At 36.6% G+C, this 515366-nt stretch overlaps 30 protein-coding genes across 60 annotated transcripts; 17 read left to right on the plus strand and 13 right to left on the minus strand.

Moving 5' to 3' along the window:
• Positions 1–365: 365 nt before the first annotated feature.
• On the minus strand, positions 366–8948 carry slc25a24 (solute carrier family 25 member 24). The gene is made up of 10 exons (XM_039693297.2): positions 8351–8948; positions 7080–7206; positions 6716–6803; positions 5944–6055; positions 3855–4013; positions 3091–3243; positions 2398–2505; positions 2058–2225; positions 1413–1563; positions 366–1325 (listed from the first exon to the last, which is right to left on the minus strand). The coding sequence occupies exons 1-10, from the start codon at positions 8531–8533 to the stop codon at positions 1144–1146; spliced, it is 1431 nt and encodes a 476-aa protein (XP_039549231.2). The 5' UTR covers positions 8534–8948; the 3' UTR covers positions 366–1143.
• Positions 8949–10245: 1297 nt separating this feature from the next.
• Positions 10246–25470, plus strand: elp3 (elongator acetyltransferase complex subunit 3). The gene is made up of 14 exons (XM_039693286.2): positions 10246–10411; positions 10989–11088; positions 11582–11720; positions 11837–11907; positions 12684–12747; positions 12851–12919; positions 13113–13267; positions 15600–15761; positions 16290–16416; positions 21821–22014; positions 22285–22375; positions 22461–22754; positions 23458–23539; positions 24809–25470. The coding sequence occupies exons 1-14, from the start codon at positions 10390–10392 to the stop codon at positions 24883–24885; spliced, it is 1647 nt and encodes a 548-aa protein (XP_039549220.1). The 5' UTR covers positions 10246–10389; the 3' UTR covers positions 24886–25470.
• A 2192-nt stretch (positions 25471–27662) lies between these two features.
• On the minus strand, positions 27663–32819 carry LOC120494145 (serine/threonine-protein kinase pdik1l-B). Its single transcript, XM_039693295.2, has 4 exons — positions 32663–32819; positions 30044–30738; positions 28756–28981; positions 27663–27975 (listed from the first exon to the last, which is right to left on the minus strand). Exons 2-4 carry the CDS (start codon positions 30656–30658, stop codon positions 27743–27745), a joined length of 1074 nt encoding a protein of 357 aa, XP_039549229.1. The 5' UTR covers positions 30659–30738; positions 32663–32819; the 3' UTR covers positions 27663–27742.
• A 135-nt stretch (positions 32820–32954) lies between these two features.
• On the plus strand, positions 32955–47299 carry pnocb (prepronociceptin b). 2 transcript variants are annotated; one of them, XM_089118767.1, is made up of 4 exons: positions 32955–33296; positions 36471–36680; positions 42936–43113; positions 44871–47299. In XM_089118767.1, exons 3-4 carry the CDS (start codon positions 42991–42993, stop codon positions 45447–45449), a joined length of 702 nt encoding a protein of 233 aa, XP_088974893.1. In that variant the 5' UTR covers positions 32955–33296; positions 36471–36680; positions 42936–42990; the 3' UTR covers positions 45450–47299. The 2 variants fall into 2 exon arrangements, with proteins under 2 accessions (XP_088974893.1, XP_039549230.2); XM_039693296.2 differs by lacking the exon at positions 32955–33296 and adding an exon at positions 36003–36184.
• Positions 46958–53850, minus strand: znf395b (zinc finger protein 395b). Of its 8 annotated transcripts, none has more exons than XM_039693292.2 (10): positions 53763–53850; positions 52392–52471; positions 52146–52291; positions 51862–51968; positions 51387–51586; positions 51172–51272; positions 49777–50017; positions 49549–49632; positions 49335–49453; positions 46958–48312 (listed from the first exon to the last, which is right to left on the minus strand). In XM_039693292.2, the coding sequence occupies exons 2-10, from the start codon at positions 52461–52463 to the stop codon at positions 48201–48203; spliced, it is 1182 nt and encodes a 393-aa protein (XP_039549226.2). In that variant the 5' UTR covers positions 52464–52471; positions 53763–53850; the 3' UTR covers positions 46958–48200. The 8 variants fall into 8 exon arrangements, with proteins under 8 accessions (XP_039549226.2, XP_039549221.2, XP_088974892.1 ...); XM_039693287.2 differs by having other exon boundaries at positions 52146–52294; XM_089118766.1 differs by having other exon boundaries at positions 53728–53812.
• A 713-nt stretch (positions 53851–54563) lies between these two features.
• On the minus strand, positions 54564–57933 carry LOC120494098 (uncharacterized). The gene is made up of 4 exons (XM_039693211.2): positions 57816–57933; positions 57225–57373; positions 56756–56831; positions 54564–55591 (listed from the first exon to the last, which is right to left on the minus strand). The coding sequence occupies exons 2-4, from the start codon at positions 57353–57355 to the stop codon at positions 55199–55201; spliced, it is 600 nt and encodes a 199-aa protein (XP_039549145.2). The 5' UTR covers positions 57356–57373; positions 57816–57933; the 3' UTR covers positions 54564–55198.
• A 394-nt stretch (positions 57934–58327) lies between these two features.
• Positions 58328–59978, minus strand: paqr8 (progestin and adipoQ receptor family member VIII). The gene has a single exon (XM_039693210.2). It carries the CDS (start codon positions 59948–59950, stop codon positions 58886–58888), a length of 1065 nt encoding a protein of 354 aa, XP_039549144.1. The 5' UTR covers positions 59951–59978; the 3' UTR covers positions 58328–58885.
• A 1318-nt stretch (positions 59979–61296) lies between these two features.
• mcm3 (minichromosome maintenance complex component 3) lies at positions 61297–67973 on the plus strand. Its single transcript, XM_039693209.2, has 17 exons — positions 61297–61588; positions 61772–61884; positions 62096–62304; positions 62394–62524; positions 62791–63029; positions 63134–63242; positions 63396–63549; positions 64149–64280; positions 64400–64608; positions 64828–65002; positions 65226–65349; positions 65841–65991; positions 66113–66253; positions 66460–66569; positions 66939–67024; positions 67293–67377; positions 67533–67973. The coding sequence occupies exons 1-17, from the start codon at positions 61514–61516 to the stop codon at positions 67729–67731; spliced, it is 2442 nt and encodes an 813-aa protein (XP_039549143.1). The 5' UTR covers positions 61297–61513; the 3' UTR covers positions 67732–67973.
• Positions 67974–68909: 936 nt separating this feature from the next.
• il17a/f3 (interleukin 17a/f3) lies at positions 68910–74614 on the plus strand. Its single transcript, XM_089118772.1, has 5 exons — positions 68910–69123; positions 69260–69373; positions 71877–71963; positions 72818–73026; positions 73202–74614. Exons 3-5 carry the CDS (start codon positions 71949–71951, stop codon positions 73443–73445), a joined length of 468 nt encoding a protein of 155 aa, XP_088974898.1. The 5' UTR covers positions 68910–69123; positions 69260–69373; positions 71877–71948; the 3' UTR covers positions 73446–74614.
• stmn4 (stathmin-like 4) lies at positions 73639–78376 on the minus strand. The gene is made up of 6 exons (XM_039693324.2): positions 78287–78376; positions 76978–77026; positions 76084–76179; positions 75767–75972; positions 75498–75689; positions 73639–74839 (listed from the first exon to the last, which is right to left on the minus strand). The coding sequence occupies exons 2-6, from the start codon at positions 76988–76990 to the stop codon at positions 74780–74782; spliced, it is 567 nt and encodes a 188-aa protein (XP_039549258.1). The 5' UTR covers positions 76991–77026; positions 78287–78376; the 3' UTR covers positions 73639–74779.
• emilin1a (elastin microfibril interfacer 1a) lies at positions 78299–116957 on the plus strand. Of its 2 annotated transcripts, none has more exons than XM_089118768.1 (8): positions 78299–78465; positions 111677–111796; positions 112807–112958; positions 113188–115245; positions 115763–115879; positions 115985–116002; positions 116113–116247; positions 116321–116957. In XM_089118768.1, the coding sequence occupies exons 1-8, from the start codon at positions 78299–78301 to the stop codon at positions 116632–116634; spliced, it is 3081 nt and encodes a 1026-aa protein (XP_088974894.1). In that variant the 3' UTR covers positions 116635–116957. The 2 variants fall into 2 exon arrangements, with proteins under 2 accessions (XP_088974894.1, XP_039549056.2); XM_039693122.2 differs by lacking the exon at positions 78299–78465 and adding an exon at positions 106063–106584.
• Positions 116958–118442: 1485 nt separating this feature from the next.
• ankef1a (ankyrin repeat and EF-hand domain containing 1a) lies at positions 118443–133600 on the plus strand. Of its 5 annotated transcripts, none has more exons than XM_089118771.1 (12): positions 118443–119035; positions 119793–120151; positions 120414–120613; positions 120839–120988; positions 121112–121235; positions 121383–122211; positions 122649–122875; positions 123112–123281; positions 124086–124226; positions 125506–125661; positions 132110–133267; positions 133514–133600. In XM_089118771.1, exons 2-10 carry the CDS (start codon positions 119800–119802, stop codon positions 125656–125658), a joined length of 2346 nt encoding a protein of 781 aa, XP_088974897.1. In that variant the 5' UTR covers positions 118443–119035; positions 119793–119799; the 3' UTR covers positions 125659–125661; positions 132110–133267; positions 133514–133600. The 5 variants fall into 5 exon arrangements, with proteins under 5 accessions (XP_088974897.1, XP_039549057.2, XP_039549059.2 ...); XM_039693123.2 differs by having other exon boundaries at positions 118443–118975; XM_039693125.2 differs by having other exon boundaries at positions 118443–120151.
• A 14641-nt stretch (positions 133601–148241) lies between these two features.
• Positions 148242–161824, plus strand: snap25a (synaptosome associated protein 25a). 2 transcript variants are annotated; one of them, XM_039693127.2, is made up of 7 exons: positions 148242–148380; positions 150368–150409; positions 152713–152761; positions 154820–154937; positions 158827–158946; positions 159146–159290; positions 160326–161824. In XM_039693127.2, the coding sequence occupies exons 1-7, from the start codon at positions 148309–148311 to the stop codon at positions 160392–160394; spliced, it is 615 nt and encodes a 204-aa protein (XP_039549061.1). In that variant the 5' UTR covers positions 148242–148308; the 3' UTR covers positions 160395–161824. The 2 variants fall into 2 exon arrangements, with proteins under 2 accessions (XP_039549061.1, XP_039549060.1); XM_039693126.2 differs by lacking the exon at positions 154820–154937 and adding an exon at positions 155144–155261.
• Positions 161825–166594: 4770 nt separating this feature from the next.
• sccpdhb (saccharopine dehydrogenase b) lies at positions 166595–175201 on the minus strand. 2 transcript variants are annotated; one of them, XM_039692256.2, is made up of 12 exons: positions 174810–175201; positions 173937–174046; positions 173644–173724; positions 173245–173374; positions 172768–172817; positions 172046–172176; positions 171756–171873; positions 169193–169312; positions 168991–169047; positions 168819–168888; positions 168611–168692; positions 166595–168372 (listed from the first exon to the last, which is right to left on the minus strand). In XM_039692256.2, exons 1-12 carry the CDS (start codon positions 175006–175008, stop codon positions 168267–168269), a joined length of 1254 nt encoding a protein of 417 aa, XP_039548190.2. In that variant the 5' UTR covers positions 175009–175201; the 3' UTR covers positions 166595–168266. The 2 variants fall into 2 exon arrangements, with proteins under 2 accessions (XP_039548190.2, XP_039548189.2); XM_039692255.2 differs by having other exon boundaries at positions 168777–168888; positions 174810–175200.
• An 890-nt stretch (positions 175202–176091) lies between these two features.
• On the minus strand, positions 176092–186426 carry cnstb (consortin, connexin sorting protein b). 3 transcript variants are annotated; one of them, XM_039692257.2, is made up of 10 exons: positions 186233–186426; positions 184020–184253; positions 182563–182672; positions 181100–181130; positions 180499–180585; positions 179843–179960; positions 179012–179033; positions 178646–178924; positions 177385–177520; positions 176092–177276 (listed from the first exon to the last, which is right to left on the minus strand). In XM_039692257.2, the coding sequence occupies exons 2-10, from the start codon at positions 184249–184251 to the stop codon at positions 177065–177067; spliced, it is 1227 nt and encodes a 408-aa protein (XP_039548191.2). In that variant the 5' UTR covers positions 184252–184253; positions 186233–186426; the 3' UTR covers positions 176092–177064. The 3 variants fall into 3 exon arrangements, with proteins under 3 accessions (XP_039548191.2, XP_039548192.2, XP_039548193.2); XM_039692258.2 differs by having other exon boundaries at positions 184020–184256; XM_039692259.2 differs by lacking the exon at positions 186233–186426 and adding an exon at positions 186086–186104.
• A 773-nt stretch (positions 186427–187199) lies between these two features.
• kif26bb (kinesin family member 26Bb) lies at positions 187200–205830 on the minus strand. The gene is made up of 15 exons (XM_039692254.2): positions 205105–205830; positions 204574–204930; positions 202992–203366; positions 199421–199578; positions 199149–199320; positions 196463–196660; positions 196100–196193; positions 194742–195004; positions 193547–193727; positions 193054–193198; positions 192759–192918; positions 189931–192655; positions 189691–189860; positions 188271–188421; positions 187200–188129 (listed from the first exon to the last, which is right to left on the minus strand). Exons 1-15 carry the CDS (start codon positions 205153–205155, stop codon positions 187930–187932), a joined length of 5400 nt encoding a protein of 1799 aa, XP_039548188.2. The 5' UTR covers positions 205156–205830; the 3' UTR covers positions 187200–187929.
• A 1159-nt stretch (positions 205831–206989) lies between these two features.
• On the plus strand, positions 206990–216039 carry hnrnpub (heterogeneous nuclear ribonucleoprotein Ub). 2 transcript variants are annotated; one of them, XM_039692261.2, is made up of 13 exons: positions 206990–207649; positions 208719–208833; positions 210521–210594; positions 210899–211038; positions 211130–211229; positions 211331–211443; positions 211530–211793; positions 212271–212390; positions 212468–212765; positions 212856–213125; positions 213246–213538; positions 213988–214086; positions 214267–216039. In XM_039692261.2, the coding sequence occupies exons 1-13, from the start codon at positions 207217–207219 to the stop codon at positions 214315–214317; spliced, it is 2370 nt and encodes a 789-aa protein (XP_039548195.2). In that variant the 5' UTR covers positions 206990–207216; the 3' UTR covers positions 214318–216039. The 2 variants fall into 2 exon arrangements, with proteins under 2 accessions (XP_039548195.2, XP_039548194.2); XM_039692260.2 differs by having other exon boundaries at positions 206991–207676.
• A 482-nt stretch (positions 216040–216521) lies between these two features.
• Positions 216522–221656, minus strand: lft1 (lefty1). The gene is made up of 5 exons (XM_089118774.1): positions 219470–221656; positions 218369–218774; positions 217891–218134; positions 217539–217778; positions 216522–217091 (listed from the first exon to the last, which is right to left on the minus strand). Exons 2-5 carry the CDS (start codon positions 218634–218636, stop codon positions 216767–216769), a joined length of 1077 nt encoding a protein of 358 aa, XP_088974900.1. The 5' UTR covers positions 218637–218774; positions 219470–221656; the 3' UTR covers positions 216522–216766.
• Positions 221657–222714: 1058 nt separating this feature from the next.
• cdc42bpab (CDC42 binding protein kinase alpha (DMPK-like) b) lies at positions 222715–278797 on the plus strand. Of its 5 annotated transcripts, none has more exons than XM_039692242.2 (40): positions 222715–223581; positions 239974–240065; positions 242428–242511; positions 242916–243011; positions 243425–243573; positions 250237–250330; positions 250433–250633; positions 251809–252057; positions 252217–252296; positions 252892–253052; positions 253130–253252; positions 253342–253475; positions 254606–254848; positions 255021–255131; positions 255942–256192; positions 256516–256621; positions 257882–258006; positions 258581–258686; positions 258777–258925; positions 259196–259287; positions 260377–260453; positions 261299–261337; positions 262775–262891; positions 263193–263273; positions 264362–264467; positions 264789–264925; positions 265060–265199; positions 265297–265378; positions 266064–266283; positions 266386–266448; positions 268591–268883; positions 269015–269309; positions 269408–269505; positions 270477–270561; positions 270721–270844; positions 271232–271349; positions 272202–272319; positions 272408–272565; positions 273639–273713; positions 276673–278797. In XM_039692242.2, the coding sequence occupies exons 1-40, from the start codon at positions 223404–223406 to the stop codon at positions 276802–276804; spliced, it is 5382 nt and encodes a 1793-aa protein (XP_039548176.2). In that variant the 5' UTR covers positions 222715–223403; the 3' UTR covers positions 276805–278797. The 5 variants fall into 5 exon arrangements, with proteins under 5 accessions (XP_039548176.2, XP_039548177.2, XP_039548178.2 ...); XM_039692243.2 differs by having other exon boundaries at positions 272217–272319; XM_039692244.2 differs by lacking the exon at positions 261299–261337.
• fzd3a (frizzled class receptor 3a) lies at positions 278574–295098 on the minus strand. 2 transcript variants are annotated; one of them, XM_039692247.2, is made up of 7 exons: positions 294786–295098; positions 293313–293724; positions 287137–287333; positions 285145–286162; positions 281809–281957; positions 280306–280530; positions 278574–280066 (listed from the first exon to the last, which is right to left on the minus strand). In XM_039692247.2, the coding sequence occupies exons 2-7, from the start codon at positions 293505–293507 to the stop codon at positions 279814–279816; spliced, it is 2037 nt and encodes a 678-aa protein (XP_039548181.1). In that variant the 5' UTR covers positions 293508–293724; positions 294786–295098; the 3' UTR covers positions 278574–279813. The 2 variants fall into 2 exon arrangements, with proteins under 2 accessions (XP_039548181.1, XP_039548180.1); XM_039692246.2 differs by having other exon boundaries at positions 280306–280533.
• A 917-nt stretch (positions 295099–296015) lies between these two features.
• fbxo16 (F-box protein 16) lies at positions 296016–299839 on the plus strand. 2 transcript variants are annotated; one of them, XM_039692075.2, is made up of 9 exons: positions 296016–296141; positions 296290–296418; positions 296554–296589; positions 296696–296902; positions 297497–297661; positions 297750–298006; positions 298694–298796; positions 299060–299288; positions 299457–299839. In XM_039692075.2, the coding sequence occupies exons 2-9, from the start codon at positions 296338–296340 to the stop codon at positions 299483–299485; spliced, it is 1107 nt and encodes a 368-aa protein (XP_039548009.1). In that variant the 5' UTR covers positions 296016–296141; positions 296290–296337; the 3' UTR covers positions 299486–299839. The 2 variants fall into 2 exon arrangements, with proteins under 2 accessions (XP_039548009.1, XP_039548010.1); XM_039692076.2 differs by having other exon boundaries at positions 299475–299581.
• Positions 299840–300413: 574 nt separating this feature from the next.
• cyria (CYFIP related Rac1 interactor A) lies at positions 300414–324921 on the plus strand. 4 transcript variants are annotated; one of them, XM_039692698.2, is made up of 12 exons: positions 300414–300553; positions 315479–315533; positions 318415–318495; positions 321651–321772; positions 321890–321995; positions 322100–322236; positions 322346–322423; positions 322521–322637; positions 323446–323525; positions 323863–323989; positions 324098–324168; positions 324254–324921. In XM_039692698.2, exons 3-12 carry the CDS (start codon positions 318426–318428, stop codon positions 324315–324317), a joined length of 972 nt encoding a protein of 323 aa, XP_039548632.1. In that variant the 5' UTR covers positions 300414–300553; positions 315479–315533; positions 318415–318425; the 3' UTR covers positions 324318–324921. The 4 variants fall into 4 exon arrangements, with proteins under 4 accessions (XP_039548632.1, XP_039548630.1, XP_039548631.1 ...); XM_039692696.2 differs by lacking the exon at positions 318415–318495 and adding an exon at positions 319004–319082; XM_039692697.2 differs by lacking the exons at positions 300414–300553; positions 318415–318495 and adding exons at positions 314581–314656; positions 319004–319082.
• Positions 324922–362310: 37389 nt separating this feature from the next.
• On the plus strand, positions 362311–387043 carry vsnl1a (visinin-like 1a). Its single transcript, XM_039693161.2, has 4 exons — positions 362311–362656; positions 367544–367710; positions 383591–383806; positions 385363–387043. Exons 2-4 carry the CDS (start codon positions 367549–367551, stop codon positions 385558–385560), a joined length of 576 nt encoding a protein of 191 aa, XP_039549095.1. The 5' UTR covers positions 362311–362656; positions 367544–367548; the 3' UTR covers positions 385561–387043.
• Positions 387044–387836: 793 nt separating this feature from the next.
• sf3b6 (splicing factor 3b, subunit 6) lies at positions 387837–390181 on the plus strand. Its single transcript, XM_039691830.2, has 4 exons — positions 387837–388009; positions 388430–388548; positions 388706–388844; positions 389834–390181. The coding sequence occupies exons 1-4, from the start codon at positions 387980–387982 to the stop codon at positions 389921–389923; spliced, it is 378 nt and encodes a 125-aa protein (XP_039547764.1). The 5' UTR covers positions 387837–387979; the 3' UTR covers positions 389924–390181.
• Positions 390182–390807: 626 nt separating this feature from the next.
• Positions 390808–405301, plus strand: tdrd6a (tudor domain containing 6a). 2 transcript variants are annotated; one of them, XM_039692413.2, is made up of 16 exons: positions 390808–390949; positions 393620–399367; positions 399490–399614; positions 399752–399832; positions 399913–399943; positions 400100–400152; positions 400727–400778; positions 400929–400984; positions 401076–401130; positions 401950–401993; positions 403881–403935; positions 404019–404089; positions 404179–404236; positions 404361–404434; positions 404554–404608; positions 404724–405301. In XM_039692413.2, exons 2-16 carry the CDS (start codon positions 393664–393666, stop codon positions 404903–404905), a joined length of 6696 nt encoding a protein of 2231 aa, XP_039548347.2. In that variant the 5' UTR covers positions 390808–390949; positions 393620–393663; the 3' UTR covers positions 404906–405301. The 2 variants fall into 2 exon arrangements, with proteins under 2 accessions (XP_039548347.2, XP_039548348.2); XM_039692414.2 differs by having other exon boundaries at positions 400100–400146.
• A 55-nt stretch (positions 405302–405356) lies between these two features.
• On the minus strand, positions 405357–410115 carry pla2g7 (phospholipase A2, group VII (platelet-activating factor acetylhydrolase, plasma)). Of its 2 annotated transcripts, none has more exons than XM_039692418.2 (11): positions 409953–410115; positions 409270–409409; positions 409030–409180; positions 408764–408857; positions 408604–408672; positions 407847–408018; positions 407436–407549; positions 407212–407303; positions 406682–406852; positions 406441–406589; positions 405357–406149 (listed from the first exon to the last, which is right to left on the minus strand). In XM_039692418.2, the coding sequence occupies exons 2-11, from the start codon at positions 409396–409398 to the stop codon at positions 406049–406051; spliced, it is 1242 nt and encodes a 413-aa protein (XP_039548352.1). In that variant the 5' UTR covers positions 409399–409409; positions 409953–410115; the 3' UTR covers positions 405357–406048. The 2 variants fall into 2 exon arrangements, with proteins under 2 accessions (XP_039548352.1, XP_039548350.1); XM_039692416.2 differs by having other exon boundaries at positions 409857–409989.
• A 1239-nt stretch (positions 410116–411354) lies between these two features.
• Positions 411355–416409, plus strand: mep1a.1 (meprin A, alpha (PABA peptide hydrolase), tandem duplicate 1). Its single transcript, XM_039692415.2, has 14 exons — positions 411355–411445; positions 411597–411621; positions 411705–411746; positions 411906–411946; positions 412070–412145; positions 412255–412372; positions 412632–412807; positions 412915–413136; positions 413226–413372; positions 413448–413663; positions 414818–415282; positions 415364–415537; positions 415623–415685; positions 416260–416409. Exons 1-13 carry the CDS (start codon positions 411362–411364, stop codon positions 415670–415672), a joined length of 1836 nt encoding a protein of 611 aa, XP_039548349.2. The 5' UTR covers positions 411355–411361; the 3' UTR covers positions 415673–415685; positions 416260–416409.
• A 736-nt stretch (positions 416410–417145) lies between these two features.
• On the plus strand, positions 417146–424630 carry mep1a.2 (meprin A, alpha (PABA peptide hydrolase), tandem duplicate 2). 2 transcript variants are annotated; one of them, XM_039693107.2, is made up of 14 exons: positions 417146–417824; positions 417949–417973; positions 418069–418122; positions 418258–418298; positions 418409–418484; positions 418561–418678; positions 418777–418952; positions 419096–419317; positions 419442–419588; positions 420497–420712; positions 421317–421763; positions 421991–422158; positions 422262–422448; positions 422536–424630. In XM_039693107.2, the coding sequence occupies exons 1-14, from the start codon at positions 417774–417776 to the stop codon at positions 422684–422686; spliced, it is 2079 nt and encodes a 692-aa protein (XP_039549041.2). In that variant the 5' UTR covers positions 417146–417773; the 3' UTR covers positions 422687–424630. The 2 variants fall into 2 exon arrangements, with proteins under 2 accessions (XP_039549041.2, XP_039549042.2); XM_039693108.2 differs by lacking the exons at positions 417146–417824; positions 417949–417973; positions 418069–418122; positions 418409–418484.
• On the minus strand, positions 422628–434784 carry adgrf3b (adhesion G protein-coupled receptor F3b). Its single transcript, XM_039693106.2, has 18 exons — positions 434680–434784; positions 434139–434199; positions 433876–433888; positions 433609–433749; positions 433297–433452; positions 433151–433200; positions 431002–431060; positions 430688–430824; positions 430371–430589; positions 430053–430286; positions 429198–429344; positions 428885–429084; positions 428600–428779; positions 424534–425850; positions 424392–424433; positions 424281–424313; positions 424044–424116; positions 422628–423425 (listed from the first exon to the last, which is right to left on the minus strand). The coding sequence occupies exons 1-17, from the start codon at positions 434691–434693 to the stop codon at positions 424072–424074; spliced, it is 3048 nt and encodes a 1015-aa protein (XP_039549040.2). The 5' UTR covers positions 434694–434784; the 3' UTR covers positions 422628–423425; positions 424044–424071.
• A 13433-nt stretch (positions 434785–448217) lies between these two features.
• Positions 448218–511123, plus strand: adgrf6 (adhesion G protein-coupled receptor F6). Its single transcript, XM_089118775.1, has 128 exons — positions 448218–448367; positions 448907–449009; positions 449357–449460; positions 450027–450075; positions 450291–450434; positions 450549–450713; positions 451043–451192; positions 451295–451468; positions 451566–451595; positions 451711–451854; positions 451940–452104; positions 452672–452818; positions 452920–453078; positions 453198–453344; positions 453639–453785; positions 454028–454174; positions 454470–454622; positions 454733–454888; positions 455217–455363; positions 455465–455623; positions 455743–455889; positions 456202–456348; positions 456628–456774; positions 457066–457218; positions 457329–457484; positions 457814–457960; positions 458062–458220; positions 458340–458486; positions 458781–458927; positions 459170–459316; positions 459612–459764; positions 459875–460030; positions 460360–460506; positions 460608–460766; positions 460886–461032; positions 461344–461490; positions 461770–461916; positions 462207–462359; positions 462470–462625; positions 462934–463080; positions 463182–463340; positions 463460–463606; positions 463944–464090; positions 464370–464516; positions 464814–464966; positions 465077–465232; positions 465541–465687; positions 465789–465947; positions 466067–466213; positions 466543–466689; positions 466973–467119; positions 467415–467567; positions 467678–467833; positions 468162–468308; positions 468410–468568; positions 468688–468834; positions 469618–469764; positions 470044–470190; positions 470482–470634; positions 470745–470900; positions 471226–471372; positions 471474–471632; positions 471752–471898; positions 472853–472999; positions 473263–473409; positions 473705–473857; positions 473968–474123; positions 474448–474594; positions 474696–474854; positions 474974–475120; positions 475437–475583; positions 475863–476009; positions 476300–476452; positions 476563–476718; positions 477047–477193; positions 477295–477453; positions 477573–477719; positions 478503–478649; positions 478892–479038; positions 479372–479518; positions 479684–479830; positions 480283–480429; positions 480726–480872; positions 483738–483884; positions 484823–484969; positions 486655–486801; positions 487523–487669; positions 487967–488113; positions 488600–488746; positions 488908–489054; positions 489846–489992; positions 490492–490638; positions 490803–490949; positions 491400–491546; positions 491845–491991; positions 492503–492649; positions 492814–492960; positions 493454–493600; positions 493766–493912; positions 494405–494551; positions 494713–494859; positions 495340–495486; positions 496059–496205; positions 496398–496544; positions 496713–496859; positions 497294–497440; positions 497705–497851; positions 498049–498195; positions 498486–498632; positions 499132–499278; positions 499447–499593; positions 500206–500352; positions 500792–500938; positions 502736–502756; positions 502990–503133; positions 503777–503886; positions 504420–504481; positions 504586–504725; positions 504855–505052; positions 506474–506665; positions 506812–506952; positions 507058–507233; positions 507326–507496; positions 508493–509842; positions 510089–510130; positions 510257–510319; positions 510416–510482; positions 510628–511123. Exons 2-128 carry the CDS (start codon positions 448988–448990, stop codon positions 510711–510713), a joined length of 19359 nt encoding a protein of 6452 aa, XP_088974901.1. The 5' UTR covers positions 448218–448367; positions 448907–448987; the 3' UTR covers positions 510714–511123.
• The last annotated feature ends 4243 nt before the right edge of the window (positions 511124–515366 follow it).

Consider the following 515366-nt stretch of genomic DNA (forward strand, 5'->3'; position numbering starts at 1 on the left):
TATATGAATTATGTATTTCTTCTGCTGAAGACAAAAGAAGATATTTTGAAGAATGTCAGTAACCAAACAGATGGGCCTCATTACAGTCCCCCACCCCATCCCATGGAAGTCAATGGGGCTTGTGCCTTTTTGGTTGCTCATATTCTTCAAAATATCTTCTTTTGTGTTCAGCTGAAGAAAAAAATGGACAGAATTTTCAGTTTTGGGTGAACCATCCCTTTAACATTTTAACATAAATTTCTTTACTGTCACTTTTGATCAAATTAATGGTTTCTTGCTAAAAAAAAAAAAAAGTATTATTAATATTAACATTTATAACATTTTTTAAAAAATGTATCTGGTAATGTGCAATAAAACACAACAAATTGTATTAAAATACAACCTTTAATGTAAACAATTGTTACTAAAATAACCTAACGTTGGGGATAAAAGGCAACACAAGTTAAAGTCATATTTCCAATGTAGAGTTGAGATGCAAAGGAACCCACGCAGAGATCGAACAATGATATAAGGCACATTTAGCTCTTTTATGTGGGCTTCCATTTTGGATTGTTTCTCTGGTCCTTGTTTTACTGTGGATGTTTCGCATTTTTCACAGAACATATATGAAAATTAGTGACTGAAGTGTATAAAGACTTGAATATGGCCCAACCTAATTCACTTAAAAAATTGTACTCTGTATAATAAAGTATAATTACTCTCTATCTATCTATATATCTCTCTCTCTATCTTTTCACCTTTCCATCTATCTATCGATCATAAAACAGACTGAACCTGTATAGCATTATAGTGCACTGGCTCACAATGGCTTCAGTGCTCTGGTCAGGTATTACATAACCACAACATGGTCACATAATAAAAGCATATAAATAGATCAAATTATTATCAGAATATTTCAGATATTTATTAATCACACATAGGTACATTTATATTTCAGTGTAAACATTCATTAGGTTGGGCCCCAACTTCAAGGCAAGACACCATCATGGCTTTTTCCAGAGTTGATATTTTAAACACTTTGGTTGCTGAACAAAATGCAACCAAACTGAACAAAATTTTTCCCATCATGGAGGGTGTTTTTAAAGAGAGGTGGTTAAAAGTTGTGCGTGTAAAACATGCAAGACTCTGTCATATGAAAATTCATCATTTTGAGATGCCTAATCCAGACCTCATATACTCATACACCACATAGCTGATGCTGACAGCTGGGATCACTTTCATGAAGTTGGGCAAGATCCCACGGTACAGCCCGAAAAAGCCCTCGTTCTCCATGATCCTCTTCACTAACTTGGACATGGACACCTGCTCTGATCCCTCCATTGATGCTGGGAAGAATAAAAGGAAATGTTAGGCAAATCACAATCACAGTGCAAAAGCATAGATGAGGTGTATATTCTGGCCTGAGTGTTTACCTTGGGCCTGCATGCGTGTGCGGATCAGAGCGAGAGGGTAACTGGCCAACTGGCCGCATGTGCTGGAAATGGTCCCACAACCGAGAAGAACCAGCACTCCTGGGTTAGCAGTTTCTTTAGCATAGCGAGACAACCAGGCATTCTTCAGGGTCTGTAGAAATAGAATGAATAAAATTATAAATTTATATATAATGGGTTATAGCCAGATGTGACAGTGCTACTGCAACACTGCAATCGAGTAGCTGAAAATCTCTTCAGCAAGCCGACGTTTGAAACTGAACGTTTGGTGTCGCAGACGCTCATCACACAATCATAATGATTAAAAGTAATGAGAGTAAATGATCTGACCAGTGCCAATGCTGCTCTCTCCTACTGCAGTCTTTGATCTTGAAATTAAATAGTTTACTTAAACTCCGTTAAATTTGCATTAGCATGGTAATTGAAGACCGTATTAATATTAGTTTTGTGGAGGCACATTTATGTGGCCAAGTGTAAATGGAACAGTTTTAATAAATCAGATAGCTATCCAATCAGCAAAAACACATGAAGTGACCAGGTGTAAATAGGCCCTGGGGGTATTCCAGGACCAGGATTGGGAACCACTGATCTTCAGGTATTTCACAGTGTTTCAGAGTTTGTACTCACCTCATACACTGCTAAATCTATTCCAGCATACGGAATAATTCCAATGATGTTGGGCACATAGCCTTTATAAAAGGCCTTCACACCCTCCTTCTTCATAATCTTCTTAGCACAGTCAAACATTCCAGAATACTGACCGGTCTTCCCCAGAGTAAGTCTGGTCTTCATTACCTACAATTTAAAAGTTAAAACATTCATAATCATTTACCTGAAGATGGGCACCATGTGTCAAATTTTTGCCAATATTAATGTCAATATTGGAGCCACGATATCTTTATAAGTCTTCACTTTCTTCCAAGATCATCATATAGAAAAATCCATTTCCACGGGTCTCATTTCTCACCTCCATTGGGTAGATGGCCGTTTGAGCGGTCGCGCCAGCCATAGATCCAGCAATGAACCTCTCATGTGACTGGACTTTCCCACCTTCTTTGGTCAGTATCCTCTTGTACTGTCAAAGCACAACACAAAACACATTATGCAAGACTGATTTAACTGATGTCAAAGCTCATCCAAGCAAAACTGAGATGGGTTTAAAACAATCGGTTCTCTTTTCATTAGTAAAAAGGAAATGCGATCTTCTCCATTGCAATTATCCTCTGTCCTCTGACCGGATTACCAGTCCAGGGTTTTGTGAATGACACTGACACGCTGCTTGTGTAAGACGGTTAAGCAATGTCACACAAGAGCATTTGACCATCGTAATCACAGGCGTGTTGGTATTCAGTAAAACGGTTCCATAATCTACAAGTTAATTTTGAGTTACTGACATTTTCGCACACCATATTGCCTAGTTTTAGCTTATTCGTGTTTCACCAAGAAAAATAACAGCACAAAGACAAACACAGAAAGATTGTGGCAAAGAAAAATTCAAAAGTGGAAGTGGTTTTCAGTGTTTGTGGGTTTCTTGGCAATGTGGGTTTCTCAGTGTCACATTGGGCAATCACACCATCTCTAAACCAACAGATATATTCACTGAGCATTCGTCTGATCTGTAGTTCAGTATTATTTGTTCATTTAGAGGGTGTTTTCTCACCTGCTCATACGCCATGAACTTGATTGAAGTTTCTGGAGCGATTTTTATGACGTTGACTCCATTACCTCTCCACAGAGAGGTCACACCCCCTTCTTTAATCATCTTCTTGAATCCACCCACCAGACTGATTTTGTTGGTTTTTGAGGAATGAACCTATGAAAAGTATAGATTTATTGACTTGTTACACCATTCAATTAAATAATAAGTTAATTACATGAAATGTATTAATTCAGCAGTAGACCAGTGTTATACCATTTACCATTATTTACTAAAACAACTATAATATATATTTTTAAGTTTTAGTAATTTTGTTATGAGCTTTAGTCATTTTTTAATTATTGTAATTTATTTTTTTCCAGTGTTAATTTTAGAAAACTTTAATTTTACAAAATATAAATATTCCTTTCAAGTAAATATTGTTGATTACATTAAATATCTTGTAATATTCATCAGCCAATTCAAATATCAGTTGACCATAAATATTATTATCTCACACAATTGTATTTCTCAAGTAAATTTCTCACTGATATGCTGCTTGTGTAAGATACCCGTCACATAACCATTTGGTCATCACAATCATGTCGTGTTGATATTCAGTAAAACAGTTCCCTAATCTGCAAGTTAATATTGAGTAATTGACATTTCACATACAATAATGGCCAGTTTATTGAACATCATCTTTTATAGATGTTTACATATTTTTAATAGAAATACTGCTGATATGTTGAAGTGCAAATTTGGGTTTTAGAAAATCTGAACTGCACCTGCATGAAGACTTTCATTCTGTCCAGGGGGGCGGTTCCTGTTCGAGAGATCGCCCCTGCCACGGCCCCGGCAGCAAGCTGCCTCCACCAGATGCCAGTGGTCTTTTCCTCCTCAGTGAACTCATCTGGAATACTTAGACTGTCACCTATATCCAACACCTAGCAGACAATAGAGGTGAAGTTAGTTCCTATTGAATCCTACATTGACTTGATCTCTGAGGAAAAAAGCTTCTTTGTCTTAGTGTTGGATTGAAATATGAAAAATATATCCTGATACTGTTTTATGACTGGTCATATACAGTAATATGCAAAGAATATGAAAATAGTCAAACATCCGGAATGCAATATAACAGTTTATGTGTGAAAGCTGCAGTGTTAAGCAGAATGTACATGGGTATCATTGCTGGATAAACTCTGACCTTTAACACCGTACAGCTACTGACTCCCTAAAGATGTATCATTTGTTAGAGGCAATAGTCAAAATAAAGCTCAAAAGGGTTATGTCTTGAGTTACACGGAAGGGGGTTCAATTGCATAATATTACATTTATACTAATCACATCTACAGTAATGAGCACCTAATTCATAATATATCCCATCCAACCTGTACTTAATTAGAACCTAGCTCTTAATCCAAGTTAGTGTACTAAATGTCATCATTACCGTCATCTTATGTAATATATCAGCACTGCATCACAGACTTGAACAGGCAACATTAAAGGGTTAGTTCACCCAAAAATACAAGTTATGTCATAATTTACTCACCCTCATGTCATTCCAAACTTGTAAGACTTTCTTTTTTTATATAGAGCACAGTAAGATATTTTGAAGAAAACAGTTTTGGTTCCCATTGACTTCCTTTTTATTTTTTGTCCATTTAATGAAGTCAATGGGAACTGAAACTGTTTGGTTTCCGACATCTTTCAAAATATCATCTTTTACATTGCACAGAAGAAAGAAAATCATAAAGGTTTGGGATGGCACGGAGGTAAATTAATGACATATTTTTCAATAAATGGCTTATACAACCTTCATATATATTTTGTTATATATGCCATTTTGAATCAGAAATTAAGATATTTAGAAACAAAATGTACCTCAATAGCATATTTTCACGTATCTTTATATCATAATATGAAGGATACAACTCAGCAGGCCAAAACTACTTTGACCTCTATGAAATAAAGTGGATCAGAGGACCTACCATATCTACATCCATCACATGTATAGCTTCTTCATCCTCAAAATCAAAGATGAGCCATTCCCCCTTATGCTCATGCAGCAAAGCCATGCTGACCCTCTGCTGCCAGCTCGTCTGACACCAGCCGTAGATGCTAACAACTACAACGAAGATCTATTGGTACACCTGCTCTCCTCAAAATGTTACAGTACCGGTACACTCCCTTATCTCTCTCTGCCCAACATCACTGCACTTCCATCAGTCCAACAGTCAGATGACGAGCACATCCAGGGATAATCCCAGTACAGGACAGTCTTAAATTAGCTTTGCAGCAATTGGCTGTAACGACTCTCACTAAACCTGCACTGCTCAAAAATCTGTGTGATTTTTGCTCTGCGCTAAAAACTTAAGTCAACCCGAAAAGATTTTAGACAGAAATAACCGGAAACATTGAAAGATTAAAAAGTTAGTAGTAATTATAATTAGCTTTATTTAAAAACAATACAAGTCTGTGGTATGTCCTCATTTATATAGTAAACGTGTGTGCGCATGAGTTGTCAAAACATTGAACATTAGTATTAGTGTGACTTTTGTTAACATTTGACACTTAATCAGTTAAGAGACTCCTTATCCTTCCTGCTCTCAACACTTTTCCTATGATTTCCCAATCCTGCCGACTCACAGAGGGATATAAATGGCTGGCCAAGCTGATTAAAGGGCTACCTAGCTAGCTGTGTACCTGACTAGACAACTGAAAGGCTGTCTGACCAGTCAATGACATGTGACTGTTTGACTAAACAAAGCCAGGCCGTCACCATTGCATTTAGTGTTCATCCTAATAACTGATACCAAATCAGATGGTAATGGATGAATGTATTATGCAATATCTGAGTGCTTTTGTGGAACTTACAGTGGAGTGTTTCCAGAAGCGTATGATTTCCTGAAGGTTATCTGCTGGGTTGAAGAGAAAATGCTCCCTCCATTCATTCCAATCCAGAGACATAGTTCCATCCACATCAATACTGGAGAACAAAGGACAAATGAGAGAAGACAAGTAGGTCTGAAGAACAATGTTCTATGTGGTAAAGTTACCATGTACTGTAGCTTAATGGGAGAATCAATTAAAATTGTCAATGAAATAAGAAAGGTCTTATTTTAGCATATACATACATACATATTACATACATACATGAATACGTATATGTACTTTTTTGCACAAAGAAAACAAAGCCTATGTTTTGTGAGATTGTAAATCATTTTTCATTAGTCTCATGCTTTTTGTCCCCTTTCAAACCCCTTTCAAAAGATTACTAATCTTTTTTTTCCGGCAAAATAACCAGATTTCCTCAAGAAACTCTGCCTTTCTCGGCAGGACTATTATCAGCGAACTAACTAGATTGAGCATGAGCATTTCACAAGCAAAGACTTACATACATTTTACATAAAGGCCTGTTCGCAACTTAAATTGTTCACATTATCACTACTTTGAAGCAAGTTAAATTTGTATGAGGTGTATAATATTTAGCATTAAAGTGAGAGGAATGTTTATAGTCTATATTGTTAAAAAAAAAAAATAAGTCTTGCATTAATTTTGATCATGTGTGACTGTGAACAGACATTTCATGTACATTTTTGTTTCACTTTTTCATTGAGTTTTTGGTGAGAATAGGCCTCATGAGTACCTGTGGAGGATCTTCTCTGCATCTTGATCTGTCAAGTTTATGCCAATGTCTTTAAGTGACTGCTGAATCTCTTTGGCATCAATGCGACCTGCATACGCAAATAATGTTGTTAATTAATGTTTATTTTGTGATCAACAAAAGCACAATGTACAATGAAAAGTTTTCAATTTGACTCTAAATTAGATCTTCAGTTTCAAAGCAGCTTTACACAAAGTCATACTGTTAAGTATATAATGCCTCAATGCTTTAACATAGAGTGCTTTTAAGGCTAGGCGATATGGCAATACTAATGGTAATCTAATGGGCTTCAAAATTAGTCCTCAAAGGAGAGCAAAAAACACAGTTTAGCCTACTTTAATCTTACCATCATCATTTTTATCCAGACTCTTGAAGGTCAATCTGAGTTTTTTCTCATGTTCTTTCAGATACCTTGAAAACTCCCCAAAGTCCAGCCCCTCATCCTTATCAGAGTCTCCAGAAGCAACAATTTTCTGTAAGAGAAAAACATAACATGCGGTTCCTGAAAATGTCCATCACTGAGTACAAGAAACTCTGTACTATATTTGTAACAAAATATACAATACAAACATTGTTTGCACATTGTATAGATTCTGTTAAAGATATAAACCCAAAAGGAAACAATGATTTCTCAACTTTACAGAAAATAAAACATTGCTCAATTATACCTCATTTTCATATTCAAAATGACAAACACGGCTCTTTTTTCTGACATCAATGTGAGCTTTAAAAACACTGCCATCCAGTGTTGTCATTTAGGTGCAATTAAAAACTTCTACACACTTCAGAAATGTAACACAAATCATAAGAGCAACAAATGATCACTCAAAACGGGATATTTATTTTAAACCCCATGTATGTGTGGTGGCAAACAATTTAACATGACTGAATAAGAGACAAACGTGTACCAACTGTCTTTAAAGTTTATTTATTTTCTTGCAAGACATCCAAAGTGCCTGCAGAGTGTAACAAAGAAGGCGTGACCACCTGATGAGATTGCTGTCTTGTTACTTTGATACAGTGAGTCTCATTTGCAGGTAAGGTGTGGTTATATCAGCTGTCTCAGATGTTAGGAATGTCAAGTGTTTTAATATACATGAGCAGTATAATAGAAGTGTCTTTACCCACCCTTTTGCTTTAAGTGCACTTCATTGCAAATTACAGGAAGTGGCATAACCTATATTTGACTGGAAACCCCTATTTGAAAGGCATTCCTCTTTGGGGGAATGCTGAGGCAAAAAGTTATCTTCTACTCCCTGTAGTTAAAGTTTGGTAACGTAAAAAGCATAAGTATATTATTTACTCCGATCTCTGAATAGTATCTAATGGAGTAGGATGTGGGCTGGCACTAAAGGCATCATTTCCCATCCCTTATTTGAACTACTAATAGCATTTACCATTAGCAATGTTTCAAGTTAAATATATTATCTGCATCTTACATCAAACAAAATGGTGGATTTTTCTTAGTAGCAAATTTCCCTTGCACGCGACGCGAACAATATGCTAAACCGCCTGTCACCGTGGTTTATGTGGCTTATTATGAACCCAGAACGCAGAGCTATTACAACAACAGTGAGTCAACAACAGAAATGCAGTGAGCCAGTGAACTGGAATTACCTGCGCTTCCCCTTTGCCCATTGAGAAGCCCATAGCAGCCAGGCCCGTCTTGAGCTCAGAAACATCCACTTTCCCATCTTTATTAACATCCAACTTCTCAAATAACTCCGCGAAACTTTTCGAGTTGTCTTCCTCCAAACAATGCGATTCGGTGAACACGAATTTCTTTATAAGCTGATACATGATGAACTGCGATATGTCGGTGTATATTGTATTTATATTTTTTTCCGCACGGGATCCAAAGATTGCAGGGAACTGCGGAAGAACAAGATGTTGCCTGGCTGGCACTGAAGAAAACAGACCCTACCTAAATGTCTTTGCCCACTGCAGTGTCCACATATATGTCAGACTATCTTAGTCATTCTTTTATTGCCACTACTATCTCATGAAACTCAACGCTGTATACTATGTAGGCGTTTCAAACTGAGCTGGGCTAAGAAGGAGGGACTAGAATTACTAGGGTTATTTCCCTAAGGTGCCTTCTCAGTTTAGACGGACACACCCAAATGTACACAAGCTTTTTTTTCCTATTTGACTCACTGAGTTCCCATTTTTCATAGCACCGTTGGCTAGGCTGTAATGCATCCTATAGCCTATTCAAATAAGATGATAGAACAAATAAGATGATAGATAGATGCAGATACAAACATGTCAGATAAAAAAAAAAATGTTGGATCCTGGGGTAGGGGGGGGGGGGGGGATACACCAGTAATTTTATAGTGATTACAGTACCAGTTTTGGCCACACTCTTACATACGGCTCCTTTTAACGTACTCTCAGTCATACACACAGTAACTTGGACACATAAGCACACGTCAGCCTGCAATACCAAACAAGACCACAGGGTGATGCCAAAGGACTGAATATATGGACCAATTCTGAATTATTAAACAAAATGAAAATGTTCACATTCACAAACTTCTCTAAAACACGCTTCTTCGGCGAGCATCCGTTATAAAACATTAACAGTTAACATTTATTTTTGACAACTACGCGAATATAGTAAAGTGAGCGTCTGTAACTAACGTTAACGCCCGTTACAACGGATATCGCGCGTGCTGTAATCGTCTTTACCTTCATTACATTCGACATCAATGAAAGCTTTTTCAGTAACACGGGTTTTCTTTATCCAGCTGAGAGATGTAACGTTAGTAGTTTGCGTATCCTATGTTCATGAAGAGGTTGGGTGTTTTGGTTTAGCAGCCGTCGCTCAGTCTGTAATTTGTTTATTTTTCTCACACAGGGCGATGAGAAGCAGCTTGGCAACGAACTTGGGATGCTTTGTTTTAATTAATTTATTTATTTTTTAATTAATTTAATTTATATTTTTTTATGTGGATAATACAAATTAATAAATTATATTATATTTAAATTAATTTGAAGTAATCTCAGGTTGAAACCCACTGCTGAGATAGATAGATAGATAGATAGATAGATAGATAGATAGATAGATAGATAGATAGATAGATAGATAGATAGATAGATAGATAGATAGAATGTGCAATGCATAATTTTGCACAGCTGCAGAAACAAATCACTAGCTAGATCATCCTAAATATAGCAAGTTACTACTGTGGTCAGATATGAATGAGGTAAATATAGCTTCAAAAGTCCGCATAGGGAATTATTATAATTGCAGTACAAGTTTCAGATTTCATATTAGTTTTTGATGGCCAGAGGCATACTGCAGCCTACTGGGATTACTCGCTAACTGTATTTTTCTGACAAGATCATTTCAACAAAAAAATATTATGTAACATTATATTACAGTATTTACATCATATCATCTGAACTGAAGTGAACACTAGAGGTCCTCCGGTAGAAGCTGTGTACTTCACTGACTGTAGCAAAGTGCCCTGGCTACTTTACGACAACTGTACTTGCATGTGTTGCTTTACGACACACGCATTCGCTTTACGGAAGAGTTTCGCATGTTCACTCATGTTGACATTTTTATCAGTGGGTTGATTTTCTAACTAACTGCTAGGTTAAGTTTTTATCGTATACGGGTTCTGTATTGTTTGTAGATTGTTTCCGAGATGGGAAAGCCGAAAAAGAAGAGTAAGTATTTACTGCTAGTTTTAAGCAGGACCAATTTCTGTTAACTTAGCTGCTAAGAGCATGTTGTTGAAATGTCCAATCTTGCATCATCTAACGTTACTAACGTTTTGACTTGGGTATTGTATGTTTATGAGAATTATATATTTCAGGTTTAATTTACATAAGCAGTTTAGTAATTGTTCGTCACTGTTAAAATGAAAATGTGACAAAAAGTTGTCAAAGTTACGTGAATACGTGAATCAATGCACATTTTGAGATTCGAAATCTATTTGACTTTTTGGATATGTTTTGTTAAGCATGCGTCAATGTGTCAAATTACTCCAAAATAAAAAAGACACGTGTGTCAGTATATGTGGAAACATCTATGGTTAGGTGTAAGGTTTATAATAAAAAAAAAATGTTGTAAATATCAATGCTGTCAGTCCATCACAAGTAACTAGTTCTATCCTTTAACTAGTCCTTAACCGTAGTGTCAGGTGTCTGGATTCATTCTACTGAGACTATAGTACCGATAGAGATTTGTGTTTCTCTAACATGACATGTCTGTTTAACTCCGTGCTTTCTGTGTTCACATCAGGTGACTTGAGCCGTGCAGAACTGATGATGATGACAATTGCAGATGTCATTAAGCAGCTGGTTGAGGCCCACGAACAGGGAAAAGATATTAACCTTAACAAGTCAGTGCATTTTAAAGATTCATTTATTTTAATTATAATATTAAAGTCATCATGAAACAATATTGACCATTGTCATTTTTATGGAATATTACAGTATTTATAATGAATGATTGATCTGTGGACATCATTCTTTTTTTTAATTAATTTGCCCTCATACTCTTTTTGAGTCAAAATAACTACCTCCCTTTTGCAACTACTATTCTTCTCTGATGATATGTTTACTGTTCCGAGGGCAGGACAACATGTCACTCACATGACATCACAGCAATAGCGAACCACAACGATCCAATCTATTCAAGATTGGATCAACTCCTGTCCTACATTTTTTCTAGTTCGAGAAACTGCTTCATCCAGATATTCGTCACATTCACAATAGGGAAGAAAGGACTAGCGGACTCATGGCAATACGTTTCAAAAACAAAAGTCCAAATGTTTTCTCACTGGATAACTATAAAACCAAGTTAGATTGATCACTAAAATTGTGTCCTTATAGAGTCAAGACGAAGACATCAGCCAAATACGGTCTCTCTGCACAGCCACGGCTTGTGGACATTATTGCTGCAGTGCCGCCTCATTATCGAAGAGCCTTGGTGCCCAAACTGAAAGCCAAACCCATCCGCACTGCCAGTGGGGTAAGGATGGTTTGTTCGCCATTTGTTATTGTGTATTGGTGATGGTGTAAAGATATCATAATATAGACATGAGAGTTGAAACCAGTGCTCAGACTTTGATTTAATATTCTTTGTAGATTGCAGTTGTTGCTGTGATGTGCAAGCCTCATCGCTGTCCACACATCAGCTTCACTGGCAACATCTGTGTGTGAGTATGTCCAAAATAAAGTGTGTGTCTTTTACACTACCGTTCAAAAGTTTGGGGTCAGTAAGATTTTTTTTTGAATTAATCCTTTAATTCAGAAAGGATGTTTTAAGATCAAAATACATTTACAATTTTATGAAAATGAAATATTTTATTTTAAGTAAATTAATATGTTCTATAGAACTTTCTATTCATTAAAGAATCCTGAAAAAATGTATCACGCTTTCTACAAAAATATTTTTTGTGCTGTTTTCAACATTGATAATAATGAGAAATGTTTCTTAAGCAAATGTTTCTGAATCAGCATATCAGAATGATTTCTGAGCGATCATGTGACACTGAAGGCTGAAGGCTGGAGGAATGACTGCTGAAAGTTCAGCTTTGACACCACATAACAGGAATAATGTACATTTTAAAATATATTAAAATAGAAAACAGTTATTTTAAATTCTAATAATACTTCACAATATTACTGTTTTTACTGTGTTTTTGAGAGACTTCTTTCAAAAACATTTTTAAAAATCTTACCGACCTCCAACAGTAGTGTACATTTATTCATTCAGCTCATGCCTTTATACAAATGAGCAATTCTACACAAGCTATTCATTCAGGTGCCTTGAACCTTTTACAGTGCAGATTCCATGTGGACTTGCATCTGGTTCAAGCTATTAGCATTGTGTGTCAGTTGGTGGGGAAACTTTAATTAGCAGGATATAATGATAACTGGTCTCAGTTTTGAATTTGATGTAGTGTGTTTTTGTTTTCATTTGCTCAAACAGCTACTGCCCAGGGGGTCCGGACTCCGATTTTGAATATTCCACACAGTCTTACACAGGATACGAGGTAATTATCCATCTGTCTCCCAAAGCAATGCTATCACGCATATTTTTATGAGTTTCGCACTAGTGTCATGCAGTATGCTTCATTTTGACTGTCTCATACCTAGCCCACGTCAATGAGAGCCATCCGTGCACGATATGATCCCTACCTCCAGACTAGGCATCGAGTAGAACAGGTGAGTCATCTTCATAGCTCATATTTATCAGCTGTTTTCTGAGCATTGTGCAGTTAAAATCATAAGTGATCATTACATACTACTTAATGGTTTTGATTTTACGGTTTAGATCTGGAGGGTTGATGATCCTCTCAGCTTTTCTACTCATTTAGAGGGTGTTAATGACATTATGCTGCTGTGTTTGCACATCTAGCTCAAGCAGCTGGGTCACAGCGTGGATAAAGTGGAGTTCATTGTGATGGGAGGCACATTCATGGCTCTGCCGGAGGAGTACAGGGACTATTTCATCCGTAACCTCCACGATGCGCTGTCAGGACACACGTCCAACAACGTCACTGAAGCTGTCAGGTACATGCGCCCCATGATAAACTTGTCTGAATGATAGAATCAGGCCACTCTTAATTATGATAGACCAGACATAAATTTACAGGGCCAGGAGAGGGCAAGAAACAGTCCATCATCAGTCGGTGTTATGCCTTAGGAAAGACAACAATCTTTGTGCCCTAATGTACTTGTACTTGTAAGAATTACAACGCATATATATATATATATATATATATTACGGAATAACATAATAAATATTATATTATGAATGTATGATGTATCATGAATGCCTACTCACATTTTCTTCAGAAATAATTATGCATAAATGTACTTGTCTTTAACCCATTAGTCAAATGCTCCAAGATCAGTTGATAAGTGCAGAAGTTAGATAAAAGTTGAGGGATTGGAGCAGCTGTTGTCTTATTATGTGTGTCTGTGGAACATCACTAGTTAAAAAGCTCTGCCCTGGGATCAGTGCTTTTTGCTGTTGGATAATTTAAGTCCATTATAGCAAAATGAACAAATGCAGCTCTTGGATCAGTTAAAGCACAGCGCCAAAACCCCCTGGGGAGCAAATTTGGTAGGGTGGCAGTGTTGGGAGGAAGAGATGGTGTTTTTGGACTGGTCTTCCACGGTCAGAGCAGCTGCATTGGCTCTGCTTTCTGAATAGTCACAGAACAATAAGACAGAATGTGGAATTGTGGCTTTGTTTAAATGATGAAGACAAGATAAAGTATGTTATTAGGCACATCTCCTGATATGTTATTTAACAGTTTAGTCGTCATTAACTTGGCTAACCAAGCAAATAAAAGCCTTCTTTTCACTTTGACCATTAGTCTAAGACCATTTAAATAGGTGATGAATGTGATTTCTGTGCCACCACTAACAACTCCAAACGAAACTGAAAAAACATTTTATACTTTTTTTTAATGTATATATGTCAAGATTTTTCAAAACACTTATTTGCATCAGGCGACTCAGACGCAGACTACCCTGTGACATCAACTCCAAAAGGAAGGAAATGGGAATGATTGCAAGATGTGGATCAACTGCCACTGCAAGGCGCTGTTAGTTTAATACTACGTTTTTGTTATTTATTTTCTTGATAGGGGAGAGTGTGTATGTGTGTGTGTGCACGTAGGCAGAGGTCCACAGAATTGTCGGCACACCACAGCTTATCAGCGGGTTTGTTAAGATGACACGATTGCCATAATTGTTCCGGCGGCTAATCAGCCAGAGATGGGGGAGACAACAGTTCGATTTCAGGCACATTGCTTATCTTAGGTGTGTGCGTGTGTGTGTGTGTGTGTGAGAGAGAGAGAGTGTGTGAGTGTGTAAGGGAGAGAGAAATAAAAAGTACAAATAAGAAACACTCTGCTCAACTACATTGTCTAAAATCTGGAGCAAGAAACAGGAGCTAAATGGAAAGAGTTTTTGGGCTATTAAATGTCCATTAAAACTTTAGAACTATGTCAGGCATGACAGGAAGCCAAAAACCACATATTTCTGAATTATTATTAAATTGATGCAAGCCAATTGAAGCCAATTCAGTCGTTAAATAGTTTTTATTTCACCATCAGAAACTATTATAGGAAGATTATTTCTTCAATTTTATCCTGCGTTCAGTTCGACTTTCACAGACAGTAAAAAAAGGCATTTTAAAAAGAAAAAGAGGTTTTCGTTTGTTGAAGGTTTCCATCATACATTACACATAGTCATTTATATATATATATATGTGTGTGTGTGTGTGTGTGTGTGTGTGTGTGTGTGTAAGCACACATTCACGCGCACACACACTGCTACAAAACAGTATATATAAATATAGCAAGGATACTAGAATATATAAAAATAATTATAATAAATTATTAATATTATACACACATCATTCAGAAGTTTGTGAGCAGTAATTTTTTAAATATTTTTTATGTTGTATTTGATCAAAATACAGTAAAAACACAAAGTTCTTATAGTTTAAAACTCTGTTTTCCATCTGAATATATTTTAAAATGTAATTTATTCATGTGATGCAAAGCTGAATTTTCAGCATCATCACTGCAGTCTTCAGTGTCACATGATCCTTCAGAAATAATTTTATTATTTTGATTTGGTGCTCAAGAAACATTTCTTATTATTATCAGTTGTGCTGGATAAAATGTTTTTCTTAGGATTTAGGATTTGTTTTCAAATATAATATTTTGTAACTTTTTTTAATCCCTTTACTATGACTTTTGATCAATTTAAATTGGAATCATTAATCTTTCCTATTTATTTCTTTTAAAAAAAAACATATTATAAATACATATACACATATATAATATAGTATCCAGATTTTTGAGTAGATTTTATGTTTTCTCAGGTACTCTGAACGCAGTAACACCAAATGTGTCGGCATCACGATTGAGACCAGACCGGACTACTGCCTGAAGAGACACTTGAGTGACATGCTGGCCTACGGTTGTACCAGACTAGAGATCGGCGTGCAGAGTGTTTATGAGGATGTGGCTCGTGATACCAACAGGTCAGAGTTGGTAGCTTTATTATGAAGGACTTTAAAGGAAGTTAGCCGTAGAGTACAACATGAGTGTTTGGTATTTGTATGAACTTGATTCTGGGATGTTAATTAGCATAACATCGGTGTTAAGACTTCAAGTGAATAATTTTGTTCCAACAGTTTCTGGCTCATGTTGGTAATTGCAGTTTACTCGTTTGATTACATGTCATTTAGGAATCACTTCAAGGCATTAGGAGACTATACTAATTACACTATACTTACACCCTTTGGTGTAGTTGCAAGCACTTTGTTAAAGGATACAGTGGGAGTTTACCAGTTACCTTTTTAGCAGGACAGATCTTAAACCATAAGCCTCAAATGAGATCTTTCTAGATCTATATTTAAATTGTTCAAATGAAAATTACAATTAATTTGAAAATTAAATCGTTTTACCAATTTGTATGACCATAGAAAATTCAGTCCTACAAAGCTTAGGATGATATTCCATTTGTAACTGCTTTTATCTTTTTATATTGACTCTGTTTTTTTTTCTAGGGGACATACAGTTCGGGCTGTGTGTGAATCTTTTCAACTTGCTAAGGATGCTGGTTTTAAAGTTGTAGCCCACATGATGCCAGACTTACCCAATGTTGGAATGGAAAGAGACGTGGAGCAGTTTATAGTGAGTACTTCATAGATCATTTTAATTCTGCAGCATTCATCTCTAAACTCTGGCACCACACATAATATGGTAATAAGAACATAATAAGAACAGCCAAATGATTAAAAAGTAAGCTAAAGTATGGAATCATTGTATGAAATTTTGAGTATATTACTTTTTTACTGGTCAAAATGTTTGGTGTGAAAATACTCTGTAGAAGACAAATCCTACAGAGATAGTTCACCCACATCATTTACTCACCCTCATGTTCCAAGCCTGTATGACTTAATAATATTAAATGTTTCAAATCAGCATATTAGAATCATTTCTGAAGAATCATTTGAAACTGAAGACTGGAGTAATGGAGTAATCAGAGAAATAATTAACATTTAAAAATATAAAAGAAAACTGTTGATTTATATTGGAATAATATCTTACAATATAATAGTGTTTACTGTGTTTTTGTTCAAATAATTGCTGCTCTGGTAAGCTGAGCATAAGACTTCTTTCAAAAATATTAGGGCTGTGCAAAAATTAATTGCGATTAATCGCATCCAAAATAAAAGTCTGTGTTTACATAATATATTTGTGTGCGCTGTATGTAATTATTTTGTATATATAAATACACATACATGCATGTATATAAGAAAATGTGTTATTCATATATAAAATATTTATATTTATATAATATAGATTATGTATTTATATATATATACAGAATTTAAGCGCAAATAATTCTTAAATATATACATGCATGCATTGGTATTTATATATACAAAATAATTATATACAGCACACACAAATATATTATGTAAACACAGACTTTTATTTTGGATGCGATTAATCACAATTAATTTTTGCACAGCCCTAAAAAATATGTATAAAAAAAAATTTCCAATGCCAAACTTTTGAACTGTAGTGTATATTTATAAATGCGCAACAAGCTTGTCACGACAGGTTTGATGATGTCAAATGTCACTTTGAATATGCACATTTAAATCAACGGGTGAGATTGTCATTGAATAACTACTTAAATTTTACTCGGTTCCTCACAAATGTATTGCATGCTTTCTTAAGACTTGTAACATAGTTCACAAGTAGTATGGACTACATTTGATACATTTATGGTGTTTTTTGTGACTTTTTGACATTCAGCTAAATGTTTCCTTTGTGTAACAGGAATAATTGTTATCCCCTTGAATAAAGTCAAGCAGGTTTGTTACAACTCGAGGGTGAGCAAATTTTTAGATGTTTTCAAAATTCTTACTTTAATAATCATATTTGAAAGGATTTCTTCAAATAAGGCTCAAACATGCACTTCAAATGGATTATGGGAAGGTTTGTAATTGAAGGTCCTCATACTTATAACTGTTTATTCTGTAAGCTCTTTTAATGTAAATGAACTGAGGAGCCGAGAGACAGACAACTGATTCCTCACGCACAGGTTTATCTCTGCATACCTCACAGGTTGCGCAGATGGTTTACAAAATGTCATTTTCATCAACCAAAAGAGTCCATTTAATCAACGTTTCTGTGAAATAGCTGTTTGGGTATCCACAATTTCCATATCACTTTCAGGTGCTGTATTAATTTTGACACTCAAAGTAGAAGGAACTACTGAGTCATAGTCATCATCAAGCATATTGCCCAGAGGTATTAGGAGAAATGCTGCTCCTTTAGAAAAGTTATAAATAAGTGATAATAAATAGTGAAATTAAATTTTTTTTCATATCACACACAGCCCTAGGTTACAATGCGAAGAGGCAAACAGAGGTAATACACGAGACGTACAGTACAGGAACACCATAACACGACTATCCCAAAGAAAATGCCACTATTATTGGGTCCAGTAGCTAATTGTCGCATAGCGGGAATGATGGGTGAATGTAAATGAAGTGGGGAGTGATGTGCTATGGCAGGCTGCTCTTTTATGGCCTCTGTCAGTGTCCAGCTGTGACGCATTGGTTCACATTATCAGGGGCTTCATTATATGAAGTGAATAGAGCATTCATTATGGTGGGTTTCATTACCGAGGCATGGAGATCCAATCAGTGACTGCGCTCTGGAACCCATTCAAAGTGCGTCTCTCTAAAATACTGTATTAAACACCAACTGGGAGCAATCCAGGTGCCAACAGGTTTCTTTGATGTCTTAAGCGAACACTGTCAGTGCACGATCTCTGGAGTTTAGCGATTTTAAAGCTGGTGATTATTTCCCATTAGGAGAACATAAGAGCCTAGAATGAAGCGAGTGACATTAATGTTGCATAAGAAACATCATGATTAACTGAGTGCAATTATATAAATAATATTTTGCATTAACAGTCACATAAATGCCACTTAACTGTTGAAGAGAACCATTAACTTTTTATTGCAAATAATCCAGTCTCTAGAGTCTATGAAGGCATGCGTGCGTCTCTTAAGCTAAAAGTCTTTTACATTGTTGCACCAAGCCAAGCCCGCATTACACCTACCTCATTTCCCCTTGGGAGGCTCTTACTCGCCTCCACACTGCTGCAATCAAATGACAGCTCCAAAATATTTGGACAGCAACACATTTTGTACTCTATTTGTACAATTTGTTATTGTAGTATTGCAATTAGAGCCTAAAAGTGAAAAACAATCTACTTTATTTTAAAATATCCGATTTTTATTGGGATTTTTAATGTTAGTCAAAGTTTCATGTACCAAAAAACAGAGAACCATGTCATAAAAGAGGTTATACACTGATTAAATAAAATGTTACTGGTGTGTGAGTAGTTCACTTTTTAAAAAACTTTTGCTGATAATTTACTCACCCCCATGTCATCCAAAATGTCCACGTCTTTCTTCCTTCAGTCGAAAAGAAATTAAGGTTTTTAATGAAAACATTCCAGGATTTTCTCCATAAAATGGACTTCAATGGGAACCAAACGGTTCAAGGTCCAAATGAGAGTTTCAGTGCAGCTTCAAAGGGCTTTAAATGACACCAGACGATGAATAAGGGTCTTATCTAGGACCCTTCGAGTCATGACTCGGAAAAAAGATTTGTTCGTTTTGATGAATGAGTTTGAACAGATGAGTGACGAACGCTCATCACAGAAGAAAGACGAGCATTTGTGCTTATAAAACTTAAACTTTTTTTATTTATTTTTGAAATGACCTATCGCTTCGCTAGATAAGACCCTTATTCGTCGTCTGGTGTCATTTAGAGCTCTTTGTCTTAATGTGTCTTAATAAGTGTGTGCTTCTTTTTGTCACAGCTCACAAGCTCAGGAAAGTCACCAATAAAGGGTTTAGGATTTTACTGAACAATCGTTTTTGCACATTCTTTGTCGTTCCATGACATTTATTTACCTGTGGCTCCAGAGTTGGGATGCACTAATATTAAAGTTACCAATAAGATGATTAAGTGTTATCATGCTATCATAAAAAAATTAATTACTGATATTAAAATTCTAGTTGATACAGATAAGATGATAAATTATTTTCATGTTATGGCCATTAACCGATAAATTGACAATATTAAAGCTTATTACCATTTTAGATAAATAAATTGAAGATACAATTCTTAAAACTAAAGTTATTTAAAATGCTAAATCGTTTAAAAGTGAATTTAAGCATCACAACAGTATGAAAACTGTGTAAAATGTATATTTATTATGAAATTGGCAAAAGATTGTATTTAGCAGTGTTTATTAAATTATATATATATATATATATATATATATATACACACATATAAAATTTGTATTTTTGTACCCTCTGCAGTTAAGCACTTCTTTCTTCTCGGTAGATTTGGGTCGGCTTGACCATATCCCTGCAAACCGTTCAGTGTGTTTGTTGGCAATAAGTCCCTGTCATTTGGTTTTATGTTACATGACTTCCGACCATGTTCTGACGATATTTCTGACCAAGTTGTTGCTTTGTAATAAGTAAAAGGAAACGCACCCATATTAAGTGCAACACTTTGTGCAAATTTTTGACGATAATTGGCACATTGCTGGCTGATCTGCCTCCTAATTCTTTCACCGTTTTATTGGGATCCGTTTCATGCATAAATTTGAGCTCATAGAGAGAGAGAGATTAATGGCTCTGGATGGTGGTCTCTGACCCCAGCGCTATCAGCTCCCCTCCTTCGCCACCGTGTGCCCACACAACCTCACCTGTGTCACCCACCGGCACCACTCGGCTGGTTTATCTCGCCTAACCTGCTTTCTCTGATGCTTGTGCTCTCCTCTTCCCCTCCCACTTCCGTATTTTCTTTCTCGCTCGCTCGCTCGCTCACTCTCCGTCACGCCTCTCCCCACCTTTCGATACAGGGACCTGTCGCCGCTATCTCACGATGAGTGTGCGGTGGAAAGGAGCGTGGCTTGACGATAATGGAATCCCATTACTGGCTCGTCCAACTCTCACTTCTCACTTATCTGACTGTGTGCAGGCTCCCCTCCCTACATAAAAAAAAAAATAACACTCAGCGTAAATATATCACACAAAGACTCGTTTCATTTGACTCTTAGAGTAAGGAGAAGCGCAAACCGTAAGGATAGTCGTGACTCGAGTAATCCGTCATTTCAATTTGCCTTTGAAAGGCAACTATTTTTGATTGTTTGCACTATTTAGAGTTGCTGTTTAGTTCAGACCCATGCAGTCTTTGTTTAAATGCGCCAGAGTCAAGTCCGATGATTCGCTAGTATGTCAGGAAGTCAGACAGTTCCAATTAAATGACCATTGGCATTGTCTCTTTGATTGTAATGGTTTCGTTTTTGAGTGTGCTGTGTGAACCCTGAGGTTTTCAAAGTGACTCGAAATCCCATAACTATTACGTGTTAAGTAGCAGATGTAAGCAGGATCAGAGACGGAAGTCATGAGTCTTTATTTAGCCCTTTACCAATTCTTGAACTGTTGAATGATGTTATTTTCCACTTACGTTTATGAACTTTAGATGAAATGAATCGGTAGACTTTGCATCACATGTACCAAGAGCACAAGCTGAAATCTTATATTCTACTTGAAATTGTGTCATAAATCTCATGTCTTTCAAAATTCTACGAAGAGATCTTCAGTGCCAACCGTATGGAAAAAGATTAAATGTGTGATAACTAGTAAAAGATATCTTTATTATTGTGTGTGCTATAATGAGTTGTGAAGTTTGTGGAGTTTATCATGAGTGGGTTAGAGCCGGCAGATGCCACTAATTATAGTGCAAGGTGACTGATATTATGCCTATATCATAAATAATTTAGTTTTATGATGGTAAATACGCTATAAAACTTGCAAGTTACAGTATTTTGTACAACACTGCTTTAATTAAAAACATATTTTACACAATACTTACTTAGAATTCAAAATGTTTTTATGCATGGCATTTATTTCTCTTTAGTGCACTCAATTACTGGTCCTAGTCTCATGTTAGCACAAAAACACCTCTTGTCTCTGTCCCACAGGAGTTTTTTGAGAATCCTGCGTTTAGACCAGATGGGCTTAAACTTTACCCTACGCTGGTGATTCGAGGCACTGGACTGTATGAGCTGTGGAAAACAGGCCGCTATAAGAGCTACTCTCCCAGTGCGTTGGTGGATCTGGTAGCACGAATACTAGCATTGGTCCCACCATGGACTCGTGTGTATCGTGTACAGAGGTAACAGGGACTTAACGTTAGTTTTCTAGATACTACCTTTCAAAGTTAGAATTGACCTTTGTTAAAGGGCGGTCACTCCAGATCCAGAGTAAATGCACAAATGTGAATTTTTCCATCTGATTATTAGCCAATATTAAATGTGTCGTGCATCCCTAATTTATTATTTATTCAAAACAAAAGCATTTCCTGCTGCCCTAATTCAATGTAGTGTTACCATTAGTTAGTTTTTAAACAACTTTGAAGAAGCTAATAATCTGTGCTCTTTTTCAGGGATATCCCCATGCCGTTGGTGAGCTCTGGGGTGGAACATGGAAATCTGAGGGAGCTGGCATTGGCCAGAATGAAAGACATGGGCACTGAGGTAACCTAAAATCTTTAATCATTTATTTTGTTTGCCATATGAATTCAAGGCCATTAATTGCAAAGCATGCCGTTGACTCCTGCAGTGTAGAGACGTCCGAACCAGAGAAGTGGGCATTCAAGAGATTCATCACAAAGTTCGACCATATCAGGTCGAGCTGATCCGCAGAGACTATGTGGCTAATGGGGGCTGGGAGACCTTCCTGTCTTATGAGGACCCCGAGCAGGACATTTTAATTGGTCTCCTGCGTCTTCGTCGCTGTTCACCACAGTCCTTCCGGCCCGAGTTGAAGGGTGGCGTGTCCATTGTTCGGGAGCTGCATGTCTACGGAAGCGTGGTCCCTGTCAGCAGCCGAGACCCAAGCAAGTTCCAGCACCAGGTAAAGACACCTTTTTTATGCCAATAACACACGGCAGAAACTGCTTTAACATGATTTGACATTAATGATATCTGATGCCTGTTATCTCATGAAGGTCTCATTATCCAAAGCTTGAATTTAAATAAGATTTGCAAGTATAGTAGTATCTGTTATTCAATAGTATATTTCTGGAGTTTAATTTATTTTATTTATATGGTTGAGGGTATGTTCACACTTGGCAGGCTTGGTTCGATTACCGCGAACTCTGTTGCAATTGTTCTGTTTATTATAGTTAACTTGAATTGAAGTGTGAATGCTGCCATTCGAACCCAGGTGTGCATAAGACAAGTGGACCAGTCCTCTTCCAAACAAACTCTAGTGCTGTGACTGACTGAAAAGTGAATGCAACACTGACCAAACACATCAAAACAAACCAAAAAGAGGACGTGATGTCACAATATTTGACCCTAAAAGAGACATAATGCTCAAGCTTACCATTTTTTTTCTCATCAAATGAGCTACGTTGCCTGTAACAGTTCGGTAGAGGCATTAAAAACACGTGTCCTTGCAGCAGATCTCATCATTTTTGTCTGTAACAGAGGAATTCCTGGCATTGTTTTCACTCCTTTACACAATTTATAAGCTATAAATATAAGCTCATATATGTATATAGTCTCACTGACTTGCATTCTAATATGTTCTCTTTCGCCTCGTGCACTTGTAGGGATTTGGGATGATGTTGATGGAGGAGGCCGAGAGGATAGCCAGGGATGAGCACGGCTCGGGCAAATTGGCTGTTATCTCAGGTATCAAAAATATTCTCAGCATTAACGGAAATGGCGCTTTCATTTTGTTGGGTCTTCTCTTGCCCTCGCTTGAAAAGAATGAATAAGACATTTTTGACATGCACCTCCCCAAATAAGCTGCAGGATGGAGATAACAGCAATTGGAAAATAAATGAAAATCTGCATTCATATTATTCTGGCACTGATAATTTAATGCATGTCTGACAAAGCAAAGCAAAACATCAACAGTGGAGTATATTGGAAATACAGTGGGGTTCAAAAGGCTGAGACCACATTCAGAGTTTATTTTTATTGTAATTTTACTGTTTCTTGCTTTAAATATTTTGAATCTAAATGGCATCATTGAAACACAAATTATGTCTCTCTCTAGACCTGTTTGCTTCAATCACAGCAAATTCATTAGTTTCAAAATCAACATTGATATTACTTTTCTGTTTAAATATATTTTACAATTTTCAGCTTCATTACTCTTTTCTTCAGTGTCACACGATCTTTCCGAAATCATCTTAATATGCTGATTTGGTGTTCAAGAAACATGTATTATTATTATTATGAACAATGTTGAAAACTGTTGTGCTGCTTTATTTTTTATTTTTTGTAGAACCGTGATATATATATATATATATATATTTTTTAATTCTTAGATTAATAGAAAATTTACAAATAAAGACATTTATTTGAAATAAAAGTCTTTGTAACTCTTGTGGTGTTCCACAGGGGTCCGTTTTAGGCACATTTTTTTCACTATACTTAAATGATGTGTAAATTATCAAATGATCTAAAGTTTACTATTTTTGCAGATGATACAAATATTTTTGGATTTGACTTGAAGCAGATGTTGGAAATGGTCACTAATGAAATGAATAAATTAAAATTCTGGTTTGATTCAAATAAGTTATAAGTAAGCTATTTGCTTCTGTCTGCTCCTTCTCGAACTAATCCTTTTATTTATTTTTTGTTTAATTTTGATGTTTTGTTGTATTTTGTGGTTTAAAAATTTTGATTTGCTGATTGTTCAAGATAAATAAATAAATAGATAAAATAACATTATGTATTGTTACTTTTGATCACTTTAATTCACCCTTGAAAACTAAAAGCATTAATATATATGTATAATATTGTATGTTAATACAATGTAATTTTTTTCTGCTTTTTCAAATTTTCATGTTTTATTCCAAATAACATTCTCCATGATGCCTCCATTAGAGGATGTAACATTGAAATATAAAGGTTCTTTTCTACTATAATTCTACATTTTTGATGTTTCAGGTGTCGGAACGAGGAATTACTACAGAAAAATGGGTTATGAACTGGAGGGGCCGTATATGGTGAAAAACCTTTACTGAAGCAGAGAGCAGAAGCAGATTCAAACCAAGATGCATCATATCCCCTGGAGAATTTCGTCTGACATGCAGGACACTCACTTTAAGGGCATCTTTACTGGGCACGAGGACTAGAGAAGGGAGTATGTGGTCGGCACAAAGCAAACTACGCTATTCTGCTACATGCCAGCCAAGGAGTTTTCCGTATGTTTTGTCATGAAGACCATGATGCAAGTAAAGGTACACCATTCTCCCTAGGCCTCAGCTTACAGACCTCTCTCTCCAGTATACTTGCCAGTGCATTTATTTCTCTGGGTTAACACTCATTATTTTTTCTTCACATTATTTTCGGTTTCTACTGACAACATGGGACATAAAAGAAGTGTGGAGGCTCTCAGCTATCCCGCTATGAAAGCCCACATTTTTCTTGTGGATTTGGGAGGGAGAAATAATGGATGCTTGCAGCTTAGCACATTTGATTAATCCGCCATTTTTCCTGTTCTGTTAATTTTGAAGATGGATTAATTGCATTTTCATGTTTTCTTGGCTTTGCATGAAAAGTGTTCATCTGGCCATTTTTTATTGTTAATAAAAGATATTTATCCGGGATTTGAGTTAGCCTATCACATGATTGTACATTGTCATAAATCACATGTTGGCATGAAGGCAGGCGATTTGGACGAAGTTGAATAGACATAATACAGCCATCACGGAACATTCAAACGAATTAATGAGTAAGAAATCATCTGCGGTGTTCTCCTGTCTGGCTCAGATATGAAAAACTGTCTCCAAAATGATTGAAATTCAATTGCCTCTATTTTTGACAGAATGAAAAGTTCATTGGAACTATACTGCTGCGTTTTAGTGTCTGTCAGTGTCTCCACACTACCAATTTCTGAGAAATGCCGTCTGGCGTGGCGAGACTCTCCTCGGCAGGAGACCTCATGACTGTCTGCTGATGGGTTTTTACTGCTTCATTTGACATCGCAATACCCGATTATATCGCTATCTCTGCCTGTGAGTCAAGGTGTCAGGCGAATGATGACCGACTGCGCTTTAAAGCTAAGTTCAGTCAGATCACACTTGTAAGAGGTTTGTCATCAGAGAAATGGCTTCCAATAAAGGGCATGATGTTGTTTGGCCACCACCCCACAATAAAGCGATGATTTAACAATCGTCGATCTCGTAATTTCCCAGCACAGACCCTTTATTATGACTTTAATGGCTTGATAATAACCTCACGGTTAAAACAGTGAACAGTGACACTGTGTCAGTGTCATCATACACACCAATCAGCAGCTTTCACTAAATCTCAGGAAGTTTTAACTGGACAATACCATACTGGATTTAGCTAATTAAGCTGGATCATTGCGGTCATTATTCCTCACGAGTGAAGTCTTACCAATGCAGAATTAATACTGATGTAGCCAAGATGATGACCTCAGAGAAGGCTGAGTGCAGCGTTAAGATAATGTGCATATTTCGCCACGAGGTCAGGATGAGCCATCGCGGTGTTTCATTTGCAAAGCAGCGATGCGTGAGGAAAAGGGCAAAGTGTCTCTAGAGATGGAAATGTCACAGATGAGATCCACTTAGAAGGATTCTCAGATGCATTATATTATTGCCGGTGCGAGGCTGTAAGGTTTTGAAACCCTCTGTGACCCTTTAGCACCCTTTAAAGTCATTAATATTCATGTTTGGCATTATTATTGGCTTTCATCAACTCAACACTGAAGTTAACTGCTTTTTGTCTTTATCACAGAGATTTGTCAACAAAATGTACTCTCTCACAGAAGGTTTTTCATTTTCTAGACCTGAAAACTAGAGAACACAACTTTAAACCCAGCAGCCACACATCATTTATATCCATCACAAAGGGAGAGTTTAATTTCCTGTAAAAGATGGAGCACTTTCCCAAACCAAAAAGCCATTTGATGCATCCTGCCAAGTGCAAACAAAACCAACTACAAGACTGGCCACTAAACCGGCAGAAACAAAGACGGCCCTGTCGGTGGAAAACAGGCGATCTGAATGATTGATACGTGTGCCATCTTTCACAGATACACATTATTTCCCCTCCTGTCTACAGTTGATGTTGTACATGCGCCACCAACTGAGAAACTTCAAAGGATTCAGTCATTTTGACTTTCTATAATTACACTGTCGCTTCAAGGTGGCGATTTGTGGTGTGACCGTTCTGATTGTGCCGTTTCTCGTGTCTTGCTGCATCTGACAACACGACTGAAACTGATTATGACTGACTATCCTGTTATGTATTCCACAGATAAAGCAAGTTTGGATTTGGAAAAGATGTTCAGACAATACTGTATTGTTGCACTTGTTTTGTATTCTTTAGTGAAATACTTTAAATAAATACATAAAATGACACTTTAATCAATGACAACACCACAAAAGAGAGCAAAAACAGTTATATTAATAGAAAAAAGTGTGGAAGATTAAATTAAAACTGAAAATGATATAGCAACATGTTTTAGGTTCTATCTGAGAAAAGAAAGCATCACTGAATGTGAACAGTGTTTACTGTGGCATTGCATAAAAAATACTTTCAGCAATGTAAACAATTAAAAAAGCACCAACTTTTTTGCCAAGTATCTAGTTATATCAACTTTCTGAAGTATTAAAATCATTAATTTGTTATATCAAGCATTGCGATTTGTTCAGTTGGGAAGTTTCAATATATTGTGCAGCCCTATATACTATACAAATAATTCATAAAGCATCAAGTAACAGATACACAGCATTCAAATCTATTATTTAAGCCTTTCCAATTGGATGAACAGTGCTGTTCGATAACTTTTATTGGCTTTATATTCAAGTTTTTCAGTGTACAAAGTAGGCATGCTGCTCTGAGATCAGTAGGTCAGTGCAGCTCTATGGCTCGCCGGACCCTCTTCTCCAGCTGGTCAGCAGTGGGCCGGGTGTCAGGGTCAGAATCTAGCATGTCCAGCAGTAGCTCGCACATGGCGTGGTTTAGAGGTGGCGGCAGTGGTGGAGCACGTCTTGACCTCATAGGGATGGTCAACTGCAGATCTGGATTCTGACTCAGCGCTTCACCTAACGGGGTGAGCCAGCGGCCTCGCATTACATATGCACCTAGAGCGACAATGAACAGGAAATGTTGTTATGCTTAATCAGGAAATGTTATGCTTAATCAATTTTCAAGCATTTTGTGAAACAAATCCTTCATTCAATACTGTGCTGTGAGCAGTTTCCTTTGATCTCCCAAACGCTGCATTTGAATTTGCCCTGTTCATTATAACAAACAGATGCATTTTTTCTCTAGTACAAATTCATTATTATTCACAAAACTTCAAGGCATACCCACCACACAGAGTGGAAAGACGTTAATTGCCCTTATATAAATAAGCTACAACATTTGACCTTTTTGTTTGCCTGCTAGCGGCACAGAAAGTCGCTGGGTCCGAGTAATTACGGAGGACTGCCTGAATAGCTTATGGACTTCATCCACAACCTGCGTCCTCAGACCACTTTATATTATCTCAGCTATTACACATTAAGTTAATGGGCTACAATATCAACCACTCAACAACTAAGCTTTATATTGTCACCAATATAAAGTGGTCTGGATAAGGGAGGATGAATAGCCACCTGCCTGCCAATGCTAGAGAAATAAGGCTCTGAAAACTGTGAGAATTTATATTCCTGTTCCTATTTTTATACCGTTTCCTGTGAAGTAGCTCTGACAATCACAAGATGGTGGGTTTTATTTTAATCAGCCAACAAGTTCTTATTTCATTTTAATCATAAAAATACATGCATCGTGGATCCAGATTGATTAAGCAAACGAGGACCTTAAAAACATTAAATGGGTAATGCTAAATGAGCCAAAGTATTTTCCCTCACTCGACTCACCCAGTTGTTCTTGATTGGTGCCATCCTCTAGGAAAATGATTCTATCCAGCACAGCCCAGAAAAGAACACCCACAGAGAAGATGTCAGCCTGGGCTGTATAACTACGGCCTGCCCAAACTTCTGGAGCCATATAGAAGTCTGAGCCACATGTAGAGGAAAGCGCTGGTCTATTCTGGACGCCATCTGTAGGATTGTCCACCATCTTACTGAGGCCAAAATCTGCCACCTGTAATACATGAGGAGAGAGGTAAAGTTATTGTATTATTTTCATTAATATTAATTTACACATTTATATAAATTTAATAAAAATTAAAATTGTTGTTTAAAAACAATTGTATAATAAAAGTATTTAAATAATATAATATTAAAAAATATATTATATCTAATAAACCATTTATATCTATTCAAATCATTTCTTCACTGCTGCATAGGACAGTTCCACTGAATAAGGAAAAGGGTAAAAATATTACAGTTAGAAAATTAAACTACAGTAAATATCATATACTTGCAAAGGAAAATATTGTAAACTACAAAAGCACTTGTTCAAATGCGTAAAAAACAGAAGCGTTTTTTAACAACTATAGACAACTCAAGCTCTAGAAAAGCCCACATTGTGCGATGCCTAATATTTGACTGGGTCTAGGGCAAAATGGATCAGTCGCTCCAAAGCACACCTCATTGATTGTCTCTACATGCAATGAAACGTAAAAAACTCATTATTTGAAACTTTAGAAGAATGGATTTTAAGATGATCCATTTCTAACTTTATCTGTAAGCTGATTGTTTTGCTAGACCTTTTTGCATTGAAGCTGACATACCCCGTCTTTGATATTGATTAACAGAAAAGGCTTAAAAATAGTCCGGTACAATTTGTGACCATACATAAAAGTCATTTGTGGGGAGAAAAACGACAATTTTCCAAATGATTTACATCATAAACTGTTGTTTTCTTATCTTATGAAATGTTCTCCAGGCACTATTGGGAATAGTCCAAAAGTACGTTTGTATTGCTTTGTTATTTCTTACTGTCCAGCTATAAGTGGAACAATTTTCATGCTTACAGACTAATCAAAAAAAAGGGGGGGGGGGGGGAAGACAATGTGGCTGGCTCCATTAGCAGTGTAGGCTATATCAAAAGCAAGATGAAAGCATGGAAAAAATGAAAATCGGGCCCATGACAAATGCACTTAGTTTGACTCCAAATACTTCATAAGCTATGAGCATTGAGCATTTTAACCAGTATCATTGTTAGAAGTCGATGTATGTTTAGACTGCATCCTTTTTGTACCTTCATGACCGGTCCTGCTTTAGTAAGACGGACAAGAACATTATCTGGCTTTATATCACGGTGCACTATTCCACAGCCGTGCAGGAATGTAATGGCACTGCTGAGCTGCTCAAGCACTGCATGGTTGTACTCAGCAGACGGTGGCCTGGACAGAATGTAGTGGTTTAAATCTCCTCCATCGCAGTACTCCATCACCAACCAGAAGGCAAAGCAGCGCCTGGGAACCTCCTCTGTGGACATCAGTCTCCTCTTTGACCTGGAAGGATTCCTCATTTGGGTTTTTGAGTCTTCGTCCACCACTCTCCCTTTGAGAACACTCTCCACCAAATCCAAAGGCAGCCTCCCTGATCTCAGGGGCTGCAGGGTTCTAGGTCCAGTCTCTAGAAGGCAGTTGTATAGAGAGATGACATTGGGGTGGTTCTGTGCAGTGATTCTCATAGCCCAGAGCTCCTGCAAATACAGCTCTATACTCTCTGGGCTACAGCATGGTAGACGTTTAATGGCCACTGTGTCACCCCTATCGCCCCACCAGCCAGTCTCTGTCACGTGTCCCTTGAAGACCACTCCATAGCTGCCTCGTCCCACTTCTTGTTGCAAAGTGTAGATATCATCCATCCCAGCAGCCTTTGTTGTTCACTGAATCAAATGCAAGATTCACTGGTGTCCTCAGGTGTTGAGTGTTTTATTCCATTGTTCTAATATTACAAGGGGGAAGGGGGGAGGGGGGGGGACAATAAAATTAGTTACATTTAAAAATATGCAAATTATATATCAACATTTATAAATTATATATATATATATATATATATATATAGTGGACATTATATTTTAGTGAATTTCTCTGACAGACACAATATTAGATATTACACAATTAGATATTATTATGAAAATGTTGCCAATTATTACTCCCGATATTATATTTCTTTTTTCATTACATGTTGCCCCAAAAACACATTCATATGCAAATTAGGTACAATGTATAGGTATAAAAGTATTTTTATATAAGTGCAAGTAATAGTGTTGTTAGTTTATATGTTTGATAAAGGTATAGAGAGAATTGAACTAACATGTAGTCATTTTTATAGTTTTATCTTTTGATTATAAAGCTTATTTATATTACCTTTATATATTTATATTAATTTAAACTAAGTGCTTAATAATATCTGCTAAAATAAAATTGTACACGTGTAATGGATTAAGGGTATAATTACATAAATAATATCTAGATCATACAAAATTATTACTTTAAATAAGCAATGCTAAAAGCCAGACAAATTTGTCTTTAAAAATCTTTTACTATGTAGTGACCTTTAATTTGGAGTAGAAACAGGGGGAGTGACTTTATCCCATCAGACATGTGTCACTTTGCCCACAGCTGATTGGTCCAATTTCGGGTCTCTTAAGCCTAGTTCACACTACATGATTTTAAAATGTCGGGCTGAACTGTGCAGTTTACACTACATGACTTGCTCTCAGTGAAATCATGAGTGTTCAAGTTGTTTAGCTGTTCACACCACACAACACAACGTGATTGATCCACAACAGGAGGTAACTCACTACACGAGTTAACAACGCACTAGACAGAGATACAACCACGATCGGATGATAAGAGCATATCATTTGTGACTCAATGAGAGCTGTTTCAGTACTATAATACGGTCTAAATCCTGAAAATAATCAAACAAATAACGAGTTGACAACAACACGATTCTATCTGGTCTAGAAACCATGTTTTGTAACGAAAAACCACGCAATAAAACGAACCAGAAATGACGCGAAACTGCAGAGAAGAACACAACACGCGAATATGGACGTCAGACAGAAACTAGTGCTGCACACTGTTTGCTTGACGATCTGCTCTGAGAAAAAAAAATGCAAAAAAGAAAAAGTAAGATTTACCTGGTGTCCTCAACCCATGCGTTGCTATGATTGGCTGTACTCATGACATCACTGAGATTGAGTCGCGCGACTGCGCGAGATATCTAGCATGCTAGATATTTTTCTGAGCTCGGTGACCTGTCTGCGAGCTGTCTGCGAGCTGTCTTTGATGCGTTGTTGGCTCTTTCACACTAACTGATTGGCGAGCGTTAATCGTCCGCTAATCGCCCGCGATTTGCACGCGATAACACCCTGACTTGTCGGCGACTCAACGATTTGCAAATCGGGCTTAAATCGGGCTTAAAATCACGTAGTGTGAACTAGGCAAACATCGTAAAGTACTATGGCGATGGATGAACACTGCTAAAAGCCAAACCACTTTGATGGTGCCTAAAAACCCAGGATTGGCGCAAACTATCCTTTTAAACCGGCTTCATGGTGTAATTTTAGGCCACTACAGAGGACATATCATAACATATGAATTAAATATCTTTTCAAAAATGTTTTTTCCCCCAATCTGTTTCATATAACGTTATATCTATATATAAAGAAAGTCCTTTAGACAACCAATTGTGTTTACAGTTCCTATTAAGACTATTAGTCAAATTACCGGTCTTTACAATATAAACATTTATCTTGCTTTAAAATAACAGAGAAATGGACGCCATCAAATTATAGCACTACTTTAGCATTTCCACTCCTGTTGCTTTTTTGTCAATAATGTGAATACACTTGACTTACCGATTAAATCGCGTCGAATGTAAAGTGTAACGTTAGTTATTTATAAGTTTTTTTGTTTGTTTTTATATAACTTATAATTCATCAAAAAAACGTATTGTCAGTGTCCGACCTGAAAGTACTCATAATACAAATCAAATGTAAACAGCACCTCATTTCCGTAATAAAACTTCCGTATTTTTTAGATCTTCGCGCGTCTGGTGGTGTTCTGCGTTTCTATTGGTCAATGCCGTTTCAGATGACAGCGTTCACCAATAAGATACTAGAACGTCAACACCCATTTCAAAGTGACCATAAACTCTTCACAAGGCTCGCCTTGATACATACAAGTCTTTTAAATGCCTTTATTAGTGTTTGAAAGTCAAGAAACGTAATTGTATACGTTTCTAGTTTGTTTCTAAACGTGTATAGTTTTGTCAGGTTTTGCGTGTAATTTTGTTTGGTTTGATAATCATAACAACGCAAGCCCAGTACAGTAGACCTAACGTTACTACACACTAATTTGTTTAAAACGCAGTTAAATTATATATAATTTTCTAAACTTAAAATTCAATATAATCATATTTTTGTTATTGCTTGTAAGTGAGCACAACAAAACCACGCATACATTGAGACAAGACGCAGCTACATAATGAAGGTAGGTTGAAATGCATAATAAATAATATCGGTGACAAGTTTCACATGTGTTTAATGTTATACATTTATACAATTTGTTGGTCAAAACACTTATTCGACATGACAGTACATTTCATTTTACACTGTGGCTGTTAAGATTTTCTGTTAAGATGTTGCTGTTAAGAAAGTAAGATACTTATATCAGAATCAAGGATTATCCAACTTTAAAAGTGGGATTAAACAGTAATTGTATAGCTATTTTTTGTTAAAATCACCAAAATCCCCCATAAGAATCTAAGTCCTTCCGACTTAGAAATTTGATAAAAATCCCTGACACAAGGTGGCCCTTTAATGCTTGCCTAAAGTTACCAAAATGTCAGACACAGATAAGGAAACCTCTATGATAACACAAGAGCATCCCCTGCCCTGACTGTCTGAACACGCTGTCACTCCCATTCTCACATTACAGAAAATACCCATCCAATTATTTTCTTCTAATTTTACTTCTCTGTAATAGCAGCACCTACATCATGTCTAACCAATGACCAAAGAATTTCTCGTTCCTCATCCAGTCAGTATCCTGAGATATATTCCGACTCGGTGCCATATGTTATCTAGTCCTTTCAGATTTTTTTAGAGTTGATTTTCCACAGCCTTGAGAAAATCCTATTGCCTCAATCTCTCTCACCCACTGGCTTTATATTTCCCATATTTTATAATTATTGAATATCTTTGGGTCATTCTGTTTAAATCAATTAAGTGTCTAGAATTAAAAGTCATCATTGAAAATTATTGCCACGAGCTTCCCATAAAACATAGTAGTATCTCACAGGGACTGACAAGCCTCAGTGCTCTTCATCGCCTCATACAACAATAAAACTTTGCCCTGGAATGATGAAGGGAATAAAACAACATCGAGGCCCCCCGATCATTCTGCGTCACAGAGGTGAATAAGCCTACTCGTATAATTGCATATCTTGCGTAAACTGACTTCAATCTTACTCTGAGGTAGTATCTCTCCACAATGCGTTCAGGTGCTGGTTCTGTGATTCAGCCACTGCTGTAATATGATATGGCACAGAATCTGATGAGTTTCTCTGTAGCGGCAAGGCGCATTTCTGTTTGTCTGTGTATAATATCTCATTCCAGACTTACTGCATAGAACAGTATGCAAATGCATGGGACAGGGACTCAGGTGATGGGTTATTTTGGTTGTCTATTATTTAGGAACGAGTTATCAAAGACTGTGTACTGGACGCATGAAATTAATAATTGTGATGTTTATTGGTTCATTTCATCAGTGGCACAAATGCATGGCACATGCTTTTTAAAATCACTACGTGCATTTAGAGATTAATTACAAATCAGGATTTGTGTTTATTTTTGCATCTAATCCATGTTATTTAACAGCCTCTGAAATGACATGATTAGGAAGATCAAAGCAAGCTATTGTACTTAAAGTGTGCTCTTATCCAGACCTACATTAGCTGGTCTTACCCAAATTAGTTTATTTTTCAACAGGCTTTTTCTAATGCTGAACCACTTACAAATATAATGTGCTCATTCAAGTAATTATCAGCTAGAACACAATGTTACAGTATTTCAATTTTCCCCAATGCTTTTTGGGTTTCGTGTGTTTTTTGTTGGCTTTGCATGCTTGTATGCTATGCTCATCATGTAAGATCACAGCATCCTTGCTGGAAAGACCAGATCCAAGCTGATTTTTGCTGGTCTACCTGGTTTTGAATGTGAATTGATAGTAGCAAACTCCAATTTGAATTTTAATGCAAGTTAGTACAGTGACATTCTTATTAAATTTTTATTTTTGTGGATTTTTAGTTTAAATCGCATTATTTCTTGTGTTTCCTTCTGTTGTATCTATATAGCCTATATCTACACACACATATATATATATATATATATATGAAGAGTTCAGATGCAAAAGCCTCTAAGTGCCATTTGAAATTTTCTTCTAAAATGATCATTTTTATCAAGCTTGTATATTTAAGTTCAGTAATTTCATTTAAATGGCAATGAAGATTACCTATTAATTGTCATTTAAGTGAAATTACTGAACTTAAATATACAAGCTTGATAAAAATGGTCATTTTAGAAGAAAATTTCAAATGGCATTTAGAGGCTTTTGCATCTGAACTCTTCATATATATATATATATATATATATATTTGCACTGGCTTTTTTGAGTTTTACTTCTAAAGTTAAGAGAACTTTTATTAAGAGAACTCATCAATTGGATAAACACACTAAATTAAGTTTAGTTTAGTATTTTTCACGTAGGTGGTAAGTAAGAAGGCGAGGTGAGGCACAGATGATCTAATTTGCAACACTATTAACTTTAATATACTAAACAAAGCAAAAAAAAACAATGAAAACAAACTTACAGTATTTCAGTTGAGCTTGTTCACAGTGTAGGAATTAGATATTTAGTAAAAGGAAGATTTGTCAAGAAAGACTGAATATTGACTTTATATGGCTTAAAGATGGACATTTTAAATTATATCATATTTAATAAAGTAGCTTTTGTGGACCAAAGTGTGAAAAAATTGTTCCATTTCTCTGAATTGCAGTTCAGTACATTCCTCTTCCTCTCATTTGAAATTTCAAGTCAACTTCCTGTTTGTTGTGGCCAATTCACATCAATTGTATTTCAAATTGCAACTTGCAAGGAACCAATGAAGTATATATTAAAAACAAATACATTTTATTGAAATGCTTTATAAAATCAAGTTAGTTTTATAGTTGTATTATTCATCACTCTTTTAAACATTGCTTTCCTTTTTGTCTTCTTATTCTTACGTTCACAGTCCCGTTTTTCCTTTTGGAGTGGATGTGAAGTGTCAGCGTCCACCGAGACTTCCCTTTGCCTCTGGGAGATTTTGTTTTTCTCCTGTATGCACTGCTCAACTGTAAATTGCGTCTCAGGCTTAATTTGCAATTCTCACTCCCAAGTTAGCGCTTATCTTGTTAGAGGAACGTTATCTAAGTTTCTTACCATCAGTTAATTGATGGAAACTATGTTTGGACATATACAGTCAATAGATAAAAAAAACCAATGATGTGTTGGTCCATGACAAGAATGGATATACAATTTGAATGATGCATAATTTCATCTTTTGGGATGGTGGTGACGTTGATCTGTACGTCAGTCTTGACTAAGGGTTGTGTGTCTGTACAGGTTGTGCGTAATACCCTCCATGGTGTAGCCCCATCCACCGACAATGGGGGGGCTGAACCAGTGGAAGGGGTGTGTCGTTATAAGAGGGGAGAGAAAGGGAGCCGGCAAGCAGTTGAACAAACCAAGAAGCTGAAGATTGGACATAACCACTTCACCTCAAGACTGAAAGTGAGAGAGAGACTGACCACAGCCCCTTATCACAGACGGCAGGTAAAACAAGGTGTCATGGTGATGCCTGTATTTTTGTATTGATTCTAATTCCACACTGAAAGAATGCAGATTATACATGTTTATTGGGTTATTTGCTTGTTTTTTTGTCTGATGTGACTAGTATTTTGTGATTACTCACATTTTTTTTTTTGATTGCTTGTCTATTAATGTTAATATTTGTAATAATGAGTGCAATTGCATTCACAGTCAGTGGGTTTTTTATGGGGTGCGAATGAGCTAATAAGTGCTGCTCTTTAAATAATAATTTTTTCCATTACTCATGGCTTTTCCTCGTTAATCATCTTCATGGTTACCAATTAACCAACATTAACCTTTGTGGCTGGAATTTCTTGATGTTGCTTGTAAACTTTTTGTTAAGTTTTTTTTATTTGCAGACATCTCTCTTTCGCTTTATTTTTGGTTAATAAGCCACTTTTACAAAGGATGGATTTATTGTAAAAATTAGAACATAAAAATAGGCTCTCTCATTAGGCTCTCTCACAAATTTTATGTCCATTTAATATTGATTGAACTTGCATATAACACTACAACATTACTAAACAAATGCATTCGCAAAGCTTTGATCACAGACACTTGAGTGTCTGCGCTGGGTTTGCCAGTGCAATTCTGATACAGCTGTTTTTACAGCCGTAATTAAAATAAACCTAAAATGATGTGTCCACTGAGAGTCGCTTTAATCAACTAGAGTATTTTGTGCTTATTTTTCATACCAATTTTTTTAATGAAATTTCAGCCTTGAGCAGAATATCAACAAGTGTGCTATTCATTTAATATTTTCAGCTTCTAAGACAACATTTCATTTATACTAGTAAATAACATTATCAATAATAAATAAATAAATCATTGATAAATGTAAATATGTTTGTGTGGGTTAAATATATTTAATTTAATATATATATATATATATATATATATATGAAGAGTTCAGATGCAAAAGCCTCTAAATGCCATTTGAAATTTTCTTCTTTAATGATGATTTTTATCAAACTTGTATATTTAAGTAAAGTAATTTCACTTAAATGGCAATGATAATTACCTATTAATTGTTATTTAAGTGAAATTACTGAACTAAAATATACAAGTTTGATAAAAATCATCATTAAAGAAGGAAATTTCAAATGGCATTTAGAGGCTTTTGCATCTGAACTCTTCATATATATATATATATATATGTATGCATGATGCAAAGTATTCTTTGTAAAGGCAAGGCACAAAAATGAACTGTTATCTATCTGTGGTGATTTAATTTAACTCAATTTAGTTTTTAATTATGGTTAATTTGATTATATTTTGTGTTTTATAAACAAGATATATTTAACAATACAAAAGATAATGATAGTTTAATCATTATTTGCAATGATGTAAATTAAGATGGATTACTGGTAAGTAAATGTTATTTTTACCCAAATTAAGGAATATAACAATATGTATTTATTATAATCATATATAAACATACTTTTATTTAACTTTTTAAACTTTATTTGTCCTTTATTATTATATTAATTATTTGCAAATTCTCTGTTAGAAGCGCTCTCTCAGTTGGAAGCACTCAAATGTCTCTTTTAAGGCGTGCGAAATATCTTCATGCATTCATTAAAAAGTGGACATCTTAAACCAATATCTTTCAAACCAATGCATCTGAGGACTAAGGCAAATTCAAGATGAACAAATCTTCCGAATTGCACAGATTATGCATCCCATAATAAATGCATGCTCCAATCCTCTGAATTGAAACATGAAAGCTGCTTGTCTAATTTTATGTAATTATTTAAAAACTTTGCACTGCATGCATTAGGGATACTAGTTTGCCTCAGATTAATTACCTGAGCCATGTTAAATTGATTTTTGACCCTAAAATCCATTAGAGCAGAAGCATTTCATGCATAATTACGTACATCTATCAATTAAAGTTGTACTCTCTTATATTGGCAAGATAAAATCTATTTAATCAATTAATGCCCTCACTGGATTTCCAGAAACCATCAACTTTTACGCTTGTTATGCATAATTGTGAGAATTAACTGAATGTATTTTATCCCATTCTAAGCTGCTCCTTAACTTGGACTCTAAGACAGCTGACTTAATGACTAAATGTTTTTTTTATAGAATTTAGAATTTTATACACCATTATTATTATTATAACTGCTTCTGATGCCTATATCATTTTAATTTTACATTAAAATCGCAAACCCTGTAAAGGAATTGTGACTTTCCATGAGTCAAACCATCTTAAGCATTTACTTTCACCTTTGATTTGAAAGGTGGTGACAGTGGCATTTATTGCATTTTCTCCTCGCAATTGAAATATCATGCAAATAGTTCTTCAAAAATAAAGAAAGAAAGAAACTTTTCACTCCCTCCCCCTTCTCTTTATGCTCATTGTCATGGCCACGGGGAGGATAATGCAATGATTGCTGCTGTTCTGCCAGTGAAGAGGCAGTGTGTGTGGAGGGGAACCATGATCATCTGCAACGGGACTGCAGACTCTGAGCCCTCGGGCTATCGTTGTGCTCTCAATTAAAGTAACCATGCGAATCCCCCCATTCCTCAACGGAAATGGTAATGACAAAGAGGAGAACCTAGATTATTTTGATACGATGCTATTGCGAAGGAGGAAAAAAAAATTGCTAGATGTAGCAAACAGGTGAGCTATCATTTACTGTGTAATAAATCCGAGATGAAGTGCATTCAGCGGATGATATTAATGTGGATGAGAAATGAGAAAGAGGTCTGCTGTGGAACAAACAAACAAAAGTAATTGTTAGCCAAACAAAAGTTGAATTAATTTCATGTTGCATGAAATGTCATGACACAGTTGACCTACAAAAATAGAAACGGGAAAAAATAAAAAGCAGAAGAAGAGCAGCAGACTTGATTTTCAGAATCTGGTGGTGACTCAGTTGAAGCCAAGGCGCGGGGACAGAATAAGAATGGGGTTTGGTGTTTACCGTGGAGGTGATACGATCAGGTGGCTGTAGGAGAGAGCGAGCAGGCTGATCAAATCAGATTAGTCGCATTCCCTTAGATTAGTCAAAGACTGGACAGAGCACCTTCCCTATGAGGAAATGTGCAGCTTTCATAGACACACTTGACCCAAAAATAACATTTCTGTCATCATTTACTCGCATATCGTTCCAAAACTTTTTTTGTCAGTACAATGAAAATCAATGGGGTCCAAAACAACACCAACACTAAGATATAGTATCTTATTTTGTCATACAGCTTTGATGATATTTTGTAAAGACTTCTATCTCTTCTATGAAACTGGGGTCATCAAACAGGACTTCTATTTCTCAGCAAAATAACTATAGTGAAAAAATACCTATACCAAAATAAAATACATTTCTTTCATAATACTACAAATTCCATTAACATATTGATTGCTTGAGACTTACTGATATAAATATTATAATTATTAAACTTTATTTGGAATGTATTCCTTTACTGTACAATGCACATTTCTTAATGGTAAGCCTAAAATGCATTTTAATATCACTATTAGTAAGGATAGTATGCAAGATATTTAACGTGTACCTAAAGTATATTTTCAATAGTTCCATTTTTTGTTGGACCTAATTTCCGGGTAACTAAAGTGCATTCAGTACAAACATTTTCCAATTTAGCAAATTTGTAGTATATCAATTTAGTATACCTAAAGTACAATTGCAGGGTATTTATAATACGTATAAATATGTAAATGTATTTGTAGTTTACTTTTGGTATATTTATTTTTCACTGGGAGTACAGGCACCGAATTAGTATTGCAGATGACAAGTTGCTAAGGTTGATGCCTTTGCGCTCTCCCTCCAGCTGTTCTCATATTTCCATTATCTCCGCCAAACACTTTTAATAAGAGATTATACCAGGGGATGATCATAAAAAGTTCCATCAAATCACTCTCTAAATTGAACTGTATTAATGATGCAAGAGATTTAATTGGTTGGAAAAGTTTTTTTTGTGTAGTGTTTTTTGATGGTCCTTCCCTCAGAGTGCATTGGATACCCATGTCCACATGAGGGGCTGTAATTATACTTACTCACTGAGCAGAGACATCTCAAGATGCTTTTATTGTCAACTTTTCATCACAGCTCCACCGAAAGATTTTTTGGCTTTCATCAAAGAAAGCTTTTAGAGGTGAGCGCATGTGTGCGTTTCTATCCTAATGCGGTCGTGACTAATGTGTGCTGGCGCAGTGTGTGACTCAGAGCTTGATGGGAACTGCATTCCCGCTCTTTCTCTCCCGCACTCATTTCCTTCTCATTATGCCACACTCGCTAATTCAGACATTAATTAGGGCCTATGATGAGTTTCCTTAATGAACTTCAGTAGCCTATGTGTGGGGGGGGGAAACAGATGGTGCGTATTTTGACATGTGTCAGTGGTGGTGGACTGGTGGTGGTGATCCACATCATTACGTTATACTTTCATGTGTGAATTTTGCAAATAGGTTTGATTCACTTTGAGACTTTGCTCTTCATTGTGATTGTCGTGACTTGATCTTATCTCCTGAGGGATATGAGTTTGACTTCTGAAAGTCTTTAATGTGCCAGATCTTTAAAGTGCCAGATTATCAGTTCTAATATCTTGGATTAGCAGGATTCGTTTAGTTGATTGACAAGCGTGAAAAAAAGGTGTTTCCAGAGCTGATTAGCTTATAGGTCAAATTGGCTTTGGATGTGCACGGGGACGTCCTTGTAAAATGTACTAGACCTCTAAAACTGATTGGAAGCCTAACACTTCATTGCTTTCATTAAGAATATTACGCATTTAGATCAAAAATATTTAGCAAATGATTATTCATATAGTCAGAAAATTTGTGATAATGCAAGAAAGTTCAGAGCCGAAAAAGAAAGAAGTATGCTTGCATACTCACCAAGGCTATACATTTATTTAATCAAAAATACAGCATTTTGAGAAATATTTTCTATTTCAATACATTTTTAATGTAATTTATTCCTGTGATTTACCTGAATTTTCAGCACCCATTACTCACATATCACATGATCCTTCAGAAATCATTCTATTTCTAATATCAAGAAAAAAAATCTGATTATTATAAATGCTGAATTGTGCAGTTGAGATTTTTCAGAATTCAAAATTTTCAACGGTAGTTAGAAATAAGAATATATATACACACACTCATATATATATATATATATATATATATATATATATATATATATAAAATTGTAACAGTCATCTCTACACTGTAAAAAATTAATTTCAAGAATTGTTATCACAACATTTTTTCTTTTGTCAAATCAACTTAAATAATTTATTTAGTTCAGATAACTTATTATTTTGAGTTTCTGATGATTAAATCAATCTACTTCATTGTATTAACTCACTTTTTCCATTTCAATCAACTTAAAATTCTAAGGCAACCAGATTACTTCATTTTTTAAGTTTTTTAAGTTAAACCAACAATATTTTTTTTACAGTGTAAGAAACCCCTGGAAATCCCTGGTAAAAAAAAAGTTCTGGCAGGCCATGTTAGTCAAGCTTGCATCAGCTGATGTCTACCTATAGGAATACGACGCCTATCATTGTATACATATTAGCTCTTTCAATATTATCAGCAGCTCTCGCGTTTCTCAGGAGCTAATTACCCTCCTCCATCCCCAGCTCCTCCTCTCGCCCATGCAGTCAGGATTTTACATTTCCCCTGATTTCTGATTCCCCCTTGAATCAGAATAAATTCTTGAATGATGTTGTATGAATGAATGATATCTGCAATACATTCATGTTGGTTCTGTTCTGTTTACCCTAAATGGGGTTATTGCTGCTCTCCTTGCTCTCATCCATGTTAGGCTGCATGAATACGCAGGGAGTTCTAGCCCAGAACAGAACCACCCCGCCAATCCAAACTGTATGCTAATTGTCAATAGTATTCGACAATAGTGGTCCTGACAGAACTGGAGACATAAAATAAATGTGCAAGATGAAGCCAAGGGACAAATTTGACTAAATTACAGTCCCTGGGCCAAATTGCTTTGCATAGTAATTTTTTAAAGAGTTTTTCTTGGAACCACTTCAAATTTGCTCTGTTACTTCATGAACCTATGCTTTCTTAGTCACTATGAGGTGCTTAGAGTATCAGTAGAAGACTTTACAGACTTTAAAGTCTTCTATACAGATTTACACTTTACAACCAAAAGTTGTAAACTGCAGTTGTTTAATGCTTAAAATGGTTGCCAGTCAAACATCTCACCCCTCTTCTCTTTCCTTCATCAGAGCTCCCAGTGGCTATTACTTTTGTTTAATCCGGTGTGTGTTCCGTGAAGAAGTCATGAAGTCCCCTTTATGGACCCTGCTGCTCTTATGCTTGTGCTCCATGGGTCACAGCGACTGCCAAGGGGACTGTTTAACCTGTCGACTCATCCTACCTGAACATCAAGCTTTTAATACATTGGTAAGTGCATTGCTACTAATAGAAAAGTACAAACTCCCTATTAATGTTCATGGTTTTGAAATGAAATGCTCAGCGAGCACATATGTGTGTGGTGTTTGTAATAAAACAAGTAATAAATCAAATATGTCTATAAAGCTGGAATGCATGAGAGAACTGTAATAGAAATCAACTTTGTCAAAAGTTGCTAATGACTGTGCAGACCAAACAGCTGTGACTGGGGTGATTGGGGTAATGCCTGCCCATAATTGGCTGCTGTGGTGCTGTCAGCTGCTGATGTTGTGGTAGTGATTGACACTTGGTAGGGGCTCTCTTTCTGTGACCAGATGGGTCCCTTTGGGCATGGTTTTCCTCTGTGACACCGCAATAGTGTCAGACTTTAACATTTCATCAGCAGATGAAGACCGTATATTCACACTCGCATACAGTGCATGCTAAATCTGTTTTTCTTATGCCCATATATATATATTGTCTTATGTTCTATCTGATTGTTTTTCAGATGGCATCGACATTTAATTCACAATGGCCAATTACTTTCCATGCATGCAACTTCTAGTTTCACTCCACCGCTACAGTATAAGCCGGTACACCATTTATGATCTATTTTCCCCTATAAATGGGAGATAATAAAAAAAGGCTCACGGTACATGATTGTCTTTAGAGAGGACATCACATGAACATTTTGAGGAAAGAACATTTGTCTAGAGCTGAGCATTGCTGTGCTGATCACATACATAATTTTTATCCCATTCTAGTCACTCAATTATCATATAATTTCTTGCACCAATGCTACATATCATTTCACATCTCATTGCACTGGTAAGACCGTTTGCATGCAGCATTGTGCCACTAGGAATGTTTTATGATTTTTTTATTAGAAAGGGCAAATTCATATGACATAAATCTCCAAAGGATAAAACATATTTCAATTTTAAATGGAAAATGTTTTATATTCTTATATCCATTATTTTAACAGAACAAAATATAAACATACACACAAAAAATCTAGTTTTTATAATATTAATTAATAATAATACTAAAGGTTTCTTGAGCACCAAATCTGCATATTAGAATGATTTCTGAAGGATCATGTGGCACTGAAGACTGGAGTAATAATGCTGAAAACTCAGCTGTGCCATAACATAAATAATATAATAAATAATAAGGGCTGTCAAACGATTAATCGCATCTAAAATAAAAGTTTGTGTTTACATAATACACAAACTTTGGGTGCACTGTGTATAATTATTTTGTATATAAATACACACACACATGCATGTATATTTAAGAAAAAAATATGATTTATATATAAAATATTTATATTTACATATAATATAAATTATATATAAATCTATATACAGTATATACATTAAAATATTTCTTAAATATATACAAGCATGTGTGTGTATTTATATATATAAAATAATTATACACAGTGCACCCACATATATTTTGTAAACACAAACTTTTAATTTGGATGCGATTAATCGCGATTAATTGCTTGACAGCCCTATAAATAATACATTTTAAGAATACGTTTTAATATTCAACTAGAAAACAGTTTTTTTAAATTGTAATATTATTTCACAAAGTTCCTGTTTTTACTGTATTATTGAAAGGGAAATCATTTCAGCATTTAAATTGTGTTCAGTTCAGTCCATTTTGATGAGTATTTGTCCATTTTAAATAAAAAAAAATCTCTATTATGAAATTATTTTTCATGTCATGTAAAAAAAAAAAAAATCTCTGCTATTTTGCAGGTATGTATCCTGGAATGTGAGGCACGGGCTTCTCCTGCATTGACCTGGGATTTGTGTTACCAAGCAGCGGGTCTGAAGCAGCTTCCGCTACCGTTACAGCAGGAGGAGACATCAAAGCGCTCTGATGATGAAGTGGAGCCTCTGGCCACAGTGAGCATAGAGAATGACAATGGTGTCGAGTATACTGAGGCTTTGGAGCGGTTTCGACACGCCGCGCAAGCACTCCGCAGCCAAAAGCCTTCAGAGGAGGAGAAACTCGGAATTTCATATGACCCTGACCTCGACTCGGGGACAGAGGAGGACCAGGACGGTTTAGGAGAAGAGAAGAGTGGTGAGGCAGCCGTGAGCGTATCCAAGCGTTTTGGAGGTTTTATGAAAGGTCGTCACGGTTTCCGGAAATTGGTGAGCTCCGGAAGGCCTTTGCAGAAACGCTACGGTGGCTTCATAGGGATAAGGAAATCTGCCCGCAAGTGGAACAACCAGAAGCGCGTGAGTCAGCTACTGAGGCAGTACCTGAGCTTGACGGGCCGCTCGGGGCGTAACCTCTCCACCGCAATCCGAAGACAGAACGAAGTTTAGATGGCCTTATTGTAGCCTAGCCTACAGGCCCTGGTCTTTTCACTTACCTCAACTCAACTGCTCATCAGCCATCAGTAACTGTGAACATCTGTCACGCACCACAGCCAGGCCAGAACTAGATAAATCTGTGTTTAATCAAACAAGAGGAATATTTTGTTTAGTGTTGGTTTTTATCATTGACATTTCCATGGTGCCGTTCCAGACATCAAATACATCTCAATCAAGTCGTTAGGACAAATGTTGCTGATGAGAACTGATTGTTTATTTCAGAATCAGAACTCCTAGATTTAACCTTGAAGCATTGTGAAAAAATCAAATAAAAGGCAAAGCAGTGAAACTTGAGCACGTGAATCAGTTACAAATGAAAGCTGTGGGTTGTAGTGAAGGATCGGGTTTTCTTGTTCTGTTTTGAGGATTACTGAGAGAAAAGCACTTTATATTTTTACCTTGCACACTGTATTGTGCTAAGATTGATTGTTTGCACACATCTGTGTTGTATTGAACAATCTCAGAAGCAAATTTGAGGAAGCAAGATCAGAAGTAATCTGGGATCAATCAGGCTGGTTTTCAAAATCAAAAACAACAGGTGATCATTTTTATCCCCAATATATATTCTTTAGGGTTTGATGGTTTTGTGAGCCAATGCTGCCCCCTAGAGGTTGCACTCGAAATTGTTGTCCATATTTTGTGGAATACCACACATAAAAAATCACCGAAAATAGCTGCATTCACGCCATGTCATAATTAGCCTACCTTAAATAAAGTTTTGAATGCTTTCGAATCGCTCTTGACATACTTGAATGTTACACCGATCGGTATGCGCAGCGCCGATTCAAGTTGAACACTCACACACTTTAAAGGGTTAGTTCACCCAAAATTAAAAGGATAATTCTGTCATTAATTACTCACCCTCATGTCGTTCCAAACCCGTAAGACATTCAGTCATCTTCGGAAAACAAACAAAAGTATTTTAATGAAATCCGAGCGCTTTCTTTTCCTTGATTGACAGATTAGGCTACACTACAACTACTTTGAAATCACAGAAAGGTAAATAAATCATTAAAGTTATACATATGACTCTAGGAGTTTAAACATTTAAGTACTGAGTAATATTAATTAACTACAGGTACTACTTGCTTTAGGGATTACGTTTGATTTTGGGTTAGTTGCAAGTAATCATTCATTACTATAGAAACTACATGTTACTCGTGTAACAAGGACACTAAAACAAAGTGTTACCAGCTTTTTACAGTTCAGAATCGTTACGGTATTTACGACATGGCATGAACGCATCTAATATGACCGATAGGCTCAAAGCAGAATCTGACCATGGCCCGTACATGTTAGCCAACCAGAAAATGTGGGGCAGCTCTCTGTCCTAACAATAGCAGCTGGGGAGTGTTCAGAAAACTTGTTGGAGAACAATTCATAGTCATTATTTTTGCAATTCGTAGAAATAGCACATTTAATTGTTTGCTTCCAACTGATGAGAATTAATGTAGCATGTGTTCCAGCTTTCTGCATTTATTTGTGCATGAACATATACAAATGAGATCATCTTAGTACTTGACAGATTCTCCCTCACATTAATACTTATCGGATGTCACGGAATAGGTTTTGAAAACTGACACCCCGACATGTAAAAAAAATAACAGGTAGTCTTTCAGCATACTTTACAGTATTCTGCTAATAATTGTATGGTTTTGTCTGTGTAGACATTTTGGCTTTGTGAATTTGAATTTTCATTTCAAACACATTCTGCAAGCATTTTTGGAAGTTTTTTCTTTTAATCCTTTCCACTTGTACATGAAATGCACACAAAAGGCCAATAAAATAATTTTACAATTGTTCTTGATGTTTGTCATGCACTAATGACAAGCTTATGACATTTGCATATTTTATGTTGTGTCTAGTTAATTATACATAATATCTTTTTTAAATGTGATGTTATGCTTTCGAATCTTTTTAAATGTTTCCAAGGGGATGATCCGGCATTGTACAAGACCTTAACACTTTTTGGAAGGATTTAAAAAAACTTACAAAAGGAAACGAGCCCGATCTATTGTCCGGGCAGTATTCAGTCAAGCTCCCTTTAACTCTTTGCAATAGCACTTTGGTATTCAATCAAAAGATTATAGCTGCACTTTTATCTCCAGACAATACTGTGACCACAATTGTGGTCAATATCATTCACTCAACATCACTCTAGCTTTTTATCTGGCAGTTTAGATTGATTAGGAAGAGCTGTGGCAAACGATAGTCAAACCTTGCGAAACTCAAAAGTTGTGACTAAATTCTGAGTAAATACATAGAAAAAAAAGACAATACATGACATTACACTGTTACACCTTTCAGGCTAACAAAACGGCAATAGAAAAAACATCATGACAATGCTGAGAGCAATACATTGTCCACAGTATACAAAAATCAACAATCACTTAAATATCTCAGGTATGGATGAAGTGCAGGACTGGGGTAGAAAAACACCTTGTTCAAATACAGGGTTACACCTTAGTCTCGTGAGAGGGCAGAGTTCACCCTTAAGAGCTCGGGGGTCCTACTACTCCACATTCTCGACAGCTAGTACCAGCTTTCACTTTGTAGGAAATCATAGCCAAAACACTTTTAACTCTAATAGGAAAACAAAAAAAAGGTAGAAAAGTGAAAAGAGGGATCCTCTACAGTGCAGGAAATAGTTGGAGAAAAGAAAGAAAATGGTGATTCTTCCTTCCTCTCCTAAAGTCTTTGAGTTTAGTCTGGGAACCGCTGACAGGCTTTCTTCCAGCGGCAAGCGGTGCACCATTGGTCCCTGCGCTCCACGCCGTACACTTTCCGGCACTTTTTGGCCTCACCGCGGCCCTTCCTAAGGAAAAGATATTATTAAAAAAATTAATTATAATAAACACTTATTTTCTTGATTTAAATTTTAAAATGACTTTTTTTGTTGTGTAATGTTAAATTAAATTACATTTTTAAGTCATTAAACATTTTACAATGTATCAGAAAGGCTGCAAAGGCATATATATTAATATATACAGTAGGGGAAACATATATAAGGTTTGGAAACATTGCTATTTTAATGTTTTTGAAAGAAGTTATATGCTAATCATGCCGGCAATTATTTGATCAAAAATACAGAAGAAAGTAATATTGTGAAATATTAGTAATGGTTTTATATTTGAATATACTTTAAAATATAACTTATTTCTGAGATCCAAAGCTGAATTTTCAGGATTTTTCAACTTTTTTTAGGATTCACTAATAAATAAAAAGTTTTTTTTTAAAAACAGCATTTATTCAAAATAGTAAAGATGTATTGTTAGAAAAATACATCTTTACTATCCCTTTCTATCAATTTAACACATAATTGCTGAATAAAAGTATTAATTTCTTTCAAAAAAAGAAAGAAATTACAAACCCCAAACTTTTGAACGGTAGTGTATATTGTTAAAAAAAAAAAATTCTATTTCAAATTTTTATTTCAAATTTATTCATCAAAAAAATATCAACTGTTTCCAACAATGATAATACATCAGCATATTAGAAGGATCATTTGACACCAAAGACTTAATAATAGTCTTATTATATTTATTTATTATACAATTATATATTTTCAAATTATATTAAAATAGAAAACCATTATTTAAAATTTTTATAATATTTCACAATATTACTGTTTTTTTAGTATTGTTGATCAACTAAATGCAGGCTTGAGGAGCATAAGACAATTCCAAAATTTTGATCGGTACTACTGTATAACTATATTTTGTTCACCCATATATATATATATATACACACATACATTATTTGTGCTACTAGAGTTTTAGTTTTGATTAGAGACCTTTTTCTTGACTACAGAGGGCAGTATTAAACTAAGCCGTTCACCTGAATGAACAGTGCCCTCTGGAGGGAGATGCACTCATGGTCTGTGATCTGGTGGGGGTGCTGTTCCGCTGTAGCCACTGCTCTCCAACACTCACTGACCGGCTGCGAGATGTTGGAATCTACAGAGCAACATAGTAATAAAAGGCCAGATGGCATAAACTGTATTAAAATGCATCACTTATGATGTTAAGTGCTTTTGAAGAGGCAGACCAACCTGAGGTTTCTGCTGGACATCACCAGGCAGGGTCCAGGTGCAAAAGGTGGGAGAGCCTGGAGAGACCTGAATGGGCGCGCAGGCCTGCAGTAAAACAACACAGTGATGGAAAAAACACACTGAATTAACTGACAAAATCAAACGCAACAAAACACAATAACATCACAAAGATTTTAGACAAGATTTCTATACATAATTTCCAAACAGCATCAAGCCAGTCATCTGTACCTGATAGAGATGTTCGGTGTGGATCTGCCACACGCTGCTTGGAGCTGATTGGCTGAGTGGGGTTGACTGGACTGAAATATCTTGGTGTCCCGGGGTGGATTGGCTTTGAGCCGAGCTGCAGGACGTCCAGGCCCCGCTTGAGAAGGAAGGAGCAGGAGCTGGAGGTCCAGTTTCCTCATCTTCAGAGGAGACCTCTGTGTAATAGAAGTCTTCCTCCCTATGCGACTGCTCTGAACCCCCACTGTTTGAGAGAAAATCAAATAATGGGAAGAATAAGAAACCTTATTTGTTGCATATTTGCAGACCAAGTAAATAATGTAAACCATTATGGATTTTCAAACCAATAAAACACATTGCTTAACATTATTAACCCTGACATATGAATAGTCAGAAAAAATAGTCAGTTACACTTAAGATTAGGGTGTAATTCTACCTATTAACTCTTTCCAAGTCAGTGTTTTCGAAAATCATTTTCACAATTTTTTAATCATTTTCACAAAAGTTTCATGGCCGCCAGAATATTTTGTTGTACGAATATTCGAACATGCAATATGTAAAAAAAAAAAAAAAACAGACCCTCTGCTTTTAAACAACAACAAAACCACAACTTTTATTCTATTCATTCATTTATTAACACTTGAATATGGGTAAGTTTCATTAAAAAAAAGCAACATTTTGAGCAAAAAACATGAGAAAATCACATTTTTGTCAAAGACTATGATGGAGTAGATCGAGTCCATCAACACCCACAAAGCTCAGTAGCACTTCAATCTAGTACATGAAATACTGTTCATTTTCTCACACAAACCGCTCGTTTCGTGCCTTAGGCCATCAATGTGTACTTACATTTACGAGTCATTAAATAATGCTTAATTTGGACTTCTCTGTGCCTGCTCTTCTTTGAGTTGGTGACCATAGACCAGCATTATATGACTGACAGACAAGAACGGTTTGACCTAAAAATATCAAAATTGAAAATACTGTGGAAACAAAGACACCTACATCTTGGATGCCCTTGAGGTAAGCTAAAACATACCAAAAATTAATTTCAAAGTGAACTATACCTTTAAGGGAGGTAGAATATGGTGATGTAGAATAAGGGACAAATATGCACTTTATAAGAACTAATAAACAGCCAGTTTCCAAGTAATATGCATTGCCGTAAAATCTTTTTTTTTAATGTTATAGTTTATTGAGCCTTTAAACAAAAAGTTTGTATATGTGTTTTATTTGTTGAGTACCATATTTGATAAACCAGGCTTTGATAGCTCATATTGAATGATAGTTGCATATAGAAGATATAATACAGCAGGCTTTTTAGGGTTAAAGATGCATCATAACGGTTCTGTGCCATCTCAATTGTTCCCAGAGTTCGCTATGCATGGACATACTCACCCCAGGTGAAGAATGCGAATGTGCCGTTTCATTCCGACCCGTGACGTCAGCACTTTCCCGCAGCCAGGCCACAGACACCTGTATGCTCCCCTGCTCAAGCTCTGAGAGTGAGACAGAAAAACAAAGAGTGACTCACATGTATTTTTACAACATCAGCTTAAAACGCTCTCCATTCGCCCTCAGGTTCAGCAATCTGACAGTCTTCTCATTCTCACCTTGCACCTCCTGGCCTCCGGCTCCTCACATGCGGCTTGGTCCAGCTCCATGTGCAGTCCTTCGTCTGTCAGTTGGCCCGAGCTCCTGTCCATCTCAGTGACCGATGGAGAAGGGGCTGGGCTTACACTGCCATGGTCCCAGCTCCAGTAACCGCTGCTGCCGCTGTCAGACAGCTCACCTCCGCAACACTCCATGTCCCCTATGGTAAAAAAGAGAGGAAAAGTGTAAATAACACAGGAATAACCCTAGAATTGTAACATTCATTTTTGGGTTGTGTATTATGCTGTACAATAATAAGCGCATATTAAAAAGGTTAAATTTCAAAGAGTAAAAATAAAAACAAAAAGTCTACTAAATTCAATCTGATGAGATTTTGTTTAAAATAAAAATTCTGCGTTGGTTTGTCAAGCAAGCATACACTGAAAAAGTGTTCCTTGTTTGGTAAGATATGGTTTCCAAAAGAAGCCAGTTCACCTGGTAGGAGGTCCCTCTGCGGGGGGCTTTGGACAACTGGACTGCAGGACAGACTGGTGAGCACCATTGCAGCCATGATCTCATCCATCTCCACCGACTCAGGACTTCTGATATGGCAGAGAGTAAGAAAACTGTTCACGCTACATTATAGACCTATGATGAACATGACCCACACAATAACATTACACTTTACACATAGATAAATTCTTCTCTAAGAGAGCTAGGATAATTAAGAGTGATACGATTTTGTGTGCAAGACAACAATTAAAGATCTGTAGGTTAACCTGTAAGGTAAGTCCACACCGGAAGAGCGTGAGAATGATAGGTTTGTTTGCTGTGCGCTGACATCAGCAGTCCACTCGATCCCGGGTCCTGAATTCATCTTCTTCTGCATGCTCACCCCTTCCTGCCCACAACACTGGATGTAGCTCTGCTGGATTGGAAACAAAACATTATATACAGACTATCCACACTTTTATCCTTCTATTCGTATGTTGAAGGGGCTATACATCAATTATTGTGATACACACCAATCCGTCTTGCCCTTCTGTGCCCATCGGTATTGGTGTGTCCAGTCCTGCTCTGGATCTCACCGCTGCCATGCTCTCAGCTTTGGAAAGCAGGGAAAAGCATGTTATAACAACGCCATTCATTTAATATTGCATGTTTTAATCTGAGGGCCAAGCTGGCTAATAATAACACCCGCCAAGAGACCATGAAAACGTGCAAAAATAATTAATAAATACTTTTAGTAATATCAATCTCTTAAAAAAAAAAAAAACCAAACAAATGCTCTCATACCCGAAATTCAGAGGGAACCTAAATAATCAGATATGCGATTTGTATGAAAAATGCAACATTTTAATGTAAAAATACCTTTATCGAATAGACGCGGTAGATATTTGCATATGGACAAGCAACGCAGTGGGATATTGCTCGGTGGGTGCCTTTACTTTTTTTTTAAGGGCAACACACCCCCTGACTGTGAGCCTCTCAGATACTGTAACTCCGGATTTAGGGAGTGAAATCATGGAGAGATGCAAATCCCGCATCGGATTTCGGATTCATCTCAGTGACTGGAATGTTTTGAATCCATTCGCTCACAAGATTCTAGTACAGTTCCTTTCTGTAAGTTACAGTATTTGTAAACTAATATATCGCTTTTTAATCTATTTATTTTTTAATCAGATTTTCTTTCTTACATCTATTTGAACTGCGGTTGTTTTTAACGTATTTATGTCCGCCTTTACACTTGTGTTGATTCTTGTCTCGATCACTATGACAGAAAATAAGATGCTTGCTGACAGTGTTTAATTTACACAAAGCCGACAACATGCTTTAAATGTAACGATATTCCTTTGCAGTCATTTCTTTTTTAGTTTGAATATTTTAAACAGTTCAATTAAACCGTGCCATTTGAGTAATCCAGATCCATACTTTAGCTGGGACGCTCGCAATGGGCGTTTACGTGTAGCAAAAAACAACCTTCCCACTGGGGGCGGAAGCTGTGCTCTGATTGGCTGACACGGTTCCCCGAAGGACACACCTTCGACCAACAACGTGTGCGTACACGAGTTTCTGTTCAACCCCCGTTAATGTACACAGTCTAATAGGCAAAACAACAGACAGTTGAAATACGATAAATCACATTTGTGCAAATTACTCTCGAAAATGCAGGCTTAAAATCTTTCAAAAGACATGCATTAAATAGCCACGCTAAAACAGCTCATTTTAAACACCGTACTCACGAAACGACCGCAGTACGATTGAAATCAAAACAGTTCACATAAACACTGGCTACATGATTATAGTGGAAAAAGTATGTAAACATGCAGTAACGTAAAATAACCTGAGTATCTGCCATACCGTCAATGAAAAGCCGGCGTGTTTAATGATGTTACCTTGAATGTTATCGTGGGGAGAGATGCAGCCGCTGCCTGCTGCTGCTGACGTCACGCGCGCTCCTCTCTGCCTGCGTGAGTGAGTCAGTGAGAGAGGGAGCGAGGGAGGGAGTGACGCTCGCAACATTGTTTATATAGCTTAACACGGTGCTACACAAATGTCTTATTCTATATAATAGGCAATCACTATTCGTGGTATTATTACACAATTGTTAACTGTGTGAGGTTTATCTCTCGTTGGCTATTTTAAGAACATAGCCTAATAATAGCTTATAATAAAGTGCTCCACACTTTATTCATTTCTTTATTTTATACATATACACTCTACTGTACCTAAAGGATTATCAGCAACAACTGTAGAATTTCTCATTAATGCAATTATCACGAATCACATGGTAGTTGCTTCAATGCATTTAGGGGTGCATGTGGTCCTGGTCAAGACAATCTCCTGATCTCCAAACTGAATGTCAGAATGGGACAGAAATGTCATTTATGCCATGAGAACATGGATCCATTATGCCTTGTTACCACTGTGCAGGCTGCTGGTGGTGGTGTAATGGTGTGGGGGATGTTTTCTTGGCACACTTTAGGCCCCTTATCCATAAAACCTGAAAACACAACATGCCTGTGTGTGAGTCACAGTGTTAATGTCTAAATAGCTAAAAACGGATCCTATTGGTCTGTTCCATCATGTGTTTCTTAAACAAGAACAAAAAACATTGTGTTTTTCTACCACATTACAATAATCATTTTTTATTATATATCTTTTATTTTCAATATTAATTATATACATGATCAAAGTATTCCACACTATTATACACACACACACACACAGTCCCATGAAAACAACATGTAACAAATATCAACATTTATCTTATATATTTTCATATTTAAATGTATCCCCAGGATAAGTCATTTTAAATTAAATGTACAGTATAGACAGAAGTCTGCCTGCAGATTCAAAATGTGTCACCTTTCACCTATATCATTTGGTCTATTTCCTAAATATTCAGCATTGTTTATTTGCAAACAGACATTTGGAAGAAAATGTTCATCATGTAAATGATGTCTGGGGATTATAAGCTTTCTTCTGTCTGCCGCCGTAGCCGACGGACTTCATCCTCCAAAGGGGATTTTAGGTCTGGACAGCACAAGCATGTTGGGTTTCAGTCTCTGAATCCAGTCTGGGTATTGGCTCGAGGCATTATATCATGTGACTCATGCTGACCTACAATAACCCAGACGTGTTTGGCTTCCTTTATACAGTTTTATGTGAAGTTGCAGTGATGCTAAAACAAATATACTTATTTATTAATCTAAATCTGTTTTGGTTTTTAAGACGTATCAATTATAAAGATATAAAGACCTATAAAGACTTAAAAAGCATAAATATAAATGCTGCATTGTAAATGAAAATTTTGCTTTATAGAGTCATACTAGAAATGTTTGTCTGGAATGGGAGGGAGAGCCTCCCTTGCAATATCACTCATTTCAACCACAGTATCTGTAGAAAACGGAGGTTTTGTGCTTTTGTTTTTCCAGTTCACTGCAGCATAAACAACTGAGCTGGTCAAATGTAGATCATGGGTGTGAGGTTCAGAGAGACGCTGCTCCACTGCCTGTTTGTTGAGGGCTGAAACAGTGTGATTATCATCAGGCTTTGTCATTGCTGTGGAAGGGCTCTCGTTCTCCCCTTCAGCTTTGTCAGATGGAGGCTCTCTAATGCACTCGTAAGGGTTCTCCTCATTCAGTTCAGCCTCTGAGTATATATGATCAGATAGATCCTTGGCAGCTGGCATACATTCAGCACCCTGGGACTCTGGGAGTTTCTGCAATGAGAACATACGTTTCTGAGAATAAATGTTTATTATTATTTACTTTTTTCTCCATTCCACGTCACATGCTACAGTATATTGTGCCAGTCCTTCATGATTAATCATGATTAAAGATTTTTTTATCTGCTCTCCATTACAGTGTCATTTCCCTTACATGATTAATCTAATAACTCTAATTCGCTGCAATTTACCACTAAGTGATTTTAATAGACCATCAAAAGATGAATATGGTTCAACAGTCAATTGCAATTGGTCTCAAAGCAGGAAAAAGTTTCTTCCTCCAAACTCAAGTAGTCAGCAGTGGTCCGCACTACTCAACAAAAGCTTTGTTTATACTGTATATGCTAACAGTCATATATAGTACACTGGGAAAGTAGATATACATGTGGAATGTTCCACATTTCCTATATTCAAAACCAGACTCAAAGTGTGGCTTATAGCAAACCAGTCTTGTGACCACTGAGTGTTTTCTGTGTTTTTTGTTGTTGATTCTGCTTGTAATTTTTATTTAGTTTTTTCTTGTTTATTTTGTTTTTGTTGTTATTTTGTTTGTTGTAATCTTTGTATTTTTTGTAATTTATAGGGACTACGGATGTAAATTAGCCCTCTGGCTATAATCCGGCATGTTTACGTCTGTTTTGTTGTCTCAATTCAGAAGTTCATTAATGTGCATTGTCCCTATCAAATAAATAAAAAAAATATATATATAATTTTAAGCAACCCAATCATTTTTACTGGGAACTTCAGTTTTGAACAATATTGCATTGTGAACTCTAAAAAACGGGTTGGATCCAAAATGGACAAACCAAACCATTGCTTTATATTTTTAAATAACATTTTAAACCCAATAGTTTGGGTTTGTTCATTTGATTTGACCCAAACATAAGTTGAAACAACCCAGAATTTTTTAGAGTGTAGCAACAGCCAACAGTAATATTTGGCTGGGGTGGTGATGGCGCAGTGGATAAGACACATGCCTTTGGTGTGAGAGACCCGGGTTCGAGAGACAAATGTGTTCTTGAGCAAGACACTTAACCCCTAGTTGCACCAGAGGCGTGCGACCTCTGACACATATATTTGGATAAAAGCGACAGATAAATGTAAATGTAATATGTACTGTTTTCTGAATATGTGTGGTGGCTTATATCGGTCTCTTACATTTTGTGGAGATGCCAATGGAATATTTCTTTTCTCTTGTCTCTGTAAATTGCTGGATGATGCACTGTCAAACTTACTGGAGACATAAAAAGAAAAGTCACTATTTCAAATGTTATATATAGCATCCATAGTGCACGGTTTTTGCATGCAAACATAATAGGCTATTATCAGTATTCCATCTTCATGGTTTACATATGTGGTTGACAAACAGGTCTCTACTTTTATTACAATAACACAAACACAAACGATATTCATGCTGTGCATGTGAACTGGGCTCTTGGTGACTTGTGCGTCTGAACCTGTCATTGCACATTCCACTGAGATCACCCATTTACTCACAGCAATTCAGCTTCTGTTACAATCACTCCCTTCTCTTGGGTGTGTTTTGAATCAGCACATGTGATAATGAATGATGAATTCCCAAATATGCATTTAAATATACAGTAAAGGCGAAATTTAAGAGACTTACCTGAAACAGCTTGTACAAAGGCTGTAGAGTGTGACATAAATGATGATGAAGAAGGCTGACACAATACTAATCTGAAGAGATGAAGAACAACCTGATAACCAGGGAATCAGACCCTCCTCAACAGGAGCCATGACTCTTCATCCAGTTGACTGAAAGGTAAGAATAGAAGGGAACTGCCACAGTTGATATTCTCGATCAAAACAAGCTATGAGATTGTTGATGGGCCAATGAGCAAAAGTAATGAAAGCGAATATAATGTAAGCTGTTATTGCTGTTCTCACAAATATGATTAGCTACACAGGTGAGTACATGTACAAGTCACGCCTCTCTTACCATGTAACACAAACAGACTGCAATTGTTAGGGAAATGTTTATTAGGCTACTATTTTAAAAATGAGTGAAAAGTAATACCAAAAAAAGCAGTAAAAAGTGACACTAATTTAAAATGTACATTAAAATACAAATCTTTACACTGAATATAAATGAAAATTATTTTATTTCTTGGATCTGTGAGATCTGTTTTAGAAACTTCCTACAAACAGCCTTTCTCTATCAGTCTGCATTCAAGAATAAAAGAGAATCTCCCTTTACCTTTGACCTCAGTTACACGATCCTAGATCAGCTGTCATCATCCTGTCTTTACCGGCAGCAACACACAACACTACACTTCCTCATTCTGGATTCCAGCAGCCACTCCAGTTCCTAATCCATATCTCCCTATATATGCCTCAAATGAATTCACTTCACTTTTACCTGTTCGTGTAATTACCTAAATAGTTGATTTATATATAAAACAATATCCTTCTTTTTCAGATTTTTATTGATATATGGTTAGTTCTGTTTTGAATTAGATTTAAATAATTAGGCTAAAACATAAAAAAACTTTATTTTTTCCCCCCCTTTTTAAATATGGAACGCTGCTGCCTCCCAATGGACAAATGAGGTATCATAAAATAAAATAAACTAAATTAAATAGCATGGTAAAGTTTTTAATTATAAATAAAAAAAAGTTAACTGAAATCAAAACTCACCAAAGGTTTATTAGAATGCTTGGATTTTAATGTAAACACTTTTTAAAATACAAAGCACAATCAAAAGTCCAAAGCAGTTTCTAAGGCACCGGGTTTAAACTGAATTTCCCACTGAGTGCAAAATAACTTGAATGTTTTTGAGTTTTCAAGTAAATAGGCCAGGCCATAGAGTTCTGGATTTGAGAGGAATGTCGGCTAAGTGGTAGATTATACTCAGTCAGCAGTGAATTCATTTGTGGGGAAATCCCCGCTTAGTATTTCTGTTTGATTTGATTTGTAAAAGTATAGTTAGAAAAGTAAAATGCTTCCCTGAGACTGATATCTGCCATTTCAGATAAATGGTACAAAAGCTGTCACTGGGGTGCTACCCTTTAAAAAGTTACACCTTTGTACTTTATTTACCCAATAAAGGATACACCCCTTTAATATTCATGCCTACAGTGTACATATCGCCTGTGTGACAGCTTTACCATTTCTTGTGAAAGTGTGTGATTTCAAAATGTGATTGTGGGACTTTTAAAGTAAAAAAAGAAAGAGAAAGAAAGAGACATCACAATTCTCATAATAAATCCACTAAAATATATTAATAAATGCATTGTGGTACTGTATAACTAACAAAATCAAATCTTCTCAAAATGTTTTGCAGTCTTTTTTCTTCAGCTGTCTTTGCACAGCTCCTGTCATTAGAACCGCAGTCAGAACACAGCACAGCACCAATAAGAAGAAGGATCCTCCAGCTAGTAAAATGAAGTGTTCTCCATGCACACCTTCTCCAGACTGCTGATGCACCAGATAATCTCTAAATATTGCTTCCAGCTGGCACATAGTACACATGGCCAGGAAGATGTGGAAGATCTGATGTCCGTGGCCCACAATGTCACATCTCCCTGGAAAGAAGCGCTCAGGAACTGGGCAAGAGAAAAACAGAGCCGATAACACAAAAAACACCACTTGCAGGGCGTGAAACACCAACACTGGCTCGTCCCAAGATCTGGTGACCAGGCGGTGAGCAACGGGGCTTATGTCGAGCAAGTAAGCCAGGCTGGTGGGAATGATCTGGCAGATCTTGCGGTGGAGGGGGTATGGACGGCGGTAACGGAATTTGGCGTAGCAGCAACTGGCGCAGGACAACCAGGCCAGCACCGCGGCACCGGGTAGAAACAAAGCTCCCACTGGGCTGTGTCTCCATTCTGGCTCAGAACAGTAAAAATAGTGGCCTAGTGCACAGCCATATTGGTAAACAGCTACGCCGACGTAGTCTACGAAAAAGAGTGAGTAATGGGCCAGCTCAGAGTGTGACTGAAGCAGGTGGGCGGCCACGCTGAAACTGAGGTAGGTAAGTGACGACAACATGTACAAAAACAGAGGCAAAGACGCCACATTGAGCGTTAGCCCCGATGCCCCGAAAGAAAAGTGAAGTAGGAGCGCAGGGATCGCCAGAAGGTGTGTCCATACATTGAGCGACTCGTTGTGACATTGAAAGAGGCTACAGAAGTAGCTCAGCCATTCCTGACGCACAGGACGATAGCCAGACAAGATGTAGGGCTCACGAAACAGGCTTGGCACATCAGAGGCGAGTACGGTGGCTTGAGGCAAAGGTAGACGGGGCAGCCAGTTCGACAAGTGTGGTAACTGACCCAGCTGCTGTATACTCAATGTCAATGCACTAAGACGGCCCAAGACTCCACTTGGCATGGTGAGACTCTGGATCAATAACAAAAATGAGCTGCAACGAGAAGCAGAAAACAGCACGAGGATAAATTATCAGTATGCCATGATTCATACCTCTGCCAGACAAAGAGCCAGTTCTTGCTGAATTAAACCTCTTACACTTGGTAAGTTAATATCTGGCCTGGTTGAATTGATCATTGTGCTTGTACTCACATTGTGCCCTGCTATATATTTCTCCAAATCAACGTTTTTCAATTTTAAAACACTAACTTAGCCTTGAAACCTATATGTTGCCTACTAATGCACTGCTGGGGGTTATAGATTTGAGTAATGGTTGCATATGTATGATGCCTAAAATGCTGTCTAGGGAGTTTAGGTTATCAATGATTTGTACATTCTGTGATTAGTATTCTGTATTTTTAAAAAAAACTCAATACTATCTAGACTACTGAAACCACACTTTACAGCACATTTCAAAGAAGGCAAGTTTGCCAAATTTGGTTATATTAAATTGTATTAGTAATTTATCATTATAAATAATTAAGAATAAAAAATAGGCTACTTTCAAATGTGCCCTATTAAGTAAAGAAAGAGCAAGAATAGGCTATGTGACATTTATACAATCTTCTGCAAAAAAAAGTATTGACTATGCGTTAAATAAAAAAGAGTTTATTTCTCCTCACCTGTGCGAGACTGGTTAAAGTCGCTCTTCACTTTACCCAGACTTCACTATTCACTCTTTTAAGGGTTTAACGGGGTTCATATTAACCTAAAGATTAAATCCGGTTCTCAGACTTTTGCATTATTATTACCTTGGCAACTGTGCTGTCCATGTCCAAGCCTCAATCTCAAATGAACTGAGAGACTTGTTGTGTCGGCTTCTTGTGAATTTGGGCGGGGCTACAAATTATTCATGTTTGAAGGGACTCTTGACTCAGAAAATGACTCAGTTCACTGTTGGAAAAACCTCAAATATGAAGAAAAAAAAATTATATAAATATAATTAAAATAAAAATTATTGTAATCTCCATTCTTATGTCTGAAGACTAATTTTCTCAAAATAAAATGAATAAGAAAAAAATCTGTCAAATCGGGTTCACTATGATTCATTACAGTGAAAGTGAATGGTGACTGAACTTTGTACTGTTTATAACTGTGTACAAAATGCTTTGATATGATGATTAAAAAAATATTACATTTGATTTACAGTGACTTCAAATGGGCACAAAATAAAATGAGCAAACAGCATGGACACATGTTTGTTGTTGTCTTCAACTACCATTATTTGCCAGTTGCCACAACAGCTCCTCCGCATCTCAAGATGTGAACGCATGCGCAGAACCGGTTCTCTTTTCGCGCGAAACACTGAAGAAGGCCGGGCGAATCTTCACTCTATGGATTTGATTGGACGCCGCAACCCAAAAGACTGAATATGTTAATAAGTCACTGGTGTGTTGACCAATCAACTGTCGGATTCCACAGCGAGAGAAGTCTGTTGGCGCGAAAAAACACACAACAGTACAGCGATCGACACGAGGTGGTTCTCCACAGAGTATTTCTTAACACTTTTGAAAGCTAAATATAAAAATGGCTACTGAAGTTTTGGACGACCAGGAACTGAGAGAGGCGCAAAGGGATTACCTGGATTTTCTTGACGATGATGTAAGCATAACACATTTATTATATAGTTATTAAATGTTAAACAATTGAAGTTATCGTGTCTTACAAGAAACAAAGGCCCACTCTCATAAACCATAATGTAACTTACTTTAAACTTGTTTTCGTGGGCATTTTTGCTCATGTTTTGTTTGTTGACAACTTTTTTTTGGCTTTTACGCTTTTCAGCAAGACCAGGGCATCTATCAGAGCAAAGTACGACAGATGATCAGCGAAAACAAATCCAGGCTCATTGTGAACCTCAACGACCTGCGACGCCGCAACGAAAAGCGAGCAGCAAAGTGTGTTTAACTTTATTTTTAAACCATTTTCCCCTCCCTTACTTACCTTTTAAAGTGTATACATGCAGTAGTGAATTGGGTCTAACAGTTACATTAAATTACATAAATAGAGTTCCATGCATATTAACTATATGTAATGAAAATACAGTTTAACATAATAATGTAAAGTGTGACAATGTTTTAATTGACATGAATTATCTCTGGGCCTCAGGTTGCTGAATAATGCTTTTGAAGAGCTTGTGGCATTCCAGCGTGCCCTGAAAGATCTGGTGGCTTCAATAGATGCCACTTACGCCAAGCAACACGAAGAGTTCTTCGTTGGTCTGGAGGGCAGCTTCGGCAGCAAACATGTCTCTCCTCGAACCTTGACATCTCGTCTGCTGGGTAGCATGGTGTGTTTGGAGGGCATTGTCACTAAATGTAAGTCCAAGCCTTTTTATGTGCATTTTAAGGATTTGATATTTTGCATGTCATGGACAGTGAATTGATCAGACTGTCTGTATTCACAGGCTCTTTGGTGCGTCCCAAAGTAGTACGCAGTGTGCACTACTGCCCAGCCACAAAGAAGACCATGGAGCGCAAATACACTGATATGACCTCTCTGGAAGCCTTCCCTTCAAGTGCCATTTACCCCACCAAGGTACTATGATTTGCCCCAACTCACAACTTAGATTAGTGGAATCATGCAAAGATATTGAGGCCAGAATATGATGATCAGGATCACCTTGCGAAGGGACCCCCTTTCCTGAAATAGGCAGCTGTTTATTACTATAAGATCTGTTAATATTCTGCGAGAGAAACAATATGATATTTTAAAGACAATAATGTCAAATTATTTTAGTAATAATGAAATTATTATTATTAACATTATTATTAATACTCTGTGTCTATATTTGATCCATTCAGGACGAGGAGAACAATCCACTGGAGACTGAGTTCGGTTTGTCTGTCTATAAGGACCATCAGACCATCACAGTGCAGGAGATGCCAGAGAAAGCCCCTGCTGGTCAGCTGCCCCGCTCTGTGGACATCATCCTGGACAATGACCTGGTGGACTGTGTAAAGCCAGGGGACCGGGCGCAGGTGATCGGGACCTACCGCTGCCTGCCCGGCAAGAAGGGTGGCTTCACCTCGGGCACCTTCAGGTACAGCTTCACCAGCTTTGCTTAAATGGTTTTGAAATGGTTTTGATCATACTATTTATGACAAAGCCTAAATATATCTTGTTATCCCATTTGTGTTTGTTCAGGACCATCATGATCGCCTGTCACGTTAAACAGATGAGCAAAGAAATCGCTCACTACTTCTCTGCAGATGATGTAGCCAAGATCAAGAGCTTCTGCAGATCTCGCTCAAAGGTAAGAGAATGGAAGTGTTTCTGAATGGAAGTTTCAGCTCCTAGTCGGATTGCATTCAAGATTTGGACACATTTTTGGGAAGTGAACTTTATGAAATTATTATGTGTATGTTCTCCTAATATGTTTGCCTTATGCGTCTTTCTTCTCCTTTAGAACTTGTTTGATCAGTTGGCTCGGTCACTGGCCCCCAGTATTCATGGTCATGAGTACATAAAGAAGGCCATCCTGTGTATGCTTCTAGGAGGGGTGGAGAAGGTTTTGGAGAACGGCTCGCGCATTAGAGGAGACATCAACTTACTTCTCATAGGTATTTGCCTGCTTAGAGTTGCACAAATAATGAGCCACATTTTTTTTATACAAATCTCTCTCTGTGCTGGACATCAGATTAACTTTTTTGTAGCTATGTAAGTCGCAAGTATACTCTAGCTTTTTTTCTGCGTTTTTTTTTTTCTCTAGAGATCTATATATATATATATATATATATATACATTTATCATAAAAACTTTATAAGAAACAATACATATATTATAAGTGATTATTTAAGTTGCTAACACGTAGAGGATCTAGACCAAGCACATGTTTTTCAAACATTTTGCCCCAACCTTGTGAGTTCCCCCTTCCTTTAAGACCCATTCATATTCTGTGAGAGAATTAGTAAGCATGATATAATAAAGACAACAATGTCAAATAATTTATTTAGTTTTGTTTTGACCTGTTTTCTGTTAATGTCGGTTACAACCACCAGATGACGCCGTTGATCAGTTTACTGGTTAAAAAAATTACTTAAACAAACAAAACATACTTTTCTTAGCACCCTAAACAATTAATATACTTAGTATATGTAAAATACCTAATAAATGAACCCATAAGATGTGTTTAAAGTCCGCATAAATCTCTACTTCTTAGGTGACCCGTCCGTGGCCAAGTCTCAGCTGCTCCGGTACGTTCTGCACACCGCACCTCGTGCCATTGCCACCACAGGCCGAGGCTCATCAGGTGTAGGTCTGACTGCAGCTGTCACCACTGACCAAGAGACAGGTACTGCGTTTCACACACACACACCATCGAGCCAAGAAACCATAGGTTCATTAATTACAAGTTTGCCTATTTCAGAGTTTTGTTTGTTCTTTTAACATTAAGTTGTATCTGTCCCTCAGGTGAGCGTCGTCTCGAGGCTGGTGCCATGGTTTTGGGGGATCGCGGGGTGGTCTGCATTGATGAATTTGACAAAATGTCAGATATGGATCGGACTGCTATCCATGAGGTCATGGAACAGGGCCGCGTCACCATCGCCAAGGCCGGCATCCATGCTCGACTCAATGCCCGCTGCAGTGTCCTGGCAGCTGCCAATCCTGTCTACGGCCGCGTAAGTGCCTCATTTGGTGTTCGTAAAATCTGAATCTGTGAGTAATCCGTATCTCTGCATCATTTCATAATGTTATTCTTGATAAATATCCAGTGTAGTTCAAGAATTCACCCAGACCGCACCACAGTGTCGGTACAGATCCATCTGGCCCAGACATTATGTTGCTGTCTGGGCAGATTTAATAGAACAATGTTTATGATTTTGTCTCTTCATCTGCAGTATAATCAGTATAAGACCCCCATGGAGAACATCGGCCTGCAGGACTCGCTGCTGTCTCGTTTTGATTTGCTCTTCATCATGCTGGATCAGATGGACCCAGAGCAGGACCGGGAGGTATCCGACCATGTCTTGCGCATTCACCGCTACAGGGATCCCCATGAGCAGGACGGACAAGGTACAAGCTGATAGATAGCATATTATACTATATATTTAATGTTAAGTGTGTCACTTCTGTGCAGTTAATGCCACCAAAAAGAGTTAGATAAATATGGAATGGGAGGAATTTTAACATTAAAAACTTAATTTGATAACTTGAATTGTCTGTGAATAAAACGTGATATATTCTGTATTAGGAAAGAATTTTGTGTTAGTGTTTATTTAACTCGTGTGTGTTTCAGCTTTAGCTCTTGGTGGTGCGATCGATGCATTGGCCACTGAAGACCCTAATGTAGTTCAGGAGGAAGAAGAGGAGCTACAAGTGTATGAGAAACACAATCCACTTCTCCATGGAAGCAAAAAAAAGTATGAAGTGCCCACTTTTTTTCTTATCTTTACCTTCTGTTTGTTTTCTCTAATGCAAATCACCAATGCTAATTCAGCTCAGATTATGTCTGCTTTATAATATTACCATGTGCCTTCAATGATGATTTGATATGTGAATTGGGTTGCCATATATAGCTTTTAAAAGATAATTTTGCGCTAGCATTGAAAAGTTTAGGGTTGGCAAGATTTGTTTTAATGTTTTTGAAAGAAGTCTCTTATGCTCACCTAGGTGGCATTTATTTGATCATAAATACAGCAAAAATAGTAATGTTGTGGAATATTATTACAATTTAAATACATTTTTATTTTAATAGATTTTACATTTTATATATTAAATTTGTGTGTAAACCATGAGACATTTTTTCATACTTTTTGGATGAATAGACAGCTCACAAGAATCTTTTCTTACACATTCTGTCAAATATGAACACCCCATTATTATAGAGCTAAATGTTTATTGTATTTTTTAGGGACAGAGTGGTGAGTAAAGCGTTCATGAGGAAGTACATCCACGTTGCCAAGGCTCTTTCTCCTGTTCTGACTCAAGATGCAGCCAATCACATCGCAGAGGAGTACTCGAGACTGCGCAATCAGGAGCAGCTCGGCTCTGACATTGCACGGGTAGATGCAGACCCATTTTCAAACTACTCTGATTGGTTTTGCTGGTCAGGTATTAGTAAATAAAGTTCTTATGCTGTGAGATAACTAATTTGAAGAATCTGTGCTGTGTTTTGTACCTCAGACGTCACCGGTCACTGCTAGAACCCTGGAGACATTGATCCGTCTTTCTACAGCTCACGCCAAAGCTCGCATGAGCAAAGTTGTGGAACTGTTGGATGCAGAAATTGCTGTGGAGCTCGTGCAGTTTGCCTATTTCAAGAAGGTTTGTTTGTTAATATAGCTTATAGCTCATTAGACACATTTGTTTACTCTATAATGGACAGATATAGAATACATTTAGCCTTTACATTGGTGTTTGGAGAAGTTTTATTTTTTATTATAGTACTTCCATCAGTGGCTGATTTAAATCCATTAAACATTTTCTATCAATTAAATGAATATCTTTTACCCTCATTTCCCATTTCTCAGGTTTTGGAGAAGGAACGTAAGCGCTCTAGAAATGGGCAGGACGCAGACTCAGAGGATGAGGAGGAAGATGAGAATGAAGCACAAGAAACACCTCGACCACAGAGAAAAAGGTCTAGTGTTTTTCACAATAGCATGACAAAGTCTATTTTTATGAATTTTCCAAGCTATAAATAGTCAGTCTTATAATTTACATTATAAATGTCTTTACTGCAACTTGATTTCTTAAAAAAAAAAAAAAAAAACTTGCTGACTCCAAACAGTGGTGTATTCATTATTAAAATCATCAGGTGTAATGATTCCTTTATGAAATTGTTAGTTTACAGGGTTTTTTTAACCCTAACTGTTTAATGTGTTTAAGTTATGATTATGATACTTATAGAAATTGGTAATAAATGAGAGGTCAATGTCCCCTGGTGGTGGCTACCTGAGTGAACAGAGTTGACCAGGGAAAATATTTTCTTTCTTTTTTTGTCCTGTAGGACGCGCCATTCTGAGCGCAGACCGTCTCAGGGCAGTGAGTCATATGACCCTTATGACTTTGATACTGAGACTGACATACCACAAAGTAAGAAAAACCAACAAAAGGCTTTTTATACATATTATAATAAATAAGTTAAATTAATCCTAAAATAGATATCATAAATCATTAAAAAATATATTTGAAATATTTTAAACAAAAAAATGTTTTAAAATATAAGTTAAAGTGGGATAAAATAATTACACATCTATTATAACATTTAATTTTTCTTTAAAATGTAATAATTTTAAGTTAAATATAAAATATTTAGATTTTTGCATATAAAATGCACTAATAATTTTTTTTCCTTCCTCAGTTCAGTCCCCAGCTCCTGCAAGGCAGGGTGAGGAGCCAATGGACACACCTGATCAAAATGGTCACACGGAGTTGTCTGATGACAGGTTTGTCTGCTGAAATCACACTCAGCGTTTTCAAAGTGCAGCCACTTTCTTTTTGAAGTATTGTTTCCGATTGAGTTATAAACAGAAACTGTATCGCTGGCAGGTCTGCTGATTGTTACAGATGCTGTTTGTCTGATGCACTGTGTTTGCTGTAGGTTGAAGGAGTTCAAAACCGCATTGCTGGAGGTGTTCCGCTCTGCTCATGCTCAGTCAGTGGGCATGATCGCTCTAATGGAGAGCATCAACAAGAGCTGCCCATCTCCGTTTAATGAAACCGAGGTCCGTGCCGCTCTCGCCCGCATGCAGGACGACAACCAGGTTATGGTGGCTGATGACATCATCTTCCTTATATAAATGTGTTTTCCGGTGAATCTTTTTCAGAAGATTTTCAGTATGTCTGCAATGTTGATGTTCTAATTTTTGTACATGCATATGCATGTATTGAAAAAAAAATTCTCTCAAACATATCATACTGTACATTTTTCCCATTTTTGTACATGCGAACATATGCAAAAAACAACCAAATTTATTCTCTCAAACACATTGTCTGAAGGTTTTTCATATTGTAAATGTTCCCTTGCTTGTACATGCGTACATATGCATTTAAAAAACAATTCACTTTCAATGTTTTTTAAACATGCACGCATTTTAAACATGCATTTGTTTCATGTTTATCACTGTTTTTAGACTTGGTTAATGTTTTACAGAAATTTAGTTTTCTCTGTTGGTTTAACTTCGACCAGTTTTTTTTTTTTTGTGACAACTTGTAAATAATGATTTATTGTTAAAAAAGAGAAATTTGACAACACTGAAGAAAAAGAAGAAGAAGAAAAAAAAACAAACTGGTGTCAGAATAATGACAATACACAAGCTGGAGATGCAGTTTCCAATCCAGTCTTTACCATATCTCAAACCCATTCCCCCCTTCCCATCCCAATATCTGTCTTCTGTCCATTGCCTCTGTCAATAAAAAGCTAAAACAAAAAGGAATATCTCACTTTTGTTTTGTCGTTGACCGTATTTTTCTACAATAAACTTAATGTACGAATAGACTATAGGTCCAGATCTAGCTTTTAAAAGGTATAGTTCACTTTGAAATTAATTGTTAATATGTTTTAGATTATCTCAAGGGCATCCAAGATGTAGGTGTTTTTGTTTCCACAGCATTTTCAATTTTGACATTTTTTTGTCAAACCGTTGTTGTCTGTCAGTCCTATAATGCAGTTTTAGGAGGGTCCACCTCAAAGAGCATGCACAGAGAAGTCAAAATTAAACATGATTTAATGACTGGTGAATGTAAGTAACGTTACACACTTATGGCTTAAGACCATAGACTGTAAAAGCTTAAACACGAAACGAGCTGTTTGTGTGAGAAAACGAACAGTTTATTTATATAGTTTTACCTCTTGTTAACAGCCGTCGAACTAAACTGAATCAGATGTCCAACTGAACCGAACTGAAAATATAACTGAACCGTCTCCAGACGTTACGCCGGAAGTGATCTCTCACGCGTCTACGTAAGACAGTGTTTACACGGAGATTTCGGGAAGTTTTACCTTTCACTAAACATCGTCTTCCATTGCGATTTCCCGTATATCTAAATATGTTTAGTGAAAGGTAAAACTTCCGAAATCTCCGTGTAAACAATGCATGACGTAGACGCGCCACGCGCGAGAGATCACTTCCGGCGTAAGGTCTGGAGACGATTCAGTTGGACATCAGTTCGACGGCTGTTAACACGATGAGGTAAAAACTATATAAACACTGTTCGTTTTCTTACACAAACTGCTCTTTTCGTGTCTTAGGCCATCAGTGTGTACTTACATTTACGAGTCATTAAATCATGTTTGATTTTTTGACTTCTCTGTGCATACTCTTTAAGGTGGACCTACTAAAACTGGGATAGGACTGACAGACAACAACGGTTTGACCAAAACATTTCAAAATTGAAAATGCTTTGGAAACAAAGACACCTACATCTTGGATGCCCTTGAAGGTAAGCTAAAACATATCAAAAATTAATTTGAAAGTGAACTAGTTATCCCTTTAATGAATCTCTGCTCTTTTGCGTAACACCAGAAAACCACATAACCTCAAACTAGTCATGCTTCAGACATTCCAAGTCATTATAGCTTCCGTTTGCCACATTGCCCTTTCAGTGTCTGTGTCTGTACCATTATGACTGTGTTGTCTCATAGATGTAGAGCAAATGATGATTTAAATGCAAAGTGCAGCTCTTTTACAAAACCTTTCTACTTGAGCATGCAGAGATGCGCCTTATGCTGTCCAGCTTCGCGGTTCCTCAGAACTGGTGATCTTAACTTTTTTTTGCATGGGAGCTGGAGAAACCCTAGCAATGGTTGCAATAAAATATATGTAATGTTCATTCTCATTGCATTGTAAATGGAATTATGGTTTCCTGATGTACTATAAAGCCATAGACCACTCAAAAATGAAAATTCGGTCATCATTTACTCCCTTGGGTCGTTCCAAACCTGCATATATGGACAAAAAGATGAAATGAAGGTTTGAAATGAGGGTAAGAAAATGACTTTGCCGCTTGTTCTTGTCATACAATTTGAAACATTCCATTGTTGTTTTTCTCATCTGCTTCTAATTTAATGTCTTAGAATGACTCAGGAGATGTTATCATATGCTTGTGGTCATGCTAGTGTTGTCTGCTGGAACGTACTGTTATAAGAACCAAGTCAGCACTTCTTTGACCTAAATTGAAATAGAGAGTGCAAGAGCATGGTGTAGTGCTGCAAGTATCAGTTGGTGTACATGGGGCAAATTTAACACTGATTTTCCAACAAGAGCCCTTACATCAAGTGCTTTTATAGATAACATGAAGTAACCATACTTTCACAGCATTAATTAATACTGGTCAGTGTTTATTTCTGTGCATACGTGACTGATCACAAGTTCGAAGTTGGCATTTATTTATGTTTTAGAAATAAGTCTTATGCTCACCCATGCTGTGCTTAGTTTGTGAAATATTGTAAATTAAAATAATTTGAATTTAACTATTTGAATATATTTTAAAATGAAATTTATTCCTGTGATGGCAAAGCTGAATTTTCAGCATCATTACTCCAGTTTTCAGTGTCACATGATCCTTCAGAAATCATTTTAATAAGATGATTTGGTGCTCAAGAAACATTTCTTATCAATTTTGAAAACAGTTGTGCTGCTTAATATTTTTGTGGAAACATAAAAAAACTTTTTTCAGGATTCTTTGGTGAACAGAGAGTTAAAAAGAACAGCATTTATTTGAAATATAATAATTTTGAAACATTTTAAATGTCTTCTCTGTCATGTTTGATCAATTTAATGTCCTTACTAAAAAAATAATAAATGTGCAAGTGCATAAATTATAATTAACCCAGATTAATACATTAAGAAATGCTGTACATTTTTAATTCATGTAATTAATAGATAATGAAATGAAAATTCATTTACTCACCCTTGAGTTGCTTTAAACCTGTATGAATTTTTTGACATAAAAGAAGATAAAATATGGGTACCATTTTTAGGTGAACTACACCTTTAACTAAAGTTAACAAATTGAACATTATTGTAGGTATAAATCTATTAAAGGTGGATGAAGTCCATGTGTTTTGCCAAGAAAGATTCCTGTCTTGAAAATGTAGTCCTAAACTGAACCCTACCCATAACCTATCCCTAAAACCTGAGGGACATGATGGGTGAACAGTTACTGGTGTAGAAGCACCTAACCCATGTTGGAAGCCGAAACTTGACAAACTGTAAACTTGTCCCTCAATTCTGATTGGTTATGTGCAACGTTGTTCTAGGATCAACAAAGATGTCGATCAGGAACATGTTGTACCTGGTGAAACCCTATCAAATCAATATCTCAGGCTCAGCCTAAAGCACAGTACAGTTCTTGTAAGGTTTTAGATGCAAGATGTTAATCTGTTGACATCAATTAAATGATAAAATTTGAAGTTTTCCCAGGCCTCAATAGCTGTCAAGACACACTTAGCTTAGGTTTAGCTATAAAAGTTTGCCCACAATCAGCATGTATTTGCAGATCACATATGGGCCACTTTATCTTACTTAATCACGATCAGCAAAAGCCATTCTTTTAGAACATTATTGACATATCCTGTCGAAGCTGTTGACCCATATAAAGTGCATCTCAATGCACTGCTGGTATAAAAATGTGCTATTCACAAGTCTACTGATGTGTATGTAGGTGAGACATGAGAGCGTGGGAGAGCACAGAGATGTGTCCGTGTCTGTCAATCTGATTACAAATTACATGATGAAAATTGTAGATAGTTACTCAATTTAAATGACACATTTTTCATGTATTCAGACTAATTTTTGATTACCTTTGATCAAACTTATTTATCACTTAGAAAGAAAGAACTGATGCCACAAAAAGAAATGCATTGCAGGTTGGTCTATGTCAGGGAGTTCAGTGATCTGAAGATGACTGTCTACTTTGCATTTGTCTGTTTGCCTACGTCAAGATCGGGAAGTGTCTTTCTCTTTCTCACCAGCCCATATAAACAAGCAGATTCAGTGCAGTTTGTATTCTGAAGATGCAGCTCTCATTGGTGAGTTTACACCCTAATTCAGTTCACTCTAATCTTTCTTTCTTTCTTTACCAGTGACTAGAACGATTTTAGGAAAGTTATTTTCATTTTGGAGTATAATCTAGATATTATATCTACTTGAAATTTGATCTGCAGGACAAAATTTTGTTGTGAGAAAATGTTAATTTAGTTTGTTTTATTGAGTTCTTAGGATATGCACCACTTCATTTATGTAAATAAAGATGCTTAACTGACATTCAACTCAATAACTATATTCAATCTTTAAGCCTTTCTTTACAATTTACAAATTGCAATGGTAGTAAAATTCCATCAAGTTGAATTTAATAATCCTTATATATTATTCATATTATGGATTAAGAATTTTAAAGAAGTATAAATCTTAATGGAATAAGGGAAAGGACCATTTAGTTTAGGTGATTCATATTAATAAATGTTAATATAGAAAATATTTCTTTTATTTTTTTATTTAAGTCAAATTTACATAAACTGAATTGGTCCATTCCCTTGGTCCCTTAGATTTATTCAAAATGTTTAAATTATAATATATATATATATATATGTGTGTGTGTGTGTGTGTGTGTGTGTGTGTGTGTGTGTGTGTGTGTGTGTGTGTGTGTTTTTCAATTTTTATTTAAAAAAATGTCAATTAAGCTTTATTTTTTATTCGATAAATGTTTTTGAGTGTATTTAGGTCTCATAACATAAGATATCTAAAGGTAAGTCTAAAAAATGGATCTTAAAGATTCACATTTAAGGATTGAATGTTTTTTTTTTTTTGGTAAAATTAACAATATCAAAACGGAAAGTCCCAGAAACACCCGGCAGTACTTGACTCTTTGTCTCCATCCCCTCAGGTTTTCAGAGCTGTGCTGCTGCTTTTCCTGCTTGCCCTTATACTAGGTGTAGAATGTGATTCTTCTGAGAAAAAGTCTAAAAGAAAAGGAAAATCGAAACGTGAACGTAAAAAGAAAGGACTGTGGGTCTTCCAGGACTCATCTCCGTACAACAGCTCAATGAGTGCCTCCCTGTCTCCAAACAGATCTTTGTCACCCTGGACATATGAGTGAGTCTTTAATCTGATCAATCATTACTGGTGTCTATTTTAATCTCAGTTATGTGAATCGTACCAATAATTTGAAGCAGTTTTGAGGAATTTCACTTGAAGGTAGATTGTGATTCACTGATTACACAAAAGGCGGTTCTGTGAATTTTTATAAATGTTTCTTCTTCCAATTCAGAACTTCCTTTGACGATTCACGAATCCCACAGAAAATCTCTGAGGCAAAATGTGAAAAAAGAGGCTGTATAACTGAAGATGGTGAGGAAGACTTGGGACTGGAGTCTAAACCCATCTACTACCAGATCAATGTCCTGAGGAGAGTGAAGGGCAACAACAAGATGCACTACGCCCTTAAACTGGAGACTATAAGTGTTAGTCTAGGCTGTACATGCGTTTTACCCATTGTTGTGCCTCAGAATTAGTTCTTTATTGTACTTTTAACTGTGTACTGCTATATTGCTGTATTAATCTGCCAATACAGAAAACGTCTGCTGTAATCTTTTCATCAGCTTTGTATTTATTGTAATCTCGATTAATAAAATATTATTGTAATATTTATTGATTTGTGATTGTTTCAGTGCTTAGACATGTTGGAATGCATTAAACAAACCTTCGTTTTAGTTAAGAGAAGCATTTATTTGACTGTTTAGAGAATCTGGAAATTACAAACACAGTGAGGATTTACGTTCCATTTTCTGACAAAAAATCAGGTCGATTAACATTAATTCTCATCATTGCACATACGACGGCTCTTTTTTGATGCTGCGCACCAACATCAAATTGCTTTATCTTCATATAGAACAAATAAAAGAAACAAGACTATACGGTAAAGCTCAGTGGCATGCCAAAGCAAAGTGCACCGTTCATATCTAATACTTTCAAACTATTTCCCGAATACAAAGCAGATCTTTATCTCACACCTGAGTGCTTCCATTCTTCATTTTCTGAGATGCCACTATGTGTTTATCTACTGATAAAAGCTTTAAAATATAATAAATGTAAAAGCTAAATGTGCTTCTGAGTTGTGCTTAAAGTGTCACTGTGCTCACTGTGAGAGAGGAATATGAGCTTTCATATCTATAGGCATCCAGAATGTTCTAATAATCTAATATTAATTATATAAAATGTTCACCTTGCATCAACACAGCAGGAAATGTGATAGATATTGTACCTCTAAGCCATTTGATTACCGATGCTTTATAATACATATTGTATAAGCATGCCTGAGGTTCTGTGAAACCCTATTGATTATTGAATATTAATATCAAACGATAATTAAAAAAGCTCGAGCCAAAGCCTCAGTAAATGGCACATGTTTTGGAAAAAGATGCTTTTGTGACAATAAAGAGGATGACTTTAAGATGTAGCTTAAGTTAAAACATTCATGTTTACTGGATATGGAGGTTATAAAAAGCATCTCTTCATCGATTTAATTTCTAGTCCTTCTTTCCAAGTCAGTTCAACGGATCAGTTTGGTATATTCATTCTTCTGCTCTGAAGCAACCTCCTGTTCTCCACCAAGCAACATTCCCTTAGTGCACCTTGCATTGCCATCAAGACAATATTTTTTCTGTTTTTTGCTAACATTAAGTAGCTTTCCAAAAAAGCATGGTGTGTTGCAAATTGTCATTATCAATGTCCAATATGTCCCCTTTTTGAGGTGTATTGGCTACCTTTTGTTTTATTTTTCAGTTATCAGTTTCATCTCCATAACTTTTCCCCTTGACCACATCAGTCCTGCGCAGCAGGCGCTGCTCTACCGGCAGGCCTCCTCTTTTAGCTCTTTGTTCTTCCTCACCTCCTCTGCGTGTTTGTCCTAAATAGACACAAAACAGAAAACTTACTTGATGCATGTATTAGTGTGCCTGAGTGAAGCAAAACATAATCCACACCATTCTAATACAATATTCATATTGATTCTTTGTTAGACTGGGAAGGGACTCCCATGTCCCTGAATGTGTGAATGTGTAATCACACACACATACACACACAAATAAAAAATATATATAATTTCTGAATTATTCTAATAATGGAGTAATGGCTGCATAAAATTAAGCTTTGCCATCACAGGAATAAATTATGTTTTAAAATGTATTCAAACTTTTTTTAGACATATATAATATTATATTATTATACTGTTTTTTAAAGAAAAGCAGCTTGATGAGAAAAAGAAACTTAAAATAAAAAAATTATCCCAAACCCTGACATTTTTTTTTCACATAAAACGAAAAAGTTCTCATTTGATTGTGATGACGTGTTTAAAAGTAAAAAATGTCTTAGTTTTAGCTTTTTAGCTTTCCATTCAGAACAAATATTTCAAGTAACGCCCTAAAGTCCATTTATTCTTGTTGAATATCCTGTTTCAGTATGAAATATGTCTCATTATGAAAGCAAAATGGGTTGTAATTGTAAACAGCCGTTCACACATAATGAAGTTACTCAAGTACTTCGCATCCTTGTCAGTCAGTTTGTACCTTTTCCTGTAGTCTCTCCAGCATGGCAGCAAGCAATGCCTCACGGTTCTCTTTGATGGCCTCCATCTTCTGCTCCAGCTTTTCTTTAGCATTCTTAATGAAGTTGTTGTTCTCCTCAAATGCTTTCTGGATGACCTCTCTCTCATGCTCCCTCTTCTCAGCAAGATGTTTTAACATCTCTGCCTCCTGGAACTGGAGAGAATACAGTTTCAGCATCAAAATCAGACCGAATAGAGTGATGGTTTGGGCATGCGAGTGTAAATACCAACCTTCCGCCTCTCCTCAGCGGCTTCCAGTTTCTTCTGGATCTCCTCCAGGGAGGGGTCCTTACGCTGGGGCATGGAAGTGTTAAGCTCAGGCACACCGTCAAAAGAGGGAGGTTTCAGGATCACCTCAAATGCCTGACCCGAGGCCCGCTTGTTCAGCTCAATGACCTCCATGTCTTTGATCACACACCAGTTGAGATCCACTGCATCTTGAAGAATGATCACATAGAGTACTTTCTGTGAGCTAAATGTATCATGGCCTCATTATATTTATGCTCATTGCATTTTAGTGGTAAAGATGTGCCTGTTTTGTAATTTACCCTCAGCCTTGTATGTGGGATTCTCTGCATTGTTTGAGTTGATGCAGGAGCACAGAAGTGACACTAGAGGGAGCTCCTTCACCTTGTCTCGATATGCTGTGAGGAGAAACGAAAAATTCCTCGTGATTCGTGAATATAAACAAAAGCATGCTTTCTCTTAAAAATCTTATTCGTACTTGATTGATTCAGAAAAGTACACATTTCAAAACAAAACAATCTCATTAAAAACAGCTATAAGCAATTCCACATAAAATGTCTAGCAGGCTACCTGAAAGATTTCACTGAATTAACCGCGAAGCGCATCGTTCCCAGGGATTACTTGAACTGCTAAAATGTATGCATTCAACTTGAACACAATGTAAGTCGCTATGGATGAAAGCGTTTGTAAAATGTATAATTGTAATAAAATCTTTATTTTTAATTACAACTCGCGGATTGGAAAACCTGAAGAAGGTTCTCTGATCAACCAACCAATCGCATGATTTTTGGGGCGGAACTAGCTCTTTGCTCGACCAATGGGAGTCCGAGGGAGCGTTTGGCAAACCTGTTTGGGGACAGGTTTATTTTAAATGAATTGTAATTAAACATTTTACATAATTTTAAAATAGATATTTGTAACCCTGGATAAACGTTTTTCAGTGAATTTTAATTATCAACGAATTGAAAATGTTTGTATTGGATTTTCTTAAATGTCTGATACTCTGATTTCGTTGAACATAATTATTGTAATTTATTAAAATCAGTTTCTTCTAGTTTCTCTATAGGTTTTAAAAAGATTTACACCAAGCATCTGTGATAACATTTCAAACATTTCATACCCTGTGCCTTCAAATGTTGATTTCGACAATAGGGGCTTTGGAGTTTGAGAATCAGGGCTGACTTTTTGTTGCTTACCTGCCAAGGTCATGTTTATGCAGTATCGCTTACAACCTTTCACTCTGTCCTGTTTAGAGAGAGAAAAAGAGAAGAATTGGAAAGAGTGTGTGTTTTTAGTTTACTTGCCACAAGGATAAATCCCTCTGGCCTCAAGTAAATGTTCTGAAACATCAGAATTATAAAATCACTCAAATTAATCCCATTTGATTAATACACTAATGTCTTGTACTTTCAATCCATTGTGAATGAGATGTGTCTAAAAGGCGCTTTGTTGTGATGTGGCGGGACACTGGTGAGAAGGGAGCATGAATTTAGATGAGGGGCAGCAGGGAGTGTCACGCACAATCTCTGTATTGTTACTCCACCTGAAAGCTGCCACTTATCAGACAATTTTAGCAAGCATCACAAACATTAAACATTACATTAATCTTAAAAATAAAATACCAGATATGATATTAAACACCCAAACGCCAGCCCAGATGACATTTCATAGCTTAGTGAAAGGACACAGTGATGCTTTGTTCAGCTTGGGGAGCACTAAAACCTAAAGAGATAGTTGGCGGTCACCGGGTGGTGGTGTGTATGTCTGTCTCAATCTATAACCATGAGCAAAACTGGAGGGACCCCTATGGAGAGACACCAATGAGAGAGAAGCATTGCCCTGCCCTGTTCATACAACTACTTTTGTCTATGTAGACACTTATTAGCATTTGGATTAATAGCCCCTTACTTCATGTATAGCTGTGTATTTACAGCTTGTTACAGAAGCAGATACTCGTTTATACTTTCAATATTATACGGTCTTTGCCATTATATTCTCACATCACCGTAACAAAACAAATTCCCATGACTCCTTTACATAATTTCTATCTGTTGCCCCAAATGGCACATTTGCATATTTCCAGACCAAACACTTGAAAAATCAATACAAAACATTAGCATTAAGTATCAAAATTACTCCAAATCCAACCATAAAACTGCAGTCAGTGTGTGAAAGGTTGTCAGACTCTTGCCTTTGAATGACATATTCTAGTGCACTCTTGAATTATGTCATCTTTTAACACATTAATGCATCTCTATACACACAGATACAGATTTGTCAATACAATAATTTTTTTTATGCATGTAAAAGTAGCTTGGCATACATTATTGATGGCAGACACAGCATGCTGTAAGAACACTGAGTTCCCTCTAAATGTCTGATGCGGCACTTTCAATCTTTTGAGTCAAAGGTAACCTTTTTCTTTTTAGTAATCAATGTTCAAATCGCAAAAACACATCATGGCACATGCAGCCTCTCAGTTGATTTTGTGATGCCCACACTTACCTTTTCTTCTTGATGAGGTGTTGTCCCTGTCTCCCCCCTCTCTCTCTTCTGTCTCTTTCTCTGGTATCCTCTTTTTCACCTCCCTCTCTTCTGCTCCTCAGATACAAGAGCTCAGCAGCATCAGCAGCGGCACCCCTCCTATCGCATGACATCATCTCCCAGTGCTGCTATTGGCCGAGGTGAGTGGCAGAGCACGGTGGGCCAGCATTTCTCCATCACAGAGAAGCACAGGCGGTGTTAACTCTTTGTGCCTTACTGCAGGTGTCCATGCAAAATAAAAGACAAGTGTTCTCTAACACGTATGTAGATGACAATAGGAACTATTATTATTAATTATACAACTAAAGCAATAACAGAAAAAATGTTTAATTTCCCCCATATTATATTATATTATATTATATTATATTACCTACCTGTGGATAAGTGGTTTGGAGAAAATATGAATTATTTATATATATATATATATATACACACACACACATATATGATTTTATATATATTATGAACTCTATTGTACTATATCCTGTATTTTCATGATGCATAAACTGCATTTGTCACATTTGTGAACCACCGCCCAGTGTTGCCAGGTTTGCTAACAAAACTAGCGCAAATGTCAATCAAAAAAGCCCAAAAATAGCCTAATCACACTATACCAAAAATAAAATCTGCCACTACCAAATACATATTTTACAGTTGCTGTTTTGCGTTATACCCAATATCAACTTAAAAATCACTATAAGATAGTAATTATAAACACGTTCTGTTTTCATAAAGGAGCTATGTGCCCTACCAGTTCCCTCCATCACAAAACCCATCATTGTTTTATCATGTAGAATGTAAAATGGGTAAAATATTTAAATACAAGCATTTCAGTCAAATAAAATGTATGCAATATGTCAAACATTTAACCCGCTGTAATTAAATCAGTTTATAAGAAGCCCAAATCAGCCGGGAAAATCACAGACTTGGCAACCCTGCCACTGCCCCTTCTTCTATTGCTACTGAACTCCATACCCATAACCTCCTAAATGATGTCACCCAGATGTCGGTCCACAAGGGATGCATGAGCACAACAAGTAAAAGGGAGTGTCTCTGCTGTACTGCAATGCAATAGACAGAATTGTTCTGATACTAGAAAAGATTTTCATTCATGATGATGACTTAACACTGTTATCATCATATACATTTTCCAGTCTAATCATAACCACTGACTGGAAAGAGAAAGAGAGACAGCATCACAATAAGAGATGTGATGATATGATTTAGGCTTTATAACCACATTTAGTGTCTATCCGGGATGTGCACCATGGCCTCAAGTTTTTTGGTATAGTGTAGCCCAAAATGATTACATTTAAAATGTATTTCTGATTACTGTATTCATAATTAAATATTTCAAAAATAGAAGCACTTTCCCTTGTGATCTTAAACATAAATGTATCTTCTCAACGTGCCAAAGTCCAGACTCTTCATCATAAGCACCACGTGTGATTCTGCAGACGTACCCCAGGTGCTGTCTGTGTATCGATCTAAGGGGAAGGGAATAGTGGAAGCATAATGATTAAGAACCCTTATTAAATCCCACTGAGGTGTGACAGATATTACACAGTTACTGGAAGCACAGTCTTGCTCTTTCAGAACTGCACACATCCTTACACACCTTGTTTGGGATGTAAAACACCTCATCTTTTGTATTCAAATGCTCAATATTCTATAGCTACCTGCATGATTTGCCTTTTCAGCTTCATGTAAGCACACACCTCTTATGGTTTACTCCAGCACAAAGCATGACTCACTAAGGTAGAGCTGTGAACATGTCTGACATCATCCTGTGCTTTCTGATGACTTCACCTACACAGATATTGATTCACTTGTCCGATAAGATTACATCTTTAAATCCAATATCAGTGCCTTTCAGTAAATAATTACATTGTTTTATTGTCTGCAGTTTTTCTAGTCAGCCAGGCCACTTTCTCTGACCCACTTGAAAGTTTTTGTCAGTTTGGTTATTTCTTCTGGTTAGAGTGGTTATTTTTTGGTTATCTTTCTCTTTCTTTGCAGAGTTTAGGTTGAGATTACTAATCAGAGGAGTAACACCAGTGATGTAATGGGGCTGGACAGTGGTGGACATTGAGAGAGAGAGAGAGAGAGAGAGAGAGGGAGAAAGACCGATAGGACAAGATTAAAGGGCAGGAAATGGATTTTTATCCCCTTGGAGATTTTTAATTAAAACGGGCGATCTGAGTGGTAAGATCGTTACTCGGGCGTATATGTAAAATAGAGAGTAAGAAAGGGCAAAAAATCTGAATTACTCCAACTATATTCTGGGACTCTAAATTATGTTTGTACGACTTGCTAGCAGCCGTCCCCTCCATATGCCCCCTTTTTCCCACTCGGACCTGTTGACATGCCAGATGCTCTTGCAGGCTTGTTGCCATGGAGACAGTCTTGCACCATCCACAACTGTCTGAAATTATTGGCAGCTTTGGTACAGAGTTTTAAATGTCTGAAATCATGAAACTGAACGGAAACTTTTCTAAGGTAATTTTAGGCCCAACACAAACATCAGGGTATTTGTCTCAGTTGCGGTAAAACCAAATGTTGTAATACAAAAACAAATCTGATTTTAAAGGTCACATATAGGCCTGGACTTTATTAAATCTGATCCATTTACTTTATGAGTGGTTAACCTCAGAGAAAGAGAAATTCTTTGCTTTTTCTACTATCCCCGATTCTGTGGATGTGAAGATCATTTCTGTTGTGACAGAGCAGAATTTGGTTCCTCTGGTTCCTCTGACTGCACAGTCTAAATGTCAGCTTTTGAGACATTTTAGACTTGTTTTTCAGACAGAAAAAGAAATGAAATGCCTCGTGTAAGAATTGATCAAATAGTCTTGCAACACTTTTTCCAGATGTTCATTATGACTTCCTCCTGTCAGTGACCTTAGCAGGTAAAAACACAAAGGTCGTCTGGAAATGCACCACTGCTCACATAAAATGGCTTACAGGGGAATTACGTTTTGATGGGTCACTGCCTAGGGTCATAGTTTATGGTTGAATTAAACTGCATTCAAGAATGAAGTGTTTATGGACAGGATCTCCTCAAGTTCCTTCGGATCTCTTGATCTTTTGATTTTGAGCAGCAATGGTCTGACACCTAAATCAAATTTCACACTTCCAATTCTTTAGTGTTCAAAGGCTTGTTTAGTTTAGTATGTAAAGAACTGAAACTAATTTGCTAGAATGGTAGAGGATGGTGGGTAATTCAACAGCTTGTGTTTCATGTCCCTGTCATGTCAGATACCAGACAGGCAGGAGATTTGCAGATTGCAGGAATTATCATGTTCAGAACATTAATATTGCCACTCTGCCAGCTTGGATCTCACACACTCCCTTCTCCCCCTCTATCCCTCACTGTGGACGGAGAAGTCTGGGAAAAACATGTATGCACTTTGTGCACATTATCATGTCATACTATTTTATATCACATACAAAATATATACACTATTTTAAATAAATCCTATATCTTCTGCAATCAAGAATAGAAGCAATCTACAGGCGTGGATTTACATTTTCTTCAGTCTGAGGCTTATTCATTTCACTATGGTGTGAAAGCTGTGCCTTTACATTTGACAAAAATAGAACTTTTGTTTAAAAAATAACAACAACAAACTCATCAAAGCAAAAACAACACCAACGCAAAAGTAATGTATCTAATGTATCTATAATGTACTTAGTTACGTTCATATATACAAAGTAACTGTGCAATTAGTTAGTACTTGTAACGCATTACTTTGAAAATTACTTTCTCCAACACTGAAAATGACAGTAAAGGCATTTATAAGGTTACAAAGGATTTGTAATTCAAATAAATGCTTTTCTTTTAAACATTAGAACCCTGAAAGTATAGAGTATAATATAAAGTATAGTTCCACAAAGATATTATTTTCAGCATTGATAATAATAAGAAATGTTTCTTGAGCAGCAAATCCGTATATTAGAATAATCTACTTCTTTAAAAACATTTTTAATACTAAACAATTTTAATGACAGACCCCAAACTTTCATAAATAAATTAAAAGTAAATCTATACTATATATTCAATTTAAAATTTAAGCATTTTCACTTGTGGGCAGCAATATATATGCATATATATGCATATTTTTATTTATTTTATTTAAACTTCTAAATAAAGAAGCATAACCATACATTTCATAAATGTATTTAAATGCCTGAGCTTCATCTTCTTCTGAGAGCTTCAGTCATGCCTCTACAAATCTGTCTCCCCCTTGTGGAGAAAATAAAAATTACATCTTTGACTACAATATAAGAGCTAGTTTGTAAGGTTGAGTGTGACACATTTATTAAATACCCCTTCCAGGTCAACATTCAGTGATATGAAAAATACCAGCTTTTCAATGACAGAACAAAAGTAAAGCACTCTAACAAAGAGCAGTGGAGTTCCAGAGAAAGGGGAGGGTTGTGTGAATACAACAAAAGTGACTCTACCAGCAGACTTCCATAGAGTCTGAGCTGAAGTTGTAGGGGCCACCGCAGTGGGTGACTGTGGACAATGTACCACCCTGTGACTCTGTGTCTTTGACTGAAGGTTGTCAAGAGACTCTAATCAACAGGGTTGCAAATCTTGGTCTTGCCACTAGACTTCTACTGCACCACAACACCGCAATATAGAGTGCAGAACCTATATTCTCCTCTTCCTATTTTTTATAAAGTATTTTATCACTATTATCGTCAATGTAATACAGACAATAATATCATATATTTGATCCTATTATTTGATGAAACACTGGATGTGATTTAGAAGCTGATTATGCTTAGTCTTTTACGCTCATCAAGGATGCATTTGTCTGATGATCAAAACATATAGTATTGTGAAATATTATTACAATACAATTTAACTTTTTAATTTTAATAAGTTAACATAGTTTATTTCACTGATAGCAATATTTCATCAGCCATACTTGATTATTTAATGAATTGAAATTTCAAAAGGACAGCACTTATTTGAGATTGTAATCTTCTGTAACACTATGCCTATACTGTCACTTTTGGTTCAATTTGCTTGCTGAATAAAAATGTTAATTTCTGTCAGAAGTGTGTTTGTGTGTGTGTGTGTGTGTGTGTGTCTGTGTGTGTGTGTGTGTGTGTGTGTGTGTGTGTGTGTGTGTGTGTGTTTCCCATAAGTTTAGTTGACACAAAGGATCTCTTTTGGGGTTCAGGTAGCTCAGTTCACCCTCAAGACTTGTGACTGCCCTCTTGATCAGGGTTAATAGAAACCAGATCGCTTCATTCCACAACCTCTGTGTGGAATCTGATCATTTCAGCCTGAGGTCTAAAGTGTGTGTGTGTGTGTGTGTGTGTGTGTGTGTTTTGTGTAACAAGACTCCCATCCACTAAATCAAATAAGATGTAACCCTCTTTCATTGTTCAGTTTGCGGCCCAGTGATGACAGGAATGAACAGGAAGGGAAAACCAAAGACACCAGAAGAAGAGTTGAAAAAACAAACTCTGTCTTTTCTGTCCAAAAAGACATTTCTTTAACTGTTTGTGTAAACCGGTCAACCTCACTTAAAAAAAAAAATCTGTACAAGAAGTCATATAGGAAGAGATCAGTCTTAACAAAAAACAAACAAACAAAAAAAAAAACAGAAAACTGTATCTAAATGAGAAAATTTTATTTTATTCATTACTTGGAAACCTTCATCTAACTATACTTTACTGATATAAGTTATTGTTATATTGTATGTTTCTTATTTCTTTCCTTGTCATGATTTGTTTTATGTAATAATGCTATAATGTAAATGTAAACAATCATGCCAGTATAGTACTTTTAAGTAAAATACTTTACTTTTACAGTAAATTAAAATTATATTGAAATATATAAAAATTACCTAACAACACACAAACTAAAATTGTAGTTTACATATGATCAGCAGCTCAGTCTACTCAAACCACTGGTTGGCAGGATGTTGGACACTGTATTCCCCCAGTGGTTTGCTGAAATAAATGCAGAAAGTAAATGGTGAGCAATAGCCAGTGAGATTACTGCTTGCCTATTAGCCCCACCCATTACTGAAACAAGCAGCTGGCAAAGGCTAGAATTATTGTCCTTGCACAACTAAGCTATTAACGCTCTTAAGTGTAATTATTGGTACTCTAAAAGTGATTGGGATATGAGCCAAAATATCAATAGCTACAATATTCCTCAAATGTCACATGTGTTTTTCTCTGGCCTGATATGGTAGCTAAATTACAAAAATATAGGCCATACCATAATAGTAACATTTATGAGGTGGTAAATGTAACAGTGATTGAAAAATGCATGTACAATCTTGAGATCAGGGGAGTGAGGTTTACAGCTCTTACTGGCCTACGACAGTTACTCTTGCCTTAAAAGTACTCTCTTGTGATTTTTTTAGAGCCTTTACTAAAAAGTGTCTAAATGGTATTACAGAGGGTGTCGTGGGTGGGACATTAAACATCATTAGCCAAACAGGTAAACTCATCTAGTCCGCTATCACAGCCTCATTGTGAACTTGAATTTCAGAGAAAATGTTCAAAGTTGTAAAGTTCAGCTCCAACTTAAACACTACCGTGAGAGATCTTCAGGAAAACTTGATAACCGTGTAGGATCAGTGTTGGATCTGATCAAGTCAAAGACCAGCTTTTCAAAAAGCTAATGGAAAAATCGAGGGAACCAGGGGAGTGCTAACTTCCTGGTTGGCCAAGCTTGACATCCTTGCACCACTCTATTGCATATGCACATTCAACGGCTTTTTCATTAACTGTTTAATCACATCATTTTACAATTATACAGCATATAGGTGAATGTAACAGAAAGTTATATTTATTTATTTTTATCTTATTTTATTAATTACTTAGAATCTTAGTCTATGTTAACACGGAAATGATTTAGACAACTGTTTTGGGTGGGAAATCCATGTGCATATGGGGACGCAAAAGTGTGAGAAATTCAATGTAGTATGCACTCCAGGCGGCTAGGTGGCAATGTGGAGCACTGCCACACAACAACACCAAGTTCGCGCACCTGCGTACAACCTTCACTGTCAAGCAGACTTTTGCATTTTTACCGGTTTTTACCCTTTACATGGGAATGCGGCCATGGAGCGTTTTTAAGTTTTCCACTCTAGAGGGTGGTTTCACTTTTTTGCGTATTTAAGCCCCCAAAACGCCGTCGCCATGTAAACGAAAGGCATATCCGATAAAATATTTTTACGTTTTCACCTGCGAGCTTTCTTGTGTAAACAGGGCCTTAATCTAACTACTTTAGTGATATACATGCACTCACTTAATGTTACGAAGCTGGAGACGAGATGAGATCCATGTGCAGCTTTATTTAGAATCATCAAACAGGCAGGGGTCAGGAAACAGCAAAACAGGGATATCAGAGAGTGAGCGTAGAGAGTCGTCAGGTAACAGGCAGAAGATCAGGGCAGGCAGCAAACAGGCAGAAGTCAGGAAACAAACCAGGATCAAAACCAGAGAAATCAGAAACAGGATATACGCTCAGAAATTACAAGCCGTGGCAATGCAATACTTCGCACTGGGTGAGTGTAAGAGTGTGGCTTAAATAGAGAGTCTGATGAGGTGCAGGTGTGTGTGTAATCAGTCACCGGGATGAGGCATTATGGGAAATGGAGTTCTGGAGAAGTGATCAGTTCTGATGTGGAGTGCCCTCTGGTGATTCTCTGGGGCACTCCAACTGGTAATCGTGACATAGCCCCACCCCAAAGAGCGGCTTCCAGACGCTCAAAACAAACAAAATTGTCCAGGTGGGCGGTGGAGCGAAGGCGGATCTGGGGGTGGGATGGAGGGCCAGGTCCGTGGAGCAGAAGAGGAGCAGGTGACCAGAGCGTATCAGGCTGAGCAGGTGACCAGAGCGGAGCAGGCTGTGCAGGTGACCAGAGCGGAGCAGGCTGTGCAGGCGAAGGCCAGGGCGGAGCTGTCGGACCCTCGGGCGTCCAAGGCGAAGCAAACTGTGGGCATGGCCAGAGCAGAGCAGGCTGTGGACGTGGCCAGGGCGGAACTGTGGGACCCTCGGGTGTCCACGGCGGTGAAGACCCCTCGGGCGTCCACGGCGGTGAGGACCCCTCGGGCGGCCACGGCGGTGAGGACCCCTCGGGCGGCCACGGCGGTGATGCCCTCTCAGGACCAGACACCGGCTCGGGACCAGACACCAGCTCAGGAACAGACACCGGCTCAGGAACAGACACTAGAACAGAAATGGTCACAAACACAGAAACAAACACAGAAACAAACACTGGCTCAGGAACAGACACTGGGTCGGCCATCTTGTCCGGAGACACTGGGTCGGCCATCTTGGCCGGAGACACTGGGTCGGCCATCTTGGCCGGAGACACTGGGTCGGCCATCTTGGCCGGAGACACTGGCTTGGAGGCGACCATCTTGTCCGAAGACACTGGCTTGGAGGCGGCCATCTTGTCCGGAGACACTGGCTTGGAGGCGGCCATCTTGTCCGGAGACACTGGCATGGAGGCGGCCATCTTGTCCATAGACACTGGCTTGGAGGTGGCCAACTTGTCCGTAGACACTGGCTCGGAGGCGGCCATCTTGTGCGTAGACACTGGCTCGGAGGCGGCCATCTTGTCCGTAGACACTGGCTCGGAGACGTGAAGCGTCTCTGGCTCGGCAGAAGTGACGTGAACAGGCTCAGACTCGGCAGGGCTGACATGGAACTCAGGCTGGGCTGTCTCGGCGGGACGTGACTCTGGCTGGGCTGTCTCGGCGGGACGAGACTCTGGCTGGGCTGTCTCGGCGGGACGGGACTCTGGCTGGGCTGTCTCGGCGGGACGAGACTCTGGCTGGGCGGAAGTGACGTGAAGCGTCTCTGGCTCGGCAGAAGTGACGTGAAGCGTCTCTGGCTCGGCAGAAGTGACTTGAAGTGTCTCTGGCTCGGCAGAAGTGACTTGAAGCGTCTCTGGCTCGGCAGAAGTGACTTGAAGCGTCTCTGGCTCGGCAGAAGTGACGTGAAGCGTCTCTGGCTCGGCAGAAGTGACTTGAAGCGTCTCTGGCTCGGCAGAAGTGACTTGAAGCGTCTCTGGCTCGGCAGAAGTGACTTGAAGCGTCTCTGGCTCGGCAGAAGTGAAGTGACGCGTCTCTGGCTCGGCAGAAGTGAAGTGAAACGTCTCTGGCTCGGCAGAAGTGAAGTGAAGCGTCTCTGGCTCGGCAGAAGTGACGTGAAGCGTCTCTGGCTCGGCAGAAGTGAAGTGACGCGTCTCTGGCTCGGCAGAAGTGAAGTGACGCGTCTCTGGCTCGGCAGAAGTGAAGTGAAGCGTCTCTGGCTCGGCAGAAGTGAAGTGAAGCGTCTCTGGCTGGATGGTCTCAGGCTGGACGGTCTCTGGGAACGCCCCCTCGGCCTTATCCTCAAAGCCCACAGTAAATGATGAGCCGCTAATTCTCAGGGCGAATCCAATATACTGACATAAAGTCCATTGAGGGGTATTATCAGGCATGAGATAATTTATTATGTCCTTAAGTCCATATCGGAAAGCATCTTTTAAGACTGAATCATCCAAGTCCACCCCATGGCATAACTCACAAAATTCCTCAACATATTCCTCTATAGAACGATTACCTTGGCTGAGGCGGAAGAGACTAATAAGTGGGTCCATGGTGGATCTCGGTTCTCTCTCGGCTGCTGGATCTGAAGAGGCGAAGTATTCTGTTACGAAGCTGGAGACGAGATGAGATCCATGTGCAGCTGTATTTAGAATCATCAAACAGGCAGGGGTCAGGAAACAGCAAAACAGGGATATCAGAGAGTGAGCGTAGAGAGTCGTCAGGTAACAGGCAGAAGATCAGGGCAGGCAGCAAACAGGCAGAAGTCAGGAAACAAACCAGGATCAAAACCAGAGAAATCAGAAACAGGATATACGCTCAGAAATTACAAGCCGTAGCAATGCAATACTTCGCACTGGGTGAGTGTAAGAGTGTGGCTTAAATAGAGAGTCTGATGAGGTGCAGGTGTGTGTGTAATCAGTCACCGGGATGAGGCATTATGGGAAATGGAGTTCTGGAGAAGTGATCAGTTCTGATGTGGAGTGCCCTCTGGTGATTCTCTGGGGCACTCCAACTGGTAATCGTGACACTTAAAGGATTATTAAAAACACCTATTCAATTTCTCATTCATGCAATTATCTAATCAAGCAATCACGTGGCAGTTGCATCAATGTATTTAGGGGTGTGGTCCTGGTCAAGACAATCTCCTGAACTCCAAACTGAATGTCAGAATGGGAAAGAAATGTGAATTAAGCAATTTTGAGTAGTAGCCTATTTGCAGTACTTCAAGTTTAATTCTGACCTGCTATAAATTGAACTGACATGGATTACGGCTGCTAATGCTGTATGTCCGGAATATAATTGAAATAAATAAGCAAAATGCTAAAAGCATTACAATTATCCCTTCACTCTCCCACTTGCATCCTCAAATAGCAGCAAAACATTCCTCTACTTGCAAGTAACTTTGATCATTGAAGCTATGTATGAATAATACATTAAGCAAGGCAACTGCTGAGTTCATTGTAAACTAAGCTACATAAAAATGCTGAGTTCACTGTAAACTAAGAAGAGTGGCAGGCGGCCTTATCTCAGAGAGCCTCATCGCAGTAGACATATCCAGCTATAATTTTCTCAGATTAATATCCTTTTCCCTGCAGGCCTATTATAAATCCCATACAATCTATAAACCCTCCTGTGCTCTCGCTGTTGTCTTCAGGGAAAAGAAAGCCCTCCATTTTCAGATCTACACCAGTGCTATAAGGGATTTTAGAGGGGTGATAAGACAGGAACTCTCTAATTGAGATGAAACTAATTTGTCCACTCATCATGACATCTGTTTTCTGTGCAGGCCGTTGGGGAAAGTTCTCAATGACTAGATCTGAGAGCAAATCAAACTGTTTATGGGAGGGGCAGGAAACTCATGGAGTACAGGAACATGCATGCAGCCAGTATCTCTCTACAACTATTTGACCTATGACCTGTGAAAATGTTGCATGCCATAGGTTGCCAACACCTCTAAATGGATAAACCACATATGATGAATTTAAAAACATGTCCCGTTTACACCTGCATCACAGCCCTGACCATTTTATTTAAATTCTATATAAACTATGAAGATAAAGGGTGATTTTACCTGAGCAGCAAATCTGCATATTTGAATGATTTTTGAAGGATCGTTTTACACTGAAGAATGGAGTAATAGTGCCAAAAATTTAGCTTTGCCATCAATAAATTACTTTTAAAGATACATTACGATAGAAACAATTCTTTAAAATTGTAATAATATTTCACAATATTGCTGTTTTTACTGTATGTTTTTATCAAATGAATGCACCAATGCTTGGATTTAGAAACAGGGTCTAATAAAACCTTAGTGGACCATTGGTATTAGACCAGGAAGTGTATTATTTTGAAAATTGAATATATTGCACATTCCTAATTCACATTCTCAGAAAGGGTTAAAAAATGAGCACAACTGTAACCTCTACACAAGTTTATAGGTTTTATATTTCCTATCCTTCTTGCTCATCCTGGGAATCTGAAGCTGAAAAGAATATGGATCATAATTCAGATACTATAGTTTCTTGAAGGCCTTTAAACAGACTGATGTGCCTGTATGGAATGTATGGTGCAGGATTAAGGGGAGCCTGAAAGGGAAAGACAGATGGAAGGAGACAGGGAGAGACAGAAGATGATGGGTGATGGAGAGAAAAAACGGTAGTGTCATACATGAAAAGAATGTACAGGGTATCATAACATTGAACAAAGACTCTACTGTTCTGCAACCTTTCATCATTTCTATCTTTCCGCTCTCCCACAAATGCATTCAAAACCAAACTCATTAATTACAGATTGCCTGCAAACCAAGAAAACAGAATTGAATAATAATATGGTTTTGACTGTATGGCTTCATTATCACAGCACAGATCCAGACAAAACACTGGAGAGCATTGGCTTCTAAAATGAAACATTTATTAACCAAATTGTTTTTTTAGTAGATACATTACAGACTCACTCAATAAAAATGGTTGTTAAGGAGCAATTCAGTTCTTAATACTTCTCCTTTAAACAACAGTTGACTGTGTGCTTTGATGATGGGACATTTTTGAATTTTGACTATAGCAATTTCAGGATTTTTTGTAGAAATTTGTTTTAAAATTTGATTCTGTCATTTTAGTGATCCTGATTGTACATTCATCATATATTACTCTGAATGTCTTGCATATTTTATTGTTAGAATACCATTATTGATCGACAGCAAACTCTCTGTTGTCAATATGTAAATCATGTTGTCATATTAATAACCAGTCCGTCATAAGATGCAGTCTTATGACTCACAAACCTTTAATATAATCATAATAATGATTTACGCTTAATTTTGTAATATATATATATATATATATATATATATATATTGAATTTGAGTCTGTTTTTAACTCCGTAACAGCTCTGAACAGTTCACTGACTCATTTAGTGTGATTTAAACCACTACCTCATGACCGAAGTTGAGGCTGTGTCATAAATATTTTTGACTATCCTATTAAAATGAACCAGTTCATAAGAGTAATTTGTTTGTGAATCAGACATTATGGCTGGTTGCAGCTAACAAATCCGAATTTTTTCCAAACTAGACGACTAGTTCCAGAGATTTGGATCTCAAAGTTAAACTGCTTATATCGGCCCCTGCCTAAATGCCGTTACATGAGCTTGGGTTTAAAGGAATGCTGGATTAAGCATGCGCTTTGTCGGCCTTAGAAAAGAGCCCACAAAGAGAGCTCTTTATTTGAAAGACTCTCAGCGCTTGATGCACAACTCCACCCAAGAAATTTTATATTTCTTTCCATCTAGACATTCTCCCCTTTAGCCACCAGGCAGTTTATGGCGTGCAAGTAACGTTCCTGGGCGCTGGAATAGATGTGGTGGTGAAAAATTTATGTTTCCTACCCTTTTTGCTTCCAAATGAATGTGAATGGGGATTTCAACTACACTTTGGAAAGGTTCAGTGTCTAACACACAATCAGCTATTGAATGAAACCCTACAGATAAAAGGGATGTAAGGGTCCGGGATCGGCTCCAACCTAGTGCCCACGTACTGGGAATCATAAAGAGAATGATTGTTAAATGACTTTTCCTTTCACATTGACCTTAAATTTGTGGTTGTCACAGTGGTGGGTGAGATCAGAATCAGTATCCGTAGTAAAATTATTTAGCCCTCTTAGAGCCGACAGCTTGCTCATGTACAGCTTCACGGTGCTGTATAATTAACAGCTCAAATTGGGAGAGTTTGACAGGAGTAGGCCTGTTCTCCATCAATGTGAAGCATTCAAAGCTTACAACAAGGCAGCATCACTGCACCGCCTGCAGCTGATAAACATGTCCTTGTAAAGAATAACACTAAGAGGACAAGCAACATATATCTAAATGTGTTCCCCAATCTGAGTGGCAGTTCATTATTGGAGTATTCAGACACTGCCTTAAAAGTACAGTCCTAAGTCCATTAAAGTCCACACAGTCTACAGTCCGCTTTATTGGCTGGGAGAAACAGAATTCATCCAATGTTTTGTGTAACTTTTCAGGACTCGAAATACAGAAGAATGAATAGGTTCAACATGCTCCGGCTTTGAACTTTGTGAGGGGAAAAGATCTCTGTCGACTAACAAACCATAAAGCTCTTCAGTAGACTAAAGTTCTCATTGTCACGTTTGTAAAGAGCATGTTCAGTGTTCTCCTGGATTGACCTGCATTTTTCTGACTTTCACAGGTGTTCACATGTTAAGACTTTGAGTATGATTTAAAGCAGTAAGAAACTATAAATCAAAATAGATGATTTCATAAATTGGTGTTACTTCAACTATAAGGGCACTTCTGGCCTGGTGGACTTTATCAAAATTATTTAATCTAAATTTGTACTTTATGTAAACTCTTTTAAGAAAACATGCTTTTTACACTCAGTAGTTCATTTAACCCCTAAACGCATCCTCGGGTCTTTAGTGACCTGAGACGTTTCACTACCTCATGAACCGTCTTAGTATTACTCAATCAATTAATTTGTAAACAATATAGCAAGAAAAATATACAAAAATTATTTTTAAAATGCTTATTTTCCCATTAATTTTTTGTAAAACTTTTATAGGTAAAATATTGTATAACGACCCGAGGTAACGGTCTAAGTATATATTTTTTCTTAACAACAATAATTGAATCTTTGATGACTGAATAAGTGCAATTCACCTTTTTTCACAAGGTGGTGATGATACAGATTGATGAAGTGACGTTTCACTCATAGTGACCGCAGGCAGAAAAAAAAAATAGGAAGTATCATCAGCAAAACTTAAAATGGCTCAGCGATTTACAGCAAAGCAAAACATCTACTCAAACTGAACCCTTCCAAGCTCCAATTCTTCGTAATTGTTCTCTCTTTATAGTATCGGGACATTAGAGAGATCCATCCATGTTAGCTATAGAGCCGGGTCGCTAAAGACCCGAAAATGTAATCATGATTGTCAAAACATTCATGCATTTAAGGGTTAACTTGTCCAGTAATTTAACATGGAAAAATCGTTGTGTGTGAAAAGTCGATCTCAAGGGTTTTGGAAAAATATTGTAAAGGTTGAAAAAGTTACATAGTGCTGCTTTAAAAAAAAAAAAATAAACCCCTAGGACGCCCTGCTGATTGGGATATGACATTTTATGCTTCTGTTGTGGATCCTCTGATTGGATCTGTCTTTTCTCACAAAAGCTGTGTTCACTAGCTCCCCCAAGTTTAATGGAACAAAAATAATGAAGCTGTGAGAATGTCCATCTGCCTGTGCATTGGCAAAAGGAGAGCATTTCTTATGCGAGGGTCTTGCCCTGCCTCTGTAAAGAAATTGGTTATTTAGTCAAGATAAATTATATGAATCTCTGTTTTCCAAAGAATGTCTGTGTTATCTTATTTTGTTGTGGGATGAACCAACAGATTTCTGAGAAACAGGGATGCATGTTCTCTCTAATTTTGAGGGGATTTTGACAGGCATATTTTGTAAATGCTTTTTAATGACCAGAATGGATGGTGTATTGAAGGTTTAGTTCACCCAAAAATGAAACTGCTATTGCCAACCTGCATGTTGCTCTTTAAGAGTCTGTTTATGTCCGCAATGTTTATATGTGAATAATAGCCTAAATCCAGTCTGTTCATAAAGTAATTGTGTCTGTTAAAAAAATTTTTTTGACTAAACTGCTCAGTTCATAAGGATTAGATTTATGATCTCTTTAAAAACTTTTTGAAGCATCAAAAAGGTAGTTATGTAGCTGTCAGAACTGACCGAAAATATCTTCATTTGTGTTCCGAACTAAAGTTTTTCAGGTTTGGAATGACACAAGGTTAAGTAATTAATGACCAAATTTTCATTTTTGGGTGAACTATCCCTTTAAGGCTGTTTTTAATTAAAATATAATTATAATGTCTGACATACTGATTCACTAGGGATTTAGATTGGTAAATTAAACAAAAACTGGCCCTCATGTACCAACAGTGCACACAGTCATGAATTCAATCTTGGACAATAGGGGAGTGCAAAGAGAGGTAACACATGTTTCCTGTCGTGCTACTTTATAAATTGTGGCAAGTGGAAGTGGGAAGGTCAAGGGCTATATTCTCATTTCACGAGGGAGCAACAAAGAGATTGAAGCTTAGAAACTTAAAGCAGGAACTCTTAAGTCACGTGTTGACTTGACTGAACAAAACGTCCATGGAATCACATTAAAAAATACACTTAACATAAAAAAATTTCTAAAACATTTCCTCATGTCTCTAACGTAACATTTTGTTAGATTTAAACTCACATCACCCAAATTAGCATCCCGTTGCTTGATATGTACTGGAGAACATGATAACCAAGCAGGGCCAGTGGGCCACAGCAGAAGCTTTTGCTATTACAATGATGTGTCATTTAACACAGTTGTTGTATACACTATTCCATTCAAAAGATTAGATTCATTAAACATTTATGAAAGAAGTCTTCAATATGAGATCAAAAATAAAATGGTTATACTGTAAAACATTATCAGTTTGTTTTCTATTTGAATATATTACAAATATGTTCTATTTTTTATGCATTTTAAAATTAAATTTATTCCAAATTGAAGCTGAATTTTCCACATCATTATTCATGATCCTTCAGAAATCATTGTAATATGCTGATTTGCTGCTCAAGAAACATTTCTTATTGTCAATGTAAAAAACAGTTGTGCTGTTTAATTTTTTTTTTCTAGAAAAAATGATTAATATCTTTCAAGATTTTTTGACGAATAGAAAGCTCAAAATAAATACTTTTTATGTATATTTTTGTAACAACGTCTGTCCGTCACTTTTGATCAATTTAATGCCCCCTGCAACTGGAAAAAAAAAACTTTTGTGTGAAAATCTTGGCGGGAGATATAGGCCTACAATGTTTTTATAATGGTCAAACATACTGTATGTCTGAGTATTTGGATCTGTATGATGAATATAATATTTTAAATATTTATCAACTAAGACACAAGCATGTAAAAGTTAGCAGTTTTGTTGGACATAAACCGTCAATTTTGTAAAAACAGAAGGACATTCTTTATTTCAATTGTGAAAGAAACTTAGTGGCTATAAAACTCTTTTCCAACAATAATATTTTCCTCCAAATAAAGTCTGTGCTCCTTTACATTATTAATGTAGGGTGTCTGACAGCAAAGTTGTTTGTGCAGATTTAGAAAAAAATTGCAGAGCTGTTAGACAGAAGTTAATCAGCAATAAAATACAGAGGTTTTAAGCAAAACATATGCATACTGCCAAGATCATCCATCAAGAAACGAGAAATGTTTACATGAAGCAGAGGAATAGGCTTGACAGGACATTGCAGAGAACATGGCATGAGGCTTTGATCATATTTTAACCTCTGTCCTCCACTCGCCCCCATATTGTACAATACAAAAGCAGATGGTAACAAGGTAAACTGATTATACTCAATTGGTTCTGGTCATTATTTTACGAAGAGGCCTAACCTCTAACAGTATTGATTTAGTTCCTGTCAGATTTGGCCACCCCAACTTCTATAAAACAACTCTAGCCAATTCAAAGTCTTTGATATTTTCAGTTTATGATAAATTGCAGCCAATTCATCACCCAGTAATGTTTTAAGCCTAGTTTAGCGCTGTTTTATGATAAAAGTAGAGGAAGGACAACCAGTGGTTCACTACAGCATTCCATGCACAAGTCATCAATTTAAATCAGCCCACAGGGACTTATGAGCTACACAGAACCTATAAACCATCTGAAGCATGACACTTGCAGAAGATTGGGGAAATGCAGTTTACCTCTTTAGACTCTAAAGGGAAAGTCCTGAGGTTTGGGGGAGAACAGAGTGAATTTAGAAGCGTGCCTTATAGAATTAACCCCACTGCCTCGACACTACCCAAAGGGACACATGTCAGGGTGATCTAATGGGGTTAACCTAAACTACAAAAGCAGCCGGAGTACGCTTATAAAGGAAAAGTATCAGAAGATGAGAGGCTTCGTCAACCGATAAAATTTGAGTGGGTGCTCTCAGACAGAAGCCAAAGCAATAAGATCGTAAGTAAGCACAGCAAGTGCCAAAACCGACAAAGGTGAGCCGCCTGGCTTAAAATGCACCGTGCAATTAAAACTTCTGGTTCTGCAAAACTAAGGTGCTCCTAAACAAAATCGAAACCCATTTTGTTGCACATATTTGCATAAAAACTGCTGTGACAGACAATAAGGTTAAAGTCACATACTATATGAAAACCAGTATTGTAGAATAAGTGCAGCATTTTCGCGGTTTGTTTTACAACCACAACACTTATAACCCAAATCTGTCATTTTTGCAGTCATATTAAACATATTGTGGTTTGAAATATTCTCTGCTAGCTGAAAATTCAGATTTATATGGTTTGCTGAGCACCATTTGTGCGTCAAATGATGGAGGATGTTATAAGATTGAGTCTTTGTTCTTAATCTGACATTCGTCATGGTGATTTGTGTGATGGGAGTGAGAACATATGAGTCTCTCATTAAATGAGAAAAGCACAGATAAAGAAGAATTCTGGAGTTCAGCAAAGTATTCGTCCATCTTGAGTGAGAAATCAGGCACTTAAGACCATTTAAGCAGATCTGCGGCCAATTTCAATTTTTTTTTCTTTCAAATAACATTTTTGGCATTGCTCTGTGTTCCCCTGGAATAGGAAAGGCAACTGAAATCATTATTTTCTCTGTGTGTGTACAGCCTATGTCTGGGATGATCTGTGCAGCATTATTCTTGATTTCAACTTCATATAAGTTAAGTTTGACCGTAACAAAAGTTACGAATAAAAAAGTGAACAGTCTGACAGTATCTGCATCACAAACAATAGGCATAAAAAGTTGATCAGTTTAAAGGAGAACTCCGGCACAAAATGAACCTTTTGTTCTAATAAAACATCGGTACCTAGTCGACCATTCTCTGAGATTTGTTTTCATGATAATCGAGTAAAGAGTTTTGTAAATGTAAAGAGTTTTATCTCTAAAAAAAATTTAGCGTATGCTAGTACTGGGGGCATTTACTAAGTAAAAAGAAATCGCTAGTTTATACCAATAACAAGGCTCGAAATAGCCCCACACTAACACAGTAACATAATGAGGGTCCCTACAAAACGAAGCATTGAGAACTTTGTAAGTGTACAGACCGTTTAATAAGAAGATACTTTATAAAGACAGTCCACTTCATGTATACAGGCAGGAGCCATCTTAGAAAATAGTCTCGATAAGTCGATCCCCGAACGGCATTCAAACAGTTCAGTAGTTCGCTTAACTTCATATAGTTTAGCTCACTCAGCACGACGTTCGTGGTTTGACTTGTCTTGACTGTTTTCTAAGATGGCTCCTGCCTGTATACACGAAGTGGACTGTCTTTATAAAGTATCTTCTTATTAAACGTCTGTACACTTACAAAGTTCTCAATGCTTCGTTTTGTAGGGACCCTCATTATGTTACTGTCTTAGTTTGGGGCTATTTCGAGCCTTGTTAGTGGTATAAACTAGCGATTTTTTTACTTATTAAATGCCCCTATTACTAGTGTTATACGCTAAACAGTTTTTAGAGATAAAACTCTTTACATTCGATTATCATGAAAACAAATCTCAGAGAACGATTCACTATGTACCAATGTTTTATTAGACCAAAGGTTCATTTTGCGCCAGAGTTCTCCTTTAAGTAAAGATATTTAAAGCAACAAATACAATCAATATATCTTTTGACAGTGGAATTCATTATTAATGAAATAGCTGTATTACAGACAATTATCTAGCAAACCATGCTCAGAAACTTAGAAAGTAAAGGTGGGTATAACAAAGTTTTCAACTTACATACAGGAAAGGCCCGCGGTAAATATCTCAGACTAGATGCACAGACAGATCATGCAGGGCTCTGGTCTGGATATCTGCTGATAAGCATTAATACACAAGTCTGCACGTCCACATTCTGACATGTTTCCACTGTCACTGCTCTCCTCACCCTGACTTTGACATAGTACAGGATAAGTGTGACCTGCTGTGACCTGCTGTAAACTGTTTGTTTGGTCACTTGAGCTATACAAAAAGGAAACATTGCCTATACTTTGAAACAAGCAATTCCATTAATATATAATAAGTAAGTACACTCTTAGAAGAAATGGTTCTATTTAGAACCAGAAATGGTTCCATCCCCCGCTTCATTTTTGGAACTCCAAAATGGTTCTATATAGAACCTTTTTTTGGGGGGTAAAAGGTTCTATTGGCCAAGTATGGAACCCCAGGGTTCTATATAGAACCCAGAGGAACCCTTTTTTAAGAGTGTATAGAACCTTTTAGGGGTTCCAAATATGTAGCGCTGATAGAACCTTTTAAGGTTCTATATAGAACCTTTTCTTCTAAGAGTGTATGACCGTATTTTATGTTTATAATGTTATTTCTGAATATTAATTGTGGTGGAATTGTTAAATAATGTGATATTATCTGATATCTGTGTTCAAGTTTGCAACCAGGCCAGTAGCTTCAGTGATTCTCTTTCTACCGCTGTTTTATTGATTCGTTGCTGGAATGCTGTCAGGAACATATCAAAAATGAAGGTGCACAACTCCCCCAGTCTGCCAGGCTGGATGTTCCATTCCTTGGCAGAATTCCCAACTAGGCCGATAAGACCAGATATATCTGGACTAGAAAGCTTTACACTCCTTTCTCTTTGGCAATGTTGATAAATATTTGGGACAGACTACTAATTCAGTAGAATTTTGAGTGAAACTTGGGATGAATATAATTATAGATCCATGAAATATAAATGAATATTTCACCTGAAATGAATTATTTACTCGTGTCGTTCCAAACCTTTCTTTCTTAATATGAAGAGATATTGCACATGGCACGCTGATTTGAGGAGGGGTGAGTAAAAGATGGCTTCTTTTTTTATTGTTGGCTGAAATGAAACACAAAGGCTACAGTTACTTGTAATAAAACGGAGACCACTTCTCGCTTTCACACCCAGTATTATACATTTTTGTCAGGATGTTGACACTCCTTGACAGTCTGCGTGTGTGAGCTTATGAATGCTGGCCTTTATACCAGCCATGCAGTGGAGTACAGCCAACTGCAACCTTTTAATTTAAGGTGGAGGAAAAAAGAAAACAAAGTATCACATGGTCTTTGTGACAGCTGTGTTGAAGTCTGTCTTTCTTATGGCTCTTGGTTTTGGGTTCCTCAAAAAGAAAATATTGTAATGCATCCTATAATCAGATGTTACTCCTAAATTTGACTGGTGTGACTTTACTCAAAACATCTTAAGGGACTCATTTCACTTTTACATTCGCATTTGAGATTCAGATGTAAGCTATACTTGTCTTTTATTTTATTGTATTGGATCCGACTTTAAAATGAACCCAGAAAGGAAACATGTTTGGCTTTTGTGCATGGGGTTTCAGTGCTCATTCCTTCATTGATCTTGTGTTTGGTTACGCTAGTCCAAAACGATAGTAAAGCAAGAGCTAGTGTTGGGGCGGGGGTGGAAGTCGAAGGTTGTGGATGGTCTCTCCCCTCATCTACTTGCACAAAGAAGGGCTTTCTTTCCTCATCCCTTTGCTTTCTTAACTCTTATTGCCATTAACCCCCCAGCACTGCACGGTTCATTGAGAACACAGTGGAGCACTGCTGCTCTGGTTGGTTTAAAGACACAGCAGGATCACACCAAAACCCCTTTCCAAGGCCTTGATCCCTCTGGGCAGGGTAAGAGTGTCTCACCTCTGTGCCATGTCAAAGTAAAAGGGTCTGAATCATTCATAATATTTATATAATTAACCACCATGTTCTATTAAAACCCTATGATGTATGAGCAACATATTCATGGCAATTTTGAAACTAACTTGTTTTTCCCCCTTAAATTATTCTAATGTGTTCCTCTGAACTAATTAAAAGTAGGCGTAACTTTATCCTAATATTTTACCACTATTTTATTTTATTTGCCATTCTAGTAATGTTGTTTCTGTTTGGAGTGAATTTGACCCTGCAAAGCATTGTGGAAAAATACAATACAAGACCACAAACAGAACATGAAAGTTAATCAGCCATCAAGATCTTCACTGTAGACTATGTGGGCTGGTGCGTTTCATTTTTATTTAGTTCCTGAATCAACATTGTTGTAATGTGTTTCATTCTCTCAGGATCATTAGAAGGTCATAAGTGTAAGCCACAAAATGTTGTGGAAATGTTTCGCTTTGCATTTCCAAAATGAATAGAAAAGCATATGCTTGTTTAAAAGCAAAACATAGTAAAAATGTATTTTTTCCCACATGAGAACAATGCCAAAAACCAACATTTGTGACCACTAACTGCGTGACTGCTCCAGCATGCAGATGGTAAACATTAAAAGGAATACAGCATTCTCATAAATGAAAAGAGTAGTTTTTCTCACAGCGGTTTTCTATTAAGTCTTCATATGTAAACCATGCAGTGTATGTAATTGGCCATTAAAACAGAGGTTAACAGGAATCCTGGTGCATGCGTGTGGTTGGATACAGGACACATATGATACAGGTGGCTGTTCTTTTGTTTCTTTTGCTTTAGTATTATCATGCTTCTCTGGAAAACAGTTTAATTGAATCCTATTTTAAGTAAATTATCCCTCATTTTAAATGGCTACTCATAAAATGGACATGGGAAATTGATTTGATTTGACTTATACCCCCTGTATTTTAAGGAAGAACATTAATTATTTACGATACATTATTCATTCGCAAAGAAAATTGGTGTCCTTAAAGTTTGGATTTTTGGGATTTGTATTTTTTTAATAAGGCATTAAGATCAATTTCCAAAAGAAATTAATAGTCAACTTTAGCATGGGTGTATTCACTTGCACTGTACACTGTAAGTTTATAGAATCATCCGCATTTTAATATGCCTCTGGACACAGCTTTTTAGATGGATGCCAAGGCTTTTTAGGTCAGGTAAATCTGCAATCTTTGACCTAGCTGGCAATCTGGGGTGTCGAAATACTATTGGGTGAATAAATTTGGCAATGGACAGAATCACAAAGACCAAAACAAAAACAGACATTCTGACACGGAAGTAGAATAATTGTCGGTAACATTGTTTTTCAAAGAAACAAATATGTGAACTTAGATGGTTTCCAAAATATCTGAAAACTTTGTATGGTAATTTTTTGCTTTAGTACAGTCAAAAATTTACACACAACACCTTTGATGAATTTAACCACTTGTACGCATTATACAAAAAGGAGAATTGTGTTTAATTGCTTCTAATTGACCTAATTTTCCTTCCTAATAACTCACAAAACACAAGCTATTCACTCGGTCCGGATCATTGAATCAGTTACTCACTGCTGTTGGATAAGTTGAATTCACAAATCATACGATGCGACATAATACGATTCAATAGGTTCAATAAAAATAGTCGTTTTAAATCGATTTGTTCATAAACTGGACATCGTTATCAAATCATAGAGCAGGTCTCTATTTTTTTACTTTAACGTCTGCATGAAACAGAAGTTGTGAAAGCCTTTTCTTCCCTATCTAAGTGAAACAGCTTCTCGAAGAAAAAAAAAATATCACTTGATTGTGACCATTCAAGGTGAATAAATATTGCAAAATTCCATAAATATAGAAAAGAAAGAATTGTTCATTTTGATTTCATGGTGACGTTTCCTGTTTTAGAACCACTTAAGGCCACCTAAATCACGAGTTAAGGATTATCCCACGTCTGAGGAGGCAAGCAGCAATGTCATGACACAGTGAAAATAATCCCTTCTAGTTAAAGACAGAAACGGTGACTGTGCTCTTAGAAGCAACGAGTCAAATCCCAGAGATTGGTTTTAACGGGACTGTGTTGCAGGGAGTGCAGCTGTCATTGAGGTTGATTGAATGTATTTATGTTAACTTTTGGAATGTGTGCAGAGAGCACGCTGGAGGCAAACCATAGGGCAGTGCACTGCACTGGGGTTTAACGGCTCTCGATGACTCCTGTTAAACTAACCGACCATAAAATCAAGTAGTATTTTATTTATTTATTTTTCATAGTGCAACTACTGTGATCTTGTAAACTATAAATTGGTGGTGGGTGGCAATCACTGGCATTCTTAGGGTGGCATTCTAAGTGTAAAAAACAACATACAGAGAACACACACAATGCCACGACCCACTGGTGTTAGGATGGCAGGTCAAGACAGAAAGAATGTAAACATACATCCACTTCAGAAAAAAACTGATTGAGGGAAAAGGAGGCTGATGTGTATAATAATGAGGCCCTGGAAAAACGGGAAAAACGAAGACCTAAAACGGAGAAGTTTAGAAACGCTGCAGCTGCATTTTGCGTTTTGAATCTCCGGAGGGTGTTTTAGTGTGGACGAGACAAAACGGAGAACTTCAGAAACGCTGACGCAGAGGCTGACGCTTGGCTCTATGATTGGGTGTTATCAGTCATGACGTTTCCTTCCCTGATTCGTCATTCACTGTTTACACCTTCACGCGCATGCCCAGTATTGGTGAATGGTCACGTGATCCGCGTTTTCAGTCGTTTTAATGTGGACGGAGATCGTTTCTAATACGCAGATAAAACGCTGGTGTGGACGGAGATTGTATTCGTTTTAATTCTCAGTTTTTAAACGAAAACGCAGTAGTGTGGACGGGGCCTGAGGCTCTGTAAAAGGCATACACCGTATAAAGTGATAGTGATTTTAACGGTAAAAGACTGTAAAAATGCTACAGTGAATAACTGTTAATTGGTTAACAGAACCGTTCCTTACTATATCATGGTAAATTTAATGTAATTTTACTGTAAAATACCATTAAATTTACAGTTTTTAAAGTAAAAATGAACAACACACTGTATAATTTACAGTGAAAAAACATAAATTGACATTCCCACAATTCCTTGCGTGACACTTCGCATTTGATGTATTTTTGTTGAAATAACTTAGTTTGCTTAGTCTTTTTCTAATCAGTTATATACATTAGGGTTTTCTGTGACATTTAATGTGGTTAAATTAATGTTTATTGCCTTTTTAAAATTTCATGTGTGTTACCATTATGGTGTTTAATGTCAACGCATTCTCAGCCCAAGGCGTCACCTTTGACCATGCTTCAATATTTGACGTTTTAGGCACCCTTTAGCGTCATTTACATGACGCGATCCTACGGCGTCATCTAACTGACGCTAAAGGAAAGTGTCAGTTAGAGGACACGTTTAGGTGTGGGGTGGGGGTAGGGTACACACGATCCTAGGGCAGGGCGCCTAAAGTGTCAGATATTGAAGCATGGTCAAATGCTTCCAAAGGCGTCAGTTAGGTGATGCCTTGGGGGTGAGGATGGGCTGTTAATGTTTGAGTGAATCACACTGTGCAGCTTTCTATAAATTATTATTAAGATTCTTGTGAGAGAGTGTCATGTGATGAGCTTCCGTATATCATGTGACTCTCATCACTGCTGTGATTGTTAGTTGTCAGTGTGTTACAATGGTACAAAACAGATATTAATACTTCAATTGGCCGATAGTTTAACATTATATCACATAATAAATACGGTTTATTTCTGTAAATTTTAAGTCCTGTAAAACCTTGTTACTGTAAAATCTTGCTACCGTATTTTATACGGTAAATTTCTGGGAATCACAGCTGCCGGTATTTTACCGTAAATTTTACCACAAATTGTTTTTACAGTGTAGTTTAGTTAAAATTTAATTATTTACTTTCATGTTGTTCCATTCTTTGCACATTCATGGCAGGTTATGAGGAAAGTCAGTCATGAATCGGGTTTATCGGACTCATGAGTTCACCACTACTGACTCAATCAAATCACATGAGGGAAAAATCTGTTTTGTCACATCCAAAAAACTACAGTAGGTTATTAGAAGACTTGGAATACAATGCACAAGATATATAGATAACTTCCATGATCCGTTGGTTCTCAAGAACTCAAGCTTTTGGTGAGAAAATGATGACAGATTTTTATTTTTGGTTAAACTTATTTCTTTATAACTTCTGTGAATATAAAAAAAATAATATGTTGTCAAAGCAACAGCCTGTGCTTCAGGCGACTCTAGTTTAAGCTTGAACTTTCCAGCTTCCCTTCCCATTGCTTCCTGTCTCATATCATAAAAAGCCAAAAAAAATAAAGCTTAATAAAACTCAGAAAAGATGGGGTGAATAAGACATAATCTTCATCATTTCTCAGAAATCTCTCTGTGAATCCCTGAGAAGAATGTGACTACCACAACACCCCCAGTTTGTTTCGTGTTGTGTACCACAGTTTTTGTTCACTGATTGCAAATAAACTGTCCCCTCAGGAATTTTAATCTGTTGTACAAAGTCCAGGGAATTAACAGTGCTTTCAGTTTCAAAATGAAAGTCGGGAAGATCCAGTGTTGGCTAAATTCTACACAGCCAAAATTGAAGGAAAATCAGGGTATACAATGCAGACTAAACTCAAACTCAAATAGAAACTAGAAAATGCTGTCTTGTGGTTGAATGACATTAAAATGCAATGAATATTAAAACGATTCATCAAAAGTGTCTTTCGCTCTCTGTGGTAGACAGACATGGATTAAGAGAGATTTGAATCTGTCTGATGCAAACAGAGTTTGGAGAAAAAAAAGAAAATATTACTAATAAGATGTGTGCTTACACACAGATTTTGGATGAAGGGAATTCCAAACACACCACACTTGCATTCACACACTTTTTCCTTACATCTGGCCAAGAAGACCTCACTCAAACTAACCTTGAATGTTTCAGTTGCTGTCTGCCTGGGTTCTCTTACATTACCACTGCCATAACTGAGGCACTACAAGTTGTCATAGTCCTCAATGCTGATGTCTAGCCACTCCCAAGACAAAACTTGACTTAGACAAGAGATTCTGCTAGAGATGAAAATTTGCTGAGGCAAACGTTATTCTGGTCCAGTAGACCGGAACAATCTTTGATGGTTAGGGTAGGTTAGGTCATGTCTCTTAGCAGCTTGGATCCTCCCTTTCGGCTTTGCTTTAGGATCACAGCAATTAAATGTGATGCTATCTCAGCAACCTTGAGATCAGAGGAAACTGTCCAGTGAATTCCTGACCAGAACTGGTACAGCTTGGGTCTCTTCTTTCCCTTTTGTGTATTTCACGTTTTTTTTTTTTTTTAAACCAGGGTTTAGAAAATTTGAGAGAACAGAAACTTTTTAAAAATCTTTTTCTTTTTAATTTTAGGGCTGTCATGTTATAATAACTTTAAAGGTGCATGACATTTTTTTTTTGACTGTAATAAAGCATCAAAATACCATAATATGTTTGCGATTTAGGAAACATGCTAAGATGACATACTTGTTTCTCCAAAAAACAATGCCACAGCCAATACTTTACAGTTGGCGGGAAATACAGCGTATTGCAGCCATGGAAGCCAGCAAACAAACTAAGTCGGAGTTAGCACCTAACCCAAAAAGCTCGATATTCAGAAACTGAAAAATCAACTCATCAACTTCCGTCGCCTTCCATTTTTTTGATTGTGCTTGTTCCTGTTGTGTGTCCCAATATGGCAATCTGCATGAGCGTCACATGACTCGAGGCGGGAGAATTTTGGACTGCAGTACCCATTTCGACCTCTAGCTTTCAGTCAATATTACATACTGCACTTTTAAATAATTATTATATTATTATAACTATTTTTAGCAGTATTTTTTAAACACAGGGCTTTACAAATATGAGTCTGAATTTAATTGAAAATGTTTATCTTCAGGTTTATACATCTAATAGCAGGTTGAAGAAAATGCAATGTCATCTAGCAAATATTTAAATACAGCAATAAAAGCCACTGAAGCCTCACACAGTATAAATGATTATCTACATGAAAGTATATAGCTACCTTCAAATATCATCATATTAGGAGATCTTATTAGACATCAAAAAGTATGAAAACCGCTGGTATATTAGGAATTTGCAAACAAATGTGAGCAGTCAAAACTGATTTTTTTTTTAAGTGGGTCAAATTCCTTTGCTTTAAATAACACAGATGAAACAAAAATGAAAGGACAATGGGTTAAGTAGATAGCAGTTATATGTCTGTAATAATTAGAGTTTATAGTCTACTTGAGTCACGTTTGAAAAGAAAAAAAGAAATCCAGGAGGGTCCCAAAACTCAGAGCGTGGTTCCTTCCTGAGAGAGAGAGAGAGAGAGAGAGAGAGAGAGAGAGAGAGAGAGAGAGAGAGAGAGAGAGAGAGAGAGAGAGAATTTTGGATCCGCATCTATTCAGGGCAGTTTTCACATTATGACTGGGCAGATGAGAAAGAAAAAAAACGGACATTTCTCATTAGGGTGTGAGTGTGGACCGTTGTGGATCTTTTGCGAATAATGTGCACTGCGCACAATGATGACAGCGGGGCAGAAACTTAGCTACACAGAACTTTATGAAACATATCAGTGCTGAACATCGACTCATGGAGAGTTAGTGGGGCTGTTGAATTGCGCTCGGTGTGTAGGTACAAGTCGGAGTTTCTACGTTGAAGTTTTTGGATGTACTTTTTTTTAACGAGCGCATTTTTAAATTCTGTTTTGACTTCTCCGTCATGGCACTATATTTTGTATTATTCGCTCTGTTGGCTCTGATTTTGCCCGGAGATATTTGGGGAGCGGGAACTTACGCGTCACGATACAATCAACATGTGGATGAGAGTCAGTCTGTATCTGCTGCACAGAGTGGAACTAAGGTGACCAGTAGACACAGGTAAGATACAAACGAGTTTTCATTTTAGCAATAACCTGCAAAAATCTGAGTTGATAATTTGATCATTTAATCAAATTAATAATTATAAGTAATACATTTGTACTCTGAAAGATGTTTTGTCATGTAAAATGTCCTTCTGGTGGGCCTAACAACTAAATTAAGATCACGTGGTGTGTCACACGTACCTTTTTTACACGGAGCTGATATGCTATTTCAAATATAAGTTCATAGTTTTATGATTTTACTAGTTTCTAGTCACTAAGACCAGTATGAAATCACCTCTTGCCCTGTGAGAGCGTGAGCTACTGTTGGACAGGTCTTCCCTTTTTTGGCATTACTAAGCAGACGTCAATGCATGTGCATTGGGACAGAGGCCAAAGGATGAAGACCTTAAGTGCACTTATCCTGGCATTAGCACAACCCAGTGGTGTACAGAAGTTCTGCGGGAAAGAATATGTTGGCCCCTGGCACCACTGCTTAAGGCTGTTTGAACTCTGTTTTGTTTTTACAGATGTGTGAAATATTACATGACTTGTGGTAGCTGAAATCCCCCTTCACAGTGTGTCATGTTTCCTGTCTGTCTAATATGTTGGATGATATAATTTGCCCCTCTACTTTTGATCATGTTGCAGGCTACTGAGTCAGTCCACATTATGCGTCATAAATAGCTGGTATCCTTTATGAAATATAAGTATACTTCAAGTTCATTTTATAAAGTATACTTAAGTAATGTACAAGTATATTATTTTTAAAGGGATAATTCACTTTGAAATGAATTTTTGGTATGTTTTAGCTTACCTCAAGGGCATCCAAGATGTAGGTGTCTTTGTTTCCACAGTAGTTTCAATTTTGAAATTTTTAGGTCAAACCGTTCTTGTCTTTCAATCATATAATGCAGGTCTATGGTCACCCCCTCAAAGAGCATGCACAGAGAAGTCCAAATTAAACATGATTTAATGACTCGTAAATGTAAGTACACATTTATGGCCTAAGACACGAAACGAGCGGTTTGTGTGATCTCTCGCGTGTGTACGTCACTTATAGTTTACACAGAGATTTCACAAATCTTACCATTCACTGTGAAGATCTAGACATATTTAGATATACAGGAAATTGCAATGGAAGACGATTTCGATATATCAACAGTCAACGTTGATTTTTTTCGCAACCGCGCGAGAGATCACTTCCGGCGCTTTCTGGCGCTCGCGCAGACCGAAGCACCCAAGCCTTCAGATCACTTGGACGTGGCTGTAGTTACAAGAGGTAAAAACTACTGTTCGTTTTCTCACACAAACCGCTCATTTCGTGTCTTAGGCCATCGATGTGTACTTTCATTTACGAGTCATTAAATCGTGTTTTCGTTGCATGCTCTTTGATGTGGTGACCATAGACCTGCATTATATGACTGAGAGACAAGAACGGTTAACTGACCCGACTACTGCAAGCACTACTGCAGCTCTAGTAAAATAGGGCTGACAGGGTTCATTCATAAATTTCATAAAACGTGGTATATATGCACAATCGACAAAGAAGAAGTTGATCCAGGAACATGTGGTACTTGGTGAAATCACGTTCACCTGTCGAGGCAGCGCGTAGATTACTGGTCTGCAATAAGATTTTGTGACTTGATCTGCGTGCACAGTGTTTGCTTGTTGGGAGATTGTTTAAGCATCTCTCAAGACAGTTTGCTAAGCTCAACTTTATGTAAATCATTCAGATTTCAAATGGGAAATACAGACTTTCTTACCCATGATTGCAAACATTTGTAAAACTGGATATAACAAGTAAATATGATATGGGAGCAATGTAGGGACACTGACCAAGACAAATGCTAATCTTTGTACGGAAATATTTTGGACAATGTAAAAAGGTATTTGATATGAATTTCTGTGGTTCTGCACATTAATGATGTATCAGTATCATTCAATGCAGAAAAAGTCTGAAAATAAGCCGGGGGAAAACCATGAAAACAGATTTTTAAATGATGGCCTTTAGATTGCATGCAGAAAACTAATCTGCCTTTAGACAGCATGCTTAAATATATTTGAGCTTTGTTTGTATGGATAACTCAATTACCCTGCAAGCCTATCACGGTTTCTCTTTTGAGCTTTTAATACATTGCCCTATGTTGCTGTGTATTCTCACTATTATTTCTGTCCAAGTTCTGTTTCTGCTTGGGATGTTGAAGGAATACTTCATTCCTTGCCAAATTGGGTCCTGTGGATTTTTATCCTGTTGAGGAGAAGTGTTTATTTTTAGCCGCCTTAAGATGGATGTTCTTGAGTCTGAGTGACACAGGCCTGACACTTGCGTCTGGGTCTTCTTGTTTATATGACTAAGCAGTGAATTTTATTCTTGTATAAAAATGTATGCTGGCAGGTGCAGTGTCTTAAACATAATGAGGTGACTGGAAGTGTTTATAGACAGAGTTCTTTCCAAAACCAAAAAAAGTATCCTGCTTCCAATCCTGAGTAATATCCATTGTGGTAATTAAACCGGGAGCAAGAATACAAGAATGCTGCACATTGGACCTCATTCTTAAGACTGATCTTGAACACAATCAAAATGGATTTGTGTACATATGAGACAAAGAAGCCATTGTGGCCCCAAAGTTTTTGTTTACTTTTCCTCTCTCAAATTTGATAAAGCTGAGAACCACTATTTCCTTTTTTCTCATTGGTATACATGGACTCAGGCCTTTGTCTTTCTTTTTTCTTTAACCACCCCCACAGACTACAACAGAAACAATAGCTCAGTGTTCTACTGCCATCACTCTTTAGTTGTATACCCCAAATACCACAATTTGTATGCATGTCCTAATTAATGCATGTGCACACGACGTCAATGAATCCATCCATAAATTTGTTATTAATGTTGGCTTATATTCAGAATGTCTTTTCATCACACCCCCAATCCAAACTCACAAACACAGTAGGATATGCATATTAATATTTCACTCTATTTTACAAACAAACACAACATTTTGTATTTATAATGCATGATGAAAAAGCTTTAGTCAATATTTAGGTCCACAGAAACACAAATAAATTGCTTGGTTGTCTGTGGTGAAGATGTCCGTGTTGAACTTGTGTACTCGGAGTGTCTGGGCCCCATTTATTTGTATGTGTGAGAGCAGAGCACTTGCAGTTGATGCATCGAGACATTCCAGTCTCAGCACTGCTCATGATAACGAATGACTAACCAGGCTCAATGAGTTATTTTAATGAACCAGTAACATTGGATTCAGGCCTGGTTTCAATCCCATCTAAACAAGCTCCCTGAGAAAACAGCATAATTTATCTCTTTAATCAGAAAATTTGTTTTTAAATCATGCAGCTCTCTAAGGTGTTGGGGAAACTACATGAAATTCTCATCGAATATGAAAACAATTCCACATGAACATAAATGAGCATCTTTTGTTTACCATATTTAATTTTTTTTAAATATAGTATTATTATTGTTTTTTTTAAATATTTTTTTAACATATGAATATGTGCCCAGAGCAGATTGGGGCAGAATGGTGATATCTCCCCTCTTATATTTTTGATAAGCTGGATAGGAATCATAAAGAATTAAGTTTCCAATTCTTATTCCTCTTAACGATTTCAGTTCCTTATCGGTTCAATTAACAATTTTTATTTTTAGTTCTTTTAAGGAATAGCCTACATATTTGTAACAAATAAATAAATAAATAAATAAATGCAAAGCCAAATGATGAGATAATTTAAATAAATAAATGTAAAACATTTATTGCCAAAGGTGTGTTTACAGAGACTTTTTATACACTTTTCCACAGCTTATTTAGAGGTAACATTACTAAACAAACAAAAATGGGCCAACATTCAGTTCATTAATCAGGCTAAAGACAAAGCAGGATAACTTATATTTTTACCCATTCAATAAATATACAAGAACAACAACAACAATTATAATAATTAAAATATTATTATTATTACTATTGTTATAAAAATATAATATAATAATATATAATAATAATATAATGTAATTTAAATGATTAAAAATACACAAATTAATAAAGAAATGTATTATTGTACTGGTTATTGTACTAAGTTAAAAATAAATATTTAAAAATAATAGTTTTACAAGATTTACAAATTATTGTGGTCTTAATTTCATTCCTTTCAAACTTAAACCTTAGAGCTCTTATTTTGGTGGAAAAACCCAGGAAGACCTTAAAGCTCTTTTTTTGTGACCGATTTATAAATGATTCACTTTAAAAATTTGGAAAGATGGCTGTCATAATAAGTGACCTAACAGCCATTGCAAAGATATACTCAGTAAATGCTCTGCAGTAGCATTTACTGTGAACCAAGCCTCTCCAATAAACTGAAAACACCACATTATGAAACATGGTGTAGCACGTCCATCTCTTTCTATAATTACAATGCAGCCTTGCACATAGTAATAATAAAAGCCATAGTTGTGTATGTTTGATTCATCATTAGAGTCACTCATTTGGGAATCGGACAACACTGGTCAGCTGTAAGTATTGATTCACCTAAAAGAAGTGGTTTATAATTAGAGACATTCGTTCAGTAGTTTGAATGTACTTGCGCTGAATGTTTTGTCTCACTAAAAAGAACTACCATGCTTGTCTGTTTCACCCATTAGATTTAGTAGCGGCACATGAACTGATCATCTCTTCCTACTAGTTATAGCACAAAATAAACATGGATGACCATCAGAAGTAGGTTAGAAAAAAAACAAAACATCATTTTTCAAGTTCAAGCCCTACGACGGTAATCTACTAACTCTCCTGTCTGGTTTGATTGTCGGTGGTATGATTGGTCAGATCACTTGTGAACCAAACTCTCAGTGAAGGGGCAATTTAAATAAGGACCAGCTTTTGCTGCCAACCCTAATGGTGCCATAACTTTGCTAACTGGTTGCACTGATGTGATGCTTTGTTGGTGTCATTGGAGGATAGTGTTTGTTTTGAAGGGCAATTATTTGTAATTTAATTAAAGATAACTTTTTAATTTAGTTATGTCTACAATGAAGAAGCAAGTCCTCCACCATTTGAATTGAAGCCTTAAGAAGAATAATTTGCCCATGCTTTGTACACAAACAGAAACTGGTGTGCCTACGTAGTGACACGGACTGTAAGCTGTGTAATGGAGGATGGAGTGGAGACCTATGTGAAACCTGAATACCAGCGCTGTGCTTGGGGCCAATGTCCCCATGTGGTTTTGTAAGTATTCATGTGCAAAAACACTGCCAAATTGCATTTAATCTTGGTTACCACTCGCTATTATGACAGTGTCAACCCGGAAAGGTTTGGCCCATGTCCCTCTCTCAACGGGATATATGTCCACCAAATTATTTGTGGAATGAGATTGGAGAGAAGTTGAAACAGAAATCTGTCTCTGATGAAAGTTACTTGTAATGTTGTTATTTTAATCATTTTTTTTAGAGAACAAATTTCAGCCATAAGTCCAAGATGAAGTTGACCTTATTCTTAGGTCTTAGTAAACCTCAGTTTTATCTAAGATCTTCAAAGACAGCCATAATACCAGTCCCCTATACAGAAGCCACATCACAAGTATGAATGGAGTATAAACAATGTTCTAATAATAGCAACAACTGCACTTGAAAGTTAAGTTAGACACACAAGAGGGTTGCCAGAGCAAAGCAAACACTTTCAAAGATTTTAATGATCTACTGAAAGGTTTGAATGAATAAAATAACAAAAACATGGCCAGAAACAACAGCTCTAAGAAAATGAAGAACAGGCCTTTATTGTTTCCTAGCAGAGTTTTGGCCTTCTGAAAAGCAATAGCCTAGGATATGAACGTAACAGAAATATTTTATATCTGCCTACTTGAGCAGTGCCATTATAGATGCTCCGGTTAAAGTCGTGAAAGATGATTAAGTTAAACTCCGGCGCAAAATAAACCTTTGGTCTAATAACAAATTGGTACCTAGTCTACTGTTCGGTTTTTAGAGATAAAACTCTTTACATTCGATTATCATGAAAACAAATCTCAGAGAACGGTTGACTAGGTACAAATGTTTTATTAGACCAAAAGTTCATTTTGCGCTGGAAGTCTCCATTTTTATAAATTTCAGAAAAGTACAAACATATTAAATCTTCCATTTTACAACAAAAAAAGTCAAGTTGGACTAGTATACATATAATTCATATTCATAGTTTGAGCTCTTGTTAGAACCGAATTTGACAAAATTTCTCACACCACACAGGTATCGGACTGTTAGAAGACCACGGTACAAGGTTGCCTATAAAATGGTCACAGAGATGGAATGGAAGTGCTGTCATGGTTACTCGGGTGATGATTGTAGTGAAGGCTCCTCTGCCAGACAGGACAGCAGTGGCAGACATACTGGTGAAGAAGGTATGGCCTTACACTTAACCCTAGAATGCATAAAGGGAGTCTAATTGATCTGCTAGGTTGTGATTTTGAGAATATTTTAATTGCTGCAGCATTTCATTTTCATTTTATGTCTTAATGAAGAAACATTATTGGTATGGGTCATGCATTCTAGGGTTAAAACAGAAAGAAAATATGCTTACTGAATTAGTAAATGTTAAATAACTTCAATGTTAATCAATGTTATTAATAGGGAGAATTGACAACAACACGATCAGACAACTTGAGGAACAAATTCAAAGCTTGAATAAAGACCTTCACAACCTCCACTCAATCGTACACAGCATGAATAAGAAAATGCACGAGGAATCTCGAAGGGAAGGCATCAGTGGCAGCAACAATCTAGCTGACGCTGCCCAGTCAGGGATGAAGGAGACCATTCACAGCATCCAGACCAAACTGGACATGCTGGACAACATGACACAGGTCCATGACAAGACCCTCACCAGCATCAACAACCACCTTGTGGGCAGCAATGGAATTGGGAACGAATTGGACAGTCGGTATGGCACATTTAAAGAGGAAATTCTCAGGGAGCTGGAGCGGCGAGTGACACTGTCTTGCTCGTCTTGCCAAACTGGAGTGGAGAGCATGCAAAGGCAACAGCAGGAGGACAGAGAGAGGATCCGAGCGCTGGAGAAGCACATCAGTGTGATGGAGCAGCACCACCGTCAAACTGTAGAGATGCTTGAGAGGGAACTATCACGCTCTCAGAGCTGCTGTGATTCCCTGAGCGATCTTGACAGGAGACTTAGCGCCATTGAGAGGAAGGTCAGTTCGACTGCAGAGACGTATGATATCCTTAGAGGACATCTTGAAAAAGAGTTGAGAGGATCAGGCAATGGAAATGGTGGTCGGGGGAAAGCACTTGATGAAAAACTGAACAGTCGTCTTAGAGACCTGGAGAGAAGACTGAACGGGACTGTGAGAAAAACCGAGCAAAAATGCTTCCATACTGAAACAAGTATGAAGGAGTTTGTCCAGAGAGAGATCGGCCAGATTAAAAACTCTGTCCTCAATCGAAATGATGATCATGGTTATAGAATATCAACCATGGAAAAAGGCATCCAAGACTTGAACCGTTTCTTTAACGATCACAAAAATAATCTGGAACGGTTAGGGAACAAAACAAATGATCTCGACAGCGGACTTAAATCAGCGATTCATTTGTGCACAGAGACGTGCGGTCCAAAAATGAGTGAGACAGCAGATACTGTGAAAAGCCTGGAATGGAAGGTTCTTGGCAATGAGGAGGACATTAAGACGTTTGACACCAAGCTAAAGGAATTAAGTGTGTCTGGTGACTCCTTATTTGACCGTATTGAAGATCTAAGCCATGACGTTCAAAAAATTAAGGACCTGACAGGACACAACGGAGAACACTTTAACCAAATCATCACCGATGTGGAGAATATGGGACGTGATTGTGACATATGTAGTACGATAGACAGAGAGCTCAAAAAACTAAGAAACATAACCAGCTATTCTTTTAATAAGTTCCAGGGAGAACTTACAGATTTACGCGGAAAGGTAGATTCAGATGAGTATGTTTGCTCGCAGGTATGCTCAAACCTCCAGGAGGAAGTGGGCAAATTGAAAGAAGAGGTAGAGAAATGCACAGGCCAATGCATGAACAGTATGAATGACCATAAAAGGAACATAGACAATCAAAACACCTTAACTCGCAAGCTTGGCAAAGACCTGAAGTCCATTCAAGGTGACCTCACAGGAGTAATCCAAACGTTCAGCTCCATCAATGACACTCTGAAAGGCTTCAGGAACACCATACAGAGGCATGACAACTCCATTTCTGATCTGAACAGGTCTAAGGACGAATTTAACTCGGATTTAGATCGGATTGAGGATGATTTTAACAAGCACAAAGAAGACAGTAAAGGACGTTTTGATGGGATCAGTAGCTTTAACAGCAATTTGATGATCGAAATGGGAGAATGCAAACTTTCTCGAGAAGGGCTGGATAAGAGACTCTCGAAGTTGGAGGGTGTCTGCAGTAGACTGGATTCCTTGTCAGTGAATCTTCAGACTATCAAAGATGGCCTGAGCAAACATGTATCTGGGCTTTGGATGTGTATTAATGACCTAAACGCCACAGTTATCTCACACGGTGAGGCCATCAACAGCATTCATGATGTTCACTTAGAGAACATTAGTGGCAGGATGAACAACCTCAACTCTTCCATACTTCATGTTCTCAAGGAGTTCCAGATCTTCTCTGAACACGACTTTACTGGTAGGTTCTTATCTAGTTAGGAATAAAGATTTTTTTTTAAATAAAGAAGAAGTCTCTTATTAACAGTTTTCTATTTGAATGTATTTTAAAATGCTATTTATTCTTGTAATGGCAAAGTTGAACTTTCAACATCATTACTCCAGTCTTCAGTGTCACCTGATCCTTCAGAAATTATTCTAATATGCTGATTCGGTGCTCAAGAAACATTTCTTATTATTATCACTGTGGAAAACAGTTGTGCCGCTTAAAATATTTGTGAAAAACGTGATACACTACCATTCAAATGTTTGGGGGAAATTGTCGTTGTGATACTCCTAAGTGTTCCTCGTTTGGATTTATTAAAGGCTGTTTTTGTTTATTATCTCTGCCGTGCACTTATTACTGTAACCAGACATAAAATGACATTTGGGTGGGAAAGTACATTAGCGTAGTTAAAATAAAACACTTTCCTGTTGTGTGTCATGCTATACTACATCTAAAATATTAGCCAGCATTTGACTTTTGGGGCAATCCTCAGGACCTCCTGGAGTCGCTGGTCCTCAAGGAGAGAAAGGATCCAAAGGACCTCCTGGGCCACTTGGACCTCCAGGCAGAGAAGGACCACAAGGGAAAGTGGGGCCAATAGGACCTCCAGGTAAATGAATGAATAAATTAATGTTTTTCCCCCTCACAATTTTAACAGAACTGGCAAAATTAATAATATTTTCCTATACATTGTTCTTGTTTGTCTCCTATTTAGGCCTCAGAGGTGAACAAGGTCAGTATTCTTACTTTTACTACTGCCATGACTTTTTCTTCTGCTATTAAAATGATTTTGCTTTATAGATATAATAAAAAAGTGTTTTTGTCTGTTCTTGTCCTTGCTAGGACCTCCCGGAAAGGATGTCGATGTTCCAAGACTGTCATTCTCAGCAGCACTCACAAGACCACAAGACTATGCAGGCACTATTGTCTTCAACAAGGTCTTTGTCAATGAAAAAAAGGCCTACAATGCAAAAACAGGTATGCATATTAAAAGAATGTGAATTAAGGACTGTCATAACCATAAATGATCTTACCAAATGTATTTTGACAGGTATGTTCACTGCTCCTGTGAATGGGCGATACTTCTTCAGTGCAGTCCTGACAGGTCACAAGAATGTCAAGATTGAGGCAGTCTTGTCGAAATCCAACTATGGTATTGCCCGTGGAGATTCGGCAGGCTATCAGCCTGAGGGTCTTGAGAAACCAATGGCCGAGACACGGCACACTCCTGGCTCCCTGGTCGTCTTCAACATCATACTTCCTCTGCAGGAGGGAGAGACTGTCTGCATTGACCTGGTCACAGGTAAACTTGCCCACTCAGTGGAGCCCCTGACGATCTTCAGTGGTATGTTGCTCTACGATTAAACAGGGAACAGATTGTAAGACTCATCTGAGACTCAGTGAGGACAATGTCAGATGTAAAAATTTGTATCTGGACAAATCGTGATTTGAAGAACATTTTTACATATTCAATGTTGAATAAGGTTTATGATACAAAATGTAGGCAGGTTTCATTTTTAAAAAGCCATGAGGACTCACAAGATGATTATATTTATCTATTATCAGAACAATGAACTGAAATTTGCATATGGTTGTTTTTACATTTTATTCTTGAATGGCAAATCATATGTTCATATACTGTGAGTGACCATGTTTGCTTTTATTAAAATGCAGCCGGGTGCAGCAAAGTTCCTTCTAAAAAACTAGCCCATCCACATAATTTGTTGCCCTGAAAGAGATGCGAATGAGTGACTCTCAAACTGGGAATGAAAATGTATATTACCATATACCACGCTGAGAATGATTTTTTCTTGATAATATTTCAGCAATACTGTCATTTCTATCGGCTATTTAGAATCTGAACTAGTCATGCCAAATTAATAAATTAAGCCCTCTTCTGATTTAATAGTTTTGCAAAAAATTCTAAATTTGTTCACGATTCAGTTTGATTCATTTGGATGGTTTGCTCACGCACTTAATTTTTTGCAGTGGTTTCTCAAACTGAAAAAACAAAACAAAAAGAGTGCTGGATGAGGTGGATATATACCTACAATAAATTGTAACAAACTTCACAAATGTCTTTTATCAGCGGTTACACAGCGCATGCATCTTGTGAACTCCGTAAAGACAATTTACAATATAAAAATGTTAAATAAAAAAATTAATATAAAAATTACACTTCAAAAAGAAGGAACTCATTTTAAAACGAGAAAAGATCTTTTCTCAAGATGAATGCAATAAATATTACACATGACATGATATTTTCTATTATTCCCCATTTCCCCACTGTGTTAGCCTATTCTTTCATATTTGTGGCACATTTCTTCACTTAATCTCCAAATTTGGAAAAGTAACTATAAAAGGATGAATTCAAATAAAGCTGGCTGCGCAGAGAGGGACATTTTTAGCTCTGCCAGAGGCTATAGATCAAGAAACTTCTAACCCATCCTCTGGTAACTCTTCCAAAGAAAACTTTCAATGTTTATGCTAGATGCAGAAAAGATTTCATCCTGGCTATCTTTTTGTCAATGGATTTTTATTTTGTCTCTTTGGACTGCAGATGTTCTCTAAAATAGACCGACTTTAACAGCTCAGAATCTGCATCTTTGCCAGACATGTATTTGTGTGACCTTAGCTGTCTTGGTGGTCTGCCTTATGTTTTCTTTAATACAAAGGGATTTAAAGGACTTTGCACTAAAGTCCAGGAGTGAGATCAAACCTTGACCATTTAGTCCATTTTAACCTCCAGATGAGAGGAATTACTTAAAAGGCCTTTATAATATTGCTTCAAAATGATTCATTTTGCAGTAAGAGTTGATGTGCTTAAATTGCAATTGGGACCAGGTTATATCAACTGTCTAGGCATAATCTGAACCATATGTTCACATCTGACAGTTTCACCTTGCTTCTCACTACAGGTATTACATTGCAGTATTATAAATCAGTAATGTATCAGACTGTTGTGCAGTCCAAATAGTCCTCTGATTATTTTCTTCTTCCAAACTGAATGTTTAGTATTGGGTATACAACACTATACTTGCAATGCTGGTTTTTAATAATAAAAATATATTTTTTAACAAAAATCTTTTTTTTTTTTAAGATTTTTTTTTTTTAATTTTCGTAGGAAAAGTAGCCTACTATGTTCTGATTCCCTTCAACCATCCACACTCGCTCTGCCAAAGCCCCGCCCTCCAAAGTCACTGGCTAAAAAAAAGCGCGGGCCACTCCACTAATTTATATAAACTTAGCGCCCTCTAGTGGACAATGTTAAATCTTTCCCAAGTTTTCTCTTGACTTGAACGGACCCTACCTTCTTCCTGATAAGGATTGACTGCTGGTTGAAGTGATAATATTAAATTATGGATGACTTTTCATGGAAAGAGAATCATATCCCATATGAGCATGGCGCGAGGAAGCCTCTCTTTGTGATGGATGTCAGTTACTGTCACTCATTCAAACAACGCTTGAACAAATTACCATGAAATCTGATAGGCGTTCCTCGTCAGGCTACTGAACCCCGGTCAAGTGATCACGTAAAAGTTCGGTAATTCTACCTGCTGAGGCCGTTTCTACATAAAAAAAGAGGCGGGGACAATGAGGCGGAATTTAGGCTACTTCTTGAAGAAGCTCTCCGAGAGTTCACGAGCCATGGCGTGCTGTTGCCATAGAGACACAGCGACCACAGATCGACGCGCCTGGAAACAATGTAACATTTATTAGCCTATAACTTTAACATTATACTGTTGATTTTAAACATCGACTAAAGGTAAGGGAATCTAGCTGTTGTTTGACGTTGAATATAGTCTTGACACTTGGGGTCGCATTTGTTGGGTTTTGGTCTGTGATATGGCAAGTTATCACCTTAAAATTGAGTTTTTGTCATCACTTTTGTCATTTCACAAAGCCTTGACTGAGTATACCCAAACAAGTATACTTCATAAGTTCATTTTATAAAGTAAAGTGTATTTTAAGTATATTTATGTAGTAAGTATACTATTATCAATGTACTAGAATTATACTTGTAAGTGTACTATTTCAATTGTGCTTGGCACTAAATTGGCCCACTTTTTAGTGTATGGAAGTACACTTTGAAGTAAACTCAGTAAACTAGCCTACTAGTTAAGTAGTTTTATACTGCAAGTATACTTGTAGGTTATCTTTAAGTAAACTTAATCTTATAGTTTACTATTTATTTATAAAATGTTGCACTTATACTACGATGTATTATTTAGATAATTTTTACCTTTACCTGTACTTTAAATAGATTATAAGTAAATTCCTATTTACACTACCAGTGGACTACACAACAATTCACATACTCAGAATTAGAAACACATCTGTTTTTTTTATAAATCAATATTGTCTAACAAATCTATTGTATTGGATGCCAAAACGTGTAAGTTTATTTAAAATTATGTGGGGAAAAGTATGTAATAGACTACTCGATCAAATTCTTACATGTTTTATTGCACTTTTATCAAGATATATGCATTAATTTATGTAAAAAAAATATGCAAATTCAGGTTCAAAATGTCATGCACGCCGGCCAAGGGAAGGCTTGAAGTTTTGCAGATCTACCGGCTGCTTCAGTGCGTCCAGGATGGAGAAAAGCCGTACATAGAGAAATTAATCAGCATGGGTGTTGATGACCTCATCAATCTCACCGAGCCTCACGAGGGTTACGGCGTCCTGCACCTGGTATCAGTGGCCAACAATCCCGACATGCTGGAGTTCCTCATAGCTCTGGGTGCCCGTCCAGATGTGCAGGACAGGAGGGGGCGGACACCGCTGATGCTGGCCGCAGAGCTCGGATATGATGGTATTGTGTCTCTACTGGCCAAGAAGAATGCAGACATGAAACTTGTTGACAAAGAAGGGAAAGGTAACTTTTAATTATTTTATTTTATAATATAACTGCTACTTTTTATCCATTACAAAAAACAGGCACACAACTTTTAAAATAAATAACTCTTCATAAGACAATTTGACAGCAGCCACGTAGTCGACAGTTGATCATCAATGGCTGGCATCATCATGCCAGTTATGTAGATTTACTGTATTCAGTCTATCTAATTACAGATCAGGGCACGACCAGTTAGTGTGTAAACTGATCTGAGTAATCCGTACTCTGGCTTCTCTCCCAGGCTTGCTCTTCTACTGCATCCACCCAACCAAAAGGCACATGCGCTGCCTTCAGGTGGCCCTAAAAGGCAATGTAGATGTCAACAATGTTTCAGAAACTGGGATGCCAGTGTTCCTGCTGGCCTGCGAGCAAGCTCAGGACTGTGAGGAAATCTCTCTCAGTATCCTAGAGAGAGGAGCAGACCCCAATGCCACAAATCAAGTAGGCCTATGCAAATGTTGTGTAATTGATAATGATATTTGAATCCTCTTTGGCTGAGCTGGATTCAAACAAACCAACCTTCTAATATCGCAAGCATGTAATTTAAATGCCAAACCATTTGTTCATACACAATGGTATTACATTTACTACACAGAATAACATGTAGGCCTCCTAGCTCTGTTGACTGGTGTTGGTGAGATCGATTTTGTGTGTATGATATCCCAGAAAACCGGTTTGACAGCTCTGATGGAGGCCACCAAAGCGGGAGCAATAGGTCTAGTGAGATCCATCCTCAAGAAAGGAGGAAACGCCAATGCTCTGGATAAGAAGCGATTCCACTCAGCTCACTTTGCGGCTGAAAAAGGCTTCTTTGAAGTGAGTGTCACTTCTGTTGTTGTGTTCTTCTATTATATAGAAAGTGATAAAATGGATATAAGCCTATGTATTTCTCCCAGTGATTATGATCACTGCTTTTAATTCTACTTATGCTGTTTCCAGATCATTAAGGTGCTGTCTGCATATGGAGCAGATTTTGGAGCGGTAACAACAGAGGGGGATACACCGCTACACTTTGCTGCCTCTGGTGGCTACACAGATTGCTGCAGGTTTCTAGCTCAAAGAGGTAAATCAATTCATTCTTAGTCAAAACTATTAGACAAAATCACAATTTTTTCCCCCAAATCATGCAGCCCCTACTATAAAAGCAATATTGCTTCTTGATGTGGAACGTGCAGAACTTTATTATATTAAATGCAATTTCCTACTTCAGGATGCAATCCTAAACTGAAGAACCAAGAAGGTCTGCTTGCTCGTCAGATTGCTAAGGAATTTGGCCACAAAGCCACTGTAAAAGAGCTTAAGAAGGCAGAACGACTACACGGAAAGTTCTCAAAAGGTATGGGCGGCACAAATGAACCATGGGCTCTGACACTTCACGACTGGTCTCTTGAAAACGAGAATGCGCTAAGAAGTGCTTTCGAGTCTGCATCAGACGGCATCATGGGAATAGAGGTGGTGTCCAGGAGGACGTTTGTGTCTATTCTTCAGGAACTGCACGCTCCTCTAGATGATAACCAAATGCATACTCTTCTGTTTGCTCTCGATAAGAGAAGAGAGGGCTTTATAAATATGAACGACTTTCTAAGAGGACTCAAATATCTTCCAAAGTTATATGTTATGGCATCTTATGGGCCTAAGAAGAAGAAAGCAACCAAGTCAGGAAAGACCAAAAAGAATAAGTTCAATCTACCCATGCCCATCTGCACTGTCCCACCGGATCTCTTGCAACGCCGTGATGATGGCGGGCCACCGCATTATATGATTGAAAGCTACCAGCATTTTACAGACACCCATAGATATGACCGGGACCATCGACCAGCACATCCTATCGAAGATGATACAACGTGGTACATCGATGAACCCGAAAAGATATACATAAACATGAACTACTGTGCTAAAACAGGAGATATTGAGTCTCTTAGGTTAGCACTCATTCAAAAGGTTCCAGTAGATGTGAAAGATCGGTTCTACAAGACACCACTCATGGCTGCATGTGCAAGTGGGAACTTTGAAGTGGCAAAGTTCCTTCTTGATAATGGGTAAGATTTATGAACTTTTAAGTGTTGACTTAACTTAAGAATAGTCCAGCCAAAATTGAAAATTCTGTCATAATTCGCCCTCATGTCATTCTAAACCTGTTTGCATTTCTTTTTCTGCTGATCATAAAAAAATACTTTGAAGCATGTTGGTAAACAAACAGTTTTGTTTCCCAATAGTTTTCCATTGTATGGACAAAAAAAACAATGGAAGTCAATGGGACAGAAACTGTTGGTTACCAATATTCTTCAAAATATCTTCTTTCGTGTTCAAAAGAATAAAGAAAGTCATACAGGTTTGGAATAAATTAGGGTGAATAAATGACAGACTTTTTTGGGGTGGACTATCCCTTTAAGGAATAAATTAAAGTATTAAAATTAAGGTTAAAGTAAAAGAATTATACTATAATATTATTACCCAAATGATAATCTCATTACAGGGCTGACATGAATGCATGCGATCAGTTCAACTGGACTCCTCTGCATCATGCCTGTCACGCAGGACAGCTGGACATTATACAGTTGCTGCTGGAGGCGGGAGCTTATGTGGACCCGCCCACTCTCAATGGAGCCACTCCCCTAATGAGAGCCATCGAGAGCTGTAGGCCGTCCTGTGTGGAGTACCTCATCAAAGCTGGGGCAAAGATCAATGCAGTAAATAAGACAGGTACAGTCCACTTTCTAGGAAGGACAGTTATTTTACAACTACATCTGATGGAACATTAATCTATTGAAGCAAATTCATAACCTTTCGCAAACCAGTGCAGACTGTTTTTACGTCATTCCCACAATGCCATGTCTCATCTTTGCTGGAGCGCTCTTATGAACACCCAGTGCATTAAATCTCTGAGATTTATCAACTGCTGCCATTTGAGTCAGGAACTTTCAATCTTTTAATTGCAGAGCAAAATTGCTTGGACATTGCCCACGCTTATGCAGACTTCAGAGTGGTGGATTTGATCCAGGCTAAGATTAATACGCTACCGAGAGCTAAGGACAACAAGAAGCCACAGCCAGTCAAAGTCCATCGCAAACCAACGCCGGCCTCAACCCCTAGCTCTACAAAAGAAAAGGTAGAGTAAGCATACTGCATGTGATTAAGCATATCTACTGTGCACGCTTACCTTCAATAAAGTCACCATGAAATCAAAATAGACAATTCTTCAATTATTGAAACATATACTATGAGACTAGGGATTCAATTTTTTTCCTTTTTAATATACTTAAAAGATGATATTTTAGTTATTTTTGTGTTTGTTTCTACAATGGTCCTGGACTTTATACTGACACCAATGATATCAAATATTCAATATTAATACACTTAATATTCAACCATATTATTGATTTGACTGCACTGACATATTGGATGACAACTCAACTGAGCTGGATGAAAACATCACTGTTATTCTTCAGAACTGTTTTATACATGAAATTAACTAATTTAATAATTGATGATTGAAGGCCCGTTCACACCGATAACGATAACTATAAAGATATTATTTATAAAATCTAAATTTAAAAGAATAGGAGAGGTTACACCACAACTATAACCATAACGGCATTGAGAAACAATATCGAAGGAATCACTTTCAGAACGATTTTTTCCAGCGATAAACGATTAAAACTTTGGTAGCCAATCAGAATCGATCCTGCTTTAAAGAGCATGAGCAATGAAAATGAAATGAAAACCCAAGCAAAGAGTAAGTAAATGAGTCCAGACGTGTCATATTACCCCCCAACGAGGCACTGGCGGCTTTGTGACTCTGTTAGTGTGCTTAGGGAAACCCTGCTGAACCTTTGTTGAAAGTCACACCATTGTCAATGTGTCATCACGTCCACTGTGTCTTGATTACGGTGTTAGCGCTTTATTTTCTCAGCAGGGCACCATTCCCACTCCCACAGCCTCCTCAAACTCAGCAGTCAAGAAAGCAATGAAGGAAGACAGTGTTATCGTGCACAGCACTCAGATCACCAGCGGCAAGCTCAACAAATTGGACATCAGTTTTGTGCCAAGAACGGTAAGCTGGACACCACACGCAGGTATGCACAGAGAGAAATGTGAGCTAGGCCTGTGTGAGCACCACAGTAGGCCTCATATACTAATAACAAGTGTTTCCACGCAAAAACAGGTGTGTGTGCACATACATTTGCTCTTACTCTTACTCTCATTCTACTTCACATTCTACGTTCATTAATCTGGATTATTCTTCATAGATATGTCTCCAAATAAGGGCTGTACTCACAGTAAGGATGCATTCTTCTTTGCAAATGTTTCCTCACGCTCACATTTTGCATGAAAGCACATGCAGCAAGATCTTTAAAGTCCCCCTGTGGTCAGTTGTATCTCTTAAACCCAAAATTACATATTTAAATGTTTTTTCCTTGAAGAAAATTCTTCATGCCTTAAAATAGTTTGAATGTAACTCTTCGCCTCATTTAGTATATGCGGTTCTATGAATATGCAAAGTAGCCCCGCCTCAACTCACTCACACCAGCTCAGAGATCGTCACTCGTTGACGTGATCGGTTACAAGGTAGTTTGTGACAAAAGAAACACCAGCGATTTCAAACCGCATTTTTGAGACTGTCTTTGGTTCACTGCAGTTTTAAGGAAAACATACTCAGCAATGGTGTTGTCTTAAAGCATTTTAAAGGGGTCATGAACTGGCTTTTGACATTTTTTTTTTATGTTGTTGTCTGAGGTCAACTTATGACGTTCGCTTGGTTTTTGCATCAAAAACATCAAAATGAATAAGCAATAGGCTATTTTCTACCCTAGTTTTGAGCCTAGCTTCAAAAATGCTCGGTTTTGATGGGTGTCTCGCACTGAAGACTTGGAAGTTTCAACTCACTCGCTTGCAGCGACTGTCTTCCTCCACAACCAGGCACTGCACAATATTTAGCAACGGCACGTTTATTGCTCGTTAGCTGAATCCGGTTTGTCATCATGAGGTAGGCCTATGTTATTTAGCTATGCGTGTAATGCGTGAATCAGTAGGCGGGGCTAACGGCTGTGTAGGCGTTGATCTTCTTCTGCAGGGGTGGTGTTTTATTCTCTTTGATGTCATAGTTCCCCACTTATAGAGCCTGGTGTCAATAAAAGCTTTTACTGGACTAACATGGTTGTTTTCAGTTCTGAAACTTACAGGATATTCTTATAATATGATGACCTCTTAGATGCCAAAAGCTCGAGAAAAATTTGATTTCTCAGTTCATCACCCCTTTAAAATCACTACATAGTAGCCTAGTGTTGCCACTAGTGGATTATGATATTTGTTTTTCCTGCTATATGTTGTAGACGTGGAAAAATCAGCTAACCACAAGCGAGCTGATGGAGAGGAAGGCAAGGAGGAGGCAGCGTTTCAGTTTTGAGGTGGACTTTGATGACTTCAAGATGCCATTCAATAAAAACATTCAGAAGAAGTCCGTGGAGTTTGAACTTACTGACTGAAAGGTGAAAACCTGTCTTAACAGCACTGATGCACAAATATCATTGCTTGCTTAGGCAAATTTGCACAGACCCCACAGAACAGGGATAATAATCTTTGGCATGTCCTTTTCATTTTAAGTGATTAGACAAACCATTTCTACCTGGCAGACAATAAAATGGACAAAATAACTAATTGTATATAAAATGTATTGTAGATAATCCGTAGATTGTAGATAATCCCTGTCCCATCTGGCTAGACTCATGACAACATGACAATCTTCTTGAAGAAGGCGGCAAGAAATTTCTTAAGATAAAGATATGTTAAGAATTCTTAAGGAATTTTCAAAAAAAAAAAATCTTAAGAACATCTTATTTTTTTCTTAAGAAGAGGACATGACAGGCATCGTGTGGTGTTATCCGTTGTTATCTAATTGTATGGTGGTTCTTGCCAAAGACTTGCAACTAATATTTTTATACTGTCTGCAAACTGCCATAATAAATGATGATTAATACACACTATGCTCAGCACTTACCGCTGCATTTTTTTGAATGTGCCATGTTACGTATTATATATTTTGTGCTGAATGCTGCCGAAAATTATGTTGTATTTCTAAAATTAAAAAAGAAATCCCTGTTTCAGTTGTTACTTCACACATAATAATGTGTTTCACTTCAGTGTACTCATGCACATCCCTAGTAATAGTAGTATGTATTACAAGCAGCTAGTGTAAATGCTATAATGCTCAATAATAATTTAAACAAGCCAATAAATGAAACCTTAAACATCTGACCTTAAGTTGGATGTTAACTTATCCTGAGAACATTTTTTTCAGGAATTCACTTTTGTCTTTAGAGCAATTTTAATTGTTTTGTAAATCTGGCTCCAGAACATCATATAGACTTGGGGGTCAGCTGTCTTAGCAACCTGATAGCAATGTCCTCCTGACAACCTTCCAAAATGCCTTGGCATCATAGCGTCAAACTTTGCATGGGCATCAGCACTCTAGTTTTGGTACCATTCTAACATACAGTGCGTTTTAAGCTGTAGTTGAGGGATTAATACTGCATATCTCACGGCTGTTTCTCTGTCGCCTCCGAGAGGGAGTAGGTACGTTAAGTAAGATTGATTATGCGTTTAGGAGAGGCAGGAGATGAGCTGCTGCCTACGTGCTGGCATGCAGTTTGTCTCCTCCATGTCTCAGCGTCTGTCGGGCGTGCTGAGTTCAGGCCTTTCACCACAGGCAGCGCTGCGCAAAACCCTTCATTTTGTTCATCTCAGAAAAAAACCCAAGCTATTCTATCCACATGCTTTAACAAGAATACATTATCTGCTGATTAACCATGTCTGATATATTCATAGTGGAAATGTGTGATTGAAACTAAGATTTCCAGTACAAGCTGTTCTTATTTTCTGTACTTTACAGGTTACTGAGACAGCAGTGGTTTCAGAGTAGATTCTAGATTCTTTCTGTTATAAGGAAATGCGCCATTCGGCTGTCCTTTTTATTGCACGGTTCCTCTGTTTGGCCAACAGATGGAGTAATAGTGTTTACATACGAATAGTGTCTGTTTTGGATGGCTGTTGTGAGATCCTCAAGAGCTCTTGTGTTACAGCTCAGCACAGTACTGCAAAATAATATTCAAAACTATTGTGATTATTTATTGTGAGTTGTAATTTGATAAACCAATAGAAATGTGGTGGATTCTTACAGCATTAAATAAATAAATAGCCACATCAAATCAACGTCGCAATGTTTTACTGTAACCACAGAGTGAGATTTGTTTAAAACGTCAATAGTGGCATCTGAAAAACAAAGATAAGGCGTTTTTTGTTTGTACGACATGGATCTGATTAAATGCACACGTCTACTGATGCCAGCGTGAACCACCAAATTCGATCATTAGGATTGCTATGCCTTCAAGATCTTTTGGGTATGGTTACATAACAAAATAAATGGCTAAAACCAACAGCAATAAATCAAGGGTATACTGAAGATATGAGGTTTTTACATACCCATTTGATATCCAATAAGATTATAGAGAATTTATGTAAATTATCAGATACTGTAACTAACATTGGAGAGACATATATGGATTTTTTATGCATTTTTAAATAGTCTTTTTTTCTAGGTTTGTTTCAGAAGCTGTGAAAGAGATGATAGACAACAAAAGAGCAAACATGAGAGTGGCAGAGAGAGATATGGGGCAGCTCGGAGAGTTAGTGCATCAGAGAGAGAGAAGGACAGGGCGAATGAAAGCAATAGTGTGAGTGTGAACTCGTCGGTGTTATTCATCCCTGTAGACGTGAGTAACGACAGAGTTGTGGGTGAGTCAGGGATGGAGGGATGGAATTAGAGAACTGAATGTTTTATAAAATCAATGCTCTTGGCTTCAGTGTAAACTAGATCTTTCAAGAGTGATGAGCACACGCACATGCAAATTTTGTTTTTATGCGTGCATGTCGAGTAATCTATCTTGATGTTTTTCTTATCTTAATACTTTTTTTCATTGTTGTATTTAATCGGATTCGTCAATTACATTTGTAATGGTTTTTTTGTGTCTTATGCTGCATTCTTATGCTGTTTTTTTGGTCTTATGCTGCATTTGTGTCTTAAGCTGCATTCATTTGATCAAAAATACAGTGATATTACAATTTAAAAGAACTGTTGTCTATATTTTCTGTGCTAAAGCTAAATTTTCAGCATCATTAATCCAACCTTCAGTGTAAATTGATCCTTCAGAAATCATTCTGATATGCTGATTTACTGCTCAAGTAACATTTCTTATTATAATCCATGTTGTAATCCTTCATATTTTTGTGGAAACCATGATAAATTAAGTACTTACCCATGATAAACTAAGGTAAGTACTCTTTTCTATTCATCAAAGAATCCTAAAAAAATATATATTTAGATTTCCACAAAAATATTAAGCGGCAAAAAGAGTTTGCAACATTGATAATAATAAGAACTCTAATTAATAATTGAGCAGCAAATCCGCATATTAACGATATTTTTAACGATCATGTAACATTGAAGACTACAGTAATGATGCTGAAACTTCAGTTTGGCCATCACAGGAATAAATCATATTTTTAATCAAATAGAAAACAGGTCTTTTAAACTAATAATATTGTGAATTATTTTTACTGCATTGGTAAAAACTAATTATTTCAAACTTTTTTATCTGTGTTTTACTTTTGTTAATCTGGTCATGTAGTACTATGCTAAGACTTTGTTTTGCTCCATCTGAAATGATTTTCGGGGGTTGAAAGTCTCTGCTTGCAGCACTGCAGTGTTTCTACTCATACACACCCCCACACGGAGCTTACTCAGCAATCTCGTTCCTACTGGGACCAAGGGGAGACGGAGTACTCTGCTGGCCAGGCTCTGCCTGAGCTGTGTTTGTTTGTGTTTTATTCAGTGCCTGTCACAGCTCTGCCCCACTACCAGGGGCCGCTGATCTGAGCACAGCCAACTGTCTCTGTCCTGACGGAGAGTTAAGACCCTCCTGCAGACCCATCATTCTCAGTTCAGAGACTGGGCATCCGCATACACTCGAGTAGACACAGAATAGCCATGTAAACACAAGCATTAGTGTTGTACAATATCATATGACCTGTGAATGTGTGTTTTACGAGGTCTGCAGAATACGATGTGACCATTTTGTCGTAATAAATCCCCTGATGCTCATATACAGCAACTTTCTAACACATACTGGTGAGGGGTACAGTCTGTCAGTCACAATAAAACAGGTCATCACGGGTTTATTTGGGTAATTCTTGTAAAGTGGAGATGTTTACAGCCTCCTATGTGAAGCACTTAAAATAGTGCTAATATATATGGACAGAAAATCACAAAGTGGCGAATAAAAAAATGATTGTGCTGCTTACATTTTTTTGTAAAGCATGATACATGTATTTATCATTCATTGATGAATAGAAAGTTCAAAAGAACAATGATTATTTGAAATAGAAATCTTTGGTAACATCATAAATGCCTTTACTATCATCCATCCTTGCTGAATAAAAGCGCTTATAAGCGAGCTTATAGAGCTTATAAAGTTACTAATCTTACAAAACCCCAAAACTTTGAACAATATTGCATATATATGCCTCAACCAGATAAAATGTTAGACACAGTGGTATCTCTAAAATGAATATTTTCTTTCAAGTCAGTACCTTCTTTGATGTTCAGTGAGATTTTCCTACCAGCAGTCTTAAATAAAGTTGCTGTTGTAGAGTGAAGATGATTTTGGTTTGCGTTCCTCCAGTTCTTTTGTGGTTGGTGCACAATTTCAGTCGATAGAAGCTGATGGCAGAAGTTCAAGTATCTTGCTGTTGAGCATTTTTATGCAATTACCATTTGCATTTGGCATTTATTCTTTGTAGCATCCCCTTTGCCTTCCCAGACATCTTTTACTTGCTGTCCTTAGTTATTTTTGGTACCCAGTCAGGGGAACATGACAACAAACAATACAGATGCATACACAATTTTCTCAGCCAGGTTACTTTCATCGGTTTTAAAATGGACAAGAAATAGTCCTGAAACCAATGCCAGTGAAAACCCAGTAATACGATGAGTAATGTAATCACCACGGTGGTCATTTAGCATTTGAATCAGGCATATGCAAGAGCGCTCTTGAGAATGCCCAGGCAGACATTAATCTTTAATCTCACTACCAGATGCTGTGAGGAAAGAAATTATATTGTCTTGTTGCCATTCCAGCAGTCTGAAAAAAGCAATTTTTATGAACCCTCCAGTGATAATATCTCTAATGTATGATTGTGTTGTAGTCAGGTCTAACGCACTGGGGTTGAGCGGCATGCAGCGTTGGGGTAAGTGCCCATATATCAGTGACAGTGTGCCGAGGAAGAGAACGTGAGGCTTGGTAATGCGGAGCCAGCAGGGTGAAGCTGGCAGAGATCTGCTCTGCACTCCATCGATCCGGTTTTTCTGGAGTGGGTCACGGTTTCAGTGTTGGGCAGTTTCATTTTCACTGCAGTGGAGGCGTCTGCTGTTCCACCTCTGGGCATAAACAAAGCCACATAAAAACACACGCACACACTTGCATAGCTGGAAGCTACGGTTCATTAAGCGGCAGGAGGCACTGAGGTACTAGTTTCCCTTTGAGCTGCCCTTAAGGGTAAGATCTGCCATTAACAGCATGGCAAAAAATGCTGCATCAGGTCTGCAAGAGATACTCTGTGTGTTGCAGGCACTAGACATGACAGTCTGGGTCAAGGTCCTGGTGCTCTACTCTTTCACCGTGTTTAAGCTGCTCGAGATTGGCATGATGCGAAAAAAAAAGACAATAGAACTCATTATAATCAGTGATGCTGATTGTCTTGTTGCCATTCCAGCAGTCTGAAATCACTGACAGTGATGATATTACTAATGTACGATTGTGTTGTAGTCAGGTCTAACGCACTAGGGTTGAGCGGCGTCTACATTGGATGCGACATGACTTGACCTTCACAATAAGAAAAGAAAAAAATATTTTAAAGGGTTATTTCACCCAAATATGAAAATGTTGTCATTAATTGCTCGCCCTCATGACTTTCGTTCATCTTCGGAACACAAATTAAGATCTTTTTGATGAAATCTGAGAGCTTTCTGTCCCTCCATTGATAGCTTTGCAACTACCGCTTTGATGCTTCAAAAAGTTCATAAAGAGATTGTGAAAGTAATTCATTTAAATTGAGCGATTTAGTTTAGTTTCTGATAAGACACGATCACTTTATATGACGAACAGATTGAATTTAGGCTTTTATTCACATATAAATCAAAAGATTTCACAACAGACTCCTTCAGTGAAACAATGAGTATTTTTACATGTCAGATTCAAAATAAATTGGGAACCTTTTACTGGAATACACATTTAAGGACCTTGGGAATAAACTTAAGTATGAGCTATAACCAACTCAATATTTCACTTTGTTTAAAAAAAACATGACAAACTTGAATGTATTGCAGATATCATTAATTCAAGATTTTAAAATACAACATAATTCGAGAATTTATTCTGATTCAAGGGGAAATCAGACTGGGCGAGAGGAGGAGGGTAATTAGCTCCTGAGAAATGCGAGAGCTGCTGATAATGCTGAAGGAGCTTATATAGGCCTATGTATACAGTGATAGGTGTTGTATTCGTATAGGTAGACATGGATCAGCTGAGAGTCAGCTGATGCGAGCTTGACTAACCTGACCTGCCAGAACTGACACTATATGCTTGATATTTAAATGGCAAAATAGAATCATTACAATGCCATAATCAAATAGGTACTAAACCTCTTTTTAAAAAGTCATGACCCAGAAATGTCTTATAGAATTTAATTTAAAAATTAATTAAACAGTTTTTACTTTTAGCTCGTATTGTATTTCTTTAAAAACTGAATTTGTTAAGTCCGGCATTCTATAAAAATAAATGATATTACTCCGTCTTAATTTTTTTCTTCACTTTTTTTTTACAGATTTACAAAGCAACATCACAATCTTTCCAAGTACTCCCTTGGACCTGCTTCAGTACTCTTGGTTGGGAATCACTGCTCTACGGCAACATAATCAAGCAGGAAGGGAAGTGTTCATCAAATTCATGCACATTATGACACAACGTGGCTTGAGGACATCCGCTTTCACCTCTTCACACGCTTTCTACATCAACGTGAGGATCTCTGCAGGAAAAAAAATGAAGCTGCAGGTGACGCATGGGGAGAGAAAACCCCCATGTTTCCATGGCAACATGCAGGTGAAGTCATCAAGGACTGATCTGGTGTTCAATCTATGAAGCTTAAGCATTGTTACACTAGTCTTCCATTAAATCCATCACACACGCTCGTTCACCATTATCTGGATTCTGCTGAAGTCTCCGACTAAGCCTGAAATGATATTGATTGGCAGGTTTGCCTCACCAATCAGAACACTGCACTACTCACAGCGGAGAAAGGAGAAGGAGAAAAAGGCCGAAAGATGGTTAGCTGTTGTAAAACTCTTCCCCATTTCCAATCTATTTACCAAACAATAACATACATATGCTAAAAAGAAAGTGCATTCAGCTGAAAACTTTCATGCTGTAGCAAGATGCAAGTCTGCATGGTCTAACGCTGTGTATCTGTCCTGATGTCCTTGTTTTGAGAGTGTGGTCATTACGTCTGCTCACTAGACACATCAGATGTAGTCATGCAGTAAGAGCATCTCAGCTGTTCCACTGTTCTTCCCATGATACAAATGAGCAAGTGCATCACTGCAAAAATCAGTGACTTAATTAGTATTTTTGTCTTGATTTCCTGTAAAAATCACGTTCTGTAAACGTCCTTTAAACAAGATTAATTTACTTGAGAAGAAGTGTATTGAGGATGTCTTTAAAATGTAAATGTAAAATGAAGGTGTCCTGTGTTATCTGGCTTCAAGTTGTTAGCAGCAGATCCTTCAAGTCCTGTAGGTGGAGCTGCTGTGGATCACACTTGTCGGTCAAGCACATCCCAAAGATGCTCAGTTGGATTAAGATCCAACAACTTGATCTCTCAAACCATTCCTTAATGTATGCAGTGTGGCAAGGCGGATTATCCTGCTGAAAGAGGCCACTTCCACCAGGGAACACCAATGTCATGAAGATACCTGATCTGTTTTAGGTAGGTCTGTTTTTGTTACTGTACTTCATTTTATTTTTGATTCTAAATTGTTTTAATTATTTACTGTATTTTATTTTTATCATTATTTTTATTTTCCATTATTTCATATTTTTTTTTCTAAATTGTTTTAATTTTTTTAATTATTTCTTTTGATTATTTCAATTTCTTCTATGTAAAGCACGTTGAATTGCCATTGTGTATGAAACGTGCTATATAAATAAACTTGCCTTGCCTTGCCTTGTCTAGGTGGCACGTGTCAAATTTACATCCACAGAATGGCCAGAGCCAGGGTTTCCCAGCATAAGATTGCCCAGAGCTTCACACTTTCTCCACCGGCTTGTCAAATGGTGAGTACACGGCCATCCACGTGATGTAAAAGAAAACGGGACTCATCGGACTGCTTAAAGGTTCAGTTCCAAGTCGCTTTCAACAGTGGACAGGGGTCATCACAGGCTACACGACCCCATACGCAGCAGAGTGTGATGCACTTTGTGTTGTTACACATTCCTCCCATAACATCTTTAAAGTTTTGTGTGACTTGTGCCACTAGACCTTTTGTTAACAATCTTAACCATTCTATTTCATCAGAAACGATCTGAAAAGAGGGCTTTAATTGTAAAATAACGAACTTGTCCTTTAAGAGTAATTTATTATGATAGCTAGTTAAAAAATAAAACAAAGTAAAGATAAATTTACTGGGAAACCATACAGACAAAAACACTGATTAAGAAAATCATTATGTACTGTGCACACAAGCATTCGTTACACAACCATGAGTGAGCAAATGGACATCACCACTTTACATGTGGAGACTGGAAAGAGGAAGTGCACACTTTCAATTGGCAAAAGTATAAGACGTCCTGTTAATTGGCTAGAAGGGATATCACATTCCAGCCTAATGCACACATGGCGTGTTCAAATCTATTCTCTAGTCTACACATTATCACCATGGCAAGAATGAAACATTTTAAGTCTACTCAAGATCCACTGTGGTTACACCCTCGTACATATACATAAATACATATTGATGTTACATGACTTTGGATCAATCAATTTAGGTAGTAATTAACCTTTAACCTCAGTGCTAAAGCATGCTGCTTCAGTGCCTAAGGGATCAATGCCACTCTTTCCTGCCCCCACAACACTCAGAAAGAGAACGACAGCAGGCATAAATTTAGGTGCTTTGATACTAGTCTTATGCATTTTGGTGATTATCCAAGCTCATTAATGCATATTTTTGATAACAATCTTGTATTTTTTATGTTTATTTTAATTAGCCATTCTTGTTTGGATTGAATGAAAGGGTGAGATGAAACTACAGTCCCTTATAAAGCTCAGATCAATACGGATCAATATTTCTTCTGATATACATCTGCATCAGTGCATTTGAGACCCTCGGTCACACACTTATCAACATCGCCACCCATCTCAAATCTAGCCGCTCATCAATTATCAGACTGTATGTCACTTTCCCGAATTATCAAGCTTGCAGTCTGGCATCTTCACTCTTCGGGGCTCAGAGGAGCGACTAGAGAGAAATCTGAATGAACCTCTGTGGAAAATAGGTCATGCACGTCTAGGGCAAAAGAGACCGGATGTAATGAGCAGCTAGAACTATATTGTCAGCTGGAGTGACAAGGCAGCCAGAGCAAACTTTTGAATAAATTCTAAATGAAAACAAGTCACCAGATTAGAAAATACATGAAAAAAGTATAATTTGTTAGAAATGACTTCATAGTTGAGATGAGACTTAAAGGGATACTACATCCAAATATGAAAATTCTGTCATGATTTACTCACCCTCAAGTTGTTGCAAACCTGTATGAGTTTCTTTCTTCAGCTGAACATAAATGAAGATTTTGAAGACTGATGGGAACCAAACAGTTGTTTGGCACCATTGACTTCCATAGTAAAATAAAAAAAAAAATACTATGGAAGTCAAAGTTCCAATCGTTCTTCAAAATATCTTCTTTTGTGTTCAGCTGAAGAAAGAAACTCATGCAGGGTTGCAACAACTTGAGGGTAAGTAAATTATGACAGAATTTTCATTTTTGGGTGGAGTGTCCCTTTAAGCAATGTCATGAAAATGCTAGGCAAAACTGATATGGTAAACAAACAAGCTACTATATCATTGATTTTTGCAGGGATAGAATGCTGTATTGACAAATCAGAAGCCAGGACTGGAACTATCTATTTTACATAATACACAGCTCTCTAGAATACTTGATTCTGATTAGTCGATATCCACATCCTGCAGTCCAAAATTGTTGTAAAATTACCTCTAAAACTTTATATCACACATATTGGCAAAATAGATGTGCTATATTCACTTCTCTAACATTTCTATCCTTCTTATTTATTTATTTTTTTAAAGTATCTCTACTTTTATATTTTATTCATTTCAGGAAGTAGCTGTGCATTGTAATGCACTGATTCTATATAAAAAATAAATAAATAAAATTTAAAAAATGAATAAAAAATAAATTCACTCTATTGCCTTATGGCTAAAGCTGGCTGACCAAACACCACATGCAAATAAGAGATTAAAAAAACAATACAGTCAAATCCTCAAGTCAAATTTGATGTCTCGATGCTGAGATTTTCACATTCCTCTGAGTCATATTTTTAAGGATTCCTTTGTAGCAGCAGAGAATAAACATGTTTTTAGACTGCTGAGTCACTGGTTGAATCCATTGCCAAAGCGTGCTCCCCCTCCCTTCAATAGCTCTCCTCCTCATTCGCTCACTTTCATCCTCTCCCTGGCCTGTTCTCTCCCTCCATCCCCCTCTCGTGTTCTGATCTACACCCACCCACCCGCTCCAACCCCAACTTTTTCTCTTTATCTCTGTCAGCACCCCCTTGCCCAGCTCCCTGTGCTCTCACTCTCCCCTCTCTCTCTGGTTTAATTAAGGGGGAAATGAGTCTGTGAGTGACGTGTAAGAGAGCAAGGTCTAGTCACAAAGAGAGTTGATAATGCAACTACTAATTCTTTTCTTTCTGCCTCTCTTCCAATGGTGCAAAAAACGCAGCAAAGTCAAATGCTACAGACTAAAAAATAAAAACTTCAAAGGCTTCAAAGATTCAGCGAGACTTTTTTAAAGATTCGCTTTAATCTTAGCAACAAAAAAAAGAGCAAGATCTGCTTTGTTTCAAGTTAGGTTATATTCCACAACAAGCAACTGCCTTTAAATTGTCTTATTTTTGAAGGAACTCAATATTTTTTTGGGACCTGCTGGTGTATAATAACATGTTTGATAAATTTAGGAATATTTTTATTAATAATTTTTATTTTACAAAAAAATGACCATTAAATCTTCACAAAACATTTATTGTACTGATATATTCTCATTCAATTACCCAGTATAAGATGATGAGAAAACTAAGGCTATTAAGGGGGTACATATCACATAAAACTTTCATATAGTCGCGTTTAAACTGTGCATTAAAAATACATAACATCTCTGTAATTCTTGTGGAATCAGGAAAAATGCACAGTAGCATAAACTAACATCAAATCTAAAAATATTACATCAGTCCAACTTATCTCAAGAGCACCTACTTCATCTTTTGCCAGCCATTCTGTCAGTTTTTAGGTGTTTTTGCTGTAGCAGTTTGTCCTGCTGGTATCCCTGTGTTTTCCAGAGGGGTTTCCCTAATGAGCACGATAAGCTGTTGTCACATGAGACCTCCTGACATAACAAGTCAGTTTAACCTCATACAGGGAATATAAGAAACTAAGTAAAATATCTATTTTATTATACCTCATTGCATGTTACTTTGTGAAAATCCCTTTCCTGATTGGCTTTCAAGATCTGCCATTTGACCAATGGCTGCGACAGAGTATCCTCTGTCTCTGGAGCATGCAATAGTGACATGCATAGCATTTTAATCTTAAACATTTAAATGGTCAACTATTTAAATGACTTCTAATTGATTGATTGAATGTAAAATAAACTACTGGTAAGCTAAATTCAACAAAAAGAACAAATTCACTTCACTCTGTGAGAAAATGCCACACATTCAGAGGTATAACATCTCAAACGTAAAAAAAAACAAGTGTGACATTTTCATTTTTTAGTTTCTCAACAGAGTGATACTCAGACCAAATTAGATTGGACGAGACTTGTTGTTCTTGTCAACTCAACATTCACATGCTGCTGCCAAACAATGTTCCACGGCAGGTGATACATTTTATTTGGGCCTCCCCTCCCCGACAGATTTCTTTTAAACGTCGGTGACGTCAAAGCGGACGCCATCTTTGTCGAGGGCAGAGTTGCTATCCATTGAAGACGAACACACACGCATAGCCGTTGCAGCAACTCAGTCCCTACAGAAGGGATTTTGATGGTAGTTCGCTGTTGAAATTCGCATACAGAGACTTCCTTACTGACGGTCTAACAAAGACTACGGGATCAGGTAAGCTTTATTTAAAAGAGGAGATAATACAAAAGATTCGATACAATATGTCTTTTCTTCTTTCTTTTATTTTTTATTTTTTGTGGCCATAAAGTGGTTGAGGCAAGAGCAACAGTGGATGTTTTTTTGTCAAAATGAAATATGAAAACTGATGGCTAATTAAAAGACATTATTACCCTTTCGTTATCGTATCCGTTTAACTGTTTGAATGTAAGCTTGATGCAGTGTTTGGAGAACGTCAGATTTTAGGGATGACCATGTGTGTTTTATACGCATTCGAATCGTGTGTTGGATGCGGCACGATGTGGGCGGTTTCTGCGTTTCAGCACACTGGACAGCGACTGCGTTTCTGTCCTGAATTCACATCCAGGCTCTGCAGCTAAATTGCCATTATATGTCTGGCAAAGTTTTGCGCATAGGCGCCATCTAAGTAACGGCTGCTTTTACCAGATGTTTGCCCGTTTCAAAACCAGGCCATTAATCACTGTGAAAACTAACGCCAATGTTTCATTTTGCAGCATAATTTTATGAGCAGGTCGGCTCATTGCTTTTCTTGCCAGAAGTATTTTTTATCTCAGAATATAAATATGTAAGGTTTGAAAGCATAGGGTGGAGATTTAACGAAAGTGATCAGCGATTGATAGTGGGGGGGAAGTCAATATGGAAAAATGCGACAAAGTAATGTGCCGCATGTGCGTGTTGCAAAGAAAGCAGAGTGGGGAAAGTCAGGTGGGATGATGCAGTGATCTCTGACTTATTACATTTAACCGACATATTAATTGTCTGAACCAAATAATCTCAACCTTGCCGTATGTATGCGATGGGGCAGCGGTAATGATCAGTTCGTGTCTTCCTGGTGTTAGACGATGGGCGGGGGCTTGAGCAGAGACGAGCGGAGGCGGATGCTGGAGATACCCTCACTTACCATGATTCTTTAGGCTCATGTATGATTAGGGCTAGCAATCTTAAAGAATTTCGTGATTCCCTTATACCATCTGGGGGAAATCCAATAATAAGAATTCGTCAAAAAATCATTTCAGAATTCGTGGATTTCACAGACTTTAAGAGGTGGCATAAATGCAATATAGCCTTCAATAATTGGTCTTAATTAAGAATACTAAACGAACAAAAAAAATAGTAGCCTAACGTATTTCATTAATTTATTTATTATTGATTACGACTAAACTCGTAATATCTACGTGCCAACTCAACATTCGATTCGACGTAGCCTACGTTGTCGTATGATCCCAGCCAGTTGCTACATTGATGTAGGCTAAGTCTCACGAGACTTAACATACAATTCATTTGATTAAACTCCAGTCGTACATGACGAAATAAAGAATGTTCTGTTCAGGTGTGTTTCATTCACTTCAAGAACTGAGTCAGAGTAGCCAAAGATTGGTCGTGCTGTAGCCATCTTGTTGATTCACTATAAGAACCGACTCTTAGGATTCATTCTTTCGACCACCTGATCTAGGATGTTTTTGATTCTCTAAAAAGATCATGGTTATATAGAGAGGAGTGCTGTAAATTGTTGATTCACTAAAAAGCATCGGTTCGTATGAATCATTCTTTCGGCTACTCCTTGATTCTCTAAATCCGAGTCACAGGCATTCGTGTTTGCTGTAGCTACATTCTGTAGCAATGATGAACTCTATCATAGAATTTTAGTGTTCTAACCACATTGGCAGAAGAATTTCACGCTCGAGAACCGAATGCCACCAAAGTAAAACTCGAATGGTTCTCCAAACCCTTTGTAGACTATGATGCAGATTCAATTCTTCGCCACATTGACTCCATCCTCACGTGTTAAACACTTTCTGGCTCACAGAATGTACTGATTACACAATAGTATTATCGCGTGGGTAAAATCCCTACATTAACCGGATGTCCGTAACAACACGAAATATCATCTAATCATCCGGTCAAAATGCCGGTGTGTCTCGGGTATGTCAGGATACTGCAGACGAGCTCCCTCTTTTCAGTCACGTGCCCTCATCTCGCACCTGCAAATGCTCCAAAGCCACGGTATTGTTTAACATCACTCTGTTTTTGGCCATCCTTCTGTTGCTGTAAGGTTAGTAAGTTAAATGCGCATACTGTTACTGCCGCATATGAGCAACAGAAAACGATAGTGAGTGAGTAGAGCGTTCAGTTTCGCTTGTTCCGGTCTGTATTTGTCTTGCGGCGGTTGTGAGAGACAGGTTGGCAGTTGGCACGCTTCTGTTGTTGAATCTGATGGTTTAATGCGGCTTATTATGGCTTGACTGCAGAGCGCAGGGCGGCAGGGATGTTCCCCTAACAAGTGGTGACTCACGCGAGAGCCAACCAGACCGCGATTCATCTTGATTCATCGATGGTCATTGATACTTAACATATTTAGGTACCTAGGGCTAATTTTTATACATTCCATATAATATAGCATAATACAATTTGAATTGCAGTAGCTTACACATATTCGAGATAAACAAAAAGATACAGTGATTTGTGTAGTAGGATACCCATTGATTGTTATGGGTTATTTATGCAAATTGATTGGCGTAAGGATAATCGGTTACATGCCATCATTCAGGATTTATTCTATGTATTTTATAACAACAGCACATCTTCACACATTCTACTTTTAATAAATTCTCAATTAACATATTCTACTTTTAATAAATGGCTGAGCACACTCAGGAGTGATTCACCTAAATAACTCATACAAACCAATTAATATGTCATTTGGAAATTGTTTCATCAAATCTAGACACAGAGACAGCGAAATGCTTTGTTAAGGTTGCTCCAATGTCTTGATTAATCACATACACTATCATTGTATCAATGAAATGTTGTGATGGATATAATGGAAAAAAAAAGAAAATCAAAAGCTTTACCAGCCTATTACTGAAAATGATATGTTATTGTCAGCTACAAGTATAACTATCACCCTAAAGTCCTTGATTTCATATTCCTTATTACAAATCGCCTTTTCACAAAAAAATGTTTCAGATTTAAGCACCAGCTGGGTAAAAAATGGAAACTGATTTGAACTGATGAACAGCAGGTAGTCTTGGGGAACACTTTACATCTAGCAAATAACAACATGGGCCCAAGTACAAAATAGCCACTGGATATCTCTGCGACAGTCCGCAACAAGTGCACTTGGCTGAACACCCACAGATTGAAAATATGGACAAATGCGTCACAAGAGCATAAAAGACTGAAGACTATGGATAAAAAGATGAGCAAAAGAAAGAGGGGGGATAATGTTGGTCGAGAATAAAAAAACGGCTGAGGATGAAATGAGACAAGACAAGATACCCTGAAGAATTAGCTTGTATGATGCACAATGACAGCAGAAAGAAGCACCCTCATGCCAAGCATCTCAGCCTGTAAACTCTGCCCACACATGTGGGTTTCCCCTCCACCATTTATGAATATCAATAGTGCTGGAGGTTTCTGAGGGTGGAAAGAGAAGCATCATAAGTCAGCATAAGGACTGACACTGTCCTCTCTCTCTCTCTCTGTGTGTGTGTGTGTGTGAACACAATGTAAGAGAGGTCACAGTGGTTAATAAGTGCAGTCTTAAACTTACTGAATAAAAGTTAGATGAAGCAAAGGATTAACAGCTAGCTCATGTAAATTACTGTAGTTTGCCACGTAATGCTGAGAGAGCTGAAGCAAAGTATTTTGTATTTGACAATATCTAGTTTTGGAAAATGCTCATATAACTCCTAACCTCATATTTGTGTTCGTTATGATGTGGAAACAGATGTGAGAATGCGTCATAGGACAGGCATTTGTTTAAAATGCATTTTGCGTGATCAATATGGTTTTTCTTTACCTGTGTCAGTTGTCTTTTGTAGGCATCTTAATGTTTGTACCAGATCAGATGGACTTGTGCAATTTCACTGTATGAATTTGGCTACTTTTGCAAGCTGTTATTGTGAGCAATTTGGACAAAATGTTACGGCATCTGTTTATTTGCTCATAGCTGCAGTTGCAGTCTGAAGCCATTTTAGAATAGACTACAGAGAGTTCAATCAGTTCATGTCATGAAGTTTTCTACAGTGTAGTGCATATATAAGAGATAGATAATAAGATAGATGAGCTCATGCAGATGATTCATACTTTCTCAGTTTACATTAGACAGTCTGATTCCATTAAAGTGGAATTGTATTTCAGTATTAAGCAGCGTGCTGTAGTAAACGCACCTCAGAAATTCAATATTAGCCTTTGCTTCATGTTTGCATATTTCTTGTTAGGATTATTTGACTGTTGACTTATGTTTGAGATGCCAAACAGTCATTTGATAATAATACACACTGGCTTAATAGGATTTAGAAAGACAAACTTGCTATAGTTGAAGTTTAGATGCATGTATTGCTTGTCAATCACCAATGTTTCTCTTTTAGAATTTTTTTTTTTTTTTTGTGGCATTCACTCTTTTGGATAATAAATAATCAAAAAATAAACCTTTAGATGGTCCTGCAGTGAATATCTATATCATTATACATCATTATGAATATATTTAATTTGTACATAGTTTGGTACATTTTTGTAGCACTTTTCACTATGTGTATTGTTCCAAATACGACTTAAAATAAATAGTGATCTAAAAAGTACTTTTGTATTCAAATATTTAGAAATTACTTGAGAAGCAAAATTGCATGGGATGTTAAGAATAAAAATGATTTGCTAATGTGATAAGAAAAATATAAAGTTAATTCAATATATTCTCTGAACACAAATCTTAATATATTTTTTAACTTAGAATATCTTTATATATAATAAATATGGTAATCAATAAATAGATGGTGCTTTCGAAAAGAATATTCAGAATACATCATTTAATTGAACTGTTTATTTAGGAGAGATTTACTTTCTTTAGTTAAATGTACCTTAGGAAATAGAGTGGTTCAGGGATGACGTGAAAACCCGGAAGACTAATTCACCAGCGCTTCCCGTGAGATTTCCCTACGGTTTTTATAATGGGGTTTTTCAATCGATGAGTAAAATAAGGTCCGTGGTAAGTTGCCGATAATTGGACACAAAAAAAAATCAAATTTTGAAGCTGTTATGTTTATTTAAAAACAATTATGTTTCTAATAAGTAACAAGATAAGGTCATTTGGAGTGTGAGTGTCTACAAAACATCCAAGTATCATCAAAATATGTTTACCACAGACCTTATTTTAATCATTAATTTTGGAAAAAAAAAAAACATTATAAAAACCCATAGGAAAATCTTGAGCGAGTCAGTGGTAAATTAGTCTTCCGGATTTCCAGATAAATCTGTTAATCATGTTTCCGTTGAGCAAAAGCTTTTGGCTGCTTTCTGGATTCTAGGCTTCTTAATGGTTTTTTAATGTCTGTTGTTTATGACTCCTCATATTTTGAACACCTGCTGATGCTATCATTCAGGTGTCAAAATTTCTGTGCTTTCTTCACACCCCCTGTCTGATCAACAAAACAAATGTCACAACCACATGATACCATCAGTGCAGTTTATGAGATTTTCATATAAATTACCTCTGATGGCACCCAATTCGTCTTTGATGCAATTTGACTTTTCTGCAGCGTCTGTGGTTGAAGAGGCATATTATGTAAATGCAATAACAGTATATTGGACGCCAATCAAAAGATGGCGATATTAGTGGAATGGTAAAACAGATGTAGGACGTCTGAACGTTTCTAAGTGGGTTTGTTTCTAGAAAATGTAAAAAGATTGCTCCACTCGCTCTCATTCCTCTACCGCTTTCTGTTCATCATTTCTATGAAGCTGCAATAAAAATGTGAAGGTCACAGTCAAACAGACTGCATAGCCAGCCCTCCAATCCTTGCGCTGTCCAACTCATCACTTCATCACTCGTCATATATAGCCAAGAACCTTGGAGCCAGATGGGGAGGCGAGGGAATCAGGGTGTCAGGTGGGGAAACACACAGTCAGCTTTAATGGCCCCGTTGTTAATAAATACATCCCAGGGCTTCCCTATGAGTGGGAGTTCACGGGCAATGAGATGGGAGGGCTCTCTGCAGAGGACCTGATGCTAGTGTTGCTGTAGAGACAACAAATAGGCTTGTGAAATGGACTCCGTCAAATCAATTGCACTGGCCATTGGATCCCCCCTAAATCACAAGACCCTTCAACCCAATGTAAAAGAGGGGGGATATAGATGCTGCTGCAGTCATTTATGGTGCAGCAACATGAGTGCGTATGAAGAATACTCAGCATGCAGCCACACGCACTCTGAAATGTATAATTCAGATCAGTACTAATGACCGCCACAGATCACAAGCCTAATGATTTTCTGTTGGAGAGTACAAGGTTTATTTTATTTATTATTTTTTTGGTTCATTTATTTAGTACTCTTCACTATGCTTATTGATATATTCTTTGAACGCAGGTCTTAATGCCTTCGATTTATGTTTAAGGATGTGTAGATATTTTTACTGGAACTCACCTCCTGAGGCTGGTGATGGAGTTTTCCCAATTCACGGCAGTATGATCAAATTTGAACTAGATTGTTTTTGCAGCAGAGCTTTTCATCTTATATGATTTTCTATTTCTATATATTATATACATGATTTATATAAGAAGTGTGAACTGTTAGAGTTTTACGAGACGTGTTAATAGAACTCACTCCACGCAATCCTCCACTCAGGAGGAAGGGAACTGATGCTATTAATCACTGTTAATGAGAGGAGGGGGCGGCATCGCTCAGGCCTGTCCTCCTCATCGAGTTGCATTGCGAATAATAAGCCATTGCTATGGTTTACAGGTTGCCGGCTCTATCTGTTACTCTATCCGACAAATGGAAGTATGAATTAACTCAGGGACCTCCTTAAATGATGCATCATCCACTTCAATTTATATTTTGCGGTTCAGCTATGCAACTTTCTGATGCATTCAGTATGTTATTTTATGACAAACTAAGGCTAGGCTGTCAGTTTACTGTGGAATTTAGTTTGATGGTCGTATCAGATGTCGATCAATTTGCCAAGCATTAAAGGTAGTGAAAAAAAATGGCATATGGCTTGAGTTTCTGTCCTTGCATCTGTAAATAAGGATTCACTTGGAGATTTTAAAACATGCCAAGCTCAATAACCCGCTCTACGAGAGTCAATCTGTTGCAACAAACATAACACTGTAGAGGGGAAATACCATAACCCGATTTCAAAGGTAATCTCGTAAAACACGTCTGTTTCGCCTGACTCGGAGATTTAGAGGTCAGGCATGATAAGTTCATTCTGTTTGATGGGATATAAGGTGACGTTAGCGTTTAGCGAAGCATGTGAGGGGGAAAAAAAGAGAGTGCAGTGTCAAGTTTTGGAGGAGGACAGTTTTTGTGTGGTAACTGAAGTGCTGCAGTGAAGGGAGAGGCTGCATGTTTGAGGAGAGAAAACAAAATGGCAGCCAGAGACGAAGGATGAGCGAGCTCACACGTGCACACACACAGCTATTCTAAAAGAGCATGTTTAAACCATAGAGCTTCTCATTGTCTCAGTAAACAAACATACAGCTACAAACAAATTCCAGTAACCAAATGAATAAATATTGCTAAGTAGCCTATAGTTTAAGAAACAACTTTTGATATGCTTACTGCTTTCAGAGGCATCACCTTGGAGCTTTTATTTCAGAGCTCCAAATGGGGGTCCAATCTCATCTTAATTAAAAGTTAAATGTGATGTTTATGTAATTCTATACATCAGTTCCTAATTCACGGCAGTATGATCAAATTTGAACTAGATTGTTTTTGCAGCAGAGGTCTTTTCATCTTATAGGAATTTCTATTTCTATGTATTACATACATGATTTATATAAGAAGTGTGAACTGTTAGATGTTACGAGACATGTTAATAGAACCCTGGAATCACTCCACGCAATCCTCCACTCAGGAGGAAGGGAACTGATGCTATTAATCACTGTTCATGAGAGGAGGGGGCGACATCGCTCAGGCCTGTCCTCCTCATTGGGTTGCATTGAGAATAATAAGCCATTGCTATAGTTTACAGGTTGCCGGCTCTATCCGTAACTCATTGGTTTTCAATCAAGGAATGGCTGGAGACAAATGGAAGCATAAATGAACTCAATGACCTCCCTAAATTTGCTTATGCATTACTGTGAAGCTTTTATTTCAGAGGTCCAAACGTGGGGCCAATCTCAAATTGAAAAGCGACATTTCTCCTAAATGTTTCATTGTTCCTCTTAAATATATGATTGAAAAGTTAAATGTGATGCTGAAGTATGTAATTCTATACATCAGTTCCTAATTCACAGCAGTATAATCAAATTTGAACTAGATTGTTTTTGCAGCAGAGGTAATGTTTTATTTATTAGTAATGCTTATTTTACTGGCTAAACATCACACATTTTGAAAATACATTAATATGTTATTCTGCGTGCATAATTATAGGCCAGTCTTGAAAGGTTGAAGCTTGCTTTATTTGCATACCAGTATTCATTTCTTTGAATCCCTGTTCATTCTTTGTTGATAATTCATACATTTGCATAGTAATGTTCTGAAAAGATGCACACAGGTCAAATGCATGTTTGATGGCTCAGAATTAGTATGGTCTGCCATCATTCTCAAGCATAAAAATAATGATAGTCATCAATAAAGCACAAATGAGATCATGTGCATATTTGCATTGCTTTTCTTCTATATTTAATGACTGATACTGATTTTTTTATATATATATAGAAAAGGTTACCAGTACCCAATGCATTATTAATAACCGTTCACTCTTAGAAGAAAAGGTTCTATATAGAACCTTAAAAGGTTCTATCAGCGCTACGTATTTGGAACCCCTAAAAGGTTCTATACACTCTTAAAAAATGGTTCCTCTGGGTTCTATATAGAACCCTGGGGTTCTGTACTTGGCTTGGCCAATAGAACCTTTTACCAAAAAAATGGTTCTATATAGAACCATTTTGGAGTTCCATATATGAAGCGGGGGATGGAACCATTTCTGGTTCCAAATAGAACCATTTCTTCTAAGAGTGTTGAATATATGTAACAAGTAAAATTATTTTAACCAGAAAGCAGAAGTGAATTGCAAAATAATTTAAATTCGAGAGCACCTGCTAACAGATCAATGATCGAGGGTTCCTCTGTTCAGTTCTCCGGCCTACACTGACGTTAGCTTTTTATATTTTTCAAGTTTAGCTAGCCTACAAAGTCCAAAGGAGTGCTAGCAGTGCCATTCATGTTCATAATACGGCAAATAACATTATGTGCTCAGTTAAAAAATGAAAAGGTGAAACATGTGGAGGGAGAAGCAAATCAAAATATTGTCTTTCAGCAGTAGAGTACATTAACAGTAAACATGAATCCTGAGATTTCACTGGCCTAGTTAAGACACAAAAGACGCCTCTTTGTTTTTCCTCTGGTCTGGTCTCTCAAATTGTGCTTATCTTTTTGGTTATTTCAAGAATTCTCTATGACAGTCATTCAATCACTGACCTGACATTTTTATGAGTTCATTCATCAGAGGTTGAGCGAGGATGTGTGAGGGACGTTTCTGTATTAGTGCGTTTCACCAGCTAGAGACATAAGATACCATACTGCAAATTCATCACAAACATGTTTCTACCCTGAGAGAGCTTGCATCAGAAGCCTTGTTGGGTCAATCAATTTTAGATTGGTGCTCCCTGATCTTTAACCAAAGCAGAAGATGACATTCACTAGTGGAGATGGGAGTGTAATATTTCAGCCTTTAGAGTCTCTGGAGTATTTCACTGGGAAAGGTCAGGCAGGCGTGTTAAATTTAATCGCTTGAGTACAATTATGCAATTAATGGAAGCAGTATCGCTCTTTAATGCCTGTTTGGAATTCATTGGATATTTCACTGATAATATTTTGGATGGTTGTGTTGGAGATATTTGCCAAAAAATCTGTAAAAAAAAAATCCATTTTTATATTAAACAGAATTTAGTGAAACGTTTCTGCAAAAACGTTTAAAAATGACTGGGCAATGTCTGGCCTTGCATGCAGGATGGTTTTGCGAAAGCATGTTTACTTTTTGCTTTGAATAAGGATGGAATAAGTTAAGCTCACGTGCTTGTGCAGTTCAACACACACTCACAATTATTCAGTAAGCTGTTCTTATTAGACCTCTTGGGATATCTTGCTAGCTGTCAAGCCAATCTTTTCAGGAATATATCTGTCAAGCTCACAGTTTCCATTGCAGAGCAGGGAATCATTTCTCCTGGAACACCCAGAACCTCAGGGAAGAATTTAATCAGCGAAACACAGCAGCCACCACCTCCTCGACGCTCTTCGAAAGAGTGCACGAGAGGAGGCGATGGGTTCTTTAAGAGCAGACAACGTCCTACTGTCTATTTCATGACATTTAATTAGCCTGTGTAAATGTAATTGCTTTATTAGCTGTATAACTCTATCTGCCCTATGAATTTAACATCCGTGGCTTTTTTTTTTCTGGTGCGTATGAGAGAGTTTAGGATGAGTATATTGTCTTTGTTCATTCTTAAAATCTGGATGACACTTCATTATTCAAATGAGCTCCATTGTTTAATGTTTTCCTTTTATCCATGTCCAATTCTTTCAGCTTCCCCCAGACTTCCAGTAACACCCACTCTTCCCAGTTGGAGACCAGCTCCACCCAACAGACCCAGCAGCCATGGCAGATGATTCGGATATGCGTAATGAGCTCTCTGACATGCAGCAACGTGCTGACCAGCTGGCCGATGAGGTGAGGACATTCACTTTCTGCCTTTATGCTACTCTCATATGAACAACAACCTTTAAACATTAACTGATTGCAACCAAAGACTAATGTAGTGGCAAATAAGAAATCAAAATGGAGCTTTGTGCAACATTGACATGTATTATGACAATGATGAATATATATGACTACAGTAAATTAATGTTCAATGTGTAAAAATGCATTCAGCTAGGGCTGTCAAATGATTAACCGCGATTATTCGCATCCAAAATAAAAGTTTGTGTTTACATTATATATGTGGGTGCACTGTGTATAATTATTTTGTATATATATATATATATATAAATACACACACATGCATGTATATTTAAGACATTTATATATAATATATATATTATATATTATGTATAATTTATATATAAAATATTTATATTTATATATAATGTAAATTATATATTAATCTACTGTATATGCAGTATATACTATTATATATATATATATATATACATAGTATATAGTATTTCTTAAATATATACAAGCATATGTGTGTATTTATATATATATATATATATATATTAAAATAATTATACACAGTGCACCCACATATATCATGTAAACACAAACTTTTATTTTGGAAGCAATTAATCGCAATTAATCATTTGACAGCCCTACATTCAGCAATAAGGAACTTAATTGTTTTGTTTTTTGAATAAAAAAGAAGTGTAAAGTTTTGTAATAAAATAAATGTGTTTTTGACCATCAAATGGTACTGAAATGAATAACAATTTTGAGGGAAAAAACATGTTCATTCACATGACATTAAGACTCCAGTCACATCAGTAGCCCAATAAAAGCTGATTTATTCCACATGGACCAGGTCTCCTCATGGAGGCGGCCATTTTGGCCAGCTGATTACCACTTCCTTTATTTTGGCAATTTCCTGTTTTTGGAACTTTTTTACGTGATGCTGCATCAATGCCACTAGTCAATGACTAAAATATTTAAAAAAATATATATTTAATTTGATAATCATCTGTTTAGTTGAAGCAGACGTCAAACTTGTTTTGCTCTTATCCAAGTCTCCAACACAACTTAATTATTTCATGTCTTTATGCTCTGTTGATTGAGGATTGGATAAATTGCTGCGAGTTATGCTACAGATTTATTTATTTGTACACAGCTTGTTCTGTAGGCCGTGACTGTGAGATGTCAGAGTCCATATGTGAATGTGTGTGTGGCATGTGGAGTGTGTGTCATGTGGAGGGAGGTTCACCTGCACTCTGCCTTACATAACACTGCAGCATTTGGTGTGTGTGTGTCTTTGTGTGTCTATTTGTGTGTGTGTATTTGTGTGTGTGTGTGAGAGAGCTGGGGGTGGCGCCTGTGTGTTTGCAGCCTGATGGAGCTGCTCTCTGCCACCCCACGCTATGATTCTTACAGCTGAGCAGAATATTAAAACACAAACAGCATACTGCAAAAATTTCCTCCAGCCTTCTGATCCACAGAGATATGAATTCATAATATATCCACACAGTCCATGATTTTTCATTTGTGTGAAAAATGCTGTTATTTATTCATATAAATTGCATATTTTAAATGTATTCTGAATGTTTATAAAGATATAAAAAAGAACTTGTCCAGCTCTGACAGAAACAGAAACATAAGGTGGTCATAATGGTGGATGGACTAATGGATCTAGAGTATGAAAGGAGAAATGAATAATGTTCTTTCTGACCAGAGAGATATTATTTCACACAGATTGTTTATAATGCATTTAAATAATAAAACATAAAAAAATAAGTAGTGCAATCGATGAGCAATGCAAATTGTTTGTATATTTTTTAAATGTTAGATGTGTTGGTACATTATTGCTGCAAAGAACGTCAATTGATTATTTATTGATTATAGTGTGTGTTAAAAATCCTCCCACACACGCTACAGCTTGTGGAGGTTTTTATTTCTGTCAGTTCCTAATGAATTCTGGTTTTTAACATCTTTTTCCTCCCCCCCACAGTCACTGGAGAGCACCCGTCGTATGCTCCAGCTTGTGGAAGAGGTAAGAGAAAGACGCTTTATTATATTTATATAATATATTTATTCATATTTATAATCAAAAATTACATCTCACTGTATGCATATGTTTTCTGATCACAAATGTTTAATATATAATCTGATATAATCTCTATACATACACTACCATTTAAACATTTGGGTCAGTACAATTTAAACCTTTTATTTTTTATTTGGCGAGGATGCATTGAATTGATCAAAAACAACAGTAAAGACTTTAACATTGTCAAAAGAGGTTTCTAAAAATGATGTTCTTTTAAAATTTCTATTAAAAGAACTTTAACAGTTTCCATAAGTTATTTTAAATTGCAATAATATTTCACAATTTTATTGTTTTTACTCTATTTTTTATCAAATAAATGCTGCCCTGGTGAAAGGCGGTGGTTAAATTACATATATTTATTTAGCATTTACAATTATGTTCAGTTTCTAGGGCTGTCAATTTAACAATTTAATGTACCGGTAGTAGATTTAATCTGTTAGTCAATTTGGATAAAAGCTTTTGTCAGATTAATTGTACTAAATTGACAGCCCTAGAAACTGAACATAATTCTATGGTCAAACTAGAAGAAATAGATCAATATAAGGATAATAGGGATCCTAATTTGATCATTTTTGTTCTGTCGTGAGAGCTTTAGTCTTCAGACAGAGCTGAGCACAAGCTGGGCTTGACTATTCTAGGCTTGATGGGTTGAGGGTGTTAGTCAGAGAAAGAGAAGCGAGGTGTGTATATCTAAGAGAAAGAACTGTGATGAAGTCTCCACAGCATATCTCAAGGTCATATTGATAATCACAGCCCATATCTCTGCAAAGAGCACTTCGCCATGTCCATTACTGGCAGATCAGGGAAGCGATAAGTCGCCTCTGAGTTGACAAATAGACAAAATCGCCTGAAGACTCTTGAGACTGACAGACAGAAGAAAACATGGAGAGGGAGTGTGCACACACAGATAGGAATATGTCTCAGTCAGGTCTAATAAACTATGTCAGTCTATACCAGCCTTTTCATGCTCTAGTTAGACTAATCGAATGTTCTCGGCACTTATAGACGATCAGCAGTATTCCTGTTAGGCCAAAATGGAGGTAAATCACATGCATTATTTATACTAGTAGAAGCATTGAGTTTGTTCCAGGCTTTTACTGCTGCATGAAAATTCAGCGGTTTATGGCACAAACAAATTAATCCCCAAGGATCCATTTAAGGCACATTGTGATCCCATCCAGAAGGAGGGGGGTGCTACTTCACGTCCCGCTGATATATGCACCACCGAGCCTTACGATTATCCCAAATATCGATATCCCGTTCCCATCAAAACGCTGAAGCTGCATTTTCTGAAATATGTCTCAGCTGCCTGTTATTTTACAAACACCAGGGGGAAAAACGCCACAGTAAATTTACCTCGCTGATCATCAAGTCATATTTTTTTTTCCGAATATGCTATTTCACAGCATATTCGGAAAAGTCATATTTTGCAAGTGTTGAGATCGGATGCCAATGACCAAATAGTGATGTAAATAGGTTACATTTCTCATTGAAGACAGTAGGAGCTGATTTATAACGCAGACCTTTTCAGGGCACTTACGTCTATTGCAAGATATTAAGAACTTCTGTACTGGCCTTTACGCTAATGTCCCCTAATAATTTTTACCGGGGTTTGGGAGGAGAAGGCGTCCTTTTGTGTGAGTGTAACTCACTTTATAAGCTTTAATAAAGTTCCAGATGATTTTACGTCATTTTAATGGGCACACACCAAATAGTGTGTGATAAATCTGCCCTCAACAAGAGGAACGAAAAGGTATCACTCGTTCTCACCTTCAATGAGATATTGCCAAAATTGACTGTACTCCAACACTCATTTATTCTCTTAAACAAACAAGCGTATTCATTTTTGCCTTAATCCGACCATGTTTCAGCAGAATATTTCATTGTTGGATTGTCGTACTGTTTAAGGGTGTATTAGAATTGCCTCAAGCTATGAAAGCTCAGAAACAACTCTAAATAGATTCTGCCTCACATTAGCGCAGAGAGTGCACTTACAAACTATATTGATCATGGGTATATGCTCCACAGTAATTAGCGTCTGCTTATTTAGTCTAAGAAAAGGGAGAAGAACATTATGCAATTTGAAATGTCACGAGTACAGCCTAAAAAAGTAGACTGCCTCTGAATGAGCCTTGTGTTTTTGTGCTGAATCTCACCTCTTTTTCTTTGTCCTTTATTCTCCAATTTGTTTTCCATGTATTTCACCCTCTTTTCCACCCTTCTTCACCATGGTTCTTGATGCGTAGAGTAAAGATGCTGGTATCAGGACTTTGGTTATGCTGGACGAGCAGGGAGGTAAGTGTGGATGTGTTTCAGATGACGACAAAACTATTTTCTTCCATCCTTGGCACATACATCTTTGAATAAAAATTGCATATGTCTATTAGCTTTTTATATCAAATTTAAATGTGCCAATGTGTCATTATAATATGCAACTAGAGTATGTATTATAAATTGTTTTTTTTTTGTTAATTCAGTTGCTTAATTAAATGCAGTAATGTCTGTGCAATGTCAATTTGATTTCTTCTGCTTTTTCTGAAGTAACTCTAAATCTTTCACCCTTTTAACACACTTTTCTCTTTCATTTAATATTCTTTCAATATGCTCTTTTACCAAATAAACAGGACTGGCCACTGCAACTGTCCATTTAATGTTTGCATGTCAAATATATTCACAGTTCAGTTTAAAATGTAGTTGCCATCAATAGTTTTTAGGCCAGCTTGTAACAATACAAGTTCAAATAAACAAATAAAGCAACGATCGATTTAGCTGGTAATGACAAATGATACTCTTTCCCATAAACTGCACTAATATTCTTTTGTATAATCCCTGGCATAATCCTAACATTGAAACTAGATATTAAATACTGTAACAGTGTCATTTGACTCAGTAAAAAGTCAAAGTGGACCATTAAATAAACAAATCGGCAAGGCTGTAACCAGCTTTTTCCCATTTTAAAAGCACGCGGTTAGCTTGTTTGGCTTAGTGTGGTTTTAAAAATGACATAATTGGCCTTGCTTTAAGCATTAGCTCCTTAGAAGCACTCTGATTGGCCCCTGTGTGTGAGGGCCCCATGTCTGTAGCCAATAATTAGTCTTTTCATTGGGGGAATGAGATCTCACGTCTTCATCCCCTCAAACTACGTATAGCCTAAAACCTATTTAAAAACTCTCAGCCCAGAGGTGACACTAAGCTCCAGCTTTATCAAGGTGTCAAAAGTTCATTTTCTTGTTTTAAATGAGAATCTATAGAATTTTGACACAAGGAAATTAATCAAATTTAGGTTAATTTGCTTTGCCTAAACGAAAGTGTCTTTGAATGCCAGGGATTAAACAAACGCAACTGATGTGGAAGGCTAAGGCTTGTTTCCCTCCTGAACCATTTCCAGTTTGCCTCTCTCTTTCCTGTGACTGATACCTTTACTAAACCTCTTAACAATATCGAACGCACCCTGTCTGCACGACAAACACGCCAGACTGCATCACCACGGGTCACTCCGCACCTCAGCCATATCATTCCCTAACCACACAGAGACAAACAAACCATTAGCTGCTGCCTCCATTGTAACAAGGAGAAAAAGAGGCTGTCCGCTTCCAGCAAAAGGGCACTACAGCCTCTAAGCCTTGAGAGAGATCGGGAGAGTGTTTTATTCTGCCCCAAGGTCTAATTAAGTAGACACTGTTGCCCCCCTGCAGTGCCCCTTGTGGGAGACACTGTCTGCCATTGGCTGCTGGGATCAAATTCAAGTTTTCCATGTGTTAAATGTGAAAGTCAACGTGAATTGCCATTGCAACCCGTTTTACTTCTGTAATGTGACATATTTTGAGTAATGATTAAAAATGTTCGAAGGGGCTTGATTCTATTTATGGGAATTGGTGAAAAGTGAGTGTTACATATCAGAATTTAACCAAGTGAATTTGAGTTTGCAAAAAAAAAAAAAAAAAATCGATAAATGCTCAAGAAAATTGCAATTTGACTACAGGTTAACATTATCCAATAGCCTGTGTGTGGTCTCAGTGATGTCAGCTGGATACTTTTTGAATAAGGATTAAAAAGACACTTTTTAATCTCTTTTCATTCCCGATAATACCAGGAATGTGCATTAAGAAAGTAAATAGGGCCTGTTTGGATTTCATGTTGACTTTGGTGCGTATTTAGCTAAATAAATCTTGCTTCTTTAACTCTTTCCTCATTCTTTTTTTGCATATGTAGGTTCACTCTAATGCATGCGTCCCCTCTAGATGCATTGAACAATTTCGCATCCAGTTCAGCAGTGCTCATTTCTCATATATTCTTGTCAAACAAGGGCCAGTAAAATTCATTCCACTGCTGTCATCCCTTTGTCCTGACCAGAACAACTCGATCGTGTTGAAGATGGCATGAACCATATCAACCAAGACATGAAGGAGGCCGAGAAAAATTTAAAAGATTTAGGGAAATGCTGTGGCCTTTTCATATGTCCATGTAACAAGTAGGTACTGACCTATGTGGAAGAAGGGTCTTACGTATGTGGTGGCGTCCGTTTTTTTTCCCCTCCTTTTTTTTTTGAGTTTCTTTTTGTCACAGTGACTGTCTGAAGTTTTGTCTTCTCTTCTTTGTCCTCTCTTTCCTCCCTCTTTTATTTTCCTGACTCCTGCTCTCGTTCTGTGGGGGATAAATTACTTGTTGTTTAATCAGAGCAACTGGAACGCATCGAGGAGGGAATGGACCAAATCAATAAGGACATGAAGGATGCAGAAAAGAATTTGAACGATCTAGGAAAATTCTGTGGTCTTTGTTCCTGTCCATGTAACAAGTAGGTGCTGCTTGCCTGCCTGCCTGCCTAAAAAATAAATCTCATTGAGAGGCCTGTAGCCCTAGCCAGGCGTGCCCAACTCCTGCCAAGTTCACTACCCATGATCCCAAGCACAGACAGTGAGCATGAGGCATGGTTACACATGCTCACAGAAGTACAACAGTCCAATAGCCTTAGCTCTGGGTCCTTTATTAGACAGTTTATCAGTGAAATGTATGAATATAAAGCATGCTGCACAACCCAAGCGCTAGTCAACATATTATGAACGCAATATCAAACCACTAAAACTGCATGGATGTGCCAAAGTTGAGTCACTAAATGTAGTCTCAATACAAGTGAATAGAAAATACTGAATGAAAAGTAAATTTGACTCTTTTATCAACTTAAGTATAGCCTATTTTATCTTCCGATAAATTATTATTCCTTTCCAGTCCATCAAGATTAGCATACATGACGCATGTTACGAGCTCCTCATTTTGAGTCGTTTATGGAGAAATACCTTAACTGTTTTTGTGTTTTAATTAAGTTTTAATTAATTCAAACGCTAATTTTAAAACTAATCCAAATAACAAATGTCGTTTTGGTGCTGAGTTTTGTGTTACATCTACGTCTTTACTATCACGAAAAACTTGAATGAACATCAGAAGGCAGGTTAAAAGATGTAGCCCCGCCCCTTTTCAGCGCTGCGTTCGTTGTCTTTTGACTTCCGGTCTGTATTTTCACAGCGATCTTGCATAGGTATGAATGAACTGCTCGTTAAAAAAATTTCCCGGTCGACATTTGTTAAGACATCTGCTTTACAATGCTTATGATAAACACTACAATGCTCATGATAACTTTTGTTAACTCTACAATAGTTAAATCCACTTCGCCAGCTAATTACTCCTCGACAGCGATGCCATAGAAATATACAGAGCTAAAAAAACGGAAGTTCAAAGACAATATTCTAAAGATGACGGCGCCCACGTTTCTCTGGTGCATAGTTATCTATGGTTATCCGTCGTGTCATCAGCTTTTTTGGCCGTGGAAAGACCTCAATAAAAACATCGCGTGAACATGTCACGTGATGTTTCATTTACCTCAGGAAACGTCGAGAGGATCATATCGCTAAAATTGTATGTATATACATAACTTATATACACTATATTATAAATGATTTTTATTTAATATTTAATATCTAAACAGTTATGTCTTGTTTAATGTTTGAATTAATTCTGTCTGAAGGTGATTCATTCTGTTTGTCTGAGGCATTTTTGTCAGCCAGTGCCAGTAAGTTATTTAAATGAGTATATAACAGTTTGGAACAGAAACATAATTGTATCATTAGTAAGCACTTTACTGTTTCATTCAATGCATGAAATTCAGAAATATGCTTATTGGTCTAAAATGACTCAAAATGATAGAGCAACTCACTCACATAGCTTGGCTATAGGCTATATTAAACGACAAACATATTTAACAGTGTCTGCTTGAAAATGTATAAGCATACACTAGCTTTTTTACAACTTTGAAAGCACATCCATCAATGCTACCTGTATGACTATAGCATGTCCCTGAATGCCAAATGCATGCTCATGCATCTCTTGCTAATGATACTGACATTGCTGCTATTTGTTATAAAGAGCAATTATGCATAGTAACAATGCTGATGACCAACTCCTACTGAAAGTCACTCGGATGATCTAACAGTTTCAAGCCCGTCTCATTATGTTGGCATTGATAGTTCGGCAAAAGAACAGGACACACAGTCCAGTCTATAGCCGCAGTACAGTGGAGAGAACCAATGCTTTTGCTGGTTCCCCAAGGGGAGCAGACGAGATCTAGGTCAGACAGAGAAAAAGATACAGTGCAGATATTCAAGGCTTTTTTTTTTTAATGTGACAGCCTGTCATAAAGTCCCGGACTGGTGCAGAGGAGCAAATGAACCCATGCACACAGGGAGGTTGAATTTGGGTTCAGATTGTGTGGTTCACAATGAACTCAGTCCATAGTTTTATCAAAATAACAGTCACTTTTTAAATAAAATATTATTTTATTTACATTATTATTATTATTTAAATGTACATTTTCAGATGGTTCTTTCATAGTTGGACAGCAAGAGGTATAGTTTTGCTCTTACAGAATATGTAAAGGAAAATAAGATATTCAAGGTTCTAATATATTTTGTAGGCATTGTTTGCCAGTTTGAGTATTAACTGCTCCTTCACATTAGATAAAGCTCAACATGCTGTTCAGAGAGAGAACGGAGGGAAGGCAGCCGGGGGAATTGTAGCTTTAGTCTCTATAAATAATACTGCAGTGGGAGGCTTGGCCATCTCTCTTTAGATAAATCAAGAAATATTAGAACTAAAATCCATATCAACAACTCACAGCAAGAACAACAGATGATTAATAAAACCTTGTTTATGCAAAAGATCTAGATTAGAAGTTATAAAAGAAGCATTTTCTTGCTGCTATTTCAATGAATTCAAGGATGTTATGTTGATAGACTATTAAATAAAATTGTCTGCAGCAATTATGAAACTGCTTTCAGTGTTTAAATTGGCTCTTCTCATGCTTTTGATTATTAGGTAGAACTTTACAATAAGGTAATTAGTTGGAACATTAGTTCACATAAACTACACTTCTACTGCATTTATTAGTCTTAGTTCATTTCAACATGCACTAATACATTAATAAAAGTTGTGTTAATTAGTTAATGCTAAAATGACTATAATGAACATACAATGAACAATTATATTTTTACTTAATAACATTTACAAAAAATAATATTGCTCATTACTAGTTCATGTTAGCCAATGGAAACTTATTGATAAGTGTTAACCTACCAATTATTGTTGTTCTATAGCTCACCTCTGGCCTCTGAATGATCAACAGATCCAGTAGCATGTCTACAACAATATATAGTTGTAATGTTGTCATATTTAATACGATTTAATTTAATAAGGTTTTCTATAAGTATCATGTAGAAGAGGCTATACATAGCAGTAATTGATGGTTGCTGTGGACTTGTAATCTCATAAGAATATTGATCTGTCATTGCTTTTCTTTCATTATAACATTTAGTTAACACATTTAAGAGTCAGAAACACTGAGCTGAGAGTTGGCCTACGAAAGGGCAAGATAGTATGCGCTTCTCTTCCTTCAGTTTCTTTTCTGTTGAAGTTATTTACACTTGTCTCCACTGATGTGGCAGTCCTGTTACTCTGTGTTGTCTGTCGCCAAGGCCTGTGCTCTTTGTTATTTGTCATAATTTGAGAGGGGGACAGCTCATGTGCCATGGGGCGGGCAGAAGTGACCTCCGATTTATCTTTGTTTATAAATGGCATTCCACCTCTATTGACGTCCCCCATTTTCAGAAAGGTGTGTGTCTCAGCATCGAGTACATGTATGTTAAATCTCCACAGGATATAGCATTACACATAACAAAGCCCCTAGGAGAATGAGCCCATCCCTGTTATGCTTGCCTGGTAATTCATGTTTGTTGTTTATCTGTGGACACACTGCTGCTGATATGGAAGTGTCCGGTTACCCTAGTGCTCACGCTTCCCCCGACTCTGTGCAGAATGAAGAGCGGAGCCAGCAAGGCCTGGGGAAACAACCAGGATGGAGTGGTGGCGAGCCAGCCCGCCCGCGTGGTGGATGAGCGCGAACAGATGGCCATCAGCGGAGGCTTCATCCGCAGGTGAGACGCCCTGGATTCCAGGACACTCAGTCAAGAGGGTTAGCTATAAGAGAGAGGTTTAATCGTGTAGCCAAAAGCTCAAATAAAAAGACTTAAGAGGTCAAATGTGTAGTAGGTAGCCCGCCCATGTGTATGCGTTCTGCTTTGAGAAATGATTGGTCTTTTAAAGTGACATTCTACCGTTCTTACATGGATGCAGGGTAACAGATGACGCCAGGGAAAATGAGATGGATGAGAACTTAGAGCAGGTGGGAGGCATCATTGGTAACCTGCGCCACATGGCCCTTGATATGGGCAACGAGATTGACACCCAGAACCGCCAGATCGACAGGATCATGGAGAAGGTATGGATTGGCTCTCAAGGACAGTTTCCCCTATTGGATTTTCCAATGATTAAACAGAATCCTAATGTGCTATTTTAAAAGTCAATTCAACAAATTAAGAGTTGACCTGAATATCTATTTGCAACATGTTTGACTTCCATAACATTTGGAATTTACTAAATTTATAATGATCAATATTTCCAAATGTTGAATTTTGTTATATATTTTATATATAACTTAAATAATATTATTTTTTTATAATTTTTTATATGACTTAAAATATCAAATAATTATCTAAATATTATATGTTATTATTTTACACACACACACACACACATATATATATATATATATATATATATATATATTATTTTGATAAAATATGAAGTCAATTTGGATTTAGCATAAATAATTGGGATTTACTAAGTTAATATCAATTAAAATTACTACATGTTGTATTTTATATATAACTTTAATTATTAAATAAAAAATATAATTATGTTTTATGATACATTATAGGCTATATATATATATATATATATATACATATCATATTATTTTGATTAAAGATTAAAAGAATTTGTCAATTTTGATTTGACAAATAATTGGGATTTACTCAGTTAATTATTAATATTACTAATGTACTAATGTTGTATTTTTTTATATATTTTATAAATAAATTGAAATATGAAATATCTAAATATATTGCATTATATTATATGATGTTATATATAAATATATATGCACAATTATTTCTATATAAAATATTTGATATTATTTTGATTAAAGATTACTCATGTTGACTTTAAAAATAAAACAATATAATAATAATAATAATAATAACAATCTATAAAACTGGTTTGACTTCCATAACTTAATTGGGAATTACTAAATTTGATAGATAGATAGATAGATAGATAGATAGATAGATAGATAGATAGATAGATAGATAGATAGATAGATAGATAGATAGATAGATAGATAGATAGATAGAGAAGGTTTGATTTACACGAATAAAACATCTTTGCTAATAAAGTACTGTTTGACCTATTTCAGGCTGATTCCAACAAAACCAGGATTGATGAAGCCAACCAGAGGGCCACAAAGATGCTGGGCAGTGGCTAAAGCTCTGGTCTGCCTGCTTTTACCAACCATGCAGTTTGTCAAAAGGCAATGCGCTTATCATGGTATTTACCTTCTAGGTTTGCACACATGCACATATCACCCGGCCCCCATTGTAAATGTCGTTCTATGTGTCGTCTGTCAGCTTTTTCAATGATTGTCCTCGTAAAATGATTTCTTATACTCTGTACCATTCTTTCCAAAGGTTGTATATAGTGCTGACTCGATGGCTCTTGCTCACTTGTGAAGTTTTTATTCTCTATATTGCCTGTATACATATATGTATGTATGTATACATATATCTACTTGTATGTGTATGCATATAGCCTATATGTATCGAATTTTTGCTGGAGGAACTATATAGGAATGCTATACAAGTTGTCTTTCCTTTTCAGTATATCTCAGTATCGTCTTGGTAAAACTGTCACACCACTCAGCTACTGTCATGCTCCTTATTTTGATGTTGTCATGACAATGAAAAATGGGAAAAAAAAATATTTTGCAAATGATACCAATACAACAAGCACTTACAATCAATGTCCTTTGGTTCATATCCCTCATCACGACCATAATCAGTTACTGTTTAGACGATGTGCAACTAGATTCTGTAGCTGTAGTAGTAAAAACATTGCATTCCGAGTGTGCTTTGTGAATTGTGCGTTATGCATGACAAATGGTAGATCTTAGCGTCTTATAAATAAAACTTGTTTTAAAAAGATGACAAAAAAATAACTTAATCATGGCAGTAGCAAAATTGACAAAAGCATGCTCAGTATTAGGACACAGTGGAACGTTCCATATTACTGCAAGTTTGCAATAGTGCCACCATTTCAGTCGATAATATATATTTACAGACTGTGACCTTTGTTGTAAAATAATGCAAAGTGACTTAAAGAGGAAAAGTGATGGAAACGAAACAATGCTGGTGTGGTGGTCCTGCAAAAATGACTTGTTTTCTAAAAATGAATATGCAGTTGGTGTAGAAAATGATGTTCTGAAAGGTGGGGTCCGGTTGTTTACTGTATCATAGGTTTTGGATGCTCTGAGAAAAAAATAAAAAATAAATCATTTGCAATGTAAAGCAAAGACACATATTTCTGAGAGAACTTACTTTTATAAGATGACTGTATCCTGTTAGTTTACTTTCCCCGTGTGGTTTGTTATTGGTAAAAAATTATAATAATTCATAACAAAAAAAATGATTTTTTTTTTGTTGCTTCTGTACTTAGAGCTATGCACACCAAATCACTACGATATTGAATAGTTATTATAAGAAGTCAAATAAATACCTTACCTGAATGACATAGGTTAAACTGTGAGATTGATGTCCTCAACGCATGTAATATTAAAACTCCCTCTGTATCCTGTCAGTCTGTGAAGTGGTTGACATTTTGTAGCTATAGCTGAATTGATTAAAAGTAATAAACCCCTAATCGCTGTGGGTTTTCATTATTGTCTCAAGCAAAACCTCATTGTCGCTTGACAGAGCTGCTTTGTGAGAAAAGAACAGGAGATCTGACTTGAGTTTTACATAGCTGGCAGACGCTTTTAACCAAAGCAACTTGCAACTATGTGTTCTCTCTCTGGGAATAAAACCCTCCAGCCTCGGCGTACATATTAGTCGTTATGAAGGTTATGCATTTCTAATGAGTCAAAACTGGCACTGAATGATACGAGACAGCAATCCCAGATTGGAGTAAATTGCTTTCAGACAAAGTCCATTAAGGCAAGTCAGTTCACTCAGCCGCCATATTGGTAACAGCCCCGGGGCTGTTGTTTTCAGTATAGGTAATAGACAACTTGAATGGGGAACGAACTAAATATATAAATAAAATTATGTTTCAATTACATATTTTAACTCGGCAATAAATGACAACCATTATATCATAAATGTAGCTTGTTTAATTAAAATCATGCTAAAAAAAAGACTTAGTCCAGTACATGAAGGTGATTGGCTCTTTTAATTAAAAAGCAGGGTTACTTATTGTTGACTTCTCTCATTCCTTTTTCTACAGTCTCTGTTTCAGATCGGCACCTTGAGCTGTCCAGTTCTGGCTAGAAATAATTAATATAAGGATGAATTTGCTGCTGCACTGAAATAATCAAAACACATCAGCCTAATTTAGTTCATTAGGCAAGAACAGCAACACAACATGTTAATGCTTAGCGCAACCAGCAAGATACCTAATGCCTGGTTTAGATTAGAAGATTTTAGCCCGATTTTGCCACGATCCGTTTGACGTAGGGTGTCGTTGGGATTCGTAAACGACAACGGCCGTCGGGACGCAAGATTTGATCGTATCACCTCGTATAATGTGTCATAGTGGGCGACAACCTACGTCGCGTCTGCGATGCTGCACGACATCACAAAAAGACTAGCATGTTTAATTTTTTTAACAGTCGTCCACGGAGGTTCCATCACATGTATGAGGTTGACCAATAGGAGCACAGAAGCTTTTCCGTACACAACTTTCAAAATGGCGAAGCGAAAGAAAGAAGATGGTGCTAACGTTAAAACTTAAAGTAAAAATAAATAAGAAAACAATATTTTACCTCAAGTTCTCTTTGGAGGATTGACAGCCCATACTGTCCTCTTCAAGCAATCCAGGAACGTGTCTATTGTCGGGTTTTCTTTCTTTTTTACTTTTTTCTGAACACAGGACAGCCAATACAACACTCACCGCTTCATCCATTGTTTGTTTATGTTCGTTTCCGGAAGTCACTCGCTACTAGTTTCGTCTTCTTGATGACATCATGTGCGTTAAAGACGGCATTTGATGACTGGTCAGGAAGCAACGTGTAGTCTGACGCGTCTTGTCCACGACGCGACAAGATTTTAGGAGTCAAAATCGCGTAATCTGACACAGTGACTATCGTAACAGAAAAAAAAATAGCGTAATTTGAACCAGGCATAAAGTTGATCCAAAAACATCTTCAAGAAGCTTAATAATCATATATGCTGTTACAGTGTATTATAATGAACCGATAAACACTTCAGACCAGAGGTTACACTGAATGCTAAAAAAAACATTACAATAAGAGGGTATGTAGGAGAAATTAAAATCATCTCATGCAAAACAAGAGAATGAGATGTAAAAAAAGGGTTTGCTATCAGATTTATTGAAATCGACATCAGAAAGGCTTTGTTTCTAATCATTTTTATAGATGAAATTAATAAAGTCATCATGAAACAGAAGTTGCGATAGTTTTTCCTTCCCTATTGTGATGTGTATCCAAGTGAAACAGCTTTTTGAACAAGAAGAAATGTAGGGATTTAGTCCATCGGGAATTGATTGAATAGTTGGATGGTTGTGGTTTGCTATTGCTGTGATGTCATGTGAGTGACAGGTTGTCCCGCCCTCGCGCCATTAAACACGTCATCAGAGAAGAGAAGTCTTTGCAAGAGGGGAGGGGAAGATATTTTGATTAAAGATTACATAAGGGCACATTCATTTTTTTAATAATGATGTGCATGCATAAATCATAATACATACTGCAATATTCTATAAAGAAACTAAAGTTGTCAATTTTGATTTCATGGTGACTTTAAACAATAGAGCGGGAAACAGGCTCATGTCTCGTGTATCATCACACATTTTCTGTAAGAGACATTTGGAAAAGGTGTTGCAATATCAGGCAACACTGAACCACATTAAATATTCATTAGTATAAAAATATCCACACTGCAGGCATAGAAAGCCTCTATGTTTACACACCATTTTCAAAGTGGAGTCGTTTCAGAGGAGGAAAAAAAATGTACATGTGGTCCATCTAAATATTGTCTCCGCTGCTGGTTTTCCATAGGCTTATAAACAAACCTGCGTCTGTTGAATGATACATGTGATAATGCCAGTTATTGTATGTTGGCAGTCAGCGTGACTTGTGTCGTATTTCGAATATGTGAGTCGACAGACGTGTGAGACAGGGAACGGTGCATTTCCCTCAGTGAAATCCATCCCTTAGGGTTAATAAAATGGAGTGCTGTGAGCTGCATTCCCTCCCGAGGAAAAACAAATGTGATTTTCTTTCATTTTGGCCTTGTGTGAGGTTGGCTGATGAACGAGGTGCTGTAGTGTGCTTTTCTGCTGACCCAGAGGTAATTAAAGATGCTGGAGATTTACGACGAAGTTGCAACCTCTCTCAGCCACAGAGCTAATCTGAGAGAGCAATATACGTTTAAAAAGTGGCTGTTTATTGCTTTACGGTGTCCAAAATATTCTGCGTCTGTGTCCCATTCCCTCCAAAGTTTAATGCTATAATTAGTGACAATTAGTATCCTCATTGCCTGATATCTATAGGAATATGCGTTTAGCAATTATTTCTTAACATACACTTTCATTTGGGTTCAGTTTTTAATTGAATACTTTTATTCAGCAAGGAAGCATTAAATTATTTTAAAATTTACTGCAAAGACTTTTATAATGTTATTATGATATAATGATTTATATTTTTACTGTTTCAAATAAATGCTGAATGAATCGTAAATGATCTATTTATCAATGAATCATGAAAAAATATCACAGTTTTAAATGAAAAATAATAAGCATTCAGTTCACACTTAAGTATATTTTTTGGAAGTATGGAAGTACATTATTTTCATAATTAATACTTTTTTTTTTTTCAAATAAATGCTGTCTTGTTTAGCATTAAAAAACCTATCAACCCAAAACTTTTAAATGTGTATTGACAGAATTTGGATATTTACTGCAAAAAACCATGAAACACAATCATTTGAATCTATTGAGAGCAATCAAAACACTCCGAGATAATTAGGTGCCGAGACCTATACATCAGTACAAAAATGCAAAAAATTATCTGGACTCTAAAAATACTTTATGACAAATAGGAGATAAAGATAATGCAAACGTTTCGTCTCTTTGCCTTCGTCAGTGTGACAATTTCACCCAATAATTATATAGAAAGGTCTTCAGGTGATTTTGATAATATTTAAACAAACAAATAATCTAGAGTCTAATTATTTAAAAATAATTATTCAATATATTACTCCATAATTATTAAAAATAATGTTGGGAACAATTACACATCAGGAACCCCGAAACAAAACAAAAAAAGAAATATCTACATAAAAACCCAAGCTTAAACAGTCAAATAAACAGTTCATTCTGTTGAGAGCCAGATTTTCAACATTAAGAATTAAAAACCAAACGTAAAAATAGATTAATTTCCTTTCTTGTGGCAAGAGGTTCATTATATTACTGTTTGTATAAAAAGTTTGAAACTTCTAGAATCTACTACTTATTTCCTTCTAAATAGTTTTAAACTCGCCTCAGTGCTCTGCTGTTTACTCTGAAACATGTTCTCTTCCTGTCACAAGTCAAAATGTCACGCCTTCAGTCTGCCTTTCACTCTCACTCCGGCTGAATTTCACATTCTCTCCGGCTCATATACCGTCTCATCCCTCTCTTCTCATTCACCCTTTGGATTTCACCCTCCCTGTCTCGCGTTCTCTACACCTCCACCCCTCCCCCTCTATCTCCACTCCTCCCCCTGTAGCTGTAACTGATGCTGCATAGCCGCCCCATGTCCTGCGACCACAAAACAAGTCCGCTATTAAGGAGTCCAAATCATACAGCAAATCCTTCTCTTCCGCCCCAGCGCTCACTGCAACACATTAGCGAGGCTTCACCGGATCTGTCCAGATCTTTGACACGTCCTTGTGGCAAGCTGAGAAAGATCACACATATAGTCCTAACCCTCCGAGATTACGAATATGCGGTCGTTTCATGCAATCCGTCGGACGACTTCGGGAGGGGCGGAGGAGGACTGAGATTCAGGGTGATGCTTGGGCAAAATGAAAGCGTGAGAAGGGAGGGCGACTTACATAAGGCTTTGCAGTAGACTCGTGAGTACCAGGCGCTCTAAAACATGGCAAGAGAAACAATGTTCCTCAGAGGACTGGAATGAGGGAGGGAGGGAGAGAAAGAAAGACAGAGTACAGAAGACTGATAAGGGTTTTATGTACAATGCATACAATATGCCGGAGAGAGAAGCCTTCGGACTGGATCGCAGGCTTGGTGGAAAGGCGGGGGGAAAGGAGGAATGGGAATGGCATTTGAAAGATAAAGATGTGTTAAAGAGCTCACGAGTGTGGGGGAAACTGGCTGAGGATGTGACGGGAATATGGGAATAGCAGCGCAGACAAAACAGAGAGAGAGAGGGTAAGAAAGAAAGAAACAAACCAATAGGAATCTCAAATCAGGATTTATTAGGAATAGAAATCTTTTGTAATATTATTAAAGTCTTTACTGTCACTTTTGATCTATTAAAAGCATCCTTGCGAAATAAAAGTATTAATTTCTTTCAAAAGAATCTGCTGGACCCCACAAAGGGTATATAAGAAGTTACAGGTTTTAACTTAAAACATTAAAAATATTTTTAGAATTTATACATTTTCCAGGTCTGTATATACATTATACATACATACATACACATACATATATATATATATATATATATGTGTGTGTGTGTGTGTGTGTGTTTTAATTGGTGGATAATCTACAGATTTACCTGTGTCCTCAATATCACTGATTTTATGTCATATCAAATCAAGGCCCACATAAGCAAGAAAAAGCAATCGATTTAATTAATTCTATGATGATTTATGGTTTTAGTTGGTTTGTCTTGAAAAAATTACAGGAATCAGTAAGATATAAGAATAACATATATAATACTGTTAAAAATTGTGATCAGATAACTCTCAAACCCTCAAGCCATGACTAACTTAAGCTCTTTATTTCATTTTTACAACATATGAGGAATCCCTCACCTTTGTCTTTCTATATGTCATCCTATCCATTTCTCATATATTCTACACGTCCTCAATGCAAGGTCTGTGAGTTTACAACATACTCTACTGTTGCCGCCTCTTTAGTCAAGTGTGACAACAGATTAAAACAAGCTCCATCCCAGCATCTCTTCATTTCCTGTAAGACTAAAAGCAGCTGAAGCTGAGTCATACTGTGCTTGCCAAGCTGCTTCGTCCTTGGCCTGTATCTTTCAGCCCCTGTTCTTCATCCACTGCGACCCCCGGCCACCTCTCGTCTTTCCTTAAAAAGATATTCACAGCCTTTCCTAATCTCCCCAAACAACGTCTACCCCTCTCACAACAAATGACCTTTCCTGTCATCTCCACACACATAACCGGCAGATGTGGAAATGGAAAAAGGAGACACCTAGTGGCAGATTTCTGTTAAAACGGAGATTAAAAAAATTAAAATGGCCAAATCAATAACTCACTCCCAACCCACAAGACTTTCATTTAACTTCAAAATACAAATGAAGATATTTTTCTTTCACCCAAGCTTCAAAACGTTCAGAATAAAATTAAAAAAATTAAACGAATCCAAATGAATTGAGGGGTTTAATCCAAGTTTTCGGAAGAAACACAATTACTTTATGATTAACGTATTTCATTTAGTGTTTTATTCACATATAAACATTGATCAACAACCACACAAAATAGATACAATGGACAAACCTCATTGGTTCTTACAGAAACTCAAATGTGTGGTGTGAGCTTCTGTGACCAAATTTGATCAATGTTTATGTGAATAAAAGCCTAATTGTCTCTTCAGAACATCAAACCTCTCTGATTTCTTTTGTGACCTCTTTATGAATATTTTGAAGCATCAAATTTAGATAGATATTTAGACATTTAATGCAATGACATTCAAAGATGTTTAAGTGTGGCTTGAGTCAGTGTTTTAGGGTCACAGTATATACTTTAAGATCTGAGACCTTTAATAGATTACAAACAAAGAGCCGGCCTACAGCACTCTATTCACACTCCTTTTGGCTAAGTCACTGCAAAATTTCAACAGAGATGAGCTAGGCTGAGTGAATCTGACAGATTACTCATGTCCACTGTCCGCTCTTCAGTGAGAACTGGACTCCATGTTTGTTCAGACGCTCTATTAGGGTGGTTCTTGCAAACGCTGAGCCCGGAGTGAACACGCCACCTCTGTGAGGAACAACAAAAGGACAACAGGTAAGAAAGGACTTTAAACATGCTACTCGAATAACCTTCATTGTTAATTGTAGAATAACTCTACAGTTCATACTCGTGTAGCTTTGTGTCAAATATGAAGAAAATGTTTCTTCAACCAAGGGGTTGATTAAAATTCAATGGGGGTTAAGTTCACCAAAGTGCCAATAGCTGAAGAATCATCCATATATTATTTTGAGGTCAGACTACTCACTTATTAGGGAGACAGTGAGATTCGTTCAGCAGTGTAATAGCTGCCTGCACCATGGTAATCGGTGTAGCGATGTATCCTGGCTCTTCAAAATACAACGGTAGTTACCATTTAAGTCGAAGTATTTAAGATGAATATTTTGTGTCAAATCATATTAGCAGGACAATACCTGGTCCTGTTATTTCAGTGTTGATGGTGGCATTTGGCTTGCCAAGAGAGGGGTCCTGACCTGTAGTGTAGCCCTCCCCCATAAACCTCAGGCAGAAGGAGGTTTCATCCATCTAAATTAAGACAGCAATGGCAGAGAGACACCATGCATCTTCAACAAAACAAATAAGGGCTTAGTCATTTGTTCTGTGAATTTCAATGCATTTTTATTGTACCTGCTTTCTTGACGGTCCAGACTTCGAGAACAAACCAAATGAGAAAAATTTGGGAAACTAGTAAAGAGAATAAAAAAAAAACACACTTTGAGTTGATATTCATGACTTCATACAAGTAGTTCATGCTGCTCTATGGTAAGAATGCTAGTTCTTTTAACAGTTAAAATATAATCAAATGGTTTTTTTTTAAATGGTACTGGACCTGAGTAAGCAATCCCCTGCCAAAACTAAATTTGACCATGAACCAAAAGAGCACGCCTGCAAAGAGGGTCTTCAACACGGAGAAGGGACCACCAATACCTACATATGCCATGTACTGAACCTGAGGACAAGAGGACAGAGGAAAACAAAACAGTGAACTGTTGACAATTAATTTAATCAAATGAAGGCCATACAACAATAACAACAAGTGGGTTGGACAGTGAACTGCACACATTTGTGACAGCTGAATTATTAACGCATTATGTTTGAGTCCACTGCAAGACATCAAACAAAAATGATCAGATCCTGACAGCACCCTGTTGACCTTCATGACATCACCCTGTACACAGTGGTCATCGCTATGGAGATGAAAGAACAGGATGATGCATCACAAAGACTGTGAATCATCCCCAGCTCTTTGCATGAAGCCTTTCAGAGCACTATCACTGTAATCATGTTCGCACAAGACAGATCGAGAAGAAATGTAATTAAAGGGATAGTTCACTTTGAAATTAATTTTTGGTATGTTTTAGCTTACCTCAAGGGGATCCAAGATGTAGGTGTCTTTTGTTTCCACAGCATTTTCAATTTTGACATTTTTCGGTCAAACCGATGTTGTCTGTCAGTTATATAATGGAGGTTTAAGGGGTCCACCTCAAACTTTGAGGCTCAAAGAGCATGCACAGAGAAGTCAAAATTAAACATGATTTAATGACTCGTGAATGTAAGTACACACTGATGGCCTAAGACATGAAACGAGCGGTTTGTGTGAGAAAACGAACAGTATTTATATAGTATTATATAGAACAGTACTATATAGACCCCTTTTGCGCCGACGTCACAGTTAGCTGGAGCTAGCTGGAGGAAAAACAAAGTGAAAACTGGAGGCGGCCAATACAAAACAGCACAGATTCGGCTACATAATAAGGAGCTTAAATAATTGTTAATATTATTAAATGTCATCTTGTTGAGTTGTTTGGTGCAAGAATTGATGAAAAATTGATATGCTGTATCTGGAACTTTTATTTCTAGAAAATATTCACATCATTAAAATCGCAATGTAATGTCACTCTTTACATTGTCGTGGTCTCGGCAGAACTGTGGATTGTACACACAAGCCTTGTACAGGACCATAGGCATCTAAAGATTTATATGCCATCAGTTTCTATTTACGATCGGTTTCTCTATAAGGTAGTTTTACCTACTAAACATATTCACATATATCGAAATCGTCTTCCATTGCGATTTCCCGTATATCTAAATATGTTTAGTGAAAGGTAAAACCACTCCCGAAATCTCCGTGTAAACATTGCGCGACGTAGACGCGCGAGAGATCACTTCCGGCGCAACGTCTAGAGGCTGGAGACGATTCAGTTGCACTTCTGATTCAGATCAGGTCGACGGCAGGTTAATAAGAGGTAAAAAATATATAAATACTGTTCGTTTTCTCACACAAACCGCTCGTTTCGTGTTTTAGGCCATCAATGAATGTGTACTTACATTTACGAGTCATTAAATCATGTTTAATTTGGACTTCTCAGTGCATACTCTTTGATGCGGACCCCCACCTTGCATTATAGCCTATGACTGACAGACAACACCGGTTTGACCGAAAAATGTCAAAATTGAAAATAGACAAAGACACCTACATCTTGGATGCCCTTGAGGTAAGCTAAAACAAAGTGAAGAAACTGTCAAAGTCTGTCTTTTTTAGGAACCCATTGCATTGGATCTACATTCCAATAACAGTTAACTGAAAACGGAAAACTAGGTTTGGGTTCGAATTGTTCTGCTCACAAAAACTGATTGGCATGGTTTTTAAAACAGCAGAAATTTGGAATGAAATTAATATGAACGACAAAAAAAAGAATATATAATATTCATAATGCCACCTTGTTGAACATACGAGACTTTAAGAGTACATTAAAATATACAATATAAAATATTTATTTTATTACGTTTTTATTCATTTTGAAAAAATAATTTAATTATTTATAAAATATATATTTTGATATTTTAAATATACATTACAAAATTTGAGATTATATCGCTATAATAACCCTAAAAATTAAAATATAAATGAATAAACTAAAAAATAGGACAAATTTCTAATATGATGACAAATTACTAAATATAATACAATATAATTTAATGTGTTATTTGTAATTAATATGTATATAAACATATATATCATAAACATATATATAGTGGTGAATGGGAGACTACAGTAAATGTTCAAAATAAATTGCATTCCCATTTGCTATAATAGCAAAAGAAAAAATATAACTGGAAATGTGTCATCACAATCTTTGAAAAGACTCCATTTCATGGTAAACTGTAAAAAGATGACTATAAGTATATATACATACATATACACACACACATATATATATTTATTAAGGCTGTCAAACGATTATTTGCGATTAATCGCATCCAAAATAAAAGTTTGTGTTTACATAATATATATTATTTATCATTTAATAGAAAATTATAAACAAAAAAAATGAAATATATTGAATTAAATTACATTGGTATCAAAAGTGTGTATTTTTTTTTAGACTCACAGGGCAGTGGTTATGTTCCTCGTGCATATAGCGCTGAGTCCGGCGCACCACAGATGGATCTGAGCCCATGAAGGGAATAGCATACTGCTCAATCTCCTTAGTGAAGAAAACAGCTCCCCTGGGAACACCAAAATAGCAAGCAAATTAACACAAGTACAGATTTCCATCCTGAGAACAATTCTCATTCACTCCTTTGGGAGTCGACTGCTATATAAAGCACATGAAACATGATCAAGATATTATTAATAGAATCTAATGTCGAGAAATATTTTACAAATACATAGAGCCACCTCTTTTTAATTCTAGCGCCGACAGCCGGGAGAGGTTTATGCCCAAACTTTTTCCTTATTCTTCTGAGACTGGCACTGTCAGCAAAGCCAAAGATGGCCGACTGCCATGTCGCATCATGGGCACATCCACCCTGATGAAGAAGACAAGACAGCTGAACAAATGCCAAGACATGTTTTGCTGTTTTGAGGGCACGCAATAGGTCAGATACAAACAATCTGCTATAGCTCTCTTCATACCTGAATCAGGTATGAAGAGAGCTATAGCAGATTGTTGTAACCTGATCAGGTAACAGCAGGAAATATAATTTGATAGAGTGCTTATGAAATGGGCCATAATACTCTCAATATACTCTCTTTATGCCATCTGCTACTCTAACAGTGGAATTTAATTTATGTACAGTTTTTATATAGTGTTTCAGACTGTATTTAAACATTTTCTTTCTTTTTTTTTGTGAGCAATCCCCCCCCTCCAAAAAAGAATCTCTCCTTTGAAATCAAGTTAATCATTAACATAAATTCCCACAAATTCCTAGTTTGCTCCATCGGGATATGACAGTTAGTTGCATTATTTATGAGCAGCTGCAATTGTGAATTCCCAGAGCTTAATATAAGCACTGCTTTAATCCTTGATCAGTTTGAGAGCTCATTTTCAATAACAGTCAATCAAATTCCAATGGACTTAATATAGTTGTGCAAAATAATGTATACTGTATACTGCTCACCCCAGGTCCCGTGTTGATGGTTAAAAAGCTCTCCACAGCAGTGAGCGTTCCTGTGGAAGACAGGCAAAGGAGTTGTCAGGCATCTGCAGCTCTCTACAGGCACGTTTGCCCGCAGCTGCACTTCAGAGGCCAACCACTGACACTCACATCCGGTGAGCACTGAGCGCCTTTGCCTTTGTCACTGACACATCCCACTAATTGAGATGAGATTAAAGAAACCGACTGCACAAGGGTCGTGTGAATCAGGGGTCAAAGTTCATTCACAGGGCAAATGTCACAGTAACATATGTATGTTTTAACATTAGGAGGACACTGATGCAAATAGCACCTCTAAACCTGTTATAAGCCAAGTCAGGATTAGAATACTGTATGGTACTGTAGATTAGAAGTAATTGCATTACTATTATATTATAATTTAATTAGACTTTTAAATAATCAATTATTAATAATAAAACATTATCCATACATGCAACCAACCTTTGAAGTGATTCTGTGTGTAAAGGATGCCCATATCTGCTGGTATTGAATCAAACCCACAGCTTCCAATGATATACACACCATTCTCCTGAGCCTTACTGTGGTACTTCAACTGCATCCCCTCTAAAAACTGCATAATTCAACAATCAAAGAGATCTCCATTCAAAGTTTTGTGGTATGTTCAATTTTTCTTTACATTTATAATGTTACAAAAGATTATTTTATTTTTTTAAATGCTGTTCTTTTGAACTTTCTATTAGTCAAAGAATGGAAAGTCACAGTTTACACAAATGTTTCAAGCACCAAATCATCATAATAGAATGATTTTTTAAGAATCATGCGACTGAAGATTGGAGTAATGACTGCAACAAACAGTGATAAAAGCATAACAGTAAGTACCTGTGGTTCTCCGCAGAGGTCAATGTAGTGGGCCCCATTCTCTATGCAAGCCTTCACCACAGGCTCTCCATAGAATCTATACTGTTGAAAGAAGACAACTCAGCACAATCTACTTCCATATATGCAAAATGGCATTTTACAGTCAACAGTTCACTTAGAATAACACAACTCCATTTATCATTTTTTGTCATAAAGCTATTGTGGGACTATGGGTGTGATGGGACAGGTGTGAATGCACAGATGTGTAAACTGACCCCTTCCTGTGCTTTTTACTATAGTTTTTGTGGACTTACAGGTCCCATGCAGTTGAGCACAATACAGCCTTGTTTGCACATGATGGCCAATGACTCTGGCTCGGCTACATCTGCTACGATAACCTCCACACACTTCAGCTCTGGTTTACCTGCAGACAAATGATCCAATGTCAGAGATGGATGTTTCTCTCTTCTCTAACAGCTCAAAATGATATATATATATATATATATATATATATATATATATATAGATATAGATAGATAGATAGATAGATAGATAGATAGATAGATAGATAGATAGATAGATAGATAGATAGATAGATAGATAGATAGATAGATAGATAGATCTCAGTATGGGGAATTCCAGAGTATGATGGGATTGTCAGAACATTATGCCTTTAATCAACAATATTCTCAAACCTTGTAATCCCATCGGATAATCTCAACAGACAAAATCTGCTGAAACTCGTCTAATACCATGATCTGACTGCCTCATGCCTAGCCATGGCTGTATGGTAATTCAAGCTGTCATAAATAACATATGTGCATTGTAATTCTGTGTAGCCTAGCAAAAAATAAATAAATAAATAAATAAAAAATTTGAGATTATTTTATAATTAAAAAAATAGTTGACAAACATGATAGTACAGGGAAAAACATGGTAATATCATGTTAGTTTTTATTATTACTAAATGGTCACACGTAGTCTATTGTATAATCATGTAATCCAAATGAGAATTAAAACAGTATTTTTGTAGCCTACAGAGTTACTACTATATTGTATGTTTATTATTTTCTGTTGTAATTCATTGTTATATAATATGTGTGAGCACCTCAATGTAAAGTACAATTACGCCAAAATCTAAAAAGTTGTTGTTAAACTTAAATGTAGCTACTGCGTCAAACACGTACACAGAGCGTCAGCTGCCTGAATGAGTGTTTTTTCCAGTCGGTCGCGGTTCCGTCCTGCTACAGCCCATTGTAACGACCCTCCTGGACCCTCGGTACACGTCCTCGCGACCTCCTCCACTACAAACTGACCGGTAAAACCAGTTGCCCCAAACACTATTATATGGTACGGTCTTTTGCTTGATATTGTGAGCGTCGCCATTATGTTTGTAATCCGCGTGCGATGCTGCTCCTCTGGTGTCACTGTACAGTGTACAGTATCAGTGCAAAGTACTGCCAAAGAGGTTTAAAAGCTCAGGTTCTGCTTCAGATAAATTGTAGCTCATATACAAATCCCACTGTTTGTGGGTGAAAATTCCAGAAACGGTCACATTTTGAAGTAGTGCAGAGACATCTTGTGCTGGAAAGGTGATATTACCACAACAGTAGGCTACTACAGTGTAATGTAAGCTATATTTTGTGACCATTAAAATATTATATATAGAAAAGCAAATGTATGTAAATACACAGAGCTGTAAATAGCATTTGAATGTCACTTGATAAGTTATAAGATTGCAGCTTGTTAGAGACTGTTTTGAAGAAATCAGTCAAATATGTCAAGTTCTAGTCAGACCACTTTTTTTCTAATTCATTTATTATTATTATTACAAATGATTTTATCAGCATAATTACTTATCAGCACCATCTTTGATCTTTTGTTCGAAGGAGTTCACATATTCACAAAATTATAGAAATGGTGCTGAATCTTAGGCATTTTGTTTCTTTCTTTAAATTTGTTTTTAAAAATCTAACACGTTTATAATTACACTTTGAACCCTATATATTTTCGATGCGTTTCTAGACTTTTGGTCCCCACTGTTTGTTTTTGTGATTAATCACATATTGTAAAATGAAATTAAGCAATATGAATGAATTATTTCAATATGCAGTTTACTTAACAATTGACTTTAAAGTTCAAGCATATATTGTTCTTTTGGCAAGATAACAATGACAGTACAATGATCAGGTACTTAATCAGGGCTGTGACACTATAATATTTTTGTTCTGTGCATCTTAATGGTTCATTGTTAGAAAAATTGTTATTGGATTCTGAAATGAAATTAGCTATGAGTCAGTCTACGGATGACACACTGGTCTCCAATGTGAAATGCTCCTACTTCACCTAGGTTATGTGTGCCAATTCCATTTGCTGCTGCGTCAACTTTTCTTCCATTCAGAAGACCATTCCACTATTATCATAGAGTTACAGCATAAACCCTCTTCCAAAATATATTTCATGTCATAATTCAGAGATGTCATGTGTATTACTTTGCAAAGGAAAACAGAAAGACATACAGAAATAGGATTCTAGTTCTGAGAATAACATTAAAACACTCAGGCCTGGTTTCAGAGATATGGCTTAAGCCAGGATTAAGGCCATTTAAGTAGCTTTTATAAACGCGTCTCAGATAGAAATATTACAAGTGTGCATCTTGAGACAAAACAATGACACTGAAATATTTTAAGATATATCAGTGCAAGTTGCTTTCAGTTAAAACGCTCAAACATGCATTTTAGTCTGGGACTAGGTTTAAGCCTTGTCTGTGAAACCGGGGGTAAGACTATTATTGAAAACACAAAAACCCACTTTAATTACTGAACACAAAACATGCTTGTAAGTAAAAACAAATTGATTGCTTGCTGTCTGATACGATTATACAATTTTCAGATTTATTTTGTACCGGCTGACCACAGAAGAAGTGCTAGAACAAAACCGAAGTGTCAGATCTGATCGATCCTCGTTATTCAACATGCTTATCTGTTTGATAAGTTAATATCCCATAAGTTAACATTGCAAGATTTTTGCTTGTTCATATTGATACTGTGTGAATTTTTGTGCTTACAGTCAATATATCTCAAAATAAAAAATATACATACAAAGATAATCATGGAATGTAGTGTATCGGAGTACTAAAATGTACAAAAACAATGTTGTGGCTCCAAAGGCAATTCTTTCAATGCATGTAGCTATTGATCAGTCAGAGGAATAGCTGTGGTATAGTAAAATGCTCTAATAAGCATGTTTTAGTACCAGTATTAAACACTTTATACAGATGCATTAGGAAGCCCTGTGTGTACAGACTCACTAAAGAAACATTTATTAAGGCCTGTCTGGTAATGAGCATTTGTGCATATTATCTCAAGAGAAATACTGTTGTTTATCATTATAAATGGTAATATAAAGAAAAAGTTCCACTTAAGTTAGCATAAAATAGCTGTTATGATGCACCAGAAGAGAGCCACTGTGTGAGAGCGTCCACTCCTCGTCGTACAGGTCCAAAGAAAAATTCTACGTTTTGCGAGAAGTCGACACACACATTAGAGTACGCCTCTCCAATGAGACAATAAAGAGCAGTCCCACCCATGCTAATCACCACGGTAGCCAGACACAAGAAGAGAAGGACGAGGCAAGAGTTTCCAGACACCTCATCTGGAAGCATGAGAAAGATGATCATTCTCGAATTAATACAAAACAGAAATATGAAAATATAAAGGCCCTGTGTGACCAATTGTTTACAAAAATGTGATGAAATTGTACCTTGATCGAAAGCATCATCTGGCTCTCTGAAACGGACTTTGCGTTTGGTCGAGTCTTTTTGTGGAGTCGTATTTTCTGTTTCCTTGACGTAGGGTCTCTTCTTTAAAATAGAGACTAAGCCATTTGAGGGAAACGTCTATGAAATAGACAACAACATCTGAGGTTGAATTCGTTTTAAAGCATGTACATAGCAAATAGTGTAATAACAACTAATAACCAAAAGGGGTCAGTATGTGCAACATTATAATGAACCGAACAGGATTATTGTGATCCCTTGTGAAGAGTACTTTTAAAAAAAGAGCACTTATTATGATAATAATAATATACTTAAATGTGAACCAATGTGTTTAGAACCAATTTATTATAGAATATTTGTATTCTATTTTAACCCACTTAAGAAGGACTTAAAAAGACAGTTCAACCAAAATTAATTATTTACTCACCCTAAAGTTTTTTCCAAACCTGAATGACTTTCTTTCCTCTGCTGAACACAAAAGAAGATATTTTTACGAATACCAGACAGTTGATGAGCCCCCATTGACTTCAATACTATGGAAGTAAATGGGGTCCCACCAACTGTTTGGTTACCAACATTCTTCAAAATATCTTCTTTTTGTGTTCAGCAGAGGAAAGAAAGTCATAGAGGTTTGAAGTGGCATGGTGAGTAAATGATAACAGAAACATTTTCGTAATTGTAAAATCAGAAGCCTAAACAAAAGTGATGAGAGTCTTTAAATCACTATAAAATAATTGTGTTCTGCAAGCAAACAAACACATGTAATCATCATTCAGTTGTCGTGTTTGTTGATCAAAAAAGTCAGTAACTCTTTCAGACTGTGTGTCCAATACAGTTCTGGAGAAGGTTTTTTAAAACAACCACGCCCAATAGCTTTAGGAAACCATACACTCCCTGAACGCTTCTTTATAAAATTCCTGCAGCTGGCTGCCATAATGCCGTGGATGACATCACACTATTTTGCTTTCACAAACCAGAGAAACCCTGTGGCTAAAAAATGTGGCTCGAGAATTGGAAGAAAGTCCCATTTGACCTTTCACGAAGTCGTAAAAAGAATCAATTCGAGGACCCATATTAATACATCATTGCATATCTAAGCTCCGAGGAATACAAATCGCTATGTAAGCGGTTGATTTGGAAAGATCGCAGCAGACGGATGGTGTCTCAGCATGCTTATTTTTTCTATAAGCAGATGGTAATATGCAAGAGATTAACATCACTCCTACAGCGTTCTACCTCCTTTACCTGAATGAGGCTGTCCAGCTCATCCATGGGAACCTGGCCGTCAAAGTCTGTGTCGTCCTGCAGCTCCTCATTCCAGTACTCATCCTCATCAAGACCTTCCTCCTCCTCATCCTCATTCAAATCACAGTTCTCTTCTGGCTCTTGTTCAGCTTCCAGCCATGAGCTGTCGTCCGCCCGCTTTTCTCTCCCTGTTGAGTTCACTGAAGCTTGTTCTTGTTTTGATCTTCTGTGTTCGGTCACATGGCTTGGGCTGTTCTGTAGTTTTATATCGTCCATGTTCTGCAATAACGGACTGCTTTAATCAGACTTACGGAAACATAAACCGCATTCGTGGATAATAAGCAATTGTAATGTTTTTGACTTTACCTTTTCCAAAGAGAAGTTAGGCCTGAAAGAGGAGTAGAGTTTGTCAAATTATTAATTAAGGAGTTATTTAACTTCTGTAGTGTTTTGTATTGTATAAAAAATGTATATACAATAGCAAACCTAGCAAATAATGAATAATTATATATATATATATATATATATATATATATATATATATATATCATTAACCTTTTTACATATTTTTATTTTAAAATATATACCTTTAGAGTAATCTTCTCAATGCTATTTAAATACACACACACACATATATATATATATATATATATATATATATATGAAGAGTTCAGATGCAAAAGCCTTTAAATGCCATTTAAAATTTTCTTTATCATAATTTTTATCATCATTTTTCTTTATCATCATTTATCATCATTTCTTTAATGATGATTTTTATCAAACTTGTATATTTAAGTTCAGTAATTTCACTTAAATAACAATTAATAGGTAATTATCATTGTCATTTAAGTGAAATCACTGAACTTAAATATACAAGCTTGATAAAAAATGATCATTCTAGAAGAAAATTTCAAATGGCACTTAGAGGCTTTTGCATCTGAACTCTTCATATATATATTACTGTTTTACTGTATCTTTTATCAAATGACAACAACGTCTTAAATATTACAGTAAATGAAGACAAAAAAAGTGAAAAACATTCATATCTTTCTTTAGGTATTTCCCTATTAATCAGTTTAAATTGATGACACTTGACAAGGCCCTGGCTCTGTCAGGGTTAAATATTTTTTAACTTTGTAAATAAAGTGTAATAATTATTCTTCTCTTCAGACAGTTCTTGTCTACACACAGTCTCACCTCTGGTGTGTTCTGCAGATACGACTCAACACTTCCATATGCTCTCGCGCTCTGTCAGTTCCATTAGCGTTTAAAGTAGAGTTACTTTCTGTCTGGATGCTGATTTTCCTCTGGGACTCTGAAACCAAACATATTGATTTGATTCTTAAATATTTGGACTCATTTTCTGTCTATCTCTCTCTCTCTCTCTCTCTCTCTCTCTCTCTCTCTCTCTCTCTCTCTCTCTCTCTCTCCCGCATATACAATATGAACACAGATTATCTGAAAGCAGTCTAAAAACACTGATACCATTCTCGCTTCCAGAGACTTTATGAAAAAAGTTTCACTTTCTACAACAAGACCTTGTTGACAGTTAATCAGATAAGGGAAAGTCTGACCTCTGTACTGCAGTGATATCGGTGAAGTAACAGAGTCACGTGTGGTGTGGGCAAAGAAGCGCGGTTGGGAAATGAGCAATTTCCTGAGATCAAACCATACCACTGCGGTTTACTTACATAAGATGAAGCTACCAATTCAATTTACAACAGTATTGTTCTATTTCTAAGAGAATTATCATCTTTATAAGATAAAATAATGCTTTAGGAAATCCTCTCACATGCAAACAATTTGACCTCGCCTGGTTAAAGTTATTATCCATAATCATCTGGCATTCTTACCCCATTTCTTTTGTATGGAGGCCAGATTAGACAGTAGTCTTTCATGGTACAGCTTCTCCAGATGAAGAAACTCCACTGCCCACTGATCTGAGATGGTCAATGCTTAAAGAATGCAACGTTTAAAAGTGTTTATATAGATAGAGTACCATTCAAAAGTTATAATTTAAACTAATTATTTATTTTTTAAAATATCATTAAATTTATCAAAAGTGACCATAAATACAACTAAAACACGGCAAAAAAATATGAAGACTGGAGTAATGATACTTTCACAGTATTTTTTATCAAATAAATCCAGCCGAAACTTCTTTCAACAACATTTAAAAATCTTACCGAAGCCCATTATGACCAGAGATAAAACAGTTATAAAAAAATCTCTTTTTTAAATTAAATAACTATCAACATCCTTCCTTTTTCCAACACCCTAAATGTTAGCATGGAAAAACACACCCCAATGAGCTTCCCCTTGGTTACGCTTCCCCTGGTCTATAAGACAACAGCATCAACAGGGAACATTTAGTGACAGTCAAAGGAAAGGCAAAGAGGAAACAGACCGAGATCAGGAGAAAAACAGTGGTGCATTTAATATCCAAAAGGATACAGTCCTCTTCAAGGAAGTAGCCCTCCGCTATCTGTTATGGAAGAAAAATATCAGCAAGTAAATTATTACATCTCCTTACCAATTCCTGGATCATCACAAAGACAGCTTCATCAAGCGTTAAGCCGCATTTCATGTAAGACCTGAATCTGGATTTCATGTCAGTTCCCTAATCAAGAGAAGAGCACATTTCAATGAAGCGCATGCGAACATGTTAACGGGTCTGACAGTGAGCGGAGTATGATGTTTGAGAAAATAACTGCCCTATCTTTGCCCATCTAATGCATTCTCTTACATGGATCGTCTATATTTAGCGTATGTAGGAAAATGAATAGGTTTTCCTGTACTCTTGATTTTATCTAACTACAATAATCTCATTGGGAGGTAATTTACACCCCTTTATTTATAACTCTATGGGGAAATTAAAACAACAACTCGCAGAGCACATTTCAGCAGTTTGTCTTGATGACAGATCTGATTATAAATGTGTATGGTGTTTTTGTCAAAGCTTTTTTACACGAAGGATGCCTGGAAATGCTGACAAAATATGAAAAACAAGAATAGATTATTTTTGTACTACTTATATCACATTTTGGTTGAAATTAAAGAGTTAGTTTAAAACCAAAAGAGCTTATAAGAATAGAGTTCATTAGCGCCCACAGCATTGGTCCCGGAAGTATTTTTTCCAATCATTTCTACCAAAGGGATTTAAAAAAAAGTCTTTGTTAAAGCATTATAAGCCATGAACCAAGCCAACCAGCTATGGGGTGGATCACAACATTGCGATTGGTGGAATTTTCTGTACAGCATCATGGGTAATGTAGTTTTCACCACAAATTCTGCTGTTAAACAAGAAGCAAATATTATCGTACTCGCAGCTCACATCAAGGCCGTCTTTATTTGTTTATATGTTACCCTTAAAAATCTTTTTTCCTATTGAGAAAATTAATGGAGCTATATATACTTTCAGAACAAGACTGTTGCACTGTATAGATTACTGCTGTTTTTCCCTTTAAAATATCCTTTAGTAAACAACAAAAGTTATCAACACTCTTAGAATAAAAGGTTCAGTGGGGTTCTTTATATATACAGTAACTATAGGGTTCTAGAATTTTAAAGAACTCTTTATGCTAAAAAGCTATATAAGATATATAACCTGATTGCATAATACTTGTTAAACAGGTTACTTAAAAAATGTACCAAGTTTACGAGCTGTTTAATTAAAACATTTTGTTAAAAGGGTTACTTAGAAAATGTACCAAGTTTACGAGCTGTTTAATTAAAACATTTTGTTAAAAATAAACATGCATTGAAACAGAATTAATTAATTGAACTTAATACATAAAATGATCACATGATGGGAACCCCTAAAAGGCCCTTTAAGGTCTTTCCATGCCAATTTGTGTTTTGGCAAGGGCCTTTTTGTGGGCGTAACCTTTTCAAACTCCCAGTAGTGTCCCACTCACCTGGTGTAAGGAATGAGGGAGGAGCATGTGATCATTCTCTTCAACAAGGGACTGCAGTGAAGCCAGAAGAGAAGGACTAGGTCCAGGTGGCACAATCCCAGAGAGAGTACCTGTACAGAGATCACATCAGGAAAAAAAGAAGGAACTCTGATGCAATTGCATAATTACGAATTTAGTAAACTGGTAAATCCAGTGATTTGAATGCATTATGGCTACTTAGGTGTATGGTTAATTAAACTGTTTAATACCTGCTAATAATTAAAGGAAAGATTGTTTTTGGAATGTGGTTAGCAGTTGGTCTAAATTTAACCTTAAAGAAGCTGTTCAGCCAAAATGACATATTTGTCATTATTTCCTCATGTCATTCTTAACTAGTAATCTGACCCTTTTTTTTCCTGGAACAAAATAATAATTTAAAAGGATCCATACAACAACATATCATAGTGATTCCTCTCAATCCTCAATAAAAACACGCCATCAAAGTGATCCATATAACATGTGAGCTATAAGTTAGATAAATAAAAAGTTTTTTTTAGATGCTCAACAAGGCTGCATTTAATTGAACAAAAATACAGAAATATTGTGAAATTTTAAATAACCGTTTTCTGTTTTAATATATATTTGAATTGTAATTAAACCTGAATTTTTAGCATCATACAGTCTTTGTCACATGATCCTTCAGAAATCATTCTAATATGCTGATTTGCTGCATAAGAAATGTTTCTTTTTATTAGGAAATTTTGAAAACAATTGTCCAGCTTATTAAAATAAACAAACAGCAATGTAAGAATGTAAGTGTCCTTAGTACTTTTGTTAATAAGGACACTTTAACATTGCTGTTTACATTGCTGTTGTTTTGAACTTGAATTATTTGAATAGTTATTGAATAACTTAATAACGGCCACCATTGGAAATTGAGAAAACATCTGTTTTCCAGATGTGTGCTGTTGTGAGGGATTCTATTCAGAGGGAATTAAATTTCCAGTTGAATTTGGGGAAACCACTTGAAACATTTGTTTTGTCGAGCTATTTCAATTACTTTTGTCATTGAGTCTCTGCAATGGGGGGTTGAATAATTTCAATTACAACAGTATATCTATATATATATATAGATATATATAGATAGATAGATAGATAGATAGATAGATAGATAGATAGATAGATAGATAGATAGATAGATAGTTAGATAGATAGATAGATAGATAGATAAATGTACTGACCCCAAACATTTGAACAGTAGTGTATACAGTAGTGTATACAGTACAGTAGTGTAACAGTAGTCACTTCAAAGGGCCGAGGTATATATCACTGTCAGTAAATTCTTAAATATTTCTACCTTTTGTGCTCCAAGGTAAATGGAAGTAATTCCATTTCACGTTTTTGATTGAATTGTTTATAACATTTTAAGTAATATTTCTTTCATCAAGACAAGAATTACAGCGATATAAAATGCCTACCATGATCTAAAGAGCAACTGTGGCTCTTGATGTTTGTTGGAGACCTCTCTTCTGGGTTCATTATCTGTGAGTCGAGTTTAACAGCTTCCACGTCCATTACCTCGGCCTCCTGCAGCTTGTTCTGATTCTCATCAGAGGCTGCTAGGTAAGACGTAATGATGTCCTCTGCGGTCTGGCTTATTGTACTCGTCTCTTTCCATAGTACAGACTTCCTTGTAATGGACTCTCCCATAACTGCTAGGTGATCACAAAGAAGATAGACGATCATGAAAATGAATCTATATCTTAACAAGGACTCAGGAGAAAACAGTAAGGACTAAATATATCCACCAATTGGGGACAGGGTGGTTTTTCAAGTTCTTCACCCTGTGCTGTCCCTTATAGACCATTTTGCAAGATGTAAACAACACTGGTCCAGAAGGAGTTTCAGTTTTTTTAACACTACATAAAAGCTGGGATAAAATACAACCAACAGAACATATAAAACTGAATCAAAAAGTTAGACAAACATCTTTAAGATGTTTTCTTTACCTGTGAAATAAAGAAAACAGTTACAAACTGAAACAGGAAGTGTTTTTGGACCAGTGTTGTTTACATCTTGCAAAATGGTCTATACTGGTCATATCTGTCATCAGTGACAATGCATCACATGATCGTAAATTGAAAGAGGAAACACAAATAGCACATGTTTGGTGTTACTGAACATTTTACAGGCAGATCTTGGGCCTTACTTAAGGAAAACCTTGTGAAGCTGTGAAACAGGGTGTCCTAAAACGAACCAACACAAGACAAGCTCAAACTGACAGGTGTGTTCAAAAACAAGAGCCGGTTATGGCAGCGCTGCATAATTCATGGGATAGGGGTGCTTGTCTTTCACTCTGTCTAGGGATTTTGAGTGAAACCAGAGACAGAGATGGAAAATGGGTGAAGTGTGGATGAGTGTCCTCACAGTAAATTACTTGTCACTGTCAGAGTGGTAACAGAACAGGGGGAATGATAAAAGGCTGACAGAAAAGTTTCTTGACATACCATGACCATAACCAGATCCATGTCAAGTTGAACATTAATAAAAGCCGAACAGTGTGAACAGGGTGGTCATATAATGAGACATGTTGAGATTATACTCTACCTGATGCAGCAAAAGTTTAACAGTTTTGTTTGCAGAAATTGTGCTGAAAAAAATTTCATTGGCATAAGTTTCTTTAATACACTACCGTTGAAAGGTTTTGGGTTGGTACATTTTTAACAGTAAAAATTGAATTTTCATTTTAAACAGTCTTCAGTCAGTGTAACATGATTTTTCAGAAATCATTCTAATACTGATTTGGTTCAAAAGAAACATTTCTCATTATTATTAATTGTTTGTTTTTTTTTAACAAAAAGTAAAAAAAAAAACATTTATTTGAAAAATATCACTTTGCATACTTGCTTATTAAAATTAGTTTTTTTTTTAATATGGAAAAATTATATTTCAGTTTTTTTACTTGTAATTTTCATATTTTAATCATGGTATATATCAAAAATGCACTATAATAACATTCTGATTGTGTACCATGACACCACCACGGTTTTGTTTTGGTGCTGTTATATAACTGACTAATTTTTTCATTTTTGAGTGACATCCAGTCACATCAAGGTTGGGTTTAACCATAACTTTTAGTTATTAGTACACTAAATTAAACCATGAATTAGCATAATTTGACAGGCAAAGGGATTGTGTTGAAGCCTGCAAATATAGATGTCAGGACATGTCATGTTTAACAACAGACAGGTGTTCACATGCCTGAGGCCTATCTTAAAGAAAAGCACATACTAAAACTGACCCATTTTAAAAGAAAAGAAAACTAAAGAAAAGAAAACTCTGTTCTCTGCCCCTCTGGTCAACTTTGAAGATTGCACTGTAGGCGGAACTTCTAATGAATCTTCACCATTTTAATGAATGAGTGTGCTAAATTAATATAAACGGCTTCAAAAACCCAACATCACAACGTGGACTGGTAAAAATAAATTTATGTTTACGTTACTGCTTTTGTAACATATTTCTACTGATCTAGTTTTGCACATACCTTGTACACAAATGAAAAATGGTGTAAAGGGCGCGTGCTTTAGTGTCCCGTAACCATTTCACAGCATCTTGTCTTTTGTCGCTATTTTATTTTCATCGGAAAACATTTCAAAATGAAAAACAGACACACGACTCATGTCGTACTTACGTTTACGCTCTGTAATGATGTTACAATATTCCGCATCTGTCAACGCGTGCACGCGCAGCGTTCATATCTGTTCCCAGAGCTGCTCAAGCAACCACCCCAGACCCCTCTCTGTGAAATACAGACCGATCTCAAATCAGTTTCGATGCCTTGTCTTGTCTCCGCATCTTTGCAGTTGTTTACAATCCAAACAGGGGCGTTTCTTTACAAGGTTTCGATCTTGCTGGACGACAGTGGACGTTAGTGCCACCCATCGGTTCACATATGGCACTGACATTGAAAGTGTTTTGGAGACATAAAATTAGACATCAAATTGGCTGCTGTTCACTTTACTGCATTCATTCAAGGCGAGACAATCGTCTATTTGCCCACATAGCAGCAAATATGACAAATTAGCTTTTAAAGTAATTAAATATTTAGTCGTGACTCCTGTCAGGTGACAGAGAAAATAAACGTAGTTTTCCAAACTCCTTTACAGTAGACCTTGCGTTACAAGATTCAACAACAAGAAAAATGCTGGTATAAGAAAAAGTTGAGTTCAGTTTCAGTAATGCATCAGCATCATATCCAAGAATATTCCAAATATTTTCAGAAGTCTTTGTCTAAAATATAAATAAACTATGAGGGGAAACATGGAATGGACATTAGAATATAGGAATTGGAGCAGAAAGTAAACCCAACCCCTGAAACGTGCAGTGATTATGGTGGCTTGCTGTGGTCTGTAATGTCTCTGACTTCATATTAGGATAGGTTTTATCCTATTTTACCATAGCTTAGTGAACTCTAAAGGGGCTGCACTTCATCTCAGCCGGTAATGGGCCTATGTGTTGTGACAGCGGGATGAGCTGAACATTTGACTCATTACAATGCATCTGAATGTTTTCTTAATCCTCTGTGAACAACACAAACCATGCACAGTTTTCAATGTCTATTAATGTTTTGTAAAAAATAATAATAATTCAAAACCATGTAATTTCAAAAGTGCATGACAAGTTTTTATTAGCGCATACAAATAAGGATTAAAGACCTTAACAATACAGCTTCCAAATTATTTGCTCTTACAGCAACAAAATAACCCCCGGGAATAAAGTCAGTCACTTTTTTTAACCTCCAAAATTAATTTTATTTCACACTTGTAAATTTGAAAAGGCGTAAGTACGAATAACAACTTTTAAACTTGTGATATTAAGCCCAAAAGTATATTGTGTGAAACAGTAAGGTGCGGGAATGTTACAGCAAGTTGTTTAACAACACGTAACAAATCATAAAATAATGCTTGGGAGAGAAACAGATTAAAATATTGTTCATTTCCACAGATAGACAAGCAGTTATATTACAGGTCATCTCATATAGGCTACTTAAGGTTAGGGTTAACATAGCAAACATGCCAGTAGGAAATTTAACCCCGTAATTTACAAATGTACAAAGGGAAATCTTGAATCCTGACTACCCAGAATTAAAGACCAGGAATAGTCTAGGATTTCAAGTAATACTGCAGTCCAATATGTTGTTTTGATCCCTCCCAAGGCTAATGCTAACAACAAACATTTACAGCAAATTACATTTCAAGTATGCCCGATCAGCACCAGCGGAAGCTTCCGTATAATGTGATGATTTTAAGATGCTTTAGAGGCGTGGATTTGCATATCATTTCATATGTTGCATAACTGGTACAAGTGATCATTTAAAATCTTGGCATGCTATATTCCTACAAACACTGAATGATCTACAGTGGGCCGGCGCCGCCACTTTCGTCTGCACTTGGGTGTAACATCAAAGCTGGTGACCATCAAGACATGTGCTTTACAGAGGTTAACATGACGCTCTAGCCGTTCAGTGACCATCTCCAAAGCCTCTAAGTGCTCCAGGGAGTCTACCTCAAACGTTTGCCATAAGTCAACTGCAAAATACATCACACAAATAGCATTATAATTATTGATAAGACACGAGTTTAAGCAGAACCATAAACAACCCTACAGTTTTCTATCCTGCATTGCTTAATATTAGGTAATATACATAAGCAAATATTTTTAACCCTTACATTCACGGGTCCATTTTCCTTGGTCCACCATCAGATGATGCTTGGCATGTTCCAGCTCCCTCTTGAGAGCATTATACTTGAGTCTCACCTCTGCTATTCTCTGCTGTCGATGCTCCAGGAATTTCAGCTTTGCACTAAAGAGGACTATACCCTGGAAACGTGGATGACAAAATGTCAGTTTCCCTCCATTTAAAATGTGAGAGATCTGAGATTAGCATTTGGCCTTCCATCACACCACAGGTTTTTATACTAATGTAATATTACAGTTTTTCTATAATACATTTCATATGCGTACAGACAAAATCAAACACTGTATGCAGCTAAGCTATCTTGTGTCTAAATCAAATCTTGCCTTTAAATAACCCACAAATACACAGATACACTGAATTACACACTGTGAGATTTATTAAAACAAAACGACCATGGTCGTTTACTACAGTGAATGAGCAGCTATACATTTTAAACTCTGCAACATAATAGTACTACATAAATTAAAGTGAATATTCACGTAAAAAAAGCAATTCCTGAACATACAGTTTTGGTTTTGTGATAACAAGATTGTTTTGATAAAATGAATCATCATTTGAGAAACAGCATCTTTGCTACTATAGGGGAAAAAAAACATTGTACACAACATTGTCAAATTTTCCTAAATGTGTAAAGTACATTGTTAAGTGAAAACTGTAAAAATATACATTTGTAAAACAAAATAACAAAATATTTCCCAAATATTCAACAAAAAGTTGCATATTTTTCAGTAATAGAAAAAAACAAAAACAGGATGTGTAAAGATTGCAAAATCACATTTACTCTGAATCAGTATCTAGTCTCTTATTTGTGTCAGAGTAAAAAAAAAAGGTAGAAGAAACAGATTTGCAGTTTGTGTGAAATGGGAATAATGTTTAAAGTTTTTAGAAATTAGTCTTAAGGCTGGAATACACTCTTAAATCTGAACAGATTTCGGCACTTTCACATTGTTCTGAACACTAACTCATGTTGCTAGAAGACGCATGACAAATTAAATCGTGTTCTAAAAACATGTTTTGATATCCTCTGATTGGATGGAAGCCTATCCAATTCAATGTCCATCACACACTACACGATTTTCAGTGAAATTAGTCAACTCTGACTGCCCAAAATCTGCAGATTCGCTCTGACTTTCACCAACTAACGCAGACTCCTTCAGACTGCAAATCGGGGAAGAAACGTGAGCAAAAGTCATGTAGGGTATTCCAGCCTTCACTTTTAGAAAACGGCGTGGCAAGTCAGGATACCTGGCTAAAGAACAGATTTTCATGCCTAAGCAATTGAGTCAAGCGCTACCAATTTAACGGACCATACAACAACAGCAGTTTGTGAATGAAATACAAAGCAGACAGACAGACAGACAATTTTTTCATTGACACATTTTGAACCTCACCTTGTTCCCTGCCCCACCTCTCTTCTGTACGCCATCTACATTATCAATCTCATAGACTTTAATTTCATAAGATTCAGAAACACCCCGATCCACCCTGTGCGTTTTGGGCCCACTGAAGGATCTCTTCAGCGAATGGAGGTTGTCTTGAGATGGGCGTCTTATACTGGATCCTGTGGACAAAGACAATACAGTGAAAACCATGTTTTATGCTAGAATACACTGAATTAGAAAATTCCTGACCTATGTTGGTTCTTTTCTTGGTACTTCTCGCCCCTTTAGCAGCACCGAGTGAGCAGCTCTGATCGCTGATGGAGTTGTGCGTTGAACTGCTGCTAATTGTAGCCTCACTGTCTCTTAGCATGCTTTCATAGCCACTACTGACCATACTGCTTCTGTTATAGAGTAAAGCCGTTTTACACATGGCAGGAGGCAGCTCTCCACTGAGAACACTGGTGGTGTCGCTGGCATGGCCGCTGCAGTGGTGTGGTGTCCGTGGAGCTGTGATCCGACTGTACGGGGATGGCAACGTGTGAACGAAAGGTTTCATCATCCCCAGTTCCTCACTTTCATCTAAATCAGATCCACTTTGACTAAAAGCGGAAAGAGAGTCTCTACTGCTTCTTAAAAGTTCAACTCGTCCCTTCCTGACTGCACCAGGCGACTTCAAACCACCGCTGTCCTGACTTCGGGATAGGGAGTGTGTTGACCAGAAGCTTTGGTTGACAGCTGCTCCGTTAGGAGAAAAGCTTGAGCTCCTGTTGATCGAGCGTTTAGTGGGTTTGGGGGACAAGTTTGGCATCTTCTGGATCTTTGAACTGGGCAAGAATTTATTAACAGCTGTTGTCTTAGAGTGGCCATTTTTGGATGGCCGGGATGCATCGTTGACATCGTGCATGGGGAAGAACTGTGGAACCCTCCCAAGACTCTGACTAGCTCGGCACCTTACAAAGTCCTCAAAGTCTTCTTTAAAGCCCAGTGGGCTGGGTTGAGCTGGAAAATATTGTTCATCTAAAAGGCCTTTAGGAGGCATATCGATGAAAGCGGTCTCCTCAAGGTACTTGCTTTTAAGTCTTGGTGAGCTAGAATTACCTTTCAAGCTTCCTGTTGAGTTCCCGATATTACTCTCGTCCCAAGTTTGGCTCCTGCCGGATAATGCTTTCAGTTTTGCATTAAATAACTTGCTGCTCTCTTCAAAATGAGATTTCGTGTTGGTCTTAGTTTCAGTAGCCTGGTTTAGTGTTGCACTTCTGGCTATTGCAGACTCATCTTTTGTTTCTTTCCTTTTAAGGGTGGGACTGTTTGAGTATGTTGATGGCACATTGTCTTTGTTCCATTCCACAAGTCCGTCTTTCTTGGCTTGCTGTTTCTTCTTAAGAGTTTCTTTTGGACTCTTGTGTTCTGTGTTCATTTGTGGGCCATTCTTGATGTCTTTCTTTTTGTTTTGACACAGCCAGCTCTGCTCGGGTGTAATTTCACAAGCATTTTGTCGTGACTTCAAGACTTCACAGTGAGGGTCAAGTTTAGCATTGGCTCCTCTAGGCATCTCCTTCACATCTTCTGTCAGCGGCACGTCAGACCAACTATCATGCTGCGGCCGGTCTATTGAATCAATGAAGCCGCTTACCTTGTCGATATGTGGATTGATTTTTGTGAGTCGTGCAGCTGCATCAGATGAGGCCATGGAGACTTCATTCTCTGATGTTTTTGCATTAGAGGTGCTATAAAAACTTGCTGTTTGTTCTTCACCTATGCTGCCGATAATCCTTACAGACTGACTTCCTGGCGTTAAAGCCTGGAGAGAGTGAGACTCATGAATACTTAATATTTTTGCCTTTCCTTGGTCATTGGCCCCATTTATTGTTACCTCCTCAACCACGGTATACACAAGCTCATCATGTCCATTAAGATCGAGCGGCTGCTGAACGGTCACGGTAATGGTGGCCCTCATCTCTCGCTGGTTCTTTGCTGTGCAATGTAAAACATCACCATTCAAAGAGGCAGAAACAGCCGGTGGGGAGCTCAAATTGGAAGATAGGGATGATGAAAAAGAAGAGGACGAAGTAGACCTCGGAGAACTCTTGCCGACAGGAGAAATTCGTGTCTCGGGTTGCATTGGGAAATCTGATAATCTTTTCTTTCCTTGATCTTCTAATTTCAGAGATAATGAAGTGGGCATCATGTCCATTTTTTTATTATAAGTCTTATATTTGCTTGGAGATTGGCCTAACAGCATAGGACTTAGGATAGCATAGTCACTTGGTTTGACTGCATCTAGCTGTGTTGGACATGTATGAATAATCTGTGAATTGGAAGTACTTGGAATTTCCTCACTGTTGTGAATGATGGCAAATGCTTTTGATAAGTTTCCTTGTCTGGTACTATCATATTCCCTTTTGCTCATTGCTTGGATGTCCAGTGAATTAGATCTCTTTTCAATTTGGCTTAAGTGAGGTGCTTTTTTCATTGTGTTCATTTCCGGATCTTTGCACAGATCCAACTCTGTTCCGTCTATGTTTCCCAGTCGATTCTGGAGTTCTGCAAATGTGTTGCACTTCAGACACTCAAACTCTGATTTATCTTGCAATATTGTTGGTGTCGACTCTTCTCTAGTCTTTTCTTTTGATATCTGCTTCATGCGATTGGCAATTGGTGGGGAGATTTCACAAAACTTCATCAACGAGAGCTTCTTGGACTCTAATTTGCTCTTGAGTAAGGACGGAATAATAGGCAAAACCTCTCTGCTTCTATTTGTAACCTCTTTATCTAGGAGGCCAGAAGGATCAACAGAGATAATGGTATCACAGGACTTGTCACTCCCAGGGTAAAATGCTGGATCACTAGAGAAACCAGGAGAGGAGAGATCTTGATCCAGTGTTCCTGTAGATTGGAATCTCAGCTTGGTGGAATTATTAACTTTCCTCTCATTGCCTAAGCTCCTTCCCCCGGGTGAGCTTGAGGAAGATTTCTGAAAGAAAAAGTACAACTCTGCCTAAAGTTCACATCACTTGAAAACTAGAGAAGAGAACACATCCATAATAATAGATATATTTAATAATATTTAAGCATACCCTTGTCTTCCTTTTCTGCCTTCGCATTCGAGACACAGTCTGCATCGTACAGAGGCTTTCTGTAATGTCTTCAGCTGAGGTGGATATATGGGCAATAATTGTTGTGGAGCAGTTGACATTGCTCAGAGAGTCTTGCAGGAGCATGGCTAATTTACTTTCCCTGTTTTGAACAAATTATAACTGGTAATTAAATGTAGCTACTTAAATACATTTTACTTCATTAAATCACTCTGATTTTTGTTCATATACTATTAGTGAATTTCTACTTTTATAATTGAGATATACACAAACTTACCTATTAGGGACATGTTTATGACTGTTGAGGTTGGCTGTGATAAAGTTTCCAAGCTCAGCGAGACAAACTCCACAGTTGTTTTCACCCCTCTCCCCCACACAGCTCCCTAAATCGATCAGGCTCAGCTTGCTTTGATCCACATTCACTGAGGAAAATATATATTTAATTAATACTATAATTAATTTTATAATTATTAATACTATAATTAACTATAATTAATTTAACTTTAATTAATACTAATAAAAATTAAACAAATAATATCAAAGAAGCACTGGATGTTATGAAAAAGATCATATCATGAATGCAAACCAATCTATTTTATTATGCTGAAAATAAAAATTTCACTCTCCTGGGTCAGTATTGCATGAGAAATGTTATCCAATAGCCTTTGTTTACCAAGTAAGGTTTATCAAGATTTGTAATGAGAATCTGCACATGAACATACAAATTATTGAACAACATATTAGAGACATGAAAACGCAACTGAACTCACTCCCAGACTTGGTGCTGCTTCCTATGTGCTGTTGGCGAACATGCAGGGTGAAGAACATGTGACAACAGTGTAGTGGTCTCCCTCCACTCTCCAACGTCCCACTGCGAGATGCAATAGCTGCATCTAATAGGAAAGCTGCTCTTTCTGGGGTTGGAGCGTTTAGCACACTGTTGTTGCAGAGCTGGAATTAAGATAACAAAATCCAATAAGGAGACTCTCAAGTAAATGGGAATGTCTCAATTAACATATCAATGAGTATCAAATTAAATTTGTATTGATTGCTCATGAACGTTGATAATATGCCATGCAAAAGGGTTATAAACAAAATGTTTTTAAAGGAATATCATAGCTACAAATTTAGCTCAATCAACAGGATTTGTAGCATAATGCTGATTACCACAAAAATGATGTGCACTTGTCCTCTTTTCTTTCTAAAAAGCACAAATCTGGGTTACGTTGAGGCACTTACAATGGAAGTGAATGGGGGAAAATCCACAAACATCAAAATGCTCCCTTTTTTTAATAGTATAACCACAAGAATCAAATAATATTTGTAATACTTTGTATTACATCCAATTTAAGAATGTAAGAATTATGCTTTAAAAAGAGCAAGTGCCTCCTTTCACTTCTATTATAAGTGAAGTGCCTAATTCTTTTTAATTTATTTTGAAAGTAATAATCAACATAATGCCATAAATGCTGTCGATTGCACTTAACACTTAAAGAGATACTCCACTTTTTTTTTGGAAATAGGCTCATTTTTGAATCCATTCAGCCGATTTTTTTTTATATTTAGAAGAATATCAGTAACCAGAGAGTTTCTGGTCTCATTGACTTCCATAGTAGGAAAAAAATATACTATGGAAGCCAATGAGACCAGAAACTATCTTGTTACTGATATTCTTCTAATGATATTCTTCTAAATATTAGAAAATCGGCTGAATGGATTTGAAAATGGTAAAACTCAACAGTTTAAATCTGGGGGAGCGGTAAAATGTGGCCTATTTCAAAAAAAAAAGTGGAATATCCCTTTGACCTTGCTTGAACAACAGTCAAACTAACATTTATAGGGAATTTTTCCATGCAATTGTGCCCTCACGTTATCAGGCACTATTTTTTGCAAAGCTGCTCTGGAACAATATGCATTGTGAATAGAGCTGTACAAATAAATATAAGGTACAATAAAATGAATTACCTGTATTCCACAGACAGGGTCCTCTTTGAGGAAAGCTTCTGGCTTATAGGTCTCCTTGCAGTTGCTTGTGTCAACATCAGAGAATAAATCCCTAATGGTATTGTTTTCCCCACAGACCTCTACAGCTGAGACAGAAACTGAGATGTTTGCCCATGTCTTGTCTTTCTTCCTGTTGATGAGCTTGAAAAGCCAAGAGATAGCACATGGAATGACTCCAAGGCTTTGAGTACAACCATCATGACCAATCATGGTGTAAGACATTCCTGTAAAAAGAGGGTGAGAATGCCATTTTTCATAACATACCATCATTAGACAGAAAAGCCCCCCATAAGGGTTTTGCTAAATAAATCATCATTTGGAATGACAAAAAGCCACAGCTTGCAATATGGTTAAATACATGGTGAATGACTTTACAAACTGGGGTGTAAAATGCGTTGTGGCAATGTCATGACCAATTAAATGTAAAGCACTTTACTGGCAGTCAAGCATGGGCCGGTTTAAAAGATTTATGATGTCTGGCTGGGAGCCAAGGGCCAACATGGAGGCCGGGTAATTCAATCTAGCTAATAGAGAATGATGTCATACTCCAAATGCCATGTAGAGATTGTTGTCATGATTTTAGGAGGATAACAATTAATAACCTTAAAGGAGAATTACCATGATGACCTACTGTGTAGCCTCTATGCCATCTCTTGAAGGAACAATATTTAATGCATATTCATTGACAGGGCCCACAAGTCACATGAAGTGGCAAAAACAGTTGAATCTGAACCTTTCTGCCACAACACCATTTGACACAGATCTATGGAAGCCCATTTCTGCCCCAGAGTAAAAAATAAAAGGTAATTGTGAAATTGTGAAAAGACATATTTAATGTCACTGAGTGAGATGAGATGTATAAATTTGCAATCTGAATAATTTTTTTGTGTGTGAGAAATTATATACATTTGTATATACATTGTAAATACATTTATTATGAGTAAAAAAAAAACTCTATTGGGAGACATTTAAAAAAAAACACTATTGGCAGATAAAGTGCTGATATGTATGCATTTTATGTAAGTAGTCTGTTATACTGTAATTATCAGAAGTTAACAGAATAACAACAGCACCAAATTGCATATTTTTGCTCAGTTTGAGCAGTCTGACCTACTTGTCATTACATCATACTATTTGGGTCATAAAGGCCTGATGTATCAACACTTTTTTTTATCTTTTTAGATTTTCTTACATATATACTTACATTTTGTCTTAATGTTCAATAAAAGGTTCCATTTAAAAAGTTAATCTTATTTTTATAACCATTTCCATACACCAGGCTTTATAGGATAAAAAAGATTTTGATATAACTCACTTACCCACACTGGTTTGACCAAAGCTTAGGATGCAACCATCCGCCCCTGCAACCACACACTGAAGCACCTCACACAAGCTGTTCTCACAAACTTCAGCCTGAAAAATAATCAACTTTTTTTCATCAACATTTTAAGGACCTTTTCCCGGGATTTGCCATTATTTAGCCAAAGTGCATTTAATACAGAGAAAAATCAGCTCAATTGATTGTGCTGGAGAAGAATATCCAGATATTGAATATCTGCACTCAAGTGACCAAATCTGAAAGTGTTGCAGATGTTTGGATAGTATGACTCAGATGGGCTCCAGACATAAGACAGATCAGTTTTCATATCATGAGACAGAAATAGCAAAGCAATGGCCCTGACCTGGGTTGAATCGTGGCCAAAGGCAGCATCAAATGTGAAGGTCTTTGAGGAGACTGTAGTGCCAGCAGTCTGTCTCTGAGGGGTGAGGGTGGGTACATTCAGCAATGTGATCTGTTTCTTGTGCGGGTCCAGTTTGAAAGAGTAGGACTGGGAGGGATCTGACTCAGGAACCGAACAGACTCGCAGCATCACTTTGACCTAAAATTGGGGGAAAACACAAAACACTATACTAATTAGACATTACATATAAATCTAAAATATTTTTTAATCTACATTTAAAAAGTTCTCAATCCCATAAGGCAAAAATACATAGTCAAATTTATACTTTTAAATATTAACAATGGCCAAATATATTTTGCTAATAGTTTTAAAAAAAAGTTTAAGTTACTTAAGTAACTTAAAGTACTTCTTGTAATATATTTAGCATTTGAATGTTTAAATAATAGTTAGGGACGTTAAATCGATTAAACACGATTAATCACATCTAATATAAAAGTTTTTTTTTGTTTACATGTGGGTAAATATATATTATTTGGTTTTATTATATATATTATATATATAATAAGTTTTACTTCTTCCCACTCCATTTCAAGCATAAGTGTATAAGTTATTATTATTGTGTATCTTTTCTGTTGTCACACTAGTCTGCTTGAAATAAATAAATAAATAAAATTGTATTTATATATAATTAAATATAGTGTATGTGTATTAATAATATTATTAATTATAATAATATTATTATGTATTAATATTATTATATTAATACATATTATGTGTGTGTACAGTGTATATATATACACACACACACACACACACATACACACATATAATATATATTAATGTAATAATTTATATATACACACATGTAAATTAAAACTTTTATGTTAGATGCGATTAATCGAATTGACAGCACTAATAATATATATATATATATATATATATATATATATATATATATATATATATATATATAAACATTGTGTCTTATGAAGTCCTAAACCAGAGATCAAAATCATCAGTGCCATACCTTTAATTAGACAAAAATGTCCTTGCTTCTGAAACTATAACTATAACAGTAATATTTAAAACATAAAATATTATTTTTTAGAGCATGATGTCATGGAACACACGACTAAGCCAAGTTTAGGTTAATGCTTTGTCTGATATCGAATGCATTTGTGATATTATCTTCTCTGTTCTGAGTCTGTCAAATCATATTTACACGAAATGAATTATTTAAGAACCCATTATCTCTGCTACAGTGGCTGGATGTGCAAAGCTAAGTGCGATCTTTCTACCAGGTGCTACCCTGAGAGCAATAATTTGAAACTCAAGATGAGTACCATCAGTGTGAACTGTGAAGAGTGAAGTCAGTATGAGCTACAATTAAACTAAATTGATTTCCCTTTCTCAAGGAGGTGGTGTGATGGAATGGGAGGGCCATTAACATCACGTTCAAAGGTCTTCTCTAAAATGTGAGGCATCTAGAAAACAGCCATCCCAAGGTCAGACTGAAGGACATCTAAACCATCTGGTTGTGGTATGTAAGTAAGGGACATTTGTCCTCATTCAGAAAGTTGTAGACAAAGACACATGTTTAAACTAATAGAAGCTGTTTCATTTACAAGGAGCTCATGTGGGCTGCCATATTAACATCACATGACCCACCAAATACTACTTGTTCTTGGTAACACTGTTGTTGTACACCTTTGCTCACAGAATAAATAAATAATGGGGGTATGGGAACAGGGAATTTTTACTATGGAAGCTGTATTCCGTCACTAAGGGGGAAAAAAGTTACAATTTTTCAAAATTTCAGTGAGATTTTTAAACTCTATACTAATAATTTTATTCAGCGAGGATGCATTACATTGATCAAAAGTGACAGAAAAGACATTTAGAATGTTACAAAAGCTGTTCTTTTGCACTTTTTATTCAAATATCAATAAGCACAACTGTTTTCAACATGAAGAAATGTTTCTTGAGAGTCAAATCATCAATTTTTAGCATTTTAGAAGCGACTTTCAGAGAGACTTACAAGAGACTCATAAGAGACTTAATTCAAAAAGCATTAAAAAAATCTTTCCACGGTAGTGTAAATTTCACTTTATTTCTCACAACTCTATTTGTCTGGTAACACTTTAGTTTAGGGTCCAATTCTCACTATTAACCAGTTGCTTATTAGTTGAGTTTAGAGCTTTATTAATCCCCATGGGGCAATTAGTTTGAGCTCACATGGTGCCTCGCATAAATACACTTAGCACATACATTTAATACACAATAAAAAAAAATACAAAAATAAATAAATAAAAACATCACCTAAGTTAATTACATAGACGTATTGCTTCAGGCATAAAAGTAAATTTGTAGCGATTTGTAGAGCATTCAATTGAGACGTTGTCCAAGTCCGAATGCAACGGGTGTGTACTATCTCCTATTATTTTTTATGAGCCATCCTCAGCACCTGCTTATTGGCATGCATATTACACTGATTTATACAATCAGTAAAAATCATAAAATAAACACTATTACTACATACAGTTGCTATTATATTATTATCTCTAATTTAAAATGAACAGCGACGATAACAGAAGCACCCATAAGTTTTGGTGTTTTTTAGTAGAAAAATTAAACAATTTTTAATTAAAAAAAATTAAACAATTTGTGGTAAACATTTCAGCCATACCTTCCCCATCCCAGGTGTTTCCTTGCTCTTACTAGCAGGTAGAAAAATGCTGGCTGGTACTGGAGGAGGAGACTTCTGCATGAGGCTACTGAAGTTTGTCAGCTGTTGGGAAGCACCACTCTCTGAGAACTGCCTCCCTCTTCTAACCATTACATTCAGCTTTTGTGCAGCCCTGTGAATATTCAAAGATGACAGAGTTTAGCTTAGATGCATGTACAGTATCAAATCATTTCTTCCGTTTCAACAAATCACACCTTTACTTTTTTAATTACCTGACAAAGAAAGACAAGGCAGCAGAGGTTCCTGAAGGGAGCAGAGAGGACATACTGGAAGAACGGGCTGGCTGTGAGGCGCCGTAGTTGCATAGGGCTGTAGAGGTCACATTCTCCTTCTCAAACACCTTTCCTGCATGTAAAGGACTCTGGGAGGACTGAGAAAGAATCATCTTCACTGATATTGTCAAGCTCAATAACTAGAATAGGTTTTCATGCTTGAATGTCCAAAAAACATATATTTTTCACATAGTTGCAGCACCTCTCTTGCCAGTCTGTCAGTAACGCTCAGGGCTGGGTTTCCCGAAAGCATCGTAAGCTTAAGTTAATCGTAGAACAAATGGTCTCTACGATCAACTTAGGCTTACGATGCTTTTTGCTTTTGCCGAAAGCATCGTTAGCCAACTGGTCGCAAGTTCCGTCGTTATCAGCATAGTTCAACGAGTCGGTGTTTCCCGAAACCATCGTTCCAACGAACATTCGCAAACAGTATCGCAAAGTTGTGCGGTTTGAACAACAGCTCTCGATCTCTGGTTAGAGGCATCGTTTCTATATTGCATGACATTTGGAGGTAATAAATCCTTATCTTGAGCAAAATAAGCAAGCTGACATTCAGTACAAGCAGTGCCTTTTATTTAGAATGCATACAAATGTAATTTTACGTCTTTTAGTTTTTCAAAAGATTTGAAGTGTTTGAAGAGTGCGCATGTGCGAACGTGCTCTACTATGTAAGAACGAGCCAAATATTGAGTCTGAGAAAAAAAACAACTGAGAAAAATTAGAAATAGTCCTCAGATGACATGTCTGTAATTTATATAAAACAAATCTTGCGTTAATTGGATCTCAAACAGTTTCATTAAAAGTAGTTATTACTCCACCACGTGCGAAACCAACGTGGTTGAACGATACTTTGTGACAATGGGTTTCGGGAAACAGTCGTGACGAGCTAGTTGATTTTTCCAATGATGCGTTGTGCTATGGTAGTGAAGCAGCGAACTACGTCGTTGGTTGTACGGGAAACGCACCCCAGTTTAGTTTCTGTCAACCCCTCCTTCTGAACAGCACAATGTGCTCTGATTGGTTGGCTGGACCAGTGTGTTGTGATTGGTCAACTGCTTCAAGCGAGTTTCCGAAATGTCACGCCCCTTACAATAACAGCGAGTTTTAACACAGAAGCAACTCAACCAGGCCTAGTCCCCTTTATTTGCGTAAACCTTGGGCAGGAAATATCGCGACGTGTACATTCCCGGAAGAGAACAACCGCAGTGTTTCAGGAACTTGTGCTTACTCATAAATAACTCCCTTTGGAGTGCTTTGTAACTTTTCAGACCTTTTTCATGCTCAAACAGCAACATTACACATTTAAAATGTAAAAAATGTCCTCTTTAATACAATAAACTGGACGGACAATATGTTAATTCAGTTCATTGTTCTAAATAAATAGTAACTAAAAGTCTTTCTGACACTGATTTAAAAATGACGGCTGTGTAAACACTACGCCGTGAACGTGAGTGTGTTTGATGCACTGCAGTCAGACACTATTATTATGTATTGCCACTACAAGCTGAGTCATATGTGCAGATGAAGTCATGAACCTTCTTATAAGTGTATCAGCATACAGGCGATGAATGAGGCTGCAGGCGCTGACAGGCCGAGTCATACTTCAGTCCAAAATCTAATATTCAGACTGAATTTTGCCTATGCTTGAGAAAACCATTGCTTGCCTGCAGTCATCCACATATCCCAAGTCACTCCCTGCCTTTATGTCTCATCAATGCTTTTATCCAGCCATGCGAAATAGGAGCCCCCTCTTTGCCCCCCCTCCATTGGCAGAATGTAACGCCAATTAGCACTGGGAGCAACCCTCGGGCAGAGACGGCAATATTGCCTCAACTGTTATTCTTTCCTCTGTCTCTTCTTTCTTTCTCTCACTTATCTGTCCTCTAGAGAAAATCTCAGATTTAATTATGTGCACATCTTATTTCCGCAGATACGCTTTCCATTAAAACATGCCTGTCAGTGTTGTGTTTTCGCTATTTCAAATAAAATACTACAAAAAGCATCTTGTCTGCTTTTACTTCATGCAATAATCTGTTTTTTTTTTTTTTTAAATTCCACTTCAAGGACAGAGAATTTACCTTGGATGTTTGTGTAATGAAATGGAGCTGGACTAATGGACTAGGTCTGCCGTCGAGCTCTCGGTCAGCGTCGCATAAAGATCTGGTGAGTGCTTATGGAGCTGTCTGAGACGTTCACTCTCTGCCGCACTTTCGTAATGCATTCTAGTTTCATCTGTATTTACGAGCGCTGTGTATGAATATTTCACTGGTCATTAAATATTACAGCGATATTGATCAAGCATCTTTTTTCCTGACTGGCTTCTCTGTGGTATGGATAAAATGTGGGTTTAACCATTAACCAGAAAAGTAGGCTACTGTATGTTCTGCATCTGGAGATAATCAAGGCTGATTAGAGGGTTGTATATCATATGATGGCACACATGACGTGTGTCCTGGTAAGTCCTGGTGGGCAGACATAGCTATGTATATTTAATTGATATACTCTTACATTATGCACACAGATGGTGTACTGGATATAAAATATGAAGAGCACATAAGGGCTTCTTTCTTAACATTATTTGGAAAAGGAATACAAGGCTGTATGTGTCACATGATGCTTCAGGAATCATTCTGATATGGTGATTTGATGCTCAAGAAATTGTTTATATTATCAATTTTGAAGTGACTGTGCTTTTTATTATGCTTATTTTTGCAGAAACCACACTGTAAAAAATATTTTCATGATTTGTAATCACATTTTTTTCTTTTATCAAATCAACTTAGACAATTTATGTAGTTCAGATAAAATAATATTTTGAGTTTCTGGTGATTAAATTAATCTCATTCATTGTATCAACTCAATTTTTTCATTTCAATGAACTTTTAAGACGTTAATGAATTTTAAGGCAACTAGGTTACTTATTTTTTTAAGTTAAACCAACATTTTTTAGTGCATGATACATTTTTTTCAGGATTATTTGAATAGAAATTTCAAAAGTACATGTTGACATGTAATTTGTAAAAGTCTTATTTTCTATTGGTTTTGGTTATCAATTTAATGTTTCATGGCTATACAAGTGTTTATTTCTATCTACTTTTTGAATGGTAGTCTATGTTTAGTATTATGAAAGTGTTCACCAAAAGTAGCTTAGCCAAAAAATGAAAATTCTGTCATCTTTTGCTCTCTATCACAACTTAAAACTTTAAACTTGTATGGTTTTCTTTCTTCTGTGGAACACAAAATAATACAATTTGAAGAATGTTTTAACTGTTTTTGTCTGTACAATGAATTTGGGTCCAAAACAACACTGGACCCAACTAACTTTCAATGTATGGACAAAAAACACTGAAACATTTTTTAAAATATCTTCTTTTGTATCCCTTCCCACACAAAAAAAGAACGACATAAGGCTGATTAAGCGATGACAGTATTAACATTTTTGGGCGTACCATCCCTTTAAAGACTTAAACGGCAAAAATATTATCAAATACATAAAAAAAGTTTGACCTACCTTTTGAGATATTGAATTGATTCCTTTACATGAAGACAGGGGCCACAGGGACTCCAAATGTTGACATCCTTTAATCCAGCAATCCGTCCTTGCATTGCTGGGCCTCTGATGGGGGTCTGAGACAACAGATCGGTGGTTTGAGGTTCTGGGGAGCGTTTGTGAGCCTGAGTCAAGGCTTGTGGATAAGATGTTGGCAGTGGTAGGTGGAGCCCATATGGCCCGATCCTGGGTGAGGATTGTGCGGATAGCCTCCTGCTTCAACTGGCTAAAGTGAGTGGAGCAGACGCCACAGCGTCCGTCCACGTTGCCCCAGGCGTCTACAGTACTACCAGGTGGTTTCATGCTCTCATAAAGATGAATGAAGACTTTGGGATCCTGAGGCACAGAAAGAAAAATGTTGCTGGTGACTGTTAACTACTAAGTAAAACGAAGTAAAAGTAACTACACAGATTATTAGTGATATACTGTATATCAGCATAAATATATATATAATATTATATATATATATATATATATATATATATATATATATATATATATATAATATATTATAATATTTATATATAATATATTATATATATATAATATATTATATATAAATATTTTATGAAATTTTAAAAATTATATTATATAAATATTGTAACATTATTTTCAAACCACAAACCCCTCTGGTGACATGATAAATAATCACATCCTTCAGTCTTATAGGGATGGTTCACCCAAAAAAAAAAAATGAAAATTGTGTCATCATTTACTCACCTTTGTGTTGTTCCAAATCTGTATGAGTTCCTTTGTTCTATTGAACACAAAAGAAGGTATTTTTGAAGAATGTTGGTAATGACATTGGCCTCATTGACATTGACCAAAGGGGAAAAAAATACTATGGGAGTCAATGGGTATGATCAACTGTTTGGTTACCGACATTCTTCAAAATATCTTCTTTTGTGTTTAACAGAAGAAAGAAACTCATACAGGTTTGGAACAACAGTAGGGTGAGTAAATGATGCCACAATCTTCACGTTTTTGGGTGATCTGTCCCTTTAAAAATCTCATCCCTCCTTTATCCTAAATTCAGTAATTGCTCAAACATCTTAAATTTCGTGGAAAAAAAGAGGTCAGAGATTTTGAGGACAAGAAAGCATCCACTAACCTATTTCTCCCCACCACCAAATAAAAAGACACATGCCAGCCGCAAATACATCTCTATCTCAGCTGATCACATTATAGTGTAATTTACTTTATTTTTCTCCTCTGTATGGAACTGAGTTTTCATATTCCATCCATTATGCCCCATATTCCAGTGCAATCAGGGCTAGACGAGTGTCACATGAATCTCAGACCAACTGCAAAAGCTAATCGATTTAAACTCGTTTCAAGGGAATGGGGAAAAAAAGCATGCGCCTCATATGTAATTGAAATATGAGACATACTCTGGCTGATGGGGCGGACATGCATGCAGCAGTCCACCGGAGAGACCACCCAACACAAGGGCATTTGGTCCTCAACTCTAAATGCATTGAAATGCTTGTATTCCTTTCTAAATGCATGCAAATTAATGATATAAGAAATATAGCCTACTTACTTTGGTAGAAAGGTTTCCGTCAATTACTTGTTTAAACGCTTCCCCTTTGAATATGTTGAAATGAGAGATGCACTTTTTACACAAATGTCCCGTGTCGAATGACGTCTCTCTTTTCGTCCCTGTGGACTTGATGGAGTTGTATTCAGGAGGGTAACCGTTTAACGATTCTTTGGCCCATTTTGACCGTGAGAGAGTGTGAGTGAGGGGTGTCGGGAGTGAGCCCGCGAACCCTGTCCAAGGTCCTGCATGGGAATCATATCCTGAAGAGCCTGCGCCTTCGGGCGTGGGACGCTCCTTCTGCGCTGCATGTCCCTTCAACACGGGACTCATTTTAACGTTGGTCATCTGTGAAATAGGCTAAACATGCAAGCCGAGTCATTTTTAAGGATCTTGGGCAAATTATATATTTTAACATTTTATTAAATATGAATCATATTGAGATATTATGGAATATAACTGGCCTTACAAATGATGATATTACTTATATTCAATAACGAGGCATGCAGAAGTAGCCTATAGTCACCTACTTACCATAAACCGTTGACTGCCTGTTGTTTCACAATATCCTGTTTGATTCTTCATATTCGCTCAATAAAGCTCCTATATCCTCCACAACAAGTTTCCATTCGTTTTAAATAAAAAAAAGATCAAGAAAAATTCAAGAAAAATCGGACTTTACTTGGTTTAAAAAAATGTGATGTCCTAGAGGCGCATGCAGTGATTTCGCGCACCGCGCCTTTATGTTGTTGGACAACTTGGTGATCCGGTGAGTAGCGGTGAATATTTGATTTAGGTATATTTACGCATATAAAGTCCTTGAATTAAATCACCCCCTGCGAGCTGTTATACAAGTTACCGTTTTTTTATTTTCTACTCCTTGTTAACTTTCCTTAGGAAAACTGTGCATGCAAGGCCTATGATAAAAATTAATCTATTCGTCCTTGGGTTGTTGTTGGATTAGGTCTTCATCTTTTTTGTTCTCCGTTTACAGTACCACCCACTTGTCATTGCTCTAAGGAATAGATCACACTGTTGTGGTTACCGTATGTTAAGATTAACCATGAGATAGCGCCACCCATCGACCAAAATGTAGATCTGCAAACGGCAGTGCTGCCTACATGCGGATTGATTCAAGTCAAGTCAAGTCAAATATATTTATATGGCGCTTTTCACAATACAGATTGTATCAAAGCTGCTTCACAATATCAATCAAGACAACAGATTTAGTTGACCTGATTGTTGACGGGGCTCTCTCCCTCTCTGCCATGCTCTCTCACTTTCACTTTCTCCTCACAATCATGACGTATCCACAGATCAGAAGCATGGTTACATCCTTCATAAGATCTCCAACCCGATCTCACGGGATAGGGTAGGATCTATCCTGTTCTATCGCTAAATATTCTGATATTGATGAAACTTGCTCCTTCTGTGGTTTTTGTTGAAGCAACAGCTGCCCATTTATTTTGTGAATGTAATGTAACCAATAGATTTTGGACTAAATTAAGTTCTTTTGTTTTTAGCCCTACAAATATGACCCACACATTCACTCTCAAAGGTTATTTTTATTATGAAAATCCAAAGTTGCTTTCCCTTGAGTATATATGTTGTTAACTTCTTTATCTTGTATGCAAAATTCTTCATCCATAAGCAAAAATGGCTTAAATCTCCCTTGAGCTTTCCTCTTTTTCTTGCTGACTTTGCCTCTTTTATTTCGTCCCTTAGACTTATAAATACCAAGAAAAGTGAACAATCTTTGGTGTATTTTGATGATTTATTCAAAGACATGACTTGACCTTATTATTATGCGTTTCTTTTTTTTTTAATGTATTACATAATTTGATGTATGCATACCCAGGATGTTTATTTTCTGTTATAGGTATTTTTGTTTGTTTGTTTGTACACCTTGCTTAACTTCCCTGAGTTGGTAGTTCTGCAATAAAAAAAAAACTATGGTTACAACACAACCTCCAATAAGTGTCACAAAATTCAGAAATTATCGTACATTATGGGATTTTTTATTATTGATCGTATCGTACAGAGGTCAAAATTATCATACAAATAACCGATGTGTGAGCTAAAAAAAATGATGTGAGCAAAAGCCTAAAATCAATTCGTTCATATAAATTGTTTGCCTCACTTCGTATGATTTTTACTAAACTGCTCAAATAACTTAAAATTAGTTTTACGATCTCTTTATGAACTTTTTGAAGCATCAAATGGTAGTTGCAAAGCTGTCTGGAGGGACAGAAGGCTTTAAGGTGTAAGGGCGAACTAAGACTTTTTTTAAAGACCCGCAGAAACCCTGCTTGTATGAGCCAAAATGGATAGTCTTTATGGTCGTTTTTTTTTTTTTTTTTTTTTTTGTCTTTATGGTCGTCATGGTCGTTAGCAAGCATCCCTGAGGATCATTACGATTGAACACGCCCATGTTCTCTGTGTGCAGTTTCATTGGGAGGGGTCTAGCACCAGGCGCCATTGAGTTGTTTTGCCGGTGGACACACACACACAGACGCAGAATCACTGACACACCGCGGCTGTGCGCAATTCAGAGAAGCAAAGCGGCCGTCGGCTCTCCCTGGATTGCAATAGTCTTAACAATCGAGTCTTTTAGTTTTTATAGACCATCTACACTAAACCGACAACATGAGTGAAATCAACGTAAAAAAGCTTAAGGTGAACGAGTTGAAGGACGAGCTCAAGAAGCGTCAGCTTTCCGACAAGGGGCTGAAGGCCGAGCTTATGGAGCGGCTGCAGGCCGCGCTCGATGCAGAGGCCCAGGCCGAAGAGGAAGACGCTGTCGCGCCAGAAGCACCTGAAGAAAAGGAGGCCGATGGAAACGGTGTTGCAGTCAAACAAGACTGCAAGGCCGAAGAGCCAGAGGGTGAGAGCATGGAAGCCCAGGAGCAAAATGGAGACAAGGGTGATGCCGCTGTTTTGGGTGATGGTCAGGACGACGAAATGGGTGAAGAGGAGGAGGATGGGGACGCCGGCGTGGAAATGGACAAAGCCTTCGAAGAAGATGATGAAGAGGAGGACGAAGACGACGATATCATTGACAAAATTGACGATGAAGACGGTGAGCCTCAATCTCATCCATTAGAGGGTGAGCTTTTTGTGTTAAAAATGGCTTTCTAGACGCCGGGAGTATCGTGTTCACGTGCGCTTTGAAGCCGGTGAGATCATCATTTAGCATACGTGGCTAACGGCTAACTGGTGGCTATTGTGTGTAGATGGATAATGGGCTAATCCTGTCGGTTTCACTTTACTTGCTTGTTTTTCCAAGTGGTCTAACTCGGTTGAAATTAAGATTTTGATGGTTTCTCTGTTTTTAGCCTTGTCGGTAAATCTATTTAAATCACCCGCGCGAGCCTTTTGTTGTTAGGGGTAACGTTATGTTGGTTGTTGTTTATTTCGTTACGATAAAGGGTTTATTTATATTCTAGTCTACAGATAACGTTTTTTTATGCTTTATTGTACTGTTTTGGTCGGTTTAGGTAGCTTCAGAAAACTCGAATTGTCTCGCGGGAGGATCGCCTCGTTGCATGCTCATGGCGGGTCGCCCTCGCGCGGATAGAAATGTTGCTCTGCACAAAGCCTTACAGTAGACAATGCAGAAGTGCGGGGGTTACAGTGAAATAATATATTCTCGGCGGGTGATACGGTTAGGTATGTTATATAATGGCGGAAAAGTTCTTATAGCCTCCAAAGAAAGGTGCATTGTATAGTTTCGGTTCAGATTGCTAGAAGGCGCCATTTATACTTCCGCACAAGGTCAGTTCAGGAGAATGTGTTGATGTTCCCCAGTTATTTGTCATCAAAGATGTGAACATTGACTGGTTAGCCAGCTACAATAGGCTATACATATATAAAAATGTATTTGTTTGTCAATGCATTACATATTGTAGAGAAAAGCACATAAAACACTCACATTTTTGTCTGATCTGCTTTATGCAATCAGATCAGTGCTTGCAATTTGAATCCTGAATGCCATAATGACATAACCAAGCAAAGTATTCTGTCTGATCAGAGGTGGTCGGTTCATTATGTAACTCTGAAGTCCGAGCACTCCTGTCGTGTGGGCCACCCTTAAAACCCAGGGTCCAACACGTCCGGGCATTTCATTACTGTTTGTTTTATTTTCAAAGGGGATGCGGACAAAGACATCAGTGCTGATCAGAAGAATAAGAAGGGTGTTAAGAGACGCCGAGAGGAACATGGAAGGGGCTACTTTGAATTTATTGAAGAAAGCAAATACAGCCGGTAAGGATGGAAGTAATGGCCTTCATTATCCCCGAAGTGCCACTTTTAATATATTTATATATTGGCTTTAAGTGCCAATGCCTTACCTAGAAAAATGCAACCCTCATCTACCTCTTAAAGTAAAACTTTGTTGGGGGTCATTCCTGGCTAATACAAAACACCTTACCTGCAGAAAGCTCATGAAACAATTGGAAAAAAACAATGTTATTGTCACACACACTCGCGCTGTTGTCAGGCTGACTGTATGCGCGTGTGGCGATTCAGACAGCGACCAAAGGTATGACGATAGCACAAGATGCGGCTTCTGTCATGGCGGGGTGGGGGTGATGGGGGCAGTGGCGTAGAGTTTGTATCGCACAGTGCATCATTACGTAATGGGGCGGTAAGGTAATGGAAATGAAGCAAATTGTTGTTTCAATCTTCAGACGTTCCTTCGTCGTTTGTTTTTTGTTTTGTTGTTGTTTTGTTTTTATATATACATATATATAATCTAAATCTGAAAGTTTAAATGCTATGTTTTTCTGTTTATGTGTATTTAGATAAAGTGTAAAGTATTGTAATAACTCTTCCTTTTAAAGTTTTTCATTTGTGGTCATCAGGTAAGTACAACCAACCATTTGCAAACTCTTGCAACTCTTCACATTGCGTTAAGAAAGCAAATATATTCATTTCTATAGTGCATGTTCTTTCTCTTAGTGTGTGGTGCTCAATTCCTGACAGAATGCATTCATTAGGAATCTTCTGTCTAGGTTAAATTCTATGTGAACTTTGGATAGAACGTTCTCAATCTGCTTTTCTTTAAGCATATAGAACAAAAAGGAAAATGTAAATGTTTTAATTTATCTTGGTTACAATGGGCCTAAAAAAAATCTCCAAAGGTGTTTGATACTTTGCGAGTCATGCTGTAGAAGCTGTTTTTTCTAGCAACCCAGTTACCAATGGCTGCCATTGGTTTATTGAAGGGATGATCTAAACAGAGCCATCATACTTGTATATACTCAGAAATGTAAAGACTTTAATGACCCTGTCATTACAGAGCCTGAGATGGCATCTGTGGCATACTCTTACTCTTGGTTACCACAGAAAGCAATTTCAACTTCTCCTTTAGTTTGTAAATACAAATGCTGTAGAAGTCTATGGGGCAAATATACTATTTTCTGTCTACATGCTTGTTTTCTTTTAACAATCTAAAACAAATACAGGATGGTTACATTTCTATTTTAGTCTTTTGAATTGTCTGTATAGTCAAAGATCGGCCAACACAGCTTTATAAACTTTAGTTTGTTCTGACCTTTCGAGAAAGATTTGCCTAGATATTATCTAAATACCCATTTAGCTTTTCAGACCATGACTTAATAAAACGAAAATTTCAACTCTGTCTTTCAATTCTCAACTATCTCTTCACGTAGCGATTTATTTCCACTTTCTATTTCACCAACAAGTTTTCTTTCAGGCTTCATCATGGGGTAAACTGGTAAGCAATGATGGCAAATTTTGCATTCATAAATGTGAATTTACAAAACAATAAGAATGTTATGAGCAGTCAGTGTAAGGTAATGCAAATCTACTGTTGGTGCTGCGGTGGCTATGAGGAAGGAGCTCACCTGGACATTGGAAGCATGCCAGTCCATCAATCCAATTTTTGTGCTTCACTCGTGGAATTAATGGCTTATTGCCTCTATTTCAGGGCTAAGTCCCCCCTGCCACCTCTGGAGGAAGAGGATGAAGAGTTTGACGACACACTGGTCTGCCTGGATCCCTGTAAGTGCTTTAAGGAATGAGTCCAGTATTCTCAAGCATACTTATTAAATGATACAACGTTTTCTTAAAAAAATATCAATGCAAACCATTTTATAGTTTTACCTTGTGTAGTTTTTTAAATTTTTCTTTTATATTTTAATTTGTTACTTACCATAAAATTAGCCAAGGAAGCTGGCATGGTGTTAAAACATTAACCAACCATCTTTATATGTTAAGAAACTCACTGACCAGGATTGTAGAACTGATATAAACTATGTAAAGTTGCTGTTCTTGGACTAACAAACAATTTTCGATGTCTCCGTAGACAATTGTGACCTTCATTTCAAAGTCTCCCGAGACCGATACAGCGCCTCGTCCCTCACCATGGAGAGTTTTGCTTACCTTTGGGCAGGTGGACGTGCCTCCTATGGCGTAAACAAGGGCAAAGCCTGCTTTGAAATGAAGGTGAGCACTGTGGCATTTTTATGTAACGGGATGAGGAAGTGATGAATTTTGGATCGGTACGTTATTCGTTATTTGTCTCCTGCATTTACAGATCATTGAGAAAATCCCAGTCAAGCATTTAAACAGTAAAAACATGGACTTTCATGATGTCCATATTGGCTGGTCCCTGGCTAATGGAAGTCTTTTGCTGGGTAAGTTACTCTTAACATGGTCCCTATGTGGCTACAATGTATGGTTGTGCAGCTATATTTAATTTTTTCAAACACTTACGACTGTTATATTACTGTTCTAGGTGAGGAGGAGCATTCCTACTCTTATTCGGGCAAAGGGAAGAAGACTTCAAACTGTGTGACTGAAGACTACGGGGAGAGTTTTGATGAAAATGATGTCATCGGCTGCTTCATTGTAAGGCCTGGAGTTCACAGCTCTCTCACAGCAGTTATGTACTTTCTTATGTACTTTGTTGTAATTTTGTTCTTTATCTCACCTAGAATTTTGAAGCTGATGAAGTGGAGATTTCATTTTCCAAAAATGGCAAGGACCTGGATGTGGCTTTCAAGGTCAACAAGGAGTCCTTGGCCGGACAAACTCTGTTCCCCCATGTTCTTTGCCACAACTGTGCTGTTGAGTTCAATTTCGGTCAGAACGAGACGCCATTCTTCCCTCAGGTGGAGGGCTTCACCTTCCTGCAGCAAATTCCTGTGGATGTGCGTATGAGAGGACCCAAGGGACCTGAGACCAAGAAAGATTGCGAGGTACTAACCTCACAAAAGTTTTAGATAAAAAAAAAAAAAGTTTTGTTCATCAACTGAAGAACTGTATCACAGTTCATATTAGATTGTTTTCTGAAATGTTTTATCTTTTCCAGAACAGGAATAAATTGGATTTCAAAATGTTATTTTAAATTGTAATGTATTTTAGTAATATTATTACTAATAATAATTCATGTTTTTATTTGTATTATTTATTTAAAATTGTATTATATTGCTCCAAGATATATTAAAATAGAAAGAAAAATATTTAAAATGGTACTTCACAATACTAATGTTATTTCAGTTTTTGGTCAAATAAATTCACCCTTGATGAGCATAAGAGACCTCTTTTAAATTATTTTGAACTCAAGTGTTAAAAAACAAACAACTATGAACGTTCACAACACGTGAAACAACATGACAGTGGTTAATATATGTTGTGCATTCATTAATGATATGATTATCACTGTTGTTTTCAAGGTGATTGTCATGGTCGGCCTTCCTGGATCTGGAAAAACTACTTGGGTAAAGAAACACGTTGAAGAGAACCCTGGGAAGTTCAACATCCTCAGCACCAACACTATTTTGGAGAAGATGATGGTGAGTGTGTATTTTTATCCAGTCTTTCTTAATTTCTGTCTTATTTTCTCATCTAATCTCCTTTTTTGGACTTGCAGATTGACAGCATGAAGAGGCAAAATAAAGACACCACAAAGCTCTCGGCCATCTCTCAGCGTGCTCCTTTGTTCCTGGGCAAGTTTATTGAAATTGCTGCCCGCAAAAAGAGAAACTATATTTTGGATCAGACTAATGTCTCTGCACCAGCCCAGAGAAGGAAGATGTGTCTGTTTGCTGGCTTCCAACGCAAAGCTGTAGTGATCTTCCCTACAGACGAGGCCCTTAAAGAGAGAGCTCAGAAGAAAGCGGAAACCGACGGCAAAGATGTACCCGAGCACGCCGTTCTAAAAATGAAAGGTAAGATGCGATGTGTTGTTTCCCCATTGCAAATTTAACCTAGTACGTAAAGAAGGAATATAAAATGTTTTTTTTTTTAACTCTTTACAGGCATCTATACATTGCCAGAAGTAGGAGACTGCTTCTCAGAGGTCACCTATGTGGAACTGCAGAAGGAGGAGGCCGTCAAGCTCTTGGAGCAGTACAAGGAAGAGAGTAAGAGTGCTTTGCCACCAGAGAAGAAAGCCAACCAGGGTACCTTGACCCCCAGAAAGGGCGGTGGACGAGGCAGAGGGCCTAAGAACCAGTTCAGTAGGGGTGGTGGTCCAGGACCACGTGGAGGCAGAGGAGGATTCCAGCCCCGTGGAAACTTTAGAGGATGTAAGGGGCTTTTTGTGCACTAATACAGAACTTTTGTACGAGGTGCTCTTCAGTGAGCTACCATTGAATCAGTTAAAATAAGGTCTATTTATAATTGAAATATTTTTTTTTTCCTATCAGTACCAGTACCACCTCGTGTTGGCGGTTTTAATCGTCACCCACGCGGCTACATGCCCCCTCCACCTCCACCACCTGTCTTCCGAGGCGGGTTCCATAGTCGAGGCAACTTCAGCAGAGGTGGAGGCGGTGGGATGCCCAGCCGGGGAATGTCTCCAAGGGGTGGCCACATGAGGGGCGGGCACATGAGAGGCAACATGGGCAGCAGAGGTGGAGCGATGAGCCGTGGAGGGCCTGGAAACAGAGGGAACATGCAACGCGGCGGTGGACCCAACAACAGAGGACAGTTCCAGCAGGTTAGTTACCAAATACACTATTATTCAAAAATATGGAGTATGATTGTTTTTTTGATCAACAATATTCTGACCACGGCTGCATTTATTTGATTGAAATTAGTTGAAACCGTACTGTTTAGAAATATTGATGCATTTTATAATTATCATTTTCTCTATCTTAATATAATTTATTCAATATATTTATTCATGTCATGCCAAAGCTGAGTTTGTCACATGACATGATCCCTAAAAAATCATTCTAATATGCTAAATATATATAGATAAAACAAACAGTGTTCTTTGCAAGAAATCCCGACTTTACTGGCACATAATTTAATGTATGCAATTCAATGTAACATTAATTTCTTGAGGAAATTTACTGACTACAACCTTTAGAATTGTACATCATTATAAACCTCAATTTGATAGACTTTGACAATGGGAGTAATTTCGAATTTTCCCATTTTTAGAAGTTCCGCGGCAGAGGCGGCCACCAGCAGAATCGTGGGGGTTATGGCAACAAAAACGGTTCTTTTGCCCAAAACTTTAATCAGAGTTGGCAACAAGGGGTGAGTAAAGTTATGTATATTGTTGTGAAAGCTAACACTTGATTGGGTCACAAATGAGTCGTACATTTTATACTCCTCCAATGAGAAATCCAACAACATATTGGCAATAGTTTCCAAAATATTTTACAACAAAATCAAATTGTAGTCCATTTGACTGATAAACTTTCTTTGACCCCTTAGTTCTGGAGCCAGAAGCCATGGAATCAACAGTACCACCCAGGATATTACTAAGTGCACATTTGTATTAAAGACTCATGGCCTCTGTTGCACGGAGATGCACAGCCACAGAATATCCATCCACTTTTATGGTCCTCGTTTATTGTAATTTTTTAAGGAAGTCCATTTTTAAATGAGAAGCAAGTGGCAAACAAACATTCCGCCTCAGAACTAAACAGTCTACGTTCTACATAGATGTGTGACGTCTTCACTCTCAGATTTTTGTAAAATGTATTTCCTCCCCCCTTTTTTGTATCACAGCTTTGATATTGTTATATCAGGAATCACTGCATGTCTTGCTTTGAATTTCAGGGTTGTGAATTTTATTCTGTAAAATGTCATTTTTACTCATTGTAAATTATTTTATTATTTTAATTTTTTTTTGCGCAAGTTGTAGTGTTAAAAAAAATCCCTGTGAACCTTAATATTTTCAAAACTTTTGTCAATAATCATTCATATTTACTCAGCAACTTTTCATGTTCAGTCGAGGAGGGAAAATATTGTTCTCTGTTTACTATTTGCATTTTCAAGTTTTTCTTTGTTAGCCCAGACTGTAACAGTTACTTCATAGGTTTGCAATAAAATATGTGCTTGCTTTTCTATGACTTTTTATGGCTTTTGACTGATATCTTGAACAATACATTTAAAAAAGCCTTTGAATGTCAATCAGATTTGTCTCTTTATTCAGCACCGTAAGACCTTTCACTGTCTTCCTGTCTCGTACGGTGGAAATATTTGTAAATCGATTTAGTTAATGTGACTTTTTAAATGCACTGCATAGTTTCAAAAGTAAATTTATGCATTTGTATCATGTGAGAAGCCATGATAAAACATTGATCTTATTTACACAAATCAACGTTTTAACAACAACTTCAAATATATATTGTAGGTTAAGCTTACTAATACTTCTGAGTAATATTTTTTTTGGCAACACACTTGTTCTGCAAAATCTAATGTGAATAACCATTAGATGGATCTATTTGATAATGCATCACTCCTTTTTCTGGTCCATAATTTGACCGTTTTATTACAGGATACAATGCTTCCGTTGGGATTGACTGGGCAAACAGTGGCCTTGATGACAATGGTTTTGGATATAACAGCCAGCACATAAGAAAGTTCTCTTCTTAAATACATTATAAATGTTACATAGAGCAAGCAATGAAATACTGCAGAGTTGGAAGTCATATCAGAATTTTCTAACTGATAAAGATTTTCTCAATTTAAATTACCTGCATTTTGATACTCAATCAGACCACATTTCACACACCCCATGAATGCATCCTGTTTTTCATCAAGACAGGCCCTTGTTTCAATGAATATATTTCTTAAAAAGTGCCAAATAAAAAGGGCAGCTATTTTTGACTTAATGATGTAATAGTCAAGTGGATTTTTTAAAAAACTGTGTACCATATATATTGATGTAAAAGTGTTTTTTTTTTTTTTTTTTTTAAATGATTTCATGTGGGATAAAATAATGACCCTGTCCCTTATAAAAGTAGTGCATATAGCATGGCATGAGAGATTTGCGTCGATTACTACGTAGTCCTTGCTTGTGCTTTTTTGAGGACGAATGTGTTTAAATTTTACTTAAAATGTGGCATTATGTGGTTAGAGATGGCAGGTGGTATGGTTTATGATGTTTGTATTTTGGCATTGTTTTATTTTTCAACGAGATGAATGTTAAAGTGTTTCATAATGTAAGGAAATGTGTCATTAAATAATGTAAGAAACGTCGGAGATGAATCGTGTTTTGTTCTCTAATGTAAAGTATTTCTCTTATATTAATATCACTTAGTAGCCTATAGTTAAATAGTTACTGTGGGAACTACTTAATGCCATGAAATGACTAAAGAAATTACCAAGATTCTTAAATCTTATTTGATTGATGAAAACTTGATTTGACTGATATTTTATTATGATTACCAGCATACTTTTTGTATGTATCACCAGAGCTCTTATGCTATTAGGCATTTAACACTTTGACACTTAACCCCTTTTTAAACTACAAATTGTTCTGTTTAATATGTGATTGTGTGTGTAGAGTAAACAAATATATAACTGCCTTGTGTAGTAGGCTATTTACGTCTGCTCTCCATGTGGCCATCTGCAAACACTGGAATATGCAAAAGTTTATTTGGTTTAAGATGAGGAAAAGGTCACTAAAAGAGTAGAGGTTTCAATGAAAAATAGTTTAATTTATATTCAGTCAAAGTGACATATACAACAAACCCATTCTATTTACTGCTCAAAATATAACATCTACAACTCAATCTTCTCAGTTCATATGGCATCATATACAAATGCAAAAATAAATGCATATCAATTTAGCAATATTTACAAATTTATACAAAGTGCTTAAGGTATGTCATGAAGGCTAAGTTGCCAACACCCTTTCTTAGCCAGCCTATAACAAAGTACAGTGCGTCATCGCGATGACTGAGGTCGATGGCAAATGGCATATTCATACAACTGAAATATTATCCATTGCGCATCCACATTGTTCAACAATCATGTTTGGGAATTCAGCCACCTCAATTTCAGTATAATCTCCCTTTTTCACTAAATACATCATCGGTAGCGGCGCGCTCTCCACAACCACGCACTTTCTCTCTCCGTAGCCGTAGTTGCGCTTAGGCTGCCGGCAGCCGCCGTTGCACCGGAACGCCTGATACCCGGACGGTTCGATGATCCAGTACTGGGTCCAAGTCAAGGCTCGGAAATTGATGAAGTATTTTTCCCTGCAGCACCTTTCACTGTCTTTGTTGGTTTCACAGTCTCCACTAGACCTGCAACGGGAACAATAAAATAATATTAACACATTGTTGAGCGTTTTAAATGAAACACATCCGTTTTATTTTCAAGAAATTAATTCAGGGAGGTTTTTACAGACAATGCTATAGGCTACAGAAATCACATGTAAAAAATATTTAATTATAATAAAAATAGGACAATTATTTTGACTATTTGACAATTTTGAAAAATACCGCAAGAATTAACATTGAAATTATTTATTGCTAGCTCTATGTATAAAATATTTATATAAAAAGTAGGTCTATTTATTTACACTAGCCTATGTAAATGAAGCAAATTAGCCAAATAGGCTACTTTTTATTTAAAAAAAAATAATAGTAGTTTGTTTTATCTTTAAAACTAGAATACTTTTTCACAAGGTGTAGCCAGAAGGGAGTAGCTAATACGAAGAAGACCCACTCCAGAAATTAAGCAAGGCTTACCCAAATTCTTCGAGGTTGAGGGTGTAAAGAACAAGCTCAGGTTTTCCCAGAGTGTTGTCGTTTGCATCTTGAGTTGTGAAGTGGACACACTTGGCCATCTCTGCCGCGTAACTGCCGGGTCTCTCGCCCTCGATCCACACCTCAAGGTGCATGGGCATCTCCATTCGGCTTTTCGACCAATAGTGTACTGCCTGGGTGACATCAAAGCTCTTCCAGCCGGTTTCGTGAATGGGAATCAATCTGAGGAGGTAATGGTTGTGACAATTAGCATGCATGTTCCTTAACGCCAATCAGCAGTTGAATTAGCATAATGAAGAAAGAATAATGCCCGTCTGTGTCCGTCTCTGCTTACCTGGAATCCACTAGTGAAGTTCTGTTGGACCCGTCTTCCAGAGGTTCTACCCAGTAGATGCTGACCCTGGCGTTGTTGACGGGCCTGTGGCCCTTTCTCTCTGGGACGGAGCGCTTATGTGGGGCTTTCTTGAACAGTTTCAGTTCTGCCATGGTCACTTCACTGTTCTCAGGGATTCTTGATGTCATCTCAAAGACCACACGTTGACGTGTCGTGTCAGAATATACAAATTCACCAGAAATGTCTAGAATAGACGAGAGAAATTTAATTATTTATTTTCAAAAAAACAGCTTAGAATTAATTAAAGTTTATTTTTTAAATTGCAGCACATTACATATTCATTTGCATGGCACAATGTATGCACGAAATTTTAGTATTTAATGTCAGTTTACTGTTGTTGTTTTGTTTTTTTGTCTCTAAATTTTGCATTATAGGCTATATATTCTGCATTTAAGTTAATTAAGCAAATGAATCTTACCTGCATTGCCAGGAATTCCCCTCAGGATGCCGGCTAAACTGGGAAGCGAGCGCCGTTTCCTTGCGTGGTGCAATTTCAGCATGGAAATATATTTGTTCTTAATGTGCGCTGGAATCACAAGGTTCTCCAGATCCCTTTTGTGAATTCTCGGAACTTCATTAAGTCCCAATTTGTTCAGCAGAGCCTCTTTCATGTCTTCGTGGGTGAAACCCCTCACCATCGCGAAAAGTGCTGCGCAAAGGAGGCAAGCGGAACGGATTGAGGACATCTTTTACGCGGAGGTGCAGGAGTGGTTCTGAGTCTGTACGGATGTTCTCGGTCTGAAATGAATCTGCTTTGACAGCGGCTCGTCCTTATATGCACCCGTTAGGGTGGGGTAGGGGGGGTTACTGACATCAGAGGGAAGCTGAATAGGTGATACATGAAAGCCACGATTCATCGGAGAAATTAACGCAAAATGCACAACTTAAAACTAGAATGATAATTCAAATAACCAATTGTTATAGGAACAAAAATTAGATAGATAGATAGATAGATAGATAGATAGATAGATAGATAGATAGATAGATAGATAGATAGATAGATAGATAGATAGATAGATAGATAGATAGATAGATAGATAGATAGATAGTATATTTACAGACATAGCCTACTATATATACAGACATAGATAGATAGATAGATAGATAGATAGATAGATAGATAGATAGATAGATAGATAGATAGATAGATAGATAGATAGATAGATAGATAGATAGATAGATAGATAGATAGATAGATAGATAGATAGATAGATAGATAGACTACGTATATATTTACAGACATAGCCTATATACAGATAGATAGATAGATAGATAGATAGATAGATAGATAGATAGATAGATAGATAGATAGATAGATAGATAGATAGATAGATAGATAGATAGATAGACAAACAGATGGATATGTATTTTTAACATCATGCAATTTAACAAAACATGTCACAAGTAATATTTTTTTGCAATGCAATTAATATAATTATGTGTGAATGTAGACTTGCTCTACTTGCATTTTATGTTATCTGCATTGCTGACATACAATGTTCTTGTTGTGTGGATTTACCGATGACCTTCCAGACATGGTGAACCTAGAACGCTCCCTCCTTTCCAGTTTGCATGTGCACGTTGATGTAGCACCCTTGTTCGTCATGTGTACATTCCCCTGGACATTGTAAAACATTCCTAGTCTGGCAAGAGTCTGTCAGTATAGAGTTTTCAGTCCCTCTGTTTAAGTACCATTCTGATCACCCTCGCTGTGGTCCCATCATCGTTGGGTGGGCTGGGGGATTAGATGTTTATTCGAAGACCACCATCCTTCAGTTTGATGCACAGATTAAAATTATTAGGCAAACAGACTGTTTAATCCAGGGCTGCAGTATAGGATGTGGATTGGGAGGCTCTTCACAGGTTGGTGATTATCTGATTCCATTGCCAGATTTGCCATTCCTTGTTTGGTCACACTAACATTAGAAGAGGGGCTAGTGGCACTGAGGGCCCAGTGTCTAAGTATGTGTATTGGCCCCTCTATTTGCTCTAAGATGTCAGACAGACTAAAGGAGCTCACAGGAAGAACAGATGACAAATGACTGGCTGGAGATGGAGGCAAATTAATGCAATACAAATGCAGAACCAGACAAAAGAGCTCACTGTTTGAGCCCAGAGGGTAACCGTATCTGCTGCAAGAAATCATTAAGTTGTCATCTGTTAATATTTGTCCTATTCAACAATAACAAAAAGTAAACTAGTATGTTTCTCTAAATAGTTTGGAAACAGTTTGTTTGAACATCTGGTAATAAGTCTGGAATATGAAATGTGAATAAATTGAGGTGGCTATTTAATAAAAAAAAAAGGCTATATTCAAATTAAATAGTTTATTCTTAAAGTCATGTTAGTTTGATGTGAAATGAATGAATGGCCAAAAATCCGCAGTCTAGGGGCCTGCATGACTCATTTTGTAGGCTACAATACACATGGTGCATGAGTAAACTGAAGTCCATGGATCCTTGTGTGATCACTGTCAGTCTTCTGTCCTTCCTTGTCGATTATTTTGAGGCCCTTTTGTCAATAGAAGTACCATCTAATTCTCACAGGTAGTATATCCTTAATCAAAGGATGGAGGTACGCGCCAATCAACAAAACATGTGCTAATTAACACCTCTCTACTACATACGAAAAAGAGCACTATTCAAACGGATCCCGCCTCGGTTTGATAAAACAACAAACATTTTACAGCGACGTCATAAGGTAAGCTAACGACGTTGAAAATTCGTCAGCGATTATCGATATCGTAAAAATGCATATCCTATACAGGATACATATAGTTTTTCTTTTCTTTTATTTAAATGTGCTTAAGGATGTTTATTGTTTAAAAGTTCTCATGGTCAGAAATTGAATAAATTAATTGAATGAATGTTAACTTCCTGTTCAACATTCCCTACATCCTGCCGCAGTTTGGTTCTAACATCAAAAGTTTTGACATGAAAGACACTATTAGCACCTTATTAGGTTTGGTGTGGCAATTGTCAGATTCAGATTTATTGAAGAATGTTTATGAAATACGCCACCTTGAGAAAAGGAGATGTCACGTTCTCAAACGTCAAACGCTTACACGTGAACAGCTGTGCTTTGACATTTTCGTTTGATGTGACAAAATATGTTTTGCTACTCTATCGAACTAAACAGCTTGTTTATAAAAGACATAGGCCTTATATTTAAAAAGTGACATATCGCCTATATTATATTTTATTTTATTTTTAAAATTTATTTGTAGACATCTAGCCCTACAGATGTAGACAGTTTTGAAAGACTCTTAACTTAAATGTTACATTTACAACCATATCTGCTACTCAACGTTAAATAAATAGGTGGGCCTACACGGACAAATAAATATCAGAGAGCCTCTTGTTAAAATTTCTTTTTGCAATTGCAATGCGAAATATTGGACACAAGAGGGCGGAATTGCTCATTTTTCCTAAAAAAATAACAAAGTTTCTGCACTAAAGACCTTTCCCAAATAATAGAAAACGTGTTTTTTTTTTCGTTTCTTTGGGTTACATGCCCTTCAGTATTCACAAGAAATTAGTACTGTTTGAACGAGACAACAATCACCGTTAGTTGCCATGCATATATTGCTTTTTAAAAGTATCAAGTTTTATTTGTTTTATGGTGTGAATGTAAAAAAAATGTAGGCTATGTCCAAATTCACAGTACTCAATAGAGTTGTCAAAAAGTACCCGGATAACAAACTTCTTCTGGGGTGATTCTGAAGTGTCATTTATAATTTATTTAATCAACATATAGCATCATATCACCCTCATTTCTTAAATCACTCTGAAATGCAGATCTAAAATTATTTGTATTGTGAAAGTGTATTATTAAAGGGATAGTTTACACCAAAATAAAAATGATTTATTCATCCTCAACTAATTTCTTTCTTCTTCTTAACACAAAAGAAGGTATTTTGAAGAATGTTGGTAATCAAACAGTTGACAGAATCAATTTGACTTCCATTGGAGAAAAAATACTATGGAAGTCAATGGGTGTCTGATTACCAACATTATTTAAAATATCTTATTTTGTGTTCAACAGAAGAAAGACACTCATACAGGCTTGTAACAACATGAGCGTGAGTAAATAATAACACATTTTTCATTTTTTGGGTGAACAACTATCCCTTTAAATGGAACAAGTAGGACCTACAAGTTTCCTTACCTAATTAAATCCCACAAGAGACACAAAATAATACATCAAAATAATGTATTCTTACATAATACACGCGTAAAAAGCATTTTAAAACGAATGAGTAACCAAAAAAAATTAGCACAGTTTTAGCCAAAGACAACTGTCGCGTTGGCCTGCAGAGGTAACCATAGCAACAGTAACGTTACGTTGTTCGAGCTCTTTCCGTCACCTTCAGACCTAAGTCAACAAAAAAGTCCTGCCGTTATCACTTCATTATTTAGGTTCCACAAGGAAATAACAAAACTCGTGTGTTTTGAAAGTGTTTAAATACTTAGATAATTGGGGTTAAGCGAAACGAACCACAACGGCAAATTACTGACTGCAATTCCTTCAAAAGGTCGAGCCCTCTGAAGGTCAGTGAATAATTGGGGGATAACTCTGCTCTAGTAGCTATACACTACTCTACTATTTCCCACCAGCATATCCCTCCATTCCCCGCAGCAGATGCCGTGACGGTCGCCATGATGATGTCGGGTTTTGCCTGCAGCAGCAGCAGCGAGCTGTGAGAGAGAGAGAGAGAGAGAGAGAGAGAGAGAGAGAGAGAGAGAGAGAGAGAGAGAGAGAGAGAGAGAGAGAGAGAGAGAGAGAGAGAGAGCAGGGAAGGCAGGCAGCAGAGCAGAGTCCTCCACCGACATGTACAAGGGCGCATATTTTCAGCCCCTCGCCTCAACGCTTCCCTCGACAAGTGCAATATATCGCGTAACAGTTGTCGAACCCACGACTTGCTCTCTCCGCCAGCGTTTTGTATATACAAAGAGAGGAATTTAAAGGAAAAAAAAGCTTGCTAAGGCTTTCGCAGTCCTGCCAGAGGAGGGGCATATGGGGCTTTGTAGCAATGCAGATCCCGTGCTGCTGATGCGCTTTTGTTGCTGCATTATGGATAACCACAGATATCACCATATCTCAGGGGATTGCTTAAAACTTCTTTGGTGACTTATTTTGTGAAAAGTGTCCTTCATTGGAGAAGCTGATATCGGATATAAATAAGCCTAGGTTATATACGTCAAATCCACCGGCCAGGGCAGGGTCGATGGCTGTAAGTTCTCTGCATCTAAGGACTGCGAATTCATGATGTTGTGGATTGATATGGACGCATCGGTAAGAGAGGGACCATGATTGACCCCCTTAAGCTTGACTATATATTTTTGAGCCTTTAAGTTTTTCGACCCTTCAAGTGTGCCACTGGCCCGGTCCCATTTGCTACCGTGGGGAGCAAATCCTGACCATACTGTGAGACATCAGCACCATTTGAAACCATGTCTGGAGAGGTGCGTTTGAAGAAGCTGGAGAAACTGTTTCTAGATGGCCCGTCTCAATCCAGCGGCCAATGCTTCAGCGTGGAGACCTTGTTGGATGTTCTTGTCTGCCTGTATGATGAGTGCAATAATTCTCCCCTCAGAAGAGAGAAAAACGTTCTGGAGTTCCTAGACTGGGGTAAGACACATTTAATGCACTGCACGCCTTGTCTTTCACGCGTCCCACACGTCAGTTGTTTGGCGATTCACTGTGACATGCGGGAACCAAACAAACTATTGTTATATTGTGTGTGACGTTAGACAGCTGCTTAACAGACAAAGTTGCTGTATGGAAAACACATTGAGTTGTTTTCGAGGGGGGAACAGAAATGAAGATGACATCATCGCTAGACTGGTTTGTGCATGAATGTGGAATGTGAATGTGAATAGCTCACCTTAATGAGTACCTACTTACATTTGAAACAAGGTGGATACTGTGCTGTGGGCTTTCATTTTGACATGGGCCACAGATAAACAAACTAATGTATATATGGCCTCTGTGCATGTTCACCAGCCGAATAGTATATAAAATATATAATGTATAATATAATATAATGTATATTCTTTCTCGATGGCCTTGACTTATAATTTTCTACATTCTATTTTCAGGCAATAGCTAAAGGTGCACTTAGAAATTGTTTGCTAAATAGTTTTTCTATCTATCTATCTATCTATCTATCTATCTATCTATCTATCTATCTATCTATCTATCTATCTATCTATCTATCTATCTATCTATCTAGCTATCTATCTGTCTGTCTGTCTGTCTGTCTATCTATCTATCTATCTATCTATCTATCTATCTATCTATCTATCTATCTATCTATCTATCTATCTATCTATCTATCTATCTATCTATCTATCTATCTATCTATCTATCTATCTATCTATCTATCTATCTTCTTTTCCTTTTATGAACCTGACATTTTATATGTAGGGCCTATACCTTTATTACTTTCAGTTAGTTTAATTAGCAACTTTTATTGGATTTTTTTTATAAACCTTTTTATGGTTATTATTTTTTTTGTAAACTATTTGAATATAGTCCAGAATAACTTTGAATAACCCCATGTATTAAATGTGCTATGTAAATAAACTTGCCTTGCTTATTGATGGTTATGGATCAGCATGCAGTTAGTAAACACCCGTCATGCATCCAAGCTTATACATGTCAGTATCACATCCAAAATCTATTGAAATGAATAAGATGCTGTATGTAAACAAAAACCTACTGAGAGGACTTTCAAGGGAAATATGCCAAGTTTTATGGGGGCAGAGTTCATCCTGCATCTGTAAATGATCTAATTGCTAGTTTAAAACGAAGCAGAATGAACAGCCTTCTATCTTTGGAAAAAGTTTGGCTTAACTAACTGTCATGTTACGCAACTCTGAGAAATAAAGAGATTGCAGCAAACAGCATGGGTTTAGATTCATTGACCATCATCTGAATGCAGTGCCAATTCACAGCACAGTCCTTGCTTAGTTTTTGTATTGTTTACAATCCTTTGGTCCTTTTTATTTGAATGAAAATGCAAATCAAACTAGCCTTCAAGCAACTTTATTAGGCCCGTATACTTTGACAGTGCTGGTCAGTGTTGTTGCACACAAGCCAGGACGTTTTTGAGATTATTGTGATTTTAGCTATTGTGCATGTGTGCTTGTGTGAAAAAGTGTAAGTGCACCTTTCCTGTGGGGAGTCTCAGTAGGGCAACGTCAGGAAACTCCACTGAGCCACTGGACATATGATGTCATTCGGGGAAACGGCTGTGCATTGTGTTTGTCCCCTTTGTGGACTTGACTATTTAAAGACCGACTGGATGGGTCACTCAGTCATGAGCTCATTAGCACACACTCACTCTTTCATTCACATTTCAATGTGACAGTCATTGGAACGGAGACCAAAGTCACAGTTTATTGTCACCAAGGTCAAAGTTAGCTTCACAAGGGATTTTGTGTCTTTCTTTTTGTGACACACTAACACATTTTCATATTTCAAAAAAAAAAAAAAAGATCAGCGAAGTCCAGCGTAACTAAGCAAAAGGGAATGAGAGGAACCAGCTAAATTTAGGCTGGTGGCTCTGGATTTCCTCAGCGTCTGAGGGCAGTTCATAAACAGAATTACTGAGGAAGCATCAACCACTGATGGTTTAGGTAAGGGCAGTGATGAGTATTCCACATTCAGCGTTGATGGTTTGTAATTGGAGCCCTGAGGCCGTCACTATGTACGACAACATAATGAGAATCACATGTATGTTGGGACAAGGCCACTAAGCTGCAATTATGTGCGAAACCCCCTGGAATGTCCCAGTCCTCCTGAGAAATGTATGCATAACCCTACGAGACACAGAATGAATGATTCATTCGCATTTCCTTTCCTTCCTTCCATTGCCAACCAAGTCTAGACCAGTGACCTAGAGCCATATTTTATTGTTCTGATTATTTTTTTTTTGTGAAAGAGTGAATTCATGCCGACTCCCTGGGCTTTTCACTGAAATGAAACTAGAGCCAGTTGGCAAAGATGCTTAAATATTTTCTCTTTACTGGCTATAGAAGATTGGAGGCAGCTTGGGTAATGGTTAGATGGGGTTTCCCAAATGATACATTCATAATCAGTGCATTGTTTGAAAGGTATTACCTCTCAGGTATTCCCACTGTCAGTACAAAATCAAATTGGATCTATGGCCATATGGAATTTTTTGACCAGTAAAAGTAATATACAGGCTTTTTTTTAGTTTACAACAAAGTACTTCTCATGGTTGATTGATTGGACATGGTGCTTTGGTGATATCATGATATTATTTGAATCTTGTTGGTGGATAGTGTAAATACCATGGTATGTAAATAAGGTTAGTAATTTAGTTATTTTATTAAATTGAAAAGTGAGGTCAGTCAATTATTGAACATGTGACAGTCTATTATCCTGCTAAAATACAAGGGATGCCAGAAATTGAGCTGTTCCACACTGAGATGTAAGATCAATGCCAAACTCCCAAAATAATGCCTCAGCAATGCAGAGATCTGGATGCATTGTTCCTCCCTGTCACATGATGTTTCTCCTGCGGAGGGCTTGGCTCGCATCGCTCGGCTGTAATAGTATGGTTTAAAGCCAAAGAATTCACCTCTTCTCCCTCATCCGTCTCCATTCCCACTCTGGTCCCTCATTCCAGCACACCCTCCAGCATAGTCAAACAGGAACATCTTATTTAGTGCTAACATTATACACTTAGACACCCACCCATGCCTGAAGCTGTAGTATGCGCACACATATGTGGGAAGAGAGAATGTTTTTGTCATTGTACTGTAATGCATTCTAGACATGTTTAGGGTGTGTTTCGCTAATAGAGATCTGTTATTTGAGATAACACTCGGAAGTAGCCAGATAGCCAATTCTGCAGTGCATTGGTGCTCTGAGACCCTCCTTGTACACTGTAGATGAAGATATGCTGCATTCAGCTCAGACTAAGACCAGATTTGCATGGAATTGCTGACTCAGAGTTCTAGCTGTTTGCCGCTCTGATGTGCAGTGTGATTCCTTCTCTCTGTCACCATTCTCTATATCTATTCCTCTCAATGCATCCAATTTCTTCATTGGTGAGCATTTAAATCAGTCTGCCGGTTCGCTAGCTTCAGCAGAGGAAAATAACAGACACCCTCAGTTTCATTTGCCATTTGAGATCCAAGTAAACCAATGGTGGCAGGTGACTTTAAGCATGTTGTAAACAAATGCTATGAAAGTCTGCTGCTGTGTAAGTGTAATGCTGATGGATTTAATATAATGCAATTACCTTAAAGCGATAGTTTTTGTCATCATGTTCTCTACAACATTACATTGCAAAACAACATGGGACCCCATTGACTTTCATTGTAAAGACAAAAATAAACATACAAACAGAAATACAGATAGGCTTAGGCCCTGTTTACATGAAGGAAAACGCACATATTTCCCTGCGGATTGGCCTCTCGTTTACATGAAAACCCTGTTTTTAATCACAGAAAATGATTAGTTCTAAAAACTCCAGCCAAAGTGGAGATATCTGAAAACGCAGATTATGTGTTGTCGTGTGAACTGGGAGAAATGGCGTTTTAGGTTCTCTCTTGTCGATTCTGAGGAAAGCTTGTATGGCTTTATCCGACCCTGCCGCCAATAGATTTGGCATAGTTATGATGGCGCTCGAGTCCGACGGCGTATGTGAACGATGTTATTTTTGAAAATATTCGTTTTGCTAAATACCCGGCTTTGTGTAAACGTGGCCTTAATTTTGATTTCAACTGAAAATGGGGTAAATAATAAAAAATTGATGGATCTAATTCTACTACTTTAAGGTGATAGTTCACCAAAAATGAAATTTGTCCTCATTTACTTACCTTTAACATTGCAAAACAACATTGAACCATGTTAACTTTCATTGAATGAAAAAGAAAAAAACAAAAATCATTTTCAGACAATGAAAGGGCAGTGGGGTACAAAACAACACTGGATTTCATTGTATAGAAAAAATACATTGAGATGCTTTGGAAAAATATCTTTATTTTCTATATAAGAAAGTCATAAATGTAAATGATGACAGAATTTCCATTCAATGTGAACTATTCCTATAATTAAGGGGTAATTTCAATGATTTACAAAACGGTTGGCAACTTTAGTAGCAGTGCAGATCGGCCAGTGTCCTCTGACATTGCTGACCGACTATAATGCTGCTTGCACACAGTTATCACTTGGTTTTACTCTGTGCTGCTTCCTGATTTATGTGCCTGAATACTTTGTGTGTGTGTATTTTTGGTGTATGCCCTTGAGCTTTGATGCAGTGGAACAGTAGACCATCCTATCAGAATGCTACCACATGCACCACTAAGCTGTGGCACAATGTGACCCAGAGATTTGACCCCAACATTCAGTAAAGACTAAAAATATGACTTCCAAAACCATCCTGTCTGTAAATTAAATAGTAAAATTCAAAGCTATTGTATGCACACTGTCTAGCAGTGGTAGCGTCTAGCATACTTTTTATCCTCAAATGAAGAGCAAACAGCGCATATGTCGATCTTTTTTTTCCTGAAGTGTTTTTAATGTAGACATGAAATATCAAAGTGATTTGCTGGTTCAGCGGTTTTGGTTTGGTTTCTCTTTCAGTAGGCGTGCGTTTGTGTTTTGCCTCATAGTTTCCAGTCCTCGAGGGTCACGGGAAGCTCTCACTGGCCATGCAGCACGATGAAGCAGCCTCGAGTGACACAAAATGAGGAAATCCTGTGGTTGGAGTGATTTTTGTCTGTTGGTTATCTTGGCTGACCCGGTAAACAAACACTAGGCATGTTTTGAGTGCTGCTGTACTTGTTAGCCTCGCGCATAATGTGCATGTCATGCTACGTTTCATACCTCATGAGATTTCCAAATGACAAAAATACCCTTACACTTCAGTAACTATCACGCATGACTTACGCTTGATCAAGATTTTACGAACTTTCCAAATTGTAAATGCCTCGTATTTTGAGATAATTACTCTTGCATGCAAAAAATGCTGCACCCCTGAGATGAATAGTTAGGCTGAATTGCTGTAATAGCTGGCTAGCTGTAAAAAACACGTTTTAGTTTGGTTTGTAAAATGGAAAATACAGGCAATTAAACAGACATTTTTATAGATTGAAATCCACCTCAGACAGGCGATAAACATCATGGAAGGTTATCTGAGATCATATCACATTATGTTGATTGGTTTTGTTACCGATCTGACCTTCAAGATTTCTTGTCTCCAATAAGTTTATTTGCTTTGCATCTCAGACTGCAGGTCCATTCTAAAAACTATTCAACGGCGTCATATCATATGGTCCGAGCATGCTTTTTGTTCGAAAAGGTACATAATTCTGTTGCCTTCTAAGTTCTTTTCTTTTGACAACCCAAAATGGCATTGTGACAAGTGAAAAATATTGATAAAAATGTCATTGATAAAAGTAATTAAAAAGTGATTTTTATTTCTCTCAATTATTTATGGTATGCTGCATGGTTTGGGGAACAAATCTAAAAAATCTAATAAATAAATGTGTGTAAAATATATATTTTTTTCCTCAGTCCATCACAGTTTTTTTGTTGTTGACACTTTTGGGTGCCAGCTTCAGCAGTGGAAAACTCATCATTTGCCAAATGAGATCTAAAACCGTTGATGGCCCAAGACTATGTTCTTGGTTCTTTTGGTCTGGACCAAAAAAAGAAATAATAGGCCTAAATTTAGTCCTGGCTTGCTTCGCATTCATACTGTCATTTTTTTAATGCCAATCTAAAGATATACCAACAACAACAATGCTGTGTGCTGGGCTAAATGTGTGTACATATGAGAGTATTTTGACCAGCTGATAACTCGTGAAGAGTCTGAGATAAGTCCAATCTGGTAACAGAATCTAATTGTGATTCTTCTCTGCTTTTCAAACCTTTTTTTTTTTTAGATAGACTAAATTTAAAGGCACTGTTGATAGCTGTCACATGTCAAATTTTCAAGGTCATAGATGAGTCCTCTCATTATGTGCTGTCAGCATGTGTCTGACCTGCTTCGGGGGATTAGGAAGAAGGGCATGGGTGCGAGGAGATGCTCCATGAATGGGGGGATGGGTTTTTAAAAAAACACATACATGATGACTCCCATGTATATTTCATGTTGTTGTAGGAAGCAGGTACCAGTTTGAATTTATTTTCAGTAAAGCTTTTGCTTTGATGGTTTAATAATTGTCTTCCCTAATTCACAAAGAATCCAAACAAAGTGCGTGCTCGGAAGGCTTTGCGGTTGAGACGGTATTTTGCATGTCGGCTAAAAGAACACGCCCCCCCCCCACCTGTCTGTCAGTTGACGTGTTTTGCAACATCTTTCTTTGAAAGCCGACCCACTTTTTGAACTCTTGTGTGCATTTCTTTTAGTCTTGTCGAAACATGTTTCGTCAAACGCATATTTTTGGGATACTTATGGTTTCAAGTCCTAGCACCGACACCTTTCCTCTGTAAGTTATAATTAGTAGTTGTTTCCAACCTAAGGGATTGGCTGTGGCCCAGAAAGTGTCTGCACTGGAGGACTGCAGAGGTGTGTGTGCATGTGTGTGTAGCCTTTTTGTCCCTTTCATTTATTTTTGCTGCTGAAAATGTGGGCTTGTGGCAGCTTTAGACCATGACTGCTTTCTGTTGTTGTAAGTGTTCACATCACATGATCAGGATTTCAGTCAGAGTTAAAATATTTGATTTTCAACATGCACTTAGGTTAATTGGACTTATGTTTATGACTTTAGTCTTAAGGCCTTTTCAAGAACAATAACTATAAAGATGACCATAAGTTATAACGATACCTATCTTAGCATTCACACCAACAATGGTAACCATAATGATGACTATTTTAGCGCCCACACCAACGAATGATAACACTCTTTTTAATCACGCGCTGCTGGGTTTTCATCTGCCGCTTTAAATGCATGAGCTCTTTAAAGCGGAATGGATTCTGATTGGCTGTCAATGTTTTTATTGTTTATCAGCTGGCAAAAAATTGTTCTTAAAGTTTATGATATGCAGTTTAGCCAGACTTTTGACTAAACACTATTGTAAACTTCACACACTATTATGTATTTGAGTTGCCTGCTTAAATAGAAAAAAAAGACCATCTAATTAATTTTAGTTTGACATGTAAAGAAACCAGCCACTGGTTGTTTTGTTTTTCTTTTTACCAGAAAGCCATTATACAGCGATACACTTGAAATAACAATAATAATTTGCCACTTTCTGCGAGTGGTTGTACAGAAAACACTAGTCAGATATCTTTTTCATCTTACTCATTAAGTGCCTCAAAGTTTTTCAAAAAACATATTTATTGCTATATTTATTTAATAAGTTAGAATTAAATAAACTTTTTATTTTCTAAATGTCTTTTGTTGGTTTTATACAATTCATCCATGCATGTTTAATTTGTCAAACATTTGTTGTCAATGAAGATCTTTTTAATGAAATCTGAGAGATTTCTGTCCATCAGTTGACTGCTATGCAACAACCACTTTAACGCTTCAAAAAGTCCATAAAGATCGTAAAATTAATCCACATAAATTGAGCGGTTAGGTAAAAATTCGCCTTATATAATTAACAAACATATTTATTTTGTGAAACACAAAAAAAAAGACATTTTGAAGAATAAACTGGTCTTAATTCCATGCAATTTCAATGAATGGAAATAAAAAGCATCATAAAAGTGGTCATTACAAGCTTACAAGAATGTATTCTAAGTTTTATTAATTTATATGGTAGCTTATGAGGAACAGATTTTTAATTAAATGCAAACTAGGAGGCTACATTCTCAAAAATGTTTTTACTTCCATAATTTAAGGAAGACATACTGAATACCATATAGGTTTGGACCAAGAAGAGGTGAGTAAATGATGACAAACTTTCTTTTTTTTTTAAAGTGAACTATGCCTTTAGCATTATGTGAACAACACGGTGAGAAGCATGTGTGTATGGATCAGGTTGCTAATTGGGTTTGCTTTTGATGGGAGAGTTATTTGACGCACAGTATCTAGCCCAAATTCAAATTTCACAGTGGCATGTTCCAACAAAGTTGATTAGTGATTAAGATAATGATTATAATGACAGTGATGATAATCTGAACATATTACATGGGTGGTAAAGTTACAACAGTTCCGACTGCCTCCGGGTTTTCAGGCAACGTCCAGCAGGATTTCATTCACTCCTCTGTTCTCAGAGAATGCAGTAGGGTAGAGTTACATCTACCGTGACATATTTTGCCGTAGGGAGGTGACTGGGTGGTATTATGTTGACTGAAAATCTCCTGCTAAGCTAATGCTGGTATTTTTACATCCCTGCCAATTGAGCGTAAAACCATTGCTACTCTGTGGAAAGTTTTCACAGCTCTTGTGTCAATGTCAATGTTGTTGGATGACTATGTACTACTGATGTCGAACATGCTTTTGACGTGTTTACCATTTCATTTCATCTCCGTGTTTTGTGCGAAGAGTTTCTGTTTATGTCGTTTAAATTGTCACATAACCTTCTTACATTCAGTAAATTTTTTACATAGCTGTCTGCTAAAAGGGCCATGTGGTTTGCTCTTTTCCACCATTAATGCACTTGCAGCATGGTGCTTGAGTTTCGGGCATGTCTAATGGGTGATTCTTCATCTACCCTGTCTGTTTGCATTTTTTTTTTCTTGATGAACAGTAGCACGGGAACCTTGAGATCGTATTGCTTTGTTTGTTCTGAGTGGTCTTCCTCTGGCTTCATTGTATTTTGGGAATATCCTGTTTTTGCATTGTAGTGGTTAGACAATTGTAGTTTTTGTCTTGTCTGACTCTGACACAAGGCATGCCATAATGCTTCTTATAGCTGAGGATGCTTTGGGGGGGATATATATTGCTTTGGGAATTTGGCCGTCATGGGTGCTCACTCTAGCATTAAACACAATTTATCGCCCCATTGCATGTTTATGCAGTATGAAAGTGATTCTCAGGGATGTTTATGTATGTTTGGTACTTATTAATGATTTAATGCTCTCCCCTCTCCTCACGGAAGGTTTCATCTATCACCCCCCGCTAACTACATGGTACTCAGTCTGAGCCATGACTTTGCCTTGGAGATTGAAAGCACCCATTACTTTTTAATTTTTTTATTCATTTGATATCCTGCTAGCTTGTTTAATAACAGGGCCTGCCATCGCATCTATTAAGGAAACCCCTGCTCAAGATACCTTCATTTTGTAAATGTAATTTGTTCAGTCTGTTGGGAATCGTATTATTTATGACCTTTATTAGCAGTAGCAGTTGTGAGGCACTGGGACTTTTATTCCAGATTAAGCAAGACATTGTTGTAGTTGCAGGTCATATAGTTACAAAAACAACATGAATAAATAATAATAATAACAATATAAATAATATATCTTTTGACTTTATTTACTATTTAGCTGGAAATATGGTTTATATTAAGATAAAAAAAAAACAGTGACAATAAAAATTTGCCCATTAAAAGTTTTCTCTATGGCCTTATTAGTAGTATTTTATTCACAGAGTAAAGGTGGGGACTGGAAATTAAACTAAGCAATCTAAGTCGCGTGCAACATGTCTGACCACCCTGTTTATTTTTGGTGAAATTGAATTAACTGTACATTTCTTGCTGGGGAATTTTGTGCAGGCTTTCTGAAAACTGATTACTCCCATTCCTAAGATTTTTGTTTGAAGTATTGCACCTCACAGAACTTCAAATTTCTCAAAACCTTATATTTTAGGTACTTATGTTTAAATTTCTTTAACAGGGTCCCCACGGGTCCTTGAAATCCTTGAAAGTTTGTGAATCAGGAAAAAAAAAAAATTCAAGGCCCTGGAAAGTTTTTGAAAATAAACATACATAGATACAGGTCCTTGAAAGTGCTTGAATTTATTTTGTGATGGAAGTTTTCTGGAAAAAAAAATCCATAATATATTATTCCAGTCCGCTAATGTGTTATTTTACCAACACTTGGTGGCCTGTGCATACTAGCTTTGCTTGATTATTGTTAATTACGCACATTTACGCGGTACATTAAGTGTTTCCAGCGTGGGGTACTTTATGTTGTACGTTGCCTTGACGTTCACGCATGGACGAAACTACTATGATGGCACCTGAACGTTTATTGTTGGACAAAACAAATGTCCCCACATTAAGTCTTTAAATTTAAGGGTATTGGACCTGGAAAGTCCTTGAAAGGTCCTTGAATTTGAAGTTACCAAGGTGTGGGAACCCTGCTTTAACTTTTTTTGTCTCATTTGAGCTACAAAAGTGTTCACATGATATGGCGCTTATATTGTAAAGTAGAATTGTATTAGTTTCACTGTACTCATCCTTGTTAGTGCATAGCCTCTGCTTCTGAAAGTTGTAGAGGACTAAGCACATTGTCATAACTGTACTTTTGTGTTAATGCCCTCAATGCCTTATTAGCCTCTCTGGTTATGAAAAAGGAAGGCCATCCTCAGGTCTTTTAGCTCCAGGAGCTGGGACGCGTTCTTCTGGAAGCGGCATTTTTGCGTCGTTACCTCACCATGGCCGTAAATAATCCCTATTATAGCTTCCAGATGTCCCCTTGCCAGAGAAGTGGATGTGGGAACACACTCTCAGGGCCTAGTATTCCTCTTTGCATCCTTTGCACACACTCCTGTCCCTGAATACAGCGGGGAGGGCAAATTTACACAAGCTCACGCAGATTCTCATGAGCGCAGTGTCACGCACACCCTTAACCAGTCTGGTAGGAGACACAAAGACGGGACATGTTTTTCCAGTCCCACAATGCCAATGAGTTTACTCTGACACTTACTTTCAAAAATTCAGTATTTGTGTTTTGCATCAATTTCATTCTTTTGTACCAGGGTTATTATTGTTAAAACAAGAACTATAAAAAAAACTTAAACTTCTTTTAGTTTAACTTAAAACACTAAAATAAGTCAAAGAAAAATTACATGCACAACAAAATGATTAAAAGATACTTTAATAGTATCTCAATGATACTAAATAACACTGTCTGCCTTGTACAACCTCACTATTACCATGTCAACCATTCTTTGAAAGGATGATAAACATCCATACAGTCAGTAATGTGGCGAAGGTGTTTACATTTACAGCACTGCAGATTACCTCACTCTCATTTGTCATGACAACCGTTGCTATGTTTGACATGCCTGTGTTGTTTTATTAGGTTTTTAGGTGAGTGATACTGTATAGCTATTGTTCGGCTGCCAAAATTAAACAAGAGAAGCATCACTAAAACTATTATTGTTAACCCACTGATCCTTAGATACATAGGGCGGAGCTGGCTTCATGATGCACAGGTATCACATGCATTTCTCCATTGATGGGCCCCCTCACTCGATACACGTTGTTTTTACTCTATAAAGAGCTTCGCAGGTCCAATTATGTTCGAGATACATGCTTGCAGAGTATTTTATTCAGTGGTTGGTTCGCAGTCCATGCTGTCTGTGGAGCAGAGGAGTTTTTTAGGACCCTAGTGGTTATGGTTATGAGCATTTTATGCCTGGTTGTATGTTGTCGATGGTGTGTGTGACGTAACGCACAACTCCCACTGCAGTGGCACACTTATTTGACAAACATATGGCTGATGTTAACGTGTCACAACTGTTGAAAGTTTCTTAGAGGTCAAGCGTGGCTGATTCTATCTAGGGATGTCTGAAGTTATTTTTGCCCTGTCTCAGTGGTAAGCCTGGGCGATATGAATTTAATACATCCAGTCAAATAGCATGTTGTGACTGTTTTTGAGCTGATGCCAGACCTACCTTTGTCTTTTGGTTTGCATCCATCAAGGGGTGTAACGATAGACTCACGATTCGATACAAATCGCGATACTGAACTATCGCGATACTTTGAGCCAAAATAAAGAAGAGTTTTTTTTTTTTTTAAAGTAAGCTTTTGAACATCTATGTTTACTGTGTCATTGTAAATCTGTTGATCATATAGGCTAAAGCCATTGGTTTCTTCGGAAGACTTGAATTTGGATTAGACCGCTCCATTGATTGTAAAAATAATGCCTTATTAAATTTGTGGGATCTTTTAGAGGAATGGATTTTAATTGGAGGGGACCAAAGTCTCTCAGGTTACATAAAAAATCTTTATCTTTAAAAATATCATTTGTGTTTGGAAGATGAATGAAAATCTTTTAGTTTTGAAACAACATGCGGGTGAGTAGCCTATACATGATGACAGAATTTAAATGTTTGGTTGAATTATACCTTATAAATACAGTAAGCTGAGCTTTGGATGAACTAACTCTATATCGCAAATCATATATTTTTATATCGCGAATATCTCGATATAACATTGTGTCGTTGACTCGTTACACCCCTAATCATGTACTAAATAAAGAAAAATCTAATCAAATGTAATGAACTCTTTTTTTTCTTTTTTTTTAAATTTACTAGATTATCTAAAATATCCACTACCACATGTTTATTTAATATGTAAGCCATATTTCCAGAAAGAAGATATATTGTCATGGGCTCTTATTTAGATTTTTTTGTTGTGTTTTGATTAGTTCCTGTTTCTCTGCTCTGTTCTGTTTTGGTTAATGATTATCTCCTTGTTTGTTTCTATGGTTACGTTACGTATGATTATCACCTGTCAGTCATTTGGTTCGTCTTGTATTTAAACTCCCTGTCTTGTCCAGTCCCTGATCGGTTAATGTCTTATGTTGTGCAATTCCGTGCGTTCATCATTAAAGTGTGATCTAATACTTTAGTTATGCTGCCTACCCTTACTTAACGGTGTTCTCACATAGTTGGTATTGTTGGCATGTTTTTAGCTGTCATCAGGGTGTGAGATAAACTACCTGACCTGTGATATGTGACTGTGACTACTGTTAGATTAGCTGTGGGTCAGTGCTTAAATGTAATCACAGTAGTAATGTGGAGCAGTTCTGATGAGATGTAATGACCTGGTCGGGTAATGAAAGCCTGCTGGGACCAGAATGCCTTGGAGCCACCAATTGTACCTTGGTGATCTACCCACTTATTTGCTCTGAAACACAGATGCTGTAACTTCAACAGTGAATGACCCCTTAAAGGGGGGTTAGTTCACCCAAAAATAAAAATTCTGTCCGTAATTACTCACCCTCATGTTGTTCCAACCCCATAAGACTTTCATTCTTCTTCAGAACACAAATTAAGATATTTTTGATTAAATCTGAGAGCTGTCTCACTCCTCCATAGGCTTCTATGTTATTGAAACTTCCCGGCCAGAAAAGTTAGTGAAAACATTGTTAAAATAGTCCAAGTGACTACAGTGGCTCAACCATAAGTTTGTCAAGTGACGAGAATACTTTTTGTGCACAAAAATAACAGCTTTATTCAACTATTAATTTTCTTCCCTGTGGGCCTCTGAGTGAGTTCACGTGGTGTAACAGCGCAGACTTCTTCTGTGTTGTATGTCACAAGCATCACACACATGACCAGCGTCGGCCAAATAGTGAGCCTACATTCTGATGTACAACCAAGGAACCCTGCACTGTTACACTACGTGACCTCACTCAGAGGCCTTTTCTGGGTCGGCAAGTTTCAATAACATAGAAGCCTATGGAGGACTGAGAACTAAAATTTTCACAGAATTTTCAGCTTATAGATAGGGAAAGTATTTTTTACCTCTTCTGAACAAAATGTAACTGGTGTTGCCTGTGTGCCAATGGATGTTTCTGGATGGTTTTAGCCTTAGCAAATACGTTTAATAGTTTTTTAAATATTGTGCTATTTTTAATTATTTTTGTTCTGGTTCAATGTTTTTGATGATTGTATTTGTAAAACCAATGTTTTACATATAGGAAAAGGTCTCAGAAGTTGGTTTCTGATAGCTATATTTTTGCACTTTATGTCTGCATTTACTTTCCCAGGGATGTTTTGAATGTCATTTTCATTATTGAATACAAAAACAAACCAACTTTGTCACAAAAGATGAAGCACACTTTTTTGGTAAGGCTCAGAAAGGTGAAATTAGTTGTTTGCACATGCATTTTGTTTCATATTCTGTTGAATCTGTTCCAAAGGAAATTAATATTTTTAAGTGTTTGAAGGGATAGTTCACCCTAGGGATACTCGCCCTCAAGTTGTTCAAAACCAGAATGAATTTCTTCTGCTGGACAAAAAAGAAGATATTTTGAAGAATGTGGGTAACCAAACAGTTTATGAGCCTCATTGACTTCCCTAGTATTTTTTTCCATGGAAGTCAATGGGGCCCTGGGCCTGTTTGGTTAACCACATTCTTCAAAATATCTTCTTTTGTGTTCAGCAGATTTGGAACAACTTGAGGGTGAGTAAATGCTGACAGAATTTTCATTTTTGGTTGTACTATCCCTTTAAGTTTTTTTGATCCACTATGTATGCCAGAAGAATTTATCCACTTTGAAATAGTCAAAATAGTCAACCCCTTCCTACTGTTTGTTGTAGTCTGACAGGCATTTCCTTATTTCTCAAAGGGCCAGACTTTTTTGAATTTCTCTCCTCTGCACAATCCAATATTGCTATGGCAACAGAGATGTCCCACCCCACGTGCATGATGCTGATTGGAAGAGATTTAGGGACAGCATTGTGAGTCTGCGGCAGAGGCAGTGCATGTGCTCCGTGGAAAATCTTTGCTACAGCACACCCCAGTAATGTGTACAAGACCCTAGATGAGGCCGAGCTTTGATATTTTAGGAAGGTCAAGCTTACCTCATTCTGAGGGTTTAGAGCTACATAGACTGATGACGGCAGGTGTGGGTGGCGTGTTTGAACTCTTGTTGAGGATAAACATGGCAGATTTTTAACCTTATCGCAGTGCGGTTGAGATCATCTACTTCTCTGTTCCCATGTTTTCCCACTAGAAATCTGAGCTAGGGATGGCAGGTCTCCGTTTAGGATTGGCTACACCCTGTGAATAAATAGCACGTACAACATTGCTGTAGTAAAATAATTATTTATTTTACACAATATTTGAAAATGTTTTGCATTCTTTTTTCATAAATAAATGAATTGTTTTGTTTGGGGTTAGCTTTTTGTATGTTTTTGAAGTTTTTCTCAACAAAACTGCATTTATATGATCAAAAATACAGTAAAGAAATACAAAAATATTATTACAGTTTAAAAAACTGTTTTCAATTTTAATTCCTCTGATGACAGAGCTGAATTTTTAGCATCATTACTGCAGTCTTGAGTGTCACATGGTCCTTCAGAAATCATTATGATATGCTGATTTGGTGCTCAATAAACATATCTTATTATTATCAATGTTGAAAACAGTGGTTGTATAAGAGTACATTTGTGAGTCAGCTCAAACTTTAGCGTCCATTTTTTCAATAGAAACATACAATAGAAATTCACTCTGTGTGCATCTCACAACAGTTCCTATATGAGTGATTTATAGATTATCATGACAGAATATGGTAATTGGAGATAGTTAACTCCACATCAGCAACATAAATTAATCAACTAACAATTCAGAGACGTCTTGTTGTATTCTACATGTTGTCACTTCTTCTTGAGTCTCTCCATCTTTGACTGACTCCATTTTAACATTAAAGGGAGAACAGTTTCTGTCATTTTAGTGTGTCTGCATGAGGAAATTGCAGCTGCTAACACACAAACACAAGCTCTTGAAACCCCGCCCACTGCAGCAGCTCATTTGCATTTAAAGGGCCAGGGACAAAACGGTGCATTTTTGCAAACCCTCAAAAAGTGACAACTTTAACATGCTATATAAAAATGTCTGTGGGGTATTTTGTACTAAAACTTCACACACACACACACACACACTCTGGGGACATCAGAGATTTTACATCTTGTGAAAATGGCATTTTACCACCCCTTTAAAATAGTCTTAACTGTCACAATTGAATGTGTTTTTGCTCAATAATACGAAGTATTCACTTCTTTCAAAAAAATCATACCGCTAACTTGTTTTTAACAATTTCATAATTTGGGTAAAATAATTAAACATAGTTGTTTACTTGTTTGTTTTAACTGATTTAGTCACATTTCTTTTATTTTGTTTTTACAGCCAAACCTTTCACATCCAAAGTGAAACAGATGCGTTTGCGCAAGGAGGATTTTGAGATCCTGAAGGTGATTGGACGGGGAGCTTTTGGAGAGGTATTTATTATTCTTGTTTTCTTTGGAACAGTCTTTTTCTAAGATCCTGTAATTGCCCCATTGCGATATTTAATTAGAGTTAGTATACTGATTTACCATAAACACAGGTATGTTGCAGAGTAAGGATATTCTTCATGTAGTGCTTTAAGAGCCTGAGGCAGTTGATGTTCTTTTGTAATGACAGACGTGTGATGTAGTCACTGGGGAATGTGTGGTGTACAGGTAGGTCAGGAAACCAGTACTATTAGGTTACTTTGTGAGGCCTGGCTGATTAGAATGGCCCGTGAAGTGGGAACCCCAGCAAATGGTTTTCCATTGAAAAAAAGCTAATCCTTTAAAATACAGATCTGCTTTAAAACGATTGCTCAGAAATCAAGTACCTTATATTTTCCAAGAAGTGAAATACATTAACAAAAAGACAGTTTAAACTTTCTTAACAACGAATAGGTTTTTCATTCTAAAAATAGCAACACATTTATTAGATTTGGTGGATGGAAATACATCAAAGATCCTTGAGGTTAAAGTCAATTTTAAAGGGTAATATTTGTCAGTCCTTGGGTTTTTCTCCACTTGTCAACGTCTGGTGAGCTATGATTCATCTATGCCCGCCTCAGTGGGAACGTTTTCGTCTGACACACCACTCGACAGGGTTTCCGGCCTCGCTTCAGTCCAGCTGGAATCAACAGCTCATGGAAACCTAGCAGAAAGTCTGTTCTGCTTGATGTGAGTCTGTTGCCAAAATAACACGAGAATGGAAGCCATGCAGCTGTGAGAAAATGTGCGAAGGAACAGATTGAGGATCAGTCACACACTTTCATCTCCTCATAGATCAGGAAAGGCTTTGGCGAGAAGAAGGGCCAATGACATCATTTCCTGTGAAGATTAGATTTCTGAGCCAGTAGCTGCTACTGAAATTCGAATTTGAAGACAAAAAAAATCATTTGAGATCATTAAGATTTTTTTTTTTGCATTACACTTTTACACATTTAAATTACACTTACTGAAGTGCAATTTTTTAATTAAAACTGGGTAGGGTGTGGAAAGGGAAATCACATACTGTAATTGTACACTTGATGGCAGGAAGCGAAGAGCAAAAAAAACTTTTTCAGAGCCAAGATCAGTGTGCTCTTTCCTGATCAAGTCACTGAACATTGCCAGAACACTGTTGTGTTCGCTGATCATCATTTAATAGAGTGAAGACATCACACATCCAACTGAACCTAATGCTTTATATTCCCTCTTTAAAGCAGATGCTAGATATGATCCTTATGTTACTTTCCTTGGACTATGATCTCATGACATTTACAGGCATCTGTTTTTCCTTGTATTTGAACTGTACTGTTTGTGGTCTCGCAGAGATTGAATTTGCTGCTTATTGTTACAAATAATTGCCCGCTTAGGCAGGAATAGACTGTCTGACTAACATTCATAATGTAAAAAAAAAAAAATCTTTCAAATAAATGATGTTATTTCTATTCTTCAAAGAACTCTGAAGTAACTGTATCATGGTTTCTACAAAAATATTAAGCGGCACAACTGTTCTCAATATTGATAATAATAAGACATAGTTTGAGCCAAATCAGCATACTAGAATGAATTCTGAAGGATCACGTGACACTGTTGAAAAATATAACTTTGCCATCACATGAATAAATTATATTTTTATACATATAAAATACATTTAAATAAGTTATTTAATTTTGCTGTATAATTATACAGTTATTTTAAATTGTAATATTTACTGTTTTTACTGTAAAAAACATTTAAAAATTTTTTTTAAAACAAACTGTTTTATTGACGTCTTTCCCTAGTTAAAACACCGTCTGCATATAGCAGGCTTAAAACAGTATGTGACAAAAGAAGTATGTCCGAATTCACAGTACTCATAAAAGAGTTGGCAAAAAGTACCTGGGTGACCTACTACTACCCGGCGTGATTCTAAAGTGTGCATATACGATGGCTGCTTTACTATCCCATGAGGCCACGGGAGAGGTTTTGTTAATGACGGTGAAGCAACATAACTGACACTGGGAGGTCACATGATAATGAAATGTGTCATTGGTGAAGCGCTAATTAAACGTCACTGTAATTTCGGTCTTTGATTTTTTTGATAATTTCGGTGCATTTCTTCTTGATTAGTTGCGTTTAGTTCCTGCAAACTTTCAGTACCAGTAGAAATGCAAATGCAGTAGAAGAGCAAATCTGCTGTACTTTTTTTGCTAGGAATACGAATGGGAGCACTTTTAACAAACAAGTTACACAAGTACTTGTGTAAATGATAATTTTTCATAGTAGTAATAGTTTCCAGGTAGAATTATGTTTTAAGATCACATCAAAACTGATGTTCTTGTCTTCCTTACAGGTTGCTGTAGTAAAGGTGAAAAATACAGACAAAGTATTTGCCATGAAGATTCTCAACAAATGGGAAATGCTCAAAAGGGCTGAGGTGGGCTGATGTTTTTACTGACATCTCTTGCTTTTATTCAGCAGATTTGATCCAAATAAACTAACTGCTTTAGCTGCAAATTACAGCAATGTTTTTCTCAAGACTGATTTTTATATAATGTGCAAATCTTGATCCAGTCAGCATCATGCCGATGCAGTCGTTTCTCCTATATCCCTGGCATGTCATTCCTTAGCTTCCTACTGGAGTGTTACTCCCTCTGTCTTTACCAATTACACGAGAAACCACTTAAAAACAAACAGTCTTTGCTCTATATGATTCAGAAAGAATTCCTCACCGTGGAAATAGACCCCTTGGTTGGAGTCATTCTAAGTATGTGGGGCACATTTTTTGATCACTGACTCAGAGAAGTGGTTTTCTTTGACATTTACCTCTTTTTCCTTCAGACGGCATGTTTTCGGGAGGAACGGGACGTGCTGGTGAATGGGGACAGTCAGTGGATCACAACGTTGCACTATGCTTTCCAGGATGAGAACAACTTGGTGCGTGAGAACTCTCAAGCTCACATTGGGTCTGATTCACATTCACTTGATAAGGTGCAGAGGGGGAGATACCGTGATCATCAATCACGGCTTACAGAGTTTCAAGGGACACTGTCTTACAGCTGACTATATATTTATCTGTGCTGTGTTGTGTATGTAGCGTGACTGGAGAAGAGGGTCTTCGATATGAACTATTATTTTAGTTCAGCTTCGTGAGTGGGAGTGTGAGAAAATTAAACTGGAGGAAGAGGGTGATAAGAGGTTTTAGATGAAAGAATGTCATGGTTAACTGAGATGGGATGGGTTAATCCGAGGGTAAAGGGAATTTAAATTGTAAACTGTTTATGATTGATATCTTTGTTTCCCATACCTTTTGTTCCCTTTCTTCACTCCCTGTTTTTCTCTCCTCCTAGTATCTGGTGATGGACTACTATGTAGGGGGAGATCTGTTGACTCTGCTCAGTAAATTCGAAGATCGTTTGCCTGAGGACATGTCCAAGTTCTATCTGGCCGAGATGGTCTTGGCTATTGACTCTGTGCATCAGCTACATTATGTTCACAGGTGGGTCCTGGCATCTTTAAACCAGGGGCCAGTTACATAAACATAACCATTATGTTAAGACTGTCTTACAAAATAGTATGACCAGTTAGCAATTAGTTGGGTGTAATCAGTCTTACTGACGCAAATCATCAAATTAGACCAATCTACATTATGCAACTGACTTAAAGTTATAAACAGTCTTAAAGAAACAAATTTGATGACTAACTTAGCAGTTTATGCAGTCGGCCCCAGGGTTGTCCGTCAGTTTCAAATGTTGACTGAATTAATTACATGATTTACTCGTAAATTAATCACTATTATTGCAATATATCAATATTTTCTGAGCCTACAAATAGTAAAAATCTAAAGACAGTTTTGTGGCAGACAAAAGCATTGAATATTAAAAGCGGCTTTATATATTAAAGTCATTATATTGGTTGTTTTATTTACATATCCCTGAATATAATTCTATTACTGTCCACAACAATCCATTTTGCAATCGGGTTTGCCTGTAAAATTGTTGTTGTTGTTTTTTTTTAGTGAGAATACACCGATTCTTTTGATACTTAAATACATTGACAGATGTCATGGCAGAAAGATGATTCTGGTAATATTTGACAGCTAAAGCCTTGTTAACCAGACAAAATGTGACCCCTTTATTGAAACAAAAAGGATTAGGGTTATCCTAATTTTCTAAAAAGCCAGTATGCTTTAGTTATGTCACAGCAATGACCCTGTTTGCTAGTTGGTTGTGGTTTTAGGGGAGGGATGTTCTCATTCTAGAGAGCATTTGATTGGACAACAACCTGTGTAGTGTATTATCAGTCACCATTATATTTGAAAAAGAAGACTATGCATTTAAAAAGCGTGTGTCTGCTTAAAGTGAATTTTGTCAATGTTTAGGAGTACACAACCGTTCAAAAGTTTGGGGTCAGTAAGATTTATTTGAAAGAAATTAATACTTTTATTCAGAAAATATGCATTAAATTGATCAAAAGTGACAGTGAATACATTTATCACAAAAGATTTCTATTTCAAATAAATGCTGTTCTTTTGAACTTTCTATTCATCAAAAAATCCTGAAAGAAAATGTATCAAAGTTTTCACAACAGCTGTTTTTAACTGATGAGTATATATTAAAATAAATTAAACTGAATATATTAAAATAAAAAAACTGTGCTTTTAAAGTTTAATAATAGTTCACAATAATACTATTTTTCCTGAAATAATCAAATAAATACAGGCTCGGTGAGCATAAGACACTTCCTTCAAAAATATTAATGTTTCCGACCCCAAACTCTTGAACGGTTGTGTATATTAGCATATAGATTAACTCAAAGCTAATACACATGAATTAAAAGCCACACAACACCCACTTTGATTTCATGGGGTTTTCAAATCAGCTAAGCATGCAGTGAAGCAGTGCAATGAGTTGGAAAAAAGGCTATGTTTAGTCTGAGGGATGGCTGGGTTGGATCCCATCTTTGGTTATCATACAGGAAGTGGCCTCTTCATATTTGCATAATAACAGGCACCAGTTGCATAGAGCACTCAGTGTGATGAATGTGTTTGTACTGGGACTTTGGGTGTGCTTCACTCCCACCGAACACTTCATTTAGGTACAAACACACACGCTTTCTCTAATGTACTTGTGTTGTCTTCCTCACAAACTGATGTGCAGTCTTGGTCTGCCAATTGCAGGCTGTTTTTGGGGCACCCAGAGGGACAGGCAGAGGAAAGTTAAAGGCAGTAATCATGGGGTTAGAGGTGTGGTCAACTCTCCTCTCGTGAGAGTTTGGCACGCCTGGTTTGTGGAGGGTGGGGACGGAGTAGATTGGTCTCCAGGGATGGGGTTGGTGTGGGTGTGTTTTTGTATGAGCCATGGCCCATGTTATAGGGTGTGCATATGAGAATAAGTACGCCTGTACATTTAAGGGTGGATGTACTGTGTGAAAATAGTTGAGACACCACAGTTTGCAAGAATGCACAGTGATGATGGGTCCATGATTAAGAGTGCATCATCAAAAAAATATTTAAAGGGATATTTCACATAGAAATTAAACTTCTATGTACTCAAGGTTGATTTATTCAAGACTATATAATAATTATTATTATTTCTCTTTAAATATATCCAACAAAATAAGAAATATTGTTGTTGTAAAGTCACTTATGAATAATGAATTTAATAAATATAATGAAATAAACATAATTTACTTTTACATAAAACATCCCGGAGATATATACTGGGCGCAATCAATCACGGCGCGACAGTGTGAAAAGGCCCTTAAGCCATAATGCATTTTCAGTTTTATTTCACTTAACCATGCAGCTCTAGTTGAATTTTGTCTATTAATTCACGTTTAGATTTTTAAATGCATGTTTCACACATTGTTTCTAGTCTTCAGATCACATTAGTGGGCTCCTGCCCTGAAAGCTCCTTGCTTTCACCCAACCCTCATTAGACTAAGTGGGCAAGCTGTTGTGTTAAAGTGGAGGATTTTTAGAGATTGTGCTTGTAAGTGGTGTTAAGTGCCCGGTTCCTCTGCCAGATATTTGCACAGGGTGAGCTCTTATCCTTTCACTGATGAGGTCTGGCCCATGTCACAGTCGAAGTGCCAACCGGACGCACTAGCATCTGTGATTTTTGTTTTGCATGACTATTGCATTATATTCAGTTATTGATCAGGGCCATATGTGTGTCCTGCTATTGATCAATACCATGTGTGTGATGTCTCAGCTGATTCCTAAGGAAGCTAGCTGGAATTTCATTCGCCACACAGACATGGCTCATCGCACCTTAAAGGGGTCATAAACTGGCTTTTTAAATGTTATTATATTGTTGTCTGAGGTCAACTTATAACGTTCGCTTGGTTTTTGCATTCATTTCAAAAACATCAAAATGAACAAGTAATAGGCTATTTTGTACCCTGGTTGTGAGCCTACCTAAAAAACAGTCGGTTTTTATGGACGTTTTTTTTATAACAAGGACGTTTTCAGTTCTGAAACTTACAGGATATTCTTATAATATGATGAACTCTTAGATGTCAAAAGCTCAAGGAAAATTTGATTTCTCAGTTCATCACCCCTTTAAAAGTCAAGAGGGAATCTCTTGTTACCTGTAAAGATCCCCTATCAAAGAGAAAGATCCACAGTTGTTGCCTGAGGATTAAGTCACATTCATTTGAAAGAGCACAGGTGATTGGATGACCTCATAAAGAGCTTTGTTTGGTGACACCGGCAGCGCTCTTAGTGCTTGTAGAACAGCTTTTTTTCAACCAGAGGGCCTTGACCTACAAGTTGAAATTTCCACATAGTCCACTTGTCCTTTTTTTCTTTTCTTTTTTTAAATGGATTGAGCTCAATGCTCGAGTAAAAAAAAAAAAAAGGACTGAATGAATTGCTGAAATGTATCCAACATCCCCATACAATGAGTCCCACCCCCTTCTCTTTCTTACTGTCTATAGTTGACCAGCTCTTCCTGTGGTAGGCATGAGCCAGGTCCAGATGGTGCTCACAGATGGTTATTGTGGTCTTAAAGTGGGATTACCTCCCTCTGCTTGCAGTCCGCTGCTCCTTAAGACAACAGCCCGGGACAGAGCCACCCAATTATCACCTACACTGCAACCCCTGCTGGCCAGACCGAACCCCTTAATGCACCATTACAAAGTGAATGGCTTTTTGCCTAGCAGGAGGCATGCGGCCAAGTTAACAAAATCTAATGTAGATTTAATGCAAGCCAAGATTAACATAGTTTAAACGGAAGCTTACCTATGATTGGAGTCTTAACGCACACAAGACTGGAGTAATAGTGAAAATAAAAGTTACGTTTGCCGAGTTGCTATAGTGTCATTTTCAATGGCTAGGTCACATTATCTATGTCATGGCTAGGCTACATTATCTGCGGTAAACCTTGTTAGCTTGTAATGCTAATCTATGGCCTCTGCAGAGCATATTTGTTTGGTTCGGAGTTTCTCTACTTGTTAATTGTTTAAGCTTGTCCTCCTCTGATTTCTGCTGTTGCTCTTTGGCACAGGACCGTGGCGATGAGAAGCGCCCAGTCAAGCCAAGAGACCCTCTTAGAAAGGAAAACCGTTAAAGACCTCAGTGACAGAGTCAGATAAGGAGTGGTCTGGATGGTTCATAGAATTGGTCATGGACTATAGCTATTGAGAGATTTGCTTTTAATCAGGATCAGTTTTGTTTTTGAAAATGCTTTGATTAATTTTGAATTAAACCTAATAATAAATAATTTTCCTTGTGAACAATAGATGAATGAATCAATCAATTAATCAATCAATGAATGATCGATCATTCATTCATTCATTCATTCATGAACAATAGATGCATCATCTGCATGTTTTGCAAGCCTCTCCGAGAAGACAACATTGTCTCATTGCGATAACAGTTTAAGTCAAACAATGCTTTTAATGCTTTTCTTTTTAAAGTAATTAATACTTTTATTCAAAAAGGATACTTTTAAATATATCAAAAAGTGACCGTAAAAATGTTTAGAATGTTACAGGAGATTTCAATGCTTTTCTTTTTAAAGTAATCAATACTTTTATTCAAAAAAGATACTTTTAAATAAATCGAAAATTGTTATGTTACAGTGTTACAGGAGATTTCTTAAATAAATACTGTTCTTTACTTTCAATTATTATATGCTTTAAAGAATCCTGAAAAAAGTTTCCACGAAAATATTACGCAGCACAACTGTTTTCAACATAATTATTATAATGTTTCTTGATCACCAAATCAGCCAGGATGGATCTGAAGGGTCATGTGACACTGAAGACTGGAGTAATGATGCTTAAAATTCCGCTTTGCCATCACAGGAATAAATTACATTTTAAAATATGTGAAAATAAAAATCTAATATTTTGAAATGTATTAATATTATTTCACAATATTGCTTTTTACTGTATGTTTGTTCATATAAATGCAGCTTTTGTGAGCATTGGAGACTTATCGAATCATAAGGCTTAATCAAAAACATTAGAAAATCTCATGACCCCAAAATTTTGAATGGAAGCCTAGTATAGTTTATATTTATTTGTTTCGAAGTATATAAATATACTTATAGTGAAATGATTAAAATGAATTCAAATCTTATGTATAATATATTTTTTAATCATTTTAGTCTGCCCTAGGTTTTTTAGTAGCTGTGCTGAACGAAAACTTAAATTTTGATTCGCTGATTGTTGTTTTCAGAGATTAAAATAAATAAACAATTATTTATCGATGGTCACATTACTTAAAGGGATACTTCACTTTTTTTTGGAAATAGGCTCATTTTACAACTCCCCCAGAGTTAAACAGTTGAGTTTTACCGTGTTCAAATGCATTCAGCCGATTTTCTGATATTTAGAAGAATATCAGTAACCAGACAGTTTCTGGTCCGATTGACTTCCATAGTAGGAAAAAAGAAGAGACCAGAAACTGTCTGGTTACTGATATTCTTCTAAATATCTGACAATCGGCTGAAAAGATTCGAAAATGGTAAAACCCAACTGTTTAACTCTGGGGGAGTTGTAAAATGAGCCTATTTCCAAAAAAAGTGGAGTATCCCTTTAATAAAATGAATGACCCCAAAACAGGAGTGCTATATATTATAAACGTATAGTTTTGACAGTATTGCTTCATTATTTGGTGTGGATGAGGTCAAGTCATTATGGAAATCGTTCCACCACCCACTGAGTTCCTCACACAATCTCAGACAAACCTCTCTGTGTTAAAGTCCTGATACATGGTTCTTTTTGGCCCTCTGTTCAACTGCTTGACAGCGGGGGATGGCTGCCTGCCTCTCACCTCACACATGCACACACATACATCTTCATATCTTGCACGATGCTGACAATTAATAATCAACACTTATGTAAAAACTCTGTGTGCTTTCCCCCACTCTCCTCACTCCTCACACACACACTCACACTGTATGAGCTTGTAATGTCTTATTTGAAACATTGGCTATAACATGGAAAAAACTCAGTAGCGCTGAGTTTTAGGGTTTATGAGCTGTTATGATTAATGACGTGCTGACGCTGGTAAATCCCCCGGCTATTTGAGTGAGATAGTGTGCGCATGTCCTTCAAAGTTTTGCTTATATCTTTTACGACAGCCAGCATTGTACTTGTGCCAACCACAGGACAGTTGCATGATTTATTGATATAGACAAACTTAAAGACTTTGTCTTAAACATAGAAGGTGTATGTATCTCAGCCTTTTTAGAAATCTTGAGTCATGACACAAATTGTGGTGTTATTTGAATAGTGCAAGATTGCAGTAAAGATTTAGCTGTTTGGCTCAGTCCAATGACATGTAGACTATGACCTTTGACCCTTATTAAGTCACCACAGGCCCTTGGTCAGTCCATCTACACACACACACACACACACACACACACACACAAAATACTTTAATTAAAGCTAAATTAATCATATAAAATGTTTTAAATGTAATATATAATTAAATATATACTAAAAATTAAAAGTAATTATATATTATTTAATTTTATTTATATGATGTGATTTTTGTGTACATGCATGCCATGGCACTGAATTATTACTGTTTTCATTTAGTATGACGTTGCCAATGGCACACTATCATTCTATTATACTCCTTTGTTATGGTTCATTTTTTGTTCTATATAATGAGTGTCTGTGATTGTGTTTTATGTTTAATCAGAGATATTAAGCCAGACAATATCCTGATGGACATGAACGGTCACATCCGGTTGGCTGACTTTGGCTCCTGCCTTAAACTCATGGAAGATGGGACAGTGAGTTTGACTTTCACTCCTAAAGCTGTCAAGGACATGATTTCTTTGCTCAGTAAATGTTATGTTATAAATTTCCGTCTTCCTGTACACGTTTTCTCATAGGTCCAGTCCTCTGTTGCAGTTGGGACCCCGGACTACATCTCTCCGGAGATCTTGCAGGCTATGGAGGATGGGAAGGGAAAGTATGGGCCGGAGTGTGACTGGTGGTCTCTAGGTGTGTGCATGTACGAGATGCTTTATGGAGAGACACCCTTTTATGCTGAGTCTCTGGTGGAGACATACGGCAAGATCATGAACCATAAGGTTTGTTTGCATCGCATACGAACACGCAATTCTGTACCACAAGACGTGAACATGCCATTATTTCCTATATTTGTTTAAAGGTGATGTGTGTAATTTTTCAATTTGATGTAAAATACATTCTTCCTTCAGAGGCAACTGAATGCAAGCCATTCATTGGTTGATTCCCCTGAAAAGTGTAAAAACACTTTGGCACTATCCAAATCATTACATTTTGTTCATGAAAACATGTGATTTATGAAATTGCACATTTCACCTTTAATTATGGAGGTGCATTTCTGAAATCTGTTTGGGGTAGAGTAGCTTAAAGGGGTCCTATTGTGCTTTTTTTTCTTTCTTTTTTTGAATTTTTTGAATTAATTTAGTGTGTGAGGTTGCTGTTTGAGCATTAAAGGGTCTGCAAAGTTATGACGCACAAAGTCCACTCCAAATGGAGTTATTCTCTATCATCTATCAGTAAGCACTGTTTATGAACTCCTAGAGTTTCTCCTGTACACGTCACAATTTTTTCTCATTTAAATAATTCCCGTCCATGGCATACACAAAAAAAGGAGGCGAAGCTTTGTTGATTTGCGTTAGTAGTCTGTTGAAACTGGTGGTTATTGTTGGAGGCGTGACATTTCTGAAACAATTTTGAAGTGGTTGACCAATCACAAAACACTGGTCCAGCCAACCAATCAGAGCACATTGCGTTGTTCAGAAGGAGGGTCTTTATAGAGACAGAAACTAAACTGAGCGTTACTGACAGACTGGGAAGAGAGGTGCTGCAACTATGAAAAGAAAACCTACTCTGGGAGACCCCAAAAACAAAATCAAGACTTTAAGAAAGCACATAATAGGTCCCCTTTAATTTCTAGGTAACCCATTCCTTCTTTTAGTTAACCAGGACAATAATTTGTGTGTGTATCTTGCTAAGTATAAAACAAAAAAGTCATGAGTGAATTGTAGAAGTTTTGAATTTAAAATTCTTTTTGTCTTTCCTTCACTATTTTATTCTGGATTAGTCATCTCAACCTAACAATGAGGTAATTCACCTTTTCATCAAGGTTCATTTAGTTTTGTGTGGGACTTAACTAATGGAGCACATCTTAAACCACCGTAACTAGCGTAGTTAGGTCGAGATAAATGATAGTCTTACTCTTCAATGCTCAAGTATATTCCAACTCTTTCTTTCTCAGGAGCGCTTTCAGTTTCCACTTCAGGTGACGGATGTTTCCGAGGAGGCTAAAGATCTCATCCGGCGGCTGATCTGCAGCAGAGAACACCGGCTGGGCCAGAATGGCATCGACGACTTTAAACAGCACCCCTTTTTCACAGGCATCGAATGGGACAACATCCGCATGTGCGAAGCCCCCTACATCCCCGAAGTCAGCAGCCCCACTGACACTTCCAACTTTGATGTGGATGACGATTGCCTCAAAAACTGTGTATGGATCTAGTTTTGTTCTAATTTTATCCTGTTTTTTTGTTTTGTTTTTCACACAAATACATTATGTAGTTGAGCAGGCCATTATGCAGTGTAACTGGATGACTTGAGTCTTAATGGATGGTTGAGTCTTAGATTGTTTTTTAAAAATATATTTTAGGAGACGTTGCGCCCACCTTCACACACAGCATTTTCTGGACACCACCTCCCATTCATAGGCTTCACCTACACAAGCAAATGGTGAGTCATACAGCTTTTTATTCATCATGCCTTTCTTAATAAGGTTCACTACTGTTCAGTTTGCGGTCAGTATTTTTAAACGAAAGGAATACTTTTATTCAGCAAGATGCATTAAATTGATCAAAAGTGAGAGTAAAGACATTTCCATTGTTACAAAAGACTTTGAACTTTCTATTCGTCAAATAATCATGTGGTTTTTTTTATCTTGGTTTCCGGAAAAATACTGAGCAGTACAACCATTTTTAACATTGATAATAAGAAATGTTTGTGGAGCACCAAAAAATCATATTAGAATGATTTCTGAAGGATCATGTGACACTGAAAACTGGCTGCTGAAAATTAGCTTTGCCATCACAGAAATACATTTCATATTTCAAATATATTGAAATAAAAAACAATTATTTTAATTTTAAAAATATTTCACAATATTATAGTTTCTACCGTATTTTTCATCAAATAAATACAGTCTTGGTGAGCATAAGAGACTTATTTCAAAAACTAACCAACCCCAAACTTTTGAATAGTAGAGTATGTTTCTTTGCGGTTTAACATTCAATTTTAATTGCAATTGTGAGATATATATGTGGTTCTTTAGCACACTGTCAGATCGAGGGTGTCTGCGAGAGTCCATTGGACCTGCACAGGTAGATGCTGATCTTCAGCGTAGCCTGGAGGAGAGCTTGGCGTCTGAAGCCTATGAGAGAAGGATCAGACGTCTAGAACAGGAGAAGACCGAACTTACCCGTAAACTACATGGTGAGGGCACGAATGCATTCAGAATAAATCGCATTTTATCCTTCTGTCTCTCTGAAACATATTTTTTTTCCCCTTAGAGTCCACGCAGACAGTGCAAGCACTGCAGTACCCTGATTCGGACGCCCCTGTGAATACTAATACAGAGGTAGAGATCAGGAGTTTAAAGAGTGAGATCGACATCCTGAAGAAACAGATTGCAGGTGAGAGCTTGATATTGGGTCTCTAATGATTACCCATTGAGGGTAGTGACATCTTTGGACAAAGACTATATAATGTTGTGTCATGTCAGACTCTGGTCAAATAGAACAGCAGTTGCAGGAGGCCAGCACTGCCCGAAGAGACCTGGAAGACTCCTCTAAGGTCATCAGGGGCTTAGAGAAACAGCTAAAGGGTGTCACACAAGAAAAAAATGATCTGCACAAGGTACCCATTTCATTCTATTTAAAAAAAAAAGAGAGACACAAGATCATACAGTTATTTAGCTATATACGCCAATCAATGGTGGGGCAGCTATGGTTTAAAATATGGTTAACTAGTGCAACCATGACCACACCAAGTGAACCAAGGTGGTTTACTAGATTTAATCATTTTCATCTTAAAGGGGTCATGACATGAAAAATCTAATTAGCCTTGATATTTTGATGTACAACAAGTTTCCTGCAAAATCCTGCAAGTTTCAGAGCTTAAAAAGTCCTCTTTATTATACTCAAAGTATTTATTTAATCACAAGTCCTCCAATATACAAACAAGCTACAAAAACAGCTCACATGTCACATGGGCAAATACATTTGCATATGCCTGCCTCCAGAGCAAGACATTGACGAATCACATCATAGGCCCCGCCTACTGGCGTTCAGTCACTTAATGGCTGACACTGGATGTGAGCGTTTTGTCAAAAGCAAACAGAATCCAATATAAAAACCAATACTGTCTATACTGGATACAGTATACAGATGCCCGTTCACTTTACTTCACGTGCTTGAGTCTGTCAACAAGAGGACAAATGGAAAAGTAAATAGAAGCGTAAAGGAAAGGTTTGCTTTGACTCGTCCATTTAAAACAGCTTGTTTGCGTCCCTGTACAGACTACAGAAGGTTACCTATGGTTTCCTATGCAATGACTTTAGCCAATCATAACAGTGGCCAGTTACTGACAAACCTTAAAGGAGCTGTCCCTTAAATATATATATATATATATATATATATATATAGAGTGCAAAAGCTTGTATTAACATCATAAGTTAACCTAAAGGAACATAGTAATATATTTCAAATAAAAATGATGTCATGGCCCTTTTAAACCCTTTTAAGTGTTCTAAAAACCATCCAAACAGACAGCTTTGCTAGACTGGAACCCCATGCTGGGGTTTTTTTAATTTAGGGTAATTGCCATAAATGACCAACTAGTTCCCTTGTTTATAGTTAAATGGTCACAGTGACCTGAGTTGACTTTAATCTTTAACTGTGCCATTTAACTGATTACTCTTTAACTAAATGACTTAAGTAGATCCTAGAATGTAAGTTACATCAACGTTGATTCTGTAATGAATGAAGGAGCTGCTGGAGTTGGGAGAGAAAGTGAAGGCTCAGTGGAAGGAGCTGAAGGAGGCTCACAGTCAAAAGAAGATGGCCATAAAGGATTTCTCTGAGCTAAACGAACAGCTGAGTGATCTGCGCTCACAAAAGCAGCGGCTGAGCCGACAGTTCCGAGACAAAGAGGAGGAGATGGAAGGAGTGTCGCAAAAACTAGAGGCTCTGCGGCTAGAGATACGCAAGGCTGAGAAAATGCGCAAAGAGGTATATGCTTCAAAACCACCCACCCTGCTGGAACCTACTGGTGTTAGACCACTATATAAGCAAAGTCAATATGGCTTTAATTTTGATGCAGTGCCCCAGCAATCATCAGTGGTATCATATTTGTGGATTTTATGGCTGCATATATTTGATGTTTGTGGTGTTGTCCTTTCAGTTGGAGGCTCAGGCTGAGGAGCAGATGGCAGAAGCTCAGAAGGAGAGAAAGCTACGAGAGAGAGCTGAACAGTTCAGTAGACAACTAGAAGAGGAGCTGGAGGGAATGAAGGTGACAGCGCATTATTATTTCATTAATATACATTTATAAATGAAATATGACTTTTGGTTGAGCAGAGTCCCCCTTCTATGTAAAGCACTGTGAGTGCAGAGAAAAGCGCTATATAAATGTAATGAATTATTATTATTACATATAAAAAACTGTTTTAGGCACTCATTTCCCCCTTTTCTCATTTTCTTACACTGTGTCCGAAATCAAATACAGCTCTTCTATATATTGTGCAAAAAAAGTGCACTAAAGAGTAGTATGTCCGAATACATAGTGTTCGAAAAACAGTCATTAAAAAGTCCCCGGATGACCTACTATTTCCGCCGAGATTCTGAAGTGCGCATTCGATGGACACTTTCCTATCCCGTGAGGCCATGGGAGGAGATTTATGGAAGTGAAGTGACTCAACTGACGCTGGTAGGTCACGTGACAGTAACAACATGGTGGATTTAGTATGTACGGATTTCCTTTATACCACCCATATTCATACTATGTAGATATTTTACATTTATTCATTTAGCTGATGCTTTTATCCCAAGGGACTTACAATTGCTATATATGTCAAAGGTCTCCATCTCTGCAGCAACTAGGGGTTAAGTGTCTTGCTCAGGGGCACATTGGTGTCTTACAGTAGATTCGAACCTGGATCTCTCACACCAAAGGCATGTGTCTTATCCACTGCGCCCTCTATATAGAGCGTTTTTTTTTTAAAAGTTGCATAGTAAATTCAAATTCAAGTACGCGATTTCGGACGCAGCGTTAGTCTTTTCTTCTACTTTACACTCACATATTTATGTCTTGGTCCTCTTGCAGCAGTTGAAACAGCCTGGGCCGTCTCAAGGAGCTCCGAGCTCAGACCAGCAGCAGGAGCTGATGCGCGTGCGGGCAGAGCTGGAGAAGAAGAACGTACAGTACGAGGAGGAGTTGTGTCGCCGGGAGACGCTCCACAGCACTGAGCTAAAGGGCCTCAAGAACTTGCTACATGATGCTGAGGGTCAACACCTCACTCTCCAGAAAGAGATTCTCATGCTTAAAGACAAACTGGAGAAAACTCGCAGAGAAAGGTACATGTCTACTATATCAAAACTCATTCTTTCCATCATGTAATTATTCAGCTGCTGGCACACTCAGCCTTCGCATAAGTGGATTTTTACAGCTTTTCTTGTCTGCTGCCCACTTACACGGAAAGGCCAAACTGAAGGACTAGAGAAATGGCGTTTAGAGGCATAAATCTGAATTTAAATGCATTGACTATAATAACCAACTGTGGTCTGCGAACCTGTAGATTTGTTTTTGTACATTGAATTGTTTGTGATAAAAAGCTCAATAGTAGCAGAATGTAGCTATACTGCAAACTTCATCATGTTCATTATTGTTTTTGCAATAGCCAAACTGAGCGAGAGGAGTTTGAAACAGAGAACAAGCAGAAGTACGAGAGGGAGAGAGCCCATCTGACAGACGAGAACAAGAAGCTTACAAGTGAGGTGGAGAAGGTGAGATCAGTATCACTCTCAAAAACACATGTGCCAATGTTCATTATATTCATTAGCCTATGTCTCTTTCATCACAAAATGTATACATCAAATCCTGTCTGAAATTCCCCCTTTCTCCGTTGGCACCCTCTCCCCAAATCCGCTAACATTCCTAGAGAGAGATTGTAACCACACTTAAACAAAATTGCTTCTTGGCTCAGCCACTGTTTACTTTGGACCGCGAGGTAAAATTGGAATCAGCCAGTCAAATAATTCTGCAAGTTTGGACATATCAGATATTAAAGGGCTCCTTATTTTTGGTGGCATGGATATTAAACATTATTCATTTCAAAAAAATACCTGGAAACTCAAAACACAAAGGCAGTTTAAAACAATAGCGCAGCCGGCCAGGGCTGTCATGTCAAATGCCAGATTGGATAGGGTTTCGAAACATAAGCAAGAATGATGGCATTTGGAAGGAATTGAACCAGGATGTAAAATGCCAGAATAAAGTCACATTCCAATAAAAAGAGCACTACAGAAGTTTTGTATGGACTTGCCGTAACAAAGTATGTTTGCTTCCTGTTTTTTTAGACAACGTTTGGTTTTTTACAGAACTTTACTTTACTTTATATTTTATTGTTCTATTCTTGGGAAATTTGTCTTCGACAGCATGACACGGTCAGTACACAAATTCGATCACACACAACACAGTACATATCATACAATAATTAGAATATAGCAACATCCCAATAATAAAAACTAGCAGCATCCTACATCAATTTTGAAAATCTCTATTTAACATTTCGACCCCAGTTGGCACAAATGTTGGCAGTTGGAACAGATAGCTAGTGAGGTTGATCAAGAATGGGATAAACTACAAAATGTGCTATTACTCTTCTAATCTCTCAGACGATAAAACAAGCAAAAAAAATGCCATAGATTTATACCTAAGGATGGACTTTTACAATTTTAAGAGCCTTGTGACTGAGCTCTTTTGACTCGGCCAGTGAGTAACCATCTAGCAAACATTACATCTACTTTCATTTGTTTTTAAGCATCCAACATTGAAACTAGAGACATTTGGTTGGCTGATTTCATTTGAAATTTTTTCTTTTAAGTTTAAATGGATTTTAATGGTTTCAGTTAATAACAACACTGATAACAATGACAACCACTTTAACCACATAGCAATGGCTGTCTTATCCATCCAATCTCCATTTGTCAGCTTCCTACCATCTTTACTCTTCTGTCTCATTGTGGTCTCTTTTCTCTCTTCAGCTGACCTCGATGTATGAGCAGCTCAGCAGTACTCACAGGCAGCTGGAGGAGGAGATGAGAGAGTTGGCTGATAAGAAGGAAAGCGTTGCCCACTGGGAGGCCCAGATAACTGAGATCATCCAGTGGTGAGTGGAGCCCCCTACCTGTGCCCGCTTGCCATCACACCTTCAGAGAAAGACATGATGAATGATGATGGTGACCTTTACCCAGATCTGCATGGCTGTGCAGATCCAAATCATGCGGATGATGCAGATCAAGTGGCCATCTTGTGACCATTCATCACTTTTCAGTTGTAAATAAGAACACAGATTTTATGCTTAAAGGTGCTCTAAGCGATGTCACACTGCGATGAAACATTTTTTGTCACACGGCAAACATCTCCTGCCTATCCGCTCTGAACACACTAAAAAAATGCGCTCTCTTTGTGTAGACAGCTTAGGCTCCACAAACGGCAAACAAAAACCGGGCCAACCTTGACCGCGAAACATAACAAGCAGTGTTCCAGCCAATAATCGACAAGAATGATTTGGGGGTTAGTGCGCAAGCAACGGAAGGCAGGGGGAGAGAACGGGAGGAGGGAGAGTTGAGCTATCCTCCGTTTTTTTGACAATACTTCGAACGTCAACAAGAAATTTCACCCAACATTGCTTAGAGCACCTTTAATTTTGAGGTTAAGCTGAAATAAGCTTATCTGTGCAGGGTGAGCGACGAGAAGGATGCTCGAGGTTACCTCCAAGCTCTGGCCACAAAAATGACAGAGGAGCTTGAAGGGCTCAGGAACACCAGCTTGGGAGCTAGAGGAACGGTGAGACACGTGCACACATCAGATAAGGATGAAACGCATATCCTTCTATTCCTGCTCTTCTGATGTGGTGGGTCTCTCTCGCTTTGTCAGGACATGCCGTGGAAGATGAGGCGCTTTGCTAAGCTAGACATGTCTGCGCGTCTGGAACTGCAGTCTGCACTGGATGCCGAGATCAGAGCCAAACAGTCCATCCAGGACGAGCTTAACAAAGTCAAAGCATCCAACATTGCCACGGAATGGTGAGGCCACACATATCAACATAGTTTGTCTTATACTGAAACCACAGAGATTGTTTGCTGATTTGATTTAAAGTCTAATGTTGGTTTTGTTTTTTCAGTTCAATAGAAACAATATTTGTTTCACCCTTTATGTGAATAGTTTTGATATTCTCTTTGGTTTTTAATTTTTATTTGGTGACTAGGCTTAGTTTATTTTGTTCACACTCTCTTCTCGAATGAGGTGAATTTAAATAGAGTGACAGTTTTCGGTCTGTTATTTTTGTCTCACAGTAAGTTGCAAGAATCCGATAGTAGAAACCAGGAGCTGCTGGTGGAAATTGAGAGGCTGAGGAAGGAGACAGAGGAGCTGAGGCTGAGAAGAGGTAACAATCTGTGTTATTTACATATGTGACCCTGGACCACATCACAAACTGAGATGTATACATCAGCTTTCCATTGATTAATGGTTTGTTAGGATAGGACAATATTTGGTCCTATTAAACTATTTGAAAATCTGGAATCTGAGGGTGCAAAAAAAAAAAACTCTCAAAAAATAAATGTTTTATATATTTACAGTAGGAAATTTTCTAAATATCTTCATTAAACATGATCTTTACTTATATTATTCTAATGATTTTTGGCATAAAATAAAAATGTTTAACCATACGATGTATTGTTGGCTATTGCCACAAATATACCTGTGCTACTTGTGACTGGTTTTGTGATCCAGGGTCACATATTTTCTGTTTTATTTTGTAATTTATTCGTTTTTTGTTTTGTTTTTATATAGCATTAATTCATTTTTATTGCAGTTTAGTTTGAGTAATTTTTAGGGCTGTCAAACGATTAATCGTGATTAATCGCATCCAAAATAAAAGTTTGTGTTTACATAATATATGTGGGTGCACTGTGTATAATTATTTTGTGTATATATATATATATATATATATATATATAAATACACACACGCATGTATATTTAAGAAAAAAATATTGTTTATATATAAAATATTTATATTTATATATAATATAAATTATATATACATCTATATACAGTATTTCTTAAATATATAAAAGGATGTGTGTATATATACTGTATATATATATATACAATAATTATACACAGTGCACCCACATATTTTATGTAAACACATATTTTATGTAAACACATATTTTATTTAAACACAAACATTTATTTTGGATGCGATTAATCGTTTGACAGCCCTAGTAATTTTGTTTTTGTACTTCAACTTATTTGTTTGTTAGTTGCCATTCAAACATTTTATTTTTGTTTAATTTTTTCTTTATTTTATTCTATATCTGTCTTATTTCAATTAACAGAAATGAATTTAGATAACATTCAAATATCCACATGATCAGTGCAGCATTGCTTTTCACAGTGTCACATGCTAACAACAGATCTGGCTTTGTGAAATTTATATAGATCTTTAAATAAGATTCTCTCATTTGTAGGTGTGAAGCATCAGGATTCACAGAATTCCTTCTTGGCATTCCTCAATGCGCCCACTTCTGCTCTGGATCAGTTTGATGTAAGTTTGAGATCCCAGGTGTTGTTCATGAGAACATCTGCATAGAAGGTCGCTATGGTTTCCAAAGAAATCATTTGCATCACTTTTCTTCAGTTTTTTTTTCATGTTTGATTTCTGTATTCTTCTAAAACCTCTTGATCTGTTTTATTATTTTCAGTTTTTTCTCCTGTCATAATGTGTATGGTTATTGTTTTTGTTTTTTGTTTCATTCGGTTGCCAATCAGGACTCATTTTCTTCCTCTTCATCTTCTTTAGTTGAATTTTGGGAAGATGTAAGTTCTCCTTCAGCCATGTTATAGTGCAATCAATGTCTTTTTTTTTTTAATTATTCATTTTACACATTTAAAAGCAGACAAACAAAAGCCCTACTCCCGTTATGAAACTCCTACAGGAACAATATCAGAAAACAACAGAAAACTCGCAATTGATTCTAATTGAGTTTGACATTAGCTAGCACAATACTCAAAAAGCATAAAAATATACAGTTCAGACAAATTGGGAAATAAAGTAATTTTTTTCACTACTACAAATCCTTTTTATTGAGACTTTTCTGGATTGAATTCAGTATTGAACTGTTTTTACATTCTACTGATGTTGTTTTTCTTGTCTGATCCTACATCCACCTCAGTCTCTTTGGTAGTGACTCCTTGGAGTTCTTTAATGTGAAGTGATTTCTTTGTGCATGTAAACTATACTCAGAAATCCATCCACCAGATTAGACGTGTTCTTACATGCCCTCATTCCCTTCCCTCCGTTTTCCACCCAGGCCTTTATCCTATCCAGCTGACATTGCACATGAAGTTTGACTCTCTTCTCATCTTTTCTCTCTCTCTCTCCATATGAAGCGGTCACCCTCTTTTGGTCTCGGAAGCAAAACCAGACGTGTAAGACCCACTTTTGTCCTGCGTCACAGTAAAAATCCCCCTGTCGTATTGTTTTTGTCCTGTGGTTGTGATGGCTTGTTTTGCAAACTGCATTGGTGGCAGCTGATTGTGGTGATATCTGTATTGCATGAGACCTTAAATGCATCTGAAATGTGTTTTGGAAACTTCCTTTTATCTATCCAAATGTATATATATATATACCATATGAATATACTTTAGAGAAACTCTTTTTTTTGTCTGGGTTGGTTAATTAAACTTGGTGGTTTATTTTCCATACCATGTGCTTTTATAGTACATTTCAGAAGCCCTTTTAAATGGCGGGATATAGAATTCATTTACGTGGCTCAATATAATTTGATCTTTTGCTCACGTATAAAAGATAAAAATAAGTTTGCCTACTTAAAAATGAACATTTTCTCATAATTTACTCTCCCTCAAGATGATGCTTACTTTCTTCTTTGGTTCACAGAAGTTAGTAAGAGTTTGTACTCTCCTCTTTTTCATACAAAGACTCACTGTCAAACTATAAAAAGCTATAGGATAGTTTTGTATATGAGGAAAAGGGGAAGTACTCTACCATTCAAGTGTTTGGGGTCGGTAAGATATTTTTATTCAGCAAGGATGCATTGAATTTGAAATGGATCTAAACTGACAGTAAAGACATTTAGTATGGTAAGAAAATGTTTTTATGTAAAATAAATTCTGTTCTTTTGATCTTTCTATTCATCAAAGTTTCCACAAATTTTAAGCAGCATAGGTGTTTTTAACTTTGATGATAATATTAGAATGATTTCTGAAGGATCTTGTAACATTGAAGACCAGATGAATGCTGAAAATTCAGCTTAATCATCACAGGATAAATTATATTTTAAAATGTATTATAAAACAAAACTTTACTTTAAATTGTAATAATATTTCACAATTTTACGGTTTTACTGTATTTTTGATCAAATAAAGAGACTTCATTAACAAATCTTACCAGCCTTTAACTTTTGAGTAGTAGTGTAATTGCTTGATGAAGAGTTAAACAGGTTTGCAAAGACATGATGCTGAGTAAATGATGAAAGAATTTAAATTTGAGTGAACTAATCTTTTAAAGATCACTTTAATGTAAGACCCTCATAAAGTGTGGCTATGGTTTCCATGTAGTTTCATGTGTTTCTGCCCTTCATTCTGTCTTGCATATATAGTTGGTGTGTGGTCTCTGTGTAGTGGAAATATTGTCCCTTTACTCTTTGGTTTTGAGCCTGGGTGCACACGCTTTGTTCTGCTTAGAGGGTGTAACTCCAGTAAAAGTGTTATTGTCATGATAAGCTTTATGGGCTTAATATATCGCTTTGAGTGTTTCGCACTGCATGGTGGCATGTTCTTCTGATGTCGCAGTCTGTGCCGTATGACAACTTTAGTAAAGATAATTATCATCTTTTTGCTTCTTAGCTTGACTCAGCAGATTTCACTCCCTCCAACACTCCATCAAGAGATGAAGACTCAAGGTCTCGCCGCATATCACGCTCACGGTCCCCGTCCACCGCCAGTGACATGGAACCTATTGAGGTATCAATTATGAAAATCCTGTTAGGATTTACTCACTCTCATGTCATTCCAAACCAATATGCTATTTTTTTTTTCTGTGAAGCACAAAAGCAGATGTACTGGCCAATCTTTTCCATAAATAAAGTGATCCAGTCTGTATCCGGCATTTAATGCTTAAGCTTTTGTGTTGCACAGAAGAAAGTCATACAGGTTTGGAACGACAGTAGTAAATGATGACAGTATTTTTACTCATCACTTTAATTCTTATCATGACTTTTGTTTATATAATAAAATGCACTATGATAATGTATCCTTCTCATAGTTGATTGACCACACGTCACGTGGTCTTCAGACTCCAACAGGCAGATCAGGCTATGGAAGCTTGGGACACTCATCACCTAAGGTAACATTTAGGGATTTAGGCCACAATATCTGTGTTATGCCAATATCTGACTATTTACGTAATCTGTACAATGTGACAACCTCTATAGATTACACTACTGTTAAAAAAAACCCCACATATATATATATATATATATATATATATATATATATATTAGGGCTGTGCAATAGTTAATTGCGATTAATCGCATCCAAAATAAAAGTCTGTGTTTACATAATATACTTGCGTGTGCTGTATATAATTATTTTGTATATATAAATACCTATGCATGCATGTATATATTTAAGAATTATTTGCGCTTAAATTCTGTATATATTTATAAATACATAATCTATATTATATAAATATAAATATTTTATTTATGAATAACACATTTTCTTAAATATATACATGCATGTGTGTGTATTTATATATACAAAATAATTATATACAGCACACACAAAAATATTATGTAAACAGTCTTTTATTTTGGATGCGATTAATCGCAATTAATTTTTGCACAGCCCTAATATATATATATATATATATATATATATATATATATTCCTGTTATGGCAAAGCTGAATTTTCAGCGACTTAAGCTTCACATAATCCTTCAGAAATCATCCATATTTGCTCATTTGGTGCGCAAGAAACATTATTATCAATGTTGAAAATAGTTCTGCTACTTAATATTTTAGTGCAAAACACAATACGTTGTTTTTAGGATTCTTTGATGAAAGAAAGTAAAAAAAAAAAGAACGGCACCTATTTGAAATGAAAATCTTAATGTAATGCATTACAAAGTATTAATATCTAATTTCATATTAATGTCTTGCAAAATATTTTTTCTGCTTTAATGATTGTACTGTGCTAAACATAAGTGTTGCAGAACTTCTTTAAGTATTAATATTAGCAGATTATCCCCCCAAAACATTTTTTGCTGCAAATATTTTTTTTTTATGAATGCAAAAACAATTCTATTGTAATATATACTTTTACTGCGCTATAGAAATTTTGTCCAACACTCCTATTAAACATTTGTCTATTTCAATTGGGACATCTATGGAAATGGATTAATTACATTGCTGATGTTCTCTGCTCCACAGCCCAAGGCTCACCAGTTTATTGTGAAGTCCTTCAGCGTTCCCACCAAATGTAATCAGTGCACCTCTCTCATGGTGGGACTTATCCGTCAGGGCTGCGCCTGTGAAGGTGAGGACAACATAAGAAAAATGAAAGCTGGGTGTGATATGTGAATATGACAACAGTGAATATGACTTTTTTTTCCCGAGATTATTTTATTTTTCCAACTTTATTTCTTCAGAGGAGCACATAAGGATAACCAGTATAATCCTTTAAAAAAATTTCTCTTTTGTGTTCCACTGAAGAAATAAAGTCATTCCAGTTTGGAATAAAATAAGGGTGAACCTCTCCTTTCACATTGGTTTATTAAATATGCCCCAATCTCAGGATGCCTTATTGACAAAATGCTCTGTAATACTCAGTACCTGTGTCTTCAATCTCTCCTTATAGTCTGCAACTTCTCCTGTCACGTCACCTGTGCGGATAAAGCCCCCTCTGTGTGTCCCGTCGCACCTGACCAAACAAAGGGCAAATTGGGAATTGATGCTCAGAGGGGCATTGGGACTGCATATGAGGGACATCTTAGGGTAAGATTTGTTCTGCTCTTCATATATTAGACACATTGCCTACTACCTTTCCTATTGTTGTTCATTTGTCTGTACACTATTAGCCACAATTTGTTTTGGCTGCCTTGAAATGAAGATTTGACTGTCTTCTCCAGGTGCCAAAGCCCACAGGGGTGAAAAGGGGTTGGCAGAGGGTCTGGGCAGTGGTTTGTGACTTCAAACTCTTCCTGTATGAGCTTGGAGAAGGGAAAGGTGCCCAGCCTGGTGTCATAGTTAACCAGGTCATCGACATGAGGTGAGCGAGGTGTTCGTTCAAATGTGATGCTCAAATATTGAAGTCAAATATGTCACGAAATATTTCAATATATTGCGCTTGACTCTATCCTGAGCAGGGATGAAGAGTTTTCTGCCAGCTCGGTTCTGGAGTCTGATGTCATTCATGCTAACAAGAAGGATATCCCCTGTATTTTTAGGGTAAGAGCACTTTATTAAATACATGCACTTTAAATACATGATGCACTTTATTTCTATTTAATTCAAAATAGAAATCTTTTGTAACATTCTATTTGTCTTTATTGCCATCAATTAAATAAATCCTAGCTAAATAAAAGTATTAATCAAATTTTTTTTGTTTGTTTTTTTAGTGGATAGTCTACCTTGAGAAAAGTAATTTGAATTTTATTTCCCTTCTGGCTATACGCACCTGAAGAAAAAATAATTTTTTGTCAGTTTAGCGCAACAATTTCTTCTAGTTTTCATAATTGTTGTTATGATTGATACCGTGAAGCTGCTTTGATGCAATCTATATTGTGAAAAGCGCTTTATAACTATACTTGACTTGACTTAGAAAAGCAAAATAAAGTATTTATTTTGAGTTCTAGCAAAAATCAGATCTATTGTGACAGACTGACGTTTTTCTCAGTTCAAGTGTTAATGTATTCACTATGTTGTCCCTTTTTAGGGCAGAATAGTGATTTATTTCTGTGCTAAATTCTTCACTTTCATCATTCATCACGGATCACCATCACACACAATAACTGTGATTTTCTTAATAATAGCAACCAGGAGATTATTACATAATCATGACTGAACTCACTATAGCCTTATGCAGTTTAGTTTTGAATTGCCTTATATGCAGTGCTATCCATTCATTCCACAGGTAACAGCATCTCAGCTGTCCGCCTCCCCCAGTCAGAAGACGTGCATCCTGATCCTGGCCGACAACGAGCAAGAGAGGTCGAAGTGGGTGTGCGCTCTGAACGAGCTGCAACGCATCCTGAGGAAAAACAAGCTGAAGGAGCGTTTCGTCTACGTGCCTAAAGAAGCCTACGACAGCACGCTTCCTCTCATCAAAACCACCCAAACTGCTGCTATTATAGGTACAGAGACTAACAAAAATCTTGTCAGATCTACACAGTGTTAAAGAACAAATTGTATTTCCCTTATCTAGTGTTTAACCAAAAATGTTTGATTATGTCCAGATCATGAGAGGGTTGCTTTGGGGAATGAGGAGGGCCTGTTCGTCATCCACGTCACCAAAGATGGTAAAACTTCAATCTTTATTCCTTTTACTACTTCGTTGTCTATTAAACTTGGTTGTGTGGTTTAGTGCAGTGGTTCTCAAAGTGGGGTCCGCAAGCTAAAGCCAGGGGGTCCGCGAAATAATTTACAACCTAACGTTTTTTTCCATGCTATGAGTCATGTTTTCTTTATCATCTGAAAACATGCTGTTTATTCCTAAGTAACTTATATAAAGCATTTAACATAAAACAATACAAAGTAGACACTTAAAGTTTTCTATAGATAGATAATCTATGTCTTTGCGTCAAGTAGATTCGCTGCTGTTGATTTTGCGGGACGTGCGCCAGAAAGGAGACAGAGAGACGGCATGAACCCGCATCCGGTTCTTTTCTGTATTTTTAAAAGGCATGACATTTTGTAGTCATTTATAATGTAGCCTATACACAAATAAAAAATGGACACTTTACCGTTTCGGATGATGCACTCTTGTCTTATCTATGACCATAAATAAGAGTATTCCTGTTTCCACTGCTGAGGAAAAATTCCCATGTAATTGCGCGCCGGCGTCTCGCGTGCGCGCACAATAGTCAGTTCTAGCACTGCTACTGTAGATTTGACATTAGAAGTCTGATCATTATCAAAATAAAAGTGCATAGTGACAGGGCCGTACCCACAACTGAGGTTGCAAGGATGCACATCGCGATGATACTGACCTTCTCGTCTGAGGTGCTTCAGCAGACTAACAACGATAGCTCGTCAATGTCAAAATGTTTGAGTCGGAGTGAACTCAAAGTTCCCCGCACGACGTTTCAGTCAACGGTCATAAAGTGCGAGATAAGATGTAGGCCTTAAATTAACATAAACTAAACAGCTGTTTTAGATAAAAGTTTTAAAAAACGACTGAAACAATCAGTTTGCAAAGTATTAATCAAGCTCAACTTTAAAAAAGGAAAAAGCAGGTCAATAGAAACATACTGTGCCCATGAGATTAACATTATGGATTCATATATTTAACATATAGCCTACTGTATGTTTTTTTTAGCTAATTACAGTAGCTCAAATTAACAACGCACGCACCTATTAAACATAATGCCATTATCATTGTATTTATAGGCTTATGGGCTTTATTTGTGTGCAGAATAGGCCTAATTATTGAAACATTTCTCTTTTAAGGCCATTCCTGATTGGAATATGTGATTGTGTTTCGTGACATCTTGACAAAAAAAAAAAAATGTATGCCACTGACTGACATGCTTCTACTAAATCTATAGTTATCCAATTGTGGGGCCTTAAAACACCTTAAAATGCACATGTGTAGATCAAGAACATCAAAAATTCCTAAGTGAGGGATCCTAACTAAGTGATTCCTAGCAAGATCACTTTCGTTACCTCAGTAGGCTATTTAGAAATTCCTGCATAGTACCCTGGGTGGAGACCATTCATTTTGTGCAAAAATATTTCATTTGCCGCTCACACATTAACTTTGTGCTCAATAACTGTTATAAATATGAGGGGGGTCCTTGGAATTTTTTTTCCCCTGAAAGGGGTCCCTGGCACCAAAATGTTTGAGAACCCCTGGTTTAGTGGACAGAAATCTGGACCGGTAACTGAAAGTTTGTTGATTCAAACCCCAGATATGCTGATATATGAGCTACCAGGTCGCTTCAGTGTAATAAGTTTACTCAGAAATGACTGTAATTTCCAAATGTTAAAAACATTGGACATGCTCTCCATCATTTTGACTGGAAAAAATTGGTCTATTGCATTGGAATGCTAGACGTTTATTTAATTCTTTGGAAAATGAAAACGACAGATTAAAATGGAGCACGATTGAAATTTTTATCTCAGAGGCTGGACTAAAAATAACCATTATCTGTCATTTTGACAGACTGAGTAAACCTTTCATTGGATAAAAGCAGCAAAATAATGTTGTCGTCCCTGTATTTTTATCTATTTGTTAGAGCAGTCATAGATTACAAATCTATTTAAGGTTGTAAACTATCAAAATTACTGACTTGTTAGTTTTAACAGTTCTTTCTTAGCTTTGTGGCACTTCATGCATTTTTAGCCGTAGACCACTATCGTTGTTGAACCGCATACACATTTAAACTGAAATAACTGATACAAGACAAGCATCCACTTAACATTTTTGTTCTTTCTGCTAGAAATCGTTCGCGTGGGTGATATTAAGAAAGTGCATCACATAGAACTGATGCCCACAGAGCACCTCCTGGCCGTCATCTCGGGCAGGAACCGACAAGTGTGCCTGGTCCCCATGGCGGGGCTCGACGGGAAGGAGATTGACAAGATTAAGGTGGCAGATACTAAAAACTGCCAGACGCTGGTGTCCGGTGTGGTGCGCAATGGCGTCTGCTTCTGCCTCGCCATTAAACGGCAGATCACCTGCTTCGAGATTAACAAGAGCAAATCCCGCCACTGCCATCTCATGGACATACAAGTACAGTATTCAAAACCTCTTTTTTTCTGATCAATTATATTCAGATGTAATTAGTGTTTATACTCATTAGATCGCAAAGATTGTCTTTGTTAGCACACACAGCAACATCAACAGCCCTTTCTAAATCTCAGGCTCCAGGAACTATCCAGTGGATGGCGTTGTTCAGCCAGCAATTATGTGTAGGCTACCAAGCGGGCTTCATGCGGTACAGTTTGCATGGAGAAACCCCTCCGACCAGCTTACTCCATCCAGATGACCCCACATTGGCGTTTATTAAGGCTGAAAACCTGGATGCCATTTGTGCAGTGGAAATCTCCAATAAAGAAATGCTGCTCTGCTTCAGCAAAATTGCAGTGTACGTGGACACACATGGCAGACGCTCACGCCAGCAGGAGCTGATGTGGCCCGCGACGCCCACCGCCTGCTGTGAGTACCGAGTAGAGAGACGTTAATCCTCTGCTTAAACGGTGAGGTGGTGAAAAGGTTTGGTTGGATTGACCTTGTGGCTGCTTTATATCTCACAGGCTACAACGCCCCCTACCTGTCAGTCTACAGTGAAAATGCAGTGGATGTGTTTGACGTGAACACTATGGAATGGATTCAGACCATTCCTCTCAAAAAGGTTTGCTCTATTTCAGAAGAGTTTTAAATATTAAATTAAAATAAATGAACAACCGTTGGTTGCACACCTGAATGGTTGCAGCTGGGTGCATTTGACACAAATAACACCTTTCAAAATAATAACTTGAACGAAACATAGTTTTGATAAATACTTTTATTTAGCAAGACCACATTAAATGTATTAAAAGTGTCAGTAAAGACTTTTATATTGTTACAAATATTTTTGATTTCAAATAAATGCTGTTCTGTTGAACTCTCTATTCATCAGAAGAAAAAAAAAAAAAATATATATATATATATATCACAGTTTCCACAAAAATATTAAGCAGAACATTACATTTTAAAATATAATATATATTATAATTATAATCTTTGAATATTAAATTATAATAGTTGTCAATATTATTGTTTTTACTGTATTTTTAATTCAAATAAAAACAGCCTTGGTGAGCATTGGAGATATGTTAAAAAAAAAATTAATTAATAAAAATTAATTGCCAACTCTGCACATTGCTGAACCTGGCAAAACATTCTATATTTGTAAATATTTTAAATAAATATGCTGAGTAGATTTATATTTTATAAATATTTCAAGTACATACAATGTTAAACATTCTCTCAGATAACCAGTAGTTAATAAATTGTAAGTAATCAATTGAGTTCTGCCATCTCTAAATTAATACATTTCCAAAAAGTGAAATGAATACATGCGTTTAATAAATGTTCATATATATACCTTCAGAAAAGCAAAAGATTTGACAATATTGCAGTTAAATTAGACATTACCATTCACCTTGTAATGTTGTGATTATGTTTATGTTGAAAAAAATGAATAAAAAAAATCTATTCATATAAAATATAATTGCAATGAAGAAAAGAAATGCTTGATTTTTATTTTTTTATTTGTTATTATTTACTGAAACTATGAATGAGTCATCTAAATAATCCCAGCATCTCACTTTGTCTGTGCAGGTCCGGCCGTTGAACATGGATGGCTCTTTGAATCTCCTGGGCTTAGAAACGGTCAGACTCATCTACTTCAGAAACAAGACTGCAGGTAACAGCAGTCACTCCATAATTCAAAGGCACAAATCGTAACAAAAATCTTCAGTTGGGTGTTGATGTTGCGGCCTTTGTTTTAGTAGTGCCGTTTGAAATAATGAATAATTCAGATTTGAATAATATGTCTGATAATGCATTATTTGTGTGTGTTTAGAGGGGGACGAACTGGTGGTGCCTGAGGTGTGTGATAACAGCAGGAAGCAGATGGTACGCAACATGAGCAATAAGAGACGATTCTCATTCCGTATTCCTGAGGAGGAGAGACTTCTGCAGAGGAGGTGATTCTCACACACACAAACACACACTCATATTGTGTTTTCATGTTTTATGGGGATTTTAGACATGTCCATAGACATGATGATTTTTATACTGTACAAACAATATATTCTATACCCTAACCCTACCCATCACAGAATACTTTTTATAAGCTGACTTCCTTATGGGGACCAAAAAAATGTACCCACACAGACAAGAAATTCAGACACACATACACATTTATGTACCACTGTGAAAATGCACTTTTAATGAAACAGTTGGAGACAAAGTTCATATGACATTTGTAGCTTACTTTCTTTAGGTCTAGATTCAACATCCAACTCGTTTCCAACTTGCAAAATGTCATTATAGTCATTGTAAGGCTGTTATATGAACTGGTGTGTTTGCAGAGAAATGTTGAAAGATCCTGAGAGGAGGAGCAAGCTGATCTCAAATCCTACTAATTTTAACCATGTGGCTCATATGGGGCCTGGGGATGGAATGCAGATCCTCCGAGATCTGCCAATGGTGAGAGGCTCATCTTTTAAAATAATATTCTGGGTTTAGTACATGTTAAGCTCAATCGACGGCATTTGTGGCATAATGTTGATTACTACAACAATTTATTTCACTCCTTTTCTATATAAAATGAAAGATAACCATTGCTTCAATTGTAAGTCAGGCACTTGCAATGGAAGTGAAAGAGAAATACTTAGTGTACCAATGCATGTTGATACGACTTTTGATTTTTGAAATTGCTCACTAACCTTTTATATGCCAATTTTATGTGTAACTAATAATGTACACGTCTCAACAGAAGAATTCATTTTTGAAAATAAGCTTTTGCTTTTGTGGTAATCAACATTGTCAAAAATGCTGTTTATTAAGTTTGGCTTGTACGAAGTCAGAATATGCTTTTACAACCTCGTTTTGCTTTGTTTTCTGGTCATTTTGCTTTGTTTTCTGGTCATTTATCAAGTCACTGTCATTTTTTTTATTCATACTTCTATTCAGCAAGCATGCATTACATTTGATCAAAAGTAACAGTAAAGACATTTATAAAGATTTCTATTCCAAATAAATGCTGTTCTTTTAAACTTTCTAAAAAAAAAAGGTGACGATACAATTAGAAAGGTTTCTTGAGCACCAAATCAGCATATTCAAACAATTTCTGAAGGATCATGTGACACTGTCTTTACATTTATTGATGTGTCATGGGTCATTCATGCACCCTATATTGATAGCAACATGATATCATAAAGATCATTATATTGAAACCCATAGTTTGTTTTCATCAACTCATGATTGTCTCACTCATTGCATGCTGGTGTCACTGTTCTGTGTGTGTGTGTGTGTGGTTTTTCTCTGTGTAACCTGTAGAATGTGCGTGCTCAGGACAATCGTGCTGGGTTCAGTGGATCCGTCAGCATCCCATCAATCACCAAAAACCGAGCCGAACCTGGTCGTTCCATGAGCGCAAGCAGTGGTCTAGGAATGCGTAAGTACACACGCGTGGCTGCTGTTATACTTCTCAAATTTCCATGAATTTCAAACCCAACCCACTTCTCTCTGGTCCTCTTCATCAGGGACGTCCTCTCAGAACGGCAGCGCTCTGAGGAGGGAGCTATCGAGCAGCAGCTACAGCTCGAAACGCCAGACCATGACATCACCTTCAGAGAGCTCGTTGTCGTCAGGAGGGGGGATGGATGTGGGCGAAGCGCCACTCTCTCAGTTTGATAGAGAGGTGAGTCATGATGTAGGAGGAATCAGGACTGTGGTATCTTCATTACTCTCATCACATTAATGGCAGATTCGCACTATGCAGGGACGTCACAGCACATGACCAGCAAGCTATAGCATCCGTGACGATTCAACTTGAGCCTTATGCTGACTTCACATGCTATAGGAATTATTGTAAATATGAGTTTCCTGACCTGAAATTGGACATGATTGACAAGTCTTATTTACGACTGGGAAACTTGGAGATAATCTGGACGGGCCATAAACTTTAACCATGGTGGAGGAGAAAATGATCAGTGTCGTGACAGTTTTCTTAATTTTATTAGTTTTTCCATTAACATCTACATTGCTCTCTCCTGCCTTCACAATCTTTATGTATATTGACCATTTAATGCATTAAAAATAGCATTTTTTTTACCTAAATTGACTGACAATTGAGAATTGACAAAGCATGAGTACAATAGTGTAATGTTTATGGTTTTCAATAAATAAGACTGTACATTTAATTTAAAATCTTCAATACATGTAATTTCCAATGTTAAGCATGTGAAGTCACATCTTATTATGCACAAACAGTTTTCAGGCAACATGTCCTTGAAAAAACTGTCTACAAAAGTTAGTTTTTGTTCTTTTCTTTCATACACCACTTTTGTATTTGAAAACACAAAGTCAGAAATGACTGTCGATGACTTGTTATTGCTACTCAAAAAAGATAATTTATTCACCCTCATGTCGTTCTAAAACCCGTTTGATTTTTCTGCACACCTCCTTATAAAAACTGCTGGCCCTATCCCTTCCCATGAGGCCTGTAACGGTGGAACACTCCAAATGTCTTTTTCCCAAAGCAGTTAAATGCGCTGTGTTCCCCTCTACCTAGCTTTGTCAGTGCTTACTCCACCTTATGCCTGCCGCCCCATTCCACTACATCCAACAGTCTCCTTAGCAAACCACCCACCCGCGCCCTTATCTCACCCGTCATCTCCCCATATCTCTGCGCTTTGCGCTCCCTGGCCGCCCCATTCTCCTTCAGCAAGTGTGGAAGCCGTTCTGGCACTCAGTCTGCCCTTTCCTTCTCAGTGGCAGGCGGTATCGCCCTCGGAGAAGACCCCTGATCTGAAAAGGGCTTTAAGGACCCTGCTTAGTAAGATGAAGGTAAACGCCACACGTTTGCAGTGAAACACATACACACACACACACATACATACACGCCTGCTGTCATCTGCACACTCGGGCAGCCCTGCAGAGTGCTTTACCCACTACCCATTTTTGAAGCCCTCGTCCACTGCCTACAACAAGTGAAGCAGAGAGCTTCAGTTGGGAATGGCAAGCTTCCATCCGCATGTTTCGCCTTCATACTGCCCCCCGCTGGCCAGCCCCTGTGAAAATGAATGTTTTTACAAGAAAAAATTAAACCAAATGTGTCGTTTTTCCACTAGCTAGGGATAAACATTAACAGCAGAAGACGACCACGCTAATGGACTATAGCACCCCTTGTGGCAAAGCTTAGAATGCAACGTGTGCACTTTGTTGTGAACTTTTTTTAGGTTGCAGTGTTTGCATGAACATACTTGTGAAGAGAGGGTTTTTAATTCTGGACTCGATGCACTAATTGCTTCAAAGAGTTTTAACAGAGTTGACAACTGCGAACCCCTGGCCATGAGTGTGTTTTTGAGGATGAGCACTTGAGATACTTTATAGTGCCTTGTTCTCTAAAACATAGCTGGGTCAAAGGACAACCCCCACTTTTATTCTTTTTAGACATGGCAAAGGCCAGTCAGGGAGGCAAATACAATATTATTAAATGTAAACTTTCACTTAAATCAAGCAAAATTCATGTAGTTTGGCACACGCATTTGTGCTATTTCTATATTTTGGGTAAGTTAAAGGGATAGTTCACCCAAAAATGAAAATTGTGTCATCATATACTCACCTTCATTTCGTTCCAAACCTGTATGACTTTCTTTCTTCTGCAGAACACAACAGATGTTTTGAAGAATGTTTCAACTGTTTATGTCCATTCAATGAAAGTTAGTGGGGTCTAATGTTTTTTGGTGAATTATCCTTTTAAGACTGATTAATATTCACTTGATGGTGGCATGTTAAATGGTGAACCAAGCATGCCATGTTTACAGAGCCATCCTCTTTTAAAACCTGCTGAAAGTCAGATTCCACTTGACTGGGTTTATTTGCACCTTTACAGGATTTTGGAGTCATTGCATGTGTACACTCCCACTCAAAAGCTTGGGGTCAGTAAGAATTATGTTTTTTTTTTTTTTTTAAAGAAATAAACACTTTTATTCAGAAAATTATATTTCTAATAAAAACTGTTTTTTTTTCTTTTTCTTTTTTTACTTTCTATACATAAAATACATTTATTTTAGGATTTTATCTATACATAAAAATAAAATCCTAAAATAAAAAAAACATCATGGTTTTGACAAAAATATTAAGAAGCATAACCATTTTCAAAATATATATGAAACTAAAAAAAAGTATATATATATATATATATAATATCATTATATATAGTAAACGAGAAAAACTTTATTTTAAGTTGGAATAATATTTCACAATATTAATGCTTTCACTTTATTTTTGATAAAATAAATGCGTCTTTACTGACCCTATACATTTTGAAGGGTAGTGTAGTTAAAGGCTTCATATGTCCATTGTCTTCATCTTTTTCTTGTGTTTTTGAAGTGAAACTTTAGACTTAGGCCTGGTTTCACAGACAGAGCTAAGAGGAAGATTAACCCAGGATTAGGTCTCGAGGAATTTAAGTAGCTTTTATAAACTTGTCTTAGAAAAAAACATTACTGGTGTGCAAAACTGTCTTAAAACAAAATCTTGAACAAAACTATGGAAGCTTGTTTCCGCCACAGAATAAAACATAAAAGATAATTGCGACTTTTATATCAAAATGGCGAGTTTACAGAATTGTGTGATATAATGTCAGAATTGCGTGATATAAAGTCGCAATTGCGACATATAAACTCACTATTGCGTGCTATAAGGCCAGAATTGCAAGATATAAACTCACAATTGCAAGAAATAAACTCTCAATTCGGACTTTTTTTTGCGAAATTGTGAGTTTATATTTCGCAACTTTTTTTTGTTTACTTCTATTTTTATTCTTTAGTAAGCTTCACATAAACAGGGAACCATTTACAGCAATACAATATTTTGAAACAAGACTTCACATTGCCCTCATTCCTGAATGTTATGAGTACAAGTCATGCATGTTGTACTGAATATGTAAATAAAGATACATAAACAAATATATATAAAGTATAAATCAAATAAAAAAGAAATCAAATTAAATTGATAAGAATGCATACAAATTATACATGCGTATACATGTCATATACCTATATATACACGCATACATAAAGAGAAATTATATGTACATATATAATTATACATATGTGCAATACTTAGACTTACACATCCATATATACATATATATATCTATTGCCTCGCATATTCACACACTCCTACCATTTGTTTACTTGCGACTACCCACTTATATCAATATTCATGCACATGTCCGTGTAAAAAAATAAAATAAATGACTTTAAATAAGTAAAGGAATATATGAATGGAAAGAAAAACTATAAATGAGACTTAGAGAATTAAGAATATCGCAAAGGATAATACTCGTTCCCTGTGACATTAACTTATAACTTATTAATTTATATCTCGCAATTCTGACATCTTTTTTGTGAGATATGAACTTGCAATTGCGAGTTATAAAGTCCAGTTCTAAGGACGTTTTTCCTCAGAATTGCGAGTTTATATCTCACAAATCTGACTTTATAAAACGTGATTGTGACTTCAAATCACACAACTGTGAGAAAAAAGTCGGAATTGCCTTTTTTTTTTGATTCTGTGGCAGAAACAAGCTTCCATACAAAACAATGGCACTGACATATTTTAAGATATATCAGTGCAAGTTTAAAACAGCTCAAACATGCATTTTAGTCTGGGACTAGCTTAAGCCTTGTCTGTGAAACTGGGGATAAGACTATTATAGTAGAGACTCTCTTGATCAAATTATTCTGTAGGTAGTGTCACTGTTTTTACAGTATTTTTGTTTGTTTTTGTTTTTCAGGACTCTGATTCGCCCCGGCACTCCACTGCCTCCAACAGCTCTAACTTCAGCAGCCCACCAAGCCCCGCCTCCCCGCACAAGACAAAGTCCCTCTCACTGGAGAGCACAGACCGCACAGGGTGGGACACATGATGGACTCAACGGTGAACCAATCACAACAAACTCTGAGTCTGCCTGTAACAGTGCTCCGCCCCCCTCCCATACAGTCGCACCCAGGTACTACAGGCTCCTCCCACCTAATTTGCATAAAAGATCACCACTGGGGAACATACAAAGGAAAAAACCACACCAACATGTGAGCGTTTGTATGTGCGCGTGGATGCGGATGTTTGAGCGACGACCCCGTCGGCAAAGCTGATTGGCTGAAAAAGTGGAGGCTACTAGTTCGGGATTTAATTGTTACTGGCGTTTGTACATAAACCGGGTTAGGGGTGAACTTTTATTTATTTATCATTTAGCCATTTCAAGGCGGAAAATACTGTCACGTCCCTCACTCTGTTCTTCAGCTGTGGACCATACGGGAATGATGATTCCATTATAGGATCCCACTAATTTACCAGGAAAAAATTGCAATGATGTATATTTTTTATTTGCTTTTAAAAGTGATGTGTGCAGTGATTCGTTTGTTACTTCAGCTAACGGAATATCAGGCGACCTCATCTATTGCTTCCTGTCCTATATTTGTAGGAATTTATAGAGGCTTTCTGACATCATCGCCAGTCTCCATGTAATCCGAACCTTCCGTGAAACAACATGACCTGTGAAAACACACCACAGTAATGTACATAGGTTAAAAGTATAGTATAATATATAATAAGGAAATATTGAAGAGATAAACTATGTGGAAAAAAAAATCTCACTGCTTTTATTTTTAAAGAATTATTTTAATATACTCACGCCAAGACCATTTAAAAAAAAAACTTCAGTTCCGTCCGTTCTTTTACATTTTTATTTTGTTTTATGATGAGACAATACTGCCTTGTGTATTTTTATTTCGTTGAATATTTTTTGGGTGAGACACACAAGCCAAGCTGTTTTACTACAAGTGTGCTTTAAAAAAACGAAACAAAAAACTGCGTATTGTCCGTCGGCTTCACTTCTGCTTTATCAGACCGAAACTGTACAAATATCATATTTCTGCGATCTGGAACTGTTAGGTCCAAATTGTTGAACTTGTCCATGTAATTTGAGGTTTGCAGACAGACAAAAGCCACTTCGTTTTGTTTCTGGATGGTTTCATGGTTACAGTATGGGAAATAGTCTACACACTTTGCTTCACACACAGGAAAAACTTGTTTTCAGAAAATCTTTTCATAGATAACAGTAATTATATCCCATTAAGTGTTAAAACCTTCACCGCTGCTATTAAATGTAAGGTTAGACTTTACCATTAAACTATATTACAATAATCTGCTCCCTCAAAACCAGTATGTATTTGTCATCATGTAGTTTTCAAATTGCTGCTGTTGCAGTTCCAAGGACATTTATTCCATCCAAAAAATAGAATAGTTTAAAACTCACAAATTGCATGTCTAATGAGCAACACAGGCTTCACTTTGTTCCTCATTCTGTTTGTAGTTGATTTAATTTGGTTGCACAAGTAAGCGAGTCTCCCGCCTCATGCAGGCTTCTGTTAGGTCCTCACGTCTTGATTTCTGCACCAGGTTCACATCTGTTCCACAAATGGGGAAACTCACTGAATTGGATAATTTGTTAAAAGGTTTACTATAAATTGGCTTTCAGCTTTGCAATATCATTCCAGTAGTAAGGAACAGCAAAGGAAAGCCTGCGTTTCCGTAACCTCTTACACACATTTATATGAGCTCATTCTCATCTCGGTGGTTTCATTTTTTTTCTTAGGATATGCTTTTTAATAATTTGTACAGTTTTGCATGTCATAAATGTCCATTCCATATGTTTCATGGTTGTATTGTTTCTCACTCACTTGAAAATGGTGGATATCACTTCAAGCAATGAGGAATCGTTTTGCACAGATGTATTTAAGGTTGAAAGGTCAATCAAAGACCGGATAAACTGGCCACTATGCATATATGGAGACGTTACTATATTAACCTGACGCTGATGTATTCAATAAACGGAGGGAAATGACACACATGGATAAGAACGTGTTAAGACTGGTGATGTTTTATTTTGTACATATGCACATGTTTATAAAAAAAAAAGCTTTTCACAGTTTTCGGTAAATGACACGAAAATGACTCGGCTAATTATCAGTGCTAAAACTCAACAGAGAAGAGCTTGGTTGTCAATTTCCAATCCCAAAAATCCTACAATATCTATTCTAAAATGCCTGACGTAACATGTTTTTTTTTACTCTCTTTTTCTGTTCTTTATAATCAGCTCTTCAACACATATTTGACACAAAAATGAAAATATTGTCAGTTTCCTCAGCTAAGAGAACCATGAGAAGTAATGACCACCCCATTTTTGGGTGACCTGTCATTGGCTGACCTGTCCTTTGAAATGTGAAGGATTTCAGTATCCATCACTAGTTGTGTTTTACAAAACGGTCAAAAGTGCAACAAACAATGGGAAGAAACATTCAAGAATGTAGTGAAACAATTCGGATGCTCAAATCATGGGAGTATAAAACAGCAAGCGCCTCAACACATCACAGAACGATGATGTATCAAAAGCCCTTACGTTTGACCCTGTTTATGTAAGATTTAACTTGAGAAAGCAAACAGAACATACATACACTACCGTTCAGGTCTGTAAGATTTTCTAATGATAAAAGTCTCTAATTATAACATAAATGTCTTTACTGTCTCTTTTGATCAATTTAATGCATCTGTGCTAAATAAAAGCTTTCATTTCTTTAAGAATAATAAAAAAAAAAAAACCTTACTGACCGCAAACTTTTTAACGGTAGTGCATGTCATTTTTGCACAGTTTTGCACAATTTCAAGTGTTTGGCATCCTGATCAACTGATCTTATTTAATAGTCCATTTCGTTCCATGTAGCTCATCTAGCAACGGCAAGATTGTGGGTTCAATTCCCAAGGAACGCACACTTCGTAGTTTGAATGCTCTCATATTTGCGAGCCATCGTGAGGAGTTCACCAGAAGAGTCCATGTTCTCTCTACTCATTTGGTCTCTATTTGCCGGCCCATTAAAGTTCAGGCCTTGGTCGCGTCCTCCTCTGTGACGCGGTGAATGCCGTTGCCAGGGCTGCTTTGGATGGCATGCGCAGTGATGCTGAGGTCCCGTACGCTGCTGTGCCGTGATTGGCTCTCCAGGCGCTGCAGGCTTCCGTGCCGCGATTGGCTGTCGAGGCGGTTGACGGCGCAGTGCTGGAGCGGATCATTAAGGCGCAGGGTGCTTCCCTGAGGGACACGTTCCTCCACACCACGATAACTGCAAGCTGTGTACCTGAATACGGGAAACAGAATGAGATTCAGTGATGGTAATTCATTCCAACTATTTTGAATGATTCGGTCTAGAGCAATGCATCACCATTGTGCTTATTATTTATGTATTTGTGTTTCTATGCATTAACCGTTTCTTGCAAGTCTTTTTATGAAGCAGTGACTAATTGGCATTCCACAGATTCACAAAAACCCTGAGAAAAAGTCCTCCGATTAGTCATGATTTGAGTGTGAATGCGTCACCTTCCGTCTCGTGAGCGGTGCAGGCTGCCGTGGAAGCTGCTGGCGCGGCTGGTGCTGGCGCTGGGCGGCTCGTCCAGCATGGCCAGGTGTGTGGACGAGGCGTGAGTGGAGGTGCCCTGCGTGGACGTGCCCCTAGACTTCCTCACCACTGGAGTGTTGGCGTCCCGGAGGAGGAGCTGGGTGAAGTCGGGCTCCTGCAGGACCTGTCTGCTCTCGTGCACTGCTCTGCTGAGGGGGGCAAAGAGGGGAGCGAGCGACAGAGGAGTGATGGAAGAGAGAGGGGGAAGACGGAGGGGAAATTAATGAGGTAGGGGGGAGTGGGACAAGGGGAGGGAGAGGAGGTTAATGCCCTGACATTAGGGATAGGGGTGTGTAGAGAACAAGCCTTAACACTAACCCCTATGAGACAGTACACACTTACTGAAGTATTTCCTCTAACTTCTTCCTGTCCTTCATTAATTATCCTTATTGCATACACAAATGGAAGAAAAGTATCAAAATGTATGCTGACTAAATTACTTTCTGTGGCTGTTACCTGTCTTTCATTAACTTTACATTGAAGCATATGACAGATGCACAATATATCTGTACCATTTCTGTTATTGGATGATACTAGAGATTTTTTAATAATTTGTAGAGATTTTATTTATTTTAGATTATCTTTAGCAAATCATTTTTTCAATTCATTTGTTATGATTCCTACATTTATATAATATAATAATATGTACCGCCATTCAAAAGTCTTCTAATAAGGCTGCATTTATTTGATCAAAAATACAGTAAAAACATTAATTGTGAAATATTGTTACAATTTAAAATGTTAATTTTAAATTACAATATATATTGTAATCATAGATTATATTTTTTCTATTTGAAAATGTAATTAAAATGTAAATGTATTTAAAAAAAAGTAATTTATTCTTGTGATGATTAAGTCGAATTTTGAATAATTAAAGTTGAATAATTTGAATCAGCATCATTACTCGGTATTCAGTGTCACATGATCCTTTTGAAATTATTTTAATATGCTGATTTGCATCTTATTATTCTCAATCTTGTATACAGTTGTACAGCTTAATATTTTTGTGGGAACCATAACATCTTTTGTTCAGTATCCTTTGATGAATAAAAAGTTTAAAAAAATATATATATATGCCGGTGTGTGTATATATATATATATATATATATATATATATATATAGCATTTATTTGAAATAGAAATATTTTTTAACATTATGAAATGTCTTTACTGTCACTTTTGATCAATTTAATGCATCCTTGCTGAAAAGTATTAGTTTCTTCCAAAAGAAAAAAATCTTTCTGACCGAACAGTTGAATGGTAATATATTTTAGACTGAAAATGAAAAAAATCCATAAACCCATTTAAAATGAGTTTTTTAAGCCATTATCAGTTTCTGTGTTTCTTGGAAATCAAACCTATGCATTATATTGTAGGCCTAAACAATAATGTTAGAAATCTGCCAAGCATTTCATGGGACTCACTCTTTCTTGCGATTCCCGTTGAAGAAACTGGCCCACTCGAAGCAGGTCTTTTTACTGCCGACCCAAAACACTGACGGGATGCCCACCACCAGCATCATCAGGTACTTGATGAGGAACAAGGCGATATCTGGCCTGCTTGTCTGTTCCACCTGTGAAGATTCATTTTCACACATTTGCTTAGTACGCAACATAAGAACAGGAGAAACTTGATTTGTAATCAGAGCGTTCTTCCCTTGCGGATCTCGGTGTTTGCTCATGACCTCATGCAGTGTGTGCGTGAGTGTATTTCTGGATGTCAGTTTAGCCCTGGGTTGTGCGTGTGCGATTGTGTGGATGGGAAGTGCTTTATCTCAGCTCACTGCACAATTGCCAAAGGCATAAACACAACTACAGCCAACACAAATGTCTGTCCTCCTCTTTATCTAATACACACGTACTCTCTCTTTGTGCTCAGGTTGGAGCATTTTTTCTGTTCTCCTTTACATTCATATACATTACTGTTACATACTTTATTTATATCTCATTTAATGTCAAAGGAAAACACCTAATGATACAGTAAATTTAAGCCATTATTAATTTCATTGCATAACAAATATCAAATCAAGAGGCACTTAAAAAATTATACTAGATATAGACATTTCACTATTTCGACTAAATTATACAATACTTTTATCTTTATTTTGAACAATATTTTTTATAGTTTAATCAAATGAAACCTAACAAATGTTGTTTGCTTATTTAGTGGCTTGTGCTTTCTCTCTTTAAAAATATCCCATCTGGTTTGGTCTTTTGTTATATAATGCAATATAATTCTAAGACTTATACATTTTGAGTGTGTCCAAATGCTTTGTGTGGCTACTGTAATGTATGATGACATCACTTACCGCATTGCTATTTATAGCAATACACTTCATAGCTGTCCATGAAGTACTGTTACATATAACATGACACATGACTATCCTTTCTCTTTCTCTCTCTTTAAAAACAATCACACACTGCCTCAGGCATGTAGACACACTCAAACACACAGATAAATAATATCATTACTGCGATTTTCATTGAGGTGAAGCTGAATCTTCCCATGACAGTCTTTAGGTTTTAATTTCTGCTTCAGTTGGTTTGCATCATGTTACACGTGAGATGTATTCAGTGCAGCTGTGGCTGTGTTATCAACTGAGATATACAGCTGTAAATGTCTGATGAACCCAAGTTTAGTGTCAAAAGCTATTATAAAGGCATTTTTTCTAGACATTTAAGAAAAGACTGTTTACTTCCATTTAAATTCAATTTAAATGTATTGATGGAAATTTTATCTCTTGATGGGAGATTCATTTAGGGACAGAAATGTTTAAACAACTGTTAAAGTGACCACTTAGTCACAACGTTCAATATTTTACAGACTACATTAGAGTGCCGAAGTGATGACGTCACTTTGTAGGACAACTCGGAAGCTAGCGGCGCATGGGTTCCCTCGGTCGAAAAGCAATGCATTTTCCCCATAGACTTTTGGAAAATCGCAAAAAATAAGATCTGTGTTTAACAAAGAGCTGTGACCCTTACACGTTTTGTCTAGCAAGATAATCTTTACAAGTTAATCCAAAATTTATACATTTTGAAGCCTATATAAAGATTTAAAAAAACAAAAATCAGACAAAATAAAGTTTAAAAAACCACAAGTAGGTTATAACTGAGTGTTCTATGTCATAGATCAAAACGTGAAAATATTTAGAGGCTTTGTTCATCACAGACCTTATATCAGGCGATTTAGCAAAAACCCATTCAAAAATCCCATAGACTTTAGAGCGAGGGAACCGTAGTGCTAAAATGCCGACTCACTTCCGTGTTTTGGCCTACAGAGTGACGTCGTAACTTCGGCACTCTATATAGAGTGAAGACAGTTGGCAGGAGCTTGTGGAGGCCTTCAATTATTCACAGCAAGCACAGTTGTAGAAATTCACTTAAGGTTTGTTTTTTCCCAGTAATTCACCTTTGGCTAAGCCCCGCCCCCCCTTAGTTACTGTTGCTACCTCCGTCAAACTTCATCTGGGCTCTGGTTTGGTATCAACATGGCTTGTGACAGCTCTTCCTGCTGAAATGTTATCAAACTTTTATAAAGCAGCAAATAAATTGTCCGATAGAAGTTGGCAAAAGGGCCTGCAATATGCGTTCGAAGGCAATATTCAAGACATACAGTACAGGTGAAACGCAAGAAACAACAAGGCATCCAAATAGAGGCAAAAGCATCACAGTCAAAAAATGAACCACCGCATGTCCTACTAATCGAGACGGAGGCTGGGACTAACAATATCAGGGAGCAACACTGTTCATGCAAAGCTGGGTAAGTTTCTATTCATTTCTATAATCGTAATTACAAAGCAAACGGACTACACGAGTATAACGTTGTATTCATTAGCAGTGTGTGCTAGCGTATCAACAACCGGAATGAGAACCGAAATCATAACCTAAAACATTATAAAACGGTCTAACTAGTATAACTTCATAGTAAGGTTAGAACCAAAAAAGATGTGCTTGTTAATCTTTGAGGGGTTTAGAATACAGTTTAATCCAAAGACGACATTTGTATGTTTTGACTTCGGTTTTGGGAAGGGAAAAAACGGACAGCCCCTCCAACCTCTCTGGGAAACGCGTATCTGTGTTACAAATTCCCTAGGCACAACGTTTAATAATATTTTTGATAAAACTACGACGGTAATAGCCTGCCGAGACCAAAAATATGAGACGCCTGGCGAATTCTGTACAAAGTTGTTCACATAAAAATAATTATATACAAATTAAATGCATATTAAGACTTTTAACTTGCATTAATTTGCTTTGACTATGAAAATACAGTACAGTTAAAAAATCTGAGGTCAGTACAATATTTGTTTTTAAAGAAATTCAGCGTTTTTAAAGCAAAGATGAATTCATTTGATCAAAATTAACAGTAAAGGCCTTTACTTTCTAACAAAAAAAAACATATTTCAAATAAATCCTGTTCTTTTGAACTTTTTATTTATCAATGAATCCTGAAAAAAGTCTTATAGTTGCCACAAAGATAGATAATAATGATACAAAAAATTTTTTTTGGAACACTAAACCACCATATTCGAGTGATTTCTGAAGGATCATGTGACACTGAAGACTGGAGTAATGATGCTGAAAATTCAGCTTTATCATCATGGGACTGAATTACATTTTAAAATGTATTGAAATAGAAAACAGCTCTTTTAACTTGTAATAAAATTTCACAATATACAGTTTTTACTGTATTTTTGTTTAAACAAATCCAGCCTTGAAGACGGTAATGCAAGTATTTCATAAACAAGTGATAGTTACCTGAAAGGGGCAGGGGATGTGGTACTCTCTGCAGCGCTCCTGTACCCAGGTGGTCTCCCACACGGATCTGTGGCTCTGCTCGTACAGATAGCATCCAATGACAGTCAGCAGCGGCACCAGATACAGGACAGAAAACACGGCGATCCGGATCATGAACTTCACCAGTTTGTCCTGGTTCTCCTTCTCAAGGGGGATTTCCATTCGGACCCTATTTAGCGCCGCGACACCGGCTAACAGCAGCACCACACCTACGACCACATCCAGTGCGAGAGGCACCAAGAGGAACCAGCGCAAGGCCATGAGGTCGTAGAGCCCCACGAAACAAACGCCGCTCATGCTGTCACCCTCGATTTTGTTCATGGCCATGAGGGTGATGGTGAGGGCTCCCGGGACGCCCCAGGCCACCGCGTGGAACAGCAAAGCCTTCTTCTCGATGGCCTCACTTCCCCATTTGGGAACAGCCGCCAAGAACCAGGTGATGGTGAGAATGACCCACCAAACGCTTCCTGCCATGGTGAAGAAGTAGAGTGTCATGAAGAGCAGCGTGCAGGCCTTGTTGTGGGAGCCCTGGGTGACGGTGGAGGCGCGGAAACGCCCCGGGCTCGCCGAGTTGCACGACACGCGCTCCTCCAGCAGGAAGCCCAGAAAGAAGACCAGGGACACCATCATGTAACAGACCGCGTAGAAGATGATGGGCCGTTCGGGGTAGCGGAAGCGCCCGACATCAATGAGAAAGGTCAGGAAGGTGAAGAGCGTCGCCGACAGGCACACAATGGAAATGACGCCGATGAAATAGCGTGCGAAAATGAGCTCATCTTTGTGGAAGTACATGTTGGGGCAGGGAGGTGAGCAGTCGCGGACACCCATGAACGAGTAGCCCATGTCAGGGTCGATCTTCAGCTCTCGTGGGCACCAGAAGCCATAGTCCCGCTGAACCGGCGAGGGAGATTCCTCTGTGCCGTCACTGCGCGGGAGCAGGTCTATCGCTCTGGGGTAAGACTCGTCACATTCTGGAAACCTAAGGGACAAGAGTGTCATTTCAGAATATCATATCATAAAGAAAGATGTCTTAAAGGGATAGTTCACTTTGAAATTAATTTTTAATATGTTTTAGCTTACCTCAAGGGCATCCAAGATGTAGGTGTCTTTGTTTCCAAAGTATTTTCAATTTTGACATTTTTCAGTCAAACCGTTGTTGTCTATCAGTCTTACACTGGAGGCTAAGGGGGTCCACCAAAAAGCATGCACAGAGAAGTCCAAATTAAACATGATTTAATGACTCGTAAATGTAAGTACACATTGATGGCCTAAGACATGAAATGAGCAGTATTTATATCGTTTTTACCTCGTGTAATCACAGTGACGTCCAAGTGATCTAAATCAGTTGTGCAATGTCCAACTGAACCGAACTGAATCAGTTCAATGTTACGCCGGAAGTGATCGCTTGCGTTTGACGTCACTCAATATTTAGACGGAGATTTCGGAAGTTTTACCTTTTACTAAACATAATTAGATATACCGAAATTGTCTTCCATTGCAGTTTCCCGTATATCTAAATATGTCTAGTGAAAGGTAAAACTTCCAAAATCTCTGTATAAACAAAGAGTGACGTAGGCGCGCAAGCGATCACTTCCGGCGCATGCGCAGACCAAAGCGCCCGTGCCGTCAGATCATTTTGTCATGGCTATGATTACACGAGGTAAAAACGATATAAATACTGTTCGTTTCAAGTCTTAGGCCATCAATGTGTACTTACATTGACGAGTCATTAAATCATGTTTAATTTGGACTTCTCTGTGCATGCTTTTTGGTGGACCCCCTTAGCCTCCAGTGTATGACTGATAGACAACAATGGTTTGACTGAAAAATGTCAAAATTGAAAATACTGTGGAAACAAAGACACCTACATCTTGGATGCCCTTGAGGTAAGCTAAAACATATCAAAAATTAATTTCAAAGTGAACTATCTCTTTAATAAAAGTGATCCTTTACCTGCTACACTCCATCTCATCTGGCCAGCTGACCCCAAACATGTCCATGAGCTTGTAGCAATCGCTCTTGGCACGCTGGCACAGGTGCCGACATGGCAGGGTCACACGGCCGTACTCTGTGCACACGGGTGCGTAAAGGGCACACAGGAATGGGCGTATTTCGGTAGAGCACTCCAAGTTCACCATAGGATGAAAGGGCTGTACGGACAAGAAAAAATATGGCATGTTAATAATAAATAAGTGTAATTTTTTATTTTATTTTAAATATTTATAAGTAAACAAAACTCTAATTTGGGGTTTCATGGTTTCATGACAAATGCTATAGCTTTTTATCCTGCGTGACCCATGTGCAGTAGGTTTAAATAGCGTGACCATACAAATACGTTTCAGACCATTTCAAATTAAAAAGCCAAGCACTGACAGTTTCATAGTCTTAACCGTAGTTGTAATGCTAAGAATAAACACTGAACAAAATACATTCTGGTATTTTATTGGTCTCCATCTAATAACTGATGAAAACAAACCTAATCACTGTAACTGGAAATGGTTGTGACAAACCATTTCCAGTCAATTTGAAATCATTTGGAGAATCTTAACCACTCAACAGAGGCACAATATCCACCAGGCCACGTCTATGACCCACACCGAATTTTATAGCAGTCGCTTAGTCACCCTTATGTTAAATGAGAATAAAATTTGATCTGTAGCTCTAGCACTGTAACGTACTGCCCTCATCTCTCTGAGGAGGCCTTTGTTTGGGGCGGGGAGACATGCTGTTTATTGCTGAGGCCCACTTACACCATGAGGCATTCTGGCAGTAGTACCAGCTTCGGGTCCGGACATAAATATGCAAATCCCACAGGGGAGAAGGAGAAAGACTCCACCCAGGACCAGACAGATAGACAATAATGCCTCCACCCCTGCAGAGTAAGGGCTTTTGTGATGGTAGGGTGGGGGTTCTGACATCCCTTGTGTTGAAAAATAAAAAGGACCAAAACCTACTATCATCCACAGCCAACATGAACAGACTATTTACAGTACTATACATTTCATTTTTTAAAGCTTTTTTTCTGCTATCACTAATAGTAAGAAAAAATAGATAATTTAATACAACAAAAAGCATATAAATAAACAACAACAAATAAACCCAATGAATTAAGGGGCTGGCTATTAAAAATCCTACAATAATAAACAATTATAATATACAGATATATAACTTCTAGAGTTTGGTTGTTAATAATTTACCCACAAATTATTTAAATAAATAAATAAACAAATCAACAAACAGCAATTAATTACTATAACAAAGATAGCTCCTAGGGGTTGGCTTTTTTTTAAATGATATAATACATTACATAATTTTAATATGAAAAAAAAAAACGTAATTTTAAAATTGTAATTTTGGTTTAAATAAAATTATTTACATAATTACTCTTTAAATATTTTTGGCTATTAAAAATGCTATTTGTTACAAATTACATGCCATGATGACTACTAATATGGAGAAAATCAAGTTTTCAGGCTGAATCCACATAAACTAATGTCCTAACAATAGTAATACCGTTATTCACTATTACAAAAAAAAAAAAAAGAACACATCCACCCTTTAAGTTATTGTAACAGTCCAACACATTTCTGATATACTTGATGTATAATACATATCCATAATGAAAGCATTCAGTCACAGCCAGCACACTAGTAGGCTACCACCCAAAATGTCTGTAAAAAGGGATTAGGATGGATATTATGCTTGCCCATTTTGACACAAAGCTTCTAAATCCAGCAATCATTTCCACGCACCTAATCCATATTTAACGCAGCATATACCATTGAGATGTGCCACTAACATGACATGAGAAAGAGCCCTGTGTAAAAAAGGCTTGTTTTCATCATGTAGCTTCCAAAAACGTGCTTTTGTTTATAAAGATCATTTAAATATTTTGTGAGCAAAAAGTAAAGCTATAAAATGACATAAAACCTTAAAATGATAGACTTTTATTACTAAGAAAATGTGAACTTCACGCCCCTTGATTTACCGTTACAGGCATCTGCGGCTATAATCGCGTACAAAAGGTTTTATGACATGTCTTACACCATTCTGAGCTCAATTGACTGGACATACTCTAGCTTTTAGGCAAGATAAAAATAAAGCAAGTGCTATTATTTGCTGATCTGGTGAAACACATTATCTCATCACTGCTGTCACTTCACATTACATGCAATGGTATGATCTGATGAACTCAAATGTGTGCATCTTGCCCACAGTTGTCCTAAGGGCAAACATACACTTTCTACACATTAATGTCTATTCCAGTGCTTTTATGTTTCTTAAGGGCCTTGCGGAAAGTTATTAAGGGATATTCAAAACATACAGAGACGGTAGGCATGTAAACACACAGAGAGCAGAAGATGCACAATGTTTGTTGCTTCTTGTTTGGGCAGAGACCATGTGATTCAAAGCATTATGCATGATGGTTCATAGAGCTGACATATAAACTGAATGGGAGATGTGGAGGCATGCCATATAATCAGAGATTTGAAACCATAAACCCCATAAGCAACATGATCAGGTCTTTTATAATGGCTAGATCTGTGCATTTTACATATCTGGAGCATCAGGTTTTGTCGGAAACACATATCAGCAAGTTGACTTTTAATGCTTGGAGCTGCTGTGCGTTTTCACGGTTTGCCTCTAATGAATGACTCATTCACACCCTCAATTCAAATGCATTTCATTTATACCCTCCTTAATTCAATTCAAATAGCTTTCTCTATTTTTTAAGCCCTAAATTATTTAGCATTCCAAGACACACTTGTGTAACAATTAGGGATACGGTAAAAATGTGCAATATTAAAACATAAAACAATCGATGTATGTATCACACTAACCATAAAATCAATCATTTTAAATTCTATGCATGAATTAAGGTACTGCAATAATATTATAAAAAACATTTTTTAAAAATGGTGATGACAATGACAATAAATTAACAACAACAACAAAAAAATCATGGCAATTTTTTAAAATAGTCTTTCACTGACTTATTCTTAGATCCGAGTTGAAAAAAGAAAATGGAAAAATCTAGAAGTCACCTAACCTGACCATTTAAATGTGTCCATTCACAAGTAAATACACTTGTTCCTCCCTCTACCCATAAATCCAGAGTGCATGCCTTTCTCTGTGAACCTCCACTTGCTTATTGATACGGTGCTCATCATCCTCATAGTGATATTTCAAGATTATTATCTTCTTATTAATACCACTTTACCATTTATATTATATAAATTCTCATATTCCCTTCTGACTGGTTTTCGCTTTTCTACCGGTCACTATTTAAGGCAGTGAATTCAACAGCACTGCCATGGTAACCAGCGATGCATAAACGGCCGGTTTAAGGGAGGGGTGTAATGGCGAGAGGTCAGAGTGCGAGTGACGACCACCTCCTGAGAGAGAAAGCCTGCTCTTTTGTTACAATACAATTGGGATCCGTTTCCCCAGCAACCGCAGTACCTTGCGTGGGGGGAGGGATGAAGAGAAGAGAGGAGGGAGTGGAGAGAAACAGAGAAAAGAGGAAAGGGGACAAAGACGAAGATATGGATGAGAAGTAATGGTCAACCCTGCCATTCCAATAAAGACTGTCCATGTGCATAAGAATACAGGCGAACATATTTTCCTCGTTTGTAGAATGAACAATCATGTTGAACCGTTTATTATATGCAAAACAATATGATTGTACATATTGAAAGCATGTTTTTGCTTCTGCCACTGAAGAAAATGTGAGTGATGTTAAGATAACTTCAAACTTCAAAGTCATAAATATCTATAAAAATAATGAATTTCCAAGTAATGTATAGCTGATATCATTTGGGTTTGAGTTGCCAGATTGCATTACAACTGCAGGAAGCCCTTAATGATCACAACATGGTAAAAACAACACAAGGACAAGGTCAAAGTATCTTTGCATGTCTGTCAAATTGGGGAGGAAGTTTAAATTAACAAGATGTCAAACTACATCAATCACTGCCCCTGAAATTCGGAACATGATTAGTTTTACCCAGCATTCTCTTTGCATGATCAGTTCAAAACCTTCCTGTTATTACTGCACACAACAACAACAATCCCAGAAACCATCGCTTTAGGCAACTGTCCCACTTCACAAATGAGGTTACCCAGAGTTCAGAGCAAAATTTTGCCACTGTCCTACAGTGGTATTGAATCGGAAAGCAAGGACGATTAATCTGCTCCTCATGAAACCAGAAAGAAATAATTGATTGGCAGCTTATGAAATGAAAGATATCTGAAAGTCTGGTTTCCTTCAACGCAAGATTAGTTAATTAGCTATTATCATCACCTTCTAGTCATTGATGCCCGCTGTTTGTAAAAAATAGCCTATTCATCAATCAAATCCTGGTTATTTAGCAGACTTAAAGGTATAGTTCACCCAAAAATGTAAATTGTGTCATCATTTACTCACCCTCAAGTTGTTCAACACCTGTATGAATTTCTTTCTTCTGCTGAACACAAAATATCTTTGGACGAGGTCGAGGGACGTGAGAACGGCACAATGCCGGTGGGACGCACCAGTCTCGTGCCGTTCTCTCACGTCCCTCGACATCGTCCTGCTCGCCACAAAGAAATTTTGAAGATATTTAATATTTTGAAGATATAAGATATTACACCCAAAGATATTTTACTGTTTTGTCGGTAATCAAACAGTCGATGAGTCCCATTAACTATTTCCATTGTATTTTTTTTCCATACAACAAAAGTCAATAGGGTACATCAACTGTTTGGTTACCTACAATTTTTAAAATATATATTTTTTTGCGTTCAGCATCTCAACTCATTCAGGTTTGGAACAACTTCAGGTTGAGCAAATGATGACAAAATTTTCATTTTTGGGTGATCTAGCCCTTACATTCTCATTTTTCATCGAAAAATCACATGTCAATCTTACAACGGGTTTTCTTTTTCTGTTAATTTTACATCCTCAAAGTCATGCCAAAAACTCTCTGACCTATTAAGTTATTTTGTGGTAATTTAAAGAACAAAATACTTTCATTCTTGCAATCCAAACGGATAAAATATTTTCTTAAAGAATTATAAAATAACAATACGAAAAATCTTTTTTTGTACAAAGTGCTTGGAAAATATATTATGCACAGTGTTACATGTGAATTGTGATTATCATTCAAATGCTTGTGAAAATAATCTTTTGTGCAACAGTGGGTTTAAAAAGTATCATCGCTTTCTGTGTGTGTTTGCGCTGGCTAAAGTGCAAAAGGTTATGTAACTCCACATTTCCACACGATGTACATGAGGACGAGCAGATGGGTTGCCTCGGCTAAACTCCACCCATTCATTTTTCCTTATCTTTCTTCTTCTTTTTAATTTTCTGTCCCATCCCTCGCTTATACTGAGGTGAATAAGTGAATAAGTTAAAACCTTGTGACTGAGGACAGCAGGTTCAGCATTGTGTGTGTTCAACAGATACTCTAGCTACTGTAACAAGCTAATGCAGCTGTTGTCAGTTTGGCTCAGCTGAAAACCGCGGCCCGGTAAAGAGGATTAACTATCGGCTTGAATCAATCCAGGCGTTATGTCTGCAGATACAAAGATTATAGAGCAATCAAAATAAACAACACGTCCAAGCACCATTAACTGCCCATAACATCAACCACTGTGGCTTATACTAGCAAGCCGTTGTAAAGCAACCTTGTTATATAAATATTTTTAAGATAATTATTTTGCCTCGACCACATAAGAGCGACTTTTTTTTTTCTTTTTCTAAACAGCACGATACTTCAGAAAGAAAGACATAGAAAACAGCCCCGTAGGACAGATTAAAGATTAATTTCCCTTTAAACGTTTCTGTAATGTGATCTAAATGTTCTGCAGGGCACAAGAAAGAACTGGGTCAAAATGAAAAGATTTATATATGAATGCATACATGTACAAGCACAACCCACATCTATATATCTGCTGTTGAGGTCACGCAGTTATTAGAGCATGATGATTCAAACTACTCTCAGAAAAAAGGAACTGGAGCGGTACACTTTTAAAAGGTAGTTATGTACCATTTAGGTGCTAATATTAGTGGTTTTCTGGGAGTGTAGTTTAATGTAGTGCAATTTGATGACATTGTTTAAACAGTCAGCCTGTGTCATGTGATTTACCTCCATGGCGAGAGCAGCGGTCTGCTGGTCATAGTGATTCAGAAGGTTGGGCATGAAGGTGGTATTGTAGGAGAGGCCCTGGCACATCCTTAATGTGATAGACTCGCAGGTAAACATGCTATGGCTGCCAGGAGCTTCCAAATTGATGGCCATACATACAGTCAGCATGGAGTATAGAACCCAAAGGAGATCCATGGCATGTCCGTCTGCGCTGGGACTGGCAAAGGACGATTGTATCAAGAAAATCTGAGCTCCGTCATTCCTTCGTTAATTATCTGTTGGTTGACACGAGACTGAAATCGCACGGATATACTTCTCCATTTTGCTGTGACAGATCCATGATTTTTCAGTGCATGTCCATAATCCGGTGTGGGTATGACTGAGGTTGCATTTATTAGAGGTAAATTTTCATCTGTGTAAGAAAGAGCACCAAATGTCACATTTGAAATGAACAGGCTAACATGAATTATTCATGAATGCGGTGACAGTTTAGTTTAACATGAAAAATCTTCTTGAGATCTCTCAAGGCGTGGGAAATGGTTTCAAAGCTAACAATGCATGATCAAAAGCACTGCCATTTTATAGTGACAGCAAATAAAAGAAGCTTATCTATGGGAAAATTTATGTAACTATGTGTTCAGTGTAAATGAAATTAGAACATTATAACCTCAGGAACAATAGGGTACAACACAGTATTAACCTGTAACCTCAACATAACTGAATTATGTTCCATGATTTATTTCAACTCTGAATGCAGCCATTAATAACAATTAATAAATAAATAATAAACAGTTTAATTAAAAATACAAATATTATTGTATTATACAATTAACTGATATGTAATAACTTTAAAACTGTTAAACTATTGTTGATGTAGTTTTAGGATATATATTTTGTAGTTATAAAAGAAGGGCAGATGATTTCAAGAGAAAATTGTCAACATAGAGGACAAAAAGTGATGCCCACAGGAATAGACACTGCGTCTAAACGGTTCACACACGCGCGCACACACACACACAAAATGCTGAATTATTTTAATTATGTTCATGATACTGGTTTGTCCCTGACACTTCTAGTATAGTAATTTAATTACTATTTAATTCGACGCATTTAAAGCTCATTGCAAGCACACACGCAAACCTTTATATATATAAGCAATCAGGAACCAGGATTTAACTAGTGTCCTGTACTAAAATTATTTTATGATTTTTCTCCCCCTTTTTTCAATAAAAAACCCAAACATTTTTAACATTATTGCAGTCTGTTTTTCAACAAAAAAGAAAATAAAGCCGAACAACAGATAGCCTTCTTCATTAACCCTATCCATTGAGAGTCGTGTTGCAGCTTCGCTATGATGAAACTCCCTTCAAAATAGGTGCCCGGTGTATTCTTAAGGTGTGTATTATTCTTATTTTGACTAAAATATGTTCCTGCGCCGAATTAATTTTGATTATGATAAAAAGTCCTTCTTACCTCTCGAGTTGAAAGCATTCACGTGAGGGACCCCACTCCGCGTCTCTAACAATACGAGCCCTGTGTGTCTTTCTGCAGGTTTTTTTGCGGATTTGTACGGGCGCGCGCATTTGTCGATGACGCGCGACGAATATTGCTTTCACTTAATATAAAAGGATATTAGAACTTAAGTCACTGGATTGCGCGTGAAAAAAACACAATCAATAGGCAAAAGGAGAATGACTTGGGTTTATCCACGGATATCATATCGTTGCATTGACCCGGAGCTGTAGGGAGCGGGGAGCGTCTCCGCACTATAATGAAATGAAGTTGGCGCTGCTGATTTGTGGATGCCCGGAATGATGGGCGTGTGTTTGGTAGTAGGAAGTTCGACTCATTTTCGAGATTCGGTTCTTTCGAGCAGTTCATTTCGAAGAATTGGTTGAGATCTTGTCATTGATTCTTTTACACCATTGTGTAATTACGTCATCGCGTGTTTGCTGAGTGATATGTTTACTTTCTAAAACGGGTTGTTTTATCTACGTTTTTGGATTAAGGATGTTTATTGTACGTTCATGCGTTTCAAATAGTTAGTTGTAGTCACGATTCTGCTAATAAAGCATCAATTAATTTCGAATGTTATTTGCATTTACATTAAACAATATTATAATTAATTCAGTGTATGTAGGCCTAATCTTTATTTCAGTAAGTGGCAGAGGGCTGTTTAAAATCAACTCATGAGTTTCAAACAGCCCTCTACTGAAATATGCATGAACACATATTGGGTTGATATGCGTTCATACAATCAAGTCGTAAACTGCATGCTATAAAATATTTATGTTTTTGTTATTCACTAATTTATTTCACTAATTTATAATTTATACAAGTTATATAAAAAAGAACAAAGGTGCATTCGGGTATAGATATCAAATAACTGTTTGTTAATTCTTATATAGCTTTCTTATTCAGAATAGCTTTCTTATTCAGTCTCTAATACTGTTTACATCCTATTTAAACGTATAAATAAATACATTTACACCACAATAACAAAAAAAAGTACAACACCAAAGTAAATGTAAGGTGGTTAATAAGCTATTACAGAGAGTACAGTTTAAATTGATATATTTTATAAAATTTCAGTCAGATTCTTTAGGCTACCTATCGGTTTTGTGAACTGATTCGTTCAAAAGATGCGGCGACAACGATTCGTTTGCGAATCGAACATCTTCAAGAGGCGGGACAGAGTGAGAGGGAGTGAGATTGCTATGGAGACTGGTAAACTTACCGAGCAGGAAGCGCAAAACCATCAAAATCAAATCAGTTAACCTTTAATGGTTTCGTTATCATGAGTTTTTTCGGTTGACATTGCTGTCAATGGTAGGTTTGGTTTCTTTGCTACTGTAATGTGCCGTGCGTCCAGGCCATTTTATTGTTGCTGGTGTGAAAATCACTGCACATTTGTTTGCCTTACCATCGGTATGTTATTCTGATAAAGCACGCTTGCTAATGACTGAGGTTTCCGCAGGTATGACTGGATGGAGCTGAATCTCAAACGTCTGAACTTAAATGAAAGATGCCACAAGCCCCCAGCTTAAAAATGCAGACCAAATTGAGCACCTGGACACCTCTAAATCATCCTCTCTCCAATGCTAATGTACCTGCAACACTTAAAAATTATAGTAGCATATTTGATCTTCAATATATTGATTTAGCTATGGTTACATTGTTAGTGATAATATTATTTTACAATTTCATATCAAAGGTAAATTCTGTAAACATTTGTTTGCAGGTTTTTGAAGAGAGAAGAAATCTGCTTGGAAAGTGGGTAAGGCATGCACTAACTGTAAAAAATGCAATGTTTACACTGTCTTGTTTTTGATATTTGCTCAGTTGATATAGCTACGCTCAATCCCTATTCCCTTTTGCCCCAGTTTGAGAAGTGGACTGATAGCCAGCGGAAACAGGTGCTACAAGATTTTTTCTCCAGATGTTCTGTTAACCAGCTGAAACATCTCAGACAGACTTTGTGCAGCTGGGTACCAGAGGAAGCACTTGACTTCACTACAGTGCTTCCCAGGATCATATCCCTCTATATATTTTCATTCCTAGACCCCCGAAGCCTCTGTAGATGTGCTCAGGTATGTATTGTTTCCATTGTATACATTTTTTAATTCAATGAAGAAGAAAAAACAACAACAAACTTTTTTGGTCACACTTTAGTTTAGGGTCCAAGCCACACTATTAACTAATAACTATGGTTTTTCCCTTCAATAAACTCCTAATCACTGCATATAGTTGTTTGTAAGGTAGTTGTTTAGGTATTGGGCAGGATTATGGATGTTAGAATATGGTCATGCAGAATAAGGCAAAGGCATTAATTTGTGCTTTATAAATACTAATAAACAGCCGATATCCTAGCAACTAGTTAATAGTGAGAATTGGACCCCTAAACTAAAGTATTACCAATGTTTTTGAAAGTAGTCTCTAATGCTCTCCAAGGATGCATTTATTTAACCCAAAATACATTAAAACTGTAAAAGTATTGTAATGGAATATTATTACAAATTCAAATGTCTACTTTCAATATATTTTAATATTTAGTGCAAACCAGCTTAATGAAAATATTATTTTCTTTTAAACAAAATCGTACTGTGCCTAGCCTACACTTTTTAACTGTAATTTATTTTTGACATTGGTGTATTATCTAGTGACTGTAATATTTTCATTTGCAGGTGAGCTGGCATTGGAAAAACCTGGTGGAGCTTGACCAGCTGTGGATGCCTAAATGTCTGAAATTAGGCTGGTGCATAACTTTTGCTCCAACACCATTTGAACAAGGTGTATGGAAGAGGCATTACATAGAGACAGTGCAAGAGCTTCATATTAGCAGGCCCAAGGTAAGAGATAATGTGGAGAAAGAGAGAGATATATCCATTGAGAAATGCTGGAATCAATGTAATTTTTGTGTTCTCTCACATATTCCAGATGCCTGTGAAGGAAGACTTTATTATTCCTGAGGTGAAAGTAATTGGCAGTGAGATCGTGGGGTCACATCCTATGACCGGCCAAAGGGAGTTCAAGTCTGTCCTCTCAAGTCTGCATGGGAAAAGTAAAGATGGGAATGACTTGGTGAAATCAGCCAAAGGCCTTCCTCCATGGAGAGACTCAGACAGGCATCCCACCGACATAATACGCTTTAACTACTTGGATAACCTTGACCCAGTTGAACATGCAAGAATAACGTGAGTGAAGTGAACCTATTTTGTTTTTTGCACACACACACATAGATACACAACAGTTCAAAAGTTTGGGATCAGTGAGATTTTTTTAAGACATGCATACTTTTATTTAGCAAGAATGCATTAAATTGATCAAAAGTGACAGTGGAAACTTTTACATTGTTACAGAAACTTGAAAAAAATGTGATGCCCCAGAAACAGTTCTTCTTATTATTAATGTTTAAAGTTTTGCTGCTTAATATTTTTGTGGAAACAACTGTTTTGAACATTAACAATAAAAAGGAATGGTTTTTTGAGCATCAAATCAGCATATTAGAATTATTTCTTAAGGATCATGTGATAATGAAAATAATGCGAGTAATGATGCTGAAAATTCAGCTTTATAATCACAGGAATAAACTACTTTATAGTTCTTTAAAAATTTTACACAATATTTTTTCAGCATTATTGATCTATCTTCAAAAACATTATAAAGTCTTACCAACCCCTAACTTTTAAATAAATATATTCATGTTCTATATTTGAGTTGAGTCCTTAGATAATATGATATCACAAAACTACATGTGATCCACTAACAGGTATGCTGCACTATTTGAGTGCAGTTAATGATCTGTAAATGTGCTGTCCACTTGTTCAAAAATATTACAATTACAGTAGAAAATGCTAAGCCATGCATTTTTATTGCTACAGAGGGGAAAAGGGGAAAAGTGCTACTTCCAACACAACAAGACAAGAAAAAACAACAAAAACACCATCTTTCTCAACATACAAGCTGCGCAAGGCCAAATCTTTGGTAAGCCAATATAACTGTCATGCACAGAAACCATCAGCAGCAGCATGAAAATAATTCTCCAGAGACTACATAACCAAGAGGCATCATGCATATTGAACAGACTATATGTGGAATATCATGGAAATGTGCTGCACGGAGGCAGAAGGCGGCACTGTGTTGCTAGGGGAAGAAAACAGACATTATATTGTATGCATTATATTATGTGCTAGAATTATATACGTATAAGAAAAAAAAAAACAAGGGTTTTATTTGTATTTTCCCAGATGTTTTTATCCTTGGATCTCAGTGCAGCAGGAAAGCAAAAACATAACAGGCCGCAATGGGCAGCACACAATTTACAAGCACTTCCGGATAACAAGGACTCCATAAAGACACTTTCCCAGACCTCCCAATGGAATGCAGGGATACGTCCTGGTCCTGTAAGGCCTCCAGTGCCCAGACTGAGTAAGGAGGGGCTCCGTGCAACACAGAGATCCCATAGAAGCACACCAAGTAAGCCCATATACAGTACTTTCAATACCAGTATTAAATAAGTGCTTTTATGTTTAACTTAGCCAAACCAAGGATTTAAAATATTTTCTGTGAAATTGCACCAAAAAATATTTAAATAATTACAATTAATTATTAGTAATTGGTATAATAAGTATTATTCTGTTCCAGCTGTGTCTCTTTTTGAAGGACAGCCATGAAGGAGACCAATTTATAAAGAATCAAATGGAGCTGGAGCATAGACTGTATAAAACAGCTGGAGACATGAGGCCATCTACTGGATCATGTTGTGATAGCAACATGAACAACTTGAAGTTAGGAATACAACGTTAATTTATTATTATGTATTTTATTAATAATAATTACGCCTTAATTATAATACTAAGCATGTCATAATTTTATGTTAACAGACAAAGCACAATGCATTCAAATTATTCTGTTTTTATGTGATTGTTATTTTTGTCTTCCCTGAGTCCCTTACTTTTGTTATTGTCCACTAGATGTCCCTGATTGTTCAGAACGTCTGAGATTCCGATTAAAGGGATATTTCAACCAAAAATGTATGCTTCTGTCATAATTTACTCACCATCAAGTTGCTCCAAATTTGAGTGAATAATTTATTTATTTATTTATTTTATTTTTTGCTGAACACAAAATAAGATATTTTAAAGAACGTGGGTAACTAAACAGTTGATAGCAACCAACCACCAATGATAATGTTGCATTTATGCCATATTAAAATATGAAACTGATCATCTCACTGTACTTTTTTCACTGACCTAAAATTTATTCAGATAAAGCCTTAGAGAGCAGTGTTTGCATACCCGATTACATTAGGCTAAACAAGAAAATAAAATAATTTATCTATTTTTTCGTTAGTTACCTTAAATTATAATATCGGAATAATCCGTTAAAATATGTATAAAAATACCGTGGTATAGAGTCCATGTATTCCAGAATCCAGACTTCTCAATCAAATCAGCCTAAAATAAGATGTAAAGCGAAAACACGAAGGTTTTCCATGTGGTCTTTCAGGTCCAGAAGCTTCGGATGAGCAGGAATGCTTTTATTATGAAAACGTAAATCTCAGGCGGCCATTTTGAATCGGAGCGCCTGTCGCTGTGTTCACGCGGCTGGTTGTGTGGCTGAGATGTCTAGTACACTCAGTTGACTGCAACTGAAGTTGGAAAGTGTAAGGTGGAGCTGTAGGAGTGTTGAGGCGGTAGAGTTGACAAATCCCAGGAAAAACTATATTTGCGGAATTATTGGTAAGTATAATATAACTTTATAGAGCTGTCTACCTTTGTAAAATAATGGGGAAAAGCATTTATTCCCGAATGCGCTTGAATTCACTACAGTCAGCGCGCGAGCCAAGAGTGTGTTAGCTCTGTCAAACGTCTCAATATTCTCAAAGCCGCAGGAAGTAAAAACACTATAAAAATATAAGTCTAGTCTTACTATAATAATTAGATATTACTAAAAAATATAATATCTTGTCTTATTTTTTTAGTTGTGTTTAGATTTTACACGAAAACAAGACTATTTATGATTTACAAAAACAGAATGGCATTAACGTTAGTTTGGTAAATAATGTTATGGCTTTTACTGCGACAACGGGTTTAATGAGTATTTGACCAGTTTTATAGCACATTAAAATATTACAAATTGGGTATGTATCTATACTAAATATTAAATATGTGTACTGTTTTTCCATTTGTTTGGTTTACGAGCGTAACGTTTCTGGTATTTTACTGTGAAGACCACCCGCTGGCGGTTAAATTGAGATGTCATTTGGCAGTTTTGTGCTAGCAACGTTGTTGTTTAACTGCCAAGTGCCAACGCTTTATCTGCTTGCTGGTTATTCAGAAGCACGTTTGTATAGGATTTGAAATGGAAATTAGGATTTGAAAAGAATTGTATCTCAAAGTAATGACTAATTCATATGTGTTTTGTCAAATGCTGACACGCAAAAAGTCGCTGTTTTGATGTAAATAGCCAAATGCTTAAAGAGTCTATGGTTGGACCTTTATTGGAGTGATTATTCAGTTTAGCATGTCATATGTTTGGCAACAGTTCTTCTTACCCTAGTTGATGGAGTGTGTAGATCAAGATCTTGACCAAAAATGTATGCAACTCTTAATGGAAATAAAAGTTGTGATGTTATTTCCATTAGGAGATGCATACATTTTTAGTCAAGATCTTGTATTGACAATGGAAGAGTCGAGCACATAGTAATGTCTACACCAGCACACCCCAAAGCCTTGCAATGAATTTAAGATCTGGACTTCCAATTCATGTGTAAAAATGATACTTCATGCTTCCTCCCAACCTTTCTTTCACAATTTGAGCCTGGTGCATCTTGACATCGTCATCTTGAAATATGGCTATGATGTGTTTTAATGTTTGTGAATTGTTGTTAAACATATAACATTCTAGAAACATAATGATCACTACAGTAATGATCTAATCATAGACTCCTAAGCATTTGCCTATTTAAATCCAAACAGAGACTCGTTTGGTTTAACCCCAGTACAGTTTATTGAAATGACCAGTGATTTTAATTTGAACGTGTTGATTCAATTTGAGTGTAAATGGAAGATAATTTTACTTGAGATGACTGCTTTTTTTTTTTTTTTTTTTTTGCATAGTTTTCACTTTCTTCTGTTGTTAAAGATTGTGACAATTTTCCAAAAATGTCCAAAATACTGACATTCCAGTCATGGACTAAATGTGATTTTCCCTAAAATGTAGCCTTGGTTCTATACAGTTGCAATTCTCAAGATAAAGCTTCTTTCAGAGTGCTAAGCAGAGGAAGAGAAGCTCCAGGTTGTTATTGTCAACCTCAAGTGACGGCAGCTGTTTCTTTACTGACACTCAGGAGAGCTGGGAAACTAAAATCCCACCCATTGGATCCTTTACAGGGAAGGATGGAGTGCCATTATTTAGGACAGCCCCGTAGTTTGAAGTAAATCTGACAAGTTGCCAAATTGTTAGAGGTACTTCAAGTTTCTTTAATGCTTTAATTTTTGTTCGTTGTGTGCAGCTAGAGGGTTTCTAGATTTATTATTGTTTTCCCAGATCAATTGTGAAATGCTGCCTGCTGCCAGACGGATGGCGACAGCTGCGGTGCTCTGTGAGCCTCTGGCTATGCCTTTGCATGATGCCTTTGAAATGACAGGGATCTTATTTCAGGATAGTTTGACCAGTCTCCCATCCTGGCAAAGTTTTCATTGTGGTTTGAAAAGGACAGAAGCACCTGACGTAAGAATGCCAATGATTTATCGACTGTTGATTAATAATGTACGCTAATCGATAAAACTTGTTGATGCGAAAAGTTTTGCATTTCACTGTTTCCCAAAGATCATGTTTGGTGAACTCTTAACTGTGATTTTGCATCACGTGTCGTAAAGAATAAAACGTAAAACATTGTCATGGCGTGACCTCTTGGCTGAATTAAAAGAAAGCAAATTCTTGTCGTAAATTTGAGTTGATTATTTTTAAATTTTGAATTCATGTTTATATAAAAAAAGATGGCATATCACGTGATGACATATCTGATCTAGCTAATTTGGACATTAAGTTTGGCCTTTAAAGTAGGAAATAAAACTCACTGCTGTGATGGAAAGAAAATAGCTCTAGTTTCTTGCTGTTATTGCTGGGTTGCTGTTGTTCCAATGTCTCCGCTCTCCTCAAAGACTTTTTCAGACACCTGGTAGAACTGTTAATGTAGTGAAGCAGTCTTGTGTGTTTTTAGCGTCATCTGATCGGCCTTTATCGATCACCGATCAACTATATAAAGCTAATTTCTGCCTATAATGATTGGAGCCCGATTAATTGGAGCACCCTTAGATTTTACAGATCACATTTTAATGTAAAGCAGTTATTATTTATGCTATGAAAATAAGCTTTTAAACAACACACATTTTGTCTCGTTTAGGCAAGTGGTTAAGTAACAAGATAACTTGGTAGATCGTTCATTTTAACAACGATCGCTTATGAGAATTTATGTAAACTGACTTCCCTAACCTAAAGATTGATGATGTAGTTTTTATGGACGAGTAGTTCCTCTTACAGTAATATTCATGCAGAACTGCCTGAAATACCTTTCTGTTCTCTTCTGATGATAGATTGCTTGCACAAGCCTTTTTTGTACTCTGATGCATCAGTCTGCATCTGAACAGTGGGAATATTAGTTTGCAATTTGCATTACAACTGCACATATGTGATGCATTCATTTTCAAGGCCTTCCTTACTTTAATATGAGCTAATTAATTAATTGTTTAATTTTCCAGTCTTTGTTAGGGATCTCATCATGCCATGCCAAGCATGGTGGCAGAGCATGCAAAAGATCGCCAAAGGGAATGCAAGTGGTAGTAGTGAATGTTCAGTGTTTTGGCAGTGTGTAAATACATTGTGTGTCGTCCAAAAGGCCTCCGCTGCCTCATCCAGCTGGCAACAAGGCCAAGTGTAAAATCACTTGTTAATCCACAGAGGTCGTTTGTCTGTTCAATGCAGTGCACGTGTAGCAGCAAAACAGGATGCTCCCTCAGTTGTATTAGCTGTCCAGAGTTTTCTAAGTGTGGTTGGATTAGTCCACTCATGATTTGTCAAGCTTTCAGAGCTGATAACATGATTCATTTACGACAATGTATTGTTCCCATTACAACATGGAAAAATTAGGAATGCACTGTTTGTCAAATTGGTTTTGGAAAATATTTTTAAATTATTGTATTGGTTGATATTATTTAGATATTTAATTGTTATTGCTCATATCATTTAAGTTTACATTTAGGTTACATTTGCCATCATCTAATGATACTTAAAGCTGCAGTCTGGCGTTTTTCCTCTTTGTCGCCATCTCTGTTCGAAATTTGCAATTGCAGTCATTCGCGGAATTATCAACTTTACGCGAGTTGTACTTCAACACCCTCAACACGGCACAGCGCGGAAGAACACAATGTTTAAGGAGTGTGTGAGGCTGTCAGTCACCGTGCCGATGTGGATACTGGCATTCAGAATCACAGATTATGACCATTGACAACATAAGAATTTTCACCAGAAAGTGTCATCTAAACTAGTAAGAACATCCACTTTTGTTGTGGTTCTGACACTGCAGTAAATCGCGCTGATTAAATCCAACAATCGCTTATAATATCACGCAAAACCGTGCAAATTATACTTTGTTCTCAAATTGTTCATTTTAACAAAGTCAGCATTGCGTTACTACATACTGTAATGTCCTTCCAATATGTATCCTTGTTTTTCACGTCGGTCCGGTTGCAGTCTCTTTTTTTCTGTTGCCTCCGAAGTCCGAACGAAGTCTTTTGTATTTTACAGCGGGTGAATCTGTTGCCACTGGTGATTGTCGTTTGAACCTTTTTGGATCTGCCATCAAATTGATAAGTTTAATTATATCAAGTGTGAGAAAAGGCTATAAATCTCCACCTCCAGCATCCTCACACACAATAACTTATACAAGCAGAGACTCCTCCTTCTTTATGTGTATATATGTGACGTAATGATGCAAAGACATGCTCCAATCTCCCGCGGAAATCCGCCAGTACCACTGGAATTAAAAACATTATTCCAAGCTTACTGCTTTGAATCAAGCTAAGGCAAGCAAATAGTTTTGAACACTGGCTGGTTATGTATTTTCTTAAATATGTATTTTGGATAATTATTAACCCCAAAAAAGTTATGGACTGCAGCTTTAAATATTCAAAAACACTAATAATCTAATAAAACTGCTTAATGTAATCATTAAAAATTATGTTTTTATGTTGGGATTCTGATATCTAAAATCACTTTTAGCATTTAAAATAGTTGATTTTATTTATTTAAAGACACAATATTTTATAATATCAGATTTCTATTGGTCAACCATAACATAAAATTAATTATAGTTATTGCCCATATCTATATCAATAATGCATACCTATCAAAAATACATATTTTTCTTTATTTAATGAAGATTCAGATGAAATGTGATTTCCACTTCTCCACTGGTATTTATGTTATATAATGCGTGTTGCATTTTTTTTTTAGTTTGTATTGAAAAGTTTAAAAACAAAAAAAATTTTTTTAATATAATAGACTATGCTAGTTTATGATCAAAAAGACAATTTTCCACTTTATCTGTAAAAAAAAAATGGATGAGACCACCTGGCTTATCTCTAGCTTATTACATTTGCACAAGTAAACCTGCAGTTCAGTCACTGGTTTTGTCGGCTTGAAGCAGATGGACTCTTAGACTTATAATGTGCTTAGTAACTCTGAGCTCTAATAAGAGTCTTCATCAGCAAATTGCAGCTTGGAGATTTTACTAATATCAGAACAATCCAGTCACCTGATTTGATTTGCATGTCTACTATACTACTCAAGAATGCATGATGAACTAATATTGACATGAAGTATTAGTAGTAGGTAAATTATCTGCCACGGTTCAACATCTGGTGTCAGTGTATTCTAAACCTCAATGAAATACTTGATTACATTCTGAAATTTCGTAAGAACGTGTCAATTGGCACTGCGTCAGATGTGCTGTATTGTGGAAACCCAGTGTGATCTTTTCTGTTGTACACTTTCAAGACTTTCCTGCTTGTATTACACTTACACTTTCTTATTTCCTCCCTGTTTGTCAGACAGGCGGTTACGCTGAGCGAGGGTAATCACAGGGGAAGTAGCTTATGTGAAAAGCAATGATTGCAGAAACCACTGCTAATATTTGTACATAATATATTAAGTAGGATGTTTGTGAAAGCTTGTAGGCCTACTGTTGAAAACAGAAGCGTGGTTTTGCTGTCTGCAGGTGATGGTGTAGGTGATAACTCCTACTGTGTTCAGCTGTGTGCTGTTGGAGTGTTGAACTTGACAGTAACCTTGGCTGCCAGAGTTGTCTGGCTCTTCTCAGTGATGCTGCTTTTTCATCGAATCGAGCAGCTGCTGGAAGTTAGATTTATGATGTTTTTGTCCATGGTAACAGTCTGTGAAAGCACTGTGAATGAAATTCATCATAGCTCAGATACTCTTTCTCTCTCCCTCTCTCTGTCTTTAATTTGGATTCACTTGTTTAAATGTATGTAACCTGGTCCTTGCTTCACTGTTTATTTGTTGCTATCTATTTATTTGGACTGGAAGGTTTGCCAAATACCAAGTGCTCTTTTTCCTATGACACCAAGAAACAATGAATTGGTTCATGAAGCCTCCATGACCCAGATATTTTTTTGATAGAGTCAGTCAGGAATCTAAAATAGATTCAAAGCAAAAACTCCTTTTGCAACAACTACTATGTACTAGGGTGAATAATTAGTGATTTTGTTAAACAAGTAGTTTTTCAACATACCATGGAGTCATGCTAATTATATGGGACCATAATGAGCCCAAAGGTTTGTAAGTGTATGTTACAACACCCTTTCTCTTCAAGTAGGACTACAAGATTTGGGGATACAATCTCAAATCTTACCTTTTTTATTGAAAAAGAAGAGTATAAGAACAATAACAATAATAATGTATTTTACAGTACAACTGTAAAATTATAATACTAATATTTAATATACTCTGTTCATTTGCAAACATTAAACTATCAAGGCAAGGCAAGTTTATTTATATAGCACATTTCTTACTCTATGGCAGTTCAAAGTGCTTTACAGAAAGGAATTAAAATAAGACAATTATTATTTTATAAAATAATAATAAAATTAACAAAAATTATCAAGCTTTTATTTTGGTGCAAAACTGAAAGGAGCTCTTAACTTCTCTTTACAAGTTTGGGAAAACGGTTGGTGAATGTTGTCCTCCCAAATAAGAGTATAGTCATGCTCTGCACATATAGATATAGATGTGTGTGTGTGTGTGTGTTTAATTAATTGAATCACAGCCTTTGTGATTTCATAATCACACTAAACCATATCACAATAACAGTTTTATTTTGATTAATTGTTGAGCCGTAGTTGTAAGATAACCAACACAAGCTTTAATGAGGCTCTTCCCCACATGGCTCTTTGTATCTCAGAGCTTCTGAGATGCCAAGATCACAAAACAGAAGTGCTATTCAGACCAAAAGCGGACTGTAAGAAGAATTGTACGCCTCTAAGTCCTACAGGCTTTATGATGGGCTGCGGAGGCCGCCTCTGAATACCAAACCCCCATCGGTTTAATGCACTGAAGCTGTTTTTTGTTCCAACACTCTTTCCTCCGCCCGATAATCCAAAATGCCAACATTGGCTAGATGAAGTTTTGCACACTTTAATTAAGAAAAACCATTATCTGAAGGATCTAAATTTCTTTAGACACTATAAACACTCATACTTTTAGGACCAGAGGTTCACATGTGGTGTTTGAATGGGATGCGTTGTTTTGGAAGTGTTGCCCCACCCCTCATGACCCCTTTGAGCACTGTGTTATGGCAGAGGAAGCAAGGCAACTATTGTGGCAGTGTTTATGTCGCCCTGCCTCCTGCCACATTTCCCACCCACCAGTGCCCATGTAGGGGCAAAAATGAACCAGTCTCCTTCAAGCCTTAGTCACATTTACTGCAGCCCGAGGGAGGCACAGTTCTCCTAACCCAATTTTAGGTTTGCTGTACTTCACACAGTCAAAACAGAGAGGTCTTTAAAAATGGATGAAACCATGAGGTCTCGCCCTGTGGTGTCTCTGTTATGTTATACAGGGTGGAGCAGCCCTTGTGCCTTTTAGCCTTTCATGCTCTTGAGTTTATTGGTTGAAAAAATCGTTATGATGACAGTCTTTTGCTTTTAGTCTTCTGATGCAGCATTTCACATCTGATATGGGATGTGTCAGTGTCAGTGTAAGAAGCAGGTTTAAGCTCGGTGGTGTTCTGAGAGCTTTTTTAAAGCAAACAAAATGCACTTGTGCACGGCTCACTGACCTCTCTGCACTAGGTCGGCACTAAATATTTGATTGTGCTTTAGACCACCCTGTGCAGTTAGCAAGCGGTAGGATCAATTTGGAGCTACAAACATGAGTTATACTACAGTTTTGAAGGTTCTTGGATAAAAAAATAATATAATATTTGAGAATTTGATAGTGTTTGAAGTATGCTATTTGAATCTATGAAGTGTAGGTGTTCTGACAAACAGTATGAGGGTGTTGTGTAATTGTCTAAAGTAGACATGCCTGGTAAAGTTAAAGACACAGTATTCATGACAAGAACTAACATGGTAACCTAATCTTTTGGTGCCTCCTGATTCAATTAAAAATCTATTCTTGATTTTGAATCAAAGTTCGATTCGATATAGGCGAGGCTAAACATTTGATTCTAGTTTTAATGTTTTGTTTTACTTTTCTTATTTCATAGCGGTAGACAGTTGAATAGGTGGGTCTTGAAGAAAAATAAATTAAATTTGAACCTTGAAATTGATTTAGTTTTTCTTCCCATATCAGTTAACCCAATATTATTATTAAGCTGACTGCAATCATTACACGCAAGACTGGCTGTTCTTCTATAATAAAGTTAAGCCAGGCGATTTTATTTTATTTTTGATATTAAAATAAGAAAAAATAAGCAACTTACCCACAATAGGACAGATGCAATTGAAAAAAAATATAAATTAGTTTTTATATACGTTTTTCAGGTAAAGTAGCCTATAAAAATCGATGTGAATTGATTTTTCCTCACCCCTAAATATTACTTTAAGAAATATATTCTACTGTACATTAGACACAATTTCTTCAAGCTAAACCAAACTTTTATTTTGATGTGTTGTTATAATGACCTCTGATTTTATATGATGATATTTTTTAATATGAATCGAAATGTTGAAATGTTTGTGTGAAGTGAATTCTCTGGAGAGTGGAACTCCGACTCTGCAGTGGAAGTGACCTCATATAGTGAGACGAGTGTCACGTGTGCTTGAAGAATGTGTAGTAGATGAAGCTGCGCCACTCATTTACACAGAGAAATGCAGAACATGCAGATTTAAATAGCAGTGTTTTGTGCTTCAATATTCACAGACAGGCCTTCTTGTCCATATTTTATTAATTGTACAGCACTGCTGTTGATTTATTCATAAAAAAATCGCCAAATCCCATGACATTCCGCATTATACTGTTAATTCCATTTTTATGACTATAGATTCCATGATTCCGTCCATATTTTCTCCACAGCATATGTTATGCCGCATAAGCCCTTTGCATGGTCATGGTTTGTGTTTGTACTAGTGGTTCAACAAATCATAAAACTCACGGTTCAAGTCATATTACGGATTGAGTAATTTTTCAGATCAGCAAGAAAAAATTTTGGGGGTGGGTGGATAACTTTGTTTCCATTTATTTCTTAAAGCTCACTTTTAGTACTCTGACCGATAACACAGCAAAAACTACTAGCCTAACTAATAAAAGTTAAAACATTATTAAAGGCAAGTGAACAGACTGTAAAAAGACAATTAGAAGCATAGATAAATACAATATAACAAAGTTACAAGTAAAGTAAGGTTTATTGTTCATTTCAAGTACAGAAACGTAATAATTACATGTAAAATAACACCATGTTCAATGTATAAATTTATTATAGATTAATCATTGTGAGAGCTGTATTTTGTAGTTTGATTAACATGGCAGACAACTTCAGGTATTATTTATAGGCCGATGTCACAGATCCAGTATAATGCTGCACATCTGATTTCTTTCTCAGCTCATTCACTTAAGACATAACCGAATGTGTTTACGAGAATACTTCCCGAGATAAGTATTTTGACCGACATGATTTGTGTGTGTATAGTAGGCAATGTGTCCGCCCAAGTCCATTGGGGTCACGAAAGAGGAATCAATTCAGAGTTTGTGATCTCTAAAACGCGGGCCTCTGTCTGTGTCCTCGGGTGTGTGTGGCTCCGCTGTGCACACGGATAACAGCGTGCAATGCCGAATTAATTTCTCCCTCGCTTCTTTTTTTGGTTTGTAATCTAAAACACCATTTAAAATCTGTTAAATGTGTAAATTAGCGAGACAAAACAAGTGCAGCTGATAACCTTTCACTCTATTGCGGTCAAACTTGCAACTGATCCATAAATCACATGCATCCCAAATAGTGGGGCCTGGTGCATGATCCACAGCACTTGGTTCTGTCTGCTACACATTCTCTGTGTGGGGTGTGATACTGTGCTTTTGCACAACACCATTTGGGAGTGCAGTTTGCATTCGTATACAAGTACTAATTTGTAAATTATTATTGAAATCTGTTTTTATTTCAGAAATTCTGCAAGCAAGTTGCTAAAGCATTGATTTATTAGTATTTTGATGATTCACTGTTACAGTATCTGATATTTTTGTTTAGGCCTAGATGTCCCCTTATGAGGTTAGCAAGAAGTAATATTTCTTAATTATGAATGCTATCTCAGCAACAGGAGAATGGAGTGAAACCACTAGTGATGAGCCGCTTGCAGCAAATGGACTTTTTGTGGAGACAGACAGGAAATGGCTGTTTTTACTACACTGTTATTGGGTAGGCTAGACTTTTGAGGCTATTGTGTGGTGTTATCACTGTGTTTTCTGCACTACTCTGGTGTTTCTCAGAGACCGCACTGAGCATTAAAAGATTAAGAACTCCTACACATTGTAAAGTAAGCTCGCTTTGCTACTTTTCTCCTGGTGTGTTATCGCAGAGGAAGCTCTATTTCTCATCTGTGCGTGTGTGTGTGTCATTTTCAAAGCTGACACATTGCATACAGTATGTAGTACAATATTTTGACTCCAGATCAGTTTTATGTCTTAATGTTCCTGCTCTGTATTATACCATATCAACAACATCATGTCGTTTGTTAGCTGTGTCTACTAATAAAACAGTGAGTGCACATTGAAAGTGTGATTATTTATGACCTGTCTAATGAATGTTTGTAAAACACCAAACCACTAGGCTAAACCGGGTTGCATCAACATTTTGGTTTGTCAAAAGAATCAGTGCATTAGTGGTAATTAGGTGTGGGCAGTATGCCAGAAATACAGGCAGCACAAGCTATTTATTGTTTATTTATTAAGTAGCCATGTATTGATTTAATGTTTAGTTTATTATTTTCTATCTTGAGATTTTCATATCTGTTAAAAACAAAGATAATAAGTGCTTCTATATTAAGTGTTAAAGCACAAATAAGGAGATAATTAGCCGCTCCTGAAAATAGCTATTTGTGAATTTTCTTGCTGATACAGCTGTTCTAATCTTAGTGTGTGCAAGTTTTTAATTTGTTTTGTGTCAGTTTTATGTAAGCTGCTTGTGAGTTTACTGTGCTCTTAAAGGAAACAGGATTACAGGAACCCCCCTTAGTCATACTTAAAATCCCACTGAACCGGCCCATCATTAAAATCACATTCTTTTAAGATTAGCCATCCAGTTTATTTTTGCTACTACTTGCTGTTAAAAAAAAAGACTTCTCCTGCCCATTTCAAAATGTTATCATTGGCATGTTACCAGTTCAGAAGGGGGAAAGACCTGTGGCGTATGTAAGCAATAAGGTACGAGAGGCTGTGCTGTTCGGAGTCCCTGCAACCCCTTCAGCCGTTACTTAATCACGAAACAGCATGTGCCTCGAGTACCTTATTGCTTTTATAAAATGGTTACCACACAATAAAAATATTAAGGTAAAAAAATATATATACTTTCATGAAGTATCACTAAAAGCCTTCCTTCTGCTAGAAAACAAATAGTCCCTGACCGTGGACAGCAACAACGTTCCAATGTTAAATATGCATGAAAGATAAATAGAACCGTTGGGTGAAGCGGTCATAACCGTGTTTTATTGTGAATAAAGACCAATCAGAATCAACGATTGGAACTAACTGTTTTATAAGCGACAATAAATTAGACTTTTAATAATTAGAGTTAATATTTGCAGTTGCTTTACTTAAGCCATTGTACTTTGTTGTTTCCTTTTGCTTTTTTTATCCATCTACACTTGTTTTCTGTGGTGGTTTTTGAAGATTTACACTTCATTGACTCTTCTTGCATCTTAACCTCTGGATGAACTGAGGGGAGTGGCTCTTAAGAGCTTCTTGAATGGCTGATGTGTTGCCTTTTTGTCTGGGTTAAAACACTTTGCCAATGCTCTAATGATGTGCAGAATGGATATCAGAAATTGTTTATACCCTGAAGACACCTTTTCTTACCTTTACATAGCATTGCATGATGATACAGTAATTATAAGCTGGCTTCACATGCGTCTTTTTCCATCTATCTTACATCAAATGAAACATCCTTAAATATAGACGTAAATTAATCTTGCCTCATATTTACAACCAGATATTTTAGACCCATGATGTCATCATCTAAAAGTCCAGTCATTGCCTAGAAGGTGCTACAATTTCATGGTGTTGACATTGTTTTTGGGACAGATCACCATCTGTTTCACCACAATTGCTTCTGACTGAGTTGCTGAATGCAAGTAGAATGATCAAGTCAAGTAATCCATCTTTTAGTCAGCAGCACAGTTTGTCAACAGATGTCATATTATGTTGCGCTGATATGATTGCTGGGACACTATTAAACTAATCTCACTTGTCTGTTTGTAGTTAAACTGCTATGTGTGTCAGCCAAGTGAAATTGGGAACTGTGAGTTGTTTGCTTGAATATTTCATGCTGTTGGTCATTTGGTCTGGGTCGTTTGAAGAGCCCATCTGCCTCTCACAGTCAAACAGCTTAGTCCTGGAGGTTAGCAGCTGGTCAGAGTCTAATGCTTAAAAAAAATGAAAAATGGACCCAGCTCCTCAGTCTAGGAAAAAAAAAAGAACTGAACTGGATTAAAATATTAGAAAATGTTTGCTTTAATTTTATATCTTTTGTAAACTATACTGCCTTCGCAACCTCCTTGATTATAGGTCAGGACGTAGTGTTCAACATACTGTACTGCAGTTACCTCAGAGGAAAGCTGTTACTCAAATATGCTTTGCTGTGCAATAGTACTTGTGTTGTCATGGAGATTGTTGGCATCCTGGCAGATTTATTTATGCATGTATGTGTCAGCCCAGTTTTTCTAGAAGTGTGAATCTTCACTTGCCTCACGATTCGATTGTAAAACAGTTCTTGATGTATCTTTTCCTCAAATTCCTTTAGTAATAACAATTACTGTATTAATAATCACAATATAGTTTTTATATTTTATATATAGCAGTAGAGGGTGTGCGCTATACGCAATACGCATGGTTGCCAGATACTATTAAAAAGACCGGCTGAAAATCGTGTTCTTTTAACAGAAAAGCTCTGACTAGGCGTTTAAAGTTTTGAAATCTGCCAACCGTAAGCATGAACGCTCGTAAAAACAGTCAATGTGTTATCGTCGCCAGAGCTCGCCGCCGGCTCTCATTGAAAATGAATGTCTTCCGGCCACTGTGTTGTGAACGCACAGTTAAACTTTTTACCACACCTCCCAATGGCCGGTAATAATTACAATAAAACAGTATATTAATATTTATAATAGGCCTACTTGATTACATTTTTTAAAAATCAATTATTTAGTTTTTATGCTTCGATGCCGAATCATTGGCATCAACTTTGTGATGCATCATAAAAAAATATGTTCCCTCAATGGGTTTTTTTTTCTTCAATTCACGCAATCTTTGAATTTCTGCTTGTTGCAATGCAGAGATTCTCATATTTCATAAACTGAACAGAAATTTTCCTTTTGAACGCTGATAATTTGAGAGCCGGGACACTGATTCATCCCCTGATTCATCCTTTCAGTTTAATCTCAAATGATAACTGCTATTCAGCAAAGTGCAGCTTGTGTTATTGGGGTCACTGGAAAATTCCATTGCGAGTTCTGAAAAACAAGTTTGTTCTCTGGGAATTCTCTTTTCCTGAATCCAATACCTGCACATGCTGAGAGGGAAATACCACAGATAAAATATCCCCATGCTGCTTTGACTCAGATCATCTCGGGCTAAAGAAGATCCTACCAAGATGCTTTGCACTTTTTGGTATGAAGTTGATTCAAAAACACAGAACGAATTTATCTCTTGTGGTGTATTTCATTCAGAAATTCCACTGGTTTTGCAGAGCATGGAGAAGACAGGCGTATTGTGATGGCTTCTTTAGTGAGTGAAAGGTGCAGAGGAGGAGGGAAGGGAAGACCACTCATCCGGCTCATGCGTTGAGTATGCCCATATTAGGGCGTGTGACTCCATGGCAAAGTCCCCGTGGGGTCTGGGGGGTGTGAGCAGTATGCACACTGACAGATGGGAGTCGAGCCAGAGGGAGGCACTTCTTTATCTCTCTATCTGTCTGTTAGAAGGTCTGGGTTTATGAGCACCGTTGCGATGCGCGAGGGCAGAAGCGGCCGCTGTTTTAACTGGGATCAGTGATCATAATCTTCAAAAGAAAATCTAGGAAAGAACGTGCAACAAGAACGCCGTCTGGTGGGAGGGTGACCGTGAGTATCAGTTTGTGCTGACAAAGGAGGATAGAAAGCTCATTTCAAGCCTTCGCAGGGAAAAAGGTCAACACATGTTGATATCAGCCCATCTTTTGTCAGGGGAGCTCTATAGTGACCTGCTTTGTAAATGACTTTATCATGAAGGCTGCTTCCTTTTTCTTTTACAAATGGATTGTTAATTTGGCAGCTTAACTTGTGTGACAAGTTTTTTTGCTTTTCACCATTCTTTGCATGCTGCTTCTATGTTGTTTGAATGTTGAAGATGTAGGCTACATAAGCATTCATGATTTGTCTGTGATGTGTTGAAAGACTCATTTTAACAACAAATAATAACCTTATCATATTGTAGAAAGGTGCTGTAGAAACATTATGCATCGCTATCATGTGCATATGAGCCTCTTTAGAGAGAGTGTCTCTGATGGTTCCTGCCCTCCAGTGTTTTTGGGTTGTCATTAGTTACACTTGGCTGAAATTTCTCTTGACATTTAATCATAAAACAGCGGTGAAGTGCATTTTAAATCTCACTGTGAGCTTGAGATTCAATGCATTGTTTGTTCATAATCATTAGCTACCACATTGCAATCTTGTTTTCCCAACAGTTACAGTACATGTTTCCCCAATAAGAGAGCGGTGCATTCAAACTAGACTGCAGTATATTTATAGTGAGATGATTTTTATCACAACTTGCTTGAGAAACAGTTTGCGTGTTGAATTGCCGTTTACATTTTATGCTCTCAGATTGACACGAAATGTGTGGTTTGTTTTTTTTCTCATTCAACACAACTTGACTGATTTGGCTCTGTATGTTTTGTTTTTCAGAATCAAGAATCAAGTGGATGATCTAAAAGCAAGCATACATTCTCCTCCAGAAAAGGTAACGCTGAACAGCCTTCACTGAGAGGCATCATGCTAATAACGGCAATATCAGATTTACAGCCACGATTACACTTCGATTAGGCTTGTTTGCTGTGACGGCATAGGCTCGATAAACTCTGCTTCCCTCCGTTCTGTGTAAGCAAATGAGCTTAGAAACAGCCAGACGTTATTATTACAATAAACAACTGCTGTGAATGAGAGCTGTGGTGTTTAGCCTCTACAAAGCAGGAAGTGTTGTAGTGTAGGCCGGTGCATCTCGTAACATGAGGATTTGATAAACACAAACACGCTCACTGTGGGAACCCCATTAGGAAGTGAATAAACCAGTAATTTGTGAGGTTGTTAGTATTGCGGCTGTATGCGGGACCTGAGCAAGAGCAAGCTCTGTTTATGAGCTGCTCAGCAGGCAGAGGCTAACAGAGGTCTTTTCAGCCACGGATAAAGTGGATTATTGTTCTGCTTGCATGGCCTTTAATTGCAGCATACATGGTTTAATTGCGAAGGACAGACGCTTTTGATTTTATTTTACTCCAGAAGCCATGGGGGTCTCAGCGTTAATGAACATCCAGTGCTGGGCTGAATTTGTCCAAAAATGAAAATTCTTGCACCTTACTCGCTATCTTTAAGTTCCAAACCTGTGTAAATGTCTCTCGTCTATGAAACATAAAAGATCTTTTGAAAAATGTATCTTTTTTTGGCCATAGAATTGAAATCAATGGGCTCCCCTGTTGCCTGATTCACAATGTTCTCCAAAAGATCTTTTTTTATGTTCAAGTCATACAATTTTGGAAAGACATAAGCGTGAGTAAATGATGATGAGTTTTTATTTTTGGGTGGACTAATAAGACTATGCCTTTACATCTCTTATACCTGTGACAAAAAAAAAAACATTAGTTTACATTTTAAAACCATACACGTGCAGCTCATGAACTAAATCCTGCACCAGTTATTAAAATTAGGCTGTTTGTTCTTATTCTAGTTTATTTAAACAGGAAGTTATTTTGTGTGACACTCCCTCGCTAACTTTCCTGGTTATTCCGGTATCAAACATGTACTCGTACCCCTCTCACACTTTCCATACTGGCTCTCAAAATCATGTAAGAGCACTTGTGAAATATTCGTCAAGGAACAAACTGAATTGGTTTTCATTACACTGCACAAACGACTGCCATAGCTCCTCCAACATTTTTACAACATAAGGTCACCTCATTACTAATGCAGGTCAAGGCCTGTGTGCATGGGTTTTCAGATACATTTGTAATGTTTTTTAATATGCAGATTAGAACGTGGGCAGAGAGTGCTGGGTTTGTGCGTGTTGTACTGTGAGGATTCACTCTGTATAATGAATAGGGTTCATAACGATGGGCCTATCACACATGCACGCTCACACAGACATGGCGTAGAAATGGCCAGACTGTTCTGTGCCCGCTTTGTTTCACAGCCACCAGAGTGACGGTTTCTCATGCTTTTGCAAGTGCAGTTCTGATGGTTGGAGCACTTTAGGTTTGACAGGAAGCTTGTTTGAATCGCCTGCACTCATGTGTGGCGGTTAACCACACACAGCAGAAATGGTATTGTCTTCACATCCTCTTGCGCAGAAGAGCATCTGGAGGATCTAACTGACTTAAGTATGTAACTTTGAGGGGTTGTGGTTTTATTATTATTATCTTTATTTAAATTACTAATAGATGTGCTACACAGTACACAGTCAACCACCAATTTAATAAATATCCTAGCTGAGATTAGATTCATGAAAGTGCCAAGTTTTTGTCTCCACTAGTGTACATCTGCTGTTAGAAGCTGAGATTCATTGACACTATTGCCAGATAATGGTGATATTATAATAGTGAGCACTTGCTCCCTCTGCTGGAGCAGTGAAGAGACACAGGCACTGCCATATTAAAGGTATACTCCACTTTTTTTTTGGAAATAGGCTCATTTTACAACTCCCCCAGAGTTAAACAGTACCGTTTTCGAATCCATTCACACAATTTTCTGATATGTAGAAGAATATCAGTAACCAGACAGTTTCTGGTCTCATTGACTTCCATAGTAGGAAAAATATATACTATGGTAGTCAATGAGACCAGAAACTGTCTGGTTACTGATATTCTTCTAAATATCAGAAAATCGTCTGAATGGATTCGAAAACGGTAAAACTCGACTGTTTAACTCTGAGGGAGTTGTAAAATGAGCCTATTTCCAAAGTGGAGTATCCCTTTAAGTCACCAAGAAATTGCAGCATTTGTTATTAATGTTTTCTGTGCCCATTATTTAAATTCATGTACCCTCATAATTATTTTGTCTTTGATGTGCACCAGTTAGAGGGCATGACAATAATCCCTCCCCCCCCCCCCCCCCAGCCTGTCAATCGCAGCAATTAGTGATGATTTAATCGATTTCCAATGAATAAAATCAAGCCCTGTCCTACTCTCTTTCTTGAAGCTGGTTTACTCTATACGTCACAATAGGTGTTATGCTCAATAAACTTCGTGCAATAAGGTCAAATTTAGAGCTAAATTTAGTGCAAACTATTTTATCCTCTGGCTGTGTGTGTGTGTGTATGTGTGAACAATCTCTTAAGTACAAATGAGAAGAGCAAAGTAAAATTGACTGTGTTTGTCACATGTTGCATTAAAAAATAGCTAGAAGTAACATTACAAGCATACACCATTTATCCATCAGTTGTGCCAACTTAGCTTTTCTATAACATGTGATTGAAACATTTTCTGTTATTGTTAAACAAGTAGTATATTACCGCTCTAATGGTAATTTTTTTTTTTTTTTACCATTCTCGGCATATTGTTAATGAAGTAACTGTTTTTATTGTGATTCTTTTCTTTTATTTGTTTGTTTTTTCATCATTATATCTTGATTAGGTTTCGCTGGAATGGGTAATCTGCTAAAAGTCCTTACAAGGGAAATAGAGAACTATCCACATTTTTTCCTGGACTTTGAAAGTAAGTTTTGAGGCGAGGTGGAGTCTGGGATTGGCAAGACTCTATAACCAGCTGTTTTTTCCCCCGACAGTGGCAGGAGGAGCTGAACTAATGGTCTCAAAGCTCTAAGAGACAGTTTTTCCTCTTTACTTTCTCTTAGTGAAAGTTTATGCTTCCTGCTGTCCAGGGCTGCATTTCTCAAAAGCATTGTTGGCCTAAGTTGATCGTTGAGACCATTGGTGGCAATTGTTCTACGGTCAACTTACAATCCTTTTGGGAAACGCAGCCCAAAGCAGTTTGACACTTTGTCTAAAAGCTTTTCCTGTGATTTAACTACCAAAAAAAAACTTATTTCTCAAAGTATAAATAGAAAAAATGTTCACCATGAAAACTTGAGGGAATTCTGTATGTTGGAGCTTGAGAATCAATCTTTAACGCTTCCTGATTACTGTCTTTGACGTGCAACACCTTTCTCTTTTTCTCTTTCTGCCTTTTTTCTTCTCTTTCTCTTCTTGCTTTTCTCTTTCAGAAACCAATGGGGAATCTGTTAAAAGTGCTCACTTGCACAGAGCTTGATCAGGGGCCAAACTTTTTCCTTGACTTTGAAAGTGAGCAGAGCTTTTGCCTGGCCTGGTGTCTGTCACCTTTTCCAGCTACTAACATTTTACTAAGTACCATTGTCAGAATTAACCTTGAAAATCTGCTTGTCACAATGCCACAAGAGCTTCACAATGCTTTTGCATGTGCAAATGCTTTGTGCTGATGACGGCAATATGTTTACATGTCATCTTTTTTACATAGTCTTTAAAGGGGTGGTAAAACACTTTTTTTTTTTTCGAAGGCTTGAGGGTTGTGTTTGTGGGGTGCACTGTAACGTGGTTTTAAAACCAAATATCTCCCTTTGCTTCAAACTTTGAGCATTGTAACTTCGTAGATGTTGTTTATGTTAACAGCAACATTACACACTAGCTAAAGTTAGAAAAGTGAAATCTTGTTTTACCACCCCTTTAATTATAAAAACTCAAATAAGAAGAAGATTCTGAAAATCTGATTTGTTGTTGGCAGCCTAAATGTGCATGACTTACCAATCAGTATTTGTAACTAACCCCATATCTAACATGGCTATGTATGTCTATGTTGCATGATCCATTCCCCATTCTCTTTGCAGCTCCTGCTTGTTCTGTGATATTTTTCTGGTCTCTATTTTTGTCTTTCTGAAATCTCCGAACTTTCAATCCTTGCCCTCTGTATACTTATCAAGTTAACATTTAAATCCTATGTGACTATATACTCAAACCCAATTATATACACTAAACATTGGACTTTTATTATTTTTCTGTCTATCAACTTTGAACAGAGCTTTACCCAAAATGTTCAACATTTCCTGAGTATTTGCTAGCTTTGAGAGAGAACTAACCGAAGTCAGGATGCTCTTTTTTGACTGTTACTCAGTGGCAATAACCCATAAACCTTTACTTTTGAAGTCTGTGAAATGTTGAATTATTGGGAATCTCTGGTTTAAAGAAAGCAAAGATTTGTTTTTATATGCAAATGTCACTGTTTGTTTGTTTGTTTGTTTTTGTTGTGTGACTATACAGTGCCCCCCCAAAATTGTCGCAACTGTATGAATGTTACAATACATTAGATGACAAAATATCAAACCAAGTGTCATTTATTTTAAAGAAAAATGACAAACACAAACTATTTCACTAGACAAAACTTGACAAAAAGATTTACTAACAGCTTGTGCCAGCACAAACCCTCTTTTGACTTTAAAAAAACTACTGTCAGGATTTACTGAAGACACACAGTGAAAAATTAGTGCAGAAAAGGTGTGGACGTGGTTATTTTTGCGGCTGACCTTATTGCATATGCATTTGTAGGAGTTTCCCTTTCAGACACAAATCTATGGTATGAGAGCATTTAACCCTTAAACCGTATTCACTTTATATCCCATAATCCTGTAATTGTGGACAAATGTGGGCACAGAGGACTCAGGTGTGATCCTACTTTTTATTTCTTATAAATGTTATCACTGTCTTCGATAAAGTTTTGTCTATCCATTTATGGTGTTTTTATTTTTTATTTTGGCGGTATTTTTGAATTTATTTACTTCAAAAAGTACCATATTTTCTATGAAAATTAATTACTATGTAGTTTTTTTTTTTTACATTTTTTTAACAACATTAAAATATCATTCCAATAAGTTCTTAGAGCTAAAACCTAAAGATGAAGTGACTTTGTTGTCACCTGGTGTCTTATTTTGGCTTATTTTAGAATACTCTAAATTACATTTTTTCCCATTAATTTCTATGGGTGCCCATTTTTGACCCAAATACAAGATTAAGGAGTTTTTTTTTTCACCCACTTAACATTGTAGAATTGAGTCAAAAAAAAAATTGTGTGTTCAGGAGGCAAACTTAGGAAAAGTCGCCATGCCTTATATCGCTCAGATCAAGGGAAGTATTTTTTTTTTAAAATAAATAAACTATTTTGCCCACATTTGTCCAGAAGACGGTTTTAGGGTTAAATGAATCATGCAAGGTGATTGACTAAGGTTTGTGCTAGTCGATTTGTTGATATTTGATCCATTATTTACATTTACATTTAGCAAACGCTTTTATCCAAAGCGACTTACATCTGAGGACTAAAACAAATAACTTATCGTGAGGAGGCAACAACACATGTCTTAGATGCTAATTTGCATTGCTCTTGGTAGATTGCGTTGGTCATTATGAAAATGATCTGACTGCGTCTGTGTTCTGTAATTTGTGCGTCATCAGTAGATCACGTGCAGAACTTTCCATTCCCATCGGTGCTTTTTTGGAATTGCATTTCATGCTGTTTAGTAAATCTGACCCTATAACTCTAAAACAAATGCTATGCACATCAAAAGTGAAGTATTTGGCCATTTTCTGTTTGTCAAGTTTAGTGGTGGTTACTATTCTAGGACACCAGTGTGAAATGGAGTCAAATAAAATAATGATTGACTTAGTTACAGACCTACTAAAAAAGAGATGGTGATAATAGCTGTTGGAGATATGTAGAGCTAAAAAAGCTTTATCCTCCATTTGTTTGCAGATGCCACTTGGTTTGGTATTATATCTAATGCAGTGAAATCGATTGCATGTAATAACTAGTGTTTGGCAGTGCATAATGAAGTTTGTTTGTGTCAGACGCACAGCCGACAGACTGTGAGAGAGAGGTGTGGAACCAGGTGAATGCTGTTCTCCAGGAGTCCGAGAGCATCCTGACCGGCCTGCAAGCCTACAAGGGGGCGGGTCAGGAAATACGAGATGTACGTCTGATTGTAATATTTCTACTTTTGCTTTGTGGGTCAGTCAGTTGTTTAAAGCGTTTTGTGGGTTGTATTTCTCATGCCACTTTAAATCGTGTGATTTGTTTGTCATTTTAGGCAATACAGAATCCTAATGACATGCTCCTTCAGGAGAGGGCTTGGAACTCTGTGTGTCCCCTTGTCATCCGCCTAAAGAAGTTCTACGCCTTTTCATTGAAACTAGGTACACTATTTGTTTAGAATTACCCATAGACGCATATTTTCTCTTTAACCAGTGAAAATGTAACGTGAGCTCTGTGTATCCTCTCTCTCCTCTCTTTCATGTAGAGGAAGCGCTGAAGAGCCTTTTGGAGTCTCTGACGTGTCCACCGTACACTCCTACTCAGCACCTGGAGAGGGAGCAGGCCCTTGCTAAACAGTTCGCCGAAATCCTGCATTTCACCCTCCGCTTTGATGAGCTTAAGGTGCCAGCTGATTAAATGCTTTTATCACACACCAATTTTCATATTTAAAAAAAAAACTATTTATTGCTCTGTTCTGGGAATTTCTTATTAAAATGTGTATTTTGTTTAGATGAGAATTCCAGCCATTCAGAATGACTTCAGTTACTACAGAAGAACAATCAGTCGAAACCGATTAAACAACATGAATGTAAGTGCAGGAACATGTGTCATGACATGACGTGCAATATTCTGTCAACTGCAATTTCAATGTTCATGTGCGTGTGTTTTTTTGTTCCTGGATCAAGCTCGATATTGAAAACGAGGTCAATAATGAAATGGCAAACAGAATGTCTCTGTTCTATGCTGAAGCCACACCTATGCTGAAGACCCTGAGCACGGCAACAACAAACTTTGTGACGGAGGTACTGCCTGCTATTTTTCTATTACATTCTATTCATCTTCATTCTCTCACTTTTTCTACAGTCACAATTTTACCTCTTTTATGTCCATCACAAATACTGTGAAACAGTGCCGTAAGTTTGATTTTGAAATTGGTGGGGATGGGGACATCAATATAAAAATATATTTTAAGTTTTGATCGAAATTATTGCTAGGGATATATCAGTGTCACTGGATATAGGTAGGGACACGTCCCTAGCGTCCCTACTAAATTCCACGCCCCTGCTGTAGAACACTACCATTCAAAAGTTTGGGGTCAATAATAAATTTGTAAAGACATTTATACTTTTATTCAGTGAAGACGTATTAAATTGATCAACTTTTACACTGACTTTTACATTTTTAAATATATGCTATTCTTTTGAACTTTCAAAGAATTCATTGAACCTCATGAATTAATTGAAAATATTTATCACAGTTTTCACAAAAAATATTAAGCAGGACAACTGTTTTCAATATTGATAATTACAAATGTTTCTTTGCACTATATTTTCATTTTCAAATGAAATGATCCTTCAGAAATCATTCTGTTTTACCATCAAATAAAAAATTGCATTTTAAAATATATTGAAATAAAACATTTATATTAAATAATAATATTTCACCGTATTACTGTTTTACTATATTTTTCATCAAATGAATGCAGCCTTGATTTGAGCATTAGAGGCGTCTTTTAAAAACCTTATTAATCGCAAACTTTTGAACACTAGTGTATAATAATCAATATACATAAGTAATATACAATGTACAAATGTTTTCTTTTCTTTTCAGAATAAGACATTACCTCTTGAGAACACCACAGACTGCCTGAGTACTATGGCAAGTGTATGCAAGGTCATGCTGGAGACACCGTGAGTACCTCATTGCTTTTTTTAAATATTGCTGCTTTAATTAACATCATATTTCATGTCTTTATCAGATGCCTTAAAAACAATCCAATAAATTCATGGGAATTTCTATTATAAAATTTTAAAATGCTCAAACATTTCAACAGCTATTGGTGGCTGCTTGTGTACAGTGATAACTTGCTGATAACATCAGTCTGTCCCCTGAAGAAAACCTCTTGTTGTGACTCTTTAGGTGACAGTCAAGTATGCTTTTCTGTTGATTAAGCATTGATGTCTGGAAAGATCATGGTGTGAAATGCCTGTATATCTTTGTAACAATAAGCTCTTCTTCTGCTAACAGAGAGTACACGAGTCGATTCAACAGTGAAGATACACTTCTGTTTTGTATGAGGGTGATGGTGGGGGTTATTATCCTCTATGACCATGTGCATCCTAACGGTGCCTTCAACAAATCCTCAAAAATTGATGTAAGTCTACATTCTCATGTTTTCTCAATCAACCAAAACATTTTTTTTTTTCATTTTTGTTTAAAATGACTTTTCCACCGTAATATGTGATGTACATACTTTTACTAGATGAAAGGATGCATTAAAGTCTTAAAAGATCAACCAGCAGATAATGTTGAAGGTCTCCTTAATGCCCTCAAGTAAGTTTCCCTTCCTGATCTTAAAGACAGACACTATGGTTTGTGTTGATTTTTTTTAAATCTTTTTTTTTTTGTTCCTCCAAAGGTTCACCACAAAACATCTAAATGATGAGTCTACTCCAAAAAATATCCGAACGATGCTCCAGTAATGGTTTTAAGTGAAGTGGGTCAATATTCTGACCTCAAAAGATGTATATGTTTACATTTATTTAAGGACTTGATGTTAATACTTGGGTGCATTTACATAATCATTCCCTCCAAGATACTGCAATGTAAAGAAAGCAGACCTTTATTCTAAACAAATTGCCTATACTGTCGACAAGCACAAATGAGTAAAAACCAAGCAGCCTTATGAAAATTTATGGAGAAAAAAAAACATTTGCCATTTTGTTTTTAAATTAATAACAGTTATCATGTTAACCAAAGGGGCTGATGCATTGGTTGTGAGTTACAGTGAAATCATTGGCTAAAGTGTTGTCAATATTGAATGAGTAAAGTGTGTTGGGATGGTTGTGCTTTTGTATTTTGTAAGAAGATGAGAAAAGACAAAGAAAAATACCATAATGTGATGTAACCATTTTTTTTCAATTTTTTTCCAAATCTGTGGTTTGGCTGAAGGTGATGTCAGCTTTTATTTTTTTTGTTATTACGTGATGTGTGTTCTTTGTGTCTTTGTGCCTCTTTGTTTCTAACATATTCGATACTCATCAATACAGCTTTAAAATCTGAAATAAAATTGACATTTTGATTATAGTTTTCATTAATGTTCTCAAACTTTGAAAGAAAAAAAAGTGATATTTTGGGTTGTGTGCTACTAATTTGCAGTCCACAGTGGTCCAGTGTGGGTTTTCCAAATATACATGTTTGTGCTCTTTTTAACAAAGATGCACTGCTGTTCATACGTTTGTGATTTGCGTTAAATAATGTAATGCGTTTATTTAGGATAGATGCACTGAAATTGACAAAAGTGAAAAAAACTATATTGACTGCAAATCACACTGATAATGTTTCAACACTGGAGGGCAGTGTTTCACTACTCTCACTTCACAAGACAGTCAGTGAGCATCCCTCCATTTTTGCCATTAATTATTATTATAGAAACATTTCCACTTTGACTGTAATTTCTGATGATCACTAGAATTTCGCAGCAATAACTTGCCATTTCATTTGATTTTCTCTATTTCATTAAATGTATTACATATTCCATTACACAGGCTTCAGTATGATTCACGTCACGTTCGTGTTGTGAAAAACGCATGCAGACAATGCTCTGAACGCTTTTTCATGTATTGATGACTAGCCAGTTAAAGTGCTCGAGTGTTTTTGTAACCCCTTAGAGCCACAAGAGGGTGTGAACTGAGAGCCATGAAAACAGGCCCTCATCTATGCAGATAGATTAGAGACTCCCATCTTTCTTAGTGGTCCCTCACTCTTGTCTTTAGACCAGGTCTGAAAACCTTCCATCTCCGGAGACATTAGAAGTGTCAGTCTCTCAAATATTGTGCTGTGATGAAGTGTTAGCAATCATATCATGATTGTTGTTTTGGTGTTTTATTGCGATGTCAGATTAATACCTCGAAAAAAGGCAAGAAGCGCATATGACAGGCTTAAAGAATTTCAGGGTTATTTATAAAAATCATTTTGTTCCTCATTTTTGGCTTTGTGCTTTAGAGATCAAGCCTTGAGACCATGATGTCCCTGTTAAATTTTTTTTACGTATCCTCATGTTTTCCAACATGCACTGTATGCCATACTTCTGTGGAACACAAAAGAAGATATTTTGAATAATGTTAAAGGGTTAGTTCACCCATAAATGAAAATGATGTCATTAATGACTCACCCTCCTGTCGTTTCAACCCTTAAGACCTCCGTTCATCTTCGGAACACAGTTTAAGATATTTCAGATTTAGTCAGAGAGTTTTCTGTCCCAGAACCACAGTATGGTATTCTGTCTGTGTCCAGAAAGGAAATAAATGCATCATCAAAGTAGTCCATGTGACATCAGTGGGTTAGAATGTTTTGAAGCATCAAAAATAGATTTTGGTCCAAAAATAACAAAAACTACGATTTAATTCAGCATTGTGTTCACTTTCAGTTCTGTTGTCAATCCGCGTTCAAAGGCGCTGCTGAAGTGTTATCAGCGCGCCGAGTTTCGTTTACAGTCTGAGGGAGACACGCTGTAAACAAAACAATCTTTGCAAAAATGGCTAAGGATTTCGACACAAAGAAGACTTGCATTTTTTTGCCTATCCATATTTATTTGCACCCGAATACACGGACACACCAGATAACACGTCAGCAGTGTCTTACATCATCAGCATCACTGTGGTCTCGTGAACTCGGCTTGACAACAGAACCGGAAGAGAATACAATGCTGAATAAAGTAATAGTTTTTGTTATTTCTGGACCAAAATTTATTTTCGATGCTTCAAAAAATTCTAACTAACCCATCATGTCACGGACGACTTTTATGATGCCTTTATTTTCTTTCTGGACAAGGACAGTATACTGTACTGTGAATACCGTACAGAAAACTCTGACTAAATCTAAAATATCTTAAACTGTGTTCCGAAGATGAACAGAGGTCTTAAGGGTTGAAACGACATGAGGAGGAGTCATTGATGATATCATTTTCATTTTTGGGTGAACTAACCCTTTAAGAAAACAGTTTCAATCAAAACTGACTACCAACATTCTTAAAAAATCTTCTTTTGTGTTCAACAGAGGAATGAAAGTCATTCAGATTTGGAATGACATGAGGGTAAGTAAATGATTATAGAAATTTCATTTTTAGGTGAACTGCATAACACAAGTATGCACTGTTTCCTCTATTTGTAGACTTAAACTGATATTTCCATTTTTGAAAGATTTTCATTCGAAATCTTCAGGAAATTTTAAATGGGACAATCGCTAGATCCGTTGAAATAAGTTTTTCCTCAATTTTGTCACCAATTGAAGGATTTCAGTGTTATACATGCAAGCACACATTTGGGCATGGTGCCTTGAGCTGAGGCTGGCAGACATTAAATGTGCCATGCTGTTATTGTGTATGGCCCAGCACCATTGCTGGAGTGGCCACGGACGGCTCCATATTGTTATGCAATCAAGAGCGATGTCTCAGTACGGAGGAGGAAAATCCTTTCAGGTGCCAGAGCCTGATGGTGGTGCTGCGAAGTCATGCTGACTCTGAAAAGAAACTTGGCGTCACCAACAGGATCTAAACCCATGAGACTCAGTGTGCAAGGAACATTGCACTAGTCAAAAAAATCTGAGATCTACCTTCCCCCATTAAATCATAAAGTAACATACTGCATACATAAAGTTTGTTTGGATCAAAGGGCCCAATTATTTTTAAATTATCTGTGGTGTCTTTTGTGAGTATAGCCCTCAATATCAATATGGCTTAAAAACATGATCCATAATTACTGAAAAAGTCATATTCATGGTGTTCCAGTCTTTGTTTCATAATTAGGGCTATGCTTACCAAATATCAATTACAACACTATTTCCAGAAAAGTTGGGACATTTTGTAAAATGCAAAAGTTTGTATATTAATCCTACAATGCCCTTTATAACCAAAACCCGGAGTGCTACTTAGAATAAGACATAATGCTTCTCCTTTTGTGTTCCAGAGCAACTCAAATGCAGTGTTTTGCCTGTAGGGAGTTAACTGATGCGAAAGCAGTTGGGCGTGACAGTGCAGAAATTGGAAAAGAAAGGATATTTCAGTGTTTTGAATACACTGATTAAATATTCACAGCGCATGCTCGACCACTGGGGATATGGATTATGTGAACAACTTGAATAGCTGATCAAATGTTTTCTCCATGGATGGGAGAGCACATTGATGAGAGCTTTGGTCTTTGGACATAAAAGGCAAATAGTTTCAATCCATCCATTTCTGTCCACAATGCAAAATAAACTCCTATATAATCCAGTTCACACAGCACAAACGTAGCTCCGAGCGTTACGTGACCAAACCGGAAAACGGGTCTAATCGCAATCGCATCCGCTTGTCAGAAAAAGTGTTAACGGCCGTAAGAACTGACCACGATATCTATGGATTTTTAAGATAATCAGCTAACCTACCTTGTTCACTTTGTTATTGGCGTTTTATTCCATTTTATATATCTAAACGTCACTGTGAATGAGAAAAAATATAAAACGTTTAAATATCAATCTGCACATGTGAGGGACATTGGTTTGCTAATCTTTGCTCGCTCCAATTTAAGTTATCTTGAGTAAAACCGCAAAAAAAATTCATGAAGCACATACAAAAGACCTGAACCGGAAGCGATGCGATCTGTTTTACAGAAAGCGGAAGTAAGTTGTGTTCTCAATGCATTCTCTCATTTGATTGTTTTGCCATAGTTAGTTATTACATTTGCATATTTAAGTTATTTTACAAAAAATATAAGAATGATCAACAGTGTTTGAAGGAGAGCTGCTTTATTTCAGCAGCACAGCCTGTACTGTAGTTGTAGTCACTGTCTCATTCTGTTTTGGTTTTTGGTTTTTCACCAGTGGTTTGTTTACTTTTGAAGAGTTTATAGAAAAGCTTAAAGCAAAAGTTAAAGCTCTCTGTGCCATTGAACCGCTTCCATCTCTCAGGTTCAAACTTGGTAGAACTCGCTCACAAACTCTCTCCTTCTCCTGAATAATAGATTCCTTTTTCTGAAATATTCATGAAAGCGTTCATTGTGCGCTCTATGTGAAGTGTGGCGTATTACGTAAGCTGCGGCTTGATGAATGATACATACCCAATTCCATCTTGAATTATGTTGCATAACTGGGAGGATTCATACATAGACCTTGGGGAGCTTTTTTGCCTTTGATTAAAACAAACAGCTTTCTTCATTCTGCTGCATGTTCTGCTGCCACACATTCCTAAAGTTATTTCCAGCCCACAGCTGCCAACCGTCACGTAATGCCAGATAATTGGTGTTCTTGCTCCCTGCGTGGTTGGCAAAGTAAGGCCACGCTGATTTGTCTTTGTTTTCAAAAGAAGTAACAGCCATGTAATCAGTCAATTAGATGGTGTATGATGTTTGTGTGAAAATACCATTCATGGCAAAGGACCACAATGCATCTGTCTAAATCACACAGGGCAAAATGTCTTATTTTAATTGCATGGAAATAACTTTCAGTTGTAGGTGTGTATGAATTATAACATTCTTAATTATTTTGATTCCAGATAATGTTTGTTTTCTGGAAATTAGTTAAATGTGTGCTCAAATTGGTCATGTAGATGCTTGGTGGTTTTACTGTTTAATGACTCAAAAGAGAATAACAGTGCTTGCACTGCAAATGCAGCAAGCTTGATTCATTACGCAGCCCACTGGAATTCTCAATTCTGATCAGTCAATGATATTTAATATTCATTGTTGTTCATGGCAACGCAGTAATGCCGCTTGGGTACAAGGACTGATTTTCATTCTACCCAGCTGACTTTCGTCACTGATATTATTTCCAGTCATAACACATTTCAGACTGCAGGACTTTATCCTAATATTAAAATTTAGGATAATTTAATCTTGTGTCTCAAGTGAAATTGACCTCAGAGGACTTTCTTTCCCTGTTGTGACGTATATCCAAGTGAAACGGCTTCTCAAACAGGAAAAAATGTACTCTAAAATAAAACCGTTAATTTTACGTTAAAAAAGGCAACTGTGGTTGTCAAAACTTTACCGTTAAAAATATGGAAGGAACGTAAATGGTATTACAGATTTAACTTAAAATTTACAGTAATCGTATTTCATTTTCTGAAATCTGTTGATATACCAACCTTTTGAAAAATTGATTTCTGTTTTGTACCATTGTAATACAATGACAATCATCAATCCTCACAATAGTGACGAGAGTTACATAAGCAATCAAAGCTCATCAGAAGTTGTCTTCTATTAGAAGGGTAATACTTATAAAGAAGCTGCACAGTGTCATTCACACAAACATTAAACACCATCATGGTAACACACGTGAAATAAAAAAATACAATAAACATTAATTGAACAACATTAAATGTAACATAAAACCCTTATGTACATAACTGATAAGAAAAAAACAAGAAAGTTATGAGGAAACAGTTATTTCAGCAAAAATGCATCAAATGTGAAGTGTGACGCAGGGAATGAATGTCAATTTACGTGTAAAAAGAAAAACCAAGAATTGAAAAACCAAGAATTGTCCATTTTGATTTCTTGGTGACTTTATAATATTGTAGCAGTCTTGACTCTTGTTGCAAGGCCAATTGTTTTTGGACATTGTGGCAGATTATAAGATAATCATAGATTACAATTTTGTATCATTATAAAATAATTTCACCTCAAATCTATATTCCATGTCCATGTATTTATGCCATGTAATAAAAGTGATAATGTGCTGTCATGGTCATTATCACAAATTAATTTATAATCCACTTAAACCTTCCTCGTTCAGAAAGGTGTGAAAATCACTGAACATTTCTCCTTCCACATGGATAGCTAGGTGTTAATCATTCATGAATGAGTAATCAAGACATTCAGCTCTGCCAGTGAATTGTATGAAAGCACAGATTATAACTGTAGGCACCTGCGAAAATGTGTGGGAGCACTTTATTGACGTACAACGTCGACCCACCGCCTCCAAGATCACCGTCTCATTCAAGGTCAGTTTCCAGCTGCAATTGTCAGTCACCTCAAAGACACAAACCAGAATCCTTTTTTTTTCTCTCTTTGGTCCCATCATGTCTGTGACCCGAAGGGAATGACGCATCATTTTCAAATGCATGGGGAATTTGTCATATTTGTCATGTTGAATTTATTCATTTCGTGAGCATAATAGCTGTATTACGGCTATTATAACATAACAGGATGATCAATGCTTTGTTGTTATCCACATCATAGCAGCACATTCAGATGGAATGAGTCTGCAGTGGAAGGGATGCTCCTAGCCTCGTCCCAGAGTTCTCCGATTGGTATTCAGCACCAGATGTTTGTGTTCTGCAGTGTGGGCTTGTGAATGCTGGTGTGTGTCAGGGAGACGTACTGCAATAGGGTGGAAGGAGAAGTGAGTGTGTGTGTGTGTGTAGTAGTTGAGGGGAATACCATGAAACACACACACGCGCACGCACACACAGCTCTGTGCCAGGAATCCCTGTCTGAAATGATCCAAGTCATCATGTCTGTACCATGAAAGCACATTTGAAAATCATTTTGCTCAGAGCCGCATTGAAAGACCAATACATATTTGCGAGTATGTCTCCTGCCAAAACGGCACAACTATTATATTTGCAAGTACACAAATAAATTCAGAGCTTTTTTATCATATAATATTCCTATCTTTTCTTATAGCTATAGAAAATATACTAAGCTATTGATATCATATAATTAAGATGTATGAACCAATTGGCAACATTTTTGTCTGATGAGAAAAAACGGTCAATTATTACAAAAAGTTTAAAAATTATGAGGTAAGTCATGATTATGAGATGAAAAAGTCGAAATTATGAGATAAACAGCTATTATTCTGACATAAATCAAGAGTGAAATAAGTATTATGACACAAAAAAGTCCCTTTTCATAATTTTCACATAGTTTTGTCATAATTGTGACATTTTATGTAATATAGTTATGACTTTTGTCAACTTTTTATGTTATGATAACGATTTTCCAAAGGAGGAGTGATATAAACCAATTAAAGTCTCATTGCCATTACACTATGCATTAGCATTCTTAGAATGCCACTTGGCCAATCAGATTTAAGGACCGGAAATAGTATTATTAATAACTCCAGACTGTTAAAATAAGCCATTGTTTCAGTCATTTTACAAATTAGCATGAATTAACTTTCTTATTGTTTTCTAAGAGCTGGTGTTTTGTCTGAAAAATCCCTCTCTCATGCCTACACAATGCACAGTGAGTGTGGGCTGCTGTGTAGCCTCACACTGCTGACTTCAATGGATTTTCTCTGAGCGCGGGTTGAACCCAATTAATCTTGAGGCAATAAATCCACACCACTACAATTTTCCCAGACCTGCAGGGTTCCCCCCTCTCTTTGCTCTTTTTTGATTGTTTGTTCACTCATGTGTCTTTCTAGTGCCCCATTCACTCTCTTCTGTTGAACCTTCTTCCTCCTCCCCTTCATAGCTTCCCATCACCTCTCGGCAGCATCATGCTATCTTTTCTTCAGTCACTCTTCCCAGTCCCCTCCCTCCCTTCCTCCCCCCTCTCACTATCTTTAGCCTCTCCCTCACAGCTCCCCTTTTTACTCTCCTGACAGTAACTCTCTCCCTCCCCACTCCTGTTTCCCTCCCTCTATCCTGTCTCATCTCATTTCACTTGTCTGTGTTGCTCCAGTACCTGTGGGCATAAGAAACCCTGTAACATCAAGGGGCATTAAGAATGATCCTTTAGCCAGGTCAACCTCAGCTGAACCATAAACCAAACTGAGAGAAACTCTTTTAAATGATAAAAAAAATATATATATATATATATATATAATAAAATTATATAAATAAAAAAATAATAAATAAAAAATAATAATAAATAAAAGTAGAAACCTTTCAAGAGAGACCTGCCACTGAGGTAAAGAAATGTGTTCATTCGGAAATTAAAATAATAGTCATTATTTACGTACATTAATGTAGCCTAGCTTTATGGTTACTTTTTATGTGTGTGTGTGTGTGTCTGTAAAAATAAATAAAAGTTCCAATATTTTATCCAATCAAAGGGCCTGTCTAAATTTCAATCATTTTGCACGTTCTCGGCGTGCGGCCCATAACAATGTGACGCCGGAAGTTGAGCGCGTGTAGATGAACTTGAAGCTGTTTATTTTGGGACGTGCGGAATGTTCGCAATTTCTTATTGTACAAACAGTTTAACGTCAGAATAGGAATATAAAAACTGTGGAAAGTATTAAACACAAAAAATCGACATCGGTGGACGAAGATGACATCTTCAACGCGCCTTGTTTGCTTTACTTGTTTATTTGGAGATATTGCTTGGTCAGCATTATTACGACAGAGCGAAGGAAAAAGAGGAGGAGGTCTGAAGGTATGTCTAAAGGTTGAAATATACACTACACGACTTTTGCACAGAATCAGATTTTAGAGAGAAGTCAACGCCACAGCAAGTTTGCGGATTTTACGCAGTCGAAGTTTTTACTACTTGAATCACTATGTTGTTTTTGTTTGTCATATATCACCTAGCAACGAGGCGCATGTTTTTGCAGTTTGTTCGGAACATTTGAAAGTTTGGTACTGTGTGATCTACGGTGTTGTATCTTCTCCACTAGTTTTAGTGTATGTTGCCCTGGTAACCACTTTCAAAATCGGCTAGTAAATTTTATGTTAAAGTATTTAATGTGCTGACTTATACTTCTAATCAGCGACTTATCATTTATATTGCACAATCGTTCAATTATGGTGAATAGTTCATAAGTCAATTAAAATGTGCAGTCTTTCCTTGTTTTCTAGGGCCAGTAAAGAAGGTGGTCACTGCCGTTCTCTATTGGTCGTTCACACTATGCATGCAATTATTACTTGAGTGTTTTGATAATGGTATTGTACACTCTAAAAAATGCTGGGTTGTTTTAACCCAATTTTGGGTCAAATATGGACAAACCTGAAATGTTGGGTTAAAAATGTAATGTAAAAATTTAACCCAATGGCTGGGTTAGTCCATATTTGACCCAAAGTTGGGTTAAAACAACCCAGCATTTTTTAGAGTGTATGTTATGCAGAACAGAATTATCATAATTTTCCAGTGCTCAAAGCTTTTATTCACTTATTTAAAAAAAGACAAGCCTGATGAATTGACAAAGCTATCAAATATGTCTCCCCGTTCATTCAATGAATAACTGATTTTGTTTAAAACAGCGATGAATAATAATAAATCATTACATTTATATAGCACTTTTTTCTGCACTCAGAGTGCTTTAAATGGAAGAGGGGAATCTCCTCAACCACCACCAGTGTGCTGTGCAGCATTCACCTGGATGATGTGACAGCAGCCATATTGCGCCAGAACACCCACCACACACCAGATTAGCCAATCAGTATATGGGGATGATAAGGAGGCCATTTTGATGGATAAAGGCCAATGGGCAAATTTGGACTGGTTGCCAGGGTTAAACCCCTACTCTTTTTCAAAGGACATCCCGGGACAAGAGTCAGGACCTCTGGTTTAACGTCTCACCCGAAGGATGGTGCTTTTTGACAGTGTCCCCATCACTATATTAGTGCATTAGGACCCACACAGACAACAGGATGAGTGCCCCATATTGGCATCACTAACACCTCTTCCAGCAGCAAACTAAACCCTGCTTAGCCTCAGTGGGCAACCAGTCTTGGGCTACAGGGTGATATGGCTGGGCTGAATTTACTTTATAATGTTTGATGCATTACAGTATTAACATGAGCTTTGATTCAGTAGTATGAATGCCATGCGATGCTATTAAAAGATTAACCTCTTATTATAGGCCTAATTGTGTTCAACATTACCATACATAACCCCCTGCAAACGTTACATTTTGCTCTCTGTTTGCGAATGAAACCATGATACCAAACCTGTGGGCTTGACTCAGCGAACAAGCTGTTAGATGAATTGCCCAACAGTGAGAATTCAGGCTCCCATGAGCACTTGGCAGTAAAAAGTTGAGAACCATGCCTAAATTCTGTTTATATTGTTTACAATAATAGAGAAGTAGTCTATACAGTCTTCTGGGTGTTTACACTTTCCACTCAAGGCTGAATTGGGCAATGTGTGCTGGTTTCTATAGAGATCCTTTTGACTTTAACATTTGGTGGTAAACCTGTGTTCTTTTTATTTTTGTTATTTTTTTGTGGAGATAGTTACGATTTATTTCATTTAGCTCTGATTTAATTATTTTTTTCCATTTAAAAAAAAAATCACTATGGTCCCATGGTGGTCATCAGATAGCGATACTTTAACACAGTGGAATTAAATGATGACTATATCTATGTGCCATGGGATTCACATTGTATTCTTCAAAAGAATACCTTAGTGCTTTTTGGTTAGCATTGTGTGTGGGTGGGCGTATGTTTATTTATTGTACATGGTCGTAAAAACTAATATCGTGTTGAATACCATGTCCCCATGAAGTTCTATACCTCTCTGCCACTGCAATATGCCAGACAGGTAACCAGTATCATGTATTAAAAGTTCCTGAGTTTGGTTTTGAGCTATAAAGGCTGAGGCTCTAATTCTTTTGCAAACAGATGGCATGGGCGCTGTCCTCATATGCTTGTGTGTGTGTGAGCGGGCATCCGTTGGTGTTGTGTTTTGTTGTTCTCTGCATGGCACTGGCTTGGTTCACTCACTGATACCTGATGGGAAAGTGAGGACTGCCAGGTTTTCAGGGTTTTAATGAACTGAGTTGCACAACAGACCAACCCGGAGCATTTATGCTGCTTTCTCAGCAACACTGATAATAGATGTTATCGCATGGATCCTGTTGAGTCAGACAGACTGAGCGCTAAATGGTCAAAAGCAGGTGATTCTTAATGACAACATGTTGTATCTTAAAACCTGACATAAGGAAATTAAGATTGCTGTTTATAACAGACCCATGCGGCTCATACTGCTGATAAATCACAAAATTCAATGTCTCAAATTAATTTTCTTAAAAAGGAATAGTTCTTTTACAGTTAAAGTAGTTCACCCAAAAAAATAGTGTCATCAATCTACTCACCTTCATGTTCTTCTAAACCTTTATGACTTTATCTCAACATTGACCAATTGACTTTCATGGACAAAATATCCAAAGACATTTTCTCATACACGTTTGGAACAAAGGGTGAGTAAATTATGACAGAATTTTCATTTTTGGGTGAACTATCCCTTTAAAGCATCGGTAAGTTGTTAGTTTGTTTGTTTATTTGTTTACTTTAAAAAATATCAGTTTCAAAATGATTCTGTTGGTGCACTGACTTTTAAGGTGAATGGCTTTCGTTTCTTTCCCATGCTCCCCCAAACATCTGGGAATATGTTTAAGTTTGGTTAGCGGGTAAATTTGAAAAGGCTGCTTTATCACACAGGACGTCACTCCAGTCTCCAACATAGCTTTAGTGGAGGAATATTTTCAGGACGGACATCTTATACACCATTAGCAAAGGTTTATTTTGTAATAGTGCTAATGCTGCTATGCAGGGTTGCAAACCGTTTATACTGTCTTGATTTTATAATAGTTGTTGTTGTTGTCTGACTCATGAATTTCGTGACACACATCCGACAGCCGAGTGAGTCAGTGGACACTGACAGTGTTATATATGACAGGCGGCAACATAGGCTATAACTCCGTTTTCAACTTTGCAAACCTATCTCTGCTATCTTGTAATAGTTTATGTCAAATGTATATTATGAGCAATCATACGCAATTTATGATCATGTGCATTGTACATCCATCATGTCGCCAACATTTAATTTCATACATGCACGTTCAGCAAAACTGTCAAGTATACTGAATTCCACTGTACTGTCTACTTACTCATCTAAAATGTGTTTTCACATTTTTATTTTTTTTATAGAACTATTCCAACCTTAATTGTGCTTCTGTATAATTTCTGCACCGTTTGGTTTAGTATTGCGGGCAGGTAATCGGTCACCAGTCTGGATTCCATTGGATTTCCTGACTAAGATGGAGTGCATGTCACGCTCCTTGGCTGTCCATTTTGTTTTTTGATTTGGTTTGGCCTAAAAGGGTGTGCGCATAAAGAATGTCACATAAATATTCTCTGAGCAGTCCATAGATTTCACTTGACGAAAATTCTGCATAAATTCTTTTTGTAGTATTAGGCCGTCTCATTAATGGACACCCATGAACCTAACCCAGCTGAGCTTGCCCACAGAGTATTTGAAACAGCTTAATTCTGACTAATGTGTCACAGACAAGCGTCAATTCCACAGCTCAATCTTCAAGCCACCATTGGTCATATTTTGTCTCATTATTTGATCGTCACCATCCTTGAGTTAATGAGTTTGGTGTCCGCTGTTTATATCTGTGTGTACTAAAAACTTAGATTATTTTATCCATGTAACACAGTGCAATCATTTATGTTCTGTAACAGTATTACACAGACTGGGAGGAAAGTAATTGAATTAAAAGTAAATACGGTCCAAGTTCCCAGACAAAGTGAACACTAATCACCATAATGGTCACTTTAAATTAAAAACAATTTAAGCTTTAATGCATTGGGATATGGTTATTTTTGTACAGTAATTTGTGTTTTAGCAGAAAATGACCTAGACGGGATTAATTTCACAGTAAAACAGTATTCTATCCTACTGTAATTTTACTGAATACAATATTCTACTCTACTTAGTGTAAAATATATATATATATATATATATACACACACACACACACACACTGAGTATGTATATATATATATATATATATATATATATATATACACACACACACTGAGTATGAAGAGTTCAGATGCAAAAGCCTCTAAATGCCATTTTAAATTTTCTTCTTTAATGATGATTTTTATCAAACTTGTATATTTAAGTTCAGTAATTTCACTTAAATAACAATTAATAGGTAATTATCATTGCCATTGAAGTAAAATTACTGAACTTAAATATACAAGTTTGATAAAAAACATCATTAAAGAAGAAAATTTAAAATGGCATTTAGAGGCTTTTGCATCTGAACTCTTCGTATATATATATATATATATATATATACACTTAGTGTATATATATATATATATATATATGTGTGTGTGTGTGTGTGTGTGTGTGCTTTAAACCAATTATCAGACAGGACAGTGAAATCATACCAGGCAGATTGTGGTCAAAATGATCCCCATCCCTCTGCAGTGGGTTTGTTGAGCTTCTCTTTCTCTTTGGGAATTTTAATCGTCTCTCTGAGCAGAGTGGAGGCTCCAACTTTCAAATCCTCTCAGACAGGAGCAGGACCTTGAGGTCTCAATGAACAGATTACTGTTGTACTGATGTTGTGTTTCCGACCCGTGCATTATTGAACAAGGGCAAGGTCAGGCGTGAAGTTTTTCTTCTTTTGTAGTTTTCATCTGTGAGGAAAAGACCACGTGTTTGGTTTCTGGTCTGAAAAGGTGTAATAGTAGTAGGAGGTCGTAATTACACACGCTATAATGTTTACTTTTCTGAAATATGTACTGTGTTTGCATTTTGCCTTTTGTGCACAAATGGAGTTTTAGAGTAATATTTAAAGGAAATATGTTTTCCTTTTTTCAAAATGTATTTTGAGGTTTTCGTAGGAAAAAATTACTGAATATATCATAATGAATTAATTCAGAATAAGCATGATACTAATTGATAATACAGAAAAAGAATTTTGGTATTTTAATTTTAAAGGCCATATTCTACTTCAGTCCCAAATAAATGTAGCCTAGGTCTAAATGTGGCTTCATGGGTAAATTGGTCATTTGTACACATTTCTAGTGGTCGAAAACCAATTGTGGGTCACTTTGCATATACAGCTGATAATTTTTTTTCTTTTAAAGAGGAATGTCTGAACAACATATAGCCTAATGATGAAACCTGAAATGTATCTGTTTTTTTTTCTCTATTCAACACAGTTGCATAGAACATACCTGTCTGAGTGCCTTAAAAAAGTATGCAACTCTAAAAGTATTACAGATATCCAAATATACTTCTAGATTATAATTCTTTTGGAATCTTCATTTTTTAAGGTCCTTTATGGTTAAATTGCATAGATAAATGTATATTATATATACATTAATGTATATTATATATACATTAATGATAAATGTATGTTTCTGACATTTTTTCTAAATTATCCTTAAAAGATAGTTCAGGACTCTAAACCGAGTTGGCTACCATTTTCATTTAAATAAAAGCATAGCAAAATATGAGCATCATGTAGCAATTGTCATCAATAACAAAACAATAGCAAATATCCCATAATAGATTATATCAAAAGCCATGTTGAAGAACTCCAAATGCAAATAATGAACAGCAGATTTCTAATACGGGGAATTTTCCAGTAAAACATGAAAGCTTCCACTCCATACTTTCTTTTTGGAACATTTTGTAGACTTTCCTTTTAAGATCTAAAGGTCCATCTAGGAAGGCAATTACAGTGACGTGCTGAAATATCCTAAAGCACTAAACTAAAAAAAGGATTTTAAAATCAATCCTAAATGAGAAGGCTTGCGGTATTGGTGCCAAGACATAGGTTATTTGCACGTACTCTCTGTGTTTTTTCCCCTAGGATTATCATTTTGTTCAAGGCAGCACTGTCTCTGGATAGTTTGAATAAAAGCTGCATTTACTTGCTAAAGTCATGAAAATGTTATGACCTCAAATTCTAAATCTTGTAGTGTGAGCTAATCCCTGCCATTTATGACAGCTGGATTTATAGTTTCCAGGTTTTTTTAATAATTATTTTTTTTCTTTTTTTTTCTCCCCCCAATAGAACTAGATATGTGTTGCTTTGCTAAATCGTTTCTTAATTTGTCTTTAAAAAATCCTACTTAAGCAAAAACTCCATCAGATTTTATAGTCAGACTGGCTACACAGTTAACATAAGAAAAATAATGATGTTCACCGGCCTAAATATGGTACTGGAACCATATCACTGATAGACATAAAAAACAGGAGTAAATAAAATGCCTCTGGGAAATGGAGCAAGTTCTATAAAAAATATCCTGAGAAGACCATTGTGAGTTACTTATTTTGTGTCTGCAGACTAAGGCAAAACCTTGTTTTGCCATGAGCACCCTGCCCAAATAATTCAGAGAATGTCAGAGAGCAATAAGGGACGAGAGGGGGAGACGCTGACTCATGTGCACAGTCTGTTTCTTTGACCCTGACAAACGCTGGATGATTGGCCCCTGGCCTCCACAGAGAAAGGGCTTCGCCATCTGGGCTTTTTTTTATCCAGCGTTCACTTCAGACTCTGTAGTAGATTTGGAGTAGGGCAGCTATCGGTTATTTAAGTAACTGAGTATCCTACCGATTATTCCATCGATTAATCGAATATTCTGGTAAAAAATTGGGGTAATAAAAATAGATCCAAGTGAATAAAAGCCTTCATGTGGCTTTTATTATTAGTCATTTAAAATGGCTAATAATACAATATATAATAGCAAGCAATAATAATTACAAAGTTATAATTTATCAAAGTAATCAAAAGGGTTTAATGAAACCACACTCATAAAATACACCATGTAAAATAGTACATAAACTAAAAACATGTACATTAACAAATGCCTGCAGAGGGCACCAATGGCCTGGTGTTTGTTGTTGTTCCACTATGCGCGACATGATCAAATCCTTATGTAATATGCCGAACAACAATTGAATTCAAATGTCACTTGATCTTTAATGTTTGGTCACTTTAAAGGGTTAGTTCACCCAAAAATGAAAATTAAGTCATTAATTACTCACCCCCATGCTGTACCAACCCCGCAAGACCTTCGTTCGTCTTCGGAACACAAATGAAGATATTTTTGATTAAATTTGAGAGCTGTATAACTACCACATTGGCTCCTAAAGGACTGCCTCTTGACGGCCCAGAAAGCCAATGAAGAAAATGTTTAAATATCCCAAGTGACTACCGTGGCTCAACTATATGTTTATCAAGCGACGCGAATACTTTTTGTGCGAAAAAACAAACAAAAATAACGAGTTTATTCGACTATTTCTTTTCTTCCTTGTAGGCCAGAACGAGACTTCCTTAGATTTCCACGACGCATGCGCGAGAATTGCGATCTGAAGTGGTGTAAGCTGGTGTAAGCAGATCGCAATTCTCGCGCATGCGTCGTGGAAATCTAAGGAAGTCTCGTTCTGGCCTACAAGGAAGAAAAGAAATAGTCGAATAAACTCGTTATTTTTGTTTGTTTTTTCGCACAAAAAGTATTCGCGTCGCTTGATAAACATATAGTTGAGCCACGGTAGTCACTTGGGATATTTAAACATTTTCTTCATTGACTTTTTGGGCCGTCAAGAGGCAGTCCCTTAGGAGCCAATGTGGTAGTTATACAGCTCTCAAATTTAATCAAAAATATCTTCATTTGTGTTCCGAAGACGAACGAAGGTCTTACGGGGTTGGTACAGCATGGGGGTGAGTAATTAATGACTTAATTTTCATTTTTGGGTGAACTAACCCTTTAATGTTAATGTTCTATTCGATAGAAATGCAACAGATGCTGTGAAAAAATCCAGCAAAATGCGCCGGCACGTTTGTCGACCCCAGAGGATTAACTTTAGCCTAACCATAAATTCTGATTAAAATATACATGATCTCTCACATCAAGACACGTGGTGGTAGAGTCCATGCAGGAGGAGCAGTGTTTAGCACTGCGTCGCTTTTTCTGCGTGAACTGTGTGGCGAAGCTCATGTCCACCTCTATTCCATTACCATCCTGGCCACTGCACTAAACACAGATAAATCTACACTAACTCGAAGCTATCCTAACTGTACTATGCTAAAACTAGTCTACTCAAAATAATCTAAATAACTATATAAATCCTATGCTAGATGCTAAAATATCCTGAACGCTTTCAATACTCGTAATTCCGACTCTCGACTCGCAGTGGTTTTGACGAAACAAGATGTTTTTTATACTGCCGAGTGCGTGGTAGCTCGTACCAAGGGCGTGGTGAGCTGGAACCTGCTTCCGTCAGCTCTCACCGCTTGCGTCACAAAGCAGCGCAAATTCAACTGCAGAGGCCACTGTTCAAACTGAAGAGGGCAGCACTCAGACGTTTTTACACCATATATTGTAGAATTGAAACACTTTATATACAAAAGTTACTCGAATCAATGATCAGCACTAGTAAAGCTCTATTCTTTATCCCCCCCCCCCCATATTTTCTATTAATACAAATTTGTTCAGTCCATTTTTTTTTCCATTTTTCTTAATACCCATCTAAAGAGAGAGAGAATGAGAATGATTTAAAATTTTATGGAGCATACTCCATTAGACGGTGTTGTCCATCTTTGTGAAAAACCCAGAGTCTCAGGACCTTCCGAAACCCATAACTCAAGCACCCAAACAAGACCCAGAGATCAATGAGTGTCCAGCCAGTCAACCAATCAGCTTTCACCATGCCAACAATCAATATCCCATCATGATCCCAGAATATCTCCAGGATCTGGAAAACTGCCCTGCCACTGCGTCCCTTTCTATTTCGGCAGCTCCATAGAATCTTATTTAATGAGCTGTATAGTCAGTGCTTTTAGTGGCTTCCAGTGCACAGCCTGAAAATAATGCAAAGACTACAGGCTTCCCGCAAACGCTATGTATAGTAAAGTAGACAGAGATGATCAAATTATTGTGTGGGGATGGTGCAGAGCTGTCTTGTGACTATTGACTTTTGCTGGTGTAATTTAAAGCTACATAGAAACAACAATACTCTTGTGTGTCTTATTGCAATGCCCTATAACATTACTTCTTTTTTTGGAAATGTAGGCTAGTTGCTTTATTTACTTGAAACAAAACAATAGTAGGCTACCCAGGGAAAAGAAAATGAATACGTCTGTTGCTCTGCTGGTGTTTATAGATGCAATGCTTTGCTTTTGAAAACAGATTAACACTAAGGGTTGCTTTTTTATGTTGTGCATAGGTATCATAAACTAACAATGCACAACAATTCTTTTTACAACGTTGGTTAATCTGGCTTAAATTAATTTTTAAATAAAATAACATACAATTTTTCATTTGTATTTGTAATTATTCACATCATTACATGAAAAATCAATGTTTTTGCCTGCCGTTTCTCGCCTTAATTAATGCAACTTGCTAAAATGTAGTTAGTAAAAGAGCATGTTATTATTATTAATATACTATTGAATATTAATTTGTGATTTTGATGAATAAACTGTAAAATGTAATGTTACTGAAAATGCTATGAAAATGCTATTTGGCTTATGTAATAGGCCTTTACTACCTAATTTTATAGACCTTGTCTCTAATGGTGGAGCATAAATAAACCCTGTAATTTAATGGATTCTGAAGGTGAAATTAAACTACAATTACAAACACCTTTCGAGAACCCGAGAGTTTAACAATCCAAACCAGTAGAGCAATAGATTAGGCTGAGCCAAAAAATAAGTTGCAAGAATCAAGCTTGTGGGAACCATAGAAAAAACGGATTACTTGTGCTCACTGATATTTATTTGCACTCATTGTAGTGTTTTAGCACCCTGTTCTTTTGCAAAAAAATATATAATGCAAGACTTCATTTAACTGACGTCTTTTGACCATACGTCAACATCCGCCTTTTTAGGGTACCATTAAACGTCGGTTAGATAACGTTATCGGATCCTAACCCTACCCCAGACCTAAACCTACCCCGTCACCTAACCGACGTTAAAGGTAAAGCGTCAGTTATATGACGGCCCGGGATCGTCATGTAACCGAAGTTTAAGGTTATACCTAAAAAGGCGGATGTTGGCGTATGGTCAGAAGACGTCCCAAGACGTCAGTTATATGACTTCATGGGATGAGACTGTGTTAGGTTAGCCTGGCTAACATCAGACCCAAGTCTCATTGAATAAAATCGCTCTGCGGCAATGTAGTGTGGGGAAACCCAGGCTAGGCAATGGTACAGATATGCTCAAAAAGTTATTACTGAATACAGTTTGGATAGCCCAATATCAATTTGGATAACCCCCCCACACACACACACACGCACACACACACACACATTTTGACAACAGAATGAAAGCTACTCATTTTGTATTTGTAAGGCTCTCTTTACCACAATCAGTGTTAAAGAAAATTTAGGATTGTGAATGAATTTATGAGTTTATGCTAAATGTACTTGAATATCCAGGGGCATCATCAAAACTCACTGCTGAAAAATAAGAGAAACCCTCCTCTTTATATGCAATTCAAAGAGTAAACTTCAGATTGATTGTAAGAGAGATCATTGATTAGTTGCAGCCACTGAGCCACATGAAAATTTATAGATGTTACGTCTCTTATATTCTTGTAATGGGACCATTTCTATACACGATGCACAAGGTGTATGTGTGTGTGTGTTTGTGTGTCTGTGTGTGCTCATTATTTGTACTCTGTCTTGATAAATTCTATAAAATGCAGCCTCATTAAAAAAAGATCTAAGTTCCTGCTCATCTCTCCTTTTGCTCCTTTCAACCCCCAATCTAAAAAATGACTGCAAATCTAAAGTAGGATCAAACAGTTCACTTCTTAGACTACGAACAGGAGAAATTGTAATGCTCATGTGGTGGCTATAGTATTAGTAGAAAAATAGCAGATGTGCATTAACTGGACCAGGCTGAGAATTTTTTTTAGTTTGATTTGAGCTAAAGAAGCTACATTTTATGATGGCAAATCTGTATTATTATTATATTTGCATAAATGTTTTACAAAAACTGTATCTTTAGCTTGTCTCTGGGATAGCACTAGATGGATTTAGGCTTTAAAGGGTTAGTTCACCCAAAAATGAAAATTCTGTCAGTATTTACTCACCCTCATGTTGTTCCAACCCCGTAAGACCTTCGTTCATCTTCGGAACACAAATTAAGATATTTAAGATATTAAGATCGCTCCTGCATACAGTCCATAGGCTTCTTGAGGGACTGGCTCTTGCTGTCCTCGAAAAGTCATTAAAGACATCGTTAAAATAGTCCAAGTGACTACAGGGGCTCAATCTTAAGTTTATCAAACGACGAGAACACTTTTGTGCGCAAAAAAACAACAAAAATAACGACTTTATTTAAACTATTCATTTATTTCTCCCTCTGCGCGAGTCAGGTTACTAGTTTAATAGCGTAAGCTTCTGTTATTGTACGTCACACGCATCACACACACATGACCAGCGTCGGCCAATAGTGAGCCTACGTGTGACGTAGCTCTACGCAATCACACTACGTTAACTGACTTACAGGCTCATGGAGAAGGAAGTGAATAGTTGAAATAAAGTCGTTATTTTTGTTGTTTTTTTGCGCACAAAAGTGTTCTGGTCGTTTGATAAACTTAAGATTGAGCCCCTGTAGTCACTTGGACTATTTTAACGATGTCTTTAATGACTTTTCGGGGACAGCAAGAGCCAGTACCTCAAGAAGCCTATGGACTGTATGCAGGAGCGATCTTAATATCTTAAATATCTTAATTTGTGTTCCGAAGATGAACGAAGGTCTTACGGGGTTGAAACAACATGAGGGTGAGTAAATACAGAATTTTCATTTTTGGGTGAACTAACCCTTTAAGGTGCAAAAGAAATTCTGGCAGGGTTGACTTGAAATAGGCTTTGATAACATGCAAGCCAATAAAACATGTTTTTTTTAATTTTTTTTTAATTTTTTTTACCCAGAATGCCTGCCCTCTCAGACCACAGATACTGCATCAACACAGAGCAGAGTTCACGTTAACCTCCTTTGCTCTGGAGTGCTCAACAGCTCAGGTTTGTTTTATATACATAGTACCTTCAAAAGTTCAGTGCTTCATGAATTGTCAGGGCAGAAATCATAGAGTAATATTTTTCCAAAATACACTGACCATGACTCCATAATTTAATGCATGTAAAGCATAATATTATACAACTTAGCTCAGGATAATTTTAATTGAAAATATTTACAGGTAGGCTGTGTTGAATTGACATAGAATCCCATTAAAATAACACATTTTGCAGGAAAACCGTGATTGTGTGGACGCTGCTTATTAATTAACTTTTAATCTCACACATTGATGTCTTATTTCAGTATAGGCTTTTCCATACCAAAGATTATCTACAGATATGTGATTGCTCAAGATTCAAAGGGAATGTATGCTCTTTCATTTGCATATCCTTAGCAGCAAAAACTGTGAGGCAAAAAGAGAGAAGACAAATCGCAGCTAGCCAAATGTAAAATGAGAATTATTGTAGGACTTGCAATAGCGCTCAGAGGGTATTGTCATCCCATAATAATGACCAGGGCCACGGCCGCACAGCTGTGGAATCGAATAGTGCGCGTTGCATAGATATTATTAGAGCTCTTCCCCAATGCCATTTGGCTGGGATATTGCCAAGTGAATTGAACCCAGTCCCCTTTCACACAATAGCTGTGCTAAAATCCTATGATGCATTCCAGATCATCTTTATGTGACAACGATGGAAACCATTGTTTAGTTATTTCATAATTTTAAAAAATTAATTAAAATAAGATAAAATACATGGGAAAAACATTTCATTATTCACAATCAGCATTTTATGTTGTTTTCCAATACAGAAGCAAAACTGGGGATAGTCTATTGGAATTAGGAAATATAGTATATGTTGAGTTGTTTTTATTCCTTATTTATTTTTTATGCATTTTGTTTAATTTAAGAATTTAAAATTTAGTTTTATGCTTATGATTTATGATTTTGAGCAGTCAATTTTGGGTATTCTGTTCCTAAAGACCTGATGATGAATTGAAACATTTCTACCTACAGTGGGTTTATAAGTTCATTTGAGCACTGATTGTTGATAAATGTTGAGAAGTACGGTACTTTATTCCACTCGAGCCAGAATCAAGTTGCAGCACTTTATTCCAATAAGAAGCTCATATATTCGTAGACCACATATCTGATTGTGTCGTAGACCAAGTGATTGATTTGTGCTTTGAAGGTCATGTTCTTTTCAACAGGGTAGCAGAGAGTGCTTTCCTTTATTAAAGTGTGAAGGGACTCTTTAAAGCTCAGATCGAGACGCTGAATATTCCTGTAGCTTTCAGTTATTCATGTAATTGTTGCAACGTTGTGTATAATTGCAATGCCATTTGCTGCAATGCAGTGATGGATTATGAGCATATTATAACGCTTTAAGACTGTTACTGTTGTTAAAAAAGTTTTTAAAAAGTCACTTAAAGCAGATGTTTGCCTTTAAAATCCTTTTATTTTACAGCTTAATTTGCAGGAAGCACTGTGGCAATATCAAAACATGACTCTTTTCATCTGTTTAGTGTTATACTCAGTTTTTAGTGTTTTGTGTCACAATGCATTGCTATACAAAAATGCAACAATACAATAGTTAATCCAAAATAAAAATTACTGTGTGAGGAAAAAAATAAAGTTTTCAGAGTTTTAGTGTCAGTATTACTTAATATAATGTTGAATATAATAATGCAATGGGGGAATATTTGTAGATCCTGATAATGCCAAATGTCTTATGTTACCAGTAAAAAGTCTAAAAATCAGCTTCAGAATCATGAATATTTTTATTCTGGTGTCACCAAGCCTTTTCATTTCCACCCCCAATGTAATACCAAATTTAGCATTTTAATCAACAGTATTTTTTTTCGTTAACCTTTTACCAAATGTTTTTGAGGACTGCACTAATATCGCATGAGTTCCGTATCGTGACATGAAATTGTAGTTTTTTGGAAACCTGAATTTGAGATGCTGTGTGATTGAAAAGTATAGTATAGCTTATATTTTAAGGATGCATTTTGGTGATGTGACCTTTATTGGATATAATGTGTGAACTTGTCTGAGAACTTCACTTCATGCTTCCATTTAATGAAAGAATTAACCCTTCTATTGACACCAGCCTCACAAAATATCCTAATAGTCGTGTTAATGTTGTGGGAGCCATCCTAATCATCCTGGATAGTTGAATGGCAATTGACAGCCTCTCTTGGCATTTGAAATTACCATACATAACTGCAAGTGTTTTGTTGCCATGGCTACAGTGGATCATATAAGGGACTGCCCCTAGTTTGTCCTTGTGGAAGACTCCATTATGTCAAGTTTAGTTCAAGGCTGTTGGTTGTGGGCTGATTGCATTGCCATTTGCTTGATAAATGCCACAGAATGGACAATGATTGGACATATTTGAATGCCATCAGAACAGCCACAGTTAGCATTTATAGGGCCAGAGAAATGCAAAACACGGATAAAATCATCTTTTTATCTAAAATATTGCATGAGACATGTGCTAAAACACTTTTCAGCTCCTTTAAGAGTGGGCAGATATGTATGTTCTTTAAAGGGCTCTGCTGACGTGTGTTGGCTGTAGGGAAAGAATCTGCATGTTTAATAATGAAACAAGGAATTCGACAGGCGAGATGGAGCGTTTGCCTTTATGCTGCTAAAATGGATTGAACCAGGCACCCTTGGAGTTTAAAAGATTGCCATAAGTTGGATTAATTCATCTTTTTATGGGGAAATAGTTTTGTTACACTTGTCGCCTCAGATGTGTTGTGTGAATTTTTAATGAATTCAGGACTGATTAATGATTCAAGTCAAGAAATAAATTGCTCTTATTTAGCTTTGGAGGTCTACAAAAATCTTGCAATGAGATAAAAATGGCACAAGTGCACTGACAGAATACATTTGGTCCAACACTGTAATGATGATAAGAGACTCAAGGCTGAAACCCTCTGGAGAATATTTAGGCTTCCTGTCGGAAAGGTCAGATCTCTGAGGAGGTTACAAAATGGAGCCCATGAGTTACTGCAAAAGCTCTAAAAAGTGTCATCTTTTCCTCCAATAAATACATACAGAGAGAGATACACAGATATACACTTACCTAAAGGATTTTTAGAAACACCTGTTTAATTTCTCATTAATGCATTGAATTTTCTAATTGAATTATCTAATCAACTAATCACATGGCAGTTGCTTCAATGCATTTAGGGGTGTGGTCCTGGTCAAGACAATCTCCTGAACTCCAAACTGAATGTCAGAAAGGGAAAGAAATTTGATTTAAGCAATTTTGAGCGTGGCATGGTTGTTGGTGCCAGACGGGCTGGTCTGAGTATTTCACAATCTGCTCAGTTACTGGGATTTTCACAACCATTTCTAGGGTTTACAAAGAATGGAGTGAAAAGGGAAAAACCTCCAGTATGCGGCAGTCCTGTGGGTGAAATTGCCTCATTGATGCTAGAGGTCAGAGGAGAATGGGCCGACTGATTCAAGCTGATAGAAGAGCAACTTGGAGTGAAATAACAACTCGATACAACCGAGGTATGCAGCAAAGCATTTGAGAATCCACAACACGCACAACCTTGAGGCGAATGGGCTACAACAGCAGAAGACCCCAACGGATACCAATCATCTCCACTACAAATAGGAAAAAGAGGCTACAATTTGCAAGAGCTCACCAAAATTGGACAGTTGAAGACTAGAAAAATGTTGCCTGGTCTGATGAGTCTCGATTTCTGTTGAGACATTAAGATGGTAGAGTCAGAATTTGCCGTAAACAGAATGAGAACATGGATCCATCATGAGTGTTACCACTGTGCAGGCTGCTGGTGGTGGTGGTTTAATGGTGTGGGGGATGTTTTCTTGGCACACTTTAGGCCCCTTAGTGCCAATTGGGCATCGTTTAAATACCATGGCCTACCTGAGCATTGTTTCTAACTATGTTATCCCTTTATGGCCACCATGCACCCATCTTCTGATGGCTACTTCCAGCAGGATAATGCACCATGTCACAAAGCTCGAATCATTTCAAATAGGCAGTTCTGAAGGCGAAAGGGGATCAAACACAGTATATGCATATATATATATATATATATATATATATATATATATATATATAGAGTATATGCACATCAAGTGCTCCTGCTTAATTACTGCAGTAAAAGGTAAAGCAAGAACCCCTTTGGCCTCGCTGTGACAGATTTTTGGTCTCTCCGTCAGTCATGTTTGTTTTGAGGGGAGAGATGATGCTAATTATGAGCGTGATGCATCCACAGGATATTGCAGCCATGGTGCTTAGTTGGCGTTGTGGACAGGTGGCATCTCATGCATATTCAAGGGGCAGGCCTCGTTCCCTGACAGCACCGGTGTGACCGTGCAAGGGAAGTAAGCAAATGGTTCCAGAGAATGTAATGCATGGTCTGTTACCATAGCAATAGTCAGCCCACACTAGGTAATTTGATACAATTTTCCTGTGTGTGTATGTGTGTGTGTGTGTGTGTGAGATATGTGGTCTAATATTCCACTCAGTCATCCTTGACTATCTTGCTCAGGAGCTTATGCTTATCAAATATACCCCTAATTCTCTAAGGCTCAAACCCCAACAAACCTGTTTTAGAAGTGCCCTAGATCACTGATTCATGAAAGGACATAATCGAGCCATTTCACTGGAATGTAATTAAAACTGATACTGTAACATTGTGTTTGCTTGCAAGCTAAAGCATCTTTTCAGTTAAGAGATTTTTAAGGTTGATGAGCTGCCCACCATGATGAACCTGAGTTTTTATCTTCGTCCCCAGATGGTTGCTGGCATACAAAAAGAAAGAGCAGAAAGCATTGACTATGCAGCGTGCATCAACGATTTGACCCCAACCCACTGAGGTCAGCGAACAAGCCAATGCTTTCCTGCTCCGGCTGTTTCCCGATGCCAGAAATGTTCCATTTGCGTCGACTGCTTTAGAGAGAACCATTGCAGAACTCTGGGTTTAACAAACATATGCTAACAGTGCATAACAGTGTACCTTTATTAGGCAGAGTGGTATAGACAGAGAAGGGGCACATAGGCGACAGCATTGTCCTCAGTTTGTGTTTCCTAGTGGTTAAAGTTGCTTTTTTTTTCCCCCACTGTACTAAAGCATACAAATATTATAACATGTTTGCAGATATTTGGAAAACATGCAAAGTTCACATACTAATTTCTCTGAAAAACAATGCTACAGCCAGTTATTCTACTCTGAAATGTGCGTTCCGTGTCAGAATGTCTGTTTTTGTTTTCATCGGTGTGATTCTGCCCTCTGACAATTTATTCACCCAATAGTATTTCGACACCCCGGGTTGCCGGTTGGCAGAAAATACAGCAATTTGCACTAGGTCATAGATCGCAGATTCTGCCTGACCTAAAAAGCCTCAGCATCTATCTAAAAATCTCTATGAACTGGGGCATATTAAAATGCATATAAATCAACTCCTCAAATTACAGTGTGTAAGTCCTCCTCGCTTTCCATTTTTAATTGTGCTCGCTTCTGTTGCGTTTCCAGTGTCCTCAAACTGGAAACCACGTGAATTAAACAAAACAACTCTCCAATATTTTGAATTTGGACTGCAGTACCCATTTCAACTGCTAGCAATCAAATATACTGTATATTGCACGTTAAAATTTGGTGGTTTGTCCCCATCCCTTGCTACTTTTATAGCAATTATAGATTGGTTCAAATAGGGCAAAGGATGATACTCACAATATCAACAGTGTGCAATCTTTTTGTTGCAACTGCCAATGGTAAATGAGTTAATGAGAATGTTAACTTAAAAAAATTGACTGGCAGTAACATGTTAATAATTCTCATAAGTCATAAGGATAAAAACATAATAAATATATTAATGCAAAATACCAATATTACATTTATTATATTTTTGCCCTTATGACTTATGAGAATTATTTATTTGAATATTAGTGACAAACACTGTAGGTCATCGTGACATTATTATACATTGCGATGACTTGTCAATGTTTTGTTTTGAATGGAGCTCAAGTGTAATTCAGGAAGACCGCGGCATGACCGCCTCCATCAGCTGACGCTCAGCTGTCTGTAACTCCTCCCTCTACCAATTAAGCAAGACATAAATGTTTATCATACTCTCACTTGCTTTAGTCACACACTCACCCATCCTCCATCCTCAACTCAATCTTGTACAAACCCTTTACAGTACTTGTATTACTTCCGTGTGGAATTATGTAACTGTTGTTTAAATTTTAATTGTTTAAGGCTTCAGGGGGATAAAACCTCAGCAAGGTTTGCTTAGTGAAGCCTGCCACTATCGTTCAGAGCCTCTACAGTAGTCCTGACTGAAATATACTTTTTTTTTTTTTTTTTTTGCTAAAGGAATATTCACTAAGGTTGCATATTTTGCTTAAAGAATATTAAGGAGGTTGCAGGTTTGGTTCCTTGGATAGTTTACTCAGGAATAGGACAATTATTGAGATTGCATTCAACTACGCATTGTTTGTTGCAGTCGGACAATCAGAGATTCTTAACTGATTCTCTTGATTTGTTTTGCTGCATTGCAGTGCTCATTGCCTCCATGCCCATGACATGGGAGGGAGGGGAAATAATCTTACGCTTCAAGACTCTCTTTCAGTTCACAAAGCAAGCAACCACAACCCTCCAGACCTGAAGCTCTTGCTGCTCACTGGAAGTCACTCATGATAAAAATTGCATAACTTTGTCACATCTACTGTGTGAACTGTGTTGATGTCAAGTTCCCTAAAAGAATCTTGCTCTCTCGCCCCAAGTATAATTCCCTTTAAAATGAGGATTTACATTGGCAAAATATATTAACCCTCAGAGATCCACAATATTGAGTTAAGATATTTCCATATTTAAATTCCTATGATTTTACTAAATATATACAACATTAATTTGCACTTCTAACAACAATTGTGTTGTACTGTATAACAACATATTGCCAGGAACATGACCACCACTAACTGTTTTGGATCAATTTTAGCAAAAGAAAAAGAAAGTATATCAAATTGCATAAATAGGCTATAAGATGTTTTAATGAATGTTGCAGGTGTTCCATAAAATGCAATTATGGGGAGTATAGTGGTCAATGTTTTTTTGTTTTGTTGTTGATGTAATTCACTCAAAAGAGCCTATTCAATAAATAATAGATTGATAAATATTCAAAATTATTTTTGTAAAAGTGTTTATATACTGAAATGTATCTTTTTTTCAAATGTACCAAATGTTCCAAATGACTTATAATGTTTTCTTAATAATATATAAATATGTTCTTAACAAAAAAAGCATATATATATATATAATTGTAAATCTGATATTAAAGGTTATTTATGCATTATTTTTAACTTACTATTATCTACGTCTAGGTTGCTGGGTTAAAACCAGCTAAAACACCGATCACAAAGGTTGTATTTCTAAGCCATTTCATTTCAGATCCATCTTGTGCTGCTGACAGGAGAGTAAATCCTGAAGTCAGCGTTACACCGTAAAAAGGATTTGTAGGGAATTTGAATTACTTACAGATCAATATACATTCTCAGCAATCCCACCTGCCTTCTTCAGGAATAAATACACCCGGTACACACCATGGCCTCAGACCCAACGTGCAAGTAGAAAACTACCTGGTGATGATTAATGTCCATAGATATAAAAATATCAAAATTAGCAGTCAGTATCTGGTGTGACACCAGCTGCTTTAAGTATACAGTGCATCTCATCTCCATGAACTTCCACCAAGGCAACAGTACAGCTCCACTGAAAATATAGTTATATGATATTGCATTTCTGTCAACAGATCCTCCTAAATATTACACAATGCACCTTTAAATCTACTGCATGTTAACTGTTAAAGTTAATATCAGAATATGGACATATTTTCACCTCTTTTTAGGAATTGTTAGGAGTACGGATGAGGACTTTTAAGAGTTTCTTTAGCAGAGGAGAAAATAGCAGAAAGACGAAGAGGGAGAAGAAATGTCTCGCAGACAATAGATGACAGCGAGTTAATAAGACGATATAGATTGAAACCTGGCACGAATTTTCCTTTAAGGATGGCCTTAAAATTCATGCACTAACTGGGCTATAACAGTAAACTCTGTTCCTCTGCCCAGTTGGGCTTTCTCGTCCTTCTTGGTTTTGATTCTATGTTTGTTAAATTAAAACCATCATTCAAACCACCACTTAAATAGACATGCCAGCAAACAGTGTAAATGGAAAGAGTGGAACAATTTTTATCATTCTGAGCCAATCAAATACCTTATAGGAAATCAACAGCATGGTTTCCTGTCTCAGTTGCTCTCAGATCGGTCCCGAATCGCTCTTAAGCTAAGACGTAAAAGTTTTTAAGCTAAATAAAGAGTTTTCTGAGAGGAATCTTTATGAATACGGGCCCAGGGCTGCATTTCCCAAAAGCATTTGAAGCCAGCATAGAACCTTAGTAGATCATAGAACCATTAGACCCAGTCTCTACGATCACCTTAGCTCACGATGCTTTTGAGAAACGCAGTCTGCTAGTTCTTTGATGTTAATATGTTTAGCAATTTATATTATTTTGCCCACATCCTTTACAGTATTCATTCTCATAAACGAATATGCTCTTGTCTCAAAGCCAAATAGAAGCCGTTTTTATTTGACACTCTGATGTATTCGTAGGCCTAACAACAAGGCAGTATTTCATTTAATCAGTCTCAGTGCCTTTACCTTTCTGTCGTTCAATTTATTAGATTCAGCTAAAACTGCAACAGAGCAGGATGCATTAAAATGATCTATTACAATGTCTGATTGTTTTCAGAGAAATCCCTCCAGGTGGTTCAGCAGCTTAGAATTGCTTTCGAATCATTACTCCATCAATTTTTGATTGAATGAACGGTGTGTTTGAGAGGAGCTCCCCCTGAGATAAACTACATCTGGAAATGCCAGACGACACATCTGGAGTTTATGCGCAGAGCTGATATAATTCGCAGTTATTCACATGCTGCAAACGAATCAAACTTAAAATGAAAGAAATACATAAAAATACGTAAAATAAAAGGAGAATACATAAGCTTAATATATAAAGGACGTTTAGTGCTGGTGATAGTTCATGTTTGTTGAAGGCATGGGTTAATGTCTCAGCCCTAAACCCCATAGCCATAATTGACAGTTTATTTATGAGAAATGGCATGGACACATCTGGCTTATAGACACTCACATTAGCTATCCATTTCCTCTCTAAGAGAAAAGCCTGTACACATTCCTACAGAGATACTTGGCTATTAAGTGAAGACATTCATCACTCTCACCAATGTTCCACCGAACAGCAAAAGCAAGAACACTGGCAGTTTACAAAGTACATGGACGTATTTTTACACTGTTTGTACATGTAATCCTAATTCAGCATTTTTAGAAGCTTCAGGGAATGTCTGTGGAACATTTTGCCTTTGGTAAATGCAAGGTCTTGCAAAGTTGAAAATCTGTAATTATCTGACTCCCACATATTGTGCATTAACAGCCTGTAGGTTGCACTTACAGAAGGTTTCATTAATACAAATTATGTTGTGTTATGAACCTCTTTTTTTGCATTTAATAATTATTTTCTAAACCTCTCTCTTCCTCATCACTTTGCTTTGATTAAATTACTCTAGAATTTCATAATATGTAAAAGAGCCCAAAATATTTTGAATTATCTTTCATTTGTATTATTATTATTTTTTGTTTCAATTTTAGATTTTTTTTTCTCATGAGTTTCTGTGTTTTGTTTGTTTGATTTCAGTTAATTGCCAAGGCAATATTTCAAATTTTTCATTTGTTGTTTTATTTCAATTCACAAAAAATATTTTTATATTTTTTGGGGGGTTTATATTTATTCAGTTTTGTTTTATTTTATTTAGTTGCCAATTAAGGCGAAATTTCAAAATGTATATTTTTTTCCATCTATTTTATTTAAACTTTTTTTTATGTTTTATAAAAAACAATGTTTTTAACAGTTTTAGTTGTAAAGGTTACTATAAAAATAACAATACTGTCTTAGATCATCTGTGCAACAAGTCGACACTTTCTCCCTCAATAAAGACTTGCTTGGAGCTTTCCCCCCCCCCCAAAGTCTCCAAATAGAAACCAACCAACTTCATTGATCTTCTATGCTGAATAACCACATTAAATAATTACTGGGCCTCATTATATGAGCAAATGAACGACACGGAGAAGCATCTGCGTGGAGAACGGCTCATCATTTTTAAGAACTTCAAAGGGATGGGGTTACCTTCTGGCTCGGTGGGAAACTTTGATGTCTCCACGTCCCATCAGTGATGTGTCTCTTTCATGTTACAGGCACAGTTTATTGATTTTTAGATAAACCAAATGAGACCATTAATGAAATCAGGGCGGCATACTCCCTGACATCTAGCAGGGGTTGCATCGTTGAATATCACCAGCACCCTGGCACTGTTTTCCTCTAATAATGAGCTTTCTAAGTGAAAATGACATGAAATGCACCAGACTGCATAATTTTAGGGTACATTATGCCTAAAACGTTTAAGGAAACACGTATACGTACTTGTTATTTGTATTGCCCCTTTTTTTTCTCAAAAGTGAAGCAGCTATTATCATTAATTTTGAAGGTTTGAGGGTTTGAATTGTATTTCCATAGAAACCGCCCAGAAGAGGCAATGGAGCTCTCCAACCCAGATGCAAATTATCTCAATTTGTTGAATGATATTATACAAGCAGTTACCTTTCTACCAAATGTGAAGCAATCAAGAGATAAACCTTCACTGATGTTAAACCACTGTCTGTCTCGCAGTTGGCATGAAATGAATAGGTCCTTACTTAAATGGCATTGAAGTTTCATGTTCTTGCTCCCGTTTAATTAATGTTCTGCCAAATGCATTTTAATTTGGTAGGCTTCTCTCCAATGGTACACAACCACGGATGTATTTTCAAAGTTTGTGTAATCTATAAGCTCTAAAAGCCAAAGTGAAGACCTGTTTCACCTGAAAATGAAGATTCTGTCATTAATTACTGTGGTGGAAAATTTTAAACTGAATATTATGCTAACCATGTTTTAACATTTGAGCTCATTTAACCAGCTGAATATCTGAGACATTCTGTACTTCAGATGAATGTATGTGCGTCAAACACCTGACTGTGTGTATAAATGACAAATATGGGAAATGAAACTAGACAGATGACTAAGTTAGAAACATTAAAACAAATTCTTCTTTACCCAGTAACAAAACAGTCTACCTATGGAAGAACCAATGAAATTAATGTCATTATGGCATACCTCCATATTGTATAAAAACTGTATCAGTGTTTTCGGGGGGATTCTCAGTGGAATTTTCCTGAGATCCACCGGCCTTGTTTTTACTTGGGAGATTCTTTGAGTATTGCTCGAGAACTCTCCTGGCCGTAATTAAAAGCATTGAAAGGACATTTGCTGGAGTCTGTCTGTTATTTAAGCTGTGCAGCAAGAACAAGTTAGTTAGAATTATTAGCACCCGGCGGACGTCGACTGAAGATCCGCTAGGGGGGTATAGGGTAGGTTTATTGACTCAGCGGACGTCGATGTGTAGATGCGCTGGTAAAAGTATAAGACTTGGCAAACTAGAGTGAGTATTATTGTAGAGTAGTCAGGTTCAGGGAAAAATCCATTACAGTGTCGTTCCAAACCAGCAAAACCTTTGTTCATCTTCAGAACACAAGATATTTTTGTTGAAATCCGAGAGGTTTCTGAACCATCCATAGGCAGCAATGTCATTGCAACTATATTAATATAGTTGCATAATAACTATAAAAAATAATAAACTGAGCATTTCCAAGAGGGTCCTCTCACCATCGGTGCTCGGGCCCTAATAAGGGGAGTTATTAGTTATTAGCGCATTAACCTTTTAGCGGTGCTAACCGAACATTTATTTTCCAAACTGCTGCGATACAACAAACAACGCTATAAAACATTGCCAGATTCAGATTAATCTGTTTCGGTAAAATCTCAACCTGCTTTTAGCACTTCTTACTGGACATTTAAATTTGAAAGTGTTGTGCAAGAAGCGTAATATCATTTTGCAAAAATTTGTTGCCACTAGCACTTTTTTTATTTCAATGAGCTTGTATGGTTACATTTATAATGGAAAAATGAATGAAATGAGAAATAAATGTTATATATTATGTACCAATAAGCATTTTACAAAAGAAACTAGTGGTAAACGAATTATAGTGACAGCCTGGAGCAACCTGAGATCAATTTAGAAGTTTATGGGTTTCCCTTTCTGTCAAAACTTTAACCAATCGACAAATAATACTCTCAATGGATGGTAGTTTTGCATTCAAAAGCTTTGTCCATTACCAATATTAAAAGCAACGTTGTTGGACATCTTTAGTTTGAGTTTAATGAGGATGTTTTCAGGACTGTTTGTTCACTGTATTAGTAGCAATATGTAAAATGTAAATGAACTGTAAAATCTCTTTGTTTCCTGTTAGTAATTCAAATGCATTTCATTTTTTTTTTTATTAATGTAGTCCTGAGCCGCATGGGTCGTTGTCCTCCGCCTCCACACCTGCTGGGTCTGGATTAGTCTGTGCCTCTCGACTAACGTCAAAACTCTCCACAGGCCTTAGGAGAATTCCATATGATGGATCACCTCTGCTCTGCTTGAGTCAGCGGCCACCCTTGTGCCATCATGTTTTATCCAGTAATAACAAAGCGTCATAATCGTCTACATGTTGAATTTTATTAAGGTAACCTGTAGTCTTAAGTTATGATTTCATGTGGTCTGTTTTACACTCATTTTGGAGCAAAATCCAAATTTAGCTAATTTTTAAATGTCAAATCTTAACCTTTGTTCGAGCCTTTGTTGTATCAGTGTTCTCTCTGTGACATCTTCACATTTGCAACAGCTGTATTTGGAAACTATTATCCACTCGAGTGGCTAAATAGCAGGCGTCAGATTTTATCAAAGCTGACATATCGTCATCTTGATCTGATTTCTCTATATAATACCCTCTACAGGATTCAACGTGTATGAATCAAATTACTGTGAGGTCGTGTCGGTTGCCAATACGATAGTGTTAGTTTGCCTTTGTCATTTGAGCAAGTTTGCACTGAATATCATTGGATTTGGCTGTAGCAGTTACAAACAGTGGAGTGACAAACTCTGACATGTTTAATGCCGTTATAAGAAATCTACCATGATAAAATATCATAACAATACCAGAAATAACTGTTCACTGTAAAACAATATTGATGGTTTAACTTAAAAAAAGTAAGTAACCTGGTTGCCTTAAAATTTTAAGTTCATTGAACTGGAAAAAGTGAGTTAATACAATGAATTAGAATGATTTAATCATCAGAAACTCAAAATTATATGTTATCTGAACTAAATAAATTATTTAAGTTGATTTGACAGAAGAAAAAATGTTGTGATTACTACACTGTAAAAAATATTGTTGGTTTAACATAAAAAAGTAAGTAACCTGGGTTGCCTTAAAATTTTAAGTTGATTGAACTGGAAAAAGTGAGTTAATACAATGAAGGAGATTAATTTAATCATCAGAAACTCAAAATAATAAGTTATCTCAACTAAATAAATTGTTATAAAGTTGATTTGACAAAAGAAAAATGTTGTGATAACAAATCTTGAAAATATTTTTTTACAGTGTTGTATAAACCCCTGCAATTCATGAACCTTTCCTTTTCTGCCAACCATTGGCCATTTCCATTCAAATGTTAACTCTTGAATTAAAACGTAACCAATTCTGAATTTTGCGTAGCCCTGCTTGCTGCAATTAGCATATTACTCTTCAGTCCTTATTAATGTCTTTGCTTCTCAATCCAAGGCTTATGCATTTCTTTTCAAAACAACTAAACATTGCCTTTCTTTTTGGCAGCACTGTGATATTTCTCCCTACCTGGGTGTGGATTCTGCTGTAGGATTCATATAAAAAAGACGTCATTTTGAGTCTGGCTGATCAGAGAGGTCTGGATAACCCCTTGATTCATTCCCACAGCTCAGATTCTGATTATAATAGACTAAATCCCCTCTTCATTCCTGCCATGACAAACCTTTGCCCTTGCCAGGCTCTTTACTTGCACTGTAAGCTCTTAGCAGAAATTGTTTACAAGTGGAATCACGACTGATATGGAAGCTTTGTGATTTTCAGTGACCCAGCTGAGTTTGATGTGATTGACGAGAATGCTTTGGATGTCTGCATGTACTGATGTTCAGATGATGCACAAAGGCCTATTTGTCTATAGCTACTAGCAGAATGGAAGCGATTTACAGATTGATTCTTCAGTAAACAGGCGCTGCACTTCATTTTCTGCCATGTGATACTGAATTTATTAGCATGGTGTTAGTAGTTTGTATTTTGCTTTAACACCCAATAATATTCACTTGTATTTTATGATGATGATGATGATGCATTTTATTTATGATGCGCTTTTCTCCAACCCAAAGCACTACACAGTACGATAAACAATAATTAAAAACAGAAAAATCAAAAAAACGATTTGGAACGTAAGGAACAACTAGATCACAAAAGTATTCCGGTGCTATCCCATGAATTGTGTTATATGTTAAAATCAAGATTTTAAAATCGATATGTGCTGTTACTGGAAGCCAATTGAGTTTGTAAAGAACAGGTGAAATATGCTGCTATAAATATAAATGCTGAACAAAGTCGGCCCTAGCACTGAACCCTGTGGGACACCCTGGTGAACTAATGTGGCTTCTAATGTAGATTTATTTTACCCCATGCAAACATACTAAAAATGATCTACTAAATAGGACTCAAAGCATTTGAACACAACACCATATATGCCAAAACAACACACGTAACCTGTTAAGAAGGATGATGTGAGATTGCAGTCTCAGTGCTGTGACCAGAACTGAAACCAGACTGAAACGGTTCCAATAAGTTGTTATTGGATAGATATTGCTGTAACTGCCCAACAACAACTCGTTCGAGAACCTTTGCCACAAAGGGCTGGTTCGCAATAGGCCACAAATTTCACAAATTATTTATGAAATTTTGAAGACACCTCCTTGGAAGTTAATGCATGTGTTTTGGTGCACAAAACATTTGGTAACTCTTTACAATAATGTTCAATTTGTTCACATTAGTAGTTAACATGAACTAACAATAAAACAACTACAGCATTCATTAATCTTAGTTCATGTAAATCTCAGCATTTACTGACACATATTTAAGATCAAAAGTTGCAGCTGATAAATTGTAACATGATCATTTTTATAACCTAACATTATCAACAGTTAATAAATGCTGTAAATATAGATTTCTTATTGTTAGATTGTTAGTTAATCCATTAACTAATGTTAACTAATGATACCTTTATTGTAAAGTGTTAGCAAACATTTGGACAAAGATAGTCTCAAAACTACCATTTTATTTCTGTCAGGCATTCCATCAAATAATAGCACACCACAGACCTAATTTTTCAATTTTCTCTTCTGACACTTTTATTCTCAGGTGGGGCACGAGACACTTTAGAATTGGTTAGTTTCAAAACAAGCTGCAGCAAATAACTTTAAAGGACAATCTGTCATGGGACATAACTGTCGAACCATAACAGTGTTGGTGCTTTAAAAACCACATGCCACATATAATTTTAAAGAAACTGAGGAGCCGTTTACACAACACTGTTTTCTAAAAACAGAAAACTCTTTATGTGTTTTGGCCGTTCGTTTACATGTCAATGCCGTTTTGGGGGCCTGAAAATGTTTTTGTATAGGCTATTGTAGGGAATAACGGGCTTGGTTGTATAGGGGAATTACAGTTAGACCACATTAAGGATAAAGAAACATTACTTATGGTCATATGGATAATCAGCTACCACAAGAATAAAGCTCAAACTGACAATTATCTTTCTATAAAATGACTATTGGTTATATAAGCAAATTAAGTAAACATGTAGGCATAGGACTACATATTTATTCTCTGGAAGCCTGGGCTAAATGTGTAAACACGGTTACTGCATTCATTCAGACCCTCAGTCACCTATCAGATAAAGACATTGCCTGCAACATAATTACCAGGTTTTAAGAAAACTATGATTTTCAATTCATTGTTGTAAATCCACCCCGTTCCGTTGGCACAATTTTGTCTGTTTTATACCAAATGAGCTTTCATTTGCACCAAATTGTAATTAGGAGTAAAACTGACGCATTTAATGCCTCATAATATAATTGTGTTAATGATTAAAGTTTTGTCACATCCTATATGCACAGTAAAACAATAATCATTTTTAAACTGAACACTACGCAACTACACATACTGTATGATATATTTATTTTTATGATTATGATTAATTTTTTACAGTAGCCTATTATAACACTTTTTAAATCATTGTTGACAACTTGACAAAAACACCTATACAACGAACTTTGTTTCGCTAATTTAGTAAAGGGTTATGTTTACGCAAAATCGAAAAGCTGCTTTGTTTGGAAATTGAACACTCTGTGACATTGCTTATTGACAGTCAGACAAAGCTTAATTTTAGTCCGCGAAATGTGACTGCCCTTTACATTTACAATTCACAGGCCTAATACGAATACGAATTAGTCCAGTCGACGTTTGTGTATTATTGTGTGATCATCATTTTTTAAAACAGACCCCACTGAAAGCCATTGTAATAAGTCACACATAGAATAATGAACAAAAATGCTAAAAAAAATAGAAACCACTAAGGAATGTGGGGATCACGAAGACTTTCACATCTACTAGCTGACTTGCTGATGCCATTTTCAATCATTGTTCTATTCGAGTTGGGTCAGAATTTGCGCGCGCGCACGCACACACACACACACACACACACACACGCACACACACACAGAGAGAGCAGTGAACAAACACGAGATGGGTTGGTGTGGTGATGAACACAGACCGTCGCTGGCTGTGCTCTATTGTATCTCTATAGCGTTAGCGTAGCGTCACATCACCTCGAGCGCTGCGCGTGGACTGTCCTCGCTGCAGTAATCGCTGCGCCTCTCCTTTCACCCCAAAGAAACCTCACCGCAGCTGACAGCAGATTAGTGAGCACTTATTGCGTTTACCTTTTACTGTCGCCCGAAGCAGGAATCGCCAGACATTCTTTTGGCTCTCCTTTACGGTAAGCCCATCTATGACTGTGTTTTCGCCGGAATAAGCAACCCTTAGAAAGTCGTTATGGATTGACGTGGCGATTGTTGAGCTGGCTCATTTAGGCTATCTGCAGCATTGCAATGCATTTATTCGTCACAGATAATGTAATGTGCATGGTTTATGATATTTCAGAACACTTTTGCATAACTCCTCACCCTGGTAAACCACTTTATTATGTTATAGCTAAGCTTTAGCAAAATGTATATGAATCAATGATTTCACAAATACCAAGAGCTAAAACAACTAAAGGACAGTAATAAAGTTGAGGTAAAAAATGTGAGCTTGCTATAACAAATAAACTGGACACTGGTTGACAATGGCCCCAGGTGTACATGTCTGAGACAGCTGTGTGTCATTGCTACCCTGTCATACTGGGCTCTGTGAGAAATGTCTGCACACATTGGTGAATGCATAACATTTTTCTCCTTGACAGTTTAAGAAAAACGCCAAAGCCAACCGAGCATTAAAATTAATTTTTAATGTCCTACGGGGCAGTTTATCCTTCATAATTGTCCTATACTATTTGTTCTAAAATATCTAGTTTTTGTTTTGTTATGATGGATTCCCATTGTCATGACTTAGTTAGATTCTATTTCATATTATGATAATGAAATTCCAACAAGATTACTTTAGGATTTTTGGACTATAGGGGATATCATAATACTGTGTTATTGCTGTTTTTATAGATCAGAAGAAAAAAAAAGACTTTCCTCACTACTAATACAGTTTCTTATACACTGCAGGATCAAGGGCGATATGAGCACAGTGACATGCATTTCCTATAATCAGCTACCCACAATCTTTCAGCCTCAAGGTGATTTTGCGAAATAATGAAAAAGTAAATGTTTGTTATATAATGCGTATTTCCAAATAAGCTGGATGTGCTAAATCACTTGGCTAGCTAAATTCACATGTGACATAATCTGTCAGGCTTGTGTGGATGTGAACACTGTTGTGATGAGTCGACTCATGGTTTAAAACGCCCTTTTGATCTCTGGACAGGGCTCAGTTTGCATAGTCATCATAACGCCTGCTAGTCAGTTCTTAGGTGACATGAATGCTTGTACAACATAACACAGGATCGTTGTGTTGATCATTCATGAAACAGCATTTTCTGTGGTACAAACAATGAGCTCAACATAGCACCATTTTAAATCAGAATATGGCGTGTGTTCTACCTCGTTTCTACTACTTTGAATATACACCACTGCTAGTCCGTGTGTACGCCAAAGATCAGTTTCATCAATCTGCATTACAGCAGTGTCGCGTAAAAAGGCAAAATCATTTTAAAAGATCGATTCAACCTGAGCGTTATAGTCACAGGGGACCGAGTATTCTCTCCGGTCTCCTGTTGCAGTAGAAATAGCACTGATGCAGCCTAAATGGAAAATGGAGTGGACTATTGCTTTGTAGAAAGACAGGCTCTTCGGTTCCTTTTATAGCCTGCAGTGACCAATTCGTTTCAACAGCATCAGTAGGGAGATCAGATCAGTGCTTCGTGTACAGATGGACCTTATTGTTCAGACTTACACTTCCCTTTTTTAATCCACCTAGAATGATGCAATGAGTCGCAATATCTCATTTTTGGATCTTATTATTATTTATACTGGGCAAGTTCAGTTCTAAAAGTTGAACTAGGTCTTGTAAAGCTTTTGGAACTGAAACAAGTCTTATACAACCCTGAAACAAGATTCTTATGCATTTGTTAGAGCACTCCTAAATATTATAGATATTATTTCTCTAGCTATTTTTAATCATTGCGCCAGAGTTTATTGAAAGTAACTTTAAATTCGGACAGTCTCTTTCAGTAGCTACTCCAAAGTCCGAACAAATTTTTTTGCATTTTACAGCGGGTGAATCTCTAGTTGTTTCTGGTGATTGTCATTTGAACCTTTCTGGATTTGCCATGAAATTAATAGGATAAATTATATTAAGTGCTGTGAGAAAAGGCTATAAATCTCCACACAATATAGCTTATACTAGCCGAGACTCCTTCTTTATGTGTACAGATGTGACGTAATGACGCAAAGACATGCCCAATCTCCCGCGGAAATCCACCAGTACCACTGGACTGCAGCTTTAATTGGCAGAAATAGTGTAAATCTTTGAATTGAGGAGAACAAACGTTTTTTGGAATTCCTGTTGACCAGTTATTGGATTATTTGAACCTTCAATTTTGCGGCTTGACGGAAATCATGTAAATCTTTGACAACGATGGGATCATCTTGAGGAGGATTGAACTAGGAACGATGCTGATTATCTAATTAGTTTGAAAACATAAATCACACTCACTAAGAGGGAACAAGCGGCACAAGGATGCATTATCGCTGCTGATTCATAGTCAGTTTCAGCAGGGCAGCTGTTTTTAGCACTCTTGAATCTGCTTTATGCTGTGCTTTTTCTCATGGGTGGATCCCTCATTAAGAATGGTATTCCCCAAGGAAACTGGGCTTCCAATGCACTCAGCAGATCAGGGTTACACTCCTGCCATTAAAAGCTCACAATCTGATGCTGTGCATTGGTTGGTGTTCTCATTTTCATCATGGATAAACTGTAGTTTTGTAGTATTTTCTAGAGAACAATCAAGATTTATGTCATTTACTCAGCCATTTGCGCGAAAATAAAATGCCGCTGTGTGGGAAACTAAATTAGCGCTCATTATCGTCAGCATCGCTGCTCGTTTGTCAGTCTCAGACTGAAAATGAATTTTAATGAACTTTGAAGTGCAATGTTCTCATCTAGTATTTACGTGAGCCTCGATGAGTGTGATGAGAGCTCATCTCTATGATTTAGCAGTGGTGAACAAATTAAACAGCGTCAGAATTACTCAGAATTTCATCCATAGCACTGCTGCCATGCTATGCTTCTGTCTATCTCCATCTGTCTCTCTGTTTTCATTGTATCCAATATTAATGTAGCAGAAGAAATCGGCTTTTTAGATTTGCCACAAAAAAAAAGAAAGAGGAAATGTCACATTGAAGCTTAGGAAGTGATGACCTTTTAATAATTATGCGAACGATGATTTAATTATCTCATTTCCCTGACAGTTACGCACACATCTAGCCATCAAGGGGGAAAAGGGCTTACATGCCTCTCTTACAAGCAAATGTGTGCAGAATAAAACACTATACATCTTCTAAAAATTATAATTAAAGGCTGAAATTGGATTTCAGTAACTCTTTAGTTTAGGGTCCAATTCTCACAATTTAGTTGCTTATTAGCATGGATAATATTAGGATACTGGCTGTTTAAAGCACATATTAATGCTGTATTCTGCTGACCATATTCTAACATCCCTTAATCCTGCCCGATACCTAAACTTACTTAACAACTACCTTATAAGTGGTAATTAGGAGTTTATTGAGGCAAAAGTTGTATAGTTAGTTGTTGACCCTAATCTGATAATGGATGCTCTCATCCTTAGTATTATGCACTGACTCAGTCTATTCTGGAACGTTTTCTAGGTTCTCTCTCACTTTCTCTAATGTGTTAAGAGTGTGAACACCTTCAAATTATGGAACATCGCCATGTTTTGACAAGATCTTTCAAGGAAAAAAATCTGTAACAAGCATTTTCTCTGGTGGCCTCAGACGTTTGGTCAGAGTGTTTATTTCATTGATCTAAGCCTACTTTAAAATAAATGTATTCAGCCAGCATGAAATTATATAATCCACAATGAATCACTCAAGCCATCGTTTTTATTCAACTGCACGGCTTGCTTAGTCTTATTTTAGCCTTGATATTAATTTTGAAATGAGTATTTCCACCCATGTACATTTAGTATATTAGTGTGTGTGCGCTTAGCAAAATGACTTAATATCCCATTCAATTTGTATAGTCCCTCTCATCTACCATTCCAGCCGGATCCGACTCTATTCCATGCCGTACGCGAGAGACCATGAATTTTCTTGGCAATGTTTTTCCGGGGTAGGTTGCCAGGTCTTTCCTCAACTCTACCCATTACATGGCTTTGGATTCTTACACATGCATTCACACCTACGGCTATTTTTGGCATGTACAATCCAACTAGAGCACCCGAAGGGAAACCCACGCTGACACAACATGCAAACTCCACACAGAAAGGACTCCTGGCTCAGCCGGGCCTTGAACCGGGGACCTTTTTGCTGTGACTGACAGTGAGCCACTGTGCCTCCCTAGTTTGTTGTCCTCATACTAATCCTGTGTTTTGACCCCCTTTTCGAACTGTGTTTTTTTTTAAGAATTACCCCAGTGTGCATGCCAAAGGCAACAATGGCAAGGAAAGACTTCATAGTATGTTTGAAATGAAGAAGAACCCTTGGGAGGATCCAGACTCACTTAGAAAAGACCACCTCTTATTGAAACCATTTTATGCTCCAATCTGTGAAACGTGCCTTTTAAGTTAGATTTTAATGGGGATTATTATTCTGAATTTTGTAAGGTTTTAAACATTCTCTCTTTCAATTTCAAATAAATGCTGTTATATTGGAATATATATTCATCACAAAATCCTGAAAACAGTACCACTGTACTACCCAAAACCAACATTGATATTAATAAGAAATGTTTCTAGAGCATCAAATAAGCATATTAGTATGATTTTTTTTAGGATCATGTGACTGCTGAAAATTCTGCTTTGCCATAACAGGAATAAGTTACATTTTAAAATATATTAAATTAGAAAACAATAATATATCTCACAGTATTGCTGTTTTTACTGTATTTGATTAAATAAATGCAGCCTTGGTGAGCATAAGAGACTTCTTTCATTTTATCAATCCCAAAGTGAGGGACTTTAATGGCCTGTAGTTTATTCAGGTAAAATTAATTACAGCCCAAAGTGAGATCACAGCTGTTTTTTTTCTGTTCCTTGCAGAAACCATGGGGAAACAGAACAGCAAGCTGACCCCTGAGGTAATGGAGGACCTGGTGAAGACCACAGAATTTAATGAACACGAACTCAAACAGTGGTACAAAGGCTTCCTGAAGGATTGCCCAACTGGCCGACTCAACCTGGATGAGTTCCAGCAGCTGTATGTTAAGGTAGAGACCCTAGTCGCTCCCTAGTTGCTCTGTGATACATTTCTCTATGTGCTGGCTTTTTGTTGGTCTTGTTCTAGGCTGAAGAGTCATTGAGAAGTGCATCAGATGCACCATGTGATTTACAAGCGAGTGGAAGAGCCCTCTGAGTCATTCAGTGGGGTAGTCTGATGTATAACTGGCACCAAACTCGATTCAGATCTCCTGGGGTACGCTAGCTGGCCATGGGTGGCTTATTTATGGCATGTCAAGCTCAAATAGTTGTTGTGGCATGTTTTGTAGTTTAGTCATTTAGATTTATGAGGTTATATATTTCAATTTCGACTTTTTTTCAAGGAAACATTTTGCTGCACATAACACAATGTCTGCTGAGTTTACGTACTGTACAACCTTGCAGCTCCAATTATAACATGATGACACTTCCTGCTGCTTAATATGAATATGAATTATGTAAAGACATTATGCAAGATCATTTACTTCATCTAGTAACAGCCAGAGTAAATAACCACAGGTCTCACGGCTCTTCTCAGAAACCACAATGCATCAAATTGGCTTAAAATGAAAAGAAAGAATGGAAACCTGCTGTAGGCCAAGCCTTTTAGTGATCAGGGATAGTGGTTTTCCGCACAAGGATATCAATAAGAGTTTTATTAAAATCCAAGGGAGAGGAAATGGATGACCTCGCTTTAGCAGGGCGCTGAGTTCCTGCGGACTGAGTGATTGTGTGTGTGTGTGTGTGTGTGTGTGTGTGTGTGGTAGGTTCAGGTATACCCTAAGTTATGGGGCACAATGTCCCCACAAAGATGGCAATCATTGTCCTTGTGGGCACATTTTTTGGTCCCCATGAAGAAAACAGCTTATAAATCATACAAAATCTTTTTATTTCATATAATTGCTGTTGGTTTGCAAATTCTATTCACCAAAAAATGCTGAAAACGTATCACAAAATTGTTAAGCAGCACAGCTGTTTTCAACATTGATGATAATAAGAAATGTTTCTTGAGCACCAAATCATCATATTTTAATAATTTCTAAAAGATCATGTGATTGCTGAAAATTCAGCTTTGCCATTACAGAAATAAATTACATTTTAAAGTATATTCAATTACAATTTTATTTTTTAGAAAACGTTGAAAGAGACTTCTTTCATCAGAATATTGTATTTTATCATTAAATATATATATATATATATATATATATATATATATAGTTACATACATGTATGTATATGTTGCTTATTGTTGTGTATTATTTAAATATTAATTTCTGAAATTTTATGTACATGGATTTATATGGATTATCAGCATGAACCTATAACTCTGGATGTTAGCTTGAAAATGTTTTCTGATATTTTATTTAGAATGAATACTACTTTCTGACAAGTGTTTTTCCTTACCACTCATTAGGTTTAAGGTATTTAAATGTTCTTTCTGTACTAAAATATATATATTTTTCTATAGATGTAGAGGCAATAATCTGAGCTCCTCGATATGGTATAGAGGCAATAATATGTGTCAAGAAATGAGCATGCTTTGTGTAGACCAAGCTTAGGACGTTGCTCGCATTTTCATTCGTTCTGTTTTTGAGGAAGCCATATGGTTGCTAAATTTAGCATCTTTTTTCAATGATTCCTTTTCAATAATAAAATTGTTGCCAGACTAGACTGGGGATGAGATCAGTCCTATGGAAAAAAAACGAACCATTCTATGAACTCACTCTGTTATCTGCAGACATTTGAGACAGTTAATATTCTTTCTTTGGGGTTTATGGAGTAGGTTGTGTCAGTCCAATTATTGCTAAGTAGTGCAGCCTAAACAAATAGATCATGTGCAGGACTGTGATGATGTGGTCATATCTATTGCTACCGGTGAAACTATTGAAAACATGCATCAAAGGTTGTCCCGATATAGGATTGACACAATATATGAACTTTTACTAAACAAACGTTATCCTTGTGCCTTTTGTCTTTATAAGACTCTGGAGTACTTGATTCTTATTGGTCAATAGTTGTATTGAGTGGTAAGAAGGAAGAACCAGTATGAGACATACAGAGCTGAATGAGAGGAAGCTCAATTGCAAATAATAATAATATATACACCAAAAAATACACATTAAAAAGTTTGAGGTCTGTAAAATTAATACTTAATAGTTTAATTAATTTAATAGTTACAATTTAGATGTAGTAGTAGACCTATTTTGATTTCAGAGATTTTATAATAATTCGATTATAGATAATTTATACATTATAGTAATAAATAAATTTAATCTTAACACGTCATTATTTCATATCCATATATTTTCTTATTCAGTAAGTACCTATGAAATAATGGGATAATGAGTCAACCAGTCATTATTAAAAAATAATCCATTTAAGGCTGATATAAGACCCCTCCTACTTGTTTAAGGGTTTATCGGTTGACGGTACAGTTACTGAGTTGGTACATTATTCCTTAAGTGTAACAAACAATGGAATGAACATGGAGTCATGAAAATGGCTGGCTGGCTATTTAAAGAGACAATATGCACAAAGCCCTCATTTCTATTAATAGCATTTTACTCAATACCTCAGTGGATATCTTTTCATACTAGTGCCACACTAACTACAGTACATGGGAAATGATTAACCTTGCGGCTAAACGCTGTGCATTGCCTCTGTGATTAATCTGCCAATAGTATCCAGAGGTGATGGCTGCACATGGTGTCAGTAGTGATCCCGTTTGCTGCAGTTTCAGATGTTAATACTACAACAGTGATGAGGTGCTGTGTAATGGACTTTAGGTTTGTTTTGTGCTAAATGAAGCTCTTGAATGGTGTGTGTTCAGATCTAATCTAAGCCAGTTGAAAAGATGAGATACACAGTGATGTGGGGTGGTTGTTTTGGATACCAACAATTTGACAGTAAATCTTTTGAATAGATGGGGGATGGGAGGACGCAAGGGACATTAGCTCTACCAGAGGATTCCAACGTGCTCCTGTTTGACACCAGTTTGTTACATCACCCGCCTAAGCAGACAGCTCAGACCTCGATCGTGTGGCCAAACGGAGGGCAGTGGTGGATCGAACATCGGCCCAGATCTGATCTCACATTTGCTGAAAGACAGGATGACGTCTGGTTTGCGGCCCAGGGGTCTCATTTATAAAACTGTGCGCAGGATCCTTACTAAAAGTGTACGTTCTTGCGTAGAAACGAGCGTATATGTTGGCGTAAGATTATGCTTGCACTCCTCTCACCGTCTGATTTATGAAGCTGTGCATACCTTTTTTAAGTTGCTTTATGGTTGTCTGTTAATTTTCCCTTTCCATAGATTAAACACATGAAAACAAACACCGTCTGAGACAGCAGGCACATCCTTGAAGTTGACTCCAATTGTAGTCACTATCAGCAGATTTGATAAAATTAGTGAATGATCTTGTACACTTTTATTTTCCCATGCTGAGCATGAAAAAACATGCATTGGCTTTCTGAACCTTGTTTTATATGTACAAATTGACCAGAAAGATCAAAGCAGGCTTTGGGAGTTTCTAGTGTTTCATTTATAACACAATAAATGAAGACATCACTTTAAATAGGATGTTACTTTATCTGTCATGGGAATTTTCCATTCCTCCTTGTGATTAATTAGATTATCTGTCAAATATACCCCATACTGTGTACAGATCATTCATTCATGAGATCAAGGCTAACACATCAGAACAAGAGGACATTTTGCTTTTTTTTTTGACTGATTCATTGTTTTTACTGCAAAATTCAGATGAAACCATCCAAAAGGATCCTAATATGTCACAGTTGAGATTTGGCAGGTGAGGCTGAACAGCAGTTCATGTGTATTTAAGGACAGTAGCAGACGGGTTAAATCATTCCTTGTGTCGAGATGCAGTAATGAATGACCTACGTACTCTGGATTTATTGAAGTATCCATTTTGTCTAATGATAGCTTTGTGGAGAAGATGGAGGATCTTGGTGTCACACAAGGTTGTCTTTGTGAAGGAGACAAATTTCCTTTCTGCGATCAATAGGACGCCATCTTATTCCCCAGCCGCTGATCTTGTAAGATGACCTATCCGAGATAACAAGCCTTATAGTATGAAATTCTTGAATCATTATCACAAATCCTTGTTTTTGATAAGACAGTCTATCAGTCTATCAATTTATTCACATGTATTTAATAATAATAATAATAATGAATTTTTTCAAACTATTTAAGTATTTTGGAATTACACTATCAAAACAACATTTGTTAGTCTCACAAAGCAGTGTATGACTCACACATGAATAAGCAATCATAAGCTTTAATGTTAGTGGATTGGTTTTTGCTTTATTTTAGATAATGACTGTACTTAAAGGACAAGTTCGGTATTTTACACTTAAATCCCTGTTTTGTTTTTTTTTTTTTTTCAGATGAAATAGAACGGTTAAGATTGAAATTTGGAACTCACCAAGTGGTCTGACTCTGGGGTGTTCACTGATATGCTCACACAAAAAAAAATCGCTGGAAAAGATGCTTTCCAACAGGTTTTTACAAAACTACGATGTTCATATCAGTGAACATCCCAGACCACTCTGTGAGTTTCACGTCTTTGTAAACTAAAGTTTAATTCGTTTTAGGAAGGATTTTTCCAGTGCACCTATGCAACCATTGTGGTGTTGGGGGGTGCAACCACAGAAACCGAAAATTCTCGGGCCAGCAGCATGTGTCCAAATTTCAATCTTAACCATTCTATTTCATCAGAAACGATCTTAAAACAGAGCTTTAAGTGTAAGATACCGAACTTGTCTTTTAATTCAATATCAAGAAAGTGATGCTTTTGAGTCATTGGCTGCATCCGAAAACTTAGGCAACTGACTTGTTGCCTCATTGCCCTATTGTCTGCACACAAAGGTTCCTCACGATTTTGGACAGACCTCTGAGGCAGCGTAATGGTGTAATGATCAACACTACAGCAAAATAGATCAAGCTTTAGTGATAACTAAGCAAATATTCCATTATTTTGATAGTAATTTCCCGCTAGAAATTACATCAGAATTGGAAAACATTGGGCAACAACTTACTTTTACATTACAAACTGACCACCAATCGCAACTTTCAGACAGCATCTTTTTTTTTTTTGTTACAGAATGGGAAGCACATGATTGTGAGATATCGAAGGCAGCGAAGGATACATATGCTGCCTTCAAAAATCTATCAGATGAAGGTATCTCAGGAGACGTGAAGTGAAGCTAACATTGGATTTGAATGTCAGGATGCTAAAACCAATGTTTTGATGGCTCCACACTATAAACAGCTTCATTTGGAACTGGGAGTGTTCTAGTTTGGTTGTGTTTTGCCTGAGGTGTGCTATGAAAAAAATCTAATTTATGACCTATTATGGGTATTTTATTTTATTTTTAGGGAATGGTCTGGGACAAGCAAACACATTGCATCTATTTGAGGGCTTGCATATATGTTTGTATGTACCACAGCCTTGCCCCATGTGACTTCCTGTGACATGCGAGGGCAGGGTAGAAAATGCTCTGATGGGTCTCTTGATTAGCTGTGGCTCTAGCCGTTGTTTCTCTTCCCAATGTCACCTCAAGGTCTCCCGCCAGCAGAGAACTGTGCTTGCCTCTGATCTATGGTCAATCGGGACGGGTATGTGTTATACATCATTCAGAGGAGGGCTTTTGGTTAGCCGGACACTTAAAAAGGGGGCTTGATTCCTATTTTATTTTATCCGACATATTCACCTGGGCTTAAATGCCTTGCTTAGGGGCACAGTGGCTCTCTCCAGTTCAAAGGTCACTCCCACTGGGGTCAGAATGTACAACCTTTCGATTACCAGCCCAGACCCTTAACCACTCCACCATAAATATACATTAGGGGTACAAAAGTAAATTGTGACAATATGTATCATGTATAATTCACCAAAAATTAACGTTTAAAGTTACATTTTTGCATCAGATACGGTAGTGGCACATCAAATATGATAAACCCAGAAGGTCACACATTTGAGCTTCCATGTTTGTTAAATATTATTAATAATTTAAAAATAAAATAGATTTATATTATATATATATTATAAAATAGATAAAATAATTAAAACATTTTTAAATGTATGTGCATGCATATATGCCTAAAATAATTCTTGATTTTTAGCTAAGCAAATTATTAATTTATTAATTATTTCTGTTCTGGCGTCACCATTGCATTGTGCTTAGGGGAGAAGGACCCAAACCTATTCAAGTACATGTAATACCACATTTAACATTTTAAAGGGTTAGTTCACCCCAAAATGAAAATTAAGTCAGTAATTACTCACCCCCATGCTGTACCAACCCCGTAAGACCTTCGTTCATCTTCGGAACACAAATAAAGATATTTTTGATTGAATCTGAGAGCTAGATCAGTCCTACATATGATGCCTAAGGGACTGGCTCTTGACGGCCCATAAAGTCATTAAAGAAAAGGTTTAAATATTCGATGTGCCTACAGCGGCTCAATTATAAGTTTATCAAGCGACGAAACTACTTTTTGTGCGAAAAAAAACATAAATAACGACTTAATTCGACTATTCTATTACTTCCTTATGGGCGCATGCGCGAGAACTGAGACGAGGACGTTCTTCTCCTTCGACTACTTTTTGTTACCGGCTGCTCACCGCTTAGGAGTATTACCGCCCCCTACAGTATAAGATGATGATCCATATATAAGGCGCTCCGGATTATAAGGAACACTGTCGTTTTTTTTTTAGAAGATTAAAGGCTTTTAAGTGCACCTTGTAGTGTGGAAAATACGCTAATTGAAAAGCGTATGTACAGCGCGCATCTTCCTCTGCTTGTAAACAGAAAGTTTTGCGGTTCCAGCTATATCAGCACATCATCTTATACGGTAAGGGGCGGTAATACTCCTAAGCGGAGCAGCCGGTAACAAAAAGTAGTCGAAGGAGAAGAACGTCCTCGTCTCAGTTCTCGCGCATGCGCCCATAAGGAAGTAATAGAATAGTCGAATTAAGTCGTTATTTATGTTTTTTTCGCACAAAAAGTATTCTCGCCGCTTGATAAACTTATAATTGAGCTGCTGTAGGCACATGGAATATTTAAACCTTTTCTTTAATGACTTTATGGGCCGTCAAGAGCCAGTCCCTTAGGCAGTCTATGTAGGACTGATCCAGCTCTCAGATTCAATCAAAAATATCTTTATTTGTGTTCCGAAGATGAACGAAGGTCTTACGGGGTTGGTACAGCATGGGGGTGAGTAATTAATGACTTAATTTTCATTTTGGGGTGAACTAACCCTTTAATGAATGGTACTTTTTATTAACTGTTTATCATATGTCTTTGATTTTATTTTGGCTTGGTTTAAAGTATCGTGAGATCAGTATTGTGTATTGAACCAAATCATTGGACTATTGTTACACCCCTAATAAACAGTCTTCTCAATGTAAAAGCAGGGACAACTCAAATAGTATTAGCAGTTTGAATTTGCCTGATTGCTTTCTTATGAATGTTCATTAAAGCCAAACTGTTGTGGGCTATGTGGGCCATTGATTCAACTCTTATTACAAATGCCAACCTTATTGAGTCCTCAGTTTTAAATTAAGTTTAATTGCACTGAAAAGAAAAGCAGTTCTCTGAAATTTCAGCAAATCTGTCATTCCCAGAAAATTAAGGAAATTGCATTGCTGCAGCACTGCATCCTTAGTGGCCTTTAAATCAACCCTGACCGTTCATGGAAATAAATAAATGGTTTGTTTTTTCTTTCCATTCAGAATCTGATACGAAGTGAACGGTTAGGAATACAAAGTGTTTACATAATGCTATTTGGGGCTGTTGTAGTAATGGAAGGGTTTTGTCAGCCAAGCTCAATTATCCCTTGGGCACATTGCCCATATAATTCAATCAGTAGTGGCGAGGGGAGGGTGATTATCCATGACCCGTGTTAGTGAAGTCAGCTCTGTTTGTGGCGCTAACCCTCCTTAGGACATTACCTTAACCCAGTCCTGCTCCTTTGAGACCTTATTATCTTGTTGAAACGCATTGCACTTAAGAGGCCTAAGGGCTATAGCCGGTTTCATACACTGTATCATACAAATGGGAAGAATGTATTTGAGAGGTTAGTTTGGACTGGCTACAGCAAGAAGACTGTATACAGTAATCAAATGTTGTAGCTTGCAAAACTCACTGATAACGATTGATTTTGTAGTGATTTTTTAATCTTTTGCGTCTGAAAGTAAAGCAAAACCGCTGAGCAAAAGGTTGGTTTTTTTACTACAACTGTTTTGTCATTTGGTGCGTTTTCTTTCTGTACTATTGATGCTGTAAAAAAAGGTTAGGGGAAAAGCAGTGACATTTTTCAGCAAGGACACCTTAAATTGGTCAAAATTGACATCATAAAATTTCTATTTCAAATAAATGGGGTTCTTTTGATCTTTTCATTGAAGAAGCCTAAAATAAGTATCCACGTAAATTTTAAGCAGCACAGCTGTTTTAAAGATTGATAATAAGAAGAAATGTTTCTTGAGAACCAAATCAGCATATTAGAATGATTCATTGCACTCTGTCTAACTGCCAGTCTAATTATTCGGGGCTTCCTTAAGACTAGTCGTTCAGGCAAGCCAATATTGATTTCTTTGGATGACAGTGGATCTTTTGGCCATCGACAATGCTATTCTCATGGTTGTACCACTTGCACACATCAAGCTCACTAGTAACGACAGTGCAGCTGCAACAAACTGAGAAAATCTAGATCTGTAATGTGATATGGCATGACTTCATGACATTGCAAACATGTCTTTGAGAACCAAATTGAAAACTTTATAGACTGCAAAGAAAAAAAAAGTCATTTTAGAAGAAATGCAAACTGTTTATTTGATATTTTGCATGAAATATCCCTTTTTTTAATTATTTCCTGGAAATGGCTAATTCAACATTTATTGCCAAAGCATGTCATTACTACTCATAACATATGATATACAGTTGATCTGAAGAGCTCGAATTTGTTTTGTTTTTTATAGCTCCAACTCAAGTGTAAAAGCAGCCCAAACCCAGAACAACATGCCACCATCAGTTTACATAATGCATGTCTGAGCTTAGCGATGCTCATTATCATGCTCATTTAAATGTAGTACAGATGGTGCACTGTCTTTTGCTGAATCAGAGAGTTCTTCAATTTCACAGATTTTCTCCACCGGAGGATGACATTATGTCGTTGTGGCATTCACCTTCTGAATGCTTTCCTTGGCCTGTCATGAAGTAACTTGTGTATGTTGGGAGGAAAGGCAAGGTTGCATAAATTATAGGACATTGTTTATTCATGATTCATGCACTTGTAGAGAAGCACTTTGCTGTAAAGGAAGAAAAAGGCTTTTAAAATGTTCTTGTATAAGGAGGATGAGAACCAATGATGTGTAATTCATTTTCTTGATACATTTTTGTGCAATATTCTGTGACAAAATGGATCATTTTTCAAATTAAAAATCCTAAAAGGATAAGTGTGTTATTTTTTGTTAAAAAGGTAGGCTACGTTTTTGTTTTAGTTATTTAATTTTTTTTTTTTTAGTAAAGACAGAACTTTTTAGTGTGCTGCTGTTATCACTGTAATGTTTCATGATTTTCTTTTTTTTCTCTTTCTAATTTGTGTATTGACTGACAACAATAAATAAGCCATTCTTAAGCTGACTTTGTCCTGAAGAAAACACTGGTGCTTTCAAAACGTTACGGCCTGACATGACGCGATGACATGATAAGTGACATGGGTTTGGACCTGGACTACTAGTTAATTCAATTGTTAACTAAAACTATTAACAGTACAAATACATATGCAGTAAGGTCAGCCGCAAAAATAATCCCGTCTACGCTTTTTTAGCGCTATTTTTTCACTGTGTGTCTTAGTAGATCCTGACAGTAGTTTGTTATGCGGCGAAAGAGGGTTTGCGCTGACGCAAGCTGTTAATAGATCTGGCCTACAGCGTTTTTTTTTATTTAAAGTCGGCATGAAATCAAATTTGACAAATCTTATTTTTATATCTAACATTGTAGTGTTTATTATAAATGATTTGTCTGTGCACTTCATTATTTTTTAAAAATTCATGTACCCTTATAATCTTTAATCAAATACATTACACTTCCCTCCCCCATCGAAACGACCTCTCGTCTATTTCGGTCACGTGGAATGGCGAAAGGGTGCGGCCAGATCCGATGAGGGTGCGGCTATCGGTGCACCGCCTCTCAGAGAATCGCATTCAAATCTGCCTGCATTTTATATGCAACGCCCAACCTCCAATGATCCAATCAATTCCCGAAGGACGAAATCCGAAGATTTTTTTTTCTAATTTCAGAACCCGTTTCACTCGGATATACGTCACAAAAAGGAAAAAATGACAATCTCAACTTCTGTTTTATGCCGACTTTAAAGGGTTTTGGTGGTTATCATGGCAATGTTACCCTCTGCTGGTACATGCCTTAATTACACAACTTGGAAAAAAAGCATTTCAAAATTAGATTAGCATTCTGATTAAATACAATTTTGCAAGCAACATATCATCAATATTTCATTAGTAGATGTTTTACCAGTATCTAATTCCTGTTTATAGGGCTCAAATATCTGACTTATAGTGACTATCTCAAGATGGTTCCTAGCAAAGGGTTTGAGACAGTGCACATTGCAGGTATCTATGAAATGTATTCTGATGAAGAATTAATCAGTTTAAATAAATAGAAGAACTCATTGGTTATCCTGAAGTCTTCAAAATGAGTGCTGTCACTATCTTACAGCTGTTTCTCATAGTAGGCGTCTGATTATGTTGACCCGTGTTTAGGTACTGTATGTGTGTTTTGTTTGAGATATGGCAGTCTTCCAGCAGAGGCATTACCATCCACCCAGTTAGTATTATCACCACTGAGGTCAGACCTGCTGTAGAAGCCACTTCATTTGAACTGCACAGTGAGCCCTCAACAGCTGTCTCTCCGTTGCTCACTGTGGAGGTTTATATGTGTGATGACAGTGATGGCAGCTGGCATGGTGACTTAGATGTAGTAGGAATGTGCTTTTGATGTATGTCTGATGGCAAGCAGGAGAATCTGAATCTGTATTTCTTGCTGAGAACATTTATACCCTGTTGTGCTGTCTTCTGGTCCTGTAACTCAGAGTGTAGCAATCCCACGCTCACGGGGAACACACTGATAAAGTCAAGAGAAGAGTCATGATGGGTGAAGTAGTCAGTTAGTGAGGTTGATTAGACAAAGATATTAAAATAGAAAGCTTTTAATACCGATAAGTCGTTAATTGTTTGTTGTTTTTATGACCGACAATCAATAAATGGTAGATAATAGAATTGATACAATTAAAAATAAAGAAAAAATAATAAACAATTTATATTTGTGTGTGTGTATATGTGTATACTGTATAAGTGTGTATATGTACTGTATATACTGTTGTATAGTAATTATAGACTGTAAAAAAATATTGTTGGTTTAACTTATAAAAGTAAGTAACCTGGTTGCCTTAATTTTAAGTTCATGGAAAAAGTGAGTTAATACAATGAAGGAGAATGATTTAATCATCAGAAACTCAAAATTATATGTTATCTGAACTAAATAAATTATTTAAGTTGATTTGAAAAAAGAAAAAATGTTGTGATTGCTAATTACGAAAAGATTTTTTTTACAGTGTACAATAAAAATATAGGCTACTTAAAAAGACAAATTCAATATCATTGAATATATGAGATTTCTTTAGTCAAAAAGTTTAAACGGGTTTTGATTATATATATATATATATATATATATATATATATATAATTTTTAATGTTTAAAAAAAAAATCCTGATTGTTTTATAAAAGCCTTTGTCAAATATAGTTTATTAGACAAAAGAAACATGAGTATTGCTTCATTCATTCCACTGTTGTTTGCACCATCCTGGATGTTCAGGCATTATATTTCGCTGTGCACATTTAATAGGTTCAGTTACTCTGATATCCTATGCTGCCCCTTGAGGAAATCCATGACTTTAACACCGTTAAATGGCCTGCATTAGGAGCAGCGTGACAGGGATGGTGTAAACTGTCTCAGACGTGGCTAAGGTTGGCATCAGTTTGTGCTCTGATTACACAGGCTTTTAGTGGCTGGACCCTCCAGGCCGTTTCTGTGGTCGTGCAGTTTACCTCACACCCTTCATCAATGTAATTCAACAGCTGTGTAAAGGCAGGCTGTCTCTCTCACCCTTGTATTCTCACCAGGAGTCTTTCTCACCTTCTCGCTCATTTATATTTATTTAGTTAGCACATCCATTTATCCAAAGCGACTCCCAATTTATTTCTACAGAGACAGTCAACCTGGGGAAGTTTGGGGTTAATTGTTTTACTGGGCTTGCTTATCTTGGACACTTAACATTCAACAATATTATTGATCTGACTGTACTGACACTGTTGTATGAGAACTGAACTATCATTTTTTGCAGAACTGCTTTATAGATGAATGAACTAATTTGATAATTGATGATCTTCACAACGGAACTGAATCACACTATCAGCTGAACAGTTGCAGTGCAGAAATGTTTCATTTTCCTGTTATCACAGTAAAGCTGCTTTGAAACAATCTGTACTGTAAAAAAAATGGTCTCACTGTAGTTTTTTTTTTTTTTTTTAAAAAGGTCCTTCAGAGTTTTAAATTATGCATATGTATCCATACATTAAAGGTTAGTTTTCCCAAATATGAAGATTTGATCATCAATGATGCCATTCTAACCCCATAATTAATTATTTGGATGTTGGAACATTTCTGAGCTGTTGTGTTCTGGACAGCAAAAGTAGATTCTCTAACTCAAAGTGTTCTCTAAAGATCCTAAGTTTGGGTTGGTATGATTTTTTAATTTTCTTATCCTCACCAAGGCAGCATTTATGTGATCAAAAATACAGGAAAAAATGTGAAATGTTATTACAATTTAAAATAACTTGTCTATTTTCATAAATTTTACAATGTAATGTATTGCAACTCCTGTGCATGGCTTAATTTTTTACCATCCTTTAGTCTAGTCTTCAGAATCACATGATTCTTCAGAAACAGAAATCATTTTAATATGTTGATTTGGTGGAACATGTCCTAATATTAACAATACAAATAGTCAAACAGCTGTCTTTTGTACACTTTTTATCAACTTAAAGCACCCTTTTTGAAATAAAAATATTAATTTCTTACACAAAAGTCTTACTGTTCTCAAACTTTTAAATATGTGATTAATACACACAAATTGTATTTTTCTTTTTGGTCCATTTTGGATCTTGGCAACTAAAACACCATCCACTTTTCTTATTTGGAAAGAAAGCAGATCAGACAACCTGTTGAAAATGTATTTTTGTTTTACACAAGAAATAAAATAATACAGGCAAGGACATTAGAGCGAGTAAATAATGGCATAATATGTCATTTTAGTTTCCTTTAACACAACCAATCTACTGTAAAACACAAATAAGCTGGTGTGTTATTCTGCATTGTCTTGAATATAGCAAATGATCTCCTTTATGTACTCATCAGAGAATAACAGATACTTGGATCTGGATCAGGTGGCATTCGCATGAGATAACAAAACACATCATCTGATAGATCTTATATGCATGCGGAGATCTATTTCTACATTCGGATTGCGCTTGGATCCAAAACAAAGTGAAAAGAAGAATATTAATGTGATATATAATTCGAGAATTTCACACAGCCTTGCCCTAGATAGTTATATAAAAAACGCTCTTTTACATAACAAAACATTTCATAACCTGCCAGATTCGCACGGAAATACGCATGTAGGGGGTCGCACAGCCCAGTAGCAGCTCTCCACTTCTTCATGACTTGCACTTTGTTTGTTTTCTTTTGCTCTCCTCTACTTTGGTGAAGGGCAAGGCCATATGGAGCAGAAGGGCCAGCCCCATGAGAGAATCATTTTGCATGTGTGCAGGGTACATCACAGTGTGCATTACTTCCTGTCTCAGCTCTCTCTTCTCCACACAGTGCCAGTCTGGCAGGGGCTTATGACCAGACCTGTACTTTCCCAGAGGGCTTTTGCTTTCTCGAGGAGTTAGACACTGTAAACTCTTTGATATATGTGAGCATGCTTCATCTTCACAGTGTGACGCTGTGTTGAATCGCTTGATTTTTTTTTCTTTCTTTCTGATGAAATCAAAGACCACTGCGGTTTGTGTGTTGGTGTCTTGTTGTGTTCAAGTATATGTGCAGTGAAGTGTATCAGATACATTGTATCGCATGCTAATATTTTAGTTTGGGTTGCACTGCAAAAAATAGTTTACTTTTGGTCAGTTTTTTATTTATATTTTCATAAAGACATTATTTAGTGTTGGCTGTTTATTAAGCCATTTTCCTCATGAGGACCATCGGCAGCTCCCCACAATGTAGGCAATTTCAAGTTTAGCTGTTGAGGGCACATTTGGTGCACAATCACACACACTTTTCTCCCGTTTGCTGCAAACTATGAGAATCTCATTTCCCAGTCTTTGAGCATGGCATCTGTTCCTAAGTGCTCAGAATTTTTTATTAGCTTAGTTCAGCCCTGCCATCACACTCCAGCGATTGCATCGTTTAATATTTAGCAGGCAAATAACTCAAATGTGAGGTTAGGTAACGTTTAAAAACATTTACACATGGCTTCTCAAATATGGAGTGATACACTAGCAATTCTCACCTATTGCATTTGCTCAAAAAAGACCATAATGTATTTTTGCATTTCCATTTCAGGTTAGAAAACATCATATATTTGTTGTCAGTGGTGTCTATAAATCTTCACTTTATATGAATGTCTGCATCGTGGCGCCAGCATGAAAACACTTTATCTCCCCCTGTCGCTCATTAGATTGGAAATCAGTGGTGTTTTGGGCACTGTAGGTGACAAATAGTGCTTTGGCTGGGACTGCATTGGGAATGGGTGAATGTAATTTTTGCCCTCAGTCACTGAGAGGGTAACAACATTAGAAAGGGAATGGTGCTCTTCTTCAAAGAGGAGCCGTGTGCTGCTTTTGTACCGACTGCACAGCTCACGTTTGCATTGCAGGCCTCTTCTGCAATGAGGCAGGCACTGCGCTGGGCATTGATGGCCTTAGTTAACACACATACTGTACACACACTCATCCACTTAGCACTAGGATCTCCTGCATACATTGTGCTATCTGTGAAGTTCCTGTTGTTTCAGCTTGATGCAACAAAATGACAGTTGAAGCACTAAAATGAAGCAGTTTTTTAATAGGAGAAAATATTATATGAGCATTTCCTACCAACAGAAATAACAGTAGTGAGGTCATTCCTGTGATTCAGTATCTTTTCAACTCTGCTGCTTTTAAAAAATGTATTTACTTCTATAATTAAAGGATGTAAGCTACCGTTCAAAAATGTGGGACGAAAGGATCTTTTAATGTTTTTGAAAGAAGTATCTTATGCTCACCAAGGCTGGATTTATTTGGTCGAAAATACAGAAAAAGTAAAATAAAGTAATTTTATCCAGTTTAAAATAACTGTTTTCTATTTGAATATATTTTTTAAAATGCAATTTCAGCGATGACGAAGCTGAATGTTGCATGATCCTTCAGAAATCATTCTAAAATGCTGATTTTGTGCTCCAGAAACATTTGTTTATTATATTATCAATGTTGAAAACAGTTTCTGTGGATAAAATATTAGACTTTCAGGAATCTGCTTTGCTCGGGTTCAGGCACTTTGAGAGTTAGAATTGAGAGTTATCTTACTTAAGGGGTTGCTTAAAATGATTGATTTTAATCTTTTGGCATTTTTAAAAAGACTATCAAGATAGAAAGTGAATTTTAGGACAGAAACAAACATAGACTTAGATGACCAATCAAAAGAATATTGATTATACACTGATTAATTGTATTGTCTTTCCTCTTTTGTAGTTTTTTCCTTATGGTGATGCCTCAAAGTTTGCTCAGCACGCTTTCAGGACCTTCGACAAGAATGGAGACGGCACCATCGACTTCAGGGAGTTCATCTGTGCCCTGTCCATCACATCACGAGGCACCTTCGAACAGAAACTCAACTGGGCCTTTAACATGTACGACCTGGATGGAGACGGCAAAATCACACGAGTTGAGATGCTTGAGATCATTGAGGTACTCCATTCAGTCTGTTTTTCTGTTTACTTGCGTAATGAAAGATAATCAAAACTAAATAAAAATTTAAGCCACATAAGAAAAGCTGTTTTACTTTATATCAGTGATTGCCAAGGCCCCAACTGTCCTCAACATTTTTCAAGGCTACAGTTTTCTGTCTTCTACAAAAACAGTCTACAGTGGTCATGCTTTACTCTTGCTTTTTTTTTTTTTTTTTAAATATGTTGTACTCACGATTTCTATCAAATTAAATATTTAAGAGCTTGGCATAACTAGAAAAATGTATATTCTTTATAAAAATGTATTAAAATATTTAGATAATTTACATGATTTTTCCAAGCCTAGAAATGGACCATGAGAATGGATTTCACATTTTTAAAATTAGGCTACATCATATATCCAGGTTTTTCAAGACTGTGGGAATCTTGGTCATTCAAAGAAAAAAAAAAGAAGCTGAGGGGGTTATTTCAAATAAATGTCTTGATTTTAATGTCTTGATTCGGTACATTTTAATGCTCATATTGTCTTAGAAACCATTGTTCTATGTCAATTTATTCCAAGCTCTGAAATATAATTGCAGATGTACGCAATATCGGCCACCATATCGGTATTTAAATTTTTAATGCTATCGATATCTGCCCGATAAGAAAATGTGGCCAATATATTAAAGCCGATCAGTAATGGATTATGTCCATCAGCTGAGACACTTCAGATGTGCACTGTTCGCATGATGGTTTTAAATTCTTGAAATATAATTGGAATCACTTCAAAAAATAAAAATACATTTAAGTGCAACATGTGCAATGCAAGTATGTAATATAGACTACATAGAATTATAATGAGAACATTTGAGTTGTGTGCTTGGGGCATGGCTTTTAGGTGGTGAGACTTTTGTATTTGTAATCAGGCTCTAAAAAATTATTTAAAAATTCGGATTTAGGTTTTTCGGCTAATATTTTCATATTTCATATTTTTTAGGGTAGAAATTGTAGGTAAAATATTTCTTAAATTCTTATCCTTAATTCTTATACCAAAAAAATCATAAACAACTGGAAAATACATGGGGCATTCAAATATTGTTGTGGACAATGAGGAGCCTAATAGGAACTCTCTTGAGTAGGTTCTTATTTTGAATAAACCACAATTCTGTTCTATATAGTATAAATGTGTGTTGTATGAATGTAATCTGGACGTAACTATATTCGCCACGTTGTCATTATCATGTGACCTACCAGTGTCAGTTGCGTCGCTTCACTGCCATTCACAAATCCTCTCCCGTTGTCTAGTAAAATGTCCATCGAATCTCAGCGTACTTTTTGCCAACTCTTTTATGAGTACTGTGAAATCAGACACACTTCCTTTGTCTCACTGTTTTCCACCTACTTATGTGATTTCGGATGCAGCTTAGGAGTCTAAATGTTTGAGGACCACTGTTCTGTGGAGTGAGTCGCCCCCTCATGGTCAGAGAGAGAGAGAGTGGACAGGAAATGGAGGGGGACTGACTCGGACTTTCCAAAAGATTTAAATCTAAATTGTTCTGCTTTTCTCATTTCAAGGCAATCTATAAGATGGTGGGGACTGTTATCATGATGAAGATGAACGAGGACGGCCTGACGCCCGAGCAACGGGTCGACAAAATCTTCAGTAAGATGGATAAGAACAACGACGACCAGATCTCATTGGAAGAGTTTAAAGAAGCAGCAAAGGGTGACCCCTCCATTGTATTACTGCTGCAGTGCGACCTGCAAAAATGAGCGTCTCGGAAAAGAGCCAGACTGCACAAATGATTAATGTTCCATTCAGTTTGCAGCTATTTCCACTGATAAAAAAAGTTGCTTGGACTACCTTTCAATGAATCCGCTTCCTGTGTTTGAAACACTTGTGTGCATGAGAATGTTCTTTGCTAATGAATTTCACATACGCACGCACACAAACACCTTTGCACACACAAATACTCTCACACACATACAATGCAAACGGATACGCATACAGACCTAAATAGAATTATATGAATATTAATATACATACATAGTAAGTTGTCGAAATGAACTGCCAATATGTGAAGAGTGTGCAAAGTACCTTCTGAATCCACTGGAGCTTGCGCATCATTGATGTGCTGTATTAAATCAAGCTACTATTTATTGTACCGATGCTAGCTATGTGTACTATATACTGCGTAATGTCAACCGAACTGATTTTTATGGTAATCGTAACTATTACGGATTTACCCACTCGTCTGGATGGACAAAAAGATAAGCTCATGTCCATCAAACTTTTCCCTTCAAATGTGCTTGTACTGTTGGTGAATATAAATGTAGTTTCTTTGCATGCCATTAGGTTTGCCTTAAGAATACTTCCCTCATTTGCATCCTGCATAAAGAATGATAACAAGCCTTACTTAAAAGAATAACAGCAGTAGAATTAGATGGATAATTCATTGGTTTTGCAAAGATCTTCAAATGTGGTGCACTAGACATGTATTTGTGATGCATTTATGGGAAAATGCTAGTATACTACACCTTCTATGTACATCACATGTTAGGGGGGTTACATGTGGCCGAATGTGATCGGTGAGAACAATTCCACCACGGAGACCAAGCATTCATTCTCATGGTGGAAATATTATGCCATGAAAAATATCCCCATATTAAACCTACAAGCTGTGCATTTTCTGAATGCACTTTAGAATGTGATCAAATGAAATAAATTGCATATCAGTGTGCAGATTAATGTGGGGTACAGGCATGGAATGAATTTGTGAAGATCGTTTTTGAGTTGTATCATTAGGTTTAAAGATGATTTTGCCTCAAACATGTATCTGTTGGAACTCCCCACTCATTCTTGACAGCTGAAATTGTCCAAGACTGTATTTGATCATACTTTTTACACGCTGGGAGAACTCGTAACTGAGGGTTTTAAAGGTCAACCCTAATGTTATTACTTTTTAAATCCAAGCATTTGCACCAACTGCACATTTTGAGCACTGACTCTATTTCTTAATACGCACATTTCTGTGCTCCATTTGAAAGTACATTCTGCCAGTGTCAAGAGCTTTACACAAGCATAACCTTTGTCATTGTAATGTTTACCTACGTAGGCACCGCACCAAATTCATGCAATGGCAAACTTTTCCAATTTAAAAGTTATTTTGTACATGTAGCATGTATTGTGCCCCTGACGCCATGGCTGCACTAACTCCTTGTGTTGTGGTTTAAACTAATAAAAGAGTATATGGGATATTTTCTCAATGTCTGGGTTTGATTTGAAAGGAGTTTGGTTGTCAATATGTAGATACTGAAATGTAGCACTTACCATATAATTTGTTAAAGGGATATAATAAAATATATGATATATATATATATAATAATATATAATATAATAAAAAATGAATACAATTTCAAGAAGTTTATTATTTCACCCATTACATGATGGGGGGGGGGGCATGAGTTCTGGACCGCAAATCCAGTAAACTGTGATAACAGAAGAGGTCCGTTAGATGGCAGCAGAGTCTTGAATTCTAATAGTAAAGGCAAAACAAAAAGTACAGCCAATGTAAATAATGAATAACGAACAAATGCAAAATATATACTTAAATGAAAAATTACTTAAAAAAGGCCTAAGCTATAACTAAATGAGAAAACAAAAATAAAGCAAAATATTAGGCTACACCTCGACAAAATACTGCATTAAGAAGATTTTTAAAGTTTAACGATTATTTAACTTGGATATATAGCCTATTGCTATGTATTTTTAAAGAGATGAATTTACTACAATGAATGTGATTTGTTAATGAGCAATAAACGATAATATAGTAGCCTAGTAGTAAACTTTATGTTTTTTTTCACGTTATAGAAACCAAATAAGACAAACCCAAATAGACCAAAATATGTGTAATAGACCAAAAAGTGCCGTTTCATTGGGGGCAACACAAAACGAGCAACTGGCATCTAATAATATGATATAATAAAGTTACATGAGCAGAATCGCAGCTTGACGTCACCTCACAGGGACCTGGCCGCAGCCTTCCCGGAAGAACGTCATCACACTGCGCGATCAAGCCAACATAGCAAAGTGCGCAGCTACTTAGCTTGTGCTAGCTGTTACAGATTATAGCGAAGTTGAGGACTTTTAACCCAAAGTTTGAGATTTTGTTTCTTTTAAACAGACCCAACCATGGCGATGCAAGCAGCTAAACGAGCGAATGTAAGTCCAGCTTTGGTTCAGATGATAGTTATGTTGATAGGTTGGCCCTCAAATGGCTAATCCGCATATTCAAGATGGATGTTTATTGGTTTTTAGCTGGTATAAAAATAATCAATTACCTCTAAAACAAACAAGTAAGCGCTATTGCCAGTGGTTTGATAATTTATATATTCCCTGCTTTTGTATTTATACGTTTGGACATGTTATTTAGGACTCGAATTCCTTTTTTTTAGTACAGAAATGTGGTTAAAATATATTTATCATGTTTCGTCCAATTCATAAATTCAGTTTCATTTGAAGCACTTGAGGATGTTCAAATTTTTTAAATGGTGGCGTGGTTTGGCTTTTAATGATATGAAACTAAAACATTATTTTCCATTCATGTGTATCTCAATGTTCCTCTTTGCTGCTATGTTTCAGATTCGTTTACCTCCAGAGGTGAACAGGATATTGTATATACGTAACCTTCCATACAAGATCACTGCAGAGGAGATGTATGACATCTTTGGAAAGTACGGGCCAATTCGTCAAATCAGAGTGTGAGTATTAGTTTATTTCTCACATTGGCATACCGATATGCTTGACAGACATATAAAGTAACTTCTCATTCATTCAACCACTCAACATACTCATGTGTCATTAATCACATTTATACATTTGTAAGTGCAGAAACTGATTGTACTTTTGTTCTTTCAGTGGGAACACACCAGAAACGAGAGGAACAGCCTATGTTGTATATGAAGATATCTTTGATGCCAAAAATGCCTGTGATCACCTTTCTGGATTCAACGTCTGCAACAGATACTTAGTTGTATTGTACTATAATGCAAACAGGGTGAGTTTAACTGTTTTTGTCTTTGATTCAATCACAGTGCTGGGTAGATTACTTACAAATTGTAGTCCATTACTGAATACAAATGACATTTTATAAATTATAGTCACAAAATTTACAATGGTAATTACATTTTTCACACATTTTAGGTCATATATTCTTTATTATTTTTGACCCAACTTGTTTATAACCAGGGCTTGACATTAACCCGCCAAATGAGGGTGGATTTCACATGTGGCGAGTAACACAGACACTCCCACTAGACACTTTGGCGTTTTGAAAAATTGTAGTCTTGTCAAAAGACAACTGACATAACAAACTCCAGTTACTCAGAGCTACCAGAGTTACATGATGATAATTATTAAGTCAGAGCTCTGAGGAAATGCTAATGCAAAACAAACAATCCAAAGTCCTCAAAACTGTCATATAGGCCTATATAAAGTTGTAATCCTAGTATATCCTAGTAAAAATGCTGCTTGGCTAGTAATTTTGGAAAATCACTAGCCACATTGGCTAATGAGCAAAAAAGGTAATGTCAAGCGCTGTTTATAACGATTCAGAACAATTAAAATAAAATACTAACTAAAAAAATATTATATTTGTTTATGCTGTGCAGCCTCTCAATTTTCCAATTAATATGTATTATAATCTCATTTGATTTTTGGAATCTGATTACATAATCTAGAAGATTACATATAGTCAGGTACTACCCAATACTTACAACTTGACAGTGTGCATTTCAAAAAAGTGTTCATGTTTCAGTAATTGTTAAATTAGTGTTTAACCAATGAGGATACATAAATGGCAATTACGATCCTCTTTTCTGTTACAAACCCGGATATCTTTCGTCTGGGGAACACAACACAAAGATGGATATTATGCAAAATGTCCAAGCTGTTCCTTTTCATAAAATTATTAATTTTTGGATAAAACTTTGACATGTTATTAGCAATGAGAATGTGATAATAAGTTGTTACCTTTGTCCCCCTCAGGCTTTCCAAAAAATGGACACAAAGAAAAAGGAGGAGCAGCTGAAACTTCTCAAAGAGAAGTACGGGATAAACACAGACCCACCGAAATAGTCAACATAGGTTTTTTTTTTGTGTTTTTTTTCTGTTGTTGTTTTTCCCACCTTGCATCCATCTCCTTTTTCCTTCATCCCATTAAGTAATGATGTTTTTTTATGTAAGCTGAACAGTGTTCATTACTTGTCATTACTTAGTCTTGTTATATATATTGACCCCATTTATTTTTCTGTGAGTTCTGTTAATATTGAATAAATTGGCATTTATTCATCAACATTTGTCTTATTAAATCAGTGATTTCTTTTTTAAATATAATTGTCTGGTGTCTTATTTGCACGTTTTTATTTATCTAGTTTCACAGTTCCAGAGTTTAAAATCTAGTGTTTACAAATTAAATTGAATATAATGACTTGATTTATTAACACTTGGATTCACATTTCTCTGATTATCTGATTCTATTATTAATAAAATGTTGCATAAAACAACACAATGTATATTACTTTACTTGTAATTGCAACGCTTGTAATTAATTGCAAAATAAGTAAATTTCAAATAATAAATTTGCATGTATGGCATTGGTTATGCAGTAACAAAGTGGGTATAGAGATGAGATTGAGAAAGGGAAAAAAACTTTTTGCTGCCTTAAAATATTTTGTATACTTTATGTCTGAAATTAAACAATTTATCTGTTTAGTAATCAAGCATTATTATTCAGTATATTTCGTTGGATTACTATTGGACATTTGTCGCTTCCGTTTTTAATGCACTTCCGTCTGACCATAAATGAGCCAATCATCTGCACGCGCTAGTCTAGAACGAGGCGCGAAAGCGACAGTCGTGTCATAATTTCTTCGTTTGAACAAGGTTTGTTGAAACAGTAGTTGAGTAGCTACGTACAGTAGTGCTACGCTTACCCTGATTTTTGTAAAACTGATTCTTAGTTGTTCGCTAGACCTAATATAAGTATCACGTGGTGAAAATCCATTTTTCGGTTTGCGTGCCTTTAATCCGTCTCGACGGTTGACAAGAAGCCAAGATGTCGTCGGTGAACAGTGAAACAAAAGCGGAATCTACCCTAAAGTGGTGAGTGTTCGAAATAAGTGTTCGTTTTATGTTGGGTATATATATTAAATGTGTGCGGATTAAAATGAGCGACATTTGTCGAGATTGTTTTGTCGTATTTTAGTCATTCGCACAACACTGGGGAAAGTCACCCTGGAACTCTGGATGGGTTTAACGTTAATTTATTGAGTTAACGTTATTTAATCTAATTCACTTGCTGTGGGAGAGAGTTTTGTAAGTCAAACATTTGAATGTAACGTTAAAATTGTTGCGTATTGATATGCTAGAGGCGGAGTCCAGTTAGTTAGCTAAGTTACTCGTTGGCCATCTTTTTTATTCGCGCACTTTCTTGTAGACCTGACGCTTTATTGACGCTAACGTTACAGTATAGCGATGTAAAATGCTGATTTTCAATTAATTAAGGATTCTAACTTATATAGAATAGCAATTCGTTTTATGCTACTTGTTTATGTCGTGTTGGTAATCAGAGGCCGCACCTGTTACAATCTCACAGATCTCACATGTGTGAGGTCAGCTGACAGACTCCTCCCAAAAGCACATTTTCTAATTTCCTCGTGTTTCTTTACTTTTATACTGTTAAATGTCAAATTGTTGTAGCTTCCACCTGGTGTTTTGAGCTAAACTGGGGGGTTATGTAACAGGCGTTTTCAGTATGGAAGCACATGGGTAGCAATATTCAATTTGAAATGTAATATGCAAAATGACAATGCAATTGTGTAAAATGGCATTGCATTCTGTATTTAAATGCACATTTTACATTACCATTCTAGCAACGTTTGGTGCAAAATGAAAATGAAATTACATTTGCCATTTCACACACTAGTTTTAATATGCATTAATATGCAAAATGAAAATGCATTACAGAAATGATTAGATTACGGTTCAAGCAAAAACTGTGGCAAAATGATCATTCAAATGCTATTTTTCTTAATTGCATTTACTCTCTCAGTCAAGACATTTGCGATTGAATTTTCATGAAATGTCCCTCAATGAATGTAGCAAAACTCAATGTGCACATTGAAAATGCATTCCGAGCAGATCACGCCCCCTCCTGCCCAGTCAATCACTGCATCAAGGCGGGGCTCGAAAACAACAGGTAAACATAACATGTTATGGCTATGTTACATGTTTTGAGGTGTTGAAAAAATTATTGTGGCAGAGCTAATGCGAGCGTTAAGTTCTTTAGCAGATGAAGTGGAGCATGAACAGAGAAACGGTAGTATTTCCGAAGATTATTTTTTATATTTTGCCACAGTTTTTGCTTGAACATGTTACACATATCTAATCATTTCTGTAATTCATTTTCATTTTGCCACTTATAAAGCGTTTCAATATGCATATTAAAACTAGTGTATGAAAGGACTTTAAATGTAAAAATCCGCACTCCCCTAGCCTGGATGCTAGCCCGAACCCCACCCACATTTTTTTCGCAAGTACTCCGCGAATCCTTAAATTCTTTTTGCAACACCGGCAAAGCTTGTTAACACTCGTTTTTCTTCTAAATACGTTTTCCAGAGTGCGTGCAGTTCAGTTCTGTTGACCGCTATGAGTCATAATCAAAGCCCTATGGAGCAGTATCAGACTCACATTCTGAATAGAATGAGTGTGACCAAGTCAGGCTAGCACTCCCCTAATTTCTGATATAACTTTATCAGAAGGTACTCCTAAAAAAAATTGTAAACCCACCTTCTGAACGCAACTGTCTCTGACTCAATTCAGTACTTTCATAATCAGCCTTACAGTCGTTAATTGTGTCCCCGGCTTAAGTCAACTCAGAGTTGGTTGAACCTCCTTATTGAAATGGGCCCTAGAGGTTCAATTGGAGAAACAAAATAAGTGTGCTTTTAACCCTTTAAAGCCTGACACATTAAAAAAATGGCAGAAAATTATATATTTTTGGAAATTAGATGTATAATTGCAACAGTGGATGTTTTAGATACAAAAAATCTATTATGCCTTTAACAGTTTGAAAACATAGAACATTTTAAGTTTTTCTCTCTCTTTTTTTATTTTTTTTTACATAGATCTTTTTTCCAGTCCTTTTATTTCACTTTGTGGTAGTCATAAAGTAGATAACATTACTACAATTTGACATTACTGTTTAGACATAAAGCACCAATAAAGGGATAGTTCACTTTGAAATTCATTTTTGATGTTTTAGCTTACCTGAAGGGCATCCAAGATGTAGGTGTCTTTGTTTCTGCACTATTTTTAATTTTGTATATTTTTAGGTCAAACCGTTCGTGTCAGTCATATAATGGAGGTCTATGGGGTCCACCTCAAAGAGCATGCACAGAGAAGTCCAAATTATGTGCTTTTTATAGTTGGCTTTCAAATCATTTTAAAATTAGGAGTGGGGTTAAAGATAAGACTAAAGTTAGGATTTCTTTGTCGAGTTAGGATGCTACTGTAATACCCTTTTCCTATCTGTAGTTAAGATAAGATTATGTATTTAAAAAATGCCTTTCTGTAACAGCCTTTATCCTAAACGATGTCCTTACTGAAATGGCCATAGTAAGGGGGATTCTAAAGTTTGGATCTTTCTGTTATACTGGGCAGGATTTCACCTCTGATGGGATGTTTTTTTGTTTGTTTGTTTGTTTTTTGGCAAAAATGAGACTTGATTTTGGACTAGGATTAATACATTTCACTTTTCCCCTCTCTTTCTAGATACACCTAAATACCAGATTGAGTGAGTCAAGACGGAAATCACAATGTGTTCTATACCGGGGCTCCCATCAACAGGTTCAAATGTACCTGTACTTATTACCAGAGTTAATCTGAATCCATCATGTGTTCTTGTAGAGTTTTGGGGAAATTTTGACCAAGACCGGAAATTTGCTTATCAGCAGCTGAAGAAGGAGATACAATACCCCAGAGAGAGTTTCTCTGAATCAGATGGAAACCCTGGTGACTTGTGCCTTGTACAAGTGTATGAAACATGGTATAGAGCCCGTATAGTTTCCAGAGACACTGAAGAGTACAGCGTGTTTTTAATTGATGAAGGCCGAACACTGTGTGCCACTGTTAACACTCTAGCATGGGGAAAAAGTGACTTTTTCTATCTTCCCCCTGAAGTTGAATTCTGTGTTCTTAGCAATGTGTTACCACTGTCTCCTGAAAATAAATGGTCAGCAATGGCCTTCGAGTTCATGAAGACCTTCTGTGGTCGAAGAGTCAATGCTTTGGTTCAAGATGTTCTTGTGCCTCATCGAACATTCCTTCTTGACATTCCTTGTCTGTCCAGACAGATGTTTGAAATGGGCTTTGCAAAGAAATTGTCCAGTGATCAGTTCAAGGATTTTGTTGCAAGATCTTTACAGACCAACAATGGAACTGGAGAACCTCAGAGAATTTCTTCCATTAGGCCAAAACCAGTTGAGAGTATTGAGCAAATGGAGAAGCAACAGGCCTACATGTACCCAGAGCTGCAAACTGATACTGTTGAGACTGTCATGGTCACAGAAGTAACAAGTCCATTTCGAATATTCTGTCAACTTAAGGTTTTCTCTCAGGAGCTGAAAAAGTTAACCGAACAGATAACTCGGCATTATGAGGGAAGAGTTGGCAGAAATTTTGCAAGACCTGAGAATTTGGGCAGCCCGTGTGCATCAAGAGGAAGTGACGGCAAATGGTATCGTTCAGTTCTGCAGCAGGTCATGTCTGCCAACAATGTGGTTGAGGTTTTGCAGGTGGATTATGGGAAGAAACAATTTGTACAAGTTGAGAATGTCAGACCTCTTGCCCCTGAATTCTTCAGGATGCCTGTCGTAACGTACGTGTGCTCCCTTCATGGAATAGTCGACAGAGGTGTCGGTTGGACAGCTTCACAGATTGATTATCTGAAATCGCTCCTGCTCAACCGCACAGTGATTGCCAAGTTTCAGTATCAAAGCCTTTCTGAAGGTGTTCACTATGTCATGCTTTATGGAGAGGAGAACACAAACATCAACAAATTGTTTGAACTGAAACAGAAATGTTCACTCGACTCTGAAATGACTCTTGCAGATTTCGCTGTTCAGAAGAGCCCATCTCAAAACAGCAAGATTTTGGAGACAACAGAAACCTACTCTGGCGAAACCTACTCTGACCTTAAAGGGAACAAACCAGTCTTTTTCACAGAAAGTCTCGCACCGAACACTTCACATCTGGCTGTTGTGCAGCACGTTGACAGCCCTGGAAAGTTTTGGGTTCAAACTCAGAATTACGCTGATGAATTCGACCAGCTAATGAATGACCTTGGAAATCTGTACATTAATCCAACAAGCGCTGAAGGGTTGATAAGAAAGCCTGTTGTTGGTCTCCTCTGTGCAGCTAAAGCCCAAGATGGTGTGTTCTACAGAGCAGCTGTCTCTAAGGTAATTGACAAGAAAGCAGAAGTTTACTTCCTCGACTACGGCAACACAGAACTTGTTGATGGTTTCAACCTCCGACAATTGCCTCTGAGATTCCAGCAGCTGCCAGCTGTGGCGGTAAAGTGCTCCCTCCATGGCATTAAATCCAGACTGAAACACTGGGACGAGAGGGCTACGTTGTTCTTTTCAAAACTTGTCGAAGACAAAAAACTTGAATTGCACGTACAAGACAAGCATCAAGACACTCACATGGTTCAATTAGTGGACCCGAGTTTAGATGGAGAAAATGATGTGAATAAGTTGTTGTGCAAAGCAAATTTTGCCGATAGTGAAAAGAGCATTGTGGATAATTCTGTTGTAAGATCTTGTGGTTTTAAAATCACAAACACCTCTGGCATATTCTATACAGACACTCAACCTCAGACGCCTTCCAGTTCTTCTGCCGTGGCGGAAAGTGCATCGGTTTTCAAGGAATACTTGTTTCCAATTGGAAGTTCACTGGAGGTAACCGTATCCTACATTGAGAGTCCAAATGACTTCTGGTGTCAAAAAGCCCAAAATGCTGCATGCTTAGAAGTGCTAATGCAAGATATTCAGCGTTTCTATGCTCACAGTGAATTTCAGCCACCTTTGGAAGCAGCTTGTGTTGCTCGTCATCCTGAAACTGGGATCTGGTACAGAGCCTTGGTCATTCAAAAGCACCAAACGCCTCATGTTGAGGTCTTGTTCGTTGACTATGGGCAGACAAAGAAAGTTGCCATTGAAGATCTTCGAAAGATCAATCCAGCATTCTTGAAGATGAAAGGACAAGCCTTTCGATGTAGTCTATATAATCTGATCCACCCGGTTTCCCACTCAGCTTTAGATTGGAGCCCTGAAGCCACACTACAGTTTCAAGAGTTTGTTGATACTGCAGCATCCATGAACGTGCCTTTGAAATGCACTATTTTTGCTGTAATGTATGATTCCCAGAAAGTTGTGTTTAATGTGGTGGACTTGGAGACCCCATTCCAAAGCATTTGCAATCTCCTTGTCCAGAGGCGTCTAGCTGATCGTGCACCCTCTAAGAGAGCGCCTCTCCCACCCTTTCGCCTGGACACCTACTATTATTCAACACACGGAGTCAAGACTGGATGTGAAGAGGAAGTGACTGTCACCTGTGTGAAAAGTGTCACTCAGTTCTTTTGCCATCTCGCCAGGAATTCAGATGAGATTGAGAAACTGGCAAGCAAGGTCAATTCCCTATGCCGTCAACTAGAGTTGACCAAGTGTCCTCAGACTTTTGGAACCGTTTGCTTTGCAAAATACACCGATGGACTTTGGTATAGAGGCCAGATAAAGTCTTCAAAACCGTCAGTGGTGATCAATTTTGTGGATTATGGTGACACATTGGAAGTTGAAAAATCAGACTTGCTGCCAGTTCCAATTGAAGCAGGAGAGATTATGTCCGTCCCAGTGCAGGCAATTGAATGTGGGTTGTCGGACATGCCAGAAAATGTGCCAGATGCAGTGGAAAATTGGTTTCAGAATTTTGCGGACAGCCATTGTTTTACTGCTTTGATTGTGGCAAAAGAACCTGCAGGAAAGCTTATGGTGGAACTTTATGAGGGAAAAACTAAAGTAAATGCACTGATCAGACAGAAGTTTCACAATGAAATCCATACAATTGAACCAAGCCCACTCAAAGGATATAGTTCAAAGAACCGTGCACAAGTTCAGGCAGAGAGCTTTGGAAAAGAAAGTTCCAGTGGTCTTAAGAGAGATCGCACAGACCAAGTTCAACAGTCCCGGGAAAGTCATGCAGCACAACGAGGAAACATTGAATCAAAACAGCCACAAAGCAAGTGGGGATTTCATACAGATGGTAGACCAGAACCAACAAGAGATTTTGGGACAATCCATAATTCTCAGAGGCAAAATGAACCACAAAGAAAGTCCAATGATAGAGCTGATGCACGCCACCCATGTGCATCTGTCAAAACTGATGATGTTAAACCAAAGTCCCAGGCTCTTCTCAGAGAATCGGCGCTCCCAGGGAAATTAATAAAACCTGGTATAGAAGCTGAGGTATTCATCTCTCATTGCAATAGCCCTTGTAGCTTCTTTGTTCAGTTTGCGGCAGATGAGGATGACATTTACTCACTTGTAGAGAAGTTGAATGCTGACCAGTCGAGGTGCGCAAACATTGATTCTAGTGAGATTCATGAGGGAGACCTGGTCTGTGCAATGTTTCCTGATGATAACTCTTGGTACCGTGCAGCAGTGCGAAAAAACACTGACAAAATTGACGTTGAATTTGTTGACTTTGGAAACACGGCTGTGATTTCTGCCTCAAAAATATGTCGTCTTGATCAATCATTTGCTTCGTTTCCTAGGTACAGCATCCACTGCTCTGTACATAAACTAGATGTTGACAGCGTAGACCAAGAAATTTCACCCAACTTCAAACAAGTAATTGATCAAAACATTGAAAAGGTCATGTGCACGTTCGTTAAAATGTCAGGGACTGTGTGGGAAGTGAAACTCAATGTTAATGGTGTAGTGCTGGGGTCCACCTGCAGGCATGAAGTTGCACCAGCAGCTGAGCTTTTGACTACAGGTGTCAAGCATCAGATGTCCAATACCAAGGTCTTCACCCGTTACAAGGACCCTGACATATCAGCTGGTCAAATGATCAATGGATACCCCTCATTTATCAAGGGTCCTCAGCTCTTCTGGTGCCAATATGCGGAAATGGACAAACTTCAAGAGATTTCAGATGCTTTAAAGAATGCTGGTAATGCATCAGATACAACTTTGAGTGAGGACTCTGTGCCACCTGGAAGTGCTTGCATTGCTCTCTTCAATGAAGACAATTTGTGGTATCGAGCTAAAGTAACATCTAGGGACCTTGACACCGTCTCAGTTACCTTTGTAGACTATGGAAATGAATCAAAAGTCAATGTGGGTGACATCAAAGCACTTCCACCCGAGCTATCAGATGTGCCCCCTCAGGCATTTAACTGCCAGCTTGAAGGTTTTGACCTTTCCAAGGGTTTCTGGGATAAGAAGGCAGAAGATGCTTTTTTTGATCTAGTTAATGACAAGCTTTTTAATATCACTGTTGAAAAAATGGGGGACTCTGAAACCCCACACTTCGTCAAGCTAGATTGTAATGGTGTTTTAATCAATGATGCCATGAGAAGCTATTGGAAAAGTCAAATTCCTGAAACTCCATCAGATGAACACTTAAGTGAAGCAGAACTGGTGTCTGCCAATGACTTTGTGGCTGCTGAAGTTAATATCGACTCTGAAGTTACCCTTGATGCAGACACTGAGCTTGTTGATGACAAAATGTGCTCTTCAGTTCTTGAAATGCATCATTCCAAACAAGAGAAGCTTGATTTACTGAAAGATACAGAACCTGGAAATGAAGCTCAAGATGGCCCACTTGAGATTACTACTGAAAATGTTGCCTCATCTGATACTTTGAGTATAGTGCCCTCTGAAACACAAAGCAACCTGGTTACCACATGCATCAAAGAAGATGAACCAGTTTCAGGTTCCACAAGTCCATCTGACACAACAAACCAGCATGCCTTTGCTAAAGAGACAGATGTTGACCCGGAAACCACATGCATCACAGAAGATGAAACAGTTTCATGTTCCACAAGTCCATCTGACACAAAATACCAGCATGCCTTTGCTAAAGAGATAGATGTTCTCCTGGATACCACATGCATCACAGAAGATGAAACGGTTTCAGGTTCCACCAGTCCATTTGAATCAACAAACCAGCTTGCCTTTGTTAAAGAGACAGATGTTGACCCGGATACCACATGCATCAAAGAAGATGAAACCGTTTCAGGTTCCACAAATCCATCTGACACAACAAACCAGCATACCTTTGCTGAAGAGACAGATGTTAACCCAACACCTTTTCTTGTAGTTTTGCCACAGCAATCTGAGGGAGCAACATCTAGTATCTCCTCAGAGAATGTAGAAAGCTTCTTGATGAATAACACTGATTCTCAATTATGCATTGAGGAACCAGATTCAACATCATTTGAGATCATTCAGTCAGGTAAGTCTGCATTTGACACATTTTGTTGTACAAATTTCAAAGTTAGTGTTCACATTATGCAAGAAGTCTCCCTTCTTTAATTCTTTATATTTTATCTATATAATAATTTTTTTTTTTTAAAGACTTGGGCTATTTGAGGCGATCAACAGAGAAGAAGCCTGTTGGGTCAGATTGTGTGATCTGGTCTCATGTAAGGAGGAGTTGGTGCCCAGCACGGGTTTTAAAAGTTTCTGAAGATGCTGCATTGGTGAGTGTATCTTTCTCTTCGAATTTACAAATGTTTGTTTAAGAGCTGCCCTTGTTGTTTTTCTGGAAAAGAAACTTTTTGTCTTGTCTAACTTCAAATTCATCTTCAGGCTATTTTTCCCCCCCTGTATTTTTCAGGTTTTGCTTGTGGAGCATGATTCTGAGGTGGTGGTAGATCCACTCAACATCTTTGAAATTCTGCCAGAGAATCCATTGCAGGTGTGGAACACTAGAACCTACTTTTGCATTTGCGTGTACGAGATTAGAAAGCATGTACTCATCCAGTGTTTTAATTGCAGACTTCAAGCATTGAAGCTGCAGTTCCTAGTGGTATGTATTATATCTAAATCTATTATGTGTATTTTATCTTTTAACTGGAAAAATAGAATGCATAATACTTATCATTCTCTTTGTTCCCCACCAATGCCTTTAAATGTGACAGCATTTTTTCCCCTCTGTCTATCTCTTAATTTGAAACTATTCAAGATCTAAGCAAGGGAGCACATACCTCATTGAAGAACCATGCTTCAAAGGTAAATGTATGTTTAATCGTGGTAAGTAGTATGTTTACAGTAGTGTTGCTTTTGTCAACGAAAATTATGACTAAATATCGTCGTCAACGAACCTTTATCACGTGACGAAAACGAGACGCAATGTAAATGCTGGTCATGTGATGATGACTATAATTAAATGTATAATGCAAGATTGTTGACGAATAAAAACGAGACTAAATGTGGTTTACAAAATAAAAACTATGCTAAAATGTCTCTTCATTTTCGTTGACCAAAATGAGACGAAATGTTATGGCTACTTATGCAATTTTGACTGGGTTAAATATAATTGCATTACTAAAAAGAGACTTAAATACAATTTTCATTGACTAAAACTTGACTGTCTTTCGTCGACTAAAACTAGACTAAAATGTCATCAGTTTCCGTCGACTAAAACTAGACTAAAGAGTGTGAACGGGACTAAAACAAATAAAAACTAAAATGACAGCTTGACAAAGACTGGACTAAAACTAAAATTAAAACAGGCCACCAAAAACACTAGTTTACAGCAGTTGGGAATAGAACAACATGCATAAACTAATTGTATCTCTGTAAACATTAGGACGAAGATGCAGAAAGTGGAACTACAGTTGCTTTGGAGTCTGAACCAAATGGTATGTCTATACACCTATTTACAGAATTATTGCATCACATACCATTAAGGAAATTAAGAAAAAGCTATGTACTTGCGTTACTATTTTATACTATGATGTTATTCATAAGTGTAAAATTTAGTTCAAAATAGCATTTTTAATTATTTCTAGATGAAGAAAAAATGCTCATTGACCAAATGGATCCAGGTGATGAACTTGCAGACCAGGTACACTGATGCTTTTTTACCAATCAAAAGCAATTGAATGACAGTAATCAGATAGCTTGAAGTCTCAACATGTTCATGTAAATGCATGCAGCCTCAAGACAAGGGGTGTGGGTCCTGCTCCATTGTTGTGGTTGAAGATTCTGGGGGTAAGTGCACTTCTTCTATGAATGTTCTATAGTAGTTTGTATGTGATGTCTGTGTATAGAATAATTCTTAAAGATCGTTCACCCAAATATGAAAATTGTAATTTGCTCAGCTGCATGTTGTTCCAAACCTGTCTTCGGAACACAAATAAAGATATTCTTAATGAAATCTGAGAGATATCTGTACTCTATTGACAGCTACGCAACTACCACTTTGATGCTTTAGAAAGTTAATAAAGGGATCATAAAACTAACCCTTATGAATTGAGCAGTTTAGCCCAACTTTTCTGCAGAGATGATCACTAATATAACCATAATGAATTTAGGCTTTTGTCCACAGAAGCTTAACCAAGCTCAAACTTGCTGCGAAACACGAGAGTGAACCTCATTGGTTCCATTTATCATATCTAATATGTGCGTTGATTGTTTGTGAATAACATAAAATTGAAACTGTTCATGATATAATGTGATTGTCTCTTCAGAAAATTTGGACAAACCGCTCAATTCATATGAATTAGTTTTACAATCTCTATGAACTTTTTGATGTCAAAGTGGTAGATCCGTAGCTGTCAATGGAGGGAAAGAAAACTCGGATTTCTTCATTTGTGTTCCAAATATGAATGAAATCGTATGGGTTTGGAACGACATGAGGGTGAGTAAATTTTTGGGTGAACTATCCATTTAAATCTATTAAATCTGCACTTTATTAAAAATGAATATCTTTATATTGTAAGACATTGAAATATGAAGTCATTGTGAAAGTTTTGATGCAAGTATCTTAGATCTGAATGCATTTAAAGACTATTTCTTGTTTGTGTTTAGTTGAAGATGCATTGGGGGAAGGTGCACTTGTTCAAGTACTGAGTGTAAGTACGCGTATTATACACATTCTGTCGTTAATTACTTATGGCCATTGCACACTGAGTACGAAATTTTCGTATGCGTTTTTTCGTGTTCGTCAGCCTAAAAATTCGTCACGCACAGAAACCTTGCACACTGAGTCCGATGCCTATTTATTAAACCTTTGCGGGGAAAAAACGCAAAAATACAAAAATGGATTCGTCAAGCAGTGAGGATGATTTTGTTGCCCTCTCTCTTATTGAAAAGAGAAGAAAGAGAAAATATTGCGTTTCCGTCCATCCAATCCTGAATTTGCGCCGAGAAGAAGCACCTCCTTATCAAGGAGTTGTGATTCAAAATTTACTTCAGAATGTCAGTGGAAAAGTTTGATGCTGGAGCCACATTTTAAAAACAAGAACACCAATTTCCGTGAACCAATCGATTCTGAACAGAGACTGGCAGTATGTCTAAGGTATGGAGACACACACACACGGCCCGGTGGAAGCGCTGGGCAGACAGAAGAGCTGTATATAGTCTGTTATATATAGTACCCAAATAATACATTAGTTATCGAATTGGCTGCTCAATCACACCTTTTAATCGATCCAAAATTTCAATCTGATTCAAATAAACACTTGATCGAATTGCGGAACGAGCTCCAGCCTGCCCTGAACTGTCAAAAAACCTCTCAAAATGCTGGCTGTGGATGCGAAAAAACGCAGAAAATCGAACCCGATCTGAATTTTTTTTTTTATGATTGATGAAAGATTCGGAGGCAGTGTGCAAGCGTGATTGACATAACGTGAGGTTTATTGATATAACGTGACAAAATTCACACGTTTTGTTTTTACGTGTGAATTTCGGACTCTGTGTGCGATGGCCTTTAACCTCATGTCGTTCCAAACTTGAAAGACCTTTGTTAATCTGAGTGATAATGAAAGACACCTGTGAGGCGCGCACCGGTCTCGCGTCTCTTACGGAGCAGGCGAAAGCATAAAATGAGGAGCAACAACGGCAAATCGAGAGAGAAACAGGCCTGATTTTATGATGTTTTGTTTCTGTTGTGTGTAACGTTACAGCAGTCGTCAATGAGGGGCTGCTGGCTAATACTTTCATTGTTCATTTTACTATTAAAATGTTTTAATGTTTGCCGGTTCCCGCCGCCTCCTTCCCACAACAACAAACCCCGTTAACGTTACATTGGCAAACTCATAAGTGAATTACTCATTTGTATTTGCTTCTACGTATGTGGTGAATTACTGCGTGATACCTGGATGTTCAGTCAGGTAGGATGGTTCACATCACAAAACAAACGTCAGTGTGCTCGCCTGATTCAGAGATTTTGTTCAGGAGAAATTGCCATCGTTTAAATTCTCTGCAGCAGACGGACTCTATCTGTGTCCGTAGCATGCAGCGAGAGCTCATGCACCAGCAGTCCGCCTCAGCTCGAGCCAGTCCGGGCTCCTCGACCACGACAGGCAGCCGCCTCCGGTTCCTCCATCAGCCTCAGCTGCTCTTCACTATACTGCGACTCGTAAATACTACCACGAACATCGGATTCAAGCAGCAGAATTTCAAAATCCTCTTCTTCCATATCATGTTTAGTTTCTTCCGTCATTATCATACTTCCTATCTTCACAGCGCTTGTTAGCTTAGCTTCCAAACAAGACGGCTGATATTGATTCAGTATCTGAATCAATATTGTAGCCTGAGAAGCCTGAATCAATAGCTTGAATCAAAGAAGCCTGTATAGGATTCTTTGACTATCAAAAGTGAAGGTAGCCATTGACTTGCATTATATGAATCACTACTGAAGAAAAAAAGTCAACTACATCTGGGATGGCCTGAGTGTGAGTACATTAACAGAAAATGTTTTTTTTGGTGTTCTATCCTTTTAAATGTTTGTACTCCAGTCTGAACCGGATGACTCCCAAGATGACTTGAATACTTCAGCTGGAGAGCAAAGAGGTTACCCTTCATACTTCATATAAATATGCTTTAGTTTTATGTTTTGGTGTTTTTATCTACATTTTTAAAATGTGACCGTTTAGATGACTGTACCGAGATGAGTACCAGAGTGGATTTACTGATGGATTTCCTTGATGTTGCTCCCCGTGATAAGGTGTTTTGTCTTTTCTCTTGATTGTCTTTCTAAAGTCCTACACCACCCAGTGGCTGAAAGTGTTTCCCTCTTATATCATGTTTTTATAGGTACAGCATGCACATGAGACTGAGCATGAAACGAATACCTTATCCAAGGCGTTTAATAGTATGTCATGTTTGAAATCCATATTCAATTAAAAATAGTTTAATGCAAAGCTCTTCTATTTTAGCAAATATAGAATGTATGTGAAGCATACTAACAGAAACGATGGATTTTTTTTTTTTTTCAGTGGATGTTACTGAAGATCTCATTGTTCTGACCAGTGATGATGGAGCAGAGTCTGACTCAGCATCTGATGGCACGGTATTATAACCTTATTGTTAATTCTTGAACCACAAACATATTTGTTGTAATTTTTAAATATTTCTTAATTTATGAAATTATTACTTTTATTAATTACTCCTTTACTTTAAATACCTCAGCTTCAGGGAGATGTGATGGACATGGAAATCTATCCTGATCCTGAAGAATCTTCATGTTAGTAATTTAAGCATACATTTAAATGAAAGTTTCATAAAGAATCCTAATGCTTTTCTTTGAAGTCATGAGACTATTTCTGGTTTAACTGAACTGATGGTAGTTTGCTTAACAGGCTTACAAGATAAGTCAAATGCATCTGATAGCACCAACTCGGAGAATCTACAAGTCACTCATCTGACCCTGAGAGTTGAGGACGCATCTGACGACGATGTCATTTTTGTTGGTGTTTTGCAAGAATCCCAGGCAGAAGTAGGTGAGCCGGAGAGTGAAAAAGAAAAACAGAAACGTGACTAATGTAAACTTTGTCCCTTAAATAGTTGATTTTGTGTATGCATTTTTTTTTTTTTTTTGATAATCACAATTGTCTACTTGTTACCTTAAGCCGTATAGTAGCAACAGTAAGCACCGCTGCTTGTTCATTGAGTTAATCTGTTGTTTTCACCTATTACTGTTAACCAATTTCACTTTGCAGATATGAAGGCTGTTTTGTTTTTCCATTTATTACACAGCCTTTCAACTGTGTTCCTTGTTGGATTCCTAAAACTGTTTCTAAATTATACTTTGTACAAGGATTTTGTTATTTGTTCAGATGCTCATAAAAGTTTACACTTGTGGTGAAAAAGCAATTTGCGGTAACTGGTTAATTTTCTTTAATAAATATGCACCTTTAGTGTGCAGCACTTATACGAACATATCTTAACAGAATGTTATTATTCACTTTTTGTATTGGAAAAAAAAACATACCAAAGGTAAGATATGTTTAATAAACAATCACAAATACATAAGAAAAATTGTGCATTTTGTGGCTGTGCTGGAATCCAGTGAGAAATATTGAAATCCTACACAAGTTTTTAAATTTCTTACTGACCAGAGTAGTGTAAAAATTGATTTCAATAACTTACAAATCAGGAAGTCACAGATTTTAGTTACAGATCCAGAGTTGATCGTAGACTCTAAAAAGGTTTTTTTTCTATGATGTAAAATTGTCAATATATGGTAACATATAAACATGCTATGCTGAATACATTTCACAGTATGGTGTTTGTAAATGGTTGTCTGCTAACTGCCTCCTTGTAATGTTAGAATCCACTGAAAATTGATATAAAAACCTCTGCTTTACATGGCTGTAAAACATTAAGGCACATAACAGGTGTTACATTTATTGCACTGTTTTGCAATGTAGCTGGTAGAAATCCTGAAGTTTTTTCCCCGTTTAAAAAATACTAAATGTAATTTACGTAAGATCACTGTATCTAATCCATAATCCAAATTCAATCGTACTCGTACACCGCATTCAATATTAAGTCTCTTATTTAATTTTCAAAATAGATTGGCCCTTACTCATTTAACTTGATTCTGTTTCATGTGAATTTGCCTTTACATTTGCATTGCACTTTACATAATCATTGTACTGATAAAACATTTCATGTTACTCGATTACATAGATGATTGTGGTATAACAATATTGGTTCCTTGAATCAAGTTGTCATCTTTTCCATCAATTAAAGAATCCCACTTATTGAAGTCTCTGTCCAGAGCTGGAAAATAAAGTTAAAAAATTAAATATTGCAAACAAGTTCACAGTATTAAGTCCGCAAAAAAATACTCAAAAAAGCTGAATTGGTTTGGTGAATTGATTTGAAATAAAAAAAATTAATTACTGTTTTCACATATTGTAAAATCTTCTTAACAATTTAATGCATCTATTGATTTTGTTTTTCTAAAATCTTACCCCAAACTTCTAAACGGCAGTGTATTACAAACGATTAAACGGAATAGAAAGAGCTGAAACACTGAACCATTCATACTAAAAAAGGTAAATAACTCACTTAAGTGGCGTTGAAGAAAAGCCAAAGTTGCTTTGTTGGAAAGATCCATGGCTATATATGGATCAATCTCTCCTTTCAGTTTCAGGAGCTTTCCAATCCAGTTCCCAGTAAGAAATGTAAAATCTGGGAAGCTCTGATGAACTGTCCCCCTGCCAAAACATTGTAAAGCATAATTAAATGAAGCAAAAAAAAATATATTTTGTGGGGGAGAATGAAAAAAAAATAATAATGAATTACTAACTTGATGGTTATCATTTTTCTGGGAATCATGGCAGAGTCCAGCTTCTTCATACGAATGATATTCCCAATCCACTGGAATTTTTCAGAGTTGATAAAAAAGATTGGCTGCTTTACTCCTGGGAAGATCTCCTCATCCAAGGGAAACATCCAGGAGTCCAGTGCCACGCCACACCTATGAAGCAACATTGATGTGAGGATGATCATTTTGTTTTGTTTTTCACCTTTAAATTTAATGCAAATACTGTTTTCATTAACTTCTTTTTTGTAAATGATTCTCTCTATAAGGGTATTTAGAGCGATAACAAGGTTTCAAATGGTGTGGGTGTATGAAAATGCTTGTAAAGAAACAGGAAAGTAGCAGAAGTTATCAGATATCAGTGTGGAGGATAAAATAAAGGCCAACCGCACTGACTGAAAGTATCGTTTCTCAAACAGCCTGCTAAATATGCGGATAATCTACCCACAATATCTTGTAACTGTAAAAGCATGTCACGATACGTATTGGGACACACCAATCAGCACAAAACGTACTTGAATTTGACATCCTTGCACAAACATTCGATCACTGTCGCGCCTCCGAAGGAATGCCCCATAACCGCTATTCTACACAAGTCCATGGAATTCTGAAATGCAGAAAAGCTCATTACCACCAGCTCGCATTTACACTACTACAATTAAAAAAGTCTTATGGAATATGATCAAGCAGTTTATTTTTTCTTTGTTCTGACAAGTTTAAACTCATTAGTAATATTCACCTCCATTGTTGACAAATCAAAGTTGGACTGTAAGACGTTCTCAACTGACTTTCCTGAATTGATGTCAAAGAGAATATCCAAGGCTCTGATGCATTCATCTGCTCTTTGCTTTACCTGAAACATAAAGGACATTTGATTCATTTACATGGAACAGACAGTAAAATCAATTGTGCACTAGCCAGGACAACAATACATTTTAGTAATTATTTACAAACAAGTCCAATTGTCACTAATACAAATAATAATACATTCCTATTATTGATGGGTTTTCAATGCAAACCAACACAAAAATCAAACATTTCGACATTCAGCAGCAAATTCAGTCATTTACGGCTACAAATATCAGACTAGGACGGATTAGCATAGGAAGACTGTGTTTGAGATATTTGATGAGTATTGAAATTTCCTCACTTGCTTGTTTCTTAGAGGAAACTCATTCTCCCCTGGTTTCAACGGCCTGTAGTACATCCAAACCTCCTCCAGATTATCAGACACAGGCTTGGCAATGTCACATGACGGATGCCTTTTTGTTCCTGGCTCAGTGTGCTCTCTGAAGTAAAATGTTGCAGAGGCAGATTCATCCCTGAAATTGAAAAGATATTTTAGTGAAAGTAAAAGACACCAGGTCAAAGACAACACATGGTAAAATTTAGTAAATTTGAGTAAAATATTCATTTCATAACCATAAGTGATCTTGAGAGATTTTTTTAGCAGTGTTTTATAGAAGAAAAATCTAATTTCTAGTTTATAGTGAGGCTCAACACACTTCATTCTCTTTATAAATACATGTTTCCCAAAACTGCAATATTACAAAGCATTTCCATTGTTCCACTTTGATTTAATAGTTTACACTACTTTACACTAGTTTGAATTCCGATCACAGTTCCATAACTTTAAAGGCAGTGTTACCGTCGCTGCTGTTAGTCCTGTGTTATGTGTCAGTCCACCGGTAAACACTGTTAAGAATGTGATGACCTAGTTTATACTATTGTTTGCACACTCCTAACACTTTGACTTTTACAACATACAAAACCTTTCAGGTCAAGGAACATTTCTGAACAGTAATTTTGACCATGTCAGTTTGTGGTTAGCGGATATCTCTTATCTCAACACACTGGTCGGTTGGAAAGCAAAAAAGCTTTTACATCTAATAACTGAAAGCAAGCACCTGTGCTCCACGGCTGCAACAATGAAGCCCTGCGACGCCAATTCAACACATATGGCTGAATACAATGTCCTGAACATACAACACACAAAAACACAGTGGGAATGTAAAATACTGCATCAATGGTCAGGTTTTTGTGCCTAAATTTTCAAACCAACCAAACCTGAAAGCTCCCAGTCCATGAGAAAAGATAATGACAGGATATTTCCCATCTGGTTTAAATGATGCACTCCAGGCTGCTGGGATTTTACAAGACCCTAATGTGAACAAACATGCATAAATGGCCATAGCATGACAACAGTGGCAACCAATGTTTTAACCACATATCAAAGAGTCAGGAAGTGGCATGGTGAGCTACTTTTGCATCACGACAAAAACAACATTTTAATTCATCTAAAGGCCCAGCACTGAATAGCCCAATTTTTTTACCAAAGAGGTAGTTGAAAATTCTTTCACTCAGTGTTCTGTTCATCTTCATGAAGTCTGCGAGGCCGTTGAAATATTCTCTGCACGGGACCCAGTCTGGCCGCTGAGGATTCTCAGATGTTTGGCACGGATAGTAGAGTCTCAAGAACGTATCCTTGAAAAAAATATATAGGCTAAATTATATATTAATCTGGTAATGACACACATACAATTCATGTACACACAATTCAAGTACACACTTACATGTACCGTGTGGCCCACCATCAGGTCTGTGCATCCCACTTGGTGGGGTCCTTTTCCTGGCGGGATACTCATAGAATTGTGGCAACTTGAATTACCCATTGCGAAAAGCACCCAGTTCAACTTTGGCATAGATTTTAAACCTGAAAAACATGAACCACGTCACAAGATTTCATGTCACAGCATGAAATGTCATGCCATTCTCCAACAAGCTTGCTGACTCAGTTCCCACTATGGTCCTTTTAGTTAACTCAGTGCTTGTGAATAACCACTTTTTGGTTTATTAGTCATATGGATACTGTCTTTTAGAGAAGTAATGCGAGTTCACTTGTCTTGTCACTGTATCTGCCAACTTACTGCCCGCACAATAGCAGCTTACATAAATAAAAAGAAAAGCAGTTAAAGCGATGGTCTAAAACTTGAAATATTGATACTTGATTTTTTTTTTGTAATCAGTGACGTAATAGGAAGTAGCTGTCAAAATAGTGAAACCAGTGACACAACCAGCTTGTTTACAGTTAACTTAGCATTCTAGCCATTGCTATTGCGAAGTGCCCAGCCACATTTAAATCTAATTTGTAAGTACCTACCCGACGTTGACTTTGACCATTCATATATCTTCTTGACCAGAGTCAGTTGAACAAGTCTGCCGACAAAATACATCGACGTTAACAGGGCTAACTTACATTAAGCGTCAGCTGAAGTCCAACAGGCGGAGCCTCATCCTGACCCCAAATCGACACGTCTGTAAATTGAGTCAAAGACAGATCATGCTATTTTTGATCAGTTACTTTGTGAACGTTGTTTTGAACAAATCTGTTGTGTTAAGTGAATGATTCGTCGAGAAAACGATTCTCAAAAATAAAAATGCCTGCGTCCCTGCCCTCAAGACGGACTATAGCGTAAGCCAATAGCATTCGAGTGCGGGTTGTGACGCAGCATTTCATTGGTTGTACTTACTAAACGAACACGCCCCTTCACTGAACAAATCTGTTAATTTCAGAAATTAAGATTCTTTTTAAGAGCCTGAACAAAATTCGGACCTTCGGAACAACTGGTTTGTGAAAAGAGCTTACAGTCTATGGAAAAAACGTATTAAACTGGAAAATACTGGGAATTGGGATCTGGTTGGGACTGGGACTGTCATAACTGAACAAAGCAGGCATGTTCGTTCCGTTCATCCTTTCATGTAAAGCGACGAAAGAAATTAAGATTTATGAAGGTGTAAAGGGTGTTTGTAAATTAGATTTGTCAAAATGTTATTAAAGGGTTTGTTTTGGTTCGTTTTAGTGTAACGTTAACTGAACTATCCAAAGTAAGACTGCACCTGATCCCTAAGTTCGTTATACTTATGAATCTATAGGAAATACATCACGTTTTTCTTAAATTAATTTAAATATTCATATTTGCGTCTAACAGTATCGTCTTGCCAACGTTTAACACACTTTTAGCATTGATTTGGCTATCTTGAGTCATATTTTCTAGTAGCATCTCATTGCAGTACACGAGATCTAGGGGGCGGAGCTGGATCCAGATCTAAGGGGTGGAGATGGGTAGGATTAGGGGTGGGGTTAGGGATCAGGGGGTGGAGATTCAGTACATTGAGTGCATATTAATTAAAACATTTACTAGTATAAGGATTGTTTTGTGCAGCTATTGATTAAATAACTTTAATAACGATTAATCTATGCAATGCCAACTGTTTGATAACTTTATTTAATTTCTGTATAGCCGATTTCCTATACATGTTTGACAAATATTTAAATATACGCTTTTTCTGCATTAATTTGCAGATTAACTGTGAAATTACATTGCAAAATGTATTAAAAACGTAAGATTTTTTAATGCCGATTAATCGCGATTAATCATAAAAAAATGTTATTAAATTAGTTTATTTTTGCAGTCGATAAAAAAATGATTCATTCTTATTCATGTTTGTTTTTATTGAATATTATGTATTTCTTTATGTTAATATCTGCACAATTAATGTGTAATTAGCCTGCCTCTGCCAGCCAACCATGAGACTTCATATCCATTGTTCCAATAAACATGGACTGTGGTCAAAGGCTAAAGTTCTCTTTATACAATTTAAGCGATGGCAATATCTCACATAGTGTCAGTAAGTATGCTTTTACAGAGGCTGCTCATCTTTACAGTGCTGGCTGTGGCACTTCATGCTGTGAGTGATTTTCTGTATTTTAATTTACCCTTTATAACATTATACTTTAACAGGCTTTGGTCCCTATTGCTTATGCAATTATCTGGATATCTACAGTGATTGATATCTCTAAATACATTGAGATTAATCATATTCCTGCCATGACTTTCAGATTCCAGTTTCGACTCGTATTCATGGTAAGATTGATGATTTTTATTAAATACTGTAAGTTATACATTTTTTTATTTCATTCATCTAAATAAATGTTTATTTATTACAGAGGTTGAAGATGAACCAAATTTCAACCCTTTCATCAACCTTGGTAAATTGTTTTATACATTATATTGCAAAACACAGAGGCAACAAAGTTCATTTTAATGCTACTGTACATTCAAAGAAATACTTTAGTTTGATTACTTTGCAAAATATTGCACAAATGCATTCTTTTAATACTAAAAATTTTTTTTAACTTGTTTGTCAGGAGCAAAAACCCGACTGATTGAGGGAGACATAGCCCTACCCGTAAGTGCACATGCCATGTCATAATTCAGTTTTGTTGCACATGCTGAAATCTTCTTAATAATATCTATCACTGTCTATTGTTGATTTATGAAAGTGTCTATTAAAACCTATATCCTTTTACAGCCTGGTCGAATTGGTCTTATTAACACAACTTACAGATGGAAGTTCCCTATTCCATACATTCTGTCTGACAGCCTGGGTAAGTGATATTCACTTGTTTTCCAAATTGTTCAAAAACAAAAACTGGCTAATTTGTGTTTATATAATACTGATTTTCTTCATGGATAAATTCTCCCCATTTTACACAGACCTTAACGCAAAAGGTGCGGTCCATCAGGCATTTGAAATGTACCGTCTAAAGTCGTGTGTTGATTTCAAACCCTATGAGGGAGAGAAGACATTCATCAAATTTGAGAAAAGAGATGGGTATGTGTGCAGTCAAACATTGCGAATAACATTTCTGTTATACTTATAACATCAGAATATACATATGTTGAGCATGAGCACATCCACAGAATTTTACCATAAATTCAGTTAATCTGGGCCTGATAAAAAGTGTGTATGATATAATAATAAGCTAATGATTTCTAATGATGGCGTTTAGCAAATGGGATTCCACCATCAAACAAGATCGTATATTATAAAACAAAGGAAGTCACACTAACAGGACTTGTAATTGCTGTAGGTGCTGGTCCTATGTTGGAGATCTACAGAATGGGCAGGTGCTTTCTCTGGGGCCGGGCTGTGACCATAAGGCTGTGATTGAGCATGAACTTCTGCATGCCCTGGGCTTTTACCATACACAGTCTCGCCAGGATCGAGATGACTATGTGAAGATCTGGCTAGATCAGGTCACTGGAGGTTAGTTTATTTGTTTCGCATTATTTCCTGTGTAGTTTAATATTCATTACTTACTCGTACAATTTTGCATGTGACTTTTATTTATAACATGATGTTTTTGTTTCTAGGCATGGAGCATAATTTCAACAAATACGACGACAGTTTTGTCACAGATCTAAATACACCATATGACTACGAGTCTGTCATGCATTATCGTCCGTTTGCTTTCAACAAAGACCCCAGTATTCCTACCATCACAACCAACATCCCAGAGTTCTTCAACATCATAGGGCAATACCTGGACTTTAGTGAGATGGATGTTGTCAGACTGAATCGAATGTACAACTGCTGTAGGTTATAAATATTCATATAGAAATATCAATGCATATATTAATGTTTAAAAAATATATACTATATATATATACATTTTTGTCCCCAGCCTCTTCTCTTACCCTGCTGGACCAGTGCGCTTTTGAAAACATAAACATTTGTGGAATGGTACAGAGTTTGACTGACGATGCTGATTGGGTCCATCTTAAGAGCTCTCCTGGCTCCGAGGATCATACTCTCAATGGACAATGCAGAGGTTATAAATCTCCATTGCCTGAAATGGCTGAAGTTTAAATAACTTAATTTAAATAACTTTTTATTTTATTTTTAGATTTAGGGTATACCATGCATTTTGACACCTCCACTGGAAATGCAGAACAATCCGCTCTCCTTGAGTCCCGCATCCTATATCCTAAGAGAAAGATGCAGTGCCTGCAGTTTTTCTACAAAATGACAGGCAGTGTAAAGGACAGCCTAGTGATTTGGGCCAAGATGGATGATGGAACAGGAACCGTGCGAAAACTAAAGAAACTGCATACAATCTGGGGTAATTTTTTCCTTTTTGAATTTGAACTACTTGTATCTTAGACTCCTAAAACTAAAGTAAGAACCAGTGGAAACATTCCATTCTGCTAAATGCTCTTTAGATTTTCGTAAATGTTCTACCACTGAGAAAAAATGGTTCTTTTAAGAACCGTTCACTGAAAGACTCTGTGGGGAACCAAAAGCCCCAATTTGTAGGTGTAAATTGCAGGAAAGCTTTAAGATTTTACATGTGTAATTTTAACCCTCTGATGGACCTTGTCACGTATGACCGAATAATTTACTGTTTTGAATTTAAAAAAATCACAGCTTCATTGGAAGGTTATGATACTTGGTGACTTTTCTGGCAAAAAAAAAAAAAATAAAAATTTGAGGTCATGATCCGAGCATGCTAAGTGGTGGTAAAAAAAAAAAATAGTCACAATTTTGGTCTTCGGTCAAAATCAAAATGACCCCCATAGGAAATGAATGGGAAACACTTTTTTTATCACTATTTCTAAAAAAAAAAAAAAAAAATCTTAAACTTAATAAGAAATCGTTTTTGAGATTATTTTAAATATTTATTCAAATCCACCAAAAAAATGTGTTCATAAACAGCTGGTGAATTCACATGCCTCTCCATAGAGAGCTGTACATGTCATCTAGTGGTTACACCATGGTTCTATGCTTTTTCTCTATACTGTAACCAGATGGTGCTAATTTTCTTCAAAAAAGAAGAAAATTCCTAGACTCTATATTAAACTAAAATACTACATTAATAATAAAAATAAAAAAACAATATATATATTTTTTTTTCATGGCAAAAATAGACCATAAATATTGCATAAATATTAATAAATTCAATCAAATTGTCTCAAAATTCTAAATTAAAAAGAATAAATATTATAGAACAAAAATAAATTGCATTGGTTATTACTGGGATGGAGGAGGTTTCGTTTTTTAGCAGTTCGGTCACTTCTGGACCAGGATGTGACTCCTAAATGAAGACCATCAGAGGGTTAAATCAACATTTCATGTCCACACATTCATGTATTAATTTAGTGAGTGACTGTATAATAATCAAAATAATGTGCGTAATCATTATCCCTTCAATTATCCTTTATGTAATCCTTTATTATAAAATGAATGTGGTGATAACAAAAGGCTTATCTTACCCAGCTGACGAAGACCAAACATGGAAGATTGCTCATGTGCCATTGCAGATGGGAGCAAAATTCCGCTATGCATTCCAGGCAGTGAGAGGAGACCCTCCCAACTCTGGAGGAGGCATATTCATCGATGACATCAGCCTGACAGAGACCCACTGCCCAGCCGCTGTCTGGCGCATCCAGAACTTCTCGAGCATCCTGAAAACAGCCGACTACAACACCGTGCTGAACAGCCCTCGTTTCTACAGTCCTGAGGGTTACGCTTATGGGATTCAAGTACGCCCAATCTCTAGCTACTCCGATTACACGGGCAACTACACTGGTTTGTACTTCCATCTGGCCAGTGGGGACAATGACATTGTGATGCAGTGGCCGGCTGTGAACCGCCAGGCCACCATAGTGGTGATGGACCAGGATCCAGACATTAAGCTGAGGATGTCCTCTGCTCGTAGTCTCACCACTGACTTGGCCACAGGTATGTGATGATGGCTTCTATTGTGATATATGTGAATATATATGTGATATAACTTGTTCTTTTTGTATTCCTGGTCTTTAGTCAATGGAGACCAACTAATATGGGACAATCCAAGAAAGTTTGGGACCTTTGACCCAAGCTGCCAGTGTTATCGAGGAGAGTCAGTGGGATGGAGGAGTTTCATAAAACACTACGACTTACGCAGACGGAATTACCTGAAAAATGATGACCTCATCATCTTTGTTGACTTTGAGGGTACGTTTACACTGAGGAACACATTCTGTCTTAGACATTAATAGTGTTACTGTCTAATAATTTGGTTTTGTGTGTCTCTTTAAAGACTTAACAAGCATGATAAAGAGTGAAGTTCCGGTTGCACCAAAGGTTTGACACCGATAAGTGTGTAAGTGAGCTCTGATACCATAAATACAGCAGTTTTATTCTTTCAGAACAAAAGGACTTCCAATAAGCTTTAGTTTACACTTTATTTCGATAGTCCTCTTTAGAAATTCTACTAAATACAAATAACTTTGCAACCACATGTCAACTAACTCTCATTCATTTGCAATATGTCAACAGCAACAACAACAAAATTCACTAGAGTAAAGTAGACTTTTAGGTCATGCTTAGTACTTGCAAAATAACTTATAGTCAGTAGAATGTCTGTTGGGAGAGCGTTGAAATAAAGTGCAATCAGCAGATATTAAACAGACAATCTGCTAATACTCGAATAACTAGTTGACATGTAGTTTCAATATACGTATATATTATTCAGGAAAATATCTAAAGTGGACTATCGAAATAAAGTATTACCACTTAAGTGTTATTGGGTTATGAGCTTATGATCTTGGTTTATGACTGCTTTTGATCTACCAATAACTGATCAAGAGACAATCAGTAGTTTGATAATTGACATACAGTATGATATGTTTGTTAAACTGTATGAGAGAATTGACCTTTTTCATATCCTGAAACAGGTGTCAGTCTGAAGAGAGAAAGCTGTGTGAATTGTGGAGAACATCATCTTAAAATGCAATTGTTATTACTACAAAAATGTGTTTGATATGCTCACTCTGTACTTTAACTTTTTAAACATTCCCAATAAAGTCTAAAATTAAACTCTTTTACCAAACGTCATTAATATGTCAATAATTGTGAATATCTTACACATTGCACTGGCATCTGAAGTGATACAATAATGTGCGCCGATAAATCATTCATAATAATTACTGTAACATTTCATGAAAATAGAAGAATTGACGATTTTGATTTCATTGGTGACTTTAAAGCACAAAAGCTTATGTGTAAAAGGACTTTTTGATATCCGATCTATCCGATACATGCATGCAGTTGAAACCTTGTTAGTTTTCATTGTGCACTTTACTGTTAAAAATGGAATAATATCTTAATCTTATCTGAAATCTGATATGACTGTGTTGACCTATGTTGCAGTGCTGAGGTTATACTCATCTTCATATATTGGCCTGCAGTAAACCTTTAACTCATTCCTCTTATCTTTTATTTTGAGAAGATCGGATATCAAGGAGTCCTTTTACACATAAGCTTTTGTGCTTTAAAGTCACCAATGAAATCAAAATCATCAATTCCTCTTTTTTAATGAAATGTTACAGTATTTATTATGAATGATTTATTGGCGCACATTATTATAGTTAAATTTACGTGCCCTCGTAATCTTTAATCAAAACTTCCCCTCCCACTTGCAACAACATCTCTTCTCTTCTCTTCTCTTCTCTTCTCTTCTCTTCTCTTCTCTTCTCTTCTCTTCTCTTCTCTTCTCTTCTCTTCTCTTCTCTTCTCTTCTCTTCTCTTCTCTTCTCTTCTCTTCTCTTCTCTTCTCTGATGATATGTTTAATGGAGGGTAGGACAACCTATAACTCACATGACATCACAATAGCAAACCAATGATCCAACAATGATTCACTCAGATATACATCACAGTAGAGAAGAAAAGCCTATCACAACTTCTGTTCCTTGCTGACTTTAAAAAAAAAAAAAAAAAAAATAGGTCACCAAATATATATTTTTTTAATTCAGGAACGTGTTGTTGTGATTTTGCATTTTTACTAATTCAAGCATAATGTGTGTTTTTCTAAGATTTCAGTTTTTAGTTTAGCCCATTAAATACAACATTGCTGCTAATCTAAATAAGTCTGAATCACATTTTTCTTTGCTCTTCAGATGTTATAAGCGACACAATGTAAATATATCTATTTTGAGAGATTGAATTCATGATACTGTTATCATAAAGAAGGATAAAGATAAGGGAGAAAGAGATAAAGATAGATATAGAAGAGCTGATGCATGCAGTAAACAGACACTTCACCATACACATGACAGGCCACTAACCAACTGGTCCGTGTTACTTCACCTGGTAATTGTATGTGCTTCTCAGATCAAAGTTCTTCTCCAACTCTGACTTTACTGGTATGTTTATAAGTGCGCAAAACCCTGTTGTCGTCTCCTGGTTAACATGGACTCCGTGTGGAGAATCATTCTCTTCATAGTTCTTCTCATGTTCAAGGTATTTTAAACTTTATCATTATTCATTTCTAAATGTAAAAACGTCTTGACATTTTGAGTTATGGTAAAGCAAACAATTCCAATGAAAATGTATTAATCTAATCTATAATCGATCTATCTTGCAGGTGCATGCCCTTCCAACAGAATATGGTACAATATTTTAGACATTTTAAAGATTTAAAGTTTAATTCGAATTTTATCTTCATAGAGCTTCTTACAAGTTTGTATGCTTTATTAAATATTAGGCAAGGATGCAGATGCAGGTGAATTACGGGAGGACATTCTTGAAATTAATTTAGGTCAGTAAAAATACATTTATAGAAAAGTTTGCCATACAAACATATGGTTTTTAAATGCAATATAATCGTATTATACATATATTTGTCAGTTCAATAAGAGAAAAATTTTAAAGTATCTGAATTGAAACATTTCAGATTCCCAGAGAGGTTTGTTTGAAGGAGATATTGCTGGAGATGTAAGTCTTTCTTTTTTTTAAAACAAATGTTGTCCAAATCTACTGCCTTTTGTTTTGTTATCTTATTTTATATTCAATATTTTAATTCCTAAAACGAACTCTTATCTTAGCCACGAAGAAATGCAATATTAGATGAAAAAGCAAGATGGGAGTTTCCCATTCCATACATACTCACAGATAGTTTGGGTGAGATTATTTATTATTTTCAAATGCAAAATCAACTGATTCCAGGATGAGAATATTCATAGCTTCTCTTGTTTAGATCTTAATGCAAAAGGAGTGATTCTTCAAGCATTTGAAATGTATCGTCTCAAGTCTTGCGTGGACTTCAAGCCCTATGAAGGAGAGAGCACCTATATTTCTTTCACAAAGCTGGATGGGTAAGTAAAAATCAGCCTGGGCTGCTTTTCCCAAAAGCATTGGGAGGCTTGCAACAATGCTTTTGGAAAATGCAGTTTTGTTTTTGTGTTTGTTACAGATGTTGGTCATTTGTGGGAGATTTAAAGAGCGGCCAGAACGTCTCCATAGGGGACAGATGTGACACCAAGGCCATCGTAGAGCATGAACTTCTCCACGCACTGGGTTTCTACCATGAACAGTCTCGCTCTGACAGAGATGACTATGTTCAAATTTGGTGGGATCAAATCATTCCAGGTTATTTGCATCTATTTTAATTATAAAAGTGCATCATGAATCTCTCTTTTAGTTTGCCGCAAATTTGTGATTTGCATTGCAAAAATGGGGAAGGATGGAACAAATGTAATGCCACTTTCCTTTTGTCATCCAAATTTGTTCAGGAAAGGAGCACAATTTCAATAAGTATGAGGATGATTTTATAACCGATTTGAACACGCCCTATGATTATGAGTCCATCATGCACTACAGGCCTCTGTCTTTCAACAAGGACCCTGATGTTCCCACCATAACCACTACCATCCCTGCCTTCAATAACGTAATAGGACAGCGCTTAGACTTCAGTGCTCTTGATTTGGAAAGACTGAATCGCATGTATGACTGTTGTAAGTTCTGATGTAACAACTGCCTCCGGCTCTTACAAACATTACAAACAATGCTTGACATATTTCGTGCATGAAAAAACATTCCATACTCGCAGTATTGCCATATCAACTTGGTTTCTTTCAGCTGCAACCCACACTCTTCTGGATCAATGTGCCTTTGAGCAGATCAACATTTGTGGAATGATTCAGTATGATGAAGATGATGCTGACTGGGTCCAGACTTTGAGCTCTACAGATGTAAAGGACCACACACTTGCAGGAAACTGCAGAGGTAATTTCAGTTGAACACTTTTGTTTATAGAATAAAGCATTGTCAGGGTAAAATAAAAAGTAAAATTTTATATAAAATAATTAAATAAAAGTATTGAATATTAAATATTTAAAGTGAGATGACGTGAAGGCCAAGTATACTAACACACCTGGAGCCATGGGCATTGCTTCCCTTTGCTGTGGTGCCCGGTGAGCAATTGGGGGTCTTGCTCAAGGGAACCTTATGGCGCTTTTCCACTGCTGGTACGGCTCAGTACGGTTCGGCACGGCTCGGTTCGCTTTAGCTCGGTTGCTTTTCCACTGCAGTTAGTACCGCTTAAAAGTGGGTGGGATTATGGACTGATAGATAACAGAGGTGGCTGTTACTGGCTATTTAAATCTAGCGGGTTTGGTTTCTCGTGTCGATGTCTATTGGTTGCAAATACAATGACGCTGGTACTGACGATTCTGTCTGACCAATCAGTGATCTGCAGTGCTTCACGTCACATTTAGTACTGGTACGGTACGCTTTTGTACCTTGCGGTGGAAAAGCGCCACAAGTGAGCCGTACCGAGTCGAGCCTTACCGTACCATGCAGTGGAAAAGGGTCAAAGCATGCTGTACCCGAAAAGCGTGCCGTACCGAACCGTACCATGCAGTGGAAAAGCACCAATAGTCATTTCCTGCCGGTGTGGAGAATCAAACCCATAACCTTTGGGTTACCAATCTGACTCTCTAACCATTTGGCCATGCATGACTGCCCCAAATTTGATCTATCTCAAAGACTATCACAAGTTACTCTTAATTTGAATAAATTATTTTCTGTATTAGTAAACTAGTTAGAATTTCCTTATGTGACAACAATATTCAATATATTATATGTAGCCAGCCATTGAATTCTGTTTTGCATAAACAATGTTTTATCATTAGATGCAGGCTATTTTATGAAGTTTGACACCGCTAACAAGGCTAAGGGACACTCAGCTTTGTTGGAGTCACGGATTCTTTACCCCAAGAGAAACCAGCAGTGCCTCGAGTTCTTCTACAAGATGACTGGGGACTCTGGTGACCAGCTCATCATTTGGGTCAGAAGGGATGATGGAACTGGCACTGTTCACAGAGTCAAAAAAGTTCACACAATCACAGGTCAGTTATGGCCAAACGTTACGGTATGTGCACCCTAATACATATGCATATATATATATATATATATATATATATATATGAAGAGTTCAGATGCAAAAGCCTCTAAGTGCCATTTGAAATTTTTTTCTAAAATGATCATTTTTATCAAGCTTATATATTCAAGTTCAATAATTTCACTTAATGACAATTAATAGGTAATCCTCATTGCAATTTAAGTGAAATTACTGAACTTAAATATACATGCTTGATAAAAAATGATCATTCTAGAAGAAAATTTCAAATGGCACTTAGAGGCTTTTGCATCTGAACTCTTCATATATATATATAGACATATAATATATATAACAAATCTTATCTGTCTGTTTTTTTTAGTTTTTTATTTAGCCGCATAATAGAACTATATTAATGCCCAGCTCTAAACTGCTAAAAGCAACTGTAGAGCATGGCGATATCAACATTAACATCATGTTTTTCTATGAAGCTGCTTTGTGCAAACAACTGATTTGTCTTGACTACTGACAATTGACTCAGAATATCTCTTCTGATAGCCTACTATGATTATGCATTAGATTTTGAATACTGTGCACCTCTTTGATTTCTTCAGGGGATGGGGATGAGTCATGGAAGATTGCACACGTCACTCTAAATGTTGAGGAAAAGTTCCGGTACTTCTTTCAGGGTATTGTTGGCTCCAACAAAACATCAGGAGGGATCTTTATAGATGACATTACTCTGACTGAGACATCATGCCCAAATTCTGTCTGGAGGATTCAGAACTTCACCAGTCTCCTTAATACTATCCATCAGGGTGACAGAGTTCAGAGTGCTCGATTTTACAACTCTGAGGGTTACGCTTATGGAATTAATGTGTATCCAAATGCCAGGAATAACTCGGCTGAAAAATTTGTTGGGATCACTTTTCACCTCTTCGCTGGTGAGAATGATGCAGTATTAGAATGGCCTGCAGCGAATCAACAGGTCACTATTACGGCTATGGATCAAAATCCAGACACAAAACTTCAAATGTCTAACAGCAGAAGCTTCACCACTGGTGCGTTTGTCTGTCTGTCTGTCTGTCTGTCTGTCTGTCTGTCTGTCTGTCTATCTATCTATCTATCTATCTATCTATCTATCTATCTATCTATCTATCTATCTATCTATCTATCTATCTATCCCTCTATGGTTCAGTCCATCCATCCATCTATCCATCATCGATTTCACATTGCAGCATCAATGAATTTTGAATGATTTAATGACCCCCATTAATCACTCCCTTAGATTCTGACATGCGGTGGAGTAAACCATCTACGGTTGGAGAATGGGACGACAGCTGCTTTTGCTTCAGAGGTCCAGAGTTTGGTTGGGCCACTTTCATCTCACACGATCAGCTCCATAGGCGGGACTTCCTCAAGAACGATGACCTGATCATCACTGTTAATTTCGATGGTAATTTCGATCAACTGTTCCACCCATCACTATAATCAGTTTGTTTAAATCTATTGGGATAAATATGTTAATTGTTTAAAGTGTGTTTTACTTTAACAACCAGATTTGACACATCTTGTAAAATCTGAAGTTCCAACCAAGCTCCAACTCTCAAGCAACCCCCAGCCTGCAGAAGAAAGCTTTGAGAGCCCGAAAGTCCGAGAGCGACGAGCGATCAGCGACCCATGTCAGCCAAACCCCTGCCGTAATGGAGGAGCTTGTGTCGTACTTCAGGGGATGGCAACATGCAGGTTAGTGCAGATCTTAGCGTGTTTAATTATAAAAGCACAGTTTGTTGCTTAAAAATGAAAAAAAAATGCTCGTGTTGTCTTCTGTAGATGTGTCTCTGGACAGGCCATTGTGTACACAGGAGACACTTGTGAGAAACAGCACTTTGATGGAGGAATTCTGGGAGTTTTGATCGGTGGTGCTGCAGGAACTGTAGTTCTTACTGTTGCCATTATAGCGGTGATCTACAGGCAGAACTAAACCTATTTCATCATATTTGACATCTGAATAACCACTCTGTGATAAGCAAAAAGAAAATAATTTTTATTGATGAACCATCTTACAATAGTATACCCAAGAACTTTTATTGATAATAAAACTTGTATTATTAACAATCTCATCTCTCTTTTTGTTTCCATATCCCTTTACTGTACATGAAAAAAGGAAATTGGTCTAACCAAAAAAACAAACAAACAAAAAAACATTAATTGATAAGCTCAAGCAGAGTGCATAGATGTATTAAATTATCTTTGGTTCATCAGATATTGTCAGAATTTCTAAATAGCAGAAAATGGTGTCATAGTTCCATATGTTTAGCAAAATAGAAGCAGAGCTAAAACTAATCAGATTACAACCAAGGTAAGTGACCACATTTTACATTGCATTTAAAGAGACAGACATTTTCATAGGACGTTGAGAACTGCTTTAAATTAAAGACAACAACAATCAGGGTATCGCTCCATATATACAGCAGCACCTTATATTGTTCTTTTGAAAACACAAACACGAACATCTATTATATATCTTTGATTATCTTGGTTTGTTCCTAAGTTTATGCAGTAAGTAAAAAGGGACGACCACAGCCTATAGGCCTACTTTGTTTCAAAGATGTTAAGTCTTTACAAAAAGAACTTTTAGGTCTTCACCAAACAGTTGTGCCTCCTCTCCTCTTTTTGTTTCTGCTGTGGGTTCAGAGGTGGATAAATGTTCTATGCTCCTTCTGCAATACAAATCAGAAAAACTTTCATTAAAGAAAATTTTGTCTTCAAGTAGGCTAAATTAGCTGCCTTTGAATTGAGGAACTTTGCATAATTGACGCTGTTATTGAATCAACATTTAAACTAAACTGAGCAGAATAATGACACTATTATCCTCCGTAGAGCTGCTTTACAGTTGAAATAGAAGTTGTTTCATAATTGATTAAATCTGTATAAAAAGCATATATATATATATATATATATATATATATAGGTATAAATATACGTCATATAGTGACACTTTTGAAATTTCGTCTAAATCCAACGCACATGGCACCCTTTAGCGTCAATATAACACGCACAGAGCTTTGTTCGGTTGTGGTAAGTTTAGTTCTGGGATAGGTTTAGGGTTACACCACTAGGAGGCGCCTTCTGGCCCATGTATATCTGCGTCTCATATTGACGCTAAAGGGTGCCATGTGCGTTGGATGGAGACGAAATGTAAAAAGCAATCACGCCTTGGGATGAGAACGGGCTGAATATACCTATATAAATAAAAGTGATTTGATTTAAATCTTCCTCACATAATAATTCCTGGTTATAAAATCAAACAAGGGAATTAATCTGTATTCTAAACTCACCATGTGTGCATCCATTTGTGTGGATCATTTATTTTGCGGTGGATGTTGCTGTTCCTTGTTCTTTTCCAGATTTCTGGGGGTGGAGTTGGGCGGGTTATTATAATGTTATATTACATAATGTTATTTTAAAATATTTTTTCTTTTATTTTAACAGTACATTTTGCATTTAATATTTGTATTCTAGTTTTTCACTCAAATTGATTTAATTTTTTTTAACATGGGTTCCCCAGAACTCACCCCGAGAACTATTTTTAATATTTCATCTCGGACCTGTAGGAAAAAGAAAGGAACAGGTAAGTGTTCTGTGGTCCTAACTAACATCTTTTTTATGTCAATTACAACACTTACCCTTTTTTCTGCAAAACATCCTGTCAACAAGATGAAAAAGCCCTAGAAGGTGTAAATGATAGAGGCATTAGGTATAAATGAATCAATATATAAGTTGTACTATTTAAAGTGTAAAAAAAAATTCGTGTAGAGACAGGAGTACCTGCAGGGAGTTGACTATGGTGAACGCGTAATGCACTACGTATGTAATAAACTGCGTAAAGTCGTCCATCAGAAACACAAAAATCCCCAGAATCCAAGTCCCACCAAAAATAGGAGTGAGAAAGATAATCACTTTGATTATGCTTTTTGCTGCATCATTGTCCCCCTTTTTGTTGGTCTCAGCTCCAGACGGCTTTAAAACCGTCACAATGACCACCACCATGGAAGCCAAGTTCACCAGCACTATGGTCCCAACTGGAAAGAGAAATGCATGGATGGATCCCTGCATGGCTGACTGATAGGTAAGCCAGCATGTTTTCGTGCTGTAATACGGGATGTCAGTCGCTTGATCGTAGTACACGTATGTAACCGCCACAGTCACTGTCGGACAAACATAGCCAATGGTGAATCCGAGGATCATGTACATCTTTTTCCCAATGTGGCTGAAGACGAAAATGAGCTGGTGGACCAACATGATACTCAGGCACAGCATCCAAAAGAACATCGCCAGGAAGAAGTAATGCTTAGCCACCACCAAAATAAGGCATATGGTGTCATTTAGGATTGACGGGAAAGAGGAAGCTAAGAAGCTGCAGTCGGCCAAAAGCAGACACAGAGAGATGTTGAGGAGTGAAGTGTGCCGGAAGTGAGAGAGGGCGGATTTAACTACGGCGCTCCAGACCAAACACTCGATGATGATATAGATGATGAGAGAGCAAATGGAGATTCCCAGTCCGATGTATGTGAGCTGATCTAGAAAAGGCATGCTCACTGCATGCTTGGACATGAGCATGGAGAAGGAGGTGAGATGGTTGCATTCACAGAAGGCGGTGTTCCCAGGACCTTGGACGAAATCGCAACCTTCGTCTGACCATCTATCCTCCGAGACGTTCCAAAACACACATTGCATCGTGGCACTGATGCCCTCGTCATTGGGAAAAGCCAGTCTGATGTTCACCGAAGGCTGAGTGTTGTTCACAACTGTGCTGGATACGACTATGCTAGGAAACAATGCCTCCTCGTAACCCAATTTTGGCAAGCGGTTGGCCAAGTTCTGTAATCCCACTGTTTTCACCATTGCTGCTGTTGCGTTCAGCTCAACTTCCACGTTGAAAACGGTTTTGTTGCAAGTCGGACCGCTTCGGCAGATCTGAAACTGAATGTTTGTGGAGTTGTAGCCCTCACTGTTGTTTATGTTGATGCTGTTTACAAGGCCTTCGACAGATGACAGATATTGTACGGCCAGAGAACTGCTCTCTTCCTCATCTCCCCCATCCCAGGTTACGTTCAACATGCTGCTGGCTGATTCGAGGAAATCCTTCAAAGAGAACAGATTTTCGACTGAAACAGCAAATATCTCAAAGCAGCACATTCTCACACCCAGCCTGTCACACACTGACACTTGGTCAGGAATTTTATTTGCATTTTTTTCTTTATAATTTACTGCATCTAGACATGTTTGAACATGTAACCAAACCAAACCCCACACCTAAACCTACCCATTTGTATGATATAAGATACAGGATATATCAGGCATATACGACTACAAGCACAATGTATTAAAAAAGAGCAAAGGCCAAATGCTTGATTTGTGTGAAGAAATACTCCCATGCTAAAGTTAAAATCTTCTTTTGGAAAATTGATCTTAATGCCTTAAAAATGGGGAAAACACCAATTTTCTTTGTGAATGAATAATGTATCGTAAATAAATAAATGATCTTCCTTAAAATACAGGGTTTATATATGTTAAATTCCCATAGAGGCAGGCAGATTTTTATTTCAGTTTTTATTTAATGGATGCAGGATATGCATCATGATAAAGTTTCCTGGGCCTTTGGAATTAAAATAGCCCCATATCATCACATACCCTTCACCATAGCTACCTAGAGATGGGGTGCTTTCCATAAAATCATCTCTCAATGCAATTCAAACCAACTATTAGGCAAACTGAAATAAAACCGTGCCAATCTCTAGGTATGCTGAAGGGTATGTGATGATGTGGGACAATTTTAATGGAAAAACATTATTTAATTATTTCATTAAATTATTTCGCCGTTAGATGGCAGCAAAGATAGTCTTTATGATTGAGTCAGTCAGTATCCGTCCCAAATAGTATTCGAAAAAAGAATTAGTACGTCGCAAATCGTAGTATGTTGAAATCAGAGCCGTTAAATATGAGAGTTCAAACACCCTCTGATCTCGCGCGGTCACGTGGTTTGTGACGTGTAGCCGTCAACCAGTTTGAATGATTTGTTTTAAGCGGGGCAGACAGCTGCAGCTGTATTTGCAGCAATTAATGGTAAATATTGACGCACAATGTACATTGTTTATTATATTTTATACCATGGTCTGGGACATATATATATATATATATATATATATATATATATATATATATATATATATATAGACCATTTCACAAGATGTAAACAACACCGGTCCAGAAACACTTCCTGTTTCAGTTTGTAACTGTTTTCTTTATTTCACATGTAAAGAAAACATCTTAAAGATGTTTGTTTAACTTTTTGATTCAGTTTTAAATGTTCTGTTGGTTGTATTTTATCCCAGCTTTTATGTAGTGTTAAAGTCCCCGTGAAATCAAAATTGAACCTATTTACTTTGTTAGCGCATATTACTAGTCTTGTGGTGAACAATTAATCCGTGCAAGTAAAAATATATTTAAAAAATGTTTTACCTTGGTAATCTTTAATCAAAATCTGAAAAGTTACTTCCGGTCTGGAACGGTTCCTTTTTCTGATGACGTAGGTTTCACAGTTTGGGTGGGGAAACGCTTAACCACTCCCCTCAAACCGTTAGTTTGCTATGAGCGAGAGATGGAGAGGAGGAGCGCTAGAGTCAAACCCTGCCCTCTGTTCAATATTCCGTTTCACTTGGAAATACGTCACAGCACTGGAGAAAAATCGTTTGCAACTTCCGGTTCACGGGGACTTTAAAAAACTGAAACAGGGACTGCTTCTGGACCAGTGTTTTTACATCTTGTGAAACGGTCTATACATTTACATATATATTACTTTAAATGCATATATTAGCATTTTATTTCTTGGGAGTGACAGAAATGTGTTTAATTTTGAAGGGAAATGGACTGAGCGGAAGAAGATGGATAGATGGATTGATGGATGGATGGAAATGGACTGCTCCCATGACATGACGTAGAATACATTAACAGCAACGACTATGCAGCAAGGTTCGGTAAAATTTTAACTTAATAAAATGATAATAAAACTGGAGAGATAGTGAATGAGTGAATTAACTATATTCTTAAATAGGCTACGATCCATAACAAATGTAACTGTTATGTTTTTAACATAGGATCCATAGGCTAATTGTTAATAAATATATATTTAAATCACACATAACTTACCCTAACCCATACACATAATATATTAATTGTCTATGTGTGTGTGTGTGGGTGTGTGTGTGTATATATATATATATATATAGGCTATATATGTATATATGCATGTATGTAGCCTATGTATGCATAGAGGTTCACCAATTAAAATTTTTTAGGTCGATCCCGATTCCCAAATTTCATTGAGTTTGACCTGCTGATACCGATTTTGATTTTATTTTTCTAACCACTTTTTTATTTTTAATAACACTAATATTTATTTTCTATTTTTCTGTTTTAATAAAGCACCATATACTTTTACTCAAACACATTAATAAAAACAAGTTTAAATTTTCTTTTCTGACATAGCCTACTCCAGTTCTTGTTAAAACACACGACATGCAAATTCTGTGCATTTTGGGCACTTCTAAATACTTTTTTTTTTTCATCAAAAGTGTGCTTTCACTATAATTGAGTGTGAGCAGCACAGCAAAGATAGACACGGCGCAGAAACTGTGGTAACCGTTTTATAAAAGCAATAAGGTACTCAAGGCAAGTGCTGTGTCTTGAATAAGTCACGGCTGAAGGGCGTTGTTAGCACAGCCTCTCGTACCTTATTGCTTACATAATTTGTATTATTTTAATTCATTATATAATATACTTATTTAATATGTGAGCAGCTGTCAAAAGGAAGTGAAATAGTTAAAATGCTTACTGGAATAAGGTTTTCGCCTAGTGGCATGTTTACTGATGCCTGTTTCATAGTTCGGAAAACATTAACTGCAGTTTTGACGTCACCAAAACTGTTATCAGAATCTTCGGCTGTGTTGTTTTTCAAACTCTGAAAGATTAACTGAGCGACCTCTTGTGTTGCTCCAAGTCCTTTTTCAAAATCCTGGAGTGAGATAATAATGAGACATTTTCACATTAAAGACATACGTTACATGTCACATGCCATTGTTGTGTCAGGTCACTCATTCAGGTCTATAGATTTCCATACCTTTGCTTGCAAAGCTACATCATTCAGGATTGCTTTAACACAGAGAGAGACTTCTTCACCCCATGTTTTCCCATTGCATTTGCGTTTCATTGTGCCCTGTCTCCCTGATGCAATACAGTCTATAACAGCTGTTTCATTATTCTTTGTTTTTGGCCATGTTCTCTCTTCAATTACTTCCTCTGCACAAAACAGGTCACTGGCTACAAAAACAAACAAATGGACAAAAACATTAGTTTTTTGACCAGTGTTTAAAGCATGACCAGTTTTGTAGAATGGCATACATTTGGATTAGAAAATGACTTTAAGTACTTACGGTAAATGATTGATACTTTTATTGTGAGATTTCGCAGTTGATTCAAAGTGTTCTCTAAAGTGCAACTGCCCTCAAATGAACTTGGTTTGCCTTCTGCCAGACAATTTACAGGGAATTCTGCTGTATACTTGATTATACCACTGAGCACTGTAAAACATGGGTAACATTTTTACGTACATGTGTTCACAGGTTATGGATCATTGAAATAAATAGTGATGTGGACACGCCCAAGTTTATGGCACGCCAAACTAAGGAACTTGGGTATCAAAATGATTCCCGATCTTCGCGGTGGTAGATACGACTTTAGAGGGCGTTGTCCAATTTTGAACTAGGAAACTCGTATTTACGATAACTCTGACTCTGCACATGAAGGCAGCATAAAACTATATGGCAAATTATCCAAATTTTGAAACCAACGTTCGAACAGTATGATATAGTGAAGCCTCATTTGCTGAAATCACTTGACTTGGTGAGTTTGACCCAAGCTCCGGACCAAAAAAAACTTCTTTTTTTTTTTTTTTCCCCTCCCGAACTTTGTTAATAAAACACCATGTACATACTCGGTTTTGGAGCCACTGCAAGTCAGATTTTGATCGATTGCGCTTCACAAATGAAATGATGAGCTAAGATACATTTTAACAAAGCTTGTCCTGGAACATGTTTACATTTGTGCTACTTGGTAAATTGCTTGATTTAAAAAAAAAAAAAATACTGTATTTTATAGAATAAGTATAAACCTTATGTGATTTGAAGCTTCAGTTGATTATTTGCTCTGTGTAAGATAAAAGTCAGCTTCATGTGCCATCAAACGGAAGATTTACATATAATATATTGATAATTTAATTACAGCTTTACCTTCTTTAATTGGTGTAGTATTTTCTAAGCTTCCAAGTTTTAGCCGGGGTAGGTAGGTTTCACTACTGTTGTCGATGGAACATGAGATGGTAACTTTGGTGGATGTTGCTTCAGAGCAATCAATAGTTTGTGGATTGCTTGTCACATTAATGACTTCTGGCAGCAGTGCAATTTGAATAGGTGCCATGGCCATGTGAGCTATGTTGCCGCTGACAAAAAGGCAGCTGTATGTTCCTAGAATATCAAAAAATGACAAAAGTCACAAACAGTAATATAAATGGAACCCTGTTTCACTCATGATTGCATTAAACAACACACCTGACCAGAATCCACTTGTCTTCAGAAGTGCGACTGTTGATGTTTCTGTACACGTATCTGACAGCATTACCTCACTCCCTGGTCCCAGAACCAATGGCTCTTCTTCACCTCTTTGCATCTGCCACACACACTTGCTCATAGCCTCTATACTGGTACAATTCAGCTGTTGTCTTGAATTATAACACACTTTTCCTGTAGGTGCCTCCATGAACACCATTCCTGTAAATTATAATAAAATACTGTGACGGTGAAAAGATTGGCAGGAATGGATTGATAGAACTAGTGGTGAAAATATTGGTGTGGTTGCAGTGTTTTACCTAGAGACTTAACATTGAGACTGTAAATGGTTGGATTTGTCAATAATGTAGCAATTATGCTTTGAACTTTGGAGGTGGCAAACACAGAACTGAGAGACACTGTGAAATTGTGAGCGTATGTATATGCCCCTGTGAGACTGTGACAAAAGAGGGGAAAGAGTTTCTTGGTTACAAAAACTTTTGTAAGCTAGATCTAATCAAATAAAGAAATGAAAATAACAGAGTATTTCAAGTGGTTATAATTACTTGTTTGCTTTCAAATAATACAAAAAACATGTAAAATGCAATAAAAAATTATGAGAAAGATATCTCACAGGGTGCCTTGTATGGTCAACGAGTTGAAGGCATTTAGCACACTAAACGCATTATGCAGCTGAAAAGCAAATGGGTTAGAATGATGAGTAAGAGATTTGTCATAATTGAATAAATAGCCACTCTGCATTAGGGTTTCAAAATCTTTTCATTAAAGAGATATACAGTAGTACTTTATTACATGGCTCTCTGGAATACTTGATTCTGTCTAGTTCATAGCGCCATCCAGTGGTAGAATTCCCAAATACTCGTCCGTGCCTACGCTCTAAATCAGTTAGCTTATCTGAAACCCGTGCTACTCGGGCCCTGTTTCATTCAAACTCTGTCTGGTGCTTCCCTGTGTCTCAGTATTCAACTGTATTGTAAATGCCATCAGAAAACGTCAGTTAATAGGTTATAATATTTAGTGACTGGAGAAACGAGGCGTTCCAAACTCTAAAATATCTTCCATTTTTAATTGAAAATAGTGTTGTACACAAAAATAGTGTTGTACACAGGCGGCACCTGCTGGTCAAAACTGTGTAAATGCAACGAGAACTCTGGCCAAACGTGTATAATGGCGTCTTTCAAAAACCAACTGCAAATATTTTCATGAATATGTGTCTATGAAATATAACCTACAAATAAAAATGCTGAGTTTCGCCATGTAAATAAAGCTGCTTTCGAATCACTCTCACGATACTTTGAAGTCATACACTGATTCGATCGGAGGGGAGAACGCAACGCACACTTTACGCACAACCTAGAAGCGTTGCGCTGTTACACTACGTGAACTCGAGGCCCACAAAAAAGGAAATGAATAGATGAATAAAGTCGTTATTTTTGTTTGTTTTTTTGCGCACAAAAAGTATTCTTGCCACTTGATAAACTTAAGATTGAGCCAATGTTGTGACTCGGACTATTTTAACGATGTCTTTCATAACTTTTAGGCCAGCCAGTTTCGATCCCTCAGAAGCCATATGGAGGAGTGAGACAGCTCTCAGATTTAATCAAAAATAAATAAGCGCAAAATAATCGTGCATAATTTGCATATGTACTTGCCCTGAGATGACTAAAAAGCATAGGGAGAGCAACAGCTTTAGTTTCTGCTCTGACCGTCGCAAGACCAAGCCGAAATCAGTTTTAAATCCTGTATGTCTAGCGCGCTTCCCATATGGTTAGGTCAGTAGGCGGACTTTTGCGGATGTTTGATCACGTGAGCCTTTATTTTACGAAATCAATCTGGTCTAATGTGTTTTCAACTACCTCTAGAAGTGGTCGAAAGTGGACAAGCTTAAAACATAATACCAGGTGTAAACAGGGCCTGAAGTTATGAGAATAAACACATAACACATGTGACTGCTGTACTGCGCTGAATCTGGCCAGTTGGCGGACGACCCGACGTGTCAACGCGTCTTGAGCGGTCGAATGTGGAATCTACATACAGGCTATATGGTTAATGCTGTTGTCATGTCCAATCCAAAATTGGTCCCCTCCACCATGTTTAAAGTTTATGCAATGGCACGCCCAACTAAGGAACTTGGGTATCAAAATGAACTTTGAGCTTCCCAGTGGTAAATAGGATTTGAGAGATTGTTCATGTCCAATTTTTAACTAGGAAACTCGTATTTACGATAACTTTGTCAACCGAATTTGGAAATATTTTGAAACCAATGTTCGAACAGTATGATATAGTGGAGCCTCATTTGCTGAAATCACGTGATTTGGCGAGTTCGATACAAGCTCCGAACCAAAGAAAAGATTTGTAAATGTTTCGAAGCTTTAAGTAGAAGTGTTTGAAAGCGCCCATCACTAATAACAGTGACACAATATTCATGTTGTTCTACTCGTTACGTTTTATTTTATTCATAGCGGTAGAAGTATAGCCTAAAACAATTTCACTTATTTCATCTCAAACCAACATTGATCACTTCTATTTTTTTTAAGAGTAGCCATGTTATAAGCAGGATAACGTATAGTCAGTGGATCGGACATTAGCGCAAAATAAATGCAAATACGTTGGCGTCCTGATCGCCCTGTGGGGCCCTATAAGGACCGTCTGACTCTACGTTATCCCTTACATATCTAATATAATACTATTCATTTCTGCAGCTGCTTTATATGCCTTTCAGAAAAAGTAATCAATTATTAAATGAGTAGATGCATACGTACCATGGTTGTGACTGTTGAGGGGCTACCAGTGAGCATGCCAATGAGTGAAACTATAAGGATCACAGCAGCGAAACAATCATTAATGTTGTTCAGAGGTGGTCTCGTGCAAATTATGAATGGTCTGACTGACTTTAACTTAAACTTACCATTCACTTTGGGCAGACACAAAGGCGTGACGTATGATATATTTGCCACACATTTTTCCACGTTGCAGCATTTATTTACAGAGTCACACACTAAATTGCTCCAAACATATTCTGGTCCACACCAGCATGTTGTATTTTGGCCAATTATTTCACACTCTACAACACATTATCACATAATGACTTTACAGCATATTTATTCTGTTTTGAAATGTAGTCTGGCAGGCTGGTTTATTGATAGTGAACATTTCACATAGACTTTATTAAAACTGAATACAATCTTTATCAGAAAGAAAAACCTGGCACATCTCTTACCTGCCGCAATTTCAGCATTTGTGATAGTTACCCCCGTTGTATCTAGAATGGTTCCTATAAGTCCAGACAGATGGGCTGTAACATCTAAGGTTTTATTCCCCTCAATCATGACCTCTGCCCAATGGGTCACTTCTAGGGACCCTGAAAACATAAAATGCAAAATTATAATTTGCGTTTGATGTAACTTTGTATATAGTTTGTGGATTTTAAAACAAGATTTTTTTTGTATTATTGTGAAAAGGACTGTCTGGTGAAATGAAAACTTACCCACATGTGAAGTCTGATGGGTAAAAAAAGAAAAAGAAGATAGTCAGTAATTTTGTTTTGCTTCTGCTTTTTTATTATACTAAACAAATGATCATGATCCGTAATGACAAGAACTTGATTCTTATGTGTCAGAAAATATTATACAGCATAGACAATATATTTAAATAAATTAGCAGTTTGTAGATGGCATTCAAGCTATTACTTCAGTGTTCCTTTTATTGGGACAAAATCTGTTATCCTGTATATTTCCTTTATGAATTTACCTGGCTAAAAATGAACAGTGCAGCAAAAAGCAGCATTCCTGCACCAGACAGTGTCTTGATCCTATTAGGGAGATTGCATTCAATTCTTTAAAAGACAATCAAAATGTATGCCTACCTCTAAAACAAACTTGAAAGTGATATCAAAGTTAGTAGTAATATCTATTTTTCAAATTCTAACTAAATAGTACAGTTTGTATAGTATAAACTGTTCATGTCATCTCACACTTAAACATCATCAAACCACAAAACTGCAAAAAAAACTTCATCAAAGCTAAGTGCTGCCTTTCAGAACACATTTAGATTGTGTATAATAATTGTCACAGAAGCTGAACAAAGATCTTACATAAAAAAAATCTACATTTGTTGGTAGATAAAGAAAAACAATTGATAATTATTCTTTGAACATAGTAAGATGAGAATATGTATATTGTGAGAGAGATTATTTCTTACGCCATACTTTAAATAATCACATTTAGCTGCTGTACCTTTATAATAGACAAAAGAATATATGGACATACAAACAAAATATATACATACTGACCTTACAGTCTGCATTTTTTAAAAGAGAGGAAGTTTTAAGCAATGCTATCTGTCATAATAACATGTTCCCTGAGAAGAACCAGTTTCTTGAGTGAAATGGGGTGCTGAATGAGAATTAGGGAAAGTTGACAAATGCAGTGGGGGTGGCGAAAACTAATTTACAAAGCTCTCTCTCACATTTGCATTTCACATTCTCCAAGTCCATAGGCCACCTGGATAAGTTAGCACACCATAGTCATAGCTTCAGACTTTCCATTGAGATTTGGCTAACAAATGTAGCTCAGACATGCCTTCCTTGTCCTTTAGTGTTTGGTTAGATTGTCATTTGTGGCTGATTTAGATAAATAATTTTCATGTTTAAACCTGCAGTACTTTCAGAAATAAGATTAGAAAGAAGTTCTGCTGTTTCTGAATGTTGAATACCAGGTGGGAGGTGTGTAAAATTGTCCCATATCAGGTTTACATATAGACACAATTCAAATGAACTTTTTTGTTTATTGGGAATATACTAAAAAGTGCCCACTTCTGCACAATGTAAGTAAAAGTAAAACCCTGAATTTTGATATTTCCAAACTGAAAAATTATCTTTGCACTCGTTTTAAGGGGAAATTGTATATTCTCATAGATTAACACTAATATAAAAATATTGTATATTTTCTTACATTACAACCCCTGTGATATGGTCATGTTTCCCCGTTATTCTGACCACTATTGCATCTATAGCTCATCTAACCCACAGATGACTATGGTAATATGTGGTAACACACAGTGACCATGTTTATACAGCCTGCGGTGAAATCATTGAGCCTCCGGCTGTTGTGGAAAGCATGAATATGGACTGTTGCGTAATGTTATGAAAAGCGATTAATAGTTAATTAAAACCATAATAATAAATGTTTTCATCATAAATTCAACATAATAATTCTTTAATAATAATAATAATTGATTACATACATTTAATAAAAGTTGAGATTTTAAAGAGATTTATTGTTAGGGAACACATGCAAATTAGTGTCTTGTTTTCTTCATAAGTATTTGTTTGTTAAATAAGCATTTATGGAAATGTATCTGTTTTGCATGCTCATTCAAAATGAGGAAACATGCCTATGAAGGTTTAATTCCATTGAAGGAACCAGGTAAAATCATTCATACATTTCCTATTATTTTATTCTATTCCTGTTCTATTTATAATGTTGAAAGGCAATGTTGCATTCTATTCTAATTCGCAACATTCTTAGGTGACAAAGCTCAATGAGAATATCTTCTTTCCTATGAACACTATATTTATTTATTTTTAACATGAGTCTCTTTTCTGTTTTTATTCTCAGCTTTTATCGTATGACTTGTACATTACAGAATAAGAACAGTGCTTGTACAGAAGTCAACTTTAGCCCTCAGATTATGAGGGGAAGTGTTTTGAAAATGAGTCATTAGATGCATTACAGCCACAGTATAAATGAATGGACAGCACCACAATTTACATCCTTATCAGTATATTAAGAGCATATACTGAAACCTTCATTGATGCTAATCCAGCAATGATCATCTTCTAAATGTGTAAACACGTACATGAAAGGCACACAGCAGACATATGTAAAATTCACTTTGTGTGGCCATATTAAAATTAAAATCTGCTGTGGATTGGTACAGAGACTGTCGAGGAAGTAATTAACCAATAGCAACCAATATAAGCACTTAACACAATTATTCAAAATTCTGTATTCTAAATTTTTATAATTCCATGGAATTCCTCACTCTAAGAAAAGTCTGTACTTAATTTTCACAGGTACTTTATTACAATAGAGCATCTTTGGGATATGGTGTAACGGAAGTTTCATGCCCTGGATTTGCATCCCACAAATCTCCATCAACTGCAAGATGCAATCCTATCAATATGGGCCAACATTTCTAAAGAATGCTTTCAGCACCTTGTTGAATCAATGCCACGTAGAATTAAGGGAATTCTGAAGGCGAAAGGGGGTCAAACACAGTATTGGTATGGTGTTCCTAATAATCCTTTAGGTGGGTGTATAATAATAATCTAAACTACTTATATGAAAAACTTGAAACATTAGGAGCAGCCCTTATAATCCCCCTTGGTCTGAGAAAGGTAAAAGTAAAATTACTACCTAGAAACCTCAAATATAGAACTGAACACAACTTAAATCCTCCCTGAGGAAGGTGAGGAAGGCAAGGAAGACTATACAGTCTAGACCCATTCAATCACACTATTATTATAAATATAAAATCTACATTTCTTCAATGCAGTCTACCAATACATTGAATAGTTTACTTTTGGAAAAGCTGTTTCATGGTTAATAAAGTAGACTAGAGTTAATAATAGTTGATTATGCATTCATAAAAGTATCTCAACCACATGTCAGTGCTATATTCATATTTAAAAAATCCATTTGAATGTCTCATGCGATATCTTGTCCTTTTTAACAGTTAAGCTAGTCAGTTGAGAGTTAAGGGGTTTTACCGTGCCCTAGTCATCAGTTTCATCTTGCTTTTCCGTGTTCACAAGTTTGAGTCCTTTCAATAAAAGTCATCTCTCCTAACCGATTCACTCACAAAGACAGTTTTTGCTGCCATCTAATGGCGAAATAATGTATGTAACTTCCGTTGCTGTTTAGGGGCGGGGTCAGGGTAGGTCATTCTACGAATTCCTATGAATTGGCCAACTCGTAAAAGAATCAACGATTTAGCAATAATCTTACTAATTCGTAAGAGTGAGGTCGTACGAACTGTTACGAATTAGCCACCTCATAAGATTCGTACAAGTTGTTGTGAGATCGGTTGGATTATCTATCGTCTGCTATGTTTACTTCTTATTTATGAAATCCAGGCAATTGGTTGATTAAACATTGAATTAAGATACAATTAATACAAAACGAAATTCACTTTAAAAAACGGTTTTGTGCTTTCTGTTTGATGTCTCTGTGAAAGTTTTAAAGCATCTTTTGGTGCCGCTTTCAGAGCGTTCACATCCGTAACGAAGAACCGTCACGTCCATAACTTTATTTTTTCCAAATGCGAAGACGAAAAATTAAATAAAATGAGTATTTTATGATCTGTGGAGACTGAGAGACAACCCTCATCCGGTAGGTAGTATTACTTTTGGTTTGCGCAGTGTAATTCACAGAACTACTAAAAAATATTTTGCCACCTAAAAGTTAAAGATTGTTTTGTGCCACACATGTTTATTTCCCTGTTATTAAATATAAAATACATGTGTAGACAGATATTTTACTAACATCTGGACTCCTTTATTAAGGGAGTATGGATGTATAAACAGATGTTTCATTAAATTCATTAAATGCATTTTCTGATAATTTACAGTTTTGACAGCAAATGTCACATCCACGCCTCCTCTATCATTTCTGGTCATACAGAAAATAATACAGTATAATAATATAGGGTGTAGGCATGTGCCGTTCGCAGTAGGCTATAAGGGTCTTTCTCTACCATTATTGCTTGGATAACACACCACGTCTCCTTTCATTAATAATAATAATGTCTATGTGGTGGCTGTGATGTAGGCCTATGTTATAAACCAGTGTTTCCCAAACTTTTTTTCTGGGGACCCACATTTTAAAGTCGATAAATCTTTGTGACCCAATAAACATTAGGCCCATATAGTTCATATATCATGAAGAGAATTTATGCATTAACAAAATATGTATGACCATTTTTAAGGTCAGTTAAGCTTCCAGATAACTATTTAAAAGAGATACAGATATTTGACAAAGCACAATTTTTTTTATTAACCTGTTGTTGACAATGAGCGAAATGCAGAGGTGAAATGAGAAAGGAAGAGTTGACAGGGCATCTGATTGCTTTCATATTCTCATCATTACAGTGTACACTATTTACTATAATGATTATTATAGGCTTAAATTAAAATATGATAGTGAGACTTTGTAACCATGCATGGCTCCAGGGCCTGAAGTTAACTTTTTCGGCCACCGGCCACTGTGGTAGGTGGATTTAAAAATTCACCTGCCACAGAGACTTTTTACCTGCCATTTATTTTGCCTCATAAAGGTGAAAAAACCCAGGGAATTTCACAATATTGTTGAACTGAACTGAAATTTGAAAAAAGGTGACATAACAGATGTATTTTATTAATTATCATTGGTATATATATATGAAGAGTTCAGATGCAAAAGTCTCTAAATGCCATTTGAAATTTTCTTCTTTAATAGATACAGTCGGTTGGTCTGGGAACGCCCCCGGGAACGCCCCGTCACGTGGTGTGAATTTAGCCCGAATTTAGAATTTTATTGAATTATTTAATTAAATAAGGGCAATCATAACCTATTACAGTTAATTTTGCAATGTACCGTTGCCGGTCGGCAGGCATAAATGACTCGCAATATGACATTTTTGTCATTCAAATACATAGGATGGTCGCGCTGCTTTCCCCCACACCGACCACGCCCCCCAACTATGACGCGTTGCCGACTGTATCTATGATGATTTTTTATCAAACTTGTATATTTAAGTTCAGTAATTTCACTTAAATAACAATTAATAGGTAATTATCATTGCCATTTAAGTGAAATCACTGAACTTAAATATACAAGCTTGATAAAAATGATCATTCTAGAAGAAAATTTCAAATGGCACTTAGAGGCTTTCGCATCTGAACTCTTCATATATATATATATATATATGTGCAGGGGCGTAATTTGCGGGTGGGACGGGTGGGACATGTCCCCATCACTTTTTGCCAGGGTCGATATTGTCCCCACCACTTTTAAAAGCTCTCGCGGCACGGATCTAACAGTAGAAATAAATAAAACATCTCCAACTGAAAGACCATCAATTTAGTTCGTTTGTAAAATAAAAGAAGCGATCTAGCCCTGAAATACGTTATTTTTTAAATCAAGTTATCAAAGTGCTCTTTGCCGCTTGCGATCGGTAGCGCGGTTACAGTGTATCCCGTGGCTCACACACAGTCTTCACATCTTCACATGCGCGCTTCAATCCGTTTCGGAGACTATTTGTTCGTTCCGGTGCAGAGCATGTGAGCGGAGTGGAGCGCGAGCGGGCGGATCTTGGACAGAGCGCAAATGGGCATTTTTTAAAAGGACTGAGCGTCGCCCTATTTCCCGCTCCAATTTCGCTCCGCTCACACCACGAGTCTGACTCCATTTTTTTTCCTGGCTAAAGAAGCTCGCATTGTGTTCAGCATCCCAAGCGGGTCTGCAAGGGCAGAGACGGTTTTCTCCGCAACCACCGCATGAGTCTGAAGCCTCAGACATTGTCCAAACTTGTGTTCTTGAAGGTGAACTCAAAAGAACTGTAGATAAGGAAAGCAATTCATTTTCTTTCTTTCTTTCTTTTTTTTAAGTTTAATTTATATATAATTAGGCCCATTGATTCGTTTGATTTTACAGCATTTTTTTTTGTACAATTGATATAAGCATAATTTTATTTTATTTGTGAGCACTGTGCAAACGTTTAGTTATCAAAATGTTGGCCTAATAGTTAATTTCATTTTTTTAATTTACTTTTAAAATGTTTATGTAGGCCTTTATTTTATTTTATTTTTTTTACATTTTTGTTTATACACTTATTTTTTTTATCTTTATTTATATTATTAGGCCCATTTATTCGTTTAATTGTACAGCAGTTTTTTGTGTACAATGGATATAAGCCAATTTAAATTTTAATCGTGTGTGTTCTGCAAAAAATCAGTTATCAACATTCTGGCTTAATAGTTAATTTACTTTTAAAACTTTTATGGATATTTTTGTTTTTATAATTTTTATTCATATTATTAGGTCAATTTATTCGTTTAATTTTACAGGACTTTCTGTATAGGCTATTCCACTGGACATGTTTTAAAGTCGGATTTATGTTTTTATTCACGTGTCACGTGATTCATTTATTTATACACATGTCCCACCCACTTTTTAAAACAAAGTTACGCCACTGTATATGTGTGTGTGTGTGTGTGTGTATAAAAACATACAGACCTACCGCAGCTCACATGTAAACAAATCACACACAGCTGTGTTGATGGCTGATTTAGTCACTGTGTTAGATGTGACCAGTAAAGGATAAAAGAACACGGAGGCAGCAGGCTACTGCAAATGTTTAAGGGTTTATTTCCACAGGATGGGGTTACAAAAGTAAAGCCAATGCTAACCCAATATGTGGTAAACCAAACATACCAAAAATCAAACAACAACAACAACAACAACAACAAAAAAAACATACAATAACTATTGGTCACTCTCACTTATACATATAATGGCCATTACACACAATAAACGAATATGAAAACACCCAATATACATAAACAAACACCTCAAATAATACTATCAAATGACTTCACTTAATAAATATACTTCGTACAAACATACAAAAGAAAAGCAAGCAAAATAGTCCTTGGAGTTCCCCCGGAGAAGAAACCGGAATGGTTGTGGCCCGATCATCCGCCGGAACCATATAAATAAGTCCGATGTTTCCGCTCGAACCCCTTTTGACGGTGCACCAGCTCACGGGACTCAGATATGCTCAGACGTATGACGTATCAAACAAACAAAAAGAACGGTAAGAATAAACTTAAATTAAACGTTAAAGTGTGTGCGCACTTAACTCCAAACGAAAGTTTAAATAAAGTTTATTAAACCAAAATAATGTTGTTGTGTATTCTTTACTGTAAACAAATTCCACTAAATAAAAACTCAAAGGCTCACCAACATCCGCCAAAGTCACGTAGACAGGTCTTAACAGCTTTTAGTTACAGCGTTCAGGAACCGACCGTTAACTATGAACTAAATTAATATTGTTATTACTGGTAGAGTTACCGGGTACCGGACATTTTCTCACCGGTTCCCGCAACCACTTGTGGGTCGGGACCCGTCTTTAGGAATGACCGAAATCAATGATTTTTAGAATGACTTATCGCGAGAGGAAAAAGGGATGTTTTAGTCGCATAACATCTCTTAATGGAAACGCCGTCGTTTCGCAATAGTTTTTTTTTATCGACATTTAGAAAAAATCGCAAAAGTTTTGCGCAAATCTGTAACAGGACTCGAGGAACAGGAGAACCAACATACAAACAAGTAAAACTACAAAGGACTATACAACATGACACAGGACAGGAAATGACAAAAAGTCCACACAAGACAAGGGGAACACAAGACAGGTATTATGACACATTTTTTCTGTGATTTAATCATGATTTAAAACACTTATTTTGTAATTTCACATTTAATCTTCTAATTAATGGGGAAACAACATAAAGACAGTATATTTTAAATCCTTGGCTTGTATAATGATACCTTTTCTTGAATGAAGGCCAGTATCATTGATGGGCTACTAATACAGCAACTGATATCTCGATGGATATCCCACCCCCAAACATTACAGTGCAACTGAAAGCTATCATTTTTTAAAACATTTATTAGGCTTAAAAAAATTAGAACAACTTTTAGTTTAACTTAAATCAATCTTAACATAATGAATATCATATTTAGGCTACTTAGGAAATATAGCTTACAGAAATTGAAAGTTCAAATTTATTTGTATAGCACATTCAAAAACAACCACAGTTGACCAGAGTGCTTAACAATGCAGGACAGTCTATATTGCATAAATTATAAATGAAATACAGATTAAGCCTTATTAAAGTTACAAAGCTCTTTAGTCAAGAGCAGTGAGTAATTTTCCCTTATGTTTGTTCTCTGATTAACATGAATGACCGTATCCCCGGTTTATTAGTGTTACAAAGGTAGCGGAAAGGCGTCATCTAGTGGTCATTGGCGGATGCGCTGTAAGTGATTGTGCAAGAGAAATGCGCATGAAATAAACAGCTGCGCTCCCCAACATCAAGACTGTTCCAGAAGTCGCAGTGCAATGTGTGTGTTGAATATTAATAACTGTTTGCGTCATTATGAGCAAAGTGAGTTTCATTAACCCCTTACTTGTTTAAGATCGGTTATATTCTGCCCATCACCCCGGCAACACCTTCACTATGCAACTGTCTGGTACCACGATGATTGAAGCAACGATCACGGCACCAGTTGTAGCATTGTGTTATCTGCGTCGTGTCAATTAAGTGTAACGCTTTGGATTACCACTGTAATGATATGCCACTACTTGTTTTCACCGAGTTGTTTCCAGCCAACATAAACACACGAGCATGTTTTGCTATTCCTGTGAGACCTGGCAAAGTGACATCACCGTAGAGTTTGCATGTGCAGCTCCACACTTGGAGTGATTCACTATCACTTTCATTTCTCTGAGTGTCCTCATTCTTTTTTTCCCTCAACCTTTGAAACTGATAGAGGCAGAATACATGGTATTGCTAATTTTAAATTTTGAAAATATCACATAACTTATATATTAGAAAACTTTTTTTGAATATTACTCGAAATAGTTTGTACTTATTATATAGGTGTCACCTGTAATACTATAGCTCTGACCAGGAGCGATGTGCTGTATGTTTACAGGTCAAGAGGTGCATCGTGGTGCAGGAGCCCTCCTCTTTTTGACCACAGGAGGATGCACAAAGATGGTGGGAATAGCATCTGGTCTCAGCCTACTACTCTATACATTTTTGGTCATGACAAATTAGTTTGCCTCAATGTGCCTGGATAGTCACTTTGAGTTTAGTTTTTTTTTTTTAAAACAAGTTCAGATTTCATCCGTGAACTTCATACGCTGCACAAAAGTCCGCCACCATCAATAAATTCGAAGTAAAGGCAGAGATAGCAGCGTTACCTAGCTACTTCCTATGACTAGACCCCTGTTCCAAGATGGCGGCGGTTTTGACGCATGCTTAGAACCCCCAGGTGACGTCTAGTGTATATGTCTATGGTATACATACAGGAGCCATCTTAGAAAATAGACTCGATAAGTCGAACCCCGAACGCCGTTCATACCATAGACATCATATAGGTAGACGCCCTATCGACCGCTACTGCCTATTGGCACGGACGAGAATTGGAGCCGCCATCTTAAACCGGTCATCCGCTCCGCTCAGTGTATTCTGAATGGCAGGTGAAATGAGCTGTCAGCGCATTAAATTAATCATATCTCACTGATTTTCACGCGTTTTTTTTTTTTGCTGCAAAGGTCATTCATGTAGCTATGATACCGGACACATGGTTCGACGTATTTTAATATCCATTGTAGGTTAACAGTAATATAATATTCTGATATAAGATATAAAGTGACCAGACACAATATATGTGATGAAGGATATAGTGTATTTTATAAATCACACACTATAAATATAATAAAGAAGCAGAAACAGATAGTAGCAGTAAAGTAAGATATTTTAATAAGTTGAAGAAACAGTTTATGATTGACACACGCACATACACATACATACACACGAACAGACACACACTCTCTTTCTCGCTGTCTCCCTCTCTCTCTCACTCACACACACACACACACACACACACACACACACACACACACACACACACACACACGCGCACACACACACACACACTTTCATCAGTAACGTTAATTTCTAAAAATTAAATTCGGACAACATTAAGGCTATACCTTATTTTATTGTATGTGGATGTAGGAGGGGAAAATGTCGAGACTAAAGCGATATTCGGATTAACTTTACAAGGGTAGATGGAGTAAGTTAATGTAATTTTACCACAGGACTTCTGTAATATCAATAGCCAAATCACATGTGGTAAGATATAGGTTATCAATAAAACTAAAAGTTGGAGAGGTAACTCAATTTGCGCATCGCTGTCATGCGTGTATATTACGTTGCTTCCTGATGTGCACAAACACAAATAACCTATACAACAGGGCAGTTGAATGCTTATCTGACAACCTAGAAGCTTTTGTAATTATTACTTTAACAGTTACCCCACCTCTCCATGCCGGGTGAACACCGGCTGATGCAGTAAACAGCATTTCATTTTAACGATTTCAGTACAGTAATAGCAAGTGTCCTTGCTCCTTCTCGATTATCTGGTAATATTCTATTCACAAAATACAACCAATAGTACGGTAATTTTAAGACTTACTTGTGAAAAGCCCTATTTTCGGTGGTCCGGCGATTAGAACAGGAAAATGCTCCACAGTGCTCTGGCATCTTATCTGCTGCCACGCAACGAAACCAGGAATACGACCGGTTCAAGATGGCGGCCGGATTTCTCGTTTTCCAGCGGCCAATAGGGTATCTAGTCTCTATATGATATCTATGGTTCATACAGTTCAGTAGTTCGCTGAACTTCATACACTTCAGATCACTCAGCACGTCGTTCGTAGTTTGACTTGTCGTGACTCTTTTCCAAAGATGGCGCCGCCTGTATACACGAAGTGCACTGTCTTTATAAAGTATCTTTTTAAACGGTCTGTATACTTACAACGTTCTCAATACTTCGTTTCGCATATCTGGATCTTCATTATGTTACTGTGTTAGTGTGGGGCTATTTTGAGCCTTGTTAGTGGTATAAACTAGCGATTTCTTTTTGCTTAGTAAATGCTAACAGTAAATGCTACCATTATACGCTAAACAGTTTTTGGAGATAAAACTCTTTACATTTGATAAGATGTTTTATTAGACCAAAGGTTCATTTTGCACCGGAGTTCTCCTTTAATATCCAAATACATTCAGTGGCACAGAAGGAAATATACAGTCTATCTAACATCATGATTAGAAATACAAAACTATTCGTATTAAAATTACTAATGTTTGTGCAGACACTGATGTAACAAAGCTTTCTGCTCTTACCAGTCATGCTATCTGTTATATTTACGCTGTTGCTCAGAATGAGAGGCAGGCTGATGTTTGTGAATAGACTTCTAACGTAGTTCATCAGGAACAAGTCAAAGAATCTCATATCAATGTCAATCTCGTAGTTAGAAGAAAAAAAAAAGTAAATCTATGTACCCTCACTGTCAAAAACAGGTTTTTCTTGATGCCACAGCCTTCTTCTGGATTGTTGTTGTGTTGCTGTATTTTAATGAAAGTTAGTATCAGCCGACACCGATTCAGATTATTTTTATACACCAAATGTCCAATTGACCGTTCGCAAAAGACATTGCCCCCTAGTTATTGTTAATATCCCCGTCAAACAAATGGTCAAACAACACCAGCGGGAACAAACACGACTACTGTCATATAGATTGTCTCTGCTACTGTCGAGGCGAATACTTATAGACCATTTCACAAGATGTAAACAACACTGGTCCAGAAACACTTCCTGTTTCAGTTTGTAACTGTTTTCTTTATTTCAAATGTAAAGAAAACATCTTAAAGATGTTGGTTTAACTTTTTGATTCTGTTTTAAATGTTCTGTTGGTTGTATTTTATCCCAGCTTTTATATACTGTTAAAAAACTGAAACAGGAAGTGCTTCTGGACCAGTGTTGTTTACATCTTGTGAAATGGTCTATACCGGTCTCAAGCGAAATCATGAGAAACCACATGACCTGCACTTCAAATGCAACCAGCACAGGCTTGAAGATTTTATAAGCTGGTTCATTGGCTAATTGTCTGGAGTTAAGAAATACATAACTCGTGCTTCATATTTAGTAATTTTGCCTCAGATACAGGATTATACATTCACTTTAACAAGGTTGTTCATTACCACGGCAACCCCAATAGAACCCCATATTCTGTATAGAACCCCAATGAACCCTTTTTTCTAAGAGTGTACTTCATGTACCTTGCCACTGCTATGCTGTAATAAACTTAATTTTTGAGATCTTCGTCGCCCACTTCATTTTTTCTTACATGCATGACTCTACTAAGGTCATTTCCAGTCTGACCATGGCACACTTAAACTCCTCGGTTAAAGCAAAGACTGGCAGCTGTAATGTTCCTTTACTATAAAGTCCCACTCTGCTGAGGCAGCGTGGAACACCCAAACTTATTATTAAACTTATTTAACTTATTAATTAAACTTATTTAACTATTTAACTTATTAAAGATTCCAGCTTATCCACTGTTGTCAAAACAAAAATTGTGCACAGTCAGTGGCCAACCTTGGCAGTAGACCAAACTGAAAGGGCCAGAGTTTTAGTTTGCTTGGTAGAGCACAGTGGTTTATGCACAATATACAGATAATGCGTGCATGTAAATTTTGTCTCCATTCTCCTGCTTCTGGCCTAACAATAATATATTCAATTGACAGAAGTTTAGTTTAAGAAGTGAGTTAGGTTTTATTTTGATGTATAGTATTTGGTATGTTAGCAGGTGTAATCTTTTTGCAGTCGTCTTAAAATCACTGATAATTTGGGGTGATTTTCCATCTTCTGTGCATTATCTTATAATATAAAAATGATACTAACCATGGGTCCTACAAAATTCATTCCAGTTCAAAACAAACACACACACAAAATAATGAACAAAAAGACTTATATCTGCTGTTTTTTGGCAGGTTTGTCAGTTTAACAACTGTGTTCAGAGCAACGTACCATAACAGAGCATAACCTTGATGGCCCTGTTACATGTGAATGATTACTGAGGTAAATAGTTTTGAAATAAGAATGCTGTATGTCAGGATTTTTGTCATGTCTCTTAATTTCCTTCTTCTCCCAGAAGAAGGCATGTAGCCGAAACGCGTTGGAGTTTTAGATGGTTAATTTGACCAAGCCATAATAATAAGGCTTTTTAACTTTTCCACTTGAGAGTGCCTTGGAGTTCTCTTGCTTTATCCGTCATATACTATGAAATGTTTACTGTGTGTCATTCATGTTCTGAATATGTTGCTTCAGTAGCATTCACTTAAAATCTTTAGTCCAAGATTGTTGTATAATACAATTTGCCACTGAATTAGTTTAGTCCGGTTATAGTACTATGTACAACCGCGAACAGCACATGCTTTCCCTGAGCTCCGTAACGTCATCTCTCATAAAGGTTTGCGATTTAGTTTAAATAGTAAAAAAAATTATCCGAAATACACCTAGCCTCTTTGCTAAAAAGCACACAAAATACCATTGGTATGATACTTCCACCGCCTGACTGGAAGCTGTGCCCACTTTAGTTTTTACAGTTGCGGCCCCGGAAACAGGTGGAGACCTTTATATGTAGGCCTACAGATGTGAGGTAATGACGCAAAGACATGCTCGAATCTCCCGTGGAAATCCACCAGTACCGCTGAAATTAAAAACATTATTACAAGATTACCGCTTTGAATCGAGCTAAGGCAAGCAGATAGTTTTGAACACTGGCTGGTTATGTTTTTTTCAAGTTAGGGTTAGGGTATGTATTTTCTCAAACATGTACCACCAAAAAGCTACGGACTGGGGCTATTTAAATATTTAAATCTGTTTATTCTCAGCTGTTCAGATGTGATACAGTTTTGCTTTGTTGATTGAATTTCAGAGACAAGGCCTGATTAAAGTTTTTAACTGTGAAATTCTCTTTCCATAATATACCAGTAATGAATATTTTTTCTAAGGGTATCTGATTATGTGATATTATAGCCCACAAGACCTTACACTGTTTCTTTTTAAACTCAGCCCACTTACTTCTCTGTTCTTTTCACACAAGAGAACAAGGAAATAATAGACAGAATTAAACTGGTCTAGCAGGTGATCCACGCAGTCACATTATTGCGGTGACATGCACAAAGACATGTTAATTCCAGGAAGATTTTGGAGGTGGATCATTTGACAAGGAAACAAAATCTCAGACCCTGAGAAACGAGTTCGGCATCTCTTCATGATTGTTTCCAGAAGTAAGGTCAGTGTGACGAATTAATGTTTTAACAGCTTGTTTAAACAGCTTTAAATTTCCTTTTTGAAGGAGGTCTTTCATAGAAAGCCTTGACTTTAAAATGTGCTGTTCAATGCTTTACTTTTGAAAGTTGTCATTACTGTCAGTCATTAATATAAACGAGCAGAAATTTGACCTAAATTTAGGTGTGCTATTGCTGTTGACTGGTGCCAGCTAATACTTATTTGTGCTTGTGTCATTGTAATTTATTATGAAACAATCCTTTTTATTGCAGGTTACTGTTCCATTCCATTAAATATTTGACCCTCATGTAGATATTTAAGAATTAATGGATAGAACGGTCAAACATTATAGTTTTTAAGAAATGTAATTTTTAAAGTCACGGAAAATAATGTTATCTCAATTTCTGCTTATTTGTGACAAATAGCACAGAGATTTCACTGTTTTGAGCACTGGAGAGAACAAAAGACCTTAAACATCTTCAATCAAAATGTTGTCTTATCATTTTCCACTGATTATCTATGACATAATTTCCTATTTTACAGATATAAGGTGTCTGGATGAGCCATATCATTGCCCTTTGTTCTGAAGGAATATGCTGAAGTGACTTTGACTAACATACATCAATGAGAAACATGGCCACTCAAGGTACGATCAACTAAATTATTTTTGGTTCACTGTACTACGTCTGTCACAAAAATGCTGTAATGCAAGTCATTGTAGTCAATTATCTCAAACCACCTTTAGGTTTTAGATCTTATATAATGCTAAAAAAATGTTTTACGATATCTCACAAAAAATGGAGAGAATATGGCGCTCTTACCCTGCAAAAATGCTCGCTGTTGAAACTATGAGTTTACAAATTTGCATTGAAGACAGAATTCAAGCAGTATATTTCATTATGTTTTCCAAAACTGTGCCATTAAATGTTTGGTTTTTCGGACATCTGTTTATATGCTAAATTTTTATGTGTGTGTTTTATTTCTCAAATACAGGAAAAATATTAAAGTACTTTGCAGGAATCATAATGACGCTCCTGTTGACCCATGAATGTGTTGTGGAAACACTTGATTTCCCAGAAACAAGTATAGATTTAGAGGTAGGATAAGGTTTTTTTTTTTCACTGTGGGAACATAACACAAATCATGTACTGTATGCAAAACAACAGATTCCTGTCTTTTTAACATTAACTTGCTGTAACAGTTTTCACTAATAATGAAATAGTTTTGTAACCATCAAGAGCACTTTTAAAATGTTTAACATGAAATTTAGTAGGCTACATAAAACAAATGTATTGTATAGAGCCATGGTCCAGTGTTATTTTAGTTTTATTATTGTTGTTTTCATATTTTGAATGTGCATTTATTTTTATAATTTTTTTTTTTTAGTAAGTTCCTTATGTGCTTTTGTCTTTTTATTTGTTTTTCTTTAAATTTTGCTATTTAGGTTTAATTTAATTTAATTTTTTTTGTTCATTTTTAATTATTTCTAGCTGTTAAAGCAACATTTCTAGTTTCCATTTAGTTTGTTTTTCATCTAATTTATATTTTATTTTATTCATTTAGTTAATGGTATTAACCTTATCATGGTCACATGATCAACTCACATGATAAAAGTTTATATATAAATAGATGCATGTATTTTTGTGTTGTTTTATTTTTACAGTTTAGCTACATTGATGGGCAACTGCATCATAGATTACCAAGAAGCGCAGGTCGGATTCACTATTTTGTCGTCTTCTCACACTGTTATAATACTTTTTGATGTTATATTTATATAAGAATCAAGACGCTTTAACCTAATATGCTTTGTTATTTTTATCTGGGATTTTGTCTGTCAATGGTTTTGTCTTGTCCTTTCCTTCAAGAGTAAAGGCCTCCTTATGACCCCATGATGATTAAAATCTCATTCATTTTCTCATATGTATAGAGCTATTGGAGTTCATTGTGGTTATTGAAGTGAATGCATCCCAAGCTGTGGTGATTGAACAGATCAGAGCGTCATTGGCCTCCATCACATTCCCTCTTCAATTGGACAACAGTACTGAAATTACTGCTGCGAACATCACAACAGGTGAGCCAGTTAAACCAGATCAAAAGCTATTTATGTAATCCTTGCTGATCCATTATCATCTTTAATGTTGTGCAAACATTCTGTTGTTAACCAGTTCTGTTATATTTACATTAGTGTGCCAGCCAAATGTGACCGAATACCAGTGCGTATGTGAAGATGGTTATGCATGGACATACAACAACTGCAAGTCATATGAGGCCTGTGATGACATCAGTCTGGGCTCATGTGGATGTATCAGTGGTATTCCGAGTGATGGAGAGATGTGTGTGCTGGAGAGCGGTAAGAATCATGACCAAACAAGTCAACTGCAAATGTACTCTAAAAAGCTCTATTAAAGTAAAACGAAACTGTTAAATGCATATATAGTAAAACATATACAGTAAAATGTATAATTTTGCATATAAATTAGTGAAAATCTGTATTTTATTTAACAAGACAATATACTGTAAATTAGAAAAAAAGTCTATTAACATCTGTTGGAACTACTTTTGATTTTTTTTTATGTATTTCACATTGCTATTGATGATATAATTAATTAGCCTGCATAAACATGTATATTGTAATAAAACATACAAAGTACAATAATATGCTTGTTGTCTCTGCCACAGAACTGCCCTTCACAGACTTATTGTTTGAAATCGAGATGGAATCATCAAGCATCTCCGTGATCGATGAGATGAGGAGATATTTTCAGAACATGACCTTTCCACTTCGGTTAGATGAGCTGGTTGAAGTATTAGATGTGGACATCACAACAGGTGATCATCAACATCACATGACCTTCATGAGCTTCTGAACACAAACACAGCAGCTCTGATCTGTTAAAAATGACCTTACGCTTATGTTTTATCCTTTCTAAGTGTGCAATTTCAATGACAGTGGATACAAGTGCGTATGTGAGGATCAGTATTTCTGGCCGTGTGAAAAGTGCACAGAATATGGGAGCTGTGATGACATCACTAACAACACATGCAGCTGCATCAATGATATTCCAACTGATAGACAGTTCTGTCAACCAGTCAACGAGATAACAAGTAAAATTGTTTTATACATTTCTGTTTGCAATCACACAGAAGTCCTCAGTTATTGTTACAGATTATTTCTAATCCATTCTCATCCTTTTCCTGGAAGATAACACTACATGTGGGAAACCACCAACAGGTATATAAAACATCTGATTTAAATCCAGAAGTCCATATAACTGAATAATTTTCATGCACGTTGGAAGAGAAGAGTGAATATTCTCTTTTTACTTTTTATCTTTGCTACACTCCAGTTCCAGCTGAATATCTAACTGAAATTCAGATAGATGCCGAGAATACTTTCATCATTGATCAGCTGATGAGCTATTTGATGGCTTTCAGTTTTCCATACAAAGTCAGTGACAGCACTAACATCACAGAAATCAACATAACTACTGGTATGAACTCTGTGCTTTGGCTTGTACTTTATACATCATATATACTGCTAAAATTAATGATAGACTTGTGGATTCTGCTTTTCAGTGTGTTCATTGAACCAAACTCAGTATCAGTGTAAATGTGAGGGTCTGTTTGTTTGGCCAAATGACACGTGTCACTCATACGAGACCTGTGATGACATCATTGATGGTTCATGTACATGTATCAATGCACTTCCAGTTAATGGACAGTTCTGCCAGTTAAAAGAAGGTGAGCCATTACATTAAATCACCAGTTAACATTTTATAGTTGACTTTTGATTTGTAACAACCCAATGCAACTAAATTTCATGGACAGTGATTTCACACTTTTAATTTAAGCACACTTTTAATCTTGGTAACCCTTTACAATAACAGTAATAATCATGTATTAATACCTGAATTAATAATTACTTTACTATGAACTAATGATGAGTTAAGAGCTCTGTCTGCTCTGTTCTTCTCCAATATATAACAGTATGGGTTCCATAACCCAAAACATAGATGGAAATGAAATTTTTAACAAAATATTGGCAATGGATATAATAATGGATATAATTTTTTATATTGGTAGTCAAATGATCATATAGATTTTGTGTAAAAAAGCAGAAATCACATAAAATTAGTTCAGTGTATCAGCAATTGGACACTGGTGTATGAAAATAATGTGAATCAGAATTGGCTGATCTCTATTGCAGAGTAAGAACTCTTATAAAAATACAGCAACACAACAACATTCCAGAGGAAGGCCGTGGCTTTAAGAAAAACCTGTTTTTTTTTTTTGTTTGTTTTTTTGCAGCACCACCTTCTAACTATGAGATTGACATTGATGTGAGATTCTTTGACTTGTTCCTGGTGAACTACTTAAGAAGTCTAATCATGAACATCAGCCTGCCTTTGACTCTGAGCAACAGCATAAATATCACAGATATCGACATGACTACTGGTGAGAGCTGAATGTTTCATCACGTCACATACTAAGATGAGTTCAGTATCAGGACAAATTGACAGTTTGAGCGCAGATGAATAAATCCTATTCTCTTACAGTGTGTGGGTTAAATGGAACACAATATGAGTGCAAGTGTGAGGAGCGTCATGTTTGGCCCAATGACACCTGCAGGGCCTATCATGAGTGTGATGAGATTGTGGGGGGCACTTGTGGATGTATTCAAGCTCTCCCTTCAGAGGGTCCGCTTTGCCAGAGAGGTGAGAAATCACATTAGATCACAATTGATTTTACTCAGTGACACTTGACATGTTTTGGTGGTTTATAAAATTGTAACATTTATGCAATAGCTTCTCACTATTCTTTTTTTCTTTTTCAGACATCAATGAATGTGAAGATGCAGTGTCAGTTTGTGGTCAATACTCAGACTGTATTAACATCATTGGGAGTCACAAGTGTTTATGCTGGAGTGGATTTAATTCCTCAAATAAAGACAGTCCTGTGAGCCGCAACAACTCATGTCAGGGTGAGTATTTTCAACTGATTTTGTTTTCTATTTTTATCTCATAAAATTGAGAGTGCAGAGCTGCTATATCTTTAAAGTTTGTGTGAATACTAGTGTGAGTTTTAGCTGTTCCTGTTTAATGTATTACATCACCCAACAATTTTTTTATATATATATTTTCCCGTCTAGGAAATATAATGTGAATAATTTTGTTTAAATACACAAAGTCTTTCATGTCTTTAGCCTCTTTGCCTTATTTAATACAGTAAAAATAATATATATATATTTTTTATTTGTCAAATTTTTCCCCCATAGATATAGACGAATGTCTGGTCAGTCCATCTGTATGTGGTCCAGATTCCAGCTGCACAAATGAAATAGGAAGTTACAATTGCTCATGTTTGGATGGATTCACTGTAACAAACTCAAATCTCACCATCAGCATCAATAACCCGTGTAGAGGTAAATCCTATAATTACATTTATTTATAGTCTAAGTTTGAAAAATAATCTAATGTAATTTTTTAGACATTTAATTTTTCAGTGAAATTCTATTTGTATGTTTATTTTTTTTCTACTGTTGCGACACAATTGTATGCATCCTCTGTAAAAACATAAGAAAATATAGATTTGTGGTAAAGTGACATTCATATTTCTGTGTTCCTAATAAAAACAATACCCTTTTCATTTCTTCCTGTATTATAGATGTCAATGAATGTCTAAATACATTAGAGGTCTGTGGTCCAAACTCTCGTTGCAACAACTCATTTGGGATTTACAACTGTTCCTGCTTGATTGGGTTTACTGTAACAAATATGAATCAACCAATCAGCACCAGTAACCCATGCAATGGTAAGCATGTAGAAAATATACTTCATCATGATGTATTTAATTTACATTTTAAGTAGATTTGACAGAAATATCAATTAAATCTATTATATGGTTTGGTGTGTGTTTATGTTATTTATGTTTTCAGCCTTGATAAAAGCTGCTGAAATACATAATCGAGTAATTAAAAAACTGTTGAATGAAATCCTGAATGGTTGAAAAATCTGTAAAGTGTTTCCTTTGGGAACTTCGATTATTGTATTTGTAGATGGAAGGCGTAGTCATAATTTCTGGATGTTTTTATCTCTTTTTTCTACAGTGACTCTACCTTTGACTGAATATCTGATTGAAATTCAGATCAATAGTGTGGATAGTAGCGTCACTGATCAGCTGAGGACTCTTCTGATGTCTTTTAATTTGCCCTACATAATCAGTGACAGCACTAACATTACAGAAATCAGCATAACTACTGGTACGAGCTCTGTCTCTGCTTTGTAATGTTAAATAGCTGAGAATAAACTTTATACATCACGAGTACTGACATACATTATTTGATGTTTGGACTCTTCTTTTGCTTTTCAGTGTGTTCATTGAACCAAACGCAGTATCAGTGTAAATGTGAGGGTCTGTTTGTTTGGCCAAATGACACGTGTCACTCATACGAGGCCTGTGATGACATCACTAATGGTTCATGTACATGTATCAATGCCCTTCCAGTGGATGGACAGTTCTGTCAAGGTGAGACACTGGCGTCATTCTACGACAACATCAGTTTTATCCCTTTAATTAATTTCAGTTTTTCCTGCTTTGATTTTACTGCATTTTGCTACTAGGATTAACAAACTGATTATGTGCTTGTTTTTGTTTGCAAATAACTCTGTGTAAGACACATGGTCTATTGTATGGAGTTTTGTCATGAAGATATTAACAACAAATTGACGTTCTTTTAAATTATAAAGCTTAGACTACAAAGAATGTCATTAAAAAACTGACATTTTTGTTATTTTAGAAATGTAATTAATTGCATGAATTATTCGGCTCAACCTGCTTCTGTTTGTTCTTGCAGTGCTGCCTTCTAAGTACATGATTGACATTGATGTGAGATTCTTTGACTTGTTCCTGGTGAACTACTTAAGAAGTCTAATCATGAACATCAGCCTGCCTTTGACTCTGAGCAACAGCATAAATATCACAGATATCGACATGACTACTGGTGAGAGCTGAATGTTTCATCACGTCACATACTAAGATGAGTTCAGTATCAGGACAAATTGACAGTTTGAGCGCAGATGAATAAATCCTATTCTCTTACAGTGTGTGGGTTAAATGGAACACAATATGAGTGCAAGTGTGAGGAGCGTCATGTTTGGCCCAATGACACCTGCAGGGCCTATCATGAGTGTGATGAGATTGTGGGGGGCACTTGTGGATGTATTCAAGCTCTCCCTTCAGAGGGTCCGCTTTGCCAGAGAGGTGAGAAATCACATTAGATCACAATTGATTTTACTCAGTGACATTTGACATGTTTTGGTGGTTTATAAAATTGTAACCAATATGCAATAGCTTCTCACTATTCTTTTTTTCTTTTTCAGACATCAATGAATGTGAAGATGCAGTGTCAGTTTGTGGTCAATACTCAGACTGTATTAACATCATCGGGAGTCACAAGTGTTTATGCTGGAGTGGATTTAATTCCTCCAATAAAGACAGTCCTGTGAGCCGCAACAACTCATGTCAGGGTGAGTATTTTCAACTGATTTTGTTTTCTATTTTTATCTCATAAAATTGAGAGTGCAGAGCTGCTATATCTTTACAGTTTGTGTGAATACTAGTGTGAGTTTTAGCTGTTCCTGTTAAATGTATTACATCACCCAACAATTTTTTTTTTATATATATTTTCCCGTCTAGGAAATATAATGTGAATAATTTTGTTTAAATACACAAAGTCTTTCATGTCTTTAGCCTCTTTGCCTTATTTAATACAGTAAAAATAATATATATATATATATTTATATATATATTTTTTTATTTGTCAAATTTTTCCCCCATAGATATAGATGAATGTCTGGTCAGTCCATCTGTATGTGGTCCAGATTCCAGCTGCACAAATGAAATAGGAAGTTACAGTTGCTCATGTTTGAATGGATTCACTGTAACAAACTCAAATCTCACCATCAGCATCAATAACCCGTGTAGAGGTAAATCCTATAATTACATTTATTTATAGTCTAAGTTTGAAAAATAATCTATTGTAATTTTTTAGACATTTAATTTTTCAGTGAAATTATTTTTAACAGTTTGTTGTTTATTTAACAGTTGAACAGCATTTTTTTCAACTGTTGCATACACAATTGTATGCATCCTCTATTTATAAAGTAATAAAAACATAGGAAAATATAGATTTGTGTTAAAGTGATATTCATATTTCAGTGTTCCTAATAAAAACAATACCCTTTTCATATCTTCCTGTAATATAGATGTCAATGAATGTCTAAATACATTAGAGGTCTGTGGTCCAAACTCTCGTTGCAACAACTCATTTGGGATTTACAACTGTTCCTGCTTGATTGGGTTTACTGTAACAAATATGAATCAACCAATCAGCACCAGTAACCCATGCAATGGTAAGCATGTAGAAAATATACTTCATCATGATGTATTTAATTTACATTGTAAGTAGATTTGACAGAAATATCAATTAAATCTATTATATGGTTTGGTGTTTGTTTATGTTATTTATGTTTTCAGCCTTGATAAAAGCTGCTGAAATACATAATCGAGTTAAAAACTATTGAATGAAATCCTGAATGGTTGAAAAATCTGTAAAGTGTTTCCTTTGGGAACTTCGATTATTGTATTTGTAGATGGAAGGCGTAGTCATAATTTCTGGATGTTTTTATCTCTTTTTTCTACAGTGACTCTACCTTTGACTGAATATCTGATTGAAATTCAGATCAATAGTGTGGATAGTAGCGTCACTGATCAGCTGAGGACTCTTCTGATGTCTTTTAATTTGCCCTACATAATCAGTGACAGCACTAACATTACAGAAATCAGCATAACTACTGGTACGAGCTCTGTCTCTGCTTTGTAATGTTAAATAGCTGAGAATAAACTTCATACATCACGAGTACTGACATAGATTATTTGATGTTTGGACTCTTCTTTTGCTTTTCAGTGTGTTCATTGAACCAAACGCAGTTTCAGTGTAAATGTGAGGGTCTGTTTGTTTGGCCAAATGACACGTGTCACTCATACGAGGCCTGTGATGACATCACTAATGGTTCATGTACATGTATCAATGCCCTTCCAGTGGATGGACAGTTCTGTCAAGGTGAGACACTGGCGTCATTCTACGACAACATCAGTTTTATCCCTTTGATTAATTTCAGTTTTTTTCTGCTTTGATTTTACTGCATTTTGCTACTAGGATTAACAAACTGATTATGTGCTTGTTTTTGTTTGCAAATAACTCTGTATAAGACACATGGTCTATTGTATGGAGTTTTGTCATGAAGATATTAACAACAAATTGACGTTCTTTTAAATTATAAAGCTTAGACTACAAAGAATGTCATTAAAAAACTGACATTTTTGTTATTTTAGAAATGTAATTAATTGCATGAATTGTTCGGCTCAACCTGCTTCTGTTTGTTCTTGCAGTGCTGCCTTCTAAGTACATGATTGACATTGATGTGAGATTCTTTGACTTGTACTTGGTGAACTACTTAAGAAGTCTAATCATGAACATCAGCCTGCCTTTGACTCTGAGCAACAGCATAAATATCACAGATATCGACATGACTACTGGTGAGAGCTGAATGTTTCATCACGTCACATACTAAGATGAGTTCAGTATCAGGACAAATTGACAGTTTGAGCGCAGATGAATAAATCCTATTCTCTTACAGTGTGTGGGTTAAATGGAACACAATATGAGTGCAAGTGTGAGGAGCGTCATGTTTGGCCCAATGACACCTGCAGGGCCTATCATGAGTGTGATGAGATTGTGGGGGGCACTTGTGGATGTATTCAAGCTCTCCCTTCAGAGGGTCCGCTTTGCCAGAGAGGTGAGAAATCACATTAGATCACAATTGATTTTACTCAGTGACACTTGACATGTTTTGGTGGTTTATAAAATTGTAACATTTATGCAATAGCTTCTCACTATTCTTTTTTTCTTTTTCAGACATCAATGAATGTGAAGATGCAGTGTCAGTTTGTGGTCAATACTCAGACTGTATTAACATCATTGGGAGTCACAAGTGTTTATGCTGGAGTGGATTTAATTCCTCAAATAAAGACAGTCCTGTGAGCCGCAACAACTCATGTCAGGGTGAGTATTTTCAACTGATTTTGTTTTCTATTTTTATCTCATAAAATTGAGAGTGCAGAGCTGCTATATCTTTAAAGTTTGTGTGAATACTAGTGTGAGTTTTAGCTGTTCCTGTTTAATGTATTACATCACCCAACAATTTTTTTATATATATATTTTCCCGTCTAGGAAATATAATGTGAATAATTTTGTTTAAATACACAAAGTCTTTCATGTCTTTAGCCTCTTTGCCTTATTTAATACAGTAAAAATAATATATATATATTTTTTATTTGTCAAATTTTTCCCCCATAGATATAGACGAATGTCTGGTCAGTCCATCTGTATGTGGTCCAGATTCCAGCTGCACAAATGAAATAGGAAGTTACAATTGCTCATGTTTGGATGGATTCACTGTAACAAACTCAAATCTCACCATCAGCATCAATAACCCGTGTAGAGGTAAATCCTATAATTACATTTATTTATAGTCTAAGTTTGAAAAATAATCTAATGTAATTTTTTAGACATTTAATTTTTCAGTGAAATTCTATTTGTATGTTTATTTTTTTTCTACTGTTGCGACACAATTGTATGCATCCTCTGTAAAAACATAAGAAAATATAGATTTGTGGTAAAGTGACATTCATATTTCTGTGTTCCTAATAAAAACAATACCCTTTTCATTTCTTCCTGTATTATAGATGTCAATGAATGTCTAAATACATTAGAGGTCTGTGGTCCAAACTCTCGTTGCAACAACTCATTTGGGATTTACAACTGTTCCTGCTTGATTGGGTTTACTGTAACAAATATGAATCAACCAATCAGCACCAGTAACCCATGCAATGGTAAGCATGTAGAAAATATACTTCATCATGATGTATTTAATTTACATTTTAAGTAGATTTGACAGAAATATCAATTAAATCTATTATATGGTTTGGTGTGTGTTTATGTTATTTATGTTTTCAGCCTTGATAAAAGCTGCTGAAATACATAATCGAGTAATTAAAAAACTGTTGAATGAAATCCTGAATGGTTGAAAAATCTGTAAAGTGTTTCCTTTGGGAACTTCGATTATTGTATTTGTAGATGGAAGGCGTAGTCATAATTTCTGGATGTTTTTATCTCTTTTTTCTACAGTGACTCTACCTTTGACTGAATATCTGATTGAAATTCAGATCAATAGTGTGGATAGTAGCGTCACTGATCAGCTGAGGACTCTTCTGATGTCTTTTAATTTGCCCTACATAATCAGTGACAGCACTAACATTACAGAAATCAGCATAACTACTGGTACGAGCTCTGTCTCTGCTTTGTAATGTTAAATAGCTGAGAATAAACTTCATACATCACGAGTACTGACATAGATTATTTGATGTTTGGACTCTTCTTTTGCTTTTCAGTGTGTTCATTGAACCAAACGCAGTTTCAGTGTAAATGTGAGGGTCTGTTTGTTTGGCCAAATGACACGTGTCACTCATACGAGGCCTGTGATGACATCACTAATGGTTCATGTACATGTATCAATGCCCTTCCAGTGGATGGACAGTTCTGTCAAGGTGAGACACTGGCGTCATTCTACGACAACATCAGTTTTATCCCTTTGATTAATTTCAGTTTTTTTCTGCTTTGATTTTACTGCATTTTGCTACTAGGATTAACAAACTGATTATGTGCTTGTTTTTGTTTGCAAATAACTCTGTATAAGACACATGGTCTATTGTATGGAGTTTTGTCATGAAGATATTAACAACAAATTGACGTTCTTTTAAATTATAAAGCTTAGACTACAAAGAATGTCATTAAAAAACTGACATTTTTGTTATTTTAGAAATGTAATTAATTGCATGAATTGTTCGGCTCAACCTGCTTCTGTTTGTTCTTGCAGTGCTGCCTTCTAAGTACATGATTGACATTGATGTGAGATTCTTTGACTTGTACTTGGTGAACTACTTAAGAAGTCTAATCATGAACATCAGCCTGCCTTTGACTCTGAGCAACAGCATAAATATCACAGATATCGACATGACTACTGGTGAGAGCTGAATGTTTCATCACGTCACATACTAAGATGAGTTCAGTATCAGGACAAATTGACAGTTTGAGCGCAGATGAATAAATCCTATTCTCTTACAGTGTGTGGGTTAAATGGAACACAATATGAGTGCAAGTGTGAGGAGCGTCATGTTTGGCCCAATGACACCTGCAGGGCCTATCATGAGTGTGATGAGATTGTGGGGGGCACTTGTGGATGTATTCAAGCTCTCCCTTCAGAGGGTCCGCTTTGCCAGAGAGGTGAGAAATCACATTAGATCACAATTGATTTTACTCAGTGACACTTGACATGTTTTGGTGGTTTATAAAATTGTAACATGTATGCAATAGCTTCTCACTATTCTTTTTTTCTTTTTCAGACATCAATGAATGTGAAGATGCAGTGTCAGTTTGTGGTCAATACTCAGACTGTATTAACATCATCGGGAGTCACAAGTGTTTATGCTGGAGTGGATTTAATTCCTCCAATAAAGACAGTCCTGTGAGCCGCAACAACTCATGTCAGGGTGAGTATTTTCAACTGATTTTGTTTTCTATTTTTATCTCATAAAATTGAGAGTGCAGGGCTGCTATATCTTTACAGTTTGTGTGAATACTAGTGTGAGTTTTAGCTGTTCCTGTCAAATGTATTACATCACCCAACAATTTTTTTTTATATATATTTTCCCGTCTAGGAAATATAATGTGAATAATTTTGTTTAAATACACAAAGTCTTTCATGTCTTTAGCCTCTTTGCCTTATTTAATACAGTAAAAATAATATATATATATATATTTATATATATATATTTTTATTTGTCAAATTTTTCCCCCATAGATATAGATGAATGTCTGGTCAGTCCATCTGTATGTGGTCCAGATTCCAGCTGCACAAATGAAATAGGAAGTTACAATTGCTCATGTTTGAATGGATTCACTGTAACAAACTCAAATCTCACCATCAGCATCAATAACCCGTGTAGAGGTAAATCCTATAATTACATTTATTTATAGTCTAAGTTTGAAAAATAATCTTTTGTAATTTTTTAGACATTTAATTTTTCAGTGAAATTATTTTTAACAGTTTGTTGTTTATTTAACAGTTGAACAGCATTTTTTTCAACTGTTGCATACACAATTGTATGCATCCTCTATTTATAAAGTAATAAAAACATAGGAAAATATAGATATGTGTTAAAGTGATATTCATATTTCAGTGTTCCTAATAAAAACAATACCCTTTTCATATCTTCCTGTAATATAGATGTCAATGAATGTCTAAATACATTAGAGGTCTGTGGTCCAAACTCTCGTTGCAACAACTCATTTGGGATTTACAACTGTTCCTGCTTGATTGGGTTTACTGTAACAAATATGAATCAACCAATCAGCACCAGTAACCCATGCAATGGTAAGCATGTAGAAAATATACTTCATCATGATGTATTTAATTTACATTGTAAGTAGATTTGACAGAAATATCAATTAAATCTATTATATGGTTTGGTGTTTGTTTATGTTATTTATGTTTTCAGCCTTGATAAAAGCTGCTGAAATACATAATCGAGTTAAAAACTATTGAATGAAATCCTGAATGGTTGAAAAATCTGTAAAGTGTTTCCTTTGTGAACTTTGATTATTGTATTTGTAGATGGAAGGTGTAGTCATAATTTCTGGATGTTTTTATCTTTTTTTCTACAGTGACTCTACCTTTGACTGAATATCTGATTGAAATTCAGATCAATAGTGTGGATAGTAGCGTCACTGATCAGCTGAGGACTCTTCTGATGTCTTTTAATTTGCCCTACATAATCAGTGACAGCACTAACATTACAGAAATCAGCATAACTACTGGTACGAGCTCTGTCTCTGCTTTGTAATGTTAAATAGCTGAGAATAAACTTTATACATCACGAGTACTGACATACATTATTTGATGTTTGGACTCTTCTTTTGCTTTTCAGTGTGTTCATTGAACCAAACGCAGTATCAGTGTAAATGTGAGGGTCTGTTTGTTTGGCCAAATGACACGTGTCACTCATACGAGGCCTGTGATGACATCACTAATGGTTCATGTACATGTATCAATGCCCTTCCAGTGGATGGACAGTTCTGTCAAGGTGAGACACTGGCGTCATTCTACGACAACATCAGTTTTATCCCTTTAATCAATTTTGATTTTTCCTGCTTTGATTTTACTGCATTTTGCTACTAGGATTAACAAACTGATTATGTGCTTGTTTTTGTTTGCAAATAACTCTGTGTAAGACACATGGTCTATTGTATGGAGTTTACAACAAATTGACGTTCTTTTAAATTATAAAGCTTAGACTACAAAGAACATCATTAAAAAACTGATAGTTTTGTTATTTTAGAAATGTAATTGCATGAATTGTTCGGCTCAACCTGCTTCTGTTTGTTCTTGCAGTGCTGCCTTCTAAGTACATGATTGATATTGATGTGAGATTCTTTGACTTGTTCCTGGTGAACTACTTAAGAAGTCTAATCATGAACATCAGCCTGCCTTTGACTCTGAGCAACAGCATAAATATCACAGATATCGACATGACTACTGGTGAGAGCTGAATGTTTCATCACGTCACATACTAAGATGAGTTCAGTATCAGGACAAATTGACAGTTTGAGCGCAGATGAATAAATCCTATTCTCTTACAGTGTGTGGGTTAAATGGAACACAATATGAGTGCAAGTGTGAGGAGCGTCATGTTTGGCCCAATGACACCTGCAGGGCCTATCATGAGTGTGATGAGATTGTGGGGGGCACTTGTGGATGTATTCAAGCTCTCCCTTCAGAGGGTCCGCTTTGCCAGAGAGGTGAGAAATCACATTAGATCACAATTGATTTTACTCAGTGACATTTGACATGTTTTGGTGGTTTATAAAATTGTAACATTTATGCAATAGCTTCTCACTATTCTTTTTTTCTTTTTCAGATATCAATGAATGTGAAGATGCAGTGTCAGTTTGTGGTCAATACTCAGACTGTATTAACATCATCGGGAGTCACAAGTGTTTATGCTGGAGTGGATTTAATTCCTCCAATAAAGACAGTCCTGTGAGCCGCAACAACTCATGTCAGGGTGAGTATTTTCAACTGATTTTGTTTTCTATTTTTATCTCATAAAATTGAGAGTGCAGGGCTGCTATATCTTTACAGTTTGTGTGAATACTAGTGTGAGTTTTAGCTGTTCCTGTTAAATGTATTACATCACCCAACAATTTTTTTTTATATATATTTTCCCGTCTAGGAAATATAATGTGAATAATTTTGTTTAAATACACAAAGTCTTTCATGTCTTTAGCCTCTTTGCCTTATTTAATACAGTAAAAATAATATATATATATATATATATATATATATATATATATATATATTTATATATATATATTTTTATTTGTCAAATTTTTCCCCCATAGATATAGATGAATGTCTGGTCAGTCCATCTGTATGTGGTCCAGATTCCAACTGCACAAATGAAATAGGAAGTTACAGTTGCTCATGTTTGAATGGATTCACTGTAACAAACTCAAATCTCACCATCAGCATCAATAACCCGTGTAGAGGTAAATCCTATAATTACATTTATTTATAGTCTAAGTTTGAAAAATAATCTATTGTAATTTTTTAGACATTTAATTTTTCAGTGAAATTATTTTTAACAGTTTGTTGTTTATTTAACAGTTGAACAGCATTTTTTTCAACTGTTGCATACACAATTGTATGCATCCTCTATTTATAAAGTAATAAAAACATAGGAAAATATAGATTTGTGTTAAAGTGATATTCATATTTCAGTGTTCCTAATAAAAACAATACCCTTTTCATATCTTCCTGTAATATAGATGTCAATGAATGTCTAAATACATTAGAGGTCTGTGGTCCAAACTCTCGTTGCAACAACTCATTTGGGATTTACAACTGTTCCTGCTTGATTGGGTTTACTGTAACAAATATGAATCAACCAATCAGCACCAGTAACCCATGCAATGGTAAGCATGTAGAAAATATACTTCATCATGATGTATTTAATTTACATTGTAAGTAGATTTGACAGAAATATCAATTAAATCTATTATATGGTTTGGTGTTTGTTTATGTTATTTATGTTTTCAGCCTTGATAAAAGCTGCTGAAATACATAATCGAGTTATTAAAAAAAACTATTGAATGAAATCCTGAATGGTTGAAAAATCTGTAAATTGTTTCCTTTGGGAACTTCGATTATTGTATTTGTAGATGGAAGGCGTAGTCATAATTTCTGGATGTTTTTATCTCTTTTTTCTACAGTGACTCTACCTTTGACTGAATATCTGATTGAAATTCAGATCAATAGTGTGGATAGTAGCGTCACTGATCAGCTGAGGACTCTTCTGATGTCTTTTAATTTGCCCTACATAATCAGTGACAGCACTAACATTACAGAAATCAGCATAACTACTGGTACGAGCTCTGTCTCTGCTTTGTAATGTTAAATAGCTGAGAATAAACTTTATACATCACGAGTACTGACATACATTATTTGATGTTTGGACTCTTCTTTTGCTTTTCAGTGTGTTCATTGAACCAAACGCAGTATCAGTGTAAATGTGAGGGTCTGTTTGTTTGGCCAAATGACACGTGTCACTCATACGAGGCCTGTGATGACATCACTAATGGTTCATGTACATGTATCAATGCCCTTCCAGTGGATGGACAGTTCTGTCAAGGTGAGACACTGGCGTCATTCTACGACAACATCAGTTTTATCCCTTTAATCAAATTTGATTTTTCCTGCTTTGATTTTACTGCATTTTGCTACTAGGATTAACAAACTGATTATGTGCTTGTTTTTGTTTGCAAATAACTCTGTGTAAGACACATGGTCTATTGTATGGAGTTTACAACAAATTGACGTTCTTTTAAATTATAAAGCTTAGACTACAAAGAACATCATTAAAAAACTGATAGTTTTGTTATTTTAGAAATGTAATTGCATGAATTGTTCGGCTCAACCTGCTTCTGTTTGTTCTTGCAGTGCTGCCTTCTAAGTACATGATTGACATTGATGTGAGATTCTTTGACTTGTTCCTGGTGAACTACTTAAGAAGTCTAATCATGAACATCAGCCTGCCTTTGACTCTGAGCAACAGCATAAATATCACAGATATCGACATGACTACTGGTGAGAGCTGAATGTTTCATCACGTCACATACTAAGATGAGTTCAGTATCAGAACAAATTGACAGTTTGAGCGCAGATGAATAAATCCTATTCTCTTACAGTGTGTGGGTTAAATGGAACACAATATGAGTGCAAGTGTGAGGAGCGTCATGTTTGGCCCAATGACACCTGCAGGGCCTATCATGAGTGTGATGAGATTGTGGGGGGCACTTGTGGATGTATTCAAGCTCTCCCTTCAGAGGGTCCGCTTTGCCAGAGAGGTGAGAAATCACATTAGATCACAATTGATTTTACTCAGTGACACTTGACATGTTTTGGTGGTTTATAAAATTGTAACATTTATGCAATAGCTTCTCACTATTCTTTTTTTCTTTTTCAGACATCAATGAATGTGAAGATGCAGTGTCAGTTTGTGGTCAATACTCAGACTGTATTAACATCATCGGGAGTCACAAGTGTTTATGCTGGAGTGGATTTAATTCCTCCAATAAAGACAGTCCTGTGAGCCGCAACAACTCATGTCAGGGTGAGTATTTTCAACTGATTTTGTTTTCTATTTTTATCTCATAAAATTGAGAGTGCAGAGCTGCTATATCTTTAAAGTTTGTGTGAATACTAGTGTGAGTTTTAGCTGTTCCTGTTTAATGTATTACATCACCCAACAATTTTTTTATATATATATTTTCCCGTCTAGGAAATATAATGTGAATAATTTTGTTTAAATACACAAAGTCTTTCATGTCTTTAGCCTCTTTGCCTTATTTAATACAGTAAAAATAATATATATATATATATATATATATATATATATATATATATATATATATTTTATTTGTCAAATTTTTTCCCCCATAGATATAGACGAATGTCTGGTCAGTCCATCTGTATGTGGTCCAGATTCCAGCTGCACAAATGAAATAGGAAGTTACAATTGCTCATGTTTGAATGGATTCACTGTAACAAACTCAAATCTCACCATCAGCATCAATAACCCGTGTAGAGGTAAATCCTATAATTACATTTATTTATTGTCTAATTTTGGAAAATAACCTAATGTAATTATTTAGAGATTTAATTTTTCAGTGAAATTATATTTAACAGTTTGTTGTTTATTTAACAGTCGAACAGCATTTTTTTTTTTCAACTGTTGCATACACAATTGTATGCATCCTCTATTTATAAAGTAATAAAAACATAGGAAAATATAGATTTGTGTTAAAGTGACATTCATATTTGAGTGTTCCAAATAAAAACAATACCCTTTTCATATCTTCCTGTAATATAGATGTCAATGAATGTCTAAATACATTAGAGGTCTGTGGTCCAAACTCTCGTTGCAACAACTCATTTGGGATTTACAACTGTTCCTGCTTGATTGGGTTTACTGTAACAAATATGAATCAACCAATCAGCACCAGTAACCCATGCAATGGTAAGCATGTAGAAAATATACTTCATCATGATGTATTTAATTTACATTTTAAGTAGATTTGACAGAAATATCAATTAAATCTCTTATATGGTTTGGTGTGTGTTTATGTTATTTATGTTTTCAGCCATGATAAAAGCTGCTGAAATACATAATCAAGTTATTAGAAAATTGTTGAATGAAATCCTGAATGTTTGGAAAATCTGTAAATAGTTTCCTTTGTGAACTTTGATTATTGTATTTGTAGATGGAAGGCGTAGTCATAATTTCTGGATGTTTTTATCTCTTTTTTCTACAGTGACTCTACCTTTGACTGAATATCTGATTGAAATTCAGATCAATAGTGTGGATAGTAGCGTCACTGATCAGCTGAGGACTCTTCTGATGTCTTTTAATTTGCCCTACATAATCAGTGACAGCACTAACATTACAGAAATCAGCATAACTACTGGTACGAGCTCTGTCTCTGCTTTGTAATGTTAAATAGCTAAGAATAAACTTTATACATCACGAGTACTGACATACATTATTTGATGTTTGGACTCTTCTTTTGCTTTTCAGTGTGTTCATTGAACCAAACGCAGTATCAGTGTAAATGTGAGGGTCTGTTTGTTTGGCCAAATGACACGTGTCACTCATACGAGGCCTGTGATGACATCACTAATGGTTCATGTACATGTATCAATGCCCTTCCAGTGGATGGACAGTTCTGTCAAGGTGAGACACTGGCGTCATTCTACGACAACATCAGTTTTATCCCTTTAATCAATTTCAGTTTTTCCTGCTTTGATTTTACTGCATTTTGCTACTAGGATTAACAAACTGATTATGTGCTTGTTTTTGTTTGCAAATAACTCTGTATAAGACACATGGTCTATTGTATGGAGTTTTGTCATGAAGATATTAACAACAAATTGACGTTCTTTTAAATTATAAAACTTAGACTACAAAGAATGTCATTAAAAAAATTATATTTTTGTTATTTTAGAAATGTAATTAATTGCATGAATTGTTCGGCTCAACCGGCTTCTGTTTGTTCTTGCAGTGCTGCCTTCTAAGTACATGATTGATATTGATGTGAGATTCTTTGACGTGTTCCTGGTGAACTACTTAAGAAGTCTAATCATGAACATCAGCCTGCCTTTGACTCTGAGCAACAGCATAAATATCACAGATATCGACATGACTACTGGTGAGAGCTGAATGTTTCATCACGTCACATACTAAGATGAGTTCAGTATCAGGACAAATTGACAGTTTGAGCGCAGATGAATAAATCCTATTCTCTTACAGTGTGTGGGTTAAATGGAACACAATATGAGTGCAAGTGTGAGGAGCGTCATGTTTGGCCCAATGACACCTGCAGGGCCTATCATGAGTGTGATGAGATTGTGGGGGGCACTTGTGGATGTATTCAAGCTCTCCCTTCAGAGGGTCCGCTTTGCCAGAGAGGTGAGAAATCACATTAGATCACAATTGATTTTACTCAGTGACATTTGACATGTTTTGGTGGTTTATAAAATTGTAACCAATATGCAATAGCTTCTCACTATTCTTTTTTTCTTTTTCAGACATCAATGAATGTGAAGATGCAGTGTCAGTTTGTGGTCAATACTCAGACTGTATTAACATCATCGGGAGTCACAAGTGTTTATGCTGGAGTGGATTTAATTCCTCCAATAAAGACAGTCCTGTGAGCCGCAACAACTCATGTCAGGGTGAGTATTTTCAACTGATTTTGTTTTCTATTTTTATCTCATAAAATTGAGAGTGCAGAGCTGCTATATCTTTACAGTTTGTGTGAATACTAGTGTGAGTTTTAGCTGTTCCTGTTTAAAGGAGTAGTTCACTTTTAAAAAAACTTTTGCTGATAATTTACTCACCCCCATGTCATCCAAGATGTCCACGTCTTTTTTTCTTCAGTCGAAAAGAAATGAAGGTTTTTTATGAAAACATTCCAGGATTTTCTCCATATAATGGACTTCCCTGGGAACCAAACGTTTCAAGGTCCAAATGAGAGTTTCAGTGCAGCTTCAAAGGGCTTTAAACGACACCAGACGATGAATAAGGGTCTTATCTAGGACCCTTCGAGTCATGACTCGAAAAAAGATTTGTTCATTTTGATGAATGAGTTTGAATACTAGAGTCACGAATGCTCATCTCAGAACAGAGCATTGCGAGCATTTGTGCTTATAAAACTTAAACTTTTTAATTTATTTTTTAAATGACGGATCGTTTCGCTAGATAAGACCCTTATTCATCGTCTGGTGTCGTTTAAAGCCCTTTGAAGCTGCACTGAATCTCTCATTTGGACCTTGAAACGTTTGGTTCCCAATGAAGTCCATTATATGTAGAAAATCCTGGAATGTTTTTGGAATTATAATGTGAATAATTTTGTTTAAATACACAAAGTCTTTCATGTCTTTAGCCTCTTTGCCTTATTTAATACAGTAAAAATAATATATATATAATTTTTATTTGTCAAATTTTTTCCCCCATAGATATAGACGAATGTCTGGTCAGTCCATCTGTATGTGGTCCAGATTCCAACTGCACAAATGAAATAGGAAGTTACAATTGCTCATGTTTGAATGGATTCACTGTAACAAACTCAAATCTCACCATCAGCATCAATAACCCGTGTAGAGGTAAATCCTATAATTACATTTATTTATAGTCTAAGTTTGAAAAATAATCTATTGTAATTTTTTAGACATTTAATTTTTCAGTGAAATTATTTTTAACAGTTTGTTGTTTATTTAACAGTTGAACAGCATTTTTTTCAACTGTTGCATACACAATTGTATGCATCCTCTATTTATAAAGTAATAAAAACATAGGAAAATATAGATTTGTGTTAAAGTGATATTCATATTTCAGTGTTCCTAATAAAAACAATACCCTTTTCATATCTTCCTGTAATATAGATGTCAATGAATGTCTAAATACATTAGAGGTCTGTGGTCCAAACTCTCGTTGCAACAACTCATTTGGGATTTACAACTGTTCCTGCTTGATTGGGTTTACTGTAACAAATATGAATCAACCAATCAGCACCAGTAACCCATGCAATGGTAAGCATGTAGAAAATATACTTCATCATGATGTATTTAATTTACATTTTAAGTAGATTTGACAGAAATATCAATTAAATCTATTATATGGTTTGGTGTGTGTTTATGTTATTTATGTTTTCAGCCTTGATAAAAGCTGCTGAAATACATAATCGAGTTAAAAACTATTGAATGAAATCCTGAATGGTTGAAAAATCTGTAAAGTGTTTCCTTTGGGAACTTCGATTATTTTATTTGTAGATGGAAGGCGTAGTCATAATTTCTGGATGTTTTTATCTCTTTTTTCTACAGTGACTCTACCTTTGACTGAATATCTGATTGAAATTCAGATCAATAGTGTGGATAGTAGCGTCACTGATCAGCTGAGGACTCTTCTGATGTCTTTTAATTTGCCCTACATAATCAGTGACAGCACTAACATTACAGAAATCAGCATAACTACTGGTACGAGCTCTGTCTCTGCTTTGTAATGTTAAATAGCTGAGAATAAACTTTATACATCACGAGTACTGACATACATTATTTGATGTTTGGACTCTTCTTTTGCTTTTCAGTGTGTTCATTGAACCAAACGCAGTATCAGTGTAAATGTGAGGGTCTGTTTGTTTGGCCAAATGACACGTGTCACTCATACGAGGCCTGTGATGACATCACTAATGGTTCATGTACATGTATCAATGCCCTACCAGTGGATGGACAGTTCTGTCAAGGTGAGACACTGGCGTCATTCTACGACAACATCAGTTTTATCCCTTTGATTAATTTCAGTTTTTTTCTGCTTTGATTTTACTGCATTTTGCTACTAGGATTAACAAACTGATTATGTGCTTGTTTTTGTTTGCAAATAACTCTGTGTAAGACACATGGTCTATTGTATGGAGTTTTGTCATGAAGATATTAACAACAAATTGACGTTCTTTTAAATTATAAAGCTTAGACTACAAAGAACATCATTAAAAAACTGATAGTTTTGTTATTTTAGAAATGTAATTCCATGAATTGTTCGGCTCAACCTGCTTCTGTTTGTTCTTGCAGTGCTGCCTTCTAAGTACATGATTGACATTGATGTGAGATTCTTTGACTTGTTCCTGGTGAACTACTTAAGAAGTCTAATCATGAACATCAGCCTGCCTTTGACTCTGAGCAACAGCATAAATATCACAGATATCGACATGACTACTGGTGAGAGCTGAATGTTTCATCACGTCACATACTAAGATGAGTTCAGTATCAGGACAAATTGACAGTTTGAGCGCAGATGAATAAATCCTATTCTCTTACAGTGTGTGGGTTAAATGGAACACAATATGAGTGCAAGTGTGAGGAGCGTCATGTTTGGCCCAATGACACCTGCAGGGCCTATCATGAGTGTGATGAGATTGTGGGGGGCACTTGTGGATGTATTCAAGCTCTCCCTTCAGAGGGTCCGCTTTGCCAGAGAGGTGAGAAATCACATTAGATCACAATTGATTTTACTCAGTGACACTTGACATGTTTTGGTGGTTTATAAAATTGTAACATTTATGCAATAGCTTCTCACTATTCTTTTTTTCTTTTTCAGACATCAATGAATGTGAAGATGCAGTGTCAGTTTGTGGTCAATACTCAGACTGTATTAACATCATCGGGAGTCACAAGTGTTTATGCTGGAGTGGATTTAATTCCTCCAATAAAGACAGTCCTGTGAGCCGCAACAACTCATGTCAGGGTGAGTATTTTCAACTGATTTTGTTTTCTATTTTATATCATAAAATTGAGAGTGCAGAGCTGCTATATCTTTACAGTTTGTGTAAATACTAGTGTGAGTTTTAGCTGTTCCTGTTTAAAGGAGTAGTTCATTTAAAAAAAAAAAAACATTTTGCTGATAATTTACTCACCCCCATGTCATCCAAGATGTCCATGTCTTTCTTTCTTCAGTCGAAAAGAAATTAAGGTTTTTGGTGAAAACATTCCAGGATTTTCTCCATATAATGGACTTCACTGGGAACCGAACGTTTCAAGGTCCAGATGAGAGTTTCAGTGCAGCTTCAAAGGGCTTTAAACGACACCAGACGATGAATAAGGGTCTTATCTAGGACCCTTCGAGTCATGACTCAAAAAAAGATTTGTTCATTTTGATGAACGAGTTTTAACAGGAGAGTCACGAATGCGCATCACAGAACAGAGCAAGGAGAGCATTTGTGCTTATAAAACTAAACTTTTTAATTTATTTTTTAAATGACGGATCGTTTCGCTAGATAAAACCCTTATTCATCGTCTGGTGTCGTATAAAGCCCTTTGAAGCTGCACTGAAACTCTCATTTGGACCTTGAAACGTTTGGTTCCCAGTGAAGTCCATTATATGGAGAAAATCCTGGAATGTTTTCATCAAAGACCTTAATTTCTTTTCGACTGAATAAAGAAAGACATGGACATCTTGGATGACATGGGGGTGAGTAAATTATCAGCAAAAGTTTTTTTTAAAAGTGAACTACTCCTTTAAGCTGTTACACCACCCAACAAATTATTTATTTTTTTGTATTTTTTCCCGTCTTGGAATTATAATGCGAATAATTTTGTTTAAATACACAAAGTCTTTCATGTCTTTAGCCTCTTTGCCTTATTTAATACAGTAAAAATAATATATATATATTTTTTATTTGTAAAATTTTTTCCCCCATAGATATAGACGAATGTCTGGTCAGTCCATCTGTATGTGGTCCAGATTCCAGCTGCACAAATGAAATAGGAAGTTACAATTGCTCATGTTTGAATGGATTCACTGTAACAAACTCAAATCTCACCATCAGCATCAATAACCCGTGTAGAGGTAAATCCTATAATTACATTTATTTATAGTCTAAGTTTGAAAAATAAACTAATGTAATTTTTTAGACATTTAATTTTTCAGTGAAATTCTATTTGTTGTTTATTTAACAGTCGAACAGCGTTGTTTTTTTTTCTACTGTTGCAACACAATTGTATGCATCCTCTGTAAAAACATAAGAAAATATAGATTTGTGTTAAAGTGACATTCATATTTTTGTGTTCCTAACAAAAACAATACCCTTTTCATATCTTCCTGTAATATAGATGTCTTTGAATGTCTAAATACATTAGAGGTCTGTGGTCCAAACTCTCGTTGCAACAACTCATTTGGGAGTTACAACTGTTCCTGCTTGATTGGGTTTACTGTAACAAATATGAATCAACCAATCAGCACCAGTAACCCATGCAATGGTAAGCATGTAGAAAATATACTTCATCATGATGTATTTAATTTACATTGTAAGTAGATTTGACAGAAATATCAATTAAATCTCTTATATGGTTTGGTGTTTGTTTATGTTATTTATGTTTTCAGCCTTGATAAAAGCTGCTGAAATGCATAAACAAATTATTAAAAAACTGTTGAATGAAATCCTGAATGGTTGAAAAATCTGTAAATTATTTCCTTTGTGGACTTTGATTATTGTATTTGTAGATGGAAGGCGTAGTCATAATTTCTGGATGTTTTTATCTCTTTTTTCTACAGTGACTCTACCTTTGACTGAATATCTGATTGAAATTCAGATCAATAGTGTGGATAGTAGCGTCACTGATCAGCTGAGGACTCTTCTGATGTCTTTTAATTTGCCCTACATAATCAGTGACAGCACTAACATTACAGAAATCAGCATAACTACTGGTACGAGCTCTGTCTCTGCTTTGTAATGTTAAATAGCTGAGAATAAACTTTATACATCACGAGTACTGACATACATTATTTGATGTTTGGACTCTTCTTTTGCTTTTCAGTGTGTTCATTGAACCAAACGCAGTATCAGTGTAAATGTGAGGGTCTGTTTGTTTGGCCAAATGACACGTGTCACTCATACGAGGCCTGTGATGACATCACTAATGGTTCATGTACATGTATCAATGCCCTTCCAGTGGATGGACAGTTCTGTCAAGGTGAGACACTGGCGTCATTCTACGACAACATCAGTTTTATCCCTTTAATCAATTTTGATTTTTCCTGCTTTGATTTTACTGCATTTTGCTACTAGGATTAACAAACTGATTATGTGCTTGTTTTTGTTTGCAAATAACTCTGTGTAAGACACATGGTCTATTGTATGGAGTTCTGTCATGAAGATATTAACAACAAATTGACGTTCTTTTAAATTATAAAGCTTAGACTACAAAGAACATCATTAAAAAACTGATAGTTTTGTTATTTTAGAAATGTAATTGCATGAATTGTTCGGCTCAACCTGCTTCTGTTTGTTCTTGCAGTGCTGCCTTCTAAGTACATGATTGACATTGATGTGAGATTCTTTGACTTGTTCCTGGTGAACTACTTAAGAAGTCTAATCATGAACATCAGCCTGCCTTTGACTCTGAGCAACAGCATAAATATCACAGATATCGACATGACTACTGGTGAGAGCTGAATGTTTCATCACGTCACATACTAAGATGAGTTCAGTATCAGGACAAATTGACAGTTTGAGCGCAGATGAATAAATCCTATTCTCTTACAGTGTGTGGGTTAAATGGAACACAATATGAGTGCAAGTGTGAGGAGCGTCATGTTTGGCCCAATGACACCTGCAGGGCCTATCATGAGTGTGATGAGATTGTGGGGGGCACTTGTGGATGTATTCAAGCTCTCCCTTCAGAGGGTCCGCTTTGCCAGAGAGGTGAGAAATCACATTAGATCACAATTGATTTTACTCAGTGACATTTGACATGTTTTGGTGGTTTATAAAATTGTAACATTTATGCAATAGCTTCTCACTATTCTTTTTTTCTTTTTCAGACATCAATGAATGTGAAGATGCAGTGTCAGTTTGTGGTCAATACTCAGACTGTATTAACATCATCGGGAGTCACAAGTGTTTATGCTGGAGTGGATTTAATTCCTCAAATAAAGACAGTCCTGTGAGCCGCAACAACTCATGTCAGGGTGAGTTTTCAACTGATTTTGTTTTTTATTTTTTATATCATAAAATTGAGAGTGCAGAGCTGCTATATCTTTAAAGTTTGTGTGAATACTAGTGTGAGTTTTAGCTGTTCCTGTTTAATGTATTACATCACCCAACAATTTTTATATATATATATATATATTTTCCCGTCTAGGAAATATAATGTGAATAATTTTGTTTAAATACACAAAGTCTTTCATGTCTTTAGCCTCTTTGCCTTATTTAATACAGTAAAAATAATATATATATATATATATATATATATATATTTTTATTTGTCAAATTTTTCCCCCATAGATATAGATGAATGTCTGGTCAGTCCATCTGTATGTGGTCCAGATTCCAGCTGCACAAATGAAATAGGAAGTTACAATTGCTCATGTTTGAATGGATTCACTGTAACAAACTCAAATCTCACCATCAGCATCAATAACCCGTGTAGAGGTAAATCCTATAATTACATTTATTTATAGTCTAAGTTTGAAAAATAATCTAATGTAATTTTTTAGACATTTAATTTTTCAGTGAAATTATTTTTATCAGTTTGTTGTTTATTTAACAGTTGAACAGCATTTTTTTCAACTGTTGCATACACAATTGTATGCATCCTCTATTTATAAAGTAATAAAAACATAGGAAAATATAGATTTGTGTTAAAGTGATATTCATATTTCTGTGTTCCTAATAAAAACAATACCCTTTTCATATCTTCCTGTAATATAGATGTCAATGAATGTCTAAATACATTAGAGGTCTGTGGTCCAAACTCTCGTTGCAACAACTCATTTGGGATTTACAACTGTTCCTGCTTGATTGGGTTTACTGTAACAAATATGAATCAACCAATCAGCACCAGTAACCCATGCAATGGTAAGCATGTAGAAAATATACTTCATCATGATGTATTTAATTTACATTGTAAGTAGATTTGACAGAAATATCAATTAAATCTATTATATGGTTTGGTGTTTGTTTATGTTATTTATGTTTTCAGCCTTGATAAAAGCTGCTGAAATACATAATCAAGTTAAAAACTATTGAATGAAATCCTGAATGGTTGAAAAATCTGTAAATAGTTTCCTTTGTGGACTTTGATTATTGTATTTGTAGATGGAAGGTGTCGTCATAATTTCTGGATGTTTTTATCTTTTTTTCTACAGTGACTCTACCTTTGACTGAATATCTGATTGAAATTCAGATCAATAGTGTGGATAGTAGCGTCACTGATCAGCTGAGGACTCTTCTGATGTCTTTTAATTTGCCCTACATAATCAGTGACAGCACTAACATTACAGAAATCAGCATAACTACTGGTACGAGCTCTGTCTCTGCTTTGTAATGTTAAATAGCTGAGAATAAACTTTATACATCACGAGTACTGACATACATTATTTGATGTTTGGACTCTTCTTTTGCTTTTCAGTGTGTTCATTGAACCAAACGCAGTATCAGTGTAAATGTGAGGGTCTGTTTGTTTGGCCAAATGACACGTGTCACTCATACGAGGCCTGTGATGACATCACTAATGGTTCATGTACATGTATCAATGCCCTTCCAGTGGATGGACAGTTCTGTCAAGGTGAGACACTGGCGTCATTCTACGACAACATCAGTTTTATCCCTTTAATCAATTTTGATTTTTCCTGCTTTGATTTTACTGCATTTTGCCACTAGGATTAACAAACTGATTATGTGCTTGTTTTTGTTTGCAAATAACTCTGTATAAGACACATGGTCTATTGTATGGAGTTTTGTCATGAAGATATTAACAACAAATTGACGTTCTTTTAAATTATAAAACTTAGACTACAAAGAATGTCATTTAAAAAATTATATTTTTGTTATTTTAGAAATGTAATTAATTGCATGAATTATTCGGCTCAACCTGCTTCTGTTTGTTCTTGCAGTGCTGCCTTCTAAGTACATGATTGACATTGATGTGAGATTCTTTGACTTGTTCCTGGTGAACTACTTAAGAAGTCTAATCATGAACATCAGCCTGCCTTTGACTCTGAGCAACAGCATAAATATCACAGATATCGACATGACTACTGGTGAGAGCTGAATGTTTCATCACGTCACATACTAAGATGAGTTCAGTATCAGGACAAATTGACAGTTTGAGCGCAGATGAATAAATCCTATTCTCTTACAGTGTGTGGGTTAAATGGAACACAATATGAGTGCAAGTGTGAGGAGCGTCATGTTTGGCCCAATGACACCTGCAGGGCCTATCATGAGTGTGATGAGATTGTGGGGGGCACTTGTGGATGTATTCAAGCTCTCCCTTCAGAGGGTCCGCTTTGCCAGAGAGGTGAGAAATCACATTAGATCACAATTGATTTTACTCAGTGACATTTGACATGTTTTGGTGGTTTATAAAATTGTAACCAATATGCAATAGCTTCTCACTATTCTTTTTTTCTTTTTCAGACATCAATGAATGTGAAGATGCAGTGTCAGTTTGTGGTCAATACTCAGACTGTATTAACATCATCGGGAGTCACAAGTGTTTATGCTGGAGTGGATTTAATTCCTCCAATAAAGACAGTCCTGTGAGCCGCAACAACTCATGTCAGGGTGAGTATTTTCAACTGATTTTGTTTTCTATTTTTATCTCATAAAATTGAGAGTGCAGAGCTGCTATATCTTTACAGTTTGTGTGAATACTAGTGTGAGTTTTAGCTGTTCCTGTTTAAAGGAGTAGTTCACTTTTAAAAAAACTTTTGCTGATAATTTACTCACCCCCATGTCATCCAAGATGTCCACGTCTTTTTTTCTTCAGTCGAAAAGAAATTAAGGTTTTTTATGAAAACATTCCAAGATTTTCTCCATATAATGGACTTCCCTGGGAACCAAACGGTTCAAGGTCCAAATGAGAGTTTCAGTGCAGCTTCAAAGGGCTTTAAACGACACCAGACGATGAATAAGGGTCTTATCTAGGACCCTTCGAGTCATGACTCGAAAAAAGATTTGTTCATTTTGATGAATGAGTTTGAACACTAGAGTCACGAATGCTCATCACAGAACAGAGCATGGCGAGCATTTGTGCTTATAAAACTTAAACTTTTTAATTTATTTTTTAAATGACGGATCGTTTCGCTAGATAAGACCCTTATTCATCGTCTGGTGTCGTATAAAGCCCTTTGAAGCTGCACTGAATCTCTCATTTGGACCTTGAAACGTTTGGTTCCCAATGAAGTCCATTATATGTAGAAAATCCTGGAATGTTTTTGGAATTATAATGTGAATAATTTTGTTTAAATACACAAAGTCTTTCATGTCTTTAGCCTCTTTGCCTTATTTAATACAGTAAAAATAATATATATATAATTTTTATTTGTCAAATTTTTCCCCCCATAGATATAGACGAATGTCTGGTCAGTCCATCTGTATGTGGTCCAGATTCCAACTGCACAAATGAAATAGGAAGTTACAATTGCTCATGTTTGGATGGATTCACTGTAACAAACTCAAATCTCACCATCAGCATCAATAACCCGTGTAGAGGTAAATCCTATAATTACATTTATTTATTGTCTAAGTTTGAAAAATAATCTAATGCAATTTTTTAGACATTTAATTTTTCAGTGAAATTCTATTTGTATGTTTATTTTTTTTCTACTGTTGCAACACAATTGTATGCATCCTCTGTAAAAACATAAGAAAATATAGATTTGTGGTAAAGTGACATTCATATTTCTGTGTTCCTAATAAAAACAATACCCTTTTCATATCTTCCTGTAATATAGATGTCTATGAATGTCTAAATACATTAGAGGTCTGTGGTCCAAACTCTCGTTGCAACAACTCATTTGGGAGTTACAACTGTTCCTGCTTGATTGGGTTTACTGTAACAAATATGAATCAACCAATCAGCACCAGTAACCCATGCAATGGTAAGCATGTAGAAAATATACTTCATCATGATGTATTTAATTTACATTGTAAATCTTAATAAAACTGTGAATGTATTATTTTGGAAGTTTGTTGTGTGAAGATTGACAAAAAAACTTCCAACATTTCCCCAATAATTATTTTCATCTCAGTTCATGTTATTATTTTCATCACACAGGAGTTATGCAAGAGTTTTAGACATACATAAGCCAGAAATCTTTTAATTATTGTTCTCAGTTCTTGTTAACCTTGTGTAGATACAGATGTCTTACATGTTTTATGTACTTCTATCTTTATGTTATACATTAACTTTGCTTTGTTTTTTTCCACTCCAGATATCGATGAATGTCTGGTCAGTCCATCTGTATGTGGTCCAGATTCCAACTGCACAAATGAAATAGGAAGTCACAGTTGCTCATGTTTGGATGGATTCACTGTAACAAACTCAAATCTCACCATCAGCATCAATAACACATGTAGAGGTACAGTTTAGATTTGTGTTTAGTCTAACCTTACATAATTATCTAGAATTTGAACAAAATTTACTTTTATTTTTTGTAAATGAAGCATTGTATTGTAAAGATGACAAGGAATGAGATTAAACTGACCCAAACTGTTCTTCTTCCCAAAACTTCCTTTTACTAAAGATGTGGATGAATGTGTCGAGAGATCAGAGGTCTGCGGTCCAAACTCAAACTGCAGCAACACTGTTGGGAGTTACAATTGCTCCTGCAAGAGTGGATATAATGTAACAGACCCAAACCTCCCTATAAACCGCAATAACACATGTAGAGGTATGATTGACTGATGAAGCAATCAGTGCTAATAAATTCATGTCAAAGAAAACGGTTATTGGGAAGCTAATAACTTGTTTTTTAATTATTTTGTTTCTCTTTTTTACAAATAGTGTTAACAATAACATCGCCAATGTATATGTATTATAAAGCACAATCTGAGATGTTGATTAATAAAACTGTGAATGTTTTATTGTGAAGTTTTTTGTGTGAAGATTGACAAAAAAAAAAAAATCCCCAAATTTCCCCAATAATTATTTTCATCTCAGTGCATGTTATTATTTCCATCACACAGGAGTTATGCAAGTGTTTTAGACATACATAAACCAGAAATCTTTTAAAATTCGTTTTCAGTTCTCGTTAAAACATGAAAGACATCTGTATCTACACAAGGTTATGTACTTCTGTCTTTATGTTATACATTAACTTTGCTTTGTTTTTTTCCACTCCAGATATCGATGAATGTCTGGTCAGTCCATCTGTATGTGGTCCAGATTCCAACTGCACAAATGAAATAGGAAGTCACAATTGCTCATGTTTGGATGGATTCACTGTAACAAACTCAAATCTCACCATCAGCATCAATAACCCGTGTAGAGGTAAATTCTAGATTCATATCTCTCTTCTCTAACATTAAATAATAAACTAGATGTTTATGTGCACCATTAGACTAAACAATACTACTAAAATAAATAGCAAATATATTTTTAAAAGTAACATTATGAAATGTTTTAATTGTTTCCTACTTTGGATAAAATATTCTAAATAAAATATTAGATTGTAAGGTTGGGCAGTTAATGAGTTGACCTCCACATTCTGTACGAGGAAAGAGTAAACCTACAGAGGGAACTGATTTTTATTTTATTTCTTTTCCTGCAATTTTCTTTTACTAAAGATGTGGATGAATGTGTCGAGAGATCAGAGGTCTGCGGTCCAAACTCAAACTGCAGCAACACTGTTGGGAGTTACAATTGCTCCTGCAAGAGTGGATATGATGTAACAGACCCAAACCTCCCTATAAACAGCAATAACACATGTAGAGGTATGACTGACAGCAAAAGCTCATAGTTCAAATTCATGACAAATAACAGGAGTATTGAGAAGCTTGTAATTCTTTTTTTTTTTTTTTTTTAGTTTTTTTAGTCCCCCCAAATACACTGTTAACAGTAACATTGATAATATTTATCTATTCAAAATATATTTTGAGATGTTAGTCAAAAATCTCAGAGTTCATCACATTTCCCCCAATTATTTTTCTTTTCAGTGCATGTGTTTTTATCCACAGGAGCTATACAAGTGTTGTTGGACATACATAAGCCATACTTCTTTATAATTCTTTATCATTTTATATAAATGTTTTTAAATAGATACAAGTTTTAAAATCTTAGTTTTGTGTTTTTTGTTTTTGTTTGTTTAAACATGTTGTCATTGTCCTTTCTCAGTTCTTATTGTCCTAGTGTATATGTAGAGATTGTTAGACACCAGGGCCCGGTACCCCGATAACGCTCACTCTTAGCGCGCTAAGAAGACTGAAAAAGATATATCTTACAGAAGTTGTCTATGTTTCTAAGTGTGTTCCCCGAAGTGTCTCTTAGGAAGCTTCTTAACTCGCTCCTCTTACGTTCGACGTTACAAAGGCGCTGTCCCAAGTGAAGGTGCTGAATTAGCTGGCATCGATTGCTAAGGATTCGATTTTCCACTTCACGCGAAAGATAACATGTTTTATGCAAATTAAACATTCCTCAAGTAATTCGAGTAACATTTATTTCAACATTGTTTAAGTTATCAGTAAAATATTAATTAAATTATCAAATTGTGATATGTCAAAATGTTTGAGATGACGATCAAAGCAGGGTGTTCACAGAAGCGCGAGCGAATCCCAATGCAAAGCTTCACGAGATAGTATGCAAGTGGCAAAACTAAACATCCATCAAAGCTCAGCTTCAGGAAGGGGATATTTACAAGTAAAAATAAAGAGACTGAGAGAAGAAGAACGAGAGAAGGAGATGAGATAAGAGAGGAGAGGTAAAGCAGGTAAAGCAATAGCCTATTGGATACAGTGCCCAGAATAAGAATACATTGATTGCAATGGATTCCTATATACATAGCCTAAGTTCTTTGACAATTACAGTGAAAAATAATATGCCCCCGAACCCCCTATCAAGATCACTTTTGGGACCTCGGTATTTATAAAACCCTGTGTATGGCTTTTGCACTGAATAGAAAATTATATTTTTGCAAAATACAATGAATTACAAGGCTATACAGAAGAGTACACTATTGCAGACTTATATATATACTGAGGTTTTAATTACATTGTTTTACAGTTTTTTTTACAATCACTTTGTTACTATTTCCAGAACCTTGATGTCATTTTTTTAAACTCTAGAGACAAAACTCACAACCAATGATCAAAATGGACATATTTCAAAACTCTAACCCATTTCTCAATTGCTTGAATACAATACACATACACAAACTGACACAACTTAACATCACAGTACTACTATTTCAAAAGGCAATTCACACATTACATTTCAAATGAGTGTCTATTCATTTCCTTACAATGATCTAACTATCAATTGATACAACTGCTCAAATTGATAAGTAACTGTTGCAGTACGCTTAAAGAAATAGTTGTATGGAAACAGACACACAACCTTCCATGTTTACAGCAAATCATGAAAGTTTCAAGATTACGAGATGTATATTTACTGTACATGGAGTATTATAATGAAACTTGTATCACCTATTTTGTTCTACAATATATATAATGATTGTATGAACAATGACACAGTGAAACTATCGGTTGCTTGTGTGTGTGTGTGTGTGTGATCTATAGTTATGTTTCAATGGTGTTTCACAGTAATTTATTTTTTTTGAGTTTTGATTTTGAGTTTTGTCTCTAGAATTTTGAAAAATGACATCAAGGTTCTGAAAATATTATCAAAGTGATTGTAAAAAACTGTAATATATTCAGTGGGCAACTAAAGTGGGCATGTGGGTAAAATTAGTCCCACTCCAGCCCTGAAACCTCTCACTCAAAGTTCAAACCTATACCAAATCTCCAAAACCATAAGCTACTATTTCTCAGCATTTGTCTCAGTTTCCAATTGCATAAAACACCACACACAATTCTCCACCTAAAACACAAACCATCAAGCAGGAATTGACTGGCTTTCCTTTTCCAAACACACCAATCAAAATGCTACACTTATTCACCAGGTCACACACACACTCCTCCTTATATCTCCAAACACTAATTGCTTTACTGATCACTAACCAATCACTGCTTTTACTGTAATATAAGCCTATAATAGGTCAAAGGTCAGATTACCTGTTTTGAACAATGGATGCCAACAATGGACAGAGACCCCCCCCCCCCCCCCACCACCACCACCACAATCAATTGTGTCCTTTACTGTATTATAAAGAATATACTTTTAGTTTAAGTGTTTGCCATTTGATGCAAATGCTTCATCCTGACATGTGTTTATGGCAGTTTAAATGCAGTGTTACATTTTTGAAGGAGATGTGAGGCATTTTGCATTTTGTGTGTAAAGTTTTGGAAGTTTTAGCGTTTTGAAAAAAGGTGACAGTTTGGAAAATGTGTGTAAGTTTCTAAAGACTGCTGCACAGTGGCGGCGAATGGCGTCTTGAGCTCAAACAACACTAAGAGAGAGCTTACGAATGGTCCAGACCAACCTTACGAAAGTGTGACTTACAGAAGATATACTTAGCATACGGACGTTTCGGGAACCGTGACATAAGGTTAAGAGAGAGGTTAAGGAATAGGTTAAGAACTACTTAGCGATAAGAACCTTTTGGGGAACCGGGCCCTGATGTCTTTCATGCTTTTGTCTGTTTATATTTGTATGTTTTACATTATATTTGTTTTCCCCCATAGATATAGACGAATGTCTGGTCAGTCCATCTGTATGTGGTCCAGATTCCAACTGCACAAATGAAATAGGAAGTCACAGTTGCTCATGTTTGGATGGATTCACTGTAACAAACTCAAATCTCACCATCAGCATCAATAACCCGTGTAGAGGTAAATCCTATAATTACATTTATTTATAGTCCAAGTTTGAAGAATAATCTAATGTAATTTTTTAGACATTTAATTTTTCAGTGAAATTCTATTTGTATGTTTATTTTTTTTCTACTGTTGCGACACAATTGTTTGCATCCTCTGTAAAAACATAAGAAAATATAGATTTGTGGTAAAGTGACATTCATATTTCTGTGTTCCTAATAAAAACAATACCCTTTTCATATCTTCCTGTAATATAGATGTCTATGAATGTCTAAATACATTAGAGGTCTGTGGTCCAAACTCTCGTTGCAACAACTCATTTGGGAGTTACAACTGTTCCTGCTTGATTGGGTTTACTGTAACAAATATGAATCAACCAATCAGCACCAGTAACCCATGCAATGGTAAGCATGTATTATTTTGGAAGTTTGTTGTGTGAAGATTGACAAAAAAACTTCCAACATTTCCCCAATAATTATTTTCATCTCAGTGCATGTTATTATTTTCATCACACAGGAGTTATGCAAGTGTTTTGGACATACATAAGCCAGAAATCTTTTAAAATTCGTTCTCAGTTCTTGTTAACCTTGTGTAGATACAGATGTCTTTCATGTTTTATGTACTTCTATCTTTGTTATACATTAACTTTGCTTTGTTTTTTCCACTCCAGATATAGATGTGTTCTCTAACATTAAATAATAAACTAGATGTTTATGTGCACCATTAGTCTAAACAATACTACTAAAATAAATAGCAAATATATTTTTATTGGTAAAATTATGACATTTTTTAATTGTTTCCTACTTTGGATAAAATATTCTAAATAAAATATTAGATTGTAAGGTTGGGCAGTTAATGAGTTGACCTCCACATTCTGTATGAGGAAAGAGTAAACCTACAGAGGGAACTGATTTTTAATTTATTTCTTTGCCTGCAATTTTCTTTTACTAAAGATGTGGATGAATGTGTCGAGAGATCAGAGGTCTGCGGTCCAAACTCAAACTGCAGCAACACTGTTGGGAGTTACAATTGCTCCTGCAAGAGTGGATATGATGTAACAGACCCAAACCTCCCTATAAACAGCAATAACACATGTAGAGGTATGACTGACAGCAAAAGCTCATAGTTCAATATCATGACAAATAACAGGAGTATTGAGAAACTTATCATTCTTTTTTTGTTAGTACCCCCAAATACACTGTTAACAGTAACATTGATAATATTTATCTATTAAAAATATATTTTGAGATGTTAGTCAAAAATCTCAGAGTTCTTCACATTTCCCCCAATTATTTTTCTTTTCAGTGCGTGTGTTTTTATCCACAGGAGCTATACAAGTGTTTTTGGACATACATAAGCCATACTTCTTTATAATTCTTTATCATTTTATATAAATGTTTTTAAATAGATACAAGTTTTAAAATCTTAGTTTTGTGTTTTTTTTTTTGTTTGTTTAAACATGTTGTCATTGTCCTTTCTCAGTTCTTATTGTCCTAGTGTATATGTAGAGATTGTTAGACACCAGGGCCCGGTACCCCGATAACGCTCACTCTTAGCGCGCTAAGAAGACTGAAAAAGATATATCTTACAGAAGTTGTCTATGTTTCCAAGTGTGTTCCCCGAAGTGTCTCTTAGGAAGCTTCTTAACTCGCTCCTCTTACGTTCGACGTTACAAAGGCGCTGTCCCAAGTGAAGGTGCTGAATTAGCTGGCATCGATTGCTAAGGATTCGATTTTCCACTTCACGCGAAAGATAACATGTTTTGTGCAAATTAAACATTCCTCAAGTAATTCGAGTAACATTTATTTCAACATTGTTTAAGTTATCAGTAAAATATTAATTAAATTATCAAATTGTGATATGTCAAAATGTTTGAGATGACGATCAAAGCAGGATGTTCACAGAAGCGCGAGCGAATCCCAATGCAAAGCTTCACGAGATAGTATGCAAGTGGCAAAACTAAACATCCATCAAAGCTCAGCTTCAGGAAGGGGATATTTACAAGTAAAAATAAAGAGACTGAGAGAAGAAGAACGAGAGAAGGAGATGAGATAAGAGAGGAGAGGTAAAGCAGGTAAAGCAATAGCCTATTGGATACAGTGCCCAGAATAAGAATACATTGATTGCAATGGATTCCTATATACATAGCCTAAGTTCTTTGACAATTACAGTGAAAAATAATATGCCCCCGAACCCCCTATCAAGATCACCTTTGGGACCTCTGTATTTATAAAACCATGTGTATGGCTTTTGCACTGAATAGAAAATTATATTTTTGCAAAATACAATGAATTACAAGGCTGTACAGAAGAGTACTACTTTTAGTTTAAGTGTTTGCCATTTGATGCAAATGCTTTATCCTGACATGTGTTTATGGCAGTTTAAATGCAGTGTTACATTTTTGAAGGAGATGTGAGGCATTTTGCATTTTGTGTGTGAAGTTTTGGAAGTTTTAGCGTTTTGAAAAAAGGTGACAGTTTTGAAAATGTGTGTAAGTTTCTAAAGACTGCTGCACAGTGGCGGCGAATGGCGTCTTGAGCTCAAACAACACTAAGAGAGAGCTTACGAATGGTCCAGACCAACCTTACGAAAGTGTGACTTACAGAAGATATACTTAGCGTACGGACGTTTCGGGAACCGTGACATAAGGTTAAGAGAGAGGTTAAGGAATAGGTTAAGAACTACTTACCGATAAGAAACTTTTGGGGAACCGGGCCCTGATGTCTTTCATGCTTTTGTCTGTTTATATTTGTATGTTTTACATTATATTTGTTTTCCCCCATAGATATAGATGAATGTCTGGTCAGTCCATCTGTATGTGGTCCAGATTCCAACTGCACAAATGAAATAGGAAGTCACAATTGCTCATGTTTGGATGGATTCACTGTAACAAACTCAAATCTCACCATCAGCATCAATAACCCGTGTAGAGGTAAATCCTATAATTACATTTATTTATAGTCTAAGTTTGAAGAATAATCTAATGTAATTTTTTAGACATTTAATTTTTCAGTGAAATTCTATTTGTATGTTTATTTTTTTTCTACTGTTGCGACACAATTGTATGCATCCTCTGTAAAAACATAAGAAAATATAGATTTGTGGTAAAGTGACATTCATATTTCTGTGTTCCTAATAAAAACAATACCCTTTTCATATCTTCCTGTAATATAGATGTCTATGAATGTCTAAATACATTAGAGGTCTGTGGTCCAAACTCTCGTTGCAACAACTCATTTGGGAGTTACAACTGTTCCTGCTTGATTGGGTTTACTGTAACAAATATGAATCAACCAATCAGCACCAGTAACCCATGCAATGGTAAGCATGTAGAAAATATACTTCATCATGATGTATTTAATTTACATTGTAAATCTTAATTAAACTGTGAATGTAATATTTTGGAAGTTTGTTGTGTGAAGATTGACAAAAAAACTTCCAACATTTCCCCAATAATTATTTTCATCTCAGTTCATGTTATTATTTTCATCAGACAGGAGTTATGCAAGAGTTTTAGACATACATAAGCCAGAAATCTTTTAAATATCGTTCTCAGTTCTTGTTAACCTTGTGTAGATACAGATGTCTTTCATGATTTATGTACTTCTGTCTTCATGTTATACATTAACTTTGCTTTGTTTTTTCCACTCCAGATATAGATGAATGTCTGCTCAGTCCATCTGTATGTGGTCCAGATTCCAACTGCACAAATGAAATAGGAAGTCACAATTGCTCATGTTTGGATGGATTCTCTGTAACAAACTCAAATCACACCATCAGCATCAATAACCCGTGTAGAGGTACAGTTTAGATTCATATCTCTCTTCTCTAACATTAAATAATAAACTAGATGTTTATGTGCACCATTAGACTAAACAATACTACTAAAATAAATAGCAAATATATTTTTAATAGTAAAATTATGAAATTTTTTTAACTGTTTCCTACTTTGTATAAAATATTCTAAATAAAATATTAGATTGTAAGGTTGGGCAGTTAATGAGTTGACCTCCACATTCTGTACGAGGAAAGAGTAAACCTACAGAGGGAACTGATTTTTAATTTATTTCTTTTCCTGCAATTTTCTTTTACTAAAGATGTGGATGAATGTGTCGAGAGATCAGAGGTCTGCGGTCCAAACTCAAACTGTAGCAACACTGTTGGGAGTTACAATTGCTCCTGCAAGAGTGGATATGATGTAACAGACCCAAACCTGCCTATAAACAGCAATAACACATGTAGAGGTATGACTGACAGCAAAAGCTCATAGTTCAATATCATGACAAATAGCAGGACTATTGAGAAACTTATTCTTTTTTTGTTAGTACCCCCAAATACACTGTTAACAGTAACATTGATAATATTTATATATTCAAAGCATATTTCGAGATGTTAGTAAAAAATCTCAGAGTTCCTCACATTTCCCCCAATTATTTTTCTTTTCAGTGCATGTGTTTTTATCCACAGGAGCTATGCAAGTGTTTTTGGATATAAATAAGCCATACTTCTTTATAATTCTTATTCATTTTCTATAAAACAATGTTTTTAAATAGATACAAGTTTAAAAAACTTTAGTTTTGTGGTCTCTTGTTTTTAAACATGTTGTCATTGTCCTTTCTCAGTTCTTATTGTCCTAGTATATATGTAGAGGTTGTTGGACACCAGATGTATTTCATGCTGTTGTGTGTTTATATTTGTATGTTATTCATTATATTTGTTTTCCACTCTAGATATCGATGAATGTCTGCTCAGTCCATCTGTATGTGGTCCAGATTCCAACTGCACAAATGAAATAGGAAGTCACAATTGCTCATGTTTGGATGGATTCACTGTAACAAACTCAAATCTCACCATCAGCATCAATAACACATGTAGAGGTACAGTTTAGATTTTTTGTTTAGTATAACCTTACTTAATTATCTAGAATTTGAACAGAATTTACATTGAGTTTTGAAAATGAAGCATTTTATTGTAAAGATGACAGTGAGATTAAACTGACCCAAACTGTTCTTCTTCCCATAACTTCCTTTTACTAAAGATGTGGATGAATGTGTCGAGAGATCAGAGGTCTGCGGTCCAAACTCAAACTGCAGCAACACTGTTGGGAGTTACAATTGCTCCTGCAAGAGTGGATATGATGTAACAGACCCAAACCTCCCTATAAACAGCAATAACACATGTAGAGGTATGACTGACAGCAAAAGCTCATAGTTTAAGTTCATGACAAATAGCAGGACTATTGAGAAACTTATCATTCTTTTTTGTTAGTACCCCTAAATACACTGTTAACAGCAACATTGATAATATTTATATATTCAAAGCATATTTTGAGATGTTAGTAAAAAATCTCAGAGTTCCTCACATTTCCCCCAATTATTTTTCTTTTCAGTGCATGTGTTTTTATCCACAGGAGCTATGCAAGTGGTTTTGGATATAAATAAGCCATACTTCTTTATAATTCTTATTAATTTTCTATAAAACAATGTTTTTAAATAGATACAAGTTTAAAAAACTTTAGTTTTGTGGTCTCTTGTTTTTAAACATATTGTCATTGTCCTTTCTCAGTTCTTATTGTCCTAGTATATATGTAGAGATTGTTAGACACCAGATGTTTTTCATGCTTTTGTGTTTGTATGTTATACATTATATTTGTTTTCCACTCTAGATATCGATGAATGTCTGCTCAGTCCATCTGTATGTGGTCCAGATTCCAACTGCACAAATGAAATAGGAAGTCACAATTGCTCATGTTTGGATGGATTCACTGTAACAAACTCAAATCTCACCATCAGCATCAATAACACATGTAGAGGTACAGTTTAGATTTGTGTTTAGTCTAACCTTACTTAATTATCTAGAATTTGAACAGAATTTACATTGAGTTTTGTAAATGAAGCATTGTATTGTAAAGATGACAAGGAATGAGATTAAACTGACCCAAACTGTTCTTCTTCCCATAACTTCCTTTTACTAAAGATGTGGATGAATGTGTCGAGAGATCAGAGGTCTGCGGTCCAAACTCAAACTGCAGCAACACTGTTGGGAGTTACAATTGCTCCTGCAAGAGTGGATATAATGTAACAGACACAAACCTCCCTATAAACAGCAATAACACATGTAGAGGTATGACTGACAGCAACAGCTCATAGTTCAAATTCATGACAAATAACAGGACTATTAAGAAACTTTTAATTCTTTTGGTTTGTTTTTTTAATTTTGTTAGTCCTTCAAATAGACTGTTAACAGCAACATTGATAATATTTATATATTCAAAGCATATTTTGAGATGTTAGTAAAAAATCTCGGAGTTCCTCACATTTCCCCCAATTATTTTTCTTTTCAGTGCATGTGTTTTTATCCACAGGAGCTCTGCAAGTGTTTTGGGACATATATAAGCCAGACTTTATAATTCTTATTCACTTTCTTTAAAACGATGTTTTGTGTAGATACAAGTTTAAAAATCGTAGTTTTGCCGTCTTTTGTGTTTAAAAATGTTATTATTGTCCTTTCTTAGTTCTTATTGTCCTAGTATATATGTAGATGTTGTTAGACACCAGATGTCTTTCATGCTTTTGTGTTTTTATATTTGTCTGTTTTACATTATATTTGTTTTCCACTCTAGATATCGATGAATGTCTGCTCAGTCCATCTGTATGTGGTCCAGATTCCAACTGCACAAATGAAATAGGAAGTCACAATTGCTCATGTTTGGATGGATTCACTGTAACAAACTCAAATCTCACCATCAGCATCAATAACACATGTAGAGGTACAGTTTAGATTTGTGTTCAGTCTAACCTTACATAATTATCTAGAATTTGAACAGAATTTACTTTGAGTTTTGTAAATGAAGCATTGTATTGTAAAGATGACAAGGAATGAGATTAAACTGACCCAAACTGTTCTTCTTCCCATAACTTCCTTTTACTAAAGATGTGGATGAATGTGTCGAGAGATCAGAGGTCTGCGGTCCAAACTCAAACTGCAGCAACACTGTTGGGAGTTACAATTGCTCGTGCAAGAGTGGATATAATGTAACAGACACAAACCTCCCTATAAACAGCAATAACACATGTAGAGGTATGATTGACTGATGAAGCAATCAGTGCTAATAAATTCATGACAAAGAAAACGGTTATTGGGAAGCTAATAACTTGTTTTTTAATTATTTTGTTTCTCTTTTTTACAAATAGTGTTAACAATAACATCGCCAATTTATATGTATTATAAAGCACAATCTGAGATGTTGATTAATAAAACTGTGAATGTTTTATTGTTGAAGTCTGTTGTGTGAAGATTGACAAAAAAAAAAATCCCAAAATTTCCCCAATAATTATTTTCATCTCAGTGCATGTTATTATTTTCATCAGACAGGAGTTATGCAAGAGTTTTGGACATGCATAAGCCAGAAAGCTTTTAAAATTCATTCTCAGTTCTTGTTAACCTTGTGTAGATACAGATGTCTTTCATGTTTTATGTACTTCTGTCTTCATGTTATACATTAACTTTGCTTTGTTTTTTCCACTCCAGATATCGATGAATGTCTGCTCAGTCCATCTGTATGTGGTCCAGATTCCAACTGCACAAATGAAATAGGAAGTTACAATTGCTCATGTTTGGATGGATTCTCTGTAACAAACTCAAATCTCACCATCAGCATCAATAACCCGTGTAGAGGTACAGTTTAGATTCATATCTCTGTGTTCTCTAACATTAAATAATAAACTAGATGTTTATGTGCACCATTAGACTAAACAATACTACTAAAATAAATAGCAAATATATTTTTAAAAGTAACATTATGAAATGTTTTAATTATTTTCTACTTTAGACAAAATATTCTAAATAAAATATTAGATTGTAAGGTTGGGCAGTTAATGAGTTGACCTCCACATTCTGTACGAGGAAAGAGTAAACCTACAGAGGGAACTGATTTTTAATTTATTTCTTTGCCTGCAATTTTCTTTTACTAAAGATGTGGATGAATGTGTCGAGAGATCAGAGGTCTGCGGTCCAAACTCAAACTGCAGCAACACTGTTGGGAGTTACAATTGCTCCTGCAAGAGTGGATATGATGTAACAGACACAAACCTCCCTATAAACAGCAATAACACATGTAGAGGTATGACTGACAGCAAAAGCTCATAGTTCAAATTCATGAAAAATAACAGGACTATTGAAAAAACTTATAATTCTCTTTTTTTTGTTGTTAGTTTTTTTAGTACCCCCAAATACACTGTTAACAGTAACATTGATAATATTTATGTATTCAAAGCATATTTTGAGATGTAAGTCAAAAATCTCTGAGTTCCTCACATTACCCCCAATTATTTTTCTTTTCAGTACATGTGTTTTTATCCACAGGAGCTATGCAAGTGTTTTTGGACATAAATAAGCCATACTTCTTTATAATTCTTATTAATTTTCTATAAAACAATGTTTTTAAATAGATACAAGTTTAAAAAACTTTAGTTTTGTGGTCTCTTGTTTTTAAACATATTGTCATTGTCCTTTCTCAGTTCTTATTGTCCCAGACCTAGTATATATGTAGAGGTTGTTAGATACCAGATGTTTTTAATGTTTTTGTGTTTTTATATTTGTATGTTATTCATTATATTTGTTTTCCACTCTAGATATCGATGAATGTCTGCTCAGTCCATCTGTATGTGGTCCAGATTCCAACTGCACAAATGAAATAGGAAGTCACAATTGCTCATGTTTGGATGGATTCTCTGTAACAAACTCAAATCTCACCATCAGCATCAATAACACATGTAGAGGTACAGTTTTGATTTGTGTTTAGTCTAACCTTACTTAATTATCTAGAATTTGAACAGAATTTACTTTGAGTTTTGTAAATGAAGCATTGTATTGTAAAGATGACAAGGAATAAGATTAAACTGACCCAAACTGTTCTTCTTCCCATAACTTCCTTTTACTAAAGATGTGGATGAATGTGTCGAGAGATCAGAGGTCTGCGGTCCAAACTCAAACTGCAGCAACACTGTTGGGAGTTACAATTGCTCCTGCAAGAGTGGATATGATGTAACAGACCCAAACCTGCCTATAAACAGCAATAACACATGTAGAGGTATGACTGACAGCAAAAGCTCATAATTCAAATTCATGACAAATAACAGGAGTATTGAGAAACTTGTCATTCTTTTGGTTTGTTTTTTTAATTTTGTTAGTCCCCCTTAAATACACTGTTAACAGTAACATTGATAATATTTATATATTCAAAGCATATTTTGAGATGTTAGTCAAAAATCTCAAACATTTCCCCCAATTGTTTTTCTTTTCAGTGCATGTGTTTTTATCCACAGGAGCTATGCAAGTGTTTTTGGACATACATAAGCCAGACTTTATAATTCTTATTCACTTTCTTTAAAACGATGTTTTGCGTAGATACAAGTTTAAAAATCGTAGTTTTGCCATCTTTTATGTTTAAAGATGTTATTATTGTCCTTTCTCAGTTCTTATTGTCCCAGTATATATGTAGATGTTGTTAGACACCAGATGTCTTTCAAGCTTTTGTGTTTTTATATTTGTATGTTTTACATCATATGTGTTTTCCACTCTAGATATCGATGAATGTCGGGTCAGTCCATCTGTATGTGGTCCAGATTCCAACTGCACAAATGAAATAGGAAGTCACAATTGCTCATGTTTGGATGGATTCACTGTAACAAACTCAACTCGCACCATCAGCATCAATAACACATGTAGAGGTACAGTTTAGATTTGTGTTTAGTCTAACCTTACATAATTATCTAGAATTTGAACAAAATTTACTTTTATTTTTTGTAAATGAAGCATTTTATTGTAAAGATGACAAGGAATGAGATTAAACTGACCCAAACTGTTCTTCTTCCCATAACTTCCTTTTACTAAAGATGTGGATGAATGTGTCGAGAGATCAGAGGTCTGCGGTCCAAACTCAAACTGCAGCAACACTGTTGGGAGTTACAATTGCTCCTGCAAGAGTGGATATGATGTAACAGACCCAAACCTCCCTATAAACAGCAATAACACATGTAGAGGTATGACTGACAGCAAAAGCTCATAGTTTAAATTCATGACAAATAACAGGACTATTGAGAAGCTTGTAATTCTTTTTTTTTTTTGTTAGTACCCCCAAATACACTGTTAACAGTAACATTGATAATATTTATGTATTCAAAGCATATTTCGAGATGTTAGTCAAAAATCTCAGAGTTCATCACATTCCCCCAATAATTTTTCTTTTCAGTGCATGTGTTTTTATCCACAGGAGCTATACAAGTGTTTTTGGACATACATAAGCCAGACTTCTTTATAATTCTTATTCATTTTGTTTAAACAATGTTTTGACATAGATACAAGTTTAAAAATCTTAGATTTGTGGTCTTTTTTGTTTAAAAAAAATGTTGTTATTGTCCTTTCTCAGTTCTTATTGTCCTAGTACATGTAGAGGTTGTTGAACACCAGATGTATTTCATGCTGTTGTGTGTTTATATTTGTATGTTATTCATTATATTTGTTTTCCACTCTAGATATAGACGAATGTCTGCTCAGTCCATCTGTATGTGGTCCAGATTCCAACTGCACAAATGAAATAGGAAGTCACAATTGCTCATGTTTGGATGGATTCACTGTAACAAACTCAAATCTCACCATCAGCATCAATAACACATGTAGAGGTACAGTTTAGATTTTTTGTTTAGTATAACCTTACTTAATTATCTAGAATTTGAACAGAATTTACATTGAGTTTTGAAAATGAAGCATTGTATTGTAAAGATGACAGTGAGATTAAACTGACCCAAACTGTTCTTCTTCCCATAACTTCCTTTTACTAAAGATGTGAATGAATGTGAAGAGAGATCAGAGGTCTGCGGTCCAAACTCAAACTGCAACAACACTGTTGGGAGTTACAATTGCTCCTGCAAGAGTGGATATGATGTAACAGACCCAAACCTCCGTATAAACAGCAATAACACATGTAGAGGTATGACTGACAGCAAAAGATCATAGTTTAAGTTCATGACAAATAGCAGGACTGTTGAGAAACGTATCATTCTTTTTTGTTAGTACCCCTAAATACACTGTTAACAGCAACATTGATAATATTTATATATTCAAAGCATATTTTGAGATGTTAGTAAAAAATCTCAGAGTTCCTCACATTTCCCCCAATTATTTTTCTTTTCAGTGCATGTGTTTTTATCCACAGGAGCTATGCAAGTGGTTTTGGATATAAATAAGCCATACTTCTTTATAATTCTTATTAATTTTCTATAAAACAATGTTTTTAAATAGATACAAGTTTAAAAAACTTTAGTTTTGTGGTCTCTTGTTTTTAAACATGTTGTCATTGTCCTTTCTCAGTTCTTATTGTCCTAGTATATATGTAGAGGTTGTTGGACACCAGATGTTTTTCATGCTTTTGTGTTTGTATGTTATACATTATATTTGTTTTCCACTCTAGATATAGATGAATGTCTGCTCAGTCCATCTGTATGTGGTCCAGATTCCAACTGCACAAATGAAATAGGAAGTCACAATTGCTCATGTTTGGATGGATTCACTGTAACAAACTCAAATCTCACCATCAGCATCAATAACACATGTAGAGGTACAGTTTAGATTTTTTGTTTAGTATAACCTTACTTAATTATCTAGAATTTGAACAGAATTTACATTAAGTTTTGAAAATGAAGCATTGTATTGTAAAGATGACAGTGAGATTAAACTGACCCAAACTGTTCTTCTTCCCATAACTTCCTTTTACTAAAGATGTGGATGAATGTGTCGAGAGATCAGAGGTCTGCGGTCCAAACTCAAACTGCAGCAACACTGTTGGGAGTTACAATTGCTCCTGCAAGAGTGGATATAATGTAACAGACACAAACCTCCCTATAAACAGCAATAACACATGTAGAGGTACAGTTTAGATTCATATATCTGTGGTCTCTAACATTAAATAATAAACTAGATTTTTATGTGCACCATTAGTCTAAACAATACTACTAAAATAAATAGCAAATATATATTTTAATAGTAACATTATGAATTTATAATTGTTTCCTACTTTGGGTAAAATATTCTAAATGAAATATTAGATTGTAAGGTACAAGGAAAGAGTAAACCTAAAGAGGGAACTGATTATTATTATTATTATTTGCCTGTAATTTTCTTTTTCTAAAGATGTGGATGAATGTGTCGAGAGATCAGAGGTCTGCGGTCCAAACTCAAACTGCAGCAACACTGTTGGGAGTTACAATTGCTCGTGCAAGAGTGGATATAATGTAACAGACCCAAACCTCCCTATAAACAGCAATAACACATGTAGAGGTATGATTGAGTGATAAAGCACTTAGTGCTATTCATGACAAAGAAAACAGTTATTGGGAAACTAATAACTTTTTTTATTGTGGAAGTCTGTTGTGAGAAGATTGACAAGAAAAACATACAGATGTCTTTTATGTTTTAAGTACTTCTATCTTTATGTTATACATTAACTTTGTTTTGTTTTTTCCACTTTAGATATAGATGAGTGTCGGGTCAGTCCATCTGTATGTGGTCCAGATTCCAACTGCACAAATGAAATAGGAAGTCACAATTGCTCATGTTTGGATGGATTCTCTGTAACAAACTCAAATCTCACCATCAGCATCAATAACACATGTAGAGGTACAGTTTGGATTTGTGTTTAGTCTAACCTTACATAATTATCTAGAATTAATCCATATAATATTTACATTGAGTTTTGTAAATGAAGCATTGTATTGTACAGATGACAAGAAATGAGATTAAACTGACCCAAACTGTTTATATTCCCATAACTTCCTTTTACTAAAGATGTGGATGAATGTGTCGAGAGATCAGAGGTCTGCGGTCCAAACTCAAACTGCAGCAACACTGTTGGGAGTTACAATTGCTCGTGCAAGAGTGGATATAATGTAACAGACACAAACCTCCCTATAAACAGCAATAACACATGTAGAGGTATGACTGACAGCTGAAACACTTAGTGCTAATAATTTCATGACAAAGATAATGGTTATTAGGAAGCTAATAACTTGTTTTATTATCATTTTGTTTCTCTTTTCTACAAATAGTGTTAACAGTAACATCGCCAATTTATATGTATTATAAAGCACAATCTGAGATGTTGATTAATAAAACTGTGAATGTATTATTGTGTAAGTTTGTTGTGTGAAGATTGACAAAAAACTTCCAACATTTCCCCAATAATTATTTTCATCTCAGTGCATGTTATTATTTTCATCGTTATGTGTTTTGGACATACATAAGCCAGAAATCTTTTAAAATTCGTTCTCAGTTCTTGTTAACCTTGTGTAGATACAGATGTCTTTCATGATTTATGTACTTATATCTTTATGTTATACATTAACTTTGCTTTGTTTTTTCCACTTTAGATATCGATGAATGTCGGGTCAGTCCATCTGTATGTGGTCCAGATTCCAACTGCACAAATGAAATAGGAAGTCACAATTGCTCATGTTTGGATGGATTCACTGTAACAAACTCAAATCTCTCCATCAGCATCAATAACACATGTAGAGGTACAGTTTAGATTCATATATCTGTGGTCTCTAACATTAGATAATAAACTAGATTTTTATGTGCACCATTAGTCTAAACAATACTACTAAAATAAATAGCAAATATATATTTTAATAGTAACATTATGAATTTATAATTGTTTCCTACTTTGGGTAAAATATTCTAAATGAAATATTAGATTGTAAGGTACGAGGAAAGAGTAAACCTAAAGAGGGAACTGATTATTATTATTATTATTTGCCTGTAATTTTCTTTTACTAAAGATGTGGATGAATGTGTCGAGAGATCAGAGGTCTGCGGTCCAAACTCAAACTGCAGCAACACTGTTGGGAGTTACAATTGCTCATGCAAGAGTGGATATAATGTAACAGACACAAACCTCCCTATAAACAGCAATAACACATGTAGAGGTATGATTGAGTGATAAAGCACTTAGTGCTAATAAATTCATGACAAAGAAAACAGTTATTGGGAAACTAATAACTTTTTTTATTGTGGAAGTCTGTTGTGAGAAGATTGACAAGAAAAACATACAGATGTCTTTTATGTTTTAAGTACTTCTATCTTTATGTTATACATCAACTTTGTTTTGTTTTTTCCACTATAGATATAGACGAATGTCGGGTCAGTCCATCTGTATGTGGTCCAGATTCCAACTGCACAAATGAAATAGGAAGTCACAATTGCTCATGTTTGGATGGATTCACTGTAACAAACTCAAATCTCACCATCAGCATCAATAACACATGTAGAGGTACATTCTAGATTCATATCTCTGTGGTCTCTAACATTAAATAATAAACTAGATGTTTATGTTCACCATTAGTCTAAACAATACTACTAAAATAAATAGCAAATATATTTTTTATAGTAACATGAATTGTTTAATTGTTTCCTACTTTAGATAATATATTCTAAATAAAATATTAGATTGTAAGGTTGAGCAATTAATGAGTTGACCTCCACATTCTGTACGAGGAAAGAGTAAACCTAAAGAGGGAACTGATTTATTTATTTGTTACCTGCAATTGTCTTTTACTAAAGATGTGGATGAATGTGTCGAGAGATCAGAGGTCTGCGGTCCAAACTCAAACTGCAACAACACTGTTGGGAGTTACAATTGCTCATGCAAGAGTGGATATAATGGAACAGACACAAACCTCCCTATAAACAGCAGTAACCCATGCAAAGGTATGATTGACAGCAAAAGCTCATAGTTCAAATTCATGACAAAGAACAGGAGTATTGAGAAACTTATCCTTCTCTTTTGTTTTTGTTAGTTTTGTTAGTCCCCCAAATAGACTGTTAACAGTAACATTGGCAATATTTATATATTCAAAGCATATTTTGAGATGTTAGTAAAAAATCTCAGAGTTCATTACATTCCCCCTAATTATTTTTCTTTTCAGTGCATGTGTTTTTATCCACAGGATCTATGCAAGTGTTTTGGACACACATAAGCCATACTTCTTTATCATTCTTATTCATTTTCTTTAAAAAATGTTTTGACATAGATACAAGTTTCAAAATCTTAGTTTTGTGGTATTTTGTGTTTAAAAATGTTGTTATTGTCCTTTCTCAGTTCTTATTGTCCTAATATATATGTAGAGGTTGTTAGATGCCAGATGTCTTTCATACTTTTGTGTGTTTATATTTGTATGTTTTACATTATATGTGTTTTCCACTTTAGATATAGATGAATGTCTGCTCAGTCCATCTGTATGTGGTCCAGATTCCAACTGCACAAATGAAATAGGAAGTCACAATTGCTCATGTTTGGATGGATTCACTGTAACAAACTCAAATCTCACCATCAGCATCAATAACACATGTAGAGGTACAGTTTAGACTTGTGTTTAGTCTAACCTTACATAATTATCTAGAATTTATCCATATGATATTTACATTGAGTTTTGTAAATGAAGCATTGTATTGTAAAGATGACAAGGAATGAGATTAAACTGACCCAAACTGTTCTTCTTCCCATAACTTCCTTTTACTAAAGATGTGGATGAATGTGTCGAGAGATCAGAGGTCTGCGGTCCAAACTCAAACTGTAGCAACACTGTTGGGAGTTACAATTGCTCGTGCAAGAGTGGATATAATGTAACAGACACAAACCTCCCTATAAACAGCAGTAACCCATGTAGAGGTATGATTGACTGATAAAGCACTTAGTGCTAATAAATTCATGACAAAGAAAACATTTATTGGGAAGCTAATAACTTGTTTTATTATCATTTTGTTTCTCTTTTCTACAAATAGTGTTAACAGGAACATCGCCAATTTATTATAAACACAATCTGAGATGTTTCTTAATAAAACTGTGAATGTTTTATTGTGGAAGTCTGTTGTGTGAAGAATATTGACAAAAAAAAACTCCCAACATTTCCCCAATAATTATTTTCATCTCAGTGCATGCTATTGTTTTCAACACACAGGAGTTATGCAAGTGTTTTGGACATACATAAGCCAGAAATCTCTCTTCTTTTTTTTACATTAAATAATAAACTAGATTTTTATGTGCACCATTAGTCTAAACAATACTACTAAAATAAATAACAAATATATTTTTAATAGTAACATTATGAATTTATAATTGTTTCCTACTTTGGATAAAATATTCTAAATAAAATATTAGATTGTAAGATTGGGCAGTTAATGAGTTGACCTCCACATTCTGTACGAGGAAAGAGTGAACCTAAAGAGGAAACTGATTATTATTATTATTATTTTTTTTGCCTGCAATTTTCTTTTACTAAAGATGTGGATGAATGTGTCGAGAGATCAGAGGTCTGCGGTCCAAACTCAATCTGCAACAACACTGTTGGGAGTTACAATTGCTCGTGCAAGAGTGGATATAATGTAACAGACACAAATCTCCCTATAAACAGCAGTAACCCATGTAGAGGTATGACTGACAGCTGAAACACTTAGTGCTAATAATTTCATTACAAAGAAAACGGTTATTAGGAAGCTAATAACTTGTTTTATTATCATTTTGTTTCTCTGTTTTACAAATAAAATGTTTTTAAAGGAACATCGCCAAAGAATATGTATTCTAAAACACAATCTGAGATGTTTCTTAATAAAACTGTGAATGTTTTATTGTGGAAGTCTGTTGTGTGAAGATTGACAAAAAAACTCACTACATTTCCCCAATAATTATTTTCATCTCAGTGCATGTTATTATTTTCATCGTTATGTGTTTTGGACATACATAAGCCAGAAATCTTTTAAATTTGTTCTCAGTTCTTGTTAACCTTGCATAAATACAGATGTCTTTCATGTTTTATGTACTTCTATCTTTATGTTATACATTAACTTTGCTTTGTTTTTTTCCACTCCAGATATAGATGAATGTCGGGTCAGTCCATCTGTATGTGGTCCAGATTCCAGCTGCACAAATGTAATAGGAAGTCACAATTGCTCATGTTTGGATGGATTCACTGTAACAAACTCAAATCTCACCATCAGCATCAATAACCCATGTACAGGTAATATTCATATTTTCTTCCTCCAGCCATGATTCAAATTTTAGCTTCCATCCATGTGATTTTTAATTTGGAAAATCATTTTGGTAAATTAAGTATTCTGTTGTAAAAATGCCATAGAATGACAACTGACCTTCACATATGGACTCACGCTTACTTGTGCAAGAGTGGATATAATGTAACAGACCCAAACCTCCCTATAAACAGCAATAACACATGCAAAGGAATGATTAGCTAAAAACAGCTAATGCTACATATATGAAATCCCAAAAAATAAAGGAATAAGGAGAGGCTCATAATTAATATTTTTTGGTTTTATTATACTTTTATTATATTTTTTTGGTTTTGCTCAATTTGGTTCAACTAAATCTGAGGTGATCTCAGATTTATCTCAAAGATTGGTATTATATTACGGTCTGTTGTGAGACAGTCTGACCAGTTGTGTCTTCGGGGATGTGATTATTCCATGTTTGTATGATCTTTGTGAACTGTGTAAATCCGGTGGTTGTTTGGTTGTGAGGGATGGCTGATCCCTCTAAAATGATTGAAACAGCGCTGAACGAGCTCACGCGGCATCTGCAGGACACTCGTAGCATTTTACCCAAGGTTTAAAATTCAAGTAAAATTTACTTGAAACTGTGTTATTTGTCAGTTACCTATAATAACATTTTTTAAAGATTCATTTTTGTAAGAATGTAAGAAGCTCAGTGCTTTGATCAAATTGCAACGGTTGTGTTCATTTCCAGTTTTGATTAACAGTAAATGCTACTCTGCGAGTGCTCTGCAGAGACGTCGGATTCAGTGGCCAAGAGTTGCGTTGCACTGTAAAGAACTTATCTGAAGCAGCAGAGAGGAGCAGCAACTGGCTGTGGTTGAGACGGAAAGATTCTGGCTGGCTATGTACAGGCCGCCATGCTACAGTTTCGTATAATTCTTGAAAAACTTGAAGAGTCTGTTGGTTTATCTGTATAGTTTGCATAGTTACAGTTACGTTCATATTTTACTATAAAGCTACGTCTTAGTTTGTGTTTATCTTGGCGAAATACAAATTGTACTTGGCGGAGTACAAATCAGCATGAAGTTTTAACGTCTACTCCTATGTAATGGAAATCAGGTGCGACTTATCACAATGAATTCATAATGACTGACAATGTTTATATTAGAACCAGGCCGATATATCGTCAGGCTTTTATCCAAAGCGACTTAAAATCGCTATATATCTCAGAGGTCGCACGCCTCTGGAGCAACTAGGGTTAAGTGTCTTGCACACGGACACATTGGTGTCTGACAGTGGAGTCGAACCAAAGGCATGGGTCTTAACCACTGCGCCATCACCACCACAATGTAATTCCATAATGTCCTTAAACATAACAATATTGCCGTCCATAAATGGAGAAAGTGCACGTTCGATGTGCGATACGTCGAGTTGTCTTAGACGCGATGCTGCGCTTCTCGTCCTGTGTGTGACCCCCTTAACTATAATGAAGAAAATAAAAAAAAGCTAATCTGGTTGAAAGCAAGATGGCCAGAGCTGGAGGAATGAGTACACAGATTGGTGCTTTAACAACAAATCAATAAATGCGCTTCTTCATGACGCATTCGTGCAACTTATACTCTAAGCGACTTATAGTACGAAAAATATGGTTGTTGTTTAGGAAGAGACAATCTAGGCTGTCAAATAAACATCTAATTCCTTAGTGCACCTTTAGCTCTATAATTTTTAACATTTGATTATTGGTGTCATTTTTTCAAGAAATAAATTACATTGTACAATTTTTTTTATTTCCTCATTTTTTTCAGCAATAACAGCAACAGCACCAGGTATGTACTGTAGAAAAGACCTGATATACCACTAAATGTTTTTGATGGTGACACATGCATAAAGTAATACCTTTTTACAGTTATTAGAATGTCAAATTAATTATTTTCCATACCAGAGCATGTTTTTTTTTTATCACAGAGGAGCTGTGCAAGCTTTTTTCAAATTACTTATGTCACCCAGATAAATGATTAATGCATTATTAATTTAACTACAAACCCTACTACAACTACAGTGCCTTCTACAACTATGAACCCTACTACAACAACTACAACTACAGCACCCAATACAACTACAACTTCTACAGCTACAGCACCTACTACAACTCCTATAACCACAACTTCTACAACAACAACAACTGCACCTATTAAAGAACCAGGTATGTTCTGAAAAGAAGAATGAAAAAATGAAGTTATTTTTTTTAATCTGTTCAGGAAAACAAATTGTAGACACAACCAAGTGTGTGTGCATGATGTGTGTGTGTGTGTGTGTGTGTGTGCTTCTCACTCTGAGCACGCTGTTATATTTTTTATGTGAATTCAGAAAATCATAGAAAATATGTAATTTTAGGTTTATAATTATTTGCGTGTTTGTTTTATTTTGCTGAAATATTCTAAACTGATGACAGCACCAGAATGTATATACAGCAAAATTAGAATGCCTGGGGGAAAACAAATCTATTGTAATTACTGTGTTTTTGTTAATTGTTCCATAAAGCCTATTTATACAAAAAATGTATTCCTCATTCACGTTTCATTCACGTGATTTTTTTTTAGTTCATTCGCCATATTTTTGAACATCAACAAGGCAAAATGATGACAGTGAATACAAAAACACATGAACAGAGATGCTAATTATCAATTGTTTTTATCTCTACCAGATCACAGGTATACAAAAATGCTTGTTTCTTTGCTCATGTGTTTTTGAATCCACCGCCATTACTTTGTCCTGCTGATAGTCATAAATGGAAATGGAAAAAGGGACAGAAAAAGATAAATAAATGCATTTTTTGTCTTGTTTAGTCCCGTTTACAGTTAAAATGTCAATGAAATTAGAAGAAGATTTTGATACCAGTCTCAGCGACCCCAAAACAGAGAAGTACCAACGCTATGCTGGTGATATTCAGTCAGTGGTAAGTGTTTCATATTTTGTGTAGAAAATGTATTGATTGTTTATACTTAAAGAAACGAACAACAACAGTTAGGGGAGACGTTGATGTATCCATCTCCAGACCCAGAGTCACAACTTTTTTGATTTTCAAAAATGGTAACCATGAAGCGAGAAGCAAATAATAGTGTAATTAAAATATAATGCAAATTACCTCAGGAAACGGGGCCCAAAAATAACAAACAAAATAATCTGCTAACTAATTGGAGCAATCTGCATCAAACACCAGATAAACACATAAAACACATAAAAAAACCATTCATCACATGGCGTAACACATTATATACATAAATAACTATCCAGACCAGATAACATAAAGATATCCATCTAATGACAAGAGTGGAGCCCAAAGAATGATCATTTTCTGCATGGTCAGGTTTAGTCTCTATATATCTCTGGTTCTTGCCACAGAGTAATTTCATATTAGACGGCATACTTTCATTTACATTTTATCAGAGGTTCTTCCTAATGTACAGTGGTTACTCTTACTTTGTACAGATTAACACAACTTACCACACTGTGCCTACGTTCAAAGGTTCAGTACGTGTCACTGGCTTCAGGTAAGGTCTACAATCTAAACTTTGACTCAAAAGGTCCATTTTGGTTTTTACAGCTTGTGTTAAGACAGTCTTCTTATTGTTGTGATTTGTGTGTTGCTCCAAAGGCCTGGTAGCATTATAGTAGACTATGAAGTATCTTCAACAATCAGCAGCGCAGCTACTTTTGCAGATACAAACAATGAGGTTGCCAAAAATCTCAAATCCAGTGGATATCCTGTAGCTGTGGATGCTTTTGCTGAAAGTGGTAAGGTAGTCAGTATATAATCTGGAAAGTTCTACCATTTTTATATTTTTTATAAACATGATTATTGCTACTAACCTTTAATAAAAATGAAAAAGATAAAAATAAAAGGTTTATGGATTTTACTTTCAGAAAACACCACTTTTTCCTCTACACCATGGTATCCTGAGCAAGATATGAGACTGGAATGTAAACGCCCAGTTTCTGTTCTTGGTGACATAAGTTGGAAATGGAATGATGACGTTATAATACAGAACGAAAAATACTCCATTACTACTTCAGAAGATGGTAGCATTCTCACTGTGAAAAAAGTTGAAGAGAAAGACAAAGGTGAGTCACATGTATCTTTTTCCTTACAATAATATCTTACATGTTGAATGTTCATAGGTCAAGATTAACGCTATGTGTCAATTTTGCATATTTGTTATCTGGCCTAAAGCTGTGGAACAGTCTACTTTTATTTATTAGGTCTGCTATACTTGGTACCACTTTACTTGGGTGTAAGTCAAAGCTTGAGACATGCAGTATTTGTTTACTCTGGCTTATGAATCATGATCAACTCTGTACTTTGTGTTCGTTCAATAATTAAAAGTTACTTCCTTCCATGAAGCACCAAATAAGAAATAATTAGCTGCTCTTTTCCATACAGTGAAAGTGACCAGGAATCTGGGCTATCAGACTACAAAATGGCAAAAGACAAAAAAAAAAAAAAAAGTATTATAGACGCTTCAATCATGACAATGTCACATTGTGGTGGTCTACCGATATTTGGTTTGTTTTTCAGTATCAGCCAGTATAGTTAGCATTACTTCATCTTTATCTGATAAAATGCTATCCACATATGTGCACATAGGCTACATATTATCCACTGTTGGTTAGTTTATTATTTATTTTTTTATTATTTGTTTAAAATACTTTATAGTGGAATCAGAAAATTGATATCTAAAAGTATACATATTTGACTATGGTGAACATCAGCAGGGCATTTGATTCATGGAGGATTATAAGACAATCTAACAATGTTAATACGCATTGCAAACAAGTCAATTTATTGGAATATTATTTACAATGACTTTTAAAAATGGTATCACCTGTATCACAAAGGTGTTATCGTGGTTTTAAACATAGTTAATCTGATTATCCATCGCTATATGCCCACAGTATTTTTTTTAAATGTGGTTTAAATATATCCACAAAATAGTTTAAATAATTCTATTCAGTTTCTATTCCATTCAGTTTCCCCTAATTAGTCATATACGTCCACCCTCCCGAATCGATCCCAAATCATACGCACCGATCCGGGGTGAAACCTCCACTCTCCTTGAGGAATCCCATTCCTCTAATTTTTAAGCGCATCCGAAGCATAACTAATGTCAGTTTTAGCTGGTAGATAAAATGTTGTATTGCGTATTATGTATTGATCTAAAACCCGACTGAAAAGTATTTAAAATATTGGACATACTGATATAGAAATTCAACTGACAGTATACAACTCTTTCTCAGAGCTTTGAAATAAAAGGTAATTTGTAGATGGGTCTAAAATTACTAAGGATAGATTGGTCAAGATGGGTTTTTTTTAGCCGAGGGAAATATGTCCAAATATAAACATATCCAGACTGATTTGTGGTCTGGAGGAGTCTATAGTTGAGCTTTTAGCTTCACATTATTTTCATTGGTTCTGTGTCTACTATAGCAACAAGGAGCATGTTTCTGCAATATTTCGTTACTTATTTATTTATTTTTACTTGCAGGTATATATGCATGTATCATTAAAAGGGAAATAAATTACATTCTGTGGCAAGATATAGTTATTGCCACACTTCCCAATATTAATGTGGGTCAAAACGAAAGACAGTTTCAGTGTAAGGATCAGACCGTGGAGCTGATATGCTGCGAACCAAACTATGCTGTGGTGTGGAATACTGGTGAAGAGACATCTCCAGGTTGTACTTACAGACAGACAATACATTCTTATAAAAATTTTACTAATTTCAGTTGCAAGTGACAAGCTTTATTGAATTCACCATGGTGAATGTATGTTTTAGTATTTTTTTCCCCCAATGATTATATTTACCCTTTATGGAATTAGGTGGGACATGCGCCACACTAAAACATGAAATCAAGAGCACAGATTGTGGTCCTGAAGAATTTACATGCAGACTCAAGATCGCTGCCCTTCAAAGCTTGTCTTATGGCCAGCGCGAAGTCAAAATTCAGAAAGTCAAAGAAGGTAAACCTTCAGTTTTTCATAATTTGATGCAGCTGAATGTTCTATAATAAGTGTTTTAATTGTAAATAATTGTTTTTCTAAAAATCGATCAAATATTTTCTCCAGTGTTGACCTGTAACAATAATACACTTGGAGATGGAAAAGAAGATGACATTGTGAAAGGACCCTGTGAAAAAGGCAAAGAAGGCACTATAACTTATCGATGTAAATCATCTGTATGGTCGGAGACTGTCAGGGACTGTATACTTCAGGTTATCATAGAAATTGAAAAGAAAGTTGAGGTAATCTTTAACATCTACGTATTAGTGAAAAATAAATCAACTGTCCATTTCAAATATTTCTGATATTTACATTTCTTCTTTTCTTTTATTAGAATTTGGTTCCACAAGAGATACCTGAGGTTATTAGTCAGCTTAGCAATGCTACAGTGAACAATAAAGACGAGATAACACAGTCTTCTGTGACTGTCGAAAAAATTGTTGACATACTTGTAAGAATTGCTAAGGTCTCACAATCCATTGTCATCGGTGAGCCTGTGATGAAGGTACGTACATTATGTATGCATGAAATACATCTGTCAAACTGTGGCTAGCCACTGTAACTACTTTTAAAAAAAACATTTTGTTAACACTTTCTATGAATTCCATGCTTATAATGAATTATATATAGCTCAATTTATACTTATAAGTATTGCTCTTCTATAAATATATTTATAAAGACCTACACTGCATTCTAAGAACAGTAATAGTTACATTTATATTATTTCTATAATTAAGTCTTACATTTGCGTTTTCAATGTGCATGCTCATAATCAATTATACACTGATTTTTAAATTATCAATAAAAGAGTTCCAGAGACCCTTGTTTGCTGTACCAATGAGTTATTAATTATCTTTAATGTCTAATGTTTGCATTAGAGATCATGAATGGTAATCTTGATTTATTAAAATCTCCTCAAATAAACAACTTAAAATGAGCACATCTTCATGATTTCTTAACATTAGCATCCCATGTTTTCACTTTACTTAAAGCCATCAATGATGCATTTATAGAGGTTATTAACGGTATTATACCTAACAATAATTATTTATAAGAAGAACATAACACGGCTATTAATAACAATATATATCACTTATTTGACAGAATTTGTAACTGTAATATAGAACATGATAGCAATGCAGGTTGCATCTTTATAAATGCATTCAGGGAACCATACGACTGAGTAATGAATAAATAACTTATAAATCAGTGTATAATGGATTATGAGCATGCACATTGAAAAGTAATGCATGGCTTAATTTTATAAAAATAATATAAATGTAACTATAACTGTTCTTATAATGCAGTATAGGTCTTACTGAGTCTTTATAAATACATTTATAAATAAGTATAAATGGAGCTACAATTCATTATAAGCACGGTTTTCATAGAAAGTGTTACCAACTTTTTTTTATCATAATATAATGTTTGTACATTATCTTTGATATCCCATCTGATGAAAATGATTTCTACTAAACATTATTTTCAATTTGATTTCCAGGATTTCCTTACGGCAGTGAATGTCCTTGTTTCAGAAGGAAGCAGTTCATCATGGACAGAATTGAATGCCAACAACACATCAAACGCCAGCGTTGCACTTCTGAGCGCTATTGAGAATATAAGCGACCGTCTCACAAAAGACAATTTTTCAATAAGCGAAACCTCTCTTGAGTTGAATAAAATTGTAACAAACAGCTCCTCATATAGTCAAATATCAAAACTGCCAAACTCAACTACTGAGATTCTGATACCACAGATTCCTGTGTCCACCTCCATAACCACCATAATCTTCACAACTCTTGATAATGTCCTACCTACTCGTAATACTAGCAATAAAAATGACACTAATAATAACGTACGCATCAACGGAGATGTGGTTGTTGTTAAGGTGAACCCAATGGTTAACAACATTTCTTTTGCGTTTGACACTACGAATGCCTCTTTGGGAAATCCTCAATGTGTCTTTTGGAACTTCAGTCTTGACGCATGGGATTCCAATGGATGTGAAGTAAAGCCCTCAGGGAATGAAACTGGCAAGGTTACATGTGAATGCAGCCACACAACCTCCTTTTCAATCCTAATGTCACCGTTTTCCCAGAAGAATGATGTCTTAGCCTATATAACATACATTGGTGTAACTATTTCAATGGCCAGCTTGATTTTGTGCCTCATCATCGAGATTATCGTGTGGAAGTCAATGACAAGAAATGACACATCCTACATGCGACATGTGTCCATAGTCAACATTGCCGTGTCCCTGCTGATCGCAAACATCTGTTTTATCATTGGAGCCGCAGTCGCAGAACAAGAGCAGCCAACATCAGTGGGTCGCTGCAGTCCAGCGGTTTTCTTCATGCACTTTTTTTACCTGGCTCTTTTCTTCTGGATGTTAATTTCAGCGCTGTTGCTCTTTTACCGGACAGTCATGGTCTTGTCCCAAATGTCAAGGGCCAGAATGATGGCCATTGCCTTCATAGTCGGTTATGGTGCGCCTTTGCTCATAGCGGTCATTACTGTTGCGTCGACAGCTGGACCTGAGAAATATATCACGAAAGAATTAGCATGCTGGCTGAACTTTAATGAATCTAAGGCCCTGCTGGCATTTGTGATTCCAGCTCTCACTATTGTAGCCATAAACCTTGTGGTTTTGATTGTGGTTCTGTATAAGATGTTGAGAAGAGGAGTTGGTACCACAACTCAGCCGGATGAGAAACATGCCCTGGTGGTCATTGCCCGATGTGTGGCCATATTGACTCCTATCTTTGGTCTAACTTGGGCATTTGGAATTGGAACCATGTTTTCCCGTGACTTAGGCATTCATGTGGTGTTTGCACTCCTCAATTCACTGCAGGTATCACTTTCTGTTTTGACTTTATAGATTATATTTTGCTTTTTTAAATGCTAGCTTTAAAGCAATAATTGTAACAGAAATAATGCAACAATTATGATATTCTGTCATTACAACAATCCAATTTAAAGCCTTAGAAAGATGCATTAAGTTATTTCCAATGTTGTTATGAATATGAAATTGAACAGCATTGCATCTAGTGTTATTTATTTATAAAATGTTGCTCATATTTTTGTAATACTTTTGCAGGGATTCTTTATATTGGTGTTTGGAACGCTGTTAGACAGCAAGGTATGAATTGATTTTTATTACATTGCAATTTGATAAACAATTGTGTTAATCATTGTTATCAATGATCTTATAAGCATTCAGTTCTACCCGCAGTGCTTTAATTCATTTTGTCACATATGGTTACAGATCCGTGAGGCACTGGCAGGAAGGCTGTCACTAAGGAACCTTACCAGCTCTAACCAAACCAGGGTAAATGGCAACAAAACAATGCATCTGATCCATGAGTTTTTCCTAATAATAGATGTACTCAGTTTACAACTGATATCTTAAATATCTGTATTACAGAGTACTAGTGGAGGACCATCATCTTCAAGCGGGCTGGGTTTCTTTCAAAGGATACGTAGGAGAAGAAGTAAGTCTTGCAATTATAATTGATACATTTTAATTTATATATATATATATATATTATTTAATTTATATATATATATATATATATATATATATATATATATGGCATACAAGATTACTTTAAATAACATGAAAATAATTATTTTCAGATATGTACAATGTATCTGAAGCCAGCTCAGCAGCAGCAAGATCTTCAAACAGCTCTGGTGGCTCAGATACTTTTATGAATGCATAATCAGCACATTAACTGTTACTTTATTAAATATTAAACAGCCTTTTCCAAACAAGTTTTCTATACTGCAAGTATATAAACTCTACAATCTGTTACTTATTTATGGGAAGTAGTGTTTCTATGTTCTGAAGTATGAATAAAAATGGATTATAATTTACAGATCTAATGTTTAATATGGGATATGTTTTATTATAATGCTGTGATTTGCATGATTGATGCACTCATTTATAACAGAAAAATTATATAATTAATATAGAAATTGCTTTATTTGTGTTTTCTGGCTTATTTGATGTAATGTATTTTTCTTTGCCATTTTAAATCATCAGGTTTGTCGAAAGGTTGGTGTCTTTATGCTGTTCTACACTGTATGGTTTATTTATAAAAAATCTATAATAAAATGTAAATGCAACAGATACACCAGCAATGAAATGCCTCTTTATTTTATATTTATTTTGTAGTTGCTAATAGGGTTATGCCGGAGCCCGTCTAACGGAGAGCCTTGGCACTTCCTATTAGCCCCATTGTGTATCATCTTGGTTGCAGTTCCAGTAGAATTCCACTGGAGGTGATCGCGGGCGAGAGCAGAATGAATGGCAGTCTATGGGGCTAAACGGCCAAATGTGTCTCTTTCACCTGTTTGTCGTTAAATCAACATAGATTTTATTGTTGATTCCGCAAGTTCAATATAGATTATAGGCCAAAAGTCGAATGAACGAGTAATTATGTCCTTTTGATTTCTTACAGGTTAGGCCGTTGTTGGCCGGAACACGCTAGCATTCGAGACACCCCTCGCTGCAGCCTGTAGCACGATGACGTAGCTGGATGGTCAAATACGTAGTGGATGGATGTGTGTTTTGGTGACGTCATCTGCTATTGTGTGACGTCATCACAGTTTTGAACAGATTTAGAACAGATAAGTGAACTTAAAAATGCAATTTTCAGCTGAGTGTATTATCTTAGCCCTCCCTTTTGAATGCAACTTTCAAATTACTTGACAAAAAATTACATCCTGAGAAAAGTGGTTTTCTGGGAGTGAAACCCTATTGACTCCCATTCATTCTGCACTCGACCGCGAGCGCCCCCGCATGGACAGAGACGTGTTACTGCAGCCAGTCCAGAAAGCGGAAGTAACCACCATTCTTCCGGGTTCTACAAAACGGGTATAACTACTTCCGGTCGTCAGCTACTGAGGTAAACACAGCGTAGTAATGGCGACATTTATTTATAGACATCGGTGTTTACAGGAGCTACCCATTCTATCCATTTCAGATGTACATCAGTATTGCCAATCGGACGTCCAGAGTCCTGAATACTCAGACAAAGGGTTTAAGTTTTACGCCTCATTTATTAATGATTATGAAGCTATGTAAGACAGTGGTGTCTTCTTACCCCATAGTTAATTTCCCCCGACACAGAACAGATCGGCACACAATTGCTGTTCGGATGTTCTCGTTTCTGATACTACAGAATTCGTGACATTTTAATTAAAACAGAAATAAGAATTGTATTATAAAAAGTTCAAAAATTAAAGGATTAGATCACCTCAAAATGAACATTTCCTGATAATTTACTCACCCCAATGCAATCTGAGATTTTCATGTCTTTCTTTCTTCAATGGAAAAGAAATTAATTTTTTTGAGGAAAATATTTCAGGATTTTTCTCCACTTCATGCGCAAGCAACATGTTGAAGTCCAAATGAATGCAGTTTCAAAAGGCTTTGAAGTGCTTCTAAGGCTCTGCACGATCACAGCTGAGGAATGGGGTCTTCCAGCGAAATGACTGTTCATTTTCTAAAAATAATAAACATTTATATACTTTTTAACCACAGTTGTTCATGTTGTGCCGTATGCAGGAAAGAGCGAAAAATTCCATCTCATTTTCTCATCCAACTTCAAAGTCATCTGACATCTTTGTTTTAATTTAAAATTTAATATATATATATATTTATTTATTTCGTGACGTTTCCAACGTGATGACGTAATAGCTGGCGCGAAGACGAACAATTGTGGTTACGAAAAAATGTTTATTTTTTAGGATATGGACGATCGTTTCGCTATATAAGACCCTCAGCTGGGAGCATGCACAGCCCTTTGAAGCTCTTCAAAACCCTTTTAAACTGCATTGATTTGGACTTCAACATATTGCTTGAAGTCCATTATGTGGAGAAAAATCCTTAAACATTTTCCTCAAAAACATTCAATTTCTTTTCCACCGAAGAAAGAAAGACATGTGCATCAGATACCTGTGTGTGTTTACAGGGGTTTCATGTGAGAGACCTGTCCTAACTGAATAACATGTGCTTCAGGTACCTGTGTTTGTTTACAGGGGTTTCATGAGAGAGACCTGTCCTAACTGAGTAACATTTGCTTCAGGTACCTGTGTGTGTTTATAGGGGTTTCACTAATAATACATGAGGGGTTGGGCCGCCGATTCGCATGGCTTTCCAAACAAAACAAAAAAATTTTTTTTTCACAATTTACAACAATTCTCAGTTTTATGTGAATGATTAGGCAGGATGATTTTGAAGATTGATAATTTTGAAGAAAAACTCTAGATATCATCCATTAGTCAAAAGTCTTGTGAATACATATTTCGTATTTGTTTAGTGGACTTATTTCAGAAACTTTAGTTTTTAGTTTTTTCAATAACCATACATAAACAATATTCTCTCAAAATACAAACATGTACATACGTGTTGCTCATAAATTATGGTAGCCCTGTTTGTGCTAAATAGTGTTATTTCACCTGTGCCATTAATATCTTTATAAGCAACTGAAAAAAGGACAAATGTCAGGGCATGTCAAAACATCTCAAGGACCCCAGATGGTTAATGCTGCAGTCCGCAGGTTTCCCTCTTTGTTGCCATCTCTGTTCTGTTAAATCTAATAATCACTTATATGTTATCATATCACGCAAAACTGTGCAAATTATACTTAGTTCTCAAATTGTTAAGGTTAACAACGTCAGCATTGTGTGACTACATGTTATGTCCTTTTGATATGTGTCCTTATTTTCGCAGTCTCTTTTTTCTGTAGCCACTCCAAAGTCTGAACAAAGTCTTTTGCATTTTACAGCGGGTGAATCTGTTGTCACTGGTGATTGTCGTTTGAACCTTTCTGGATCTGCCATCAAATCGATAAGTTTAATTATATCAAGTGCTGTGAGAGAAGGCAATAAATCTCCACCTCCAGCATCCTCACATAAAATATAGCCTACTAGCCGAGTCTCCTTCTTTATTGTGTACAGATGTGACGTAATGACGCAAAGACATGCTCGAATCTCCTGTCGAAATCCACCAGTACCTCTGGAATTAAAAACATTATTACAAGCTTACCGCTTTGAATCGAGCTAAGGCAAACAGATAGTTTTGAACACTGGCTGGTTATGTATTTTCTCAAATATGTATATGTATTTGCTCAAATTATGTATTTTGGATAATTTTCAACCCCCAAAAAGCTATGGACTGCAGCTATTTAAATATTTAAATCTGTTTATTATCGGCTGTTAAGATATTATACGGTTTTACTTTGTTGACTGAATTTCAGAGACAAGGCCTAGTGTATAACTATAATAGCCTATTCTCTTTCCATAATAGCCTACAAGTAATTAAATTTGTCTAAGGGTATCTGATATGTGATTTACTCCTGATAATATAGCCCACAAGACCTTACACTGTTTCTTTTAAAGGGACACGATGCAGGAATTCTGTTTTTGTCAAACAGCGACCCCTAGAGTCGATGTGGAGCACTTTTATTTAACGTTCCTGTCATAAATACCACTCACGCAGCGTGATGTGTTACATAGTATACAATAGTACATTGTGTTTAATTTTTCGTTTAATGAGATCTAATATTTGTTGTCAGTGGTGAGAATTTTCACATGATTAAATACATAGATCCGGCTATTATCTCCATGTACTTTAAAGAGTAACTAAACACTTAACCAACTTTTTTTAGTTAATGATCTGTAAGAATGGATCTTTATTAATACCAGTCATTGCTTCGAGTAACTTTTTTGGCATTTGTTTATAAAGTGTTCTATTTCTACAATATATGGTGTAAAAACGTCTTAGTGCTGCCCTCTTCAGGTTGAACAGTGGCTACTGCAGATTAATTTTCCTATTGGATGTTTGCGGTGGTACGTGACACAGCGGTTGTTGGTGACGTAGGCAAGTTCCATACAAAGAGATGCGTCTCAGGTGCACGCCCCCCTCCGCTGGGCTCTGCCCACTTTTCCAGTATTTTTCAAATATTGTCAGTGGGTGGAGTCAGGCTCTGACCAGGGGTTTAGTTACCCTTTAATGATCCAGGGGCAGAACTTTTCCCAAGTGTGTCAGAGGCTCTGGGTTATAATTTGCACTAGTGATATAGTTCATTTTCCACATCAAAACCGATTGTTTATTAGTGGTTGTGTATCAAGCAGGGACACGTTTTTTGTGCATTAGGTTTAGTGATTTCACCGTAACAAATATAGAGAGTCTCTCAGTCTCCACAATGTATTGAAGCACATGTCCGTGTGAAGACTGTGCGCGTTAACAACAGAACAATGTATCCGCGCCACTGATCACAGCGGCAATGAGCACTTTGGTCATTTAATTTCAAAAACGCTTTTCAGATTGCCTCTTATTTAACAAACGAACAAAATGAATGCTGTAC

Source organism: Pimephales promelas, chromosome 13 (assembly GCF_988280905.1).
Source record: "Pimephales promelas chromosome 13, fPimPro1.hap1.1, whole genome shotgun sequence".
In the NCBI taxonomy this organism is placed as follows: domain Eukaryota; kingdom Metazoa; phylum Chordata; class Actinopteri; order Cypriniformes; family Leuciscidae; genus Pimephales; species Pimephales promelas.

Coding starts and splice junctions, on each gene's coding strand:
- slc25a24 (XM_039693297.2), bottom strand. CDS start 8,533: ATGTATCAGCTTATAAAGAAATTCGTGTTCACCGAATCGCATTGTTTG. Junction 6,804..7,079: donor TCTGGATAAAAATGATGATG/GTAAGATTAAAG, acceptor TTGCGTATGCAG/GTCGCATTGATGCCAAAGAG. Junction 4,014..5,943: donor GCTTCTGGAAACACTCCACT/GTAAGTTCCACA, acceptor ATTGTCTGCTAG/GTGTTGGATATAGGTGACAG.
- elp3 (XM_039693286.2), top strand. CDS start 10,390: ATGGGAAAGCCGAAAAAGAAGA. Junction 11,908..12,683: donor TTCACTGGCAACATCTGTGT/GTGAGTATGTCC, acceptor TTGCTCAAACAG/CTACTGCCCAGGGGGTCCGG. Junction 12,748..12,850: donor AGTCTTACACAGGATACGAG/GTAATTATCCAT, acceptor TCTCATACCTAG/CCCACGTCAATGAGAGCCAT.
- LOC120494145 (XM_039693295.2), bottom strand. CDS start 30,658: ATGGATGATATCTACACTTTGCAACAAGAAGTGGGACGAGGCAGCTAT. Junction 28,982..30,043: donor AAGCAGGACCGGTCATGAAG/GTACAAAAAGGA, acceptor CATGTATTACAG/GTGGCAGATTTTGGCCTCAG. Junction 27,976..28,755: donor CACCAATCAAGAACAACTGG/GTGAGTCGAGTG, acceptor TTGTCGCTCTAG/GTGCATATGTAATGCGAGGC.
- pnocb (XM_089118767.1), top strand. CDS start 42,991: ATGAAGTCCCCTTTATGGACCCTGCTGCTCTTATGCTTGTGCTCCATG. Junction 43,114..44,870: donor ATCAAGCTTTTAATACATTG/GTAAGTGCATTG, acceptor GCTATTTTGCAG/GTATGTATCCTGGAATGTGA.
- znf395b (XM_039693287.2), bottom strand. CDS start 52,463: ATGGCAGCGGTGAGATCCAGAGCAGGACTGGACACACCAATACCGATG. Junction 51,273..51,386: donor CGGAGGCCAGGAGGTGCAAG/GTGAGAATGAGA, acceptor TCTCACTCTCAG/AGCTTGAGCAGGGGAGCATA. Junction 48,313..49,334: donor AGAGGGCACTGTTCATTCAG/GTGAACGGCTTA, acceptor TCTTTTCCTTAG/GAAGGGCCGCGGTGAGGCCA.
- LOC120494098 (XM_039693211.2), bottom strand. CDS start 57,355: ATGGCTCCTGTTGAGGAGGGTCTGATTCCCTGGTTATCAGGTTGTTCT. Junction 56,832..57,224: donor CTTTGTACAAGCTGTTTCAG/GTAAGTCTCTTA, acceptor TTATGTCTCCAG/TAAGTTTGACAGTGCATCAT. Junction 55,592..56,755: donor CATTGGCATCTCCACAAAAT/GTAAGAGACCGA, acceptor TTCTCATTGCAG/AAACTCCCAGAGTCCCAGGG.
- paqr8 (XM_039693210.2), bottom strand. CDS start 59,950: ATGCCAAGTGGAGTCTTGGGCCGTCTTAGTGCATTGACATTGAGTATA.
- mcm3 (XM_039693209.2), top strand. CDS start 61,514: ATGGCTACTGAAGTTTTGGACGACCAGGAACTGAGAGAGGCGCAAAGG. Junction 65,003..65,225: donor CCATGAGCAGGACGGACAAG/GTACAAGCTGAT, acceptor TGTGTGTTTCAG/CTTTAGCTCTTGGTGGTGCG. Junction 65,350..65,840: donor CTCCATGGAAGCAAAAAAAA/GTATGAAGTGCC, acceptor TGTATTTTTTAG/GGACAGAGTGGTGAGTAAAG.
- il17a/f3 (XM_089118772.1), top strand. Junction 73,027..73,201: donor TTGTCACCCTGGACATATGA/GTGAGTCTTTAA, acceptor CTTCCAATTCAG/AACTTCCTTTGACGATTCAC.
- stmn4 (XM_039693324.2), bottom strand. Junction 75,973..76,083: donor TCCCACATACAAGGCTGAGG/GTAAATTACAAA, acceptor TCATTCTTCAAG/ATGCAGTGGATCTCAACTGG. Junction 74,840..75,497: donor TGGAGAGACTACAGGAAAAG/GTACAAACTGAC, acceptor GTGTCTATTTAG/GACAAACACGCAGAGGAGGT.
- emilin1a (XM_089118768.1), top strand. CDS start 78,299: ATGAGGTGTTGTCCCTGTCTCCCCCCTCTCTCTCTTCTGTCTCTTTCT. Junction 78,466..111,676: donor CAGTGCTGCTATTGGCCGAG/GTGAGTGGCAGA, acceptor GTACACAAACAG/AAACTGGTGTGCCTACGTAG. Junction 111,797..112,806: donor CAATGTCCCCATGTGGTTTT/GTAAGTATTCAT, acceptor CACACCACACAG/GTATCGGACTGTTAGAAGAC.
- ankef1a (XM_039693125.2), top strand. CDS start 119,728: ATGTTTTATTGCACTTTTATCAAGATATATGCATTAATTTATGTAAAA. Junction 120,989..121,111: donor CTGAAAAAGGCTTCTTTGAA/GTGAGTGTCACT, acceptor TGCTGTTTCCAG/ATCATTAAGGTGCTGTCTGC. Junction 122,876..123,111: donor CAATGCAGTAAATAAGACAG/GTACAGTCCACT, acceptor TTTTAATTGCAG/AGCAAAATTGCTTGGACATT.
- snap25a (XM_039693127.2), top strand. CDS start 148,309: ATGGCAGATGATTCGGATATGCGTAATGAGCTCTCTGACATGCAGCAA. Junction 150,410..152,712: donor TGCTCCAGCTTGTGGAAGAG/GTAAGAGAAAGA, acceptor CTTGATGCGTAG/AGTAAAGATGCTGGTATCAG. Junction 154,938..158,826: donor TTCATATGTCCATGTAACAA/GTAGGTACTGAC, acceptor GACTCTGTGCAG/AATGAAGAGCGGAGCCAGCA.
- sccpdhb (XM_039692255.2), bottom strand. CDS start 175,008: ATGGCGACGCTCACAATATCAAGCAAAAGACCGTACCATATAATAGTG. Junction 172,177..172,767: donor CCATCAACACGGGACCTGGG/GTGAGCAGTATA, acceptor CTTCTTCATCAG/GGTGGATGTGCCCATGATGC. Junction 169,313..171,755: donor AGGAACATAACCACTGCCCT/GTGAGTCTAAAA, acceptor TCTTGTCCTCAG/GTTCAGTACATGGCATATGT.
- cnstb (XM_039692257.2), bottom strand. CDS start 184,251: ATGGGAGAGTCCATTACAAGGAAGTCTGTACTATGGAAAGAGACGAGT. Junction 178,925..179,011: donor CTAACTTCTCTTTGGAAAAG/GTAAAGTCAAAA, acceptor CCGTTATTGCAG/AACATGGACGATATAAAACT. Junction 177,277..177,384: donor AGATGATGCTTTCGATCAAG/GTACAATTTCAT, acceptor TCATGCTTCCAG/ATGAGGTGTCTGGAAACTCT.
- kif26bb (XM_039692254.2), bottom strand. CDS start 205,155: ATGAAGAATCAAACAGGATATTGTGAAACAACAGGCAGTCAACGGTTT. Junction 204,931..205,104: donor CAGGCAGTCAACGGTTTATG/GTAAGTAGGTGA, acceptor TTGCATGTTTAG/CCTATTTCACAGATGACCAA. Junction 192,656..192,758: donor GGCAGAAAAGGAAGACAAGG/GTATGCTTAAAT, acceptor TTTTTCTTTCAG/AAATCTTCCTCAAGCTCACC.
- hnrnpub (XM_039692260.2), top strand. CDS start 207,217: ATGAGTGAAATCAACGTAAAAAAGCTTAAGGTGAACGAGTTGAAGGAC. Junction 207,677..208,718: donor TCAATCTCATCCATTAGAGG/GTGAGCTTTTTG, acceptor TTATTTTCAAAG/GGGATGCGGACAAAGACATC. Junction 211,794..212,270: donor AGACCAAGAAAGATTGCGAG/GTACTAACCTCA, acceptor GTTGTTTTCAAG/GTGATTGTCATGGTCGGCCT.
- lft1 (XM_089118774.1), bottom strand. CDS start 218,636: ATGTCCTCAATCCGTTCCGCTTGCCTCCTTTGCGCAGCACTTTTCGCG. Junction 218,135..218,368: donor GGGAATTCCTGGCAATGCAG/GTAAGATTCATT, acceptor CGTCTATTCTAG/ACATTTCTGGTGAATTTGTA. Junction 217,092..217,538: donor CTCAACCTCGAAGAATTTGG/GTAAGCCTTGCT, acceptor TTCCCGTTGCAG/GTCTAGTGGAGACTGTGAAA.
- cdc42bpab (XM_039692242.2), top strand. CDS start 223,404: ATGTCTGGAGAGGTGCGTTTGAAGAAGCTGGAGAAACTGTTTCTAGAT. Junction 250,634..251,808: donor GCAAGATCATGAACCATAAG/GTTTGTTTGCAT, acceptor TTTCTTTCTCAG/GAGCGCTTTCAGTTTCCACT. Junction 269,310..269,407: donor CGCGACGCCCACCGCCTGCT/GTGAGTACCGAG, acceptor TATATCTCACAG/GCTACAACGCCCCCTACCTG.
- fzd3a (XM_039692246.2), bottom strand. CDS start 293,507: ATGGATCTCCTTTGGGTTCTATACTCCATGCTGACTGTATGTATGGCC. Junction 287,334..293,312: donor CCGCTGCTCTCGCCATGGAG/GTAAATCACATG, acceptor TTGTCCGTACAG/CCCTTTCATCCTATGGTGAA. Junction 280,534..281,808: donor AACGGGAATCGCAAGAAAGA/GTGAGTCCCATG, acceptor TGCCCCCCTCAG/CAGAGCAGTGCACGAGAGCA.
- fbxo16 (XM_039692075.2), top strand. CDS start 296,338: ATGCCACAAGCCCCCAGCTTAAAAATGCAGACCAAATTGAGCACCTGG. Junction 296,590..296,695: donor GAAATCTGCTTGGAAAGTGG/GTAAGGCATGCA, acceptor CTTTTGCCCCAG/TTTGAGAAGTGGACTGATAG. Junction 298,007..298,693: donor GTTGAACATGCAAGAATAAC/GTGAGTGAAGTG, acceptor TTATTGCTACAG/AGGGGAAAAGGGGAAAAGTG.
- cyria (XM_039692696.2), top strand. CDS start 319,010: ATGGGGAATCTGTTAAAAGTGCTCACTTGCACAGAGCTTGATCAGGGG. Junction 322,237..322,345: donor TCCGCTTTGATGAGCTTAAG/GTGCCAGCTGAT, acceptor TATTTTGTTTAG/ATGAGAATTCCAGCCATTCA. Junction 322,638..323,445: donor CAACAAACTTTGTGACGGAG/GTACTGCCTGCT, acceptor TTTTCTTTTCAG/AATAAGACATTACCTCTTGA.
- vsnl1a (XM_039693161.2), top strand. CDS start 367,549: ATGGGGAAACAGAACAGCAAGCTGACCCCTGAGGTAATGGAGGACCTG. Junction 367,711..383,590: donor TCCAGCAGCTGTATGTTAAG/GTAGAGACCCTA, acceptor CCTCTTTTGTAG/TTTTTTCCTTATGGTGATGC. Junction 383,807..385,362: donor AGATGCTTGAGATCATTGAG/GTACTCCATTCA, acceptor TCTCATTTCAAG/GCAATCTATAAGATGGTGGG.
- sf3b6 (XM_039691830.2), top strand. CDS start 387,980: ATGGCGATGCAAGCAGCTAAACGAGCGAAT. Junction 388,010..388,429: donor AAGCAGCTAAACGAGCGAAT/GTAAGTCCAGCT, acceptor GCTATGTTTCAG/ATTCGTTTACCTCCAGAGGT. Junction 388,549..388,705: donor CCAATTCGTCAAATCAGAGT/GTGAGTATTAGT, acceptor TTGTTCTTTCAG/TGGGAACACACCAGAAACGA.
- tdrd6a (XM_039692413.2), top strand. CDS start 393,664: ATGTGTTCTATACCGGGGCTCCCATCAACAGGTTCAAATGTACCTGTA. Junction 399,615..399,751: donor TTTCTGAAGATGCTGCATTG/GTGAGTGTATCT, acceptor TGTATTTTTCAG/GTTTTGCTTGTGGAGCATGA. Junction 404,237..404,360: donor CTTATCCAAGGCGTTTAATA/GTATGTCATGTT, acceptor TTTTTTTTTCAG/TGGATGTTACTGAAGATCTC.
- pla2g7 (XM_039692416.2), bottom strand. CDS start 409,929: ATGTATTTTGTCGGCAGACTTGTTCAACTGACTCTGGTCAAGAAGATA. Junction 407,304..407,435: donor TTGATTTGTCAACAATGGAG/GTGAATATTACT, acceptor TCTGCATTTCAG/AATTCCATGGACTTGTGTAG. Junction 406,853..407,211: donor TGCAAGGATGTCAAATTCAA/GTACGTTTTGTG, acceptor GTTGCTTCATAG/GTGTGGCGTGGCACTGGACT.
- mep1a.1 (XM_039692415.2), top strand. CDS start 411,362: ATGGCAATATCTCACATAGTGTCAGTAAGTATGCTTTTACAGAGGCTG. Junction 413,137..413,225: donor GAATCGAATGTACAACTGCT/GTAGGTTATAAA, acceptor TTTTGTCCCCAG/CCTCTTCTCTTACCCTGCTG. Junction 415,283..415,363: donor CACCACTGACTTGGCCACAG/GTATGTGATGAT, acceptor CCTGGTCTTTAG/TCAATGGAGACCAACTAATA.
- mep1a.2 (XM_039693107.2), top strand. CDS start 417,774: ATGGACTCCGTGTGGAGAATCATTCTCTTCATAGTTCTTCTCATGTTC. Junction 418,953..419,095: donor GTGGGATCAAATCATTCCAG/GTTATTTGCATC, acceptor AAATTTGTTCAG/GAAAGGAGCACAATTTCAAT. Junction 421,764..421,990: donor CAGCAGAAGCTTCACCACTG/GTGCGTTTGTCT, acceptor TCACTCCCTTAG/ATTCTGACATGCGGTGGAGT.
- adgrf3b (XM_039693106.2), bottom strand. Junction 429,345..430,052: donor TACTACACCAATTAAAGAAG/GTAAAGCTGTAA, acceptor CATGTTTTACAG/TGCTCAGTGGTATAATCAAG. Junction 428,780..428,884: donor ATGTAGCTTTGCAAGCAAAG/GTATGGAAATCT, acceptor ATCTCACTCCAG/GATTTTGAAAAAGGACTTGG.
- adgrf6 (XM_089118775.1), top strand. CDS start 448,988: ATGAGAAACATGGCCACTCAAG. Junction 464,517..464,813: donor CACCAGTAACCCATGCAATG/GTAAGCATGTAG, acceptor TTTTTTCTACAG/TGACTCTACCTTTGACTGAA. Junction 503,134..503,776: donor TGCACCTATTAAAGAACCAG/GTATGTTCTGAA, acceptor TGTCTTGTTTAG/TCCCGTTTACAGTTAAAATG.